Genomic DNA, 576,716 nt, shown 5'->3' on the forward strand with positions numbered 1-576,716 from the left:
AATACTGTCAATTACTTCGCGTGGTGGTCTGACATAAGGGAACACCACCATTGGGAAGAGAGTTTTACCACTGGCTGTAAAAACTAGAAGGACAGTAATAGTCTCTTTTTCATTTGCCAATTTCACTTCATAGACATCTTTCCAACCTTTAGGGGCAATCACTTTTCCAGTCTTAGGACATAAACTAAAGCTGGTCTCATCACCATTCAGAATTCTATTTGGATCCTGTAAGATGTCTTTGGCATTGATCTCTTCTAGGTATTGCTCCAAGTCTTTAAACCACTTTCGTATGGATTCCTCTGTAATAATTGCACGTCCTTTGGTTAAACTTTCAGGCGTTCTCTGTACTAACTCTGGATGTCTCTTCATGAAAGAAGCATACCATTTCTTCCCAGGGCGGTCATCATTAAATGGAGTTTCCCTTTTTGTTGATTTTATAATTTGTTGTACAGAATTTAACAGTTCTTCTTTTTTCCTTGGAAAACCACTTTTTGCAAGATTTACTAACCACTGCACTAATTTTCTTTCTTCTTCTTCACTCAACACAGTTGAAGGACCCATTTTTCTTGGGCCTTCTTTTACCCTTCCATGAAGACGATCTTGTAATGAACCTCTTGGTACTCCAAATTCACGACTTGCTTGTCGAATTCCCATGCTCTGTTCCCTGATTGCACGCAAAGCATCTGCCAGGGCATCCTCGCTGTAATTGTGAATGACTCTTTTTCCTAATGCCATCTTGTCCTTTGTTGTTTTGCAACAGTAGGGTAGTCGCAAAACCACTGCAAAATAGAATTTTAAAGTATAAAATAATCACGTTATTTTGTATATATTTTAATAAAATGATAGGACTACCTACAGTAAATAGGCTATTAGCTAAGAGCAGGACATCAGGCATACGGTGATAGGCTATTCTGCCTCTTGTCATGTAGGCTACTATTCCTATTCAGTTAGTCCAACAGGTAGCCAATATTTACCATATTAAATTGTAACGAAGCACATTATTATTTAAGTGGGCTATGATAATATAACAAATAAATTTAGTACAAAACTTCTTATTCTTACATAGACAAAAACACTTTAACTGCACATTTATTAAAAATCATTCTGGTGGCTGAACTAAGGAGACATAAACACCATTACTCAGCCATTAACAAGTTGACAAACTATTAGGTGGCTGACTACTGGTGATTTGGAACCAAACTATATATCACGGTGCACCAAATAATAAGAAACTTTTCTGCATCCATAGACCATAAAAATACCAAAAATATTGTGTATGGTATAATTCACCAATAGTCGGCCGCTGTGGCTGACTACTGGAGATATCTTCGCAAAACGAGCCCTATACACAGCCACGTTATAATTAAAAGATTCACGAAATATTTGTTAAAATTTACTCTTCTAATAATTTAGTAAAAACATTACTATGCAAATAAACTACTTCCAAAACACATTAACATAATATTATCATCTGAGTTACCTTTAAAAGCTGGAGGAGTACACTAACAAAAAACTTCAATGGATTCCATCTTGCAAAGACAATGACAACTGTGTTTTAAAAAAAAAATCATACCTAGATAACATATCTTTTCAGGTGGTGTTATGGTGCTTCTCCCATAGACAAAATAAACTGGTCCGAGCATTCGGCCAGTGCATGGAGTATATACTACCACAGATATACTTATTTTAAGCAAATTAATTAGGAAATGGCTGACTAATGGGGGGTGGCTGGGATAAGGAGACTTTACCCTATATCCTTTTTGGTCAGCCACTGACCACAGTTTGTAGCCACGTTTGATAGGCTTCATCGGATTATATTTTTTCAAAGTGAAACGTCCTTTGAACATTATCATACTTTCATCAATTCTAAGTTCCCTTGTTCCATTATACACTTGTTGAAACTTATGATTCAACTTTTCAACTACAGGTCTTTTTTTTTTAGATCTTGTCTTTGTTTACCTGAGGCACCGACTTGTCATTAGCATGCAGGTACCGAAGAATCAATTCAAAACGATCCCTTGTCATAGCCTCAGCAATGGGAGGCACTCGAAAGTCTTCAGAAGTGGACCAGTAATCCTTCCACGATGGAAGTTTATGATAACCCATCATGAAATTTATCTCAAGAAAACAAAGTAACTCACCTTCCTTCAAGTTCAAGTTCTTTTCATGTTGTGGAGCATACAGGTTTGATTGAAAAGTCAGTTCTTCAATCAAATCACCAATCATCACCAAGAAAATATATGTAGGTGTTTGGCAGTGGCTGAAAATATGTTCGACAGGGCGTGAAACAGAATGCAAGTAATTTTTTTGACCTGTATTTTTTATATAAAGTATGCCATATTTATAAAACTTATAAAATAAAAGAATTATAGAATGAAACACTCCAGAGAAAAATGTTATGTAGGTTACAGAAATATTAATTTTACTAATTGTTATAATTATGTGTATACTGCGATACTTAGAAAAATATTCGACATTTCAATACACAAAATACAATGATATTTAGGGTCTGTATCCATACCTGTATCTCGGTTGTAATCTTGCCTTGAAGTAGAACTGCCGTGTTTTTTCCACTTTCTTTCAGCTTCCTGTTTTGTCTGATTGTGTAAAATGTTTGTCGTACTGGAATTTTGTGGTACTGAAGAACATGCTTCATCATAATACAATCTTTTTCTGTATCTACTACAATACCTGATGTTGCTTGGTCATCAATATTTTCATCACCACAACCTTTTAGACTTTCACGCTGTAGTCCTACATTGAATAATCTGTCGAAATTATTTTCTTTTAGATCAAGACCACCAGATTTTTCGCTGAATTCATCATCGGTGCCTTCTGATTCTGAAGCAGCAGGAAAATTTTCATCGAATATAAGTGCTAATGCTTCTTCGTTAGTATAAAATATCTTCGACATGTCAGAACACGCAATATTCACCCATAGGTAGCGAAAGATCAAACACAAAACGAACTCTAAGAAAGAAAGTCACATTCAACAATAAAGCCAACTCAGTTCCTGTTGGTACTTATAAGTACCACTCATATTTTTTTAAAAAAAATATTTAGAAAGGTCAATTGACTATAATATATATAAGAGATCAATTTTCACACTATATTTGTAAGCTATTCACATGTAAAAACACACATACTAGTGAGAAATGAAAAAAATCGAAAAAAAAAATTATCAGAAATAAAGTTATAACCAGCGCACGACCTGACGGATAGTTGATGCTATCTTGTGGGTGTTTAAACAACTACGTGCACAAATGAAGCTTCCATGCACTGTTTACTGGTACAAATAAGTACCAGCAGGAAGCAGGACACTTCAGGATAGCTCGTAAGATTTTAATGGCAAGTTTAATAAGTTCCAATAGGCAAGAAAGGGTTAATACACGCAGACACGTGTTCCAAAGTTTGATATGTGGTGATGACTTAGTCATTGCAATTCTAAATGGCTTCCCATTTTTGTCACGAAAGCAAACTCCGTTCAAACTATTGAAAAGTTCATCAGAAAACAACAGCAAATCAGCAGTGTCAGTCGCTTCTTTATCAACCACGGGCTTCCCCGGAACAGCTGTGGACAAATATACAAAAAAATTCATATAATTGACATTAAGAACTTCATTGGCCAGACAAAAATTTGATTCACTTTCCAATCCAAAATGTTTTTGTTTCCATCTACAACAGGGTACTGTTTTTTATATGTACATAAATGTCAAGCCAATTTTTCTGCAGCCACGTTAAACAATGTATATTTACCTCGTTTATTTATTTTTATGTACTTTTCAGCATTATGAGTGGCCAAACAGAGTAAATACAGTAAAAATACTATATGACTTACTTTAAGAAAAAATTAAATTAAAGTAAAATTAAATTTCAACATTCCAATAATTTGACAATATGGTAGGTAACAGAAATGATGCTCGGCACTGCTGCAGTTCTTGGTACACGGGAATAAAAAAATCGCTCGCGACTTATTTATTTGGTATATCCATTATATCTCTAGCCTATCCATGGTAACATGAGACTTTTTTGAAGCGCTTCTTAAGTTCTACTCTCATATTTCTACAATGCATTCTTCCATCACGTGTTGGCTACACAAAAACATTGTCATGTGACTTCCACAAGTCAAATGACATATTAAAATTTATATTTTTTTATTGTTTCAATAATGTTTTATTTTTTGACGTGACAACGTCTAATAAATCGATGAACGCCGGCTGCACGCACGAAAAAGTGTCTCGTAACGCACATTGTCCCACTACGATGTGTCCCGTTATGCTCATTGTACGCTTTGTCACATCTTTCTTCCACTCGATTGCAACAAACATCGATTTGACTTTTCAATCATGATTTCGTCGTTTGAATTATTACAATTATGAAATTTAACGATCGTCCACCGATTTTCAGCACAATCGGTACGGTTATTTAAAAGTAATGATGAATTTTCAAATACGTTTTTGTACGAACAATGGTGTTTTACAGTTACACATTACACCCGGGATCTTTTGCACAATGTTTTAAAAAATATTGTAACACATTATAAATAAGTTTGATGTATTTTAGACGCGTATTTGTTATAAAATCTTGTTATAAAAACTAAATAATATTATTCCCCTACGGTGCTGCCATCTACAGTAATGGACGCGAACCGAACGAATCGCGCTATCTATCAGCTTTCCGCGGCAACCAGGCACTCGTTAATACATATTTTCCTTTGTTTATCTCGAGGGGCGTTATTATTAATGAATTATAAATAAAATTTCGTGCCCGGGGCCACAATTGCATATAATTTTGAGCACTGGAAGACATAAAAACTTAAAATATTCTCGAAGAATTTTAATCTCGGCCCCAGCGCACCACGAGCGTCTGGGTTGAAGATTAAAGCCGAAATTTTATTAAAATAAAGTAGCATCTGTCGGCGAGTGCTGTAATAATAGGTTATGTTACAATTGACTAAAATATTATGGTGATTCATATAAGTGATGATAGATATTTGATTACAGTTTATGTATATGAAAACTTGTTCATAATTATATTTAAACTTTATAGCTAAACGCCAGTTTTTAAAATTAATTACAAGTCATCTACACGTGAACTGTTTCGTCGACTGTTTATAAAGTGAAGTGAAAAGTTAATGTGGTTTTCATTGCTTATTACAACAACAATTTCGGCAATAAAGGTTAATTATTTTTGCATTTTAAATATCTGATTACTAGTATAATTTCAAGTATTTATTCTTTTATTATTAAAATAAAAATGATTCAATTTTATTCATAAAAGTATGCAATCATTTCATCAATGTTTTTTATGATGTTGTCACGTTAAACTATCGTCCGTAAACTGACTTTACAGACAACCATTTTTTTTTTTTTTTTTTAGAATTATTAAGATCATTCAACCACTACTGTGATTTAAATTAAAAATTTACATAATGTTATTTAACTAAAATGCTACTGTAACACTACATCACATCTAATCCTATTTAAACATACCAGTAAAATTTTGTAGTACTTACGACTTTCAGCAATGCACCCCATGGCAGTAGCAACATGATGACTAAAAACTTGGGCACAATAGCTGATCTTGTATTTTTTTACGTGATGTTCAGTTAACTTTGGGCATGATCGAAGCTGACTATGACTACACAAATCAGCCTCATACAACCGCTCTACATGCTTCCACTTCGCAATATTCTTTTTTTCATGTTCTATAAAATGATCATACTTTAAAAGGTTATTGCGTATACCTTTCAAAAGATGTGGAGGATCGAACAAAGGTATGATCTCCATTTCATCAATGATAAATCCCTGGCTACGACACTCCAGTCCTCTCCGGAGAAATGATTCCCTTGTGTCTCTCTTCAAGCTGTTTATTGCTGAAACATTAGCTTGGCCCTGGTCACATACAGTCGCTACAATTTCTAGACCAGTTTCCTTTACTTTCCTAATAACATCCTTCAAAATCCTAGCTAATTCAGCTGCATTAACAGGAACTTCTGAAAATGTATAACAGACTGGCTGTTTCCACCGCTTGGTGATACCACGACCAAGGCATGATCACAAAATTTTGGTTTCCTGTTATGTCCATGATCTTCGAAACCTATGACGATATCAAGAGCCTCATCCCAATGAATCTGAGGAGACACTGCCATCTCATCAAATGTAAGGATACAAATCTTTTCTGATGGTTTAAGCTTACTAACACTGCTTTTCAGACTGTTGAAAACCACTTCATTAATTCCTGGCCGGAATGGCACCTTATTTAGCATATCAAGCAGTACTTTCTTTGAAGCTGAACTGAAAAACTTACACAGCAACCTATACCCTTTACCAGTGTTCTTATAAAGTGCCAAAGCTAAAACCTTGTCTTCCTTAGTGAACCTCCTACCTTTTGGTTTGATGCCACTCGATCTTATCTGTGAAATTATAAATCTTTTTTCAACTGGATTCAACTTCACATTATTGAAAATTTCAGTGGATGAAAATTTCTGCAAATTTTTCACTCTCTTCTGAAATGCCATTTTTTTTTGGAATAATACTTTACCATTCGCTTAATTTTCTTGACTTCACCATACTATATTTTGGCTTTTGTTGTAAGGTCATCAATTCTTTTTACATTTACAGACTGCAAAAGTGGTTTTACACATGCCCGTTTTCTTGCATTTGTTTCCATCATTTCCAATGGTTTTCTCTTTGCAATTCCAGTCCTATTAGCATGCTCAGAAATATGATCAACAGTCTGACCTGGAACAAAAATGAACACAAAAACTGTTAAGAAAACAATGAATACCATAATTACCATGAGGGTTCATGTAAAAATAAGATTAATTTTATATCGATAAACAGAAGACAAAGTTTCGACATTAAACACGTTTCACATTTTTCCACCATTATCCGACCATTTGGATCGGAACACTCCAAATCGAAAAAGCGTTGAGTTTTAAAATTATCCAAAATTTTGTGTCTTTAACACCCCCCCCCCCCAAAAAAAAAACCCACCCCTTACGATTTACACTCCAACGGCATAGTTCTATGGTCCCTCCTATCCCATTATCCCTTAAGACTACGGACTTAGGTTATCTAAATATTGTATTGCCAATGGCTCTTGCCACGTGTGAAAATTTTCCAGTCAATTATATGCCTTTAAGTTAACTTAGTTCCTTACAGTAGTAAAGCGTAATGGCTTCACGGCTATTGCTCCTGTATTTTTTTTTACTAATATTTAGTAATGTGGGGAAACTTCTGTCACACTTTATATACCGTTGTGTGAATGGCCCCACTTCTATGCAGAGTAAAATATAACACGTTGGGCTGTATTAGACTGTGTAAAAATCGATATTATTTATTTGGCTCTCCGATGGTATGTGATGATATTCTGTAGGCCACAGTTAGCTATTAATTTAATAAAGGCACAAATATACATAGACATACACTAGGACAAAAGATATTAGAAATAACATAGCACTCACAATTAAAAATATATAATTATTTATTGAAACGAAAAATGGGTTTAAAATTTACTCTTATTAATAATATTATTTAATTAATTATTATATTCAAATTCCTAACTGGTTCTTGACATCACAGGTCACACATGAATTCCAATCATCAGGAGTTATGATGCGCACATTTAATTCATAAACAAAAGTCTTTATTTGGGGTTCGTCGAAATTAAACAGTTTTATTATGCGTTGTTTTAGGAATCTTAATTAATTTCCTCGGCTAGTAAGGTTCGTAATATAGTCGGTAGAGCTCAGAGTCTCTCTATATGTAGGACCTCTGAGTTGATGTAATCGTGTGTAAAACTAATTAAATTTGTATTAAAATATCATTTATATCGTAGATAATGTCAAATTACTTCAAAATATCAATGTTTACAATAGTTTTAGACGACGATGTGACGAAAAACGGTAGTTACGTGACGATGTGCATATTTAGAGGATACAAATTTTTGGCACTTTAAATTACTCACGTTTTTACACTCCTAGGCCCTTTATCTTTTTAGATAAAGCCTAACTTATGTTCTAGACTCCCTAGATTACATAATTACTCATCCTCGGTTCGGGATGCCTACCGCTAATTAGCTAAATGGTAGGATTTATTATCGTAGACGTCACAAGCTTCAGCTTCCTCAGCTGGCCATTATAGAACTCTCTTCTAGCTTCTTAAATTAAGCCAGTTAACTTAACTTTCAAATGGCGGCCCGTGATTGGCCGAAAACCAAAATCAGTTACTTTAAATACTTAATAAAACGTGAAATCCGCACGCAACAATAGCGCGGATTACAAAAATTCACGTAAAATTTAAATAAAAAAATATTGAAACAATAATTTCTATTACAAAATAACGGCGTTAACTTTACCGTTTACCGTCTTAAAGTTCAATTACTCCCTAGAGGGGTCTCAACAATACACAATTCAAATTGTCCGAAAAAGTCCATAGTCACTTTCTCATAGATATACATAAAATAAATTACCGTTTCTGAAAATAAATCTCATATTAGACATAGAGCAAACAATAAATAAATCATAATAAATAATAATAATTAATCTGGCAAAACAAATAACATGTTGCAGTACAGATTTTGCCGCCCTTGTCAATTACATTGAACAGTACTCTTTGACATGTTCAAAACGGTGCAATGTGATTGGCACTTCCCTTTCTTCGTCGCACAATACACAACAACACTTTGCGTTGCCTAGCAACGCACTTACAAAACGAAAAAAAAACAACTCGAGAGCGATTTACGTCTCCTCCTCTACTCGTTTTTTTTATCGGTGTTCAACCGAAATTCGCGCACTTTCAAATCATTTGGCATCGTGTCGTCTCTGCTAACAGACCTGCACGATTAAGTTCACGGATTTTGCCGCGCAAAATCTCCGAAGGCGGGAACTGTCGGTGCTCTCCGACTGCTTCTGCCTTGAGCCGCTCATGTTAAGAGGGACTCGGGAGGACTTACTTACGGTAAGTATGATTCACTAAAGGGATTCCTAGGGGTGCAATGTACACGTGAATCAACAATAGGACGTTCTCCAGGTCACGTCACGGCAGTGGATCAGCGTCCACCTGCGGTGATGACGACATCCTTGGCTGCGACTCCTCCTTCCTGCAGCGGACAGCGGCATCGAGACGGCGCCTGTCCTCAAAACGGCCAATAAACCTGGCCTGGTCCACCACGCGTCGACGGGGTCTGGAGTGGGGCGATGATGCTGTACCAGACAGCACGGCGTTTGGCACTGCAGTTGACGTCATCAACTGCTGCTGCGGCGGCATCCAGTCACCCTGCCTCACGACAACGTGCGAGACGGCGTCGTGGCGTCTGCGGTGCTGATTGTGTGGGGCGAGGTCACCACTTCCCACAAGGAAGCACTCGTCTATTCCCATCACTGTTAGGTACACAATCGTTGCGAACCGCACTATGTCTAGCTCATTCTGGTGTAACCTTTGCACCTGGCTTAAGTATAGGTGACCGGGTTTTAATCAAAAACTTAATCACTATGTGCGTACTTGTACTCTTGCAAATACAAGTGTCTGCAGGCAATACAACTTGTGTACTTGATGTTAGAAATGTGATGCCAAGAAAAAAAAATTAAATATAACATTCTTAACTTCATAACTTACTAAACATATACAATCCAAGTTATTAACATCATTGTTAAAAAAATACAATTAATTATTAGATCTCTATTCTTGCATAACAATGCACGGTTATCAATAACAAATAAATTCAATATTATTACTTTGCTATGCTACTAACATATCACATTGTTAGTTTATACTTGGTTATTATGCATCACAGTGCATTTGATTGTTTATGTTCTCATTTCATGAGATTTCATACATTTCACAATACATTTCATTATTGAATATCATTATTGGATATTTACATCACCTGTATGCTTTTCATTATTAACATATTTGCAATTCATTATTACATATTTGCAGTTCACATGTTAGTAGTATAGGAAAGTATGTCCGGGGACTGGGTTCTGGGTGTGGTGCCGGTGCCGGTGTCCGCCATATTGGATTGTGACGTCATGGCGGCCATCTTGGATGGTTGTGACCTTGACCTTTGACCTTGACCTTGAATTTGATCCTCAAAATCCGCCAAAATTGGGCAAAATTTGCCCAAAATTCCTCAAAATTCGCCAAAATTTCCATTTATGTGAAAAAAAATTCCGCCAAAAAATCTCAAAAAATTCCACAATTCAAAAATTCCCGTTTTCGAGAGAAAAATTCCCGTTTCGAGGGAAAATTTTCCCGTTTTTAGTCCTTAAAAATCCCAGCGGCTAGAAATGTCCATATGTAGGCTTAAGCATCCATTTCTACAGCCTACGATAAGCCTCTGACGTCATCATGGATTATGACGTCACCGTTGCAATTTTCCGTTACGGTCGCCATCTTTAACTTTTTTATTTATTATCCGATTTTAATGAAATTTTTTTTAAAAAAATATAAAAAAATTAATTTAATAAAATTTTAATAAAATATTTATAAAAATTATACTTTTACGACACGGAGTTTGGAGTCCTCGGTTCGAACCCGGTGAGGGCAAAAAAAAATTAAAAATGGCGACAGGCTCCTTCCTCAATGGTGGGTGCTAGCAGACTGACTCCCACCACTTTTTTTAAAGCATATATATCGTCACCTAGTATGACGTCATGTCCGCCATCTTGTCTTCGATGCTGGAGACCACCATCTTGTTTTCGGCCGCTAGAGTACGCTGACGCCATGTTAGTTTAACTCTTATCCGCTAGAGTACAGTAATCATTTATTACTAAGGTGCCCGCCATCTTGAAATTTGGCCGCCATCTTGAAAATCCGTAATTATTTAGCTAGAAATTCGGGAAAAGTTCCAAAATTCATTAAATAAATCACTCATTAACTTACATATTGATTCGATGGATTCCTGTCCTCGGTTCGATACCCGATCGATGCAATAATGTTTAATTTTATGTAAAAAATAATAATTTCAATAAACCATGTTCAAAATTCATTAAATAAATTTGTAATCTATATACTGATTGATTAGATCGACTAAGGTCCTTGGTTTGATCCCAGGATGATACCAAACAACTTTAATACTTTAAAAAAGTACCACTAAAGTGACAGGTTTGAGAAAATAAAAACGCAGCAAGTTCCTTTAAAAAATACTTTTATTACATACATACTACACTACTACAAGTACAAAAAAAAATACACAGACAAATTACTAAAGCCTTGTGGATTTCTCGACTGAAACAGTCTTCTTACTATACGGACTAAGTCCTTTACATGACTTTAAATGTCTATTCAGTTTATCAGGTCGACATATTGGTACACCACAATTTTCACACAAAGCAGTATTATCGACTTCATTAAAAGGACAGTGATATATTTCGTGTCGTTGTGCACTCTGAATATTTACCAATGTTTTGTTACATAATATACAGCTTGATTCCGATGAACGTACAGCCAGTCTATCACAATTCCTGAGGTGTCGTTTTAATCTTCCATATTGTACAAACTTGCTTAAACATCTGTTGCACTGATATTTAATGCGTTCAGAGTTATTACTACAATTGTGTATTACATAATCACGTAATTTCAAGTTTTTGATCTTCTCGCAGTACGTGCAGCCGGATGATGGAACACCGTTGGATGCACCTTTCTTCATCAATGCCACTGGAACTGTTGACAACCATTGTAACACTGCTGACATGTTAACTTCTGAAGCCGTTGAGGTCTGCTCTGCAGAAGATGTTGCACGCGTCGAAATCTCCCGCTGTGCTGAGAGAGCAGGTGTAGCTGTAGACATCGTTGTCATCGGGCTCTGCACTGATGATGGTAGACCTTCGATCCAGGTTGGTGTTGATACTGGTAATGATGCCATCGAGTTCTCAAGAATAGATAGATACTGGTCCATTATGTTATACAAGTCTAACTATCCGAGCCGTTCATCACCGCAGCCAGAGACGGACTGAAGTCCATATCACCTGGGGTCTCACTTATATAGTCTCATTAGCCGGTACAACACATGAGTCAAATCAATAACCATGTTCATTATACGTCTCGGAACATTTTTTATAATGACGATGTAAGCTATCGAGACGTGAAATTAGTTTATTGCACTTTTTGCACTGAAACAGTATTCTTTGAGCATTATTCTGACAGCTGCTTCTTTCATGTCTGCGCACATTTGAAGTTCTAGTAAATGATGCGTCACAGTATTTACACTGACGCAATGTACGCTCTTCATGAATTGAAGTCTGTAATGCAGATGGTGAAACTTCAGCTGATGATGGAACAGCACGTATCGTTGTCTCCTCTGCAGCAGGTATCGGGATCTCCACCGCCGCCGTGGTCTCCTCTGCAGTCGGTATCGGGATCTCCGACTCCATCATCGATGCTGTCATCGAGGTCCCAGCTGCTGTCGGTAAACATTCTATTCCGGTCGACATAACTAAATCTCACGAAACTTAATGGAGAGAGCACGTCCGTACTGCACCGCGACCAGAGGTGAACTGCGGGTCCAGTCGTCCGAACCTCGCTTATATACCCGTGGTCTACTGGTATACCTCATGAGTCAAAATAATGTCTGTATTTAAAATTTTTTTATTAGGTATCTAAAAATTGTAGAAATAAAAAGCATACAAGTTCAAGTTTTACACATTTATTTATAAAAATTACACAAATACATATTAGGTTAAGGAATCAAGCATTTTCACAAGCAAAGTCTTTAATGCCGCACGAACTGACACGTCGACTCCGGTCCCAACTGGTTCGTTGACTCCGGTTCCAACTGGTTCGTTGACTCCGGTTCCAACTGGTTCGCAGGCCACAGGATCAGGAACACAGGTTTCCAGCTGGTCATCTTCTGTGACGTTGACAACTCCGACAAGACATGGTCGATGACGTCTGTGACCACGTCTACGCCTGGGCTTTGGCTCAGTGCTAGTTGGGACAGATTCACTGCATGAACTGCGACGACGAGACACACACCGTTTGGACGTCTGCGTAGAAGCATCACAGGTCGCAACAGGTTGCAACACGCTCATGTTTGGTGTTGCACATGCAGACGAGGCGACTACCTCAGTGATGCTAGCAGGAAGGATTGTGTGTGGTCTCATGTGATAGACGGCACAGTTTCCAGGTTCGCAACAAGCTACCAGCTGCTGAGTCGGTTCGTAGGACACAGGAAAGTGCGCAAACCGCCAATGCTGAGCACCTCCATCACAGGTTTCTGTATATGTACGTAGATATCCGGAATCCCAGTAGCTGTACTCGACACTGCTGAAGCTAGGTCTTGCGCTCACGTACACGTTAGCAGGATGAAACGTAAACATCTTCTTGCAGGTCGAACGTCAACTGAAGGCACGTACGTATTTACGCCATTTATATATGCAGGCTCCTACTAACATTGTGTGTGCCATTTCTGCATTAGCTGCGAGTTTGTACAGGCAGAGACACGTTCAAACTTGTCACATGGCTGCATGTCGTATATTGCACTAAGCTTGCGCAGGGAAGGACAGCCGTAGTCGGTCTGTATATCTACGATTTCAGCTGCTCCGTCGTCACACAGCCCTCGTAGCCATTTCTTCTGTTCAGGTCCGGCAACGTAGATTATTTCGTTTTGAACTAGTAAATCTTGAAGTGTGTTTTTCACTTGGTGGTACGGAATTTTTCCTTCGTCCCACTCTAGTCCGTGATAATATTTACATAGCCATTCGTTCGACCGTTTGCTTTTTTCGTCTAGTAGTTTCCACGGATACGGAGGTCGAAAGCTGCGGGTTCGAGTCTTGTCTCCAGAGGTGACGCTAATTTCCTTGAGCACCAATCCATTTTGACTCTGGAAACCTTGCAGGTTGCAGTACATCTTGTCGCTAGCAATGCTTGGTCGTAACTAAATTATTATAGAAAACGAAACAGTATTTATGTCAGAATTTTCACAAGTTTGTCTCGACAATTGTACGAAGCAAGCCGATCGTGAAGTATCAGACAAAAAGCATAGGTGTTTGGTGGAATATTTCCGCTAGTCGTTATCTCGATCCTACAGTCGATGATGTTTGAATTTATTCGATCATCCTGTTTGGAAACGTCAAACACCATTAACGGTGCCTTGTTCTTGAAACTGTCGGGACTCAGTATCGGTGACTGTCTCCGCCCATAGTAAGCTTGCTGAAACTTGGCATACATTTGATATGCTAGAAGGAATCTTCCACTTTCAAAGTCCATGTTCATGTCAACGTACGGATAACTTTCGCTGTTTAAAAATATTTTTACATTGCGTATTTGACAGTTATCGAATACGGAGCGACTTACTCCTGCATTGAGCTGTCTTCCGGTCTGAAGCCCGACGATGATGTATCTTGGTTTTTCCGTAGCGAAGCTGGACTTTACTATCCAATTGATACGCTGACTATGAGGCAAGCCAGGATAAGTTTCCAGGCTCCAGGATCGGAATGGCACATCGAAATTCTTGCCATTTTCTATGTTCTTCAACATCTTGACTCGTTCAACGGTGCTCACTTGGATGTGGGGCAGCATCCACTCGATAGACTGTAGTGTTAGCGAGACATCTTGAGGGTTTTCTGCAGCGGCGACAATTGCATTAATGTGCGTGTTGGCTAGAAGCAGTACGAGCTCTTGTTTCGAATTAATGATTATATGCTTGTAGTCCTCAGCGAATCCAAGAAGCATGGATAGAGGAACACAAACTTCGAACTTCCCTTCGGCATAAACCGGAAGCTTATATTCATCCTCGAGAGCCCAACCGGCCATCTTTGCAGCAGACAGTTCATTTGGCGTGAGCGAAAGGTAATTTTTCATAGCAGATGTTATGCCTACATCTCTCGTCTGGTCTACCTCGACACCATTGAGTACATAAGTAATGCGCTCGATTAGGTGAAGAATACCATTGCAGGATATTGACGTCGTTGTCGGATGCGTACCATCCGCTTTTGTAAGCGTGCCTCTTATACGTAGAAATGACTGCGAAGGTAAAGTACAAATATCTTGGTGCTGTACTGCAATGCGTACTTCCGATGGTAGTGCGTACGGTCCGAGCAGGAAAGGCTGGTACTCGTGCAATTCCATTTTCGTAATGCTATCATCAAAAATGACCGGATCTTCCACGTTGAGGATTTCGTCTTCCATATTTATTCGGCACTTGTCCAATACTGAGAAGATACTTTATGTTGTCAGGTGTTAATGCACCGATGTCTGGTAGAGAACTGTTCTTGTTCACGCCAATACGATTTCTTTTATAACTGTTCGGTGTTACGAACTTTATGCCCATCGCTTCAAGTGCAGACGTAATGTAATTTCTTCGTCTTGAAAATTCACCAATCGTCCTCGCTGGTCAACGATTCGGACAACGACTTCGTGTGCGCACTTCACGACGACTGGAACGTAAATGATACTTTGCGGTACTTCGACCAGTTTATATCCTGGCGGGACCATCGGCGAAAACTCGTGCAGCATGTTGCTTAGTCTTCCGTTGAGATACGTTCCACTTGCCAAATTACAGTTTATTCTTATGACATTCACAGGTAAAATGTTTACTGCGCGCGTAGATTCGTACGTTCTTCCCGTATCATAAACCTTTGATTCGAATCCGAGCATCGTACCTATGGTGCCAGGTTTCGTAAAGTCGACATTTTCACTGCATGTTAGAATGCTTTTTTGAGTGTTTGGATTTCCACGCAGTTGAAAGTCTACATCCTGTGGTAACATGTCCCTGATGTAATTTGCAATGTCGTCAATTTCGTAAGAGCCAACAGGTAACCGTATTTCATGAGCGGTCCCATCGCTTTTCAGGAAGCAGATCTTGCAGTTTTCCTCGTCAATGTTCGGTATGGCATTATACGTTTGAAAATCTACGAGTCCGATACACCATTCTCCGTCTAAATCCAGAGGCGGGAAATGAACCGCCCGCAGCTCAGATGCGTGACCTGTCAGGGTAAGTGTTATCGACATGACTAATAAATTATCGTCACTGCACAACCTTTAAGTAGCAATTTTTTTTATTTGTCAGCTAATTTTTGTTTGTTAAAAAGCGAAGACACAAGTGTCCGCAGTTTGTTTGATTAGGCTTCTGTTCCGTTTCGTAATTGTAAAACAACGTAGTGGACCGGCCCAGGTACCGCCTAAGTTCGGGCGGAGGGCGTAGATTACCGAAACTGTCGTAGTAAGTAGCTTTTTTTCCAGACTTTATGTACGCCACCCAGTGCGTGCCGCGACCCGCCGACGTGTCTAAATTAATTATGGCGCACTCACGTGTCTTTGGCTTGCTGGGCAAAGTGTCTCGCATAAACACGCCGCGGAAATTTGGTATTTTAAGTTTTCGAGCGTACTTTATTAAATCTACGTTGGTGAGCGGTCGTTTCGGTAGGGAACTTAGGATTTTCTCTTTACACGTTTCTTTCTCATGCCTCGTCCTGTCTTGTGAGGATGCAAGTACAGTCCTGCGCCGTTTTTTTTACCGATGGCAATGGCTTCCATGCTGGCATTGTGTCGCTGTGCTTCTTTTAACTGCTTGCGCTCATTCTTCGAAGTGTTGACTGCCCGCACTATACCGCTCGTTGCACCGATAAGGCCTCCGAGAGCACCCAATGCAGGCAAAAGCAAAGGAAGAAATCCTCCTATAATCTTCTTGTCGAGAGTCTGTAGTTTTTGCTTGGCTTTTTGCACGCCTGCACCGATCTTGCGCTTCTTGGTCTTGCGTGAGTTAGTCTTTGACTTGATGTAGCTGGTTCGACGAGCACCCATTCCTAATTTCGTCTTTGCCTTCATGATTTTAGATACGCCCCACGCTGCGATTTTCTCTCCTAGTCCCGCGTCCCGCGATTTGCTTATTACCTCGGCTTCCTGTGCCAATATCTGATCTGCTCTGTGCCTAGATTCCAGATCCTTGCTTAATGAATATGCGATATCGTGCTGCTTGCACTTTTCGTCGAGAGAATTAATGCCCACGTCACCTCGAGCTAACCTTTTCGCTAGTTTCGTGCCGGGGCCGCAGAATCTGTAGCCGGGAATGTGTAGCTCGAATGGCAGATTGTTTATCAGCGAGTTCACGAGTCCTGCACCGCTGTGTTTTTTGTTCTTACCTCTTCGAGTCATTACGCACAACTGACCAGAAAGTATAAATGTGTTTGATTTTATACAATTACTTTAGTACAATGCAGGTCGTCAAGCAAGACGTGTGTTTGCCCGTGCGCATTACGCAAGACGATGTATTTAGTGCGCGTGAATCACGACATGGCTTACTGTTGCCTTCTGCCGTACGTTGCATCATAGCGGGTCCGTCCAACTGTGGTAAAACGTGTGTTTTACTGAGTTTACTGGAGGAACCAAATGGTCTTCGGTTCGAGAACGTTTACTTGTATTCCAAGTCGTTGCAACAGCCAAAGTACCAGCGCCTAGCAACTGTTCTACGATCTGTGGATAGTCTGGAGTATTTTCCGTTTAGCGATAATACCGATGTTGTACCTCCAAGCGAAGCAAAAGCCAATTCCGTGTTTGTTTTCGACGATGTAATGTGCGAGAAACAAGGCATAATACAAGAGTACTTTTCCATGGGCAGACACGCCAAGGTAGACTGCGTTTACCTGTGTCAGACGTACAGTCGTATTCCAAAACATCTCCTACGAGACAACGCAAATGTCATAGTTTTGTTTCGCATGGACGAACTTAATTTACGCCACGCTTATGATGATCACGTAAACACCGACATGACATTCCAGGAATTCAAAGACATGTGCTCCTTGTGTTGGAAAGAAGAACACGGATTCCTAGTTATAGTCAAAGACTGGCCTCTATATAAGGGCAGGTACAGACGAGGTTTCGATCAGTTTATCACCAAACATGAGTCATAGCATTTCGAAATTCGGTCGTAGCAGTCGAGACTTACGTACTGCTCTCAAGTCTCATGACGACGTTATCCGCAAATACATTTCGCTACTGGCTCAAAAAATAGACGGGGTGAAAAAGGAATTACTTGAGTACCTCGTAGCCATAGACCAGCGCGTGGAAGCTTCGGATTCTCGCATTCGCGACATGATCGAAGTTTCGAATGCACAAAGACGGGACGATCTGAGGACTTTTCAAAGTAGTCTGAAAGCATCACTATCTCAATCGTCAACAAATTCAGATTTGGCCAAACACAAGAAAGAAGTTTCTGCGAACGAATAAAAAAGTATAAAAGGAGGTCTTGCAATAAGTTTTCAGCCAGTACAATGTCGGACCTGGCCAGTGACCTTCATCGAGCTATTCAGTCTGTTCGTGAAAAATATTTACTTGCTAGACGAACCAGACTTGCACGTGAGATGGAAAATGAGGAGATATTTAAACCAATCACTAGTCGCCTCGACGAACTTAAAAACAAGGAAGAACCAGCCTTCATTGTGAAGACAGAAGTTGAAGATGAAATGCCGACTGTAAAGAAGAGAAAGTATGAACCAGATCGAGAAGAAGATGACTTAACAAGTACAGAGTCCATGCACAAGAAAAAAATACCGAAAAAGGGACATCAAGTTAATGCAATGGTCCGACCATACCTGATATCGTTTACGAGCCGGAATAATGACACGACCTACGGAGTGTACAGAAAACATAATAAATGGTTCCTCGGTGCTAAAGAAATAGACTTTCTACCAGGAAATATCGTGCGCGTAGCAGAGTTCAAAACGCGCGGGACTCCGGGTCTGTACGAATTGCTGTTTCGCAGGGAGCCTAAAGGATATTCTCACAACGACTTACAAGAGTACAAAAAACTGATAGAGCTAACCAATGCACATTTTCGCGATAACGATCCAGATAGTGGTGTATATAAAGACGTAGATCATGAAAAAATCGACATTCTCGCTAATATCTTCAGTGAACTAACAATACATGGCGAAGGTTTAAAAAAGCTAGAAAGTGGTCAGACATTTGACTATGTATATTGGGACGACCCTAATGAATTAGTTGATCGCCTTAGAATTCTACATGCATCGCTTAGTGTAGGAAACTATTCGCACATCAACGAGATAGTCTCCATACTTGAAGAACTGAAGGAAGCCGGCTACATACAATGAGTCGAACCGGAATCGCTCGCGAACTTCATGCTCCTGCTAGACGGAAATACCTTCGTCGCAAAGTCATAGTTCGTGGAATTGATGATTTATTCCAGGCGGACCTTGTTGAGATGATACCGTATTCCCGATTGAATAAAGGTTTCAAGTACATGTTGACAGTCATCGATGTTTATAGCAAGTTCGCTTGGGCTAGACCTGTCAAATCAAAGACTGCAACTGACGTAGCCAAGGCCATGAACAATATTTTGCGTGATGGACGTGTACCGTCGCACCTGCAAACGGACCTCGGGAAAGAATTCTACAATGCGACCTTCAAGGCTTTGATGAAGAAGTATGGCATCAAACACTACTCTACATTTAGTAACGTCAAAGCCTCTGTTGTCGAAAGGTTTAACAGAACTTTGCGTTCCAAGATGTGGCGTCAGTTCACGGCTAACGGAAATTACAAGTGGCTTGACATCTTGCCGAAACTAATAAGCGAGTATAATTCCACTGTGCATTCTACCACGAAAATGAAGCCAAAGGACGTAAAGGATAATCGCCTGCTTCAAACAGTTTTTCCCAACACGAAGAAGAAAGATCCACGAAAGCGTAAAGCTAACGTCGGCGACATTGTGCGAATCTCCAAGCAGAAAGGTATCTTCGAGAAAGGTTTCACTGCGAACTGGAGTCCCGAACTTTTCCGTGTGACACATGTTCGTGAATCAGAGCCTAGGACCTACTACCTCGAAGATTTGGACCACAAACCTATCCATGGCGGCTTCTATGCCAAAGAGATTCAGCCTACGTTGTATCCCGATACGTACTTGGTGGAGAAGATTATAAAACGAAGAAATGGACTGTCCTACGTCAAGTGGTGGGGCTTTCCACCTCGCTTCAATTCGTGGGTGGCAGATGCAGACGTCGAGAAATCCACAAGGCTTTAGTAATTTGTCTGTGTATTTTTTTTTGTACTTGTAGTAGTGTAGTATGTACGTAATAAAAGTATTTTTTAAAGGAACTTGCTGCGTTTTTATTTTCTCAAACCTGTCACTTTAGTGGTACTTTTTTAAAGTATTAAAGTTGTTTGGTATCATCCTGGGATCAAACCAAGGACCTTAGTCGATCTAATCAATCAGTATATAGATTACAAATTTATTTAATGAATTTTGAACATGGTTTATTGAAATTATTATTTTTTACATAAAATTAAACATTATTGCATCGATCGGGTATCGAACCGAGGACAGGAATCCATCGAATCAATATGTAAGTTAATGAGTGATTTATTTAATGAATTTTGGAACTTTTCCCGAATTTCTAGCTAAATAATTACGGATTTTCAAGATGGCGGCCAAATTTCAAGATGGCGGGCACCTTAGTAATAAATGATTACTGCACTCTAGCGGGTAAGAGTTAAACTAACATGGCGTCAGCGTACTCTAGCGGCCGAAAACAAGATGGTGGTCTCCAGCATCGAAGACAAGATGGCGGACATGACGTCATACTAGGTGACGATATATATGCTTTAAAAAAAGTGGTGGGAGTCAGTCTGCTAGCACCCACCATTGAGGAAGGAGCCTGTCGCCATTTTTAATTTTTTTTTTGCCCTCACCGGGTTCGAACCGAGGACTCCAAACTCCGTGTCGTAAAAGTATAATTTTTATAAATATTTTATTAAAATTTTATTAAATTAATTTTTTTATATTTTTTAAAAAAAAATTTCATTAAAATCGGATAATAAATAAAAAAGTTAAAGATGGCGGCCGTAACGGAAATTGCAACGGTGACGTCATCATCCAATATGGTGGAAAACACATCGCCGGAATTTTCGAGAACACACAATGACGTCATCCAAAATGGCGAATCCAAGATGGCGGATCCAAAATGGCCGCCGGGGTCAAGGTCAAGGTCAAAGGTCAAGGTCACATCCATCCAAGATGGCCGCCGTGACGTCACAATCCAAGATGGCGGACACCGGCACCAGCACCACACCCAGAACCCAGTCCTCGGAAATACTTTCCTATACTACTCATGTTTACAATTGATTATTAGATATATGCATTTAACTATAGCATATTTAGCTCGCAATTTACATTTGCATTATATATCACATGTTAACATTTCATTAAAGAATACATATCATATCATGTACATATTACCAATTAACAGTTCATTATTATGTTTACATAGCACATATTAGCAATTGATCATAAAACATATTATTTACATATTATCATTATGTACATATTATAACATTTACATTTCATCATTTACATTTCATTACTATGTTTACTTGTTGCATACAACCAAAAGTTCACAGGGTCTTTACATATTGCTTTCATTATCATCTCATATACAGAGAACCCGTTGGTTTACACAATTACTAACTTAGTTACTTTTCATTTTCGCCTTGCTGCGATTAGCTTAACAGCTGTAGAGGTATTATCTTCCTCTTCTCATCTTTCATTGCTTGTATTTTCATCCCGTAGCGGTCTCGCTGGGTTGAATAAATGTTCATATTTCATCTCATCTTGGTTACTCTTGTCAGTAACATGAGCCTTGTACTGTAGGGCCGCGACGTCTTGGCGTGTCGTTTTGCGGGGAAGCGGGGAAGAGTAAATGAGAGGGGAAGCAGCTGCGCGCGCACATCAGCCGCTATGCTATTCATAGCAAAAACATCAGGCGCCACGCTCTCAGTCTGAAGTGAGCAATGGAGCCCGACGCAGGACGTTCAAGATACAATAAAGTAATACATAGTGGGGAGAGAGAAATTATAAGTAGTGTAATCCACTGTTCTGATGAAGAAGCTGCCAATAAATGTCTGCTAGTACCTCTTGCAAAAGCAATCGAAAGAGCTGCGCGATACACAGGTATAAGCCAAAGATCAGTTTCGCGTATCCGAAAACACAACAGAGAGACGCCAAATAAAAAACAAACAACATTATAAGTTTTTCAACGCATTCCCCGTATTTTCACCGGCGGTTTGTTTGTTTTGCATTTGGCAATTTTCCAAACTTTCTGCACCGCTTGTTAGAATATTCTTAGCTACAAGTGTAGCCGATATTGCTACACATTATATTGCATTATATTACATTACATACATTATACATACATATACATTATATATTTAAATATATATGATTTTATGATATATATTAATGTATATTATATTAATATATTATTTATTTACAATTTATATGTTTATATTTACATATATATAACACTCCTTTATTTGACCGTGAAACAGCCTCTCATGTTTAATTATTCATTTCAAGCCAAAAAACAACTGGGAAACGTTTGTTGCCAGTTGATGACTTTGATAGAAGAGTGATCAGAGACACTAGCCACGAATTTTATGCAGTAAAAGAAGTGGTTCCCACAACAAGGAAACTACTGCCCGTTTTGAAAGAAAAAAATCGGATGGAGTTGGGGAAAGACATCTCTGCGTAAAATACTCAAAGAAATGGGTTTTGTGTGAAGAAGAAGCCAAAATAAGCGAATGCTTCTTCTAGAAAGAACTGACGTTGTTGCTTGGCGATCGCGGTACCTGACTCAGATGAAACAGTGCAGGGAGGCGGGGAAGAAGATATTTGACATGGATGAAACCTGGGTTGACACTAATTTAACCTTTCAGAAATGCAGGGCACAGACTGATAGTTGTAAGCGTTGGTTCTAGGCTGGGCTTCCTTCCCGGAGCCTCTCTTGTTTATAAAGCAAACACAACAGGAGACTATAAAATACGCGAGGATGGTTTGTTATAAATATGGTTTTCGGCCCCCTCGAAATGACTAAACTGGTTCTTTCAGAGTGCTGTTATGGAAAAAATACCAACCCGTGTGCATAAAAGTGGCAAGGTTCTTGAAGTGCGTGAAAGTGTCATGCCGATCGTCTTCACATTTCAGCCAAACGAAATGGAAAAGAAAGCATCAGCGAGGGAGTTACATGCAAGTCTTAATTAATTGTGTTTCCTACAGCAACCCACAATTACCAATTTAGTTCTTAACTTTAAAGAATTGTATAGCTTTGTATAACTATGTTTAACTAAGCTGCCCAGTCGAGCAAATGGTGCACTACCTTTAAATAATAAATTACCGTAAAGCATTATCGCATCTTTGTATCATTAAGATCTGCGCTGTGTTGCACCGTACGTGAGATTGTTCTCGGCCAATGTTTTCGGAACGGCATGAAGACTTGTCTGCGGAGCAGACAAGGCGGGGCGTGTCGATTACAAGGTCGCTGAGCTCAGGGAGTCGACCCGCCAAGACGTCGCGGCCCTACAGTACTTGCTGAGGCTCCTGGCTTCAGTGTAGGTAAAGTTTCTTTACCAATCAGCTGTTTCACAAACATGCTGTATCAGGGTAGGTTTCAACATATGGTATCACATGTTCAATATTTTTCTCATTTCATTTCAAGTAAAATTTTCTTGATTTTACAATTTTATAACTTCTGTTAGGCGAAGTTGCTTGTGGACACTTGATTGCCGGAGTATCTTCACTTCTCGCGACAAAGGGTTCAGATCCTGAGTTTTACAGATCCACATTCTTCGCTACTCTTCGCATTATTCGAAGAATACTATTCAAGCGATTACAACAGTTCTGCGAGTGAATAGTGCTGTGACGATGTAATTTTCTTGTAGAGTGGCACACAGTGGCAAAGAGTGCATACTTTTCTAATCTGCATTCTGGGGAGAATGCAATCCTAACGATTCATTCTTTTAAGTATATCTAGAGTCATCCCAGAAATGGTAATAAGATAGTGAATTTTAAAAAATCTTAGTGATTTCTCCTTAAGTGAAAGTGCGCCGACCTTAGATTAACCAGCAACATCAATAAATCAAGGTAACCTGCATAAATTTTTTTGCTTGTAGTTGCAAAGTGTTATGTGCTTTTAGAGATTCTTTGCATGCCAGTGCTTACACATGTTTACACAGCAGGATGGGGTATCATACCACATAGTTTCATCGACACTAAATAAGCTTAACTTCTTCTCGTTTGTCAGTACACAGTAAATACAGCTTCACATATATCGACCATCAAAACATGAAGTGGCGTATCTGTAAAATGCCAACTTTTCAGGAGAGCAAAAATAAGAAAAGCACCTATGTTTGAAGTGCTATACCGCACAATCCCAAACTAGAAAACCCTTCATTTAATTTTTTATATATATTTAAGATGTCTGACTTGGGTTACCTATAATTATTTTATTTATTACAAATTTATATTTTAAGATTTATAATAAAATATAAAAAATGTTGTAGTTACGCCACTTCGTGTTTTGTTGTTTTCATTCATTGCAGAGTTACGCCGCGAAATAAAACATTTAAATAATGAAAAATGTTCAAGTTTTATTACTTATAACAATACAAATCGTTTGTTAGTACAAACACTAAAGGTTATTAGGAAAGTATATCATATTAGCAGTAAATAACTCAATCACTCAGCATTAATTATTGGGCCTTCTTCACACAGTGTATTATTAAAAAAAATTTTTAATCGAGTAGCTTCACATAATATGTTATGGTTTTAAAAAAGTAGAGGTTTGAAAACTGCTTACATAAAATTTTTTACTATAGTGAAACTAACATGTATACATTGAAAAATCTACACTCTTAAACAAAAATTTCTAAACAACAAAAACTAGGCAAAATAATTATTATCAGAACTACAATATCCACTTAGTGATACTCAACTTTGTTGGTTTCATAAAATAAAAAATTTGTTTAAAAAAAAAGTAAAATAAAATAACCTGATGTCAATTTCAATAAAAACAGTACTGTTTAGCTTTAAAAACCATACAAAATGATAAAAAAACTTATCTTAACTAAATAATATTGATTGATAAAATATCAATAACAAAGAAGAAACACTAATAACGATATTCAAGTTTCATCTCTTCTAGACAACAATCTTTGAAAAGTTAATTAGGTAAGGACCTGTAATAGTTCTGAAACTCTGCAGCCCTTACAACGGGAGTAGGTCCTTCGCAAAGTGATATCAGATCCTTGAACTTTTCTTTTGTTATAGCCTGCGGTAGAACGTTGAGACGATCTAGGGGCATCTTCAGGTTCTTGTCAGCATCACGTTTTAAAGTAAATGACCTGTACGTTTCATCAAGATGGCTGTTCTTGAAAAAAACTGTTGTAGGATGGTCTTTCTTAAAAGCATACTCTACCATGTTAGGCCAATTTATGGGTTGTCCTTTTTCGTTATCCTCTCGAATGGTGAGAATGCGCAGTTCTTTGGAGAGTCTTTTAAAGTCCAAAAAGTCCCTTGTTTCCATTTGATGGACTATGTAAGGATGCGCCCTTCTGGCGAGTTTAATTATTGGTACCAGCTGGGAAGGAACAAACAGATCGCCTGCTTGATTTATGGCATGGCCAATCGCACTGTGAGCAGCATCACCTTCATTTTGACCATGGTAAGGTTCAAAAAATCTCAAACTAATTTCAGAAATGTTAGAGCTATTGAACAAAAAGTGAAGGAACATTGCAGGCAGAATACTATTTTTGTTCTGGCCAGAACAGCCATCAGCAAACAAAGTCACTTTTTTGCCTACGTTGTTTTTATCATGCTCCTTAAGCATGAGGAATATGCAAGAAGCAATTTCAGATGAACCTCTTTTACTTATTGACTCATTCCAAGTAAAACAATGACAGTCCTTGGTTCCCAAGTCGTATATTGTAAAGTTGTACACTGATAAGCGTCTTTTATAAAATACGGCGCTCTCGTTGGTTTTCGGCAAGAAGATTACTTGCTGAAGGTCAAATACTAAACAAACATTAGTTTTGTTTTCAATTGCTGCTGCTTTACACCTTTCCTTTATTGCTCTAACTTTTGTTTTTTCCGCAATGTGTTGGTCATACCTCTGTTTAATTCTGTCCTTTGTGTCTCCATCGCCTGTCTTGTAAGTCATACAGAGAGTACACATATCTTTTTTACGATGATGAAAACTTAAATTTAAACTTCTAAAAATAAGTCTGTATAACCCGATGCTGCCCTTGTTGGCGTTGGGATCTTCACTTTGGTAAAGGTTAAACATTTTTTTAATATTCAAATCATCATGTAGAAATTCTCTGGTTGTATTAGCCCTGCAGTAATGCGCTTCTACTCTTGGAAATCTGTTGATGTGATCGGTCATTCGCTTACGAATATCTGCATCTCTAGCTGCTAGGGTTTCCTGTCTTCCTCCACGCTTTTCTGGTTCTAAAACACCTGTCTCTGCTACTTTTCCAACAGCTGTTCTTGCTGTTCGTTCACTAATACTAAGAGTATTAAGAAAAAACTTTTTGCACACTGCTTCTTTTTCATTTTTTAATGTTAAAAAATACTGTTTTGACTGTGCTCTACGACTGTCGCCAACTGTAGTTTTGCGTTTTGTTGCCCCTGACACTATGTGTCTTGCAATGAACTCTCGTTGTAATTGAAGACTACCCATAGCATAGTAGTAGTATAGGAAAGTATTTTCTGGCACAGGATTCAGGTTGTGGTGTGTGGTGGGGTCAATGACCGACCGACCTCTGACGTCACGGCGGCCATTTTTGACTCAAAATTCCTCAAAATTGATTCAAAATTCCTCAAAATTGACTCAAAATGACTCAAAATTTCCCGTTTTAAGAAAAAAATTCCCGTTTTCGAGGGAAAAATTCCCGATCCGAGGGAAAATTTCTCGTTTTATTCCTCAAAAATCCCAACGGCTAGAAATGTCCTGATAGAGGCTTAAGCATCCTTAACTCAAGCCTCAGTTAAGCCTCTATCAGGATGTGACCTTGACCTTTGACCTTGACCTTGACCTCGGCGGCCATTTTGGATCCGACATTTTGGATGACGTCATTGTGTTCTAGAAAATTCCGGTGATGTGTTATCCACCATTTTGAATTATGATGTCACCGTTCCAATTTTCGTTATGGTCGCCATCTTGAACTTTAGACGCCATCTTGAAAATCTGCAATTTTTATGTTAGAAAATCGTGAAAAATTTTAAAAATCATTAAAAAATTAAAATAATCGAATTAAATAAAAATCTTAAAAACCACTGTTGCAGTTATCGTTACGGTCGCCATCTTGGATTATATAAATGTTGCATATTTCGTTACACCCACCATCTTGGTTGAGTACCATGTCATTCTTACACTTTACGTTACGACCACCATATTGGATCCTATTAATGTTGCAATTATCGTTATGGTCGACATCTTGAAATTTAGTCACCATCTTGAAATTTAGACGCCATCTTGGAAATCCGTAATTTTTATGTTAAAAAATCGAGAAAAATTCCAAAATTCATCAAGAAATTAACTTAATAGAATTCCGATTGATTATATCGATTACCGTCCTCGGTTCGAACCCGGTGAGGGCAAAAAATAAAAAATCAGATCCTTCCACCACAGAAGCCACCTACAGATTGACCTACCTCCACCAATAACAAGGTATTTACCATCAGCTGGTATGACATCATGTCCGCCATCTTGTCTTCGTCCGCTGGAGTCCACCATCTTGTTTTCGTCTGCTAGAGTGTGCTGACATCATGTTAATATATTGTTCTGTTCTCCATACCTTTAACCTTGTATATTAACATTAAACTTTGACCTTGACCTTGAACTTTGACCTTGACCTTGAACTTTGACCTTGACCTTGAAATTTGACCTTGACCTTGAAATTTTACCTTGACCTTGAAATTTGACTTTGTCCTTGAAATTTGACTTTGTCCTTGTCGGCCATCATGGATCCGACATTTTATGTTCATTACATGATACCAGGAGCCACCACCTGCCGGAGTACGCCATCTCGTGTGTGTACTTGTATTATAGAGGACATTCCCATCTGGATAGTTTTATTCTAACCCGCTACAGTGCAGTAATCATTTATTATGGAGGTGCTCCCCGCCATCTTGAAATTCGACCACCATCTTGAAATCATGTAATAATGTAGCTAGAAAAGCGGGAAAAAAATCCAAAATTAATTAAATAAATTTTTAATCCATATAATGATTGATTGGATCGACTAAGGTCCTTGGTTCGATCCCTGGCCGATACAAAACATCTTTAATTTAAAAAAAAATACTAAAAAAGTGTTGGTTTAAGAAAATAAAAACACCACAAGTTCTTTTAAAAAAAATGTTATTACATAAATTCAATAGGAAACGAAACGTATACACACATTACACACAGGAAACGGAACGTACACACAGTACACACAGGAAACGAAACGTACACACAGTACACACAGGAAACGAAACGTATACACACATTACACACAGGAAACGGAACGTACACACAGTACACACAGGAAACGGAACGTACACACAGTACACACAGGAAACGGAACGTACACACAGTACACACAGGAAACGGAACGTACACACAGTACACACAGGAAACGGAACGTACACACAGTACACACAGGACACGGAACGTACACACAGTACACACAGGAAACGGAACGTACACACAGGAAACGAAACGTATACACACAGTACACACAGGAAACGGAACGTACACACAGTACACACAGGAAACGGAACGTACACACAGTACACACAGGAAACGAAACGTACACACAGTACACACAGGAAACGAAATGTATACACACATTACACACAGGAAACGGAACGTACACACAGTACACACAGGAAACGAAACGTATACACACATTACACACAGGAAACGGAACGTACACACAGTACACACAGGAAACGAAACGTTTACACGCAGTACACACAGGAAACGGAATGATCACACATACAGTAGCGGAAACACACACGCTTAGTTGGAAATCAGAATACAAGAAATAAAACATACTTTAAAACATATAATAATTTATTTATTTTTCAATAGTACACACATGAAAGTTAAACAATTTATTAGTCCATCATTTTTACAAAGTATTGTGGATCTACTGAATATCGGCTTGGTTGTATTCTCACTTTTCACGGTGTTGTTACTTCCATTAGTTTCAGTCTTCACGAAGCCATCAGCATCCTTCAATTTATGTTCTTCAACATGATCGATCGATCTAATACCATCTCGCTCAGGTCAAGGAAAAATTATTGTTGTATTCTTTAGTCTAGTGGATCCATCGATGTGATCTATGACGTAAGTAGGCTTGGCTTTACATGTTCTACCATGTCTTTTTAATCCCTCAATTCGTGTTAACAACCTGATACACCGATTACAGCTTAACATTTTGCGTAGTGGGTTTTTAACACAATCATTCTTCTCATACCGTTCAGCATTCTTTATCAAGGTAAACACCTTGCTACAGTATCTGCTGTGATGTTGTTTTGATACAGCTACATACATCGAAGGCTCCAAAAGGCTCCAATTGCTCCAACAGCTTTTTGTTTCATCAGCGCCAATGATATTTGGCTAGAATGCTACGAGTCTAAGAGACTATGAGGTCTCAAGGTTACGAGTCTAAAATGATCTAGCTGGTTATGACTTATACATGGCTGCGGCGAGTCTGCATGGCTAAAATACCGCGTGGCTACGTAAAAACATGACTATGAAGCTACAAGGATACAAGTCTACTCGGCTCCAAATAAATGCAAGACGACATGGCTACAAGAAAACTTGGATACAAAGCTTCAATTCTACGAGTCTACAAGACTCCACCAACCACCTTCGAGTGTTTAAAGCTCCAACTGCTCCATCAGCATTATGTTATAAGATTACAAGGCTACTTGCTTACGTAGCTACAATTCTATGAGGTCCCAAGACATCATGACTACACGACTACGAGCCATGAGGTTACGAGACTACACGCCTACGAATCTTAAAGTTTACGAGACTGCAAGGCTACAGAGCTACGAAGCTTCTAGAACACAAGTTTATGTGACTGCGAGGATACAGGACTTCAAGTCTGCATGAGTTCTTGACTACGAAGCTACTCGTCTACAAGGCTCCAATTACCGTATCTTTCTTCGACGGAATTTTCTCTTTTGCTCCAACTGCACCATCAGCTTTATGTTATAAGATTACAAGGCTACTTGCTTACGTAGCTTCAAGTCTACGAGGCTCCAATGCATCTTGACTGCGAGACTACGAGACTATACGATTGCAAATCCTCAAGGTTACGTGATCTCGAGGCTATAGGTCTATGAAGCTTACAGAACGCATGGTTACGAGACTGCCTGACTAATTGGCCGCATGGCTACGAAACTTCATGTCTCTAACTGACTAAAATAGCACCATTCAGTGGTGAGAGTTAATTTATCTCATGCAAAGGTACTTGTTGCAAGTAGTTCCGCTTTTCAACAACAGATATCGCCACATGTTGCTTACAGATAAATAAAATTTATTTCTTTTATGTAGGATGCAGGATGCTCACTAACGCCCGCAAAAGAAGTACGGCTTCGGAAGTCACCAAGGAGAAGGAAATTCGTCTTGTACGTTAGTGCTTCACAGATGTCTCATGGTATATTACTAGACTGAGTAATAATTTTTTTTTATTTCCACCTCATTAAAAAATATTGCAAGTGACGATTTAGTAGCCGAAAATCACTAATTAAATGTAACTTTGAATAAAATGACATGTCTCATTAAGAGTAAAACTCCTTCATGGAGAGATCGGTTTCTCAGAAATAACCAGAAGCACTTGGAGAAACCACAGGAATGATCGCAAGCACACGGAAAAAACCTTCATAATATTGACAAGAATAATCAGGAGCACACGGAAAAAACCTTCATAATATTGACAAGAATAATCAGGAGCACACGGAGAAAACCGACATAATATTGACAAGAATTATCGGGCGCACACGGAGAAAACCACCACACATTTTCTTTGATATCATAAAATTAAAAAAAATTCAAAATAAAAATAAATTAATAAAAAATTTAAAACAAAAAAAATCTACAAAAAAATACATAAATAGATTCTGCTAGCTTGTAAACTTATCATTGTTGAGCAAAGATAGAGTTTTAGTACAAGCCAGAATTTTATGTATTTTTTTGTAGATTTTTTTTGTTTTAAATTTTTTATTAATTTATTTTTATTTTGAATTTTTTTTAATTTTATGATATCAAAGAAAATGTGTGGTGGTTTTCTCCGTGTGCGCCCGATAATTCTTGTCAATATTATGTCGGTTTTCTCCGTGTGCTCCTGATTATTCTTGTCAATATTATGAAGGTTTTTTCCGTGTGCTCCTGATTATTCTTGTCAATATTATGAAGGTTTTTTCCGTGTGCTTGCGATCATTCCTGTGGTTTCTCCAAGTGCTTCTGGTTATTTCTGAGAAACCGATCTCTCCATGAAGGAGTTTTACTCTTAATGAGACATGTCATTTTATTCAAAGTTACATTTAATTAGTGATTTTCGGCTACTAAATCGTCACTTGCAATATTTTTTAATGAGGTGGAAATAAAAAAAAATTATTACTCAGTCTAGTAATATACCATGAGACATCTGTGAAGCACTAACGTACAAGACGAATTTCCTTCTCCTTGGTGACTTCCGAAGCCGTACTTCTTTTGCGGGCGTTAGTGAGCATCCTGCATCCTACATAAAAGAAATAAATTTTATTTATCTGTAAGCAACATGTGGCGATATCTGTTGTTGAAAAGCGGAACTACTTGCAACAAGTACCTTTGCATGAGATAAATTAACTCTCACCACTGAATGGTGCTATTTTAGTCAGTTAGAGACATGAAGTTTCGTAGCCATGCGGCCAATTAGTCAGGCAGTCTCGTAACCATGCGTTCTGTAAGCTTCATAGACCTATAGCCTCGAGATCACGTAACCTTGAGGATTTGCAATCGTATAGTCTCGTAGTCTCGCAGTCAAGATGCATTGGAGCCTCGTAGACTTGAAGCTACGTAAGCAAGTAGCCTTGTAATCTTATAACATAAAGCTGATGGTGCAGTTGGAGCAAAAGAGAAAATTCCGTCGAAGAAAGATACGGTAATTGGAGCCTTGTAGACGAGTAGCTTCGTAGTCAAGAACTCATGCAGACTTGAAGTCCTGTATCCTCGCAGTCACATAAACTTGTGTTCTAGAAGCTTCGTAGCTCTGTAGCCTTGCAGTCTCGTAAACTTTAAGATTCGTAGGCGTGTAGTCTCGTAACCTCATGGCTCGTAGTCGTGTAGTCATGATGTCTTGGGACCTCATAGAATTGTAGCTACGTAAGCAAGTAGCCTTGTAATCTTATAACATAATGCTGATGGAGCAGTTGGAGCTTTAAACACTCGAAGGTGGTTGGTGGAGTCTTGTAGACTCGTAGAATTGAAGCTTTGTATCCAAGTTTTCTTGTAGCCATGTCGTCTTGCATTTATTTGGAGCCGAGTAGACTTGTATCCTTGTAGCTTCATAGTCATGTTTTTACGTAGCCACGCGGTATTTTAGCCATGCAGACTCGCCGCAGCCATGTATAAGTCATAACCAGCTAGATCATTTTAGACTCGTAACCTTGAGACCTCATAGTCTCTTAGACTCGTAGCATTCTAGCCAAATATCATTGGCGCTGATGAAACAAAAAGCTGTTGGAGCAATTGGAGCCTTTTGGAGCCTTCGATGTATGTAGCTGTATCAAAACAACATCACAGCAGATACTGTAGCAAGGTGTTTACCTTGATAAAGAATGCTGAACGGTATGAGAAGAATGATTGTGTTAAAAACCCACTACGCAAAATGTTAAGCTGTAATCGGTGTATCAGGTTGTTAACACGAATTGAGGGATTAAAAAGACATGGTAGAACATGTAAAGCCAAGCCTACTTACGTCATAGATCACATCGATGGATCCACTAGACTAAAGAATACAACAATAATTTTTCCTTGACCTGAGCGAGATGGTATTAGATCGATCGATCATGTTGAAGAACATAAATTGAAGGATGCTGATGGCTTCGTGAAGACTGAAACTAATGGAAGTAACAACACCGTGAAAAGTGAGAATACAACCAAGCCGATATTCAGTAGATCCACAATACTTTGTAAAAATGATGGACTAATAAATTGTTTAACTTTCATGTGTGTACTATTGAAAAATAAATAAATTATTATATGTTTTAAAGTATGTTTTATTTCTTGTATTCTGATTTCCAACTAAGCGTGTGTGTTTCCGCTACTGTATGTGTGATCATTCCGTTTCCTGTGTGTACTGCGTGTAAACGTTTCGTTTCCTGTGTGTACTGTGTGTACGTTCCGTTTCCTGTGTGTAATGTGTGTATACGTTTCGTTTCCTGTGTGTACTGTGTGTACGTTCCGTTTCCTGTGTGTAATGTGTGTATACATTTCGTTTCCTGTGTGTACTGTGTGTACGTTTCGTTTCCTGTGTGTACTGTGTGTACGTTCCGTTTCCTGTGTGTACTGTGTGTACGTTCCGTTTCCTGTGTGTACTGTGTGTATACGTTTCGTTTCCTGTGTGTACTGTGTGTACGTTCCGTGTCCTGTGTGTACTGTGTGTACGTTCCGTTTCCTGTGTGTACTGTGTGTACGTTCCGTTTCCTGTGTGTACTGTGTGTACGTTCCGTTTCCTGTGTGTACTGTGTGTACGTTCCGTTTCCTGTGTGTACTGTGTGTACGTTCCGTTTCCTGTGTGTACTGTGTGTACTTTCCGTTTCCTGTGTGTAATGTGTGTATACGTTTCGTTTCCTGTGTGTACTGTGTGTACGTTTCGTTTCCTGTGTGTACTGTGTGTACGTTCCGTTTCCTGTGTGTAATGTGTGTATACGTTTCGTTTCCTATTGAATTTATGTAATAACATTTTTTTAAAAAGAACTTGTGGTGTTTTTATTTTCTTAAACCAACACTTTTTTAGTATTTTTTTTTTAAATTAAAGATGTTTTGTATCGGCCAGGGATCGAACCAAGGACCTTAGTCGATCCAATCAATCATTATATGGATTAAAAATTTATTTAATTAATTTTGGATTTTTTTCCCGCTTTTCTAGCTACATTATTACATGATTTCAAGATGGTGGTCGAATTTCAAGATGGCGCGGAGCACCTCCATAATAAATGATTACTGCACTGTAGCGGGTTAGAATAAAACTATCCAGATGGGAATGTCCTCTATAATACAAGTACACACACGAGATGGCGTACTCCGGCAGGTGGTGGCTCCTGGTATCATGTAATGAACATAAAATGTCGGATCCATGATGGCCGACAAGGACAAAGTCAAATTTCAAGGACAAAGTCAAATTTCAAGGTCAAGGTAAAATTTCAAGGTCAAGGTCAAATTTCAAGGTCAAGGTCAAATTTCAAGGTCAAGGTCAAAGGTCAAGGTCAAAGTTCAAGGTCAAGGTCAAAGTTCAAGGTCAAGGTCAAAGTTCAAGTTCAAGGTCAAAGTTTAATGTTAATATACAAGGTTAAAGGTATGGAGAACAGAACAATATATTAACATGATGTCAGCACACTCTAGCAGACGAAAACAAGATGGTGGACTCCAGCGGACGAAGACAAGATGGCGGACATGATGTCATACCAGCTGATGGTAAATACCTTGTTATTGGTGGAGGTAGGTCAATCTGTAGGTGGCTTCTGTGGTGGAAGGATCTGATTTTTTATTTTTTGCCCTCACCGGGTTCGAACCGAGGACGGTAATCGATATAATCAATCGGAATTCTATTAAGTTAATTTCTTGATGAATTTTGGAATTTTTCTCGATTTTTTAACATAAAAATTACGGATTTCCAAGATGGCGTCTAAATTTCAAGATGGTGACTAAATTTCAAGATGTCGACCATAACGATAATTGCAACATTAATAGGATCCAATATGGTGGTCGTAACGTAAAGTGTAAGAATGACATGGTACTCAACCAAGATGGCGGGTGTAACGAAATATGCAACATTTATATAATCCAAGATGGCGACCGTAACGATAACTGCAACAGTGGTTTTTAAGATTTTTATTTAATTCGATTATTTTAATTTTTTAATGATTTTTAAAATTTTTCACGATTTTCTAACATAAAAATTGCAGATTTTCAAGATGGCGTCTAAAGTTCAAGATGGCGACCATAACGAAAATTGGAACGGTGACATCATAATTCAAAATGGTGGATAACACATCACCGGAATTTTCTAGAACACAATGACGTCATCCAAAATGTCGGATCCAAAATGGCCGCCGAGGTCAAGGTCAAGGTCAAAGGTCAAGGTCACATCCTGATAGAGGCTTAACTGAGGCTTGAGTTAAGGATGCTTAAGCCTCTATCAGGACATTTCTAGCCGTTGGGATTTTTGAGGAATAAAACGAGAAATTTTCCCTCGGATCGGGAATTTTTCCCTCGAAAACGGGAATTTTTTTCTTAAAACGGGAAATTTTGAGTCATTTTGAGTCAATTTTGAGGAATTTTGAATCAATTTTGAGGAATTTTGAGTCAAAAATGGCCGCCGTGACGTCAGAGGTCGGTCGGTCATTGACCCCACCACACACCACAACCTGAATCCTGTGCCAGAAAATACTTTCCTATACTACTCATAGTACGACTTGAAAATATTTTGTCTGTCTTCATCTGTAAATTTACTACAAGACTTCTTGGTTTTCTCACAGAATCTACCAATGCAACGGTCTTTAATTTCTCTTGGAGCAACTAAATTGTAAGACTTTTCTTGTGTATAGCCGTGACCAGTGTTTCTCCTTTGTTTTCTTTCTTTCTGTCTATTTATTTTGTACCGTTTTTCTAAGGGAAATTCTCGTGCAGACCCTTCTGTAACAAAATCTTCTGGCTCTCTTGGCTCTTCGATGAGCGTTTCCAATTTTTCTAAATTATCTGTATGGTTTTTGCACTCATCACTTTCCTCAAAATGTCTAAAGCATAGTAACTCAAGACATCTCACACAAGCTGCAAAAATCTCTAAGTTACAACCGTTGGAAGTACATGTAGAATGCATGGGATCTGTATTATCAATATTATTCTTTTCTGCAAACTTAGGTTGGGGTTTCTTCTTTTTCTTCTTTGGAGATTTAGCAATGAATCTTTCATCGCTGCTATCAGTTAAAACAATATGGTCACATTCATTTTTTGACCAGTGGGATTTGCAAACAAGCAATCCACAACAACATGTTTGAACACCTACTAGTTTACATTTTTTTAATTCGCACAGTTCTGTAAAATCTGGATCCGCGTCGCTGTCATCGGGTTCACTACCAAAACAATTTAAGTCTACATTAGAGGCTATATCTGTATTTCCAAATGAAGTGTTGGGGTTGTGATCAGCTTCGGTATCCCTGTTATTGCTCTTAAGGCGGGAAAGAGGCACAAATTCGGCCAATGCCTGTTCGTCTTCATCAGACATGCTATCTGAATCACTGTTTTCTAACAATATTATTGTTCCAAAATAAAATGTTTTATTGTAAAGCATTTTAACTTTGGAGCCTTTTTTAAAAGCATTGCCCTTATCAACTGGAATTAAATCAGTTAATCTCACCACGTTCCGGGTGCCGTCAGTCCACTTCACTAAAGCGTCCATCTTCTTTTAGTCCACTTCTTACTTGCATGCAAACTCCAGCGTCGATCTGTAAGATACAATAAGTAATGTATTATAAATATACAAAATTAAACTTGCAATGTATGTTGTAACGTCCACTTCAAAATAGCCTAGAGTTAATTTTACCTGCAGTAATAATTCACTAATAAACAGTTTATCAAACAATGCATTTAAAGGTGAACATAAGTGTTCTTGATGTACAAATTATATGCAGACTAATTTATTAACCCTTAACCACAGACATGAGGTCCCCGGGACCACACAGCGTTCTGACGCCCTCTGCCATCAGTAACCAGTAACCTCGTGGACACATGATCTTCAGTACCTTCCTACCATTCAGTCTTCTCTCTGCCGCCGGAGCGATAAGTGGTTATCTGACACCTGACTTCACGTCTGTGTTAGTGTCAGCATTATTTGCAGCGTGGGACCTCACGCCTGTATATACGCACAAAAGTTTCACGTCTGTGGTTAAGGGTTAGTTATGGTTGTAGGCCTAATAAGTAATATTTTAACAAAATGCTTACCTGGGCTCTACATCTAAAGCATGTGTTGTGATGGACAGACGAGCAGATAGTGGTGCAGATCAGTATATAGATAGTGCGGTATTGCGGTATCAGTCTTCCTTCCGGTGTTTTCCCTCTATTCCCATCTTTGTGCAACAAAACAATTAGGTTGCATTTTCCGACCGCCCCACATGTAGTTACGCCACTTCGTGTAAAACGAGAAATAGTCAACAATTTTTTTTTTCGGAAAACACGAACAGGCGTAAGTTAACTTAAGTCAGTACGTGTTTTGCTGAATAGTCTCCAAAACACTTACGACGAAATGAAAAAGCATTATATCTTCAAAACCATTGGGAATTAAGTTACGCCACTTCGTGACATGATAGACCACGTAAAGATATGTCTGTAGCCAGTATATCTCAACATCGGCATTTTTGCAGTTACGCCACTTCGTGTTTTGATGGTCGATATATAGGCAAGTCTAGTTTCATGTACAGGAATTTGTGATATTTGAGTTCATACTCATACAAAGAATCGTGCAAGCCAACTGATATATAAATACAATACACATTGTACACTAGTAGCTTCACAGGCTACAATACATCTGTATGGGTGGCATTTCACTTCACCTCAAATACAGCAATATAGCGGGAATTACACTTCCGTATAACCACAGGGTAAATATCTGCATAGGTGGCATTTCACTTCACCTTTACACAGAAACAAGCGGGAATCACACTTCCGCTTAAACAACATTTTAATACAGTGGCTGCATTACGCCTCACATGGCGTACTAGATCACATAATCACAGTGACATACACTTACTCATCTGTACAATCAGATCCTTGGTCTGAAAATTACACTTAGACTGCGCTCAGCTGTCCATGGTACTATTGATTCTACCATCACGAGGTATTCTTAGCTTAGGTCGGTACTGCTTACATAGTAGTAGGGCTCTTGTATTCCCTTAGCTGCATTATATTATAACAGCCTACTGGTCGGCCTTTTGCTGGCTCTGCTAGAGTGTAGCAATTCTCTTGCACTATGTCTGTGATGACATATGGTCCTTCAAATAACAAAAACAACTTTTTTGTCACATGTTCCCAGGCCTTGCTTTGGGGCCAACCCCCCTTATACCGGGGTAGTTGAACACGCCCGCACCCGCCACGCCAGTCCCGTATACGCGTCTCTATTGACATATTGAAAATGAAAGTGTCGTAAAATTAACTTAAATAGACGCGCATGGACTGGCTTAAAATTTGACCAGTGCGCAAAAGCAATCATTAACGTACTAAATTGACCGATAGCCCTGCTAAACTTATTGTGATAGTAAACATATATATAATGAATTACCAGAAATAGAATGACCAGCATTAAGTACGGTAAAAAAGGAAAACAACCTATAAATCCAATTCGTGATACCATTTCAATTGCTATAATTAAATTTCATGTACATCGGTCACATTCACATACAAACACTCTTACACTATACTTAAAATAATCCAAAGTCCCATAAAGTCTACTACCGAGGAGGGGAGGGTGAAAAAACGAAATAGTGACGTCTAGATAGTTCTACCAGTAATTTCCATCGCCACACTCTGTTTTAAACACGTTGCCCGCAAGTCAAACCAGCGGAGTCAAAAGTTACAAATCCAGTTCTTGTACTTACTTGTTCTAGAGGCATACCTCTGTAGTCGGTGTGCGCCGGGGTCGGATGTAAACCCCGCTCACCTTGTAGCGCCTGTAGCATCGCGCTACATTGATGACCAGTGCACTAGGCCCACGATATCGCATTTTCATACACCACGCCTGGTGTTACTTCGCCGAGGGTGTATGGCATTACCGTCATCACGTAATCACGTAACGTCGCACTCGTAGCTCATCGCTGAAAAAACCAATTCTCGTCTCTGCCGGATAGTTCCGCGGCCCGCGCTCAACACATACAGTCTGTCCGAACGTCAAAAACAGCTGGCCGGCGCCTCCCCTCTCTCGTCAGGTGACGTCACCCCCCCCCCTCCTGTCCTGCCACCCCTGACTCCGCTCGATCGTTCTAGTTAAATCTAGCGGTTGCCACTACCGAATAAGGATAATAAACGTACAACAAAACAACAAATACATAATTTACATACACCATTAACTAATATAATACTATAAATAATATTATAAAACAATTTACTGATCTTAAAACAACCTTTACGCACCATAAAAGTTATAATAAAAATCAAGACGACTGAGGCCGCCACAAATGGCCTCAACCACCCCGACAAAAAAAATAAAAAAATTATAATACCCCTTTGAGTTATCTAACTATTAGGTCCGCGTAAAGTAAGTAACACTAAAAGCAACACGTAGAAGACGAAGTAAGAAAAACTCAAAAGAGCTGCGAAAGAGAAAAACACAAAACTAAGACACAGAAAGCAAACTCGAAATAGCACCAAACACTAACTATAAAGCGCGACCCATAGCTAAACTTCCGAAAGGTTTTACAAAAAAAAAAAAACTAAACTAAAATAATTTAATACTGGATGTAAATTTAACCATTTAAAAAAGTACAGCGACCATTGAACTTTCTTTTCAAACAAATTTTCCACAAATGACTATAGGTAACTCACATAAACGTCTAATACATACTAAATTTATTAGAGTCCAAAAATCCAGCTACCTGCCAAAATCCACGGCAAACATTACAATATGTAAATATAAAAGACTCGCTAAAACACTTTCAAAAATCACGAAGTATATTCTTACAATCATAAATTAAATATAAATATAGATATGAAAGTATATAAATTTTCTGACTTAATTTACATCACAACTCCTTTATATCAATTGGAAACCATTTTCGGGTGAAAAAAGCTCATATTTTTCTCCGCCAACAACTTCTTGGCAACACAGTCCTCAAGACTTTTAATTATAACCACGTAAAACCTAAACTATAAGCATAGCACATTATACCTCCGCCGATCCTTCTCTATCCTGATTGGCTTTGGCCTTAAAACAAAACTTTTCCAGGTGCCCATATTTTCCACAAAACTCACACTTGTATGTATTTTTATTCAATTTTGTACAATTGACTTTGTAATGGCCCTCCTGCCCACATTTAAAACAAATCCTTTTATTCCCCCCAGGGCCTTTCGATTTCCCCTGCACCCTTTCTACTTTATCATTCTTACAGTCCCTTGAATCACGCCGGGCTTGCCACACATTTTCCACTTCTATAGCCCAGGTAAACAAATCCCTTATTGTTGTAGGCCTCTGTACAAATGAGCATTCCCTTCTTTTGCTGGTGTACATATTTTCAAGAATTATGTCTATTAATTCTTTATCAGTAAGGCCGGTCCCAAATACTCTATTCATGGATAATATGCTTTCAACAAATACCCCTGTGTTTTCTTCTTCCCCTTGAAAACGGTTCACTTTCTCTTTAATCAGTTTTTCCCTTAATCTACGAGGGAAAAGATTCTCCCACAAACTGGACTTAGTATGCTCCCAATCCATACAATTTTCCAAACAACGAACCATTATCTGTCTAGCTACGCCTCCACACTTTCCTACTAAACACCTTAACATGTCCTTATCTTGATAAAAAATACCCAATTCCCTCACTTTATCAGTTTCCACACAAAACTCAATCAACTCCCCAGCGTCTCCTCTTATAATTTTCGGGATACTGTTTACACATTCTACCAGTTGATTTTTCTCAATTTGATTCACCCAACCCATTCTTTCACTAATCGATCCACTAATGCCCGGTACCTCCTCCTCTCGGCCTTCGGGAATTTCCACACGTAATTTGCTTTTCAAATGGGTTGAAAAAATTTTCCTGAGCCCGTCAATGTCCAGGTCTTCGCCCGCTACTAAACCTGCCGCTCGAATATTAGCCAACAATTCAGCTTTGCCTAAATTATACAACCAGCTTACGGCCATAGCTAGGCTAATCGTTTCAAGGATACTCAGAAGCACTATCACAGTAAGGACCAACAACAAGACTGCCGTAGCAGAGTGGCGCACTTGGGGCCAACCCCCCTTATACCGGGGTAGTTGAACACGCCCGCACCCACCACGCCAGTCCCGTATACGCGTCTCTATTGACATATTGAAAATGAAAGTGTCGTAAAATTAACTTAAATAGACGCGCATGGACTGGCTTAAAATTTGACCAGTGCGCAAAAGCAATCATTAACGTACTAAATTGACCGACAGCCCTGCTAAACTTATTGTGATAGTTAACATATATATAATGAATTACCAGAAATAGAATGACCAGCATTAAGTACGGTAAAAAAGGAAAGCAACCTATAAATCCAATTCGTGATACCATTTCAATTGCTATAATTAAATTTCATGTACATCGGTCACATTCACATACAAACACTCTTACACTATACTTAAAATAAACCAAAGTCCCATAAAATCTACTACCGAGGAGGGGAGGGTGAAAAAACGAAATAGTGACGTCTAGATAGTTCTACCAGTAATTTCCATCGCCGCACTCTGTTTTAAACACGTTGCCCGCAAGTCAAACCAGCGGAGTCAAAAGTTACAAATCCAGTTCTTGCACTTACTTGTTCTAGAGGCATACCTCTGTAGTCGGTGTGCGCCGGGGTCGGATGTAAACCCCGCTCACCTTGTAGCGCCTGTAGCATCGCGCTACATTGATGACCAGTGCACTAGGCCCACGATATCGCATTTTCATACACCACGCCTGGTGTTACTTCGCCGAGGGTGTATGGCATTACCGTCATCACGTAATCACGTAACGTCGCACTCGTAGCTCATCGCTGAAAAAACCAATTCTCGTCTCTGCCGGATAGTTCCGCGGCCCGCGCTCAACACATACAGTCTGTCCGAACGTCAAAAACAGCTGGCCGGCGCCTCCCCTCTCTCGTCAGGTGACGTCACCCCCCCCCCTCCTGTCCTGCCACCCCTGACTCCGCTCGATCGTTCTAGTTAAATCTAGCGGTTGCCACTACCGAATAAGGATAATAAACGTACAACAAAACAACAAATAAATAATTTACATACACCATTAACTAATATAATACTATAAATAATATTATAAAACAATTTACTGATCTTAAAACAACCTTTACGCACCATAAAAGTTATAATAAAAATGAAGACGACTGAGGCCGCCACAAATGGCCTCAGCTTACTGGAGTTGTCTTCTTCAGTACCTGGTCTCCAACTTTAAATTTTGATAATTTGGACGCTGGCTTCCTCCTGCGTCTGATGTCAGCTTCTGCTGTCAGCTTTCACTTCACTAATGCTTCTACCTCTTCTCCTGTAGGTAGTCTTGCTTCTTCGTCAGTAGGGACTTGGTCACATCGGGGTAGATATTTCGGGTTGATCGCCACCGATCTATTCAGGCTCATGGCTTCTCCAGGGGTAACTCCAATTGAACCATGTACAGTATGGTTAATCACACATTCTACATAAGGCAATTTGTCTCGCCATGATTGCTGCGTGTTGTGGCATAGCGTGTGTAATAGAATCCCTATTGACCTCATGAGTCTCTCCACAGGATTACTTTGTGGATGTCGCACACTGATAGTAGTAGGTATTGCACCTAATTTTCTGACTCCTGTTTGCCATAAGTCACTGGTAAACTGGGTACCTCTGTCTGATAATACCACTTTAGGCATATCAATTTCTTCAGTGAAAATTCTTAATTTCTGCAATACTGCTTTTGCAGTAGGGTTCACAATCGCATACAATTTGGTAAATTTTGTGAAAACATCTTGCATCACAAAAACATACTTTACACCTCCCTTTGACTGTGGTAGGGGGCCAAATAAAGCGACTGACAACAATTCCAATGGTGCTGTTGGAATGATGGGCTGCAACTCTCCATGCAGGTGTTGTCCAGGTGGTTTCACCTTCTGGCATAGGTCACAGGCACTTGTGACCTTGCTCACATAACGAGACATGTTAGGCCAATACACTTGCCTCTTTAATGCCTCAATGAGCTTCTTGCTCCCTACATGTCCCAATGCTACATGTAGTTCCCAGGTGACTGGTTGTCTCAGATCAGCTGGTATCACTGGTTTCCAGTGATCTTCAAATATGCCTCTTCTCCTTTACTGGGCAAACAAAACATTATCTTCAGATAGGCAAAAATGCTGATGAATTTTGTTGTCAGCTGACTGCTTCTGCAGCTGGGTGATGGTGCTCCTGCAGTACTCATCTGTTTGCTGTTTACATTTAAGATCCTTAAGGATATCTCGGAGCTTAGAATTAGTTTTAAATATTTCTGTGGATACTGGTGCCACTAGGAATTCTTTCTGACGTTTTGCAGTGGATGGTGAACTCTCTTGCAGTTCATGCAGGCGACTTAGGTAATCTGCAGTGTTGTTGGCAGATCCCTTGATATGATGCATGTGTATATCATATTCCTGCAATAACAAAAACTATCTAGTAAGGCGGCTCCCAAATAACTTGCCTGCCTTAAGGCATGTTAACGCTTGGTGATCGGTTAACAGTTTCACCGTTTCTCCAAGTAGCAGATCCCTGTACTTCTGGAGTGCCCAAATAATGGCAAGAGCTTCCCGCTCTGTAACAGTATAGTTCCTCTCTGCCTGGTTGAGGGTGCGACTTACCATAGCAACAGTCTTCTCAACTCCATCTTCCTCCTGTGCTAACTTGCATCCTAGGGCTGTGTCTGAGGCATCTGTGTATAACAGAAATTCCTTCCCTTGGGTTGGATGGTAGATGACGTGTTCAGCCAGGAACAAGTTCTTCAGACTGATGAAGGCTTGTTCGTGCTCTTCACTCCACCTCCATGCTTGATCTTTCTTCAGCAGTGTGAACAGAGGAACCGCACACTGTGCAACTTGGTTGGAATAAATCCTATAAAAACCAATTATTCCTAGAAATGCTCTCAGCTCTTTCACGTTCCTTGGTGTAGGAAATTCCTGGATATTCTGCAGCTTGTCTGGGGCTTTCTTGATGCCTTCAGGCATGAGGATGTGTCTTAGAAAGGGTAATTCCTCTGCAGAAAACAGATTTTATAATTTTGACAGTCATTTCTGCCTCTTGCAGTCTGTGCAGTACTGTGGCAACATGCTGCATGTGTTCTTCAAAACTTGAGGATGTTATTAATATGTCATCGACATACGCCCTTGCAAATCACTGACACTCGGGTCCTAAGGTTGCGTCTAAACATCTCGTAAAGTCAGCCACTGCGTTACACAGTCCAAATGGCATAACTGTAAACATGTACTGTTGATTTCTAAATAGAAATGAGGTATATTGGCAGGAGCTAGGCTCTAATGGTATCTGCCAATAGCCTGACGACAGATCCATGGTAGTGAGATACTTCACACCTTGATACAATCTCAAAATTTCTGCCATTTGTACAGGACTCTCCCTGTCCTTAACTGTAATTTTTTGAGCTCCCTAGCATCGAGACACAGTCTCACTGTTCCGTCTCGTTTACTCACACACACTATGGGGTTAGCATAGGGGCTTGCTTCTCTCCTGATCACATTCCAATCAATCATAAGCTGCAGGTAGGCTGTGGCTTATTGAACGTACTTCACCGGAATGGGATAGCATTTACTGTGTTACGGTGCCTCCTCATTAATTTTGATTCTAGCTTGGTAGAATTTGTTTCGGCCTGGCTTGTCAGAAAATACTGACTGAAAGTTTGCCAGTACACTAAACAGTTGTTGCAGCTGGCTGGGTGATACACTTTTCACCTCTTGTAGTGACTGCCTAATATCTTCAAGTGATGCTTGAAGTTGCCCACTTGCTTGTACGTTGAATATGTGCCTGTGCATGGGTTCACTGTACAAGATTCCCACAAAATTTTCTCTCACATGCCACTTTCCAGTGAGTGAGACTGGAGTTTCACAGTCACTCGAATGAATTGCACACAATTTAAAATCTATCACTACACCAAACTGTGATAGAAAATCAGTACCTATTATGAGTAGTTTTGCTAGGCCTTTCACAACTAATGCAGTCATGTCCTTCGGTTTGCCTAGACCGTGTACTTTAATCAGTACCTGTCTGTTTACAATAGGGCTTGCCCTTGATGTCACTCCTATAATATTGAGTGCTGGTACTGGAATCTTGGGTAATCTTATTCCCTGGTGCTCGAGGTAGTTAACCAACTCCTCGCTGATACATGTGACTTCAGCATCACTGTCAATTAATGGATCCACATTGAATTGTCCAATTTTGAGTGTCACATGTGGAAAAACTGTACATACTTGATGAATTCCGTTTTCATCGTTCTCATTACACAAGAAATCTCTTTCACTTTCCCTTAACATTGCAGTGCATATGAATTTGTCGTAGCTGATGCAACTGTAAACTGGAGTCTTTTCGTCTAGTACCCCTGAGCCTGAATAGTGGGTTTCTGTTCGGGGCGATCTCACGGAAACCCGTTCTAGTTTAACGTGCTCTGGTTTGCACGTCCACCTTGAACACATTGTTGTCTCTCATTGTTATTCCATTGACTTGGTCCTGCTACGCTGGACACGGCAGCCTTGACCTCAGCTGCTACTGGGTTCACTTCCCCTCGCTGGTAGTATGCAGCCTGATGTCCTGCATGCTGCGCCTGGAATGGTGGTGGAAACGTTGCATTCTGGAATCTTCGGTGTCCGGAGAACTGGCTACTGTAGGCATTTCCGCCATGGTTATCGGTTGTCTCGGGGGAATAGTGGTGTGGTGGCATTCGGGTCTCTTCGTGCCGGCCCTGGTAACGAGGTTCCTCCATCTTGCGGTACTTCCTCGCATACTCTCGTTCGTCTTCGGACGATGACCTTGGGCGCCGATCACGGGATTCCCTGGGAGGCCATACTTCGGGCGAGTAGGAATGGCGGCAGTTGTCCTTGCGGTCGTCCTGCCTCTTGCGCTGGTATGCTTCTTCATTGCTGTGGTAATTCCGCGAACTTGACCACCAGGTCTTCTTCTTGCTGTACGGGCCCTTGCGCTGGCTCGTAGCGTATCTCCCATAAGAGCTCTGCTCTCTGCACTTTGGTTGCCAGCTCATCATGTAGACAGCTGCTTGCCGGTTGTCCCTAGGCTTGTTGTCCCTATTCTGCCAGTAACTGTTCATTGGTGGCTGGCGGTTGTGCTGGGGCACTCTCTCGTGCTCCTCCTTAGGTGCTGGTGTTCGGTCCATCTTCTCCAGCTTGTAGTAGTTCAGGAGCCTCTCCCTGAACTCGGTGATGTCCCGGTATGTCAGGCCGGACTACTGCTTCTGATACCGGAGCGGCAGCTGTGTCAAGATCGCCGCTACAAACTCCTCGTCCATCATGGGCAGGTCGAGATACCGTGTCTTCTCGAACATGGTGGACAGGTGGACAGGTGGGCTTCCAGTGTAGTGCCCTTCCTGGGATCATACCTCTCGGTATGGAGCTGGGCACGCAGATTGCTCTGTATGCGCAGACTCCAGTACTGCTGTCGGAACATGGCCCAGAAATGGTGGTAGCTGCTGGTGGTTGCACTTAGCATCTCCCACCAGTAGAACGCCTGCCCCTTCAGCGCGCTGTTGAGGCACTTCAACACCTCTGCCTCGCTGAGATTAAAGGTGGCAGCGTACTCTTCAAACCGTTTCAGGAATCTTATGGGGTTCTCGGTTACCCTCCCTGTAAATGTGGGCATGGCCTCTGCCCAATGCTTGGCCGGATGGTGCATTAAAGTAGCAGGGTCTAAGCTTGACATGTTTACAAACGTCCTGGTGACTGGCCGGTGAGTGATGGGGGTAGTATGTGGCTTTTCCTGGGGCTGGTGCTCAGTGTAGCACTCGGTGCCGCCCTGTTGCTTGCCTGCGGTGGGCACATGGGAAACAGTAGGCTCCTGGCACTCGCTTGCCTGGGCCTGGCCTCGACTACCAGCTGACTCAGCTATAGGGTTCGGTTGGACAAACATGTTCTCAAACCTGTCTCGCAGTGTGGCTGTGGCCACCTCAATGTCACCTAGCCTGCTCTCCAGGTGCTGGATGTGTTCACGCACCTCTTCCCTCGCGTTTGCCTGCCCTCGGTGTTCATTGGCCATCATGTTTCTGAGCGATGTGACATGGGATTCCAACCCATATACACGGCTGTTATATAAGGAGACCTGCTCTGCAATTTGTTGCATCTCCTCGTGCTGCTGTGCGAGCCTAATATCAATACTGTGTTCGAGATTTTTGATGCTGGCACTTGTCTGCTCCATGGCGGTATTGGTCTGATCTAATTTTGCATTGAGACTTGTGTTGTTTGGTTCCAACTCAGCTTTCAATTCAGACATGTTAGCTGCTAGGTGGATACTGGTTTGGTCCATTTTTGCACTAGTTTGGTCCATTTTCACATTACTCTGCAGAAAAATCTGCATCAATGTCTCTAGGGTCACTGGTGGTGTTGTAGGAGTGCTGTCATGATGTGACTGTGTGAAGGACAGTGTCGTTCATGTCTGCTTGCTGTGTGGCTATCAGAGACATGGGCCGCCCTAACCTCTTCTCACATGTTGCTACAGGAGAATTCCCTGCAGATGATATATGCTGCGATTCAATTCCTGAACCTTGTGCTGTCACATACTCCTCACCTACACTGAGTGATCTATTCCGGAGAAAGTATGAGTTTTGTTCGCTGGCCATGGTGGTGTGTTATGAAGTAATTGATACAAATGACTGATTATACAAATAGTGCACTTGCACACAATACTGGTACTGTACAGTATTTACACACAAAATGTTGAGGTGTCCCTAACCTCAATATTCGGCCCCACCGTATGGGCTCCAATAAGATATGTAGGACAACTTGCCTACTATTTTTACATGAATGGCCCCACTTGGGTTGCCAAAATCTCTGTGGGGAAACTTCTGTCCAACTTTATATACCGTTGTGTGAATGGCCCCACTTCTATAGAGACTAAAATATAACACGTTGGGCTGTATTAGACTGTGTAAAAATCGATATTATTTATTTGGCTCTCCGATGGTATGTGATGATATTCTGTAGACCACAGTTAGGTATTAATTTAATAAAGACACAAATATACAAAGACATACACTAGGACAAAAGATATTAGAAATAACATAACACTCACAATTAAAATATATAATTATTTATTGAAACGAAAAATGGGTTTAAAATTTACTCTTATTAATAATATTATTTAATTAATTATTATATTCAAATTCCTAACTGGTTCTTGACATCACAGGTCACACATGAATTCCAATCATCAGGAGTTATGATGCGCACATTTAATTCATAAACAAAAGTCTTTATTTGGGGTTCGTCGAAATTACACAGTTTTATTATGCGTTGTTTTAGGAATCTTAATTAATTTCCTCGGCTAGTAAGGTTCGTAATATAGTCAGTAGAGCGCAGAGTCTCTCTATCTGTAGGACCTCTGAGTTGATGTAATAGTGTGTAAAAATAATTAAATTTGTATTAAAATATCATTTATATCGTAGATAATGTCAAATTACTTCAAAATATCAATGTTTACAATAGTTTTAGACGACGATGTGACGAAAAACGGTAGTTACGTGACGATGTGCATATGATGTGGAGGAAACAAATTTTTGGCACTTTAAATTACTCACGTTTTTACACTCCTAGGCCCTTTATCTTTTTAGATAAAGCCTAACTTATGTTCTAGACTCCCTAGATTACATAATTACTCATCCTCGGTTCGGGATGCCTACCGCTAATTAGCTAAATGGTAGGATTTATTATTGTCGACGTCACAAGCTTCAGCTTCCTCAGCTGGCCATTATAGAACTCTCTTTTAGCTTCTTAAATTAAGCCAGTTAACTTAACTTTCAAATGGCGGCCCGTGATTGGCCGAAAACCAAAATCAGTTACTTTAAATACTTAATAAAACGTGAAATCCGCACGCAACAATAGCGCGGACAATAAAATTCACATAAAATTTAAATATAAAAATATTGAAACAATAATTTCTATTACAAAATAACGGCGTTAACTTTACCGTTTACCGTCTTAAAGTTCAATTACTCCCTAGAGGGGTCTCAACAATACACAATTCAAATTGTCCGAAGAAGACCATGGAGTCACTTTCTCATAGATATACATAAAATAAATTACCGTTTCTGAAAATAAATCACATATTAGACATAGAGCAAACAATAAATAAATCATAATAAATAATAATAATTAATCTGTCAAAACAAATAACATGTTGCAGTACAACCATAATTACCATGAGGGTTCATGTAAAAATGAGATTAATTTTATATCGATAAACAGAAGATATAGTTTCGACATTAAACACGTTTCACATTTTCCCACCATTATCCGACCATTTGGATCGGAACACTCCGAATAGAAAAAGCGTTGTGTTTTAAAATTATCCAAAATTTTGTGTCTTCAACACCCCCCCCCCCCCCCCAAAAAAAAACCCACCCCTTACGATTTACACTCCAACCAAGGGCGAAGCCAGGGGGGGGGGTTAGGGGTTCAATCCCCCCCCCCCTTAGCACCAAATATTTAATTAATTTCTTATTCATCACTCAAACAAATTTCACATTAAAATTAATAAAATTTTTACCATTACAATATTTAAATTTAAGTACCGAAAACTGCTAAAATAGCACTATTTTACACCTTAAAATCCAAATTTTCCCGGGAGAGGACCCCCGGATCACCCCTTGAATACGGAGGGGGGGGGGGGGGGGGGGCATGCTTCTTAACACCCCCATACACTAATCCTGGCTACGCCACTGGCTCCAACGGCATAGTTCTATGGTCCCTCCTACCCCACAATTCCTTAAGACTACGGACTTAATTTATCTAAATATTGTATTGCCAATGGCTCTTGCCACGTGTGAAAATTTTCCAGTCAATCATATGCCTTTAAGTTAACTTAGTTCCTTACAATAGCAAACCGTAATGGCTTCACGGCTATTGCTGCTGTATTTTTTTTTTTACTAATATTTAGTAATGTAGCGAAACTTCTGTCACACTTTATATACCCTTCTGTGAATGGCCCCACTTCTATAGAGATTAAAATATAACACGTTGGGCTGTATTAGACTGTGTAAAAATCGATATTATTTATTTGGCTCTCCGATGGTATGTGATGATATTCTGTAGGCCACAGTTAGCTATTAATTTAATAAAGGCACAAATATATATAGACATACACTAGGACAAAAGATATTAGAAATAACATAACACTCACAATTAAAAATATATAATTATTTATTGAAACGAAAAATGGGTTTTTAATTTACTCTTATTAATTTATTATTTAATTAATTATTATATTCAAATTCCTAACTGGTTCTTGACATCACAGGTCACACATGAATTCCAATCATCAGGAGTTATGATGCGCACATTTAATTCATAAACAAAAGTCTTTATTTGGGGTTCGTCGAAATTACACAGTTTTATTATGCGTTGTTTTAGGGATCTCAATTAATTTCCTCGGCTAGTAAGGTTCGTAATATAGTCGGTAGAGCTCAGAGTCTCTCTATATGTAGGACCTCTGAGTTGATGTAATCGTGTGTAAAAATAATTAAATTTGTATTAAAATATCATTTATATCGTAGATAATGTCAAATTACTTCAAAATATCAATGTTTACAATAGTTTTAGACGACGATGTGACGAAAAACGGTAGTTACGTGACGATGTGCATATGTGGAGGAAACAAATTTTTGGCACTTTTAATTACTCACGTTTTTACACTCCTAGGCCCTTTATATTTTTAGATAAAGCTTAACTTATGTTCTAGACTCCCTAGATTACATAATTACTCATCCTCGGTTCGGGATGCCTGCCGCTAATTAGCTAAATGGTAGGATTTATTATCGTAGACGTCACAAGCTTCAGCTTCCTCAGCTGGCCATTATAGAACTCTCTTCTAGCTTCTTAAATTAAGCCAGTTAACTTAACTTTCAAATGGCGGCCCGTGATTGGCCGAAAACCAAAATCAGTTACTTTAAATACTTAATAAAACGTGAAATCCGCACGCAACAATAGCGCGGATTACAAAAATTCACGTAAAATTTAAATAAAAAATTATTGAAACAATAATTTCTATTACAAAATAACGGCGTTAACTTTACCGTTTACCGTCTTAAAGTTCAATTACTCCCTAGAGGGGTCTCAACAATACACAATTCAAATTGTCCGAAAATGTCCATAGAGTCACTTTCTCATAGATATACATAAAATAAATTACCGTTTCTGAAAATAAATCACATATTAGACATAGAGCAAACAATAAATAAATCATAATAAATAATAATAATTAATCTGGCAAAACAAATAACATGTTGCAGTACAACCATAATTACCATGAGGGTTCATGTAAAATAAGATTAATTTTATATCGATAAACAGAAGACATAGTTTCGACATTAAACACGTTTCACATTTTCCCACCATTATCCGACCATTTGGATCGGAACACTCCAAATCGAAAAAGCGTTGAGTTTTAAAATTATCCAAAATTTTGTGTCTTTAACACTTCCCCCCCCCCCCCCAAAAAAAAAACCCACCTCTTACGATTTTCACTCCAACGGCATAGTTCTCTGGTACCTCCTCTATACCTTAAGACTACGAACTTAAGTTATCTAAATATTGTATTGCCAATGGCTCTTGCCACGTGTGAAAATTTTCCAGTCAATCATATGCCTTTAAGTTAACTTAGTTCCTTACAATAGCAAAGCGTAATGACTTCACGGCTATTGCTGCTGTAATTTTTTTACTAATATTTAGTATTTATTATTAATAATTTATTTCTGGATATATGATAGGTACCCCATGTCCTTATCTGTTTCATTGACAATGTGTATGCAAATATTTTTAATGGCCTTTTGAGCAGTTAAGGCGTGAAACGATCTCAAACAAACAAACAAACAAACTCACTTTCCCATTTATTATATTAGTATGGATACACATAATCATTAACATAAAGAAACTATTGACCAAAATCATGTCAACTGTTGAAAGTTATAAAAATTGTATGAATGGACAGATTGGTTTTCAACTTGTGTCGAGTGTTACAGGCTAAACAAATATCAAAGTAGGTAGTTACTGTAGAAGAGTAATTTTGTTTTCTCAAGAAAAAAATAGTTTTCCAATCGAACAAATCCTTTTCACGTTGCAATAAAACATAAGATATGAGTGTGAGTATTTACGTGTGAGTTCTCGCACATCTATCTTAATGTTTTTAATAAGCACACGAAGAACTTTTAGTTGAACTATTTGCAGGATTCTCATCTGCAGTAGGCACAGGATCTGTTTGAAAATGAAAACATTTCAGATATTGCCATTCTTAAATTGATTTGAAAATTACAAAAAAATAGGAGTACATAATGTTATGATTTAGTGACTACTGCTAAATTTGTAGCCATTAGATACCCAGTGGCACTAAGTAATGTAAAACATCCATTTCACATAACTACTGCAAAAATAGGGCCTAATGCATTATTAAAAGTGATTAGTTACCTGTAAAAAATTTATTATAACTTTTTAGTAAAAAAAATCTCTCATGACAATATATACATGCTATTAGTGGACATGTTAATAATGTACACTGATTTTTTTTCAAAGTAAAAAGAACTGACTTATTTTAAAATAATTTTTTTAATATAATAAAGATATGATTTAAATATTTAAGTTACCATAGTTAGTTATAGGTTTCCAACCTATTGGTATATTCACATTGTTGATTAAATAGGTACTTAAATTGTCACTAGGGCCTAAATTGTGAAATGACTACGCCTTATTGTACTCATTACACTACACTGGTAAATCCTGACTTCAATGAATTTGCATGAAGAAATAGATAGCTGCTATTTGTATTACATTTGTGAGGTGATGAAAAGATGGCTCTTTCTCTGTAGGTTAGTAGTGCAATCTTTCAAGTGATTATCACTAAGCGAAAGGTTTGGTGGTCGTAGGTCAGCTGGTACAAATATTTAGCTTATTATATATAAGTAAATTATAGGTGGAGGATATTGTTAAGGAGACTAAAATTCTACACAGTATAGTTTGTTATGCGATAGTGGTATTTCAGTTGTGTGAATTAAGAATTTTAGTGCGTCAAAATTTGTGTTATTATGGAATAGAAAAAAGGCTCATCCAGTCTAGTATATTGGCGCAGACGGGAGTTAAATAATTACCGTAATGAAAATTCTAGATAGCATTTTAATCAGTATCGTGAAATAGAAAACAGTCCCACCCAGTCTATTATTTTTTGTGATACCGATATTTATTAATTTTCTGAAAGCGAGACGTTTTGAATTTTTTTATCGTTATCCCGGTCAATTAAATTATGCGATAAAAGAATTAATTTATTTAAAAGTAGATAATTCAATAAATATATTCGCAGTATCGTCAACTGGAACACTGACCCACCCAGTCAATTCTATTTTGCGGTAACGGTGGTATCGTAAAATGGAATAGAGTGGCCGGGATTGTAATCTAGTATTCGATACCGGAAAAATATAATATTGGAAAAGAAAATGTGTGAAAAATAGTGTGTTTACAGTTCCCCGCCCAAAACCCCCATATTCCTGTGCATGTCCCAAAAGAAAGTAGACGTGGTAATGACGCAAGCGATGCCATCTTGGTGACGTCATTAATATTATTATTGTATCGCAAAGTGATAGTCCCAATTACAGTCGACTTAAGGGCTTCAAGTAGATAGCAGCATGCTATGCAACTTAAGTTATCTAAAGTGTTGTTACGATCGCGCTTGGCTGCAGTGCTTGGCGTCACCGCGCTCGTTCGGCCTGTCTGCGCCCCCTTCCACCCGCATCCTCTCCCTGGTATCTCGTGTCATACTATCTCGTGACATCCTGACCTTCGCAGCGCGCGACTGCCTCAGATCGAGTTACTTAAAAGAGGCCGCACTGCGGCATAAAAGGACTCAGACATGTTTATCGGCGCATTTTGTGGGAACCCGATGCTGTTGCGTTTATCGGCGTTCGTTGAGCAGCCGCCGTGTCCTTCGACAGGACTCACGACGCGATTCTGGACATTTCGACGGCGAAGGTCGCGCGATATCTCGGAGACATACCCGATTGTTCTGGACGGGAACCCAAGGGCTATATAAGGAGGTAGGCCCGAGGACGTCGGTCAGAGTGAGAGTGAGTGAGTGAGTGGAGTCGGGAGTTCTCCCGCGGCGGAGTTTCCGGGCGATAGTGCCGCTGGTGCGGCAGAGTGGCGAAGTCCTTGGACGAAGGTTCCAGGGCAGAGAGTCCCAGTGAGTCAGTGGAGTCGGAAGTTTCCGGGCGATAGAGTCGCGGGCGCGGCGGAGTCCCGAGTGAAGTTGCGAGCGAGTCGTCGTGTGGGATCTCGGCGAAGGGTGTGACGGCGGCGGCGGAATGTGGCGACGGAGTCCCGCGGCGGAGACCCACGAGGAGTGCTGCGGCGAAAGTTGTGCCGGAAGTGCGGCCCAGCGAGGTGTGTGAAACGAGTGACTGGGGAATTGACATTTCTTTACATGTAATTAATTATCTGCCAATTTAGAAGATTATTTGTAAGTGACAAGTAGTGGTAATAAATAAAACTGTGTGTGTGAAATAAAATCTATTAATTGGGCTATCCTTTACGAACCCGCGGTAGAATCGTAACAGTATGGTTAAGGTATGCCATGTTTGTTATCATGCTGGATGGGCTAACATAGTCGTAACTTTCCATTACATTAATGTTGAAATGGACTAGTGGCCCTATAACATGAATTTTTATGTAGGTAATGCACAAAAAAATAAGTTATTGGTTAATTTATTCATTCACAGTATTCGAGTACTGCATACACGAATATTCATAATACTATAATTCCTGGTATCAAAGTGAATGAGCTTATTGGACTGTTTTATGTTAGGGTATATCTCGAGGGCGTATGTATGTATGTATATATAGGATGTACACAAAATCCTTACCCTGCAATCCCAAAGTTGGTACAGAATTTGCATTTAACTTTTTGTGCCGGGACTAAAACAATCTTCTGCAAAATGACTGTTACAAATTTTGTATAAAGAATATATCTTTTCATTTGCTATCCCAACGAACTTTGGTGAAGCTATCTTGCTTTTCCATAATTCAAAACGGGCTGAACTAAAATCAGTAGGAAACCTATGTCTAATAGATGCCCGGTCCTCACATCCTAGTACGCAGCAATTTCTAATGTAGTACACCATTTCGCCTAGCAGCAAATATATCGCAATAAATGTTGACTTAACCTCGCTTCACTACAAGATAATAAACGTCGCCATTTGCAAAAAATTATGCTCGCAGGCATACGCACAGCCACACACGCATGGCAGGTACGACACCAGCGCTCCTGGATATTGGGTCACAAACTATTTTGCCGGTCCATTGTGCCCCATAAGAGTTATCAGGGCATGAACACAATTAAAATAACGGCTTTTAGATCGCTAGTATCGCGTTCCCCACCAATAGCGATGCGTTTTTGTTTATCGAAAAAAAATACAGGCAAAAAGAAACACTATTTCTATACTCGTATAGTTGATAGTTGGAAGAAGGGAATAAATAAAGGATTTATTTCCTTCTTCCAAATAACTATTTTTATGGCCGCATAATCTATACGAAGCTAATAGTTTTTTTTTTCCTTTCTTCGAACTCACAACTAAGCGCTACGTCTAAATAATTTAAAAATGTAGAAAACTGAACTTGTCAAAAAAGTGGTGTTTATTCCCTTCTTCCAATTGGTGGTTCAATTGCTGTGGACAGAAGTCTTGAGTGCGTTAATTAAATTTATAGTGCAGACATTAATAATAAATATAACTATCGTAATTAATAGCTTATTCCTTACGAATCCAGTAGTTCTCCCCACTTAAATCATAATATAACCAATGTCTTCTAATCAGCAGGATACCTCAATGGCAGATCTTATATAAGGTCTCTTGGGCAGTTTGTACCTTTCTTTATATATGTTGAGGTTTGTGCTAGAGCGCTTAAATTACTTTGATACGAGAACTACTGTATGGGCGCCACCGTATGAAAGGGCACACCGACCTGGTGGAGACTCGGGGCGTGACGTCGCCCATGTGGGAGCGCGATTCGTACCCTCTAAACTACGCACACCAATTGCCAAGACCTGGCTCGCTCTCAGTGTCAGGCACGCTTTAAGGATTAACGCAGTGGGCACTCAGGGCGTCCCACACGCTGCCATGCAGTAGATGTACACACGCGGCACAAGAAGAAATCACACGTGTATATTTATTAAGCAATTACACGCTCCGGTATACATTATTCTTTATACAGTTAAAAAGCCCGAGGCACGAATCAGTTATGTCGCGGTGTGGTCCACGCACACTGCCACACAAGAATTACGCAAGGGTGATTAAAAACTCGTGGAGGATAATAAGAATAATTATTTAAACAGCCCGCCGGCCGAGAGTAGTCTCGAGGAGAAATGTAAAAATATTAATGAACATGAACGAAAAATATTCATCAGTAATAGTAGTATGGTTTGGGGGTTCCGAGATCAGGCGCCAGGCGGTGGTGTGTGCGTGCGTTGTCGGTGCTTCCAAATGTGCTGCCTTTACGTTGTCGGTGCTTCCAAATGTGCTGCCTTTTCGTTGTCGGTGCTTCCAAATGTGCTGCCTTTTCGATGACGGTGCTTCCAAATGTGCTGCCTTTTCGTTGTCGGTGCTTCCAAATGTGCTGCCTTTTCGTTGTCGGTGCTTCCAAATGTGCTGCCTTTTCGTTGTCGGTGCTTCCAAATGTGCTGCCTTTTCGTTGTCGGTGCTTCCAAATGTGCTGCCTTTTCGTTGTCGGTGCTTTCAAATGTGCTGCCTTTACGTTGTCGGTGCTTCCAAATGTGCTGCCTTTTCGTTGTCGGTGCTTCCAAATGTGCTGCCTTTTCGTAGTCGGTGCTTCCAAATGTGCTGCCTTTTCGTTGTCGGTGCTTCCAAATGTGCTGCCTTTTCGTTGTCGGTGCTTCCAAATGTGCTGCCTTTTCGATGTCGGTGCTTCCAAATGTGCTGCCTTTTCGTTGTCGGTGCTTCCAAATGTGCTGCCTTTTCGTTGTCGGTGCTTCCAAATGTGCTGCCTTTTCGATGTCGGTGCTTCCAAATGTGCTGCCTTTTCGTTGTCGGTGCTTCCAAATGTGCTGCCTTTTCGTTGTCGGTGCTTCCAAATGTGCTGCCTTTTCGTTGTCGGTGCTTCCAAATGTGCTGCCTTTTCGTTGTCGGTGCTTCCAAATGTGCTGCCTTTTCGTTGTCGGTGCTTCCAAATGTGCTGCCTTTTCGTTGTCGGTGCTTCCAAATGTGCTGCCTTTTCGTTGTCGGTGCTTCCAAATGTGCTGCCTTTTCGTTGTCGGTGCTTCCAAATGTGCTGCCTTTTCGTTGCCGGTGCTTCCAAATGTGCTGCCTTTTCGTAGTCGGTGCTTCCAAATGTGCTGCCTTTTCGTAGTCGGTGCTTCCAAATGTGCTGCCTTTTCGTTGTCGGTGCTTCCAAATGTGCTGCCTTTTCGTTGTCGGTGCTTCCAAATGTGCTGCCTTTTCGTTGTCGGTGCTTCCAAATGTGCAGTCTTTTCGTTGTCGGTGCTTCCAAATGTGCTGCCTTTTCGTTGTCGGTGCTTCCAAATGTGCTGCCTTTTCGTTGTCGGTGCTTCCAAATGTGCTGCCTTTTCGATGACGGTGCTTCCAAATGTGCTGCCTTTTCGTTGTCGGTGCTTCCAAATGTGCTGCCTTTTCGTAGTCGGTGCTTCCAAATGTGCTGTCTTTTCGTTGGTGGTGCTGTCTTTTCGTTGTTGGTGCTTCCTTTTTTGTTGACTGTGCGTAGTACAAAATGTAGTGATTGAATATTTACTAGTTTATCACCTCTTGGTGTTACTAAAATATTTTACAAGGTTACTTGGTCCTTTAGAATGTATAAAAATGCCACGATGGATTACGAAGGTCATGTGGTCCTGAAATGACTAGCCTATACGTCTGATAATGACATGACTCGGTCTCATGGACTGAAGGCAATTGATCTATATGTGTGGCTTTGTACATGAACGGCTTATATGTTATTAAGATTATTGAAAAATTAGACTTTCATAATAGGCTAATCGGCACTGATTTAATTCGTTGGTCCGGTATATTGACTTGAGTTGATTTTCGTAGAGTGAATGATTAATAAACTCCGCGAAAGGTAATGGAAAACAGAACCTAACATTTATTTAATAATTAGTTACAACTGTCTCTGGTCAAGAATCTAACCGTGGACAGGGATCCATCGATTCGATTTGTAAATTAATAAATGATTTTTTCGGAGACTATTGGAATTTTTCCCGCATTTCTAGCTAAATAATTACATGATTTCAAGATGGCGGTCAAATTTTAAGATGGTGGGTACCTCAGTAATAAATGATTACTGCACTGTAGCATGTTAGAATAAAACTAGCATGATGGTAATACGAGTACACGCACAAGATGGTGTACTCCAGCAGGTGGTCGCTCCTGGTAGCATGTACTGAACATAAAATGACGGATCCGTGATGGACATCAAGGACAAAGTCAAATTTCAAGGTCAAAGTAAAATTTCAAGGTCAAGGTCAAATTTCTAGGTCAAGGTCAAATTTCTAGGTCAAGGTCAAATTTCAAGGTCAAGATCAATTTTCAAGGTCAAGGTCAAAGTTCAAGGTCAAGGTCAAAATTCAAGGTCAAGGTCAAAGTTAAAGGTCAAAGTTCAAGTTCAAGGTCAAAGTTCAAGGTCAAGGTCAAAGTTCAAGGTCAAATTTCAAGGTCAAAGTTCAAGGTCAAGGTCAAAGTTCAAGTTCAAGGTCAAATTTCAAGGTCAAGGTCAAAGTTCAAGTTAAAGGTTAAATTTCAAGGTCAAGGTCAAAGTTCAAGGTCAAGGTCAAAGGTGTGGTGACCAGATAATTATACTACATGATATCGGCACACTCTAGCAGACGAAAACAAGATGGTGGTCTCCAGTGGATGAAGACAAGATGGCGGACATGATGTCATACCAGTTGACGATATATACCTTGGTATTGGTGGTGATAGATCAGTCTAGGTAGCTTTCATGGAGGAAGGATCGACTGTTTACTCTCGTCGGGAATCTAACCAAGGACGTACATCGATATAATCAAACAGAATTTAAATACGTTAATTTTTTGATGAATTTTGGAATTTTTTTCATTAAAATCGGATAATAAATAAAGATTTTCAAGATGGCGTCCAAATTTCAAGATGGTGGACATGAAGTCATACTACCTGATAGTATATGTGCATTGACATAAGTGGTGGGGGTCAGTCTGCCAGCACCCCCGCCACAGGGGAAGGATCGGTCACCATTTTAATTTTTTTTTGCCCTCACCGGGTTCGAACCGAGGACTCCGAGCTCCGTGTCGTAAATATATGTTTTTTCGATATTTTTGATTAAAATTTTATTAGGTGAATTTTTTTATAATTTTTAAAAAAATTTTCATTAAAATCGGATAATAAATTTAAAGATGGCGGCCGTAACGGAAATTGCAACGGTGACGTCATAATTCAAAATGGGCGATAACACAATGCCGGAATGTTCGAGAAAACGAAATGACGTCATCCAATATGGTGGAATCAAGATGGCCGTCGGGGTCAAGGTCAAAGGTCAAGGTCACATCCTGATAGAGGCTTAACTGAGGCTTGAGTTAAAGATGCTTAAGCCTCTATCAGGACATTTCTAGCCGTTGGGATTTTTAAGGACTAAATCGGGAAATTTTCCCTCGAAACGGGAATTTTTCCCTCGAAAACGGGAAATTTTTTCTTAAAACGGGAAATTTTGAGTCATTTTGAGTCATTTTTGAGGAATTTTGAGGAATTTTTGCCGCCGTGACGTCACAAATCCAAGATGGCGGAGCCGGCACCGGCACCACCGCCTGGCGCCTGATCTCGGAACCCCCAAACCATACTACTAGTAATATAAGCAGCGAGTTCCCCGGGGTGCTGTTGCGTCTGCTCTCGGCCGGTGATGAAGAAGGACTCAGGCGAGCGAATGCTCTGCACGGGCCACATGGCATCTCTCGCGCCGAACCAGACTACTTGTTATGTTTTTATGATTGCGTGCCAGGGGTTTTTAAAAGATAGACACAAAAAAAAGACACTCGTACAATTATTGCGCGCTCTTTTACGGCTAGAATGATTAAAACATATAGTTTTTTAAAAATTAATATTCAAACAAAATCTAGCTTCGGCCGGACTCGGGTCCGCCTCGGGAATGTCAGGGGCCGTCCTGATTTTATGCAAAATTAAATATAAAATGTATTAAACAAAACCCTCCCGGCCAATCTGCCGTGCCACAAAATGCTTAGGAAAAAAAATTGCAATTTAATATAATAATTGTGTACGGGGACGGAGCACTGAAGCTACGCGCTCTCCCGCGGGAGTCTGTGGCGCGCCGTTCAAGCACACTTCGCGCAGCACACGCACGCGTATGTGTCGGCGGTACAAATGCCAGGAAGGAGTGGTGAGGGATGTCACGAGACCGCAAAGGAAGCGCAGTCTGACCAGGCTCAAAGGGGCGAAGCCCCGGTCGTCATCAATGTAGGCACACGGAAGGAAATAAAATGTAAATTTATTTAGTAAACCATTTTTACCCATCCCTCACTTAATTGGATGAGGTATTATGTCATTATTTTTTTTTACCCAAGAAGGTATACTGTAGAAATCGTAGAACATCATCACTAAAGTTGAGTTACAAACATATGATATACTTGTGTATTTTTCTTGGCAGCTATATAGTAAATACCATCATCTACACTTTTACTTTTACTGTTAACTTTAGCTGATTTGTTTTCTTGTCTGTTTAAATCCTTCTGATACTTTTACAGGTGTAGGCCTATATTGAATACCGTAAAGCTGGGTGAATAGTATCAATAGGAAAACTTGTTGAAGTTGTGTGCCTTTATTTTAATCTTGGAGGACATTATGAAAGGTTAATTGTATGTGTATAGGCCTCTATTTTAAGGAACATGTGTTAAAAGTCAGGAAATGACAAATTAAATAATTATATGATAACAAAAACATGCTTCATCATATTCACCCCATAAATTTAGTTTTGCCTAGTAATCTGTTTGCTGGCAAGCATGGGGTGGATAGGATCACTTAGAATGTTTTTAAAACCATTATAAGTGCAGTACTGCATTGATAGTTTTACAAAAAATTAAAAGAAATCATTGCTAATTAGAAACACATTACCTACCAGAAAAATCATAGAATTAAACAAAATATTATCTACGCATATATATATATATATATATATATATATATATATATATATATATATATATAGGGGAGAAGGTGGTAATATGGACCACTTTTTTTTCAGGATAAATCATGTTTAGAAGTAAACGGTTGGCCAAAGTTGCAAATTGTCATGTATTGATCTAAGATAACATAGGGAGAAGATTGAATTTTATATTTACAATCATAGTGAATCTATACATTATTTAACGATTGTTTGCAAATACTGAGTCTGCAGAAGTGGGGTGGTAATATGGACCATAACTGAAAATGTGAAAAACTCATAACAAAATTGTAGTTTTATCCTACAGATTGACCCCATACACATCCTGAAGCAATGCCAATTCACTCAAAAAATTTCACATTATTTATATTCATAGGGGAACTCGGGCAAATATGAGCATATTAAGGAACACTCCGAAAAAAAACTTTATTTTAAAGTCGTTAAAGAATAAAATTAATACACCAAATAATACTTAATATTGTTAACTTTCTTTCACCAATGGTAGGGGAAGGGAGGGAAAGATGACGAATGTAAGGTTCATACTTACTTTATAGCCTTTGGCATGTACAAAGATTTTATTTTTCTATAGAATATGCAAGCATAATTATCTCTCTTGTAAATTTTAATGGTTCAAACAGCATAGTGTAAGAATTTTAAAAAGCAAAAATGATTTTATAAAATTATGCATATTCCTCATCTTACCCGCACATGTGGGTAAGATGACGAACCAGTGAGGGCAAGATGACGAATGTGATTTTAATGCAGAAATATTTTCACAAAATACATTTATATATTAACTAAAAACAGTTCAAATACTCACAAAAATATATATTAAAGTAGCCATGACTTGTAAACTGAAAATAAAATGGTTGGACATAACTTTTAGTGTTACATATTCTTCGTGAATTTTTTCTAATCAAAATACATATCAAATTTAAATATTTGATAACTATAATAATTATCATAATGAATAAGAAAACAAAAATGTATAGGCACTTACAAAAATTATTTACAAAAATCACATTCCCATGCTCGAACTTTAGCAATCGTGCTTTCCCAACCAGTACACTGTGCATGAGCCCAGTCTTTACATATAGAACATTGGTACTACAGTTCTTTCTTACCACTCTCCCCACACAGAATACAGTCTCTCTCCTCATAAAGTTCTTTTTCATCTTCTGTTTCCATGTAGACAACACTTTCATCGTCTGAGGTCTCCGAGTCATTCTTTTGGCTGGCTAGTTTCTTTGCTTTTGCTGATAATTGGTTCCTTGGCACTCTCTTCTTTTGTTTTTTCTTTTCAAGACGATCTTTTTTCTTCCTTGCAGTTTCTTCTTTACTGACTTTTTTCTTCTAATACTCGCTTTACTGGTGAACTGGATATTACCAATGAAGGGAGATTCCTGCGTTTACGCTTAGTCTTAAGGTCAGCAACAGGGAGAATAGGCAATGAATAGCTGCAGCTTGGTTGGGAGATGGCTTCTGATATGTCTGGAGTATGCAATGTGTCTTCTGTAGCATGTGTTGTTGGCACTGGTTGGTTAGATGTGGATGCTGATTTTGCTTCATTAGATTGGGAGGAAAGTTTTGGTTGCTTAGCCATTGGTGAATCCTCTGCTACTACAGCAGCCACCCCTGATGAATCCTCTGGTGCTACACCAGCCACCACTGGTGTGTCCTGTATTTCTACTGTAGTGCTGATCGATGTGGCTGGTTGATCAGCCATGAATAGAGACTTGTCTGAAGTTTTTGAAGCTTCAAAATATTCATCTGTAAAGATGTTATCGTTAAAAGGCTCGATCCCTGTTGCTCTGAACCCACTCACAGCCACCCCTACAGAGGCAACTTTGTTGTATGCTGAACAAAACAACGATGCCACGTCTTTAATGTTTATAATAGTTCCAGGCCGAGAAACCATAAAATTTTCGCATGCCTTCGAATAAGCTGTTTTGAGGGGACCAAAAAATGATACATCTAGAGGCTGCAATCTGTGCTTAGTATGAGCTGGAAACCCCATGACTATGACATGGTGATCTCTACAAAAGTTGATTGCCTCTAGGGAAATGTGCGATGTCCATTAATAATAGTAATGGGCTGGTACTGCTAGGATTTGTGTGCTTCACAAAGTGTTCTAGATATTTTACAAAAATATCAGAGGTCATCCAGCCACTCTCATGAGCAATTCCAACTGATCCAGGAGGTGCTCCATCCAAGAAAAAAGGTTGCATTCTCACTCGAGGGAAAATAAATAGCGGGGGAACAAAATTTCCAGCGGTATTCATACAACAAACAGCGATAACATTTTGCCCTCTCTCACCTGACGAGAGTTTCACGACTCGGCGACTACCCACTGGTGACAGAACTTTCGGTGTTTTCGTGGGTACTGTGGGAAATCCCAACTCGTCTACATTGTAAATTTGGGAAACCTGGAAACCTTTTTCCAGTCGCAACTCCTTCAAAACAGAAAAAAAAAGTCCACATTTACATTATTGAATGCAGCCATTCTGGTGGTTGATGTGGTTTCTGGCTTCCTCAAGGTTATATTGCACTGTGCCATAAACCTACAGATAAAGTCTTTCCCAGCTGCTTTTTTTTTGTTTGTTGAACCAGTGGTCAATTTCAATTTCTTCAGCAAAATTAAAGGCAATTCGAGAAAACTCATCTTTTGTCAGTCCGAATGCTCTTTTGTTTATATCAACAACATATTTTTTCAATTGTGCTAGCTGTTCAGGCGAAAACGTATTTTTGAATCTTCCTGCATTCTCAGGAAACCCCTGCAAAAATTAGTGTAATGAAAACCATTAGTTTTAAAAATAAACATAAACCTTTATGTAAGTACTACTATTGACAGTGTAATCACTCACCGTTTCTTTGTACTCTTTAATATATCTTCTCAATATTGGCTCTGGTATACCGAACTGTTTTGCTGCTGATTTCACACTTTTTCCATTTTTTACCAATTCAATGGCTATTTTCATGCTATCTTTCGACCAGCATTGTCTATCTGTCTTTCGTTTGTAGTCACGTACCATTTCACAGCAGTGTATTCCTGTAATAAAATAGAAAAAACACAATAATTTATGAACAAAAAAATTTATGTAGAGTGGTGCAAGTATACGAATTCGTCACCTTGCCCCTTTCCCCAATTCTTCATCTTGCCCCACATAGCCATGTTTGATTTTTATAAAAAAAAAGTACCAAAAATATATTTCAACAATAAACACAGGTGGTATGCATAGATGTTTTCTAAATACAAAAAAAAATATTGGTGTTAATAATTACTAACCTTTACGCGAACCCCACTACCTCTAGGTAAATTTAAATGACTGAAGTATTGTTCAGAATCTCAGGGTAAGTTTGGCCTTGTGGCTAGAGGCAGTGGTTCGACACAGTAGGGCCCCCCGAGCTGTTTTCGCCACTCGGGACGCCTGAAAAGAACAAGAAAGTACCGGCTGATTTCTTATTAATTTATTCCGGCACAGCACTACACATAGTGCTGCCCGTCCTGGCTGTAACGGTTGTCCCGAATCGAATCGTCACACGCGCGACCACTCACTCAGTGGCGGCTCACGATTTTACTACCAGGTAAGGTAATTAACTTTGGACATGATGCGATGATTACAAAAACAAACCCCTTACATAACACACTAGAATCCTGAGCAAGATTACACTTCACAATTATAATTACATAGTACACTGGGCTAAGAACGCGTAGGCCCGTATCTCCGGCGACGCTACATGAATCTTAACACTGTCCCAGAAATTGACGCGTTAGTAAGATTTTTTGTTACGTGTTGCCTACTGGCTGCCCCGTGTGGGCTGAAACTAATTAGCCGATTGGCTAGGATATCGCGTGAAGCGCCGATGTACCATCTCGCAGTTCGCACATAGTACTTACGTATCACATCGAACGCTCGTCTTGGAGCACTGAATAATTAGGTTACATACCACTCAGTAAGTCGAGGCCGACCACGGAACTGAAAGAAAAGGTTTACGGAATTATATAACTATTGAAAACTACATATCGGTGAAAAATAAGAAATGCTGGTCCCGTGTCGCGCGGAGGCTGCCGGCCTCTGTGAGCTCTGGAAGGATACTGCCACTATCACCGCGCGCGACCTCCCTCCCCCGCCAGCCCTCCCGTGGAAACGTGTGAATTTCGGGGGAAACTGAACCGACCAGGTTCGGGACAAGGCGCACGGTGAAACATAATTTTGGAAAAAATAAAGTGTTAAATAATGAAAATAATGTCTAATAATATCCTGTGGAAAAAATACATAAAAATTTGTTGTAATTCGGCGGAGGGATATGCCACACCCGGCCTGATCCTTCCGCCGACGTAGCACTTGTTACCTGGCGTTCGCCCCGTTGCACTTTCTACACTCTGGTGCACGTACGAGCGCGTTCGGAGCACACTCCTTCGAGAGACGTTGATGAGGCATAGCGGTCTATGCGACATAGAGGAGCATTGGCGGTCGGCGTCAAATGCCCCCCCTTCTCTGAGACCGCTTTGTGCATCAACGCCTCGCTTCATACGCTGAGCACTACACTGTCGTCCGTCGCACTGCGAGCCCTACAATGAGCGGTGGAGTTGTGGTGTGTTGTGAGGTAATGATTCTGACTGGAATGCTTTTCCCACTCGATGAATGGCAAGGGGGGACGCCCTGACCCGTGTCCATTATCCTCCTGGAAAGGGGTGGCCACTACTTGCATTCCCCCTAGCACAACCTGGTGACATGTAGGTGGAGGGGTCAGTGGGGTTGGTGTGTGGCATGGTGGTGGAATGGACGACGCAGATGGGATAATATGGGTCTGGCCACGTGTGTTGGAGCCACTGGAACGCCCCCTACAGTCAGCACCCAGGTGGAGTAGCTCGACGGGGACCTGGACCACTCGTACTACGCCAGGTAGGCCGGAGGTCGGCGGGTCCTATGTGGTCGTGTGGCGGGAACTGTGTTGGTGTGTGAATCTAATGGGCAAAGTGGGGTATGCTCACTCGTGTCCGTTTGGGTGGTCGGGAAACTCATCTCTTCTGCGGGGATTGCAGTGAACTCTACCAGCTCGCTGTCATCCGCGCAGCATGCCCTGACCGGGGCCCGACGTCTGCGTGTGGGGCGCTTACCCCTCCTGTCTGGTTCCTCCTCCTCGTCCTCGGGCTCATACACTGACTCCAGGAACGTGGCATCCGCCAAGCTCAGGTCCAGCGGCCACAGTGGCTCGTCATCCTCCTCAGAGACCTCTTCCCCCTCCTCATCAGGGAACCAAATTATCGGACCCTACCTCTGCGGGGACATACGGAACTGTGACCAGTTGCACGAGGGACCTGATCGGGGTTCCCCGGGTTCGGTGCGTTCGGGTGTCTGATCGTGGTTACCCCCGTCTGGGCCGCCTGTGTGCATGTCCCCCCAGGTGGTGGGTTCAGGTCCTGCTCCTTCCCGCGGTGTCCCTGTGGTATCATGGGGCGTGGGAGGCAGGGAAGAAGGGGCTGTTGGGTTAACTCTGACTCCGTACGCGACTACGCACAGGTCGTACCGATGTACTTTAGCGGGTCGCCCCCTTGGTGTCCGGACCGCATAAGATGAGGGACCAGTCCTCCACAGGACCTCCCGTGACTCCGACCTACGGGCGGCTAGCCCCGCACAAAAATTTTGTGCCCCAGATGACAAATGGTGCTGCCTGACGTACACCAGCTGACCTGGATGGATCTGTGATGGGAGGTGGCTACTCAGGGGTGTGTGGGCCGCCAGGAAGTGGGCCTGTTGTTGTCTGGCATGCTCTCTCCCCTCCTCACGATTGGGGCGCACCACCGTGCCCATGGCAACATCGGCCACCCTGCTCTCCCCGGCAACGCCAAGTTTTTTCCGTACAGGAGCTCGGCGGGGGTATGACCGGTGACGGCGTTAGTGTGGCGTCGGAGACAATAAAGCAGCTTTGGCAGGTGGACGTCCCACTTGGAGTGGTCGTCGCCCAACCTTAGCCGCAGCTGCACCTTGACCTCCTGGTTTCTCCTTTCAGTGGGGTTGGACTGTGGATGGTAAATGGGAGTGGTGTGGTGGTCGAGGCCCCATCGGTGACAGTCAGCTCGCCAGCGCCTCCCGCTGAACTGACAGCCGTTGTCCGTCAACAACACGCGCGCGAAACCATACTGCGGGAAGATTTCATGGTCCAGCCGGGCGGGTATGTTCCCAGCACGCACGTTGGACATGGGGAAGGCCTCGACCAACTGGGTGAAAATGTCAGTGATCACGACCAGGAATCTATTTCCCCGAGTGGTCCGCGGGTAGGGCCCCATTATGTCCAGGGCCAGGGTGTGAAACAGGTCGCAGGGCCGGCGGGGACGCTGCTGTTCCACTCCGTCAGACCACTTCGTCTTCCGCTGCTGGCACTGCTGGTAGCGCCACACCAGGTCCCGTACATCCCGCATCACCCCTGGCCAATGGAAGGTCTTACGAATGTCCGGTTGTGTCTGGTGTGCGCCCGGGTGGCCCGCCAGTTCGTTCATGTGGTGGAAGCCCATGACCTGTTCACGGGCACCGAGGGGCACATGGAGGCACCAGGCATCCATATCCCCGGGTACCCGGGTCTCCAACACCCTGTCTATGCACCTGTAGTAGGGATGAGACTGCTCCCCACATGACCGCACTTCAACCTACGTGGGGTCGTCGGTCCGCTGGGCCTGTTTCACGAACTCTACTGAGTCGCTCAGTGTCCCCACAGGCAAGGCAGCAGGATTTTCGGGGGCCTAGGTTGCGGGAGCCTGCCCCGAAGTGACTGACGTCGCGACTTTTTCTGGCGGCAACAGCCCTTCCCAATCCTGGTCATCCTGAAAGGTGACATGTGGGTCGGGATGGCATGACAGTTCGTCGGCGAACTGGTTGTCCTGCCCGTTGACGTGTTCGACCACGAAGTCAAAGTTCTAGAGCATCAGTGCCCACCTCGTGAACTTTGACTTGCGGCCCTGGGTGGAGTCCAACTAGCGGAGACACTGGCTGTCCGTCCGCAGCGTGAACCGGTGGCCCTCCAGGTGGTGGCGGTAGCGGCGTATATCCCAAACGATGGCCATGCACTCCTGCTCATTCACATGGTACCGTCGTTGGGCTGGCTGATCTTGGCACTGGCGTACTCGACCACCCGGCAGAAGCCCCAGTCCCCCACCTGGTACACGACGCCCCCACCCACCCTGACTTTCATCCATCTGAAGGTACAGGGGAAGGTCAGGCTGCAGACGGGCGAGCAGATGGCACTAGCGGAACTGCCGCTTTACTGCGGGCAGTGCGGCATCCGCCCCGCTGGTCCACTGGAACCGGAGCTTGGGTGACAGCAAGTCTGTCATCGGGGCTGTGATACTGGCGAAATGAGGTATGAATGAGCGCAGCCAGTTGAGTAGGCCCATCAACTTCTGCAGCTGCTTGCGGGTTCGTGGGGCGGGTTTCGACTCTTATCAGGTCCAGGTGCTTTGGCAGGGGCCGGCAACCCTCGGCATCCACTATGTGCCCCAAGTACTCCAGCTCGGCTGCGCCCACGTGGCACTTCTGTGGGGCACATGTGAGGCCGTGTTGGCCAGCCGCTCAAGGACCAGTCCGAGGTGCCAGGCGTGGTCCTCCCATGACCGTGATCAAATGATGATGTCAAGGTACGTGGCAGCGAATTCGCCAGCATACCCGTCTAACACATGTACCATCATGGCCTGGAAGGTCGCGGGGGCGTCAATCAGCCCAAACAGCATGGCACAGAACTGAAAACGTCGGCCATCAGGTGCAGCAAATGCGGTGTTCGGACGGTTTTCCGGACGTACGGGCACCTGCCAGTACCAGGACTTGAGGTCCAGGATCATGAAAATATGGGAGTCGCCCAGCTCTGCCGAAGTGTCCGTAATATTGATAAGCGGTGGTGGGGCAGGTATGGTTACGGAATTAATGGGTTTGAAGTTAACGCAGAAGCGCATGGAGCCATCTTTTTGTTCGCCACGACAATCTGACAGTTGTAAGGTGATTCATTGGGTTCGATGACTCCATCGCGTAGCATTTCTGCGATTTGGGTCTGGTTGACATGCCTCTCAATTGGTCCGAACCCGTACGGCTTCACGCGGTGGTTGTGGTACGGCAGAGCATGTCCGTAGCTGCAAAAACCTGAGTCTGTTGTGACAGGACACTATTTATGAGCGCTAAGTGGGCAGCTGGCACACCATTACTCAGGTCCGCGAGTGTGATAGGTGGTCCCTGTTTGGCGGGTGGCCGATAGCCCAGGCTGTATACCGTATGCCTCGTGATGGCCAATGTGCAGTCTCCCCTCCCTGACCTCCACAATGGCGTCCTCCTGCGCTAGCCAAGGCAGTCCCAGGATTAGTGTCTCCCGTAGCCCCTCTACGACTAATGCTGCTGTGTGGCTGACATGATCCCTGGTGGACAGGGTGATATTCGCGCGACCGACAATACGAGCTGTTTCACCTTCCATAGCTAAATGTACCTCCTCCGCACATGGGCCGATGTCCCGTATGCTCGTGCACTAAGCTAACACATACGTATGGCTGGCGGCCGTGTCAACAAGGTCATGTACTGGTTCTCCATTCATCCTGATGGGAATCCTCAGTAACTGGCCAGCCCCTGGTCCCAAATTACATAATTGGTACGACTCACCGCACCGCTCCAGGGGCGCTGCCGCTGATATCCAGTGGTCCGCCGGGGATGCCTGGTGTCCAGTGCGGCTCGCCGACGACCCAGTGTGGGCCGCTGACTGGCCGGGTGAGTGGCGCCCGTCTGTCCTGAGGGGACGCGCAGGTGCGTCAGTGAGCACCGCAGGTGCTGCCGTTGTCGCCGGGGCCGCCTGGTGCCCGGTGCCCGGTGCGGTTCGCCGACGAACTGGTGCGGGCCGCTGACAGGTCAGGTGAGAGTGGCTGTCCTTTCCTGACGGGGCGCGCGGGTGCATCAGTGAGCACCGCAGGTGCTGCCGGTGTCGCCGGGGCCACCTGGTGTATGGTGCGGCTCGCAGACGACCCGGTGCGGGCCGCTGACGTGCCGGGTGAGCGGCGCCCGTCTGACCTGACGGGGCATACTGGTGCGTCAGTGAGCACCGCAGGTGCTGCCGGTGTCGCCGGGGCCACCTGGTGTCCAGTGCGGCTCGCCGATGACCAGGTGCGGGCCGCTGACGGGTCGGGTGAGCTGCGCCCATCCGTCCTGATGGGGCGCCCGGGTGCGTCAGTGAGCACAGCAGGTGCTGCCGTGATCGCCAGGGCCACCTGGTGTTAGGTGCGGCTCGCCGATGACCCTGTGCGGGTCGCTGACGGGTCGGGTGAGCAGCGCCCGTACGTCCTGACGGGGCGCGTGGTTGCGTCAGTGAGCACTGCAGATGCTGCCGGTGTCGCTGGGGCCACCTGGTGTTCGGTGCGTATCGCCGACGACCCGGTGTGGGCCGCTGACGGGCCGGGTGAGTGGTGTCCGTCTGTCCTGACGGGGCGTGCTGGTGCATCAGTGGAGGCCGGGCTAGAGTTCCAGGGACAGTGGCCAGCCAGGGCAACACCCCTAGCAAGCGTTTCCCGATGTGGGCCCGCCCATCCCGCGGACTTGCCAGACCGCTGCCCGCGTGCCAGTGGTACTTTGCTCTTGCGGCAGTACCTGCAGCGCGGGGCTCTCTGGTTAGGTGCATCGGTACTTCCCCTGGGTGCGGCGTTCCAGTACGGCTGCTCCCCCTGTTGCCACGATGCTGGAGACACATACGGTACCAGGGCCTTGGAGTCCTCGGGTGCCATTAACGCAGTTGGTGACACCCCTTGCCGTCGGGTAGGTGGCCGCGGCACATGATCTGCACGTCGTGCTCCAACTCGTTTGCTAACCGCACGAACGTCTCCAGACCCCTGTCTGTGGCGGCTCTGAGGAATGGCTGCAGTTCGGGCAGCATGAGCTGGACGACCACCCCTAACATGCTGCTGTCATCCTCGCCTTCCGCCAGCCATCGGTGGAGCCGTGCCTTGGCTCTGATGAAGGCTTCCGCATTCTCCTCCGCCTCCTATGGCGGGCAGAACAGAGATTGCTGACACCGAGCCCGGGCCCGGGCCTCGTTGAATCGATCCTCTAGTCTATCAGCCAAGTCGCCCCACTCCATCCCGTATTCGCAGGCCGTGGCCCACCAGTCCAGGGCACACCCTTTCAGCTGGTCGCACACCTTCTGCATCCAATCGTCTGGGGGAACCATGTATCGAGCCAGTCTGTCCTGGCATGTCCGTAAGAATTTTACGGGGTCTTCATGCTCCTACCCCGTAAACTCTGGTAGCTTGAGAATGCCGCTGGGGCGCAGTGTGATAGGGGGCTCCGGTACTACTGGCTGCCTGTCTAGGGCTAGCTCGCACGCGCGGCATTAAATCGTCTATCTCTAAAGTTGAGATACTCGCGTGCCTCTGTGCACAAGCGGTGCCTCGTGGTACCTCATTGATGTCTGAACGCCACCTCATCGGGCCGCCTATGTTAACCTACCGTGCCGCATTTAAGTGCTGACTTCGGCCCGGTTTTCCCATCGTCAACAAGTGTTTTGGGCTTCCTCTCCGTGTCGCAGGTACAGATGGCGAATGTCCCTGCTGCGGCATGGTTTACCGGCAAGCCTGGTTGTAGGCATGCATGGCATACCCCATCCATGTCGATGCTCACGGCTCCGTCATGGCTCATGTCGACGCGCGTGGCAGCGACGCAGCTGCGTCACCCGATCTCTGTGTAAGGGGCGCGAACTTCCGCTCCCACAGCCGTTATCGCGCCTGGCGTGTAACTTGATGCGAGCCTTTATCGTGCTTTGCGCGTAACTTGACGCACGCCTATCACCAGCGCCCGCTACCTTATCCGTCCGCGCTTCGCAACTGTTCCCGCGCAATTCCTTTGTCCCTACATGAGCCCTTGCTGTTTCACTAATTTTGATACACAATTAAGTAAAAAAATTATTGAAAGTAAGTTATTAAAAGCCACACTAGTTGAGCGCCATTTTGAAGCGAACCCCGCTACCTCTAGGTAAATTTAAATGACTGAAGTATTGTTCGGAATCTCAGGGTAAGTTTGGCCTTGTGGCTAGAGGCAGTGGTTCGACACAGTAGGGCCCCCCGAGCTGTTTTCGTCACTCGGGACGCCTGATTAGAACCAGAAAGTACCGGCTGATTTCTTATTAATTTATTCTGTCACAGCACTATACATAGTGCTGCCCGTCCTGGCTGTAATGGTTGTCCCGAAACGAATCGTCACACGCGCGACCAATCACTCAGTGGCGGCTCACGATTTTACTACCTGGTTAGGTCATTCACTTTGGACACGATGCGATGATTACAAAAACAAACCCTAACATAACACACTAGAATCCTGAGCAAGATTACACTTCACAATTATAATTACATAGTACACTGGGCTAAGAATGGGTAGGCCCGTATCTCCGGCGATGCTACATGAATCTTAACACTGTCCCAGAAATTGACGCATTAGTAAGATTGTTTGTTACGTGTTGCCTACTGGCTGCCCCGTGTGGGCTGAAACTAATTAGCCGATTGGCTAGGATATCGCGTGAAGCGCCGACGTACCATCTCGCAGTTCGCACATAGTACTTACGTATCACATCGAACGCTCGTCTTGGAGCACTGAATAATAAGGTTACATACCACTCAGTTAGTCGAGGCCGACCACGGAACTGAAAGAAAAGGTTTACGGAATTATATAACTATTGAAAACTACATATCGGTGAAAAATAAGAAATGCTGGTCCCGTGTCGCGCGGAGGCTGCCGGCCTCTGTGAGCTCTGGAAGGATACTGCCACTATCACCGCGCGCGACCCCCCTCCCCCGGCGGCCCTCCTGCAGAAATGTGTGATTTTCGCGGGAAACTGAACCGGCCAGGTTCGGGATAAGGTGCACGGTGAAACATAATTTCATAATTTTGGAAAAAATAAAGTGTTAAATAATGAAAATATTGCCTAATAATATCATGTGGAAAAAATACATAAACATTTGTTGTAATTCGGCGGAGGGATATGCCACACTCGGCCGGATCCTTCCGCCTACGTAGCACTTGTTACCTGGCGTTCGCCCCATTGCACTTTCTACACTCCGGTGCGTGTACGACCGCTTTCGGTGCACACTCCTTCGAGAGACGTTGATAAGGCATAGCGGTCTATGCGACATAGAGGAGCATTGGCGGTCGGCGTCAACCTTGCTAATCTCAATCCTTATTTTCTTGCGACGAAATGTTACATTGGTAGCTCACAAAACAAACTTTTCGTTCCTTAGCTCCAAAGGTTTTAGTCAATTGAGTGCTACTACACATTTCACAAAGCGACCTGTATGGCTCTCTTTCGCACCTACCACTGAGCTGCTATCTGTTGTCTGGAAGGAGAAACTCGAGTTTCGTCATCTTACCCGATTCGTCATCTTACCCTCCCTTCCCCTATTTTGGAAATACACATTCCATGTGGAAGAAGCAACATAAATTTTACAAATATAACAATCTGCTCATATTACCCAGTTGTAGGGGTGGTATGAGCAGTTATATTTAACTTGAAAGAGATTTATATGACACAAGGCATTATTATTTTAATACTTTCAGTAATATCATAACCATTTGGCGTGGAACATCGTAAACAGCAGCACGATTCTCAGATATATTTCCGATTCTAACAGCATTAACAGCTTTTTCCATAGATTCTGCCGACTACTTTTGGCGGGCAGCACTATTTCTTTTGAGGTCATAAGCCATCTGAAAATAAAAATAAATTAGGATTAGTTAATTTAAGGCACATTTATTTTTAACAATGTTGTGATTTATAGGCTACTATGTGAATTTGCAGTAACACTTTGATGGTGTCGTGTTCTAAACGATTCCAGGTGTACATTCATATTTAAGGATAATTTTATACAATGCAGCAATGTAGTAAAACATAAGTTTTAGTTTTTAAGTTCATCTACATAGGTGTTTCCCTGAAAAACACAATTTTTCAAGAAAAAAAATGTTTATTCTTAAATTTTTACTAGACTGGCCCCGACATGGTGTCGAATGGATGAAGCTGGCTAACGGTTTCTTTCTTGTCTCTCTACTAATAATGGACCATCCCTGCGCAATCTCTACATTTTAATGTTTACTAATTATTGCCACAGAACAAGACAATTTTTTAACATAGTTTATAAGCCGTCATTGTTTCTTTTTATGACTAGAAATTACAACATAAAGTATTAAAAGATAGTTTTACTGTTAAAAAGTTATGATTGACACATCAATACGTTTGGTATTCAGTATTTACCATGATTTCATTAGCTTGGCCATATTACCCATAGTGAAAAACAGCTGACCATATTACCCTGATTAGGCCTGCTCATATTACACTTTTGACTGCTTATTATTTTATTAGTCCTCAGCAGACAACCGACAAAATAAACTACAAATAACATACATGAAAAGAGAGAGAAAATACCATGGTTTCACGGATGTACCCTAGAATTTAGTTGTGTTTAAGAGTAAGAAATATTTTTAACATTACTTTACACTTCATTTAACTACATAAGCCAAAAATAATCAAGTAACAAAACATACATACCTTTGAATGACAATAAAACTCATTTGAAGAATAGCTGGAGCCTTCCATGTTACTTACAAAGCTAAAGCATTCTACAAAGCAGTGTTACCACCAGTCATTGATAGCAATAAAAAATATCTTGCGATGTCGTGGCCAAAGAGGTTAAAGTTGCTCATATTACCCGACTGCTCATATTTGCCCGAGTTCTCCTATAGAAGCCACAGGCATTTAAATTTCTGGAAGTAGGCCTTTTAATAAATCTGCACTTAAAATTAAGAAAATGGGGCCTAGATGTTAAATAATTAGCTCTAAGCTTAATTCTAATGAAACCTAAAATTTACTGGATCATCAAGCGTTTTGGGTATTTGAACAAATCACTATCACTATCACATCCACTGCATAAGTTGTGGGTCCATTCGTGACATGTTACACACTGAACCCAGAGTTCTCCTGGTTTAGACATTGTAAAGGTCTCAGAACAAAATAAACACTCGGCATCTTTTTCAGGAGAATCTTCACCAATAACTTGTTCTATCGTTGAGCTTCTTGAAGATAAACTGAGAACATCTTCGCAAGAACTTTCTGAATATTCGCTTCTCCTTCTCTTCTGTTTGCGATTCACAAGTAAAGCTACTTTACCTGTTTCATGCGTAGTTGAACTTGACTGAAGACTAGCTCTCTGTGTGTTCTTGTTCTGTTTTATTTGTTTTAACAAGTTCTTTTGCAGCAGTCGCCTTATTAGTCCTTATCCTATCCATTGAAAGCTGAAACCTGTATTTATATGGAGAAGCTGTCAGAACAGTTGCTGAAAGTGATTAACGGCCTCTATTTGACGTCTTCTTGCTCGAAACTGGAACAGGAGATATATTTTCTGGGGTGAGGAAGGCTTGAAGTGTGGATGGACCAGGTGTTGATGGATCCATAGCTTTCGAAGGACCTGGCTTTGGTGAGACACACTCGCGACCTACTTCATCAGTTTCAATTCCATGTGCTTCTGCTTCTTCGATCTGAGGAGGATTGACTTCATCTATGTTTCTGTCATCAGTGTCTTGAGCTGGTCTACATTGTTCATTGCTTTCGTCCGCAGGATTTTCTGCTACTATTGCAGAGGCAACGAAGACAGCATCGTAAAAAACTTGTCTGTCAAAGGGATATATTCCCGTATATTTAAAACCTCTCACAGCAATAACACCTGTCTGAACTTTCAGACAGGCTTTTCCAAACATTTAAGCAATGTCATATACATCCAAACCACCTGAACGGAGAGCTCGTCTTATTTAGTAACTGTAATAAGTTTTCAATAGACCCATGAAAGTTCGGTCCAAAGGCTGGAGCCTGTGGGTTGTGTGAGGAGGTAAGCACAAAAGTGTGATGTGATGCTCTCTTGCTTTCAGGATTACGTCCAAATTCCGGGTATGAGAATTATAACCGTCCAGTATGAGTAGAACAGGATCCTCGGCCGACGGTTTCACATGTTTGATAAAATGATCTAACCATTCATTGAAAAGATCACTTTGAACCCAGCCTGATGGGTGGCACTTTCCTATTGCTCCTGGAGGAGCATCTTTCATTAGTCTCTGGGTCCAGTTTTAACGGGGAAATATCATCATCGGAGGGACGAAATCCACTCCAGCACTCATGCAGGCAACAATGGTGACAAGTCTCCCCCTCTCCGCAGCTGTAAGAGAACCTATCTGCTTCTTGCCTTACCAACAATGTGAGCTTGTTTAGACTGAACAACACTAAGACCACTTTCATCGACATTGTAAATGCGACTAGCAGAATACTGATGTCTGGAATATTCCTGTTCCAAAAAATAAAGAAACTTCATTACACTTTCTTTATTGAAATCTACTGCACGAGCGAATGATGTTCCTTCAGGTTTTCTAACAGAGAGCTTGTCCCTGTGACGGTGCATGAAATGGTCAAACCATGCTCGACCGGTCATATCTTGTCTAAATTTGTGTAAAATGTTGTTTTCGGCTGCAAGCTGATAGGCGAGTTTCATAATATCGTTTCGAGTAAGGCCATGGAAAGTATTTTCCATTAGCAGACAATACTGAACCAGTTTTTGCTCAATTTCTGGAGGGAAAATAGTATATCTACCCATCCTCTGATTTGCTGCAGCCTCTGCATCAAAATGGGATTTTACTTTCCTCAATAATGTATATTTAGGGACATTAAAATATCTAGCAGCTTCATTAAGACTTTTCTTTTTTGAACGAACAGCTGTTATGGCATTCACTATATCTTCCTGGCGCCATTTCTGCCTAAGTCCTCTATTTTCTCTTCCCAGCTTCTTCCCTGGCATAGTAGCCTAAATGGCTCACCTGGAAAAAGATAGGTTCCAAAATTAAAAAAAAAAGAATATGTAGGTCTAGTACGTACAAGTGCCTATTAATATGTTGATAAAATGGCTTTTGCTACAATTAAATAAGGAAATATTTAATTTGGCTTACATCAGGCCTATCTAGGTAATGGATACTATTAAATATTTTTTATTTAAAAAAATACTTTAAAAAATGATTTTATACTAAAAATATTCCAAGTAAATGAGTGATATGTTAAATGACCACAATTATTACAGCAATGTTACATAATTGTTCATTAGATTGGTGGAATTCACTGACTAGCAACATTATTTTTAAGCAACATTTAATATTTGGCTCGGCCTACATGTGTGTTGTAAAAGGGGTTGTAATATGGACTAGCTTGGACCAAAAAGGTCCATATTACCATCATACCATGTTGTACAGAATAACCTCAAAATGTCGGTCTATGAATGGTATAGCGAAAATACTATTAGGTGCAGTTTGAAGCTTAACATTACTACTAAATATGTATGTATAATATTTTACAATTGTCTTAAAACGTAAGAAAAATATAAGTTAGTCTCACCTTTCAAAAAGTTTTAGATGGACAAGAACAAACACGTCAACTTGCTAGCTAAACTAAACGTGAAATCCACACTAGCGCCACCTGTTGACTTCTCAGGACACTCTCCGATGTGTTTATTCCAAAATCCGGCAGATCGCAGCACATACAACAGAATAACATTACTGGTCCACTTTAAAACCCCGGTACATATTCCCACCTTCTCCCCTATACATATACAATCTGCTTTCTTTACATACAATACATGAAAAAAATGAAATCAACAGTTAACCTATGTGAAAGGCTTGCTGATGAAACTGAATTTCAGTTGTCCACGTTGAAACTGTTCTGGAGGATCACACTTCCCAATAACTTGTTCGAAACTTGCTTACATCTGCAACATCATGATATATCTATCGTGGGCGGTATAAAGGGCATATGTCACAAATATTAAGTTTTCAGGAGAGCAAAATGAATTTTTAGAATGAAGTCCAAAATCTGAATGACAAGATAAAACTTTGAATCTCTGTTTTCTGAGTGCAGTATCTCTTCCTTAACCATGTATAATTGTAATGTTTTAAGATTATCATTTGACCACATGATATTTATTATTCTTTATGGGATGGAACTGACTTATGCCCTTTTTGTATAGATTTTATGACGTATGACCTTTTGATCTATTGACCACTGGATTGGATTCATGTTGAAATTCTTAATTTTTCTGCCTTAAGTCCATATGTGCTTGTTATAATGCAATTTAGTACGTAAAATAGGATTGCTATAATAATTTTCAGGAGAAGCAATGGGATTAAAATAACACACTGTTTATCACGGTATCAGTGATTAAAACATACTGGATATTCTATATTGCCAGCTTGTAACTACAGTGATTTGTACAAACATACAGATAATAAATTTACATCATTAGGGGCGACAGTTTACAGTTTAAAGTTTTTTATTAATACATATTTTGCACTGTACAGTTTTGGTATACACAACAGGACACTCCAGCACTCAGTGCTCTTTTGCCTTAATATAATTTTAAATTTATTTACAGTTTCTATTTGAATAGTTGGGAAAAACATGATTTAAATAAAAGGAAAATTTTAAAAAACCTTTTCCTTTGCCTTTTGGAGTATTTTTTTGACTCAATGTCTTCGGTATGATGCTGTACCTAAATAACAATTTACACAATTATATTTACACATTCGTAGAAAGAGAAAAACACAAAGGGTTGATTTAGTACAAACATTATTTACATTTGGTAGTCGGTGGGTAGGTTGTTGTTCGGCCCGGGCGTCATAGACACTGCCCAGTCGGATTGGTTTTTAATTTTTTTTGCACAGGTGCCTGCTATTTTGTAAAGTAAAGAAGAGAAAAAAGAGAATTTACGGAAAGGCATTGCATATGGAATTTAGTGTTGAAAAAATTACAGCGCATTTGTCGTCATAAGTCTGTGAGGCTTTGAATTGTTTGATTGCATCCAAAAGGAAGGGGATCCATTTAATAATGTTCGTCTCTATGATTAGTTTGATTAATTCTGTCAGGTCATTGATGGGGTTAGCATCTGCGTTAGTTTGGGTTGGTGGGTTGGCTTGCCAGGCATGGCGGTGTTGGGATGTTACAGGAGTGTGGTTGTCTCGTTGGGACAGGTTGGGCGGTTGTTGTTTCTGTCGGTCTGTTGTGGAGTTTGGCACTGTTGTTTTGTAGGCTCTGAGTTGGCTGGAAAAAGTGGTTGGTGGGGTGCGCAAGGGGGGGGGGAAGTTTGTTGTGTTTGTGGATGGCAATTGGGGCATGGGGGGTGAGTTATTTGCTTGGTTGGTTTTGGTGAGCGCGGCCAGTCTGACTGGGCAGGTCGTGGACGCGGCGATGTGCGCTGTGTCTGTGAGTTTGTGTTGAATACAGTTGATGCAGGTGGGAGGTGTTCCTCCCTGGTCCGAGGGCAAGCAGTGGATGTGTGGTCGCCTGGGCAGCGCACACACCTGGGATGCATGTCGCAGTAGAGGCTCGAGTGACCCCACTGCTGGCAATTGACACAATGTTGTATTGCTTGGCGTCCACGCTAGGCTTCGAGGCGAACCTCCATGTGGTCCAGGTGGTGCGCGCCCAGGACCTTCGACAGTTGTGTGGTGCCCTTCAGGGACACCAAGAAGAGAGGCACTGGGATGGTTTCCCCTGTGCTGGTACGACGGTCCATTCTTTTGATTGATGCGACGTCCACACCAAGAGTTCGGATCTGGTCTGCAAGTTCGGTTGTGTTGTACTCTGTATCTAGGCCCCGAACTACGAACCTAGAATTCTTCTGATCTGGTCGTGGGTGCGAGAAGAATTCAAATCATTTTGTCCTCAGGAAGTTCTTTAAGCTGTCGTGGTCTTGAGGGTTTGCAGTTTTTACTTTTACGTTGTATCTGGTGGCATTAATGGAAAAGTATCCTTTGAGGATTTGGGTAAGCACTGGTTTGTATTGAAGGAACCCCGTGTTTAGTCATGTTTTAATGACAATCGGGGGCATGTTGAGCCTTGATGATGTATTTTGCATTTTTGTGGCGTTGTTTTTGTGATTGGTGGTACTATAGCTGGTTGGTTATTGGTTTCGGGGTTGCTGGGGAGTGTGTCCATGTTTGTGGTGTCCTCTGTTGTTTCCAGAATGCTGAATTTGTTTTATTTTGAATTTGGCGAGTAGTTCGGGCTGTGCAACAGCTCGTGGTTTGATCTTTTTACTGTCTTTTTTCTGCCTGCCAAATTCCATCCTTCATCCTCGCTCAATGGTGTCAGTGGTGGTGAGCTATGTCTTTCTTGACTATCGCTGTGTGGTGAATCGGGGGTCACTGGTTGTTTCGTTGGTCCTCTTGTATATTTAACGATGTAATCGTTATATGATTTTAACATTTTTGTTTCTGGTATTGCATCTACAGCATCCCTAAGTGCCTTAAATTTGTATTCTGCTATGTTAGTAATAATAAGTGGATGATTGTCATTTGGTTCATAATTTATTGGTCTTATATGCACTCGTAGTTTTATGAGAGTGTCATTCTCATCATAACACACATAATAATAATCTCCCATCAATTTATACACTGATTCGTCATCAATTACTTCGTCCTTGCCAGGGCAAAATATTTCGTGTAATATTTGCTGCTTGGGCGTCTCTGGCGGCCATGTTGTTTGAGTAGGTATCATGGCCGCGCTGTTGTGCGCGGAGGCCATGATGGTATGAACTGATTTGTTTACTAAAGTAGTACTGTGTTGCGATATCGGAACGCACCCGCTCGCTAAAGTGGGTCTAAGGTGTTCATCCTCTATGGCTGACCTACTTTTCACAATGTTATGGTTTTGGTACATAAACGATCTTTTTAAAACACTGTTTATAAAGGAAATCGGCGATGCCAGGCTCACGAATACTCACAGTCATGTTGAGACACTTTCTGCACACGATTTTCACATTTATAGTTCACTCGCGGCACTAAAAACGGGATAATAGGCGAAATCGCGGCACCGATTTTCGCGCGCGACCTTGGCGCTAGAATGGGCGACAACAAGTTATTTTAAACCAACAAATTTAACGAAACAAATGTTTTATCAGGATTAGCCTTTAAACTTCAAAGCATCGTTGTAACATAAATAACTGTTACATAATTTTAAGTTTTATCAAAGTGACAAGCGATATTGTAACAATTAAATAAAAAAAACCTCTCATGCAGTTTTTAATCTGCATCAGCCTACAAAGCATTCTAACATAAAAAATATATATTTAAAGTACACAGTAAAAGTGACATTAAAACAATAAAAGAATCACGATTCTTCTTCATCTGGATCAGCCTCTTGTAGGTCAGGGTCAACATCTTGTACATTTGCTGTCTTCAGCTCCTTGTAGAATTCATGAAATATAGATGGAATAAGGCGGAGTAAATCCATCAAATATTTCTTTTTCTCAGCTGAAATAGGAACTATTTCAGTGTATCGCTTGGTTACAGATTTTTTTTTGCGAAGACTTGCTTTTCCCTTGCGTAGGAAGCTCAGCTCCTTGAAATGCCCTTCTTCAAGCGAGGATCTTTAGAGAACAACTCCTTCTCGTCTAGTGTAGCATAATCACTGCACATCTTTCCACATAAAACGATCACCACCTGTGTTACATTTTCTGTTAACTAAAGGCTTCTTGAACAGAGCAGCAAAATCAAAGAAATCATCCTGTGTCATTTCTTTGATTATAAACGGTTGTTTCTTACCTGTGCCTCTCACCAACTGGTACCAGTTATGAGGATGGTAGATGGGAACAGCATGTTTCTTTTTTTGCTTCTCAATTAGGGTGTGAGCTACATCACATTACATATGGGTGTGACCTGGCACTATAAATTTGTGATGAATGACACGAAGGTGAGGAAAGTCCACCATTGATTTCATAAGCATTGCTGCCACATGGGTGTTCTTATTCTGCCCACCACATGTCAGAATAAAATGTCACTTCTGTGACAGATTCAGAAAGTGTGCCGAGGCGGTGATACAAACAAGATGCTACTTCGTTTGCATCTCTGCCTACTAAGCCTTCATGCCACATGTAGTTTACCGATGTTCCACTGGTAGTATCGTACACTGTACGGTTGAAAGTCCACAACTGTCTTTTATAAAAAGCCACAGACGAAGCAAGAAATGGTGTTGGTAGTCATTGTTGGATATCAAACGTGAACCACCTTTTACTTGGATCTTCTGTGACTTGATCTTTGTCACTGCTTTTGCACAGATATGCACGTCAGTATTTTCTTGGTTCTCTTTTAATGCATTTTCTGCTACACATTTTTCTTCTGAGGCTCCTGTTTCGGCAGCTACGGCTACTTGCATTCGTAAAGTATCACATTTATGACAGGTGTCAACCTTGGGTATTTAAATAACAATTTCATTTTGTGAAATTCATTTCCGTAAAGTTTCCTTGAAACTGGGTTATCACATGTATCACGATATAAATCGTACATAATCTGAAGGCTTAAGTGTGATGTGAGAAATTTATTTTCATTTTTACGTCTTGTGTAATGGCTTTCATGGGCTGGGAAAGATTTGATATGATTTCTTACCTTCTCTAATTCCTTTTCGGTTATCTTGTTGAAACTTGGTCTTTTTCCTCTTTGATTAGGAAATGTCACACCCGAGGTACTGATGATCTTGTTTTTGTGAACCAATCTTATAAATTTTTCTTTTTCGCCTAGTGTTCTGCAAAAACAACCCTTACATACAGCATGTCTACTACCATTGTATTCTAAAAAATACTCATGTGTTACATTCCTTGTCTTCGAACTTTCTGCTTTTCTTTTACGACTTGATGACTTTTCTTTGGATGTAACATGTGCAGCTACAAAGGCTATTCTTTTGTCCCGAGAACCAAGAGCCCAGTACTCACGGAAAATATAATTCCGCAAATCCTCATTCAGGAAAGGCTACACTTTTTCCTGCATTGCTTAAATTGTTTAAGTTGTCTAGCCTCAACTACTGCTCCTTTGAAATTGGTATAAGCTTTTCCTGTATTCGTCTTGTTAGTTCTTTCTTTGCGACTTTTCCTTGACCAAGGTTTTTGTGTTGGTGTTCTATTCAATGATACAGTTGGATGTTCCTCTGCACTTTCAGCATCCCTGCATTGTGCATTACCAGTATGCCCACCTAGCTTACTTTTCGTATCGCTCTTACTCTTTTTAATATGTAAGGCTCCATCACTACTTTAACTTTCTTCAGTCGGATGGTATGTTTTATCAACATCACTATCATCTTCCAATTCATGGAGCACTGGAAGATTATCTTCATTATCATTAACACGAAGTGGCGAGGATTCTTCACCCCTGATATTGGCACTACAGCATTCTTCTATATCTGTACAGAGTTCATTACACACTCCAGGATGTGGCGATAACAGCGTAGACAGGTTCCCAAATCCATGCGAAATTGGAACGATCATTCCAAAAATTATAACTAACCTCAAAATACCATATTAGTAGAGACCTGAAAAAATAGGTATTTCCATTAAAAATAGATGTTGCTTTTCCCTACTGAAATAATGTGTGTTTCAGCATGAAAATTGTGGGGTAACCATACATTATGCAATTAGAGGTTCGCAGTGTAAAAAAAACAATGTAAATTTAAAATAATGTTTCTGTTTCCTCTGTGCAAAAAAGTGCTGTAATAATAAAACCACTATGAGAAATTTTTTCTTCCGATTGAAAATATAGACCAAGTTAACTACAAACCTCTCTGTTGTTAGGCAACCATTAGGCATGTCTAAAAAAGGGACGTGTCTTTAAGTTCCGCCGCCATTTTATTGGTTGCGTAAACCATCCGCAACCTAACTTTTGATTGCACAGTATGGAAATAAACAATACTGAAATTCAAGTGCATGCAGATTAATACGTTCAAAATGCAGCAGATGTTTTTACTTACAAGTAACACTTAACAAGAGTGAAATGTTTAAGTATCTAATCAAAAATTTATTAAATAAGAAACTCGCAATAACAAAACAAAGTTGTTAATTTAGTGAATTGATGTATTTTTTAATCCAAAAAACTTCTTAATATAATGTATCCCCGGAATTTGTATTATTTTTATTTGTTTGCATTATAGAACATTCCATTTATTCAGGTTTCTACATAGTGGCAATACAATGATTTGAAACACATACATAAACTGCATACCTTTATTCCGTTCAGTTTTATTCCTCTCAAGGACCATATCCAACATTCTACTACACCAATCAGCCATTTATTAATTTTGTATAAATTATTCACCATAAAAAACACAACTGTTTAACAGTACATCTTTCAAGACTGTCCCAACAGAGAGTAAACATATGAAATGCTGCAGTGCATTGGTAGATCAACAAAGAAAAAATGTCATGGGTGCCATCCTAAATCCAGGATTTAAATACATTGATAGGCCATAGAGAAAACACACAATTTGTAATGTAACATATTGTTACGATTTACCGCGCGTTCGTAACGCATAGCCCAATTAAAGATTTTTATCACACTACACAGTTCTATTTATTGCCACTACTTATGTCACTTACAAAAATTTTCTAAAATGGCAAATAATTAATTACACTTAAAAGAAAGGTCTATTCCCCAGTCACTCGTTCCACACACCTCGCTGGGCGCAACTCTCGCCGTAGCACCCCTCGTGGGTCTTCGCCGCGGCACTCCGCCGCCACACTCCGCCGCCGCCGACGCACTTCCCCTTCGCCGAGATCCCACTCGACGCCTCGCTCGCAAATTCGCTCGGGACTCCGCCGCTCCCGCGACTCTATCGCCCGGAAACTCCGCCGCGGGAAAACTCCCGACTCCACTGAACTCACTCCCTGCCCTGGAACCTCCGTCCAAGGACTTCGCCATTCTGTCGCACCCGCGGCGCTATCGCCCGGAAACTCCGCCGCGGGAGAACTTCCGACTGAACACTCCGAACTGACTCTCTGCCCTGACGTCCTCGGGCATATATATATATAGGCCCCGGCGAAATTCCAGAACTCACGAGAGCGGCCGGGGCCAGTCGCGTCATCCCGAGCCGTCCCGACGGCAGAAATCTCTCGAAAACACGTGTCGGCGGCTCGCGTAACTCCGCAGCTGGCAGGTTTCGGATGTCAAACTAACAGTGCCGCGCGGGGGGAGCGGAAGGCTGAAGGGAGATAAAGCGGCGACCCAGGTGCGCACGGCACATCTCATGTTACGGTGTGCATCTGCGCATGACGCGGCCTTGCTAACGTTTGTAACTATATATATATATATATATATATATATATATATATATCCACGGTTGTCTCTGGTTGCCTTAGAACGCAAACACTTCCCTTCAAAATAATTGTCTGTGAACACCTCTTCGCTTATCCAATAAAAAGTTAAAAAAGTTGATACTTTTGTCTTTAACTTGTGTTCGGATAACTAAAAACCAGTCATCAACCTTGACAGAGCCCTTGGAAATATAGTGAATATTATAAATTGTTTTTCCAAACTTTGTGACACAATTTATTGGAACTGATGTTTGAATCTTAATTTCCTTTCTGAAGATGACTCATCACTTGCCAGTATTAAATGATCTTCATTGTCAGATGAATTGCTTATCTGAATAAGATTATGATCTTAATCCTCCTCCTCTTCATCCTCCTGCGAATCTGAAAGAGCTTCAACGATCTTACAAGCCTTAACATGTAGTTTTGAACGAGAAGGACGTGGTTTCGGCACATCAGAAAATCTCATTTCTTTCAAAAAATCTACAAAACAATCATTCATGGTTTTCTGAGTACCGGTAATGTTGGAGCCACTTTCTCCTTCAGCTTATGAAAGTTTTTTCAGGACCTTATTTCTGTCTACTGGATGGATTACAGCCTTAGAAAAACCTGCTTTTACGTTGGTGCTACGAGCCAATGTTACAAAATAATACAGTTTAGCCAAGAGCCTTGGGAAGACATCTTTTGGTATGGATGCTTCCCTTTTTTTCCAGGACCAGTTGTCCATTTAAACAAAATTTCTCTACATGCCCCTTTGAGAAGCCTAGGAAAATGCCACATCCAGTGGCTGGGTTAGGTGGTTAGGTGGTTAGGTGAGTAAGAGTTTTTTTTGGCAGGAACACAAAAGAAAACAAATATTTTGTTTGCACAGTTTAATGGCACCTGCAGAGAGGTGTGACGACAGATTATCTCCCAGTAAAATATTTTCCCCTTTAAGTTTACATAGGTAAGGAACAGAAATTTTCTCAATCCAATCATCGAAACAATTTGATTCAAACCATCCGCTTTTGCTTCTGTTGAATCATGGCATTTTTGGACCAACTCTATGTCATGATTCATATACATGCGCAGACTTTTAAACAACATAATATGGTGGTTGGATAGCCACATCTGCTGCAGCTACATTATGGATGTGCTAGATTCATAACTGTTAAGTATGCGCTCCGGATACTTACAGCCTCTTTTAATGATGACATTATTTATTCCTGGGTCATCTCGTAAATTAGTTTAATCGAAATTTACAATGTTACATCACCAAGAAGTGTTATTTGAATATTATCAAAGAAATGCATTATTAAATTCATGTGAGACAGCAGCACTTCTCCTGATATTTTGACACAGACGCAAAGGAATATCTTCCATATGGCGTTTCATGAATGATTCGGCAAAGCCATTTCCTGGGAAGTTGTTTTTGAACTTGGTTTCCCTTGCCTGTCCAAATAGGTTTTAACCAGGCATCGCAGGTCAAATGAGTTAAGTGAATAACCCCACTAGCAGCAAACTTGATCATTTCTACCAACATTTATTCCTCTTCGAAAGAAAGGGCTAGCTAGCTGTCCTCCCTGATGCTTAAGTTTTGGTCTTTTTACATGTCTTTGTAGCAATATGTATGGAATTTGTAAATTTTAGCAGCTTTTCTTATTGAGAACTTTCCACACATGACTTCATTATTTGCTATGGTAACTTTATACAAGTCTGTCTTCTTGTATGGTTTACCTTCAGGTTTAGGACTGTAAACAGTTGGCTTTTTCTTAGGCGACCCTATTTATTCCACTTTCAAGGACTAATCTCATTACAATAACGAACTGCCATTTTTAACCAGTTATTACAATTTTTAATAAAACAATCACTAATTTTATATCAGACATTTATGTGACAAGCATAAAAACATCGATTTATGAAAACATAGATTCATTTGCTTGGTACAGAAAAGTTTATCAACAAACACATTAACCTCACTTTACACAGCAGGAAGACAACAATTACTGCTTCGATAGTAACCAACCTATAACATTATTTTTCACCAACTTCTGAAAAATAATGTTTTAAAATTAAATGATAGCTCTTAGAACTATGTATAATTCTTTACTGTCATATTATTGCTCAGAATGTAATTTTACCCACTTCTGATCCTATTCACCTCGTTTAACGGTACACAATTTTTTTTTAGGATTATGAACTATTTTTAGAGATCGCTTCTCTCTAAGCACATTCTTCCTGACATTTAACTTTAAGGTCTAAATCGGTTTTATGAAGAAAAAAACCCATTAGCGTGAATATAGTCTTCTATAAAACAAATGTTTTAAAAAATATTAATTATTTCCTTGCAGTAACACAGGGTTTTCCCCTTAGCATTATGGACTTTACTCATAGGTATACACTTAATAGCTCTGTGAAATTAGAATTTTTTTTGCGGCATTAAATCATGTAGTTCCAAAAGTTTCAGGAATGTGTAGGGTGAGGTCCCATGCAGTGATGCCAACTCCTACAGAGTGTTCCCCCTAGGACCAACTTCAATGTAGGTCAATTGTAATCCACTCTCATCGACATTGTAAATAAGGTGGGGCTGATTGTGAAGATTCATGTTGTCTAGAGTTTTTCCTAACAATTCGAAGTGTGCACTAACAATTTCCTTTTTGAACGTCATGAGTCTGCCATAGCTAAGATTCTCGGCCTTTCTTAACATAATATCATTATTTCTTCTCATGAAGCCATAAAACCAGTCTTTGCCCGCTTTCTTATTAGAGAAAGGATGGGGAATTCCTTTCTCATCGTATATCTGGAAAGCAAATGAGCAAATCTGATTCCTAGTCAATTCGAAACCTACTTGCTGCAATCTAATCACCCTTATTTTTTAATCTTGATCTATATTAGCACTTAAGACCGCATTACGCCCAAGTTTACGTTCTGCTGTTCTCTCCCCTCTTTTCAGCCAATCTCTTAGTGTTCTTCTAGGAATTTTATATTGTCTTGAAGTTGATGCTACAGACGATCCTGATTTTACTTTTTGTATTGCATTCTGTAGATCTTCTGTTTTCCATTTCTTCCCCATCGCAGCAATATTTGCATCTGTAATATGAAAGAAAAATATTGTTACCCTCTTCATAAACTTATTAACGTCACAATGACAAATTAAAATTAAAACTGCTACCACTAAAAGGTTTGCTAAAATTCACACCATTAAATATTTTATTCAAATAAATTAAGTAGGCCTAATTAAAATTACATTTTCACAACACCAAAAATAAGATTACAGTGGTTAATGAAAAATAACCTTTACCAGAAGCTGTATATATTATTGGCTTTCAGTATAGTTACAATGAAACAAATTTGGCGCTATTTTCCTAGTCTCTCTACAACAAATAAATTATTGCGTTATTGCCCGCCGTGTATGTGGCGATATTTCCCGACACAACTTTTTGTTTTCTAACATCTACTGAATATCCTTACATGCCACAACAACATTGGTTCATGACTTTAAAATTTACGCTTTTAAAAAAACTGAATATGATGACATATCACACTAACAATGAAAAAGTTTATTTGTAAAAATGAAAAGGCTTACCTGAAACGGCGCTGAAAATGTTTTACTTTTTATTTACTGCCACGCGCACTCACTAACACAACAAATTCCTTGCAACCAAACCGCTTACTGGAAGTGAACGAGAACAATGCGTAAGGTTGAGGAGGCTGATACACAGGATTGATACATCCCACACCATCTACCGGTTTTGCTGGAAACTACGTGTACAATTCTTTCGTGCGCAGTATAAAGGGCTTAAGTCAAAAAACATAACTTTTCGGGAGAGATAAAACTAACTTTAGAAAATAATGCAAAATCGCTTATTTGGCCTGTGTGTGCCATTATAAAATCGATGGCTGAGTATCAGAGTGACGTAACGGCCATTTCCTCACTTTTGAGGAGAGAGAAAAGAAAGTTACAAAATACAATTATTTCTAAATATTCAAAAGTGTTTTAATGTTAGCTTTATATGGCTCACACTATAACATGAAATGTTCATTTTTTAGTTACTACCCACAATTATTTAAATTTAAATTTCAAAATACTTTTTATTATTTATTATTTAAATAATTGCTGTGGAGATACGTTTGTATGACTCTTACATAAAAAATAGTTTTAAATAATAGTCAATGGAGATGCATTTCTAGGACTATTAACAAAATCCTTAAAACAATTATATTACAACAATATACTCAGGGTTACATTACAACGATAAAACAACGACTTTACACAAACAGTTATGCAGATAAACCGAATTTAAAAAAGAAGACATTTTTGAAACATACTTTTTTTTTGTTCTACCATCACACTGCTACTCCTTATCAACACTGTCGATTTTCTCCCTACTACAATAATGTTAACATTTTTATAGCACTATCTCATCACTTAATCATCACACTGCTCTTCATCATCACTGTCCATGTTGTATGTTCCTCGTGCAAGAGACTGATAAAAATGGTGGTACTGCTCCTTGATTGTCTTGGAGGTGCATAACTGCAATAAATCATTAAGTTTCTCCTTCTGGATTGTAAGGGGGCCATGATACAAGGGTTGCAGTTTAGGTAACGTCAGAGATGTTCGAGATCTCCTCTGTGTTGCAAAGCTCTTGAAATCATCATCATTGTTGTATTTGAAGTACAGATGCAAAAAGTCACTTTTCCTAAACTGAAAATGAACTATCTTGAGCCACTGTACAGTATTTCCGTTACTATCAACTTTCTTATTCTTTAACACCTCCTTCTGCACTGTCTTAAAGTTCATGAACTCTTCTTGATCCATCTCGACAATTTTGTACAGCCTTCTCTTTGATGCCATTTGATCAACTGTATACCAACCCGATGGGTCGTAAATGTTGACATTTTTTGATGTTTTCTCAATGTTAGCGTGAACAGAATCGCATTCCATTTGGGAATGCCCAGGTTCGAAAAAGCAATGGTCGATGGTTGGAATGTTTAGAGTCTTCACTGCATGAAGAAGCATGGTGCACATGTTTGCATTCCTATTTTGTCCACCACAAGTATCTGAGAATAAAAAAATTGGTTTCCCATCAGCAATGTTGTGGAGTTCTTTGAGTAAACATAATGCTATTTCTGATGATCCCCTTCTAGCAGTTCCCTCATGCCACATGTAATTTGTCGCTTCTTTTGACGATGTGTTATATACTCTAAGGTTGTAGACAGAAAGCCTGCGCTTGTAAAAATGGCTTTTGCATTTACAGACGGACAGTAACGAACTGCTTCTAGATCAAACTCTAACAAGTGGCAGTGTCCATTCTTGGCATTCTCTTTAATTTGGTTTTTTAAATTTCGTGCAGACTGCTTGCACTTCAAATGTTCATTATGGACCTCTTGCTGTTCCTCTTGTTTGTCAGGTGTCAGATTTTTGAAATAGAAGCAATTATTACACTCATATTTTCTTGGATAATGGAAAGATAAATCGAACTCTATGTTAAAAATTTGTCTGTACAGCCATATCTTTTCAGGTTTCACTTTTGGTAGTTCAGCTTCACATTCAGCTACATACAAACTGTACATCTTCTCAACACTGAGATCTGATGCTAGATAACGTTTAGACGTGTCTCTGCGGCAATAGTGTGGCGGCACAACCGGAAAGGATGAAATATGATTCCTGATTCTTTCTTTGGCTTCTTCGGGTCTCTTGACTCCTGGAGGATGATGCCCTCGTCCATCACTATTAACCATATTGCTGCTGTCTTTTTTTTTTTTACAACAGTACGCAAAAATGTTTCAGATATTCCGAACGATTGGAGAAAAAATCCTAGACAAACTTGATGTGCACAGTTTCCCTTAGGTATGAAATATTGCTTCGTCACTTGTCTCCGAGAGATTTCATTGGTACCACGAATTCTGCCTTTGGGAACAATTTTCACAAGAGGAGACAAGTACTGTCTCTGTTTATCAATGTCACCCATACTCCAAAATCTTTCAAACATCTGTTTACTCTCGACCTCGTTAATTTTTTCATTGCACTTTCTAGCACATTTGTGACAGTCTTTATACTGAAATGTCTGGCAAGGGACCTCCTTCCCAGAAGTTGATAAGTATGTCTTGCCAGACTGCCTATTCTGTTTTCTAATATTTTTTTACAGGTAGACTCATTTCTTACCCTTTTCCTGGTTTTCTTCTTTTCAGTGATAATGTTTTCTTCTGTATCAAGAACACTACCTTCAATATTTTCTGGTAACTGTATAAACGATTCCTTACCTTGATTATCTGCATCAAGCTGACCTAATTCTTTACTCATGCAGGCACTAGCTGTGATATTTCTAGTGGTCACCTTACCAGTTCCACATTGTAGTTCAGCCGGGTTTGACATGGGAACTTTGAGCTTTTTGGTGTATTTTGTCTTTCGTTTGCATTTACGTTTTTTTATTTTCATTTTATTTAAATTATCTTGGCTGTCTGAAGAAGATTCCTGTGAGCCTTCAATAGGGGAATAGTCATCAGAAGATTCTCCTAGAAGTTCTTCAATGTTATCCATGTCATCAAAAGATTCTATTTTTTCTTCAATATCCTCTATATCAGGATGGTGGATTTTTTCCGTTTCAAAACACTTTTTTCCAAGGATATCGGCCACACTATTCGAAATCTGAATTTGTTCTTCAGTTAGCTCTGACGATACATCTGTTGTAATACTTTCTTCGGCTGTCTGAGCAACACCACCTAGAAAAGGTAACCTTATGCTTAGTACAACGTTTTGATAATATATAATATGATAGACAACTGGAATGTAGCAGTAAAAAACACAAAAAGGCAGTCCTGCTCTGGTAGTTTGTACTCTTTTAAGATTATACAGATCGAAAAAAAATAATTTTTTAAATAAAATCTTTACACAGGAGTGTTAAGGACTCTGAGACAAAAAGTTGTAATAAGGTACTTATTTGTATTTTTCTAATATTATAAAATTTTTTTATGAACCACACAAAATCTTAATTAAATGAAACTTAATCTGAAACCAGCCTAACTGAATGGTATGCCATTAAGCACTCATCGAATTAGGTGATAATGTTCCTTGGTATATCAGTGACATATAGGTGAGTGTAATAGGACGGTGGTATACTGTCTGGAAAATAACTTTTTTTTGTATTAATGTAGATTAAGATAGTTTTATTTAAACTTTCTTAGAATATTGTGTAATAATGTTGTCAACTTTCTTGTAAGGAAGTATCTAACACTCTTTACAGAAATCACAACAGCTACGTTATTCTAGTTAACTAAAAAAGTACGAAGTGGGCAACAATATAAAAAAAATCACACCTTGAAAAGCATGCAATAACCTCGCTGGCTTTGCAGGTTACTGTTACACGTGACTAAAAAATAAACGTAATTTTCGTAATTTATAATCAACCCTTTTGATTGTATCTTCTAGACTGCAAGTCCATTTTCAGACAACTTAGAGTGTAATAGTAGTAAGTACAGTAGTGCAACCCACCTTTTTCATCTGAAATAATATTTTCAAAAGTCTTCTCTCTGAATAGCAAATTACTGCTCCCGTCAGCCATTGATAATCCATCTGCAAAATAAACCCTATTTTTTAACTAACTTAAAAAAATTATTTTCATATCTCATTGCATAGTAAACGAAGCACCAAATTAGACATAATCTAATTTTACTGTAATATCAATTACCAAAGGTCGTGACACGAACATGCAATGACAGTAATAACTCACCTTCATTCACAGTATTTTTCAAGACAAGATTTATTAATTGTTGCCCTCTAGATGTCATTTTTCTTGCAGACATTACTCTCTGTCCAAAAAAAAATTATCTTCAAACTGTAACAACTGTAAACAAAATCGCTTATAACAGTGTGCCAACATGGTAGTATCTATTACCTTTGCAGTGTCACCAACTGACATGGCAGACCACATTTTCTACCTTCTGATATTTTTATCCTGTAAACCAAAATAAAGAAATCGTTATTAGGTCCTGGGAGTACAAAAGTAATAGGTTGTAATGTTTGGTGATAAAAAATTGTATTAAAAAACATGCACAAACAGGCAACGTCATAAAAGAAAACGTAACTCCATTTCAGATTTTTTAACACATAGTAACAGAATAACGTAAGTGCCAATACGTTCCTATGGTTCTGCATATGTGTTTTTAATTGAGGAACAAAATAACCTAAGAACCATTCCGTTACTCTGGTTGCAACAAGAGCCAATACCTAAGCAGAACGTATCTCCAATAATTTGGAACATAAGGCTGCGGGAGTTACGCCACTCTGGTACTGCGTAGAGTTGATTTTAATATGTACATACGTTATATAACCCGAAAATCACCATTTTGGAGTTACGTCACTCTGATACTCAGCCATCGAAATTATATATTGTTTTATATATCTGTTATCAATTAGACTGAAAATATCGGTAATTTATAAAAATTTAGTGCTTCTTTTGAAAATTTTAATTTTTTGTGACAGACTTATGCCCTTTGTATCTCACAAAATGTGACATAAATCTTTTAAACCCTTACAAGTTAAGTGAAAACTCAAGTAACAACTACTTATCTATTTCGTAAAAATATTTAAGTTATACTACTTTATTTATTTAAATCATATTATGAAATCATGCATAAATTTAAATAAGACATTTTACAAATCCAATGTATAAAACTCAAAATACAATACAAAATTAATACTTAATTAAAAAAAAACTATTTCACAAAAAACGATTTAAGCTCTACTACTAACTCATATTACAAGCAGATAAAATAGTAAATTTAAAAATGACATTTTAGAAATCCAATATATGAAACTGAAAATACAATACAAAATACAAAAAATATAAAATAAATCAACAAATTTTACCCTTTCAGTAAGTCAGATTGTTCAATGTTGAAACCCAACACAAAATCTGCAACAACATTAAGAATTATCAGAATACTAAAATGACAATATAATTGGACATGATGGCAATAAATCATAGAAAACAAAAATTGCTCTAAATCATAGTTCGTCGGGATTAATTTCTATCAGATCAGGATCAATGCAAGAAGCATCAACTGATGTCTTTAATTTTAGGTAAAAGTCATGGAAAACAGAAGGTACAAGTGGAAGCAGGTCCAACAAGTATTTTTTCTTTGCTGCAGAAATTGCAACATCGTCAGTGTACCTCTTCACAAGATGTGTGGTTTGGAGATTATTCTTACCCCTTCGAAGTTAGCTTAAATCTTTTAAAGTACCTTATTGAAGAGAATCTTCATAATGCAGCACTCCATAGTCTTTTAGATATCGCAACCACTTTACACTGTGCCACTTGAATTGCTCGCCTTCCTTGTTTACTTTCCTGACCACTAAGGGCCCTTTTAGCAAACCTGCAAAATCGAAGAACTCTTCTTGCGTCATTTCTTTGACAGAAAGTTGCTGCTTCTGTCCTGTAGATCTTACAAGTTGATACCAATCGTGAGGGTGATTGATGGGAAATGGAAGAATTTTCTTCTTCTTTTCGATCAGAGCATGATCCACATCGCACTCCATGTGAGTGTGTCCTGGAATGAGAAACTTATGATTGATGGCACAGATGTGAGGGAAGTCAACCATGGATTTGAAAACATTGCCGACACATGTGTGTTCTTATTTTGACCTCCACATGTATCGGAGTAAAATGTAACCTCCTTAACGTCTTTGGGTAAACAACTTAAATTGTGGTACAAGCTTGATGCAATTTCATTAGCACCTCTCCCTGAAATAGCTTCGTGCCACATGTAATTCGTAGATTTGCCAGTTGCCGTATCATGCACGGTTAAATTATATGTCCATAACTGGCGTTTGTAAAATGCAACAGAAGACGAAACAAATGGCTTAGGCAAACACTGTTGCAGATCAAATGTAAAACACTTTTTGGTTGGATATATTTTTGAGATGTCCTTGTCTGCTCTTTTTGACTCATATGCCAGATCTGCTTCTTCTTGATGTTTTTTTAGCACGTCTTCTGCCTCAGATTTGGCAGCTTCATTTGAAGTGTCCATGGCTACTTTTATTTGCATTTGAAGGCTATCAAATTTGTGACAAGTGTCTACGTTTGGCTTTTTAAATGATAGCTTCATGTTATGGAATTCATTCTCATAGAGTTTTCTAGAAACAGGCTTCTGAACCTTCTCACAGTACATGCCATACACGATTTTAAGGTTTAAATGTGAAGGCAGATATTGTTTGTCATTTCTCCTTCTTGTGTAGTGAATATCATAAGCGGGGAAAGATTTTATGTGCGCTCTTACTTCTTCAAGCTCTTCTTCAGTTTTTTTATTCGTTGTTGGCTTCTTACCGCATTGGTCAGGTGATGTAATGCCACTGGTACTTGGTGATTTATTTTTTAGAGCACATCTTATAACCTTTTTCGTCAAGAGTATTACAGAAACATATTTTGCACACAGTTTGCCTGATTGCATGTATCTGAAAAGAATACACATTTGTCACTTCTCTCTTTTTGTTACTATCAATTTTTCTTTTGCGAGTTACAACTTTTTCCTTTGTACTGATGTTAGAAGCTATGAAGGCCACTCGTTTTTCTCTGGAGCCCATACTTCAGTACTCTGTAAAAATCTCAGTCTGCGTTTTTGAATCTCGGAATAAGTGGCATTTGTTTCTGCACTATTTCGGTGGCTTGATTTCCCTTCCTGAAACTTCTTTAACCTTATAATTCAAGTAAGGCTTTCCAGAGTTCTTTCCGTTCTTTATGAACCTTTCTGGACCACTTACTTTCCTTTGTTGTAGAAACACTTTCTTGATATGAAGATTGATTTTCACAGTTTGGAACATTTTCTTTAGGAAGATTTTCATTGGAATTTTCTCCACTTTTATCCTCACTGCAGGTTTCTTTCTCCGTACTAAGTGTAGTCTGTATAGAATAAGATTGCATAGAAGAACAACAAACATTTGAAGAATTACCCAGACATACCTCATTCTCATTTTAATAAGCTCGTACAGAACTGTACTGAACATCTGAAATATTGCCGAGGTGCAATTGATTGTGAGTCACACTACTTATCACAGAATTGCACTGAACATCTGAACAATAACCAATATCTTGCTGATTATGACAGAAAGAAGAAGAGCGCTGTATATTGGATGAATTACCAACATCAGAGTTATTTTCATCCAAAATTATTGGCACAGAATTGCACTAAATATCTGAAGAATTACCAACATATTGTTGATTGTGGTATAAAGAAGAACACTGAATATTTGAAGAATGACCAAAATCGGATTGATATTCTTGCAAACTTGCTGGCACAGGACTGCACAGAACATCTGAAAAATCACCAACATCTTGTTTATTGTGGTAAAAAGAAGAGGAGCACTGAATATTTGAAGGATTGAAAATATCTGATTGCCTCAAATTTAAACGAACTGGTACAAAGATACAGTCAATATTTGTGGACTTACAAAAGTCACTTTTGTTATCACAGTAAGTAACTGTCTTATCCCACTTATCAGGATATAAAATATCCTTCTTGACCTTATTAAAGTCTTTCTCTGCATCTTGTGTAGTAAGTATTTTTTTTTGCACCCTCTTCTTCGCTGCTTTCACTCTCAACAATGGAAACATACATTCCGTCATTATCACCTTCTATTTTTTCGTCAACCATGGCCGGTAAAACAATATTTTGTACTGATGGCACAATGCGAAATTCTTCAAAAATGGTTTCACATTCGTTCACATATTTATGCAACTCAGGATCCATTACTGGAAGTGGTGATGAACTAGCATACTCACTTTCCGGATCATTTAAACCTGCAACAATGGACAGAATAACCTAGACATTTTTATTACTAACAAATTTATCTGTTAACATTTTGTGCGGCATTTTATAGAATTTACCTCGAGTGTGTAATTTTGTAAAAAATTCGAAAATTCATTTGAAGAAGCTTAATATGTCGGAGACGGTAATTCAGTACAAGTACTTTAAGCTTTATCCAACAGATAGCAGCACACATATTAAAATGAATGTGAATAAAATCATCTTCAGAACTGACTGCATTTTTGTAAACTAACTTTTGTGGAATCACAGCAACTCAGTTGGTTAAAGTTAATCACAGCACCCAAATAGTTAAGTTAGTAGAAAAAACACATAACAGTGTAATTTCTTGGCTACTTTGGACATAATAAATAGTACTTAATGGAAATAACAAAACATTAATTTTATCAAAATAAAAAAAAAATTGACAGTTGTCAGGCTCGAACCTCAACCCTTGTGTCATCACACTTCGCATGCACACTAACTGACGTTTTTATTGACAATTAGTTTCATGCAGGTGTCATGGTACACATACAAGGGAAAATTATAGGGCAGAGGCTCAAGTGCGCATGCCCACCCTTTCACATTTTACATTCACACAGTCATTACCATTTCATTACTTGGTTCGGTACACAGAGCAAAAGAAAAAAAAGGTAAGGACCAAACCGAGGTTGCAGAGTTTTGTAATTGATCATACTCCATCGGGCACTTCGAAGTTTGTCGACAAAGTCACATACAGAATACGGCGTTGGGGTGTGTAAGGAAAAGTCAAGCAGGTTCATTATGAGCCACACTATTGCTCTACGTTTGACGGTCGGAAACACTGTGAAACCAAAGAAGCAAATTTTCTGTACGATAATGTCATGGATCGGGACATTGAGTTGTCTTGCTAAATGTCTCCTGCACCAGAGTCACAGAGGTTTAGAGTAGACACAACTAGTGACTCGGTGAAGCGCTGTATCACATTGGCCACAGAGGTCACAAATTTCGTCATTTTCGAGGGAGATTTGTCGTCTTCTAATCTTCGTAGGGGTGAGATCATTGACAAAGGCAAAAGCTGACGCCCGGAGAGATGTTGATAATTCGTTGTCCGCTATGTTCTTCCATATACGCGTCCAGTTGAAGTACGGACATTTTGACTTTATTCTAGGAATAATTTTGACCGTTCGGCAATATTTGTCGTATAATAGCGGGGTAGTTACACACTCTCCGTCGGGCAATTCATTTATCTGCGATCACAAGTTATGAAGTGCAACTATATAGGTGAGCGGAAGAAGCCTCTCATTCGTCCACACGGCGTGATGTAATGCTGCGATGACTACATCGTCGGTCAATAATCGTTGGACAATAGTTTTCCCAAACAGGGCTTTGGCCTTCAGACGGTGGTCAATTAGCCCCAATCCACCGATATGAGGTTTCTGTGTAATCTGCTCACGACTAGTTCGGAATAGAAATCCATGCCATACGAACCAACCGACATATTGTCGTATTTGTGCCTCTGTACCACGAGCCATGGAGATCAGCTGTGCGACGTACCATAATTTGGACAACATGTACATGTTAACGAGGTGCAGTCTCTGAATAAGGTTTATATTTCGTAGACATGCAGCTACCAGTGTTCCTCGTACGTTGTTCACCACAGAGTCCCAATTAACCTTGTCAATTTGTCTTGTATTTTGCATGAAGGTGATTCCTAGTGTGCGTAATGTTTCGGTTCTGGTGTATGGTCTCACCTTCTGCAGCATATGGGGCGCCATCTTGAGGTCTACTATTTTTGTTTTTACTGTATTTACTTGGGCGGTAGAGTCTTGGCTGAAACTGGTTAAGGCGGTTGCTGTTCTTAGTATATCATCTTCACTCCGAATTATGCAGGTAACATCGTCAGCATAGGCACTGCATGTGATCCAGTGGCTGGCAATGCTAATTCCTGTTCATATCTCATGGAGTGTCCGGATCAATGGTTCTATATACAGTACACACAGTGCCATGGACAAGGGGCACCCTTGACGCACGGATTAGTGGATATTTATTTCTTCGCCCAGTTTCCTATTAATAGAAATCTGTGTCGTAGAGCATTTACGCAGAGTGTGAAGTATGCGGACCGTAATTTGTGGAAATCCGACATGAGTTAGGAGTCTGTCGAGAAAACCCCAGTGCATCCTGTTGAAGGCTTTATCAAAGTCAACGTTGAATAATGTCACAGGACCGGGCAAGTAGCTGTACATCACGTAGTACCGCAATCCCCTTATAATAGATTTATTCGGAACTGCGCAACATTGTTCGGGTCCAACGAGTTCGGGCAGTACACGTTTTAATTTTTGTGTAATTGTATGGGCCGTGATTTTATAGTCCGTGCACAGTAGAGTTATAGGCCTGTAATCCACCAGGTTTAGCGGTTTATTTTTATTGGGAATTAAAACAAGGATACCATTCGTTTGAGACTTGCAAAGGGCACCGCGTTGAAGCACTGTATGGGCCATTTCACAAAAATCGTTTTTTATTATTGTCCAGTATGTTTGATAAAATTCATACGGTATTCCATCCTTTCCCGGAGATTTTCTTTTCGCAACATCATGAACAACTGTCGCAATTTCTTCGTCTGTAATCTCACTTTCCAGTATATCCCACATATTGTCGCTCTGGCGGGCTATTTCTAGTTGTATGAAGGAAGTTCCGGCGTCAAAGTCTACCTGGTGTTCCGAGTATAAGTCTTTATAATATATACGGAAGGCGGTCGCAATGGCCGTTGTGTCTCGGAGAGTACTGCCATCAGCTGTCGTCAACGCGTCAGTCTGTCGTTTAGTGTTACATTTTTGTTCGTTTGCCAAGGAATATAATCTGAGCCTCTCATTTTGTAATGCGCTAATTGTGTGAAGGAAGTGCAGCCGTTCTTCCACATATTTCCTATGAATGGTCATAATTTTTTCCTTGAGCCGACGCTGTTTTTCTTTGACGTTCGTCACTGTCACTGCTGCAGCGCCGAGATCTCGCAGAGCCCGCTCATTTAGGTACAAGAGTGAGGCTTGCTCCCGTCGGACACGTGCTCCGTGGTACTGAAAGAGGCGTCGAATGCCCGGTTTAACACAATGTTCCCACCATTCCGCGACATCAGCGTATCGTTGTTTCTGCATAGTCCACAAAATCCATCGTTGCTAGAACTCCATATCCACCTCCTCTTGTCCCAATAATCGTGTCTGCAGGCGCCAGTAGTTTCGCCCGCGAACAGGGTTGAGTGTGGGGTAAGAGAGAGAGTGCAAGGTACAAGGGAGTGACCTGTGAAGGCCGCCGGTATGACGTCATAACTAACAACTGAATTGCGGTTGCTTTTGGAAAAGTAAAACCGGTCCAACCGCGTACTAGGCGCATGGCCATGGAATGTAAAGTGGGGTCGAGGAACTAGCAGAATATCAACTGCATCCTCAACTTGCATGGCTGAGACTAAATCTTGTAATGCTGTGTTTGTCGTATATGCTCCTCCATGGTGGTCAATAAGGTTCAACACACAGTTAAAATCACCACCAAATATTATTTTGTTGTGGTCACCTTCCAAGAATGGTAATATTTTTGTGTGTAAAAGTTCGTCCTGGCTTGCCTGTTTTTTGAGCCCGAAGGGGCGTAAACGTTCACACATAGAGTTAGTTCCAACAAGTCATTTCCAGGTGGTAGAGAAGGCATGACAAGAGTTCCCACAATGATTCGTCCCGAGGAGTGTGTTCGGATATTTATAAGCTGATATCCATTCCATGTAATGATACCCGTCCCTCTTCCGTGGGTGCCAACATTTGTATACACATTGCAGTTATCGAAGTGCGGGATCTGATTTATTGGTAATTCTTGTAAAAAAAATTACGTCGATGGCGTGAGCGTAGGCTAGTGTATATAACACACGGTATTTGCATGCCATCTCCATGGCTCAGACATTTACAGTTGCAACTGTCAAAATGCTGGCCATTACCCCGCCTTGTTGACTAACGTTTATGGCGTTATTACCGAAGGCAAGCTGTTGGAGTCCTCAAACTTTCCTATGGCTTGTTTGGCTACGACAAGAGAGAGAGCTCGTTGTGATTGAAAACTGTCAGAGACAATTTTATTCCGTCTGGGACTACGACTGTTTTGACGAAATTTCTTCCCCGCACACATCCTCAGTACTCCTTTTTTTCGTGGATTTTGTTCATCGTCACATTTCCCTTTCATTTCGTCATCTTCCTGTTCTCCGTCCCCAATTTGTGCGTCTGTGGTTCCTGCACTAACATCCCCGCCCTCAGTAGTGAGTAACTCCCCCATGTAATTTTCCAGCAATGGTGAAGTGTGTGCCAATATTCCCTTTATTGAAACCATGTCCCGAGCACTCCCAGTTGTGTGTTCCCCCATGTGGAGCCGCGCCGCGCACTCCGCCCACGAGCGCCTGCACCCACGAGCACCCGGCCGCGGCCACGGCAGGGGCCGGCGTGTCGCGGCGCGGCGCAATGGGGCAGGCGGCCCGCGCGTGTCCCGGCGCTTGGCATATACTGCATGTCTGAGGCTTGCCGTCGTACAGGGCCACGCATGTGTGACCCTCGACTGTCAGTACTGATGGTATGTCTATATCTAACTCAATCGTGACCACACGTACACCTGTTTTAACTTTGTATTTGCAGTGTCCCCCCCAAAGTTCGTCAATTAAGGACAAAACTTTACCATACAGAGTCAGCGCCTTAACTATATTATCATTAGTAACTTCAACAGGCAGGTTTATCACACTTACAGTTTTTAGGTTGTCTAGGGTAATTTCAATGTCTGCCAAAATGGACTCACCCGATACTGTTAGAATCTGCGATGAACCGCCAGTCAGTCTCATGATCCTGGATCATGGATGTTAACTTGATAAATATGCAGCGTTGACGCCCGTCCATCTGGACAGCCACCAGCTCGTCTTCTTTTATTCGGATTGTCTCGTCCATCCAGTTGTGAAGATCCATGGCGTATGGCTTCGTTTGACACTTCACACTAAGCGTGTTGACGCGTTTGGTAGGTGTATGCACATCCATATTAATAGGATAATATGGCTGTGGTAGTAATGTAGATTTATGTAAGCAGGCCGAGCCTAGCTGAACACGTCTGAAATCGCGCGGCACGAACTGTACTCACGTAAGTCGAACGCACTCACATGTAAACACGTCCGCGCGCCTCGGAATCCCAAGGCAGACTACTGACTGAGCTACCATACCTAATCTTACAGTGATGGTAGATTCATGGCTATTTTAATACTTTTGTAGCACAGTGTTAAACACATCTAACAGTAGGGTTTTATTTTTAATCTTTTGAAGTTAAAGATGCAAAATCTTACAAAGTTTATTACGTAATTATGCCTACTCACTAAATCCAAAACTAAATGGGCTGTAGTGTACTGTATAGTAATACTACTAAACCCACAATATTAAAATTACGACTTTAACGGGTTTCGAATCAAAGTTTACTACTGACCTGTTGTTTCATTTCTAGAGTTTATATCTTGCAAAGCCATGCCTACAATTCTCCTGCTGCGTTCTCCCATATTTAGGGGAAAGTGGCCCATAATGATCCCCTAAGGTAAAATCACTAAAAAAATTACAAACAGACATTCTAGACTTAAAGTAACTATTTGATCATAGTCTTCTGTTACTGTAGTACAGCATATAATATTAGCAGATTTTTAAAATAAATAGAAATATATGAGCCAAGGTATAATACACAAACCTGCAAAATGATCATTTTGTCCCACCCATGGTACAAAACGATCCCCTGTGTAAATTATATGGGTAAATAGTTTTTTTAATGTGGCATGTAAACTAACCATCCCAGTCACACGAATGTAATTATTCATTAAAGGCAAGACACTAAAAACATTTAACTTACAACAATATAGCAGTGATAGAATGAAAAAAAAATTTACACACTGCTAGTAAGGGTTGCATTTCATGTAAAAAAAACTGAGTCAAAATACCGAAATGTTATAAATTTAAAAGCAAGCAAGTTCTCGCAACACTTGTGTGTATTAGAGCTTCCTGCGGACATTCCTCATTGCAGTTTTTCTTTTTTCGTTGCACAAATCACACGTGTAAGTTCCACAGTCATCTTCGACTCCAGCACATTCATCATGTACCCACATTCTACAAGCCTTACATTGGAGCTATCCCTCCCCTGGCAATGCATTAGAAAATAGTTCACCACAATAAATACATATACTTTGTTCACTATCTGAATCACTGTCACTTTCGGACAGCTTAGATTGCCTATTCCTCTTACAACCAACATAAGGCATAGATTTAACAGCAGCAAATATTTTTTGATTGGCTTCTTTTTGTGATGTAACTGAATTCTGCTTCTTTTGTTGCCTAGCAGCTTTTATCTCTGCCTGCTCTAGCTTTTGGCGCCGGTCTTCAACTAGCATGTTCCGGTTGTGCACAGTTGTGCCTTGGCTTTTCCTCATTTTGACAGAACGGTGTTTTACTGACATTTTTGGAACAGGTATGATTGTTTGAGATGTTACAACAAATCTTGATCTGGAAGGGGATACATCTTTCGAAATACGCTCGTGAGGAGGCCTGACATCAGTAGCTGCACGTAGATGAGAGGTGGATGAACCAGCTGCTGGAGATGTGTGACAAGATGAAGTAGGATTTATTAAAGAAGTTGGCTGTTTGCCGGCACTAGCTAGGCTAAGGTCATTGTTTGCTTGTTGCTGCTCTGGCTCTGTGTTTTGATTGTTTTCAAAATCTTTGGGTTTATCAGGCACATCGGGTTCATCAGACACATTGTGTTCTTCAAGCACATCTGGTTCATCAGGCACGTCGGGTTCATCAGGTGCATCAAGTTTATCACCCATAACGAGTTCATCAGGTGCAGCTTGTTCAGTTGCCTCTGCAGCTGTGAAGTCGATGTCTGTAAAAATTTCGGGGTTGTATGGGACGATGCCAGTTTTCCTGAATCCATTAATGACATTAAGAGGAGTGCAGGCTTTCAGATACGACTCACCAAAGATTTTACCAATCTGAAACAATGTCACCACTCTCCCAGGATGGTTGATCATCCACTTTTCAAGTGCCATATCATGGTAGTGGCTCAGTGGGAACATCACACCTACATCCAAAGGTTGCAGCTTGTGCATACAATGAGGAGGTAGGCACAAAATGGTAACAAAGTTCTTCCTCGTCTCATCAATCACCTCCAAGTTTTTGGTGTGTGAGAGATGCCCGTCAAGGATTAGGAGAGCAAGATCATCTTCTGTGGGCTTGACATGAGCAAGAAAATATTCAAACCACTGTGAAAATACTTCCAACTTCATCCACCCAGAATCATTGCAAGCAAACACACTACCGGGGGGGGGGGGGGGGTGCACCATCTTGAAGTTCTTGCTTCATCCTTTTCCTGTTAAAAATTAACATAGGATAAATGAAGTTACCGCCCGCTGACATACAACCAACAGCTGTACTGGAACTGCCCCTTTCTCCTGATACCACTCGCCCGACCTGCTTTGTCCCTTTCTTTGCAAAAATGTTGCAGTTCCTACCATAGACAGTGCTCAGTGACGTTTCATCCACATTAAAAGTTCTGTGTGGTGGGAATTTATTCTTGTCATGTACCTCACAGAGGAGTGAAAAGAATTTGTGACAACTGGCCGATTAAATGCTCGAGCACGAGCCGCTGATGTTGACTCTGGACATCTCAGAGACAGTTCTGGGTGTCTACAACGAAAGCCACGTAGCCAGTCCTTGCCAGCAAGTTTTGTTTCATTGCAAAATGGATGCGGAATAAAGTTCTTCACAGCTAATTGGTAGGCTAACGATCTAACGTCCAAATTGGTTAAACCATACATTCTGCTCTCCATGTCTAGAATATGTGCTACTAACTCCTTCTCTTGCTCATCCGAAAATACACATTTCTTACTTCTTTACTTACTTTCTTGCTTCAAAGCAAACATGTTCTCACCTTTGTGACGTCTCTTCAAAGTCATTACCGGAACATCGAACTGTCTAGGTGCACTTTTAAATGGAATGCCTTTTTCCACAGCAATCAAGGCTCTTCGCATGTTCTCTGCATTCCACTCTTGCCTCTGTGTTTTTCTTTTATATTTCTGGACCATTGCGGCCTGAAAAATAGGAATAACAAATATGTTTATATTTAGTTGCATAATTTCATTAAAACAAGTAAAGGTAGGTTTTTAAAAAAGTTAGAAACAACCTAGCCCCTTTCCTATTTATTAACAATGGTTAAATTATAAAAACATTTCTACTAATTACGGGCAATTTGAAGGTGTTTGACTGAAATGAAACATACTATGTAGTGTAATAGAATGTTACAACATGGCCTTGAATATCCTACATTTTATTGAGTTAAACTTTTTTGTCTTCGGGTGTGCAAATAATAAATAAAACCCAGCTATTAGACAAATATCTCAGTAAAGGAAGAGAACATAAAGTTACTAAAATTTATTTTCCATGTTCAAACAACTTACAATAGATTAATAAACAAATTCGCAACACTAAATTAAAAACGGGGTAAATATGTAGAGCAACTGTATTTGCGAAAAAAAAAATGATAAAAATCCGTAAATACTTTTATTATATGCTCTTTCACTTCCTCTTTTCAAAACAACCGGCGGAGATAAGAAATTCCAAATACTTTAGGAGATATAGAATTTTTTAATTTTGCAATACAAGACCTGTGCAACCATTCGACCGTGGCAATTTTTGTTATTTTGCCGTGTGTTCGTGAATGCATAATTAATAAAATGGCCGATTGGGTCAGGTCAGTTACATTATTAATACTTTCAAACTAAGCCGACATTAAAAATAATGTGAATTAATTTTAATGGCTGTTTAGTTTTAAAATATTTATAATGTAACTGACATGACCAAACAAACCGGAGACAAAGGATGAACAGTAGGAACTAAAATGGTCGATTAGGTCAGGTCAGTTACATTAAAAATACTTTCAAACTAAGCGGACATTAAAAATAATGTGAATTCATTTCAATGGTTGTTTATTTTAAAGTATTTATAATGTAACTGACCTGACCAAACAAACCGGGACAAAGGATGAACAGTAGGAACTCACGTAATTTTTTTTTACTTATTACTTGCGCAACAAATCCAAATAACAAAAATAAAACATTAAAATTTTAAACGTTATAAACTCACCTAAGTTAGAGGCGGGTACAATTACTTTGCCATTAGTAGAAAATGATGTAGTCGTTCACCTACGTCGCGAAAAAAAAAATCATACTCGTAAACAAGAAACAATGATGGCCTCAAGAATGCACAGGTATTGTGATGAAAATTTAAAAATTTGATATCTCCTAAAGTATTTTGAATTTCTTATCTCCGCTGGGTTTAATGAAAAGAGGAAGTTAAAGAGCATAGAATAAAAGTATTTTCGGAATTTTTAATTTTTTTTAACAAATATTGCCGAACTATGAAAATAAAAAATTCGATATCTCCTAAAGTATTTGGAATTTCTTATCTCCGCCGGTTGTTTTGAAAAGAGGAAGTGAAAGAGCATACAATAAAAGTATTTTCGGATTTTTAGCATTTTTTTTCGCATATACCGCTACTCTACATATTAATCAAAACCGGGCAAAATGGTCCCTCTGCGGGCAAAACGATCCACCAGAGGGATAATTTCGCCCAAAAGTTGGTATCCACAATCACATCACGTCCTAAGAAAACAGACATGTTGGAAGATTACATGAACACCACAAAATGTTGTATGACATTTGTGTATACTCGTGCTCTATTGAAATTTCCCCTCTCTTATACACACATACACTAGTGATTATGTTTTCAAAACACTTACCTTAGATCACGCACTTCAAAAATCGTTTTTCTCGTTTAAATAAAAAAATGTACGCTTGTTCCGGCACTAAACATCAACAAAATGACTCGTTACGCGTCTCTACACTCAGTTCTGGTGGCGGCCACTAGATAGTATCACCAGTATAATAAAAACGGCGAGGGATCATTTTAACCGCAAGGATCGTTTTGGGCCACTTTCCCTAATACACCGTATAAGATAAAAAAAAAAACAGTTAAATATTTATATGTACAGGACTAGCATCTTGAAATTTTACATTTCACAACACACCAACAATGTAAATAGTACTGCCACTTATAATAAACATGAAACAAATGAAAATAATGGCACTAGTAACGAGGAGCAGGATTACCAACATTGGTTGCCGAAATGAGTGTGACCGCCGGATTTATCTTGTTCAGTTATTTAAAAATATGCAGACATTAAAACTACCAAGAAAATGATTCGTACATGCGAAAATAAGACTTAGGGCCTTTATATCTCTCTACTCAAAATGACATAACATGACTTATGCCAAATAAATCACGCTGACAAAAATATGTTATACTGGTCTAAAGAGCACATGTTGACATAACCCTTAGTACAGATTGATAAAAGGTAGTCAAAATGGCATAACATGACTAATGCCATTTAGATCACGCACACAAAAGTATTTTATAATGGTCTAAAGGTCACATGTTGACATAAGTCCTTTGTACATATCGATAAAAGCACTCAAAATGGCATAACATGACTTATGCCATTTAGAACACATGAAACAAAAGTATTTTATATTGACCTAAAGGTCATATGTTGACATAATCCCTTTATACAGATCGCACATTTGAATTTTTGACTTAAGTAAATTAAACTAACGCTTATAACGGCCGTTATTATTAATTTTAGACTCATGCCCTACCATTGGAAAGCTTGCATTTTTCTGATCATGACAGTATAAATATCTAAAAATTCAAATTTTTTGACTTAAGCCCTTTATACCGCGCACGAAAGAATTTGAAATGGCGTTATTGGCCGCCTGGCGTTATTCCACGAAGTTACCCTACTTACATATTGAAGATTTAAATGTATTAAAATAATGAACAGAGAACATAAATTGAAATTTTACTAATCTAATATTTCTTATCAGTTATCAGTCTTTATGCAATCTAATCGCAGTTGGCTTCGGTTATTTTCATCTTCTTAAAGTTTTTATTTTTTCTCATCGACTTCTTTAACAAAATAACAACCTCGACTGAGTAAATTTGGTGGTTCAATTATTCGAAGAACGTCAGGCCAAGCATAAAGTTCTTCATCTTTAACCGTCGGCCATTTACATCATTTTGATCCTTTCTTCATACATCGTACTAAAGCCCCATCATCAGACAATGAAAGAATTTTACCAGGATAGACCTTGTTATTCCATGTTATAAGGACTTGGTCACCAACTTAATATGATAGGTACCTTTTTCAGAAGGAGTAATCGTTGAAATCTTCACATCACTTTCTACTTTAACATCTTTTCTTTTACGCCGCGTTGATACTGCAGGTGTGTCCTTATCCGATATTTCAGAAGTTTTATAGTAACCAAAATGAAAATGTTGGCATTTTCCAACGCAGTCAAAACAAGATAGAGTTCTAAATTCAAGCACATCATTTGAGAACACAAATTGTATTATTTTTTGAGTGCCGGGAAAAGTTGAAATAGACTTAGATTTTTTGATCAATTTATCCTTATTATTGATTTCCGCTGTACTTACCTCAATACTCATTATTGAGGGACACTTTGAACTCAGAACATTTTTCAACACATTTAAAGCTGTCACATCTTTCCCTTCAGCCACGACTTGGTCGGCAGACCTCTTTAAGGTGCCACCAACACCATCTGGTGCTTCTTTGCCATGACCAGGTTCAGAATAGTTCCAAGTAAAATTGTTTATACCTGGCAATAAATATTTCAAATGATGAGAAACAATGTGAAAAAAAAAATAGTTTTTGTACTGGTTAACTGGGCTGTCACTTAGAATGTGAACAGTATGGATGTTCGGTCTTTGGTTTTTAAGCCAATCGAATATTGGTTTAAGATGAGCCCACACTGCTATTGAGTCATTTCGACTATTATTAGAGAGAGTACAGAAAGATTGCGCTTTTACAGTATCATCAAGATTTTTCAAATTATTAGAAAATACATCATTCCCTCACCGAGATCATTCGCTCATTAAAAAAAAAAAAAAAATGAGGGAATTACGATGAGGGAATGATGAAACGAAACAAAATTGCCACAAACTCAGGAACATAACCTTACTTTCTTATGAACTGTAAACAGTACTTTATTCCTAAAAATATGCTATGATTATGAAATAAAAAAATTATTACCTTTTGATAATATTACATGAGGGAATGTCATTAAAAATGTAATATTCAAAAAACTTATTGTCAAATTGATTTTATGAAAACATCTTTTCTTCAACCGTCCACTCTAGTGTAGGTAAGTCCTCAAGGGCAATGTTGCCAACTACAAAAAAAATTAAAGTGGGGCTTGTAGGCCTTTTAATATTGCTCCAATCACACTGTTACAAAACGGTGAGGGAAGATACGTTTTTTAAGGACAAATTTTGAATTATATTTAAGAATATTTCCATTCGTATTTATTAAACTATGAACTCATATAGGTATATTCAATACTATCCTATATAAGTAAAACATATGATAATAAACAATTTGTAGGGAATTTTACGTTTTAAATTAATGACTATCTTCAAATTTAGCGCTTGGGACATAGTGAGGGAATGATTTTCAGGGTACCTTCTTGGACGTATCTTTTTTGTTTATCATATAAAAATAAATTTGTTTCATACATTCGTACATCTAGTACAGTAGTTTTATTAAAAAAAAACTTTTCATAATTGACGATCCTGGTTTATAGAAATCATTAAGGACATCAATTTAGATTTTTTGTTGAGAATCTGCCATTATATATTAGCATTTTGGAAAAGATTTAAACACGAATAATGCATTATTATTAGTTTTTTATTCCTTGGCACCACAGGAAACCATAAATGACTTAATTTGCAATCCAATAAAACTCGCGAGTAGACAACAAACTAACGGACACAACTTCAACGTGACAACTGACAACGTGAAAACGTTGAATGGTAAAAATAAAAACGGAATTATCTTGACCAGCAAGTTGTGGTTGGTTGTAGTGCGAAGTGCGAAATTCAGCCACCAATGTCACTTGTGTTGCTGTTCTTTTATCACTTTTTTTTTTTCAAGATATACACTTTAATTTCATTCCCTCAAAAAAATTTCTTAAATAATGTACCCGCTAAAAATTCCTCCTAAAGAATCGCCCTAAATAAATGTACCCCCTGAAAAACCCCTTTACATCTTGGTTGCCCCTTAATTTGGGGAGAAAACCCCCAAGTTCGCATCCCTGTTTCCGTGAACAACGTCTAATAAAGTCCTATTGATTTCAGGAGTTTTGTTCGGTGAGGGGGAGAGCAAGGACAAAGGTCCTTTTTTCAGTGTTTTGGTGCATATCTCGAAACAATGCGTCGCACAGAAACTTTTTTACTTTCCCAAATTAGAGCTTAATAAATTCACTACAAAATAGTGCATTCAAAATTATATTTATGTGTTATACAGTCTTCGATAAATGAGAAACGAGACAGCGAAAATGGAAAATTTGCTGAAAAATCGGTAGTGCCTCAAGTTTTTCATAAAACTCGCTCTTCCAAATCTGTTGCCTTCCATTCAACAGGAAACCCGCGAGGAAGAAAGTTGTAGAGCATAACATTTCCTCCAAGAATATGAACATTTTTGCTAATTCATCTTCAAGCATTCAAAAGTTATGGCGTTTTGAAATTTCATTGTCGATTACAAGATTCCGCTAATAAACTGATCATCATTTTATTTCAGTTTTCAAGGGTTTTAACCTTTGTATAACATAAATTATTGTTAGTGTAAAAATACATATTTTTATTACCAATATACCCAATAAAATGCATATATTGGAATATATACATATACTTTCTCTTCGAGAGGTGCAAACACTTAACACGTTTTGCACGTACTGGCAGGTTAAATGGTTTCAAGGAAAAAAATAAAAAGAACAAAAATTCTTAAACCAGACACTGAAATTCATGTGGTGTTGCTTAGATCACATTAAAAACAAACAAATTTTGTATTTACTGAATGGTAAGCAATCTTAGGAGCTTAGTTGTTCGCCTACAAAAATAACATAATTTAACAAATTTTGTGCTCCAAAACTCTTTTAGAAATTCTTGTAACAATGTTGTAGCAAACACACGTTCAAAATTTTCCATGACTCCAATGTACATGGAAATGGTTATATAAGATAAATTAGAGTAGAAGCACTCTAACCATATTACACTAAATTGATTTCGAAATACACATCAAAATCATTAGGCCTACTATTAATGTTACTTTTTCTTTTGTAATTTTGTAGCACTCATTGTGGTTTTTGCTTTGATTTTACTTTGATTTTGCTTTGGACTTAATTGTAGATAAATATAAATCAATGTAATAAAAGTTCTTATAAAATAAGCGACCATTTACTTCTCAACAACAGAATACCTCAATGACAAGTGTTCTATAAGGTCTCTTGTGCAGTTTTTTCTTTCTTAATATGTGTGGAAAGAAAATGTTTTTGAATTTCACTTCACTTTCTTTCTATTTATATAGGTTTATATATAGGGTTCTAATATAGAGGTTTTAAATTATACAAAATTTTTAAATAAAAATGTTTGCATGCAATTTCAATAACAATTAAAACAAAATACGTAGTGATTTGAAATACTATAATAAACTGGTTTATTATTGATCAAGCAAGATTGGAAAAATAAACATATATGTGATCATTATAGATATTATACAAATCACAGTTAAGATGTAGACAATTCATATAAGCAACAACATAAAATTACAGTATTTGATTTGACCTTGCATATGTTAGAATTTTATTAAGTTGTAAGATCAACACATGAAAAAACATCGTTAGGTAGGGACAAAAAAACTTACAAAAGTTCAGGTTCGTATATTAAACATAATATTAAGATTAAAGGATGTGCTGGAGTTATCAGTTATGAACATTACAAAGCTCAGTCACTGAAATAATCATTTAAAAATAATTAATACCATGGTTAGATGTGTTATAGAGCTTAGTTTTGGTACTCAGACCACTGGTTAAAACTTGGAAGTTACGTGACCAAAAAATTACACAATGCCATATTTAAACCTAGAAAAATAGTTAATATTTAATTTAAACGTCAGTTCCATTTATTGTACCATACTGATTCTGGTTTGTTTAGGTGACATCACTTAAAAAAAATCACACTCCAGTGGCCTTGGTGTGTTCTATATCATATAACACTGAATTAACGATTATACAATAAACAGTATTTAAGTACACCCAGACAAAATTCATGCAAAATATGCCGAACTAACCCATTACTGTTGTTCCTGTCACTCTTACTTACATAGCTTGTGTGTATACTTTTTGCCGATAAAATATCACGCACCACAATTAAATTATCTCGAATCAGAAACTTATCAGGCAATTTTTTTTCTTCGGATTTTTAAATTACAATAATCAGATATTAAATAACTAAAACACTTAAATCTTTTGAATACTGAAACTAAGAGGCCTGGTGGCTATGACAACATGTAAATGAGAGCACGCGTACAAAACCAAATATTTTTAAACAAAGAGATAATCATATGGGATATTTAAAATAAAATTATTTACAGACTTGCTGTGCATCAATGATTATACTTCAGTATTTGTGATATTGAGGTATATGAGCAAATCTTGTTTACCCCTAGTTGGTATAACAAATTCTGTGGTTCAGTGATATATACACTATTTCTTACTGTCGCTGTAAAGATACTGGGAATTCGAAACAAAGGTAGTAATAATAATTATTTTATTATTATTTTGGGTGCTATTTCAGTTACTACCTTTTCACTACAGTTGTAAGTGTAGTGATATTCAGGTGTGACAATAAATTTTGGGTCAATAAACTATAGTGGCTCACAAGCATACATTGTGCGGATGTAAAATGTTTAGAAAACAAAACAAAATAGCAATTATTGTGAGGGATGCTCGGTGAACAAGGTTAACAAATGCCCATTTTAAAATACTAAACTTTATGACTGTGTCTGATAATGTGGACAGTAAACTTGGTAATGGGTGTAGTACACATTATGTCACCCTTATACACATAAAATGTACAGACACGTATACCCATAAACTTCAGATCATACAGTGAATACATATGGGATTTCACAAAAGAAAGCGTAGCATGACTGCACCGGATTTAGCTTGTTAACTGGCTGGACATTTTAGTTGTGTACATTTAAATACACCAAAAGTCCTGTGTAAAGTTACCACAATTTTCACTGACTTAACAATTAAATTGATTTCAAGAATTTGTCTGTTCTGAAAGTTATCACTGTCTCTGCCAATATTAAGTTTTGATACAAGTTTATGAAATTTACTTGCAATGACCAGACAAGTAGTTGCAGGGTGACACAAGCCTCAGTTTCACTGGACAACTGCGGAGTAGAAATATAATTAACTTTATAATCATGCCGTATAGGCCGTATAATATGTTCTCACGGAAATTAATAGAATAGGCACTTATGTTGTAGTAAATTACGTAAGAACTAGCCGAACCCGCCCGCTTCGCTGGACGTGAAATAAGGTAACTGCATTGAAGGCAAATAATTAAGTAATGACTGTTATATGCAAGACCCCATTAAAATTCGTATAGTAGTTGTGTAGAACACCGCGTACAAACAGACAGACAGACAAAAGAAAAACTACTGTTTTATTATAGTAAGATAGATAGATTATTGTTACATGTTCGCATCCATGCAGTATATGAAAAATCAGCATGTATAGCCCTATACCTATAACTATATGTAGCTGCTGCCCACGACTTTTTCCGCATGGAATTTTGTATTATCTTGCACCATTTAGAAATTTAATCATTATAACATAACAGTTGATACAGTTGTAGTAATTTTCTTATGTTCACAAATGATAATTTTTCTCACCTCTATTTCAGTCTTTGCAATAAAAATATGTTACTATCTAAATTTTGGCTAAATATGTTTCTACTTTCAAATGTAATGTCGGGAATACACTTCATAAAATTTCTTTGTAAACCACATTTACTGTTTTCCCGTCTTGAGCTAGAATGTAAATATTGTCTGCATTACTGACCCGCGAGCAAGCCACATACATCTGGCCGTGGGAAAAACAATCAGACCTTAAGTCGACACCAGCTGCCTTAAGGCTCTTACCCTGAGAGTTATTTATTGTCATCGCGAAACAAACTGCTATTGGAAACTGTGTGCGCTTGAACCCGAACGGGAAGTTATTCGGGATGATCGGTATGCGTGGTATGAAAACAGTTTCACCTGAGCCACATCCAGTAAGAATCTCAGCTTCGATTATATTTCGTTGTAGAGCAGTTACTTTAAGTCGGGTTCCATTGCACAATTTTGGGGGAGTAAGGTTCCTCAGAAGCATTATTGGAACACCGACTTTGAGAACAATTTTGTGAACAGGAAGACCACTTGCAGTGAGAGAACTCAAAAACTCAACTGGATAATTAGTGGCGTCGTCCTGATTAAGGACGCTGCTAAACGATTTGTAAACCACTTCAGCCCCATTCAATTCGTTTAAAAAATTTTCATTGATTGCAGCAGCTTGGTCATTTCTTGGAATTAGTATGGCACGTTCACATAACCACGTATGTTCCTGATGTTGTATGATTGACAGATCCCCGAATACCGAACGTATGAGTTCGTCTTCCGAAGATACGACTCTGCCAAGTATTTCTGGAAGCATCACCTGACCGTGTTGCTCAGGGAGGGCACATTCTCCAACTTTTAATAGAACACCGGAAAATTTTTCCGCATGAGAATTACCACCCAGCTGTGCTCTCATGTTAATTGTTAATTGCAGTTTTTTTTATTTGAGGACAGAGGTAAGAATTCTTCAGTGAAGCTTTGATTTCATCGGCTCTAGTCCCTCGACTTACAACTGGTAGAGTTTGCCGAAAATCTCCAGAAAAGAGTAGTGTGACATTCCCCATTGGCCTTTCATCGCGCCTAATGTCCCGTAGTGTCCTGTCCACAGCTTCAACTGCTTTTTTATTCGCCATCGTGCATTCATTCCAAACGATTAGAGAGCAATCTTGTAACACTTTTGCCATATCACAATTTCTTGTTATCGAACATGTTGGGGTTTCATTAGTGTCTAAATCGATTGGAATTTTTAACATAGCATGAGCTGTTTTTCCACCAGGGAGTAAAGTAGCTGCAATTCCTGATGAAGCCACTGCCAGGGCAATCTTACCTTGTCGCCTGATCTCAGCGAGAATTTCTGTTGTCACGAAGGTTTTTCCAGTACCACCGGGGGCGTCCAAGAAAAATAGCTTCCCTTCATTATGAAGTATGTAGATTGAAATGACCACACTGGTCATTTACTGTGTTGGTCAATGCTGCAGTATTGTAGCTAGTCTCAGCAACATATTCGCGATTGAGGCGTGGTTGATCGGGTAGAATTTAGGGAACAGGAAGGCCATATTCACTTAAGGAGTTGCCCCCAATCGAAAACACAATATCTTGAATGGATTAAAAGCAACTATTGATTGCTCTTTCGTCATTCATATCAATTTCCTTGTCTGAATTGTGTTGTAGGAGGCATATGAAGTCTTCAGAAAGATATGTCTTGTATTTTTGCCATAATGCCAAAGGATCTGAAACACCACAGAACCCCAACATCACAGCGAACAAATGATGCAAGTGTTTGGGACTATCGCTGACACAGGCCTCTTCAAGAGTTTCGTTCCAATGTTGGTCTCCTTCAAGCAAATGGAGTGCCTTGCAAGCTGCTTGAAAGGTTGCATGCTCTTCGCCATTGACTGTTTTCAAAAAGGTAAATGAAGGTGGCCCTCGAACAGTATGCAACAACATGCGCAAGTAATAGCATTCACCATTGTTGGGGTGAATGGTGTAAACTCGCCCTAAAGCAACATCTCTACACACTCCTGGAAATCCCTCCACCAGCTGACCGCGTCGTCGACGATTGAAAACACGTCTTCGCTTGTCAAAAGTGTAATAAGATGGTACTTTTTCGTAAGTTAGCGTTTTTGCAAAGTCATCTTCTTGACACAGCTTGAAAAAAGCCAAAAGTGAGGTTTGCCTAGGATTTTCCACATGGTCTCTTACATTTCCAGGGTCAAAGTAAATCCGCTGACCATTTTGCAGACGAACCTCCAGATGAATGACGATGTCACCTTTTTGTTCGATGTACCAATGATCATACCAAATCTTATGGCCGGTGTTAATCCTAGTATTCGCCATATGGCTTCAGATGTACTTATGTAGCGTTCGGTTTGGTACCTGGTAACTTCGTCTCGGTCGGTTCCTTGCAGAGCAAATGCCGCTTGGTCGCTCCCTTTGTTTACATATTTACAAATGTACTTTATTGCCGAAACACTGTTGCAAATTTCCACATTGATGTGTGCACAAAACGTTTTAGAGAGTAAGGGCGAGTAAGGAACAATCCAGCAATTATTGATTGTAATTTGCTGTCCGCATACTCTACTTTCTCCAGTGAACCCGCCCTGTTCAGGGGAACGACGTCGATACATGGGATATCCATTTTCACCTGTTAGTGTGTGCTCTGTAAGTGCGCGGGGATACATTTTCGTACAGCGGCCACCTTTCATGCAGGGAGAGCTCCTATTTATGTTACTACAGGGGCCATGCACCATGTGTGTTTTATCGATGTGGTAAAGCACTGGGTCCTCTTTGGGATCAGGAAATTCGGCACTTATCAAACTGTCGATATCAATGGGGCGTATTTTTTTATGCAACCAGAGTAGGATATGTGCGTGTGGAAGGCCGCGTTTCTGTAATTCGACACTGTACATAAAACACAATGCTGACCCAAAAACATTTTCTTTATTGAGTAAATTCACCAATAATTTCAATTTTAAATGGAATACTCTCGCGACCGCATCATGACGATCATAAGATGCTTGACCTGTCAAAAGTGCTTGTGTGATTTCAGGCCATTTTGGGTTTGTAGTAAACGTGATGAATAGATCTGGCCGGCCATATTTTCGGACATAGCAGAATGCATCTTGCGTACGCTCGTGCATATAACGTGGCCCGCCTGTGAAGCTGGATGGAAGGATCACTAAACGGCCGAGATTCTCTAAGTCAGCATCTTGTTGCATAGCATCTCGTAAATGCACATATTCTTCAGCGCGCAATTGTTTTTGGTTGGTCAGTATGTACACTAAGCGCTCCGTCTCGATTTTGACATACATATCGACAATAAACCCCCGAAATCTTTGTAAGTAGTCAAAGCTATCGTGTCTTACTTGCAGAAGAAAAGCATAAAACTGTTGTGCTGATACTTTTTTATTCAAATTGGGCTCTCTTGTGCTGGGGTTAAATTGTGGTATCCCAAAGTTGTAACCATTTTCGCCATGGCAATATATTAATGGGTACTGCAAAGTGTCATAAGCCCGGTGTGTTTCGCAGATGCGTTGAAGGCGATCGTCTCGAGTGCACTACACGATATCACGACGTTCACATTCTTGATCTACTAAAATAGCTGCAACCTGATTTGTGACTGGAGCATTGTATCTGCCACGATGTTCAGTAGTGGGTCGGTTGTCTGCGTTAATGACAAATTTGTAATCATTGTTTTTTCTTGGTGGAATAGATTCCAATGCGGATTTAAGACTTTGCACATATGGATTAACTTGATGCAGCATATTTTGAAGAATATTGATAAGGGTACCATTTAACTGTGGAAAGTTTTGGTTCCTAATATATGCCTGTTCTTTATAGTCTGACACAAAATATATCTGAAGAAACTTTGGCTCATTTTCAGGCAGCAGCGAATCTATAAGATGGCAAACCTGACCCTGAATCTTGAAGGTAGGCATGAAATTTCCCTCTGATATTTGTTTTACTCCAAAGGATGTCATTTGAAAGGCACTATTGAATGCTCGAATATTTTCTAAAAAGTGTCGTGATTGTGGATGGTCACCATTTAGTAGTGCTTTCAAGATCTCAGGGGGGCTGTTAAAAATTTCGATATTCACTTTTCCATTTGAGCAACACATCCTACTTGTTTCTTTTTGCCACTTCATAGCTTTACAAAACGGACAGATAACAATCATTCCCCCGATTGAAGCAAAGGTAGCATAGTTAATCATTTCTGTATAAGTAAATGCACTCTTTTCTTTATCAACCCAAGGAATAACTTCATGCTCCGTAACTGCTTCTTGGGTTCATCAGAGTCTTCAGATGAAAAGGAAATTCTGTTTAGCGAGTACCGTAATTGATCAACATTCAAGTGGCGCTCACGGTCAGTGCTCAACCTGCATTCTCTTTCTGTGAAAGTCTCGGAGGCGCGAGACAACGTGTGGCGCTCACGGTCAACTGTCAGTCGGGATTCGCTTTCTGTAAATGTTTCCGAAGTGCGAGACAATGTGTGGTGCTCACGGTCAGTGCTCAACCTGCATTCTCTTTCAGTAAAAGTCTCGGAGGCGCGAGACAACCTATGATGCTCACGGTCAACTGTCAGACGGGATTCGCTTTCTGTAAATGTTTCCGAAGTGCGAGACAACCTGTGGCGTTCACGGTCAGTGTTCAACCTGCATTCTTTTTCAGTGAAAGTCTCGGAGGCGCGAGACGATGACTGACTTTCCCGCTGAGAGCTTAGTCGTTCGTTTCTTTCTTCATTAGTTTCTTAAGATCTAATAGTTTTCAATCTTTTTGCTGCTCTAGTATTAAAAGACAGATTAGACCTTTTTCGAGTCATTTTTTTTTACTAACCTGCAAAACAAACAAAAAAATCTAAACCTATGTTATCTTTAAAAATATATTACATTAAATCCAGAAAAAATTAACAAAACTACAAAGATAAATTCGTAACCATCCTTATTTATAGCAATATTCAGAAGGTATATAGTTTATTGGTGAGATATTATTAAAGTTATTCTCAACATGTACTCGACAGCTATGCAGATTTCAAGTTTTAAAACAAAAGATTAAACACCTAAACATAATGTTTTGGTTGTATTGAATTCGAAAATAGATAATGTGTAACATTATTGGTGAATATTAAACAATGAAACCTACTTTACGTACTCATTCCTTTCAGCTATGATTTCTTATCTTTGCTGGCAGCTTAAAGAGATGGAAACCAACCCGAAAACTCGCACAATAATAAAACACAAACTTGCAACTAAACACAACCTTACATATTGTAACAATTCCCAGAAAAACAGGCAACCACAGCAAACAAAGATCCTGATATGAATAAAGAAAATAAATTTGTAACGATTCATAGATTGATTTTCAGAGAGAGAGAGAGAGAGAGAGAGAGAGAGAGAGAGAGAGAGAGAGAGAGAGAGAGAGAGAGAGAGAGAGAGAGAGAGAGCGAGAGCGAGAGAGACACCTATTGAATGCCTATAAAATAAACTTTTTTTATGAGAGAAGATTTTCATGAAATAAATCATGAAATCATTCAACGATAAAAGCTGTTTATTTAATTAAGCGGATGGGTTCGCCCCAAGGAGAAAATTGACGCGGCGTGACCTCGTGGACATAGAGAAATGACACACACTCACTATTTATGTGTCTATGAAACATGATTTTTTTCTGCAATTTAAATTGTAATATACAAAAAGGGTATTGAAAATTGAAACAAATATGGCGACACTACAAACTGTCAGGATCTTTATTTTTTCTTACTCTCTACTTAGTTCCTTACAATAGCAAAACTTAATGGCTTCTTATAATGATTATATTGTATGTCATAAAATTAAGATTTCTATTCTTTCCTTGAGCCGATTTTGATGAAATAAAGCTTATATTTCTTTCTCTGCTACGCTCAAGTTAACTTGAAAACCCCATTAAAATTCGTATAGTAGTTTTGTAGAACACCGCGTACAAACAGACAGACAGAAAAAAAAAACTACTGTTTTATTATAGTATAGATGTGTGTTACATTCACAAATTTACTTTAGGATAATTGAGGCGGTCTACGTAAAAAGTGCACTTTGGCTATGTGTGTGTTCTGAGAAAAAAGGATTTTAATATTTCACTGTGTATTTAAATATTGTAATGTTTGTTACCAATTGTACAGTATCTCAAGCAATGGATAACACAGGTTTCTTATACTAAATAATCTTATTATAGGTTGATAAATATTATATTTAATAATATATCAAATAGTTTTATATTGCATGTTATGAGCCCTTTTTACGTAGAACATATTACATTAGATATATAAATGCTATTAAGTAGATTTACTGTTGTACTAGATCTAAATGATAATTTCCTTACGTTTAAAACAAAAGTGTTTGTGTTATAATCATATTGTCTGTTACATTATCAACTTAAGATTACAATAAAAATGCAAAAATAAATGCAATTTGTGTGCTTAGTAACAATAAATACTTTACTGTTGTGATTGTTGTTGCTGACTGTGACAGTTACGACATATTAAAAATACAATAAAGTACTTAAAATACAATAAAAAATTACTTAAAATAAAACAACCTTGTCGAACATAAGTAATAATGATAACATTTAACTCAAAAAACAACCCCATCTTGCCACTTCATTATACGTTTTTTTTTGTTGACATCTGACAAAGGAGACAACTCGAAAAACATTTTTGAAAAATACAATATAGTTGTAAAGTCTGTACCACACAAATTTTCCAGATTTTGAAAGTTCTCTTCTGAGAAAGATGCTTATCAGCCCCATTGTGTTGACCTTTAATCCCTAGTAGTTTCTTGAAAAACCCAGACTTTGCAATCCTATTTACAGTCCGTTTTCTCAGAAGAGAACTGTCAAAATCTGGAAACATTAAGTGGTACAAACTATAGGCTTATTTACAAAGGGATCTAACATAAATCTTTAAAGCAAGACTTTTTTAATGTTGGAAGCATTACTGATTATTACAGTCTTTGGAACTTTTAGCTGTGATTTATCATGCCAACAATAAAGTATTCGTCATCCTCACTCAAAAAACTAAACAGGATTTTCACATCATCTTCTTTTTGTTTGTTGACCTCGGTGCCATGGAGAAAGCTCTGCACAAGCATTGTTTAAGTCTCCAGTAGCAGGTTTCCAGATACGGAAGACATCAAAGAGTTCAGTGTAGGACTGAGAACATAAAATTGCACTATTCCTCTGGTATTAATTTGATAATCACATACTTCATGATGGTGAAAGAAAATTTGTGTGTGGAAATAAGCTTGGTGTAGAAAAACTGTGACAGATATTTGTCCCATTCTTTCAGCAAACCCCTATCCATAATAACCTCAAATGGCGAAGGACATATTCGGCATGTGACCATAGCTTCAAGATAAGGCTTTGCACTACCAATCACTTCCTTTCTCTTGATTTTCTTCCTGATCATTTCGAAATTGCGGTCACACTGAGAAAAGCTGTGCCCCCGTACAGGAAACATATGTACAATATTCACATTATGCACCTTGGCAAACCAGGCTGAAAATTTTGCCACAGTCATGTTTCTGTTCTGTCCTCCAGCTGCATCTGAGAGGAAAACTATTGTAGATACAAGAGAAAACCTACGTAACTGTTTCTTCAGGCAATCGTACAAAAAAGACACAACAGAATTAGGGTTTTTCTTTCCATCACACTCAATAAAACAGTAGCAATAACTGGAATAATCATTGAAAACATGTACGTTGAAGTAGTACAGCCAAAACATTCTTTTATAAAACTGAGTATTTACATTAAATTTTGGAATGGGATAGTTCTGAGCTTAATCAAACTCTACTATAAGAAGTGAATGATCTTCTTTGCATTTATTTATGTAGTTGTCACGCAACTGTTTACGTTTTTGAACTTTCATTTTGTGCAATTCAAAGAGTGGACGACATGGATAACTGGAGTCATTATTCAGCTTGATTTTGCATTCTTCACAATAATCACATACATCCATCTTTGGTTTACGCACACTGTATGGAAAACATGTTTTGAAGTACTCATAGTAAGTCTTATACGTCATCCCCAAAGGTTTACTACATTTTTCTTTGTAGTACTCCTTAAACATGTAATAAAAATCTTTTATAGTGAGGAGTGTATTGTCAAAATACAACATGTTACTTTTTTCTTTACAATAGTGACTTTCATCATGAGGTAACATACTAAGATGTACACCCATCATTTCAATCACATCATCAGATATATTTCTAGGTCGATTATTGTGAGTGCCTCTCTTCTCTTCGAAAGATTCATTCAATAAGAGTTTTTTTGACCTGACAACGTCTAATAAATCGATGAACGCTGGCTGCACGCACGAAAAATTGTCCCACTACGGATGTCCCTCTACGGATGTGTTTATGCATGTGTGGCATCTCTCTGGTATGTTGCGGACGGTACAGAGAACTCGGCCGGCACGTGGCGGCGTACTGCTCAGGTTTCACCCCGCCATGCTGCAGGGATAGGCGGGTCGCGCCGGTTGGATCACGCCTGCGCATGTCGCCACACACGGCTTGGGGCAGACGACAACATACCGGGGTTCGAGGTTATTGTTGTGCACCGTGCCACGGGAGTATATTCGCAAGGAAATGGCGTTCTTACAAGTACGTATTATTTTAATTACTAGTTTAAATCAGTATATTTAAACAGTGTTGTATGAGTATTGTTTTAGCTGTGTAACTAAATATTTATTGCTGGTATGATACTTTTCATGCTTTAGTTTGACATTGGTAATTATTTGTCATGAGTTATTATTTGATCAACTAATTCACACACCGTATTATAGTTATGAGACCATGAGTGTGTAAATATTTCGAGTCCAACAGAGAATATGCTAGTTAAAAGAAATTCAAACAAATATCGTGCGTGAATTTATAAAATCAAAACAATTATTTTCAATATGGCCTCGTGGCCGTGCGGTTAGCAACGCTGACTTCCAATCCAAAGGTTGTCGGTTTGAATCCCGGCAGCTGCGAATTTTTTTTTGTACTTGTAAAAATAAATACGGCGCACGCAACATTTCAAAAGTAATAAATATATTTTAATTAATGAATGCAAATAAAAGTAAATTTATTCATTAAATTGTACATTTAATTTCACTCCTTCTTTGTATCCATACAAAATAGTGATAATTCAATAAAAATGATTCAATTTTATTTATAAAAGTATGCAGAGGTAGATTTTATCATACAAAAGATAGAAAAATTAAAAAAAAAATTCCTTCCTCAAAGAATATAATATTTTTAATGCCTAAATGACTTGGTTGCAAAAACCTATTACGGTTCAGTCTCAGGCCGAATATCTATGATATTTCCTTTTCTTCTGGATCAATCATTTCATCAATGTTTTGTTATGACGTCACGTTAAACTATCGTCCGTAAACCGACTTTACAGACAACCAATTATTTTTCTGAATAACTCTTAGATGTTTCACAGATGCTTGAAACAAACTTAAAATAAATTTACGGCGGCATACCTGTATCCTGCAACCGCTTGCAACAATAACATATATCCATTTGTGGTCCCGCGGCTTTTTTTGGTGTACAGTCTTCCTCTTAGGTTCTGCTGCAACCTCCATGCATTTTCCCAATAAAGAATCTTGAAGACATTTTGATTGACCATTATAAAACGAATCATACATATTTACCTGTGCTTCAAAACCCATCCTCTCATAACACTTCTTTTGACAACAGTCAGAAACAAATGTGAAGTTTTTGGCACACAATGTTTTCCCTGACGAGCAAACATAACCTTCTCCTCGAGCACGTTTCGTTTTCACTTCCTCATGATGTTTGTTCTTTTGTTTATTAACAATCTTCCTTTTTCTTACAAATGTGCAATCAACCTCTACAGTATTCTCATTACACCCATTCATCTTAAAAACTACGTGAAATAAATCTAACTTGCAAGACACATTGTTTCACAACAAAAAATATGAACACAGACTTTAAATAAAACCATATAACAGTGTACTCTCATGTTGTCGCACATCTTACTACAAACATGTGTACCTACCAACTTCAGTTTTTATCATATTCAGTTAATTTACTATTATGCTAAACAACATGGAGAGAAAATTAGTTATGCTTAAAAAGGGCACATAGACCAGTGTGTTTGCACGTCTTAAGGTCTACCAACTTCAATTTTCCTGATACCCAGTTGAAAATTTTACTACATATGCTTAACATAGCGGAAAAGAAAATGAATTCTGCTTAAAAAGGGCACTTACACCAATGTGTTCCTTTTACGTCGACCGCCTCAATTGATAAATCCTTCTAACACAGTAATTTGCGAACTATGTCGCCAGAAGTTTTGATAAGACTTACTGCGACTCACGTAGGTCGACCACTCCTACTTTGTAACTCTTTCTGTAGCTACCCTTACTTTATACACTGTACTAGGTATATAAAAACTCAAAAATAGAAATTATAAATACTTTTTGCTAACCAGAAACTAGATTACACACGAAAATGATCTTACAGCACAATTTAGTGTATGTGACGCCTGTTTCTAGAAAAAGTTCTAATTCAGAACAATTCAAAGTGTTTCAGAAATTCAATAAAATATCCTGATTTACCGACTATAGTCCAAGTCGAAAGACGCCAAATACAGAAAAACTCAAATATAGACGGGAATTTACAAAGATAAAATGGTTACATAAAAAAATATATATATATTTGGAAACAGTGAACGATAAAAATAAAGGTTTATTTTAAAATAGCTTAAAATAAAATTCTGCCTAGAGAATGCGGGCTATTGTTGTAACGTGGCATCTATAGCATTATAGAGTATGTAGTACATAGGGCAGTACTGTTTCAAAGTTAGTAAATATAAATACATGAAATGTCTCTGCAGACAAAATGTAGTATAAATGTAAATTAACAGTTTTGAATTGACTGCTGTGACTCGTTATATCAAAATACATAAATACTGTATATATTTAAATCATTCAATGATGTATGTTGTGTTTTGATATGCCAAATAAGAACGCTAATCTATATATATATAAATGTTATGTTGGTTTGTGTACGCTTCAAAAACTCAAAAAGTTCTGCACCGATCGAGCTGAAATTTTATCATTATATACAACCCGCATCAAGGATTGTTTTTATCTACTTTTCACGTCAGCAAGATACCCGTGACCGCGAAAAAGTAACTGCGCCATTTTATTAATGTGTTTTCTCACCAATAAAAACAAAAAAAAAACGCATTTTCTGTTATGGAAACGTTTCTCCATGCCAAAGTACTTCTCTTAGCAATGGAAAAAAACTATGTCAAATGAAGCGAGCGGGAAATGGCTATATACAATGAGAATGCTTTTATTGTGAGGTGCAATAATTAAAAAATGACTAAGCGGACCGGTATGGGACTAATTATACAATATGAATGAGGTACTTTAGTGTGATCGTGTCTCGATTGAGCTGCGCCGTTATCTAAATCGTAAGTAGAGGTTATGTTTTGTATGGGTCTATCACCACTTGATGTGGAATTGCATGTAGATGGTTCTAGGCTATTCATTTTTTGAACTCCTTAGACCCTATACTTTTTTTTAGTTTTTAATTAAATTAATATGTTCTATCGCCAATAACAACAATTGCATCAATCGTAAGTAGAGGTTAGGGTCTATGTTTTTTATGGTTCTATCACCACTTGATGTGGGATTGCGTGTAGATGGTTCTAGGCGATTCATTTTTAGAACTCCGTAGACCCTATACCATTTTTTTTTAATTTTTAATATAAATTAAAATGTTATATCGCCAATAACAACAATTGCATCACATTCATAGCACAAGTGCGAAAAAAACATTTTTTTTTTTACCTATTAGCTGTGTTCCAATGACCACGCCATCTGCCTTAAGCGAGGAAAACACTCGCTGACAACCGCAATAGTAATGGCGCAGTCACATGATAAACAATATTCGTTTCCAATTACATGATGGACAGTAAATATATTATTAATTTTCAATGCTGTCTATCCTGTGTCTCATTGTTGTCGAGCTGCAGCTATGAGAATCACGAGAGATAGGAGAATATAAGAGCTGTGAGAGCCATAAGAAGTTATAATCTCATTCCTTTATTCTGTTTCAGTGAAAACTGAAATAATGCCTCGCAGAAAGTCAAATTTGGGCCGTCGCACTCGCCACACAGAAGATCAAGAAGACGGCTTTCAAATATGACTGAGGAAGAGCGAGCATCCGTACGAGAGAGGAACAGACTAAGCACCATCCAGACACGTAACATGGAACCAGCAGAAAGACGAGCAGCCAGGCTTGAGGATGCACGATTGCGAGAACGTCAGTCGCGTTCAGCAGCAACAAATTTGGTTCGTTTTAAACGGAATGAACGCGAAAGGGTGAGGATAGCTGAAACACGAACAGAAAGAACAGCTGATCTGCATCTGGAATACAATCGTCTTGCGTTCAGGTACAATCCAGCTGTTGATTATAGTTCAAGTCAGCATGTTGTCATTGGTCAGATGAGTCATGTATGTAGCTACTGAAACGAAAGGGATGTGTTGCGCTGGCGGAAAAATCAAATTGCCTCAACTTGATGCACCACCAGATCCATTGAAAACTTTACTTACTGGATCTACCGCTGAATCGAAGCATTTCCTATCGAACATCAGGAAATATAACTCTTGCTTCCAAATGACGTCATTTGGTGCGGAAATCGTGACTGCTCAATTCATGCCAACTTTTAAAATCAAAGGGCAAATATATCACAAAGCTGGCTCCCTGGTCCCGTTCACAGATAGTGACCATAAATTCCTACAAATGTACTTCATTGGTGATGATAGAAATGAAGTAGATGCACGTTGTGGAATACATACCTCGCTAAGAAGATCCATTATTTCGCAACTGCAGGAGCTTCTTTACGAAAGGAACAATTTGGTGCGTTTGTTCAAAACAGCAATTGATATATACCCACAAAATTATTATTCACGCAGACAAAACTCCCACTGGAGAACATGTCTGGAGATATAATGCTCCAACTATAGACGAAGTAGCAATTGTCATAGTCGGAGATCAGTTCCAACCTAGAGATATTGTTCTCCATCGAAGAAATAATCAATTGATAAACGTAGCAGAAACTCACCGTTGTTACGATTCTTTACAATATCCAGTGATCTTTTGGGATGGTGCCGATGGATATCATTTCAATGTGAAAATGATGAATCCAGTAAATGGTGCAGAAATCAATAAAAATTGCAGCTCAATGAACTTTTATGCATACCGCTTAATGATTCGGAAGAACGAGGACAATTATATTTTAAAATGCCATCAGTTGTTTCACCAGTATATTGTGGATATGTATGCAAAAATTGAAATGGAACGTTTGCTATTTCTCCGTTTGAATCAGACTAAACTACGCTCTGAAGAATATGTTCATTTGCGAGATGCAGTTGTGAATAACTGTAATACAACCAACGTTGGAAAGCTAACTATTTTGCCATCTTCATACATTGGCAGTCCACGTCACGCTCAAGATGCAATGTCATATGTTCGTCATTACGGGCGTCCAGATTTATTTATCACTTTCACATGCAATAAAGCTTGGGACGAGATACGGCAGCTGTTACTTCCTGGCCAATCACACGTCGATAGGCATGACATTATAGCACGTGTTTTCCGACAAAAGCTTAAATCGCTGATGGATTTCATCGTGAAACATGAAGTATTTGGATCTGTGCGCTGCTGGATGTTTCAGTGGAATGGCAAAAGAGAGGATTGCCACATGCACATATACTAATCTGGCTCTACAATAAAATAACTTCAGACGAAATCGACGATGTGATATGCGCTGAGATTCCACGGGCTGACGTCGATAAGGATTTGCATGCAGTTATTATCAAAAACATGATACATGGACCATGTGGTACACTAAATCCAAATTCACCATGCATGGTAGATGGGAAATGCTCTAAGCAATATCCTCGAGCATTCACAGTCAACCCAGTAACAGGCCACGATGGATATCCTCGGTATAGAAGACGATCAACTGAAGATGGTGGGAATTCGGCAACTATACACATGCAAAATGGTGATATTGATGTAGACAACTGTTGGGTGGTTCCATATTCTCCTTTGCTGTCAAAAACATATAAAGCCCACATAAATGTAGAATATTGCAATTCAGTCAAATCCATTAAATACACCTGTAAATATGTTAATAAAGGCAGTTATATGGCAAATTTTAGTGTGCAATCAGATAATAGTGACAAAAATGCAGTTCGAGATATCGATGAAATTTCTCAATACCAGGCTGGGATATACATAAGCAGCAATGATGCTGCATGGCGAATTTTTTCATTTCCCATTCATGAACGCTATCCAGCTGTGGTTCACTTGGCAGTAGATTTAGAAAATGTACAGCGTGTTTATTTCACAGATGCAAATGTGCAAGAAAAATCCCTTAATCCACCTGGTACAACTCTGACTGTTTTTTTCACCTTATGCCAGGACGACGCTTTCGCCAGAATACTGATGCATTCAGAAGTTCCCTCTTATTACACGTGGAATGTAACTAAAAAAGTATTCGTACGACGCAGACGAGGGGAGCCAGTTGACGGTCAACCTGGCATTTTCAAAGAAAATACAGGTGGTAGACTTTATACAGTGCATCCCAATCAAGATGAATGTTTTTTCCTTCGCATGCTATTGGTAAATGTGCCTGGTCCTAGATCTTTTCAGCAATTAAAAATAGTTGACGGCGTCACACATGCCACTTTCCGCGCTGCGTGTCAAGCTCTGAATTTATTAAAAAATGACCAACAGTGGAATACATGCATTAATGAGGCGTGCAACACTGCACATCCAAACCAAATTCGCGCATTATTCGCAATTATGAAACCCGTCTTCCTCCTTAATTGGAAGAGGGGTTGCGTCCCCGACTCACTCTGGGCGCGAAGGGAAAAAATAAATATTAAAACCAGGCATAAAAAGCTAAACAATATAAATTTCCCACACCACTGCCCAGGGGTCAGGCCAAAAACTTCAAAGGATATAATAGCAGAGTAACCATTAAACAAACAAGAGGCAAGACTTTGGACGTATGTTATTAAAAAATAGAAATTTGCAAAAATAATTTTTACTATACATAACCATACAAGCTTAGTTACAAAAGCTGACGTTAATAATGGCAGCATCTTATCCCCATTTGCGATACTAACAATAACCTTTAAAAAATCGTAAAAATATAAATACTGATAACAACAAGTATAAAAATATATAAGGGCGTGAGGCGTGGCCACTATAAAATATCAAAATATACTGACTGCCCTAATACCAAAAATCAAACAAGACAATCAATATAATATATAAATATATAAAAAAATATTACAATAATAAAACTGAAGTACAAAAAATTTATTTAAATAAAGTTCTTAAACTCTCAATCAACGGTTTAGTCTTTCTTCAGATGTTCGTTGCTAAAGACTTGCCAAAAAAACAAAGTTAATATCCTAGGCGTGCGCTGGCTTCCTGACCTTCCTCACCAACTCCAGAGTCTAATGCCACGCCGGGCCATAGGTACGAATTCACAAAGGCGTGAACGATGACCAAAAAAAATTATCTTATTTATAAGGGAAATGTAGCAAAAACTCTTCTCGTAACATAACTATGTTACCGCAGAAGTATTTATCATATACTTCAAACAAAGTCTTACTTCTTTATTAACTTGCCAATGATTTCATAAAAACGTAGAATGGCCGCACCAACCAACCATCAGGCTGCGCATGTAGTCCAATACCGATCGCATACATTTAATAATACTGCACAAGCTGATATATTAGCTAAATGCAACTTTAAGTATGTAAATTCCGAAGAGAAAGTCTCAAAAACAAATTGCAAAATGTTCGTTTCTTCCAAACTTATACTTTTATTACAACTACAGGCAAACGGGCGACCTTATTAAAAAATCCCACACTGGAACAACGTGTGAAACAAATGGGCCTCTTCACCAAACAGGCTAATAAAAGTTCCGTCCAAATAAAATTTAGTATGGGAAAATACACAGTTCACTAGGTTTGCCAAAAACCAGTGCAGCACCACGAGGGTAAAAATCAAAATCGCGGCCTCTCTTTACCTTGATTTCTTCTGTACCACAGGGCAATCCATTTGCCCTGTCACCCATCGTGGAGCCTCCAACCCAATACTCTTCGTCGCCCGTTGCCGTCCGGCATACCAGTCCGCGCCGTCACATGGCTCTGTCCTCGACGGTCGCTCGGCACCAACTCTCTCGCCGGCCCAGCTGATTTTTTCTTGCCGGCAAGCCGAATGTCTGACGTCATCAGCCAACCGCCGGGCGCTCACCAAGTGGTATTTACGTGAAACACAATCGATATTCTTAAACTCATAATCGATAGCTACCAAACTGCGTATAACTAATTAACAGAAACAAATATAATTAAAAAAATTTACAGATAAATTAACATTAATTAAAAAAGGCATAAAAATACGTGAAATAAAAACCATATAAAACTAGAGACCAGCAACAAAAATAAATTACAAGTAAAAATGTGGCCCTGCCGGCCACAACCTCCGCCTTGAACAAAAAAAAAATTAAACAGCAACCTTAAAAAACTAAAACGTCAAAAAAAAACCTTGGACTTGGAGACAAAGTATTCTCAAAAACTTCTAATCCAACAAACCAGCCCAAACTCAAACAAACAAACCTGCAACAAGGAAAATTTGCCTCCAAAGCCTCAGTCAAAATTTCAACGCTCAAAAAAAAAAAAACAAGAGAAGGATTTTCCAACAAGTAACGGAAAAGACAAACTAAACTCACAAACCGAACAAACGGGATCTAAGTATCTCAAAACAAAACAAACAAGCTCCAAAGTCAAGACCGAAACGTATTAGACAAAACCTTCTCTCTCAAAATTATCAATAACTAAAGGTTGCAAACTAAAGCAAAGAACTATAAAAACTATAACCTCACAGGAAAAAAATCAAAACCATCACTGGAAATCTAAAAGACCACTAAAATTCCTGGTGCTGATCCTGCTCCCGCAGCTTGCAAATTAGCGTAAACCTGTTCTTTGGGAAGTTTATAAATCCAAGAAACTGCCATTATTAAAAAAATCAAAAAAGTCAGCAAAATCGCAAAAGTCCAAAGTCTCTGCCAAGCAGAGTGGCGCAGGTTGAAACCCTTCTTCCTCCTTAATTGGAAGAGGGGTTGCGTCCCCGACTCACTCTGGGCGCGAAGGGAAAAAATAAATATTAAAACCAGGCATAAAAAGCTAAACAATATAAATTTCCCACACCACTGCCCAGGGGTCAGGCCAAAAACTTCAAAGGATATAATAGCAGAGTAACCATTAAACAAACAAGAGGCAAGACTTTGGACGTATGTTATTAAAAAATAGAAATTTGCAAAAATAATTTTTACTATACATAACCATACAAGCTTAGTTACAAAAGCTGACGTTAATAATGGCAGCATCTTATCCCCATTTGCGATACTAACAATAACCTTTAAAAAATCGTAAAAATATAAATACTGATAACAACAAGTATAAAAATATATAAGGGCGTGAGGCGTGGCCACTATAAAATATCAAAATATACTGACTGCCCTAATACCAAAAATCAAACAAGACAATCAATATAATATATAAATATATAAAAAAATATTACAATAATAAAACTGAAGTACAAAAAATTTATTTAAATAAAGTTCTTAAACTCTCAATCAACGGTTTAGTCTTTCTTCAGATGTTCGTTGCTAAAGACTTGCCAAAAAAACAAAGTTAATATCCTAGGCGTGCGCTGGCTTCCTGACCTTCCTCACCAACTCCAGAGTCTAATGCCACGCCGGGCCATAGGTACGAATTCACAAAGGCGTGAACGATGACCAAAAAAAATTATCTTATTTATAAGGGAAATGTAGCAAAAACTCTTCTCGTAACATAACTATGTTACCGCAGAAGTATTTATCATATACTTCAAACAAAGTCTTACTTCTTTATTAACTTGCCAATGATTTCATAAAAACGTAGAATGGCCGCACCAACCAACCATCAGGCTGCGCATGTAGTCCAATACCGATCGCATACATTTAATAATACTGCACAAGCTGATATATTAGCTAAATGCAACTTTAAGTATGTAAATTCCGAAGAGAAAGTCTCAAAAACAAATTGCAAAATGTTCGTTTCTTCCAAACTTATACTTTTATTACAACTACAGGCAAACGGGCGACCTTATTAAAAAATCCCACACTGGAACAACGTGTGAAACAAATGGGCCTCTTCACCAAACAGGCTAATAAAAGTTCCGTCCAAATAAAATTTAGTATGGGAAAATACACAGTTCACTAGGTTTGCCAAAAACCAGTGCAGCACCACGAGGGTAAAAATCAAAATCGCGGCCTCTCTTTACCTTGATTTCTTCTGTACCACAGGGCAATCCATTTGCCCTGTCACCCATCGTGGAGCCTCCAACCCAATACTCTTCGTCGCCCGTTGCCGTCCGGCATACCAGTCCGCGCCGTCACATGGCTCTGTCCTCGACGGTCGCTCGGCACCAACTCTCTCGCCGGCCCAGCTGATTTTTTCTTGCCGGCAAGCCGAATGTCTGACGTCATCAGCCAACCGCCGGGCGCTCACCAAGTGGTATTTACGTGAAACACAATCGATATTCTTAAACTCATAATCGATAGCTACCAAACTGCGTATAACTAATTAACAGAAACAAATATAATTAAAAAAATTTACAGATAAATTAACATTAATTAAAAAAGGCATAAAAATACGTGAAATAAAAACCATATAAAACTAGAGACCAGCAACAAAAATAAATTACAAGTAAAAATGTGGCCCTGCCGGCCACAATTATATTGACCGCTTGCTTTCCTTCATCTCCCACAGACTTATGGGAAAAATATCGATCTCATATGGCTGAGGATATTTTGCATAGAGTACGCCTTGAGAATGCCAATATGACCTTAGAATTAACAGAAGGCATTTACAACGAAGCAAGTGCTTAGCTATTGAAAATAAATTTCTTAGTCAATTAGGAATGCCAGCACCACACGGAACTGCGACTGCTGTATTTGATGTAGATTTATGCTGTGAACAGAGTTGTAACATTGATGATCTTCAGACATATGTCCAATCGAACATTCCCAAATTAACGCGTGAACAGAAAGGCATTTATTATCGCATAATGCAAATGATGAATGACGGATTTGGGGGGATCTTCTTGGATGTGCCAGGAGGAACTGGGAAAACATTCCTAATTATATTGATTTTAGCAACGGTTCGATCAAAAAATGACATAGCCTTAGCTCTTACTTTGTCTGGAATAGCTGCGACATTGTTACCAGGTGGAATAACTGCGCATTCAGCTCTAAAGTTGCCATTAAACATGCAAATCATCGAGACTCCTACGTGCAATATTTCCAAAGCATCCGGTATGGGAAAAGTATTACAAAAATGTAAACTAATTGTTTGGGATGAATGCACGATGGCGCATAAAAAATCGCTTGAAGCTCTTGATCGATCGTTACGAGAATTGCGTGGAAACGTTCAACCATTCGGGAATGCATTGATATTGCTCGCAAGAGATTTTAGGCAAACATTGCCTGTAATTTCTCGATCGACACCAGCAGACGAAATAAATGCTTGCCTGAAATATTCAACACTATGGCGGCACGTACGTACATTGCAGTTGACTACGAATATGCGTGTCCAGTTGCAGAATGATCCATCAGCTGAGGTATTCTCACGACAGTTACTGGAAATTGGAAACGGACAGCTGCCAGTCGATGAAACGTCTAGACGAATATCATTTCCCGATAATTTTTGTAATTTAGTAACATTGAAAGAAGAACTGATCGAAAAAGTATTTCCTGACATTCAAAAAAATCATAGAAATCACGATTGGCTCAGTGAAAGAGCTATCCTTGCCGCAAAGAATAAAGATGTCTATCAACTTAATAATGTTATTCAATCCAGTATTCAAAGTGATGAAATTACATATAAGTCGATAGACACCGTTGTGGAAGCAGATGAAGTAGTTAATTATCCAACGGAATTTTTAAACTCACTTGATCTGCCAGGGATACCACCACACATACTTAAATTGAAAATAGGTGTCCCAATTATCCTCTTGCAGAATATTAATCAGCCAAAACTCTGCAACAGCACGCGACTTTCCGTTAAGAAATTAATGAATAACGTAGTGGAAGCAACGATTTTAACGGGGCCTTTCAAAGGTGATGTCCTCATTCCTCTAATACCCATGACCCCGACCGATACACCATTTCAATTTAAAAGATTGCAATTCCCATTTCGATTGGCATTTGCAATCACAATAAATAAAGCTCAAGGTCAATCTTTAGAATTGTGTGGTTTAGATTTAGATGCGGATTGCTTTTCACATGGACAACTGTATGTTGCGTGTTGCCGAGTCGGAAAACCAGATAGTCTTTATATCTACGCATACAGTGGAAAAACAAAAAATATTGTATACCCACAAGTATTGTAAAATTAAACTTATATGAAATGTATTCTTTGTTTTGTTTCTCATTTCTCAACTATTCAATCACAATGTGCCACAGCGGAGCGTGGCAGGGTACAGCTAGTTTATATATGAAATTTGAGTAGGAAATAGAAATAAGTATTGAATGATGTAAATATAATAGTAAAGAAATAGTTTTTATGACTTCTGTATGAGAAACACATACAATTATCACCTTTTCTGTAACCGATTTTGCCCAGTTATCACTTGGTTGGTTGAGACCACCATTGAAAATTGATGGACCTAGAAAGGTGTATTGTAGACATTTTTGTACATATCTATATTTGAGTTACTGAAGATCGAAACTTCGTGTTTTCTTAGTAATCTATTCAGCTATACAGCACATTCTATTATTTTAATTTCACTTTTATTGTTTACACTAGATGATTTTTTTGTACTGCCTGTGTTAAAACCTTCTAATATATTTACAGATTTAGGCCTTATTGACGAATCCACTAAAACTGATGTAGTATTATCAGACAATTATTTAAAGGTGTTCTTCTGACATGGACTTAAAACCTATTTGAATTTTCCCCACTAAGGTTAGTTCATCTTGATATTTAAATTGTAAAACACTGTCAACAAGATAGTGGTCTTCTATGACACAAACATTTACAGCACTTTTTTTTTTGCTTGCAGTACCCCTGTATTTTTTCCCAGCATTATGGAATTTATTCCCTGCACTGTACTTGAAGGTGGTGGGTGATCATGCAAAGCATCTTTACATCTAATATGAGAAAATAAATTCTAAAGATAGTGTCAATTAAATCTGTACATTAGTGCATTGTTCACATCCTTAAGTTTAGACAAATCATTCATAATATTTACAGACATGACAAATTATTTCTGAAATCCTTTAACACTGCGCTTACTTCTAACATCTCATTGTGCTTATGGATCTGTTGCTTCATCGAAGATTGTGTTTGGGGTCATTTAAATTTCGCATGAGTACATTTTTCTTAACTTGATTAAGCGGATTGAAGGTGTTCCTAATATCAAACCAGCTATTCAACTGTCGTGACGTCACCATGTGGCTGGTAGAGAGCAGAAATGGGCAGAGATCCCCCACGGATGTTAATTACTTAATGAAATTACACGGTGGTATTCTGGTATAATTGTCCTCATTCCATGATGTCAGTTAGTATTTGAACATCATTGCAGTGGGATAACTGAAAAGAAAACTCAAATGTAAGATTGATCGATCTGGCAAGCTATGGAAGGTTATATTTCCAAGGAAAACACATCAAGAACAAAAATTTATTATACCAGACACTGAAACTCACGTGGTGTTGCTTACATCACACTTGACAGCTTCTTTGCAAACTCACTAGGCCTACTATTTATGTTACTATTTGTTTTTTTCATGTTGTAGCACTCCTTGTTGCTTTTGCTCAGAATATGCTTTTGACTTAGTTGTAGATAAAGATAATTCAATGTTATAAAAGTCCTTACAAAATAAGCAACAGTTTTCTTCTCAAAGCAGAATACCTCGACTGTATATGGTCTCTTGTGCAGTTTTTTCTATTTTTATATGTGTTGGCCCAAGGATAGAAATAATTTAGAATTTTAAAACACTTTATTTCTATTATATATGGTTATAATAAAGAGATATTAAATTATACATAATTATTAAATAACAATGTATGAAATTAAATTTCAGTACCAATTCAAACAAAATACGTCTGGTGATTTGAAATGCTAGAATAATCTGGTTTATTATTGATCAAGCAAGATTTAAAAAATAAACATAGATTTTATCACTCTATATATTACACTACTCACAGTTAAGATGTAAACAATTTATATAAGCAACAACATAAAATTTACTACAGAATTTCATTTACTTAGTATATGTTAGAATGTTATTACGTTGTAAGATCAACAAATGAAAAACCTCGTTAGGTTGGACATAAAACCTACAAAAACTCAGTTTCGTTTATAAAACAGAATATAAAGATTAAATGATGTGCTTGAATTATCAGTTATGAAAATTACGAAGCTCAGTTACTGAAATAATCGTTTACAAATAATTAATATCTTGATTAGATGTGTTATATAGATGAGTTTCGGTCACTCAGACCACTGGTTAAGACTTGGAATTAACGTGATCAAAAAATTACACGATGCCATAATTAAATCTCAACTTAATGGTTTAAAATATTTTGTAAACCTTCGAAAAAATAGTTAATATTTAATTTAAACGCCAGTTTCATTTAATATATCATACTGATTCTGGTTTGTTTAGATGACATCACTAAAAAAAATAATCAGCATTCTCCAATGGCGTTGTTGATGTGTTCTATATCATGTACAATGAATTAACGATTATACAGTTAACAATATTTAATTACACCCAGACAAAATTTATGCAAAATGTCCCGAACTAACACATTACTGTTTTTCTTATCACTGTTACGTGAGTGGAAGCATAGCTTATGTCTGCTTTTCGCCGTTAAAATAGCACACACCACAATTACATTATCGTGTATCGGAAACCTAGTAGGCAATTTTTTTATATTTTAAAATTACAATTTATATATAATTTATTTTCATTAGACGATGAGGCATGGTTGCCATGACAACAAGTAAACGACAGCACACATACAGAACAAAAAAATATATATATATATATATATGTATAAATAGAATATCAGATGAGATATTTAAAATAAATTTGACAGACTTGCTGCGCAACGTTGGCGAATGTGAAATATACAACACACATAATTTATGCTACTGGAGTACCTCTTCAGTTGAGCACATGACTCCTGGGCGAACCATAACATGATAAGCAATGTTGTCAACACACCTTTAATAGCTTCTAAAAGCATTTCAAACTGCGGAGATGTCAGATTTAAAAAAAATGTCTCTTCAGATGACGGTACTATTGCTTGTCATTGTATGCATCCTCCTACTGTCTTGCATGCTTAACATATGTGCGTTGACCTTCTATACCATACGTTCTCGGTACTCTCTGATTGGCCATATTATACTGTCAAATATCTTGCTCGGTATTCATGTCTGTTAACATGTAACAGCATGTAACAGTTCTTATTCATGATGTCCATGATCTTACAGGGTCCATCGTGCAATAGAAATAATTTCCTTAAGTGCTAAAACGCGTTAGTTCTTTGTATAATAGGGCTTAGTGCTTCCACTTCTTGTTGGCGTGGGCTGTTCTCACTTCTGCTTCACGTACGAGTCTCTTCTTTGACTAGGTTTTATCTGCTTCTCCAGTACCTAAACTTGGGTCATTTTCAGGGTTGTGGCATTTCAGTAGGTAGTTGGGTGGTATTGCAACCGATGGTTGGTTCCAGACATAAGACTTCATGCAGAGTTAGGGGCAATATCACCTTGACTTTTGTTAGTATTCTGGCCCTTGGTATGCCGAACTTGGTTTTCCGACGCGGCTGCTCCGTTGATCAGCCATCGAGCGCTGGGTCCTTGACCTTGCAACAGGGTTGAGTGGCTGCTGCCTCTCAAAGTTGCTCTCTCTTACCAGCGGTGGATTAGTGATGTGGAAAAAGGGGATGGATGAATTTTTGTAGCTGTTTATGGCACCTTGACTCGGTGGTCCTTGCTGGGATACTTCGTAGACAGCTGGGGACGTAAGTGGCAGGTGATCTCCGGTTGCGTCAGACAGCTAGATGGCCTTGGACCTGTTTCTCGCGGTCTTCAAGTATATATACCAAAACTTTGATATATTATTAAAAATAAATAACAATATTTTCTCCAAAATACGGAACCTTGCTGAAGTGAAAATGTTTTCCTGCCCCACTAATGTGAGAAAAAAAGCACCACCTTTAGAGTATGATTTGAACTGAGCGTGAAAGGTACAAAATAGTCTCAAGGTTGCATCTCTCACGGTGGAAAAAGGTAAAAGAAAATATGTATCTACTGTTATTTCAAAATACTTACACCTAATAAAAAATTCTATGTTGTGTGTTTCTAATATGATAGTTCTAAGCTGTGTATTTATAAGTTATAGTGTTTCTAAGCTATGTAGTTCGGCGTTGTGTGTTTCTAAGTAACACGTTTCTAAGTTTTGACAGTTTAGGTAGAGTGTTACTAAGTTATGATAGTTCTATGTTATGATTTTGTAAGTTACAAAATTTTGAGTTGTGTGTTTGGAAATTATGACGTGCTAATTTATGTATATTTTTCAATAATTATTAGTTGTAACAGTTCTAAGTTGTATATTTCTAAGTTACGTGTGGATCCCGGCTGGTAACACCCATAACACAACTTTTTGTGTCCATATGTCGTGAAAGATATTTTTCTGTCTCTATTGTAAAGATAAAATTAAAAAAAGAAACTTAACTTGAAACATTTTCGTCCCTATGGAGACTGTAAAACCACAAACTATAACTCTTCAAACATAGTTAAATTTAAGTCTCAAATTGCAACTATTCATTACTTTGACGTTAGAATTTAGTTCACGGAGTTTTGTCGAGTTTCATAAAGCCATAAGTGAAACATGTTGTATAAACACAAATATGGCGATAAACTATTGGAAAGAACATTAACATATTTTCATGGAACAAATAATGAAATTTTCGAACACAGTACGCAAGAGTGCACACAGGCAGCTGCTTCAATGAAAAGGATTAGGATTAGCTTTCTCCATAAATATAAATATAATATATATATATATATATATAGAATAATATTAATCCGTCCATTTGGTTTCCAGCTGACTGCGAAATAATAATAAAAAAGAAATAAACACCTATGTTACTCAATCTCAATGTTTAATTTATGCGATCACTACTGACACACCGGAATAAATGAAATCAATGAATGTTAATACATTGCTAATGACGTGTATAGATAAAATGTAGGCTGAAAATGGAATATTAAACAAACAATACAGGCACGGACATTTGACGTCGGAGTTGACATGTAAAACAGCGCGATTCGGAGTTATCAAACTATATATATATATATATATATATATATAATGCTTCGTTATCACTGTCTGGATGACTTTCACTCTTTATTCACTCTAAGCCAGAAAACTTGGGTATTTTTCTCTCACTAACAGGTGGCACATGACAGCTGCCTACCGGTATTTGATGTTAGATTTTTTTAAAACTAATCCAGTGATTGTAGTTAGGGCGTAGAACAATCAGTGTTTAATATATACAATATTTGTCACAATTTATTGTTGGAAATAACATTTTTCAGTATAAAAGTCATGTCAACTTGCATATTTTGTGCATCCATACGAATTTTGACGCAAAAACAGAATAATATTATTCTTATAATTTAAAATAAATGTAAATAACAGTATAGTTTTGTATTTTTTATTTGCGTATGCGTACAAATGCACTTTTTACTGTTATACTATAATTATTAAATTCTAATTTGTGTATCCAGTTCCATAATTTTTTTTTCTGGCTTAACAATAATCCATACTCCTGAGGCATAAGAGTGGTTTCACTAACTGCTATTTTAGAGGAGTTTGAGAAATGGATACGCTGTGGTTAGTTACATTTATCGTCTGTTATATTGTAGTCTTTAACGGCGGGTCTGGTTTGCTTCGGGCCAACAGTGAACTTACTCGTCTTTGAAATTAGACCTTCCGCCAAGATCAATGTGCGAAGTTTGCCCGGAGTTTGCTTGCAGCAGCTTTGTCTGCTGGCTGGGTGGCTCGCTCGGAAGCCATGAATAACTCGCGGTCCGTTGCCCCGGTGTGACGGCGCCAGAGCATAGCTCGCTGTGTTCCAGGGAGTGCGCGCGCACATCGCACCTCCTCCAGCTTCCCTGCTCTTCCTGTCTCCGGGACGAGTGTCGCCCCTCTGCACCGCAATGTCGCGGCCTCTCCCGCCAGCTGGGATCACTGTTGCGTGTCTGCGTCGACGGATATTCCTCTATAATACCATTGCTTGGGACTTGCAAAATCCATGTTTGGTTTCGGCTGCAGGGCAGATTCCACATTCTTGCACAAAATCCGGACTGGCAGCTGCAATATTGTTAGCGTCTGTCCTGGTCGTACATGGCACTCGATTGTTGCAAGTTTGTTATTGACTCGTGGTTCTTAAAGCCCCGTCGAATAACGCGTGAACCACTCAGGCTCCTCTCACACTGTGCGGACGGCTCCGAGGTACTTTGTGGGGCGTGAGCGCGTTCACACCACGAACACCCGGCAGTTTCGCCGTCCGGCTCTCTGATGACTCGCCGGCCTGCCGCTACAACCGGCCGGTCGCCGGACGGCGAAATGGTCGGATAATTGCGTAGTGGTACACTGCGCAGTATTGGTGCGTTCTCACCTTCCGGCAGTTTACCGGGCAGTTCGTCCGGCAGCATTCTACACGAATGAAGTGTCGTTCCAGAGTTGTATACGATATGAGTGAACTCGACATTGATGTTTTGACGTTGCAAATGTATTTTGAGAAGACCTTGAACGAATATGGTGTAGCGTGAAAGTGACGAAAAATTTTTCTTTGTCCGGCAATATTGCCGTCCGGGAACCGGACGGCAAAAAAACCGGATGGTGTAAAAGAAGCCTGATAGAGGTTTTTGAAATGTATAATTGCTTGCGGTATAGTTTGTTGCAAAAAAAAAGATAAAAACTATACAGGTTCTTAAATATCGCATATTACTTTTTTAAAAATATTTTAGCAAGGCATATTTTACACAGTATCCCTTTTAACGTACTCCGGTTTATAACGCTCCGGTTAAATATGTTTTATATATGTATATGTGTATGTATGTATATATATATATATATATATATATATATAAAACGCAACCGCGCTGGACATTCGTGACTAGTTATCAGTGTGTGCGGAAGTCTTCTGTAAATATGTTCGTCGCTGAAATTTAATTAAATCTAGAACCTTGAGTTGGTGATATCTGACGCAGGTACATTAGATTATTTGTTATTTTATTCTATTTGGGCGTAACGTCTCGCCGAAGGGGTCGTTAGAGACGGCCACACGACACAGGCCTGAAATATTGGGTCAGGACTGGCCGAGGTCCCCACACCACGGAACATGCCCAAGGAAATACCTACAGGGATGGCCTCTGGAACTCGCCTTGCGAGTCCGGTGTATCATCACTTCGATATCTCTGTCCATACACACAAAATAAATAATTGTTCTTTTACAGAATATTCCTTTGTGGAAACCAGTTGCTGTGAAATAGTTTTTTAATAATTCAAGAAAGATATTTTAAGTTTGTAGAACACATGGTTATGGTTATTTTTGCATATATGATTTACGTTTTTCATACATTAATCGATGTTGTATTCAAGCATAAATTTTTTGGACTCTGGAAAAGATAATTTACTATTCAGTAATTGGGTTTTATTTTGTTTATTATGCTCATTAATGTGCGCAGTTATACTGGAAAGCTATTCAGGGAACGGTTCACAAATAACCTTAACTTTTGGACGTACTAGGACAACACAAAGCATAAATGCCCGGGTTAAGAGTCCGAACCCACTATTAATGCGAGCAATATTTTGTAGTGATAGAGTTGTTTTGATGTAAACGTACAACGTTAAAACATCTGTGATTTTACATAAATATTTCTGGTATATTTACAAAAAAAATTACGCTGTAACTGCTGTCTGCAAATAAGCAAATATCTATAATTAAAGACTTTGTCTCACTTAATGTGTGGGGTTTACACATCAATCAAATAAAGTACAATTTAAAAAAAAAATATTTGCTATAAAAATTAAATATAGCAAAATAAAATTGAAAATACAACACCACTTCTTAATGACGAGACTTCAACCCGAAATTACAATGATATATCGCATTTGTTTGTCCTTCAATGTGATGCAGCCAATATAATATTGCCATTTGTTTGTCAAAGAGTTGGCAAACTTATACTTTCGATGGACTGATGGATGGAATATTAACTATGTTTTGGTGCGCTTGTGGAGTTTGTTTTTACACTTTCAACGGTTTTTCATAAAAACCTTGCTGTCTTTTAAATTTAGCTCAAACCATTAATCATGACTGAATTTCCCGAGAATTTGTTAATACGATAGGAACAGAGAGAAAACATGGGTTGTTGAATGCACTTGTTTAATAAATGTTTTGACGGAAGGTTGAAGTCGAGTTGTCAGTTGCTTTTCTAGTTTCATGGAACTTGTAGACGAAAGTGCGATGGATTCGACGGGCTATTAAAATTCCGGCAAAAGTCATGGCTTCGCCCTTCACTTTTGGTTATTGCATTTACATTGCATTATTTTTTATCTACGAAAATTTCTTCGCATGCTTCATTATATAAGCATTTAAATTCTTGCGTTTTATAGCAAATTTTGTCGCCAGATGTACGATACTCGTAAACAGTCACTCAAATTTTCTTAATTGACATTTATTGCATCTTGGTCGTTAGTTAGAAGTTTACCTTGTGTGTGTTCACAAGTAGTTAACTGGTATAAAATTTCTTCCATAATACTTTTGTTTCGGAATATTTCTTCATAAAATCTGCACTTATTATCAAAAAAAAAAACCTTGGGCGTGAAACCTAGGCTTAAGGCTCGGTTGCACACACGAAGTTGTTTACTTCATTTTCTTGCCATGGCTATTATTGAGTTATTTTCCTGTAAATTTATCTCGGTAGCTCTCTTTCATTTTGTGCTTTTTATAAAAAAATTCTTACAGATATTTACTAAACATTATCCAGTAGAGGTAAGAAAAATATTGCAAGTGTTCATAATTATGTTCATTTGCGTGACTTTTTAACAGTTCTAACAAAACCTTTTTAATAAATATCAGGTGATGGAATTAGCAAGCCAACAGGAAGTACGAGAGAGCCATGGGAATAAATCCAAAGGGATTTTGGTTAATAGCAAAGGCCATAAAACGAAATAACCTAACTCGCTATGCGAGACCCAGCCTTAACTATTCAGATGTCGTGTTATAACCCTCCGGAGGACCAACTTGAGCGTGAAAGGAAACAAGAGATTTACGAGGTGCTGGTGGCTATCGGATATAGGTTCGCCTTGAGTTATCTCCGAACCACGTTTTGTTTTTTCTGTGAGGGGTGAGGGGGTGGGAGGAGCGAATTCCTAGCTCGCGGAACAATTTCCGTCTCGGTGGCCAAAGACACTGCGAGGAAGTTAAGCCGAAGACTGCTTCGGCGGAGGACGCTCGGGTAGGCAGCGAGTTGCGGGGGAGATGGAAGTGTTGCTGGAGAAGTGGAGGGAAGGATGTCGTTGCGGAACGAGGACCTTCTCGTAGTGTCTGTCTCTCTCTTCGCAAGCAGCGATAATCGCGCCCGCGACGCTCGTAAGAGGAACTACATCGGGTGCCGGCGTCGCGGGGACGCGATTCCTCTTCACAGTCCCGCGGAGTTACGGCTCCGCCTCACACGCCAAGTTGGCTACCACGTTTTCTTGTCATTAATATCCTTTAAGAGATGTTCCTTTAAATTTCCTCGTGAACAGCTCTCTTGCATTTGTTTTCGGGTCACAAATATTCTACCCAGATATTTACTGAACTTTATTTTCGAGCCGCTAAAAGGTCCCGAATGATGCCTTTGTTATGAACACTAGGGTAACTATACTGTAAATATATACATACCAGCTGCAATACCCGGCGTTGCCCGGGCTGAACACAGGGTGTCGTTAGTAATTGTCTTCTTAATTTGAATATCAAGTTTGAAAATTAATTTATATCACTTTCAGATCCCGACAGACGTTGTTTATAGTTATTTACTTGGTCTGTATGTAATTTAGACTTTATAAAGCAATATAGAAAAAGCTGAAAAATAAGAGATTACTAATACTGAAAATATTCCATTATCTAGCTAATGCTCGGCCTGCATTGCAATGCCTCATTCAGTTTTGTTTTGTAATATGTTTGAAGTAGTTCCACATGTACAAATCATCCATCCATCTCTCTCTATATTTATCTCTATGGCTATTACATACTGAGCCATTAAAAAAAATATTGATCGGCCATAATTCTTTCTATAGTTACAGAATTCTCATTCCAATAATACTACCGCTGTATTTACTTCAATGTCATTGATTTGTGTGACAACATTACCAGACTCTGGTATAAATACCAATGATTATTCCCAAACTGAAGCCAGGTCTAAATAGCTTAGGCCTTCTTAATGATTACCACAAACGTCTCTCTTTTTTTTATCAATACAATTTTCCAATATATCCAAATTTTAAATATATACTCCAAACTTAGGAACAATGCCCATAGTTTAAATCCACAACTCTACAAAATGGTTTTATGATACCCACATATTATTAAAATCAGGGTTTGACTTTGCACAAATGCTAGACAGTAGTATTTAAATGCATGGAAAATTAATTGAAATTTAATCAGAATATTTAGAGTACAAAACAATACCTGAAATAAGACATCACTGATTATACAAAATTATTTGTCAATCAGAAAAATTAAAGTCAAAATAATACCAACTACTAATGTAGCTTTGCAAATTAGTCCAAAGAGGAAATACTGGAAATACTGATAAAATAATATCACTAACTGGATAGACTGATAAATTAAAAATATCAAAACTTTAGAGGCAAGCTCTATATGCGTAATGCGTACAGCACTTCTCCCTGGGGCATTGGTCACTAAAAATATGCCGTCTAAGTTGTAGTCTTTAAGTGATTTACCACATGTTCCATCGCTTTAGGATCATCCGGCCCACCATCGCAAGAAATAATAAGAATATACTTTAATATGCCTTCATTGTCCTTAAAAAATGCTTTAAAAGTTTCAGACGACAATAGCCAAATCATCAGAGTGAGATGTAAACGAAGAGTGTTTGGCTTTGCGAATAGTGATGTACGTCGGTCCACTGTAAGTAACAGCTTCAGGGCGCCCCATCTCTTTTGGTTTATCACATATAGCGTACAAACTTGGAATTCATTTATGTTGAGAAGCAATCACAAAGTCGTGATCTGGCAGATTAACTTTATACTTTACTAGCAGTTGTTTGAAATAAATGACCACCTAAGGACTAAACAAAAGACAAGTTTATTTGTATCACTTACCAAGTGAGAGTTGCAGTGATCGTAACAAAGAGAGGGATGAAATAGGGTCTGGTGATGTTGTGTTGGCCAATGTTCTGTATGAGTGTGGACGGGTGTTGTGCAGCTTTAAGGAAGAATATGTCCGTGTATTGTGCGACTAGAGGTCATGGTGATTGTGTGTTTGCAAGGGCATGTATCTGTATGTTGGTTATGTGTCTGTATTTCCCGAGTGTTGCTCTGAGTAGTTTATTGAAACATGTTTTTAGTTAGTGGAAATGGATGTCGGTTACATGGGCAAATATTACTGATGCATACAACAAGATAGGTACTATGTACTCCTTGAAGAGGCGTGCACGGTCCTGGTCTGGGAGGGGGCAGTGGGGGAGAGCGAGTTGAATATGCGATAGGCCCGGGCAGTGGCCGATAAGAAGTGCTGTGAGAAGCGCAGTGTGCGATCCAGTGTCACACCGAGGTATTTCACTGAATCACTCCAGTTGATCACTGTGCCTCCCACAAACAGTGCTGGTGGCAGACAGGGGTGGCGTCTGGTAAAAAGAATTGATTCGGTCTTAGCGGGGTTGGGAAGGATGCCCCAGGACATGAAATAAGTATTGACAGAGTTGATGGCCGTGGTCAGCCTGGCTTTAATTTGAATGGGGTCATGGTGGGTTACCACCAGCGTGGTATCATCCGCGTACATGACTATTGTGCATTCGGTTTTTTTTGTGATGTCATGGCAATAGAGGGAGAAGAGAAGGGGGGAAAGCATGGACCCTTGAGGGACTCCTGCGGTGATTTGCCTGGTAGATGACCCTTACACCCGCACACTGAAAGTGCGGGCTTCAAGGAAAGAGTGGAGGATGAATCTGAGTGCAGGGTGGAATCCCAAAAAGGCCAGCTTAAGGATAAGGGCCTGGTGGTTTACTGAATCGAATGCACGACTTAGGTCTAGCAACAGCATGCCGGTATGAGTTGGTTGGGTGAAGTTGTAGGTGATGATGTCGGTGATGAGCCAATGCATGTTGGGTTGATAAATTACGCCTGAAGCCAAACTGGAATTCCGGCAGCGGTTGTAGGCGTGCTACTTCCGCTTCCAGCCAGGACAACACTAAGCGCTCCGCCCCTGGGAAATTATGGACAGTAGGGATATGGGATGGTACGACACTGGCCGATTGGTTGCACCTTTTCCTTTGTAGATGGGCGCTACTGTAGCCTCACGCCGTGGTAGTGGGTAATGACTCGTGATGAGGATGCTGTTAATGATGTGGATGAGGTAAACTTGAGCTTTACGTGATATGGATTTGAGGAGGTTAGGTAATATGCCATCTGGGCCTGGGGCTGCTCTGGACTTCACACGGTTTATCTCCTTAATCACCTCTCTGGGTGTGGCTAATTTGAGGTCTTCAGGGGCAGGTGGTGGGGGTGGGGTGTATTGGGTGGGCAGTTTTGAGAGGTGAGGTGGCACTGGTGCAGGGGTGAATGATTCCGCGAAGTGGTCGGCCATGCAGTCAGCCCTGTCGGTCGCCGCCTCCGCCATGCCACTGCCCACCTCGAGAGGTGGGACCACTGACCTGGCCGAGCGGACAGATTTCTCCAATAAATAATAAAAGCATATTTCTATTGCTTCGTTCCTATATGTAATCCCTGTTAGGGTATAATAGGAGATTTATCAATCTAGTAATAGTTTTATCTTCAAATCATATAATCTCTATATTAACTTATTTTCAAAAGGTTCTTCGGGGTTAGTGAGAGATTATATTGACTTGTCCCCATAGTTAATGTTATATGCATATTATATATCTTCATGTAAGATTAATTTCCTCTATCCAAATAAATGTTAAAGTAAACAAAATAAATAATATTAAACAAAAGTTTTCTTCTTTCTTCAGAATCTTCTGAATTCTGAAGAAATAAGAAACTTTTGTTTAATATTATTTATTTTGTTTACTTTAACATTTATTTGGATAGAGCGAAGACAGCGAGAAAAACGCCACGCCGAGCCACTCGCGAGTGACAATGCACGAAGTTTTTTGACTTCGCTTGCCGCTGTACATTCAGCGACAGCCACTCTGCACTGTCTGAACAGTGCATTGTAGCCGTCCCTGTCAGGCTGCTGGCGTGTGCGCTGCCATCGACTCTGTGCCTTGTTGCAGGATGTAATGAGGTGTTTGATATGGTCTGGGAATGGTGTACCAAGGGGGTAGGGTTTGGCTTTAGGGATGTGCATTGAAGCTGATGTGATGATGGTGTCAGCAAAGTGAAGAACATGCTGGTCAAGTTCTTCCTTTGTGCGGGCCTTATGTTGCAGGTCTAGCTGCTGATGCATAGCTGTCCAGTAAGATTCACAGTTGGATAGCTTGTAGTTATAGATGTAGTTTGTGGTGGCTGGGATGACTGTTGTGTCTAGTGACCCCATGAAGGGGTAGTGGTCAGAAGTCAGGTTGGTGCAGACTGTTAGGGGATTGACTCTGAGTAGGTTTGTGCCTATCACCAAGTCAAGGATGCTGGGGCTGCCAGTATGGGAGTGGGGGTGGTAAGTGAATTTGTCAGGGAAATGGAGTGTCAGGGTGGTTTCCATCAGGTACTTGCAGAGGGCAACACCTCTGTGGTTGTTCCTAAGGCAGCCCTAGGATGTGTGTCTGGCATTATAATTGCCAGCTAATATTATGTGTGAGTCCAGCCGTCGGAGGGTGTGGAGGTCCTCCTTCGGGAATGGCGTGGTTGGTGGGATGTAGAGAGCTACAGCAGTGAAAGGCGTGGGGTTCGTGTGCAGCTAGACTGTCACTGCTTCCACATGCTCCATTTGAGGGATTTGTCGCCTGTGGTGCGACAAAGTCTGGCGCACAAGAAGAGCCACGCCTCCCTGTGCACCATCCAATCGGTCAGCTCGGTGCATCACATATCCTGGTACAGTCAACGGAACGCAAGCACTGAGCCAGGTTTCTGCCAGGAACACCAGGTCTGGTTTGTGAAGTGAAATGAAATGATTGAACTCGGCATTTTTATTGAAAATGCTGTTGCTATTCCAGACAAAGAATCTAAGGGAAGGCATCTGCGAGGGCTTGGAAGACTGTGAAGATCACTGCGCACTTCTCATCGGAGTTCTGCGCTGTTTTAAATTTCCTTGTAGTGTCCAGGATAAAGAGAACCAATTATAATATATTAAGTTCTTTGATCATTTTCAATAGTTCTGATAATTCGCTAAAAGGGCTGGATTCCTTGTTAGGTGCTTGAGTTTTATTTGGTGGTATGGATGGGTTGCTTTGGCGAGGCGTGGTAATTACAGGTGCGCGGGTGACTCGAGAGGTCTGCTGGGGTGTGGGTGTAGGAGCTTGCTGTGATACTTATGTGGGAGTGTGGGCTGTGAATGATTTTAACTTTCTTGCAAATGATATCTTAGGTGGCTGTAGTGAGGGGAAGCTGGTTGGGCGTGAGCTGTGGTGTGTAGGTTGTGTGCGGGCGGTCTGTTCACCTGCTTGGTTTCGAGCATTGCCATCCTGACTGGGCAGTCCCTGGAAGTGGCGTGGTGGTTCTTGTGGGGGGGGGGGTTATGGACAACACAGTTGACGCAGGTGGGCTCATCTTCCTTGGTCCATGGGCAGGCGGTGGAGGGGTGTTGTTCCAGGCAGCGCACGCACCTGGACCTCATGCTGCAGCAGTGGATGGAGTGGCCTCAGCGCTGGTAGTTTATGCAGCACTGGAGCTCCTGCTGGCCTCTGTATGCTTCGAAATGCACTTGCATCTGGTCCAGGCAGTGTGTGCCCAGGACAGCTGAGAGCTGCGTAGTTCCATTCAACGTAATGAGGAACAGCAGGACCGGAACCGCTTCCCCCTCTGGTGTCCTCTGGTCCATGCGCTTGATTGTGGCCGCAGGGACTGCAGTTGTTCGCCGAGTTCTTGGGTGTCCGTGTCCACGTCAAGGCCACGAACAACGAAGCGGCTGTTCCACTGTTCCAGCCTTGCGTGTGTGTATAACTCAAAGACACGCTCCTTGAAGTATTTTTGTACAGCTTCGTGGTCATAGGCAGAGTCCGTTCTGATTTTTACATTGTGTCTCGTACATTGGATAGTGAATTCGTTCTTCACAAAGGTGGTCAAAGCAGCGTTGTGATTGTTGAATCCTTGATTTAGGCTTGTTTTTACTATTATTGGTGGCATTTTTAGCTTGGGTGTCAACTTGTTCACCATTGAGATTTTGGTTGTCGGCTTGTTTGCTGTTGTGGTTGTAGTTTTGGTTGCGCTTGGTGTTTCGGCTGCTTGCTCTTGCATGGCAACAGGTTCCTCAGTTTCAAGTACCGAATACCTGTTGATCTGCGTTCGTAGGGTCTTCGCCTATGGGGAAGAACTGGGGCTGAGTGGCGAGACTGTTCTTTTTGTGCCAGTGTGTGGCACCGTCTGCCACGCATGTGCACTTTCCGTCGATGTGGTGGGTGGTGTGGTGCATCTTGTGGTGTTAACATCTCTGTGGTGTGGCTCAGTTGGTTTGTGCTGCTGGTAGCACCTTTCATATTGTAAATACAATGATTCAACAATACTCGGAATTATGTCATCTACACTGAAGTATTTGGGCCTAAATTCTTTAATGTCACTAAATAGGTTTGGGTGATTGCTTGAAGGTGCTGCCTTGCGAAGATGCACATGCATTAGAATTGCATCTTCATTTTCATCTTCTCCTATATGATATAAGTTATTTGATGTTTCGTAGATGATGTATAGGGGTACACATTCGTTGGTGGCTGGGCAATATAGTTCAAAATAATTAATAGCATTGTCAATTGAGTCCATTTCATCCATTTCGTGGCTCGAAGTAGGCCTAGAAATATTATTATTACGATTTTTCGCGGCTGTAGGCAAACAAAATTCTTTTGTAGGCGCCATTTTATGAACACTCGATGTGCTCGGTTGATTTATAGCATCCACCATGTTGGTTTCAGCCGAATTCACTTCTATGTGAGAACTACTCAATGTGTTGTTGACAGTCTGCGCGAGTGTTTCGCAGGCATTTGTTTCTGACCTACATACACTGTTTATGTTCATATACACTTTTATTTATACAGATTTAGCATTTATTCGGCTATGCCGACGCTTACCTTTATTTGTGCGCATGCACTGATGTATGTTGCACACGAAATTCACTCGTAAAAGAATTGAAGCACACTGAATTCACTGAATCGCGGTAAATTTGTGGCACACGATTTCACGCGAACTACTCAGTGATTGGTAGTCAGCGATGCTAACCGCACGGCCAAGAGGCCATCTTGGAAATAATAATTTCAGATGTTGTATATATGCTTATAAAAATTTTGTTTTGTGTTGTGGAAGTTTTAAAAATGTATGTAGTCCACCATGTTTATTTCTTATAGTGGTAGGCGGGAAATTAAAAATATATTTTTGGCTGCTAGTCGGCCATCATGTTTATACTAACTTCAAGATCGTCGAGAATGTTTTACGCTTTTTCGCAACTACACAGTTAACGAAGAAGTTTGTTCGTCGTGAAATTAAACGTAGAATTTAATAAAATTGCCCTTGCAGTTAATAAAAAAAGTATTAGTAAGTTTAAGAAAGAATTTTGGCTTTAATCTCCAACCCAGACGCTCGTGGTGCGCTGGGGCCGAGATTATAATTCGTCGAGAATATTTTACGTTTTTATGTCTTCCAGTGCTCAAAATGGTATGCAATTGTGGCCTCGGGCATGATATTTTATTTATAATTCATTAATATTAACGCTCCTCGCAATAAACAAAGGAAAATATGTATTAACGAGTGCTTGGTTGCCGCGTAAAGCGGATAGATATCGCGATTCGTTCGGTTCGCGTCCGTCACCGTAGATGGCAGCACCATAGGGGAATAATTTTATTTCGTTCTTATAATACGATTTTAAAACAAATGCGCCTCCCAAATATACCAAACTTATTTATAATGTGTTACAATATTTTTTAAAACATTGTGCAAATGATCCTGGGTGTAATTTGAATTATTATGTGTAACTGTAAAACACTATTGTTCGTACAAAAACGTATTTGAAAATTCAACATTACTTTTAAATAACCGTACCGATTGTGCTGAAAATCGGTGGACGATCGTTAAATTACATAATATTAATAATTCAAAAGACGAAAAAACATGATTGAAAAGTCAAATCGATGGTTGTTCCAATCGAGTGGAAGAGAGATGCGGCGCAAGCGTACAATGAGCATAAAGGGTCACATTGTAATGGGACTATGTGCGTTACGGGACATTTTTTCGTGCGTGCAGCCGGCGTTTATCGATTTATTAGACGTTGTCACGTCAAAAAATTATCTTTAAATTGAAGTATATTGTTCAATAGCGACAGCATTAACTACAACTCCTTTTAACGAAAATTTTTAATAAGCTAAAAATAATAAGTATTAAACAAAACCATTAATTTTGTTGAAAAACAAGCATGGGTGCTCTCTTCTTTTATTTTCATAATGTCCCTGTACTAATGAATATACATCAGTGGTAAAAAATTTAAGACGACTGATACGAAGCACCCCACCGAGTTCTCATTAAAATCTAAATTAATTGGTATTTTGAAGCACGAATGCACAGTTATTCCACCTGGTTATAGTTCCGCTGCGATTACAGATGATGCCACAGCCAGAGCAATTTTGCTTTCACTTCGCATCTTATTTAACATAAGATTTTTGGGAAAAGTTTTACCTGTGCCAGCGGGTGCATACAGCAAAAATGTTTTTCGTGATTATGGATTACGCTGAGCATAACTTTCACATAAATCTTATACTGCTCGTTTGTGAGTTTCGGTTCATAATGGGCTCCTACATGCATAGTTCATCAGTGTTATAACTGATGCCTGTTTCTACGTGGCGACCCGTGACGTAGTTTCTCTGCCGCGGCCACGTCCTTGACGATCATCGAATAGGTACCTAGCCGTGGTCACCTCGACCCGACTCTCCAGTGTAACGATTATTTGAGTCACCTCATCCATTCCAGCAAACAGCTGACTGGCGTTTTCTTGCACCTAGTCCTTTAGTTACTATCATTATTGAACATACTGTAGTTTAGTTTTGCGGCACTTATTTTGTTCCTACCTGCTGCGGTAATGAGGAGGTGCTTTACTTATTTTCTTCAAGGCGTGAGTTTACATTTTGCACGCTTACTGTCAGCGTCTTTAGCCAACTTGTTATTTTTGCCTCCAGGCTGCTCATATTGGTGCTCATGTTCATGTTAGCCTCCAGATAGTTCTTGTTGGTGTTCATGTTCGCCTCCAGATAGATATGGTGGTATTCATGGTGTTGGTATGTTCGCCTTCAGATAGATCATGTAGGTATTCATATTCGCTTTCAGAATGCTCATGTTGGTGTTCAGGTTTATTTAGATTTTGCACAGTGCCTGTAACAGTACTGTGAATTTCTTGTCCACGCTGGCAGTAGTTGTGGCCTTTTAGGGTGCGACCTTAAGCGCAGGCTGTGTACTGAGCGTGGCTGCCGGGAGTGATGCTTTTACCTGCCGCTCCTAATGGCGGGGGTGACAGTGATGCGGCAGGGGCATCCATTTCCTCAAACTGGTACAGGTCGTGTAGACTACCTGTCAGTGGGTTCCTGTCAGTTTGTTCCATAACCCTTTCATTAGCATTGTCGGTGCTCATGTTGGTTTTGCTCCTAAGGCTATATGCCCGTGTTACGTTGATGCGACATGATGCAGTACAATAGTGGTCAAAGTTTGTAGCTAGAGAAGTAACCACTCATTCGTCGGTCCCTACGTTAATCTATTTTTTTCTGTACGAGCTTATCTTTGTACATATATTGTCTGTCATGAGGTCTCTCCTTGTGGTAGTCTCTAGGTACAAACCTGAACATACGCCAACAAACATTAGGTGCAGTGTTTCCCACAAACGAGTTTACTACTCTGACAGTCAACTTCATTATTTATTTCAGTTTTATAGCGGAATATTATTAGGGTTGGCTAGCGTAGCTAATTTAAATGAAATAAAAACTGCCTATTTTTTCTTCATCGAAATATTTAATGGGGAATGACAGCTGAATTCCTCAAGCGAATCCAAAAGAAAAAAAACAAACAAAAAAAGTGCATTCGTTCAAGTGACAAAATTTGACGAGTCCTGGCCAGAACCGTAGATATGGCTTAATGCTTGGTCGCACTTGCTGAGTTTTTTTTTTTTTTAATTTTATTCTCATTTATATTAGTTTTAGGCTTTTCCCGTAAATTTATGACAATACTTTTTTTTGAAAGTTAAGTTTTGTCTCGAAATTTCTCACCATATATATACTGAATATTATTTATAAGGTTTAAAAGTTCATGCACGTGATTATACATAGTTATATATACATGCTGAAATTTTATCGCTATTATATAATTAACAGTAACAATTACCTGGAAATATTTGTAGACAAAACATAATTTGCAAAAAATCAATCGTTCTAGATTTATAGTAAAAGTTTTCAAATAATGCAATGACAATTAAATAAAATACACTACATGGTGTGTGAGATGCAGACTTAAGTCGGTCCCTCAACCCTCCACTCCGTTGCAAAGACGGCAGACTTAAGTTTATTACGCGCACGTGTGAATCTCGTTGGCACACGCTCTGCTGATGTTTCTCTGCTCCTTCTCCCCCCATTTTATTTAGCTAGGAAGTCTATGATGATCTGCTGGGGGAGGTGATTGACCCAGCTCGCACGAGTGCTTTATATCTGCTTTCCTTCGCCCACTATCGCCCCTCCACCCTCGCCAAAGATTCCTCAGCATCTACACGCTTGGCTGTCGCCGGAGAGAACAATCTCGTTAGAGGCGCCCCTCCGAGAACAAGACGTCCATTCGGGCCACGTCGAGGGAAGCAGAACAGAAGATACGCACCTACAGACGGGTTCTCGCTTAGCATTGACCTGAATCCTGCCCTTGATGTACTTTTTGCCTGAATATTGTTATCACGGGGTTGGCCATTTCTTCGTCCGCCAGGGAAAATTTGCGAAGGCAAGAGTAGGTTAGAGCTGTTATTACTTTAAATGTATGCTGTTGATATTCGCTCTGTGTAAACTTCATTCTTTAGAATGTGGCCGGTATGACTTGACCCGTCTATTTTTTAGAGTGTGGCAGGTATGACCTGACCCGCCTAGTCTTTAGAGTGTGGCAGGTATGACCTGACCCGCCTAGTCTTTAGAGTGTAGCAGGTATGACCTGACCCGCCTAGTCTTTAGAGTGTAGCAGGTATGACCTGACCCGCCTAGTCTTTAGAGTGTAGCAGGTATGATCTGACCCGCCTAGTATTTCTGATTCGCCTCGGTTTGTTCCGGGTGGTAGAAGTGCTTCTGGGAGTGGCGGGCCTTTCTAATATGGTGTAAAGTCCTTGTGTGTTTTTATAAATATTTCTAATTTGCTGCTTTTTTGTACTTTTTAATGCATTTGAATGCAATGCATGACTTATGGAGCCAAAAGACTGTTGGAGTCAATGACTGATGGAGCCAATGACTATTGAAGCCAATGACTTTTGGAACTAAAAACTGTTGGATTCATAGACTGTTGGAGACATTATATCCTAACTTATCATTGACGATCGCATCCCTGTGTGTGTGTGTTCATTCCATTTCCTGTGTGTACTGTGTGTACGTTCCGTTTCCTGTGTGTACTATGTGTACGTTCCGTTTCCTGTGTGTACTGTGTGTACGTTCCGTTTCCTGTGTGTATAGTGTGTTCATTCCGTTTCCTGTGTGTACTGTGTGTACATTCCGTTTTCCTGTGTGTGTACTGTGTGTACTGTGCGTTCATTCGGTTTCCTGTGTGTACTGTGTGTACATTCCGTTTTCCTGTATGTACTGTACTCGTAGCCACGTACAGTGTCTTGCCTCATAACAATAGTTAATTTCTGTAATTATGAGTGTTTCAGATTTTTATTCTTGTGTCACATCCATGGACAATTATTTATTACTCTTTGGACTCTGAAGTTTATTTTTGTTCATGTTGGCCATATGTTAATTTAATTTTCTAAATGTGCACAATATTTAAAAATAGTTTTGTTTTGAATGTTAATGTGGAGGGCAGGTATTTATAGAATTTTTATATTTAAATTTAGTCAGTTTGCAATATTTTGGTTACCTATGTGTTAAAGTATTTTTCATCGTGATACTGAGTATCCTTTAATACTATTTAATTACAGCCATATTGTAATAAGTTTGTTAATTTAGGCTAACAATGAATGTTTAAATTTTGTAACAATTAGATAAATCAATTTTGTAGGGAGTGCAGGAAATCTATAGGAGAAAAGAAATAAGTCTTTTGAAGCCAGTGTTTAAGTATGGCCTGATCGAGGATTGAGGTCTACTAAAAAGGGTTTTAACGTCATAAAATGGCCTTAATTAATCATGATTTGTAATTGAGGATAATCCTGTGACGTTTGGCTACGAGTGGAAAGATAATTTGTATTAATCAGGTTTGATATTGGCTTGGTTTGGCCATTTACAGGATTTGTAAGGCCTCAGGCTTGATTCTGTAAAAGAAGATTTAAGGTAAGCCTGAAATACCTGAATATTTCCGAGCATCGTAACGTATTATTATTTGACACAGATTTAACTGATATGATGAAATATACAAAAAAAAAGTTATACTTTGTTGACAAAACCCAGAGGTAGGGGTGAGAATCTCAGTGTGACCGAGTGAAGTTAGTTTTGGTAAATATAAACTGTTATATGATTTTTCGTTCAAACTGTCGAGTACCATGAAAGTTTGCAGTCATGATTAGATTCCAGCATGAAAACATAAAACTCATCCAATTTTAAAGCTGACTATATTATTGCTACGTTAATAGTTTATTTTTTATGACCAGTACTGTTTGAGTAAGGTTTGTTTCAACATATTTAAGTAATATTTTATGTATGAGAATATTTGATGGAAATATGTAATTTGATGGGTTTGTTTATGTGTGTTATGTTGTTGGAAGTATTTTGTCGCCTGGTAATTAAATTTAAAAACCCTAGTAAAATCTTTTTTTATGTTGAATACTATTGTATGATTCTATATAATAATTGTTGAAACACTGCAATCATGACATTTCTTAGGTACTTGGTATATATATGTATATTTGTTCCATTTAAAGTTTTTTATATGAAGAATAATAGGAACATGGCGCCCATTTTTATTAATTGTGACTACCAATCTTAGTTATCACACTCAGATAACATAAATGCAACCTCACACTTTGTAAGTAATTTATGTAATTGATTTATCGAGGTGGTAGCAGTGTAGGAGCAACACACAACAGGAAGTAAAGAGGAGGAAGAAGAAGAGGCCATAATAATAAAATATTGACAGAAGTGGCTACCATAACGTGGGGCCGTATACGCCAAAGAATAAGAGGCAATAAATAAGACATTGTGTGTACTGTGTGTACGTTCCGTTTCCTGTATGTACTGTGTGTACGTTCCGTTTCCTGTGTGTACTATGTGTACGTTCCGTTTCCTGTGTGTACCGTGTGTTCATTCCGTTTCCTGTGTGTACTGTGTGTACATTCCGTTTTACTGTGTGTACATTCCGTTTTACTGTGTGTGTACTGTGCGTTCATTACCTTTCCTGTGTGTACTGTGTGTACATTCCGTTTTCCTGTGTGTACATTCCGTTTTCCTGTGTGTACTGTGTTCATGGTCTATATGTCTGACATTGTTCATGACCCGGTCTCGCGGTTCGAAGACGCTTGGTGTATATGTATGGATGATTTTGTGCATTATATTTTTATGTATCAAAAACTAGACTTTCATGTAAGGTATAGTGGCACTGATTTATTTAGTTGGTCAGGTATATTTACTTGAGTTTTTTTTCGTAGAGTGAATGATTAATAAATTCCTCGAAAGGTACTTAATGGAAAACAAAATATTAAATATATTTAATATTTAGTTACACCTGTCACTGGTCAAGAATCGAACCGAGGGCAGGAATCCATCGATTCAATATGTAAATTAATAAGTGATTTTTTCGGTGACTTTTGGGATTCTTCCCGAATCTCTAGCTAAATAATTACATGTTTTCAATATGGTGCCTAAATTTCAAGATGCTGGGCACCTCAGTAATAATAAATGATTACTGCACTCTAGCAGGTTAGAATAAAACTAGCATGATTGTAATGTCCTTTAACAGGTGGTAGCTCCTGGTAGCATGTACTCAACATAAAATGTCGGATCCATCATGGTCGCCAAGGTCAAAGTCAAATTTCAAGGTCAAGGTCAAAGTTTAAGTTCAAGGTCAATTTTCAAAGTCAAGGTCAAATTTCAAAGTCAAGGTCAAAGTTCAAGGCCAAGGTCAAAGTTCAAGGTCAAGGTAAAATTTCACAGTTAAGGTTAAATGTCAAGGTTCAAAGTCAAAGTTCAAGGTCATAGTTCAAGGTCAAGGTCAAAGGTAGGTGGCTTCTGTGGAGGAAGGATCTATCGTTTTAATTTTTTGCATTTACCGGTTTCGAACCAAGAATGGGAATCGATCTAATCAATCAGTATTCTAATAAGTTAATTTTTTGGTGAATTTTAAAATATTTTTCATTAAAATTAGATAATAAATAAAGATTTTCAAGATGGCACCTTTCATGATAAATGATATAGTGGTGTCATAATTCAAAACGACGGTTGTGGCATAAGACATTTTTATTACTTTTTATTTAGAATTTTTTAAATATATTAATAAATTATTGGTTTACCCTCGGCGGGAATCGAACCGAGGACCGAAATCGTTTAAATAACTAAACATTTGAAGTAGGCGATTTTTAAAATATTTTTTGGAAATTTTTCGGAATTTATAGCATTAAAATTACGGATTTACAAGATGGTGGCCATAACGAATCATGCAAAATTTATATAATCCAAGATGGCGACCGTAAAGATAAGTGAAACAGTGGTTTTTAAGTAATATTTTATCAAATTTTTATTATTTAATTAGATTAATTAATTTTTTAATGTTTTTTAAAATTTTTCCTGTTTTTCTAACATAAAAATTACGGATTTTCAAGATGGCGGACATGACGTCTTACTAGGTGACGATATATATATACTTTGACATAAGTGGTGGGGGGAGTCATTCTGCCAGCGGCCACTGTGAGGGAAGGATCGGTCGCCATTTTTTTCCTTCACTGGGTTTGAACCGAGGACTCCATGTCGTAAATGAATGTTTTTTTTTAAAAAAAAATATTTAAATTTTATTAATTTAATTTTTTTATAAATTTTTAATTTTTTATATTAAATTTGGATAATAAATAAAGATTTTCATGATGGCGGCCGTAACGGAAATTGCAAAGGCGACGTCGTAATACTAGATGACGTCAGAGGCTTATCGGAGGCTGTAGACATGGATGATTAAGCCTCTTTTAGGATTTTGTGTTCTTTCTTAGGCAAAAGACTTTTGAGGTTTTTCGATTTCCTAATTTTTGAATTACCTTTCACTGAATTTGGAAGAACTTGGGGTAAATTTTGGCAAACTTTGACGGTCAAATTCAAGGTCAAGGTCAAAGGTCAAGGTCACGGTCATCCAAGATGGCAGACGTGAGGTCATAATCCAAGATGGTGGACCGACAATCACACTCCACAGCCTGAAGCCTGGGTTCGGATGCCATATTACATACTACTAGGCAAGTATTTACATTAAAAATTCTTTAAGATACTTCAAAACTAGTAAAAACATAAAATATTATTTACTTTTTAATTATAAACAAAAAATTAATAAGTGCGTTTTAAAATGCATGTCCCACAAATGGCAGCTAGTATTTCTTTTTTTCTCCTAATGAAAAAATTAATAATGACTTTAGCTAAATTATATTTAGACGATAATGTGCTTTCATTGCTTTCAGGAGATTATTATATTTCTAAAATATCCTCATTAATATTTAATGCGTCATGTAAGATATAACTGGTAAATGAACTCAACTGCTCACACGTGACGGTGGAATAACCCATAGAGTTAAAAGTGTCTGATCTCGGGTCTGAGATGGGTCGTACCGTTTCACTTCATCGCGCAGACGCAGGTTTTGGCGTCGTGTTTGCGAGAAAAAATAAGTATAATGGTTGCTCGTGCTTATTTTCCCGAACTGAAACTTTTTTTTTTTGCGTAGCGCCGACCGGACCTCAACTTCGTCTGGAATGTTCGCGCACGCGACATCATCAATCCTGGTATCCCAGAGGTCTCGGGGCTCCCATCCGTCATTCCTCCAGGAGAAGGGCAAAGCCGAGGCTCAAAAAAAGTGGAGAGGGACATAGCAGTTGCTAGACGGGGGGAGAGAGCGAGAAATCTGCCCGTAAACAAGTGATCCTGGAAGAGATTGTTTCGGCGAGATAATCTCGGGCTGACAGACAACAATGCGCGGCGAGGCTTCGAGAGGTGACAAGGACCGTGTCAGTGACAAACGACAAGGCGATGACATCGCAATTAGTCATCGCAGGCGGGCGGCGGGTGACAAACGACGAGTCCCGCCGGAAAGTAGCGGGCGAAGCTGTGCCATGAAGAAGCCAGTCAGTCGCGCTGGGCGGTTTCCAGTCGGGAGAACATGTCCTGGGGCGCAGTGCCGTTGCCAGGATTTTTTGGGTGGGCGGGGACCCGGAGTTCTACAACTATTGTACCCCCACCAACGCCAAGATTAAAATTTAATAAGTGACTTTTTTCATTAAAAATTTAAAAACGCAAATACTTTCGTGGTCTTAAAAAAATGTATGAAAAACAGTTAGATATGTTGTAAACTATTGTTTTGTATGTATTAGTTAACCATTTTGTGTTTTCACATATCTGTGGGTTTAAATGAGTACCACAGTCACCCCTTCTCCCCTGACGTCCGTCCGGAGGGGTTTTCACGGAGAAAAGTCGGTAACAACAAAGAAGAGCAGCGACGAGATTGGACTTGCTAATTTGCCGAATCGCAATCACAGATCAGCAAAGTATACAGATGGAGCATTAGCCGTCAGACGTGAAGCCTTTTTTTCCCCCATTTTTTTTCTGAATTTTTTTCATACCAATATGGCGGACGTTTGTATTTGTATCAGATGTTCTAGCCTCATTTCATTAACGACTGTAGTTAAGCTGTTTGGAATAAAATTATATCAAACTATGACTGGATGGAATGTTTATATATATATGTATTAAAAGTCCAAAGGTAATGACGCAGTACAGCGCACTGTGGCACCGAGTGTTCCAGCCCGGGAGTGCGGCGGTCCGGGCCAGCTCCCGAGGGACCGCGGCCCTCCGCGCGCCGTGTTGACGCAGCCAGCCACTTGTTTGCTCCGCCCGCCGATGCGCCCGTGTTTGAGCGCGCATGCTGATGCCTCGCTCGGCACGGCTCCCTCCCCTCCCGCGCGCACCTAACCCTTCGGCCCAAGTGGAATGTCAACTGATTTTAAAACGGCTATCTCCGTTACATACCGCCCCCGCACATTGTTTGCTTTCAAGCTTTCATCCCTTCGCCCGCTTTCCGCCCCTATCTCTCTCTCTCTCACTGTCTACATCTGCCCGCCTACTTTACGTCTTGTTTTATTTTTGCTACAGCTGCGCCTAGCTTCCAGCCAGGACGGTAAAAAAGTAAATTAAAACATGCAGATGGATAAAGCAAACTTGCAACATGGTTTCTCGCTATTTACATGCCTACACAGGGCGAGTCAGTATTCCACAGAAGAAACTTAGGCTACAGGTTAATCACGAAAAAAAAATAGAAAAGAATAGTTGATAATATACACTCCAGTATGGTCTAAAGAACGTCCCAAAACTGAAATGTTTTTGAAGTTGGAGCAGAATGTCTGATTTATTGAAAATAATAAATAAATTATTTGAGATTAAATACTGTCTGGATAAGATGCAGTTAAACAAACTGCTACGACCACCGCAGGGATTGTCACTTCCATAGAATTAATTATGGAAGTAATTCGGGTAACACCTTGATTTTCAAAACATTTTATGTAGATATCAAAGAAATATTACCTATGGTAGCCGTTACCATGGCGCGAATTCCGGAATTTTTTTATAGAGATTTTTAATTAATGGTTCATAGACCACAAAACCATCGTCAACTCAAACGTGTGTGTGTGTATATATATCGCATTTTTATGGACACGATAACTGTCTTAATTTTTCACAAATCACTTCCAAACAGATTTTTAAAGATAGAAGTGGAAAATCTCTGTCGAGTTCGTTAATGGGCAATATCGCACCAAAAGGGTAGAAACGGGGAAGGTGTTTCGAAAAACAGAAAATTGGCCATAACTCTTTTAATATGATGAATATCACATCCGTTTTATCGTATTATAGCTCGTAGGATATATACCAAGATATGTGTCTAAATAAATTTTTTAAAAGAAAAACTATAAGTGCAAGGGGTGGAATAAAACAAGTGTTTGAGGGCAATAACAATCATAACTCACTTCGTAGGCAAACCATCTAACCCTTTAAATTTTTTGATTAATCTTATAAGTTTTATCTAAAACCTTTGTATGAAACATTTTTTGATAAGACGAGCCATTTTTGAAGTGGGTTGAAAGACAGGGGTAGAATTAAAAAAAGCATCATAAATCCCTAAATAGGTACACTGTCAAATTAATTTAAATTGTTTGTAAACATTATAAATTATATCTGATACTGTTGTCTGAAACAATTTTTGATACAACGAACCATTGCTACAAAGGGTGGATAAAAAGGAGTGAAAATACAAAAATAAATTCATAACTACCTTAGTAATCACACCATATAATCCGTTAAAAAATGTTTGTAAATCTTATTATTTTATCTAAAACTTTGTCTGAAGAAAATTTTTATAAGATGAGCCATTTTTGAAGGGGGTTGAAAACACGGGGTTGGAATTTAAAAAAAAATTGTAATTTCCTTATCATGTAAACAATAAAATTCGTTCTGATTTATTGTAAAACTTTAAATTATTGTGTACAAATTTCGTCTGAGATAATTTTTTATATGACCAACCATTACTGCATGGGGTGGAATAAACAAGGGTTAAATGTAAAAAAAAAAATTTAACTTCCTTAGTAGGCACACCACCAAATCCGTCAAATTGTTTGTAAATCTTATAATTTTTATCCAAAAATTTCGTCTGAAACAATTTTTGATAATACAAACCAAAACTGGATGGGATTTAAAAAACCTAGAGTTGAAATAATAAAACAAGTAAAACTTCCCTACCATGCACACTTTCAAATTCATTATTATTTTTATCTTTTTAAATATTGTCTAAATCTTTTGACTAAAGTACATTTTATGTAACAAACCATTACTGCAAGGGGGAGAAAAATTGAAGAGTTGAAAGACAAAAAAATTCTGAACTTTATTTAAAACCTTGGCTGAAACATTTTTGATGAAACGAACTATTTTCGTAAGTACTGGGGTTAAAATTAAAAAAAAAAGTCTTTACGATCAAATTCGTTTCGAATTTATTTAGAACCATCTTAATATTATTTTAATTTGACCAAAATGATTTTAATACGACCATCCATTAGTGTAAGGGATGAAAAAAAAGTGTTTGAAGGTAAAAAAAAATTGTATATCTATTTTTATAGGCATAATATGAAATTGTTCTGGGCTATTCAATGCTGAATGCATTGAGTTAAAAACATTCGAAACATTTTCGCTGCATGGAATAAAATAACATGTTTAATCGATCCTTTTGGTATGTTGGAGAACAATAGGATGTTATAATTTTTTTATAATGTTCCAGCAGTTTATAGAATTTTCCAAAACATGTAAAGAAGAAATGGGTACTTCGAAATCTACCCAGGCCTGTCGGCTGTGCCAAAAGGGATTAATTTAATTTTTTCAATTTTTGATTTTGTTTCCGCTAATTATTCAATGAAATATTTTTATTTTATCGATGGTTGTAAAGATTTGTTCAAGTAATCATTTTACCGACGCTCAATGTTCCATTAAAAATATTTCAAATATTATTTTCAGTGAAACAGCTGCTCGTCTCCAACTTTAATGCCGCATACCAGCTTTGTTAAGCACTATTCCTTAAATAGTATAACGTTTTCGACCAATTTTTTTTTGTGATGAAGTTGTAGTTGATGTTTATCGGTGGAATTCTGGCTCACTCTCTACATGGATGCGAATAAAACACAGTTGTTTAAGTTGTCGGTGAAGGGGGGGGGGGGGGGGGGAGGAGGAAGGGAAAATTTATGGACGCCAATTCCACCACTCTGCGTGTGTTTGTATTGCCTGGCGCGAGGGCCCTGCTAATGTTTCCCGATGGCCGGGTCTCCCGGCCGCACCTGCGGTCGGTAACTTATTAAAAACTGCTGCGGTCAGCTCCCGCCATTGAAGAAGCGCCGCTTCGCTTGTTTTCATTCTGGTAACGGGATTTCCGTGCGCCGAAGCGTTGTCATGAACACACAGCTGTTTGTCATGTTTGAACACTCGAGACTCGGACATTTTCAAGGCTGCGGTAAAGGGTTGGCTGAAAATATGGATTCTGTTTCTGTATTAACAACCCCGATTATTTTATCGAATAGAGGTATTTTTGCGACTGAGGAAAAAGGACGGGTGGAGTGTCAGCCCTGTGTCACTTATTACTGGTAAACGTTTGGATTTTGTTGGTATCTTGGCATAAAAAAAAACTTTTGCAATGAAAATTAATAGATAAGATTGAGCAAAAATACAACCAATAAATTTTAGATGATGTGTCAGCCCTTGAAATATTTATAGTTATATTGAATGCTCGATGAAAATATTATTTTGATGTAATAAAAATGTATTTATTACCTAAAGTATAAAAATCTTTTATGCATCATACAATAAAGTTTAGTAAAATAAGCTAAGAATTAATCTAATGGGTTTATACCTGATCAATGGATTTAATTTATTTTCTTATTAATAAATCAAGCAATGTGGTGAATGATTATGGGCATAAGCTATTGCACGGTATTAATTAATTTATATTATAGACTGTTAACAACAGACACAGGCTTTTTCAAACATATATAGTTATACAGGCTCTCCCTAACAGACGCATGCTCTTCCTTGGCGTATGTTTATTGTTTAACATTAGAGAACTGATTACAAGGTGAACAGTGATGAAACTGCTATCAACACGAAAAGCATGCCAATACTACACAAATATTTAAATGCATGGCCAAACACGAAATGTAACCATATTAACCTGAATTCCCTAATTTTTTAACATGTGATTTTCATATTCGTAAACTTTTAGTCTTGTTATTCATTTAGAATAAAGTAATAAGTAAACTGGAAAAGCATAAAGTAAAAGTGTTTAAGTTATTATACTCATTTGACTGTTAATAAAATATAAGCAGTCAATATCTGATGCATCATAAAAATGCGTAATGTATTAGGCTTTAACATTGCATATTTATATATTATTCATAGTAATGATTTTTTTTAAAATAATATAATGACGAAAGTTAAAATCTGAAAGGACATCAGCACCAAACTTATTGAATCCATTTAATCAATGTAGTTTTTTTTAATTGAAGGCTGTTTTAAAGTTATGTAAGATTAATAGTTTCAAATACACGTGGTATTGTTGTGATAGATAAGATGTAGTATACCTCAAATTAAAATGCTTTTTAATTTTTATGCTCCATTTTATGGACACGTAAAACATATATAAAAACTTGAAAAAGAAATATTGAATATTTTATAACGAAATTGGGAAGCACATAAAACCTCAAAAAATTGTCCCTACTTATTACCAAAAATCTATTCCGTCCTGTTAGGTAAAACAAAGTAAGAAACATAGCTTAGTACAAGAAGAAAAGGACTAATACATGAAAGTTGTTCTAATAATTTTTGTTTCTATTTTACTGTCGTATATAGTATGATAAATAAATGTCAAACTGATCAGAAAATATAGCGTGTAAATTATTCCAAAGAAGCTTACAGTGGGTTGGTAGACAGAAACGGGAGAAGTGGAATTCACGTGGCAATAAGGCGGGTCGTTTGTATTCGCGCGTGTCAGCTGTTGTCGACCGCAGGGACACCGGTGTACTTAGGGCTGGGCGACGGCCATTTATAACTGAAGAAATAATAAAAAAAACTTTATAACCTATTTTTCAATTAAGTTAACGAAGCGCATGATTCACGATCGTTAGTCGAAACAGGCAAGAGCACCTGGCGTGGTTGTAAACAAATGACCGCCATATTGATTCCTGATACAACATTAAAAAAAAAAAAGTGACGAAAAAAAAATCGCAGCTTCGCTCGAGGAGGCTAATACTTGTGAACAGCTAATTTCGAGAGAAAATCTGACGGTTTGTTAGCATTCAAGGCAGTGCGTATATGTTTTTCATAATTTTTGTAATGAGTTATGGTCACACTTGCTGGGCTCATAGAAACGCGGTTACTTTTGTACTGAACGTTCATTAGTCGCTTATTCAGACAGCTACTCCATGTTTAAAGTTACTCTAACAACAGTATTAGTGTGGGGGAAAGAAAGAGCGTTGAGAAATATCTTGACACGAATGGAACGACGTGGCCTCGCATGCCAGAGGACTGTGGTTTGTATCCCAATCCAGCCATCCTGGTTTATTTGCTTCGTGGTTTCTCAAAGTCTCGCTATACTGCTGGAAATCACAGTAAATTCACGGAATTTTCAACGATAAATTCATCTTAAGTAAAGGAAGAGTTTTTTAATTATCTCGTATAACTGAGTGTTCCTAGAAACTACACCATATTCCAACTTCCGAATTCTACTGACATTTAACGTTGCAGAAAAGGTAAACATGTGCGTGGAAGAAAAAAAAAAGTATGCTTGGAGTCCACTTCTTGCTTATTATATTATTAGGTGTATAGGAAGGTTTATCTTTGGCTGAGGTCGCAGATTAAAAAATATATATACGCAATCATGCGAGCGCTAAATTATGCTATCGCGCAAGTATGCAAGTGTCCAAGTATGCAAGTGTGCATGTATGCGAGTGTGCAAGCATGCAAGTATGCTGCGTCATTTATACCTCTCCTCTGCCGAATCGCCTTCTACCGGTTCCCCCACCACTTACCTAACTATACCACTCATGCGATCGGAATTTACGTAACGCTGGAAAATTGTAGCCCCCTCAGCACATAAGTTTCACTTCAAAAATAAAAGTTTTGTAAATTTAATATTATTTTTTTAGAATGAATTCACGTTCCAAGTGAGTGAACTCAACACCTGTATGCTTACGAAGATAGCCGTTCATTTTTTAATATTACTTGATAATTTGTAACTAGTGTTCTTCGCAAAATTAAGGTGAAGGTTTACAACAATTCAGGAAAATGTTGAGGATGGTTTTTTGCTATGGCCACTATCCCTGTTCCGTGTCGTTAAAATAGTCTCCAATGACCTGCTGTCGCCGGGATGATAAGCCTAAATGTAGTAAACGAATCTTTGTATAGAAACATACACTGTTAAAAATTTTTACTTTCAATTTACGAAGAACGTTGGTTAAAAATTATCCAGGGATCTTCGTAAATTTACGGCTATCTTCGTAAATTTACGGACACTTGAGTTCACTTATTTAGAAAATAAATTCAAATTTATATTTGTGGCATATTAGCAAACCATTTAAAACCTGTTTAACTCTACAGCAAGAACATTGTTATTTTGTCCAAGTGTGTCTTTACCTTTGTTTATAACGAAACATACTCGTACAACCTGGAAACCTAAATACGGCGTAGTTTCTTTGAAGATACAGTTATTTATAACTACGAAGAGCTCTTAGTTTATTTCATTTCGATGCTTCGTTAAAGAATCCGTGAATTTACTGCAGTATTAACAGTGTAGGCGTTTTAACGCAAGGGGTGGCCACGCTTGCATTACTGCTTGGCTACCGCGTAGAGACACTTTTTGTCAAGCCCTGGTCATTGCCATGTTAGCGGGACACCCAACACATTGAGTGAAGTGCTGTGTTTGCATTGTGGAAACAGTGTGTTTTACAGAAATTGCTTTGTTTAGCGACGGAAATACTATTTCATACATATTGAGTGACTATAAATACGTCATGGCTATCACTTCTTTGGTTTTACAGTGATGCTCCATTATATACTTTTATGATCTCGGCTGCCCGCTGTTCGCGTTCTGGCTCTGCCTGTACACGACAAAGGAATTCCTTTCCCCCCCCCCCTCTGCCACCACTACTTCGTATTCCGCTTCTTGCAGGAGCTCCTGGAGGAGCATGCGGCAGTAATCAGCGGCTGGTATCAAACACGCGCCCGTAAATACTATCGAATAAAGGAGAGCTGGATAAACACGGATCCCCGCGGGCTGGAACTGTCGAGTGCGCTCCGACGAGAGCAAGCCCTCCTGTCTCCCTTCCTTTATCAGAACCCTTTGATGACGCGTGTACTCCGTCTTTGTCTCTCAAGCCTCCCGCTTCGTGCATCTCTCTCTCTTCGCCCCCTCCCCGAATCCACGCCTCCCTTCCTCGGGGAAATGGCCACCTCAAAGTCCTGCTCGTAGTGGCTCTCAGATACAGTTTAAAAAACCCGCGGACTCTTTTCTTTTTGTTTTGTTTCCCAGATGATGCTTTGGAGACGTAATGAAACGCGCGCAAGCGTGAGTGGGTACGACGGTAGCTCATGCCGGAAGGCCGCATTTTTGTTCGTTGGGGATGATCAGCCATCCTCTTGCTTTTTAAAAATCCTTCTGAGAGAGCCTTTGACGACGCTGACGAAATAAAGAAAAGACTCGCCTCTGCTCTGATGAGTCCTGATATTTATTGTTGAGGGGATTCGCTCAAGATAACGTCGTGGCATGGAAGCCGCAATGCACTTGAGACTGTTGTGGCACGTTAGCAGCGGCCTTCTGCAACACGGAGGTGAATGAACGGTACAACACTCAGGAGCGTACCTAGGGTTTCTTTTTTTTTTTTGGGGGGGGGAGAGGGTGATGTTACCACTTCACGCTTATCTTTTACAAATTCTTCCCTTTTTTTTGGGTTTAAATAATAAAGGTTTTGATTATTTCGGGAGTGATATAGCCCCCATCTCCCTCCCCCCCCCCCACCCCCCGTTCTTGTGTACGCCCTTGAAAATACCCATAAAGTAATTTTCTATGTGCTTTCTCCGAGATTTGGACATATTTTCTCTCAAGGACTCTTAAGCCAACGAGAAACTCCAAAGATATAGAGTATCGGATCACAGACACCTCAAGAAACCATTTCAGGAAACCAGTTATGGCTGTTATTTTTGTGTTTGTCTTGAGTGTGGGTGCAGAGAGATTCAAAAGAGTTTCCTAATTCTTCCGGCATCAGTTAGGATTCTTACACCGTTGTATTTTCCGGAGAACATATACTCATTAAAGAATAATTCAAGGTCATAACTTGCATACCATTCTTCCGGGGTTTCTTGAAGGTGTGCACTTTAAATTCTTCATCGGCCGCTATATCTCATTAGCATCTTATCCACGCAAGCATGTGCTTTAATAAAGTAGCTTGCTTGTGAGTTCTCTACAAACTCTTCGAAATCCCTGGAGATCGAAACAGTGAGAGCCATGTTCTTTCTCTCTCTATCTAAAACATTGTCAAAGCAGAGCAACAAGATGTAATTGACAAGCTTGTAGGCAGTGGCGTAGCGTGGGTGGGGCGGAGGGGGCGGCCCGCCCCGGGCGGCAGCCCGCGGGGGCGGGTCGCCGGTGAAGCGGGTTGAGATCTGATCTATGATTCATTCATTACATGTGTCACACACACTATAATGTTCCATTTTTATCTAAAATTTTGCGCACCAACAATTTTTTAATATTTATTTAAAAGAAAAACTGCGAAATCACTGACAGAGCTCTTTATAACGTTTGTTTGTTTACATACGAACGGCAACATCGCATCACGCCGCGCCGCCCGGCGCGCGCGAGCCGAGTTGAGCCGCACTCCTTATTATGTTAATTACTCATACAAAATCTTTTGTTTCACGCGTCGGCCCGTGTCGATGCCTCTCTTTCGCACTCATTGAATTTAGTACTACGCATTGTACTGTAAAGTTTGACCTTAACCCAAGGCAAACCAAACAACTTCCGCAAACCGGGACACAGTAAAACTCATATATTGCCCCGTACCGCGAGCGCAGGTAAACCCAAAAAAATATTAAAACCCAAACTAATAGCAGGCTTAAAAAATACTAATAAGGCTGCGAACAGTGAGAGGAGGCAGCAAGTTAAAAAGACGCAAAATTTATATGACAGCATTTAATAAATAAATAAATATATATATCATAAAATCGTTTCATCACAAATCGGTGCATCCATCATAAAATACATACCCTATTACTACTTATAAAAAATAGCTATATAATAATACTAAAAAAATACTTTAACAATTCCCCCGAAAAATTATAATTTGATCATATACTTCGGAGCTCCGAAAATTAAATATAATTACCAAAAAGGCATTAAAAATATATAAGAACATAACTCCGCTATACTATCAAACTTGACTATATTGTCGATTGAACAAGAATTGGCTGCTAATATTGATTTTGACAAAGTTATTTCTGACTTCGCTGCTCATAAGGCCCGTAGAATCCGCTTGTAAAACCGCTCATCCTATTTTAACTTCAATAAAAGGTACCTCATTGCATGTGAAATTTAATTTTAATTAAGCATCTATAGAATGGGGGCGGCAAAATGGGTTTCCCGCCCCAGGCGCCGAGATGGCACGCTACGCCACTGCTTGTAGGACATGGTACTGTCTTGTTCCATCGGTGGCAAATAGTGCTCAGAGATCTTCCCTATTGGACTTGAATATTTAATAGAACATCCAGATTTCCAGTAAATATTTAAATTTAACAGTGCGAATACTCCTGTTGTCATACCGATTCCCATCCAGTAGTTTCTGACTTGTTACAGTGGTTAATTTGTTTGGAGATTCACTCCTTTCAATGGTTCACAAAGGGATTTCCAACATAAAATACAACGTTTTAAGTTGTAAACAGAGACAGCTTATGTCAGAAATACTAATGATTCCAAGCGTTGTATGATTCTCTCAGTACCGATATATATTCGCAAATAGATAATTCTTTAATTGTTAATTACAACATATTTTTCTTATTCTGAAACTTGTATTCTAAATAAATATAATTACATGCTCTGGCTTCACTCGATGCTTGAAGAGCAGTACCTCTGAGTATAAATTACTTGAATTCATGTGTACGTATATATTAAGTAGTGTGTTATTCAACATGTATAAATAACTAATCTCATCAGGTTAAATAGTTATTTGAATCAGTCGGCAACTATTAGTGTAAAATTGATTTTATTCAAACAAGAAGTTAACACATTAAAAATTCGTTAGAATTAAAAGACTAACTCAATTTAGCTTGGACATAAGGACAGCGGTGCAATATTACCTTTAAGAAACGGACAGTACCTTAAGCGTTGTGATATCGATTAGAATTATTCAATATGCCTGAAAAATAATCGATGTATCGTTCAGCTTCCAGCGGCAGTTAGCACTCTTCACGAACCACGATCCTATTCTTCTTCCTGGGGTTCGGCTGGCGACTCGACGAACGGGGTCCGAGGTTGGATTCGGCTGTAGATGGATCTCAGGATGGTCACACGAAGTCCCTTCCTTCCTTCCTTCCTTCCTTCGGTCGACGTAGTGGACTCTTCTTACTGATGTGCTGCATGTCTTGAAGTTATAGATAGTCGTCTTGTCCGCACCACTAATCTTAACTTTCTAGGAATATTTCATTTAGTTAACTTCTAGGATAGTAGTTTATATCGTCTCTTGTCGTGAACTATAATACCAAAGCAATATTCTGTTTTTTTTTTTTTTTTTTTTTTTTTTTTTACAAATTCATGCGATGATTCAAATGTTCTATTAATGTATTACAATCCATATAATTTTATATTAAAATTATTCACGAACTATTATAAAATTCTTCAGTAGAGTCTAATAGAAAATGTATTAAATAGTTCATTCGTCCTTCAATAACTTTTATCACAATTAATTAAAATCGTCGAAATATACTTCTGACATACAGGATGGTTTATTGTGGACTGATTTAGCTCTGGAACCTTTACTATTGATTTCATATCAATCATAAGCTATCAAGTAATTAGTTCCTTGCACAAAACTTTACATTCAAAGATAAATATGTATAATTTTTGCACCACTTCCTATTCAATCATAGATTTAGAAAATCATTTATTTAACTGTACAAAAACAATACTAAACACTTTAAAGTAATCAAACATAGCACTATTTTTCATATATCATAGAGAACACATAAATAGTTAAAATATTCATCAGAATCAGAATATTTATATTTTGTAATACATTACACAATTGGAATATTCTTAATTCATAGTTTACATAAGATAAAACAATTCTTTGCTAACATTCACCTATTCAGAAAAAAAAGTACTCGATATTCAGCAGTGATCAAATCACATTGACGACATGATATATATTGATACGTTTTTCACGATTTAGAAGGTTGTTTTTGACTTGTCCTTAAACACTCAAATCAATAAATAAATGCCATCGATGACTAAAAATTTTAAAGTTTTAACCTAATCTACTCAAGGCATGAATTCTATCATATCTAAGACAAAACTTAAATACTTCAATTTGTAACCCGCCTTCCGTCCAACATGGAAGGGGGGTTGCGTCCCCGACAGTCTGGGTAAATACTATTAAAAATATGGAATACCCAAAAAATTTTAAGAGATCAAAAAAATCAACCCCTCTATTTACCCAAGGTGTCGAGCCAAAAATGGGAATTTTATCAAACAAATTATAAGTTAGTCTTTGGCTAATAGTAATAAAAATGCAGAGTACAAATATGCAGAGTTTTACTGAATTATACTTCATCACGATACTTCAGATGGTAATAATGACAGTTACTGGATTTTAGTATGAACGTAACCATAAATTACAAAGATTTACCCTTTTAAACGCCCGTATATATAAAAGTCTCTATATAGCTCTATACATCATTAGGTATATCTCTTTATCTAACCCATTTCATTCTCTATTCCTCGCTCTATTTCAACTTATCTCTCCATCTCTATCTCACTCTATACATATATATCACTCTATCTCTGTCTCTCTTTTATATTTAAATAAATTGTGTCATGGGTGCGCACTTATACAACAAAAACAGACGAAGTGCCGCTATATAAAATGAAATAAACACTTTTTTTTGACACGATTCGTGCTCCAACTATTGAAAAATAGTTATACCGTCTCAGTAACCTTCATGGGCATGCGCATAACAAATCACCAACATTTCATCGCAATCGGATGAATGGTATAGGAACGCATACGGCACAAACAAACGAAAATTAAAGACATGACAAACGCATCAAACGATGGTGCGTTTCAAATTCAAGGCAACTCTCTATTGACTAAGTTAAGAACAAAACTGTTATTAGCGCCTTTATTTTGCTAGCCGCTGCGAGCTCCACTAAGCGGACTGGTCTCACCAAGGAGAAAAATATTAATTTGCCAGACCTTACTATGTGTATGATCGTGTGACAGACATAGAGAAATGACACTCACTCACTATTTGTATGTCTATGACCTATGATTTTTTCTGTTATAAAATGAAATTTTCACTTTTTCACTACCTTAGGGATGGAATTTCATTTTAATATGGTGTCTATGTGTTAATCCAGGTTATAAGCTAGCTGTAGGCCAAATTTCATTCAAATCCATTCTGTAGTTTTTACGTGAAAGAGTAACAAACATCCATCCATACTTACAAACTTTCGCGTTTATAATATTAGTAGGATTGATTCAATCACCTTAGTTCGTTTCTCGACCATTGATAAAAGTAACTAAAGCTTAAAATAATATTAAGTTCTGTTTTCCGTTATGTTTTGTGGAGTTTATTAATCATTCTCTCTATGACAAACGACTATAAACAAGATACCTGTCCGATGAAATAAATATGTTGTCATTCTGCCTACCACGGAAGTCTAATATTTTCTATGCATGGAATATCTTACAACCAGTTAATGTACAAAGTTATGTGTATAGGCCAAGTGTATCCGAACCACGAGGCCAATCATGACCTGACTACAGTCTTGACTACGCACATTTAACGAAATATCATGCATTCAACAAAAGAAAAGAACACTCAATACACACACTAGATATGAAATGCACATACAGTACACACTGGACATGCAATACACACACGTCACACACATTATATGCAATGAACACACAATACACTGAGGCCGGGCCCCATCAGAGTCCCAACTCCCACTGCAAGCACAAAATCCCTGTTACTTCCCACAAGGTAAAAACTTGCCCAGATGGGGCCTAACCTGCATATTAAAATTCAAATCAAAGTGAGCATCAAAACCTATGCTGAAAAATGTAAGGTGGCAAAAACATTGACCGAACACATCAAATATATTTTCAAGGTTTATTGTTAATCTTAATATCTCACAAATAGTACAAAAATAGTTAGATCTCATAAATATATCACAAATATTTTATAATTGACTAGAGATATCTCATAAATAATACAAGAATAGTTAGATCTCATAAATAACAAATATTTTATAATTTATACACAATAAATATTCCTGACTTTAATACTTTCTTTGGTTTCAAAACTCTAGGCTAGAAGAGTACATTTAAACTCTTAATGACTTTAAGCCAAAAATAAACAAACCATTAATCAACTCGCAAGGAAAAGGTCTTTGGAGAGCTAAAAATCAATTAATTATTGAAAGCAATATGGCCGCCAACAACAGCAAAATGCACAGGAGGTGCAACAAAATTTACCAAGTGCCAATCCACATTATGAACACCTAAAGCAACACTAAGCTTAAACAGGTGCATCATATTCGCACAAAACACAAGTCCAATGGTTACTACTCACAGTTGTTTTCATCATTATCAAAACTTTAAACTCTACTGGCCATATCATAACAAATAATTACAACACCTATACTTAGCTCTCCAAAACACCTTGCCTTCTGTCAATCTCTCTCTCTCTCTAATGCCTCATGATGATGTTGGTGATGGTCCTGCTGCTCCATGCCTAACTGATCAAATTCCCGGGCATATATACCCATTTCTCACCCCCCCCTTCCCTCCTATTGCCCCTCTTATCTCTCGGGATTAATAGAGATAATTTTCGAATGTTCTAGAAAGATCTTCATACCAGTTCACATAATCGATAAACAACCAATTTCCGGGATTTATTCTTCTTCTTGCTAAACTCGGAGTTGGTAACACTGAATTCGATGTTGTGTAGGAATGAAGTCTCCACTTTGTCTATGGTATTTTGTTGAAAGTGCACTGTCTTCTGCCGCACACAGCCGTAGCTTATCTATGAGTCGTGATGTCACAAGAGGTCAATTTATTCCCACATGTCAACATAGAAGGTAAGCTTCTTCATGTCCTTGAATGTTTTGGTGGTGGAAATTTATTTTTAACGTCTTGTGACCAGACACGGTCACATCCTCCTCCCCTGAATCTTCACTGCGGGAGGGCATCTTCTTCCAGGTGATGAAAATTCTTGGGATGGCCAGTCACAAGTCAGATCTTCACCTGTCAGTTTCCACAGATCTAGAAGCCGAAGTATTCAAGGAAGCGGACGAAGTACCTGCTGGTGGGCGAGCTGCCATCAGAGCTGATGTAACTGAGACGAACTGGTGGGTGATGTTGTAGCGGGGATGCTGAACTGTAGATGGTCTTGAAGAAAATGAAGTTCTCGAAGTTCTCATGCAGCAGTCGGTGTACTCGGTGTCGAAGTAATCCCAGAAACAGAGGGAGCAAGAGGAGAGGGACCTACGTAATTCAACCCCTTCCCAAAAAAAAACAGAGAGAGAGAGAGAGACCTCCAAGACACTAATTCTCGTGTTAAAAACAAACTCATCTTACAACCTACAAACTATATCACAGATCAAAACTTGACTAGACAACATATTTCAAATATTTCATACCAAAACACATCATTAAAAGCGTATAAATTCGAAAAAGGAGCATGGTGATTTTGAACACATCATATTCAAGAATCATAACATTAACAAAGATCAACAACAATATTTTGCTTAACTAGGTTACATTCTCACATATAACAACAGGATACTCTGAGATAAAAGACTTGATCTCGAGAGAGAGAGAGAGAGAGAGAGAGAGAGAGAGATCACATTACATTCCTAAGAATTAAAGTGTTTCAATTGCCCCACATGAGCTTTGAACCTTTTCTTTGGCTGATCTAGTTCCTCCAATACAACTGACACATCTGTTGTGAATTTAATGATCTTATATGGACCCAACCACAGAGGGGCCAGCTTAGCTGAAAAATAGTCAATCTTAGAACTAAGAAAATGAGATTCTAACAATACCAAATCTCCCACTTTAAATGAAACATACAATTTAGTCTTATTGTACTTCTCTGCCAACTTTTGGTGGTAACGTGATACATTTTTAACCACATCAGCCCACACATCATCCATCTTTTTATTTTCTGATTCCCAAACAAAGGGATTCAATGACCACATATTAATCAGAGGATGAAACAACGCTCTTCCTAAGAATAGTTGTGAGGGGGTATGCTTAGTAGCATCATTAATTACATTATTGAAGCACAAGGCTAGGTAATACATGGATTCATCCCACTTGCGCTGTGAATCATCTGTAAGAGCTCGAAGAGCTACTTTTAAGGTCCTGTTGTACCTTTCCAAAATATTTCCTTGGGGATGATAGGGTGAAGTGTGTACCAACTTAGTTCCCCAATCGAACAACAAATTTTTCATTTCTACTGATGAGAAATAGGTGGCATTATCACAAACTATGGAAACTGGGGACCCAAAATTTGGGAAAAGATATTGTCCCAGATGCCGACATATCTCACTAGCCTTAATATTCCGCAGAGGGAAAAAGAAACAATACTTGGTAAAACTATCAACACCCACCAAGATAGCTGTATAACCTGACGTGGTTCGTGGCAAAGGACCTACTACATCTAGATACAAACGCTCCCAAGGATAACTGGCAACATTAGCGGCATACTTACCCTCACCTTTTTTATTACGCGATTTTGCCTTTTGGCAGCTTACACAAGCCTTAACTTTCTGTTCTATCTCCTTATGAAAACCCGGCCAAGTAAACAACTCAGTGATCCGAGCTATTGTTTTATCACGCCCTACATGGCCACCAAAAAATGAATTATGATAATAGTCGTATATCATACTACGAACCTCTTCTGGTGCAAAAATGCGAAATTTGCCTTTTTTGGTAGTTAACCCTACTAGTACCTTATTTAAACAATAATCTGATGTTCCTTTAGCAATACTACCTAGTATCTCCTGACATTCTTTATCCTTCTCCTGATATTCCTTAATATTAACAAACAATTTCGGAAATTGCTGTATTACAGAGATAGAATTTTCTTCAACAGTATTAACCGCTAATTCAGGTCGAATGTTTGCAGGGACTGTGGACTGTGTAAATTCATCCTCACAATACATTCTTGAAAGTGCATCAGCGACAGCATTCTCAGTCCCACGCACATGATGAACTTCGTACCTAAATGCGGACAACCTAACTAACCACCGAGCTAGCCTACCAACAGGTTTTTTTGATGCAAGAAGCCAACTAAAAGCTTGATTGTCGGTGTACAATTTAAAGGTGCCAAATTCCAGGTAGTCTGAAAAATGCTCCATCCCGAACAGGCACGCCAAACACTCCTTCTCATAGGCAGTGTACTTCCTTTCAGCCTGAGTCAAAAGACGACTCGCAAAAGCAACTAGTGCAAGATGACCTTTAATTCTCTGACTTAACACGGCACCTAAAGCAATGGAACTAGCATCTACATGCAATTCAAAACTCTTTTCAAAATCAGGAAGTTGTAGTACAAGAGGTTGACTAAGAGCTTCCTTTAATTTAACAAAAGCCTGTTGTTGTGGGGCTCCCCAAACAAAATCTATGTTTTTCCTCTTCAAATAGTTCAGGGGTTCTGCTAGTTGAGCGAAATTAGGAATAAATTTGGCATAAAAAGCAGCCATCCCTAGGAAACGCCTAACTCCTTTCAAATTTTTAGGAGGAGGAAAAGCTAAAACTGTCTTTACCTTGTCAGGATCAGTCCTCAATTCTCTGTTGGAAATAATAAATCCCAAATAGCGCACATGGTTCTCTGCCCAAGCAACCTTATTGGGATTTACAGTCAGTCCTGCTTCCCGTAATGCTTCTAGTACCAGACGAATATGATTCATATGATCTTCAAAAGTTAAACTATAGATGCATACATCATCAATATAAGTGAAAACAAAATCATGCACATACTTTCCCAACACTTTATACAAAATTCTGGACATAGCTTGAGGCCCACAATTCACTCCCATAGGCAGCCTAGTCCACTGATACAGACCCCATGGAGTACAAAAAGCTAAAGGTTCACGAGAATCTGGATGAAGTTCACACTGATGAAAAGCCGAATTTAAATCAAATATAGTAAAGTACTTAGCCTGACCAACATACTGAAACACTGAATCTATCAATGGAATGGGATATGGGTCCAAAACAATCTTATCATTAATTTTCTGGAAATCGCAAACTAAATGGTATTCTCCTGGAGACTTTTTAGGTACTAAGAATGCAGGACTAGCATAAACACTGTTTGAATCCTCTATGACACCCTCGGTTTTGAAATCTGAAATTATTTTCTTAAATATTTTTACCTTAGGGGGAGTTACCCTGTAGGGGACTGATGCTACTGGATTATCATCCTTCAATTTCAAAACTATCGGATATTTGTTACAGTACCCCAAACTTGAAGTAAGTACATCTGAAAATTCTTTTTTGAGATTTTCAATCTCCTGATCCTGAAACTCATCTAAGCTAGAAATTTTAACATTTCTATTATGAAAAGATTTTGTCACTAATGATACCGGCATCCCGGGGCAAAAACCAAATTCCAGACTGGAGTTGCGAACATCAACCCTCGCTTGAGTCTTAGCCAAAAAATCAATTCCTAATATTATATCTTGGGATAAAGCTTCCAAGAGCCGAAAACAAATAATCCACGAGAACCCTGCAATTTTAACTTTAACTTTAACTGTGGCACCAGATTTTACTAGCCCTCCATCAGCAAGGGAAAATGACATTACCTCATTTTTAAATACCTTAACTGACCCGGTTGGGGAATTGCTTAGCAAATGGTTACAACAAGAGATACTCATCAATGAATTAGACGCCCCTGAATCAATTAATCCAAGAACTTCATTACCAAAAATATCAATGGTTACATATAATAAACCATATTTCATTGATTCATTATATTGGTTAACATAATTCAAACCTTGCGGCTTTTTCTCAATCGGACAATAATACTGAATGTGCCCTTCTTTACCACACAAAAAACATTTAATTTGCTTCTTTTCCTCAATCCTATTCGAACCATTCCCATTTTCGGGTCTCACATTATCCACTGCCTGAACCTCTGCCTGGGAGCTCGACTCTTTAGAAATGTTAGTCTGCTTAATATTAAAAACTTTCCCTTTTTCGGTTTTAACCTGCTTAGAATTTTGAAGCCGAAAACAGTTCTCAGTGATATGGTTAGTTCTATGGCAAAATTCATACTTCTGAAGTGTCGAGACCTTATGTTTAGGAGCAATACTCAAACTACTGTCAGCAACGGTTAATTCTACTTGGGTGACCAATATAAGCAACTCAGACAATGTGGCTGGTTTCTTAGAGAAAACGAAGAAACGACTGTAAGCTGGGGCCAGATTATGAAATACCAATTCAACAAAATAACTTTCTTCACAGGGAAAACTTAACACTTCCACCAGACACATTGTTTCATAAACAAATGAACGCATAGATTCATGGGGACTTTGACTCCTATCCAGAATCTGCATTCGGATTTTCTGAATAGCCGCACTAGATCCCACATTCCTCAAAACTTCCTGACTTAATCCTGCAAAATCCCAGTTCTTGTGAATAGCTTCACTGAAAATAGGCTGAAGTAACTCAGGAAGTTTTAGCAATGCCGCAGCAAACACTACTTTATCACTACATATTCCAAGTTTGCTTACTTTCAGAATCTCTACCAGAAATGTTACTACCAAAGACAACCCAAGACTTTTAAGCAGAGGAACCCTTTCTACCACATTACTGGGGAGAGATTTTAACTTTTTCAGAATCGACTCACCCGGTTCACTAACTGCCTCATCGTCCTTTCTGACTAACGAGCGGGTCGCGCTTCGGAGACTGTCTATGGAGTCGCTCTCTTGGCAGGATATCCCTGCATCTGTGAGTAACGCGATCAGAGAAGCCTTGCTAAGGGACTGGATCCATGCAGTACGAGGTCCTGTAGACATTGTGGCAAACACCCAGCAACTTTTCCAAACACAAGAGTAAACAATATCACCAACTTCTCCAATGTTATGCCACACTTACAAAAGAGAATGAGCAAAGGTAAGCAGAGTTGCGCAGGAAATGAGGCCGGGCCCCATCAGAGTCCCAACTCCCACTGCAAGCACAAAACCCCTGTTACTTCCCACAAGGTAAAAACTTGCCCAGATGGGGCCTAACCTGCATATTAAAATTCAAATCAAAGTGAGCATCAAAACCTATGCTGAAAAATGTAAGGTGGCAAAAACATTGACCGAACACATCAAATATATTTTCAAGGTTTATTGTTAATCTTAATATCTCACAAATAGTACAAAAATAGTTAGATCTCATAAATATATCACAAATATTTTATAATTGACTAGAGATATCTCATAAATAATACAAGAATAGTTGGATCTCATAAATAACAAATATTTTATAATTTATACACAATAAATATTCCTGACTTTAATACTTTCTTTGGTTTCAAAACTCTAGGCTAGAAGAGTACTTTTAAATTCTTAATGACTTTAAACCAAAAATAAACAAACCATTAATCAACTCGCAAGGAAAAGGTCTTTGGAGAGCTAAAAATCAATTAATTATTGAAAGCAATATGGCCGCCAACAACAGCAAAATGCACAGGAGGTGCAACAAAATTTACCAAGTGCCAATCCACATTATGAACACCTAAAGCAACACTAAGCTTAAACAGGTGCATCAAATTCGCACAAAACACAAGTCCAATGGTTACTACTCACAGTTGTTTTCATCATTATCAAAACTTTAAACTCTACTGGCCATATCATAACAAATAATTACAACACCTATACTTAGCTCTCCAAAACACCTTGCCTTCTTTCAATCTCTCTCTCTCTAATGCCTCATGATGATGTTGGTGATGGTCCTGCTGCTCCATGCCTAACTGATCAAATTCCCGGGCATATATACCCATTTCTCACCCCCCCTTCCCTCCTATTGCCCCTCTTATCTCTCGGGATTAATAGAGATAATTTTCGAATGTTCTAGAAAGATCTTCATACCAGTTCACATAATCGATAAACAACCAATTTCCGGGATTTATTCTTCTTCTTGCTAAACTCGGAGTTGGTAACATTGAATTCGATGTTGTGTAGGAATGAAGTCTCCACTTTGTCTATGGTATTTTGTTGAAAGTGCACTGTCTTCTGCCGCACACAGCCGTAGCTTATCTATGAGTCGTGACGTCACAAGAGGTCAATTTACTCCCACATGTCAACATAGAAGGTAAGCTTCTTCATGTCCTTGAATGTTTTGGTGGTGGAAATTTATTTTTAACGTCTTGTGACCAGACACGGTCACAACACTCACTGGATACGCAATGTACACACAGTACCTAAATGCACACATTGAGAAAACTCAGTATAAGAAAGAAGTGACAGGTTTGAGAAATAAAAAACTCATAATTTTTACAAAAAAGAATTATTACATAATTTCTACAAGTAAAAAAATCAAACAAATTACTAGCGTTTCTAGATTTCTGTACCTGCTATCCACGGATTAAAGCGAGGTGGAAAGCCTCACCACTTGAAGTAAAATCGTCCATTTCTTCGTTTGAGAATCTTCTCCACCAAGTATGTATCATTATAGATCGTAGGCTGCATCTCTTCGGCATAGAAGCCACCACGAATAGGCTTGTGATCCAAATCTTTGAGGTAGTAGGTCCTAGGTATCGATTCTCGAACGTGAGTCACACGGAAAATTTCGGGACTCCAATTCGCAGTGAAACCATTATCGAAGATGCCTTTCTGCTTGGAGATTAGCACAATTTCACCAACATTTTTTTAATTCTTTGGTGGATCTTTCTTTTTCGTGTTGGAAAATACTGTTCGAAGGACCTTCCATTTTCACCTTTAGGCTTCAGATTCCTTCTTAGAATGCACTACGAAATTGTATTCGCTTATTAGTTTCGTAAGATATCCAGCCACGTATAATTTCCGTTAGTCATGAACTGTCGCTGCATCTTGGTACGTAAAGTTCTGTTAAACCTTTAGACAACACAGGCATTGACATTACCGAATGTAGAGTAGTTTTTGATTCCAAACTTCTTCATCAAAGCGTTGAAGGTCACTTGTTTTAATTCTTTGCCGAGATCCATTTGCAGATGTGTCGGTACACGTCCATCACGCAAAATGTCTGTCATGTCCTTGGTTACGTCTGTCGCATTCTTTGATTTCACAGGTCTGGCCCAAGCGAACTTGCTATACACATCGATGACCATCAACATGTACTTGAAAGGTATATACATTCGGGAATATTGTATCATTTCAATTAGGTCCGCTTGGAATAAATCATCAAGACCACGCACTAAAACTTTGCGCTGTAGGTATTTCGGTCTTGCCGGAGCGTGAAGTTCGCTAGCGATTTCGGTTCGACTCCTGGTATGTAGCCGGCTTCACTCAATTATTCGAGTATGGAGACTATTTCGTTGATGTGCGAATAGCTTCCTGCACTAAGCAAAGCAAGTAATAGTCTTAACCTGTCGATAAATTCGTTTGGGTCGTCTCAATACACATAGTCAAAGTTCTGACCACTCTCTAGCTTTTTTTCATACCTTCTCCATGTAATGCTATTCACTGAAGGGATTGGTGAGAATGTCGATTTTTTTTTCCACGATCTTAGTATTTATGTATACCACATTCTGGTTTGTTATCGTGAAAATTGCGCATGAGTTAGTTCTATAAGTTTATTGTACTCTTGCAAATCTTCGTGGAATAAACTTTAGGTTTCCTGCTAAATTGTAATTCTTACTCCCTTTTGTTTTGTATCTTCTACACATATGATATGTTCTAGTTAAATGTATATTTCTTTATCACCGAAGAACCACCTATTATGTTTCCTGTACACTCCATAGGTTCGTGTCATTATTCCGAATTGTGAAAGATCTCAAATATGACCGACCATTGCATTAATTTGGTGTCCACATTTCGGTAATTTTTCTTGTGCATTAACTCTGTATTCGTAAACTTCTCTTCTTCTGGAGCTGATTCATATGTCCTCTTCTTTGCATAGGCATCTTATCATCGACTTCTATCTTCACAGTGATGGTTTATTCTTCCTTATTTTTAAGTTCGTCGAAATGACTAGTGATTGTTTGAAATATCTCTTCCACTTGCCTAGATGTTACCAAAATTAATTTTTCAATTTCAAAACTCCCTTACTTCCTACACCACACCCCTCCGCAAAAAAATCCTTTGACACTAAAATGTTTATGGACTCTCTACACTTTATTATTATGACAAATGTAAAGTTTATTCCAAGTTTTATGGACAGAAGAATTTGTTTAGTTGGGAAATATTATCTTAATTTGGTCACGAAATGCAAAACACCATAGTAAAAACTACAAAATAATAATATTATCAGAAGAAAGTTCAATTAGTTTACTGCAGTTTACACCCATAAAACAATTTTTTTTACAAATATTTTCCAAGTAACGAGGTCATATATCAACTGTATATATCAAGTGACCCTATTCGCCCAAGGTTAGTGGCAAATAGGGTCACTAAATAGGGTGAATCAGGTCAGCAACAAACACTAGAAAATAAATATATTTTATTGAAAAAAATTAAATATCATTTTTTGAAACTTTATTCTAAAGAATAAATCTACACAAACAAAAATGGAGTTTTGACATAATGTTAACAACATGAAAATATTACAAAAATCATATGCTCCAATTAGAAAATAAAAAATTAAGCCATTTCAACGTACAATAGTTAACCGAGACACAAAGAAACTGCGAATACAAGGAACGAATTTTAATTTTAAAAAATGTAAATATAGCTACATAACGGGAAAAACAATTTTTTTTTATTGTTTTAAGATTTCTACGGTGCAAATATTTGCAGATAATTACAACCTAATTTACAAAATGTAAGACTAGTCATGATAATAGTAACATGTTTATAACAAAGTTAGTAAATTAAATTTTTTTTGTTTATATAAAACATCTGACACATATATATGACTATTTCCCTTCTACTCCGACACAAAATTCTTTGCCTTCATGCCACTGTATCCAGTCTCCAGTTATGGATCTGAATACTTCCGGTTACAGAAACCGCATGCTGTGTTGTCTTCTTCATCTGCGGATTCAGAACTGAGCCTTTCTATGTTTCTCTTGGTGTAAGTTTTCTTCTATTGTTGTTCATTTTAACATGCTTCACTGTGTTCCACAGTCGCCTTTCTGTCCTTACTTAACTTTTTATTTTTTCTTCAGCAAGGAATTCTGGAGAAGTAAGTAATTTAGCTTTTTTTTCCTTGCAGTTCGTTTTCTTTTTTGTACTTGTTTCACTGGAGTACGCAAGATATAATGGAAACTTGTAGGCCTGCTAGGTCTAGGAAAGCCAATAGGACTAGGTTTGTTCAAGGTTTCTAAGCCTTCGCTAGAAGTTCCTTGAACTAGACACTCATATATAGCTACAGGTGCAGGAACACTTCCTGTTTGGGTTCTGTTAGTTCAACTGCTATTTATTCCGTCAGCATTTTCTTCAGGCAGCAAAACTGGCTCGCAGGCTAAAGATGGTAAATATTCATTGTCCTAAATTGCATTTCTAATTTAAAGGATAAATATCTGTAGACGCGTAACCACTCTCAGCAATCCTAGACGTGGCTGCCTGTGAGCATGCAATTTTGACAATTCCCCTAAAGTTAAATTTTGTTATTTTCCTTTCCTCGCCATGTTGCTGAACAAATCTGTTACGCGCTTGATTGTAAAATGTTTTCAAAGGATTATAAAAAGACCGGTCCAAAGACTGGAGTCTGTGAGTCGGGTGACTGGGCAGGCAAATGATGCTGATCGAATTTCGCTCTCATAATTCCAAAGCTTGAAGAGATTTGTGAGAAGAATGCCCATCTAGAACTAGCAAACATCGGCCAGCAACCATACATTTCTGAAAATGATGCAAAAATTTCACAAAAGCGTCCTCATTAATCCAACCACTTTCAGTCACGATGACTTCCGTGCCATTTGGGAAACCATCTTTATATACCTTATGATATCGCTTCCCTTTGAAAATTACAAACGGAGGGATATAATTCCCCACTGCATTGGTACAAGCCACAACGCTTACGTTCTCGCCTCTTTCAATACATGTTTGGCTGACAACAGTTGGCGAAGCCTTCTGTGCAAGAATTTTGCTGGCTGTTTTCTTCTTGAGAGGAAAACCAGACTCCTCGCAATTATAAATTAATGCGGGACTTGTCATTAATTGTACTTTGTTAAGCTCTTTTTTCCAGCAAGTCAAAATATTCGTTTACTTCGACTTTAAGGCATTCACAGCGAGAGAAAGTCAGAGCTTCTGGTTTACGCAGGCTAATGTGAGGGTGCCTTCCTATTAACCGAGTTATAAAGTATGGTCTGGCAATTTTTAATTTTTTAAATTTGTTATTTTGTACGTTATTTGCTTGAGAAAACGAAAACGCGACTTTTCTTACATCTTGACTTGTCACACCGAAACCACATTTAGAGAGTCGAATAATTCTGTTTTTTTTTTTTTTTTTAAATAAATAATTCCTCTTGATCTGTAAAAGTTGTTTGACATCCTTTTTTTCAACGGCACTATTACGCCATGAGCATAACGCCGCTGTAGACACGAAAATGGCACGCCATATATCTTATATGCTGCGCGTTTACTATGGTATGTTTTATTTACGGTAACCATTGCTTCTCTCATACTCTCCTCACTCCATGTTTCCGTCGTTTTCCACTTGTATTTGCCCATCAGTCAAAGAAAAAAGTCCCAGTAAGAAAATCGCTCAATAAACATTTAAACGTATGACCTTATTCGCCCTATGAACTCTGACCCGATTCACCCGATTGACGCGAAAAGTTCAAAAAATTAAGTTGGCTGATCAGAGTGAAGCCAAAAACTAAACGAAAACCGATAATAAATCGTTACTTTGTGTATTAGTTGCATGCATGACCCGCTGTGCTTGAATACTGATATTAGTATTATTGATCAGTGAAATAAAACCAACGTAAATAAGAAAACTGTTAAAAACATACACTCGTGAATTCTTAACTTCACAAAACTACGGAAAATGGAACGGCAAACGCGCCGGTAATGTTGCACACACATTCACAGCAGTGTCTTAGTAATGCTCTTCAACACTAGATAGCAGCAGTGGCTTATCTCCCTTTAGTAACCAGTACTCAAACGGAACAAGAATGAACCGATTGGGCCCCAGATCCGATTGAGACCATTTTACGATACGGTTTTCGGTACTATTTTACCTGTACTATAACAAGCACTTACCTGTTTCTTTGTGTCAAAAGTATTGGTGTTACCTCAATGCTAATATGCGACTATTTTCTTACTGATATTCAGATCATGCAGGTACATGTATACCTTTAAGAGCTATTGGCCTTGCAACATGGAATATTTTCAGTGCTAAATTCCAATGGGTGAAATATGCCACTTACCATTCCTCTTGTCTACTTTTCATTGCCAATGCCTCTATTTATGTGAAATTACTACCTGGGGTTTTTTAGTAATGAAAATAATTAGTAAAAATGCCCTTTCGTCACAGCCTACAGGGGTACGTAGATTTTGAAGAACCTATTTCTTCTGGAAATGTTTTGGAAAATTTATAAACTCCTGGAATATTTTAAGAACTTAAAGTACATAAAATCCTATATGTTCGCCAATATTAAAAAAAAATATCGATTAAACATTTACCCATATTCCATGCAGCAAAAATATTTTGAATGCTTTTAACTCAATGCATCCAGCATTGAATGTGTTAACGAATTTCATATTATGCCTACTTAGGAAGTTATGAAATTATTTTTGACCTTCAAACACTATTTTTCATACATTTCTACTTAACCGTATAGATTTTTTTTTGGACCAATAAATTGCAACGAATTTGATACTAAGTATGATAACTACTAGATTTTATGTGTTAGTTTGTAAGTTATTTTTGAGAAAAAGCCATAGTTATCGTGTCTATATATATAATATATAATGTATAAACTTTTGATTTGACGATGGTTTAGGGGTCTTTGGACAATGAAAAGAAAAAAACTATATAAATTTTTTTGGAAGTCGCACCATGGTAACGGCTACAATAGGTAGTATTTATTTGAAATATACTTTAAGCTTTAGCTGATTTGGCTTGTGGGTTTTATCCACGTTGAGAGCAATTGTTTCCCCGACGTTTTTGTTGATAAAAGAGTCGGCATCTTCAGGTTTCGTTTCTCATTGGATTCACCATTTTCATAGTCGACTAACCTTTAGCCTTTTACGCAGCCAGAAGCCAGAAGCCAAACAACCTCAGGCAATATCCACGAAAGCCTGTAACCCTTTAAAGGGTATTTTTTATTACGTTAAGAAAAGATTATGTCAAATTCGAGAACTTAGTGTTTGTAATATTTAGTGTTGTGCTATGACTATCAACGAATTAAAACTCTATGTCACAGCCGGGTTTGTACATCATTCGCCTGATAGTCCGCGGTTTCTGCCAACAGTTAGGGACCGGAAAAGTTCGTGGGTTCAATGACCTCTGGTAAAGATTCCCATGCTCGAGGCTTTTGCCGCACTGTCACTCCCGAGCGCCGTGACGATGCATCACGCTCGACACAGCTGGTGTGCGGGTGGCCTAAGACTTGGCGAGCCGGGCCGCTTCGCCGCTTGTTCTTGGCAGTGGCGTGTGCGGCGCGCGGCACTTGGCCCGGTTGTTGTTCACACTAGAATAATATAGCCTTATTTTATTTCTCGTAGTCATTTGGTTTACCGCGAATCGCTCCAGGAAAATGCTTGGATGTTTCCTTGCTTTTGGCTTTGGCTGAGTCCTAACGTGAATGGTTATGTTAATTTATAACTATGTCACTTTCAACGAGACATAACACACACATCCACTATGATATGAAGGTTACAGATTATAAAAGCGTTTTAGTCCAGAAATATGATTACAAAAAAATTTCAGTAAATATATATATAAGAAAAATTGGTTGTCTGTAAAGTCGGTTTACGGACGATAGTTTAACGTGACAACGTCATAACAAAACATTGATGAAATGATTGATCCAAAAGAAAAGGAAATATATTCGGCCTGAGACTGAGCCATAATAGGTTTTTGCAACCAAACCATTTAGGCGTTAAAAATATTATATTCTTTGAGGAAGAAATTTTGTTTTTAAATTTTTCTATCTTTCGTATGATAAAATTTACCTCTGCATACTTTTTTGAATAAAATTGAATCATTTTTATTTAATTATCACTATTTTGTAGGGATACAAAGGAGTGAAATTAAATTTACAATTTAATTACTAAACTTACTTTTATTTGCATTCATTAATTCAAAAATATTTATTACTTTTGAAATTGCGTGCACAGTATTTATTTTTACAATTTAAAAAAATTCCGCAACTGGCGGGATTCGAAACGACAACCTTTGAAATGGAAGTTAGCTATGCTGACCGCACAGCCACAAGGTAACTTATTTATAATGTGTTACAATATTTTTTAAAACATTGTGAAAATGATCCCGGGTGTAATTTGAATTATTACGTGTAACTGTAAAACACCATTGTTGGTTCAAAACGTATTTGAATATTCAATATTACTTTTAAATAACCGTACTGATTGTGCTGAAAATCGGTGGACGATCGTTAAATTATATAATATTAATAATTCAAACGACGAAAATATGATTGACACGTCAAATCGATGGTTGTTCCAATCGAGTGGAAGAGAGATGCCACGCATGCGTACAATGAGCAAACAGGACACATCCGTAGTGGGACATCCGTAGTGGGACACTTATTCGTGCGTGCAGCCGGCGTTCATCGATTTATTAGACGTCACGTCAAAAAATAGGTGTGTGTATTTACGTATGCGATTTCGAAGTTATACTTCTTGGGTATTCTTAAAAATCTGTGAGTTAACTTGTATGTTGAAAGATTATTTAAGTTGGATGATGAAAATAGAGATGTAAGATATTGAATACTATTATTATTTTCTGTCAAATAAATATTTTTTTAAATATATTCCAAACACTTTAATTTTATTTAAAATCCAGTCAATTTGTTCATTATGAATTACATATATGTACTGTAACAGCTTCTTCTGCCGATGACTAAATTGGTGCATAAGTAACAATTGGTATGTGATAACTAAAAAAGGATTTAATATTTTCAAACTAACGGTATCAAGATCGCCTGGATACAGCAACATTGGTGGCAATAACATATCTCGTTGAAAAAAATTGTTTAGTATTTATTGTTAAACTATGATGTCCTTAGAAGAAGTCGAAAATTTCCTGCAATCTTGTAACATAATATTGACATGTTGTTCTCCACTGAGAATGATTAGTAATTGGTCATATACTCTGGCAATAAACGCTACTCCGAATTTTGTACGTGGAAGTAATGAACAATGGGTCGTTACCACAACGCCGAAATACCACAACTCCGAACGTACAAAAACGCCGAATACCATAACGCCGAATTACAAATTGACCACAACGTCGACGACCCGAAAACTGCTGTGTACCACAACGCCGAATGACCACAACGCCGAATGACCATAACGCCGAAAAATGTTGCTGCGGGAGTGCCAAATGAGCAAACTGAAAACAACTAAATGAATTTATGTGTGTTTCTCAAAAATACCTTAACGCCGAAATACCACAACGCCGAATGCCATAACGCCGAATCGGTAATTGACAATAACGCAGAATTCAATGTTGACGATAACGCCGAAATCCAAATTGACCATAACGCCGAATCCATACTTGACCACAACGCCGAATCCGTATTTGACCACAGCGCCGAATCCCTCGCGTGTTGCCTACCAGCCAGGAACCTAAACGCAGTATTTGGAAACTTATTTTCTTTATAACGAAAGCAGCAAAGTTTAGAATCTTATCTGTAGTTGTAAAGTGGCACAATTAATTAAAGTAAGTTATAATTGTCAGTTATTATATGAATTGTTAGCGATGATTAGTAGCCCCGGATACTTGGTGAACGGAATAGTTATTTATAAAATCATTCCTCTCGAGCTGTCTCCTCAGTTAATGCTTCGGTATTATTTCATGATAGCATTTAAACTCACTTCCATGTATCATTATTAACCCGCATGCCTAAGTTTCATTTTGCACTGTGGAGGTTCATATAACTGAAGTAGCTATTCAAATGCTTGGAAAACATTTAAGTCTTGCAAGATGACTACATAACATAATTATGCATTGTATTAAGGTGGTTTGGACGCAATAATAGTTGTAGTTTTATATTTGTACCAAACAATGTCCAACTTTTAAACATTGATTCCGGTTTTCAATGGTTTCCCGAAAGGATAATGCTGAAATGGCGCGGTTGAGATATTCGGGCGTTTTTAGGGTCTTGAAAATTACATTTCATAAATTCCTTACATATCGCAGGGGTTTGTGAATTTTTTCATGTTAAGAATAAATCTTGTTCTAGCCGCAAATGCGTTCTTAAATGCGATATAAATGTGTTTAACAAAAAAAATAAGCATAGTACACCTAATAATTTTTTCTTGAACCATTCGTATTTATGTTACAGATTTTATGAAAGTATAATTAGCGAACATATTTTGCTGTTTTTTTTTCATTCCCAGGGGCTTTATCTTGAGCCTAGCATAGATAGAAATTAGTATGATGCAATAAATAATAAATTAAATATTATTTACTTGGATACTGTAAATTGTATGCACCTAATTATAAATTTATATTATTAAAGCGTAGCGAGGAATTAGTAAAATAGCATGTATGTAAACTGATAGAGCTAGAGTTAGGTCCCGTTCGTAAGTCTACTGCGTTCAAGAAAGGTAATTGGTTCGTGCAGGAGCCCAAGAACAAACTATTCTCTATACCGCGAGGGTAAACGTTGCTTCCGAAGAGCCCGCTAGAATGCGTGGAGTGCTCTGCTAGGAGGTGCTTGGCGCCGCCAGTGTGCTAAGGAAGGCGCGCTGTTGTCACTTACTCGTCTGTTCTTTTCCAAGTCAAAGAAGAGCGCCGGAAAGTCCAGAACACAAAACGTGACAACTTCGTAGTCGACAGTGTGAATATTTATGTAAACTAAATATATGTATGTTCAGTTCGAAAGCGTAGGTCAGATATTCTATTGGGTTTGCCATAAATTTACGTTGCCGTGATGCAGTAGGTACTGTGCGTATAGTGAAAAATCGTTACGTTTTTCTAGTAAGGCCTGTTCTAAAATGCAACGGTAACGGAACAGACGGGACCGAAAACGAAAACGGATCGTTGTTCCGTTCCGTCCGTATTTTTCTCTTTCTACAACTACGCAGACCCGTAAGAAAAACAGCCGGTAAATAGCAAGCGTGACGTCACATAAAACTAAGAGTATCAAATTAATTACTTTTTAAATCTTTGTATATGTACGGTAGTATATCTGGAAATATATTAAATAGACATTTGGAAAGGAATTCCGAAATAATGGAAGGCATAAATCTCCTCGTCTTACGTTTAAACATTTAATTTTAAAGTTTTTCTCCAACTTGTCATATATATAGTAAATATTTTACCACGAAAATCAGCAGTTCGTTAAAATTCATCACAACGAAAAACACGCGAACAATTAAATAACAACACTTGTTTCCATTTTGTTTCTGTAAAATAAAAATAAAAAAATAAACATTTTAACAAAAATTAAACAAAACAAATTGCCGGAGGTTATGCTGTCCACCCTGGATAGTCAAGGTCACTGTGCGGAATGAGCGTTTTGTAGTAGGAGTGTGGGGGTGGTGGTGGAGGGTTAAGGGGATTGGTGCAGGACAAAAAACAGTCATTCGTCAGAATTTGTTGGAAATGAGCTTAAGTGTTTCATAAATGCTTGTTTATTACTACTGTATGGCCAGCCAGCACGTATATAAGCTAGCGGGTGAGATTTGGCAAGTTAGTGGCGAGAGAGCTTCTGTGAGGGGAGGTTGTCGAATGTTGCAGCTCTGAGGCCTGCCATCTAGCGGGAATCTTTCGAAGGTCTTCCACAATATCGCCTTTCTCTCTTTCTCTCTCTCTCTCTCTCTCCAACACGGACACCCAACCAGCTCTTATCTTCGCTTCCCATCTCGCCCTATCCTTCATTCTCGGATCAGGTAGCCGCCCTTCCCCGCGTAGACTTTCTTGTTACTCCAGGAAACCAAGACAACCTGTGAAAAATTTGTCCAAAGCTGAATTTTTGTACTGTGGTAGAGTTGACTATGCTTAATAACATACCGAAAGTTTACCGCTGTAGACCTTGTGCGTTATCACCGAAAATTTGCATTTAAGTCCTAGGTGACAGCAACTTGCATCAGTCCATTAAAATGCTACCCATTTATACAGTTTTTAATTTAGACTGTCCATAAACTTACCAAAATAATCTAGAAACTTTAATACACCCATTAATGTTAGAAAAAATAAAATTTTTAATATATATGATATAAAGCGATTAATTCACGACATATTTTTTTTTTATCTTTGCCACCCAGATAAAAATACGATTTACACCGATTTGAAGAGCCCAATGCGAAAAAATGTCTAAATAAATGTTTTTAATTATACTTTTAGCTTTAATATAGTATATTTATAAAGAGTCTAGCATAATGAGTTGCCTTATTAAAGCTGTCCGAGCGTTGCAGTGTACTGCGGCCGTACTGATCTTTCACGGCCGGCGGGCTTTGAAACACGCTGCGTACTGCGACACTCAATAAACTTGGTCTTATTTATGGATTACTTAAAATATATTTAATGCATATGATAGGGTGTATTCATGTTACATCTATTGAGATATACATATTATTTTTTTATATATGAATGATTTTTGATACAATAAAATTAACAATAAACAATTTCTGCTTGGAACTTGTAAATCAAAATTCTAGAGGACCTCTGGTTTTATATATGTGTGTTCGTATTTTGTTACAAAAATTTTATTATTAAAAATTATTTTAATACCAAAAAATATAATTATTTTTTATTTCTAATTCATTATATTATTTTAGATCAGAACTGTGCAAAATTTTAATGTAGCCTATATTATAAAATATATATATATATTTAATTGTATGAAATTATTTTACTATATAACAATTGAAGAAAACGATACACCGTTAATGTGCTTATTGAGTTTTGTCACTTTTATAACATAATTCGGATGATAATATTATTTTTTTTCCAGAAAATAAATAATACATAAGTTGTGTTGTAAAATGTATTGATAGAATTACATATTTAGTAATTTTTTTTCTAAGTTAATTCATTGGAGTGCTGCGCCTAGCTTACTTCGTTGAGTTGCTAGTGGCAAAGAGCGGTGGTGGATGTTTTTGCAAGAGTTTGAACTATTTTATGACCCCAGCTGTGAGAGGGTGTTCGTCCCAGAAATTCTAACGGTCAAGGAAAATAGCCTTTCTCTGTAGTCACGTACGGGTCTGCTACTCGCGCAATATCGTCAGTTTATCACAACTTTCCGGGAAGTTCTATTGTTGTTATTTATTTATAATTTAGAAATTAAAGAGTCGATCATACTAACATTTTTACCTAAGCAAATTGCATCCTGGAAGATTTTTATCTACGTTTGAAGCAAAAATCACTTGCAGTTAGGAAACTTTTATTCTTTCAGAGTAAAATTCAGTCTGGAATTACCATACATTAAAAACCTTAGTTTTCTGGAGCAAAAAACGTCCCAGCACGAGCGACTTTAACACTGCTGCACACACACTACGCAGCTTGAAATACATCAGTGGTCAGACTATTGTACCAGACACTCAAAATATACACATTTAAACCTTACAAAAAAAAACACAGACAATATTTATGAAGTGATTTTGACGTTACGCTCAACATATTTATGTAACATGTAGTCAAATTTCTATAAAAAAAAATATATTTTTTTTCTTACCTTTTATGATTAAAATTACCAATTTAATAATAGGACGTTTTAACTTTGAGGTGTTTATCACAGTTACCATGTAGGAAATTATTTTATATTACTTTGGTGCCATAATGATAACCGACTTAAAAAAGTATTAAAGTTATTAAATTTACGAAACATTTTTGTGGATCATTGTAGAAATTATCATTAAGGACTCAACTGCTCATTTATTGGTGTGATCACAAGGTTTCATCGGTAAACTTTTGACGTGTTACTAAGAAATGTTCATTCTACTACTGTACAAAATTTTTCCTTTGGGATAATTTTCCATATATTAAAAATTTTTGTTTCTTAACAGCGAAATTCGTCTCGACCCGAACCTACTTCGACAACCTCGCAGTAGTATACACTACGCGGCTCGGATCGCTTTAGTGGTCAGACTAATTGTATGAGACACTTAAAAAATATACCAATTTAAAGATGAATAAATTTGCAACAACGATTACTTTAAGCGATTTCCACGTTGGGCTCTTTAAGTTTATGTAAGATGTATTTATATTTCCTTAAAATTGAATGAAAGTGAATTGTTAACTTTAATGATTTAAAAGGTCTATTTTATAGAAACATGTTAAACTTTGTGCTTTTTATCACTATCCTCAGATAGGGCAATGTTTCTAGATTATTTTGGGTTCCATACTGAGGTCTACTCCATAAACTGCATTTGCAATATCCATTATTGTGGATCGTTGCAAAAAAATTTAATTTTGGACTTAACTACTCGTTTTCGGTGTGACACACAAGGTTTGCGGCAGTACTTACACTTTTGACGTGTTACTAAGAAATGTTCATTCTACTACTGTACAAATTTCGGCTTTGGGATAATTTTCTATGTATTAAAAACCTTTGTTTCTTCACAGCGAAATTCGTCCCGACCCGAGCCTACTTCTGCAACCTCGCAGTAGTATGCACTACGCGGCTCGGATCGCTTTAGTGGTCAGATACATTGTACCAGGCTCTCAACAAATAAACTAATTTAAAATTTAAGAACTAAATCGTGATCGTAAATTGGCCGCCATGGTGATTTGCGAATTTATGGAGAAATAAAAGCAGTTAAAATCTTATGTAGTTTCCAAGAGACATTATTACATCACCAATCATCTTAAGTAACAGGTTTACAAAATTTCAACATATTCATTAACTAGTCAGTTTTTTTTCAAATGTGTTAGTATTAACAATCTGGACCATATCTAGTCGGTGAGGTCTGTATTGTTACAGACTATCTGTATTCCGGTATTTGGATTTTGAAGCTACTTAATGATTCGCTTTCAATGTCTATTAAAATATACCTAATGCTAATTGCAGGAATATTTCTACTCGATTTCAAAATTATAATTCCTGAACATTTGTAGCGGACACATTTCAATGTAACACTCACTGATTTTCGAGTTGTGTTGAGGTTTCGCATGCCACTTCGTGTACACGAGATGGCCCCTGCTCTGGTAACAATGAGTAGGGACACCTGTATTTCGCGAATACATTTCGTGTCAAGGTATTTCACAAAATACTGTAGCTTTTTATAAGAGCAAAGGCAAATTGTGAGGGTGCTGTAGTACGGTGACCACATTCTCATTGGCCCCGTCAAGAGCGGGACGACACCTCTCCCCGACCTCAGGCAATAACCACAGGAGAAAAGCTACAGTATTTTGTGAAATACCTTGACACGAAATGTATTCGCGAAATACAGGTGTCCCTAACAATGAGTCATCACAACCGGTGCCGTCTGTACGAGCGTCTTCACAAGTTATCCTGAAATATGTTCTTAAATATTAATTCAAGTGAATTCTTAAAATCCTACACACCTTATCTTAAGTGTCGTAAATGAATCGTTATATTTTGTAAATCCATATAATATAGGAGCCACCATGGCGCGAAGCGATGGACGCGATACGAATAATATTTTTTTTACCAACCACTACATCAGTAAATATTTGTGGTTTCCATTCGCTATGAATTCAAGCATGTAACATTTGTACTGCTTCTTCAATTCGGCCACAGTTAAATGGGAGGCTCTGAATCCCTGAAAACTCCTCAACAAAATCAACGATGAATCACAGGCATTATAACAAACAGTTGTCACAAGTCAAGTAGCCAATGAGCAGGTGACATTTTTCGAGTCCGTAGAGGATTGACTATCGTACAGGTCATTGGCAACACGCCCCCCCCAAACACTATGACTCACCCCCCCCCCTAAACTAATTATGCCCCCCCCCCGAATTTTTTTATGTAATTTTCTAAATGATTTACTCAATTATTTTATAATATTATACTTTTTAGTATTATATTTTATCACATTTTGCATTAATTAAAACTGATTTTCTAATAATAATTTTGGTAATATCAGGTAATATTTCCATCCTGAACCGACAGATGCCAAACTGCTTTTGTTGAGGAAAGTGCGGGGTTGCCAATTTGATTTACAAGATCCCTTTCATTTATCAAAGCACCAGAATCGTATTTTCACATTAGAAGCTATAAGTATGTAAATAATATATACATTTTTATCGTCTTTTAACCACCCCCCCCCCCTCCCTGAAATTTTAATGACGCAGTCTGCGTCGTTACCCCCCCCCCCCCCCCCTTGTGGGCACCCCTGAGTAGAGTGTAAAGGCGTAAGCATGATACACATCTGGTCCTCATCTAACCGCGCACACTTAGATTTAACTCAGGATAGGGTGAAAAATGTTTACTAATTTTGCAGTCCTAACAGTCACCAACGAAACGCCAGCAAAATAAATAAATAAGGCCACGAATATTGTTCGTGAATGAAGGCGAAGCTGATACTTTGGAAACGTTACCAGCATATATTAAATAATGTTTAACTATTATTTACGTAGCTTACTTCTTAAAACTGCATTCATGTAAACTGATTTTGTGTGAGACTATGTTGAGTGTTTTCTGCTACACTTATTTTTCTGAAAAAAAGTATATTGTGGCTTAATAAACTTGTTAACATTATTGCCTGTCATAAAAAAAATTCAAACGTAATCATACGGATACATGTTGAGTATAGTTTATGAATGGTTCACGCATTGCTGGAAAAAAAAAGCATGTTTACAATTTTACACATCTTTATGTTGTCGCATCGCGTCCATCGCGTTGTACATACGCAACTCAAAAATAAATGTATGGTAAAAAAGCTATAATAAAATAATCTCTTATCTTTCTTTATTCTTTTTTCTAAGCGCTCTAATGGCTTTCGATAGTTTTGTTCTTTTGTGTACTATGCTTGGTGGAGGTTTCTTCGGCATTTTATTCCTGAATAAATCTCACGCTTACAACAAAAAACATCTAGCTAAATCACTGTGTTAAATAATAACAGAGAATAACCATTCAATTATACGCCGAGCTAGACCAAACACGTTCTCTTATCTACTGAAAATGAGTACGTTGACCTTCATATCAGTTTCGCGCGAAATCCCGTCTCCCCTTCGTAAACAGCAGACAGCTGAGGCAGGGTGGGAACGAGAGAAAACACTGGCTGCAAACAGTTCGGGAAACTGTCGCAAGGTGTCACTACTGTCCAGCGCGCTCCATAATTTCTCGTATCCGAGCTTGCACGCTGCTCAAACTTCTACAGCTACGTTTTTACTTTAGGTCCGACTGCAATAAACTTAAGACTAAAATAAAGTCAATCATTCAGCCGACAGATATATTGGCGTTTGAATTACAAATGAAAACGCTAATGTTATTAAATTCGCAAATGAATATCACGCAATTTCGTAGCAGCTCATTTATTAAAATTCAAATTGTAAATACGTTAAATAAATAATGATTACAGATAAAATAATGGTCACAGTCATATCTCCCGTGTCTGAAAATTTATCTGCGAAAGTTTTACCACTGAATTCTTTATAGTTTATTAATAAAGCTTGAATTTAAAAAATTCCCGAAAATCAGCAATAACTTAATTAAAATAAAAAAATAAAAAAAATAATTTTACACCAGAATGGTTCAAATCTTCTCTAGTAGCTGAATCATTAACAAATATATTGTTTTTTTTAATACGATGCTGGTGCACCAATCCCCTTAAACCAAATATTTTAGAATGACAATATAGGAAACTCGAGCCTTTTAACATGGTGAAAGCTGGCGACACCCGACAGCAGCGACCCTGGTGGCTTTGCCTAAAGGAACGCCCGTGAAATTAAAATTTCCATGTATTACAATGGGAGATACCAGCACAGATTTACTCTCGTCTCTTGAAATATTGTTGTTATCGTGAAATATATTTACGGTCAATATATTTTTACTGAAACAGAGTATTCATATTTCAAAACAGTTACCCAATTTACAGAGCTATATTGATTTTTAAGACCATTAAATATAGTGTTACTGTAAACATAACAGACAACCAAATGACGCAAATCAGACAGTTTTTAATAATGAAACATACTTAACTCTAAACCTTAAATTTTGTAAATCACATATTTTATAAATATTCCGTGAAAGTTGAAAAAAAATTTCCTCGAGGAACTGCTTAAAGTGAAAAAAAAAAAAACTTAAAAATTGAATATGAATTGTCCCGAACCAAAATTAAGTATTTTTAATGTTGCTAATTGAAGTCAACCAAACACTTATAAAATTGAGATTAATTTAATTTATTTAACATAACCAAACACTTAAAACTAATTTACATTATTTTTATGTTGAAAACCAAACATAAAACCTTTGAAATCAATAATTTAGGTAAACTGCTTGAAATACTACAGTGACAACTAAGTCATTCAGCATGAGTGGAGCGCAAAAATACAAATTTGAGGATATTTAAATTATTTTTTAGGTAATGCTCTGGTTTAAAAATATACAATAAAAATTTAAAAACAAAATTATATTAAAAATAGATTAAAAAATATTTTAAAACTTCGAATGTTGAAATATGTATCATTGTTTCCAATAAGGCACTATCATTTTTAAACAGTGGAAAAGGAATATTTGATTTAAACTTTACACAAGTAAACATGGCTATAGCAAATATTGTAGTTCCTATTAAGATATTTGGCTATAGTTTCAGCCTTCGGAAAACTAAAAAAACGACTTCTAACAGCTAGATACATCGTAATTATTGCAACCAAACATTGCACAAACCTTTCCAGTCATTATAAATAACTTAAACAGGAGAAAACAAAGAAAAAACGTCCATTCAAAATTATCAAAATAACATTGTCTCAAATGCGCTTACAACGTATGTCCAGGCTAGGCCGCCAGAATGCGCTGCTGAATGTGTCGCCCGTTTTGTTGACGACTTTCCTATATTGTCCTAAAATATTTGGTTGAACCATCCTCACACTACCATAAACCTGTTTAGGGACTTAAGTGGGGGGGGGGGGGTGGTACATATCCCACATTGTAAACAAACAACGTCTACCATCAACTACTAAGTACTATAACTACTATTATAAACGTTCATTTTGTAGTGTGTCAACGATGTGAGGGATATGATGATAATACACACAGATTTACGCAATTATTGAATGCTGGTTGTGATCTGCCATACCACTGGCGCTAAAATACTAAATTCTTCCACGCTTGATAAGTTAAAAAAAAATTATTTTCATATTTGAATTATTTTCACCTTGTAAACACCGCTCTTAAAGTGACAATAGATGGTTAACACCACTATGCAAGACTAATTTATATTCAAAGTCATCCACCAATGCCTTGTCATAAGCTTGGAACAGTTTACCGACATCAGATTAGTCATCCCATGGCTGAGGGGATGACACTGACATCACGCAAAATGTTTATTCAGATCTGTATAATTGTGGGTGTGAGTGTACATGAACGTAATAGAATTGTAATTTTTTATATTAGTACTTAGTCTGCCACTTAGGAGTGTTTTTGTGTATTTGTAACATTTATGTAATTGTATCGTTTGAGCATTGATTTTTAAATAACATATCAATAAAAATAAAGTGTATTTTAAATGTGTTCAGTGTAAGGAACGTTAGCATGCCCTCTGCGCTTTTAAAGACGTTCATAAATGAGAATGAATCACTGGAATATCAGGTGTAGGAATAGCGATATAGGCTATATACACAAAAGCATAAAAGTGACTGCCTTAGACTTTCTCATGCCAGGTAGGCATGAATACTTATCAGCAGAAGTACGTCATAAGCACAGGGATATTGCCGTTAGGGTCCTGTACAAGCAAAAAAATAATAATATATAGGTATATTCCATATAATAATTAAACTGAAGACTATTCATGGTAAATTTAACAGTTCTGAGCACCTGGTTACTTTTTTCTCTCGATCAATTTGTATCCTTTCACTACTTATTTATGCTAAATATTTATATTTTTCTATTCAGGATAGTCTGTTTTTTCAACCCAACAAAAATTATATGTCCGAAACCTCCACGAAATATAATATTGGTTGTTGTTGTTATTCAAATAGTAGTGATTTTCAAAGTGTCCACTTTACCGTGAACGGCCTACCTTGAAAATGAATTATGTAACATGTTAGAAAAATATGAAGATATAATCTTATTAAATGATTTTAACATAAATATGTTAAAACTTTCCGCTGTGAAACAGTTGTACGCAGGAATCCTAAATATTGCGCAACGATTTAAGGTGGCCGCCTGATAGCGGGTATGTTTTTAATGTTCGAGGCGTGGGAAGGGCGGGAGAGCTAAGAGCGATACAGACACGCGCATCAAGGTCCTAACGCCTATATCCGCCAGGCGGTCTTCTGACATGCAGAAACATTGTCGAAGACTCCCCTCTAAGGCAATTTTAGTGGGGATCCTATCATTTTATGACGAAATATTAAATATGAAGGTTTTTTTGCACGTTCCTAAACCATTTTCAAGTCAGTGAAACTTTATTTTCAAACCTAAAATTGACGGTGAAAACAACCATTTTAGCCATTTTCAGCTTTCAAAAGAGGTTATTATATAGAGGATTGTATAAGCTGGCATCAATGGTCTAGGAACACGTGTAACATATGTTAAGTGGTATTGGTAGCAAGTGCCGAGCACACACGCGGTACACTTGTGTGATACGTGAACTGCTGAAGCTCTGCACAGTATTTATAGTGGCTGGTCTAAACAACCTCCTTAAATAATTTCACGTAACTGGATATAATAACCCAAAGATATCACATGAATACCAGAAGAACCTCGTATTTTACAAAAAAATTCGAAAACTCAGCAATTATAAAAAAAAGAAGAAATTATTTCGTAATGGGTATATTTCAGCATATTGCCTATCGCATGTAATTTCATTCTGAATAATTTAATATTGGTTTTTACTTATTGTATGCTCGTGTAACATGCATATTTTGTCTTTAACAAGCTGTTTTGAGAAAAATATGCAAACTATGCTTACAACTAATGTATACAGAATTAACGATATTTATAATAAACATCAAACTGTGAATTTTTCACACTTGAACGCCTTTAAGGGGCCCGCCTATTGCAACGCCCTTAAGTTCATTTGTATCCAACTAGTACATTTTCTGAAATAGCACCCTAAACAACCCAGTTTTGGCTATTTAGACGCGACCTAAAAGGTGTTTATATTGCGCATGTTTTCTTGAAAGAAGTGTGTGTTTTTTTCGTAGATAAACAGCATAAAGACACTTTACTAAATCTGTAAAAAAATTATTCTGACATGCTACAATGCAGTTTAGGCACATGTAGGCGAGCTCCTTAGGAAAATGCCAGTTAGTTTTACAGTGGTTATAATTTTTTAAATATAAATATAGTAGGCTTATTGGTATTAAAGAATCTCTTCATTATTTCGACAGTATTATACAATTATGTATAGCCTATTTACATTATTTTATAGCAATGAATCAAATAGTTTTTAAATTTATGCACCTAAAGTATTGTAAATATTGTTATGAAAATAGCCTAAAATGGTATAATACTTTTTTTTTGCAGACAAGTGGTGCACTATTTGCAAAAAGCGTACATTTTAAAAAATACTTTATGTGTAAATTACGAACAACAAACTACTACACTTATTGAGACAAATGTTTTAAGACGCTCGTCCACTCACAGGTTACTTGTGTGAATGAGACACTAAATCGATATACCGCCCTTATCCTCGGTGCCTCCAACTCTGAGTCGCCCTTCACGCACAAGCAATTGAACGTTGCAATGCAGCGTTTTCATTGTGCAGCGTGTACCTACGGGACTTTAAGCGGTAACCCTATCATTTTTGTAATAACTACGTAAGTCTGAATCGAATAATATATTAGTAACTGCAAGAGTGGAGGTTAGTTACTGCATTAGCCTCCCACCTAGGCGATCCCGGTCCAATTTTCAACGAAAGTTGGCAAATTTTTCGGGATCTCGTGTTTCTCCTGCCCATCATTCCCGGCGCTACTTCATATCTAATTTATTTCCTCAAATCAACTCTAAGCAGCTGACATTTCAAAAGGCCGCCTCCTCTTCTCGAAACCCTTGTAAAAACGTCGCATTTTCGAAATAAAAAACCTTCAACTTGACCTTGAATTGAAAAAAAAAAAAATTATTCTTTCAAAATTATATTTCATTTCGATCAATGTTCCATTTGCCCTATAAAAAATAATAAATTGTTATGTTTTAACTAGGGGAAAAATCAGTACTGATATTGAATGTGCAAAAAGATATACATGTTGGCTGTATGTTTAGCTTCACAGTTGCAAGAGAGTGCGCTTATCTTACGAATACAGCATTTCAATGCCTGGCAGGTAGGCAACAAGTTACGGTTTCGGCGTTATGGTCATATTAGAATTTCGACGTTATGGTCATATAATGGTTTCGGCCTTATGGTAATATAATGGTTTCGGCGTTATGGTCATATTGTAGATTCGTTTTTGTGGCATTCGGCGTTATGGTATTTCGGCGTTGTTGTACATTTGAATTCTCTTTCAGTATATTTAGTGACTTTCTTCTGAGTTTGTTTTTGTGGCAGTACTGCAATGACATTTTTCGGCGTTAATGTATTTCGGCGTTGTGGTCATTCGGCGTTGTGGTACACGGCAGTTTTCGGGTCGTCGGCGTTGTGGTCAATTTGGAATTCGGCGTTATGGTATTCGGCGTTATTGTACGTTCGGCGTTGTGGTATTTCGGCGTTGTGGTGCGTCCCCATGAACAGTGTAGAAAATTGAGAATGTCGTATTTTTTTATTTGGGGAAATTAAAATTGCTATGAAAACAATATTGTTGTTCTATCTTGTGATGTATACTCAGCCATACACAATTCAGCTACTTCTGTCATAATTAATTAAGACTGTTTTACAGTCATTTTTTGACAAGGAGTAAATATATTATTTGTAACATACATACATTTATATTTCACGACACCTCCAGATTGACAATTATTCCTTTAGTAAATACTTATAATATAGTTGAAATATAGTTTTCTAATTACGATTCGTGAATCAAAGTTTTATATAAAATTGGAATGTAATTTTAGGACATATATTTAAGATGAAAAACGTTTTAGTAAAATATTAATGATTATTATTACTTTATTAAATATTTCTGCTATAATATTAACAGTAAATATTTTTTAGTGCCAACAAATGCTCAGATAATAATATGTAGTGCAAAAAAATCTTCATTGTATTATCCAATTTCAAAGCTGGGCCGCCAAGTAGTAATTTTGGCACAATTTTAAATTTGAATTTTTTTAACTTAAATATTGTCTCCATTCATTCCTTTGCTGCATGAACTTAAACTTTTTCATCCTCCTGTACACTCACATCCAACCATTGCCAGACTTGTCTCCCCAAGTTTTCCCAGCTCTAGATCTGATTGTACCTACTATTCAATGACCCATCAGGGTGATCCTATTATTCCCGCCTTGGTGCACAAACATCTCCTGTAATTCGTCCCCGATTCGGGACTAGAACTGCTAGGGCCTGCAAGCTTTTAGGACCGGCCAGTTATTAGACTTCGCCTGACGCGAGCACTCCTTGGCATGATCGCGAATCATCTTCGCCAAAGTATAGTCACGTCTCCGGGTCCTGTAGACCACCTTTCCCACTGGCACCGCAGTTTTAACCCCTCCCTCCTAGAAGTTTTCCTGGGAACACCGCCTCGGGTCTTTGACCGGCCACTAACCCCGGGCAGGCTCGATCTCGTCCCAAGGCCACAACTGTAGTACATCAAGTACATACTTATGCCATCCAGCAGTAGTTTTGCGAATCATTTCCCAAGGGAGTTTGAACGCCCGCGAAACACCTGCCCACTGGCGTCTCCCGCAGTAACCAGTACTGTAGTTCTTCCCTAGGCCACCAGAGCACTGGCTCAGTCCTCTCCATAAGCTACACGCTGCTACCATCTGACCCGCGCGAGTCGATCTCTACTTAGTTCAGCCACAACTCAGTAGGTCGCGCTGACATAGGGCAGTATGGCAGTACCATGAACTTCAAGATATCAAGGTCTGCCTTCCTCGACAAGCACTTCGGTAATGTTTGGAACCTTTTGGTTCGAGAGCCGTTAACATCGCTTTTAATTAACATACACGACTGACTGCATAGAACCAGACATCATCGGACGCCTCGTCGTGTTGTTCTTTTACGATGTGATCAGATTAGACAAGGGATGTTTCCCAAAATAGTAGTGTTTTGGCGTTAATCAGTCCATGTAAATCTAGCTAAAGTAGTCATGTATAAGTCATCGTAGATTTTTTTTTTTTTTGTTGAGAATCATGGATCATTCGCATCGCGCTCGCCTGGTCAACAATCGGGCAGACCCTGGAAGACATCACCCTGTTTGGTGAGTTTTTAGCACCACCCCTCCCCCACCTGTCATCGTATCTAGAAGGTATTTTCTGCCTATTTAACCTACTGCCTGTGATTCAGTCCTAAACATATTTGTTTAGATCTGTTCACAGACAGGAACAAAGTAACAGAGTACAAGTGCTGGGCCAGGCACCGAGTACCGAACCCGGGTACTTTTCCAAGAACCAGATCAGTCTCCATCGGGGCAGATGACCCAGGCCCTCTGACATATCGTCAGCTGTCCCACTACATCCAACAATCTCCAAAACACCAGCCTTTCAATTTTTTTAAAACCTTTTTCAAACTAGCATCTAACCACGACATTTCTTAGATCTGAAGTCAAGAACCTCACTTCGATAATTTAATGTGCTTACTTAATACGACTTTTAATTAAAAATTGTTAAATCTACTTATGTTTATTCTCTAATAAGGGCCGGCCCATTCTTGTATTAATGTAATCTCAATTCCATGTTGTATAAGCTTTCTTTTAATTAGCTCACATGATGTAGCTCTGTATTATGACAGATAATCTAAAGTAAAATAAAAACAGAGAAACCAACGCCTGGACGAAATCATTGTTTTACCTTCTGGAACGAAAGGATCCACTCGTTCCCCTCAGTCATCAGGTGAGAGTGGTGAGGCGTAGACAAAGTCCAATAAAATCTTTCAATGAAAAATTTTAGTAAACAAATACTAGTATTTCTGTTCCCATGTCCTCTTTACTACACTATTCAACTAAATTACAGCAAGGACATTTCTTGCTAGACAATTAATAGTTATCATAGATGTAGTAAGTCATATGATGTGAAATAAAAAATACAAAGTTGTCGCTGGTGCCTCACATTATAGTGCTGTACAATTGAGCCTGTAGGATCTATGTAGTCATTTCGAAGAATTTTGCAATTTAGTATGATGAAATGTATCAAATCACTCCTAGTATTGTAAACGATAATCAACAGTATAGTAAACTTATGTTGTAGTCGAACTATTGTTGTATATGCTTGTCGGTCATATTGAAAGGTCCTGACATTTCCTTCGTATTATTGAACAAATTTTGGAGAGTAGTCATCCGCGTCAAAGCTACGAAAACTAATGACAGTATTTATTCTATAATATCATAAGCCAACGAAAAAAAATATTTGTAAAAACATTTTGAACCAATTTACCTAAATTAAATGTATTTTTAGGTGCTGAAACCATATTTTGTGACCGTTCTTTTATCATAAACGGTTCACTCCCAATAATACATCAATTATATATTTTAAAAATAGGAAAAAATTAAAATAAAAAATTGAGAAATAAATGTAACTTAATAAAAAATTGAAAAATCCATTTTTTATTAAGTTACAATTACCACTTACAATAATATTAAAAAATTTGAATGCGAATATTAGGTGCATATATTATTTGTATTTTCTCTCCCTCTTATCGGTAAAATTTCTTGCATAAATCTTTCTTCGATGTGATGCATTTTTAACCGACTATGAAAAAGGTGGAGGTTCTCTATTTAACTGTATTTTTTTATGTTTGTTACCTCAGACCTTTCCACTGGGTGAACCGATTTTGATGATTCTTATTTTTATTTGAAAGTTGGTGCTTCCCGTGTGGTCCCATTTCAATTTGGTCCAGTTCTGACAATGGCATCCATGAGAAAACCATATAAGTCTTAAATTTGCATTAAGTATGTGTTCGACAAATGGACGAATAACTCAATATAACGCCAACCGATTTCGATGATTCTTTTTTTATTGGATAGGATGTACTTCAAGGGTAATTTGATGAGAGTTAGGTTAGGTTCTGATCATGGGATTCATGAGAAAGTAACGGAACTCTTCAATTCTTAGGAGCAAATTATTTTAATATTATTGTAACAGCGAGTGCAGGTAGTTATTGTAGGTACCTAAAGTATCAGTTCTTCAGGTAATAGCGTACTATACAAACCTGCTCGTAAATTGGAACGCTGTTGTGGATAAAGAGTTCTTTTGAAAATGGCTCATGGTACATCAGCGAAAATATTAATAGCTGCTTCTAAAGATTATTCATTTGCGCTATCCCTACAAACATGACTGACTTGTCGCATTCTACTAGGCCCTTAGTCCACCGGCGCAACGCAACTGCAACGCAACTGCAACGCAACTCTTGTGCAATCGTCGGACGTGGGTTGCGTTGGATGTTGTTCGTCCACAGACACAACTCATAAGCAAATTAATTATAGATTTTACTTCAGTTACCATTATCATGTCGACTGTTGGGGAGCGCAATGTTGTACTCGCGTACTGGTACTTGAAGCGAAGGCGGAAATATCGGAGACATTGGGTTCATCCATATATTAGACGCAATGTCAATCGACGTGCATTTGTAGCTGCTAAAGAACTGGAAAAAGTTGACGAGAAGTTTAAATGCTTTTACAGAATGTCGAAAGAACTATTTCAATGGTTAACTGAGGAACTTAGACTGGTCTTACAAAGGAAAGATACAAACTACAGGCCAAGCATTTCTGTTGAAGAGAGGCTACTGATTACTCTGAGGTAAGTTCTGTATGCCATATATAACACTTTACATTATACATTAGGACATAATATACGATACAGAATTGTTAAACAGTTAAATGACAAATGTAAGTTCTTACAATGTACGAGTTATTCATGCCACAAATTCGTGGGGGGAGGCTGAAGATGTGAGGTTAGCGGCTCTAGGTCTATGTAGGTCCTCTCATCAGCGACTTCAGTAGTGGTGACAATGAAAGGTTGTGGTGTTGAAGACGACGATGGCGACTCTGATTGAAGCAGTCCATACGTTGACGCGGTGGAAGGAGCCAAGATTCCATCCACAAGAGACAATACCTTTCTTCTGAACTGCCGGAACTGTAGATCAGTCATATTATTGACATCTGGCAGTAAACCGAGCAGGAAATACTTTCTTGGCGAATCTACAGCTGGAACTTTTTGTTGTTCACAAAATGCAATGAAAGCACGATCAGCTTCCGACATACCCACTTTCGCTTTCTTCTTGTGAATAGGTGTTGTATTCATCTTTGGTGATTTATCTGGTTGCACGCTAGATGATTCATTATTTGAGTCAGGTGAAGCTTGAGCAGTCTGTGTTATTCTGTCATCATCACCGCCGTTATTATCACAAGCATCCTCATCACATTGTTGGGAGGTATTACTATTGTTCTCCCTGGGAACTGGAGGCAAGTTGCCACTTACCTGAACTGCAGGTTTTACAAATGACACCAAGAACTGGAGCATATTATGTAAATAATACGGCTTAGTTTTCTTGCTACCACTTGGAGCTGGCTTCAAATGCCTGCCAAATACAGTGCGGATGTTCCTCCACTTGTCTTTGCATCTTGACACTGGAAAAGAAAAATATTTTACATATAATAAACCAAACAAAATAATACATCATATGTGAAGTAATTGCTCATGAAGTAGTTGGATATGTAAATACTTATGTTTAATGTATAACATAAACTTTGGGAGTATTTAGTAAAGTAATAATAAATTATGTGGGACAAATCAACTATAGCCTCAATAAGAACAATTGCTTCCAATCAATTTTTGATGGCAAGAAATGTATTCTTCCGCAATATGTAAACAGAACTATTGCCATGTGGCAATGATATTTTTCACATTTGGCAGTATTTTATCTGTTTTGACTCACGAATAGTGCGAAAGCAACGTAAAACTTTTACCGCACGGTGACTATAGTTCAGGCAGCTAATTTTCGTTCGTATCAATATCTACTGTTCTTATTTTTTTTTTATTTTAATTTTTGGTTTGAATTTAGAATTTGTTTGGAAATATTTGAATTCAAAGAACCGAAGCTGCAATATTTAATTTCAATAAAGTTCTTTACAATCTCAAGTTTATGACTATATATTACATTATACATGTTCGTATTAATAATATTTTACATTCCATGTTTCAGATACTTGGGTTCCGGCAGTAGTTTCACATCACTTTCATATTATTTTGCCCGTGGGAACTGTACTATCGGAAAAATCGTCCATGATTGCTGCACTGTGATTTGGACTGAATTACACGAGAGGTATATGCCTGTACCAGATAGTGCTCGTTGTAAAGCAATATCGCAACGCTTTGGAACGCTTTGGAACCTCCCAAATTGTGTAGGCTCGCTTGATGGCAATAATGTACGTATCAGGAAGATGCCGGATAGTGGCTCAAGAAATTACAATTACAAGTCTTTTCATTCCGTAGTATTGTTGGCAATTGCCGATGCTGATGGCAATTTTATTATGATTGAGACGGGTTACTCTGGGCGAAACAGTAATGGGGACATCTTCAGAGCATCAAGAATGAATCACTGGCTAAATCAAGGTATGCTTGATTTACCTGAGCCCCAAAGATTACCCCATGATGAAAACATGTGCAATTTCCATTTTTTTTACTGCTGACGAAGCGTTTCCTCTTACAAAACATTTAATGCGGCCTTATCCAAAAAGAAGACTAAACGACCGAACAAGAATTTTTAATTACAGACTAAGCAGGGGTCGCAAAAGTGTAGAATGTTCATTTGGCATGATGTCTCACAAGTTTCAAGTTTTGTTGAACTCTATTACTTGTAAACACGAACAGTCAGTCAATGCCATCGTTAAAGCTGTATGCGTACTACACAACCTAATCAGAAAATAGAAGGTAAATCGTATACGAGCACCTATGCCGAGACTGCGAATGATTATGATTGTCAACAAGCTAGGGACGAACGGGAGATCGCAACAATAGACCATGCGTCAAACGCTCAAAAGGTGCGTGATTATTTGTCGTATTACTTCCTCAAACCAGACGTTGCTCTACCATGGCAGGGGAATCATTGTGTTGACAAGTGAAATGTCTTTGTGAGGTGTTATTTACTATGTAGCAATGAACACTTAAAACTTGTGTTGGGCATGTAGTGAAATTCTATATAACCTTTTTAAGTAACCTATTTGTAATATGTTTGTTTATGTGATAATTTGATACATTTTCTGCTATATATTTCGTTGAATATTGTTTCGCAAATATTTTTATTACTAATTATTGCATTGCAACATTTACATTATTTGTGTGATTACAATTGTTTAAGTTCACTTCATAAGTATCTGAACATAATTAACTTACCGTTAGCATCAACTTCTTTAGCCACAGCTTCCCATGCCTTGTCAACAGCGCACTTGTTCGAATATTCAGCCAGTCCATAGTTGTACAGATATGGGTGTTTCTCAACTTCCTCAACTAACTTGAGGGTGAACACTTGCTCCGCATCACTCATTTCGTCATCCGCGTCGTACGACAGTTGGATTGAAACTGACACGTCCAGTTTCACTGCGACGGTGTCATCTAGATCGCGTTGCAGTCGCATGCGGTGGACGAGTTGCGCATCTAATACAAGAGTCAGATTCATTTGCAACTACTAGGCAACTATTTCACCAGTTGCGTTGCAGTTGCGTTGCGCCAGTGGACGAAGGGCCTAAGTCGAAGTGAACGAGTTTCAGGTGTTATGTTTGATAAGCGATCGTGAATCAATCCAAGTCGGTGGGTACATTGCTCCGCCGTCTCATTAGATAGACGATCGTTGATTAATCCAAGTCGGTGAGCACGTTGCTCCTCCGTCTCATTAGATACACGATTGTTGATTAATCCGAGTCGGTGGGCACGTTGCTCCTCCATCTCATTAGATAGACGATCGTGGATTAAGCCGAGACGGTGGGCATGTTGCTCCTCCGTCTCATTAGATAGACGATCGTGGATAAAGCCGAGACGGTGGGCACGTTGCTCCATCGTCTCATTAGATCGATTAGATTTAGATTTATATTGATTTTTATTCAACACATAAATACACATTACAAACTAACATTACAGCAAATAAAAGAGCACACTCCAGCTAACTCAGCTCTTCCATGCTTAAAGAAATACATATTACAATAAAAACACAACACTATCGTACAAAATATCACCACTAAAAGTTCTAGGAAAAAGTACAAAAACCCAGAGTACAGCAAACAAAAAGGGAACAGAATATAACATAAGACGACCCAAAATAACTTAAAGAATCAGGGAGGGTCGGAAAGAAAAGTTTAAAAAACCAGGCTGCCATCTTGCTTTCAGATGGAAAAAGTAAGTTAACAGTGAGGGAGAGGCACCAAATTTGGGGCCGCTAGTGGGAGGAACAAGAAACAAGGCATTTAATGCAAAACATATACAACAAAGCACTTAATAAGCACAAGGCAAGAACAAAAACACACCGTAGCAGTACATAAACAAAAACCATGCACGGGCATGAGACACAGCACAAACCATGCATAGGCATGAAATACGAAACAAACCATGCACGGGCATAGAACACTGCACAGACCATGCATGGACATGGAACACAGCAAAAGCCAAGCACGGGCAAGTAACACTACACAAACCATGCACGGGCATGGGACACAGCACATGAAGGTCCACTACACTAGGAGGGATCTCGAAGCGCAAAGTCCTTGATACGACGATGCACGTGCGGGCCGAACACGTCGTAGGCGCCAATTCCAGCGATGACGGGGTTGGTGTGGCGAGCAATATAGAAGGCAAAACACCATCCCACCCAGCAAGCAAGAGAAACAAATAAACACCAAAATACAACTCAATTAACAGATCGCAAAAGCAGGCGACACAAACAAACCAATAAAAACACTCGCAGAAACAAGAAACAGCAATATTGACAACGCCCAGAACAAAAACAACAGAAAAAGCAGAATAATGCACGAGGAAAATTAGCATTAGTAAAGGGAGCAGAACATACCTTGACCAAGCCATCAGCAAAAAGGCCATGACAGGTGAATCAGCCATCTACCCGATCTTGAATGGACGGTTGAACATAGAAAACCAACACATTGTTTACCTTTGTACGAACTTCGCAAAATGCAGAGTGGATGCAATTCCGCGCAGGAAAACACTCACAAACACTTCCCCAAGCGCAAAAGAATACCAGGAATCCGAATTTAACCACCAAAACACCGAAAAACGTCCCGAAACAATCAAAACACCACAATAAAACTGTCGGTGATGACACCGATTCCAAAAATAACAATAATTGTAACCACATTATACTATCGTAATAATTTGATTGACTTTTAAGTAGTCTAATATTTTTCATTTCATTTTACTTAGGAAAACTCTAAAAATATTTTGATCATTGTTTGTTATTCACAGGTATGTGTTGAGTTAGATTTGAAGTGGGTAGGTACCTACCTACCTTCTTGCGTGGTAAACACATAGATTGTACCTACATATTGATGAGTAGAAAAAGTAAGTTGATTATTAAGTTGTAGAAGTATACACAATTATTTTTTTTTACTTTTTAGTACGTATTAATTAGTTTTCGAATATTTTTTTTGTTAAAATTTTTGTTAATATTGTTCTCTGTGAAGGGACCAATAGTAATCCCATCATCTTAGTATTCCAGCGTCCCTGGTATCGTTCTCCATTTTTTTTATGTCCTGACGAAACAGTTCCCCTTGCTCTTCACTCACATCACCTAAGTCTTCAGGAAAAAAAAATCAAAATTATTTTGCAAGAAATGGACTTTAAGGCTTATCAGACAACCAAGAGTTTTGAACTTGTTTATCATATTAACTACAGTAATTTTATAGTTATGGTTGCCCAAAAATTATTCACGACTTCTTTAAATGATATCCAAACCTCCATTTCCTTTTTATTCATCGTTGCTTCAAAGTTGGAATCGAACATCAGTTTACGAATATCAGGCCCAACAATAATCCCTTATTTCAGTTTAGTTTCTGATAAATGATGAAATTTACCATACAAATATTTGAAACAGTCGCCATATTTAGGCAAAGCTTTGACAAATTGTTTAATTAAGCCCAGTTTTATGTGGAGTAGTGGCAAAATAATCTTTTTTGGGTCTGCTGAAGTTTTATATAAAATATTTTTCATGCCAGATGTCAAAATGTTTCTTACGGGCCATTGTTTTTTGGACCAATGTTGATCCCTTGCTATGCTGTCCCACTCACATATAAAACATGGAATCTTTGTATATCTTTTTTGTTAACCAAGAAGCATAGATACAACTTTTATATCTCCACGCATCATCCAATCATGAACGGTATATTTAATTTTCTGTAAAATGATATCAAGATTTTCGTAAGTTTCCTTCATGTGGACTGAATGAGCAATAGGCAATAAAGCATGAATATTTCCATTATGTAATAATACACCTTTTAAACTTTGATGAGTCTATGAAGTCTTTAATCTTCCTTCTTATACTTGATACCAAATTCATTCATTATACGGTCAATATCATGGCAGTAAACCAAATCCTCTTCCTGCCTAAAAATGTAGAAAATTGTTAATCTCTGGTTATATAATGGTAAATAGATGTTCCAGAATCCAATAAATGTTTATTTTTTCTTTTAATCTAGAACCAACTTTTTTTCTTAGTCAAACCCAAATCCTTCACTAAATCATTTACCTAGGCTTGTGTAAACAATTGGAGTTTTAAATTTTCTTGAGAACATTTGAAATCATCTTTACTCGGTTGTATTTCATTTGATTCAGGACTGGACTGAAAAACCTCATCACTAGAATCAGGTGGCACAGGAACGGGAAGTCCCAGTCCATGTTCTATCATGCAAAGTATACTTTTTTTTTTTTCAAAGTCTGTAAAGTTCCTTTGATGTTTTTTAATTACAAAATCACCACATAAAGAACAAAAAGCGTTAGGAGAGTTTTTACAACCACGATTAGACATATTAAAAAGTGAATAAAAATAACATAGGTTAATCACTGCAATTCGAGGTTGTATTAATTAGAAGGAAACGAACTGCTGTGTAGTTTCTCATAACTATCAACCTTATAACATTTGATTGTATCGGTAGCCTTATGACACTGACATACATTGCCAACTTGATATTTCTATGATTACAAATATTTTTATATCTATTTTTAAAAATAATTTATATTTAATTAAAATATTAAATTGTGAGGAATTGTTGGGTGATACGACTTTTTTATTATTATTTTCAGTACTAGCACACCAAATAACACAGGAATTAGCTCAAATTATCAAAACGTTTTTTCATCGTTGGCCTGTGTATTCAAAATAAACAAAGAGCACGTTATTCCTCGAGATTCATAAAAAATAGTCGCATAAGCACAAACAAACGGTAAATATGAACATTTATCATTTATAGTCATCCCTACTTAATATTATAAATGCGAACGTGTGTTTGTTTTGTCCTCCTTTCACGCAGCAACGGATCAACGGTTCGATTAGATTTTTGCATATAGTTTATGGACTGGAGAGTAACATAAAATACATAACAGAAAATCATAGGAGGTAGGTCATAGACACACAAACAGTAAGTTTGTGTCATTTCTCTTTGTCCGCAACATGATCTTCATATTATTCTTCTTGGCGAAAACCATCCACTTAGTGAAGCTCGCGGCTGCTAGTATTGTTATAAAGCAAAATAGTTGATTGTCTTCTTCCAGTAGGTACAGGTTTTTTTACCTCTTAGTTTAGCAGCAATATGTCTAGACAATTTTTTTGTAATTTTCTAGCAAATCTTTGGTGAGTTCGATAAATCGAGTCACCCGACACTCCTTAATCATTCCTTAATCATTTCTGATATTAATTAATCTTCCAACATTACTATTCGCTAAACCATCTGATACACTGATTTTCGTCGTTATCATGTAGAAAACATTTTGTGAAGTTTTTGGCGAACAAAAGTTGTCTATTATGCTAAAGTACAACCTATGTATAAGTATCTTTTAATCGGAATCATGTTTTATTGCGCTGCACTCAGAATTCGATTTTTGTATTTTTTACGACCTCGTTTGTGTTAAATAGACTAATACCATGCGGGCATATTCTTTCTGCTTCTTAAATAAAAAAAAATATTGTTCTACTTTCTCTTTTTCGTAATTTTATCAGCCCATGAAAATTGAGTCCTCGCCACAAAATAGGCCCAAAATCCTTTGCTTGTACTTTTTTACTTCTAACTGGTGGCAACTGGAGTAAATGACATTCACACAACTTAATTTGGGGTTGTGTTGAAATTACCCTAAATCGGTTTTTAACCATATGCAATCTGAGACAACAATTTAGCATTTATCATACTTATTTCATCTGTAATTATTACTATAAAATATTTAATTAAAACTCGATATTTATGTGATTCTTCCGTAATTGATTGGTCAATCTTGCCAAAGATATTTTTAAGCAAGTATAGCAAAAGCAACCTTGACTGTTGAGACATAAGTAGTGTATGAATTGCAACATTCATAATTATATGTCAATTTTATAGATCTAAATAATAAGTTTTTTTTTACAAAGTTTTACCCCAACCAACTTGACCTGTGCAATCTATTTGGAATGTATTGTGGTTTGGAGTTAACAAGTTCGAGATGACATGGAACAAAATTAATTTTTGTTTATCGTTTGACATTATCATCAACTCATAAAATTTATTATCAGATTTTCAGTTTAGTCGCTTTTTAGTGATTGGATCAAGTTTGAGAAGGACAGCTAGATTTAGATCAATTTCTAAGTCGGGATTAGGAATATTTAAATCATAGATAACATTTTATATTTAAATGAATTTCATTTTAGCAAGTAATTGTACATCTTAATTTCGAAGTGAAATTCGTAAAGTTTATTTTCACGTATACATTTATTTTGATGGTTCCACGTCATAAATTATGAAACGAATAAAGAATGGTAATTTTCGCATTGTGTTAGTACAGTCAGTTTTAATATCGTAAGTTACAACGAATTGAGCGAGTGTAGGTCCTAGTGTATGGTTCGTCTTTATAAACCAATTTTCTTTCCATATATTTGTTAAATCATCTCAAATTCCTATCGATTATAATTATCAATATGTTTACCTTAACCGTTGCTGATCAAGTGGCCACATGGTGGGGATGGTAGTAACAAAACAGTAAAACCTTTTTGAGATTGGTTCCCGCAGAACACAACGTTTTTATAATGCTTATTTAAAATTATGTTTAATGCACATATGCATATTTTACTTGACACACTGGAGGAAAGCTAGTACTATTTTTTTTACTATATGGGCAAGCTTCCATTTAAGAGAGAATCTTAACTACACAGCATTTGTATAACGCTTATTTTAAATTTATGTTTAATTTACATATGCTTTTTTTGCTTGACATAGTGGAAGGAAAATTAATAGTCTTTGAATGTGAACTTTTACTATTGTTTTATATTACTTAGCATATTAAAGACATGGTTATGCAATTTTTTGTATTAGTATTACCTATATGAAATATTATGTGGGGAATTATAATTGCGCACTGTGTGCGTGGAGTCTCAGAAGACGAAACCTAGATGGTGCTCTCCTCTGTGGTGCTCTGGTGGTAATTGTTGGCATTAATGATGGTGGCGAGAGTATGCGGCGCTCCCTGGCAATTGTATTTAGACATATCAGTATGGCAGCATTTGTTTTAAGCATACTCGGAGTGGGGTGTTTTGAGATTTAGATATAGCAGTATGGTGGAGTTTGTTTTAAGCATACTCTTGAGTGTTTTTTTGTTGAGAATTTAAGTTTATATTCATTATTTAATTCTCTACCCCTCAATTGGTCTCATGGTCTGGTTGGTAAGGTATCTGCTTTCCAACCTCGATTTTCTCACGTCCCCCGGATCAAATCCCAGCCGCCCGGCTTTTTGTACACTACTCCTGCCTTCGAAGCGACGGTGGCTTGCTCTGGGAACGAAAGGTAAAACTAAGATGGCGGACGTCAACAAGATGGCGGCCTCCAGCAGACGATGTCAAGATGGCGGTCACCTTATGGCATCTCGTTTGAATACCCACATGCTATATCCCCCACCTCTCCCCCCTCGCCCCTTCAGGGGGCCTCTGTTTACCATTCTCTTCACTAGCCCGCACCCTCTCGCCTTGTCATCAGACCAGCGTGCCCCTTCTAATAACCCTCATATCTTGAAAACGTTTTATATGGCTTTTAAAAATAGGCATATGTTATTGCATATGTGACAATACAGTTATAGATCGGTATGGTATAAAAGGTGCTACGAATCTACACTGACTAGGTTTATTTGGTACCATTTTATAGCATGAAATGTTTGTTTCTAAATTAGTAATTTAATGTTGCTTGATACTTCGTGAGATGAAACAGATAGTAAACTATCAATGGTGTAGCTTAAAATGTGATTTTATTACATGGGTCTAATGCAGTATTAGCCAAACCGCAGTAGACTGCGAAGTTGAATTCAATACATTAAACATAATGAACGGCGTAATATCGCCAAAATGAACTGAATGTTAATGATTTAATTTATTTAATAAGATATTTATTAATATGTTAAAGTATATACCACAGGTAAATGCGTCTTCAAAAACAGCTTCTACTGCTGATTTAATGGATGTCATGGAGGTATTTTTCGTTGATGCTACTGCAGCCAACGAATATGTCAGTCTTGATGATGGAAACACGATGGAGTAAATCTATGCTCTTCCACAAACAAAGGTGAATTGAAACAAGACATTTATAGTCTCGTGACATTGAGGAGCCATCTTTTTTCAGTTTGTAGCTTTACATATTTTGTCACGCATTTTGAGCAAGAGACAAATGTTACTCATTTTATCAATACGACAAATGTTACCCCGCATTTTTTTTTACACAGAGGAGAGTTTTCTGATACTTTAAATGGACAGTTGTATATTTCATGGTGCTTTGTACTGAACATTAAGTAAACACCTTATCACAAAAGTTACAAATAGGTCCTAACTGCCATTACTACAATAGGCACACAGTTTGGTAATGGAATACCAAAACTTTGAGCTGCTGATACTCTCGAGCAGGCAACATACAGCTGGCCATGAGAAAAGTATGGCGTACCCAAATACATACCTTTCACACTCTCTGTTTGACCTTGTGACTTATTGATCATAATTCAAAATGATATGTTTAGTAAAAACTGCAGTATTTTTTTATTGAAAGGGAAATTTTTTGGTTATAATTAGGATGCGGGGAAGAATACGTACACTTTTGGCATCACTGGTAAGAATTTTGGCTTTTAAAAAAATTTCTTCCCGGCTGTATAATGTGTAACCTGCTACCATTCATTGCACGATCTTGGGATGTGAAGTTATACATCAGCATAACTGTAACACCAACCTTCAAGTCTAAGGAGTTGGAAAACTCCATTGGGTAGGCGGTAGCACTGACAGTTGATATGACGGTGTCAATTTAGGTTTTTTTTTATAAATGGGGTCATTTTAGCGCCAGTATGGTCCTCTCGCATAACCAGCTGCCATTAATAACATTTAGTTGTATGCTTGAGATAACATTAGCAATGAGCACGTCTCCTGAGCATAAAACATTGCAAAATTCATTATTAAAACAAATCTTCGGTCATTTAAGCATACATATAACATTTCCTTAGTATTACAATATGTTTTTAAAAATATTTCAGGTTATTATTTTAGTAACGCCATAGAAGTATAACTTCTAGATTGTGCGAAAATCTTTATAATATTAACTTTTTAACAAATTTGATCAAAAACGACAGTATTTTAATAAAATTCATTTTAGAAAATCAGGTCCAAAGCGGGAGTTTAGATTTTTTGAAGTTTTTTCGCTTTTATCGGAGCCATTTCTAATATTTTAAAATTTCCAGCTATTTTGTGCTTCTCTCTGTGAATGATGATGGCAAGCAACGTTTACGATTAAGGCAGCGAATTCTAACGGCGGGTGCAGAAAATGTGTGATTCGCGTCTAGAAATTTTGGTGTGTACTAGAAAAGCAAATATTTTATTGATCAGTATGTTTGTATATATATATATATATTTATATATATATATATATATATATTCGTTCGGGTAGCAGAGCATATACGCCTACATTTTTTTGTCGTAGTGTCGTATCAGCCTGTTGCGTCGAGCATATGGGTAATATTAACATTGAAAACTTCTGCCGTATTATGTGTAAAAACGAACATATTATGTTTTGATGTTACACATGACAGGGAAACATACAATTGGCCGTGTGAAAAACCCTGAGTGGTTGGTCAATTCCAGCAACGTTAAAAGTTTGACCTTATGCTTTACTAATAGTCATTCCAAGTGCTAATTTGATTTGAAATTGGATCCGTTTGAACTGAAAAGATAATAAAAATAAAAGAAGCATACAATAATTTAAACAACAGCGAACATTAAAATGTAAGTGTAATACTCAAAGATAGACAACGCGCGATGAGTCCACTTTCTTAGAAGTGCAGTTTTCTGTAGGGAAATGCGCTCTTTACGGCTCGGTTGAAAATTAAACTAATGGTCCCAGTTGACATATTATACAATCATCGTCATAGCTGATGATAATCCTTCTAGCGGGGTTTGTTTCCTCTTTTTGTAGTTACGATAACCGCCGTTGAAAGGTTAGTGATAAAAAAAAAAAGAAATGGCTTGGTGGCCGTATATAAATTACACTCCAGATTGTATGTATACCAAAAGACTTTTTATGACTTCAATTACAGTTATTGAGATTTTTTAAATCGTATCTTAAACTAAATATTATTAAGTTAGAAATAAACAAAGAAAAATAAACGGTAACAAATCAATGTTTCTAAGGAATTATCTGAACCACAGGTCCCTTTTTCTTTACTCTAGACCTAGTTGTTGGTGGCCATAGAAAATGACACTCAGAGTTTGTGTGTCTGGTGGCCATAGAGAAATGACACTCACAGGCTGTATGTTTACCAAACGGCAATCTTGCAGTATAAACATTTCCACATTCACAGCCAATTTACACACAAACTTAATGAATTATACACCTAAACCTTCCTCATGAATCACACCGTCCATTGATGAAAACTGTACGAAAATCCGTTCGATAGTTTTTGAGTTTATCGCGTTCAGACAGACAGACGCGGTGGGAGGACTTTCTTTTATAATATTTATTGATAAAATGCTTAGCATTACTTTAAATTCCGTTTCCTTTTTTTTAATTTACAACATGAACAACGTGATAACACATTAATTTTCTCGTTACCGAGGTTAGATGTTTACACATCACTGGTTATAAATATAAAAAAATTGGTTGTCTGTAAAGTCAGTTTACGGACGATAGTTTAACTTGACAACGTCATAACAAAACATTGATGAAATGATTGATCCAGAAGAAAAGGAAATATATTCGGCCTGAGACTGAGCCGTAATAGGTTTTTGCAACCAAACCATTTAGGCATTAAAAATATTATATTCTTTGAGGAAGAAATTTTATTTTAATGTTTATATATTTTGTATGAAAAAATCTACCTCTTTATACTCTTATGAATAAAATTGAATCATTTTAATTGAATTATCACTATTTTGTATGAATACAAAGGAGAGAAATGAAATCTACAATTTAATTAATAAATTTACTTTTATTTGCATTCATTAATTCAAATATATTTATTACTTTTGTAGTGTCGCGCGCGCCGTATTTATTTTTACAAGAACAAAAATGAAAGTATTGCGGTGATGCTAACCGCACGGCCACGAGGCCATATTGGAAACAATTGTTTCAGATGCTATATATATATTTATAAAAATTTTGTTTTGTATTGTGGAAGTTTTAAAAACGTATGTAGTCCGCCATGTTTATTTCTTATAGTGGTAGGTGGGAAATTAATAACCGTACCGATTGTGCTGAAAATCGGTGGACGATCGTTAAATTACATAATATTAATAATTCAAACGACGAAAATATGATTGAAAAGTCAAATCGATGGTTGTTCCAATCGAGTGGAAGAGAGATGCCACGCATGCGTACAAGGAGCATAACAGGACACATCCGTAGAGGTACATCCGTTGTGGGACAATGTGCGTTACGGGACACTTTTTCGTGCGTGCAGCCGGCGTTCATCGATTTATTAGACATTGTCACGTCAAAAACTTGTTAACATTTATTTTTATTTATGTCATCCACACACAGAATTTTCATTATTCGTATTAGTAACACTACATCATAATTTGTTACGTTTACTATCATATCACCCTAACGTTGGTGCAGAACACAAAAAATAAAAAAGTTATCTTTAATCGCCAATTCAAAATTTGTTTTTGCAATTATGTTGTAAGACGTGATACTCTGATAACTTTGTAAATTACCAGTGGTTGAATTAAATACACTAGAAGCCAATACAGTAGACAATAGTGTTATTTATGCGACAAATCTGCCATTGTTACACTGGTCCAATAGATGGTCAGTTGAAGACATGTGCAGTATAAACATTGAATATGTTAAAAACATACAAAAGGTACATTTTAATGTAAAACTTTATTTTATTTTAGAAAAACATTTTGACGTGACAACGTCTAATAAATAGATGAACGCTGGCTGCACGCACGAAACATTGTCCCACTATGGATGTCCCACTACGGATGTGTCCTGTTTTTTTTTTTGTTTTCCTAACCTAACTAATTACTAAGTGTATTTGGGAGGGGTCTGGGTAGGGAAGACTAAGGCCGGGTTTATAGAAAACGCAAGAACGCAGAAACGCAAGAAACGCAACTACGGTAAAAGTCCAACCTTAACTCTTCTACCAGCACGTTTATAAAAAACGCAAGACACGCAATAACGCAAGAACGCAACGCAGAAGTTGTTCAACTTTCTACTTCTTGCGTTTTCTCCTTGCGTTTTGGCCTTCTATACTGGTTGCTTAGTATGTGGAAACTGAAACTGTCATGTAATGCATATTGTAATTAATCGTTACGCTTGTGTTTATTTATGTTTTGGGCTGGCATTCTTCTAGTGAATACAGCGCAATGGAGGAAGCTGATGAATTTCTTGTTCAGCTTATCCAAAATTTTCCCTGCCTGTACGATAAGTACAACAAAGATTTTAAAAATAATCATGACTTATTCCTGAAATTTTATTTTTTGACGTTGGCGATGGCCGGCGTCCTTGCGTTTTTTTATAAACGACTGTGAATTTCTTGCGGTTGTCGCGTTCTGCGTTCTTGCGTTTCTGCGTTCTTGCGTTTTCTATAAACCCAGCCTAAGTGGGCATCTCTTTTGGTATGTTGCGGACGGTACAGAGAACTCGGCCGGCACGTGGCGGCAAACTGCTCAGGTTTCACCTCGAGGTTATTGTTGTGCACCGCGCCACGGGAGTATATTCGCAAGGAAATGGCGTTCTTACAAGTACGTATTATTTTAATTACCAGTGTAAATCAATATATTTAAACAGTGTTGTATGAGTATTGTTTTAGCTGTGTAACTAAATATTTATTGCTGGTATGATACTTTTTACGCTTTAGTTTGACATTGGTAAGTACTTATTTGTCATGAATTATTATTGATCAACTAAATCACACACCTTATTATAGTTATGAGCCCACGAGCGTGTAAATATTTCGAGTCCAACAGAGAATATGCTAGTTAAAAGAAATTCAAACAAATACCGTGCGTGGAATATTATTAATTTATAACATTTGAAACAATTGTTACCTTTGGCCTCGTGGCTGTGCGGTTAGCAACGCTGACTATCAATCGGTAGGTTGACGGATAGATTCCCAGCGGCTGAATTTTTTTTTTGTACTTGTAAAAATAAATACGGCATGCACGACACTTCAAAAATAATAAATATATTTGAATTAATGAATGCAAATAAACGTAAATTTATTAATTAAATTGTAGATTTAATTTCACTCCTTCTTTGTATCCATACAAAATAGCGATAATTCAATAAAAATGATTCAATTCTATTCATAAAAGTATGCAGAGGTAGTATTTATCATACAAAAGATGGAAAAATTAAAAAAAAATTTCCTCAAAGAATAGAATATATGTAATGCCTAAATGGTTTGGTTGCAAACCCTATTACGGCTCAGTCTCAGGCCGAATATGATATTTCATTTTCTTCTGGATCAATCATTTCATCAATGTTTTGCTATGACGTTGTCACTTTAAACTATCGTCCGTAAACCGACTTTACAGACAACCAATTTTTTTATTGTTTTAGATGATTTTTTTTTAACTATCCGACAGTCCTACGATTTTCTTAACTGAACTGAAAAAAAGTTTGAATCGATTATAGCATATTACATTACTATATTCAATTTACTGAGAGTCGTCACACTCAATGCTACTGGTTATTTGTCGCACGTTTGACTGTGTTGATAACATAAAGCTGTACAGTATTGGCTTCCAGTGTATTTGTTAATAATATGTAATTTATATGGCATTGACTGAATGTGATCTAAATATTAAAATAAATACAATATTGACATAGAATTTAAGCAACTTTTCCACATAAAATGGGAAGCTCACAGAAGTCAGTCTTTAAAAGAACAAACAATAAAAAAACTCATTTATTATTTTAGCACAAACCTTAACCGTCGTATTTTAAATCTCAGTTTAAAATATACAGCTCTGGAAAATTAACAAATATTGACATGGCAACGTTAATTCTGTATCTTAGAGCCAATCCAACACGTGATATTTTTCGAAGGTTGCTTTTGAAAAGTGTCCAGGCGGTAACAGGCGGTGTTGCACGGCGAGAGCGGCTCTCCATTGTTGCTTGGTTGCCGTGGCAACGCCGCCGCGCCGGAAGTTGCGAGACTCAAGGGCGAGCCCTACTTCCTGTTTCTCCGTGAGTCATCCTCGCCAACTCCACCCCCTCCCTCCAGTTTGGCCCTCCCCTCTTCTCCTCTTTCACTTCGCCCGCGCCCAAACAGTCCGGTCGTCGCAGATCAATTGTCGGTTGTTTCGTTGTGAAAGGGGGTCGGTCGGGAAAAGTAGCCTTGGGATAAGGAGGGGGGGGGGGGGGGTTGCAGGAGAATTGAAGGGGTTGGTAAAGAACTAGGGAGGGGGGATGAGCAAAAGCCGAAAGGACGGCAGCGAGCTTTTTTTTTTTTTAAGTGAATACGAGCGAGACGAAACGAGAGAACTCTCTCGGCGAATACATTTCTTCCTCTTCCTTCTCTGTCATTTTTTTTACTACCGCGATGTTTTTGCTAACGTCGTACCACTCCATAACCCGTTCTCTACGAGCTCGCTGCAAATGGCAAGGAGTCCTACGTGGCTATTTACACACACATATACATATATGTGTCCCCGTAATGCTAGAGTATATAACACAGTTGCAGGCATAAACAGAGATGGTGGAAATCTGCTCTCTTCCGAGAAGGTATTCCTAACCTTCATCCACTTCCCCTCCTTCTCTTCCCCTAACTGCCACCCACCCTCTTCCATTTTCCTGGGCCGGCATCAATGACTTGGAAATAACAGCCCCTATCATGACCAAAAATGAAAATTTTATCGGGGCTGCGTCCACGTTGCTTTTTTTGTTCTTTCGTTCTTATTTTATTCGAGCGAACGCCATCATCTTAAAAAAAACCATACGGTCATTTTTTTAAGGATGCGTTTTGGTGTGTCGAGCTATTTCTCATGCACGCAATTCCGTAGAAAATTCACGACGAAGAGGATGGAGCACGAAGGAGAAGCGAAATTACGACTGGGAGCGGGCAGTGAATGACTCCGTATGGGCATTATTGGGAGTATTCTGTGGTGTGTGAACATTCGATCCAAAAGCGCCTCAGTAAATGATTCTGTCTTTAAAAACTGAGATTTTTCCAAAGTTCTTAAGTGTTGTATATTCGGTCGTCAGAACTAAGGTGGTTTTATCTTGAACAAAGATAACTTATATCCTTAATAACGTGTTCGCCTCTGGCCATTAGTGCAAGCTGTTGATAATAAAAAAAATAAAAAAGTGTGTAAACTTTGTCATCAAAATCTGTTGTACGTTAAGTCAACTGAAGAGTTCACATAGTCAGAAGTACTAAAATACTTCCAAAATGTTTTGGGAATAAATTTTGCTATTGTGCTGTTTACAGTGACATTACTGTAGGTATATTTTACATTTGATAAAAAATTAATTAGAACAATAGCTCCTAGTGTGATAAATGGTCGAGGAAGTCTTTAAACAATAGCTAGTACTTTGTCTGGCCTGTAGCAACTGGTCATTTACAGTGTCACAAATACTTTATCTAGAGTATGTTTTAGTAGGAAAATTGAAAATTAGGCATAGGTTTAAGCCTACGGTTGCTGTGCAACCGACATAGGTTGTCCGATTATTTTCGTCGGACGTCTGCCAGAAGTGTGTTCCGAAAGTTATTCATTTCAATTCACTGAGTGTAAACAAAATTTAATTTCTAATGTTTTTGGGTTTGAAAACAAGTTTTGCGCTACAATATTTACTATTAAAAATTAGAAACGTCACACCAATAGTGTTTTTGTTAAGAGGGGAAAATACAGAGAATTCTTTTAGCATTTTCACCAACTCCTCAAAGAGGATGACAAATTTCTGGGTTTATGAGAATGACTAAATCAAATTTTTATTATATATCTTTGGAGAATATAAGAGATATGATCCAAAAACACTCGAACTTTCTTAGATGTACGATATACCAACTGAAAAGATGCTCATGGTAACCTTACATAAAATATTTGCGACAGTATTTTGAATTTATTATCTGAAATAATATGAATAATTCATTAATATAAAATCTGAATAAGAATTTTTTTTATTAAAAATTTAATTTGCTAGAGGTAAAATCGTCGTCACAATCCTTTTGAAACCATGAAATTAAAAACAACGCTGTTCCACTAATAAAAGTCATCTTCAGGGGATGAATGGGTGAAAGAAAAATAAATAAAGAAAAGGAAAATGAAAATGGATAAGGAATTTAATGGAAAAGGATATGAGATTAATAAATATTTTAAATTACAAAAAAATAAGACATCAATTACAATATTTACTTCTTTATTAAAACATCAAATGAATTTAATGGCAGTAAATAAAGCTTAAATGTTGAAAACATGGAAATTAAAATGCAAAACGAATATAGAATTTAAAAAAAATTAAGACGTGAAGCGCGAAAAATCACCGAGTACTCTTGGTCTGATTTTAATCGAATCAGTTCGATAACAGGAAGTATTGAAACTTCTGCAGTCGGAAACCCGAGGGTGTTACAGTCTGTTGCTAACCTGGAGATTGCAAGTTTCTCCAGTTGGAGAACTGGGAAGGACTAGAAGACGTAAGAGGATGGTATGAGGCACCACTTTTATTTGAAGGTTTACAGTCAAGCAACACCTGCTGCAACATAATTCGAGTATGGAGCTTGTTTTTCTGTGGTGTTGCATGTAGACGTGGAAGTAAACATTAGAGAAAAAAATAATCTTCGTCTCCTTCAGTGTTTGATTTTTATTTTATATTTTGTAATTATTGCAGGTGGTTGACTTTCACTTTCTCAAATTCTACCAAATCAGAAATAGCATTGTTTTCCTGCCGTGGTATTTTTATATCTTACTTTGTCGCTTGACTGACGCTTCAAGTCACAAAAGGGCTGCGTGCATTGATATATTGTAGTTTTGTGGTCACCCGTTTGTTGGTTACCAGATACTTGTTTTTATAATGTTTTGTTTGTCAATTACTTTCACACAATTAAAATTTTTTGAAGATTGTGAATTACATAATCCTTATGCAAACAATGCATTAATGAAACAATAGTTAAAACAAAACAAAAAAAGAATGCAAAGGAAACACACTAGAAAAAAAATAATATCTAAATAAAAATTACTCACATGAAATACTTTCCCTATTGAACAACTTTTCCTAACAAATATAAATAATTATAACAACTTTGAACTTAAACAACAACTGTTGCCAACTGTTGTCTCTGACAAAATAAACATGTTCCAAAGAGGGAATACATTTCTTCATTAATAAAATTTTAAGAACAAATTTACTCACAAATAAAATAAAGAATTTTTATTTGAAGGCAAGTCCGTACGCAAATTTGCACACGGAAGCCACTCCACAACCAATCACTAATAATGTTCCAAAGTATTCGTGATGGTATGTTTTTAAAACGGGTACTACGCAGCTTGTCGGAACTTGGCGCCGCACGATCGCACGAGATGGGCTACCAGACGTTGGGCCCGGAATGAGCGTAGGCGACGATGATCAAAGTGGTTTGTTTTGCTGTTTCTGCTTCGCCGTTTATCTCTCAAAACATATTAATTATCCGATTTTAATAAAAAAGTTTAAAATAAACCAAAAATTAACTTATTAGAATACTGAATTATTAGATCGATTCCCGTCCTTGGTTCAAAACCGGTAAGAGCAAAAAATAAAAAAAATGACCTACCCTTCCTCCACAGAAGCCACCTACAGACTGACCTACCACCAAATATTGTAATAGGATAATATGGGAAACTCCGGCCAATTAGCATTGGCGAAGCGCGAGACACCAGACTGCAGCGCATTCTAGCGGCGTGGACTGAAGAAAGCCCCGCGTAATTCAATTTTACGTGCATATTAAAGGCAACATGTTTACACAATTAAGTGCTGTTTTTACCAAAACTAGAAATTCAAACAAATTTAATGCTATTATTCATACAGAACTCTTCTCAGGCTTTATTTAAAGGTATGTGTCAAAGATAGATATGTAATTATGTGCAAAATATAATCTATCAAAATAACTGAACAAGTAGTATGTAGTATCTAATTGGTTTTCCAGCTGTTTTATTTTTAAGGAAACAAGAACAACTAGTTTTAGTAACGGAAGTAAATTGTATGCATTAAATTAATTTCTCACCTGAAAATGTGACTGCATTTTAAATAAAATTCCTTAATTAAACCGAAAGAAACTGCTGTAAACAAATCATGTTACAAGAATGGTAAGGAATTATAATAAATAATTACTTTATAATAAGAGACAAAAATATAAAACAAAGGGGTTAAAATTGTGAATACGCGAAACGCGAAACACTTACTGCGTTGCGTCCGCTGGAAATCTGATAAAAGACTTTGAGCAGTTAGTAATGTTGTAATTTTTGCAGCCAAACACCGCACAAATATTTCCGGCCATTCTGAATTACTGTTCACATAATAATGTGTTTATTTATTCGCAAATAGAACCATCATCTTATAGCACCAAACACACTTCAATGCCTTTTACCGCCGTTTCCAAAGCGTAGGTTCAGTCCACGCCGCCAGGTTCGCTCAACAACATGTCTCGCATTTTTTTTGTCTGTTTCCCATATTATCCTATTACAATATTTGCTACCACCACAAAATAACAAGGTATATATCGTCAGCTGGTATGGCGTCATATCCGACACCGTGTCTTCGTCTGCTGGGGGTCACCATCTTGTTTTCGTCTGCTAGAGTGTGCTGAAGACATGTTAGTATAATTTTCTGTTCACCATAACTTTGACTTCGACTGTTGGCATTTAACTTTGATCTTGAACTTGAAGTTTGACCTTGGCCTGGAATTTTGACCTTGACCTGGAATTTTGACCTTGAACTTGAAATTTGACATTGACCTTGAAATTTGACTTTAACCTTGAAATTTGACCTTAACCTTGAAATTTGACTTTGACCTTGACGACCATCATGGATCCGACATTTTATGTTCAGGACATGCTACCAGGAGAAACCACCTGCTACAGGACATTGCCACCATCTTGTTTTCGTCTGCTGAAGGACACCATCTTGTGTGTGTACCCGTCTTATAGAGTAAATTACCATCATGCTAGTTTTATTCTAACCCGCTAGAGTGGAGTAATCATTTATTATTACTGAGGTGCATGCCATCTTGAAATTTGGACGCCATCTTGGAATCGTGTAATTATTTGGCTAGAAATACGGGAAAAATTCCAGAATCCACCAAAAAAATTTACAATCAATTGACAAATTTATTCGATCAGATCCTGTCCTTGGTTCGATACTTGAACACTGACAACTGTAACTAAATATTAAATATATTTTATTTTTTGGTTTCCATTACCTTTCGCAGAGTTTATTTATCATTATCTCTACAAAAACAACTCAAGACAATATACCTGACCAACGAATTAAATATGTTATCGATAAGCCTAACATGAAAGTCTAGTTTTTGATACTTAGAATAACCTTTAAAATGTTCATGTACAAAGCCATCCATACATATATACAAAGCGTCTTCGGACCGCAGACCGGGTCATGAACAATGTCAGACATATAGACCATGAACACACAGTACACACAATAAACGGAATAAACTCACAGTACACACACAGGAAAACGGAATGAACACACAGTTAACAAAGGAAAACGGAATGAAAACACAGTACACACACATGAAAACGGAATGAACACACAGTACACAAAGGAAAACGAAATGTACACACAGTACACACAGGAAAACGGAATGAACACACAGTACACACAGGAAAACGAAATGTACACACAGTACACACAGCTAAACAGAATGAACACACGGTACACACAGGAAACCGAATGAACACACACAGTAGCGGAAACACACAGGCTTAGTTAGAAATCATAATACAAGAAAGGAAAATTAAATTTTTTCTTTCAATATTAATTTTTTTCTCAACATTATACAAATACAAGTAAAACAAGCCATTATTGTGTGTAGCCAGCTTCCCTCAGTTCTTAGAGTATGAAGGATATTTCTTTGATGCACGAATAGTTTCCGGCACAAAGGAGCCATGCAGAAGTCTTAGCCGGTCAGCCAATATGTTTGGATCTTTCCATGATGTGTAATCAATCTCCTCTACCACCATCTTACTTGTATGTTCATTATAAATACTTTTAACATCACAATCGTCCCAGTAATCATAATAAGCTTTATCAGATTTATTTATTATGACACGTCGTTTCCATCGTTTCGGTCTCAGGACACCGCCACATACTTAGATCTTTTCAGCTTTAAGTGCTTCATCACAGTGCATGCCTTTGTCAACAGCCTCAGAGTCACTGTAGCAATCACCGCAGAATGCATCGTCTTCACCCAGATTACCGTAAGAATTCTGTATCGATGATGTCAAAGTGTCTTTATCGTCTTCATGCTTCCTTTTTAGGAGTACATCATTTTTACAAAGTAGGAAAGATCTACTTGAATTCGGCTTGGAATGTATTCTCACTTTTCACGTTAATAATTCTTCCATTGTCTTCATTTTTCCATAAATCATCAACGTCCTTCAATTTAAGTTCTTTGTCGAGATGGAACAGCCACGAATATAATCTCACCCAAGACAAGGGAAATTACTGTCGTAATGCACATCACTCTGCTCTCAAGCTGCCAATTCGTGTTAGCAACCTGCTACACCGATTACAGCTTAACATTTTACGTAGTGGGTTTTTAACACAATCATTCTTCTCATGACGTCAAGCATTCCTTCTCATGACAAAATCCTTGCTACAGTATCTACAGCGGCTCTTTCCGATTCAGCTGCAGATAACGAACCATGATCCATGGTAGCTTCTGTGACTAATTTTAGATGCAAACTGACAGTTTTCCAATTTGAACCATTACATAAATATAATTTTTTAAATATTTCATCAGCGAGAGTTAAGTCTTCTTATGCAAAGCAACTTGTAAGTAGTTCTGCTTGTCAACAATAGATGACGACACATTTTGCTTGCAGGTAAATATTATTTATTTTATGTGGGATGCGGGATGCTCACTAACGATCGCAAAAGAAGGAAGGCTTCGCTAGGCAACAAGGAGAAGGAAGTTCGTCCTTCATGATAGTGTTTCTCATCCGTCTTATCACATATTTTTGGACTGAGTAATGTTTTTTTAAATCCACCTTATAAAAGTATTGTCAGTTCTGATTTAGTAGAAGAAATTCACAATTTAATTGCATCACATGATAAAATGACATAACTCATTAAGTAAAAAATTCTTCATGCAGAGATCAATTTGTCTCAAATAATCAGGAGCTTTCGGAGAAAACCATCAGATGTCTATTCAGGAATAATTAGAAGCACTAAGAGAAAACCATCTAAATATTGAATGGAATTATCGGAAGCACTTGGAGAAAACCATCAAAATACTGACAAGAATAATCAGGAGCACACGGAGAAAATCACCCTACTTTTCTTTGATATCATAAAATAACAAAAAATATTTAATTAATAAAAAACATTAAAAAACTTAAAATAAAAAATACAAAATATACATAAACAGATTCTGCTAGCTTGTGAACTTCTCATTGTTGAATCAAGATAGAGTTCTAGTACAAGCCAGCAAAATCTGTTTATGCATTTTTTTGTATTTATTTCAATTTCTATTTTTTTATTAAATATTTTTTCTGTTATTTTATGATATCAAAGAAAAGTGTGGTGGTTTTCTCCGTGTGCTCCTTATTATTCTTGTCAATATTTGATGGTTTTCTCCAAGTGCTTCCGATTATTCTTGTCAATATTTTGATGGTTTTCTCGTAGTGCTTCTTATTATTCCTGACTAGTCATCTTATGGTTTTCTCCGAGTGCTCATTATTTGTGAGAAATTGATCTCTGCATGAAGGATTTTTTACTTAACCCAAGTACCAATTATATAAAAAATCAAGTTAAAAATTTTTCACTAGTGTTTTTTTTTAAATAGTGATATTAGTTACATAAAATATGATTTCAAAGTTTATTCTTACTTTATTATATAAAATTCAATTATGTGTCAGTTTTGATACACTGGTCAACAAGTGGTAAATGTCGCACCAAATATTTAGTGGCTGATAAATTCCTAAAATTGTCCAGATAATTATTGTAATAAATACACAAAATAATTTTTTTTCATAAATCCGAATTGCACTGAAAAGAATAACTTATTTTGTGTGACTTTTAGGATTTACTATGCTTGTAACAATGCTAACAGTACAATAAATAATACAGTACAATAGGAACACACTGTTGTAGCATTTCTTAGTAATCCATCCAATGTTGCTAAAAACGAAATTATTTGTGTATAGTAGGAACGTAAAGTTGTAGCATTTCTTAGTATTACATCAATGATTTTCTAATGCCATAACAATGCTGATAGTAGGAAAAACAATGCTGAATAGAAAGAACATGATAACATATCTTTGATCATTATAATGCTAACAGTATAAAATATTATACAATACAGTAGGTACATGCCATTGTGGCATTTATTAGTAAGACATCCCAGATTTCTAAAGTCATTACAATTCTAAGAGTAAAAACAAAATGTTGCACAGTAGGAACATGTCATTGTGGCATCCCTTAGACATAAGTTGAAACACAGCAATAATATAGTCCACCATGAAATGAAAAATGATATATTGGCTCATTGTAACAAAACAAATCCAAACGTTTTGTATGAAATCCCACTTAGGAATGAAATTCCACAAAACTTTTTTTATGTTTTGTGATGCATAAGTGCACCTTACACTTGGTACAATTAAAACTTGTCAAGCCTTTACGTAAGATATATTTACATATTTGACTGCACTCTTGGACCTTGGGCCAGTGATCGATAACACCCCTCTTCAACACAAATGATGGCAGGACAGCGGCTGATTTTTTCTTATTCTTCATCATGTACGTCTGTACAAAAGCCATCCGTTCACAAGCACAAGGTCAATAAAGTGAAAGAAGAAACTCAAGTAGAATTTCTTTGAGCGGATTTGAATTCGGTAATATGCTATTAGAGCATCCATTAGGTCCACACCTCCCATGAATTTATTGTATGTGGTAACTGCTCTAGGACATGAAACTTCAGTTGAAGCCTTCTGTTTGCTGTCATATATTTTCACAATGCTAACAGAATATGCAGATTCGAAAATTGAGCAAACTACTACACAACAATTATCGCACCATTTTACTGCTCTGATATCAATACAATCAATGTTTGTTTCTTTTTATTCAATGCAACATCTTCCTTTCTTTTTCATTTCCTTGTCACTGGGAAAAGATAGACCAGAGTATCTGTTTAGCCTCACAGTACTGAGAGATCCAATTCCAAGTTTTCCGAGTGTTACAAGTAAGCCCGGTGATGAAAACCAATTGTCAAAATACAACAAATAGTTTTGGTTCTGTGGCACAATCTGAGCTAATCTTAGAACTACATTTGGGTACACATTTTAAAAAAAAAATTTGGAATTTTTTCGGAATTTCTAGCATAAAAATTACAGATTTTCAAGATGGCGGCCGTAACGCGAATTGAAAAAGTTGTGACTTAATACAAGATGGTGGTTCGTGTTCGAACAGGTGATGATATTATTATTTAAAATTTAAAAAAAAATTACAAGTCCGAATATGCATGTTATTTTTATATATATACCTTATTTAATTCTCACTCTGGTAAATATCTCGATGGCCGTGCGGTTAAAGGCATATGTTTTCCACCCTAGAGATTAGAGCTGCGATGGTTCGAATCACAGCGCTTCCAATGTATTTTGCATAAAAAATTTAATTTAATATGTTGATAAGGACCATAATAGCTATGGTAGGTAATGGAACATCGACCTTATGTGATGAGACAGCGTGACGCTGGCGCTCTCTAGGAACAAACAGCAGTAACAAAGTCGACGGTATCCAAGATGGCGGCCTCCAGTGGAACAGAAAAAAAAATCAAGAGCGATGCTAACACTCTAGGAACAAACAACAGAAACTAAGTCTACATTATCCAAATTGGTGGCCTCCAGCGGAACAGAAAAAATCGATATGGTGGCCGTGACGAAAATTTCATCATGAGTGAGTGGGGCGCTCGATTTAAAGATGGGGGATCCAATATGGCTGATCCAATATGGCCGCCGGGGTCAAGGTCAAAGGTCTAGTTCAATGTCAAGGTCACGGTCTTCCAATATGGCCGCTGTGACGTCACAAATCCAAGATGGCCGCCGTGACGTCAAAGGTGACCGTGACGTCAGAGGTCGGTCGGCACCACTCACCACACCCTGAACCCTGCGCCTGGACATACTATTTACATACTACTATACAAATTTAAAATTCTTTTTAAATTTCATTAGCATATCTACACAAATTAAATTTAACATTTTGTATTACACAATTTTACATTTAAATGTAACAATGCGATATCAGGAAAAAAAATTAATATTAGTAAGTTGGCAATAAAATTCAACTTGAAGTGTGCTCTAGCATATTTCATTATAACTTGTGCATAATGAGTATTTTTTTTAATTTGCCTTTGAGCATCGTTTGCACTTCAAATACCTTTTAATATTTAAATTATATTCACACCTTATAAACTTTAAGCAATATTTACACATACATATTTACCTTTACACTAAAATCACTACATAAAATAACATATTACTACCAGTAATTCGCTTTGTCATAATTAACACATAACAGTAACATAATAATCAGAACCGTACAAACTAAATTCCTGGGTTTACGTATAACATGTCTTTTAAAATTATAATGTTCACATGAATAGACACTACATTTCTCATTGTTTGTACTATTAACATACATAATCACTTTGCTCTCATATATTTAATTTAAAAAATATAAAAACATAGTTTGCTTTAAAATAAAACAATAACACTTGACATAATAAAAACATACATACGTGGTTTACATTATGTCCCTTATATTACATGCTCATTTTAATTGTTTGAACAATTAAATACTTTATTCTCTCAAATTATTTTTTCAATTTATGACTGAATACTCATCTTCATTGCCCATTCTTGGGATATTGTTTGGCAAAAAAATATAATTTATTTTTTTTTTGCCATGAAGTTTAAATAAAAAGTCGGGAACCTGATAATGCACTAACAAATAGTATGTTAAACTGTGGTAGTGCCAAACAAATCACAGAGTTAGTAGCATCTCCCCTGTAAAGTGTTAAATTTTCCCCAAGCTTGATACATATTTTACACATACAAAAAGTGTCTTGTTAATAAGCTGGTTTCAGGAGATGGTTACTGATCTGCACTGCATATGCTGCAGTTATCCTGGATTACTCAAACAGTGCGTATGTCAGTGAAACAAAATCGTGCCTGTGTGCAAATTCCTACTTCTTCTGTCTTTCTACAATTTTATTTTGCTAGCATTAGCTAGTTATATACAGTGTAGGTAGGAAGTAGTATGTTGTGCTACACAATGGCACAATCACATCAGGACTACGAAAATATGGATAGCAGAAAACAGTTTATGTTTATAACAATTGGATTAAATAATAAAACTTTACGTATGTTGTGATACAACTTTATTTTCTTATTTTCTTTATTGCGGTCATGTCTAATTGAGATACTTGTGTAGACTCTTCAAATGTTCAGGCCTTCTTCACACCACTTGGATACATATATATTCACGACAGTATTATCCTAGCAAATATACAGTAAACCAAGATAATTGACATTCCCACATGTGACACTTCCAAATGCATATCACGACACGTGTACGACTCATTGGTTTCACAATAGTACAACCGACTAATTCTTCATCTACAGTACAACTAAACATAAATTCTTCTCAGACACCCCCCCTTGTAATAAGAGCGTAACAGCTGATGATCATGATAGCTCAGTGCACACAAGAAAATATATTGCATTCAATACTTGCGAATGTGTTCAACAATTTGCATCATGTGAAAAACAACTAAACAAATCATCTAAGCTGACAACCAATTATCATACGAACTTGACATGACCAACATCAACTGTACACATAAGTCATAGGCCTTTCAAACTTCTCAGGTAAAAAAAATTTTGACTGTTCTCTCATTCTGCTAGTTAGCTTCTGCTGTATGGTGGATCTGTATGTCCTGTGTTTCTGCACACCACTGGTGCTCGGTAGGCATGCAACTGGTTGATTTTAAAGTTGTCTGTCACCTGTCCAGTGTCACAATCTGCTTACATGTAGCAGTTCTTGGGCGTGCATGCTTGGGCGACTTGACCGGTGGCTGTCGCGACAGCGAGGCAGTACTGGATTTCTGACCGCGACGCGAGCAACACACAGAGCTTTGTGTGGGTGTGTGGATATGTGGTCGCCCACGATGGCTTGGAGCACGTCTGTTCAGCCACCCCGGGGACGTTTTCGGCACAGGTTTACGATGAGCGAATAAAGGCTTACGCATTTCAAACCTTTGAGTGTACGAGTGCTGCAGAGATTGAGTTAAGTACATTCTACTACTGAGAGTATTCCTACCTTCTGCACCTGGAAGTGTAATAACTCCAGCAGGAGAAGGTGATTGTCGTCTGAGGTGTTGGTGTTGTTGCCTGCACTAGTATCCGAGACATGATCCAATAGGATGCGAATACATAGCCTCTCCGCGCTTAGGCCAACTCACTACCTCCACGTGGTACCAGTGGTGATGTACTAAAGTAAGCTCTGCACGGAATCCTCGTCCTCGTCCTGACACCCATAGTGGTATCTGGTGAGGTGGAAACCCCTAACTGCGGCAACAGCAGAGGGACGGAAACTTCATCGGGGGGTCAGAACTGCCGGGCCCTCAGGCCGTGGGTCCCAAAGGCCGCAGATCAACGTGAGATGGCGAAATGGTCGAGGCCGAACTGGGCGGTGGCTTCTGGCTTATCGAGTTACACAACCAGGCCGTAAAAGCTGTAAACTCCAGGGAGCCGGAGTCGGTGGGAAGTCCGAGGAGCTGGTCCTGAGGGTCTCCATTTCCCGAGGCAATTCCCTTTGTTTGCGGACCAGGACAGTTACCCTGTTGACTTACTGGTCAACATGCCGGAGAAGCCCCCAGTGCCATGAAAAATCTAGGTGGTAGTGCAAGACGGCCAATCGATAACCCTAATTAATTATTCAAGCCGTGTGGTGTTGGATTCGCAATGTAATTCTGTCCCAGGGCAACTCTAGTGATGTTAAGTGGTCGCTCGGGGCTACGAGCAAGCCCCAGGAGTACCCCAATCCGAAAATGAGCAGCGTTACACTACTCTGGCACTAGCCTGGAGAGCTAGTACAGGTTGTTAGTACCTCAGTCGGATCACAGGCTTTCTGTGAGCACCGTCCGGTATACTGGAGGGGGTTTGCATAATGTGACAGGCTCGGATAGGCGCCTTCGGTGTCTCTCTGGGGGCTTGCCAGTGAGGAACCACTTGTTTTCTGAACGACGTAGCTGTGGCAGTGCCGATGATGGGATGGGTTCCTCAGCCTCTCGGCATAGCTCTTCACCGACGCCTCTGGGCTGCAATGAGACTGCATATCCGTGTCCCTCGCCAGATGGGGCCGTGTCGGACTCAGCCCCTGCTAAGGAGTACATGCTAGCCTACGAGGGTATAGGAATTCGCGCGTTAGAAAGCTTGGATAACATGTCCAATTTTTACTTTGGTGTTGGTTTCGTCTCCTCAGCAAGCCTCGTGGGATTTGAGAATTTGAAATGGGAAATACTTTGCGAAACTTGTACGAGGTTAACAGTAAAAATGTGCCTTAATGAATTTTTACTATCAGCGTAAATTTGATTAACATTGATTTCGCCCTAAGCTAGTTGACTTTTGGAGTAAAATTCCAAGAAAATTGCGTCCACAAAATATTTTTACAGACCATGTACTTTAACGATACCCGATTGCGAAGAAGTTTGTAAATAGTCGTGCGACTCCAGTTACTAGAGACTTCAGTTAGATTTTAAAGTTATAATTATTTCTACAATTATTTTATATAATTTACTTATTTGCGTATTATGGCGAAACAGTCTAGTTCAAAATGAGGAGGCGGTGTGATGGTAAAATGGTTAATATTTTGGGGTACAATTTTCTCTGGCACCAGGTAGTTTGCTTTTAAAGAAAATCAGGTATATTTAGCTCCATATATGTATGATGTAGAAAATTTTATTGTACTCTTTTCGCATTTAAATTTAAAGTAATATTTTTAGTAGCTCTTTTAAGGAAAATATTAGATTTTAGTAATCTTGAGAATTTCTAGTCGGGTTCACTGCTATTAACGTTTCTGTATGCATTTGAGTTGGATTTTTGGTAAAATAAATTACCAGTTGAAGTTAACAAGAATTTACGTTTAATTAGTAATTGGCCCAATTCGATACATTGTTCTTTTTTTTTTTTTGACTCTGACGTTTGAAATTTGTGAGTCCATTCTTAGTTTAGGTACCGATTTAGGAGAAGTTGAGTTCGCGGATAAAATGTCATGAATTTAATAGTTTTTTTTTTTAATACAGCTTGGTTTTAATTTTGTAGGATCTCACTCTAGAAGAGAGGAGATCGCATCTCCATGCTACTTCTCAGTGACCATTGCATTACCAAAAAATTCCTCGCATTTCAATTATATTTATTCTTTGCCTTCAGCTGAGTTTGATTTGTGTCGCAAGAAATTATTTCTCTTGTCACTAGACTTGGCGATTTTATTTCGTGATGTTCATATTAACGAAAGTCATGAGAGGAAGTGTTTTCGAGTTTCTTGCCAATGCTAATCGGGCTCTGTGTAATGGTCGCCAAACTTCTGTAGATGGCTGAGTATAAATTGCCTTCCCACTGTAACCAGTCAGATGGTGTACAGTTTTTGTTTTACTATTTATTATTGCTCTTAACCAATTTGCATGTTAGGAGGACAACAAATTTTTAACCGTTATATAAGAAAACACTACATCAATACCTATTTAATTTCAGGGTCTTATGAATTATTATTCCTTGGAATTTTATTTATTTTGCTATAGCTTTGTACACACACATTGATTTTATTCTTTATTGATTTCATTTTCAACTATCTCACCACTGAGGAAGGACTGAAAAATCTTTGCAGATCTTTGGTTGCTGTTAGCAACCAAATTCAACAGCGTTGTTAGTTAGAAGGAAGAAAGAGGAGAGACGCCGTCGCCATTGCAGAAGGAAGACTTTGCTCGAGCTGGGGCTGGCCAATTCCTTGGTTGCCCGCTCGAGAAACAGAAGATGCGCGTCGTCCGCGATCTAATTGTCTAAATTCATCTTCTGAAATTTTGTGAATAGTATTTTCTGACACTACAGTTTTGAAGTATTGACGTCTTAGTGAGACGCTTCATTGTCTTTCGTTTTCGAACATTTGTGCTTCACGACGGACAACAACGAACTCCTACAACGAACTTTTACAACGTTTGGTGAAACCAAATTTAACTCAAACTTTACAGTATCAGAGGGATGTCTATCTTCACTTCCTGATAGCATCGTCATCGCTGTAGTTTGCAGTATCAGTAAAGCCTTTCCGTTTTCAGTGTTGCTGCATACCACCTAGAATTCCAGAGGAGAAAAGATTTGCTCCCGACTACAGAAGCTAGTTCCAGCAATATCGTATTGTTTGTTCTCCCACATTACTCAGATTAACAAATTTATGAACTGCGGTTGTCCTCTAGCATATCAAGGTATAGAAAAAATATATGCATGGTAATGATCGTTGCATTAGCTGCATTAAAACCTTCAGACAATACTAATATTTAAATAAAATTAATATGTCATCATTTGTTTATTCTTGAAGGACAGATTGAACCATGCTGAATTGAAACGTAACTTTTATGCAGAGATACCATAAACACAATATACACAATCAGTAGCGGCCCATGATATTAAATTATGGGTGTTCACACACTCATACATACACACATTCGAACACATATGCACTCATAAAGAAAAAAAGACCTCCTACCTTACTGCGTTCTTAAAGCCTGTTTTGGTGTCAGATTATCTGTGTTGGTGCGGCACCGTGGCAGTTACTGCTTATCTTGGAGTCGTGAAAGATATATTTCGTTTATTACACAAACTCATATCTGTATTTGTAGCCCGAATTAACACAACGAAGCTTATTGAGCAGACAAGTTGTTTTTTAAGAGATTTTAAATTGTAATTCAAAATGGTAGATCGCTGATCAAGCCTCACATAAATAATAAAAAAATATGTTTGATGTTCTTGATTTTTCAAATTTGTGGCACCTGATAGCAATGTAAAGCTAAAAAATATGATTTTACAAACACAAAGGTATTGCACCATTATTTATTTGTAAAAAAATACATTCTTCTGGTTTTCAGCTGAGCAAACTTGTTGATGACTCTATGATTAAAATCATGCATGCTATTTATTAGAGTCTTTTATATTGACAACATTGCTAAAGCAGTAAGTCTTTCTTCTAACATAGTGTTCCGAAGCAAAGTCTTAACCCTCTTGAGAGTAGAGAAACACCGTTCAGCTTCACTTGTTGTCATGGAAGTTGTTACAATAATCTTCAGAAGACTACTAAGTGGAGGAAATGTGTCCTGGTCCAGATTATTGCTCAAAAGAAACTGCAGTATAACCAAAGTACCATCAGCTTGATTAAAGTCATTCCTACTATACAAAACTTGCAGCTCTGTTTGCAGTTGCTCCTTTGATAGAAACGGGTATGTTTCAAGAGCTACTCTAAATTATTCTTCTGGAAATGCATTTAAAACACTGGAAAACTATTGACGTGAAGAAGTTTAGAAACTATCAAATTACCATTAAACGAAAATCTATCTTCAATGACAACAATAACTGCATCGCAGACCTCTTTAGCATTTGCAGTAGTTATGGATGTAAATGATAATTTTCTCTTTTTGTTTTGATCAGTTTGCTCTACTGAAGTAAACATGTCCTCAACTTTATCTCTAGCAACCTGTACATAACTTGCAAACTGCTCAATACATGTTTTGATTTTTCCAGAGTCAATGTCAGTGGTTTTCAGTTTGAACAAAATGTCAGCGTGCAACATGATACGATAAAAAAACTCGAGCCAAAATAAAAATACTGGGTCGTGTAAATTAGAAACAAGTCCACTGCTTTCTCGTCGTGTTTTGTCTTCTACTCGCTCTGAATTACAGATATATTCTAAGCACTCAGCTCGTTCTTTTGCTCAAATACTGTGTTAACTGCCCGAATGTTGAAAACCCATCTTGCGGCTGCCAATCTTGGAAGTCTCTTTTTCACAACACTGTCAAGTAGTTTTGTCCTCTGCGAAGACCGAGTAAAGAATGCTGGGAAACCTGACAAATTGGAGAAAAATATTTTCACAGAACTGTTTATGGCTGCGGCTTTCTGCAAAACTAAATTAAACTGATGAGCGTAGCAGTGTATGTAATACGCAAAAGGATACTTTTCTCTCATTTTTATATGCACTCCATTAACACGGCCACTTTTGACAGCAGCACCATCATAGCACTGCGCAATTAATTTTGTCTTGTTCTCTCCCAGTTACGAGTCTACTTCTGAATAAACAGCTTTGTATATAGAGTCAGCATCTAAACCTTCTGGATTAAAAAAAAACCCAAAATCTCTCAACGATGATGCCATTTCTCTCGTATCGATTTACTAATACCACTTGTTGTGAAATGAACACATCAGTGGTTTCATCTACCATTACAGCCAAATAACTTGCTTGTTTTATTTCCTCTGAAATTCTTTCCCTGCAAACACACAACATGCATTCTATCAATTCATTCTGGATCGTCTTTGAAGTACCCTTTAAACACAGTGGCATTTTCTAAGTGTTCTTTCATTGCAATTTCGATCGAGCTTACAAAATTAACGAGGCCCCTGAAGACACCAGGATTTTCAGAAGTTTCACTTTCATAATGCCCTCGTAACGCCAGTTCAAACGCTCCACAAAATTTTACACAAACTATCAATCTACCGACAATATATCTGTTCCTGTCCACTTGTTTATTATGTTTTTTAACAGACTCTCTGTAAGCACTGTCTAGCTGTGTACTGATGTTTATTCTACCTAACAATGTAAGTTCAATATGGGCATTTTTGTGAGCAAGAGAGTTTTCATGTTTATTAATTTTCTTGCCCAAATGTACGAGGTCCTTATAACCTGACTTTGTCCACGCGCTAACTTCTGCACGGAAAACAAAACAGAGCATTTGTTTTTACACAGCCGCATAGCCACTTGTGTTTTGTGTAAATGTTTTTGTTAAATTTACGTCTGAAAATACGTTTTTGTGGCTTTGTTTCTGTAGTTATTTCTAGATGAGGCTGATCAGGACCTAAATATTTAATTGTTAACTTTTCTTCGTACGTAAGTTTTCTGTTCGCTAAAATTGTTTGTACGGAATTCATTATGGCGATTTTTAAAAATCGTACATGTTTGCTGTACGCGCCAAATAACGCGGCCACATTATCACAGTTAAAGTCTTACAACAAAGGGAAACTTTATAACATACCTCAGAAAAATGCTGTCCTGCGTAAGGCACAGAAAAATATTTTACAAACGCACACGCACACTAATTATTTAAATATATTTACGCTCGCATTGAACCACACGCAACTACATTTTTCCACTGGACGTAAAAAACTGAAAACGAAAAGTTTGTTTGATAGTATTGGAATGGACAAAACTGGCATCTACCGGGATGATTCATAAGTTATGACTTACTTCTTTGATCAGTGCTGCTGTGCGTGCTGAAATTTGGAACTCCATCAATGAGCAACGAAACGCCAGGACAATCACGAGCACACCAGAGTCGTGCACTCGTCCAGTGTTACATGTCCCGTAGGAGGTGACATAATTCCTTCGTGCGCATGTGCAGAAGGACTGAGGCAGGCATGCAGGCAGCGCGTTTCGTGCACAGATCCATTGTGAACACTACAGTGTTGCCGTATCGCCGCAATCGAAAAAATAAAAACAGACGTCCGTGACAGATGCAAACAAAGCGACGAGTGTAACTCTGGTAGCCGCCACTGGTAAAAGTACACAAAAATGAACTTTTAACTCTACAAAATAAATAAATGTTCTGTAGAAAACTGGGTATGCACGTGCACCTTTGCTCTTTAATACCGGCCGCTACTGTACACAATATTATATTCAATAGTAACAATCTCACTTCTCACTCACACATTCAGTGGCTTGATAGTTGGGATAACCGGTTGGTGGTAAGTGCACCAGCAGCATCCAGTCCTGACGCCAACGAGGGAAAAGAGTGAAATAGTTATAATCCACAGTTTGACGCGCAACCTAAAGGTTTTACATTAATAGCGATTTTCAACTCATTTCTACAAAGTTTGACACACACCACTAGGGACTTGTCCTAGCAATTGTCACAGCTGGCACACACACACACACACACATATATATATATATATATACAATTGGCACCACAGTGTAGGGGCCCTCATCAAAAGCATAAAAACTCCCACAGTTTGGCGCCCTACGTTGGGCCCAATAACTGAATAACTAGCTGAAATACTGATGCGAGGATGCTAATCAGCTATAACGCCGACTAAAGCAATATTATTGATTTTCTCGTAGGATACCGTGTTCGGGGGCTCCTGACATACAAAAGTAGTCTTCTCTATTCACCCTATATGGTGGAAAACTCGGTTTGGGTTGCGTTCCACCCCAAGGAAAAAAAATGCAAATATAACTAACTGTTAACCTTTATAGCTGTGCGAGCGTAAATTATGGGCATTTTACGATGGAAACGTGTATATTAGGTATGTACAGAAATGCCTCGAAATGAAATATTCGACAGAAAACAATCAAATTATAACAATTCCAAATTAATTCAATATGAAAACATATGAAAAGTACACTAGAGATGCTGGGTTATTTACAAAGTATGTATAAATCCATGAAATAAAATATTGAATTTACATTTGTAACAATAAAATAAATAGTTGCGATAAAAATATCACAAAAGGAAACACTGTAAGTATTCCCAATAGTTAAACTACCTACCTTGTTCAGCTGCAAATGTGTTATAACTAGTCTGTTTAGAGCATGGCTTTATTTGTCATCCCTACGCTACCAATTTATGCACGCTAAATCTCACTACCACTGCACAACAGTACACTAATATTATGCCGTTCAGGTTAAGGTGTTGTTTCATTTGTCTAACTGTTGAGATGGCACGCACTTTAGTCGCACTTCCATAGTAATTATATGTCTTTGTTGTAATATTTGTTTACTGATGTGATTAATACATGGCATGTAAGAATTTTATTATTTATTATTCGGGATGTAGAAAATCTGGCTTGTCCTGAGCTGAATCCTTATCAACATTTAGTCATGTTATGAGAGCTCTGCACCTGCATTTCATTGGTAGATGTCTCCAGCAATTTATCATATGCATGAGCATTATCAAACTTTCCAACTGCGGGAAAAATGCTTATAGTGACTGGACGTAATTCGAACACAAAATAGTTCCGAGCAATGGACAGGATTCCTGGTCAGTGGGGTATTATTTCCAGCTTTGGAAAAACTGCTTTCAACGAATTGTCATGTTGTGGGCAGTTAAAATCTTCTAGATGCAGCTGGGAAGTTTCCATTATCTTTTTATCCACTGCATTCAGTACACTGTCTTGCGTCTTTAAGTGTTTTTAAGGGGGGGGGGGGGTGGGGAAGAAGGGTTTCCAGTAGTAGGTCAGTTTATTGGAATTATACATCGTCTTGTGAGAAAGACAGCTTCCGCCAACTTTCCCTGCACTGTAACCTCATAAATACTTTCCAGCTGAGTAGAAGCTACTTCTTTTGATATTCCGTGTTCTAAATTCTTTAAATATTTCATTGGGATGCAGAAATCCTCACTGAAATTGTCCAGTGATGGATCAGTTTTAAAATATCATTCTTACAATAACAGGTAATGTTCTGAGAAATTTTTAACGTGCAACTTGATGCAGGGATACTCCAGAAACTTGTGTGCTTGACCCTTTTCAATATCTCTCAGTTTAGTGAGGGGTTAAGGGAGGAGTAAATATGCCTGAATTTACTGGGTGCGATATCTGTTCACAAATACACTTTCAATAAGGGACGGGATTACACTAGCAACTGGTCATTGGCTGAATGTTTAACAACTTCTAGCTAGGGAAAGCTACATCCAATGCTTGATTTTGTTCTTGACACTTTACAAACCAACCTCCAGTTGGTGATTGGAAGCCTCCATCCTACTTAACAGGACCTTTAAGCTGAGGTAAAAATGCTTTCATTGGTAGGTTGTGTTCTGAGAGTTAGTATGCCACCAGTAATTGAGCGTTGGCTGGAATTTCAAATACGTTCTCCTTTATAAAAGGAGAAGGGGTGAAGCTTCTGTCATGATGCTTGGTTGAGTTCTAATATTCCATTGGGAGATAGCATATCTCGCGCAAATTATCCTGTGATAAATACTTATCAGCAGCTTCTGGGTGAGTGGAATATTCTTTAAGTGTCGCGTGATGGCCCCTTCCTCCCAAACTCAGGCGCAACAAGGCACAAAGCGTTCCCCAGATGGCGGTGCTCAGCTATGTTAAGGTCTTCACCCCTATCAACCACACCACTAAAAAAGGCAATGACTATATGGGTTCCTGACAGTGTCTCGTCTTAGTGTCTCAATGGCAGGGCTGAGTGGTGTACGACACTGTTTTGCTTTGTTATGTGGAGATCATTCAAATACAACGGGAAAAAAAATCAGCATTTACAGTAACAACTATTTTTTTTAGTTTACTTATTCATTACTCATTTTATTCATGTACAGATCTTTCTGTTGTCTTAATCTACTAAAACACTCAACCTGGGAGAATACTTCCTGAAGATTGTCGTGAGCTCGAGATTTGGCATCTTGCAATTGGGTGGTAACCTGCTGCCTAGCACACCTAATCCTCTTTTATGAGCTAGACAATGCTGAAGGGAAATCAATGTTGTAGAACACGCTTTTACTGGCCAATGTGACGTATCACGGCTAGGCTGTGTGTGGGTTACAGAGGAGAGGCTCTAGCCACCCCAAACGCTACTACTGACTTAGTCTGGTTGTTGTAGATTCCTGGTTTGGTGGCCAACAACAGAGATGAATTCTTGCTGCGGGTAGCCATGATTCCGAGTGCTCGCGAGTGACGCTGCTGAATGTTTGGCCCAAGTCACAGATGTTGCAAGCCTCATTAGCAGCCTTGGCCAGTAGTATGTCCGCAACACATATCGCTACATTTAGAAAATTCCGAAAACTTCTTATTTAAATTAAAAATTGTGCTAATGATTTTTATGCATATCTTTTTTCATGTTTTATAGCATATATTGTTACATAAATTTTATCTCTATTAAAAAAATTCTTGTGATAGTATTTTAATACATGTGACTGATTATTTTTTATTTTACATGCGCCTGAAAGTTCGCCCCTAATATTCACAAACCATAAAAAAAATAGAAATGTGATGGATAAGCACATCAACTGTAAACTGTTCAGAAAGAGCAAATACAAAAGAAATACACTTTCACATCAGTATTATTAGCAATTAATTGGTGGGCTAGAAATAACAAGAATTAAATTAATCACACTTTCAGTTAGTAGTGTTTGGATATTATCGTTATGTTCTTTGATCTTTGTAGTCATTTTGGTTTCAAAATAGTTTTTACGCATGTTTTGAACAAAATAATATTTAAAAATTACTTTTTTGTGTATTTTGTCAATGAACTGTTTGAAATTTGTGATATATATATATATATATATATATATATATATATATATATATATATATATTGTTTGGCATACTCTTTGAAAAACAAAAAAATTCACATGCGAGTAAGTGACCATCAAACAAATAGTGAAAACAAAATTAATTCATATTTACCTGACTTGTTATAAATAGCCGATAACTTGGAGCATACAAGAGGGTATAGAATTTACAAAAATAAGAAATTGTATGTAATAGTTATGTAATGGAAAATCAGTAGGAATTGCCTTTAAAAAAAACTAATGACGTAAGAATGCAATATTGTAACTCCGCTGGGGAAGGAGAGGGGGTAAGATGAGTGTGAAAGAAGTGAAGGTGTGTTCGGTGGCCGCGGGTCGAGGGCGCGCGCACAAGTTGCCCTCGAGTGGAGGCGTCAAGGGGACGTTTTAAAAAAAAGTCACCAACTTTTTATTTGCGTCACTTATCGTTACAATTTCTTTTATTTCCCCTCCTCCCGGCGCGCGGTGGTGTCGCCTCGCTCGACGGAAGTTACGGGCGACAAATGTTTCCCCGCGCCCGGATGAGCTTCCACCCGGCGCCACAGATGCGCTAGTGTCGCCGCCACCCACCATGGTGGGAGGGTGAGGGGGGTTGTCGCACATGACTTACTGTGATCCTGCGGCCCCCCACGGACTCCCTATCTGTGCCCCCCCTTTCCCTCGTCCTCCTGCAGAACTCGGAAACCGCAGCGCCCTCAGAAGATGAAATTCTGGTACCAGACCACACAATTCTGGCATTTTTCCTTGGAACCCTAGTACACTACTGAAAATAATAGTTTTACAAGTGTTTCATTACTGTACATTATTTTGAGTATAAATACACATGGCGCTTGTTGTTAGTAAAAGTTGGTTAATTAAGAAATAAAAAGAAAAGTGAATTTTGGTATTGTTATAACATTAAGTTCCAACAAAAATGTTCTCATCACAACATGCATTTTAACTTACCACTCTAGTGAGTGAAATAAATATTTTTACACGGTGTTGTAAAATTAAAACTTTAGATTCGTAGTTATGTCTAATGAAGTTTACTTAAGGCAATTATTTCACTGAATACTTTCACTGCGATATATATATATATATATATATATAAACACACACTAACAAAATGAGTCAGAACTTGACTGATAAACGTCGGCTGCAGGTTCATCATAAAAAAAATATTAGTTCAAAACACATTTAAGAATTATAGTCTAAAGAGATTTCCAGGGATGGTTTATGCATTTATAGTTAGAGCTAAACAATTATTTTATTGCACATAATAGATAAACTATCAGTGTTGGAACAACAAGTATCTTGATAACGTTTAATTTACGAAACACATTTATACAACCACTTTAAAACTTGTCGCTGTCATTAAATTATTTCATTGGAATAAATGGGGTTTTCACCATTATTATGTTAATTTTTCTGACGCGTTTTATCCCCAATTATTAAAAATATATATTTTACGATTTTACGACAGCGACAAGCTATGTAGTAGTTCCAGACGCTTATTGTTTCAATGTTAAATATTTTCTACATAATTTGCAGTTGAAATTCGTTCAGCTTTAACTTGTAAAACACATTCGAGTTTTGGTAAGCTGTGCAGACCGTAAGTGATGCAACTGCAGGCGAAGTTTGTCGGTGAAATTGTTTTGTTTGCCGGAGTGAAACATTCCTGTACCGAGGTTCTGACTCTAGTACATGCGCCGGAAATGTTGTACATCTGGCAACAATACAGTAAATAAATCAAGAGGAGGGGTAAAGGGGGTGAGAGAGGCGATAATGTTATAACACGCCGGGAGCCGGTGCAACCATTCTGCTTGGGAGGGGGTAGAGAAATTGGACCTGGCAGACGGGGCTTAAATAGTTAAAAAGTTGCTGGTTCTAAAAAGGGTGTTAGGGGCCAGAAAAAAGGGTGATAAGGGGTGGGTGGAAAGAGGTGTTCTGTCAGTTTGCGTTACGCGATTGTGTTCCACCCCCTATCAAAGCGGAACGTGTGCTAGTTAGGGGGGGGGGGGGGGCTAGAAGCTTGCAAAACACAAAGGGAAGAATCCGACGAGAGGGAAATCGTAAATTTCCGACAAACCTAAAGACAGGACGGTTTGTTTCGAAAAAAAAATTCTTGTTTATATATATTTTTCGATATCGCACTTTTTTTTGTTAATGGGGCGTAAGTCTCTCAACGTAAAGAATTAAGAATATCATGAATGAAGGTATACTGCTCACGTTCTTTTAAATAACCTTGTGTCATAAACGCGCTGCCTTTCGTTATATTCAACAATAAAGAGCGAGAGTTAATTACTAAATTCGATTAAGTGTTTTGGGCACTTAGAAATATTGCACAAAAGAAATCGTTTACTATTTACGAAGGAAATGAAAAGTCTTGCTGGCTGTTTGTGGTATTTATAGTACTGCGCATTATGCAAATTTTAAAAAGAAAAAAATATTTCATTAAGAACGAAGTTGAATTAATCGTAAATCATACATTTAATTAAATGTATTAATAATGTAAAGCTCCATATGTTGTATTTCCGTTGAAAACTGATCATCTTTCAGAACTATAACCACTCGAATGACTTGTCTGTTCGACAAAAATTATTCAAAATGTGACTGTGACTCTATGTACGCATTAAATAGCTCCATTTTGTAATTTTTACTATGAAAAAAAAACCTCGTGCACCGTAGAAAAATGCAGTTTTTATATTATTAAAATAGTGTTTATTTTTTATAAATAAAACGTACAGTTGGCTGTTGGCAGCCGAAAAAGTAATACATATATTTAATACACAATCAAAAATCGCTTTTTAGATGTATTTCATTGTCAACTACCAACTGTACATTGTGAATAGGCTGACCAGACATCTTGTAACTGAGTCACAGGTATGTGTGTGGTCAACAATATCTTTACTCACCCAGCTTTACAAGCGTAATAATAATGTTTAATGAAAAATCTTCAGATATCTTGTCACCAGAAAAACGTAAAAAGCTAGCTTGGTCAGTTTTCTTTTGGCGAGGATAGCAGAGGTCCTTCACAGACACTTCATCGTTATTATTCTGTTACGAGAAAAATAAAATCAATCTATCACCTTCTTTTGAAAGCCTCTTGCTCCCAACATCTCTGACAATCTAAGTCCAGAACTTGTGTCAAAACATTGTAACCACTAAATTCTCACCGTGTTACGGCCATATTACCTGCCAGAAAGTCTAGTATATATGCCCGGATACAATGTTATAGGCGCGACTGTACTGTCCCTAATGCCTTACCTATGCCGCCCTTTCACCCCTTCTTACACCAACACACACCCTTCCCGAGCCTACCTGAATTGATTTCCGGAACTGAGCTGAAAGCTGCAAAGCAAAGACGGAGAAAATAGGACCCGTTATCTCATATTTGATAAAGAGTCGTTATCCTTGTATTGACGATTCCACTGCAAAATTCATCTCAATGACAATATCGCGCAGGGCAGCCACATTATAATATCGGCCATTGTACGAAATTCAAATGATCAACATTAAAAATATGGGTTATTTCCTAATTCTGAATGAAAATTTTTAAAAAGGTAAAACAAGACTTATTTATTCCGAAGGGAATTGTGGTCACAAGAAAGAGAAATACAGCAAAAATGAGATGTACTTAGTCCAACAAGTATTCACTCAAAAACTCGCGGTTAAATTTCACAATTACTTGTTAAGATATGAAATAAATATTGTGCGGGGTAACTCAATCATGGACCTAAAGAGAAAAAAAAGCCAAAAAATTAACATAATCAAATGTCACTGTGGATACCGTGTTGCAGCAAAGATGAACAAGCATAAAGTATTTGCCATTTAAAAAATAATAAATATTTTTGTTTGCGGTAAACTGCCTATTATTCTGAAAATGTTTGTAAAAGCTGTTTTTCGAGAAGCATTAGGGGAAAAAATCCCCCTGTAATAAAAGATTGACCGCGAGAAAGAGAGATGCGAAGGAAAGAGGTCTAATTTTTAACGTACATAGTCCACATATAACTTTAACATACCGCAGTTTTATTGCCAGCCCAGAAAACTGATTAAATGCGACATTGATTTAGAAAAAAATATATGAACATAAGCTTGCTTGTAAAAGTGTATATTCAAGCCTTTAATCATGACAATTGCCAGATAGATATAATTACAAAAAAAAAGGCTCCCTTGATTTTTTTAGATGGTTAAACATATATTCTTATTACTGCGAGCCAAAAATCACATAAAAACACATTGTTAAATTGTTTTCATACGAATAAATATTTTATGGCAAACAGTATAAAATACACGTGTCAGTACATATAAGATTCTTAAGTTTTTGAATATTTCAGGATGCGCAAGATTTTCAATTTGCGAGAACACACAAACTCAAAGTAATGAGTACACAGTACATTATATATTTATTAGGAACTATAAACCAAAACAATTTTTTTTGTAGACAAGCATACTTTTGTACATTTCAAACTTATTTTTGAGATTTCCAATTCGTGAAACCGCATAACAGTTCTTTTCTAGTAGCATATTTTTTTTTTATCTATGCATTCATTCTATTGAAGTGTGTTAAAATGTAAAATGTTTAGCGTGTAGTAATACAAAAAAAACATTTCCTTAGGAATAAGATTCCAAACACGTTTTTGAAAAACACACAATCTTTTTCAGTGTATGCGCATTAAAATGTATACATTTTGGAATACTTTTCAGCTTAAATTGTATGTCATCGTAAGCAAACAGTAAAGATTCCTTACCAATTTTGCAAGTCATTTTTAAGAAATTTTATTGATAGGTGCCTAAACAACTAAGATTCCAACACTTACAAAAACCTTTTTCTGCAAATTCAGCAAAACAAATTAGTTAATTTAAATGTTTACTACCTGCAGAGCCAAAATCATAAAACGAGACAAGTATCGTCGTAGTCATACTAATAGGTGGATCAAGCACACTTTATAAAACCTCTGTAATAATCATCTCCTACATACAACAAGAAGAAAATTTATAATATCAATTAAAGAGTTAACATTAATGTCCACACATTTTTGCTAATGAAAAACACCTCTGTTTATAATGTAATTCATTAATAAAATTCATTCAAATTAAAAAAAGACACAAATGGTATTAATTAAAAGTATTTACCAAAATATTTGTTTTTAATTTTCATAGCCGCATATGAAAAAATACACTCAATTATTGCAATAATTCAAAACACTTATAAAAATGCTCTGATTATTGATAAAAAAACCTTTATAGATTTAAGATAAAGCAGTTACTTGTAATGATTTTATTTAACTTTTGTAAGATGCTAGGCATAATGTAGCATATACTTTTGGTAGCAAAGCTTAATGTGAACTTATTTATATAATAACCGAATGCTTTCTTTAATTCGTTTTACTTGCCATTATTTTCTTTTCTTATGCTTCTAACATATATTTTGGGTCCCTATATTTAATTTTCCTTTTTATGCGGCTATCTATTATTTCAGGCATCATGCATTCTAAGTAGAATCGCGTCAGCTGTGGTAGCATCATGTCCAGCCAAAATTGTTCATCTTTAAAAATCCTTTGAAAAAAAAGTCATTGCTGCTGTAGGCCATGAAATCGCAATACTGCTTGTTTGAAATATTAAGTTGTCCCTGAATTTGGTAATATAACCCGTGATTTTTTTTTGAGATGCTGAATACCATATTTTTCTTTTAAACCCTACAAGCGCTTTTCTTTAAGTACATATAAAATTTTTTTTTCACCAACAGAAGGAAAACACTTTACCTCTACAATGCCATCACCTCCTACTATAGCGTCCGGAGAAGTATCGAGATAGGGCACTGTCTTAGAAACAAATTTTTGATACTTTTTTGTTGTCACACCACTGATATCTTCAAATTTGCGCAGTGCTGTTTTTTCATGTAGCCTTCCAAATTGAACAGACTCAGTATGAAGTTCTTTCTTGAAGATAATATTCTTCACCAGATTGTGACATAAAGTTTGATGTAATCATCGAATTACTGCTCCAAAACTTGACACTGTAAGGCGATTCAGACCTGTTGTTCTCCACAATGCAATGTCGTGCTGGTCTTGCGTATTCGTTTCTAAAGAAAATTGCTTATCATTAGTACAGACATCGTCACGTAATTTATTTAGTAATTCTTCTGCCTTCTTTTTTACTTTTCATCTTCAGGTACGTCTGGCTCTAAGCTTTCTGCTCCGTAATAATTATCTGAAGCAATTGTAGCTTTTTTCTTCTTTTTAAGCCATTTTGACTTAGTGAATTTGTTGTTAAAACATTTTCTGATTTCTTCACGCTTAGAACACAACCTTTTCAAAGTTTTGCCTCGACTTCTTCCGCGCATTCTTTTCCAAGCAGTAGTGTGCGACGATGGACCCGGTGAATGAGAGTCCTGCTCCAATCACTCTCCTCCGGTATGACCCTCTTTTTGTATGTATGTATGTAACACCACAGAACTTTGAAACAAGTCAAATAAATCTGAAAATAAAAATGGTGATATTTTGTGAGAAAACAAGATTATAACTTTGATTGTTGTATACAAAAATAAGAAAGTACCACACACATAAATTCCCTTTGAATTGTAGGCATACACAACAAAATACCAATGTACCTTTCAGTCTGATTTTTTGTTTCGATTGCAGTCAGACTGTCTGCATTCCTGATAATGCGGTACATTAGTTTCCTAATTTTATTCGCTAAGTTTTTTGACTCTAACACTGGCATAATTTAATGTTCATCAATGGTCTTGCGTTTGCAGAAACTGCCGCACTTATCATGTTTTCCCCACTCATGATCATGAGCATTCATTACATCAGTCCTAATATCTACACATACTTCACCTTCATCTTCTAGGGTTGAAGCATATTTTATTGCAGTTCTCACTCCTTTTACAAGACGTTCTATTCTCGTCACTCCACCTACGGCTTCTGTTAAGAAAGTCTTTCCTGTAGTGTAGTTTATGTAAGGCATCACTGAATGCCTTCTTTATATGATTGTTGCTTTCAGGTTTGTTCCACATAGGGACCGCAGGAGACCTGTTATTGAATTTGAGAAAATACACTGGATTCACCATCCTCTATGTAGTTAAGATAGAGAAGTTTATGTTGCTCGAGACTTGTATTGACCCCTTCCACTATTATGTTCTGCTCCATACCAGTCGCAGGTCCAGTAGAATTCTTGTAACAAGTGTGTGGGGAAATACTTTATCTTCGGACTTGCTGCGAGCGCATAAGAAACAAAAACTCAGGCAAATCTTGTGTGGCCTTGACATGATTTTGAAAGTGCTTAGCCCAAAGAACAAATAGATCTGTGTTTATAAATCCACTATCAGAAACATAAATAACTAATCCTGGTGGAGCTCCATGCATCAGCTCTGGTTTTTGCCTTTTCCTTTTAAAGATAACAGCAGGGGGAACCTAATGACCTGCAGCGCTCATTGAACAGACGGCAGTAACTAATTTTCCCAACAGATCTTTTTCCTGTACTAGAAATAACTTTGGGAACATTATTTGAAACTGTCGACATTCCCGTCTCATCCATGTTATAAATCCTACTTGGTGTGAATTTGTGTTTTTCCATAACATCAGAAAAATTATTAAAAATACATCCACCTGCACTCTGTTAAATCACATCATTCCTGCGAGGCTTGTTTGCTGTGTTTTTCGCAACGACAAAGAGGGTTTTCTCATGAAACATTGTTGCGTGTGCTCCGCATACGCACATCAAATTGTGTCGCGCGGCGCCTAACTGCGCGTCGATGCAACCAGCACAAGCAAAGTGTTCGCGCTGCGCGCATGATGCTCGGAGCCGCTCGGGAGTCCTCGGGGAGGCTCGTTTTGGCGGGCTGCCCACCGGACATCGCCGATGGCGCCGGTTCCGGTTGCCCCGACCGAGAACAATCTGCCATGTTCCATACGAGCAGTTCGCAGAGTATAAAAGGGGGCCCATTTTGCGCTGAAGAGGGAGACTCGTCGCGACCACCAGCGACACCAGCCGGAGGCCCTGCTGGCCTTGCCTGCCGAAGGAAGCTACACCGTCAACCCGTCTCGCCGGTCTGCCGTCACGCTGCCCGTTGGAAGAAGCTACCACTTGGTAAAGTACTGTTTCGTCGTAGACACTTATAGACCGAGTGGGTAGAAAACTTAGAGTGAGAAGAGGGGCAGCGGTGACGGAGGCAAGGCTTGGAGACGGCGGTGTGAGCTGTGAGTCCCGAGGAAAGTCTTGACAACTGACTGGACATACAACACTTAGGTGCGAAACCCGGCAGTGACACCTGAAGAATAATGCCAGTGCCCACACCGACGAGCATTTCTCCTGCTATGATAGTTTGGGGAGATAGTCAATGGTAACCCCTGCATCGACGAATAAGAACTTGCACGCAGAAATACGTGTCGACAAGAGTAATCGAAGTCGACGACCTGTTATATTAATTATTAGAGGTCTGCGTACCCTCGTAAAAACATGCTTTATGTATTAGTCATCTTGTGTATAAATAGTAGTATTTTAGTTAATGATGTTTGCTAACTTGTTCATTGACAGAGGTCAATAATATTCCATAAGTCGAGGGGTTTTGTTAGTTATTTTCATTTGCGCTCTGGGAATTTATGTACGTTAATTGTTTGTAACTTAGCTTTTCTTTTGATGGTGTACCCAGCGCCAAGCGGCGTGCCAAATATGAGAGCACGGGCAATTGTGAAGTGGAAGCTGCATTCACGTGTCTCATGTTGCAATAATTCTTAAACGTTTCTGTTCGCAGACTTTGAATCAGAGCCACGCCGCAAATATCAACTGTTTACGTTTTTGTCATTAATGAAGTTGTAATGAATAATTCCATGTATAATCAATAATAAATGTGTTGTTACCATTCAGTTGTAATAGCTTTAGATGACTTTTCGCCACACTCTGTTCCATTCCTACTCCTTGTTCCCCTCGAGTGTTTAACACAAGAGGCTACAACATAAAACCCAAACTTCCTCTGCTAGTTTTGTCTCTTTGTTAAACCTGTGCGCAATACAATTAGCCTCTGCGTACTCAAAAGCCAATCTCAGATCATCTAGCTCTCTGCAATGGGTGGCTAGTTCGACCTCTTGTTCTGGTGTGAATGTTGACGTAAACCTTCCCAATTTGACCACGCCAAATCCCTGAAACACCACAATAGTAACAACAAAATAATTATTATGATAGGATAATATAGACTTTCAGCCTATAAATTGTAAGTGTATAAAAAATATAGGCTAAGATCAGAAAGAGAGAACATAATATAAAACAATAATAATTAATTGTGAGACATTCGGGCATTCAGCAGGAAGCCATTCTGATTCAGGATTTTTTAAATGTTTTTTTTTCCGAGATCACTACAGGCAAATGCTGTAATACATTTGTTGTTGATAACTCTTCAAGCACCTGGCTCTTGTATAAGTAAGGAGGTTCTAATTATCTCGCTGTTGACGAGATTTAGGCCTATGTACAGCCTTTCGTCCCCCCCTTTTTTAGCATCTTTCTTTGCCAGAACCATTAAAATTTGTGAGTGTTTTTTTTTAACTTTTAATTTCGTTGAACTCTATTTTATTGGTGCACAAATTATTTTAGTAAACTTACTAAACATAATAATAACCTTACTAAGGGATTCTTACTTGTTTGAGTCTCTTACGTAGAGTGGGCTCTGAAATGCCATAATCTGCAGCTATTGTACGTTTAAAATCTCCTGCAAGTCTCTGTTGAGCTATCGTCGACATCTCTGGAGTACACAGCTTTCGCTTCGTTTTCCTCTGATAATTCCTGCAAAAAAAAAAGATCACATTACTTACTGTATCTGAATTTTAAAATAATAAATATAAGTACGTAAATAATGTTTTAACATAACTATAGATTTAAATTGTATTACAATCATTACCCACAATATTTTCGAGGACTGTAAACTACAGTTATGTATGCAGGGTAAAAGTTCGCATTGCGAACTTTTACCCCTCTTATACTTGCGTACTTTTGCCCCCGAAAAACTTCTCTTCCATTTCCAGGAAGTGCTGCTATCTGTGGTATGCAATGCGAACTATCTGATACTTTACGACACTCGGGGAAAACCACTTTATCAAACAGCCTAGCGCATTTTTTTCGTACACTAACTCCTTTCTTGATAAACTAGTTCCCAGAAATCTAAATACTACATCAGTAAGGTAGACCGGGGGAAATCGGGTCACGGGGTAAACCGGGTCAACATAACAAGATCTGCTATCTTGCGGCGAAAGAATGAACTGGAGTCTACGGAACCTACCGAAGAGTGCTGCAATCTTTCTATAAAACCGTCCACTACAAGGCGAATATCGCCTGTGACAACATTCTGGTAGTCTGTGCGACATGAACCCGAACCTGTGCAGTCCTGAAGTGGAAAATTCTTAACAATGTAAGTTTTATTTTGTGTTACGTAAGCCTTTACGTTCGCATTTCGAAATAGTATTGTAGTTTAAGTAATGGAGTACGAAAATATGTACCCAATTAACATTCTTCTGCATTACTGAAGCTCTATATGTTTGACAGAATTTATAATATTTTTCTTTTTTTTAAAGTGTGAAATCGGGTAACTCGGGTCGCTGCCGTTGGGGTAAAACGAGTCACTGCATACAGTGGGGAAATCGGGTTGCTTCATATATTTGCTATATATTGTGAAGCACTTTATTCTTCTTTCTCAATTTTTAAGTTAAGGCCTATTCTAAATAAGTGGAAAAAATGAATTTAAGGCACATGACTTCAACTTTAGTTAAAATTAGTAAGTACTTATAATAATATTGAAGTTTAGGACATGTTAAAATAATAAAAATATTATCCATGTAAATATAGAATCACGAGTTCACTGCCAAATGTGTAAGTGGAAGGAGCACCACAGAAGAAGTGAGAGGCCTGTTACCAACACCGGAAAAATTAACACCAAAGAGAATATAGGTGAACGAAAAACTGTTGCTTCTCTAAGGCTACTGTCAAAAGAGAATCGCACTTTGTTGGAATTCAGGAAATTGAAAAGAAAGAAGCAGGTGTTAAATTAAGTTCAAAGCAAAGCAAAATTGAACCTCTCAAGACGAAGAAGCGAACAAAAACTAAAAACACATCCGAGTTGGAAATTTCGGAAGGAGGCCAGGATGATGAGGAAGATGTTCTCTGCAACATGTGCAAAATTGCATACAAAGACATCAGAAGCTGCACTGCTGGAGATTGGATTCAGTGCCAGTCTTGCAAAATGTGGTACCATGAGCGCTGTGTCAATGCTTTTCAGTGTAAACAGTTTGTATGCGGAATGTGTCTGTCAAAACAGTAAAGAAAATCTGTTGACCCGATTTGCCCCACTTGTGATCCGATTTACCCCACTTCTGTCCAAATCGGGTCAAAACATTTCATTTTCCTTTTATCAAGTTTAATGTCAATTTATAAGGAAGATTAGCTAATGTTTGTATGTAAATATGTACATAAATGTATGACTGACATTACTGTAGATTATTTTATGGTAAATTAATATTGGTTTTATACTTATTCAGGAATTTCAAAAAATTGACCCGATTTCTCCCGGTATACCCTATCATGAAATACAATATTTACCTCATGGTTTTAATGCCGTTCGTACAAGCCAGCCGTTCTTACGTGTGACGATGCTCCACCATGACACCTTTAACACCAACTCAGGTTTGCCAATATAATATTAGTTGGACCAAATATACCAGCACTGCGTACTTTTAGCCGCCACGCACTTTTACCCCACTCTACTCTACTACCATTTATAAACATGTTGTTAGCAGAAATTAAATCAAGTTGTTTCAGCTGATGTTTACTTTATCTAGCTTCGTTACTAGGGTTTATAAGCGGCATTTCTTATGAGAAGGGCTTACTTATTAACTTAAACATATGTCCACAAGAAAACTAAATCTGGCTGGTATTCGAACCCGCTACCTCTTGAATTTTAAGCTGGCGTTCTACCCATTACACAATGATAGCCAGCTTCAAAACGGTCATAAAATTGCATTTATTAAATATAAAACTCAACATGCATAGCTACAATAAACAACAAAGTAAAACCAATTGCAAGATCGTTAAATCCGTATGGGGAAATAAGCTCTCAGCTCTAAGTTTTAAGCAACACAGTGCAATATTCAAATTGCAAAAATATGCGTTTAATTTTACATTGTTAAATCCAATTCGCACTGGGAAAGACATTAACTTTAACATAGTATTTCAAATCCTTACTTCCACTAAACTCAACGACATATATTAAATAATTAAATATTAAACTCAATTGTTACACGTAAAATTAAATAGGTATTGTTCTATATCGATTAAACTCAGGTTATTAATATAGTTTTGCTTATCCCTCTCCCTCATTGTCAATATTGCTTACTTTTCTTCTTTTCCTCCATATCTCGTTCGCAGATTTCGCGTGTTTCTTCCGTTTCCGTGGACGAGAAGCCCGAGGTTTGTCCGGAATTTGTTTACCCATTAATACTTTGATATTAAAAAAAACGTCGGAAGAGCTGATTTAATACATAAAATAAAAATTGCACTTATTTTCACAAAGTTCACTTCACTTTACTTCTTCCTACCAAGGCTCACTCTGTCCCTTGAACCTTGACAAGTGTTTATTTTATGTGACTAATCTTCAAGGACAGACAGTAACATACTGCTGCCCGAGGGGGGAGGAGGGGCCAATTCAATGTGGCCCAACGGCAGGGGGTGCCAGTGGGGTGTGTACAACACAGGTAAAACTACTGTACAGTCCAAGAGAAGAGTGTTATAGGCAACTGACATAGCAAAAACAGTGTTGCAAAACTGGATATTTTTTGGGTGTTGCAAATTACTTAAAAAATCAAAACAGATTTTATTGTACAGATTAAAATTCAAACTAGCGATTAACAAAATCTGAAATTTTTCCATTTTGAGAATAATGGTGGTTTTTATGAAAATAATATCTAATTCAAGCGACACTAATGATCACAGCAAACATTCGGCAATTGATTTATCGCTTACATAATAAGTTATTTGGTTGGGCATTTTGTAAAGATCACATCAAATACAATTCTTTAAGAAAAAAATGGATAGTTAATCAAAATATTTGTACACAAACGCCCTGAATCATCAAATTTGAAGTTAAATATTTTGAAAATTATGCTTCTTAAACAAACAACTACAATTTAAAAGTGTCCATGCTTAACTCTCATTCATCGAAGAATAAAAAAAACTGTGAAATATGGCCTTAAAATATCTCTCTCTTTCCCTGTCTCTATCTCTGTCTCTCGGGTGCTTGTTCCCTCCATCCATTTAGCAATGTTCTCTTAAGTTTGTTTCCCGCAACCATCGCTAGCGCCTCTACCGACGACTGCGTGAAATGCTAGTCTCCGCCTCATTTCAAATCTTCCATTGATTTTTCACGGTGCTTGACGTAAGTTTGCGAAAAACGTATCAGTGAAAGAACAATAAATGTGACTAAAGCACACAGGATAATATTAAACCTTTATGTTACAATATGTAAACCTAAATGAACACATGCGACAAAAAAAATCAAGGCCGAAGTTCACAATGAATGACCAAAATCCACAGTATTAAACATACATTCGTAGTGTCTTGTCATAAAGTGTAAATCAGGAACTAATTTTATCTTTCAATGATCGGTTCACGCTGTGACCCTGGTGACCGTGCGCGCTGGCCTGTGATTGTATCATTTTAAACAACATATTTCTTATTTATTCTTTTAATGTGATATTTTTTGAAAAAATACTAGGAATTCATTATGTAAGGATTAGTTATAATTATTGTCTTACTTTAATTTTAATTTTTGAATTTAAATCAGGTTATTTTAGTTTTCTATGGTAGTTAAACTGAACTGAGCTGTAATTGGTAATGTTTTATATACAAATACTTTTTTTTTTCTAGCGAGAAACAAATTTTTGTAAACATAAATTTTAATTTAATTGCTACGTAAAATTTAGTTAGGGCAAGATACTTTTTACTTCTGCTTTACTTTTTGTATTTACGTAGGAGTGTTTTGATCGAGTGCCGCGGGAGGCGCGACTGGCGCGTGAGTGACGTCACGAGCGCTCAGCTGATCGCGCGGAGCGAACAGAGCGAGAGTAGGTCTGGTCGGGCGAGCGGACAGTGGCGTGCGCGCAGAACACTTCGCGCGCTGTGCGATGATGGACCTGGTTCTAAGTGCAGGAGGGCACACGAGATTGTTTGCGTGTGTGGGGACAATATGTGGTTTTCAAGAAAGAGTAGGTACATAAACTGTATAATATGTATTATTGAACGAATGATGCCTACAGGTCACGGAAGTATATTTAACGAAAATGAAGGCTTGGTAAATGAAATAACGAAAATAATACTAACTGGAAATGGTAAAAAGACAGTACATAACTCATAATGTAGAATATTTATACACAAATTCTTACCTCCAACTTGAATAATTTGGTACTTATTTATTTACTAGCTTTTGCCCGCGGCTTCGCTCGCGTTAAGAAGTATTATTATTAATTAGGCATAGTTTTTGCGACTTTACTTTTGTTTAGCGTATGTAAAAAATTAGGGCCTACAATACTTCTTTGTACACAATATTCTTAGCTAATCTGTCATTAGGCGCTAAAACTATCAAGCTATTGGGTGAACTTACTCGTGAGCAAGCAACATAAAACTGTCCATGAGAGAAGCAATGTTCTCTCATGTCAATACCCGCAAATTTGAGAGTTTGCCCCTGAGACGTGTTTATTGTCATGGCAAAGCAGACTTTTAGGGGAAACTGTAATAGTTTAAATTCGAACAGGATATCATTAGGTATTAATGGGATTCGTGGTATAAATACAGTTTCCCCTTTCGCACACCCAGTTAATATAGTGGCTTCCACTATATTGCGATGTAACGCTTTCACTTGCAGTCTCGTACCGTTACAAAGTTTTGGTGGTTTTAAATTTCGCAACAACATAATTGGAACGCCCACACGCAGAATAAGCTTATGATAAGGCAGACCTGGCGGTTTCAATGAATTAAAAAATTCTACAGGGAAATTAGTAGCGCCATCTGTATTAACCACAGTATCAATCGAAGTATAGACCTTTTCTTCGCCCTCAAACGACATGAGCAGGATATCGTTGATAGCTGTTGCTTAATCGTTTTCTGGAGTAAGTATGGCACGCTCACATAACCATTAAATAGGCTTGTCATGTATATGTGTAATGTCTGGATAAACTTTAGAAAGCAATTCTTGAACCGTAGTAACAACTGTGCACAATTCTTCCGGGATGGTTATCATTCCATCAAACGATGGAAAATCACCATTACCGATTTTAAGAAGGAGATCTGAAAATCTACCAGCAGACTCATCCCCGTCCAAATGTGCTCTCACATTTTTAGAGAGCTTAAGATTATTAACCTGGGGCCACAAATTAGATTTCTTAATGCACGACTTTACTTCGTCAGCTCTGGTTCCTTTTGGCACCACTGGTAGAGTCTGCCGAAAGTCTCCGTCCAGCAAAACTGTTACGCCACCCATTAATTTTGTATTACCCCTTATATCCCTTAGTGATCTGTTTAAGGCTTCAATACCACCTTTATGAGCCATCGTTATTTCGTCGCACACGATTATTTTTGTACTCTTTAAAACTTCAGCAAAATTACTTTGTTTGGAGATGTTGCAAATGGGAGTCTCGGCAGTGATTAAATTGAGTGGTAGCTTAAAAGTAGCATGAGCAGTTCGACCACCTTCGAGTAATGTAGCAGCTATGCCGGACGACGCCACAGCCAGGGCAATGCCGTGAGTACTTCTTACTTTCGCCAAAAGTAAATTAATAAGGAAGGTTTTACCAGTTCCACCTGGAGCGTCTAAGAAGAATATTCGACCGTCATTTGCATCTACACTTGTGATAATTTTACTGTATACTTCCTGTTGCTCGTCATTCAAGGATGCTTCATTTTTTCTAACTGCGTCTTCTAAGGCCACTGTATCGTAACTGGTATCTTTCACGTACTCTCTATTTTCAAAATGTATTGATGTTATTGGCTGAGGTAATCCATACTCTTTAAGAGGACGGCCGCCTAATGATAATACGGCATCCTCTAATACCGACAGGCATTTGTTAAATATCAGGTCCGATGAGTGCTCTACATCCACGTCACCTTGCCTTTCCAGTTGTTTTTTAAAGTCTTCAGAACTGTATTCTTTGTATTTTTCCCAAAGACATAAGGGGTCGGAAACCTGGCAGAACAATAAAATGATAGCAAAAAGCTCTCGAATCATATGCGGTGTTTGACAAAGTGCTGCCTCTTCAAGAGCTGAATCCAAATGCCGATCATCTTCGAGTAGACCTAGAGCCTTGCACGCAGATTGGAAAGTGGGATGTAAGTGACCATCTACAGTTTTCAACGCTTCAAATGAAATTGGGCCTCTGATCTCATGTAGAAGCATTCGAAGGTGATAGCATTCTGTATTGTTTGGATGAACCGTATTAACCCTACCTAGAACGTGTTCTTTTTTGACCCCTGACCATCCTTCAACATTCACTCCTCTGTTCCTTCTCTGAAACGATCGCTTGTTCCAAATGTAATACGCAGGGACTTCCGAGTATAGCAATGTTTTTGCAAAGTCATCCACGTTACACAGATATAAAAAGGAGAGTAGTGTAGTTGTAGGAGGACTACTAAATTTGTCGTACAAGTTCTGCTCATTAAAATAAATTCTCTGTCCATTTTCTAAATGGACAGCAAGGTGCACTACAGGAGGAAAACGTTATTTTTAAAAGATTTGTGCAATGGGAGTGCATGACTTGATGTAAGTTCAGCCCGATCCGTCCAGTGGTATGGGCTGTGCGTTGATAGATCACTATGTCAGTCAGTCAGTCACCTTTGAGTTATATATATTTAGATTATTTTTATACTTTTACTAAAAACTAACTTACACACTTTTTATCCCCTTAGCAGTAGAATATTAAAAAAAACAGTAAAAAACGCAAAGTTAATCTTCATGCAAGTTATCCATTCTCAGTTTATTACCTTTAGCTGACGTTTCTTTACCAGATTTTTTTACAATAAAACTTTACTTACATGCTTTTCACCCCCTTTTTTGCAATAAAATTTCGATACGATATAAAATAATGCAAGATTAATCATTAAATAAGTTATTAATGCTCACTTAATTAACTTGGGCTTAGTTTTCTTTGGACATCCCACGTCCCCACCCTTAACGGTCAAAGTTGGAAAATTGGAAAAAAAAAAAAAAAAAGCAATACGCACGCAAATATATCAACATAATGTTAATTTTAAGTTTCTTAAGCCTAGTCTGGTATAATTTGAAGTATGCATTTTTCTCCTTAAAATAAATCACCCGCCAAATGATTAAAAAAAAATGTTTCGTTTTACTAGTTTTATTATCTTACTCAATATTTTACGTTCTGATTAATTACTTTCAGTGATACCTACGTATAAAAATAATACCCCTTTACCGGATGGATTTATAAAAATAGAAAACAGTTTAATACTATATGCATATTGTTTATTCTTAGTTTCTTACCTCTACTTATAGTATATTCGAAAAAATTGCATTTTTTTTCTGAAAACCAGACTTTCTCTCTTTTACACCCGTTAGGGGTGGAATTTTTCATATTGGTAAAAATAGTCTTGGTAGTTTTAGTATGTTTATTGTTGACACGCTTATATTCCTATGCTTTATGAGCTTCGTAGATATGATTAAATATTTTTAAACCATATTTGACCTTTTTCACCCTCTTAGGGTGGAATAATTTAACTATAAAAATCCTAATGTTTAGGTTAATATTGATCTTGCCATTATAAAAAGTATTTTCAATATCCGTCAAGTAGTTTTTAATGTATGCTGGAACAAACAGACAAACAAAAATACAAAAGGAGCACAAAAATAACATAAAGAAGGGCGTAAGGATTTTTTTTGTCTGCTTGAGCCCCCGAGCCAGCACTCTATTGAGTGCCGCCCAGGGACTCTTTGCAATTTGTTATGGAGTACCTGATCCACATGGACCTTTACCTCCTGCCTCGGGATTGTATCAGCTAATGATTAACTTAATTTAAATGATTTGCTTTTTCCTGCTTTGTTTTAACAAATTCTAATTGGTCACTCCACCTTCCAACCACCTTAGGGCAGGTGGCCAGTTGGCAGAGCTTCCAGTATACATGTTGACACTTATTTTTATAGTTTTATTATTATATTCTGTTTTGTATTTGGGTTTTTACTTTTAATTATTTTTTATTTAATTTTTTAAATTTATATATTTTATTGTTTTTTAATGATTTTTTTATGTTTTAATTATTTAGTTATGCTGGGTGTTTGCTTTATACCAGTTTGGTATGTATTACCCTGTGCTTAGCTTACCGATATTATACATTACACTACAGCTTGTCCTATCCCCACCCAGATAGCAATTCGTCTGGATGGGGCTTCCCTACTTGCTTCTAAGGCAGCATTTTACATAAATTTCAAAAACTAATTCAATTTTTTTTTTTAAGTTGGGGGCTGCTGAATTATAGGTGGTTCTTGGTTGAAGCTGTGTTGCTTGTTTACTATGGCTCCTACTATCCTGACATTTAATCTAATATTTTTCTCATATTGCTTCCCTTGTGCCTAGTAGTTTTCCCCCTTGTTCGCGGTTCCTGGCAGGCCCCTCCGGCTAGCGTGGCGCTCAAGGGTGTTAAACACCACCGGCACTGGCCCTGCCAGGCAATCCCCTACGTGGGCTATTCCCACCAGGTCGTCCTTGTTAGTGTAGTGTGGTCATGTGTGTGTAGCGACTCCGAGACCATGGGCCACTATCCCCCCTTCCTCTACCGGAAGCGGGGGCCAGGCCTGAGGAGGGGACGAGTCCCCTCGACCCATGGTTGGCTCGCGTATTGCTGCAGGCGAGGTAGAACCACAGCTAGCATTTCTGCCAGCTCCAGCATCGCCCCGCCTGGAGTGTGTTGTTGCCTGCTGCTTGTGGTCGGCTGCCTGGGGTGTGATGCTTCCCCTGTGAGGTGGGCTTCCTTGATGTCAAGCCCGGCCTCCAAGAGCCGAGTGGCCTCTTCATTGGTCTTGAAAGCCATCCTGTATAGGCTGGTAGGGCGCCCTGTGGCCCTGCTGATTATTTGCCAGCACTGTGCTGGGGTGTGGCCTGCGTCTTGCAGGGCAGCGACCACATCTTCCTTCGATGCCCCGACTGCCCTGCCGCCCCGAAGGACGACAAAGTGCCAAGGCACCCTCTTCTGTGGCCGCTGCTGCCTCGTTGCTTCCGCAGGTCTCGTTGGCTGTGGCAGGATCTTCTTTGCGTCGGGCAGAGAACTTATACCTTTCCGAGCAGTTAAAACTGCTTTTATGGTGTCCGCCCCTCTGCTTGCCGGCGTTTTAGTGGCCTGCGATGTCTTCTGTTCTTGTGGTGGGTCAGTCTGCATGTTGACCCCTGGTGGCTCGGTAGTAGATTTCGCTGCGGGTGCAGTGGCCGCCTCGCAGGCCAGGATCGTCTTGTAGAGTCCCCACGAGACGAACCTGACCGGGTCGCAGGAAACTTTGACAGATCGGTGTGAGATCTGGATGTTCCCCGCTGACTCGCTGGCCTGAAGATCCTCCAGTCCCCGCATGCATCTTGCGTTTCGCATGAATACCTGCAGGGCCTTTGGATCCTCAGGCTGTGGCTTCATATGTGGTTCCTCCAGTGCGCTGCAGCTTTCCAGCAGGTGCTGCAGCCTCACTGAAGACTTGTTCCATGCCACCACAGCACAGAATACTGGAGTGTATCTGCCAAGTAGTGACATGCTGGGCTGGAACTGTAGCTCCCAGTTCCTTTCTTCTTGCGCGACTAGTTCACTGCTATGTCGTTTCGCAGGCTTTATGCCTGCAAGCTTGTACCCCCCCTTAGACCAAAAATTTGCGGAAGGCAGGATACAAACAATTGACAGCGAAATAGTGAATTAGTTATGTATTATTTGGTTGTTTATATGACCATAAAACAAATATAAGCAGAACATGCCAAACAATATATAAGTATATTAAATTTAACAATTAACAACAGGGTATATCAGGCTTCGCCCCCTCTTGACTAGAAGTACATAACGCAATAAAATAACAAGTATACCTGTACCACCCCGGTGCACCACGGGTGTCGCACATGAACTAGATGCTGTTCCTTTACTGACTTGGTTAACATCAAAAACCACCACAATAAATATAAAATACAATATTACTTAAAAAACAATATCACTTAAAACTGCAACCTAAAATATATATATAGAAATATAAAATATTACCACCTTTCACAAAATAAATTAGGTGCTCGGTTCAGTTAATCTACTCATTCAATGTTTTTGGCAAATTAATTACTTGTTGCCTCAAACTCTTCCAGTCCAATTCGAAAGTTCATGATCAGGCAGTAAAGAATATATATATATATATATATATATATATATATATATATATATATATATATACAATAAATGATTATAATAGTTCACAGCCAATTTTCTGCCTCACAAAATACCCTATCGAGCACCTGACTTCACACCTTTCGAAATTAACTTGATAAATAGCTACATAAAAATTTATAATGTTATAAAAATTGCAAAAAAAATTACAATAAAATCTCATTAAAAAAATACCCAGTGCGCATAACTCGCATGAAGTGTACAAAATATTAACAATTTCCCTCCCAAATAGGTAACGACTCAATTCCAGACTTGACGACGTAGTTACTTGCTGCTGTGTCTAATCAAAAAAAAATTGCTTCAAAAAATTACAGTTATATCCAAACGTTATCTCGAAGGTGAAAAATACCGGCGTAGCGTAGCCCACAAGGTCTACTCAGCGAAGGTCCACAGAAGGTCCGTCTGACGTAATCTAGACGAAGACTAAATTTCAAAACTTACAGTTTGTCTGTTGCCATCTGCTTCCAGAGATATCCAATCAAGAAGCCTCAAAATCAATCATTTACACTTCCTCGCAGACAAGCCTTAACCGGGCTGAAGGAGGATCAGCAGCATGCACGGCACCATTTGACATCCACGATATTAGCGACTAGGCTCACTCTACAAAAATTTAAAATTCTCAATATACTGAAAATAAATTTTTTCTCCTCATTGGTAATAACTGCGTAGAAAACTGCTGCACTCGAACATGGTGTAACCGACGGAGCAAAACCTCCCGTAACTTAAGTTCTTATATTCCACCAAGATTTACCAAACTTCCACACAAAGTTACAGCCATGAATTTAATTACCGCAGCCACTCCATCGGCAGTAAAAAGGTAACCCACTCAGGCCATGGCTCGTAGCAGACAGACCCTCCCCAGAGAAAACTCGTCAACAACCCAGCGCGCCACAGGTACCAACCTCAACCCACCAAAAGGAAAACACATGACAAACGCAAACACCGAGAACCGAAAATTTCCGATCAGAGCCTCACACGAGCACGAGCGGCTCTAGATCCTGACAATCTGAAACGTGCCCGCGCTCCTAGATCCACACCGGCCAAAACACCAAATCTGAGGGTACGGCTCGCGCCGCCACACGGCTAACGGTAAATAACACAGCGCCAGTACACAAAAATAACCGCCACCATTAAAACAGTCAAAGTTTTAAAAACATAAAATTCTAGTTTTAAACATTGTTATCATTTTCTAAAAGTTTTTTTTTTTGCTATTTCATCCAACTTCATCGAGTTTTATTGTTAATATAGACAAGATTCACAGTCTTACGTCTATTTTTAATTGGCAGTCCTGTGTGGCGTTAACATTAAAGTTTATTTTTAAGTTTTGAACATAACATTCTTATTACTTCGAACACTATTTTGTAGTGATAATGTTGGTATCATGTAAGTGTACAAATTTACAAATATCTGTAATTTTGTACGAATATTTTTGTTCCATTTACGAAAACAAAAGTTACGGTGTACGGAAATGCTGTTCTAGCAGTGTGGGGGAGCGGACAACTAGCGGCACGCCTCAGAGAACACGCATTCCACGGTGCTGCTAACAGCGCCCCTCCCCTCGCCCCAAGAACTCCCACAGTGCACCGTGCGTGTCCCGCGACAGGATCGCCACCCTTTGCATTATTTATGGGAATTTTTTGTTCCAAACAAAATTCTTTTCTCTCTTTTTTTTTTTTTTGCTGAGAAATACAAAAGGAATTGACGTTGGAGCGGGAAAATAGATCGGATATAAAACACGAAACGAGGCGGTGCGAAATAAGAAACACGCTCGCCCCTCCCATTCCACACGACGGCGCAAGGGACGGAAATATTTTTCAGTTGAAAGATTGTTTTTAATATACAGCACGGGGATACTTTCGCCACTTTCAGCTGCTGGCCGAGACTTATTTTGTTCCCCTGTTCGCGTCTTTTTTTTTTTTTAACGTGTCACTTCTTTTTCCACGAAGTTTTTAAGTTATTTATTTCTTTGTCAGATAAAGAAATATTCAAAATATTTTTTTTTTGTTTTCTTTTATAAGCTTTCTTCTATAGTTCGAAAACAACAAAAGCGAAACATTAATCAATTTTAGGTTACTTCCAATACTTAATCACTGAGTATATTACTTGGTAACTGAAAAAAAAAGAGTCAACTTTTTTATGATGCAAAACTGCCAATGGGATCAAAATGTTTCTGTCTCACATGTATATGTGTTTGAGTAGATTGTTTCAGTTTGTTTTCATCACTATTATTCAATGAATTGTGTCCTGTAGATTTACCCGTTACTCTCTTGAATTTGTTGTTGGCTCACAAATCACTTCACCAGATATTTACTAAACATTATTTACGTGCTGTGAAATATTACGCAAGTAACAAAAATTATGGAAACTTGCTTGAGATTTTGCCGCTTTTCGATAATTCATATGGATATCGAAGTACTTTCTATTGAATATGTTGTTCCAAATTTTCACATATGTATCCCCGTGAGAAAAGAGTAAAGGGTTGAAAATAACTTTTATTTCATTAATGCTACGCGTACATATTAGTCTTCTTACGCGTATGATAAAAATTTCTTCACTAGAAAACATACATTATAAATAAAGATGCGGTTATTTCAACAAATATAAAATATTTATGTACCTGAAATGACGTGACACAGTCGCTCTTGTCCCTTCATGAAGGACGCCACGGGTATATAAGTGACGACACCAGCCTCCGCGGGAGTTCCGAGGGTTCGGAGAGTTCTGAGAGTAGAGGAGAGAGTCTACCCCTCGGGGAGTGATACTGGCGATACCCGTGCGATCAGCGAGAGGTGAAGAGGACAAGTAGTCCTTGATGAGCGAACCGGACCTATCGGGAGGCGATGCCTGCGAGAAGTCCTGGCGAGCCAGTCGGGTGCGGCGAGCGATAGTTGAGGACTGTACTGCGGCGTGGTGTGGGTGAGAGTGCGAAGGAAGCGGACACAGGCGGACAGAAGAGCGAGCCACTGTCGAGCCAAGCTCCAGTGGAAAGTGTTATTGTTTCAATGATAAGTGTAAGACTAAATATTGAGGACAGAAATCTTGAGGGCAGTAATTAAATTATAGCATACACAATAATAATAAATAAAACTGTACTATTTAATTGGGCTATTCCTTATGAACCCAGTAGTTCTCCCCACAGTAGTATATAATAGTAGGTCCAAGAGCAAAGTACAGTTTCCGATGACGGTCCCACGGTCCGACATCTTGGATTGTGACGTCACAGTGGCAATCTTGGATGACCTTTATCTTGCAGTATGACATTTGAGTTGACATTTAAACTTGACACCAACCGCCATTTTTGATAACGTCATGTCCGCCATTTTAAATTATGATTTACATCCACCGTCTTGAAATCTAGAACTTTCCGCCATTTGAAATTTCCCAATTTTGTTTTCTATAACCATCCACTGACTTGGATTACACCATTTTTAAATATGACGTCAGGCCGCTATCTTGGATGATGACATTATTGCAGCCATTTTGGATGACCTTAATCTTGACTTTAACCCTTCACAGTGACCTTAAACTTTATCCATGACTTTGACCTGAATCTTTAAACCTGACATGGTTTTTGACTGATGTTGGCCTTGAACTTTAACGTTAGCTATGAACTTACCCTTGACCTTTAATCTTGACCTTGACATTTGACATTTAACTTTGACTTTGACCCTGGCCACCATTTTGGATGATGTCACGTCCAGAAATTTTAAATAAAGAAATATCATCCAATATCTTGTATTTTAACTTCTTTTGCCATGTTTGATTCAACCATTTGGTTTTCTACGATATTATGCTATCTTGGATTCAGCATTTTGAAATATGACCTCACGTCCAACATCTTTATGGCAAAAATATCCTTCTCCTGTGGCAGACTGACGCCGCCCCCATCACTTAATTCTAAGAAAATATTACATCAGCCATTATGATTTCATGGTAACCATGTTAGATCAGTTATTTTAATTTCGCCAGCTTGAGTTTGCTGTCCTAATATTAGTTTATTTTTTAGCCTCTAGAAAGCATTTGTAGTATAAATTACCAGACAGTCGTTGCATGGCCATCTTGGTGGCCATCTTGGCCGCAATTGTTAAAATCAGTCATCATTTTGCTAGAAATGCGAAAACAAATTCCAAAAATCATTTAAAAAAATCCCTTATTGAAATTATGATTTATATTAATTAGTATTCACGGTTTAGAACCAGGCAGTGCAAATATATTTAAATTTTCTAAATATATTAAAGCCTAAGGGCTTGATACAATAAATAAAAAAATATAAGTATCACATGAAATAGCACGACAGAAGAGAAAGGAAAAGTTGTTTGCGCAGTACAGTCAATTAACGCATGTGAAACATGTTCAGATTAAAAGCTTGGCCTATTTCTGCAGTTTATAACAGGAAATTAGATGTAGATAATTTATAGCTGTAAAATGCTTTGCTGGATAAGAGTCTACCAAGTGTTCATAATTAGATCAAGTCTAATGACATGTAGGAGGGACTTATCTACAAAGATATACCAGCACATAAGATTGGTAATTATTAAGCTGGTGAGCCATTATAAATGTCTGGGTGAGTGTTGAAATTTGTATTTCTCAATACAAATATCATTTAGAATGTGTTTTATCAATTAATAATTTTGTAAATTACCTTGACTTTCACTAACAAGTGACATATTTCGATTTCTTTAACTGTGGTGAAATAAGTTGAAGACAGTTTCCCATCTCGTAAGCTAGATAATACAAAACTTATAAATGGATGTTCGTTTCCAAATACCCAGAGGTGTAGATAGAATATATTGTCACTATTGATTGTAGCAAAGCAGTGGAAAGATAAATTTAGTAATTTAGATTTTAAACATTCAGTTCCCCTTAAAAATTCTATATTACAAACTGTTGTATATTATCTGTGTCCAAACTCATTTAGTTAGCTAAGTTGTAGTTTAGGAAACTCATGTTACTAGCAGTTTCGTTCACTGTAGGGGAAATCAACAGCTGTTGCTGTTGACCTTGGGTGGTTGGTGGTCGGTTGGTGTTGGTTCTATGTATTATCGAGGGGGTGAATTTTCTCCCTCGCTGTGTTTCTTTTCCTGGGAAGCTGTGTTTCTTGGTCGGAGTTGCGTCGCTGTTTATTGTGGCGAGCTTGTCCTGTCGGCGTTGTTCTTCTTCACCGTCGCTATCTGCTTGCCGGCACTTACACCGCAAGATGTTCTGATTGTAGTTTCTGTTGTAATACGATTGCATTCCATGTTTATACGATTTACTTGTCTGCCACTTCCCCATAATTGACGTGAGCCTTCTGTTTTTCGCCTCCTCGTTGCCATGGCTGGTAGAGGGGTGCTGGTTTCTGTAGCGGCGGCTTTTCAATTTCGCTGGGGATGTTTCTGGACAGACGCTTCAACCAATTGAATGCTACAGTTGGTCTCTGAATTCGGTAATATTAGCAAACTGCCTGCCTATTATAATAGTCCACATATATGTGGACCTGATAATTTACTGGGAGTTGTGGGATTAACATAGCTACGAACTCTTTTTCGATTTCTTAATCTAAGTATCTAGTTTGCTTGAACATCGCCGACAGATGAACTTTTAATGAAATTTATTTTATGGAATCATATCTCTCTGTGTGTAATCTGGCTCGCAGGTTGCCCTGGATGCGTATGTTCCAGAACTGCTGCCGGAATTGTTGGGTGGGAGTAGAGAGCTGTACTACCTCCCATCAGTAATAATCATGTCACGGGGGGCAGTGTTATGCATTTTTATTTTTCTTCGTCAGAGAGATGGAACATCGACGCATACTCCTCAAATTTTCTCAGAAGTTTCATAGAATTTTCGTTTTAAGCAGCTGCAAAACGAGACATAGCCTTTGTCTGACTTGGTGGTGCTTAACCGCCACGTGGTCCAAGACTGATGAAAAACTTTCTGGTGTTGTAGTGTTCTTTGTCCCTGCTACCGGCGAATCTGGTTGCTTGGGTTTTCTTATTGGTGTTACCTCAGTCACTGCTGTGTCATTGTTTGTGAGGTTGTTCAGCCTGAACTGCATCATGCGATGTTCTACCTCATCGATTCGCTGTTCTACCTGGTTATTCAGTTCATCTTGTCTTCGTGTCAGATGTATTTTATTTTCTTGTTAACTTCTCGGGCTAGTACGGTAGAATGTGGATCATACCTTCTGATACTAGTTGTATAGGAAAGTATGTCCGGCGCCAGGCTTCTGGCTGTTGATTAATAATTGTTTACATTGTTCCTTCGAGCGCATATTCTTGTGAAGGGTCAGTCAATGATTATTTCAATCAAACTTTAAGAAATGTAATTACATCGTCTAATATTCAAGAAAATAGCTGGTGATAAAGTCATAGTGTCACCTGGCAACAGTTAGCTTGGCTAAGAAACTTTAACACGAATGGCTGAACTGAAATAAATTAATTTAAGCCAAACACATTTCTCTAAATAATCGTCTTAAATTTCGTGTAATGTTGAACTCTTCATATACAATGATTCAATACCCTTACTGCATAAGCTTCTCTTGAAATAATGCCTTCACAACTTATATTTGCAATAAAACAAATAAATTATTGTCTATACCGACACAAGCTACACAGTTCGTTCAAGGAACTATCTTAAAGGCTTTTTAGTTACCCGTAAACAACGAGGAAGGCTAAAACATACTACTAAGTGCAAGACAACGTATATGCATTTACATAGCTATCTATATTGTTCTTAGTAATCACATCCTTACTAATATTATAATTGCGAATGTGAGTTTGTTTGTTTGTTTCGTTTTCACGCGGAAACTACTCTACCGAACATCATGAAATTTTGTGCGCATATTTTCAAGGGTATAGTAATGGACATAGAACACTTTTTATAAAAAAAAAATATTTTTTTCCAATGGGCAATAAAATTGATATTGGAATGTATGATCGTGCGACTGAGAGTTTGAGTAATTTGAATGGAATTTAAAGCAATCTGGCGTTTCAATAAGTAAATTAAATAATTCGCCAATCTAATGCTGTAATGCCGGTGGTCAATTCACTATTTCACAATTATTTTTATTTTTTACTGTCACTGCCAAGCAATACTTAAACTTTTTTAATTTTTTAGGTGAGGTGTCTGTTTATTTTCTTCGGTGATAGTTGTTTGGACGTTGATGCTGAAGGTTTTATTTTACTTTCAAGAGAATTTTGTACTTTAGTAGAAAATTATGTGTATCTTATTACTCAAGTTTTCCCTTACTTGCAACAAAACGTACGGGCTGCCAGGAAAGAGTGAAGGATGCAGCGAAATGCAGGGTTTAATCCCAGAAAGGCCAGCTTAAGGATTAGGGCTTAGTGATGGACTGTATCGAATGAACGACTGAGGTCTAGCAACACCATGCTGGTATGGATCCGTTGGGTGAAGTTGAAGGTGATTTGGTCGGTGACATGAGCCAGTGAATGCTGCGTTGATAGTTGCTGCCTAAAGCCAAACTGGAATTCCGACAACGGTTGTAGGCGGGCCACTTCCGCTTCCAACCTGACCAGGACAATGCGCTCCGCTATTTGGATACCACAGAAAGCAGCGATATGGGGCGATACGACGCCGGCCGACTGGCCGTGCCCTTCCCCTTGAAAATAGGTACCACTGTGGCCTCGCGTAATGACTGTGGGTAGTGACCTGAGATGAGGATGCTGTTGATTATGTTAGTGAGGTAAATGAGTGCTTTTTGTGAAATGGATTTGAGGAGGCGTGGGGTGACTTCATCGGGGCCAGGTGCAGCATTGTTGCGCACATGGTTGATCTCTTTCTTCACCTGCCTGGGAGTGGTCAGATTGAGAGCACCAGGTGCAGGTGGCAGAGGGGGTGGTAGTGTGTAGGGAGTTTTGAAATGTGTGGTGGTACTGATGCAGGGTCATATGAGTTCGCGAAATGGTCAGCCAGACACTCAGCCCTGTCAGTCGCTGACTCTGCCATGCCACTGTCCACCTCAAGGGGAGGAATCGCTGACCTGGCCGAGCGAAGACTGCGTGCAAAGTGCCACACCGAGCCATTCGCTAGTGACAGCGCTTGGAGCTTTTTGACCTCGTTTGCTGTTGTCCATTCAGCAACAACCACTCTGCACTTCGGAACAGTGCATTGTAGTCTTCCCTGTCCGGCTGCAGGCGGGTACGCTGCCATCGGCTCTTAGCCATGGGCGTCGGAAGGATATATTTTGGGGGGGGGGGGGGGGGGACTTCAATTTTTTTAGTAGTTGAGGAATATCCATCCCCTGGAAGGAAAAAAAGCAGGGGGTCCGGGGGTCCTCCCCCGGGAAAATTCGGGGTTTGAAGGTGCAAAAAGGTGGTTTTTAGGCATTTTTTTTTCATAAATATTCTAATTATAGTTGGTTGCAATATATAATTAAATTTTTCTAAAAAATATTTTCAGAGAACAAATTTGTAAAAAACAGTTAACATATCTGTATTCGGTATCTGACCTGATTTTGATTTTACACGAAGATCGAATTAAAAAGTGCTCACATTACCACGATTGGACTAAATGCACCATGCGCAACAGATGGGTTATATCACAGAAATCAAATTTTTAATATAACTACGAAACTAAATATATTATTGGAGGGGAAGAAATTGAAGACTTTTCTTATTGGGGGGGACGTGTCCCCCCCCCCTGTCCCCCCGGTTGCGACGCCCATGCCTAGCCTTATTGCGAATTGAGATGAGTGCCTTGATGTGCTCCGGTAATGGAATGCAATGATGGTGTGGTTTAACCTGGGGGATATGTAGTGAGGCTGATGTAATGATGGTGTAAGCGAAGTGAAGAACACGTTGGTCAAGTTCCTCCTTCGTGCGGGCTTTATGTTGCAGGTCTAGCTGCTGGTCCAAAGCTGTTCGATACTTTTTACAGTCAGCTAATTTGTAGTTAAATATGAGTCTGGTGGCAGTGGAAGTGACTGTTGTGTCGATTGTCCCCATGACAGGGTAGTGGTCAGATGTCAAATCGGTGCAGAATGTAAGGGGGTTGACTCTGGGTAGGTTGGTGCCTATCACCAGGTGCAGTACACTGGGGTTGCTAGTATGGGAGTGGGGGTGGTATGTAAACTTGTCAGGGGCATGGAGTGTTAGGGGAGTTTCATTAAGGTACTTGCGGAGGGCAATACCCCTATAGTTATTGCGTAGGTAGCCCCAGGAGGTGTGCCTGGCGTTGAAGTCACCCACCAGGATGATAAGTGAGTCGAACCGGCAAACGCTGGTGAGGTCCTCTGCCAGGAATGGGGTGGTTGGTGGAATGTAGAGGGCCACGGCTGTGAAGGGCGTGGGGTTCGTGTGCAGCCGCACTACCACTGATTCCACATGCTGCATTTGTGGTAATTGCCGCCTGTGGTGCGACATCGCTTGATGCACAAGAAGAGCCACGCCCCCTGTGCACCATTCAGCTGGTCGGCGCGGTGCACCGCATATCCTGGTACCGCAAACAGGGTGCCAGCCCTGAGCCAGGTCTCTGCCAGGAATACCAAGTCTGGCTTGTGAGTTGAAATGAAATGAGAGAACTCGGCAGTTTTGTTAGAAACACAGTTGCTGTTCCAGACAGTGAATTTAACGGGGGGCATTAGATAATGATGTGAGGATGGAGAAAACGACTATGCAATTATCATTGTTCTGCGCTGATTTGAATTTCCTTACTGCATCCAAGAAAAATTGAACCCATTTCAATAAGTTTACTTCTTTTAAAAGTTTAATTAGTTCTGTAAATTCACAAAACTGGTTGGGTTCCGCATTAGGTGGTTGATGTTTAGCTGGGGGCTGACTTGGGGCGGGCTGACGTGGCAAGAAGTTATGGGGAGCGCGAGTGTCGCGAGAGGGGCGTTGTGGTGCAGGAGTGGGTGTGTCTTGAATGAGTGGTGCTGGGGGTGGCTGTGTTGTGAATGCCTTAAGGGCGCTCGCAAAGGAGTTTCTGGGGGGCTTCAATACAGGGAAGTTGCTGGTGGTGGTGGCGGGTGGTGATTGTCCAGGCTGTGTTGCTGGTGTTACATTGGAATTCAGTAGTGCCAGCTGGCCTGGGCACTCTCTGGAAGCGGCATGGTGTGCTGTGTCGGGCATCTTGTGGTCAATGCTGTTGACGCATGTGGGGGGGGGGATGTCGTCTTGCTTGTTGCACTCGTTTGATGGGTGCGCCCCAGGGCATCTCACACACCGGGGCTTCATGTCGCAGCCGAAGATGCCGTGGTTCCATCGCTGGCACCTCACGCAGCACTGCAGCTCACGCCGGCCCCAGTATGCATCTAACTTGGCCTCCATGTGGTCGAGGTGGTGGACTCCGGGCACGGGAATGTTCTCCCCGGCAGGTGTGCGCCGGTCCATCCGCTTAATTGTTTCCACTGGCAGCCCCAGTGCGCAAACCTATTCCTTCAGTTCCATGGGGTCATAATACACCCCAAGGCCCCTGATGACAAATCTCGTGTTTTTCTGATCTACCCTGGGGTGGGTGTAGCTCTCGAACCCCTTCTCATGGAGGAATCGGAGAATCCGCACGTGGTCCTGAGGTGTCTCAGTTTTAATTTTTACGTTATTGTTTGTCGCACTAATAGAAAAGTAGTTTGTCGGTAGCTGGGAGAGCGCTGGCTTATGTTGCATGAAGGCCTGATTTAGGCCAGTTTTTACAAAGATGGGGGGCATTGTCAGTTTCACGGGGGGTCCCTGCACATGACTGGGCGTGGGCCGGGGTAGCGGTGCAGTAGGGCTGCGTAGTAGTGGCGGTGTGCAGTGCCGGGGTGGTGGTGTCGCTGGGGCCACTGTTCCACTGGTGGTCGCAACTGGCTGGGCTGGGGGTGCAATGGTGTCTGCGCCCTCTTCAGCAAGGACAGCATATTTGTTAGTCTTGGTGAATGGCATGTAGTTGGGGCTCCCCCTGGGACAGTCTGCCAGCCGAGGTCCTCATCCATTTGCATGGGTGGCGTGGTGGTTTTGCGGCGGTAGTCTGCGTTACTGAAGGGTATGTCTCTCTGTGGCTGCTCAGACTGTTGAGAGGCCTCGTAGTGTTGCAAGTACCTGTGGTATTCTGACTCACAGATAATTTCTGGCAGCTCTTTGTCGTTGCTGAAAATATCGCGTGAAAGTCCTGATGGTCACAATTGTGAACGGGTGGTCAGGTTCAAGTTCTGCTGTGATTCTGGGCAGATGCACCCTTACCATTATCGGGTTGCCATTGTCGCTATCGACATGATAGTATGCGCCATTCAGTGCGAATACAGAAGTGTCGTCTATTATTCGTTGTTTTGCTGGGCAGTACAGCTTGTATAATGCTCGTTCTGTGTTGGCTTCGCTTGTTTATACACTGGTGTGTGCTACGTTGTTTGGCGAAATAAGTTCGCTGGGATATGTAGTTTTGCCTGGGCTCGCAGTCGAGCTTTTGTGCCTGGCGGCCATGTTTGTTTCAGAAGTGTAGGCTGCCACTTCATTGTCCTCCCGAATTCTTCGCCTTGAGTTTAGTCTTTGTGTTAAATAGTTAATATTGCTTGCTGGTGGTTTTACTTTATTTTCAGAATTTTCCGCCATACTGGTAGCATAGGCTGGTAATTTTGTGTTTTTGGTATGAACATAAGACGAAATATTGTGCGGAGGTATGTTGTCCATGGAGGTATGGGGTGCTTCAATTAGCAGATCGGTACTGAATTGAGATGTGGGAACACACCCGCCCGAATGTTCACTTCTAAGGTGCCCATACTCTATGCTAGCGAGACCAGAACACTGTAGTCAGCGATGCTAACCGCATGGCCACGAGGCCATATTTGAAATAATAGTTTCAGATGTTATATATAGGACCTATATATTTATAAAAATTTTGTTCACGGTAGGAGAATAATATTATTTCGTTTTTATAACACGATTTTATAACAAATACGCATCCCAAATACACCAAACTTATTTATAGTGTGTTACAATATTTTTTAAAACATTGTGCAAAAGATCCCGGGTGTAATTTGAATTATTATGTGTAACTGTAAAACACCATTGTTCGTTAAAAACGTATTTGAATATTCAACAATACTTTTAAATAACCGTACCGATTGTGCTGAAAATCGGTGGACGATCGTTAAATTACATAATATTAATAATTGAAACGACGAAAATATGATTGAAAAGTCAAATGATGGCTGTTCCAATCGAGTGGAAGAGAAATGCCACGCATCCGCACAATGAGCATAACATGACACCTCCGTAGTGGGACATCCATAGTGGGACAATGTGCGTTACGGGACACTTTTTCGTGCGTGCAGCCGGCGTTCATCGATTTATTAGACGTTGTCACGTCAAAAAAAACTAAAGTGAACGGAGGCGTGCAAAACGCCTCAAGAGTTAGGGAAGCTAGTTGATCTGATACCACTAGTGCCATAGAATATGGAAGATGTGACGTCACTTACTACTCCTCAACCGAGTCATTGAAATACCCCACATTACAAACCCCCATATGACTATGTACAGCATAGATGGAATTAAGGAGCAGGAGTAATTTCAAAATGGCGTTCGGGAGCGGGGCGCCTAATGGTCATTACTGTAATGAAATGTACAACGTTCAGAAGTACGGCAGCACCCTAAACGAAATTATTAATACACCCAACATACAACATACCTTTGATTCCTTACACGCTGTAATATGATAAAGTTTTATGGTATACTTAATGCCAAGTTCCGTAAGTGTTGTGCAAATGAAAATTTAAACATCATATCACTTAATCAAATAAAAGGCCAAGCATAAATGTAGGCATGCCATGAAACTCCAGTCGCTGGCTTGCATTACCTACGTTATAAATACAAAATGGCTGTTCACCATAGAATAACGAAGTTTCATACGTATCCAACTAGATATTTGTAAACTCGTGTATTGAGATTCAGTTACGCCGACAAAATTCAGTCTCCAACTATATTATACAGTAAAATTATATATTTAACTTTATTTTAAGTGCAAGGTTGTCAATAATGTCTTAAAGTCATCCAAAAATAATAATAATTTAGGATAGTCAATTTATACATCTCAGTAAATCGAGTTCTTCCTTTTTTCAAATTTGGCTGGTATAATCAAGATAAAATAAAACTTTAGCGCTTGGTGCGTTAAATAATGGACATAACACAATATCAGCTAGAAGCCTTTGTAAAATTTTTTTCTACGTTTATGATTATTAAAGTATTACGTAAATATTGCTATATTATTACATTATATTAATCATACCAAATGATTAATAATTTAACAAGAAATTGGAAAGTTTATTATTCCAGATACTTAATTAGTGCAACAGTAATAAAAATATAAAAGCGGGGAAAAAGCGTGTTTTATCTTTTCATGAAGCCATGCCCTGGACGTTCACTGGTTTTTCGTTCTTGACTAATGATTAGCGAATTGCGATCTGCCGTATTGCTGGCCAGCTTTGCTGTCTTGTAGTAGGGGAGCCCAATGGGGGATTTGGGATTTAGGCCTACTCGAGCGCAGCAGATGAACATAAGGGAGGATACCTTGCATCCTGTTGAGTACCTCCACTATATATAAGCCCTTTATATAAGATCGTGCGTCAAGGGCAGTCCATCAGAATAGTAAAAAAAAAAAAAAATCGATCGTCAGAAATACTCAAGCGCGTCAGATTAAGGTAAGGTGGTTTAATTACTAGTTGAAAAGTATGCATTTCTATAATCTGACGATTTGAGCGTAACGTAAGGGAGTAAAAGGGTCACAAACTTGCAAAAAATAAAGTTGTTTTGACATTCTCGAGCGTGGTTGATTTTTTTTTTTCATTGTAAAGGAAAGGCAAAAATAACGGGGAAAATATAATCTTGAATAACTCTATCTATTAAAAAAACCTCATCAAAATCCGTGGCATATTTTAAAGATCTAAGCATGCATAGGGACCGACAGACTGCGTGAAGCGACTTTGTTTTTTACTATGTAGTGATTTAAATTTTTATTGGATTAAATTATATTTTTTTAATATCTACTTAATTTTTAGTGCTTTTATTTGTCACATTTCATAGTTATTGAAAAGAAAAAAATTTCTAGCCGTCAGATTAAGAATTCCCCTCCAAATAATCGTCAGATTTTATGCTAGAACGACTGGGACATCAAGCTGAACCGTCTGTATAAAAATCTGACACGTTCAGGTATTTCAATATGGCGATTTTTTTTTTTTTGCATTTTTGCGTCATTTCCGAATCGCCATTATTTTTAATGAGATAATTTTTTAGGGTTCACTTAACATCCCCTCTGAATATCTGACGCGCTCAAATAATTGTTTTTCCCAATTTTCTACCTTTCTTGGTGGCCACCCCCACCACGCAAGCCGGCAGATTAGTATATTTTTTGATATCAGAGATACGTTAGGGCACCTAAACTAGGACTATCTGACACGCTCTAGTATTTCTATGTGATGGTTTATTTTTGTATTTTTGAAAACCTGTAGACGCTTCCCCCACCGCTGAAAGAGAAAACATTATATAACCTTTTATTCTTCCTATCATCTAATCTTCAAAATCCAAGAGATCCCCACGACGCTCGAGCAAATCCCCATTTAGCCTCATGGGCTCCCTTACTATTGGTGTGTGCAGCTGGATTGGCGATGAACAGGACAGTTTCGCTTCTGGATGCTTAGGCATTCTGGGCTTGAGTTCCACTGGGTCCGACCCAACTAGGATACCCTCGCGTAATTAAACTCATTTTTTCCCCGCAATTGTAAAAGGTGAGTAGATTGTCATCGGCGGGTGTGTATTCTTGGTATATTTGGTATTCCTGATTTCTCCGCCAATGAATTCCGTCGCCGCTTCAACGGACTGTTTGGCTTCATGTCGTCTAGGCGTTACAAATACAACATAATTTATTCATTCCGCAAATCAGATCCAGTCTCCATCTCAGGTCTCGGACCTTCCACCCGAATCAACTCGTGGCTTTACCACCCTACGCTAAATTATAGGCTTTTTCGAGTGTGCATGACCATGCAGAACTTAGATTATAAAGCACGTGCCGATCCACATATCCCCGTATGGCATCTGTTTTGACTACGTTCACTGTCAAGCAGCATTTATTTGTTCATTAAATTTTTACCGTTTTCAAAACTTACGTAGCCCTGATGTGGGACATCACTTCCTATCCTTCATACATAATTTTAGCAAACTATAGAGCAAATAGCCTTTAAATATTAATTATTTTCCTAAGCGTAAAAAAGCACATTTATTTAATTTTATTTTTCTACTAGCACGTTGAAAGAAAGAGCGCAATGTTGAGGTAATTCTCCTGCTCGCCGCACAATGGCGCCACCAGCTTGACGAGGCGTTTACTATGCCATCTCGTGTCGGGCAGTCCTACTAGCGTTCAAAAGTGCAATAAAATATTTTAATGGCTTGGTGACTTCTACAAGTATAATTATTTTCAGTGCTACTTCTGACAGCGATTATCATTCCAATAGAGAAATGTTGGTGTTCGTGTTGTGCCCGACATGCTGGCCGCTCTATCTCTATCTATATTATTATTTTTTATTTTTATATTTTTATAGCATCGATTGAAATATCTCACGAATCTTAAATGTTTAAATAATTTATTATTTTTATATTTATGAAAGTTTTTCATTTTCAAACCAATTTTCAAATGTTTATATTTATTTTTTTATATTCGTTACATGCCCACTAACAGTCAATGTTTCAGTATTTTAATAATTTTTCTTACAATGTGTTATGTTTGAACTTTTTTTATTTTATGAAAAGCCATTCTCATTAATAGTTAATTTACTTTTTTTACATCGATGTTTTTTTATTTTATTATCCTTTTTTAATACAGTGAAGAAAAACTTTTAATTTAATTATTTTGACACGAGATTCTTATTTTTTTAATTTCTATGCATACTTTTCCAACGAATCGAATGCACTATAATAATAATTATAAAATTGATTCACCAAGAAAGCTTGTGAATACATACAACTAAAATACTCTGTGTGCAATATTAGCTGTACAGAAAGTGTCGCCATCACGTGGGGCCTGAAGTACATGTTACAGAAAGTTGCACCACAACGTTGGGCCGTGTGTGTAGTACTTTTTGGACACAGGCGTCTGAGAGATACCAACATCTTCACTTGAAACTTGGACCATCACAGTAATTAAATGTCTATTTTTACCCCACTTAGTAGCGCTTTTATGATATTTGTAAGTACACATAAATTCACAGCAATTATAACACTTATTTTAGCAAACTTGAATATGAGAGCTGCTAATGTATTTTATGTATACATGTACTTTATTGGTGCTCTCTTTTTAAGTTTCGGGTATAAATTTTAAATCTATTGTTACTAAGAGTTCCTCCTAAAACTATCTCTTTGCTTGTGAAGATATGTAGCTATTATAAATCAAAGATTGAAATGTTTTAGGCTAACAATTATGATATTTCAGTAATAAATATTTATTTTTATAGAATGTAATGTTAAATTATTAATTTATGTCCGCAGGCTATTCGATTTGGTCTCCACTAGAACCGTCATGTAGTGGGCGAAGAAACTTAAAGACCAAAAGGTGCAAATCTGTTTCAGTGTTATTTAACTATTGTATCTCTCGTTTAAGTGCATTACCATTGCTAAACAGATTTTAGATAGGGTTTGTGCCTTTTATTTCATAATTAAGGATAATAGTGAGCATAAAAGTGGTCGGAGACTTCTCAGGCTTTTTGTTCTCTCATTTATTAAATTATTATATCAGTTACGTTCTCCGGATATTTATTTCACAAAATGACAATAATTATTTTCAAAATCTAAAATATTAAAAAAAACAACACAAAGACACGTATTAAGCTCTCTGGCTATCAAGGATACATTTTGGGGTTGTATGTAAAGTATTTGGAAATTTCTGAGCCTTTTTATGCAAATACGTCCAAGTCTACCACATATGAAACCCAAAAAATGGTTAGAAAGTGAGTTGTATTTTATGAGTGTACTGTGTGTGCGTTCCGTTTCCTGTGTGTACTGTGTGTACGTTCCGTTTTCTGTGTGTACTGTGTGTACGTTCCGCTTCCTGTGTGTACTGTGTGTACGTTCCGTTTCCTGTGTGTACTGTGTGTACGTTCCGTTTCCTGTGTGTACTGTGTGTACGTTCCGTTTCCTGTGTGTGTACTGTGTGTACGTTCCGTTTCCTGTGTGTGTACTGTGTGTACGTTCCGTTTCCTGTGTGTGTACTGTGTGTACGTTCCGTTTCCTGTGTGTGTACTGTGTGTACGTTCCGTTTCCTGTGTGTGTACTGTGTGTACGTTCCGTTTCCTGTGTGTGTACTGTGTGTACGTTCCGTTTCCTGTGTGTGTACTGTGTGTACGTTCCGTTTCCTGTGTGTGTACTGTGTGTACGTTCCGTTTCCTGTGTGTGTACTGTGTGTACGTTCCGTTTCCTGTGTGTGTACGTTCCGTTTCCTGTGTGTACTGTGTGTACGTTCAGTTTCCTGTGTGTGTACTGTGTGTAAATTCCGTTTTCTTCCTGTGTGTACTGTGTAATCATTACATTCATTGCGTGTAAATTGCGTACATTGCGTGTTGGAGCCGAGTAGACTTGTATCCTTGTAGCTTCATAGACATGTAGTTTCGTAGCCATGCGGTCTTTTAGTCATGCAGTCTCGCAGCCATGTATAACTCGGAACCAGCTAGATCCTTTTAGACTCGTAGCCTTGTAGCCTCGTAGTCTCTTAGACTCGTAGCATTGTAGCCCAATATCATTGGAGCTGTTGAAAAAAAAGACAGTTGGAGCATTTGGAGCTGTTGGAGCTAAGAAGTAGTCGTTGCACGTCTATGCAGGGCTAAATGTTTATAAGATTGCTGGCTTTCGCAAGTGATTCTGCAGTAGGATAGAAATTGTGTAATAAATATTATGTTTGTAAAAGACTTTGTGGTGTTTTATTTCTCGAACCTTACACTTTTCTGGTACTTTTTTAAAATTAAAGTTGTTTTGTATCGGCCAGGGATCGAACCAAGGACCTTAGTCATTCTAATCAATCAGTATATAGATTACAAATTTATTTAATGAATTTTGAACTTTTTCCCGAATCTCTAGCATTACAATTACGAATTTCCAATATGGTGGTTTTGATGTCTGATAGGATGATGGTAGTAGAGGATTTAAAGTCTCTTTAAGAATGTTGAACATGGTTTTTTGAAATTATTATTTTTTCATAAAATTAAACATTATTGCATCGATCGAGGATCGAACCAAGGACTGCAGCGGATCGAATCGATATGTAAGTTAATGAGTGATTTATTTAATGAATTTTGGATTTTTTCCCGCTTTTCTGGCTACATTATTACATGATTTCAAAATGGGGCCCAAATTTCAAGATGTGGGGGGCACCTTGGTAATAAATGATTACTGCACTGTAGCGGGTTAGAATAAAATTATCCAGATGGAAATGTACTCTATAAGACGAGTACACACACAAGATGGTGTACTCCAGCAGGTGGTAGCTCCTGGTAGCATGTACTGAACATAAAAAGTCGGATCCATGATGGTCGACAAGGTCAAGGTAAAATTTCAAGGTCAAGGTTGGATTTCAAGGTCAAGGTTGGATTTCAAGGTCAAGGTTAAAGTTCAAGGTCAAGGTTGAATTTCAAGGCCAAGGTCAAAGGTCAAGGTCAAAGGTGTTGTGACCAGATAATTAAACTAACATGGTATCAGCACACTCTAGCGGACGAAAACAAGATGGTGACCTCCAGCGGGTGATTTCAAGATGGCAGTCGTCACGAAAAGTGCAACGGTGGTTTTAAGGATTGTTTTATTATTTAATTAGGTTGATTAATTTTTTTAATGATTTTTAAATTTTTTCTTGAATCTCTAGCATTAAAATTACAGATTTTCAAGATGGCGGACATGATGTCATACTAGATGTTGTTATATATGCTTTGAAAAAAAGTGGTGGGAGTCAGTTTGCCAGCAGTCACCATGGGGGAAGGATCGGTCGCCATTTTTAATTTTTTTGCCCTCACCGGGTTCGAACCGAGTACTCAGAGCTCCGTGTCGTAAAAGTACAATTTTTAAATATTTTTTATTAAAATTTTATTATTTGAATTTTTTTATAAATTTAAAAAAAATTTCATTAATATCGGATAATAAATAAAGATTTTAAAGATGGCGGCCGTAACGAAAATTGCAACGGTGACGTCATCATCCAATATGGCTGAAAACACATCGCCGGAATTTTCTAGAACAAAATGACGTCATCCAAAATGGCGGATCCAAAATGGCGGATTCAAGATGGCCGCCGTGATCTACTTGTCCCGTTACGTTATGTCCCGTTGCGCTCGTCCAAGATGGCCGCCGTGACGTCAGTGATGGACGTGACGTCAGAGATGGACGTGACGTCAGAGATGTGGCTCGGCACCGGCACCACACCCTGAACCCTGTCCCCGGTCCGGCTATTATATACTACTCATAAAGTTCCGAAATACACAAAAATAACGGTGCTTATAATAACGAATCTTTGATTTTAAGCAGCATTATTAATTTATTTTAAATGTTATATATTAAGACCTTCTAATACATAGAAAGGTTATAAGAATATTTTATTTAAAGATCTTGAAAAAGTCCTGAAATATTTGTACCGTGACAACTGGCAGTCATTTAACCTTCTTCGTCTGTAAAAAAAAAGGAAGTTCGTTTCCAATTATATAGTTTATCATTCATATCTTACAACTTCACTAATATTGAGCAGTTGAATTTTTTTTTTTTTTTGTTTTCCATGAGGAAACAAATCTCTTTACCTACCCCCTACCCATAGCTACTCAACCGGATATCAGGAATTGAATCTGCCATGTTACGTGGAAAAGAAACTGTTTCGAATGCGGTACCATTTCCCAACTGTCACTTGCAAAGCATCAATTGGTGTTTGTTTACGAGCACTACCAACAACTTCAACTTGTTTAGAGACACCATTGGCAAGACAACAGGGGCAGAAGGATACGTAGACCGTTGGGACTTCTCCTGAGAACTGTCACACTCGACATCGTTACATGTCACAGACTATTGAATTCAAATTTTTCAAAACCCAATAAAACAATTAGTTCCCGTTCTTAGGCGCGCGTAGTAAAGCGTAAAGATTTAACGGATAACATTTGAAGAGCGTGGAGTGAATGGGACATTTCACACATCATCTCTGTCGCATTCGACGCGCCAGCATAAAAAAGAAAATTCAGCCATGCGTCAAATGTGGCCACCAACAGTCATTTCTGACTGCCGTGAGAAATCGAATGAGGGGATGCGAATATTGCTCGTGATTTAATTTCCTCCGCTTCTCCACGCTTTTAAAACTCCATTGTCGCGTTCGGCGGCCGACTTGGTGCGACAGAACTCGGCGAATATTTGCGGTGCTAAAAGCATTCCAATTTGGAAGGGTTCATCCCGTAAGTAACCCATGCTCACCCCAAGTCACCCTTTTTTTTCATCCGCCTCAACGAGCCGTTCACTGTCGCCAACTGTGCCTAATTGAAACCCGGGCCGCGCTCGTGACGTGTCGTCTTCAGAGAGATGCGCGGGTGTTTTAACAATGTTCATCCGAATGTTCGCCGATCCACCCCTAACACAATCGTCCCTCCTCCCCCCGCCGGGGTCTGGCACTTTAAAAAAGAACACCCCCATTTTACAATGTCACACTTACCCTCTTTCAACCCTCACCGATAAATTTTTTTTCTCAAACAAAGGAATTCATTTTGGCTTGGCGGGCCTTCCTCTTCCCCCGGATCCACTCGACTCATAACACGCGCCGCCGAGCAGAGGAAACTCCGGCTGACAGCTTCGACAGGTCGCGCGAATCTAAAATCCGCCCCGCTTCAAAACTGGCCCTGTTAGTTAAATTAAAAGTCTCGCGTTATGTTTCCCTCCCCTTCTGACTGAAGCACTCTTCTCTACTCATTCTTTCTTTCTTCCTTGAGCTTCGACACCAGCATCATGTTGCGACCCTCTGCGGCCAGATGGTGAACGGTTGCCTGTGGAAGAGATTTGGGCCAATTACAGAGCTCACTAGGGGATGGAAAAAAAAAGAAAGGGGTTGAGTGGTGTTCACGTATCATGCAGTTAGACCTTGTTCCAATACCGCAACAGTGCTCTGCGTGCGGCGGGATAGCTTTCACGACTCATCGGCCACCACGACCTGACATCGGCCCACCCCTGGGAGAGAACTGGGCGAGAAGGCACTTGACACCAGGCAGCTTCCAGTCCACCTCAGTTTCGGATGCCTGCTTTTGGTTCCATGAGTTCCGTCTGTGTTGCCAGGCGTGTTATTTTTGGTGAGAAATCTCGCAAACGATTTCCCTTCCACTTAGGCCGATATATATGTGAAATGAAATCCGATAATTTACTGTTGCAACTTGTCAAACAGTTCCAATAATTTACTAGTTAAAATGAAAATCTTTAAAGAAGAGTAGTTTTGTATGTATACTATGGTCAATACACTTAATTTACATAAAAGTTAACACATTTCAAAGCTTCCATACATATTATACATAAATATAACCGATCAAAAAATTTATGTGAAAAATAAGACGTTTCAAAAGTAATAAATTTAAAAGGATTCCAAATACTTATATGCCAATGATAAGCTATTTTTTTGAGAGACTCAGTTTATTATTAATTATTTGCCAACCAAGCAACGCGACGTTCAGAGCTTAGTTCCCAGGCATTCAAGTTTCATAGAGAAGTCAGTTTATATTCCACTAGTTATTTGTAACGTGCCCATTGAACAGTTAGCAATATAACAAACACTTTAATTTAATATACGCGAAATATTTATTGAAAAATCATTTTATTTTAATTTAGTGCATATTAAAATTGTTTCTGATACATACGAAATTATATTTAACTATCTTTTACCCGCAGCTTCGCTCGCGTTGATATCCATAAATATCAAAGATCATAGCAAAGAAAATAAAATAATATGGTAATTGTTTTTTTTATTGCGTGACTCAGATCATCAGTATTTAAAAATTCTAACATACAATTTAGCTTAAAAAACTGAAAACATTCTTTATTGAAATATGTTTCACTATTACAAAAAATAAACACTTTTAAATAATACCATTTTGAAAATTCCAAAGTATTAACGTATAAAAAATTAATTTTTCTTTAAAAGAACTTAAATCAGAGTATCATTCTAGGATGCTCCTGTATACTATGTTATAAGTTTTTCTGTCCGGTGCAAACGTGTTTAAAATTGCAGGCATTGAACACACGCGAACTGGCTACATGTGAAAAGCACGGTTTTTCCAAATGCACCCCTGCTACCTGCAATGTTTGCCCTTGCGCTTTGTTCATGGTAACAGCAAAACTAAGCCTGACGGGAAACTGAACTCTTTTGCATTGGAACTGTAGATCAGTGGGGATAGTTGGAATTCGAGTTATGATAACACTTTCCTCTTTACCTACACCTGTTAAAATGGTGGCATCAAGTATATTTTGCCCCAAGGTATGATCCGAAGCCTCGTTCCATTACATAGTCGAGGAGCATCTAGATTTCGTATAAGCATGACTTGTACATTTAGTTTCATTTGAAGTTTATGTGAGGGTACATCCGAAAGTTCAAGTGATGTTATTATTATTATTTTTTTTACATTTTTGAAAACCTGTAGACGCTTCCCGGATCGCTGAAAGTGAAAACATTATATAACCTTTTATTCTTCCTAACATCTAATCTTCGAAATCCAAGAGGTCCCCACGACGCTCGAGCAAATATCAAGTTTGCCTCATGGGCTCCCCTACTACAAGACTACCGTTAGCGGAACAAATCGTAAAAAAGCTGCGTCGTCTTTCTTTTTATCCCTTTCTCTCTCTGTAAAAACGCTATGGAAATGTTTGCACACGCTGACACTGTAGCACAAGCGCCAACTGAAGGCCGTGCCGAAAAATTGAATGGTGAGCGTTTTTATCTACTTACTGTTACACATTTCCGACGCATTCAGGAAATTACTCCCACCAAATACCGTTTACCGAGAACTAAGACGGTACACACAACAAAATTCACTTACACTACATTAAGGACGCTGTAACACACTAAAAGTGCAAAGTCGAGCTCCTTAGGCCGGCTACACACGCTCCGGTTTTCCTCAGAGGTCTGCCTCAAGGTACAGAACCATAAGGTAGACCGGAGCGTGTGTATGTTATTGTACCTTGAGGTTTCCTGGAAAGAGGCGACCAGAGTGAAAATCGAAAATACCTTCGTTCGCCTCAAGGTACGCCCCTCTCTCACACGTTTTCGGTGCGTGTGGACCAGAGATGAGGCAGACCTTGAGGCGACCTGTCAGTGCCTCCTCCTACACCCGCGAGTGAGGTTAGTCCCAATACTTTCTGTGGTAACCGTGTCTTCTCGAACACGCGAAGTAATGGAGGAATTTATTAATCTGTACAAGGATTCTTCTTGCTTATGGCAAGTAAAGCGAAAGAATATCATGATCGCGGAAAGATGGGGGCTGCTGACGATTAGTGGAAAAAAAATTAAAGGAATAGAGCCTACTGCCAACAAATGCAGTAATTAAAAAATTAATAATTTTAGAAGTAATATCAGCATAGAAGCGAATTTGTGAAGAATTCGAATAAAAATGGAAGTGGTGCGGACGAAGTTTATGAGCCGACATTGTGGTATTTCCATCTGTTTGATTTCCTGTTGGATGTCCTACAGGTATTTCCCAATTATTGGTGCCTCAAGCTACAGGAATTTCAAGTATGTATCTTCGTCCATCCTTAAGAAATAATGTCATTCAACAAATTTATGTGTGAATATTTTGTCATTTTTTTAAACAGTCTTTGCACCACACTTTTAGTTTCACTTTCTGTGTCTTCATTTTCCCCATTGCTATAAGCAATCCAATGACAGCGAGAGCATCGTCTGTTTGCGCCATAATTGCAGGTATACTACTGACACATATGCCTCAAGGTAACTCTAGGAGACCCGAACGTGTGGGCGCACCCCCCCATTTCAGGTCTGCCTTGAGGCAGACCTCTGAGGAAAACCGGAGCGTGTGTGGCCGGCCTTACTTGCGAAAAGGCTATAAATAGTATTTATTATGGGGTGACAGTAAATTTATTAGTTATATATCAAACCATCAATATAATTGTACCTATACATTATTTGAATAATTCTCAGACACCACTAAAGTGTTATCTTCTTAAGTATTATGTTTAGAAAAAAATTAGAATATTGTTTCCTTTTTTAAAATTTAACTATATTTCTGGATAACAGAATGGTACCATTGGTTTTTAAATATAAATACTTATAACACTTTCGCACTGGATTGTTTTATTGGTTTGTAGATATTCTTTAATGTACTTATACTCTTTTTACTCCTGGGTACACTTTAGAGAAGGGGTTACTTCAAAATGGCTCTAACGTTTTAAGTATTAATTCTAGGGAGGAAAAAATGTATGAATTTTCTCCTTATTAATACTTAACTATAATTCTGTTTAACAAGATGGTAAAAATTAATTTAAAAATAAAATTGGAAGGCAAGCACTTCTGTTACACATTTCCGTTCCTTTAATTCCGTCGCATTCACGAAATTACTCCCACCAAATACCGTATATTGAGAGCTAAGACGTTGTACATCAATAAAATTGCTTAGTGGTACAACATGACCTCCCCTGGAGAATGTGTGTATCAAATTTCATGGCTCTTGGATTTTACGTCTCCACATTTCTCAAAATACAGACAAACTGTTTTTATTATAAATAAATATATATATATATATGCCTATATATTAGGTACCTATAAATATTGTCATAATTGTTTTAAACATAGTTCTATACAACTCTCGCAAAGGTAGCGCTAGTGCCCCTGGTTTACATGATTACTCATGAGCATCCGGTATTGATTTCTATAGTATTTAGTACAAGAAATATTAAAATGAATACAATTTTTTGTTTAAAAAAATATTAAATTGAAAGTAGTAAATTTATGCATAACATAAAGCATTAGTTTAAAATCTAAGCAACTACAGGATGAAACTCGTTCATATAAAGAGCTACGAGGTTTTATAATCTTAAAAACGCACTAGTTGCTTCCGCCTTAAAAAAAATCATTTTCTAACGGTCATGATGGTAAATAAGCAGTTCAATGTTTAACTCACGGAGTTATGAATTGTCAGCAGCCGTAATGCTGTGCCATAGTTGAAGTCACATTTTTACATCATCCGCCATATTATCAGTCCTTAAACATTGCGGAAATTTTATTTGTCAACGCCTGATGATGGTAGTAGTATGGCTTTGTACCTCCATCGTTAAACACAGACACTTCTACTGTATATAATACAATCATTTGAAACAGTTTCCACAATGCCAAAACTAGACTTCAACTAATGCTTTAGGCGTCTAACCAACATGGCTAATACCGTGAGCAGATAAAAATACAGCTATACTTGTTAACCATGTAACCATACAACCATCAACATTCCCAGGTGGAACTCGCTTTGAATTTACTACAATAATATATGGTCTCTTTTCCTCCTCTCACCATTGTTGTCAGGTTTTTACCTTCTAGGTATTTAAAAAATTCTCGTAACCTAAAAATATCCCTACATAAAATTATGTATTGCAAAATTATATTTTTAAAAAAATGGGTGGGCGTTACTTGTGTACGCGCGTTGGAAGTGTAGAAAAAACTGACTCTAATTTTGCATTCTATTTTAAATAGAAACAATAGAGTGATATTATAAAGACGGTTGGTAAAGTGCAAAAACAATCAAAATAAAATAATATTTAATTACTCAGTTTTCAGTATTAATATAAAAATTACTTAATTTATTAAAATAACCTAGATAACATTAAATTATTTGTTAAATAACAATGCAATAATTATTCATGAAATAAAATTATGCATACAGGGATATATCCGCACTTATATAATTAAACTTGAATATATACTTGAAAATGTTTCTAAACACAATTTATTTATTATGAATTTACAATTATTTATTATGAATCACTAATATTCACAATCAAAAATGTTTTTAATTATAAGGTCCAGTATTCAAAACTAATCATTAAAGTTTCTGATTTAAAAGCAAATGTAAAATTTATATTTGTATGTAGCGTTTTTTGATCCTCTCAATTTTCATTTCATGCTGCGCGCGCATCGTGAAAATTCATCATTTTTTCATAACGCGCCTAAATAAGTATAACCTGCCCTCAGGTATATACATACACTTGAAAAAGTTCATAAACACGATTTTTGTCACTAATATTTACAATAAATAAATGTATTGTGTAATATTCAGTAAGCTTATTCAATATCAGTTACTAAAGTTTAAGATTTAAAAGCACATACATATCTTAGATTTTTATGTATCCTTTTGTTGTATTAATCCTTTTTACATTCTGTGAAAATTTCGTTGCATGGTGCGCGCGTATCGTGAAAAATTCACTCTCATCATTTTTTCATAACGCTTCTTAAAAAAGTATAACTTCAAAACCAAAATAACTTGGGACTCTAAGAATGAAATAATGGGCAAAAGTTAACTAAAATGTTATACATATTCGTTTTCCGAGTATATACAAATATCTACAAAATACTGTGTCGATAGTAGTCCGGGATCTTGTGGTCAATATTATTATATCATAACACCCTAACATAAATTTTCACTATTATTATTACTGAATATTTGATGTGAAAACTCTTTGTATTTTCCAGCTTAAGCTTGCCTGAGAGTTAGTAGGGGGGCACTTAATATTCCCCATCTCCTTCACCGCCATCGATTGCCCCGCTCTTTGTTGTTGCAATTTTAGTTACTCTCTGATTAGTCATCGGCTCGTCTTACCCTGCCTGCTGTAAAAAAAAAATCACTCCAAAGCGTTATCAAAATGGTGCAAAAATAAGTTTTTTTTTAACCATTAATCATGAAAAGTTGCTTGCAACATAATTAAAATGTGTGTTGCAATGGCGTACGTTACGATGAATCATGTTTTTGTTTTTAAATATTTTTGTCTTTTCCCTCTCAATGTCTCTCTAATTTTGCGTCTATTGCTCTGTTTCCATATTTGCTTTAAACCTTTGTAAAATCAAATTTTTAAAATAAGCCCTAAATAATTAGTGCATTAAGGAAAAAAAAGTGCATGAAAAGCTATAGATGTTTTTGTTTTTATGTATCTTTTGGACTGAAATTATTAGTTTGAAACATGCATAAAAGATAGTGCCGCGTTCGTATTGCTATAGAAAACCAAATGTAAAATTACTTTTACGCTATGATTATTTTAAAACATTTTTCTTTGCTTATAAATTAAACGCATTTTTAAAATTGAGAATTTGTTTGATGACTATTAAAAATCGCAAAGTTTATTAAATAGCTTCACTGTCGTAAAGCTTCATATACGCTAAGTACATACAAAAGTAAACATACACGGGTGCACGTTGCGACACGTGGGTCCGCCGTCTTGACGACTCCGGCTCATGGCTGTAGCAGCGTCTCTTAGCCGAGCGATGAGTCATTCAGCCCGGCAGCACAGTCTCTCTCACTCGCGTCTTCCAAGGGCGCCGCACCGTCTTGCCCTTTCCCCGCTACGATAATTACCGCACCATTAAGCTCCTCCGCCTGCTCTTTGGCGACGTCGCGTCGCAGTCTGGAACGACTCTGCGCGCGGGAAGACGCTTGCGGGTCCTCGCGGCTCCTCTGCGGGAGTGGGGGCAGGGGGGAGGAGGCTGGAGCAGTTTGCCCCGAGCGTATGTCCGCGTAACTCGCTTCTCGGCTCCAAATAGGCCAGGCAACGACCGACCCGCCCTCCCTGTGGCCCCACCCCTCCTTCCTCGTCCTGCTGATACAACACACGTTCGCCACCGCCAACAACGTTTGATCATTCCGAGGCCACGTCATCTTCGTGTGCGTGAATGCGCAAACACACGTTTTATTCACGTGTCTTCATTATTTCACCCAATTATAATTTATTTTCCATAAATACAGCACAGAAACTTTTACATTTACTAAAGCTAGTTTGTGTGTGTTACTATGTAGTCTACTTCAAGTCTAAGTAAAATAAATATCATGAAACTTAAAAATATGCCACCAAACATTTTTTGACATGTAAAAATCTCAACTCTCGGTATGCCTCATTTGGTAAGAGTAATTTCGTGAATGGAAGACAGTAGTATATATTGGTAGGAGGATCCCAGGTAGCCCAGCAGCCAGGATGTGAATTGTGGATGAGTCCGCCATATTGGATTCTTATTTAATTCTCAGTCTGGTAAATGTCTCGATGGCTGTACGGTTAAAGGCGGATGTTTTCCAACACAGAGGTTAGAGCTGCGATGGTTCGAATCACAGCATTTCCAATACATCTTGTATGAAAAATTAAATTTAATATGTCGAAAAGGACCATAACAACATTGGCATATAATGGAACATCAACCTTATGTGCAGGAGACATTCCGATGCTGCTGCTCTCTATGAACAAAACACCAAAAACAAAGATGATGGAATAAAACTCTTAGATAACATAGAAATGCAGTGATTCTCCATATCGTAGAGAAACATGGAATTGTTTCGTTACATATTGTTACGATTTATAATGTGGGGATAACTGGGTTCGTAAGGGATAACCCAATTAGGTTTGTTACACAGTTTTATTAATTACTAATATTGAAGGGTACTTGTTGCAGATCAGCAAATAACCTCCAACCCACGCAGGGATAAACTATAAAAAGTACCTAATAAAATATGTACCTGATAATGACAAAGTCCTAAGCTGGATTAGGAATGGCTACTAGAGGTGTGTTATTGTAGGTACAAGCAAAGTTAAATTTTATCTTTACGTCTTCTTTAATTACTATCCTTTCAACTGTAAATAGGTACATTATAAATAGATACAAATAGTTTCTTTCACAAAATACATAGTTGAATAATTCGCATATAATATACTGATAATACTGTATAATACTGATCCCTGTAACTGTAACATGCAATACTTGTACAAAATTATAAGCATAACATGAAACTATTATATTTTGAATTATCAAGTCCCGCAATCGGACTCTCGCAAAGCAAAGCTAGCCAGCTGTGAATGTCAAACAGAGAAAGAGTCAAATAGATACAGCACATCATGCCACAAACGGCTTAACTTGTTAACGTAGACCAGAAAACAATACAGAACTGGCACAGCAAGATACAGTTACAACCAAAAAGAGAGAAAAGAATTAAAAAATTATTTAACCACAAACCGTACGTACCACGAGACTACTTGACATGGTTACCCTACTGCAGAATTCCAAACGTAATTTCCAAGTGGCAAGCCTGATCAAATAATTTAGAAGAAATTTCAAAAAGCTACATAACGATCACATGACGTTAAGAATAGAGCCACAACCTGTTGGTGCCCAAGCACACAAACCCAAGTTCCGCGAAGAAGCTTACCATGTTGAGAGCTTGCCAGCACCGTACCCCTAACTGACTTAAAGAGTTACAAAAGGAACTACATGCTGCTCAAATGCAAAGTGACCCGACACTGTCGGTGGCTACAGCTGAAAAGGCCTCGAGACCCAGCGCCGAAAATCCTCGAAAGCGGCGCCCCAGAAGGGGAACCGCGCAAGCGCAGTAAACCTGAAGGGTGGGGGATCAATTACCAGTTGGAAGGAGAAGGAATCGTGACGTATCTAAAGGGGAAAGGAGGGGGAATGGGTAGGAGGGATGACAACTACGCCGCGCCCAACTCAATGTACATGACGTTGTCATTACAATATATTTAATTTAAAAATAAAAAGGTCAAATCACGAGTCTTAAAAATGTTTATTCTCGAGTCACTCAATGTCTGTCAAGTTCCGCAGTTCGCACTACTCACTGGAGCTAGGCTCGACAGTAGTTCACCCCTTACCTCGCGCCTGGCCACACACACAGTCTCGCGCCACTCAGTCACCGCACTCTTCCGATTCAGTCGAACTCCGCGTCGCGCCACTCTCGGGGGAAGGGGGGTCTCTAACCCTCTTCGCCGATGTCGCACTTCCCTTCGCTCGGAATCCGCTTAGAACTCCCGCGGAGGCCGACGTCTCAGCTTAAGTAGTCGTGGGTTATCTTTTCAGAACCGACGAGTGCAGTTGTGCCTAGTCGCAACAGCCTGGGCCGACCCGACGCCCGAACAGTCCAGAAAAGCAGCGTCAATTCGCTGTGGCAGCCCGCAGAAATCCCCAGGCCTCTCAGCGCCGAGATAGGACGCCGCGCGGGGTGCGAAGCGGGGAGGGTGTAGCGACGACCCTTGTAATCCGGCCAGGCATGCGTGGCATGCCTTACGTCAGTGGAGGCCACGTGATACGCGCATGACGCTAGTAGCTTGTTTGGGCCGCCATCCAGCTCCGAACCTGGCCCGTGTCGCAGTCCTGTTTGCATTCGTAACAATATATTCGACGCCATGCTGAATAAAATAATTTAGTTCGGAAATTTGTACTGTTAAATCTAGAATGTTGCTTCACATCAATAAGAATATGTTTTGTTTGTAGAAAGTATTTACTGTCTGATTTCTGTCCTTTAAGCAAAAAATATATACATTAATATATGTATGTTGTATTACAACTAGTTATAAATGTTTCAGGTTAATTTTGTTTCAATGTTTCTATTGGACTGCAACTTTAAGTTTGAAAAATACTAAAATATAGCGTCATGTTCGTAATGCTTCAGAGAAATAACAAAAATTTTAATATCTTTAACGCCATGTTTGTTTCAACACAATTTTCCTGGATAATAAATTAAATGTTATTTTTATAGTTCAATTATCTCTTGTCATGACTATTTAAGTTGACAAAATGTATACTACGATATTTGTACAATGTTTTACTTTGACATACCAATACGCTTAGTACATCCTTCTATATTCGTGAATCATGCACGGTGCATGTTGCCACATGTAGGTTCGCTATCTCAACGACTTTGGCTCGTGGCCGTAGAGTTTCTGCATGCAAGCGCATATATCTTTCAATCTGTTAAATTTGCATTGTGTAATGTGCGTTTATTTCATTACATTTCTGGTGTTTACTAAAATTGAACCCTTAACGCGCCTAAATAAGTGAGTATGATTGTGGTCTATGGGAAATGTTCAGTTTTGGGGTATTTACATGAGAAGTGTTCGGTACTCCTGTTGTTCGACTAGACCTAAGAAATCAAAAGTACCGGTTTTGTAAAACAGAATTATAGTAAAGTTTTTAAAAGGGGAAACGTTTTTCTCTTTTTTTTTTCCTACAATGAATAATTTACTTATGTTTATCACACTCAGCATTATTTAAAAGAATTCTGCGTTAAATTTCGTGTCTGAGTTTCGTATTATAAGTTTATTTGTAAGATCAGTACAAATGAAATTGTTCGTTACGGAGGATGGATGTTAACACATCAATGGCGAGTACTGAAATAATATACAATTTTTTTATATTTAGCTCCTTTATGTATAACAAGTTTTCTAAATGAAGAATCATTAAAAAAAAATTATTATATTATTGTTTAAGAATGATGTTAAAACAAATAATCTAGTAATAAGCTTTTATATATTCAAGAAAAATATAATACATGTATTGTTCTGCTATTCAGGTGGGAAGGAAGGGTAGAGTTAGTTCTCCTCTTTACTTCAATTATTAGCATGGCAAAGTCAGCATACATGGATTCCTCAACTCTCTGACTTCTAACCGTCAGACATCTTTGATGTGTTAATAGGCACTGTATAAGCGACAAGTACCGCGTTTCGTCACACAGCTTCAACAATGGTTACTCAGGTATCGTAGCTTGTATTTGAATATCTCCAAGAGATCGCGGTTCACAGGACTTGGAAGAGATGACTAGTGAGGAGAATTTAAAACAATTAATTTATGAAGAAATAAAATTTAATGTTTGGGCTTACCTATAAATGACGTAGACTGCATTTTAAATGCTAATGTACAAAATATATTGTTTTTTTGAATGGTAGTAACAAAGTAAAAATAAAAAAATGAAAAAACTAACGAGTATCTAAAAATATTAAAAATTTTCTTACAAAAAACAGAATCCCTATACTTATATACATCATAATACCCGTACATATTTAGAAAAATTCTACAATACATATGCTTTATGTTATCAGAAAAAGAATGTTGTTTAAGATAATAGGTTTCAAAATGAATTATTGTAATTAAATATAATTATGTTAAAAAAAGACTCGTTTAAAATGGCCTGGGAAAATTCTTATATTATAAATGAGTTACTCTTTACTTTGAAGGAAAAAAATAATAACGTGAGAAATTCTTGCAGTACTCGCCAGAGATGTGTAACACGTAACCACGGTAACTAGAAAATTAATATATTCTCATGTTGCAACGATAATCGTTCACTAAATTTAACGTAGAATTCCTTAAAATAATGCCGATCGTGATAAATTAAAATACTTAAAATGTGTTTTCAACTAAATTTCTTGACGCGAATCACCCAAGGTTTCGTCACCCGTCGCTAAAATTCGCTGCTGGATCAGCGACGTCAACTATTGAAACATTTTATCATCCGACATCAATTTTAAACTATTTAATAAAATATCTCCGATAAAAGCGAAAAAGACATGAAAAATACTAAAATCCGATTTTGTTCTTGATTTTTGACAATGAATTTTACTAAGATTTGTCCATCTTGCTAAAATTCATTAAACAGTTAATACTATGTTTCCCTTTGGCTTTTTGTGGGCTTTGGTTCGCAGATGACAGCATTGTGGTTACACATTTTCGTTTCATGGGACTTCCGTTCCATTCACGAAATTACTTCTACCAAATACTGTATACCGAGAAGAAAGATGTTACACATCAAAACAGTGTCATTGAAAAACAAAACCAAACAAATACTTTCTGTGTTACCGTACGTGACTGTGACATGTGCCTGACTTGTTACCGACGAGTGTGAATGGAACCACTGACATTTGTTTGATCTAGTCGAGACAGGATCGTCCGTGCGACTCCAGCCACTGAAGCGGTCAGATCTGTGCGGCGCACGCCTGCTTCTGACTCACTGCACACGCGTACACTGTGCTTGCGAAGTCCATGTTCTGGAGATGAGAGATAATAAACTTCCGATAATCCGGCTGTTAAGGACTTGGCTCAAACACACTACAGACTGACAATACAGGGGGATAGTGTGAAAAATAACCTTATGGCAAGAGGTGTGTCTACAAAATATTTTATAGAAAAAATTTATATTAAATATTACACTATCTGGTTTCAAACATGATAAAATTCTTTTTAAGAAATTTGAAGCACTGGAGGTTAATTTATTCTCTATAAATCTGTAAAATTATTTAAAAAAATATTTTTCTAACATGAAAGTTATTTTCATTGTCATAATATTTGTACCATGTGTATTATACAAATACATTTTTAATACAATGGAGGTAACAAGTCTTATACTTTTATGGCATACCATCTGCTATTCTATCGAATTCACGTGACCAAGGAGTTTAGAAGTAAACAGAGATTAAATTCCCAGGTTAAATATATATAAAAATTTTTTTCTGAAAGAGGTCACTAACGATTTTGACACTACCAAATACAAAGCATAAAAACAAAGAAATTTAGTTTCGTCCCGAACGATATCAGGATCTAGTGTGTTTACAGTATTCTTCAGGTTCAGCATCTAGGTATAATATTTAATACATTTATACTTTTCAATAAAATATAGTCTAATTTTTATTTCCTGTCTTGATATTCATAACACAAAAGTTAAGAATTTTCATAAGATTTTATTAGAGGCTGGAGGTGGTGTTCATTGATGGTCTAAAATAATGTCAGGTTAACCTAGTGGTTTTACAATGCATAACCATCTTTCAGCCGTAAAATCACAATATTTACTTAAATGCCCATCTAATCCAACACACACACACAAATTGGCTTTATTGAAGGTGGTAGCTTTAAATGCCGCAAATACGAATATATAAGTACCATTAACTTGTTGCGTCAAAAATCAACTGGTTAATTCAAACACACATGGTCACACAAAAACTAACAAAAATTTTGGTATTTAAACATAAACGTTTACCGAGGTCTCCCGATGTGTTACACATTATTTAATATTTATGCATCCTATTTATTGATTAAACTAATGTTTTATACAGGCTAATTAAAAATACAATGATATTTTGACGAGTGTGATCTAAAAAAACAAGGAATCCAATATGACGGTGCAACATTTATTGATTCGCACATTTATTTTACGGTTTCCACAATAATAAAAAGTTGTACGAGTCAAAATAATTATATAAAGAAAGTAAAATTACCATTTGTTTATAAATCCCATTAATAAAATTTATTTATAATTTAACTCTGGATGTGAATGACATTGTGATGTTGATAAAGACGAATCGTTAGTGTACAATAAGCACATCGTAGGACCTATCTAGTGACAGCCCCCTGGACGTGACAATAACGCCAAGTTTTCACACTTTCAGCTGTACGGTATTAGTATCTAATGTACATGCTTTGCTGGTGTCAGATTACCAAAAATGCTAGATCAACGGACGGTATATCCCTTTTTCGAAAAGAACTATGTAAGTTGTAAAGCAAATACGTCTGCAAGATGGTGCTTGGCTGTGAATATTATTCAGCAGGAATATAAGTATGAACATTTCGAAGCAAAATAAATTTGTCTGTCAACCTAGCTAATTCCAGGTCGCGCAGAGCGCTTCCGACTGCTAGTTGTGTGCTTACTGTAAAAGGTATTTTCAACCTTAGCTAATAGTCCAGGCAAAATAGCATTTAACCTAGAACTAATTGTAATAGAATTTCTGTCAACGGGTTATCACTGAAAAATACATTATAAAAACGATGGAGAAGAGTCTACCACTCTACGGGCGCGCAATAATCCAATATGGCCGCCATTCCAATATCGCTGTCATCTGTAATACACTCGTTGACAGTTTTGCTTCTACACAATTAGTTATTTTGTATATCCCAATGTAAGTTATATTTAATCTTTCCTAAATTTAATTACCTTTCCAACGCCATATAAAACTTCACTGTACGATGATTCAGTTACAACCTGTACACAAATACATTTGAAAGTTAAAAAAAAAAAATTCTCTCTCTAGCACTGTTTTCACTTTCAATGCCAGTATTATTATTGCTGAGAGAAGTTACATTTGTTAAAAATAATTTTGTTACTTAATATCGTTGATATTAAATTACAAAACCAATTTAATGCTAAATTTCAAAGTAAAAAACAATTTTTATTTATAGTTAAATAATACCCATCGGTCCTTCGTCATTGTGTATCTTAATTTTTTATTTTTGCAGGAAGAATAACTGACTGACTTACTTCAAACTTTTTTTATATTGTGAATTTTGCTCTTTTGGTTTACTATGTGCACTAATTAGTGATTCATACTTGTGTTTCAGGGATTATGAAGAGTTGCTGATTGGCTGAAATGAGATGGATGAAGTCAAATGCTTTATTTGTGACACAGTTATTCATGAATGTGACGATGTCTCTACACTGACAGAAAAAGGTGTGACTGGAGTGCAAAGAACATGTAAAGAACGTAAAATATCAGAATTTCAAGTCAGTGTCGGGTAGCGTGTGCATAAGAAATGTAGGGAAAATTTTTTAACCTGAAATCGTCATTCCATAAAACTGACTGACCATGTGGTGATAGTCGAGTATTAAGATCGTCTGAGTCACCGTTTGAATATCGGAAGGACTGTTTTTTCTGTGGTGTTGAAATTACTCCGCACTAAAGTAGATGCCTGCTATTAAGTCCGCACAGCAAACCTTCAGTCATCAATTTTATCCAAATGCGATGAGCGGGGTGATGAATGGGCAGAAAGGGTGAAACGACGCATTATGGGTATTTCTGATCTGCATGCTGTAGATGCATGTTACCACAAACAGTGCATGGTAAACTTACGGAATGGCAAAGAAACTCCTAGCGAATTCAGTAGCATAACTCCTGGTACATCAGGTCGCCCAGAGGAAAAAGTACGCCAGGCTGCATTTCTGCAAGTGGCAAAATACATCGAAGAGAATGATGAATAATAAACAACTATAGTTGACCTAGTTAATAAAATGAGGGAATATATGCCACAAGACAGCGGTTGTGAACCTTACAGTGCTAAGTTCATGAAGAAAAAGATAACATCACATTTTGCAGAAGCCGTTATCGTTGGTACAATAGGTGGCAGAGCTGATGTTGTAACATTCAAAACTACAGCTGCTAGCATACTGAAAGATTATCACAGTAATAGTTATGAAAATGTTGATTAAGACAAGAGAAGTTTTATTTTAGCAGCTGCTCAAATAATACGTAATGAAATCAAGGATGTTACAACTGAACCAGATATGTACACTACTATTGAAGATATAGGTAATGTAGAGAGAAATGTAAACTACCTACCAGAAAGTTTGAAACTTCTAATGACTTCCCTTGTCACTGGGAAAAATAATGAGAGAAAAGTGGCAGCAATAGGGCAGGCAATTATGCAAGCTGTGCGAACTCGAGTCTTGGTGGCACCACTGCAGTTAGGACTAGGAGTCCAATTGCACAATAACACAAATTCCCGTTTTCTTGTTGATTCAGTGAATCATATGGGATTCTCTTGTTCGTATCCAGAAGTACAACGTTTTCAACGTTCAGCCGCTGCATCAACCGGTACTAGCATACCAGAATATTTCCCTGGAAGGTTTGTGCAGTATGTAGCTGATAACATAGACCACAATATCACCACCATTGATAGTCATGGAACATTTCACGGCATGGGTATAATTGCCACAGTCACCCCTGCAGTAAAGACAGATAGTGTCATAATAAAAAAGAAAGTCTCATTTGAAGAACTAAAGGAACTTGGAAAAATCCCCCTGAAAGTGTACCCTTCACAAGCTAGTGGGTTGCGGCTCCTGAAATATTCATCCATCAAAGAAATCCAATATAATGACCCCTGTGCCAGCCTGGATATCTTATGGAAAATTTCGCATCTTCTGAGGCCATCAATTCCCGGCTGGCAAGGCTTGTGTCAGCAAATTCACAAAGGCGAGCACCCTGGAATCGCTACTGTACTCTTCCTTCCAATGATCAATATGGATCCCACAAACGAAACATGCATTTTATCAAAGTTGTTTTTTGTTACTGATCATGCAAAGAGGTACTGCCACACACCAGTATTTACATTCGACCAGCCCCTTTTTTCAAAAGCACTTGGAATTATTGCCAATGAACCAGCAAACAGTCCTCTTAAGGAAATTGTGCTTAGACTTGGAGGCTTGCACACCATCATGAGCTTTCTAGGTTGCATTGGCTTCCTTATGACTGGAAGTGGACTGCATGATATTCTAGAAATAATATATGCAGGGAATGCTGTAAAGCACATGCTTTCAGGTAAAGCTATTACAAGAGCGATTCGTGGTCATCTAATTCTCTATTCTGCACTCAGCACAATTCTATCAAAAGATGCACTATGTGCAGGAGAAGAGGCTGATAGTTATGATATAACAGCAGCTAGTTCTTTGTTAGATAAACTGTTGAATGAAGAAACAACTCTGGACGGGCTTCCTTCTGCTGTCATGAAGCCAATTGCTTCCAAGCTGGCGAGTTCAAAAAAAATCCTACATTCGTATAGAACTCCACGCTTATGGTTACAGTACATGCACATGGTTGACATCTTGAGAAACTTCATTAAGGCCGGACGAACTGGAAACTGGCAGCTTCATCTCGCATGTGTGAAAGATATGCTCCCATGTTTTGCTGCCAGTGGTCGTAATCTGTATGTCTCATCAGCGCGCTTGTACCTGCAAGCGATGACAGAACTTGAAAGTACAGCTCCTGAAATATACAGCGCATTCAGCAATTGATTACATGTGGTTAGAAGAAGTGACAGATATTGGGGAGGCATGTCAACAGATCTTATTATAGAGCAGGTTCTAATGAAGAATATCAAAGGACCTGGTGGTCTGACACGTGGCCGTGGCATGACTGAAAACCAGCAGCTTCTGTGGACCATGTCACGTCCTTTATGTGCTCAAATGAATAACTCGATGCAAGAATTTTCTGGAGTGAATCATATAGGAAGTGAGCAACATATTACCATGACAACTGCAATAATTACAAGGGATAATGCAGATACAAACAAAGTTTTAGAATTTATGGAGCAACTAAATTTTTTCCAAAAAGACAACAGTCTTCGAGTGTGGTGTTACACATGGAAACGAAATTAATCCTGACATAACTGAAGAAATTGGGCAAAATATCCTGGATGAAATGACATAAAATGGTTACTGCATTTACATTCAAAAGAAGCAAACAAGTGAAACCCATGAAAACTGTTCATGTTGTTCAAGGAAAAAAGAATACATTTGTTATGGAACCAGAAATATTGTTTCAGCGCCTGTTGCTTTGTGCTCAGACAAATGCTCTCAACCTTCATGAACTGTTCTCATATGAACTGTGCACATATCCAGCTTCATTGTTTGATAAACAAGGACTAATGAGAGAATCAAGTAAGTCTCAGCTGGCTTCATACATTCGAGACATTGCTATTATTGAAGAGGGTGTGCTGATGCCTGGTACAGTACATTACATATTTGATGGTGGATTATTACTGCATCGATTACCATGGAGTCAGAAAGAAACATTTGAAGATATTTTTACAGCCTATGTAAAATATGTTCAGAATAAATATGGTAAGGCAACTATTGTGTTCGATGGTTATGGTGAAGAATTATGAAGCTCACAAAAGGCGGACGAAAGGTGTGAAAGGACCAAAAGTGAATTTTTTGCCTTTAACCACTGATTCTATGAAAAAGGATCTTTTTTCTGGCTAACACTAAGAACAAACAAATTTTCATAAATGAACTCTCTGAAAAGCTGCAGGCAGCAGGCTGTATCACAAAACATTCAATAGGCGATGCAGATTTACTTATTGTCCAAGAAGGCATAATTTCAGCTGAAAATTGTGCTACAGCCATTGTTGGGGAAGACACAGATCTCCTTATACTCTTGCTTCATCACTTGAACATGGAATGTTGTGACATTTTCTTGTGTCCTGAACCAAAAAAAGAGCTCTAAACGTGTAACTGTCTACAACATAAAATCTTTGAGACAAAAGTTAGGGGTTGATGTTTGTTCAAATATACTTTTTGCCCATGCATTACTTGGCTGTGATACTACCTCTAAAATATTTTCAATAGGAAAAAGTGAAGCCATCAAAATGCTGAAGAAAAGTGAGTCCTTCCGTGCCCAAGCTGCCATCTTAAAAGCTCCAGGGAGACTTCGCTCTGCTATTGAAGATGCTGGGCAAGATAGTGTAGAACAACTGTATGGAGGAAGTACAGGTAAATCACTTAATCAAATTCGGCTTAGAAAATTCACTGAAAAAGCTTCAAAGTCAATGCTTCAAGTAAAACCAGAAGTGTTACCACCCACAGAAGATGCCTGCCAGTTTCACAGCCTACGGGTGTATCATTAAGTACAGCAGTGGATGGGAAACAACATTAACCCACTTAATTGGGGGTGGGAATTACTTAATGGAGGGCTGCAACCAGTAAAAATGTCTCAAGCTCCTGCACCCGAACATTTGCTGAAATACGTTAAATGTAGTTGCAGTAAAAGTCAATGTGCAACATTGCAATGCTCATGTAAAAAACAGGGGATGTTGTGCACAAATGCATGCACAGACTGCCGTGGTGTTAGTTGTTGTAATTCTGTTGACATTGACATGGAAGATGACTGAAAACATTTTGGTGCTCTAATACGTTTCTTCACGTTTATTTTGTGTGCTATAAAAGTAAATGAAATTAAAGACTCTTCTCTCAACAATAACAATACTGGCATTGAAAATGAAAACAGTGTTAAAGAGAGTATTTTTTTAAAACTTTCAAATGTATTTGTGTGCAGGTTGTTACTGAACCATCGTACAGTGAAGTTTTGTATTACGTTAGAAAGGTAATTCAATTTAGAAAAGATTGATTATAACTTATATAAGGATATACAAAATAACAAATTGTGTAGAAGCAAAACTGTCAACGAGTGTATTACTGATGGCAGCGATATTGAAATGGCGGCCATATTGGATTATTGCGCGCCCGTAGAGCGGTAGACTCTTCTCCATCGTTTTTATCATGCCTTTTTCAGTAAGAAACCATTAACAGAAATTCTATTACAATTAGTTCTAGGTTGACCTTATTTTTTGTTTAGATTGACTGGACTATAAGATTTATAGGTTTTTAATTTAAATATTTCCATCACACTTTGTCAATTTTCAGTATATTCCAATTTTAACGTTTTTTGATAGTAAATAAACAATTTGTTTTCTTAATATATAATTATAATATTAATGTACAATTATTTAAAATAATAATTAATAAAAGTAAAAAGAAATATTTCAAAGCCATGAAGTATGATGTCCTCTGCAATGTAGGTACACATTTACCCGCACATTCATGTTTCAATAAACTCCATGTAAGTATCATTGAGATATAAATGGTCCAATTCAGTGGACGAATAGAGTGAAATTGTTAAGTTCGGTTGGTTGCCTTGAGTCCGTACATTCCCAGGTGGTGCCGGACCGTATTATTGCGGACTCTCAGAGGCAGGCTGCAGAGCGATATCGCCGGCTAGTCCGAGGAGGGCCTGGGGCGTGGAGCAGCGGTGGGCAGACGGCAGCACTGGAGACCACTCACTAGCCACAGCCAGTGGCCGAGCACGTCTCTCATGCGACGACACGCTCTCGGACCGCTATACCTGGCTTTTATAACTTGGTATTGTTTTATAAATGCATGTATTTGAGAAATGCACGAAATATCACATGAAAAATAAAAAGGATTATGTAAAAAAATAATTTGAAAAAAAAATCCACTTATTCAACAAGACATTAAAATTACTGTCATTATTGATATAAATCTCAATGTACATACATAAACTACGAACGAACCGCTGTCTACTGTCGATTTGCACCAGTTTGATAGTTAAAACAATTCTTATCACTGGGACTAGAAAATGTTTAGATCTAGAAAAATATACAAGTTGACATATAGAAAATACAATTCAAAAATCACTGGTTTTTTCTAAAATATCTTAAAAATCATTCTATACGACGTGTTTAAAATAATTCTTAAACGTTTTAATAAATATAAGGCTGTCACTCGAGATAACTGAGTATTTACATGATGGTGGTAAATATACTGTATAGCATTCCATCGTTAATTTATATGCTCCGTTTAAAAATTATAGGTCCGTGACAGACAAACAAGTAATTTAAACTCTTCAGATCACCTGGCATACAATAAACTAGTCGACCCGTGCGGAATTCCGCAGTGCGCACCAAATCTTTAAAAATTTGGGAGAAATGACATTTTGAAGAAGAATAGAAAAAAGTAACCGGGTGTTGGTACAAAGAAGACATGTAATTGAACACATCAGTACAAATAGCTGTTAGACATTTTTTTACAGAACTATCATATAAAACATACAAATAATATATGCGTTTACAAAACCTCTTTAAATACAATGTTGGAAGTGATGATGTGATCATCGTTCCTTTTTTGGTTGTACATATCTTCAATACTAATGCTATAAGAAGTAAATGTAAGAGGTTATGTTTGTAGGTTATGTTTGTGATACAAAATAAAACAGTAATTTCGAAAGTACTTACTTTATAAGAAAAGTCTGACGTGCCATAAGTTTTGGTTAAGTGGTTTTTTGGTGGAATTTTTTGGTTTAGTTGAAGGATCCTATAAGATATCTTTATCATAAGTTCTGTTTATTATGACGGAAGTACCATTTAAAAAATAAAAATGTAAACGCTGATGTTTCAAGTGGATATCCGATTTGATATTTATCGAATCCGTTTCGATATCTATCAAAAAACCGACGCATCCATTAAAGGACACCTTCTTAGATGACTTTAAATCTCAAATTTAAGAGAAGCGATACATTTTTAGACCGTGGGTCTATTCTTCGTCACTAGCCGGCACGATAAGCTTCAAAATGAGGGAGAAATCATGGAATTTGATAAAGGAACAAGTAAGATCTCACGGACCTACAGAAAAACAGGCTAGAGAAATAATATATAAAATACGCAACTGTGTATAAGTAAAATTTTATGAACATGAAATCGGGATTGTTTACGTCGTGTGCAATGATGAGTGAATTAACTTGGGCAGTGAAAGGTGCTGCCCTCGGAACATCAAGGCTGCCACAGGTCAACGAAGGAGAAAAACGCGGTGGTTTTTTTTGATGTGTAACATCTTTGCGCTCGGTATGCGGCCTTGGTTTGAGTAATTTCGTGAATGGAACGAAAGTCGCATGGAACGGAAATGAGTAACCACGGTGCTGCCATCTTTGGCGGATGGCGTGAACCAAAGTTCATAGAGACAAAGGATAACTTTTTAGTATTAACCGTTTGATTAATTTTTTACAAGATGGACAGTATTTTAATGAAATTACTTGACCAAAATCACGTCCAAAACCGGTGTTTAGAATGTTTTTAAATTCTTTTTCACTTTTATCGGAGTCGTTTCATTATCTATTTAATCTTTCGTTTGGCAAATCTAATGATTCGGTAGTCGACGTAGCTGCTTCGGCAGTGAATTCTGGCGGTAAGTGTCGAAACACGTGTGATTTACGTCAAGAAATGTATTTGAAATACAATTTCCATATATTTATCACGCTCAGAATTATTTTAAAGAAATTTACGTTAAATTTCGTGTCCCAATTTCGTAGTGTAGGTTTATTTGCAACCCACGTGTTTTGATGTTATCGGCGGTTGTACTTTAAGGTAATTAATATTACGTTTGAAGTCTTACATATTTCTTGTTCTGCAAAAAGTAAATTTAATACATCTAAATAGTACGTATAAAATTTATCTAAATAGAGAAATTTTACAGATATTCCAATTCATATACATTTTATTTTGTTGACAATTTAACTGGGACAGATACATAACACATTCTATACTGTTTTTAAAGTGTCCGAAAATAAATTGCAATCAAAACTTGTTGTGCATCATGACATTTCATAAAAAAACTGCGTTTCTAAGACTAGGTAAAGTAATGAAAATCACTTCTATGTCATAGTTTTATCTTATAAATGGTTTATCATAAACTGAGAAGAAATTAATCTCTATAAAAGTAATTTTGCAGTTAAAATTTTACTTCGCAATATTAAGCACACTTATAGCATTGAATACAGGTATATAAAGTATATATTAAATGTTTATATAAAAGTGAAAAATCTTGGAATTTGACTTGGTGCATATTATACCCACAAAACGTTCATTTGGTGGAGTCAGCTTTATTTAAACCTAATAATACCTCAGTGTCCTCACCCCTCCTTTAAACTTTATAATTTGGTATTTCCGAAAATAAATGTATGCTAAACAAAATTGAAAAAAAAATTACAATTTACTTGTCGAGAAAAAATAATTTGTTGTAAACTACAAAGACAATGACTCCCGTTAGACGACCGAGGTTTGAATAGCTGTATGGCCATTTTTATGTCGGTTTCCTTATGTTTCCCCTAAACCACTCCACGCAATGGCTTAATTGAATAAAGTTTTTGAGTGTGTCCATCTCTTACGGCCTCACTATCGACCAGATGCAAAGTATGCCTAGATTAAAAAATTCGTTGTCTGTAAAGTTGGTTTACGGACGATAGTTTAACGTGACAACATCATAACAAAACATTGATGAAATGATTGCATACTTTTATGAATAAAATTGAATCATTTTAATTGAATGATCACTATTTTAAATGGATACAAAGAAGGAGTGAAATAAAATCTACAATTTAATTGATAAATTTACTTTTATTTGCACTCATTAATTCAAATATGTTTATTACTTTAACGAAGAGATTATTTTAACTATAACTTTTATACATGTTTGTTATTTAACTTCTTCCAATCTGTGTTATTCTGTTAAGGATAGGACGATGATAGGAAAAGTAGAAAACGAATGGGAGTGTTTCAAGTTTAATGTGCCTCGAAAAAGTCAAATCGATGGTTGTTCCAATCGAGTGGAAGAGAGATAGATGCGGCGCAAGCGTACAATGAGCGTAACGGGACACAGCGTAAGGGGACAATGTCCGTAACGGGACACTTTTTCGTGCGTGCAGCTGGCGTTCATCGTTTTTTTAGACGTTGTCACGTCAAAAAGCTAAGTATAGAGTATACCAGTATCATTTCAAACTCCTCTTCATTTCCTGGCTTTCATAGCTTCCATTTCTACGAAGCAGATTGGCAGTAACTGGAAAATGCACTCATATTAAAAAAAGGGTGGCGCCGAGGTGAGACATTGGACTCCTGAGCCAGAGGACTCGGGGTTGAATCCCGCCCCGGCCATCCTGATCTCACTCTCGAAAATGCCGGGATGCATGGTCCCTTACTATAGGCAGAGTCACGATTACTGCGCGGATCTGTTGGGCAGCAAGGTAGACTTGGAACATACGCACATATGGTTCACGTTGATGATTGGACTGCAGTGCTCTAGACGAAAAATAAATGATTGCCTATCGCGGGTAATCCGCCAAACTATGTGAGCGTTTTATCGACCAATGAGGATTCTAAAGAGGCTTGACTGTATATAGGAAAATTGAGTCTGACCTGGAGCTAAATAATGGAGGCTCTGGCTACAGACCATGGTCAATCACTTCTCCAGTTTCCTAAAAGGCTATTGTCGAGTGTATCCGTATATAAGGACCCTGCTGTCGAAGAAACATTAAGCTCAAATTTAAAAAAAAATTGGTTGTCTGTAAAGTTGGTTTACGGACGATAGTTTAACGTGACGTCATAACAAAACATTGATGAAATGATTGCATACTTTTATAAATAAAATTGAATAATTTTTATTTTAATAATAAAAGTTTAAATACTTGAAATTATACTAGTAATCAGATTTTTAAAATGCAAGAATAATTAACCTTTATTGCCGAAATTGTTGATGTAATAAGCAATTAAAACCACATTAACTTTTCACTTCACTTTATAAACAGTCGACGAAACAGTTCACGTGTAGATGACTTGTAATTAATTTTAAAAACTGGCATTTAACTATAAAGTTAAAATATAATTATGAACAAGTTTTCATATAAATAAACTGCAATTAAATATCTATAATCAGTTATATGAATCACCATAATTTTTTAGTCAGTTGTAACATAACCTATTATTACTGCACTCGCCAACAGCGTAACGGAACACAGCATAACGGAACAATGAGCTTAACGGGACACAGCTCAAAGGAACAATGTGCGTAACGGGACAATTTTTCGTGCGTGCAGCTGGCGTTCATCGATTTATTAGACGTTGTCACGTCAATAAATCAAAATATCACAATTACTACAATTATTATTAAATCCACCTTTATTGAAAATATTATTTAACAAATCCGTGTATTAAAATAATATTGTAATTAATCTCCACTTAATTATAACAAGCCAGAAAAATAAAATGTTAACGACTTTCTAAAGTAATTTTAATAACAAATTACGAAACTTAAAGTGATAAAAGGAAATTAAAAATAAATTATAAATAAAATAATTCCAATGTATGCAAAGCAAATAGTAAGTAGTGGCTTCTTATGTAAACTCGCGATCAAAACTTGACGCACGGAACAGTTGCACTTTGGGAGAAGATGGTTCCTGGCTTGAAAGCCGTAGTTGTTATATTTTATGGACATATTTCAGTCGGTACTCACTCGTACTTCTTCGGGATTGGCAAGTGTCACTTCATAAAGAGCGAGCAAGGGTGTGTTAAGGCATACTTCCTCCTTGAGTTTGACGTATTCTGAAATAACTACGAGGGTTATTTTTTTTTCAACCTCCGATCGGCTGTAATAAAAAACGGGAATGAATTGGGGAATTATTTTAATGTGAAAAGAAACGTACATCTTTACTCTATTTTTCCATATAATCACCGTGCAAATTGAGGCATTTGTCGTACCGATGCACCAGCTTTCCAATACCCTCTGCATAAAATGATGCCTCCTGCCTATTCAGCCACGTTTTAATAATGCCCTGCAGTGTGATTACAGTTTCATTTCTCCATGGCATGCCCATTAATCGATACCCTAATCGCTCGTACACGAATCGACACGTCTCGTAGTGTTTACCCCCTTCCACCAACCATGTGGAGCGGCCAACTCACACCTCAGGTGAAGCTTGGTTATGGGAATGTCAACATGGCTGCAACGATAAACTGTACGGCGAAATGCGAGCTGCGTGGAGTCATCCGTTTCTTATAGGCAGAAGGGCACACCAATGATGAACTGCAGAGCACTGTTAAAACGTGGCTGAATAGGCAGGAGGCATCATTTTATGCAGAGGGTATTGGAAAGCTGGTGCATCGGTACGAAAAATGCCTCAATCTGCACGGTGATTATGTGGAAAAATAGAGTAAAGATGTACGTTTCTTTTTACATTAAAATAATTTCCCAATTCATTCCCGTTTTTTTATTACAGCCGATCGGAGGTTGAAAAAAAAATAACCTTCGTACATACACTGGAGAGACTACATATCAGGAGAACCGACACACATAATTAGGAGATCAGGAAAAAAAAAAGAATGAGGGGATCAGACCAGATGTGTTTTCAGCAGCGAAATGACCTACAAGCAGCGTCTAATACCCAGAAAATGTAAGTTTCGTTTCTGTAGACATGGCGTAAACTTTTCACTAGTGATATCACAGGCTAGCGAAGAAGAGAGAAAGAGAGAGTGTGTGTGTTTGGTTGTGTGTTTGTATGTTTGTGTGTTTGTGTGTTTGTATGTTTGTGTGTTTGTATGTTTGTTTGTGTGTTGTCTTTTCCAGCCGTTTGTTGGTAGCGATGGAGTTCAGTTGGGAAAGTCAGTATTGAAACAACGTGGTTTACCGAAACAGAAATTTCGAGAGTTTGGAGAGACCATACGCCACACTAGAGGACTTTTGGCTGTAGTGTTCGTGTCTATTGTGTGTTTTCCTGACGCCAAATGCCGTCTGATGTCATGAATGAACATATCTTCTGTATCCGTCAGCATACCATTCTATAAATTGACTCTGTACATGATATTATATTGAGGGGTATTAGACCCCGCCATCATGGATTTTCGTTTTTATTTAATTCTAATTTTAAACTATACATCTCAATTTTTGGCATGGAAAAGCATATATCATGTCTCCCGGACCTTATATACCTTTCTGCAACCACAGATTTACTAGCAGGTTCTAGTCTGAAAGCACCGCGAGGAAATAACATATTTTTTCACGGTAGACTACAACTATCATGACAATCACACCAGTTCACAATAATTGTTGACTACAAGTAGCCAAAGCTAAGTCTTATGCCAAGACAAAACCAAAACAATTTTCACGGAAGCTTTATTGCAAAAATATTTGAAATTACAATATTGCGAGTCCTAATTCTCCTTAATCCTCTTATTAGTTTAGTCTGATACCGTAAGTATTTTGACCAGTTTACTTGAAGTGCACACCTGTATTTAAATGGAGCTGGATTTGGCTTGAAGTCTTGTAAGGAAATGAGATGGAGCTTTGACAGAAAGAGAGGGCGGGAGACGCGAGGAGTGACTCGAGGCGCACAGCGACGTCCGCCATGTTTCTCACTTGTTAACAGCCGGACCTCGAAGCCGGGTCGTCTTGGCGCGAGGAGAGTTGTCCGACCACTCGGCCATGGCGTCACCTGGAGTCATCTCATACCCAAATTAATTTTTAAAAAAATTTTAACATTAATTTTATTACAGCGTCAATTTTTACAAGGAATTTTTTGATAGTTCAATATTTTAACCTGTTTCCCAATTCAAAAATTTATTTAGAGATCATCTATCTGCATCCTTGTAGGTATGTATGTGTTAAATTTTATCCCGCTCAACCCATTTCGTTGACATTATATGTTTAGGGCTTTTACAGTACCTATCCGAATTTTCCTTTAGTAAATTTATTCAACAATATTTTGCAATTGTTTTTCTTAGGCTTTACATAAAAATTTCCACAAAATTTTCATAGCATAAGAAAATTGTTGATATAAAATGTTTATAAATGTTATTTACTATGCTGAACATTAAATTTTTTGACAAAGTCAGATTCCCATTTTTCAATATACTGATATGATATTCCCAGCTTGATAGTTAAACGATTTTAGAGTAATTAAATTTATATCGTCACTTTAAAATCTAAAGTTTGTAACAATAAATTTGGTTGGACGTATTTCAGCAAACACATGAAAATTTTAAGCTTAATAACATAGCCTGCAGTATCTCAAAGTATATAAATCGTATAAAAATATAGTGCCTAAACGTTTGAATTTTAGTTTGGCTATAAATAATCTAAGTATATATCACAGATTTAAAATAGTTACACTTTTTTTTTCTTAAATTTTACTCATATTTCTTTATTTTTACAAGTTTTTAAATTAAAAAAAAAAATATTTGTGAACTTTGGTTAGCTAACAGAAAATTGCTTAGCCAAATAACAGCCTTCGGAAATCTTCTGACGTAAGCATAGCATTTAAACTGTTCAGCTACAAAAAAACAATTTTATTACTTTATACACTTTCAATAGATGCATTTTATTATTTATTTCTTCTGAGTGGATTCAAATGAGTCATGGTATTAGGTAAATAATTTTTCTCAAAAAATAACTGAAGGTTGCCAACACTTTGGTTGAGAGATATTACGCTTTGCTTAGGTAATAAAAAACAGCTTATAAGGGAAAAATATTAATTTTAAGTTCATATATGGCAGTTTACAGAAACTACTGTGTATCTCCTCCGAACATATATTTGTTCAATATACATAATTATTTCCCCGTCCGATAATTTACTTGGGTGGTTGCCAATCCATCAAAAAAATTTTAACACGCTTTTATTAGCTTCACTTGTAACAGTTTACTAACTATGTACCTAATCAAATATTGTAAGTAGATTTTAAACTATTTCTAATCATCGTCGTATCGATTTGAAACTTTGAAAGTATATGTAATCCGGATGGCAGTACAATAATTTCATGAAAATAACCTGAAGAGATGATGGGGAGGGTCATAGGGGAAAAAAACCACTACTTTCGTGATATGGGCAAAGACCATGCTTTTTGTGTATCCATAGGGCCGGAGCATGGTAGGAAAATATGGCCGGGGGTAGGCTCCCCCTTCCGTACCCCCAATGAGATCAACCCCTTAAATTTCTATAATTTTAAAAATATATTCCTTTTAGATTTGGACTGTGTCAGATTCAAGAGGCCGTAGCATGGTGTAAAATGTGCCCCGGGATTTGAGCCGCCCCCTCCTCTTTTAGAGGCGATCACTTATCAACGGTTTTTTGAAATTCAGGAAAATTGAAGTCCGTTGATTTTGACGTGGTCCCGAGGTTTTCAGGCACCATCGTACCCCATCTGAAAATCTATTTTGTAGTGCATTTCAAGGAGTATAACGAAGCAAGCCAGTGGGTCACCGCCCCCCCCCCCTCGTCTCTTTCCCCTCAAGGGAGATGGGTCCTGGTCCTTTTCAACGAAATGTTCGTTTTCTCAAAAATATTATCTAACTGGTTCACTCTTTTGGAGAAACATAACAAACAATTGATATAATATTTACTTTCAGTATTATTATACAATAATATTGCTTTCCGTAAAAGAATTAGTTTATGAGTATCAGCATGATTTTTGTAACTTATAATTAAACCATGCTTCTGATAATACAAATTGATCCCGTGGTGCATTCGAGGAACTTATAAAAAATTAATTAGATAAAAACTAAACAAGTAAAAAAAATAAAATGATATTAAAAAAAACATTATTTCTATGTTGTATGAACTATAAAGAAAAAATCTTTAAATATAAGTAATTTGTTCAAAAGCGAAAGAATGAACTCCAACACTGAATAACGTAATTTTTTTAAAAAACTTAAAATAAGAATCAAGTAATAAAAAAACATTAATTTTAATGAAGAAAAGCTAGTGCTTGATATCAGTTGTCTAAAATTTTCTACCACAAATGTCTATTCTTTAGGACAGAGTCAGTATGAAACAGCTATATTATATCGTTATTATTTTTAAATTGATATTATTTTAAGCTTATTAAAAAAATTCTTATTCAGAGTTGTAGTTAATTCTTTCGCTTTTAAAAAAAATTACTTAAATTTAAAGTTTTTTTTTTACTTTTTAGTTTATAAAACATAGAAAGATTGTTTTTAGTATTTTAGAAATATAATTTTATTAAATATTAAATATGAACCATTTTTGATTAATAAATTAATGATTAAAACATTTAATGTCTGGAATTTTAAATTTTTATTTCTTTGAATGAAACATACGATGGATAGATAAAATATAAAATGCAAAAGATAAAAAAAATTATAAATGTGCTATAAATTAATGAAACATGCAATCTTTTTTTTTTGAGATTTATCGGTTCAGAAATTGAAGTTTTGGCCCATTTGGCAAAACATTTTTAATGCAATTTTTAAAACAATACTAATGTCTAGACATCGAATATAAATAAACCCCTATGTTTCTATGATCACACCGCGGTGTAAACACTTAAATTTCAAACCTGCCAGATCACTAGTCGCCTGCACTTTAAGAAGATACGGTAAATTTACAGACTTTTGTATGAAGAATGCGGCTGCAGTAAATAAATGTTTTTTTTTGTCGCTCTATCTTTGTAGTATCTACTCCGAAAACTGGGTTCTGTTTCTGTTGCAAACGGGGTAAATAAGTAGATACCTGGAAACGTGGAAGATAGTAATGACTTTTTTTGTTGAAATATAATATATATATACATACATGCAAATATATTATGGTTCTAAGTGTATGTTTAAAGTAAATAAATTCAATTGTGTACCTGCACGTAAATTTACTAACAATTACGTTGATTTAGAATTAATCTGTGTGTATGGGAAGAATTATGGATAGGTTTTACCAGTGTAGTTTTCAAATTAAAGTTTATATTTATTGATGTGTAACAGCTTAACTTTTGGTATACGGAATTCGGTAGAAGTAATTTCCTGAATGGAAGGAATTCGAAATGGTACAGAACTGTGCAACCATAGGGCCGCCATTTGTGGAAGTCTCAGAAATATTGACAGCATGGTGGTCCCCCGTGATTCATCCGTATATATTGCTTTCGTAAACATTGTACTGGTCTTAAAAAATGCGTTAGAATCCTGATATGACCATTTTGACGACTCTTAGTTATTATTTAAGCATAGATATAGCTTATAGTTATCGTCATACTGTAGAGACACATAAAATTGTTAGCCTATATATATTCGACTCAAAATAAAAGAATTTCATGATGAAAATTTTACTGTTAAATCTTAAATATTGAATCAGCTCAATACGTTTAAGGTTTGTTTGTAGGAAGTATTTACGGACTTATATCACTTGTTTAATCAAAATCAAATATAAAAACATACACGAGTACCTATACATATACATCGTACTTAGTGGTATAATGTGTTTTAAATGTTTCATGTTAATATTTTAGTAATGCTACAAATATATAACTTCTGAGGCGTGTGCGGAAACTACTTGTGATTCGCGTCCAGAAGTTATATGTTACTGAAAGACTCGCTCTCAATTTGTTTTAACTGCGTGACTGCTGTAGTTTTGCGACGCAAGAGAATCACCTTGACTTCCTTCTTATCTATTTATTGTCGCCCAGTCCCTTGTTCGAGCTTCTTCTTCGCCGCAAGAAGAGTGACGCCCCAGCTACGAGGGAGTCCCGGAAGACGTTCTTCCTCCAAGACCTGGCGGCGGAGAGCGGCGTCGCGCTGGACGGCTCGGCGGTCATCCGGTTAGCCGTAATTTGCGGGCGAGGGTAGAAGCATCCTCCCCCTACAACCCCCTACCATCCCCTACAACCCCCTACAACCCCCCTTCCAGCGCGCAGCTCACCGCGGCGGAAACGGTCAAGGATGGAGTAGGGGCAGGGTGGGAGGGGGGAAAACCAATCAGGGCCGCCGTAACAACGGACCCGGAAACTTCCGGCATTGTGCGTGACGGGCAGGAGGAAGAAGGAAGTCCGTGAAGACGAGAGATCCTGGTGACCCCCTCCCTCCTCCCTAGCGAGTTCCTTCCACCTACAGATTACAACGACGGCGACAAGGGTAAAGTTCATCAAAATACCTCAGAGATGTGCGTCTCCAAACCACATCTACCCCCTCCCCTCCATTTCCCCTTCCCCACTTGTGTCCCTCATAATCAACGAGAGCCTCTCTTCTTTTGTCGCAGCTGGTTTGAGTCTCGCGTTCGCTGTAATATACTGTGGCCTTCCTCCGGGACACAGACAAAGAAATCCTTCCCCATAAAGAAATCCCTCCATCCTTTCTGGCTACTGGCAGGAAGGAAGGACGTTTCGCCATTTTTTCTATTGTTATCAGTGTTTAATCATGGCACCTCATAAGGTATACCTTTCCGCAGTCTTACAGAACCATACTTGTTTGATTGGAACGGCTGAAACTAAGTGGGATTGAAAAAAGATATCAGCTGGCACAGTGAATTCTATGAATAAGGACTTGTAGTAAACAGTTTTTATGTTTTCAACTAAACATGTTTAAAAATCTTGCGGAAAAAGCTAACATTTGCAGATTGAATTTTTTTGAGCTAATGTCTTTGATGTTGAACTTATTCACTAAAATCTTTGTTATAAATCAGTTATAAAGTGCAATTATCTTGGAAGACATCTGATACAGATTGGAGCTACGTTAAGAAAGCGTTGTTAGATTAATTTACGTTGCTATTTTGTACGAAGGGATGAAAACATTTCTAAATATAAAAAATATTTCCTTAACATTTCGGCATGGTTTATTGCAGCCATCTTCAAGGCCTGAAAGCGCGGGTTTCTGGCTCAGTATTTACATAGGGTCATTCACAGCCGATATGTGATTGGTTCCTGTTTGTGGCCGTGATAGTAGAAGCGCCTGACCATTTAGGATGAGTCTGCTTTGTAGGAGCAGCAGCCTTGATTGTTGCTGATTCTTGTATGGTGACCGATCATGATTATGACAAGTATTACTTGGAGCAGCTGGCGTTCAGTTGAAGACGGCTCAACAAGGCATGCCGGGACTTGGGGCGCCATCATGTCCACGGACCTAGCCTCGTCCCAGAATACAAGACTGTGGCCTTGAAACCTTACGGTATCAATTTTACTTTTCTTACTATGCACTGTGAATAGTTCAAGATATTTTGACGTCTGAGTTCAGATTGAGCTTAATTAAAACAACCACTTATTTTTCGAGTACATTAGCCTACATTTTCAGTTTAGTAGAAGCGATCACTCACTTGTTAGAGCTAAATCGCTCTGTCCCGTCTTCGAACCTTGAACAAAACATCGATGTCACCAGGTCATAAAAGTACGTTACTTATAAATGCGATGATTATGTGGATTAGTTATGTATTTAGCCTTCCATGCGTAAGATGCAACGATGAAATACATCCTTAACCAAACGCCCTGAGTACGAACACCGGTGTAAAGACAATTTCAAAGTTCAGCATCGTGCATCTGTGTGTACGCCGCCAACCTTATATTTGTGATTGACCCATATTAACAACCATTCATCTAAGGTGTAAATTATCCTGTGCTACTAACCTGAGTACTTTATATTTATCAACCCGTTAAACATTTTTTTTTTGGTGTATATAAACTTATAATATCTGCGCCAGCTGAAACCACCCATATTTCTTTCTTAAATCCTATAATATAGTATTTGTGGGCCTACACCTATATGGCATCAAATTTAAGAAAAAAAAGCATGTATTGAACACAATTTTTAGCACTTGTATTACAATCTTCCGTTCAGTATAGTGCTTGATTTACCCTCTAAATGGGGTTTTTTCCCCTCAAAATATGGACATTTTTATTTTTTCGAGTTTTTAATATATACTATACTTTTTGGTGTGATTTTTTCCTAAGAAATGGACAGTTTGGTGAATTCCGAATTTAAAAAAAATGTGGCAATTTTTTTTGCATTCAGTGATAAATTTTGATTGTCAAGGTCAAAGGTTGTCAGGGTCATTCAAGATGGTCGTCTTTACGTCACAAACACAAGATGGCACTTCATTCTGAACCCTTTCCTAGGAGTAACTATTTTATACTACTAACCACAGTTATTAACTCCGAACAATCTTTAATATATATTTTCGGTACCTACTAACAGTAAATTTGTTTTTCTAAATCAGTGAAGATGATCTGTGCAACCTGGTTGTATATTCGACATATATCTGTTTTCATGGTCGCAATATGGTGGACTTTGTGTTTGTCGACTACAAAAGGAAACAGCAGTCTGGTGTACAGCACAGTGGATGGTTGCTTGTGGTAGGTTCACACGTTTGGCTTTCGGCGATCAGCGCTACCATGAATGTGAGTACGGTGATGCGATCACGGATTTGAAAGAAAAAACAAAAACAAAAATCAATAGCACGGCATAAGTTACATACGAAAACATGGTGTACAGCCGGGCGAAAAAAATTGCAGCAGGAGCAGCGCACATTTACCAGAGGCGGTTTTTTCAGCGGAAATGTCCCGAACAGGGAGATCTTCGCACGGCTCAACCAGCCGCTGGTGAAACTGGGAGTTCCGTACCGCGAGGCGAGATGCACACCAAACTGCAAGTGGTTGACTCTGACAGACGCCTGCACTCGGCTCGAGTCCTGATATCCGAGGAGTGACTGAACGCCACTTCGCTGCGATCACGCTTGCTCTCAGTCATTGCAACAGTCCGCTGGATCACCCTCAAGACTCACGATTTTGCCTTACTCCTTGTGCCTGTAACTTTGCACGGTTTTCGTTTCCGGACAAATGTTCATTGACAGTAGTTCGTTATTTTTGACATATCATGCCAACCATTAAATTTATGCCCCGAAATTTATGAACCTTAACTATGTACAGGTTAGTGACGCCACGCGCGCTTGGCTGTCTGGCGACTTTGGCTCGTATGCGTTAGAAATCAACCCGTTATAACTGGTGGGTGCGCCCCGTTCATTGCATTTCCTTGCATGTAACCGTATTATTCTCAATACGCATAAAGAAATATAACTTCAGAAAAAAATTACTTTTCGGAATTAAATTTAACCATAATTTTTCATGAAAATAATGAAGAGAAGTAAAATGATAAAAAGACTGGAGTTAAATTTTAATTACGTTTGGTAAGGTATAAATAAAACTAAGTTAAAAAATCAATATTAATATAAAATAAATATTAATATAAAACATATTTCAAATAAATTATTTAATTTATTAAAATACTTAAGCTATATTTTATTTAGTAATTAAAATAATATATAGGTTGCATTCTTACTAAAAATTTAATTTTAATTATTTTTTGAATTATATTATAATAATAATTTATATTCCAAATAAATTATACATACGTATATACCTTCATTTAAACAAAAAAACACTTGAAAATAAAAGATATAAACACAATTTATATCACTGATGTTCACAATAAGTAAATATGTTTAAGTATATGGACCAGTATTTAATATCATTCACTTAAATGTACGATTTAAAAGCACACATATAATATTTATTTGTATGTAACTTTGTTTCATACTGGCAATTTTTGTGTCATGCTGCTCGCGCATCGTAAAAATTTACTCATCATTTTTTCTTCTTCATAAAGCATCTAAAGAAATATAACCTAACCTCACTTACATAAATACACTAGAAAATACACCTGAAAAATTTTACTAACACAATTTATATCACTAATATTCACAATAAATAAATGCTTTGAACTATATGGTCCAGTATTCAATATCAAAAACTAAAGTACAAGATCGAAAAGACAAATATATAATTTTTTATTTTTATGTAGCTTTCTGTGTTTTAGCCTTTTTTTATCATTCTGTGAAATTATTGTTGCATGCTGCGTGCGCATCGTAAAAATTCACTCTCCTCTTTTTTGCATAACGCACGTATAGAAGTATAAAATAAAACTAAAAAAAAAAACAGATTTAATCACATAAATAAGAAGCTTCTCGCGGACGAAAACTGCCACTCCTGCCCTGGGTACCTTCTGGATAGGCGGTCATTCTAACTAAGCATATAACCAGCTGTTTACGTACAACACTTGCATCAACACAGTACATCGGTTACAAAAGAGGGAGGTACTACTGTAACCCGATATCGACTAGCCTTGCCGTCCAAACAATTAATAATGTGATTGAAAATTACTTCTTGGCTTCTGGATTGAGGTCACGTCCTAGTAAATGATGATGTGCCTGAATTTCGGTGGGGCTTGTCTTGACTATTATCAAAGGCGATTAATAACTGAGTTCTTAGTTATTAAACGCCATTGATAATATCCGTAACAAGACGCGCCGTAACGTCGGGCTTATGATAATATGGACGTGGCCTCAACCCAGAAGTCAAGAAATATTTTGTGACTCTGGCCACGAAAGACTACAATCAAGAACATGATCACAATTCTTAGACTACAGGCAACTTTGTCATAGTGCTCGTTGCCATACAAGCCAATCGACTTTGACCATCAGGCCTTTCACATTGAGAGATTTGAATTATCACTTGTTACATAGGGAAGCTTATCAGGATTTAAGGTTTAAAATAAAACTCGCTGAGACTCCAAGTTAATATCAGTTTAATGCTTTTGAGCTATCAAGTTATTTGAGTTGGTAATTTAGAAAGTATAGTTAAGTGTACTTTCTAAATTGCCATCACGAATAACTCGATAGCTTAAAAACATTAAACTGCTATAAACTTGGAGTCTCAGGCAGCTTTATTAAAAATGTTCGTTACTGATAAGCTTCCCTCTTTAAAAGTAAGAATTCAAATCCCTCTATGCAAATGTTTTAGTTCGTTTACTGCTCGCCCGCGACGGAGCGGGCGTGGACGAGTTCAGTTCTCCCCTTTAATATTTTCTCTCCCGACCTCTTACTTGCTGGCAGCTCCGAGCACAAACTGCTCCGTAGCTGAAGGTCGGTTCGATCCCTGAACGAGTAGTGCTGCCCCTGTGGTTGCGCTACTACAACTCCCGTTGACCGGCTCGCGAGTCCCGCCTGTGAACTGGGCGATGCCTTGCCGATGCCCCGGTGGCCTCTTCAGCGGCCAGACCTGCGGACCGAGTGGCTCTCACCACTCGCTCACTCACTCGCTGAGCGAGTGCAAGGAGAAACCTCGATACCAACATCCGGAGTAGTGCCACCTCGTTTCTTGCAGTCTTGTCGGTCGAACGTCTCTCGATTCACTGGTCTCTCTTGGCTTGTGAAGGCCCTGATACGTACACACACAGGCCTCCGTTGCATCAGATGTTTGGGGAGTTACTCGTTCACCCCAGCCAACTGCGGCAAATTGGGGTGATTTACATTGCACAAGACAGTCTGCAGAAACGTCACTCGATATTTTGCACTAGTCGACGCGCTGAGAGAGGCTTTGATTGTAACGGCCATACTCACCGTTACACAGCTTCAAAAAGCGTTTGCAACCTCAATTTTTTTTAAGTTATAATTAACTTAGACAAATATTCATCTTTATTACCGTCGACATAAAGGAAGTAAACCTCCTACCACTTAGGCCATTTGACGTTGTCACCAGGAATTTAAAGCGACTGGTTGGTTAGTGAAAAGTAAATAAAAATCTTATATTTTTACATGGCTAAATATATAGATAGTTATCCGTCTTCAGCAAGGAAGTTGAGTTATTTATTTATATGTAATTTAAGCAGGCAATAGCACTCTATATTTCATGAACACGAGTTTAGCTCATTGTTAAGTCGTTCATACAGCCGCGAAAAAAATTAGTATCTATTTTTATTATTTTTATCATAAATATCTCTATTTTATCTCTCTGGCTTATTAGATAGATTTTAAATAGGAACATATTACTATACAATAAAAAAGTTATTACATCTAGCAAGGCTGTTGATAGTTTGATCTTACAAGATTTTCTTTATGATATGATGTTATTCTATTATTTTAATTTCAGTAGGTATACGCTATTCCAGTTTTGGAATATTTCAGTTCAGGAATCTTAATAAAGTATACCTGAAGGTCTACAGTTTTGAGTCTTCGCAAGGCAAGAAAGTACTTGAAAACTTTAAAAAATAAGAAATTATGAACTTCGAAATTAGTAATTTTGAGTTGATAAATATATAATTGATATATTTTAATATTTAAATTAAATTGAATTTTTGCACAGAAAAAAACCTTTACCAAAGTTAAGGAACATGTTAACTTTGCAAATGAACATCGAGCTTTGAACATGTACAAAGTTTTTACGTATGATTTTATTTAATTTATGAGTTAATTTTACTACCACATCATCTATTTACATTAAATTGGATTTTAAATACTAATTAAAGCACTTCCATTAAAAATATTATGTGACCTAAACATTGGCTTTTTTATTTACTTAAAAATTGGTTAAGGCATTCACTGATAAATTAGCAAATTTTCAAATTAAATGCTAGTTACTTATTACGAATTGTTTGAATGCTCTTAACTGATTATTAGCGACCCTATTTGAAACCCTGGTCGCTGCACGGGCATGTGTCGTTTTGCTTCAGGGCGTTTTGCCTAATTTTAGGCAAATCGCCGTTCAGGCATAACGCCGTTAGGCAAAACGCCGTTAGAAAAATCGCCGTTAGGCAACACGCCGTTGGCCAAATAGGAGTTAGGCAAAACGCCGTTAGGCAATTCGCCTTTAGGCAATTCGCCTTTAGGCAATTCGCCTTTAGGCAATTCGCCGTTAGGCAAAACGCCGTTAGACAAAATGCCGTTAGGCAAAATGCCGTTAGGCAAAATGCCGTTAGGCAAAATGCCGTTAGGCAAAACGCCGTTAGGCTAAACGCCGTTTGGCAAATCGGAGTTAGGCAAAACGCCGTTATGCAAATCGCCGTCAGGCAAAACGCCGTTATGCAAATCGCCGTCAGGCATAACTTCGTTAGGGAAAACGCCGTTAGGCAAATCGCCTTTAGGTAAATCGCCTTTAGGCAAATCGTCTTTAGGCAAATAGCCGTTAGGCAATTCGACGTTAGGCAAAACGCTTTTAGGCGAAATAACTTTAGGCAAATCGCCGTAACGAATTTATGTTTAGGCAAACCACCTTTAGGCAAATCGCCTGTTAATCCGCTGCACTAGCGTTCGGGGTTCTCTACTCCTTGAACAGGAAGTCTAAGATTCACTTAACTCCGATCAGTCCCAAATATACTAAATGACTTATCTAAGATTCATCAATCGAGTCTGTAACACTCTAGACCCCCAGGTAGCTCACAATTCGCCTATATTGTTCATTAAAAAACACTTGCAGAAATGAGTTGAACGCTCAAATAATAAAGTTCAAAAATAACAGTTACTATCGTTGATTTATTACTGAAATATTTTCTCTCGAACTCAAACGGGTTTTTAACTGTTTTTTTTTAGTAATACTTAGAAAATTACCATGTACAGTTAATTAAAAAAAAGTAACGAAGATCATTGTCTACATTATTATTACTTTATTAGGTGCGCACTATATGTTTGTAACAGTACTTTATTTTCTTTGAAGTACCGATAATTTGATAAAAAAAAACAAGCAAAAAATATTTTAAAATATACACGCAAAGATTTAAAACAAATTGAGACTTATTGATGAAATTTACAATTTCTAGAGAATAATCTCTGAATTTAATTCACTTGAGCTTTGCCCACCTATCCATAAAAACTTATGGCCTCACAATCTTCAACTTCTACAATTTACCATTTGCCGCAATATTTTTTCTTCATTTATGTAAAGTTAGCCTTGTGAAAGCGGATGTGTCATTTTGAAATACTCAGCAATTTCATATTGATGTCACCAACAAAAAGCAGAAAATGCCTAGTGGTCTATTATTTTAAACAGATAATGTACTCATGATTACCATAAATACCTTCACTGATCAACATGTTAAAGCCATTTAAGTGTATAAAGTCACTCAAATATTCATACACCTAAGAGTATAAATGGTGTACAACAAGGTTTCTTACTAAATAAAAAATTATAAATTTTTGTTTAAAACTCAATTCAAAAACGTTTCAAGTAAAAAAAAACATGACTCATAAAATTATAAAAGGTCTGCCAAAGCCTAATATCAAATTTCATAGCACACTAACTTATAAATTATTACTATATAAAGAGAAATTATTTGGTCGAAAATTTTTACTAAGTATTATTTTATTTACTTAGATAATATAGTAAAGATAATACTTCAGTGCGATATGTAAATGTACATAATTACCGTCAAGAAAATCTTCAATTAACACTTCTGCAGATGTTGAAGATTGTGAGGCTATAACATTTTTTTGTATTGACTGACAAAACTCCAAACATTATTATATCTTTATTAGTAGCGCATGTAAATATAATTCAGAATTTACCTCTCTCAAGAGAGTGTGCACTTGTAAAATGCAAATTATTGATTTTTTTGCAAGTCTGCTTCCCAGTTTTGACTTCTAAAACATTAATCACACCAAAAATCTGTTAAGTTCAGAATAGGAATCTGGTTACCCAAATATGTAAAATAGTTTTAAAAAAAATCCTGAGGTTATTCTTACATAGAGTATTACATAGGACTATTTAGCTAATGTTACTGTGACTATTTAAAATAATTTATTTTACGTTTTTAGAGGATATAGTTTCATATGTTGTGTTTTGACTGATAAAGATTCATTAAGGTGATTTTAGTATATAAAATTATTTAGTTGTTTTTAAAATAAAAATTGTCATTTAGTTTAAGTTTTTACCTTCTATTTGTTTGATTTACGGCACCATTATTTAGTTTACATATACCATCGTATATCCATATTACTACAACGAAGTCTATAATAAATGTTAAAAATTTCAGCCCTATCACCGTTCCTGAAAAATTGTTCTATTTGACCATAAAACGTGCTGAACGGATTTTCCGAGGATTTTCCAAATTGTATCGCATAGAAACCTTGTCTTAACAGTTATGAACACAAAAAAGAATAACAACCATATAGATTGAGCATTTCTCAAGTTAAGATCTTTCATACATGCAGCAATTTAAGATATATATATATATATATATATATATATATATATATATAAAGTCTCAGTAAGATCACTGATTTACACATTTCTGGTGTCAAGAAATATTTCTTACTGTCACCATTCACTCAATAAATGATCAATTTATATAAAAAATAAAAATATTTTTTAATTTAAAAACCTATGTTGTTTATGAACTGCAAATACTATGTTTACACCATTTTAGATAATAACTATAACAACCAATTTACCCTAGTGAAGGCAAAAAGGAAACAATGTCACGACAACCAATACAGCCAATATATTGTTACGAACGTTAGCAAGGCCACGACACGCGCAGGTGCACGCCGTAACATGAGATGTGCCGTGCGCACCTGGGTCGCCGCTTTATCTCCCTCCAGCCCTCCGCACTCCCCGCGCGGCGCCATGCCTTTGACGCGTAACTGACACCGGACAGCTGGGAGTTTCGCGAGCCGCCGACACGTGTTTTCGAGAGATTTCTGCCGTCGGGACGGCTCGCGATGACGCGACTGGCCCCGGCCGCTCTCGTGAGTTCTGGAATTTCGCTGGGGCCTATATATAGGTCCGAGGACGTCAGGAGTCTGAGTCTGAGTTAGTTCGGAGTGTTCAGTCGGGAGTTCTCCCGCGGCGGAGTTTCCGGGCGATAGTGCCGCGGGTGCGGCAGAGTGGCGAAGTCCTTGGACGAAGGTTCCAGGGCAGGGAGTGAGTGAGTTCAGTGGAGTCGGGAGTTTTCCCGCGGCGGAGTTTCCGGGCGATAGAGTCGCCGCCGCGGTGGAGTCCCGAGTGAAGTTCCGAGCGAGGCGTCGAGTGGGATCTCAGCGAAGGGTGTGACGGCGGCGGCGGAGTGCGACGACGGAGTCCCGCGGCGGAGACCCACGAGGGGTGCTGCGGCGATAGTTGCGCCAGAGGTGCGGCTAAGCGAGGTGTGTGGAACGAGTACCTGGGGAATTGACATTTCTTTAAGTGTAATTAATTATTTGCCAATATAGAAGATTATTTGTAAGTGACAAGTAGTGGTAATAAATAAAATTGTGTAGTGTCATAAAATCTTTAATTGGGCTATCCTTTACGAACCCACAGGAAAATCGTAACAATATAAATCGAAATATTTTCTTTTTTCAAGATAAACCACAGCCTTTTAGAGCAAATTATTTCCAGGTTACTGGAATAAATCACCAAAACTGCTTGCGTAGTAACATAATACAAGCACTCATAATAAAACTAAACTTTATAAAACTCACACTAAAATAAGCAAAAAAACCTAAATTCACTACACTACACACGAAAAAAAATATTTTTTTTTCCTTCAAAATCACATTCCGTACCTCAAAAATATTTAACAAATGCCTTCAGCTCTGTAGGTTAAAAAATCTACGAAAGTATTGAAAACTTAGAAGTCAATTTAATAATTATGAGGAATTATAAGTTTCGAATATTTTCTTTTATGTTTTTTAAAGTGTCTTGAAGTAATATAGGAAAGGGGCTCTGATCTCTGACTTCAGCTTGAGGAGCAGGAGCCGATGTCCGTCATCTTGGATTGTGACGTCACAGCGGCCATCTTGGACTCAAAATTCCTGAGTTCCTCAAAATTACTCAAAAAGGACTCAAAATTTCTCAAAATTCCGTAACATTTACCTATTTCAGAGAAAAAATTCCCGTTTTGAAGGAAAATTTCCCTTAAAACCTAAAAACACTTTTGCCTTAGAAAGAACCAAAATTCCCCCAGATGGCTTAAATTTCCCGACGATAACCGCCCCAAATTTATAGGGGCATCTATATTTATAAACATGCAATTACCTAAATAAATATCTAGGTACATCTACCTATGATTATAAAATTGAATACTTTACCAATGTTATACAATCCTTAGCAAATAAACTAACTATACACTTCTCAGAGACCAATGCGTCAACTCGTTAGTTGTATTTTGATGTTATTTATATATTTGTTAAATAATTAAATCACAGGTATTTAATTAATTAGTAGCCAAAAATTATAAATTCAATTAACTTGATCGACTAGCCAAAACGGAAAAGGAGTATAAGAAATATCTTAATCCAGGAACTTCTGGTATAGTTCAAATGAATTAAGTGTACCAACTGCAAGCGCAAATTAACAAAATTAACAACTAAAATATTTATCACTTAGGCCTATAACGACTAATAATTAATTTTATTAACGATAAAATTAAGCACTGATTGAAATTTAAACAAATCGACAGTTAATTTTACACCTACTTTTAACATTTACACTTCATAAATATAAACTTACCGGATTATAAAGTATGCATAATCTTTATCAGTTATAAGGCGAAATAACAGGTGGTTCAAGTTGTCTTCCTTTGGAGGCAACTACAGTCCTCTGCTCGGGTCGGGGAACCGCGGAATTCATTTCTCTAAAAGCCACGGGGCTGTGATGAGCTCCCACTGCAACGGCTCCAAGTGTTCGATGAAAACCAGCCCGGTTCCACTTATTTCACTGCTGATCATCGCAAGGATTACTGTTGTTATCTTGAGATTCTTTTCTCGTGTACAAACTGACTTTCAGTTAGTGGCATTGTCGAATACATTCGTCAATTACACAAGTTTTCATTAATTTCTACACACTTTTAGTACAAATATATTTCATTCGAATCAAATATACTATTTTGTCCTTTACTCACTATTCAAAGTTCACAAAATAATATTCAGAACAAATTGTTTATTCCTAACAGTTGGTCGTCGGTATACGCTATCAGCTACAATATATTTCAACCAACCAGAATGATTCTTTAAAAACTTCTTCAAAGTCCTTTAGATACAACACCATTAATAACACTTAAATAATTTTTAAATTAAAATTTATAACACAAAAAATACACTCCTATGAGTATTATTAAATTTAGGTTAACCATTAAATAAAAACACACTACAAAATATAATTTTAGACATTTTAAAACGAGAATTTTCTTAACATCAAAAAAATTAAAGAATTAACATTGTAGTTTTTAAAAATCGAAAGAAAAATACCAGGCTTGCATATCGATAGAATTTTGAATCATACTAAAAATTGATTACGAATTGAAAATTTAAAACAAATACAATCTCGAGACTGTGGGGATAATACTCCTCAGAATGTGCTCACAAATCTAGCAAACATAGGTGCATTATGATACTGACTACCAGAAACCAAACAATTTACATCACATAAGCACAATAATTGAGGAGCCGAGAACTTCAGCCTACAACACATTAATTAGTGAATTCGTAAGTTAGACATCTGATGCCTAGAGAATGTATTTCTCTAGCAGAAAAATGTAAATTTCAACAATAAAGTCGTACATCACAAAGACACAATTAATATAAATTGTATTAATTACTGTTTACTTAAGCGAAACAAGCGTTAGAATTTCGCTGCCGCTAACCATGGACATCACTAAGAAAAATTCGCTAGGTGCTTAAAATAAAATTTGGTTGTCAACTTCTTAGAAAAATCAGTAAGTTTGGTAGCTCTGGTAGTAAGAGATGATTTGCGTATGAAATTTCGTTGGGTTCCATGTACACATGTGCGTAATAATTTAAGCCGCGCCTCTTATCAACTCGCGGACTTTGAAAAAAAATTGGGTAATGATAACATCGATATTCGACACTCATAACCGAGCATTATCTCTTTCTTATTGCAATGAGTGTGGTGCGGTGTGTGGGGGGCGGGGATAGCGAGGTCTGGCCTTGCAGATAACACACAGCACATCGGGCGAGTGACAGTCTCAGTCGGCCGCCGGCAGACGAAAAGCACGGCTGCCCGCGATGTCTCTCCGTACTTCGACGCTGTTGGTCGCGGCCCTGGCCTTCCTTCAGCTGGGCAGCTGTGCGCGCATCCTCGGCGTGTTCCCTGTCACGTCGGTGAGTCACCAGGTGGTGTACCTCGCCCTCATGAGGGAGCTGGCGCGCCGGGGTCACCAGGTCACCGTCATCACCACCGACCCCTTGAACGACCCGTCGCTCGGGAACTACTCCGAGATAGACGTGTCCTTCATGTACGAGGACTACCGCCGGAGGTTCAACTTCGCGGGCCGGAGGATGGACGACAGGTCCCCCTACGACCTGGCGGAGTCTCTGCTGGTCTACGGGGCCCGCTGGTGCGAGATGCTGCTGGAGCACGAGCCCGTCCAGAGGCTGATCTCCCCGGAGAACACGAGGGCCCGCTTCGACCTGGTCTTCCTCGAGTGGCTCAACACCCCGGCCACGTACGGCTTCGCGCACAGGTTCTCCGCGCCCATGATCGGCGTCGCTTCCCTCCCGCCGTTCGCGTTCTGCCACGACTCGGTCGGCAACCCCACGAACCCGTCCTACATCCCCGAGGCGTTCCTGCCCTACTCGGACAGGATGACCTTCTTCCAGCGCCTGGACACGCTCGTGTACTCCTTGAGGACCCGCTGGTTCTTCTACGGCGCGGTGGTCCCCCGGCACCAGGCGATAGCGGAGCGCCACTTCGGGCCGTCCATGCCGAGCGTGCTCGACCTGCACTACAATGTCAGCATGCTGTTCGTGAACTTCGAGCCCAGCTTCCACCCGCCCAGGCCCGAGGTCCCGGCCGTCGTGCATCTCTCGGGGCTGCACATCAACCCCCCGAAGCCCCTGCCGCAGGTACGGATACAACAACTGAGTGCATTTAGCAATTAAAAAAAAAAAATCATTTCGGCACAGCCTATAGACGCAGGTAGATTTAAAAGAACCTACTTATTCTATAAATGTTCAGGAAAATTGTATAAAATTCTAAAATATTAATGTACCTACTTGACATCCCATATGTGCTCCAATATTCCAAAGCTACCGAATAAAATTACCTCATAGTCCACGTAGCGAAAATGTTTAGAATGTTTTTAACTCAATGCACCCAGAACTGAATAGCTTACTAAGGCAGTTAAGAATTTTGTGACCTTTTAACATTTTTTTATCGCTTTTACTAATACGGGATCGTATGAAAATTTGCTTCGGTATAAGGCTTAAGATAATATTAAGATAGTTAATAAATAATAGTTAAAAAAACTAAAAAACACGCTTTTATATAAAATCCAACTAAAAAATAGAAAATAAATTTTAATAAATTTGAATTTAAAATAGTTTAAAATAAAAAAAGTATGTTATTTGAAAAATGTGGGGTGCATGGTGTCAATAGTTATAATTATTTTATTGACAGATAGGAGAAGGATTATCATTTTGATGATATCTTAAAAAGCACCCCACGCTTTTTGTTAAATAACATACATTTTTTATTTTACACTATTTTTAATTCAAATTTATTAAAATTTATTTTCTATTCTTTAGTTAGATTTTTTATAAAAGCGTGTTTTTTTAGTTTTTTTAAACTATTATTTATTTTCTACTTTTTAGTTTGGTTTATTAATAAAAGCGTGTTTTTTTTAATTTTTAAACTGTTATTTGTTCTAATCTTCTATTAATTCCGTGATAACTATAAGTAACTATAATTATTTTCCAAATTATTAATGTGTACAGCTGTATTGATAGTCAGTGAAGTGTTCCACATTTACGTAACAGGAATTTTTTGGGAAGAATAAGGATTGAGAAAGGATGAGGAAAGGACCTTCTCATTGAGAGTGTACAGAATATGTGAGAAAAAAACGGATAGCCCGGACTGGGATTCGAACCCAGAGCCTTCCAATGACATGTCGGCTGCTCTACCATCGGGCGCTCTATGTACGATAAATATGGAACAAAGCGCCCCACGCTTTTTTCACAATAATATTAGTATTTTTCATTCATTATTGTTTGAAGCTTATTTTAAAAATTATTTTTCACTTTTTAGTTCAATGTGCTTTAAAAGCGTGTTTATGTCCCAGACGAATTACAGTTGGATTTACGGCACCAATCCCAAAATTCGTTGAAAAGAAAACAAAAAAAAATATTTTTTCCAGCCGTGGACAGGATTAGAACCCACGACCGGTGAATCCGTAGGTTGACGTCATCGAATTCAATTCAATTCAACAGTTTTTATTATCACATAATTTTACATTGTACAGTTTTGGTATTTACAATGTGACATCCCAGCACTCAGTGCTCTTTTGCATAAACTAATTTGTATATGTACATAAAAAATTATTTAACTAAACATGTTATGCATGAAAGGAAATTTAAAAAACCTTTCGACCCGCGCCTTAATCCGCTCGGCCAACGAACCAATTGCCGAGGAAATATTGTAATAAAACTAATACCACGAGTGCTCGAGCTGGAAAGTAGGTAGGCGGTACGCATGCGCCGACTGCACGGTTGTCTCACTTGCTCTCACACAGAGGCTGGGTGAGGAAATTATTTAATCATGTCGATACTCATCAAGATAATGAGATAAACTTATTATAATGTATTGTCACAGGTCCTCGATAAGTGTACGAAGTTTAGATTAAATCTGTACTTTTAAAGTGGCTCAAAATCGAGTGAAAAGGAGTCGGTTACAAACATACAAACAAACATACAGCATAAAGCGTGTAAAAAAGCGTGTTAAAACTCCCGCGCCTTCGTCGACGAGGCAAAGTTTGGCACGCTGTTGTTTCAATCACCGCCAAATTGGAAAAAAATATAAAATCAGTATATGTAGACATTTTACACACGTTAAAGTGTGTTATTTTTTTAAAGTGTTTTGTGCAATTCTGATAGATTCAAGAGCTTAGTTAAAATAATCATAACCCACTCTCACTTTTCATTTAATTAAATGTCACAATATTTAGTAGGCTTTGTTTATATCGCGCCAAAGACTGAAAGAAAAGAGTTCGCACATGAGCGAAATGGTTTTCTTTACAATGTGCGAACTCTTTTCTTTCAGTTTGTCTTTGGCGCGATATAAACAAAGCCTACTAAATATTGTGAAATTATATAAGTTGACAAAAATCTTATTTTGCAAATTGAATAATGGAATAATCTTATCAAATTAGTGTATTGTCATCGGTCCTCGATAAATCTACAAAGTTTGAATGAAATCTGACCGTTTAAAGTGGGTCAAAATCGCACCCAAAGGAGTCGGTTACAAACATACAAACAAACAAACAAACATACATACATACAGGTGAAGCTAATATAAAGTGTGTAAAAATAAATTTGCACGAATTTGATAGGATAAAGTTTTGAATTTTATGATGTGTTAACATCTTAGCTCTCGGTATTCGGGATTTGGTAGAAGTAATTAAGTGAATGGAATGGAAGTCGACTGGAACGAAAATTTGTAAACACGGCTCTGCCATCTGTGGAAGTCTTAGAAATCTCGAAAAGGTGACGGATCCGCGGGACTCAGCAGTATATATTAACTTTCGTGACCGTCTAAGCATATTGGTGTGAAAAAGTATAATTTACAAGAGTAACACTCTCCTTTAGTACTTTATATTATATTTTGTAGTCAAAAAGTAAATGATTACATAGAAAATACATTAATAGCTGGCATTGAAATTTTGACAACCTTAGTTAACATTGATATTTAGAACTAACATTGAATTTAGTAGCATTCATTATAACGTAGAGACACAACAAATTTGATTCCTACATATAGTCGACGCCATGTTGAATAAACGAATTCCGTGAATACATTTTTACTGTTAAATAAATCTTAAATGTTGAATCAGCTCAATAAGGTTAATATTTGTTTGGACAGTCTGACATCTATCGTTTGAACAAAAACAAATATACATACATATATTTTTTTATTATATGTGTTTTAAAATACTTCAGGTTAATTTTGTTTTGAAGTATATATTGAACTGAAACTTTTAGTTCGTAATGCTTTGGAGAACCAACAAAGTAATAAATATCTTTGACACCATGCTTGTTACATCACAATATTCCTGACTAATAAATTAAAGGTATTTTGTAAGTTACGATTACCTTTTGTAATGACTATCCAAGTTTACAAAATATATTTCAGCATAGTTTCACTACCATAAGGTTTAGTTTGACACACCAATACGCTTAGTACATGCCCCGATGTTCTCAAAACATGCACGGGTGCATGTTGCCACACGTGGGTTCGAGATATTAACTTCGGCTCGTGGCTATATATGTTTCTGCATGCATGTGCGTTGGAATTTCAACCTGGTTATTTTCCGTTGTGCTGTACGCGTTTATTTAATTGCATTTTGGTGTTTACTAAAATTTCACCCTCAATGCCCCCTAAAGAAGTATAATTTTTGAAACACAGGCGATGATAATTCCGGTTTAAGAGGAAATGTCTCAGGTTCAGCGTTTAGGCTGCGACGCGTTCGGTACTCCTGTTCGGATACCATCTTGTTAAACAGAATTGGAGTTAAACATGAGGAAAATATTTCCCGTGTTTCTCTAAAATGAGTACTTTTCGTATACTTCACACTCGGCATTATTTAAAATAACTCTATGTTAAATTTTGTGTCAGAATTTCATATACCTATGTAAATTTTATTTGTAACTTGATAACATATAAAGTTGCTTGTTACCGAGGTTAGATGTGTATACATCACTGGCGAGTGCGGGAAAACCAGCTCACAATTGTTTTTGTTTTTATTTCAAACTTGATTTACGATAATAGTTCGTCTCATTTAAAACTGTTTCAGCCAAAAGTTTAAGATATTGTTTCGAATTTTAACGGATTTGATAGTCGTAGCCATCTATAAAAAAGTTTTTTCTTCTTCTTTCAAATAATGTCATTTCCACCTCTTGCAGTAATAGTTAATTACATAAAAATTTACTTTATACAACATTTTTAAAATAAGTAAAAACGGATTCATTGTGTACATAGTACGGAAGATTTTTTTTCTGGCCTCTGTTTTTTTTCAACCTTTGCAATAACAGTTCATATTATCAAAAAATTGTTTCATATCAAAGTTTTAGATGACATATAATTTACAATTACTTGCTACAGATTTTATAATTTACTTAATAAGGGGTTTATGATGTCAACCCTAAATCGCTGTTTATTCCACCCTTTGTAGCAATGGTTGGTTGTATCAAAAAATGTTTCAGACAATTGTTTTAGATAACATTTATAATGTTTACAAACAATTGAATGGATTTAGAAGTGCACCTACTAAGAGGGTTATGCATTTTCTTTGTCTTTCAACCCTTATTTTCCATCCTTTCCAGTATTGGTAGTTTGTACGAAAAATCATTTTTGACGGAAGTAATTGATAAAATTTTAAGGTTTTTCAATAAATATAAATAAAAAAATTTTAACTGTACATGTTTTTTTTAAACCTCTTGTAGAAATGGTTCGTCTTATAAAAAATGGTTTCTGACAAAATTTTAAGAAAAAAATTATAAGACTTAAAAACAATTTAAACGGAATCGAATGGCTACTTAACGGAATCGAATGGCTACTTAGGGTGTTATTAGCTGTTTTCTCCTACTACCCTGTTTTTTCCAACACTTCTTTGGTCAAATCAAAAATTTATTTAGACCTAAGTCCTAGAATTCTCATGCGTTATTTGTCATATTATGGTTACTGAGATTTTTCTGTATTTTTTTTTTAAACGTCTCCATTCCTGCCCCAATGGTGGGCTTACGTTTTGATTATAAATATAAATATCATACTTGACAGGTGGCATTTTATAACAATTGAAAATGCAGATAACAACAAAATTTATTGCATTATTAGGCTGATGAATGGAAATATACAAATTGTATCACCAAATTATTATAAGACACTAAGTTAAAAAATCACTTTGTTTGTGATACTAGTGATATAACTGGGCATATAGCGGTTGGTGTACTGAGTGACCGGCTGTGTGGCCCTGTCAGGAGCTGCAGCAGTTCCTCGACTCGGCGCCCGAAGGAGCCATCTACTTCAGCCTGGGCAGCAACGTGCGGAGCGACCGACTGGACGCCGGGAAGCGCCAGATGTTCCTGGACGCCTTCAGAGCGCTCGCGGGCTGCCGCGTGCTGTGGAAGTGGGAGGCGGACAGCCTGCCGGGTCGGCCGGCCAACGTGATGGTGCGCAAGTGGCTGCCGCAGCAGGACGTGCTGCGTGAGTTCCCGCAACACCCTCAGCACGGCCTAGCTTTGAAGTAGTTGTGGGCGCAGCCGCTAGATAGCAGCTTTCATGATGTATTACAAGCGTAGCTACATTGATTGTGAGAAGTAATGCATCAGCTGTCAGGCAGACAAACTAGTGAAAATTAAATAACTTTATTTTAGTAGCCACATATTTGGTGGTGTGACAACCCAAAAAATACTGCGTCTCATACTCATTTATATACAACAATATATTTTATTAAAAAAACAATATTAAGTGTTTTTTGCCGAGATGAAATCTTTTCTAATGAGTAATTAGTCGTCAAGTATTCAAATTATCAGCTATACAGCTAACACATTGGATTCAAACCTCCCACACGAATTTTTTTTTATGATAGTAGTAATTGGCCCACCCAACTTATAGCGTTGCATGTCGCAAAAACATGGTTTCAGTTTCCACTGTAAGAGCCGCACACGAAGCCTGAATGGCATTTTTCTCCTCGTCGTCAGAATGAAGTGATGTCCGTTAAGGTGCTCTTTCATCTTTAGGAAGAGGTGAAAGTTGCAAGGTGCAGGTTTGGGGTTTTGCAGTGGATGCAGCAACTTCAACCTCATCTTCATGCGGGTCGCTATTTTCTGCAGGTTTCAACACACACAACGAACTGTTAAAGAAAAAAAACATAATTAGAACACTGCATAGAGGACACAGGTGATTTTAAAGTACAATGTCGCTTACCCTGTTTCCGGTCACCAAGGAAATAGTGGACTAAAGGCAAGGTTGAAAAGTGATAGAAAAATACTAGGATTATGACAAGTTAGATTTAATTAACTCTCTTTACAGCTCGACAAAAGGTAACTAGAAACAATAAAGTCACGTGGCTTTAAATAATACAACCCAATAAAAATTCTTTGAAATCACAAAATTACTTTGATATAGTAATAAGAGTATTAAAGAATTCGGGCAGTCAAAACTACAGGCCAAGCGTCAATTACATCAATATGCTTATACCCAACTAACAGACTGACACCACGTCACTCTTAGAACCTAACTTCACATAAGTAAACCTTATCATATCATAGAGTATTTCCAACACTCTAACCCATAATACGGTAGAAGGATCCTCGAGGCCAGCGCTGTATCAAACCATAAATAGATATACGCTCTATTTACATAACATTAGATTTTAATTCCCAAATCAACCATGTTTTAATATAAGTTAATCAGTGAAGCTACGATAGGGTGACCAAATCATAAACTTGAAAAAACGGGACACATCCAAGGAGGGTTTGGGGGCGATACCCTCCAGCTAAAGGGGGGTCCAAGGGGCCGCCATCGAGACGTAATCATTGAAACATGCTCTGTTTTGCTAATGTGAGACCTATAAATCTTTTTCAATTTACCTATGAATATGTAATTTAATTTAAATTGTGAGGAGTATAAAAATAAAAACAACAATTTTGCAGTGAATACTTATTTATTATAAGTGTTATGACATACTTCAAAACATAATTAAACAAGAACAAGATAACTAAAATTGTTAGTCAAAGTTATGTAAAAAATCTTTTGGATTTCAATTGGGGATATTTTTCTTCCGTTCCAGCCAATTTTAAAACATCTTTATTTTCCAATATATAGTTGTAAAAACTAGAACAATCCATTTTTAAATTGTAGAGTACCTGCAAGATTGCAGAAAGGGTATCCACTCCCATCTTGTTCCTTTCATCCGTCCATTGAATGTCCATAAGCGAAAAGATTCTTTCATTATTACCATATGGGCAGGGATCGCAAAGACATACTGGCATATCTTCAAAAATTCAACTGTCGAGGAGAGGGGAAGACGGCCCGAGGAGAGGCGCGACAAAAGTGTATCATCAACCTAACGTAAATACGGGACATTTAGGCGTCCCGGGAGACTTTTTCGGGACCCCGTGTACGATCGTTAAAAAACGGGACAATCCCGTTTTTACGGGACGTTTGGTCACCCTAACCTACGAGGATAACCATATTATAAAAATAAAATATAAACACTCTTAAGTATGTATTGGGGTGGTCCTTATTTTTCGAAGTCTTAGTTTCAAATCGCCCACCCCCAATTTTTTTTCCTTGTGTTAAAAGATACAAAACGAGCCCTCGCTTATTAGGATGAGAGGTCGGGAACCCGTGCCGCATCGAGCCTGCAGTCGGGAGGACGAAGCGCTTCCCGGCGCGAGCCGCGACACGCGCGGGCGGGTCCGTGCAAGTCTCGACATGTCCGAGCCTAGCTCCTCCCGCACTTCTCAGGTCTATTCCTCAGTCTGTCTCGAGCTGTTGTGCATGTTACAAGTCCCCGCTATGAAGCAAGTGTGTGTTCCAATTTGAGAAGTGCCGATAAAAACGTTTATTTAGTGGGTTCAGTGTCTCACCGAATTCGTGGTTCCAAGCTACCCTCGAACAAGCAAGTACTTTCAGATCTATTTTATAATTTACGGAAAGTGAAGTTGTCTCTTGCCGAAAGTGCTAATTTAGTGATAAGGGAGTGTTTAATTTTTTGGGAGAAGGCAGGAATCCCTACGAGATCACTGCCACATTGCCAGGAAAAACTCATTAAATTACATTCTCATTGGCGTAACCTACAAAGGAGTTCTCAGCGGTTATCGGAAACGCAGTGTGAGCGTGAGAATGAGTTCATATTAGATTTAAATAATTTATTTGATATCGCGCATGCAAATACTTTGGAGTTAGTTAAAATAGAAGCAGATAAAATATTTTTGCAGCTTCAAAGAGAACCTGGACGGAAAAGGTGTATTGCCGGGATTGACAAGAAGACGACAAAACGGGAGGAACGGTCAATCAATAGAGCCATTAAATTTGATGAAAGGAGGGCCAAAGAACAGGCACACCGCGAAGGTAATATTAAATTTCACTTTGACGCAGAAAGCAGTTCTGAAGAGTCTGATTCATCCGACATACCTACATCTAGTTTGTCCCTATCTTGTCCCACCCAAATAATAGGACCCGCCTAAGAAAATTCCGATGAACCAGATAAAGTAATGCGCGGGTCGGAAATGCATTTTCACGCCGACGTTAATGGCAGCCTTGGATCGTTGCCAAATAAGTCAACGGAATGCAGTATTCATTTTAGAAGCAGCAGTTGAAGCACTAGGCCTTAACATAACAGATATAGTTCTCAATAGGACTTCTCTACAAAGATAGAGAGAAAGGTTTAGGAAAAATAACTATCTGAAAATTAAACAACTATTTCAAGAGGATGTGCCTAAGTTTGTAACTGTGCATTGGGACGGTAAGCTACTTCCAGAATTGAATGTGCGAAATCCAAAGCAAGAAATGCTGTCAGTTATAGTTTCCTATGATGGTAACAAAGACAAAATTGTTGTGGGTACCAAAATTAGAAAATAGTTCAGGAAGAGAGCAGGCCTCAGCTGTTTTAACTGTTCTGGGAGACTGGAGATTGCAAGAAAAAGTTCAAATTTTGGGCTCCGACACTACTGCGTCTAATGCAGGACGTTTCAGTGGCGCTGTAACGTATTTAGAGCAATATGCTGAAAGAGAGCTAATATACTTCCCCTGTAGACATCACATGTACGAGTTAGTTTTGCGGAGTGTCTTCGAACAGGAGTTTTCAAAGGCTTCGTGCAGTCGAAATATAGTATATTTCAAAAAAATTAGACAACAATGGAATACATTGGATCACGAAAATTATATCATGGGGCTAACTTACCTAAAATAAATATTGGATGAACAAGAACATGCGAACATCACAATTTATTTGTATGATGCGCTGCAAAACCAAAATTTAAAACATGATTACTGTGAACTGACTGATTTGTGCATAGTTTTTATTGGAAAGGATCCGGAACAGAACTACAAATTTAATCCTCTAGGAGCTCTCCATCATCTCCGATGGATGGCGAAAGCTTTGTATTCATTTAAAATGTTTATTTTTTTTCACTCGTTAGTTAGCCTTGAATTTGTCTGAAGTTTACAGTTTAAGAAATATATGTGTGTTCTTAGTGAAACTTTTATTGAAAAGCCTGGCTGGAGTGTTCGTTATAGTTGTACAGGCGCCATTGAATGACTTAGGCATACTATTTATAAAAAGATTGAAAAAATATGAAACCATAAATAAAAGTATTTAGTTTGCTGCACTGAAGAAATTTTGCAGTCACTTATGGTATTTACAAGAAGATTTGCCTATCTTAGCACTTTTTGATAAAAATGTTGCTGTATCATAAAAAATAAAAATGGTTGAAAACTTAAAACGGGAAAATCTCAACACGGAAAGAAAGTATTCCGTTTCTCCAAGCGATACTTTTCACCTTACAGGTAAGATCATTTCTGTATTTATTTTTGCTTATGAAATTTATGAAAATATTGTAACCATAACGGAAACCTATCATTATTAAGCAGGCTTGGCTCAAAAGCCATTTTTATATGACATATACATAAAATATTATTGTTTTAAAGTATAATAAAAATGGTTAGGGATTTTTTTCTTTTTGTTTCACATAAATATATTAAAGACTTCATTTCTCAAAAAAGTTTAAATTTCTGAAAAAATTAGAAATCAACACTAACTTTTTGAATCATAGCCCAGACTTTTGGGACGCAGACGATGACTATTTAGAGAGTCAAAAAACAATTAGTAATGTAAGAGTAGTAAGTGACACGGCAGAGAGGGGCGTGAAATTAATTTAAGATTTTAACGGACTGTTCACAGCTAATGAAGAACAAAGACAATTCCTTTTTCACAGTGTTGAAGACCACAGGAAGCAATTCCCTGATATTGCAAAAAAACTTAATTAAAACGAAAATTTGTTTAAGTTGGAATTATTATTTTACTAAGCACCTAAATGTTTATTTGAAAAAATGTATTTTGAAAATAAAATGATATCTATTAGGATCTTTAATTTATTTGCATGTTTTAATTTGTTACCCTTTTTTTCCCATATTCAAGGCCGATGTTGCACGGGTACTAAAGGAATTTTGTATATTGTCATTTAACGGAAAAGGGGAAAAAATAAGGGGTGGGGAACCTAAAATTACGAAGTTATTTATTCCCCCCCCCCCCCCCCCCAAGGGCTGTGTCGAATATTATAGGAAGAAATTCCTGGAATGCAAGAAAAAAATCATTAAGACGTAAATTTGTTTAAGTTTGAACTAAGAAGTTTTTTTATAAACATTCAAAATCTGTATTTATTTTACTAAAAAAATATTCATTGAAAAATAATAAAAAATATAACAGCATTTTTAATTTATTAGCGAGTTTTAATTTCTAACCGTACATTGCCATATTCAATGGCGATGCAGCACGGATTAACATTAAAATTTTCAAAATATCTTTTGTATATCGTCACTTTAAAGGGAAAGGAAAGAAATGAGGGGTGGGCAACCCGGAATTACAAAGATTTTTTTCACCCCTATAAATAAGGACCACCCTAGTATGCATACAGGTTACATAACAGAAATTATCCAATACATAAATACACAACTTCTCAAAAAAATGTTACATGTGTATTATGTAAGTCAAGGGATAAACAGATATTCTCTTTTATTTTCTTTATCCGCTACCAGCTGCTAGTAGTATAGGAATGGGCATACTGGGACTGGCTTCTGGCTGAGGAGCCTGAGGAGCCGGTGTCCGCCATCTTGGATTGTGACGTCACGGCGGCCATCTTGGATGGTTGTGACCTTGACCTTGACCTTGACCCCGGCGGCCATTTTGGATCCGCCATCTTGGATCCGCCATCTTGGATGACGTCATTGTGTTCTCGAAAATTCCGGCATTGTGTTTTCCGCCATATTGGACGATGACGTCACCGTTGCATTTTCCGTTACGGCCGCCATCTTTAACTTTTTTTAGTTATTATCCGATTTTAATGAAAAAATTTTTAAAAATTATAAAAAAAATTCAAATAATAAAATTTTAATAAAATACTTATAAAAAATATACTTTTACGACACGGAGTTCGGAGTCCTCGGTTCGAACCCGGTGAGGGCAAAAAAAATGGCCACCGATCCTACCCCTAGGTGGGTGCTAGCAGACTGACCCCCACCACTTATGCCAAAGTATACATATCTTCACCTAGTATGACGTCATGTCCGCCATCTTGAAATATGGACGCCATCTTGAAAATCTTTATTTATTATCCGATTTTAATGAAAAAAATTCCAAAATTCATCAAAAAATTAATGTATTTGAATTCTGTTTGATTATATCGATGTACGTCCTTGGTTCGATTCCCGACGAGAGTAAACGGTCGATCCTTCCTCCATGAAAGCTACCTAGACTGATCTACCACCACCAGTACCCAGGTATATATCATCAACTGGTATGACATCATGTCCGCCATCTTGTATTCATCCGCTGGAGACCACCATCTTGTTTTCGTCTGCTAGAGTGTGCCGATACCATGTAGTACAATTATCTGGTCACCATACTTTTGTCCTCAACTGTTGACCTTGAAATTTGACCTTGGCCTTTGACCTTAACCTTGAACTTTGACCTTGTCCTTGAACTTTGACCTTGACCTTGAAATTTGACCTTGACCTTGAAATTTAACCTTGACCTTGAAATTTAACCTTGACCTTGAAATTTGACCTTGACCTTGAAATTTGACCTTGACCTTGAAATTTGACCTTGACTTTGTCCTTGTCGACCATAATGGATACGACATTTTATGTTCAGTACATGCTACCAGGAGCGACCACATGCTGGAGTACACCATCTTGTGCGTGTACTTGTATTATAGAGTACATTTCCATCTGGTTAGTTTTATTCTAACCCGCTACAGTGCAGTAATCATTTATTTTGGAGGTGCCCCCCGCCATCTTGAAATTCGGCCGCCATCTTGAAATCATGTAATAATGTAGCTAGAAAAGCGGGAAAAAATCCAAAATTCATCAAACAAATCACTCATTAACTTACATATTGACTCGATCCGCTCCAGTCCTTGGTTCGATACTCGAACGATGCAATAATGTTTAATTTTATGGAAAAAAATAATAACTTCAATAAACCATGTTCAACATTCTTAAAGAGACTTTAAATCCTCTACTACCATCATCCTATCAGTCATCAAGACCACCATATTGGAAATTCATAAAATTAATGCTAGAGATTCGGAAAAAGTTAAAAATTCATTAAATAAATTTGCAAACAATATACTGATTAATTAGGTCGTCTAAGGTCCTTGGCACGATCCTGGAAGAAGCTAAAATAAATTTAATTTAAATACCAGAAAAGCGTAAGGTTCGAGAAATAAAACACCACAAAGTCTTTTACAAACATAATATTTATTACACAATTTCTATCCTACTACAGGATCACTTGCGAAAGCCAGCAATCGTATAAACATTTAGCCCTGCATAGACGTGCAACGACTACTTCCTAGCTCCAAATGGCTCCAAATGCTCCAAATGGCTCCAACAGCTCCAAATGCTCCAACTACCTTTTCTTTCAACAGCTCCAATGATATTGGGCCACAATGCTACGAGTCTAAGAGACTACGAGGCTACAATGCTACAAGTCTAAAAGGATCTAGCTGGTTCCGAGTTATACATGGCTGAGAGACTGCATGACTAAAAGACCGCATGGCTACGAAACTACATGTCTATGAAGCTACATGGATACAAGTCTACTCGGCTCCAACACGCAATGTAGGTACACACAGTACACACAGGAAAACGAAAAGTACACACAGTAAAACGAAACGTACACAAAGGAAAGCGGAATGTACACACAGTACACACAGGAAACGGAACGTACACACAGGAAAACGAAATGTACAAACAGGAAAACGAAATGTACAAACAGGAAAACGAAAGTACACACAGAAAAACGAAAAGTACACACAGTAAAACGAAATGTACACACGGGAAATCGGAATGTACACACAGTACACACAGGAAACGGAACGTACACACAGGAAAACGAAATGTACAAACAGGAAAACGAAATGTACAAACAGGAAAACGAAAAGTACACACAGGAAAACGAAATGTACACACGGGAAATCGGAACGTACACACAGTACACACAAGAAACGGAATGTACACACAGGAAAACGGAACGTACACACAGTACACACAGGAAACGGGACGTACACACAGGAAAACGAAATGTACACACAGGAAAACGAAATGTACAAACAGGAAAACGAAATGTACAAACAGGAAAACGAAATGTACACACAGGAAAACGAAATGTACACACAGGAAAACTAAATGTACACACAGGAAAACGAAATGTACAAACAGGAAAACGAAATGTACAAACAGGAAAACGAAATGTACAAACAGGAAAACGAAATGTACAAACAGGAAAACGAAATGTACAAACAGGAAAAGGAAATGTACAAACAGGAAAAGGAAATTTACAAACAGGAAAACGAAATGTACACACAGGAAAACGAAATGTACACACAGGAAAACGAAATGTACAAACAGGAAAACGAAAGTACACACAGGAAATCGGAATGTACACACAGTACACACAGGAAACGGAATGATTACACATACAGTAGCGGAAACACAGACTTATTTGGAAATCAGGATACAAGAAATAAAACATACTTTTTTAAAATATAAATAATTCATTTTATTTTTCATTAGTACACGCATGACAGTTAATCAAATGATTAATGTATGGAGCCAGCGTTCCGAAGTTCTTTAAGTATGGTCGATACTTCCACGATATGCGAGTAGTTTCCTCTACGAACAGATGCCACCATCAGTCTTAGCCGGTCAACCAATATGTTTGGATCTTTCCATGATGTGGAATCAATCTCTTCTGCCACCATCATCCTTGCACGTTTATTATAAATATTCTGATCTCTGCTGTCCTCCGTTTTAACACCAACCTCAGGGTTACTTTCATCATCGAGCCAGTGATCATCACAAGCTTGATCAGATTTATTTATTATATCACGACGTTTCTATCGCTTCGGTCTCAGGACACCACCACATTCTTCGGTCTTGACAGCTTTAGGTTCTGCATCACAGTCTTCGATCACGTCGCCAGCTTCAGAGTCACTGTAGCAATCACCGTAGAAGGCATCGTCTTCACCCAGATTACCGTATAAGAACTCGTTATCGTCGATGTCGAAGTGTCTGCATCGCCTTCATGCTTCCTTTTTAGGAGTCCATTATTTTTACAAAGTATGGAGTATCTGCTAAATATAGACTTGAGTGTATTTTCACATTTCAAGGTGTTGATACTTCCAATAGTTTCAGTCTTCCCGAAACCATCAGCATCCTTCAATATTTGTTTCTCGTCACGATCGGCGTGCTACGGCTTACATCATTTCTATATTAATAATATTATATGTCTTAAAATCTCCGCGTCCGTGTCACTATCACAGACGTAAAGACACCATCTTCGTAGCTGTCATCAATATTACCATGAGCTGCATCAATATCACTCATTTTATGATATCGTTTCCACATTTCAGTTGTCAGTGATTTACCCGCAATCTATGATCTTGTGAGCTCCATTCTCATTTTCTGTAAAAGCTAGTGTGTACAGTTATATTATTTAATCCTTTAACCCATCATCCCAAACCCAATTAAATCATCTTAGTATATAGAAAAAAATCATCAAAGTTCCTTTCATTTAATCATAGGAACCGCTTCATCCCTTTCACCTTCAGTAGGTATAGTTTCTTGAGCCCAAGAGTCTTTCATTATATACCATGCAGTGTTCTTCAAGAGATGTGGTATACCACCATTTCTACATACATATCCATACTATCATTAATTTGTTTACACAAAAAAAAACCTTCACGTCATTTTTACATGTCTTATTAAATTATTACTTCGACTAAAATAATTACCACACATAGTAATTTCTACAAAGGACACTTTGTCCAAGGCATTTTAACCAGCATCTGTCTGAAAACAACCATGTCCCATCTATATCACAAAGTAAACGAGGGTTAGTGGAGATAGGTCAAACAAGTGCTAGTCACTCATAGGGTAAGAACCATGTGTTCGATACCTATCTCAGTCATTGAAGCATCTATGTATTTTTCTTACCTCATGTAGAAAATATGTTCCAATGCATACGAATTTAAACTTATTCACGTGCGACTAGTCAAAAGTACATAAATTCAAGCACGTCAACCGCAAAAAAAAATTCTCAAGGATAGAGGCAGAGACTTCTCGATCGAGACACGCCTACCATCACCTGCAAATGAACATTGACCCCTCGCGCGGGAATTGCAAGCTTGCAGAATGCTGCGACACTCATATGTTTTGCTCAAGACATGCATACATCTCATCACTAGCCTTCCAACTCAGTACACGTAAAACTCCAGTGAAATCATAATCCAGCATACGTAAAGTACTTGCTGGAACCACTTCAAAGTATACATCACCGAACCAAAGCAGAAAATCAGCCTACGAATGTATATCTTGCTACCTACAAAAATAAATGTGTAGCACATATACAAGAGGAGCCGAACTTTACATACCATACTCAATACTCTGATAATTATAAGCGGCAAAATATTTTAAATCATGACCCCGGCTAGTATACATTTTTTTCGTGAACCCTAAATTCATGTTAGTAATCAGTACGAATGTGCGAGTAATTCGGACGAATAATCGCTTACCAAGTATCCAGAATCTTACTGTTACAGCCCAGCCAGTGCACCAGATTACTTCGAAGTGTACGCAATTGATTAACATTATTCAATTTTTTAATATCACCTCCGTAGTGTACACCAATATATGACAGGTTACGATTTAAGACCATAGATTTCCCACAAGTATGTTATGTTTATTTCGGGAGAGTAATAAATTATTATTTTAGAAATAATAAATCAAGTTCCTATCAGATTTGCTCTAATGTTACGGCATTACCTGTACCTGCACTTTACCAAAACATCTCCCATAAAAATCTTAAGAATGCAGATGGCATACTCAGACTGAAATAATTTTAGCAAAAAAAAAAATGTCTTCAGCATTATTGGTAAACAAAATAATACTCACAAACAAGACAAAACGGACATTACAAATCCGAACCTAAATTACGTGCCACATGTAGTTTATTACATTAAGATAAACGATGTAGGTTAAGAAAAATTAATAAAAAAATTCTTTAATTCAATAATTTATTTTAAATTGTACATGCATACACAATAAAATCTGACACTGTATGTATATATATCGCATACATTTTCTCAGTCCTTGCAACATTCATTTCTATTAAAATAAATTATTATATTTCGTTTTAAGAGTGACAAAATGCAACTAATTCATACAGATCACGATACATCAGATCAGGAGTGTAACACCTTAGAGGACCAGAGATGATGCTAGAAACCCATCTTTACAAAATTTATAATGTTTTTTCAAGTAAAATTTTCGTGTAACCTGTACACCGCACTTCTCACACAGAAATTTTACACGGTCAAGATTTCTTCTGCATCCATGCTTTTAATGGATGCGTGTACTTCGTAGTCGCTCAAATCGTTTACCACAGTAGCGGCACTGATACAGATATTCAACGCAATTATCATCGCTTCCTCGATGTTCAACTTGCAAATGAACTTTGCTTTTACAATGCCTAATCAAATTACTTTTGTTTGTGAAATGTACACCACATGGGTCACACGGAAATGTCACACGATTAGCGTTTCTTCTACAGACATGATTTTCATGTCTTCTTGCATGTTGACGGTATTTAAAACTTTTGTCACAGTAACAGCACCGATGTTCGTTAGTCGTTCTTGAATCACCAGTCATTGAAGTTTCCACCGAGGACGAAACGAAGTTCGTAGAGTTTTCCTGTGTAGCCAGCACCACCGGCATTAAAGTCTCTCCTGCTGACGGTATCACGACTGTTGAAGTCTCCTCTTGTGATGACGTCGTCGTCGTTGCCGACGGGATCTGCACCTTCTCCGCCATAGCTGACGTCAGGGTTCCCGTAGTCGATGGTACAACATCCATCAAGTTCGTCGTTTTAGATGGTAAAGATGCCATCGAGTTCACAAGAACAGGTAATTACGCGTCTTATGCATCAGAAGAATCAAACTAGGTGATCCTTACACCGTCGTCGTCGCCAGTAACAAACTGAGCGACCTGCTGTCTAGGACTCGCTTATATACATTCACCGGTTGGAATAATACGCTAGTCAAATCAAGAACCATTTACTATAATACTCGAGTCAATACATCATCCAATGTTATTACTAAAAAAAATTAGGAATTTCAGAAATAAAAGTTTAAATTATATATTGAAACAACTAATCTCTCATCCTACATACACGGTTCATTTAGACTTACTAGAAGGATTAAGAGTCTCTGAACAATGTAACTTTCAGAAACCAAACATAGTTTCAACTACTCAAATTTAAATTTTATTATGTACAGCTACACATAACCTCCAACTGACTCCAAATGTCTACAACACATTTCTAAAATAATTTATACGATACCGGGCTAGGTCCAAAGTCAATTATTTTTGTACCTCTCATCTACAGTTCAGAGGACCTTCAGTGTTGATATAGCTACAGCCAAGACATGTCCAGTACCATACATCTTCAAAGCCTTAAAGTCGATCCTTGTTAAGCCTTACGACAAAAGTCTCCGAAACAAGAGACCTACTCTACAAGTTTACTAGACATTTTAAGCTTGTCATAGCACACATCGATAAAAATCTTCGTAAATAACCCAAAATATTATCAGACCACTAACATTCGATTTATGCACATACAGTAGGTCACCAACATATTCGTCAACACATGACCATTCTACATTAAGCTCCTCACTTACTTATATCAGCCTAATCGACTACACTCAGCACACATAAACTAAAAGAAGTCAAATAACATGCTATTATTTATTTACATTCGAATATTTAACAGCATGCCGACTGCTAATTAAATAAGCCTGACAGTGAACATGTTAGCAAAGTTTACTTTTATATAGGACCAGGAATCCATTGAACCTTCAGAACCTAGCTACACATACACAGTGCTGGATGCAAGGAATTCTACACTCAGTTGTCATCACTGACACTCATATTACATCATAGGCACTTGAGTCAACACTCATTTTCCATCATTAACATTCACACAAATGCAAATTAACCACCATCGACACTCAATTCAACACTCACTTTCCATAATATAAACTCAATTCGCCACTCATTTTCCATAGTCGACACTCAATTCAACACTCATTTTCCATCATCGACACTCAATTCGACACTCATTATCCATAATCCAAACTCAATCCCTCACTCATTTTCCATCATCGGCACTCAATTTCCATCATCGACACCCAATTCGACACCCAGTTTCCATAATCGACACCCAATTCGACACTCATTTTCCATCATCGACACTCAATTTCCATAATCGACATTCAATTCGACACCCAATTTCCATCATCGACACTCAATTTCCATAATCGACATTCAATTCGACACCCAATTTCCATCATTGACACTCAATTCGACACTCATTTTCCATAATCGACACTCAATTCGACACTCAATTTCCATCATCGACACTCATTTTCCATCGATGACACTCAATTCAACACTCATTTTCCGTCATCGATACTTAATTCTACATACTCCTTCCTTCTTCGACACTCATTTTCCATCATCTACATACAGTAAAAACGAAAATCTCCGCACACACACACACACACACACACACACTTACACACACAGAGATATATAATAATATATTCATACTCAACTCAATTCTTTAAAGTAGCAAACACATGAACTTTATTAGGGCATGAATAACGACACATTTTGATAACAATTTTTAAAATTATATTTATATCAAAAAATACAAAAGTATAAAAATTCGTCAGTCAATAAACATTACTAACTTATTATATATACCCTGAAATTCTAAGTTCATCAATAATAGCCCACGTTTCTTTGATAACTGATAAAATTTCGTCATCTTGCGAAACAAGTAAAAGTCGCAACCTGTTCACCAACACGTTCGGGTCTTTCCACGATATATAATCAATTTCACTTGATGACACCATCTTCTTCGATTGTTTGCTGAACATATTCTGAAAATCGTTGTAATAATGATTATGATAATTTGTATCATCATCATCGCTGCTGTCCACATCTTTATCAAACACACTGACATGTTCATCTTGCATATCCCAGTATTTCTAATTTTTTTACATTGGAGTACCGTCATTGGCATCAAGCTTACTTGCTAATTTTCCAAAAAAAAAATATTCCAAAGTCCGTAGAAGTCTACGATAAGACGTCTTGTCACTTTTTCTGGAGATGTTACTTTCATTATCTTCTACCTTACTTATATCTCCAACACCATTTAAGCTATATCCTTTCTCAAGACCTGGAGAGATTTTAACACAATCGCTTTTAAGACTAGGTCGATCAATTTCATTGTAAGACATACTGTCCCCCGAGCATATCGTAACCATCTATGTACTTTATCTCCTGGACGAGCTTGGCTTTACAAGTTTTATAGTGTCTTTTTAAATTCTCTCCTCGTGTCATCCGCCTACCACACTTGCCACAACTTAGTATTTGACGGAATGGACTTTTAACACAATCGTTCTTTTCATGTCTACAAGCATTATAGCTTTTATCAAAGTATTTGCTACAGTATGTACAATGTCCTTCAGATCGAGATCGATATTTGAGTATCGTACCTTCACTAGACTGTACGTACTCCATTATGGTTGAATAGCCACTAAAAGTATTATTTAGGTACTTCGTATTTTTATGTATGAATATTCATCAATTATTTACGAAAAAAGATTTTTTTTCTCATTTTGACTAAAAAACTCATGTTCCACGTAGTTTTACTACCCACCTTCGTATTTCCTCATATGTTATGTTGTAAAAGCAGCCAAAGTTGGTTGTAGGTTACGGAATGCTCACTCACGATCTGTTGAAAAAGGTGTGCTTCCCTAGATCTCAAGAGGAAGAACATTGACCTTATTTAAAAATTAGTGAATAATATCATGGCCTAGCAAGAATCACAAGATAATCTATTCACATATTAGCAATCATCATGTATCAGTTGTCTGTATATGCAGTCTTTGTTGTCTGTATAAGTAGACAATGTTTTGTGTGGGATGCGGTATGCTCCCTAACGATCGCAACAGAAGGAGGGCTTCGCTATGAACTCAGGGGGGAAGGGAAATCTTCGTGTGTGATAGCTTTTCCCATTTGTTTCAAGACATAGTAATCGTCTGATTAATGAACTTTGGTTTTTATGTGATTTCCACCTGTTAAAATTATTTTTTAAGTGTTGATTTGATAATATGACTTCGGAAATTTATACGAAACTCTGAATAAAATTACCTGTCTTAGACACCAAGGACAATACAGTTTGTCTTTCATGTTAATGCTTCTCAGCTGTCTCAAAGCATATTATTTGTTTGAGTAAAGTTATTATTTTTTAAATCCACCTTCATAAAAATATTGTAAGTGCTGATTTATTGACAGAATTTCACTGATTAAATGTAACTCTGAATAGAAATGACATGACTCAGTAAGTAAAAAATTCTTCATGCAGAGATAGATCTCTCACAAATAATCTGAAGCACTCGGTGAAAACCATCAGATGTCTAGTTAGGTATAATCAGAAACACTTGGAGAAAGCCATCAATATAATAACAAGAATAATCTGAAGCACTCGGTGAAAACCATCAGATGTCTAGTTAGGTATAATCAGAAACACTTGGAGAAAGCCATCAATATAATAACAAGAATAATCTGAAGCACTCGGAGAAATCCATCAGATGTCTAGTTAGGTATAATCAGAAGCACCCGGAGAAAACCATCATAATATTGACAAGAATAATCAGGAGCACACGGAGAAAACCACCATAATATCGACAAGAATAATCAGGAGCACACAGAAAACCACCATAATATTAACAATAATAATCGGAAGCACACGGAGAAAACCACCATAATATCGACAAGAATAATCGGAAGCACACAGAGAAAACCACCAAGAGTTTTCTTTGATATCATAAAAATACAGAAAAAAAATATTTAAAAATAAAAATAAATTAATAAAAAATTTTAAATGACAAAAATAAATAAATAAATAAATAAATAAACAAATTCTGGCTTGTACTAGAACTATATCTTTGCTCAATAATGAGAAGTTCACAAGCTAGCAGAATCTGTTTATTTATTTATTTATTTATTTTTGTAATTTAAAATTTTTTATCAATTTATTTTTATTTTTAAATATTTTTTTTTCTGTAATTTTATGATATCAAAGAAATTTGTGGTGGTTTTCTCTGTGTGCTTCCGATTATTCTTGTCGATATTATGGTGGTTTTCTCCGTGTGCTTCCGATTATTATTGTTAATATTATGGTGGTTTTCTGTGTGCTCCTGATTATTCTTGTCGATATTATGGTGGTTTTCTCCGTGTGCTCCTGATTATTCTTGTCAATATTATGATGGTTTTCTCCGGGTGCTTCTGATTATACCTAACTAGACATCTGATGGATTTCTCCGAGTGCTTCAGATTATTCTTGTTATTATATTGATGGCTTTCTCCAAGTGTTTCTGATTATACCTAACTAGACATCTGATGGTTTTCACCGAGTGCTTCAGATTATTCTTGTTATTATATTGATGGCTTTCTCCAAGTGTTTCTGATTATACCTAACTAGACATCTGATGGTTTTCACCGAGTGCTTCAGATTATTTGTGAGAGATCTATCTCTGCATGAAGAATTTTTTACTTACTGAGTCATGTCATTTCTATTCAGAGTTACATTTAATCAGTGAAATTCTGTCAATAAATCAGCACTTACAATATTTTTATGAAGGTGGATTTAAAAAATAATAACTTTACTCAAACAAATAATATGCTTTGAGACAGCTGAGAAGCATTAACATGAAAGACAAACTGTATTGTCCTTGGTGTCTAAGACAGGTAATTTTATTCAGAGTTTCGTATAAATTTCCGAAGTCATATTATCAAATCAACACTTAAAAAATAATTTTAACAGGTGGAAATCACATAAAAACCAAAGTTCATTAATCAGACGATTACTATGTCTTGAAACAAATGGGAAAAGCTATCACACACGAAGATTTCCCTTCCCCCCTGAGTTCTAGCGAAGCCCTCCTTCTGTTGCGATCGTTAGGGAGCATCCCGCATCCCACACAAAACATTGTCTACTTATACAGACAACAGAGACTGCATATACAGACAACTGATACATGATGATTGCTAATATGTGAATAGATTATCTTGTGATTCTTGCTAGGCCATGATATTATTCACTAATTTTTAAATAAGGTCAATGTTCTTCCTCTTGAGATCTAGGGAAGCACACCTTTTTCAACAGATCGTGAGTGAGCATTCCGTAACCTACAACCAACTTTGGATGCTTTTACGACATAACATATGAGGAAATATGAAGGTGGGTAGTAAAACTACGTGGAACATGAGTTTTTTAGTCAAAATGAGAAAAAAAATCTTTTTTCGTAAATAATTGATGAATGTTCATACATAAAAATACGAAGTACCTAAATAATACTTTTAGTGGCTATTCAACCATAATGGAGTACGTACAGTCTAGTGAAGGTACGATACTCAAATATCGATCTCGATCTGAAGGACATTGTACATACTGTAGCAAATACTTTGATAAAAGCTATAATGCTTGTAGACATGAAAAGAACGATTGTGTTAAAAGTCCATTCCGTCAAATACTAAGTTGTGGCAAGTGTGGTAGGCGGATGACACGAGGAGAGAATTTAAAAAGACACTATAAAACTTGTAAAGCCAAGCTCGTCCAGGAGATAAAGTACATAGATGGTTACGATATGCTCGGGGGACAGTATGTCTTACAATGAAATTGATCGACCTAGTCTTAAAAGCGATTGTGTTAAAATCTCTCCAGGTCTTGAGAAAGGATATAGCTTAAATGGTGTTGGAGATATAAGTAAGGTAGAAGATAATGAAAGTAACATCTCCAGAAAAAGTGACAAGACGTCTTATCGTAGACTTCTACGGACTTTGGAATATTTTTTTTTTGGAAAATTAGCAAGTAAGCTTGATGCCAATGACGGTACTCCAATGTAAAAAAATTAGAAATACTGGGATATGCAAGATGAACATGTCAGTGTGTTTGATAAAGATGTGGACAGCAGCGATGATGATGATACAAATTATCATAATCATTATTACAACGATTTTCAGAATATGTTCAGCAAACAATCGAAGAAGATGGTGTCATCAAGTGAAATTGATTATATATCGTGGAAAGACCCGAACGTGTTTGTGAACAGGTTGCGACTTTTACTTGTTTCGCAAGATGACGAAATTTTATCAGTTATCAAAGAAACGTGGGCTATTATTGATGAACTTAGAATTTCAGGGTATATATAATAAGTTAGTAATGTTTATTGACTGACGAATTTTTATACTTTTGTATTTTTTGATATAAATATAATTTTAAAAATTGTTATCAAAATGTGTCGTTATTCATGCCCTAATAAAGTTCATGTGTTTGCTACTTTAAAGAATTGAGTTGAGTATGAATATATTATTATATATCTCTGTGTGTGTAAGTGTGTGTGTGTGTGTGTGTGTGCGGAGATTTTCGTTTTTACTGTATGTAGATGATGGAAAATGAGTGTCGAAGAAGGAAGGAGTATGTAGAATTAAGTATCGATGACGGAAAATGAGTGTTGAATTGAGTGTCATCGATGGAAAATGAGTGTCGATGATGGAAATTGAGTGTCGAATTGAGTGTCGATTATGGAAAATGAGTGTCGAATTGAGTGTCAATGATGGAAATTGGGTGTCGAATTGAATGTCGATTATGGAAATTGAGTGTCGATGATGGAAATTGGGTGTCGAATTGAATGTCGATTATGGAAATTGAGTGTCGATGATGGAAAATGAGTGTCGAATTGGGTGTCGATTATGGAAACTGGGTGTCGAATTGGGTGTCGGTGATGGAAATTGAGTGCCGATGATGGAAAATGAGTGAGGGATTGAGTTTGGATTATGGATAATGAGTGTCGAATTGAGTGTCGATGATGGAAAATGAGTGTTGAATTGAGTGTCGACTATGGAAAATGAGTGGCGAATTGAGTTTATATTATGGAAAGTGAGTGTTGAATTGAGTGTCGATGGTGGTTAATTTGCATTTGTGTGAATGTTAATGATGGAAAATGAGTGTTGACTCAAGTGCCTATGATGTAATATGAGTGTCAGTGATGACAACTGAGTGTAGAATTCCTTGCATCCAGCACTGTGTATGTGTAGCTAGGTTCTGAAGGTTCAATGGATTCCTGGTCCTATATAAAAGTAAACTTTGCTAACATGTTCACTGTCAGGCTTATTTAATTAGCAGTCGGCATGCTGTTAAATATTCGAATGTAAATAAATAATAGCATGTTATTTGACTTCTTTTAGTTTATGTGTGCTGAGTGTAGTCGATTAGGCTGATATAAGTAAGTGAGGAGCTTAATGTAGAATGGTTATGTGTTGACGAATATGTTGGTGACCTACTGTATGTGCATAAATCGAATGTTAGTGGTCTGATAATATTTTGGGTTATTTACGAAGATTTTTATCGATGTGTGCTATGACAAGCTTAAAATGTCTAGTAAACTTGTAGAGTAGGTCTCTTGTTTCGGAGACTTTTGTCGTAAGGCTTAACAAGGATCGACTTTAAGGCTTTGAAGATGTATGGTACTGGACATGTCTTGGCTGTAGCTATATCAACACTGAAGGTCCTCTGAACTGTAGATGAGAGGTACAAAAATAATTGACTTTGGACCTAGCCCGGTATCGTATAAATTATTTTAGAAATGTGTTGTAGACATTTGGAGTCAGTTGGAGGTTATGTGTAGCTGTACATAATAAAATTTAAATTTGAGTAGTTGAAACTATGTTTGGTTTCTGAAAGTTACATTGTTCAGAGACTCTTAATCCTTCTAGTAAGTCTAAATGAACCGTGTATGTAGGATGAGAGATTAGTTGTTTCAATATATAATTTAAACTTTTATTTCTGAAATTCCTAATTTTTTTTAGTAATAACATTGGATGATGTATTGACTCGAGTATTATAGTAAATGGTTCTTGATTTGACTAGCGTATTATTCCAACCGGTGAATGTATATAAGCGAGTCCTAGACAGCAGGTCGCTCAGTTTGTTACTGGCGACGACGACGGTGTAAGGATCACCTAGTTTGATTCTTCTGATGCATAAGACGCGTAATTACCTGTTCTTGTGAACTCGATGGCATCTTTACCATCTAAAACGACGAACTTGATGGATGTTGTACCATCGACTACGGGAACCCTGACGTCAGCTATGGCGGAGAAGGTGCAGATCCCGTCGGCAACGACGACGACGTCATCACAAGAGGAGACTTCAACAGTCGTGATACCGTCAGCAGGAGAGACTTTAATGCCGGTGGTGCTGGCTACACAGGAAAACTCTACGAACTTCGTTTCGTCCTCGGTGGAAACTTCAATGACTGGTGATTCAAGAACGACTAACGAACATCGGTGCTGTTACTGTGACAAAAGTTTTAAATACCGTCAACATGCAAGAAGACATGAAAATCATGTCTGTAGAAGAAACGCTAATCGTGTGACATTTCCGTGTGACCCATGTGGTGTACATTTCACAAACAAAAGTAATTTGATTAGGCATTGTAAAAGCAAAGTTCATTTGCAAGTTGAACATCGAGGAAGCGATGATAATTGCGATGAATATCTGTATCAGTGCCGCTACTGTGGTAAACGATTTGAGCGACTACGAAGTACACGCATCCATTAAAAGCATGGATGCAGAAGAAATCTTGACCGTGTAAAATTTCTGTGTGAGAAGTGCGGTGTACAGGTTACACGAAAATTTTACTTGAAAAAACATTATAAATTTTGTAAAGATGGGTTTCTAGCATCATCTCTGGTCCTCTAAGGTGTTACACTCCTGATCTGATGTATCGTGATCTGTATGAATTAGTTGCATTTTGTCACTCTTAAAACGAAATATAATAATTTATTTTAATAGAAATGAATGTTGCAAGGACTGAGAAAATTTATGCGATATATATACATACAGTGTCAGATTTTATTGTGTATGCATGTACAATTTAAAATAAATTATTGAATTAAAGAATTTTTTTATTAATTTTTCTTAACCTACATCGTTTATCTTAATGTAATAAACTACATGTGGCACGTAATTTAGGTTCGGATTTGTAATGTCCGTTTTGTCTTGTTTGTGAGTATTATTTTGTTTACCAATAATGCTGAAGACATTTTTTTTTTGCTAAAATTATTTCAGTCTGAGTATGCCATCTGCATTCTTAAGATTTTTATGGGAGATGTTTTGGTAAAGTGCAGGTACAGGTAATGCCGTAACATTAGAGCAAATCTGATAGGAACTTGATTTATTATTTCTAAAATAATAATTTATTACTCTCCCGAAATAAACATAACATACTTGTGGGAAATCTATGGTCTTAAATCGTAACCTGTCATATATTGGTGTACACTACGGAGGTGATATTAAAAAATTGAATAATGTTAATCAATTGCGTACACTTCGAAGTAATCTGGTGCACTGGCTGGGCTGTAACAGTAAGATTCTGGATACTTGGTAAGCGATTATTCGTCCGAATTACTCGCACATTCGTACTGATTACTAACATGAATTTAGGGTTCACGAAAAAAATGTATACTAGCCGGGGTCATGATTTAAAATATTTTGCCGCTTATAATTATCAGAGTATTGAGTATGGTATGTAAAGTTCGGCTCCTCTTGTATATGTGCTACACATTTATTTTTGTAGGTAGCAAGATATACATTCGTAGGCTGATTTTCTGCTTTGGTTCGGTGATGTATACTTTGAAGTGGTTCCAGCAAGTACTTTACGTATGCTGGATTATGATTTCACTGGAGTTTTACGTGTACTGAGTTGGAAGGCTAGTGATGAGATGTATGCATGTCTTGAACAAAACATATGAGTGTCGCAGCATTCTGCAAGCTTGCAATTCCCGCGCGAGGGGTCAATGTTCATTTGCAGGTGATGGTAGGCGTGTCTCGATCGAGAAGTCTCTGCCTCTATCCTTGAGAATTTTTTTTTTTTTGCGGTTGACGTGCTTGAATTTATGTACTTTTGACTAGTCGCACGTGAATAAGTTTAAATTCGTATGCATTGGAACATATTTTCTACATGAGGTAAGAAAAATACATAGATGCTTCAATGACTGAGATAGGTATCGAACACATGGTTCTTACCCTATGAGTGACTAGCACTTGTTTGACCTATCTCCACTAACCCTCGTTTACTTTGTGATATAGATGGGACATGGTTGTTTTCAGACAGATGCTGGTTAAAATGCCTTGGACAAAGTGTCCTTTGTAGAAATTACTATGTGTGGTAATTATTTTAGTCGAAGTAATAATTTAATAAGACATGTAAAAATGACGTGAAGGTTTTTTTTTGTGTAAACAAATTAATGATAGTATGGATATGTATGTAGAAATGGTGGTATACCACATCTCTTGAAGAACACTGCATGGTATATAATGAAAGACTCTTGGGCTCAAGAAACTATACCTACTGAAGGTGAAAGGGATGAAGCGGTTCCTATGATTAAATGAAAGGAACTTTGATGATTTTTTTCTATATACTAAGATGATTTAATTGGGTTAGGGATGATGGGTTAAAGGATTAAATAATATAACTGTACACACTAGCTTTTACAGAAAATGAGAATGGAGCTCACAAGATCATAGATTGCGGGTAAATCACTGACAACTGAAATGTGGAAACGATATCATAAAATGAGTGATATTGATGCAGCTCATGGTAATATTGATGACAGCTACGAAGATGGTGTCTTTACGTCTGTGATAGTGACACGGACGCGGAGATTTTAAGACATATAATATTATTAATATAGAAATGATGTAAGCCGTAGCACGCCGATCGTGACGAGAAACAAATATTGAAGGATGCTGATGGTTTCGGGAAGACTGAAACTATTGGAAGTATCAACACCTTGAAATGTGAAAATACACTCAAGTCTATATTTAGCAGATACTCCATACTTTGTAAAAATAATGGACTCCTAGAAAGGAAGCATGAAGGCGATGCAGACACTTCGACATCGACGATAACGAGTTCTTATACGGTAATCTGGGTGAAGACGATGCCTTCTACGGTGATTGCTACAGTGACTCTGAAGCTGGCGACGTGATCGAAGACTGTGATGCAGAACCTAAAGCTGTCAAGACCGAAGAATGTGGTGGTGTCCTGAGACCGAAGCGATAGAAACGTCGTGATATAATAAATAAATCTGATCAAGCTTGTGATGATCACTGGCTCGATGATGAAAGTAACCCTGAGGTTGGTGTTAAAACGGAGGACAGCAGAGATCAGAATATTTATAATAAACGTGCAAGGATGATGGTGGCAGAAGAGATTGATTCCACATCATGGAAAGATCCAAACATATTGGTTGACCGGCTAAGACTGATGGTGGCATCTGTTCGTAGAGGAAACTACTCGCATATCGTGGAAGTATCGACCATACTTAAAGAACTTCGGAACGCTGGCTCCATACATTAATTATTTGATTAACTGTCATGTGTGTACTAATGAAAAATAAAATGAATTATTTATATTTTAAAAAAGTATGTTTTATTTCTTGTATCCTGATTTCCAAATAAGTCTGTGTTTCCGCTACTGTATGTGTAATCATTCCGTTTCCTGTGTGTACTGTGTGTACATTCCGATTTCCTGTGTGTACTTTCGTTTTCCTGTTTGTACATTTCGTTTTCCTGTGTGTACATTTCGTTTTCCTGTGTGTACATTTCGTTTTCCTGTTTGTACATTTCCTTTTCCTGTTTGTACATTTCCTTTTCCTGTTTGTACATTTCGTTTTCCTGTTTGTACATTTCGTTTTCCTGTTTGTACATTTCGTTTTCCTGTTTGTACATTTCGTTTTCCTGTTTGTACATTTCGTTTTCCTGTGTGTACATTTAGTTTTCCTGTGTGTACATTTCGTTTTACTGTGTGTACATTTCGTTTTCCTGTTTGTACATTTCGTTTTCCTGTTTGTACATTTCGTTTTCCTGTGTGTACATTTCGTTTTCCTGTGTGTACGTCCCGTTTCCTGTGTGTACTGTGTGTACGTTCCGTTTTCCTGTGTGTACATTCCGTTTCTTGTGTGTACTGTGTGTACGTTCCGATTTCCCGTGTGTACATTTCGTTTTCCTGTGTGTACTTTTCGTTTTCCTGTTTGTACATTTCGTTTTCCTGTTTGTACATTTCGTTTTCCTGTGTGTACGTTCCGTTTCCTGTGTGTACTGTGTGTACATTCCGATTTCCCGTGTGTACATTTCGTTTTACTGTGTGTACTTTTCGTTTTTCTGTGTGTACTTTCGTTTTCCTGTTTGTACATTTCGTTTTCCTGTTTGTACATTTCGTTTTCCTGTGTGTACGTTCCGTTTCCTGTGTGTACTGTGTGTACATTCCGCTTTCCTTTGTGTACGTTTCGTTTTACTGTGTGTACTTTTCGTTTTCCTGTGTGTACTGTGTGTACCTACATTGCGTGTTGGAGCCGAGTAGACTTGTATCCATGTAGCTTCATAGACATGTAGTTTCGTAGCCATGCGGTCTTTTAGTCATGCAGTCTCTCAGCCATGTATAACTCGGAACCAGCTAGATCCTTTTAGACTTGTAGCCTTGTAGCCTCGTAGTCTCTTAGACTCGTAGCATTGTGGCCCAATATCATTGGAGCTGTTGAAAGAAAAGGTAGTTGGAGCATTTGGAGCTGTTGGAGCCATTTGGAGCATTTGGAGCCATTTGGAGCTAGGAAGTAGTCGTTGCACGTCTATGCAGGGCTAAATGTTTATACGATTGCTGGCTTTCGCAAGTGATCCTGTAGTAGGATAGAAATTGTGTAATAAATATTATGTTTGTAAAAGACTTTGTGGTGTTTTATTTCTCGAACCTTACGCTTTTCTGGTATTTAAATTAAATTTATTTTAGCTTCTTCCAGGATCGTGCCAAGGACCTTAGACGACCTAATTAATCAGTATATTGTTTGCAAATTTATTTAATGAATTTTTAACTTTTTCCGAATCTCTAGCATTAATTTTATGAATTTCCAATATGGTGGTCTTGATGGCTGATAGGATGATGGTAGTAGAGGATTTAAAGTCTCTTTAAGAATGTTGAACATGGTTTATTGAAGTTATTATATTTTTCCATAAAATTAAACATTATTGCATCGTTCGAGTATCGAACCAAGGACTGGAGCGGATCGAGTCAATATGTAAGTTAATGAGTGATTTTTTTGATGAATTTTGGATTTTTTCCCGCTTTTCTAGCTACATTATTACATGATTTCAAGATGGCGGCCGAATTTCAAGATGGCGGGGGGCACCTCCAAAATAAATGATTACTGCACTGTAGCGGGTTAGAATAAAACTAACCAGATGGAAATGTACTCTATAATACAAGTACACGCACAAGATGGTGTACTCCAGCATGTGGTCGCTCCTGGTAGCATGTACTGAACATAAAATGTCGTATCCATGATGGTCGACAAGGACAAAGTCAAGGTCAAATTTCAAGGTCAAGGTCAAATTTCAAGGTCAAGGTCAAATTTCAAGGTCAAGGTCAAATTTCAAGGTCAAGGTCAAATTTCAAGGTCAAGGTCAAATTTCAAGGTCAAGGTTAAATTTCAAGGTCAAGGTTAAATTTCAAGGTCAAGGTCAAATTTCAAGGTCAAGGTCAAAGTTCAAGGACAAGGTCAAAGTTCAAGGTTAAGGTCAAAGGCCAAGGTCAAATTTCAAGGTCAACAGTTGAGGACAAAAGTATGGTGACCAGATAATTGTACTACATGGTATCGGCACACTCTAGCAGACGAAAACAAGATGGTGGTCTCCAGCGGATGAATACAAGATGGCGGACATGATGTCATACCAGTTGATGATATATACCTTGGTACTGGTGGTGGTAGATCAGTCTAGGTAGCTTTCATGGAGGAAGGATCGACCGTTTACTCTCGTCGGGAATCGAACCAAGGACGTACATCGATATAATCAAACAGAATTCAAATACATTAATTTTTTGATGAATTTTGGAATTTTTTACATTAAAATCGGATAATAAATAAAGATTTTCAAGATGGCGTCCATATTTCAAGATGGCGGACATGACGTCATACTAGGTGAAGATATGTATACTTTGACATAAGTGGTGGGGGTCAGTCTGCTAGCACCCACCTAGGGGGAAGGATCGGTGGCCATTTTTTTTTGCCCTCACCGGGTTCGAACCGAGGACTCCGAACTCCGTGTCGTAAAAGTATATTTTTTATAAGTATTTTATTAAAATTTTATTATTTGAATTTTTTTTATAATTTTTAAAAATTTTTTCATTAAAATCGGATAATAACTAAAAAAGTTAAAGATGGCGGCCGTAACGGAAAATGCAACGGTGACGTCATCGTCCAATATGGCGGAAAACACAATGCCGGAATTTTCGAGAACACAATGACGTCATCCAAGATGGCGGATCCAAGATGGCGGATCCAAAATGGCCGCCGGGGTCAAGGTCAAGGTCAAGGTCAAGGTCACAACCATCCAAGATGGCCGCCGTGACGTCACAATCCAAGATGGCGGACACCGGCTCCTCAGGCTCCTCAGCCAGAAGCCAGTCCCAGTATGCCCATTCCTATACTACTGCTGCTCTTAAAAGTAGACAACCTAAATGTTGTGTTGCTTAAAGGGTATTGACCATCTGATAGAAAACATCAGCAGGGCATACACAAGAGTAACACGTATTATCAAGTGCCTAGTTTGTAAGATGATTGTTTTTATTTTTTTCCTTAGTTTTTATGTGCTGCTGAAAGCTGGGTGGTTGGTAAGTTTAGCCACCCACCACCAGGGTTGCTTGCATCCCTGGTTTACAAGAACCAGAAGTGAATTAAAATACGCAAGTATATCTCGCGTCTAAGTGCTCCATGGTAGACTTTTCTACTCTCGCAAACTCTTCATCCATAACATCCTCTGACTTCTGTATTCTCCTACACTATTAATGCGTGCTAATTGCACCTCTCATGTCTGTGCCCAGGGTTTTCTTTGAGTCTATGCAGGTTTTCGTGTATAATATAGTTTCAATCTATAGTTAAGTTAGGGGAGCTAGTCATGGCATTAATCGCTGCCATGGCTCGCTTATTACTGAACAACTACAAGATGCATGTGATTTTCCCCCTGCATGGCTAATTCCAACATGACTGTGTATAGTTTTCACCTGAGACGCACCTAGGTCCCTCCCTAATCCGGACCCTTTCTGTAGAATACACTAAGTTTTAATTAGGTTAAAAAAGTTTCCCCATGTTTGCAGGCCATCCCAACGTGAAGCTGTTCATCATGCAAGGAGGACTTCAGAGCTTGGAGGAGGCCGTACACTCAGGAGTTCCCCTCATAGCTATCCCCTTCTTCTCGGACCAGGACTACAACACCAAGAGGATAGTGGAGAAGGGGATAGGCTTGAAACTGGACATCACCGAAGTCAGCAAAGAGAAGATACTGCACGTTTTGACGACTGTCTTGGGGAACAGCAGGTAAGGGCTAGGCTTTAATGTTTCGGTATTTTATGTTAGTTTCAGGCAAGTAGTAAGAAAATTAATCTTTTACAGTAGACTACAAATACAAGTAAATCAAGTCGACTCTTGTGTTTTTTGAAATACTTCGTGTTTAATATTCTTTCTGATAGCGTATCAGATGACTAATATTTCGTGTTTGGCAGGTTTTTACTGTGTTTAGGGAACTGCCGTATGGTCCCATCATCAGGAAGTGATCGTGTTAATGATGGAAATTATAATACATATTTATTAATCATCAGGCGTGATCAGGCATCATTCTCGCAGTGTTTTTGGTGTTATAATATGGCGATGGTGAGGTGTTCCAAAACTCCTTCGAGTGCTTCAAAATAGTCTATAACATGAACTTCATTGATGTAAGAAGGACACAAGTCCACTTAATTGGTGTGTATTCAGGACATAAAAATAATTAATTTAATGTTTTGAGGATAATGGTTTTTGTAAACAAATTTTTGGCGGCATTCGGTGGGAGATCTCTTATGAGTAAAAACATAGCATTTGGGTTCAGGAGGCTGTGAGTTCGAATACCCTTCAATCCATCCTGAGTTATATGGTTTCCCTTTATCCCTCCAGGTTAAAAGTTTGAATTTAATATTAATCATTTTTTAAATTCCTTTCCAACACTTTTGTAACTGGTCGTCGTCAGTAGCGGATCCAGAGGGGGGGCTAAGGGGCTCAAGGGCCCCCCCCCCCCCAAAAAGCATCTGGGTCCACTATTGTTTTAGTGTTTGCCATTATAAAGCCTAGCCTCAGCTGGGTCAAGCCCCTCCCAAACCAAAATCCTGGATCCCCCACTGCTCGTCGTCATAAGTTCAATACAGAGGATATGTCACTAAATACAACTTCAATATTCTGGGGTCATAGGATGAACATGCGGAGGGGTACATGTGTCCAATATGGCTGTGACTTTGGCCTCGTCACAACACGCCGTATCCCGACCACTCGCAGCCACACGCAGCCACACGCAGCCACACGCAGCCACACGCAGCCACACGCAGCCACTCGCAGCCACACGCAGCCACACGCTGGCGGTGCTCGTGCGCAGTTTCCGCGAGAACGCGAGGCGCCTGTCCGCGGTGATGGCGGACCAGCAGATGGCGCCCCTGGAGCGCGCGGTCTGGTGGACGGAGTACGTGCTGCGGCACAGAGGCGCGGCCCACCTGCGCAGCGCTGCGGTCGGCATGCCGTGGTACCAGTACCTGCTCCTTGACGTGGCGGGCTTCCTGCTCGCGTGCGCCCTGCTGGCCGCCCTGCTGCTGTGGAGGACATGCGGCCGGGTGCTGCGCCGACCGTAGCCCTTCCACCTCCGACACCATCCAATACGCTCTGCAGGGTTAGCGCGACAAGTTGGTCGACTTGAGTCACCATCAAATAGTTTGCATGTAGGATGGGCTGTAAAGTGTGTTGGATGTTGGGTGCGACCGGCTAATCACAATCGTGCCTAGTGAAAACGGAAATTACATCCGTTTCCGTCACAACGAATTTTTTTTAAAATGACTAATGAATAGGCGATTAAAGAGTTTATAAAATAACTAAAATATTGTTAATATGAATTTCTTTGGAGAAATAATTTTATTTGTGAAAAAGAAATAATCTTTATATAACTTTGAAAGATCACTGCACATTTATTGTGTTATGTTATGAATATTATTTATTTAACATTTTTAATGCAAAAAAAATCATAATACTTACGTATAGATATTCGGTCCAGCACTGTCACACATAAGTTAATTTTAAAATGAGATTAAAATTGAAAGTTTGAGATATCTCAGGTCACAAATAAACTTTGATAGTATGACATGATTTGAAACGTATGTGATGTTATTTTTCCAAATTTATTTGATGGAGAAAAATGGAACCCATTTTTCGTACAATACTCTACCGTCAAATATAGTTGGAGACAAATATTGACAAGGTCACAGAGTCTTAAGGAAGAGTTCTGTGATGCAAGCGAAACAATTCTTCATCGCAGGTTTTTCGTGCCCAAGAACACAAAATAATGTATGTCCATTAAATAATTTCCCAGTTATAAATTTCCCATTGTATCAAATTTAAGGGTTGTAGAGTGATTCTTCAAGGTCACAATTAAAGAGTAACTCACTTTTAGATGAGTGCATGCGCGAGTACTGCATTGTTGTTTTCTCGCTAGCAGCATCACCTACGGAAACTGGCGACCCCTGAGCGTAAATTGTTTTTTTTTCTTCTGTAATTTACTAAGAGTGAATCTGTGATTTCAACCCTCCCCAATGGAATCTATTTTTACGAGAGTGGTTGAACGTTAAAATCCCTTACAGTTGGATTGCTCGTAATGGACGACACGATAGAGCTTTTTTTCCGCTAGCTTCCACGATTACCTGACATAACTTTTTTCGATATTTTTCCTTTGGGATTTTATAAAAGATAGTTTGTACGTTATGCTGCTACATAATGATATTCCAGAGTTGTGACACATAATTGAAGAGTCTATTGCTTCTATTTCTCCGGACATTTTAACCAAAGTGGGGGGAAAATGGGAATTTAGGTAGGATGCGTGCCGTACAACTAAAGGTGCACATATTAAACATTTATAAGAAAATTTAAGTTAGAATACCTTTAATTTGTTGTATAATTTGTTGTAAATTCTGTAAATTAAACTGTTATAACATACCATATAAACAGGGACATTCTTTTATTGTGTTAATCCCCAAGTGTTCTCTTAAATGCATTATTCAATAGTTCATGAAAATCCCAGGAAGCTGCTTGGGGTGGGCCAGGGGGAGTACAAGTAAACCCGAGGCGAACATGAGAGCAAACATTAAGCAAATTTAAATTACTCTCAAAAAGAGAGAGAATAAAGTGGATCGGATTGTTATTCAGTTACATTTGTAAAATATGGCTTATTTCAAAGCTTACCATGTTTATTTTGCATTCTAGTTTTTATTATTTCCATTTGATACTGGTTTAGTACACGTTAATTTTCTTTCGCTTAACAGTGTTAGTTACATAATATCGCAGATGGAAAATTTATCTTTTAACAGTATTAGAGAACCGGTAACTGATAAAATAATAAATTGGACTTAAAAATTTTCAAGTATTACAAAATCACACAGAACAAAGTTAATAGGGCCCCGGCCATAAAAACTATCGATAACAAATATATTATTGATTGTACTTGGAATGAAAATTTAACATTGTTTGACCAACTCAGATATCTCATAATCAAACTTTAAAAAAATATTAAAATTTCACTTGTATAATTAGTTCACGGTTAAAATACTGTCCTAAAACATATGTTAGTCCAATCAGTGTAGTACTATGTATAATTTAGATAACAATTTCTTATTTAACATTATCGGATATCGTTAACTGTTCGCTGGCGCTGACAAGAGCGAGGAGAAGATGTGCCGGCTCAAATATTAGCCGGTTTGGAGAGACGCATGGCATTCATATCAATTCAAGAAAGAATGGCTGAATTTAGCGATGGACTTCAGCCGGATAAAGACACGAACTTTTGGACCATCTCCTGAACCCCACAGGAACCAAATGAATAGGAAGCACAGTGGTCAAGAAAAGTAATAAAGGATATAAAAAACAGGGATTTTGATATCATAGCAAAACATTAAGTAAAAATACAAATTATAGCCGAAAACAGTAGATATTCCCACTTTCCATTCTGGGGGTAGAATGATGAAAATCACTATCTCTGAAGATGCAGGAGCCCTGAGCGAGTCGAACTAAATTATTACGTAGTAAAAAAATAACATGATAATCAACTAATAAATAAAAAAGATAGGGATCACTCCTGGACTAAATGGGATCACATCCCTTAAGTGAGTCCTCTAGTAGCCGCGAGACTTATTCGTGAAATGGTTCGTGGGCGAGAAGCACCGGAAGGAACCGACCACGGTGACGGCAGAAGAACGAATGCATTGTCCCATGGGTTGCATGTAGTTAAAATTGGCACTAGGAGCCCGAATGCCTAGGAAGTAGGGGAACTGGCCTCTGATTGGCTGGAGATTGCGGTCGAGAGATCGGACCGCCGACCAAAATACAAAAATAACAAAGATGGCTGGTTCCCTAATTTAAGGGGTTTCGGAGATTACTTGTGCTCCGAAAGCAGCGTGCTCTGTCATGACAGAGACCAAACATACTAGGGGCTAGTTATCAAAAGTCCCACGTGTGGGGGTGGGGAGTTGACTCCCGTAAGCCTGGCGCTTATTAGCCCAACTGGGCTGCGCTCTGTCGCGCTAAAAGGGAGAGAGAGAGAGTTGTGGCGTCAGCTTCTAGAGGCCTCGATACTCACCGAACTGAAGTATAGTAGTTGGGGTTTTCGCCACAAGATGGTGAACGGGGACCTTTTGGCCAACAGCGAGATGTCCTTGATTTTGGCCCACTGGGAGCCGAGGTTAAGGCCCGGTCAGTGCTTTCGGCGAAGTTCATGGAAAGGGGGAGAAATATGCTGTCCTGATGGGAAGTGGAAATGACCTGAGCCCAAATCGTGCCTCGCAGGTCTAAAACCCAAACAGGACCGTGACAAGCGTTGTTCACCTCAGGACAGCTCTCTAAACGGAGCTGCCCTGGGGACACATCGTGGAATGCACCAAGGAGCACGCCGAGGAATGCACCAAGGAGCACGCCGAGGAATGCACCAAGGAGCACGCCGAGGAAGGCACCAAGGAGCACACCGAGGAAGGCACCAAGGAGCACACCGAGGAAGGCATAAAGGAGCACGCCGAGGAAGGCACCAAGGAGCACACCGAGGAATGCACCAAGGAGCACGCTGAGGAAGGCACCAAGGAGCACACCGAGGAATGCACCAAGGAGCACGCCGAGGAATGCACCAAGGAGCACACCGAGGAATGCACCAAGGAGCACGCTGAGGAAGGCACCAAGGAGCACGCTGAGGAAGGCACCAAGGAGCACGCCGAGGTATGCACCAAGGAGCACGCCGAGGAAGGCACCAAGGATCACACCGAGGAAGGCACCAAGGAGCACGCTGAGGAAGGCACCAAGGAGCACGCCGAGGAAGGCACCAAGGATCACACCGAGGAAGGCACCAAGGAGCACGCCGAGCAAGGCACCAAGGAGCACGCCGAGCAAGGCACCAAGGAGCACACCGAGGAAGGCACCAAGGAGCACACCGAGGAAGGCACCAAGGAGCACGCCGAGGAAGGCACCATGGAGCACGCTGAGGAAGGCACAAAGGAGCACACCGAGGAATGCACCAAGGAGCACGCCGAGGAATGCACCAAGGAGCACGCCGAGGTATGCACCAAGGAGCACGCCGAGGTATGCACCAAGGAGCACGCCGAGGAAGGCACCAAGGCGCATGCTGAGGAAGGCACAAAGGAGCACACTGGGAAGGCAATAAGGAGCACTAAGTTAGACAAAGTTACAATAAGTGGACGTGCCCTAAAACGGGTATTAATTTAGTCTAGTTGATTGCGCTTCGAAGGGTTTGCAAAATCTCTATTCAGGCGTTGGGAACCTTTCGAGGAACCCGGTGGAAAAAGATTTAATGGGAGAGAACAATAAGATAACTAATTTGCGTTTATGTATCAATTCTATGTCAAAATTAAAATGAGAAATTAAATTTTTATGTCAATAATTAATTGTTCCCAATAATCCTTAATTATGCTGCACAATTGATACTATGTACTTTTTGGCTTCTTGCGTGAGGCCATGTCCATGGAAATGTTGGTTTTCCCTACTTAAGACATGCCTCGTTGCAGCCATCTGCAAGGGTGATTAGTAACTGACTAACCTACAACTAACACTGGCAACCAATGTAATTGCTGGTGTTATACCCGGTAGCCTTTAGGCCTTTTTGTACATCCTTTGATTCTAAAGCTACGAAAAGGGGGTGTAGGTGTATAAATTACTATTACTAGAGACCTGCAAAATTCGCGTATCATTCAGTGATAGGCTAGAATACAAACACATATACCTCATAGATAATTTTGCTATTGGCTTACTGTTCATCTGGACGAATCTCAAACAGTTATAAACCCTCAACCAAAGAAGGATCGAATCACAGACAAACCAGCTGAGACGACATACAAGTCGGCAGCCAATGAACTTGCGTTATTTGCCCGAGTGTACAGGGGTATGTGCAGTCTATCCTGAAGGCCATCGAAACCGCGAATTTAGCAGTTCTCTACTTATTACTTATTAAAATTTTTTTTTTAATTTGCTGTTCTGAACGTTTGCATTAAGCACAATTTGCCAGAAACGTTGCTCTAATCCATATTTTTCTCCTTGCCCTGATTTGTTTTAAGCATTCTTCTGCCTCCAATTGTGAAACCTAAAGTTTACAGTTTGATCTGTCCAGAGCTGGCGACAGTGTTTTCTGTACTACTATTGTTATACTGCTCCCCTTTTAACTAAATATTTTTCGAGCTTGTAAGTTAAAGGGCATTTTGGTAAACTAGAATGAAATACACAAAAGTAAATCAATGATGTCCCCATTTACCCGTTTATATATTACGCAAGATGCAAGAACCCATCACAATAATCGACCAACTTTAAACTTCTTGCATTTGGGCTAGTTTTTCCATCTTTTGTACTTCAAGTGAAGTGTTACAAAATTTTTTAAATATGCATACATTTTTGTTAAGATTGCTAAGATTTTTTTTATCATACGTGTTGCATTTTAACTTTTTGGTAAACTATCATATAGTGAAAGCAAATTACGATCTTAAATAAAATTTATAACAATTTCACATGTTTATGTGGAACAAATTTTATGGAAAGAAGCACGACTAACAAAGTTTATTCTTCAGTTTTAAATTTCAATATTTATGTTTTGAAATGTCTTGCGAATCTCGTGTCTTGTACACAATCTGTAGTTTTCTTGTGGTTTTTTGTGTGTTATGTCCTTAAGCGCTCTTGCATTTTTTGCAAAGTTTAGATACCCACAATGTAAGCAGGTCACCCTGAGCGTTCAACCCCAGTCTCTGCGGAATTTGTTCTTGTTGGATAAAATAGTTCTTATTGCGAAGAACTCTTTTTAAGTTTGGTCATTTATATTTGGAAAAGCATCATGAAGAATTTCTAGTTATTTACCATGCGTAAGTTTTTTTGAGTTTTAAGTATAATTCATTAGTGTATTTTGATGCTACAAGGGTGTGGCGTTTCCTCGGGCGTACGTTGCGAGGTGCAGATTCAAGTGTGCTAGGAAAATCGTACTTCATCAAGAACACTAAATACCTCACTGTAAGAAGGTAAAATGATTTGAGGAAGAAAGCTTTCTTAAAGTTTTAGTAAGTGACTGAAATTTGATTGAACTCTGTATGATACTTCAAATATCGACTCCTTTATTTGTTTTAATAAAATATGTGTAAGGCATTCTGGTACCATTTTTGAAAGTAAAATAGTTTGATTTATTTTGACGAATATCGAATTTACTTAAATGGCTGAGTTTAAGGCTTGTTGTTGGCCCAGTGGTTAAGGTATGCACCACCGACACCCCCTGTAACCCAATACCTTGCTAGGAAATCCGTGGTATCTCTTCTAAATGTGTGTAGGAAATGTTAAGTGTATATGAAATGAACCTTATTTGATGGCAAAATTATATGCATATGTTAAAAACTTCCATCATAGTGTTACCAGGGTGCTAGGAGGAAAGACCGCGTCGTGTGCCAGGTACCTGAGCGGGCCTTCCAACGAGTCTGGCTGCGACCTCGCACGGGCGCTGACGTCATGCATGTCACGCATGCCTTGCCGGATTACAAGGGTCTGGCTAACATTCCCCTCCGCTCCCCGCTCATCTTCCCGCCTCAGAATATAGTCACTGACATTTTATGCGGCCTGGAATTTTGTGGTTTTCCAGAGGGGTCTGCGCGGAGTGGCGCAAATAAACGCTGCCTTTCTGGAATTTTTGGTCGTCGGGACGGTTCGTAATAACGCGACACGTCACAGCCGCTCTCGCACCTTCAAGGAAGGACGCAGTGAGGATATAAGTGACGACGCCGGTCTAAGCGGGAGTTCCGAGAGTTTTGAGAGTTCAGCGAGTGAAGGGATGTGCGACATCGGCGAAGAGGGTGAGAGACCCCCTCGAGAGTGCCGCAACGCGAGGCGACAGGACCGTGTGTGTGTGACCGAATGGCACGAGACTGTGTGTGTGGACAGGAGCCTGGTAAGGGGCGAACCACTGTTGAGCCTAGCTCCAGTGAGGAGTACGAACTGCGGAACAAGACAGATTTAAGTGACTTGCGAATAAATATTTTTTAAGTGTGAGTGATTGGCGATAAGACATTTTTAAGTACAATCGTTTATTGGTAATGTAAATATTAGTAATTAATAAAACGGTAATAAAATTGAATTGGGCTATCTTTACGAAACCAGTTCTTCCCACGTTAGTTGGTAACAATATGTTCAGGAACACTTTTTTTTTTTTGCGGTGACGGAAATCAGACTGGAGTTTAGAATCATCTTGTTTATAAGACTAACATCGTTGTTGAATTTACCAAGCTTTATTGTTATCGAAAACAAACATTTTCCGTTTGATATGAAAATGTTTGTAATGTTAATGTCTCATCAATATTTTCCCTCGGATATAAAAATTAATGTTTTTAAAAACCTTCCCTAATAAAATTGCTTAAGCAGTTCTTACTTTAAATTAGGTTTAATGATTACAATAAATATAAAACCAATTATATAATTCACTTGTAATCACCACATAATTATGGGAAAGTTTCTTCTTATAATGTTGGTATTGGAACGCTTTATATATAGTGAGTCGTCTTTAAACGTATTCTTACAAAAAAAATAGAAAGAATGTATTCTGTCAATATATAATATTTTATATTTAATAGTTTTAGAGATATTGTAGATATCTTAATTCAGAATATTTATTTTACAGAAAACATAATCGTTTACCAGCCACAACAAATTAATGTTATCGCTTAAATAATAATAATAAATTGTTTGAAAAACAAATTTGTTGGTCACTGCAAATTATCTCACCGTAAAGAATTATATATTTATTTGTTTTTGTTAACCTGTACCAAAACGCGTAATTTATAGCTATAAAAGTACATAGTTTTTGCTTTCATGTGTATTTTATAGCTTTAATATTCATCCTAATTCATGGAATGGCTTGAGCATATCTCTATCTCAGAACCAATTTAACCTGTTAAAATAGGGCAACTTTACAGGAAAGCAAAAAAAAATACCCTCCATATCCATGTGACTAGCCAGAAGGGCTTATTCCAACAGCCCCAAGTAAATAACATAGTAACAGGTCTTAAGTTTCTGTCTCACACGCTATATTCACCTACTGTGACATCGTGCGTGTAAAATCTTTCCCAAGTGATAAGTGCTTTTTAATAGCTATTTGTAATATTTAGTAAAAATTTGGTGACACAATTTGTGATCACTAGAGTGATAAATTAACAGGAAAATCCCTTAAACAAAAGAAATTAAATAAACAACATGGTGTAAGACCGAACCTTAATCCTCGATATCATTCATTTACTCAGTGATTGAGGAAAGAATGTTTTATTTTATTTATTTTTTTAGTTTTCGTTGTCCACTTTGCAAGGTATCATTTGTTTGTTCCAGGTCTTGTTTTGAAATTGCTATCTGCAGAGTTGTGTTCGGGGAAACACAGCTTCATTAACTCGCTCGGAGGGCAGACGGCGCTGACGGATGTCTTTGATCCCAGCCTCGCATCTGCGCCGCGCGAGTTGTTAGCAGAGGGATGTTGGAGGAGATCAAGGTGGTGGAGGAGGGGGGGGCACAGGGATAAACAAGCCCCTGGCGAGGAATTGATAAGAGCCTCCGGGAGAGAGGCGGTAAATAATAAATGGACACGGCCCGCTACGGGAGTGTCTCCAGGGACCGGTAAACAAAGATAACCGGGCCAGCAACTTAACAAAGTGAAGCTCGCAGTCGCTCCCGCTCCGACATCGATCACGTGACTCGGCGTGTGGGGCGGGCTGAGAGAGGGGGGGGGGGAAGTGTGGGAGAACCACTCTTCTGCAAACACACAACTTCGCGGTCCCGTCCGGTCGGGAAGTCCCATGACGGGCGGCAGGTCCGAACAGGAGTCCCTGGCGGTCGAAACTAGACTACTTCTGCTCCACACAGAAAAACATTTCCTTCCTCTTTTACAAGTGGTTTCTTTGGAAAACAGTTGCCTATAAAGGTATTGGAACTTTTTACGACATATGGGTATGGTTATTTTTTGCATATATGAAATTGATAGAAAATTTTTAATAAATGTTTAATTCGAGCATAATGTTTTTGAACCACGGAAGATAAAATCGAATCATCAATAATTAGACTTTATTTAAATAACTTTAACTATTGGAGGTACTGGGACAACACAAAACATAAATGCCCGGGTAATAATCCGATCCCAGTATTACTGCGAACACTTTTTTGTAGGGATACATTTTGTGTTCATGTAAATGTACAAATGTACAAATATCTGTAATGTTTCATTTATTGATATTTCTTTACCATTTACAAAAAAAAATTCAGAGCACGAGGTGATAATGGAGGAGGGACTGAAAGAACAAATGAAGGGAAAAGGGAACATCAGCTCGTGAGTGTTTCCTCCTCGGCTTCGTACTGGGGAAAAGTCCGGGCGTGACCCACGTGGTCAGTAGAAACGGGTGAGCAGTATCTGCCGGAGTGATGAACCTTATTGCATCAATATTCCTCATTCATCAAATCTAAAATTCACATTAACTTTCGTAATCATAGAAATCGGGTCACATAGTAACAAAGTTTTTCGTGTGGTAAAGAATGAGACATAATTTTTCTTATCTGAAAAATTCGTGGATAGCAGGCAGGCACTAGACCGAAAGTAATTTTACCGAAATTTCGGAGAAACGACTTTTGGTTTAGTGCCTTTCGTCTAGCGCCTTTCGGTTTAGTGCCTTTCGGTGAAATGATTTTCGGCCTAGTGCCTCAGTCGTACTCTGCCTCGATTCAGTCTCTGCCTTATTAAAATATTTATTTTGGTTAGCTTCTATCTTGGTCGTTTACTCTATGCGTTAACGTAATGTGTGGCTTAGATTTAAATTTGAGTTATTTCTAACCTTCTATATTTGGCAGTCTACTTTTAGGGTATTTACACTTATATTATTTAGCGGTGGTCCAGTTTATGTGTGTAAAATTGTCAACTTGTAAGTATTTGTATTTCTTAGTTTCCTATTTTACGTTCACGCACGTACCAGGGGAGTACCATAATTATTTTTGATGGCTGGGGAGCATACCATTAATTTGATAACAGGTGTGCTGCAACTACAGAACTAATGCAACAGTTGGTGTGTGTGTTATCGGCGCGCTCAGGCTGAGCGACACCTCGGGGCAGCCGCCGCCAGCAGCTAGAGGCTAGAGGCTAGAGACTGCAGCTGTGGCGGAGCGAGCTGCCTGGCGCCTGCACGTGGACTGCGAGGCCCGCGACCTCCTGGTGGCCAGCTCGAGTCGCGTGCGGTGCGCCCCGCCAGAGCCACTCACTACCGAGTCAGGCTGCCGCCAGCAGCTAGAGGCTAGAGGCTAGAGACTGCAGCTGTGGTGGAGCAAGCTGCCTGGCGCCTGCACGTGGACTGCGAGGCCCGCGACCTCCTGGTGGCCAGCTCGAGTCGCGTGCGGTGCGCCCCGCCAGAGCCACTCACTACCGAGTCAGGCTGCCGCCAGCAGCTAGAGGCTAGAGGCTAGAGACTGCAGCTGTGGCGGAGCGAGCTGCCTGGCGCCTGCACGTGGACTGCGAGGCCCGCGACCTCCTGGTGGCCAGCTCGAGTCGCGTGCGGTGCGCCCCACCAGAGCCACTCACTACCGAGTCAGGCTGCCGCCAGCAGCTAGAGACTAGAGGCTAGAGACTGCAGCTGTGGCGGAGCGAGCTGCCTGGCGCCTGCGCGTGGACTGCGAGGCCCGCGACCTCCTGGTGGCCAGCTCGAGTCGCGTGCGGTGCGCCCCACCAGAGCCACTCACTACCGAGTCAGGCTGCCGCCAGCAGCTAGAGGCTAGAGGCTAGAGACTGCAGCTGTGGCGGAGCGAGCTGCCTGGCGCCTGCACGTGGACTGCGAGGCCCGCGACCTCCTGGTGGCCAGCTCGAGTCGCGTGCGGTGCGCCCCACCAGAGCCACTCACTACCGAGTCAGGCTGCCGCCAGCAGCTAGAGACTAGAGGCTAGAGACTGCAGCTGTGGCGGAGCGAGCTGCCTGGCGCCTGCGCGTGGACTGCGAGGCCCGCGACCTCCTGGTGGCCAGCTCGAGTCGCGTGCGGTGCGCCCCACCAGAGCCACTCACTACCGAGTCAGGCTGCCGCCAGCAGCTAGAGGCTAGAGGCTAGAGACTGCAGCTGTGGCGGAGCGAGCTGCCTGGCGCCTGCACGTGGACTGCGAGGCCCGCGACCTCCTGGTGGCCAGCTCGAGTCGCGTGCGGTGCGCCCCACCAGAGCCACTCACTACCGAGTCAGGCTGCCGCCAGCAGCTAGAGACTAGAGGCTAGAGACTGCAGCTGTGGCGGAGCGAGCTGCCTGGCGCCTGCGCGTGGACTGCGAGGCCCGCGACCTCCTGGTGGCCAGCTCGAGTCGCGTGCGGTGCGCCCCACCAGAGCCACTCACTACCGAGTCAGGCTGCCGCCAGCAGCTAGAGACTAGAGGCTAGAGACTGCAGCTGTGGTGGAGCGAGCTGCCTGGCGCCTGCACGTGGACTGCGAGGCCCGCGACCTCCTGGTGGCCAGCTCGAGTCGCGTGCGGTGCGCCCCACCAGAGCCACTCACTACCGAGTCAGGCTGCCGCCAGCAGCTAGAGACTAGAGGCTAGAGACTGCAGCTGTGGTGGAGCGAGCTGCCTGGCGCCTGCACGTGGACTGCGAGGCCCGCGACCTCCTGGTGGCCAGCTCGAGTCGCGTGCGGTGCGCCCTGCCAGAGCCACTCACTACCGAGTCAGGCTGCCGCCAGCAGCTAGAGGCTAGAGGCTAGAGACTGCAGCTGTGGTGGAGCGAGCTGCCTGGCGCCTGCACGTGGACTGCGAGGCCCGCGACCTCCTGGTGGCCAGCTCGAGTCGCGTGCGGTGCGCCCTGCCAGAGCCACTCACTACCGAGTCAGTCCGGCGCCAGCAGCTAGAGGCTAGAGGCTAGAGACTGCAGCTGTGGTGGAGCGAGCTGCCTGGCGCCTGCACGTGGACTGCGAGGCCCGCGACCTCCTGGTGGCCAGCTCGAGTCGCGTGCGGTGCGCCCCGCCAGAGCCACTCACTACCGAGTCAGGCTGCCTCCAGCAGCTAGAGGCTAGAGGCTAGAGACTGCAGCTGTGGTGGAGCGAGCTGCCTGGCGCCTGCACGTGGACTGCGAGGCCCGCGACCTCCTGGTGGCCAGCTCGAGTCGCGTGCGGTGCGCCCTGCCAGAGCCACTCACTACCGAGTCAGGCTGCCGCCAGCAGCTAGAGGCTAGAGGCTAGAGACTGCAGCTGTGGTGGAGCGAGCTGCCTGGCGCCTGCACGTGGACTGCGAGGCCCGCGACCTCCTGGTGGCCAGCTCGAGTCGCGTGCGGTGCGCCCCGCCAGAGCCACTCACTACCGAGTCAGGCTGCCTCCAGCAGCTAGAGGCTAGAGGCTAGAGACTGCAGCTGTGGTGGAGCGAGCTGCCTGGCGCCTGCACGTGGACTGCGAGGCCCGCGACCTCCTGGTGGCCAGCTCGAGTCGCGTGCGGTGCGCCCTGCCAGAGCCACTCAATACCGATTCAGACCGCCGCCAGCAGCTAGAGGCTAGAGGCTAGAGACTGCAGCTGTGGTGGAGCGAGCTGCCTGGCGCCTGCACGTGGACTGCGAGGCCCGCGACCTCCTGGTGGCCAGCTCGAGTCGCGTGCGGTGCGCCCCGCCAGAGCCACTCACTACCGAGTCAGGCTGCCTCCAGCAGCTAGAGGCTAGAGGCTAGAGACTGCAGCTGTGGTGGAGCGAGCTGCCTGGCGCCTGCACGTGGACTGCGAGGCCCGCGACCTCCTGGTGGCCAGCTCGAGTCGCGTGCGGTGCGCCCTGCCAGAGCCACTCACTACCGAGTCAGGCTGCCGCCAGCAGCTAGAGGCTAGAGGCTAGAGACTGCAGCTGTGGTGGAGCGAGCTGCCTGGCGCCTGCACGTGGACTGCGAGGCCCGCGACCTCCTGGTGGCCAGCTCGAGTCGCGTGCGGTGCGCCCTGCCAGAGCCACTCACTACCGATTCAGACCGCCGCCAGCAGCTAGAGGCTAGAGGCTAGAGACTGCAGCTGTGGTGGAGCGAGCTGCCTGGCGCCTGCACGTGGACTGCGAGGCCCGCGACCTCCTGGTGGCCAGCTCGAGTCGCGTGCGGTGCGCCCCGCCAGAGCCACTCACTACCGAGTCAGACCGCCGCCAGCAGCTAGAGGCTAGAGGCTAGAGACTGCAGCTGTGGTGGAGCGAGCTGCCTGGCGCCTGCACGTGGACTGCGAGGCCCGCGACCTCCTGGTGGCCAGCTCGAGTCGCGTGCGGTGCGCCCTGCCAGAGCCACTCACTACCGAGTCAGGCTGCCGCCAGCAGCTAGAGGCTAGAGGCTAGAGACTGCAGCTGTGGTGGAGCGAGCTGCCTGGCGCCTGCACGTGGACTGCGAGGCCCGCGACCTCCTGGTGGCCAGCTCGAGTCGCGTGCGGTGCGCCCTGCCAGAGCCACTCACTACCGAGTCAGGCTGCCGCCAGCAGCTAGAGGCTAGAGGCTAGAGACTGCAGCTGTGGTGGAGCGAGCTGCCTGGCGCCTGCACGTGGACTGCGAGGCCCGCGACCTCCTGGTGGCCAGCTCGAGTCGCGTGCGGTGCGCCCCACCAGAACCACTCACTACCGAGTCAGGCCGGCGCCAACGTAACTCTTATATCTTTTGCAAGTCTATGAACATTCAGAGTTTGCCTGCAGGGGAACCTTTGTTAGCCACGGACAAGCTACGTATGGGTAATATTGATTTAACTTTTGGTTCACTGAACAGACACTCACTTTCTTTATTAATTGCTTGATTGATAGCAGTGTATAAACTTATTTATATTTCGAGTGAGAATCCCCACTATCCGCTGGCGAGACTGACACTTCGTTTACGTAAACAATTACGTCCCGTCCGCGGCAAGAACGAGTAAACTCGCGCAAGGTAAGCGCGCATCTTCCTACCTCCGCTGGCGTGAGCATTCGACACTAGTTAAGGGCGCCTAGTGTAAGTTGGACTTGGCTTACACCACGGAGCTGTGGACGTGACTCCACGGTGTGTGAAGTCATAAAATAACCGTTCATATTTGCAGTAATCATTTCCATAGAAGTTTGGTCATGTCCGAGCGCGAGAGTTTTTCGCTTGAATTTGTTTAGTTGGCGAAACATATTTTCGTCAAAGAATTGCTAAAACGTCATTTATTTAGATTCGTCGACTGCGAGGGAACATTAAAAATGTTGTTAGTGTCGAGAGAAACTCCGACAGTTGATATAAGGCCCGGACACGTTTTGTAATGCAGCATTTTCTCCGCAACATCCAAGTTCAGTTATTTTTGCTACGAGTTCACGAGACGCAATAATATTTTCATTAGAACTCCGTACAGAAAATTAAGAGAACATTACATGGACACTATATAAATATTTTAGTTTACGTAACTTTTGTATTTATGCTGTGCGCATTTAATTTGCGCTTTGTAAAATAAGGTTTGTTGGATAAATCTTTGATGTGAAAACAGAACGAAGCCGTGGTACTAATTAATGAAAGCCCTAAGTAATGTCGTTCCCTGTTACCTTTCAACCGTAACCCGAGTATTGTTTGCAGAGCATCTGAAAATATGTCAGATTTTTGCTAGTCTGAATTTTTAAGCTTTTCTACTCACAGTAGGAGTTACATGCCTTTCGGTCTAGTGCCTTTCGGTCAAGTGATTTTCGGCCTATTGCCGCGTCCCAGAAACGCAGGTAGGAAGTATTTGCAGGGCGCACACTTCTGTGAAGACATTCGTCATCTTGTTAGCAGGACAATGTACTGACGCACAAGCGGATAGGGTTGGTTATCATTAACTTGACCCCATCTTGGTCTGGAGGATAGAAGTGTGTGAATACATGACGTCATACCAGGCAAGGAGTCCCACCCAGATACACGCATACGCCTTCACACCCCCCAACACACGACATCCAATAGTTTCTAACTCGTTACAAATAATTACTGTGACAAATTTAATGTATGGTGTCTGGAGAAAACAGTATTTCATGTTGTAAACAAAGAATTTAGTGCATTATAATGAGGCCGGGCCCCATTAGAGTTCCAACTCCCAGTGCAAGCATCAACTCTTGTTACCTTCCACAAGGTAAACGCCCAGATGGGGCCTAACCTGCATATTAAATTCAAACAAAGGGATAAAACCTATGCTGAAAGTGTAAGGTGACATAACATTGACCAAACACATAAAATTAGTTACAACGTTTATTTTTAATCTTTAACATATCTCATAAATAACTTCCAGTACAAAAATATTTATCTGTGATGACTAGTTAGTCCAAACAAATATTATAATTTACATACAATAAATACTCTATCTAACTTTATAGTTTTCTTTGGTATAAGCATTTATAAGCTACATTTGAATGCATAATATCTTTAATAATATTTAAAAAAAAATTATTAACCAACTCATAAGGCAAGGTCTTTGGAGTGCTAAACCAAGTTATTGAAAACAATATGGCCGCCAAACAAGAAAATGCACAGAAGGTGCAGAAAACGGAACTAGTGCCAAATCCACATTATGAGCACCTAAAAAATACTTCTAACACTTTAAACAGGTTCATCATATTCACAAAAAACACAAGTTCAACAGATACTACACACACTGACACACTATCAAGTTTATTATCATTATCATTAATTCAAACTCTACAGGCCATTTCATAATTACAACCCTACGAATACTAAGCTCTCGAAAACACAGTTCCTGCTGTCGATCTCTCTCTCTCATGCCTCATGTTGTTGGTGGTGATGGTCCTGATGCTCCATGCCTAACTGGTCAAAACCCCGAGCTTATATACCCATTTTCTCTCCCCCTTCCCTCCTATTGCCCCTCCAATTCTCTGGTTTAATTTAATAATAGAGATGATTCTAGAATGTTCTAGAAGGATCTTCATACCAGTTCACATCATCGATATATATAACCGATTTCCGGGATTTATTCTTCTTCTTCTTCTTGAATCCGGAGTTGGTAACACTGAATTCGATGTTGTGTTGGAATGAAGTCTCCACTTTGTCTATGGTTTTTGGGTAAAAGTGCACTGTCTTTGCCGCACACAGCCGTAGCCTATCTATGAGTCGTGATGTCACAAGATGTCAGTTTATTCCTACCCGCTAACATGAAAGGTAAGCTTCTTCATGTCCTTAAATGTTTGTGTGTAGAATCTTATATTAACGTCTCGTGACCATACACGGTCTCAATAAGTATATAAATGTATGATATTTTTGTTTTTAAATGAGAAATTACTGGTCAGGGATGATATTTTTTTTTATATTTATAACTTTGCACCAAATTAAATTTCACACTGTGGGAAAAAAGTTAAATAATATAAAATTAAAATTTACTGTAAAGTTTTCAGTAGTTTATTTAATAAATTCTAAATAATATAACATAAAGATTTATTCGTCTCACACACACAAAAACAAATACTTGAGAAAAACAAAATGCCTTCAAGGTACGATGATTACATGTTAATGACTACTTTTAACATCATTCAGCACACAAAACCCATCACGGAACTCATATTAACGCTAACCTTTTTTTTGTAGTCAATTAATTACAGAGAAATTTACAGTTAAATGATTACTCTTAATAATACAAATCAGGTCCAGAATAATTTTTCCGTATCATGTAGCTTCTTGGAAAGATTTCGGTTTTATAAAATATTTAATAATTATAACACTTTTCCAAGTGAAGGTTTTCATGCCCAATACATTTTGTCAAGACATATCGTAAAATAGTTTTTCTGTACGGCATTATGCAGTAGCTTTAGAGTCTCGTATTATTTAATACAAATGAACCAACTGACATTTTACAAGCAACTTTTTACCAATAAAAACCTCTTTAAACGTAGCAGTCATTATTTTCTTTTCCTTGCGCAGGATCGCGTTAGAACATGTAGTGGATGTTTCACTAACTAATCTACGGCTAGAATTCGGCCTATATAGTCGTAGGGCCTTGCTGTGGGCACTTATAAGATTGTGATGGATTTTACAAAAAGCTTTATCTTAAACAGAAAATATAAAGGAATTTCAGTAGTAAGTACTCTAGCAAATAAATTTGATACTTCTTTTCTCGATTGCAGATGGAAAATTGTCATTTCTTTCTACTCTGTTTTTTTATATAAAAGCTTCGTCTTAAACATTGTGCATAACAATTTACACATTCTAACGGCATGTTTCCTTTAATTTAAGTTTAAAAACATAATTAAGGAAATAACGATTATGTGAATATTTTCAGGAGCCCTGTTTGAAATTTGTTTTCAATATCCTTCCTATCCACACCTTTAAAACATTGCCACGAGTCCAGTGACTTATAGGAATGCATAAAAAAGACAAAAATGTTATGATGTTGGAAATAGAAATAGGTTCTTATTATGATTAATATTTTTATAATGTAAATGGCAAAAACATTGAAGCCACAAATATAATACGAATAATTTTGTTTAATAATATTTTTTGCCCAAGCAATCTTATGTATGCACAAGAGTTAAATATATTATTCAATTAACGGCTTCGTGGCAGATACTTTTATGAACGACAGGTTTCAAACGTATTCAGATAAGCTTAAATGAAAAGTATATGATTTATGGATTCAAGTGGGTGCTAAAGACCCTGACACACTGTCAAACATTCGCTTCAGATAACTTCCAATACAATTGTTCAATAAATTTAATAGAAGTTATCACGACACTGATAATGTAACTAGAGCAGCCATGTTTTGACAAGTTGGATAACTCAATTTTCCAGTAAATATTGGTATTTAGACTCTTTTGTACATTTCATGTTTGAGGAATTAGACAATAAAATCATGCCCAGCAAGTACGGGAATGTGTTTTCAACTCAAAGAATTTTCAAAATAGTGAATTTCACATGGGTGATGAAGTAAAGAGGTCATAAAGGTAACATTACTAAAATTATGTAAATATTATAGTGATATGCAAATTAATTAATCTGTAAAACAAATTATGAGTATGTAACTTTTAAGGTCGCAAAACTTTAATTTTTCAATGCAACAAGCATTAGTGGGTTAAAAGTAATTTTACCTCAAATATATATTCAGTCAGTTGGTTAGGCTCCAAATTGTGTAAAAACACTCTGAAATTACAATATAATAGTGTTATCAAAGCGTGCTGGAACAGGGCCGCGATGTGAGCCAGGCGCCTGCTGGTCAGTCAACCGAGCCAGTGGCTCTGGGTGGCCACTGACGTCACGCGCGCATACCTTTGGGGATTAGAGCAGCCCGGCCTCGCCACCCCCTGCCCCCCCCCCCCCCCCGCTACCTCCTTCCTCGGCGCTGTCATCTAACCCTTAGCGGCCTGAGAATTCCTCGGGCTTTCAGAGGCACTGGCGTGGAGTGGCGTGAATAACGTTCTGCTGTTCTGGAAGCTTCGAGCGTTGGGTCAGACTAGGATGACGCGACACGTCACAACCACTCCAGTGAGTTCCAGAAAGACGGTCAATGGGTATAAAAGTGACTTATCCGGCCTCTACTGGAATTCCAACAGGCGAGTTGAGTGAAGTGTGAGTTCAGTGAGGAGGATGAGACCCCCTTTGCGGGCGGCGCAGACGTAAGCGACGGGACCGAGCGGGTGTGATCGAATAGCGCGAGACTGTGTGTGGACAGGCGCGAGGTAAGGGGCGAACCACTGTTGAGCCTAGCTCCAGTGAGTAGTGCGAACTGTGGACTAGACAGATACTTAGTGATTGGTTATTGGTCAGTAGGACATTAATTGTAGTGATTTAATTATTAATGTAAATATTAGTAGCAATTAAAACTGTATTAAATTACTTGGAATATCCTTACGAACGTGTTTCCCCTACTTGTAACATTATATTATTTAAAATCTCAAATATCCAATAGAAATAAAACAAAATTCAAATTATAATTGCTCTGAGAAGTAGTTATTAAACTTGTTACAAGTTAATGAATAAAATCTGTTAAGTAAGAAATGTTCACGAGTTTGATTCAAAATCTTTAAAATTCACTATGCTTGTCAAAATAATAAAATAATTAAATCTTGCTTTTTCCTTTTTTTTTCAATTTAAAACAAAATGTAATATTATTTACTTTAGCTAAAACAACACGTGAAATGAAAATCAATTCTAATAATTATTTATGCAAATACTCGTGGTGTAGATATATAACAAATCCAACCATAAAATCATGGACAAAACACAAATGAGATGCGATAGACTGACATTTAATAGAATAATTATACTTAAAACATGCTTATCAATAAACGTAAAAATGATATAAATATTTCTTATATATTCCACTTTATCCTGTATGAAATTTTGTACTGTCCGAAATAATACATATACTTTTGCCTATATGGTGGAAAAACAATATATTTACAAAAGTTCTCAGTTGGAAATTCAGTTGATAAATAATGAAAAAAATGTTATAAGTTTATTTAAATGTATCAGTCAGGGTTTTGATGGTAAATTTTACATTTTTTACCTCTTTAAACGGTCGATAGGCAATTTCTCAGACCATTAGACTCAAGATACTCTCAAATTTAGTTTCATTAAATAGCTTATTTAAAATAGAATAATTATTGCATTGGAATAAAACATCTTAAAAAAAAACATTAAACAGCTGCATATTCCATAAGATATTTCAGCCATGTCCTTGTCGGTCGAGCGCCTGAGGACTAGACGGCGCAGCGTCATTAAAATGCGTGCCATGACACTCCAAGCAGAACACTAAGACGGCCTAAGTCAGCGTTGATAAACCCGCTGATTGGAACGAAACCACTTTGCAACAAAAAACGTGTGTCCATCGACACAATTTCACTTAGACACGTCAGGGCATAATTTATATACTTGAGACTGTGAAGATGATGCAATAAATAATTGGCTACAGTCCTACTAATAAGACTTAAAGTGTTGACGCAGATTAACCATATTAGATCGTATCGAGCTGGTTTTTCATATCTTATGATTCAAAAGGCTTGAACTTTAAATAACTCAGAAAATAAGCGGAAGTAAGATAATTTGAAACATTGCATTTTGAAATGTAATTCGCAACAGCTAATCATAACACATAAACCAAGCATAAGTGGTATATTTCAAACATCACATTTAAACCAATGAAATTACTTCATTAAGACATGTATCACTTTTAGGATTTAAATAAACACTGTTTTCCGCAGTATGAAGACTTTTTAAAAGAAAATTTAAACGTTGCAGTGCAAGTGGAAAAACAAACAAATAGATTGAAATTATTGTAAACATCACATTTAATTACTAAGTAGTGGGTTTGAAAAGTAAACAAATAAAAATTTTCTGCTACAATGTAAGCTTGTAAGCGTGCTGAATGATAAAAAAATAAAATAATTATAAAATTAAAAATTTTCAGCCAGGTTAAAACAAAATTTACTTTCATAGTGTGACACGATTTAAAAACATGTTTGTTGTCCGACTTTATTTTGAAGAGTTTTGATGGGTAAAATGAATTTATCCTTCAAAATTTGTTGTCAAATATTGTGGGAAATGAAAACTTTTACACAATTACAAGTCCAAATAAAATTTGTGCTCTGCGTTTTCGTTACACCTTGCAATATTTTGCAATATTTTTCTAGCAATATTACAAACTATTTCTATGCATCTGGTTTCTAACGGAACCATTTGTATAAGTATAGAATTTTTTTCTTTGGACTCACACAAATCCTAAAAGTGAGAAACATGGTGCATGTTTCCGTCAATGCCTCCTCGTCATCTCGTAGGGTACTAGTTGTGTGAGCTCACCAGTTCTTCTTCCACCAATAATGGGATTGGACCCGAGATTTGCATCTTGACCTCCTTGACACTGCATCTTCTGGGAAAGAAATCACCTAGGTAAGGGCACGCTTTATTTATTTGGAAACGTGTATGAATTATTTTCGTTTTAAATTTGATCTTTAAGTCTCGTTGATAACATGGTCGTTAGAGACTGTAACACACAACTGCGCAAAGCTGAGATATTGGGGAAGGAGTCATCAATGACCTATATAAAAAACACCACCCAAGCACTTGCCTGAAGAGATTTATGAAAGCCTTGGAAAACCAAATTCGGGATACCCGGACTGAAATATGAACTTTGTCATCCGGAATGCAGGTCCAGTGTCTTATGACTGCGTTGCCCCACTCCATAAGGGCATGCAGGTGGCAATATAGTATTTAACAGTAGTATAACGTTGAAACTCACAGAAGGCTAAATGAATCATGAACATGATAAATGAGGATATGAAGAGAGTAAGTAACATGTGTGAATGAGAGAGCAATGAAAAAAAAAAAGCGAGATGTGGATGAATTAAGACTAACAGAAGAAACGAGAATAAATTGCAGCATTTTGGAGTATACATTAAAAATAGTAATGAACCAGAACCTACGTACACACTTTTTTACTGACCATTTAATTGAATTTCATATGTATTGAACGAAATTTAGCAGTGATTATTTCTAGAATAAATGTGTTATGTGGCATATACCATTAAATATTAACACAAACGCCTCTTTTAAACAGTTAAAAAAAATTTGTTTTAATTTTTATGTTCTTTTATTTTAATGAGTTTAATTATCTTTATAGCAAAGATATTTTTTCTTTAGTTCCCATGATTATTTATTACAGTAAAATGTTTTAAGTACACCGACTATTTCAAGTTTAGCGCGAGAATAACATCGTAACACAATCCCGTGGAAAACTGCGTGTTTGGTACTCCAAAGTGAAAATTTGTGTATTTTATCTACGCAAAAGAGTTATTAAAATTGAATATTCCTAAAATATATCATGGGCATATAGGTAGATATATGGAATTTAAACCTTTGCATGACAAACATACATGCCAAAACTTCAGTTTTACTTATTACTAACCAACTCAAATTGTTGAAATATTTTTATTAAAAACGGAAATATAATACAAGGTAGGTGAGCCAAAGGTGGCCCGTGTCCCCAAGGTGGCCCACTTGAAGAAAAAAAATATAAGTTGTGAAAAATATGAACAGATGGCATCATGTGTTAGTTCAGAGTTGCACTCGAAGCTCATGTACCGAAAATCGCGTGTGTCTGACAGAAGGACGCCATTTTGAAGTAACCTTTGTTGTATGAATGTGTGAGGAGTTTTGGCGTTCTTATTTTCATGTAAGTATGAGATCTTTATGCATTAATATTAAGTAAATGTAACATTTAATTGTTATATATAATTTAAAAGCTTACGGAATTGTCTGTGAAATGGTATATCAAGATGCTAACTGTCTTACTCTATTTGAAAATAGCGATTTTTCTTTAGTGTCAAAGTGTGGTCTTTTAATGAGTCCTATGGTGGCCCACCTGCTGGGCCACCTTAGGTACAAGTGGGCCACCTTAGGCACAACCCATATTTTGGTGTTCATATGGTCAGAATCTGCAGAATTACCACAAAAATACACGTAAAAATTATTAGGTACCGTAGTTAACCATTCAGTAAAAACAGATTATTTATTATTAATGCTTATTTTTTCCTTTATATCCACACCATTAATATAATTGGTAAAACAATAATTTTAATAATTTCAATAAAATGTGTTTTAGATATTTTTCTATCATCACCATTCTCATTTTTCTTCACTGTTATTATTACTTATGTTTCAAATGAAGTGAAAGGAAAACAGTCCTAAACATGTCCAACAAGGGAAAAAGCTAGGAACATCGTGGAATCAAGATCAGCTCATAGCAGCGATATATGCTGTTCAGAAGGATGGTGTGTCAGTTCGGGCTGCTGTAGAAAAGTATGGAGTACCAAGGACAACATTACTACACCATCTCGCTTCAGGAAGCCGAGCCAAGGTAAGTGGTAGTAGACCAATCTTAAATGAAATGCAAGAATTAAAAGTTTGTACAAGAATACGCAGACTTGCGGACTTGTCGATGCCTGTCACACCGAAAGTTATCAAACGAAAAATATTTATCTTCTGTGAGGTCAATCAACTGCAACACCCATTCAACAAAACATCTGGCCTTGCCGGAAGGAAGTGGCTAACGTTATTCCTGAAAAGACATCCCGATATTGCAAAAATAAAATCTCAGAATCTTAACCCAGCCCGTGCCGAGAAGTTGAATAGGTTCATTTTGACAAGTTGTTAGCTGTAATGACCGAATTGGATGTGGTTCAGAAACCACAGTCGATTTACAATATGGACGAAAAGGGGACTCGTCTTTGTCTTCACAAGCAGCCAGTCATTTTGGCTAAAAGAGGAGCCAAGCGTGTTCATAATATTGCCCCAGAACATGGCGAAAATATAACGATCGTTGCCTGTGGGAATGCGTTAGGAAATGTCATACCACCTGTCATCCTTTTTAAGGGAGATAGAATGAAACTAGAATTGAGAGAGAACTTGCCTCCTAGAAGTGATGTTTTCATGACACCTAAAGCATCAATGACTTCACAGATGTTTGTAAAATGGCTTGAGCATTTTGTCAAATTCAAATCCCCGGGACCAGTGCTTCTTATATTTGATGGAGCTCATTCTCACCTGGATGCGAATATTGTCACTGCGGCTGAAGCCCAGTGTGTGACGTTGTATTGTCTACCCAGCAATACTACGCACGAGCTTCAGCCATTAGATAAGTGTATCTTCAAACCATTTGAATCCTACTGGGAAGTCATGCTATTTTGGACAATAAAGTCATCTTGCAAAGAAGTTCATATGAACAGAATGGAATGTACGATTAGAAGAAGTCACTCTGGAAACATATTTACTCCAGCATGAAACAGGGCAGTGACACCAAGTAATGTAAGCTCTGGATTTGAAGCAACATGTATTTACCCATTTAATCCGAACAGGATTCCTGAGGAAGCATATGCACCAAGTGATCTGACTCATCAACCAAGAATCGAAGTACAGTCTGATCAATCACCTGCATCTATGGCTAAAGTTAAACCCCAAACCAAGAGTAAGACTACAGTTTTGCACATTGTAGATTCTTCCACTGATTCTGATAGTGAATTTTCTTTAGAAGATAATGATGATTCCTCAAACGATATTCATGGCGATACCCAAACTGAACTTAAGGCATCAATCGTTGAACTACTGAGGACACCTGAAGCACCAACGAAGAAAAATGTGACTCCGAGAAGAAAAGCCATCAATTACAGGGCCCAAAAAGTCGTAGCTTCTCTCTTCCAGGACAACAAGAAGTCAATGTCTAAACCCAAGAATACAAGTGTGAAAGTTAACCTGTCAAGAAGCAAACCAAAATCAAAAACCAAAGTGAGTCAAGTCTATGCTGAGACTTCCACCAGTGGACTCAAAAATTTTCAAAAGAAACCCGAAAGCTGGTATTGCCATTTGTGTAAGACGGACAGAACACTTGATATGAGGTTTTGCAATCAATGCCGTCGCTATGTCCACGAGGAATGTGAGGGACTCACGAAACAGGACAAAATCCCACTATTTGTGTGCTCATACTGTATAGAGTCAGACTAAAATTGTCATTTGTTTATACTTATTGATTTTGTATGTTTTTTATGTTTTAAAGAATATGTATGTTTTCATTCATGTTTTACATAATATAGAGAGTACAGGCTATTATAATTCAATATGAAATGTTATTTGTCAAAAGGGCCACCTTTGGTACACATGCTCCTAAGGTGGCCAAAATTCAAATATTTTTATGACTTAAAATAATAACAGTAGAAGTATAATTTTTGATGATATTGCAATTGGAATACATTGTACTTTTATCATTGTATGTGGGACTGTATTCATCTTATTTTTAATTTTCAATAAAATGTTTTTTATTTGTTATTAAAGCTTAAGTGGGCCACCTTTGGCTCACCTACCTCACTACACGACAGTTATGATTTAATTTCCTCATTCTATAAGAGCTTATATTCAAAAGACGGAAGCGCAAGCAACGCTATCGCCACAATATGACTACAAAATCATATTGTTTTCCCATGGGGAACTTCATCATCCAACATCATAAATTTCCGACGAGAGATTGAGAATTTTCGGCGGCGGAAAACGAATACCGCGCGCGTGGGTCGTCGGGAGATTGCTGCCAGCCTCGCAAACCCTGCGGCGGGAATTCCGTCGCAAATTTCCCCCTGCGGCGTGTGTCCTCCTCGTGCGTACGTTGGCAAACATGGCGTGGGGCTGGTCCTCCCCTGCGGGCGGTAGCGGGAAGCCGCACGCTCGTCATTACTTATGCCTGTTGCTCGGCAGGCAATCTTCCCGCGGGCCGCGCGAGGCGGCAGGCCTGCCAACCTGATAAAACCTGCTTCGCCAGGGATGCTCCTTCAAGCTTCCAGCCTGTTCCTTACCGTGAGCCAATAACAACCCGTGTACGAGGAGCATGAGGGACGCATCACCCCTCCCACCCCTCCTCGAGCTTCTTTATCATGCAAACAACCTCCCGCTTGCATATTTTCAAACGGGAATACTTCATTTCCGAGGCGAGGGCTGTCCCTGTGTTTCACGGCAGTTTGCGCTTCCTGGCGCAGGGGGAAAAACAAAAAACCTAATAGACTTTCGTTTTGCATTTCAAACGGAAAAAGGTTTAATCACTCGTTGAAAATTTCGTAGAAACGATTAAGTCCTTGGTTCGCTGAGCAAAGCAAACATGGAAATTTTTTGTCTTCCGGTGAATTTTTTTTTGTAATGAATTGAGAAGTGAAAACAGCTCTCATCCAACCGCACATAGTACAGTAATATAAAAATTAAAAATAAATATATTTTACTATTAGTGTTGCAATTTCAAACTGATGCATTCTAAATACTTGTCGAGCTCAACTTTAAGCCTATTATCCTTGGTTCTGACGTAAAAGAATCAAGCATACCACAGTGATTTTTATAACAATAAGTAAAGTTAAGCTTTTCTTGTAAATCTTATAGTTGATTCGTCTACGCATGGTTTTAAATTATTTTATTGACTTATGATTTGTTATGTGTTTGTCAGTTTTGTACGTTTGATTTTTAAAAATATATTTACATCTTATTTTAGGTATGCTATATTCTGCATATTCTTTAATACACAAATGTTATAAATCCACTTACTTGGAGGTTTCCTTGTGGGAGCGATTCATATTCTTAAGGTGGATTTCGCTGGTTCAACTTATTCCTTATCTTATTGCTTTAATGCGCTAGACTCTGAATATACATGCAATATTTAAGCTGAAACCTATTATTTTATTTAAAAAAAAATTTAGAAATTGCAGTGGGTAGGTTTTCTGTGCCGTTGGAATTCACATGAGTTTCCCTTGTGCGGAAACTGGACGTTGTTCTTAAAGCCTGGATTCAAAATACGCTGCAACTCATTGCTGGTAAAATGAGCTTATAATGTTTACAAATTATAGTCATATATACGATGGGTTTTTTTTCAACCACCGATGGACTCTAAAAAATAATTACTTGACATAAAAATTTTACTGCTAAAGCTTAAGTAGGGTATTACTTATGTTTCTACCTAATCACCAAAACGATCAAGGCATTTGTCAGATCGTAACAAAGCTTCTCGATGCCTTCTTAGAAGAAGTCAGCCGCCAGTGAAGAGAAGTAACAGGGTCAGCGCCTGTACCTCCCTCTCCCTACAACACCGCTGTGAGGCGTCTTCGAAGAAAGCATCGAGAAGCTAGTATTACAATCTGATAAATACCTTCATCATTTTGGCGATTATGTAACAAAATAAGTAAGACCCTGCTGAACTTTTGGTAATAACATTATCATGTTATGTAAATTTATCTTTCTTTATATCCCATATATGGTGGGGGAAAAAAACCTCGTACTTTTCTTTAACTCGACACTATGTTATCATATATTGGCATCTTCTTTTGACGTAACTGTTGGTTAATTTTTAATGGTTATTATTATTTTATCTTTTCCTTGCCAGTACACAAAAAATTATAAGCAATTAACTCAATACATTTTTATTGATGGTTCACAATCGTTTGAATATTCTATATATTAAATTTTACAATTTAATGGACATAATTAGATAATAATTATGAAATCATATTAATTTTGTTTTATTTCTTGTTTTAGCATGGATTTAGATGTAATGCAGTGTATTTAATTCTGTTTCGGTGTGTTGCGGTTTTATCACTTGAATATACTAATCATATGAGCCCCCCTCCAAAAAAGAAAGAAAACTTGTGAAGATTCTAGGGGTGTTCTTGGAGCGAAGTGACGGAGAAGTGAGTGACGGCACACGTGCGAAAATTAGTCAACCTCGCTGACTCCAGAGACAAGGCAGTTCTGTAGCAGTGGAGATATTTCACTGCTAGACCTCACAGAGCCGGTGAAGGAGTTGGCCCAGCGCCCTTCTTTGTCGGCTGATACGTATAAATTGCCGCAGTTCTTGGAAGAGAGAATGGCGGGGAAAAGGGGTGCGTTATTTTTATTTAGGAAAAGCTGGAATACTCGCACGTGTTCTTCGTCTTGTCACACAGCCCCCCTCCCCAACCCCCTCAACACTCCAAAGACAGCCGCTGTTCCCCCCAATCTGCACCCAGACGTGCAGTCAAATGCCCCGTGGGCTTTCCGTCAAATGCCTCCTGTCCCATCTGAACGTCTACCTTCTTTCATCCCCTCGTGAGGAGCAGACATCTAGAGTTGATACTTTCCATACGAAGACGAGCCGCATAAAAACTGGTCGTAGAAACCAAAATAATGTACTCACAACTGGAGTTTTACGGAAAAGTATTTTTTTTTTTTGGGAAGGGGGGGGGGGGGGGGGGGGGAAATTCGGGTAGTTAATCGGACGTTTTTATGAAAGAAAAAAAAAACAGAATTTTTCAACGTGTCGTGCTCTCACAGAAACACACAAATAAATCTTATCAAACATTTTTTTTATTCCAACAGAGCCAAATAAAGTATACATTTGGTCTTTCTTTACCATGTAATGGATCACTTAAAATTTGAGAGTTGGGCAGGACCCATGCGACCATCTACCAAATGATGGCATAAAACAATTAGTTTTTTAAACTTCACCTACCAATCAGCATAAAATCAATTATTGTTTAAATTATATCAAACTATCTTTAACTATCTAAATATATGCTGGTAACGGTAAGAAAGGAAAATATTGCGGAAAAATAAGTGGCTATAATTTTACAGCAAATGTTTCGAAAGGAAAATTTTTCCACTCTCTATCTACTTACCAAAACTGTTAAGAGGGGAGATAGGAACAAACAGGTATTGGTATATGGAGTGGGTGACCGTTTATAAATTGAAGTCACAAATTGGACAGAAAAGCAAAGTGTAGCTGCATAAAGGACTAGCTTATTACCCACGACTTCTCTCGTTAAATTATGTTTTTAATTCGAAAACGTTTTGCTAAAGAATTAATCTAAAGAAATATGTCAGGTGTTTAAAATATTTGAATCATAACAAAAAAGTTTAAGAAGGAAATTTTCTAAGGTGGTTATGTGTACGTTGTTTTATTTTTGGTACATATAATGTAACTAATTTTATTACCCATTTTAGTATATTTGAGGATATGTATTACCTTGAAGAAATCACACATCGTTTTCATTTCATAAGATAGGGAATTAAAAAAAGAAACAAGCCCCATATTTAATTTTAATTAAGATTATGCCTTTGTTTACATTTAAAATTTCATTTATTTCAGTAAGTTTACTATTCTTTGGTGCTAATATACCATGGTTTTGTGCCTTAAACCTATATATTACCCTCACATACCAACATTTAGCGCTAACGTGCCACTGGTTGGCACAAATCCACCCGCATGGAATCGAGTGCAAGGACCATATTTAAAACTGACCCCCCTTTTATTATGATTGTACTTGAAATGGGAGCTCGCCTAGTATTGGTTGCACCTGTTTGTGAAAAATTGTGATTTTATTGTCATATGTCTCCATTTCCCGTCATCGTATTGATATAAAATACACACCAGTTTCTTACTCTAATCGTAAGCTTTTAAACACAAATATTTTTGTCAAACTCGGTCCAGTAGTTTTTGTGTGATGCTCAAACAAAGAATCAAACAAACAGAAATACACACTTCTGTTAAAGTTTTATTATAACAAGAGAAGTGATAATACTGTAAGTTTGTTTACCAGCTTGAGATTGGATATAGGTACCAGGAAGAATTAAAAAAAAATAGCTTGGTTGAAGTTAGTTTAATTAAACAAATACGTTAACTGCACATCAACAAGGAATTAGCGTTAGAACTTATTATAACCAAAAATATTTCTTTCTATTATCAAAATATCTTAGGTTGCACACACCACCTACCTTTACCTCTGAATGTAGAACCAAAAAATGCCATATTGGATCCAACATTTTTTTTGTCACAACAAATTTTATCGTTTGATTTTGAAAATTTTCTCTTGACCAAGCATAGAATAACTTATATATTTACAAAAACCCATAACTATAACATTATGTCTAGTGAAAGTTGTATTGCGTATGTAATTCCAAAATAATAAACGGCAGTGAATTTCCAGGGGAAACCTTCTGTAGCAGCCAGTATTTAATGACTTCAGTCATTCCATTAAATTACCTACCTGCTATGCTTAAACTAAGGTAATTTTTTGACAAATCGAACGCTAGAACATTGTTTTGCCCTATAAACTTTTCAAACCAAGAAGTCGTATTTTTATTTATATTTGTCTCCTTTACATAGAGACCCCAATAAGCTGAGCTGGAGGTACTACGTAAGATTTCCAGTAATTCATGGAACTGTAATAAACTATTATTCTGAATACAGATCGTTCTCTAAATTGTGGTGCGAAGTTTGGTTTTTCAGTCATTTATCTACTTATCTGAAAAATAAGTAACTGTTCCGCTGTTCTTTCTCTGCTTATTACACCTAGTGTATCCCGGGTAAACCATTTTTCCCGGAAACATGCAGTGTATTTTTTTCCAGACAAGAATAAATTTTACGATTAAGATTTTGGTCAACAAATTGGTTAAAAGTAGTGTAAGGTACGTTAAATTATAAAGAAAATGTTCCAACATTTTTTTTTACATTTTAGAGTCAGTAATTTTAATCAAACATGCCAATTTTTTCTTGTATATTTGGCAATGTTTTGGCATAAATTAAATTAAAATCAATAATGTTTGGGTTTGAAATAATTGTAAAAATGTTACTCTTAATTTATTCAACTTCCGATTTATCCCATATTACCTGAAACAAATTGTTTTAAATTTTATTTTTAAATAATGGTAGTACAGTAGCACAACATTGTTTTCTGTATAAATAAAGCATAAGTTCATAGCCTTTTAGTATATAAAACAGTTGAAACCAAGTTCACCAAGTCTACTTCAACCAAATCCATTTTTGTATTATTCTTCCCATTAGGGAATATTAATTTAAAATAAAATGTTGAGGATACTCTTTTGCGGGTTTATACTAGAAAAAACACCAGCAATGGTCTCAAATAATAAAGTAAAGAAAATAAAATAACAAGAATGGTGTGTGAGATCAGGCCTAGATCCACCTGGGAAATGTCCCCTCCCCCCCCTTCGGTGTGGTAACCTTGCTGGTCTGGAACACATCGTATATTTATTTATTTACGTGACACATACAAAATTCAGCACTGCGCCGGTTTACAGTTTGCCATGTTCAAACCATATTCAAACCAGTGTAATAATTTAAATCTAAATTAGTAGGAACCTAATTCCCCTATCTCATCTGGAAACCATTTTTTTTTGTTAAAATTATGTTTCCACGCTAATTACTTACTGATGTGTTGTCAACAGCTTTCTTTAGCGATAAAATTATATATTTTACTCTTTAAAAAAATAACAAAGAAATCTATACTTTTGTTTTAAAAAGTATTTATTTACAACGGGTAGATCCGTTCGCTTACATGTGCCAGTATTCGTAGGGAAGCATACAATTTACAGGGATGAGAGACATTCCCGAACAGTTCCAAAGATCTTAGAAGTTTGCCTATAGCTCGTGAAAAAAAAAAAACAACAATATTTCAAGTATTTATATATTTTACGACCATAGAGTATTTTAAATAATGCTTACATACTTGCCCACCTTACCTACCATACCATCACGAAAAAAAATGATATTATTATTTATTACACTGACCGAAACTAACCTAACCTAAGCTTTCTCTTCGGTAAAATTCGGAACTGTTTGGGTTGTGTTTGTGGCTTTCATCCTCGTGGATATCCGCCTCCGTAGTGCAGTCGGATGCACTCCAGCTTCTGGGTTCGAGTCCCGGATATGGCGTGTGTGTAAACTTGTATTCGTCTGAAGTCGTTACAAATTTGTTTCCAAGAATACACGTACTATTATTAATGGCCAACTTCCTTTCCGAGGTTCAGCTATCGATTTGGAAACTACTCCGATGAGCACATGAAGAAATAATAAAAATCTTATTGCAGTATTTTTTATTTTTTTATTTTTCTATAGGCTAACCGATAATTACAATCTTTAGCATGAAATTAAGCACTAAAAATAATCACCTTAAAAATAGTATTCACAAAAAAATAAAACGTTTGGTTATAAAAATAATTACAATAAAACAATACACAGATTACAAAATTTTTATATTTTTCAATATTTCTGTGAGAATATCATGGTTTGATAACAGTGTCTGGGACAACTAATTCTACGAATGAAAGTTAAGGTGGCTAATACAAGACAGTTTACCTGAAAGTATATCTTTTCTGTGGAATTATTCAGGCGGGATAGATTAGGCCATCACTGCTTCAGACTATGGAAACGTCCGCCACGTTTTACCAGTAGCGGACGTTTCGGGCGTGACCCGGCCGGTGATCAAACCCAGATCCCCTTGGCGGGAGACGAGTGATGCGGCCACTCAACCACTGTCATCCCACGATTAAACAACATTAAATTAGCAAGAAACATAAAGCCGTTTGGACTTGGCCTACAGTCGCAGGTGGACTTACTTCGTATTACCTACATATAGGCATATACCTGTGTCCGTTAGAACAATGTCCATTTTAACCAAATTCCACCCCTAGCAGTAAAGGTTCATCGTATCAAAAATAGTTCAAGACATGTTTGTAATAATATTTAGAATGTAAAAAATAGCTTTGAAAGTACATATTTTATAATGTAGTTGCTAAAAGATTTATAAATTTTATTGTTTTTCAATCCATATTTTTTCCACCACTTGAGATATTGGTTGGTGTTATCAGTAATCTTTCAAAAATAATTTTTCACTAATAGCTGATCAAATATGCGATATTTTTCATACTATAGTGATTTTTCAGCTTTTGAATAAAAAAAAAACATTACGCCTTTATGTCCCCCTTAGTCCAAATTCAATTATGTTTTTCCACTACTATTTTATGTAGTCTGAAAGTGAATTACGCTAAATTACGATAGTTACCGTGTCCATGAAAATTTATTTCATACACAATTATATGAAACTAGCTGCAGTACCCGGCGTTGCCCGGGCTAAACACAGGGTGAAGGGGACCTTTTTCACAATAAGATGCAGTTAGTAATTGTCTTCTTAATTTGAATGTAAAGTGTGCAAAATAATTTATATCACTTTCAGATCCCGACAGACTTTGTTCTGCCAGTGTATAGTTATTTACCTGTATATATATTAAAATTGGTGATTTGTATGTAATATAGACTCTATAAAGCTTTATAGAAAAAAAGCTGAAAAATAAGATATTACTAATATTGAAAAGATTCCATTATCTAGCTAATGCTTGGCATGCATTGCAATGCCTCATTCAGTTTTGTTTTGTAATATGTTTGAAGTAGTTACACATATACAAATCATCTATCCATCTATCTAAATACCTATATATTTATCTCTATCTACATCTATATATATCTATGTATCTCTCCATCTCTATTTATCTCTTTATATCTACATATACATATATACCTTCCACTATCTCTATCTCTTCTATATATAAATCTCTATATAGCTCTATACATCTATATATCTATTTAACCAATTTAATTCTCTATACCTGATTCTATCTCAAATTATCTCTCTGTCTCTATCTCACTATAAATATATCACTTTATCTCTGTCTCTCTTTTATATTTAAATAAATTGTGTCATGTGTGCGCACTTATTCAACATAAACAGATGAAGTGCCGCTATATAATATGAAATACACATTTTTTGAAACGATTCGTGCTCCAATTATTGCAAAATAGTTATAACGTCTCAGAAACCTTAATGGGCATGCGTATAACTACTCACCAAAATTTCATCGCAATCGGATGAATGGTATAGAAACGCATACGGCACAAACAAACGAAAATTAAAGACATGACAAACGCATCAAACGATGGTGCGTTTAAAATTCAAGGCAACTCTACCTATTGTCGAAGTTAAGAACAAAACTGTTATTAGCGCCTTTATTTTTCTATCCGTTGCGAGCGGGCTGGTCTCACCAAGGAGAAAAATATGAATTTGCCAGACATGTGTATGATCGTGTGACAGATATAGAGAAATGGCACTCACTATTTGTATGTCTATGACCTATGATTTTTTCTGTTATAAAATGAAATTATTACTTTTTCACTCCCTTAGGGATGGAATTTTATACTATTAATTGTGGTTTTTGTGTTATCCAGGTAACGAGCTCGCTGTAGGCCAAATTTCATCCAGATCCGTTCAGCAGTTCTGGCGTGATTGAGTTACAAACATCCATCCATGCATCATCCAAACTTTCACATTTATAATATTAGTGGGATTTTGAGTTAAGTATGTATTTAGGGTCACTGTTTTGCGGAAAAAAAAGTTGTAAATGTTCCTGAATTTGCGCCAAGGTAACGATTGCAATAGGTTTTTTTTTAAAGATCTAACTATAAAAAACATGCTTGTTGATGCTGGGCCTTACTTGGGAGGATGGTTGCAAATGACGATGGAGGGTTGTACGCGAGCAAACAAATGACTAGTTCGATGCGCGGAAGCGACTTCTGCACGCGCCAGTAGCGATGTATCGATACCACCGCGACCTGCGAGTGTGCGACTAGGCGCCGGCGAGTTGTTTTTTTTAGTCGGAAAATTAAACTGCTACATTTGACAGAAGGATGTCGTGGGCTGGGGAGGGGTGGGCCAGGGTTAAGGCTGTGTTGGTCCGGCGGCAAGACGAAAACCAAATGATTCTGTTGACAGGGGCGCTTAAGCAGACGAATCGGTGCCATTCCACTGAAACAAATAACAAATGAAATTGGGGTGGGAAGTGCAGGGGGTGAAATGACGCAAGAGAGGGGGTTGCCAGGCGGCACGGAAAGGCTCACGCTAATGTCCAACCCCCTAACCACCCCTTCCTTCTTCCATCACTACAGCGACATTTTAATTCGATTCTTTGTTTTGCACCCCGCCCGAAAGGGCGGTGGAACAGGAAAGGGGGTGGGGGTGTAATTGGGTGTAAATGCGCTGTGCAAACGCACTCAACGGTGGTTGTCAACCCTCGCGGCGGGTTTATTTGTTCTCTCGCTGCTTCCGCAGGCTTCCCGCCATGCAGCAGGGGGGAGGAAAAAGTACACCGTCTTGCCCCCGAGTGTTAGGCAAACAGCCTGTCACCGCCGCCGAGCGGGAGGATGGAAATGAAGAACGCCAGGGGCGAATGCGTGTGTACACGCGAACGTCGCGCGCGGCAATTTTTTACATCACTTCGCGACGACTCGGACGTGAAAATGACTGAGTCGTGTTGCCAGGGTCGTTATCTCATCAGTCGCGAGCACGCAGGGAGGAAGTCATTCGGTCCTCAGAGGCTGTCAACGTGGCTCTAGCTTGTTTGCTTCGAAATAATCGGCGATTTTATTAGACAAAATTATTCAAAAAGCGTGTTACGAGTTATGACACACCAGGAACTAATATTTATGTTAATTCCACCAAAGTTTTGTTTTATCAGCCTGAACATGTTTTTGTAAATTTCGCCTCCTTTATTTCAAAACTATTTCCAATTTTAATTTGTAAATTTCAATCTCGTCAGAAACAACATAAGTTCATATAACATTATGCGTAGAGCATTGGCAAAATTTAACATTACATAAAAACTTATGTTGATTATTATTATAATTTTCACTATTCTGCATAAAAAGAATATCGTCTTCACACGGAAATGGAAATTATTTAGTACATAAACATGATCATAAGAATAAAAATTGTTTTGACGAACTAAGTGGTATCACTTCAACAGGGTGGTTTAGTCAGAACGGCTTTCTAACTAACTTATTCTAAAAATACCTACACTCGTGGTCGTATTCATACCCATGATCTTAAGGAAAGGAGTCAAGTACGCTTATGTCTATGTCAGTGAAATTGACCTGATGAATTTAATTGAAGATTGGTTTGAGATTAGGAAACAGAAATCAGCAGACGCTTCTATAGTATTGACAGTGACATTACACTAGAAGTGTGGACCTACCAGCGATTATTACCGTGTTACATAGGATGCTATACGCTGTACATAAAACAGTGTTTCGGGGTAATTTCGTCAATGAAACGGAATTTGCATGGAACGGAAATATGTAACCACGGGACTGCCATCTGTTTAGTATGGAGTGATCCTAAGTTCATAAAGCCAAAGAGAAACCTTAAAGTATTAACCGTTTTGTAAATTTTTAACAAGATGGGCATTATTTTAATAATATTCCTTGTCGAAAATCAGGTTAAAAGCCAGTATTTAAACTGCATGATTACTTTTTTTAATTTTTTTATTTTTAGTTTTCGTTATAATCGGAGCCATTGCATTAAATAGTTAAATATCTCGCTTTGTTAATCGAATGATTCATTAGTCGACGTAGCTGCTCCGGCAGAAAATTCTATTATCGGTGCGGAAGCTACGTGTGATTCGCATCGCAAGAAATGAAGTTGAAAACACAATTCTCTTATATTTATCACGCTCGGCATTATTTTATAGTATTCTACGTTTAAATTCGTGTCCGAGTGATGTTTAACATCTAATATCGTTAACGAGGGCGTGTAATGAAATAAAAACTAAAATTATTTTAATGAAATATGTTTTTAATATTATAATATTTTTAAGAGGATACCAGAGGTGATGCCACGAGGCAGGCCAGTCGGCCAGGCAGCACACCGGCCAGCGGAGGGTAGCGCCCGTTCCTCTGCGATAATCCGATAAAGATCGGCGCCTTTCTCCCTGTCTCTCGATGATTTCTTCTTATATTATTGAATTTTTGCCTATGTAGTGTCCTTGTATTGTGTGTGTTAAAAAAAAAACCCTGATACCATTCCTTCACCATCCCATCCACTTCTGAGGGGCTTGGATCGCCGGGTGGTAGCCTCCCCGTGGTCCCGTGGAAACCAAACAACAGAGTTTCTATGATAGAACATTTTTGTTTGGGCCAAATACCGCTCTCCGCTAGGGGTGGAATATCCTCCAGATTCCTCCCTGTGCGGACCTCAGGGGGATTTCCAAGCCGACCATGATAATATAAGCCTAACTTTGAATCTACACTTAAAAATCCTGGCAGGAAATTTTATGGTCTCGTTAATAGTATTAGTTCACTCACGGATAAAATATTAATGTAATTTTTATTACTAGTAAACTAATACCTCGGCAGGGCCACCACAGGCTAAGAGAGGTAAACGCGTCGTTTGTTTGTTGTCTCTCGATGGTTCGGCATGTTCCCAGAACCCCGCTTGGGGGAAGTAGCGTAACTAGGACGCCATTGTTATCGAAGCTTCGAGTGTTATGTCGACTTTGGTGACGCGACACTTCGAAGGGCTACGAGACCTTCCCAGGTCGGGCCTGGGCAGGTATTTAAGACGGAGCTGGCCTGCAGGTTGGACCTAGGCTGGTGGCGATGCCGGCGGGTCCTCGGAGCGTCCTGCGAGGGCGAAGGACCTCTTGGTGAGCGGAGGTGGACGACCAGAGTCGCGCTGTGTTCGCGAACATTGGTACAGCTAGGACCGAATCATCCGGAACTGTGTTGTGAGTGCGCCGGAGGAGTGTGTAGTGCGAGGCAGTGTGTTGGGACAGGATTGCATGGTCAGTAGAGAGAGTTACTGTTGAGCCGACCTCCAGCGGGGAGAGTAAGTCGTGGACTTAACGAAAGAGTGTTTTACTTGAGAACGTACATTTGAAGTGTTGCAATTAAATTAATACTGCCAAAGTTGCGTTACAAACAAAACTGTACTTTATTAATCGGGCTATTCTCTGCGGAACGTTTTTCCCACATGTGACATTATTATCATTTTTTTTCGTTTATGTATTTTTTTCTATTAGGAGTTTGAAGCAGGCTGTAATCTTATCAGTGTTTAGTTATGATTTTATAATTTTCTATACTCTGTTAAAGGCATTAATGCCTTTGATTGTTTTCTAAAGTTGAAATCCCCCGTGTTAAACAATTGGTTATAAAAGAAAACAGTGACCGCATTAGGTCTAATGCCAAAAGTTTTTTTGATGGCCAAAAATGAATTCGCTGGGAAGACTGGTAAAAATGCAATCATGCAGTCAGGATTGTGAAAGAAGGACGTTTTTATCATATCAGCAGGGAATTAGCATCAGAACGTCATTAAAGGTGTTTTTTTAAAAATCCCGATGGGAAAGGGTTTGTTTGTTTCACTTCAATTATTTGCATGGAATAGACGGCACACACCCGCCCTAACATCTCACCCCCAAGGCTGAGGCATAGTCTCACACGCCTGATTGAGCTTTTCGGATTTTCATCACTACTTTTATTGAAGGGCTATTTCCAAAATTTTAACTCGATAACTCCCTTACAATTGTTGTTCTGCCACGAATATTTCCCGCATATATTCTTTCAGTAATATCGTTGGTGTTACAAGGCGCGCAAGTCTTGGTATTGATCACCAACTTGCGCTCCTTTTTACAACCATGATATTACAAGAAGTATATATCTGTTGTAAATGTGTATGGACGAACAACAAATGCAAGAAAGGTATCGAGTTAAAATTTTGGAAATAGCTCTGAAATAAAAGTAATGACGATAATTCTAAACACAATAACATTCTTGTCTGGACCAGCGCGGGCAGCGCGGGCCTGCACCCAGACCACCCAGGGCGTGGAGGCGGTGACGACTTCACGCGGCCGAGGGCCGGGGAGACCAGGTCTGCGACTCCTCGCGCTGAGAGGGCGGTAATTGGCGCGATCAGCCGCCCAGGTAGACGACCGCCCTTAGTCACGGCTGCCAGGCAGGCCGCCCCTCCGCGCAGTCGGCGAGACGAATGTCCCCGGGGCATGTGGCGGCCCCGGCGCGGCGCGGCGATTTACGGCCGGCCGCCTCGCTCACCGGGAGACGGCGCAGCCATCCGTCAGCGCTCGCCGGCCCCGCCTCCCGCGAGCTGCCGGCAGTGTCGCCCAGCTGTTGGACGACGTGAGAACCAGAGTCGTGCGGCCGAACACCTTTTGTAGTCGTTACCATGGTGCGAGTTTCGGAAAATATTTACACTTTCATGGTCCGTGGACCCCAAAACCACCTATAATTCAAAAGCTGTCATGATGAATCATAATTTATGGACAAAATAACTGCCGTGATTTTCACAAATCCAGTCAAAATTAATATTTAAAATTAAGTAATGGAAAATCTCAATATATTTCGTCAAAGGGCAAAATCCTACCAAGGGTGTAGAATTTTTTTTTAAACCACTAATATCACTATAACTTCCTTGTTATGACAAATATTGCCTTTAATAAATCTCTTAAAGTAATACCAACAACTTTTGTCTATATAAATGTTTGGGGACCAACCGTAACTGCAAGGGGTGGAAAAACTGAGATAAGAGGAACAGAAAAAAATCCCCTAGTAAGCACACCATCAAATCCGTTCAAATTGTTTGTAAATCTTATAAATTTTATCTAAAAATTTTGTCTGAAACAATTTTTGATAAGACGAATTATGCTGTAAAGGTTTGAAAAACCAGGGGTTGAAATCCAAAACAATTTTCATGATTTCCGTATCATGTACAGTATTACATCCATTATTACTTATTGTAAAATACCAAATATCATCTCGAAAACATGGTCTAGAACAATTTTTGATAAGATGTACCATTACTGCAAGGGATTAAAAAACCGGATTTAAATTTAAGAAATTTTGTAACTTCCATACCATGTACAGTATTGAATCCGTTCTTAGTTATTTAAACCGTCTAAATATTATGTAAAACTTATATACAGTAATGATTATATGAACAACCATTATTGCAAGGTGTGGAAAAAATAAGGGTCGATTGACAAAAAAAAAAATCATAATTTCTTTAGTAGGTATAATATCAAATCCGTTATAATTTTTGTAAAGTCTTAAATATTATCTATAAATTCTGGCTTAAACAATTTTTGACAAGACCAACTATTACTGAAAGGAGTTGTAAACAGGAGCTTAAGTAAACGAAATAAAATGTTCTTAGTACTTAAACTATTAGGTACGTTATTAACTTATTTGAACCTTTTTAATTATATCTTAAGCCTCAGTCCAAAACAAATTTTTATACGACCACGTTTTAGTGTAAGGGATGGAATATGGTCAAAAAATTCATAACTTTCTTAGTACGCATAGTAAAAAATAATTTCGAAGTTGTTCAATGATGAATGCACTGTATTAAAAACATTTAAAACATTTTCGCTGCGTGAAATGTGACTAAAATTTTAACGAATCATTTTGGAATATTGGCGAAAACATTTTTACAGAAGTTTCTAGACATTTTCCAATCGTTTTGAAGAAATAGCTTTTTCTAAATCTACCTACGCTTGTAGGCTGTGCCAAAATTATTTTTTGTTTTCTTATAAAAATTTATTATAGGTTGAGTAAGTCTTTTTACAATAATTAAATTCTCACAAAGAAAATATTAACTTTTATTCTCGCGAGCAGGTGTTTTTTGAAATAAATAAAATTTTTGTTCCGATTATTGAGTTACATTTCAATGCTTTAAAATCATGAAAATATATTAAATCTAGGATTTGGTGACTTTTATTCCGACCGCAAAATTTGCAAGAGCGAGATGCGATCTTCGGATATGTTCGTCGGACTGATCATGATTAAATTCCTATAAATTACTTTTTTTTTTAAATTATGTTTAACCAAATGCTGCTAGCGATATTCACATTAATAACCTCAAGTAAAGTTTTCTTTATTTTGCGTAGAATTTAAATGTTGAAACCATAGAGGGAGGGGGGTGGATAAGGGAACGGCCCCCTGGAAATAAGAAGCCCCTCACTCAGGGGGCCCGCTTTCGCTTGCAAAATAATAACTGTGAAACAGGGTGGATAAAAGTAAAAGTAAAAATTATATATGTTTTAAAGAAAACTTTCTGTTTATTTTCAAGTTTACTGCGTATTGTATGCAAACAGGCCAAAATATGGGCAGTATGCCACATACAAGCACCCTATCAAGAGATGAATTGAATCGATTAAAAACCACTATACCCCCTCGTAAACTGCAGATTTTGGCCCCGGTTTAACTATTTCTTAAAAACAACGTAATGTGTAGTAGCAATACAGACAAAGTGATAAACTAAATGCCTTAAAACACTTTTTTAAAACGACACTTATAACAAATTAATCACACAACAAAGATCTGACAATCACATAACCCTGGCGATTCGTCATCCAACTCTAGCATCTTTCACCACTAAATCACTAATAAAATCAACAGTTATTGATGGAGCGACTTACCGCAATGGTAGATACACTTCCTGATCCGAGTATCCTGGTTTCTGGTTTCCCATGGATTCCCTGTAACTACTCCAAATAAATTCTGGATTGATTCCGAACTATATGGCTGATTTATTCTACAATCACCCTGGTGTTTGTAATTGTGTGATCGCGTCTCTAATGACCTTTTCGTCGAGATGTTTAGGTGAAGAAATACATAATCATTATTCATGTGCAGCATTCTTACTTATTGCATCCGAAGCCATCGTGTTCAAAGCGAGTAGTCTAGAACGCTGTTTTGAGTGCTTTTGCCAGTGCAGCCAACCACGGCGTAACATACAGCGCACGCAAGCCGCAAGTCCTTCCCCAAATCCCTTCAGTAGTATACATTTGTAGGTCCTGCGCCACGGCTCAGTGAGTGTATGGTAGATTGTCGCCTTCATCTTAGATTCTGATGACACGGCGGCCATATTTATGACCATGACCTTGATGTTTGACATAAACCTTCAGAAATTTGACCATTTTGTAAAATGTGACAAAAATTGTCAAATATTGGCTGAAATGGACCAAAAAAGGCACAAAATGTCCAGATTTTACGAAAATATTTCCACCAAAAACCTACAAAAAAGTCAGAAAACTTCAAAATTCACTTTTAAAGAGAAAAATAGGGCTAATTGTATGGTTTTATTTCCCAAAAATTTCAGAGTCTTGAAATGTCCTAATAGTGGCTTTCATTTCTCATCGACAAGCCGCCTTAATTCGCTGAGGCCATAACCGTGACCATATTACGATAATGTGTTGGCCACCAATTTGAATGATGATGTACGTCCGCCATCTTAAAAATCTATTATTATTGGGAAAAAAAATAGAAAAAAAAATTTAAAAAATTAAAAATTAAATTTATAATACAATTTTAATAATAAAATCACTTACGTCATAGAAGTCGGTGTCCTTGGTTCAAACCCTGTGAGGGTAAAAATAATCCTCCCCTGTGGTGGCAACTGGCAGCTGAACCCCACCACTTTATCAAATGCATATATTATGTCAACTGTTATGACGTCATGGCAGCAATGTTAGATCAGCCATCTTGTTTTCGTCTGCTAGAGATCAGTGCCAATATATTAGCTTTTCTTTTACCCACTGGAGTGCAACCAATTACCGGATTGTTTGTTGTCCTAGAATCCGTCCTATTGTCGGCCAACTAGGACGCCATGTTACAAATCTGTTATTATTAACCTAGAAATTCATAAAAATTCCAAACATCAACAATAACATCACCTATTAATTTACCGATTGATTAGATCGAATCGTCTCCTTAGTTCGGTCCTTTGTCAATGTAGATTTTTTTTGCTTAAATTTTACTTAAAATAATCTTGATTTAAAGTTTTACATTTAAATTCTATGTAACAGGCATAATAATTAAAACAAAACATGGTTAGAAATAAAAATTTATTACATAAATTTAAAAATACTACTGGAACTTTTGCAAAAGTTAGCAATATAATACACTCTTAATTCTGCATAGGCTTTAACTGATTTTCAGTTTCAGTGGGTTTATTGAAAACAGAGAACAGCCATATCCTTTCCCTACGTAGTATTTTTTTTCTCGGCAGAGTTTCTTGTTGCTGTTTTTAACAGACTACTTCACATCGTTGGAATTGTACATGGGAGTATTTATTGTCTTAAATGCGTTTTCTTCACTTTGTCGTCGGAAGGATATGGTTTACCATGTACGCAGTCTAACCACAAGTTATATTTTAAATATCCGTTCGTTGCTACTTCATCTGTAAGTTGATTCATTATATTCAGCTTGATATCATCAAGTAAAGGACAAATTTATTTTGTCTCTCTAGATGTGTTTGGTAATAGCATTCTTTCAAAAGTCCACAAAATGCAGTTTTCGCCAAGTGAAATCCATTATCTTTTACCTGTAATGCACCTAGTCAGCTGCCACCGCAGGGGAAAGATTATTTTTTTCCCTTCAACGGGTTTAAACCGTTCGGTAAATTTCGTTTATATTAAAATTTTATTAAAGTATTATTAAAAAAATGTTTATAAATTATATATTGTTTTCCAATTTTTTCTGATAATTTTTATGGATGTTCAAGATAGCGGACGTGATAACATAATCAAAATAGCGTCAAGACATAGGGCTGCTTGTCGATGGGGAATTTAAGCTGCTTTGGGAAAATTTCTAGCCTCTGACATTTTTGAGGAATAAAATGGAAAATTTTCCCTAAACAAATAAAAAAAGAATGAATTTTTCTCTCAGAAAATGATTTTTATTTTTAAAAGATTTTTGTTGTTGTAAATATTTTATTTAAAACTGGAAATTGGGAATATATTTGGTAATTTTGGCCAAATTAAACCAATTTTGGATAATTTTTAAAAAATATTTTAAAATTTTTGCAAATTTCTGGAAAATTTTAGGTCATGTATTCCAAGATTGCCGTCCGTAAAGACATAATTCAATATGGCGGCAACAATCCACCATCCACTCACTGGACCTTAGCGCTGGACATACCAATGTTTACTTCTTCCTTATTCGCCAATAGATAGATCAATATCACGTGTCATGGTGAATGGCTTTGGTGCGTAACTGAGTTTATAAATAGTTTCAAGTCTGTGTTTCAATAGAGCAAGAGTTTTATCATTAATTAAACGTGCATTTAAATATGTCCTGGGTCAATTTACTATATTATATCACAATTTGAAACAAAAAGTGTGTCTGTGTTTACGTCAGCTGAATTTGACAGTCTGATACCAAATAGTAAGCCAATGACGGCCTATTGCGTGTAAGACTAAAATCGGTATGTATAATTTTATGTTTATGGCTTCAGACACTGCACAATTAAAATGAAGTTTTTTTTTTTCGAATAGTAATGCACAAAGGCCCAAAGTAAGCGCCTCGTACTCTAGGCAAGTGTACTAGCGAAGGCGAACAGCGGCTGCTAAAGGGTTCACACTAGATTCTGTATTTTTATCACCGGCAACTGCTGTTAGCAATCTCACGCGCACTTAGTTATCAGTTTACAGGTTTTCCAATACAAAAAATAAATGCTATAATGAAGTACGAGTGTACCAATTATTTGAGTGTCCCCTACAATAATAATACACTGACAATCAAACATAATTGTTCTAGATTCTTCAGTTGAATATCTCGTCTTTAGTGACGTCATTACATATAGTTAACACCAGGGATAGAGAGAAATGAATCAGCTATGACATACAGTAGGAAACTATTCCAGCACTTGCCTGAGTTATTTCGGGGAAACCATGTAGAAACAGAAACCAGAATACTTAGAATATAACCTGTAGTCCATGGAACGCGTTCATAGACTCTTAACACAGCGCCACCTCGCTCCGTAAATAGAGAACGAAAAAAACGGCAAGTTTTCGTTTCGTAATAGTTTAAAATGTAGTCATTTTACACTTGCGCTGCTTCTGCGATTGGTTACAGTTACCGTAGATAAATTTAAATCACTTAAGGGTTATCATATCACGGGAGACCCAGTTATGACATCGCTTAAGTGAGGAGCCAATGAATGATTGGCTTTTGCTTAGTATATAGACGTCTGTGCAGTTCATTATTATATTATAACTTTTATCCATACATTATCACATATCTGAACAGATATTTATATTATTTATACTTTAAATAAAAATGACTTATTGAAAACATTAATTTAATGAATAAGAATATTATACATAAAATTCTTATGGTATAAATTATTTTAAATTTTAAAATAATAATTTATTTTTATTGAGAGCCACGATAATTGACAGAGTTATTTAAAAGCACAGTAGAATCGAAGCATATATGCATATGCTTCACTTTGATAATTGAATTACAATTCTCTTGATAAGGCTTTTTTTGTAAAATGAGCCAGTTATCATCAAGGAGAAGCAATGGTTACCCAATCACGTGCAACCAGCTGAATGATGTGATATAGTTATCGACTATTAGTTCCCTACAAATTCTTGATTAGTGAAGCGTTTAGGCAAGTTGAGTTTTTTCATGGAAAGCAATGCATTATTGAAAAAATCGTTGCTCTATTCAAAGCATTAGTTGTTATAAATAATTATAAAAATTATGTCATAATCCATACTAATATCGTAAGTACAAAAGAGTGTCTGTCCTTCTTTAATGCAGCAACGGGTCAACATGATTTTTTTTTACATATAGATAGCTTATGGGCCGGGTTGTGACATATACTACATATTATTATGAAATTACATTCCTAAGGGAGTCGAAAAGGGGTAAATTCAGTTTTATAATAGAAAATCATAGGAAGTAGGTCATAGACACACAAAGAATGAGTGTGTAATTTCTCTATGTCCTCCACGCGGTCATATATTCTATCCTTCTCCTTGGTAAAACTCATCGCTTAGTGAAGCTCGTGGCTGCTAGCAAACTAAAGGCGCTTTTAACAGTTTCGTTTAGAACTTCGTCAATAGATGGCGCTGCCTTGAATTTGTAATACGCTATCGTTTGGTTGCGTCCGTCACGTCTTGCCTAGGGGTTACCTGCCTTCCCACAAAATGAAGCGGAATATTGGCGTCCCAGTTTTGCTGGTGCGTAGCCTTGATGCACCGATATTGTGCAATCAATGGGACTTAAAAATCAAAATTTACCATTTTACAAGTGTGTGTCCTACAGACTTGAAACTCGGTACTGATGTTCCTTACATTATGATGTGTTTAGTCTGGGCAACGCCGGCTGGTATTTCATAAATAAACAAATAATAAAATATAAAAAAAGTAATTGAAACTGCCAATATTTGCTAGCCCTATCCATAACATCCCTGGTCTGAGATGTTGGAGCGAAAGCAGAAGGGATAAGAAAGGTATAGTTTGACGTGGTTTCCCTCTTTTATCCGACGGCGCGCCTGCACGTGGGGTCAATAAACCAGAAAGGGCGGCGGTATGAGTCGCCCTGTCCGCCTCCCCCGCCATCACCCCTCCCTCCCACAGTGCGATGCAGCAGATCACAACTCGATAGACCGTGTGTGCGAGGATGGGACATCTTTCTTGTAGCGCTCCAACTAACTTCCCCCTCTCACCATCTGTCACCCAGCACGCACAGGCTCGCGTTCCGCTGTAGCCCGTGCCACGAAGCTTGTCTCGCAATAACACTGCACCAAAAATAATATTCTATACTTTTACAAAAGATTCCTTTAGAAACTTGTTGCCAGGAATTATTTTGTAATACTACAAGAAAGATAATTTAACTTTGCACAACACAGGGCTATAGATATTTTTGCATACATGTAATACGTTTTTCGAGACAATACTGAGTATTTCATACGAAAATGGGCGCATTATTTTATATTTCAATTGATTTTTATTAAAGCATAATTTCTTAAACCGTCGAAAAATCTCTTTGGTGCATGGCCACCATGCGCGTTGGAAGTGAAACTTTACAGATAAAAGGGATAATAAATTTTTAGTGTTATCTAATAACACGCTTAATAATATGTTGAAAATAGTCTTTTATTTCATAGTCTCTGGCCATCTCTTCAGTGGAATCTAAGAATTAATTAATGGGTTTATGATGTAGATTAGACTTAAGAGTTGCGAATTACGAGTTACGAAATTAAGCAAATGTATGTAGACGTTCACAAAACTATCGTAAAGTACACGTTATCCTGCGTTGTTGCTGCATCTATAACCGGCTGTAAAGATTTTTCATTTCAAATCTGTATGTTTAAAACCTTTACCATCAAGCAAAATTCGTTACATTCCTTACATACGTTACACTCGTTAGCTCAGCTACGTTCTCATTTCCGCTACCCTGTGATTCTGATATTACTCTACAGCTTTAAAAATGTTTCACTTAAAAAATCATAGGACTGTAATAGTGGGGGGAGGGGGCCCCTTACTAAGTGTTGAGGGAGGCCAGAACCTGGCATGGACTGGGGTATACGTGAATGGAATAGATCAGGTATGCAAGGTAAATGGTTTCAGGTACACAGACATTTTATTCAAATTCAGAATTAATTCAAAAAACATTACGTTAACATTTCTGATAATGTTAAGTTAAAACAATGCAAGGCTGAATACATAAATTGAGAACAATTTCTGACAAAGCGAGTTAGTTGACAATTATAATTTTAATGGGTAAGCCGGCTACACTGTAAGCGATCCAAACAACGATCGTCAAAAAGAGACAATGCGCAGTTAACTCGAAACACAAGCATTGCCACGAATAGAATTACAAAACTACTGCAAAGTGCAGGTACAAGAAAGAATTTACATTATTCTATAATAAACTTTAACAAACAAATACGTGCGACGACGTCTCAGGGGGAGACAGTTACAAACAAAAAAAAAAAACGGAAGCGAAGATGAAGTTAATTTAATGCAATAATCCAAACAATTTTTGATGGTGGCGGCCGAAAAGGAATTTAGACAGAACAAATTCAAGAATAAATGACTCTACATTAGGGTTAGGGCCACCGCCTCACTGACGACTCAAACCAACTTACATTTCTCCCCTGAGGTCGCACACGCGCGAAGTTCAACTAGAACCTCTCGGACTACATGCTAGTAGAATTACAACAGATCAGCTACTGCTGACAACCGAGCCTGACTAAGTAAACCAGTAGAAGAAGGCCCTCAACATGGTTGCAGCTGAATTTATAAGCTCGCGCCGCAGCGCACGCATGCGCCGATCAAGTGGAGGGGGAAACCAGTAAAAATTGAACATCACTAGGAAGGGGAAAGGGAGGGAGGAGGAGGGGAACGGAGTGCCGGAGGCCTGCGACGGCGCGCGCAGTTTTGAATCTAGCGGACCCAACCGCTACAGGACAAAACTTAAACAACAACCGAATGGCACAGTCTTATATTTATTTTCAGCAACACTTGACACAAGTATAGGTGTTTCAATGCAAAAACACGTTATCATTTATATATAGATTTTTTTTAGATATGAAAAACATTTGTTTTACATGTGTGAGTACCCACATGAAATTTTTTTTTATGTTTTTAAAAAACTTGTGGAGAATAGTACAAAACTGAGCCAGTAGTATAGTTCGGTTCCTTCAGGCAGTGCTAGTCCGCCATCTTGGATTGTGACGTCACGTCGGCCATCTTAGATTACCTTGACCTTTAACTATGACCTTGACCTTGGCGGCCATATTGGATCCGCCATCTTTAAATCGAGCGTCCCACTCACTATTGATGCCATTTTCATCACGGCTGCCATATTGATTATTTTTCTGTTCCGCTGGAGGCCGCCATCTTAGATACCGTCGAATTTGTTTCTGCTGTTTGTTCCTAGAGAGCGCCAGCGTCACTCTGTCTCATCACATAAGGTCGATGTTCCATTACCTACCAGAGCTATTATGGTCCTTATCGACATATTTAATTTAATTTTTTATGCAAAATACATTGGAAGTGCTGTGATTCGAACTATTGCTGCTCTGATCTATAGGTTGAAAAACATACCCCTTTAACCGCACGACCATCTGTCTACTTGTGAACTTCTCATTTGTAGAGCAAGTATAGAGTTCTAGCACAAACCAGAATTTTTTGTATTTTTTTTCCTTTTTTTTATTTTTATTATACATTTTTTCTGTGATTTTCTGTTATTATGAAAACGAGTGATGGTTTTCTCCGTGTGCTCCCGATTATTCTTGTGAATATTATGATGGATTCTCTGTGTGCTCCCGATTATTCTTGTCAATATTACGATGGTTTTCTCCGTGTGCTCCCGATTATTCCCTTGGTTTCGCCAAGTGCTTCTGCTTTTTTCTGAGAAACCGATCTCCACATGAAGGATTGTTTACCTAATGAGACATGCCATTTTATCCAAAATTGCAATTAAATTGTGAATTTCTGCTACTAAATCAGCACTTGTAACATATTTATCAGGTGGAATTAAAAAAAATCATTACTCAGTCCTAAAATATGTGATAAGACCGATGAGAAACACTATCACGAAGGACGAACTTCCTTGTCCTTGATGTCTAGCGAAGCCATCCTTATTTTGCGATCGTTAGTGAGCATCCCGCATCCCACGTAAAATAAATAAATAAATTATGACTTAACACAACGCATGACGACATCTCATGCTAATAATCGTGACTACTTTAACAAGTTCTTTTGTATGACATAACTTAACTATCGTCGCTGACTGGAGCTATAGTAGCCAGTTGGAGCCATGTATCATCGAAGCCATGTAGCCTTGTGTTGTGTCTCACAACATTTTTACACGCTTTATTATTATTATTCATTATCTTCACCTGTATGTTTGTAACCGACTCCTTTGGGTGCGATTTTGACCCACTTTAAAAGGTCAGGTTTCATTCAAACTTTGTATATTTATCGAGGACCGATGACAATACACTAATTTGATAAGATTATTCCATTATTCAAATTGCAAAATAAGATTTTTGTGAATTTATATAATTTTCATCTATAGTCAATAAGGCAGGAATTGATTTTATAATTAATTTCCGACCATTATCTTTAGCCGATTTCTCTAATATTAACAACTTTCCGAATACCAAAGAGATTTTTCAATTCAACAAAATAAGCAGGAATTGAAATTTATAATTTTTGAGGAAAGAGCCTTGTTGAGGAAAGAGCCTTGTTAGCTGTTGTAATGAATGGTGATTGAGTTACCTATTAATTTTGTTCTAATAAAAATAATAGTTAAAAAAAACTAAAAAAAATCGCTTTTATAAATAAACCAAATAAAAAGTAGATAATAAATAATAGTTTAAAAACCTAAAAAAACACGCTGCGTGGCGTGGGGAGCTTTTAAAGATATTATCGAAATTATAATCCTTCTACTCATATCTGTCAATAAAATTTATAACCTATTGACACCATGCACCCTACGATTTTTTAAAATAAAATAATTTTTTTTCTTATTTACACTATTATTAATTTATATTTATTAAAAATTATTACACTATTCTTAATTCTAATTTATTAAAATTTATTTTCTATTTTTTAGTTTGGTTTTCTATATAAAGCGTGTTTTTATAGGTTTTTTAAACTATTATTTATATATCATTTGAAATAAAAAATGAACAAAGATTCCTCAGTCAAATTATATGCCATGAAACAACTAAGAAGCACTAACATGCAATACGAACTATCTTCTCCTTGTTTTCTAGCGAAGCCTTCCTTCTTTTGCGATCGTTAGTGAGCATCCCACATTCCAAATAAAAGAACTAAATTATATTTACCTGCAAGCAACTCGTGGTGTCATCTGTTGACAAGAATCGGGACTACTTGCAACAAGTTCTTTTGTATGAGATAACTTAACTCTCGCTGATAAAATATATTTAAAAAATCTATTTAAGTAATGGATCTAATTTAAAACTCTCAGTTTGCATCTGGCATTAGTCTCAGTAACTAATATGATTCCTGATTCGGTGTCTGTCGCTGTACCGATAGGACACAGGGGTAAGTTTTGCAGCAAAGAATTCATCTTGAGAAAGAATGGAAGACAACACGAGAAGTATGACTGTGTTAAAAGTCCACTACTCAATATGATAAATTGAGTTCGATGTAGCAAGTCATATACGCGAAGAGAGACCTTAAAAATACATGACAGAACTTGTAACGCCAAGCCTGCGTACAAACTAGAGGTCAACGATGGATCTACTAGTCCAAAGAAGAGTGATATGCATTACGACAATAATTTTCCTTGTCTTGGGAGAGATTATGTTCATGGCTCTTCCAATCTAGACAAAGAACATAAATTGAAGGACGTTAATGATTTATGGAAGAATAAAGACAATGGAAGAATCCTTAACGTGAAACGTGAGAATACATTCAAGCCGAATTCAAGTAGATCTTTCCTACTTTGTAAAAATGATGGACTCCTAAAAAGGAAGCGTGAAGACGATGAAGAAACCTTGACTTCATCGATATAGAATTCTTACGGTAATCTGGGTGAATACGATGCCTTCTACGGTGATGGCTTCAGTGACTCTGAGGCTGTTGACAAAGGCATAGACTGTGATGAAGCACCTATAGCTGACAATATCGAAGTCTGCTACGGTGTCCTGAGACCGAAACGATGAAAACGTCGCGTTATAATAAATAAATCTGATAAAGCTTATTATGATCACTGGGACGATAGTGATACTAAAAGTTTTTATAACAAACATGCAAGGATGATGGGAGCAGAAGAGATTGATTACACATAATGGAAAGATCCAAACATATTGGTTGACCGGCTAAGAGGTTCTACATGGCTCGCTTTGTGCAGGAAACTATTGGTGCATCAAAGAAAGATCCTTCATACTCAAAGATCTGAGGGAAGCTGGCTACATACAATAAAGACAAGTTTTATTTGCATTTGTATAATGTTGAGAAATAAATTTAATATTGCAGTAAAAATTATTGTTTCATTTCTTGTATTCTGATTTCTTACTAAGACTTAGTTCTCGTAACACAGCTTCATTTTTTATTGCGCTTCCAAATGCGAGTCCTTTTCGTTAAATGTGCTTCCTTTGGTTGATTGTGCTTCCTTTTGGTTGACTGTGCTTCCTCTATATCGAATCTGCTTCCGATTGTGCTTCCTTTTTGTTGATTGTGCTTCCAAATGTGCTTCATTTTTGTTGATGGTGCTTCTAAAATGTGCTTCCTTTTTGTTGATGGTGCCTCCATAATGTGCTTTCTTTTTGTTGATTTGCTTCATTTTAGTTGATTGTGCTTCCTCTATGTTGAATGTTCTTCCGATTGTGCTTCCTTTTTGTTGATTGTGCTTCCAAATGTGCTGCCTTTTTGATTGTGCTTCCAAATGTGCTGCCTTTTTGATTGTGTTTCCAAATGTGTTTCCTTTTTGTTGATGGTGCTTCCAAAATGTGCTTCCTTTTTGTTGATTGTGCTTCCTTTTGGTTGATGAAGCTTCCAAAACGTGCTTCATTTTTGATGGGATTCTTGGTCCTCTTGTAAGCGTCAAAACTTGTTACGTTGGTTTAATTGAATATAATTAGCTGTCGATGAAGAAGGTCGTGAGGTTCGGAAATTACTAGTCTATACATCTGACATTGTTTATGACCCGGTCTCGTGATCTTAAACGCTTGGTCTATATGTATGTGTGGCTTTGTACATGAAAGTTTTAGAGGTTGTTCTAAGTATCGAAAAACTAGAATTTCAAGTTAGGCTTATCGGCAAACTTATTTAATACGTCGAACAGGTATATTGTCTTGAGTTGTTTTTCGTAGAGTTAATGATTAATAAATTCCGCAAAATGTAATGTAAAACAGAATATAAAATTTATTTAATATTTAGTTACACTTGACACTGGTCAAGAATCAAACCGAGGACAGGAATCCATAGATTAAATATGTAAATTAATGAGAGAATTTTTCGGTGGATTTTGGAATGTTTTTCCGAATTTCTGGGTCAATAAGTACAAATTTTTAAGATAGCGATCATAATGGCTAACTGGGGGCTGGTAATCGAGGATTTTAAGCCTCTTTTGGGATTTTGAAAATGATTTATTGAAATTATTAATTTTACATAAAAATAAACATTATTGTTTCGATCAAGTATTGAAACAAGGACAGGAATCGAATCGAATCAATGAGTAAATTAATTACAATTATAATAATGAATTTTGGAATTTTTCCCGAATTTCTAGCTGAATAATTCCACAATTCTAAGATGGCGCCCAAATTTCAATATGGTGCCCAAATTTCAAGATGGCAGGCGCCTCGGTAATAATAAATTACTGCACTCTAGCCGGTAAGGATTAAACAAATATGATGGTAATGCACTCTATCAGACGAGCACACACACAAGATGGCGACCTCCAGCAGATGAAAACAAGATGGTGGTAATATCCTTAGCAGGTGATATATGTAAACTATCGTTCCTGGTAGCGAGTACTAAACACAAAATGGTGGATCCAGATGGTCGTCAAGGTCAAGATAAAATTTCAAGGTCAAGGTCAAATTTCATGGTCAAGGTCAAAGTTTAAGGTCTGTGTCAAAGATCAATGTCAACAAACGATGTCAAAGGTATGGTGAACAAAAATTATACTAACATGGTGTCAGCACACTCTAGCAGACGAAAAAAAAATGGTGGTCTCCAGCGGACGAATACAAGATGGCGGACATAACGTCATACCAGCTGATGATATATACCTTGGTACTGGTAAAGGGAGGTCAGTCTGTAGGTGGCTTCCGTGGAGGAAGGATCTGATGATTTTTATTTTTTGCTCTTACTGGTTTCGAACCAAGGACGGGAATTTATCAAATCAATCAGTATTCTATTAAGTTATTTTAAAATGAATTTTAAACTTGTTTTCATTAAAATCGGATAATAAAGATTTTTAAGATGGCATCCGTAACGATAATTGATACAGTGGTGACAATTCAAAATGTCTGATGTGGTGTAATACAGTTTTATTACTATTTATTGGATTTTTTAAAATATATTAATAAATTACTGGTTTACTCTCGCCGGAAATCGAACCGAGGACCGAAATAGTTTAAATAACTAAACATTTGTAGAAGGAAATGTTTTAAATATTATTTTGAATTACGGATTTTCATAATGGCTGCCGTAAAAAAAAAATGCAAAATTAATAGAATCCAATATGACGGTCGTAACGAAAAATGTAACGATGACATTGTACTGAACCAAGATGGCGGGCGTAACGAAACATGCAGCATTTATAAAATACAATATGGCGACCGTGACGATATGTGCAACAGTGGGTTTTAAGTAATATTTTATTAAATTTTTATTATTCAATTCGATTGATTAATTTTTTTAATTATTTTTAAATTTTTTCCTGATTTTCTAACATAAAATTTACGGATTTTCAAGATGGTTTTGCATGACGTCATACTAGATGACGATATTTATCTTGACATAAGTGGTGGGAGGTCAGTCTTCCGGTGGCTTCCGTGGAGGAAAAATTAGTCAACATTTTTTATTTTTTTGCCCTCACCGGGTTCGAACCGAGGACTCCGAGCTCCATGTCGTAAATGTATGGTTTTTAAATTTTTTGATTAAAATTATTAATTAAAATTCTTTATGAATTTTAAAATTTTAAAATTTAAATCGGTAAGAAAATAAAGATTTTAAAAATGGTGGCCGTAACATTAATTGCAACGGTGACGTCATCATCCTAGATGATGTCAGAGGCTTATCGGAGGCTGTAGACATGGATGCTTAAGCCTCTTTTAGGAATTTGTGTTCTTTCTTAGGCAAAAGACTTTTGAAGTTTTTCGAAATCCTAATTTTTGAATTTTTGAGGAAGTAAACGATAAATTTTTCCTCAAAACGGGAATTTTTGAGTCATGTTGTGGCATTTTGAGGAATCTTGAGGAACTTTTGAGTATTAAATGTCCGCCGTGATGTCAGAGGTGGATCGGTCATTGACTGCACCAGTAGTATATATTGGCCGGTCCTGCGCCAGGCTTCAGGCTGTGGTGCCGGTGCCGGTGTCCGTCATATTGGATAGTGACGTCATGGCGGCCATCTTGGATGGATGTGACCTTGACCTTTGACCTTGACATTTGACCTTAAAAAGTGTCAAAATCCGCCAAAATTGGGCAAAATTTGCCCAAAATTCCTCAAAAATCATCAAAATTTCCATTTTTGTGGAAAAATAATTCCGCCAAAAAAAAAAAAAATTCCTCAATTCAAAAATTTCTCTTTTCAAAGGAAAAATTCCCGTTTCGAGGGAAAATTTCCCGTTTTTAGTCCTTAAAAATCCCAGCGGCTAGAAATGACCATATGTAGGCTTAAGCATCCATGTCGACAGCCTCCGATAAGCCTCTGACGTCATCATGGATTATGACGTCACCGTTGCAATTTTCGTTACGGTCGCCATCTTTAACTTTTTTATTTATTATCCGATTTTAATGAAAAAAAATTAAAATTTATAAAAAATTCAATTAATAAAATTTTAATAAATTTCCTCTAAAAAACAAACATTTACGACACGGAGTTCGGAGTCCTCGGTTCGAACCCGGCGAGTGAAAAAAAAAATTAAGAATGGCGACAGGCTCCTTCCTCAATGGTGGATGCAGGCAGACTGACTGACTCCCACCACTTTTTCAAAGCAAATATATCGTCACCTAGTATGACGTCATGTCCGCCATCTTGTCTTCGATGCTGGAAGCCATCATCATTGTATCGTCGGCTAGAGAGCGCTGACGTCATGTTAGTTTAATTCTTACCCGCTAGAGTGCAGTAATCATTTATTACTAAGGTGCCCGCCATCTTGAAATTTGGCCGCCATCTTGAAAATCCGTAATTATTTAGCTAGAAATTCGGGAAAAAGTTCAAAATTCATTAAATAAATCACTCATCAATTTACATATTGATTCGATCCGCTCCAGTCCTTGGTTTGATCCCTAAGCGATACAAATAATATTAATTTTTATGTAAAAATACCTAAAAAATGACAAGTTTGAAAATAAAAACACTACAAGTTTTTTACAAACATAATATTTATTACATAATTTCTATTTTACTACAGGATCACCTGCGAAGGTTAGCAATCTTTCAAACATTTAGGTCCGCATAGGCGTGAAATGACTTATTCTTAGCTCCAATCGGTTTATACTAGAAAGATTCCAACCAGATCCTTTACAGACATAGTCCTCCTCTTCTTGACAGAGTTTCTGGATACCTTGTTTAACAGTTTGCTTGACATCGTTAGAACTGTAAATTACTGCAGCCGATGTCTTGAATGCACACTTCTTCACTTTGTCATCGAACGGATAAGGCTTTCCATATAAACAGTCCAACCACAAGTTATATTTCAAAGGTCCGTTTGTTGCTACGTCATCAGTAAGCTGATTGATTATGTCCTGTCTGATATCATCAAGAAAATTACAAATGCCCTTCGACTCACTTAACGTACTTGGATAATAGTAGTCTTTCAATGTTCCACGAAATGCAGACTGCGCCAAGTAGAAGCCATTATCGTTCACTTGTAATGCTCCGATCACAGTCTTAGGTTTATTTTCATGTTCAGATTCCACAGCAATCGGTTGCTGCACATCGGTTTTTTTACTTGTACGCTCACGAGCCACCAATCTAAACGCAGGAGTCGTAATTGCTGCAGGTAGTTCAGCAGTAGGCGCACGGACTTCACCTTTACAGTTTATCACATGTCGACGCAAATAATCAATTCGAGTAAACCATTTATGACACTCGTCACAGCGAAACTTCATGCGTGAAGGATTCTTCGTACATTTACTCCTCTCATGTCTCCGTACATCATGTGCAAATGCAAACGTCATGTCGCAGTAGCCACAAGGATGCCTAGTTGAAGACAAACCCGAACCAGATGTCGCTGTTACTGCCACTGTACCATTTCCAGGCATACTCTTATGCAGATCAATGCATCGTTGTTGTATAGAAACCTTTACTTTCTGCCGCACTGCAGGACCTTTACATGACTTCAAGTGATGCTTCAAATTATCATTTCTTGTAAATTGCTTGCGACACTTAATACAACCAAACATTTTACTATAAGGGTTCTTGGCACATTCTCTCTTCTCGTGTCGAAGAGCATTGCTGATGTTTGAGAAAATCTTGTCACAGTTACGACATCGATGTTCGTTAGTTGTTGACGATTCGCCATCCATTGAAGTCTCCATCGAGGGCGAAACAGCGTTCGTCGAGGGTTCCTGTACAGCCAGCACTACGGAAAGTCTCTTCTTTTGGTGGTATCACGTCTGTTGAAATCTCCTCCAATGTTGACATCGTCGTTGCACACGGGACCTGCTCCTTCTCCGTCGTAGCTATCGTCAAGGTTCTCGTAGTCGATGGTACAACCTCCATCGAGTTCGACGTTAAAGTCGGTAAAGATGCCATCGAGTTCGCAAGTACAGATAATTACGCAACTTATGAACCAGAACAAACAAACTAGTTGATCCATACACCGTCGACGTCAATAACAAACTGAGCGTCCTGCTGTCTAGGACTCGCTTATATACATGCACCGGATGGAATAATACACTAGTCAAATCAAGAACCATTTACTATAATACTAGAGTCAAAACAACATTTAAAAAAATAGAAGGACCATCAACGAAAAGGCAGCACATTTGGAAGCACCAACAACGAAAAGGCAGCACATTTGGAGGCACCGACAACGAAAAGGCAGCACATTTGGAAGCACCGACAACGAAAAGGCAGCACATTTGGAAGCAACGACAACGAAAAGGCAGCACATTTGGAAGCACCGACAACGAAAAGGCAGCACATTTGGAAGCACCGACAACGAAAAGGCAGCACATTTGGAAGCACCGACAACGAAAAGGCAGCACATTTGGAAGCACCGACAACGAAAAGGCAGCACATTTGGAAGCACCATCATTGAAAAGGCAGCACATTTGGAAGCTCCATCAACAAAAAAAAAAAGGCAAAAAGGAAGCACAAGTTACGAGATCGAAGTCTTAGTTAGAAATCAGAATACAAGAAATAAAAACATTAAATTCTTATTATTTAAATTATTTATTTTGTTGCTTTACATTATACAAATGCAAGTAAAACAAGCCTTTATTGTATGTAGCCAGCATTCCTCAGTTCCTTGAGTATGAAGGATATTTCTTTGATGCACGAATAGTTTCCTGCACAAAGCGAACCATGTAGAAGTCTTAGCCGGTCAACCAATATGTTTGGATCTTCCCATGATGTATAATCATTCTCTTCTACCACCATCTTCCTTGCACCTTTATAATAAATATTATGATCTCTGGTGTCTTCCGTTTTACCACCAACCTCAGGGTAACTTTCATGTTTGAGACCGTGATCATCACAAGCTTGATCAGATTTATTTAATATATCACGTCGTTTCCACCGTTTCGGCCTCAGGACCACGCCACATTCTTCGATCTTGCCAGCTTTAGGTGCTTCATCATAGTCTATGTCTTTGTCAACAGCCTCAGAGTCACTGTAACAATCACCGTAGAAGGAATCGTCTTCACCCAATTTACCGTAATAATTTTATGTTGATGATGTTGAAGTGTCTTCATCGTCTTCATGCTTCCTTTTTTAGGAGTCCATCATTTTTACAAAGTAGAAAAGATCTACTTGAATTCGGCTGGAATATATTCTCACTTTTCACGTTAAGGATTCTTCCATTGTCTTCATTCTTCCGTAAATCATCAACCTCCTTCAATTTAAGTTCTTTGTCGAGATCGGAAGAGCCAAGAACATTATTGACGTAATACAGATCACTATTCCTTAGGCTAGTAGATTCATCGTTGTCCTCTAGCTTGTACGCAGGCTTGGCGCTACAAGTTCTGCCATGTCTTTTTAGGCTCTCTCTCCGCGTAAACGACTTGCTACATCGAACACAACTTATCATATTGCGCAGTGGATTTTTAACACAGTCATTCTTCTCGTGTTGTCTTTTATTCTTTCTCAAGATAAACTCTTTACTGCAAAACTTACACCTATGTTCTTTCGATACAGCATAAGATCCCAAATCGGAATTCATATTAGTTACTGAGACTAATGCCAGATACCAATTGAGTGTTTTAAATTAGATCCAATAATTAAATAGAAATTTTTTCATATTTCATCAGCGAGAATTAATATATCTCATGCAAAAGTACTTTATGCATGTAGTTCTGCTTTTCAACAAAAGATGTCGCCACATGTTGCTTGCAGGTAAATAATATTTAGTTCTTTTATGCGGGATGCGGGATGCTCACTAACGATCGCAAAAGAAGGATGGCTTCGCTAGACTCCAAGGAAAAGGAAGTTCGTCTTGCATGTTGGTGCTCCACAGATGTCTCATGGCGTAATATTAATTTGACTGAGTAATGAAATTTTTTAATTCCACCTGATAAAAATATTGCAAGTTTTGATTTAGTAGCAGAAATTATCGAATTAAATGTAACTCCATATAAAATGGCATGTCTCATTAGACAAAAAAAAATCCATGCAGAGAGTGGTTTCTCAGAATAGTCAGAAACACTTGAAGAAACCACAGGAATGATTGCAAGAACACGGGAAAAACCATCAAAATATTGACAAGAACAATCAGGAGCACACGGAGAAAACCATCATAATATTGGCAAGAATAATCAGGAGCACACGGAGAAAACCACCATAATATTGACCAGATTAATCAGAAGTACTCGGAGAAAACCAGCACATGTTTTCTTTGATATCATAAAATTACAGGAAAAAATATTTAAAAATAAAAATAAATTAATAAAAAAATTTAAAAAAATAAAAAAAATACATAAATTTCTGGCTTGTACAAGAACTCTATCTTTGCTCAACAATGATAAGTTTACAAGCTAGAAATTTATGCATTATTTTATTTTTTTTATTTTTTTTTATTTTTTTATTAATCAAATCTTGCAATATTTTTATCAGGTGGAATTAAAAAATTTCGTTACTCAGTCAAATTAATATTACGCCATGAGACATCTGTGGAGCACCAACATGCAAGACGAACTTCCTTTTCCTTGGAGTCTAGCGAAGCCATCCTTCTTTTGCGATCGTTAGTGAGCATCCCGCATCCCGCATAAAAGAACTAAATATTATGTACCTGCAAGCAACATGTGGCGACATCTTTTGTTGAAAAGCAGAACTACGTGCATTAAGTACTTTTTCATGAGATATATTAATTCTCGCTGATGAAATATGAAAAAATTTCTATTTAAGTATTGGATCTAATTTAAAACACTCAATTGGTATCTGGCATTAGTCACAGTAACTAATATGAATTCCGATTTGGGATCTGACGCTGTATCGAAAGAACATAGGTGTAAGTTTTGCAGTAAAGAGTTTATCTTGAGAAAGAATAAAAGACAACACGAGAAGAATGACTGTGTTAAAAATCCACTGCTCAATATGATAAGTTGTGTTCGATGTAGCAAGTCGTTTACGCGGAGAGAGAGCCTAAAAGTACATGGCAGAACTTGTAGCGCCAAGCCTGCGTACAAGCTAGAGGACAACGATGAATTTACTAGCCTAAGGAATAGTGATCTGTATTACGTCAATAATGTTCTTGGCTCTTCCGATCTCGACAAAGAACTTAAATTGAAGGAGGTTGATGATTTACGGAAGAATGAAGACAATGGAAGAATCCTTAACGTGAAAAGTGAGAATATATTCCAGCCGAATTCAAGTAGATCTTTCCTACTTTGTAAAAATGATGGACTCCTAAAAAAGGAAGCATGAAGACGATGAAGACACTTCAACATCATCAACATAAAATTATTACGGTAAATTGGGTGAAGACGATTCCTTCTACGGTGATTGTTACAGTGACTCTGAGGCTGTTGACAAAGACATAGACTATGATGAAGCACCTAAAGCTGGCAAGATCGAAGAATGTGGCGTGGTCCTGAGGCCGAAACGGTGGAAACGACGTGATATATTAAATAAATCTGATCAAGCTTGTGATGATCACGGTCTCAAACATGAAAGTTACCCTGAGGTTGGTGGTAAAACGGAAGACACCAGAGATCATAATATTTATTATAAAGGTGCAAGGAAGATGGTGGTAGAAGAGAATGATTATACATCATGGAAAGATCCAAACATATTGGTTGACCGGCTAAGACTTCTACATGGTTCGCTTTGTGTAGGAAACTATTCGTGCATCAAAGAAATATCCTTCATACTCAAGGAACTGAGGAATGCTGGCTACATACAATAAAGGCTTGTTTTACTTGCATTTGTATAATGTAAAGCAACAAAATAAATAATTTAAATAATAAGAATTTAATGTTTTTATTTCTTGTATTCTGATTTCTAACTAAGACTTCGATCTCGTAACTTGTGCTTCCTTTTTGCCTTTTTTTTTTTTTTTTGTTGATGGAGCTTCCAAATGTGCTGCCTTTTCAATGATGGTGCTTCCAAATGTGCTGCCTTTTCTTTGTCGGTGCTTCCAAATGTGCTGCCTTTTCGTTGTCGGTGCTTCCAAATGTGCTGCCTTTTCGTTGTCGGTGCTTCCAAATGTGCTGCCTTTTCGTTGTCGGTGCTTCTAAATGTGCTGCCTTTTCGTTGTCGTTGCTTCCAAATGTGCTGCCTTTTCGTTGTCGGTGCTTCCAAATGTGCTGCCTTTTCGTTGTCGGTGCCTCCAAATGTGCTGCCTTTTCGTTGTTGGTGCTTCCAAATGTGCTGCCTTTTCGTTGATGGTCCTTCTATTTTTTTAAATGTTGTTTTGACTATAGTATTATAGTAAATGGTTCTTGATTTGACTAGTGTATTATTCCATCCGGTGCATGTATATAAGCGAGTCCTAGACAGCAGGACGCTCAGTTTGTTATTGACGTCGACGGTGTATGGATCAACTAGTTTGTTTGTTCTGGTTCATAAGTTGCGTAATTATTTGTACTTGCGAACTCGATGGCATCTTTACCGACTTTAACGTCGAACTCGATGGAGGTTGTACCATCGACTACGAGAACCTTGACGATAGCTACGACGGAGAAGGAGCAGGTCCCGTGTGCAACGACGATGTCAACATTGGAGGAGATTTCAACAGACGTGATACCACCAAAAGAAGAGACTTTAATGCCGGTAGTGCTGGCTGTACAGGAACCCTCGACGAACGCTGTTTCGCCCTCGATGGAGACTTCAATTGATGGCGAATCGTCAACAACTAACGAACATCGATGTCGTTACTGTGACAAGATTTTCTCAAACATCAGCAATGCTCGTCGACACGAGAAGAGAGAAGGTGCCAAGAACCCTTATCGTAAAATGTTTGGTTGTATTAGGTGTCGCAGGCAATTTACAAGAAATGCTAATTTTAAACATCACTTGGAGTCATGTAAAGGTCCTGCAGTGCGGCAGAAAGTAAAGGTTTCTATACAACAACGATGCATTGATCTGCATAAGAGTATGCCTGGAAATGGTACAGTTGCAGTAACAGCGACATCTGGTTCGGGTTTGTCTTTAACTAGGCATCCTTGTGGCTACTGCGACATGACGTTTGCATTTGCACATGATTTACGGAGACATGAGAGGAGTAAATGTACGAAGAATCCTTCACGCATGAAGTTTCGCTGTGACGAGTGTCATAAATGGTTTACTCGAATTGATAATTTGCGTCGACATGTGATAAACTGTAAAGGTGAAGTCCGTGCGCCTACTGCTGAACTACCTGCAGCAATTACGACTCCTGCGTTTAGATTGGTAGCTCGTGAGCGTACAAGTAAAAAAACCGATGTGCAGCAACCGATTGCTGTGGAATCTGAACATGAAAATAAACCTAAGACTGTGATCGGAGCATTACAAGTGAACGATAATGGCTTCTACTTGGCGCAGTCTGCATTTCGTGGAACATTGAAAGACTACTATTATCCAAGTACGTTAAGTGAGTCGAAGGGCATTTGTAATTTTCTTGATGATATCAGACAGGACATAATCAATCAGCTTACTGATGATGTAGCAACAAACGGACCTTTGAAATATAACTTGTGGTTGGACTGTATATATGGAAAGCCTTATCCGTTCGATGACAAAGTGAAGAAGTGTGCATTCAAGACATCGGCTGCAGTAATTTACAGTTCTAACGATGTCAAGCAAACTGTTAAACAAGGTATCCAGAAACTCTGTCAAGAAGAGGAGGACTATGTCTGTTAAGGATCTGGTTGGACTCTTTCTAGTATAAACCGATCGGAGCTAAGAATTAGTCATTTCACGCCTATGCGGACCTAAATGTTTGTAAGATTGCTAACCTTCGCATGTGATCCTGTAGTAAAAGAGAAATTATGTAATAAATATTATGTTTGTAAAAGAACTTGTAGTGTTTTTATTTTCGAACCTGTCATTTTTTAGGTATTTTTACATAAAAATTAATATTATTTGTATCGCCTAGGGATCAAACCAAGGACTGGAACGGATCGAATCAATATGTAAATTGATGAGTGATTTATTTAATGAATTTTGATTTTTTTCCCGAATTTCTAGCTTAATAATTACGGTTTTTCAAGATGGCGGCCAAATTTCAAGACGGCGGGCACCTTAGTAATAAATGATTACTGCACTCTAGCGGGTAAGAATTAAACTAACATGACGTCAGCGCACTCTAGCCGACGATACAATGATGATGGCTTCCAGCATCGAAGACAAGATGGCGGACATGACGTCATACTAGGTGACGATATATTTGCTTTGAAAAAGTGGTGGGAGTCAGTCAGTCTGCCTGCATCCACCATTGAGGAAGGAGCCTGTCGCCATTTTTAATTATTTTTTTTTTCACTCGCCGGGTTCGAACCGAGGACTCCGAACTCCGTGTCGTAAACGTTTGTTTTTTATAGGAAATTTATTAAAATTTTATTAATTGAATTTTTTTATAAATTTTAAATTTTTTTTTCATTAAAATCGGATAATAAATAAAAAAGTTAAAGATGGCGACCGTAACGAAAATTGCAACGGTGACGTCATAATCAATGATGACGTCAGAGGCTTATCGGAGGCTGTCGACATGGATGCTTAAGCCTACATATGGACATTTCTAGCCTCTGGGATTTTTAAGGACTTAAAACGGGAAATTTTTCCTCGAAACGGGAATTTTTCCCTCGAAAAGAGAAATTTTTGAATTGAGGAATTTTTTGATATTTTTTGGCGGAATTTTTTTTCCACAAAAATGGAAATTTTGACGATTTTTGAGGAATTTTGGGCAAATTTTGCCCAATTTTTGCGGATTTTGACACATTTTGAAGGTCAAATGTCAAGGTCAAGGTCAAAGGTCAAGGTCACATCCATCCAAGATGGCCACCGTGACGTCACTATCCAATATGGCGTACACCGGCACCGGCACCACAGCCTGAAGCCTGGCGCAGGACCGGCAAATATATACTACTTGCACCACCACCACGCGCCTGACGCCTGTGCCAGTATGCCATTTTCTATACTACTACCAAGCTTGCCCAGTCAGCGACGAGACACGTCCAGTTGTAGGATAGACACGACCAGTTGGTGGTTAGACACTTCCAGTTTGTGTTCAGGCGCATCCAGTACGTGGTCAAACAGATCCAGTCAGCAGCCAAGAGGTATTTTTTGTCGATACTCGGCGAACATTTTAAACAGTTCATGTACGAAATCATGCGCATACGCCAAGCGTCTCCGAACAAAAATGTAGGGTAAAGGCAGGTAAGAGTGCGCAGTCCCTAAGAGCGCGCAGTATAAATATATAGAAGTTGGTAGCACTGGCGAGAGAAGTCGATAGGTGGCTCCTTGAAGCTTGCGTGTGTGTGCTTTACTGCGCTAAGAAAACTTGTAGAATCGGTTTATTTCGTATGTAAGAGGTAAGAATAACATTTGCTTTCTCCTGATGTAAATATGAATAAGAGTATAATAGCCTTTGTAAGTAATACATCAACGAGGTACCGCGAATCATATTATGGTAATCCGAAGCTTAGAGTCTATTGTTTACGATAACGTGGTAACGGGCGGCCAAAGTGAAGGCTGCTGCTATCTGTTGTACAAACGTTGCACTTGTGTGGGTGCCTCTAAGAGTGCGCAGCAAAGCGTTCTCTTAGAGGCCGAATTGTCTACTGCGTACTCTTGGAGGCCGTTTCTGCATGGCAAAATATTACTTTTACAATTCAACTGTTTCTTGTTGCAGAATTTATTTCACTAACGAAAATGACCTCCAAAAAGTATACTAGAAAATTGGGTTCGTGCCTTCTGCAAAAGGCAAGGTTTGGCACTACGTACTCCGGAGAAATGTAGTTTAGGGAGAGCCATTAGATTTAACAGGGTTCAGCACAGGAGATTTTTTTGATAACTTGGCCAGTGTTTGTGCTAAAAATAATTTTCCGGCTCATCGAAAATTCAATATGGACGAGTCTGGTATCCACGGTACCCAATCACATTCCAAAAGTAATTTCTCCTAAAGGGAAAAAGGTTGTTTGTAAAGTTTCTTCAGCTGAAAGAGGTCAAACAGTTACTGTCGTGTGCTGCATGAGCTCCACTGGTACGTTTTTTCCTCCAGCCATGATCTTTGCCCGGAAGACGATGAAACCTTAACTGTACACAAATGCACCAGAAGGAACATTGCATATGATTTTTGATACTGGGTAGGTACATGAACACGGAACTTCTTGTAGAGTGGCTGAAACATTTCTATGATTTCGTGAAGCCAACAGACAAAGATCCAGTGCTACTGATATTTGATAACCACGTATCACACTGCAGTATTGAAGCTGTAAATTTCTGCAGAGAACACTTCATAACACTGCTGTCACTACCACCACATGCTAGCCACAGACTGCAGCCACTAGACGTCGGTTTCTTTGAGCCTTTAAAGAAAGCCTTTGCTCAAGAAGCAGAAAAGTGGTTGGTGGTTCATCCAGGGAGGGCAATCTCCCAGCATGACATTGCAAAAATCTTCACGTGTGCTTACACGAGGGTAGCAACGATGGAAAAGGCAATAAATGCTTTTAGATCAACAGGTATACATCCTTTCAATCCCGATAACTTGACTGATGAAGACTTTGCACCTGCTGAAGTGACAGACCATCCTCAAGAACAACTGGACGTCACTGAAGAAGACCCAAACGCACCAGAAAATTCAACAATTCTTGAAACTGATGAACCCCACACTCAAATTGATGATCTGGCAGAACACGATTCCGTTGCGGATCTACAGCGAGTTCCCCCTCAATGATAACACCACTACCAAAGTGTGTCATTTCAAGGAAACGTAAAGTGGCAGGTAAGAAGTCTGAAATAATGTCTTCATCGCCATTTAAAAACTCTCTTCTGGTAAGCAAGATGGCTAAGAAAATTCAAACAAGAAAACAAGTAAAGAAGGCAGTACAGTTCGACAATCCCGCTGTACCATCAACTTCAGCGGTAGGCCTACATGCAGTTGAAGAAGAAATTGATGAAATTGTTTTTTATCCAGGTTGCGATGAACGCTATCAAGAACCGATTTTAGAGGATTGGGTACAGTGCGGCAAATGTAAACAGTGGTGGCACGAAGATTGCTCAAGCTATGAAGGGTCTGGACACTTTAAATGTGATGGGTGCTGATGCGTACTCTTGGAGGACACTGTGCGCACTCTTAAGACACCAGTCCTCCAAGAGTTCGCAATTTCAATTTATGCAAAACTTATGTTTTTCAGTTGCAAAGGATTTCATAGCTGCTTGTCTAATATGTGTTTCGTAAACTTTAAGTTATAGTGTTTTATTTATTATAATCACTTTTTGTGTAATACTTAATATCTTAAATTTACAATTAAAAACAACTTAAGTGCGTACTATTAAGTGTCTTTACCCTATTATTCGCTGATATTCTACCAACAAATTAAACAGGTCATGTTCAATGTTAGGCATCGATACCAATCATCTCCGAACCAAGAGTTAAATCATTTCTTGAGTACAGACCTACCGATGCTCATCTGTTGTAAAAAAGTAATCAGGTTCTAAAAAGAAAGCACTTTCATTAAAAGGAAGAAAATTAAAAAAAAATAACAAATTAAGCACATTAACAAAAAAACACATTTGAACGAAAATTCAACTTGTAGGATACGATTTTATTAATACTATATGATCGGTCGCAAGACGTGGTAGGATACAATGCCTCCAAGAGTCTTTGGCTCCAAAAGTCATTTACTCAAAAGACATCGGTTCCAAAAGTCATCAGCTCCAAAAGTCATTATATGCAAAATCATTGGCTTCAAAATTCATTGGGTCCAAAAGTCATTGGCTCCAAATATCATTGGCACCGAAAGTCATTAGCTACAACAGTCTTTGGTTCCAACATTGTTTGGCTCCAAATATCATTGACTTCAAAAGTCTTTGGCTCCAATTGATCCAATGCTGCAACAGCTCCAAGTGCTACAACAGTTTCAAGTGCTCCAAAGTTCCAACTGCTCCAGCTCCAACCGCTTCAAGTGCGACAAAGCTCCAAATGCTCCAATGCTCCAACTGAATTCAATTTCATTTTAATCTAGTTTGCCCCGAATGCTGAAATGACTTTATTACTTATTACTCTCCATTTTTTTTAGTCATTATTGATTATTTTCACTTGTTTAAATTAGAATTAATATTTTGAGAACTTATTCTTAGATATAAATTACATTTCGTGAAGTAAAACAATCACTTATGAAAACCAAAATAAAATTAATTGAAAATTTTTTTCACAGACAATTAAAACAAGTAATTATTGTATGTAGCCATCTTCCCTCAGTTCTTTGAGTATGGTGACTACTTCATTGAGGTACGAATAGTTTCCTGCCCTAAGCGAAGCCATCAGTAGTCTCAGACAATCGATCAAAATGTTAGGATCTTCCCATGATGTCTAATCGATCTCTTCTGCTGCTGTCATCTTCTTTCCATGTTTATTATAAATATTTCTAATATTACTATCGTCCCAGTGATCATCGCAAGCTTTTATCAGAATGATGTGTTTTATCACGATGTTTCCATCGTTTGGTCTTAGGGCTTCATCACAGTCGTTGATCTTTCCAACTGTAGGTGATTCATCACAGTCTTCGATCGTGTCAACCTCAGAAGTGTCACCACTGACTTCGATCATGTCAGTTTAAGATGTCTCATCGCAATCTTCGATCTTGTCGGCTTCAGCTCGTTCTCTATTATTCAAAATTTAATGGAGTTTACTTGAATTTGGCATAAATATATTTTGATTTCCCATGAAGATGCTACTTTCCTCGTTAGTTTACAATATAATAGTATTTTTAGCATGAACATTTTTACATTCTTCGTTATCATTAGAGTCGTCTAATATTTTGCCGTCATTCCACTTCCTCGGTTTTGTAGCCATGTCCTCGTTATCTTTAGTCATCTTAGTTGTACAGGTCTTGAGATGTTTATTCAAGAAATACCTTCGACCAAAGGATTTCTGACACTGACTGCAACTAAGTGGTTTTTGGCAAGGACCCAATATAAAATCGTTTCTCTCAGGGCGTTTAGCATTTTTTTATCAGATTAAACTCCTTGCTTCAATATCTTCAGCGGTGTCCATTTGATAAGGCTGCAGGCAAAAAACGAAGATCCATCTTAGCCTCTGTGACTAATACCAGATGCAAACTGAGAGTTTTAAAGTTAAACATTTACTTAAATAGAATTTTTAATATTTCATCAGCGAGAGTTAATTTGAGATTTCGAAAGTAGATCGGCTTTTCAAAAACAGATGACGCCAAGTTTTGCTTAGCGGAAAATATATATATTATTTTAATGTGGGATTAGGGATGCTCTCTCACGATTGCAAGAGAAGGAGCGCTTCGCTATAGAAATCAAGGAGAAGGAAGTTCATCTTGCATGATAATATTTCTCAGCCGTCTTAAAACATATCAATCGACTCAGTAATGAATATTCTTTGTTTGAATTTCACAAAATAAAAATATATATTGTAAGTGCTGTTTGGTTACAGGAATCCACTAACTAAGCGAAACTCTGAATTAAATTGCTTGCCTCATTACGAAAAAAAAACTACAAGCTGGGATTGTTTTCTTAGGAATAACCATAAGCACTCGAAGGATCAGCGGAAGTCTCGCCAGGAATAATCAGGAGCATTCGTAGAAAACCATCAAAATATTGGCAAGGACAATCAGTTGCCACAAAGAAGAAAAACCTTTTCCTAAATCAATATAAGTGAATAAAAGAAAATAAAAAAAATAAACATAAATAGTTAAAACAAATATATTGCTTGTGTTAGAACTCTATCCTTGCAGAACAAGCTGTATCCTCAAAATCAATCATGGCTGCCTCAAATGTTCAAAATTTTAGTTTATATTTTTGTCTATCTCGCACAGACTAACTACAGCACTGCGGTGTCAGTTTTCACACTGAACACCGAATAGGCAATTATACAGAAGGGCGCTAGGCATAATTGAAAACCTTTATAGTTTTCTATGCTTAATGTCATACGGAATTGTTATTAATTACCCTAAATCATATTTTTATCCCATTAGGAGTGGAATGCTCTTATTATATATAGCCTAGTTTTTAAGGCCTTACTAGTAGAAACAAGTTTCATCAAAATCCGTCAAATAGTTTTCAATTGAAACTGGTACAAACAGAAATAAACAGATTAAAAAAATTTAAGAACCAAATTTTGGAGTTCTAAATAATGTAAACAGCCATTACCAATAACGGTTTCTTCATTAAACCAATTTAGAGAATTTTTACTTCTAACAGTTTTATTATTAGTATAGATACAATCAAACTTACCCATGTCACTTCTTTTGCAGTAAAGGTTCCAAATAATGGTAAACACACCCTACATAACTCATACTACAAATTTATTCATGCTCAATTCCTTACCTCTCGCTTGGTTTTTTGTTTGGATATATTTTTTGACTAAAATAACTCCCGTCGGCGCCACCGGGTGTCGGACAGTTGCCCGGCGACAGGACCGTGTCTCGGGATGATGGAGACGCCGCCCCTCAGCCGCTGATACTCCGGTCGGGGCCCCGAGGCACGCCGGGGGAATCCATTACTTCCCTCTTGTTTCTGATCTCGGCCCTCCTCTCGGGTAAATAACCCCCCGCCTTCAACAACCACCTGCCTCCCCGTGATCCGCTCTGCTTTCGTGCCGAGGTCGACAGGTTTGTTGGCTGAGTCCTGGTGGAGAAGAAGACCATGTCTGAGCTGATGGATGATCTTAGCGCCTCGCGAGACTGTGGGCCATGCGTTTCACGAAAGGCTCAACAATAAATAAGTGTAAGAAAATATTACTAGGGATGAGTAGCGTTTCCGTGCAATCTCAACAGGTCTTAAAGAAAATTAATAAATTAATCAAATGTCTTCTCTTCTGCTGTAAATTATTGTTGAAGGTTCGTAAGTTAAAGCGGTAGGGATACAAACTGGCAGTAGTCATATTGGTTTCAACAGCTTTATTTCATAAACGTATTTAACGCTTATTATTGAAAATGTTCCTTATCTATAGCAGTCACATAACTTAGTGTCCATTGACAGTAGTTAAGTAGTATATAAAATGGGCTCCTACTACTGGTTCAGGGCACGGGTGCTGGGAGACAATGACCGCCATTTTGGATTGTGACATCATGGTGGCCATCTTGGATTACCTTTGTCTTTTACATAGACTTCGATTTAAACCTTGACCTCGTTGTCCATCTTGGATTGCGCCGTTTAGAATACCGCCGTCTTGAAATCGAGTGCTCCACTCACGATCGTCGCACTTTCCGTTATGGTAGAACCTTCCGCCAACGTTGAATCTGACGTCACAGCCACCATATTGTATTTGTCTGATGGAGGTTGCCAACTTGGATCTTACATCAGTCACTTTTTTTTAGTTCTGATGTCATGTCCGCAATATTGTTTTAGTCTGCTGGAGGCCACTATCTAGGATTACGTCTTGTTTATTTTCTGTTCTGCTGGAGGTCATCAACTTAGGTACCGCCATCTTTGTTTCTGCTGTCTGTTCCTAGAGAGTGGCATCAAGGCTCTGTCTCATGCACGTACGGTTAATGTTACATTACCCATCAGTTTAGGTGTGGTCCTTATCGAGATATTAAATTTAATTTTTATACGAAATACATTGAAAGCCAGGTGATTCGAACCATGAGAGCTCAGACTTCTGGGTTAGAAAACACACACTTTGACCGCTCGGCCATCGAGACATTTACCAGACCGCGATTAAAATAAGGCATATAAAAACACACATATTCGGACTTCTAATTATTTAATTTGAATGTATAATACATCATCTGCGAGAGAACGTTGCCACTATCTTGTTAGCAAATCATGCTACTAGGAGCACTAGAACCCACGTCATCTAGAGGGCGCTGGTGCCATCTTGTTTTCAGTACTTGCTAGTAGAAGTGCAAGATTGCGCTGCAGTCATATTAGTTTAATTTTTACCTATTAGAGTGCAGTAGTATTTAATGCCATGGCGTCCACCATCTTATCGGCCACCTGGGCCGCCATCATGAAAATCTGTAATTTGAAGTTTGGTAATGTGAAAATATCAAAAAATAATAAAAAATTGCAATTAATTCACTGATTGATTAGATCGAAGCCTGTCCTTGGTTCGACCCTTACTCGATGCAAAAATGTTTATTTTAAGTAAAAAACACTTATTTAACAAAACATGACGAAAAATCTTAAAAGCGGCTAAAATTTCTCATCCACCAACCGCCAGTCAGCTTCCGATGCCATATTGGCCGCCGTCTTGAAAATATGTAATTAATAAGCTATAAAATCGGCAAAAATTCCAAAAAAACATTTAAAAATTTCGTTTTTTAATTTAATGACTGATTCAATCGATTTAATTTCTGAATTCAATCCTTGGTTTCTTGATTTTTGCAGTCTTCTTAAAAGGCGAAGCAAGACCTTTGCATGCCTCTGCATGTGTTTTCAGGGCAGTTCTACATTACAGCCGATTAACCAGATACGTTTGATCAGTGGCCACGCACAGCCAATTTTGGGCCACGTATGTCCAGTTGGTGACCAGGCATGTATATTCAGTGACCAGGCACGTGATCAGCGGCCAGGCACGTCCAGCCGGTTGGTCAGGCTAACACGACCAGTTGGTGGCACGGTACGCCCAGTCGGTGAATAGACAAGTTAGTCAGTGGCTGGACACATCCAGCCTGTAGCCAGACAAGTCCTCTTGTATATTTTACTCTCCTAGAGTGCAGTAATATTAATGAACAAAAATCATTTTACAAATATATATATATATATATATATATATATATATATATATATATATATATATACACACTAGCTAATGCCCGGCATGCATTGCAATGCCTCATTCAATTTTTTTTGTAATATGTTTGAAATAGGTAAGCATATACAATTAAATTTCCAAAATGAATATTTTGCGGATATCTACCAGTTATCCGGGACATACTGAAACATCCAAAACAATCACAGGGTATCCATTACATATCCCATGCTGCATGTGTATTAATATTTCCTAAATAAATAATATAGTATATATTTGACCACCACTTACTTATCCTTTGAAATAATGAAACAAAACTAAAACAAACTAACTTTTTGGTTCCAAACAACAGTATTTAATGAATTTTAATGTAGTGGGATGGTTTAACTGTTTTTTAGGCTTCAATATACTTTATGACTGCCACATTTCTAGCCTTAATGGTTTTTACCATCGAAAAATTCTAGTATTACTGTAGAATGGGGCAATGATAACGTAGCTATTGTATTATTGAATGCCTGTGATTAGTCAGAAAATAACTTAGTCATGTCAAAAATTTATCTTCCAACTTAAATTGTGCCAAGAAGTCTTGTATTTTGTAGACTTGCCTTACGTAAAATTTTTCCGAAGTGAATCATCATCTCCAGGAAAAATCATTATTTGTGGGCGGAAAACCCTTGGTCAGCACACAAACACAGACAAACAAGAACGCTCCATAGAAGAGAGAGGCAAAATATAAAGGCACGTAATCCGATACGATTTTTTTTATGAAATACGATTCGCTTTGATTCCTGCTAGGCGAACCCTTAAAGTCTTCAAAAAGAGCTCCTCCATTTCAATCACCCCGAGGTCAACACAAGAGCATCGCATTCTACAAGAAAATTCGTACTGGGTTCTGATCTGACATGGGCTACGAAAAAAATAACACAAATAGCTTTATACGTCCTCCCCTGCCGACCCCTTCTAGCTGTCCTCTAGGCTCTCAGCTGCCTCAGGGGAAATCTGTGTCTCGCACATGTCGCATGTTTGCCGGTGAAATACTCAAACAAACTGTTTTCTTTTATGAAGTTGAAGAGATTTTAAGCCATATTTTGGTCACATATATTTTGTCCTTTAAACGTAAAAGAAGATATTCAATCCTTGTTATTCGATTCCGCTCAGAGTGGGAAGTCAAACCAACGCTGGGTTGATTTGAGTTTCTCACGGCTAAAGTCCAAGTTGGGAAAATTTTAATTTAATCTAAAACTATGTCTCAAAAGTTTGTTTTATATTAAGTCAACGCACCGTTACTCAAATATTTTTCTAAATTATCCGAGTGTTATAAGAGTCTAAGTCTGAAGCTTTACTTAATTCAGAATGGAAAAAAAACTAATCATAAGTTCCTTCTTGCAACCGAAGCATTTGGAAAGTGATGGAAATAAAAGTATCTTTGTAACAGTAGATTTTACTCTCATGTAAAGTTGTCCAGTTGTGACCTTAGACTCGTTTTGTTCTGAGGTACATGTTTAAATTGTAACAGCGTAACGTGTTCGACATACGCTATTTGCTGTTTATGCTGATTGTCATAAAAAAATCTACAGGAATAACTGCAAAGATAAACACAAATAAAATAAGCTAATAATGTAAATGCTTACATAACAGAAAAATCTGTGGTATGAATTTATTCAGAAAATAATTAAAGCGTAGACGAACACGGTAGGCTGACGATAAGACAGTTGGAACAAGAACAGTAAAAACAGAAATACAACAACATCTGCCAACACAACGCCGCACAGACGAACCCAAGATAAAATTAACATAAAAGCTGAAAAAAAAAAAAAACAGTTGCGACGTTTCGGGAACTGTATCTGCTCCAGTCATCAGGTACTGACTGTCGTCTGTGCATCGTTGTGTTCTCCAGGATTGTTGATTTCTGTATTTAGTGTTCTTTAGGAAATCGCCTCGTCGTTGTCACCCCACTGTGTTCGTCTAGGCTGTGTGAGACACAAAAATGAGTCATTATATTTTGTCAGCTGGCTGTTATACAAAATTAAAATACCAATTAATTAAAAAATCATACATTTAGATAAATAAATAACAAGGGACGTGCATTTTACTTATGTAAAGTTTTACTTTTAATTATTCCTGAAGCCTTAATCAACACTCACGGAACACACTACTGTCATGAGCAAGAAATGGAATAAAAACAGTTATTTATTTCGTAAATTTTTATAAAAAACGTTATTGTGCAATTATTATTTAAAAAAAATATATTAGTAAGTACTAGTTAAAAAATATTACATATATATATACAAAGCTCACTTATATAAGTTAACTTGAAATGAGTCATGATTCATAAAATACATTGGTAATTTGTTTTTTTTTTTAACAATCTACATTGTACCATTTTTAAAAAATATTTATGTAAGTTACTAAACGATAAAATGTGTGGGACATTTACCGCACAAGTATGGTAGCTACATTTCGTCTCAAACAAGCTTATAAGAGGTTCCATGCATTCATGGGAAATCTCATCACCAATTTTTTTTCTCACTTAATTTTAAGTCAAACTTAGGGAAGGATCTAAGTGCGTCTCTGGCTTAAGCTTATATCCCTAATCATACTGTGTATTAACCGATGGAAAGGCAGCATGCATCGTGAGCTTTAATTGGAAAATGACCAGCCATGACATTCATTGGTGCCATGGCTGACTCCACTGTTAACTTGCACACTATGGCATGCGTTAAATCAAGAAGCATAAACACAGAACAAGATAATGGTCTGGCAGAAGAGATGGAGAGGAAAAAAAAATGTACCGTGGAAAGTATGGGGAGCTAGAGTAACCGAGTAGCATTTACAGCCCTGGTGGTGAGCCTGTTGCTGTCGTCTTTCGCCTGGATTCCAGTCAAGTCAACTACTGAAACTATAGAAGTCAAAATGCAAATATTTACCATTCGTGATTTAATATTGGTACGGTAAATTTTCTAAGAACTGCTTGCGCAGCACCGTACAAGTCAAGGTAGAGGAACGAAATTTCTGTCGGTATTTTCTGCATACCTAAATTATACCCCGCTGTTTTCATTAACTCCAGAATGCGCGTGTAGTATAATATACCTTGCTGACGAGCGACGTTTTCGGACGAAAACGTGACAAAAGGGGAGGGGGGAGGGATAAATGTAGTGTGTGTGAAGCTCTGGGCCCTTTCATCACCAGAACAAAAGACGGACATTGCAGCCGCGATGAAATCGACGCGCCTATGCGGTGCACGGTCCACGCCACTTCTGTCCCTAATGCCTGAGTTCTCACCCCTTCCCGCAGATGCCACAACCCCCCAGCCACCATGGCTGACCCAAACCAACCCCTGCGTGCACGTTTGACATTTGGGGTTTCGTCCGAGGGCTGCAAATAAACAAAATTGCGCCGCAAATAGGAAGAGAGGAAAAGGATAGAGAGAAAAAAAAGAAAACCTTTGGCTCCAAGCTATCTGCTTTGGCCACGGCGATAAGCGCTCTGCCGAGGCTAGTACCAAGTGATAACGTGTACACTAGGAGCAGGAAACATTGCCAACGAATATAGTTACAAGCGCGCTGAATCCGCTTCAATTTGCCAAAACTTAAAACTTCGTTTCGTACACCGAATAGTTATATCAAATTCATATCCTCGTCATTCGTTTTAATTATCGAACTTTTCTGTAAATTTATTCCTACAGCTCTTTGAATTTCTTTTCAGCCACAAAAGTTCACAGTAGATTTTTTCTAAGTTTTATTTTTAAGCTGTTAAAGGTCACACCAGTAATCTTAATTATTAATACCTACTACGTGAAAATTGACTGCTATCAGATATTTTACAGTAAATATGTGTGGAGAAATTAATTTTTAAACGACACACAAACTAAAGATACTTATCGTTTAAAATTTACAGGAACAACCTTCTAACAATAGTAAAGAAAAACGTTGATATAACCAACAAGGTGTACATATTTGCGGAATGTTCACGCCATAGAGAGTGAAAATGGGCAACGTAAGTTTTTTTTTTCGAAACATTTCTGTCACAAAATATACTAAACGAGATTGTAATAAACAGCATAAATTACGTGCATAAAGAAAAATGTAGTGTGTTATTTACGTTTTTTTTTCGAAATTCAAACCTATGCAATTAAAAAGAAGTAATTTTGGGTTTATAATAATTATAATTCTTGTATCAGGTGAATATAAGTGATAAACACACTAAAACTTCCCATTCCATTTACTATTTTTTAATTCAAATCTAACATATTTAATGGGAGTAAACATAATTTTTAAATATTGATCGTATGTTTTCATGGCATAAGTAACAATTATTTATTGGCTTTAGAATTGAATAACCAAAATCCGTAAAAAATGATATGGTTCTCAAAGTTTCGGCATGCCTTGTTGCAGTCATCTTCAAGGATAAATAACAAACTGAAGGCCCAGTGCTTTGACAAATTACTTATATAATAGAAGTTGTTTTGAATGACCCTTAATAATTGCCCATATGTCCAGAAGTAACAAAGTATTGTTTTTTAATTAAAATTGATCGTATCTACAAAGCGAATCTTTAAAAGTAAGATAATGTATGACATAATAATTTCACAAAAACTAGGAACGCTCTTTCACCCAATTATTTCCATATTTAATAAAAACAATGCATTTTCCTTTGAAATTTATATAAATAAGTCACACGAACAAACACTAACATTAACGGGGATACCTTTGCGCACTCCATGTTTTCCCATAGCCGACTGTTTGCTACCTGCTCATAATAAGTTTTTTTAATTATAGTGTATATAGTTTTACTGTAGTGAAGACGTCTTCTCCGGGCAAAAACAAGGGAAGATATTCATAGGCTGTAATCGTGTTTATCGCATGACGTGGGACTAGGCTTGTATTTATTCACCAACATTAGCACAGCATTCGGATGAAGTCCCTAGACTTAGTACTGCCTTTATCGAAACACTTTTTTTTTTATTAAAACAGAACATCAATGTCAGTGTACGTGTGAAACGTTTGACTTACAAAAATATTACTTTACTGCTGCGGCATTGTAATGTAGCCATTATAGAATCCGCATATTAACAAGTATGTGTATTTGATTAGATTTTGCAGTTTCCTAAAATACTGGCTGGAGTTTGTTTCTTTTCATTATCATATCAATGCTTACGTGAAGGGAACACTGCCACATCTTCTTATCTAGTTCACTGAAAAAAACAGTTTCTTTTTCCAATAACGCTTTTTGAGCTGGTTATTTTTAATGTTTTGTCAATCTGCGTTTGATATTTCCCTGAAAATAACCGCACATAATTTGACAAAATATTAACCTTGTTTAATTCTACTCAACTGTTGACTTCAACTAAATTAATCGGTATTACTATATAATAAACAATTAATGTTTAAATACGCGGGTAAAGAAAAAGTTTCATCCACACTTAATATAATTAGTGGTCAAATATTGACCTCTACTTACTAAATGCACTAGTAACTTTGTTCACGTGGACAGAATAATTCTCACCGTTCAATTGGATAGAAAAATGTAAAATTTTGTTAAATAATATCGTTGATGATTTTTAATGGATGTTATTTATCTTTTTTGTTATGAATTGTTTATGTATTGATTATTATAGAAAATTATTTAATAATGTATGAATTAGTATATACACAAAGTGTAGGTATATAATAATTGATATAAAGTAGAATTATGACTTTGGGCTTTATATAAATTTTGCGTACAAAACAAAAGTAATTTATGTGTTACGACTAAAAATACCAGATAGAGGTACTTGATTTACTATACAAGGAGATATTATAATAACCTGTAGTAAAACTATAAAATCTACACATAACAATAAATGACTCAAATTTTAAATGCACTCGAAATTCAAGAAGTAATAAAACAACATCAAAGGTTTTATATAGCCAACACGTTAAATTGATATTTTAAAAACAAGCACCGAACGTATGTGAAACATATATTATGCCTATATCTAAGAATTTACATGTAAAACTCTAAATTGATTTGATTTTAAGTATATTATACAACATGATATGTTGTATCTTTATTCATTTTCACGTGTATGTACGTGAATTTCGAATACATGCGAATACACACTTCATTATATTTCTAACGAAGGAACCAAAACAATCAAAATCCATGACTGCGCAAAATATGTCAATATGATGAATGTAAATAATTTTTAAAAATAAAATTTACTCTTCCCACACTTACCGTAATTTACTTCAAGTATTGTAGGAATGATTGTGCACGTGATGTACTTCAGATGAGAAAGAGGTTCGCGCAACGCAAAGAGAGAGGCCGCCGCTCGAGGCACAGTGGTATAGTAGCCCAGTTAACATTCACACTCCCTCGCCCGGTCGGGCTACAGCGTTGCGCGGCGGACTGTACGCCCGCACACGCACCAAGTCAAATAAACACACGCGCCCTCCCCCGGCGGCGCGCCGAAGCCCCTCCGGCGATATAAAAGTTATGGTCGCGGCGTATTCCCCACCGCGCCTCGCGGGTTTATGATTCCGGCCGAGGTCGGTTCGCGTGTGTCTGTCCGACAGAGGGTGAGAGGGGGGGGGGGGGATAGGGATGAGCGTCACGTTAATGCCTTTCACTCCTGGGATGGCCGAAATAAAAAAAAAATACACATATACGGCGGGAGGTAATCTAATAGAGCAATTGTAGTTCTTTTGTGTAAGTCGGGTTGGCATCAAGTTTACTGTCCTCGAAAACTGCTCGGTTGTGGACGGAGACGAAGAGAGGGATAAGGGGGAAGCGAGTCTTTGTTTTTATTTGTCGACAGGGCATTAGAACTGTGGGGAGGAAAAAAAAAAGAAGGGCGTGAGGGATTGTTTCTGGGGGTTAAATTCCCATCCAATATGCCGAGGGAATTGAATTTGAATGTTAGGGGATGGGATTTAGGAAGCCGTGCTTCCGCGTGTGGCCATTAATATTCACCGCCAATTGACTGAATTGCGTCGGCTTCTGTTATTTGTATTTTTTTATTCTCGTCTTTTACGGTCGCCCACGACCCACTTCATGACTTCCCTCGAGACTCGCAGCGCGCGCTGCATAGGAAATTTAAATTATTGTTTTTTTTTGTTTCCGTAAAATGTAGAGAGAAAAAAAAAATTTGCTTGAACATCCTATCAAATATAATACATACAAAACACTTTCAAAAATGGAAATGTTTCTTTAGCTGTAAGTACATGAGAGAACACAGATTCGCTCACTGCAAGTTCTAACAGCCCTTGTATCAGTTCAGGACACAAACAGACTACGTACCTGTATAAGTATACAATTCAGGCGGATACGGACTCGGCCTGAGCACTTGAAGCAGTGGCGTGGTAATATACGGTGCCGGAATCACATCAAGGAAGGCCCGGGTTCGAATCCAGGGCTCCGTTTATCCGTAGCTTTCCGAGATGACTCGAGCCAAATGTTGAAAACCTGTCCCATTATAGCCGATTCTGTCTCCAAACTTCCCTGGACATTTTATTTTTTTTATGTACGAGTATGTCTACTAACTGAAGTACTCGTGCTTCGCTACAGCAGTCTACAGGAAGAACACACTCGCACTGATCACTAAACATGCCCCTCCTCGTTAGTACGCCACTTCCGCGCCTCAAATGTAAAAAATAAACAAACTATGAAATGCCCGTTGTCATAGAGACGCAGAAATCATCAGCAATGCAAAATAATAATTTAAAAAAATGTATATATATTGCAGAGTTATATTTTGTTACTATCTAAGATGAACTATATATTTTTTCCGGGGTGACAAGTATCATATGTCCTATTCCAGGTCCTAAAGTAACTACATAACATATTAATGAAAATCCGTTTAGCCGTTAAAGAGCTGTGTGGTAAGAAACATGCACCCACACAAACTTCGCAATTATATTATTAGTAGGACTAGTAGGAATTTACTTTACTTTTCTCTACCTGCAAATATTATGTAACAAAAATTCTGGCCTGAGGAGCCTCCCTAGATAAATTAAAAGTTTTCCCCTTGTCATACAAGGAATTAAGAGAGCACGGATAAATGCATTTTTATACTTAAATAAGGAATAAAAGTGATAACATTAGTGCATTCCAGCTAAAATGAATAATTTTAATGGACATCGGACAGTCATACCTGTCAATAATAGCAAGTATATTTTAATCATAAATAGTGTTTTGGATTTTAGGATTCTATTTTGCTTTTTATTCATATTTTAATGTCCAATGTTTTCCATTCAGAAATTGAACCATCATTTATGGGTCTACATCAGAAGCTTACAAGTTTATAATCAATGAAGAAATACATTTAATATGAAACTTTGTCTTAAATTAGTTTTTGTAATTGTTGTCTTATTAAATTTGTTTATCTAATGTTGTTTTATACATTTTCGTTTATTAACGTTTTAAACAATGTGATCAAAGACATAACTTAGCCAAATGTGAAAATAAGAGTAAATAAATAATAAACGTAAGCAAATAGCCTGTCCTACACACGTCTAAACTGAAACCATATCCGGAAAAGTTCTTAAGTATTTAAACGCCTTCTGGTCTTCAAGAAAAACATTTAGAATGTCGAGATTTTATATTACACTGTAAAAGAAATTAATTATTGCTAAAATTATATCCATTACATTTTAATTTAAATAAATTGTAATTAATTATATTACATTTGTTACCACTGTAATACATATTCTGATATATTTATTTTATTTTAAAATCAATTTCTCAGGACGTTACATTACTTAAACATGTATCATGAATTTCTATTATTATTATTATTATTACCAACTTCGTCATTGAGAGTGATTCTTTACTATTTTTGTATGACGATGCAAGATTGATTTTGCTGTTCATTTTTATAACAGACAACAATATTTTTAGCGGCAAAAAGTTTTCAGGGCTCGTGTCTAAGCAAAACCTTGATCGTGGCAAGTAAATCAATATTATTGTGTGTTTGGAATGCGTTAGGAATATTTTAATTATAAAATGTCATTTAAATTCAAACTTTTCTCTATACAATAAAACCTATGGTCTAATTTAACCTGTGTGGCCAACTGTACAAGCCCCACGATAATGGGTGCCACTCTAAGTTTATATATGTATTATATATGTTATGTGGTCAAATGTAAATAATTATTGTTCTTGCGGGGTTTTGGCGCCTATTCTCTCCGCAGTAGATCTCAGGAACGCTGCTGCTGTATCGATTACCCAGACTGCTAATCCAGCTAGCACGTCACTGCATTGTATTACTGGCAGGAGAGTAATTATTAAAAATAAATTAGGTAGTGTTGTGTGACAAGTGGAAATTTGCATTACCTATGACCAGGTACGTAACTGACGTTTACTGTTAATGAAATAGTAATAGCTGGAAAACATACGATTTTAATGGGTTCTTAAATATTGACGTGAAGTTACTGTTAACATGTAATTCAGCGAGAGGAACAACCAAAATAATTTACTGTGTATGTTATCATTTTGTTCAGACCTAGGTGTCAGTAAGTAGATATAAATGACGTCACAGAAACACATCGACTATCATGCCGGGTCTAGCTATAATCTGTCGGAGGCTTGAGGCTCTCTTCCTAGGACCTCCAGGTGGTCTGCTGCGACGCTGGAACACTGAACGCTGGAAGCTGTAATTGGCGAACTACAGAAGATCTGATGTAGCCGGGGGTCTGGCTGAAGAATCGACTTCCCTCTCGTCCTAAAAAGTCTGTTTTAATTGGGATCGGTCTCACCAAACGTCGTGGCCGATCGTAGCTGGCGCTGACATCAGTCGTCCGGAACTACTACGGGGACGAACGGGACCGACGCGGAAGTGGGCACTAGATGTCGCCGATACTCCCTATTTGAGACTTATTCAGTCCAGAACTATTCTCACAAATAATAGTGTGGAGAATTCTAGATAGCACACGACCGCGGATGACGCGAATCTTCAATTCCTCGGGCGGCAACCAAGGCTTTGGTTCGCCCCAGCCCGAGAAACGTCTTCCCGCTGCAAGATGGCGATGGCGTCTCCCCTTTCTTCTTCCTTCTAACTATTTATTTTCCGTCCCTAGCAGCCAAGGAGCTATAAAACCATCAGCAAACCAAATTAACTGCATAGTGAAATAAAACTTGGATTTTATCGTGTAAGAGTGCTGAACTTAGGCAAATTAATAAAGTTTCCAAAGAATAATGCTTAGATGACCCTGAAGTTAAAAAGTGTGTTGTCTCTGGCAATTAGATGTGTGATATAGGTTAACTTTGGTTGTCCTCTTTACAATAAAATTATTAAATACATAAGATCGGCTCATGAAATATACAATTAATGTTACAATAATAATCAAAATAATAATAATATGACTGTAAACAGTTGGACTGGTTACAATGGTAGTTTTAAAAACATAAATGATGTTAACCTGTATTTAATTTGTCACTATTTCTATTTATATATCGAAAATGAATTACACAATCAGTATAGGTTGGTTCCCCCGAGTCTAGGGTTTAAGGAGACATATCGGTGGTGTCAGCCGTCATCTTGAATAATGACGTCACGGCGGCCATATTGGATGACGTTAACTTGACCTAAGACCTTGATATTAACATTGACCTTAAAAATTCGCCAAACATTACCCAAAAAAGTCTCAAAATTCCTCGAAATTTCCCAATATTTCCCCAAATCCAGTAAAATTTACAGTTATTGGAAAAAATTCCAAAAAATAAAAACAAAATCAGAAAAATTAAACTAAACTATTTTTTTAATAAAAAATACCCATATTATTCTTAAAAATTTCAACGGCCCGAAAAATTCTCAAAGTGGCATCAATTTCCCATGAGCAAGCCGCACAAAGCCGCCGAGGTCATATCTTGACCATTAGGAAAACAAAACCAAAATGTTTGAATTATGACGTCACCGTTGCACTTTACGTTAAAGCCGCCATCTTGAAAATCAGTCATGAATATGCTAGAGTATCAGAAAAAATTAAAAAATTAATGAATAAAACATTAAAATAATTGGTAAAACATTTTTCAGGGTTTCTTGGTCCCTTAGTAAGCCTAATCCATGTTCTGTTGGTATTATTGCATGTAATTGATTTTATTAATACTTTAAGTTTGAAAGTATGGAGACTTTGTCTTGACTGCTTGAAATGTGTTATATTTGTTATCAACGACGGACTTGTTATTCGAAAACATTTAATTTATACGACTGACATTGTACATGAGCTGGTCTCGTGGTCCAAATACACTTGGTCTATAAGTATAGCATTGTATATTAATTGTATGGAAGGTATTCCATGCACCTAAAAAGACTCCCATACAGCACGACAACATATTCAATTTGTTGGACAGGTATCTGGTATATAGTCGTTTTATGTGGAGAGGATGTTTAATAAATTTCACGTAATATAATAGGAAACATTAAAAATTTATTTAAAACTTTAATTATTCTTATCACTGAACTAGAATTAAACAAATATTGGAAATTTATCGAGGCAATCCTTATTTAATGATTAATTTTTTTTCATAATTTCTGCATTAATTATTACGTATTTCCCAGATGGGGTCTGATATGTCACCATCATCTTACTGGAGGCTGGTAGACTAGAAACCTAAGCTGCTTTTAGGATCTTTTTGTCATCATTTATTAAATAAATGTGTTTTTGCCTAAAATTACTATTCTTCATAGTCCAGGGATTGAAGCGAGGACGGATATCGATTGAATCAATCATTATTTTACTAAGTGATTTTTTTGATAAATTTTGAAATCTTTCACGATTTTCTAACTTAATAAAATCAGATTTACAAGATAGCGGCCAAATGTCAATATGGCGGGCGCTCTGGCAAAAAAAAAAAAACTACTGCACTCTAGTGGGTGAAAATTAAACCGATATGCCGGTAGTGGCCACTAGTAGAGTTCCCTTCCCTTGGTATTTTTATATAGGCATATAAACCAAAAATAAAAATAACTATAAGCAATATTACTGTCCTATTCAACTCTATAAGCAATTTTTTCATGTTAAAACAATATGTAGAATCCAATATGGTGGTCTCCAGCAGAAAATAAAGGCAAACGTGACGTTATACTATCTGGCGATATGTATTCCTTGGCATTAGTAGTGGGAAGTCAGTCTCCTTGTGGCTTTCGTGGAGGAAGTATCCATCGCCATTTTTATTTTTGCTCTCACCAGGTTCGTACCTAAGTCACCATGACATGAGTGCGTTTATTTAATTAAAATTTCATTAAATATATTTTTAAATTAAATTATATATTTTCCTATTGTTTGGGATAAAATTTACGAATTATCAATATGGTCGACGTGACGTCATAATCCAAGCAAGATGACTGAATAGTTTTATTAAAATTTGACGAATTCATAATTTATTTAGTTTAATATTTTTTTCAGATTTTCTAGCATAAAAATACGGAATTTTAACGTGCAAAAGTACGTCATAATTAAAAATGGTGGCCATAACATTCAAATGGTCCAGGTCATGACCTCGGCGGCTTAGTGCGGCTTGCTCATGGGGAATTTATGCCACCTTAGGGTATTTTAAAGCCATTGATATTTATGAAAATTTTCCCTCAAAACAGGAATTTTTCAACGAAGTAGAGAATTTTTTCTCGAAAAAGAGTAATTTTTGTTTCTCTGATTTTTTGAGATTTTTTGGAGGAATTTTTTTTTTTTATTAAAAACTGGACATTTTGACGGATTGTGGCGAATATTTGGTAAATTTAGAGGATTTTAGAGTCATTTTTGACAATTTTAGGACTATTTTGAAAGTCAACATCAAATACCAGTGTTATCCAGATGGCTGCCGTGACGTTAGAATCCAAGATGGCGGTTTACATCGACACCACAACTTAAACCCCTATCTCGGGGGAACCAAACTATACCACTTACACAGTTAACTATATTTCTCCTGGTATTAAGCGTTAATATATAAGCATGTTAACTTCACTTTTATTTCGCACAAAAAAAAATCAAATCATTGAGGAAAACCTGACTGAGTATAAAAGAGATAAATTCATGTTTTACTCCTGCGCGTGTAAAAAATTTAAATATAACTTTAGATATTGCCCAAATATTTATCTTAAGTAGGAAAAAATTCACCATTTTTATAAACCATAAACAATAATTATACATAAAGTGGTTTAGAAAAAGTAACCGATTCTAAGTATTATTTCTGTGTCAACGTTGTTAGGAAACGCTTATGATAAAATAACATAATTTGTTCATAATTTAAATATTGTCCATACGTTTCTGTCAGAGCACTCACCTCAAAATTGCTCTACAACACATCCATTTATCTCGACAACAATGAAATTGAATGTTTCGCCTATTTTTTATATAATTAATCGCAATGTTTCACAATCTTCCAAAGTAGTTTAGGATAGCCGGTCCGGCGCCAGGCTTCTAGGCTCAGGGGCGAGGCGCCGGATCAATGACCAACATCTCTGACGTTACGGTGGCCATATTGTATGACCTTGACCTTTAAAAATCCTCAATAATGACTCAAAATGACTAAATTCCTAAAAAATTCTCATTTTCGCGGGAAAAAAAAATCTTATTTTGAGGGAACATTTCCCGTTCTTGTCCTTAAAAATGCCAGCGGCTTGAAATGACTATGTTGAGGCTTAAGCATCCATATCTACAGCCTCCGATAAGCTTCTGACGCCATCTTAGGTTATGTCGTCACGTAGAAATTTCCGTTATGGCCGCAATCTTGAAAATCGGTAATTATTATCAGATTTTAATGGAAAAAAATTTAAATTTTATAAAAATCTAATTAATAAAATTTTAATAATAAAATATTTAAAAAACGCACTTATGTCATAGAGCTCGGAGTCCTCGGTTTAAACCAAAGGAGCAAAAAAAGTCGACATATCCTTCCTCAATGGAAGCCGCCGGCAGCCTGACCTCCCACCACTAATGTCAAGGTACATATTACGTCAGCCTCTATTAAGTAATTTCTGCCATCTTGTTTTCGTCTGCTAAAATGTGCTACTATCATATTAGTGTAAGTTTTGTCCACTAGAGTGCAGTATATTATTTATTATTACTTAGGCACCCATTATATTGAAATATGGATGCCATTTGGAAATTTGTATTTATTGACTTATAAATTCGGGACATATTCCAAAATTCATTAAATAAATTCACAATTTATAGACTGTTTGATATGATTAGTTCCTGTCCTCGTTTCGATCATTGTTCAATGCAAATATTAAATTCTATGTAAAGAAATACTTATTTAATAAATCACGTTCAAAATCCTAAAAGTAGCCTAAGTTCCACATAAACCAGCCTTCATTAAGTCTTAATGTCTGCCATCTTGAAAATCTGTAATTATGTAGCTATAAATAAGGAAAAAAATTTAAAAAATGATCAAAATATACTATTATTAAAATAATTATTGGTGCGACATATTTTCCTCCTTGGTTTGATCCTCGGACAGTAATAAGGATAACTAAAGCTTAGATTAAATTTTATATAATGTTTCTTATTAACTTCCGTGGAGTTTATTAATCATTCACTCTACGAAAATCATCACTAGACATGTAACCTGTCCAATAAATTAAATACATTATCGCTATGCCTAACATGTAAGTCAAATTGTATTTGATACTTAGAATACATTCCGTCAAGTTCATTTAAAATGTTATACGTATATGCAAAGTGTCTACGGACCACGAGAGCAGGTCATAAAAAATGTCAGCCGTATAGAAAAGAAAAATTACAGACCTCAGTTCCATCTTCGTCGATAGCTGATAAAACATGTTTCAGCCAATCAAGACAAAATCTTTGAACTGTCAGACCTAAAATATCGATAAAATCAATTACAAGCATTCAAACCATCGTTATAAGAGGACTAAAAATATTTAAAAAAATGTTTTATCAAGACAAAGAGGTTTTGGACTAGTATATATTCAGAGCTACTACAAAGCTACGAATAGACACACATTCAGCAAAAGAAAAAAAATCACACAGTACACACAGGAAATGGAATGAACACACAGTACACACAGGAAACGGAATGAATACACAGTACACACAGTAAACGAAATGAACACACCGTACACACAGGAAACGTAATGAACACACAGTACACACAGGAAACGGATGAACGCACAGTATACACAGGAAACGGAATGAACACACAGTACAGACAGGAAACGAAATGAACACACAGTACATACAGGAAACAGAATGAACACCATTGGTTCTAAAAATCATTTCTCCAATTGCTCTAATGTGCTCCAATTGCTGCAAGTACTCAATGCTACAAGTGCTCCAACAGCTCCAACTGATCCAATTGCACCAAGTGATTCAAGTGCTCCAAAGCTCCATTCCAAACAAGATGGCGGAAATTACTTCATACAGGCTCACGTAATTTATACTGTTACGCATATTCGCGCTGCGTTAACTATACGACTACCAGACAGCGCCCCTGGCTATCTGATAGATACCACCCGCAGCACAGGGGCGCTCAATGTTCGATTTCTGCGCGCCGGACGACAATACATCGGGGCCGCTCGGGCCGCTTCGACTCGCCCGGCTTCGCGGGCTTCGTCCGGAACAACCAACGATGACGTACTTCCGCCAGCGGGTATCCAGACTGTTCCTCGGTCGGGCCCCGGCGGACTATATAAACCGGCCCAGCCAACGCTTCTGCAGGCAGTCTCCGACTGGCCCAGCAGCGTGAACCTGCAGTGACTACCATCTACACCACCGGCCTCCTCCGTCACGCTGCCCGACGACGTGGCGACCGCTTCAGGAAGAAAACGGTAAGAGCTGTCGTCAGAATCTAAGTCCGTAAGGGACTCTGAAGATTTTTCAACCCAGTAGAAATATTACAGGTCCACGAGGGACTTAGAATAAATTCAAGTCGCATTAGTTTGGACTTAAGAGTTTTCGCAGAGTGAGGAAATAGGAAATTTTCCTCGTCTGTAGAATGAAGGGAACTGTCTCGTAAAGGTTACGGGATAAGTAAAGTAAATGTTTGACTGGTGTTGAAAATAGAACGGCAGTGGGGCAGCGTGGCAAGAGACGGAGGAGAGGTCGAATATCGCATAACGTAAAGTGTACCAACTTGCAATACGTTGAGTCTTACTGTAACGTAACCAACGTAACGATTCGACTGAACTGTTTTAAGTTCCCGGACTACACGATCACACCTGATAGAACTTCAAAACGCAGCAACTTCGTTGAACGGCTGACGAGCCGAGTAATGATAAAGACTGTTCGCCGCAATATTGGTGGGGCGTCATGGGATACCGCTGTCAGTAACCAGGAGACTGTTGAATACGACTCGCTGAGTGTAAGAACTTTGTGTAAGAACGTGACCAATTTAAGTGTCATAAAATAGGTATTGATTCTTAGACCAGAAACACAGTTGAACTTTAAAGAATCAGACCACGATGAATGAGAATGTAAACTAGTTACGTATATATAAACTGTACTATAAGAGAGTTTATGTCAGTTTTCCTTAATTATTTTCTTTCATATTTTCTAATTCTCTAATCGTATTTGATTTGTTTGGCAACGTTAAATTCATGTTAGTTAGTTAACGTAATATTGAATGTGCCCAAAAACCAATTGATTTGATGTTCATATTTTTCTGGTAATATAATTTGCTGCCTGCCTTATAATAAGGCGTTAACTTAATGTGTGTGACATATATTTGTGATCCGATATTGTTAATTATATATTTCTGTTCACAGACATCGTGGGCACTTGTTGTATTCTTCAAAATAAGAAATTAGAAGGTTGTCATATATGAAAATGCGTGTATTGAGGGATGTGATGTTGTTATTACAAGTTTTGTTAATAAAAGCACTTTTGTTTCTCGAACTTTAGAACCTCTTTCTGAGATTTCACCCCTTGTCCTCCCGCCCTTCCGGACTGGAGGTAACAATACCTTGACATTAGTGGTGGGAGGTCAGTCTGCCGGCGGCTTCCGTGCAGGAAGGATCTGTCGACATTTGTTTTTATTTTTGCTCTCACCCGGTTCGAACTGAGGACTCCGAGCTCTATGACATAAGTGGTTTTTAATTTTTTTTTAAATTTAATTTTTTTTTAATATTTAAAACATTTTCAGTTAAAATCAGATTATAATTACCGATTTTCAAGATGGCGGGCATAACGAAATGTGCAACATTTCTATAGTCCAAGATGGTGACCGTAACGAAATGTGCAACGTTTTTTAATTATAATTTTTATTAAAATTTTATTAAATATATTTATTATATTTTTTAAATTTTTTCATTATTAACGGATAATAATTACAAATTTTCAAGATGGTGGCCATAACTGGAATTGTAACATTGACGTCATAATCCAAGATGGGGTCAGAGGCTTATCGGAGGCTGTAGATTTGGATGTTTAAGCCTCAATATAGACATTTCAAGCCGCTGGCATTTTTAAGGACGAAAACGGGAAATGTTTCCTCAAAACTGGAATTTTTCACGCAAAAATGAGAATCTTTTAGGTATTTAGTCATTTTGAGTCATTTTTGAGGAATTTTGAAGTCAACGTCATTCAAGATGGCCGCCGTGACGTCAGAGATGTTGGTCATTGACCCGGCACCTCGCTCCTGAGCCTAGAAGCCTGGCGCCAGACCGGCTATCCTACACTACTTTGGAAGATTGTGAACCATTGCGGAATGTCGCCTGGCACAGCCATGCTCGCGAGGCGCGCTATGGTTACACCGGCACACAAAAAAATTTAAGTAGAATGTGCATTTGACCGGACCTACCTACGGGTACGTATTTTGGTCCGCTGAATCCGAATTCGAGGTCAGTTTGACCCCTACACCCTCGAAATTTCGAGAAAACTTCAAAAAACCGTAAAAATGATGAAAATTGGCAGTTTTAATAATAAAAAAAATGTTTTGGAACTAAACTAAGCGTGATTTTCATGTATTTCGATCCGCTGAATATGAATCGAAACTTTATTGAGACCACGAGCCATTTTAAATTTGAAAAATTCACACAAAACTCTCGAAAATTCCGAAAAAATATTGTTTTCATGATAAAAAAAACTTATTCTGGTCCAATTCAGATAAAATTTTATATCTTTTGATGTCTTCAATTCGCATCTTAATTTTTTTTAGTCTATTCACCCTCTAAAGCTGGAAAACTTCAAAAAATTGTAAAAATTACCATTCATAACAGAAAAAAAAATTGATTGAACATGATTTAATGCCTAAAATAAATACTCTATAACGTAGATATATCAAATAACTTGAAATCTGTGAAAAACACAAGACATAAAAAGATAGAAAGAAATGATTTTTACGAATCCTAAAATTTCCTTCGTTTGTATCCCACTTTTTTATCCTCAAATGATCTTCGTAGTGGATTCCTCTTTCGTTTACGATTTTCTTCGGGTACTTCTCTTTTTAACATCCAACAAAAATCTGCCATCATGTTAACACTCTAATTTCCTTGGTATCTACTCTCCATTTCACTGATGTCTTGGTGAAAACGTTCTCCCTGTTCTTCACTATAGTCTCCACAATTGTCAGGGAAGTGGTCATGATGAGAATCTAAAAAGTGTAATTTGAGATTCATTAAACAACCCAAATTTTTGTAGTTTTCCAGCAATGCGTCAACTAAAGTGCTGTAATCCTCACTTCTGTTATTTCCCAAAAAGTTTTGTGAAACATTTTTGAAGTTTACCCAAGCTGCTTTTTCTGTGTCGTTCATTGTTCCTTCAAAATTTGCATCCTGAAATAAAGATCGTATTTGGGGTCCATCAAAAATTCTCTCTTTCAATTTCGCATCACTTATTGCAGGGAACTTTCCTCTCAAGTACGCAAAACAATCACCATCTTTATTCAGAGCTTTCACGTACTGTTTTATGAGTCCCAACTTGATATGTAGTGGTGGCAGCAAATATTTGGAAGGCTGAATTAAGGGTGGTCGTATAACGTTATGGGAACCTGGATTCAATGCAGATCTTGATGGCCATTCTTTTTTGACATAGTGATTTTTCCGGTCTCTGCTATCAAACAAACATAAATAGCAAGGATATTTGGTGAATCCCGATTGCTGACCTAAAAGAAGTGTTGCAATTTTGAGATCTCCACAAATTTTCCAGTTATGCTCTGAATAGTTTATTTTTCCCAATACAATCTGTAAATTTTCTTTCTGTAAAGTTTCTTTCAGTTTTGTCGAATGAGCTATTGGAATCGGCGCAAATTCATTCCCAATATGAAGCAAAACAGCTTTAAGACTTCGTTTCGATGAATCGATAAAAAGTCTCCACTCATCGTCCTTATACGTGTTCGGTTTCAATTCATCAACTAAAGCTTTAACATCGGAACAGTATACCACAGAATTTTGATCGTCGTTCATAAAAAATTTCCGGAATTTTTTTTCCCTATTTTGATAGAATGTCACTGATACACCTTTAGCTAACAAATGTTTTTCTTTCAACCTTGACGCAAGTAATTCAGCTCCATCTTTCGGTAAAGCCAAGTCTCGAACCAGATCATTAAGTTCTTCTCGGCTAAACGTTTCAGGGTCTTTTGTTTACAGGTAAGTTCTCTTCATCTTCTGAATATTCTTCTTCCGAACTTTCTTCAACTAGCGTATCGTCTTCTTCTACATCCATTTCTTCAACCGTATTAATTTCCTTGACAACTTCTATTTTTTGTGGCTTAATAGCTGATGAAACATTGGCGTAAACTTATACAATTTTGTTTTTTGTATTCCAGGTGAACCCGGTAGTATCTGTCATACAGAAATAACAATTCTGTAAACCAGTTGGTGAAACCATATCATTGGTATTGTGAATTTCAAGTTGTCCTGTTTCTTGTTTTTTTTCCCACCGGGTTAACATCAAGTTACATCGACTACAAATCGTATGTGGAACCCATGCTGAATCCAAATTAGTAATTTGGAGACCAAAACATTCTTCATAAATTTGTTTGATCTTATCAGATAACATTCTTCGATTCGTTTTCAAATTGAATTCTCCACAAATGTAATAAAATGAATCAGGACTTTTATTACACAGATGAGAATTACTTCCTGTAACAGTAAACTCTCCAGTAGCCAAGTTGCCCACTACTAAAGAGCTGCAGTCGCTTGATGACGACGCCTGCGAGCCTGCTTTCTCACCCTGACCAGACGCCGATACTGGGACTCCACATCCCTGCATCGTAAAGTACTTATCACTTGTACCTGCCATGACGGCACATACGCCGTTAACCCAGGGACTCTGCCAGATGGTTCTGTTGCCCACCGTCACCACGTGGAGGTGCCCTGGTTACAAACACAAGCAATTAAGTCTTCAAAAGTCAAAAGCGAGAGTAAAAACAAAAATTTCTTTTTTTCGGAATTTTGGAGGGTTTGTGTAATTTTTTAACATTTAAAACGGCTCGTGGTCTCAATAAAGTTTCGATTCATATTCAGCGGATCGAAATGCATGAAAATCACGCTTATTTTAGTTCCAAGAAATGTTTTTATCATTAAAACTGCCGATTTTCATCATTTTTACGGTTATTCGAAGTTTTCTCGAAATTTCGAGGGTGTAGGGGTCAAACTGACCTCGAATACGGATTCAGCGGACCAAAATACGTACCCGTAGGTAGGTCCGGTCAAATGCACATTCTACTTAATTTTTTTGTGTGCCGGTGTTATCTATGGATAATAGGTTTGTTTACGTTTGACGTGGCACGAGGCTCTTTCCTCTTTATAATCTACACTACTAGCGGCCCGTGCCGGCTTCGCACGGGTGGACATGATTTTTTTAAAATTTTTACCTTTTATTTATTTTTTTTGTTGTTTCATGTCTATATTTTTTTTTAACACAGTATCACATTTTCTATGTATACTTAGAATCCGAATTTGTTCATATTTTTTTTACTAAAGTAACTTATTTAATCTTAAGGGAGACATATTACTTAGTATTATTTTATTTACATTTTTAGAACATTTTACATTTTTTATCTGATCCTACCTAATTAAATTTCCTAAGTTTTTATTAATTTATTTTTTATTTTGTTGTTGTTTTAGGTGTGTGTATTTATTTTACAGAGTTTTTCTAAGTCATTGTAATTTTTACTTTTCTGTATTTACATTTTTATTTTAAAGCTTTATTTAATTATATTGGTTCTTACTTTTATTTTACAAAACTTTTACCTTAAAGCTTCACTATAAACTATCTTGGCAGTGGTATTTGTAGGTGATAACAAAACATATTGATTTTCAGGAGATCCTAATCGAGAAAGAGCAACATATAATTGCCCATGAGAGAAGCACTCTTTTCTTAGGTCGATGCCAACGATCGAAAAGGTTTGTCCCTGTGATTTATTTATCGTAAGGGCAAACGAAATCTTCATAGGAAACTGTAACCTTTTAAAGTATAAAGGCAAATCTGTCGGAATCATCGGGATTCGCGGAATGTGAGCGAGCTGTCCGGCTGCGGGCCCAGTGATGATTGTTGTTACAATCACATTGTCTCGTGATTCCTTTATCAAAAGTCTTGTGCCATTACACATACTGGGAGGGCTTAAATTTCTTAATAGCATAATAAGAGTACCTCCTTTTAATTTTAGTTCGTGGGGTGGCAAGCCGGCAGGATTAAGGGTATTTAAAAATTCTTGTTGCACACGGTGTCAATAGATTTGTAATATTTAAAATCACCAGGTACTTTATGCATAATGATTCTATTTATCTCATTTAATGAGTCGTTTCTCGGTGACACTATTGCCCTCGAACAGAGCCAATTGAATTTTATTTCTGTGAGATTTTCGATGTCGGGATAGATTGTGTCTATAAGAATTTCTAGACTGTTAACAGTTTGAGCTAATTCAATAACCAACAATACTTGGTGGCTATGTAAAATGTTGAAAAATGTAAATAAAAAAATACTAAGTAATATGTCTCCCTTAAGATAAAATAAGTTACTTTAATAAAAAAACGATGAACAAATTCGGATTGTAAGTATAGATATATAATGTGATAGCTACTGTGTAAAAAAATATATAGAAATGAAACAACAAAAATTATAAATAAAATGTAAAAATATAAATAAATCATGTCCACCCGTGCGAAGCCGGGACGGGGAGCTAGTAATTATATAAAGAGGAAATATTTGTATTTTTTGTGTGTATGGTTGTAATGAATAAACTCAAAAACTACTGTGCTGATTTTAAAAAAATTTTCACTATTAGAAAACTACGTTCACCCTGAGTAACATAGGCTATATTTATTGCCAGAAAATATAAGGAATCCTTACTAAAACTTTAGTAACGTAACCCAACGTGTAAAAAAATGCCATACAACATATTACGTCACATGCGCTGCGGAAACTATTGATGAGAGAACAAAAGTATGTTCTACAATATTAAAGAACATATCAATATCTACAAAAAACTTCGCGATACTATATGTCCAACTATGATCGTTATGTCACAATAACCACTTTTTACATTTTAAAAGTTGATAGAAATACCGACCAAAATTAGACCATGTTATTCATACTTCTGTTTAAATCATTATACAAATAAATCATATTGTTTTCAAGACTGTTTCAATTCATGTAAATTACTTTTGTAATTGTTCAAATTGGCTATTCCAATCAATAGATATTACGAATTTAATAAGACACTAGCGGCCCGTCCCGGCATCGCACGGGTGGACATGATTTTTTTTTTTTAAATTTTACCTTTTATTTATATTTTTGTTGTTTAATTTGTATATTTTTTTAAACACAGTATCACATTATCAATATATACATACAATCCAAATTTGTTCATCTTTTTTTATTAAAGTAACTTATTTAATCTTATCTAAGGGAGACATATTACTTAGTATTTTTTATTTACATTTTTTCAACATTTTACATAGCCCCAAGTATTGTTGGACAATGAGTTAGCTGAAACTGTTAACATTATATAAATTCTTATACATAGACACAATCTATCCCGACATCGAAAATCTCACAGAAAAATTTCAATTGGCTCTGTTCGAGGGCGTTAGTGTCACCTAGAAACGACTCAGTAAATGAGATAAATAGAATGATTATGGAAAAAGTACCGGGTGATTTTAAATGTTACAAATCTATTGACACCGTGTGCAACATCGAAGATACAGTGCATTACCCACAAGAATTTTTAAATTCCCTTAATCCTGCCGGCTTGCCACCCCACGAACTAATATTAAAAGGAGGTACTCTTATTATGCTATTGAGAAATTTAAGCCCTCCAAGTATGTGTAAAGGCACAAGAGTTTTGATAAAGGAATTACGAGACAATGTGATTGTAACAATAATCATGACTGGGCCCGCGGCCGGACAGCTCGCTCACATTCCGCGAATCCCGATGATTCCGACAGATTTGCCTTTATACTTTAAAAGGTTACAGTTTCCTGTGTATCGTTTGCGCTTACGATAAATAAATCACATGGACAAACCTTTTCGATTGTTGGCATCGACCTAAGAAAAGAGTGTTTCTCTCATGGGCAATTATATGTTGCCCTTTCTCGAGTAGGATCTCCTGAAAATCAATATGTTTTGTTATCACCTACAAATACCACTGCCAAGATAGTGTATAGTGAAGCTTTAAGGTAAAAGTTTTGTAAAATAAAAGTAAGAACCAATAGAATTAAATAAAGCTTTAAAATAAAAATGTAAATACAGAAACGTAAAAATTATAATGACTTAGAAAAACCCTTTAAAATAAATACACACACCTAAAAAAAAACAAAAAATATAAAAAAACAATAAGTATTAATAAAAAATGTAAATATATAAAAAAACTTAAGAAAATTAATTAGGTAGGATCAGATAAAAATGTAAAATGTTGTAAAATGTAAATAAAAAAATACTAAGTAATATGTCTCCCTTAAGATTTAATATGTTACTTTAATAAAAAAACGATGAACAAATTCAGATTGTAAGTATATATAAAAATATGATACTGTGTTTAAAAAAAATATAGCAATGAAACAACAAAAAATTATAAATAAAAGGTAAAAATATAAAAAAACCATGTCCACCCGTGCGAAGCCGGGACGGGCCGCTAGTAACAAATAAAAAATGTATGCGAGGAGTCCACGCGTGGCAGATGTGAAACTTCTTGCTTATTATTTATGGATACAGATAAATTACTAATAATTTTTAACAGATCAAGAGATAATATTTTAGAATAGTAATGACGCAGTAATAATCTCAAATGAAAAAACTCGTTTCCACACGAATAAATAAATTTAAGATTCTTTGAATAAAATATACTATAATTTTTCTCGTAAATTTAAAACCAATTTGATTTTAAATAATTCTTTAACTTGAAGGATGCCAATAATTAAATAGTTTATGCAGCTTGAATAGTTGTCCAAATGTATTTGTGTAGTCTGAGGTAGGTATCTGGCATGTGAAAGTTATAATATAGCATACGAATAGGACCTAGCTCAATGCTACTTTGTTGAGCCACATTCACCCACAGCTATACTCCGATTGAGAAATATTCACGCCTCTTAGTTGAACTTAACATGTTTACACACTCGTGTCTCGTAACTATAATGCAGTGTGTGATTGATTTAATCAAATAATAATTCGTGAAGAATAATACCCATGTCAAACTAAAGCGTGAAAAGCATTATACTAGCAGAAATATTTAGTTATACAGCTAAAGATATGCTGACATAACACTTTTAACAATACTGATTCACACAAGTAATTAAATTAATAATTTATACATGAAAGAACAATATTTTCTTGAGAATATGGCCCGTGGCGCGGTGCACAACAATAAGCTCAAACCCTGCTGTGTTGCCCTCTACCCAAATACTCCGTAAAGTCAGGGTATCGTCAGGCGCAGGCGGGTCCCTTACTCCGTGACCCGCCTATCCCTGCAGTATGGCAGGGTTCCACCTGAGCCGCACGCCACCACGTGGAGCCCGCTCAAGGCTGCTCCAGCGATCACAGGCCGCGCCAACGGCCCCGGAGTGGGGATAGCGTGACCTCCACCCCCAAGAAACAACCGCGCACATCAAAGTGCGCAGGTGCGCGAAAGCGCAAGAGTGCCAGAGCGCAAGAGTGCAAGTATGCTGCGTCTTTTCTACATTTCCATGCTGTCTCCTCTATCGGTTCATACACCACGTACCTAACTATTCCCCTTCTCTCCCTGTTCCCCCATCACATACTTTGCTATTTTCCCTCATGCGAATGGAATTTTCTTAACGCCTGAAAATTGTTACCCCCTCAGCAAAGAAGTTTCACTTCAAAATAAATTTCGATAGTGTACCCAAATTTCAGATCTTGATCTCATATTTATGTAATTGGGAATATGTTCCATCATTAAAATACAGCATTGGTAAAAAAAAAATAACATTAAATTAACTAAGCAATCAGTTTCCAAAATAACTTTTTACCTTAATTTTTCTCTATTAAAAATATGTAGCGACCTGTGTGGAACCGGGTACCATAGCTACTTTAAAATTAAGTGGAGCCAGCCCGAAACTTTCCATGAAGTGGTAGGCTAATCCGTCATTAACTTAATGTTATTAAATACTAGCTGCAATACCCGGCGTTGCCCGGGCTGAACACAGGGTGTAGTTAGTAATTGTCTTCTTAATTTGAATGTCAAGTGTGAAAATTAATTTATATCACTTTCAGATCCCGACAGACGTTGTTCTGCCAGTTTATAGTTATTTACCTGGTCTGTATGTAATTTAGACTTTATAAAGCAATATAGAAAAAAGCTGAAAATTAAGAGATTACTAATATTGAAAAGATTCCATTATCTAGCTAATACACGGCCGGCATTGCAATGCCTCATTCAGTTTTGTTTTGTAATATGTTTGAAGTAGTTCCACATATACAAATCACCTATCCATCTCTCTAAATATATTTATCTCTATCTACATATATATACATCTATGTATCTCTCTATCTCTATTTATCTCTTTATATCTACATAATACTTCCCACTATCTCTATATCTTCTATATTTAAGTCTCTATATAACTCTATACATCTATAGGTATATCTCTTTATCTAACCCATTTATTCTCTATACCTCGCTCTATCTCAACTTATCTTTCCGTCTCTATCTCACTCTATATATATGTATCACTCTATCTCTGTATCTCTTTTATATTTAAATAAATTGTGTCATTTGTGCGCACTTATACAACAAAAACAGACTAAGTGCCGCTATATAAAATGAAATAAACAGATTTTTTGACACGATTCGTGCTCCAACTATTGAAAAATAGTTATACCGTCTCAGAAGGATAACAATTTTATGAAAGAATACATTTAGCTTATTTTAAAGATAGTTTTTTGTTCATATATTCTTACTACTTTCATTTCAAAGACTAAATTACTGATTTGTACGTATTTGTTTTTGTCTTTAAACATGTAAAGCCACAGGCTTATTTTAGAGTTATTAAATGCATTATTAATTAAGTCAATCACGAGCCAGGTTTGTTTTAAGATGGTCGAGCAAAATTTAAAAATTTCTTAAAATTTTTCTTAAATTTATGTCAGGATATCTCTGCAGCCATAGAAATTTATAACAGTCAATATACATCGCTTTGAATTCTTTAATTTATTTTTACTGCCGGTATCAGTAATATTTCATAGTAACATTAATACTTAAAACAATTTTCAGCTTATGCCAGTGAAATAAGTATTAAAATATCTTTAGAAACTTCTAAGCCAATTTAAATTTTATATTTTACCATTAATTGAGATCATAAAATTATGAGGTGTTCAATTAAATTTTATTTTCTTACGAAGCCTTTGCTTTCAAACTTATAATTTTTAGTTAGTCTCGACTTAATAAATCATAGTTTTTCATTAAACACTTAAATCTCTGGTTTCTAAAATTCTAAGGAAATAATAATATGGGTTTGTGAATGATATAATACAAATTAAAGTGTTTACGATAAAAGCCAAATACGAATAGTTAAATCATAACTGTAATACTCTCAATTTGATGCTCTTGATTCATGCTACAATTGCCATTTTAAAATGGATTAAATTTTCTAAATACTATTAAATAAACACATATTAAATTACTAAATTATTTTTTTAACAATATTGATACAATACTTAAGCTGTATTAAAATAATGAGAAAATCCAATATTTATAATATTCAGCCAAGACTTTCCTTGGTGATTGGAAGAACGGTTTGAAGCAATTGAATGTTATTTGCGTATTCGTGTTTTATTTACGTGTTAAGGAAAACATCAGAGAATAACTTGTGATATAGCTCAGTCTAAAGACCTTCCAAATTAAAATTTTCCTCCTAATTTTTGCAAAGACATGGCATCTATTTTAATATATTGTTGCTATACAAACGAACTACGAATAACATTTCTTAGGTTACAAAAAACATTTGAATAATAAATAAGTAAAAACTTAATTACAGTAAAATAGTACTGCAGAAATAAGTATTGGGCCTAAATAAAAGTAAATGCTTTCATACGATATCAATTGTTTTATGGAAACTGTAAATACGCGGTTTCGCCGAATACATTTATTATTTTAGAAAGTAAACTATAAAAAATTATAATTGTGCTGCGTGTAATACCTACGGAAGGTATTTTTATTTCGAAATAAATGTTCATTTGGCAGCGAACCTTAAAAACTTATTACCCGAACCTATAAATTTTGTGTTGTAAATATTTTTATGTTTATGGAAATTTTTTTAAAACCGCGCTGAGTCATCGGCGATGAATGAGTTTTGACGCACTTAGCGCGGGCAATCACTCTTGAAAAAAAAAATAACGCTGACGAAGTATTTGTAATTTCTCCTGTGTCCTGTTTCAACCCGCTTTTTTTTCCCCTGGCCTGTGCGCCGGTCGGTCGCGTCCAGCGGGGCGCGAGCAGTTTTACGAGTGGCGTTCCGAAAGGACATTTTATGTGGCGCGCAGTCGGTGTGAACGACGCGCGGTGACGACCGACGCCGAAAGGGTGGGAAGAAAAAAAAATATTAAATTATACTCGGAGGGGGGAGGAAAAAAATAGCGGAAGTTTTATGTGCGGCTCGCGCGAACTCCATTAACGCACGTTCGTTTCGCGTGAAATTCACCCGGCGCCGAAAATTCCCCCCCGTTTCTTTGCGGCCTCGTGGTGCTAATGTCATAGAGCAAACAACCTCTCAGAAGCGGAGTAACGTGGAGAATCCTTTGATGAAGGCGTAAGCGATCGTTGCTCGGCTGCTTTGCTACTCTTTGGTATGGTCTGTGTCGTGTTAACTTGTCTCAGATTTGGCAGTTCAAAATGCTGTACGAATGGTCTACATATTATTATTCCACTGTTTCTCTGTTAACAGTGATTACAAACAATTGCAAGTGGTAGTCAGCGTTTCTTAACAAATGTTGAGTGTGTTTTCGGAGGAAGAAGGCATCAGTGGTACTACTTTTAAGAACTTTTGAGAAATTTTGATATTTGACTTAAGTTACTTGACACGGAAGTTTTGACAACCTGTTATCACTGGGAATAGTTGACTACTATATAACCCTTAGAACGTTGCTACTCGTTGCGTAATTGTACTGTAGATAGTGACTTGTCGTGGAAATATTTCTATTCAAAATAGTCTACAAAAAAATTTAAATTATTTGCAATATTTTGATTGGAAGAAATATTTTTAGGATGAAGTAATTTTCAGACGAATGCAACAACTGCATTCTCATTGGTCCGTTCAGGAGTCTTAGTTTCTTTTTTCGTCAGAGAGAGCCCGTAAGGAAGTAATTTTGCAGACATAAATGAGCTTAACAGACATTAAAATTTTAACAGCGATTTCTAGATCAGTTAAGGATGAAAACACTTTTCAATCGTGTGTTTTGAGATTGGTGTAGTTTTACGAGGCACTCACTCACTGTCCGCAAACGTATCACAGCAATTTCGTGATGAAGTAAAAAAAGCTCAATAAGATCACTGATTTGAGCGTAAAATTCACGAAATAATGCGTAGTCTCGTAAGAAACTAATATATATCTGCAAACCAAAAATTTAAATAATTGGACCATTACGGTTTTTTAAACGGCGTTGTTTAAAGTAAAATATGGCCCAGTTTTCAGTGGTTTTCTTTTCCACTAGTTATTTTGCTTAAAGCTGACATCATGAACAACAACCGACGTGTTCGAGATTAAAAATGTATTTTCACTGTATCATGTATTAATTGCATTTTTAAAAAAGTCGTCACAATAAATACACGAAAGTTAAATTGATTGTACGAAAAACACCACAGTGTTTTATCTAGACTCTGAATAATACTACATATCGCAGTTGTAACTATAGTGCGAATTCCAGAAAATTTTACATTGTTTCGTTTTCTGGTCCTAGACACCAAAACCATCGACAATTTAGAAGCTTATAGATAGTTAAGTACAGTGTGAGTCCTAATTTGAACGACCAAATTTAGCTACAGTCTAATTATAAAAAAATAAATGTTTAAAACACATATGTTGTAAGTGCTTCCCAATTCTGGATATGCCTTTAAATTTGGAACCGAAAAACCTTTTAATTACAAAAGATAGAGAAGGCTTTTAAGACTAAATACTCAACGTCTGTGTAATGTTTAATTAAACAAAGTTCTAAAACAGCTTCAAAACTTGTCGCTGTAGTAAAATGATTTCATTGCTATTACTAAGGGCCACGCTTTTATTTTCTACTAGCTGCAATATCCGGCGTTGCCCGGGCTGAACACAGGGGAAGGGGATATTTTTTTTTGGGAATCAGATGTAGACAGTAATTGTCTTATTAATATGAATGTCAAGTGTGCAAAATAATTTATATCACTGGCATAACACGGCATACGTTGTTCTGCAGTGTATACTTATTTACCTCTATATGTAAAAATGGATGGTCTGTATGTAATCTAGACTCTACAAGCAATATAAAAAAAGTGGGAAAATGGAAGATTACTAATATTGAAAAGATTCTATTATCTAGATAATGTTCGGCATAGATTGCAATGCCTCATTCAGTTTGGTTTTGTAATTTGAAGTACACATATACAAAGCATATCTCTATCTCTCTTTATATATATATTTTATCTCTATCTACATCTATATATATAATTATAACTCTATCTCTACATATATACATGTATAGCTCCCACTATCTCTCTCTCCTTTATATACCAATCTCTATACCTCTCGATATATGCCTCTATATAGCTCTATATATCTATATATCACTTAATCTAATTTCTTTTCATTCTCTTTACCTCGCTTTATCTCCCTATACCTCACTCTATATCTATTACTCTATCTCTCTGTCTCCTTTTTCATTTAATTCAATTCAATTGTGACATGTGTGCGCACTCATGCAACGAAAAAAGACGAACTGGGTCTATAAAATATGAAATAAAACACAATTTTTAAACGAATATTGGGTTACCTATTTTTTATACCACACACGAACTGAAATGTCGCCGTTTGTATTTTATTCAATTCAATCTGTTATTTAATTTTGCAATTTATTTAATTCTGTAATGTGTGTGTAACCATACACCGAAAACTCACGAACTGCTGCAAAACTATATGAAATACACACATGTGTTGAAAGAAACAGTTCGTGAGCCACCTGTTGTAAAATAGTTTTACTAACTCAGAAACCTTCGCGGGCATGCACATAACATATAACCGAAATTTCATCGCAATCGGATGAATTGTATAGGAACGTATAGGGACAAATGAACGAAAATTCATGACTTGAAGGACGCCACAAACGGTAGGCGTTTAAAATTAAAGGCAACATTAAATATTGAAGTTCAAAACTGAACCGTTATTAGCGCCGTTAGTTAGCTAGCCGCTGCGAGCTCCACTAAGCGGACGGGTCTCACCAGGGAGAAGGATAGGAAGTTGTCAGACCTTACTATATGACCGTGTGACGGACATAGATAAAAAGCACACACTGACTGTTTGTATGTCTATGACCTATGCTATGCTTTTCTGTTATACAAATAATTTTACCGTTTTCAATCCATTTGGGATGGAATTTCATAGTACTATGTGGTCTATGCGTTGATTTGGTTATGAGCTAGCTATATGCCAAATCTCATCGAAATCCGATCAGCAGTTCGGGCATCAAGGAGTAACAAACATACACACAAACTTTCGCTTTTATAATATTAGTAGAATATATTTTTGTGATGAGTTTTTTTCTCCAAAATATTATAATAAAAATATATATATTAAGATGCCTACAAATTTTCCGGTTTATACAAATAAAAATTAAAACGAACATTAATTTTCTCTTTTCAGTATCTTAATGTTACGTCATATATAATTTTCTGTTATTTGCAGTAAAAGAGTTGTTAATTTTAAACTTCAAATTTAAAATTATTTCATAGACATTCACTTTTGCTGATTTACACTGCCTGTCGAATGTTACGTGCCCAAACAGTACAGAGAATTCCGTGGAAGGATTTTAGCCAGAAAAAATTACCGTACAGACGTTCACGGTGGCTTCGTAACGACGTGTGAAATGCAAAAATAACAGTAAATACAGAAAGGCCTGGATACCCTGGAGTACAAAACTATGCACAGACGATAGAATATGTGCCTGATGACGGGAGCCGATGTCTTTTCCCAAAAAATTTATATCTCTTTTGTTCATATTACCTTGTTTGGTTTCATTGTTGAGTTTATATGTGGGTCATAATGTTATCCGGAATTTTTGTCGTTCTGCGTTTATTGTCCTTGTTGCAATTGTTTTGTCATTATTAGCATTTGTCTGTGCTATAAAGTTTTGTGAATTAATTCCTTTCATGGAATTATCTGCGCTGATTTGGCATGCGCAGTTATACATCAGCTAAGAGTGAGTTTTTTTCGTGTGTTTGTACTCTATTTTTAAAAATATTAATAGCCTATTAATGTAAATAAAAAATGGTGTATGTTAATGAAATAATTTGGAAATAACTTTCCATATTGCAAGAATCATTCAAAGAATATTCCAACTTGAAATACGAATACAGGCCTTGGGAATAACTTTAGATGATAAGTCATATATGCTATCGACTTATTTTTTCGTGTTGAACCTGCAGCTGAAGTAAGTCAGTCGATTTCTGACTCATGCTGTGTACGCTAAGTATTATAATGCAATCCAGATGTGCTTAGTTGGATTAGACGCTGTTTGTAGCTCATGCTTATGCTGAAAACACATATTTTCTGATATTCTTATTCAACTTCATCTGATCCATAATTATGTGTGATGGATTTGGATACTTTGTCAATTTCTAATATTCTTTCAAAGAAAATTAATTTTGGTAGGTAAATGTTGTTTACTACTAGCTCTTCACTTTGGACGTAAATTACGTAGGCATTATTATAAAACAAGACAGGTTTATTCCCTTGAAAAACACCACTTATTTATTAATGATTTAAATATTTTAATCACTCTTAATAAATATATGTTTGAAGCTAACAAATTACACTGATTTTAATTAAGCAAGACTACGAATTTTCCACATATTTCTTTGGATATTTGTTGAGTTGACAATTACTAGTTATTTTCAGAAGCCATTAAATTATTATGAGAAATATTTTAAAAACATTTCATTTCAAGAAAAACTCCACCTTACAAAAATCTTTCGTAATTCATATCTCTCAAAGGAGTAAGTTACTAGTCATGTAAGCAATTTTTTGCTTATTTATTTAAAAAGTGAGATTCCAACAATTTAACCTACCTGGTTTGTTAATAAATGAATTCTGAGAAAAAAACAACATGTTTTGCTAATGTTGCTTACTCACGGCCTAAACTAAACAAGATTTCAAAATTAATGTAGAGAACTTATTTTTGTAAAAATTTTCGATTTTATGAAATGATAATTCACAAAAGCAATGTGTTAGAACCATTTGCTAACTTTAAGTTGTTAGTTTTTTTACAATCTTGCTAAAATAATTTATTTTTCGTATTCGCTTGATTTGTTTTCAGTGTACCGGTGTTAGTCTTGTTTGACGAATAATTGCACAAATTTTTATGCTCACATGACAAGTTTTTGCATATAATTCTTTCCTTCTATTTTTTCAATGTCATATACAATATAAAAAAAATTTAAATGCGTGCCTAAAATTTTAAACCAAAAAATATTTATACATTTACATCATTTTCATCCCTCTAATTTGTTATTTATGAAGAAAATACAGTTTAATTCTTAAGATTTTTCGATGGACGTCAAAATAGTAATTTATCTATCAGTAGTTTTAACTAACTGTTTGAAAATAACCATTCGCGATTTTAGAATGCTAAACTCTAGCCTAATGGAATGAAACTATTTGAAAATATAAAAAACACATTGGTTTTACGTGAAAGAGTCTTATTAGATATACACAATTAATTTATTTGTAAAGCACACATCTACTTCACATATTTTTAGCTGTGAAACATCATTCATATAAGTCCTCATTTAGAGCAATAATTAATAAGAGGTTAAAGACATTTAGAAAACTAGTTTTTGGGAAGAGAGAGGTTTTGGGAGCCAACTCACTGTTGAAACAGTAATAAAATTACTATGAGAAATAGCTGTTTGTTGGTAAGCTTAAGTCTATTTCTTCGTTAACAGTCGATGCGTCAATACAGAGCAATAATATAAAATCTATTTTCAAGAATCGATTCCAACCATCACTGCAAACAATAAGGGTACTGTCAAAAATTAGAAACACACAACTAAGATACCCATTACTTACAAACTCTCAACTTAGACACATGTCTTGGCGACAAACAATATAAAATATTCTGATTTTTGTAGTTCTAACCTGTGGTAGCTCAAAGTTGTATTCTTTCTTATTTGTAATATTTATAAGTTGTTTGTTTTTATCTGGGACAATTATAATTTATAACATTAACATTTGCGTTGTTCAGAAGTGTGTGTGTCTAAGTTAAAAGTTCATAACATATCGCACAGCAAAACAACACAGCCACAACTCAAATATTATCATACTTGAGTTACACCCAATTTTAAGTTCACGTGTGATCTGTTTGCCATGTGAAAAACGTTTTCAGCATGATTTAATACAAAGTTCGTGTTTATGAACTGTGTCTATTTGATTTTTTTGTTTTTGTTTTTGAAGGTGTTACAGAACAACAATGCCAGATTTCGTATTTTGGATTTTGAAACCTTTCTGCCAGAAATATAACGATTGCCTACTATCCAAAGACTGCCACATATAATAGTGTAGCACTTTTGCATGTTTAAAATTTTTTCACAACATGCCATATCTACAGATGCAATACTTTTGAAATGTGTTTTTTTTATGTTCAATCATATGCCTCATTTTTATTTGTGTCCATATTACATCGTAAAGATGATTATATTGCATGCCACATTTAATGCTCTGGCAGATTTGAATTTGGGTTGTTTTACATTCAGCTACCACAACAATGAAATCACAGCTTTCGAAACAAGAAATAAACGATAATACATATTTTCACTAAGGTTTATTTTTAAATTTTCCATTTAAAAGTGTACTTAAAAATACGAGTTAAAATATTTACCAGGTTTTTTTTAAGGAAATTTTGTTTTAGGGGTGGGTTATGGCAGTTCTGACGTATGTAGTTTTAACTTATGAATGCTCTTACTCACGACAGTTGTAAGTTTTGTGGATTATTGCGAGAATTCTAAATTACGACTGCTCCAAGTCGTGACTGTCTAAGTTACGTGCGGATCACCACGCAGCAAACAGAGGACTTATAAGGGCCCGCACTTGAGTCTCGAAGCGGTGGCCGCGAATGGCCGCCGTGAACGGGGACATTAACGGCTGCGAACAGTAAACCGTTATCTGCGGCCGTCTCGGGCGCTGCCTCGCGCTCTAAAGCCCGCCCTAACTGCGAGCGGCGGGCAATCCCGCGGGCCGCGAGGACCCGTGTCTTCGCCCGCGCAGGCTTCCTTTCATCGCCCGTCAGCATCTTCACGACGAGCGATCCTACACAGTTGCTGCAAGTCGGTCGTCAGCCCCCAAGAACAATACGGACCAGTGCAAGAACGGACCAAGATCGCCTGCGACCAGACTGGGTTCAGTTAAATGTTGTAAGCTTGGTTTCTCATTTGGCTCAATGTCACTATTAGTTTGCTTTGTAATTTTTAAGTGAAACTTTTTTTTCCGAGGTGGCTACAATTTTCGAGCGTTACGAAAATTCCGATCGCATGAGGGCAATGATTATGTACGAAGTTTGGGCAACCAGAAGAGTAGGAGAAGCAGGGGAGAAGGAGAAATGACGCAGCATAATTGCAAACTTGCATGCTTGCACATTTGTATACTTGCGCACTTACATTCTTACACACCTACATATTCGCACACTTGCACACTTGCATACTAGCACACTTGCATATATATATATATATATATATATATATATATATTTATCTTTCACCTCAGCCAAAGAGAATTATGTTTCCCTATACCTAGAGGCAAGATTATAAGACGAATAGCGATAACATCGAAATAACAGCGAAATTAATTCAGTAAAATGCCAAAACCGAAATGGCGGTCAATACACCGTCAAACACTGACATGGAAGTCAAAAACATCGCAAAACACCATAATGCAGCCAAATTTACGTTAATTACCTCATTATATCTTTTAAAATATACAATTCATTTCATAAATATTTAGTTTAGGTTACCATATAAAAACAAAAAAAATGGTATGATGTTATAAACATTATTTAGTTACTAGTTTTTTAAAAGTAAAGTAAATTAAAGCAATCTATAGCTGATACCATACAGTCATATGTAAAGGCCTATAAAGAAATATCAGAAGTAAATTTACATGTATAAAGATTTTGGGCTTTTAAATTCGCATATTGATTTTTTGATTATTGAATGTTTTAGTTACAGATTTTTGTTTAACTGACTCTCATAAAAAAAAATCGTAGTATTCTTTACTGTAGATGTTTAAAGTGTCTTACCACGAATTTTTGAAGCAGTTGGCATGTACCTATTATAAGATGTGTTTTAATTTTTAATGACGATAAATACTGATACTTATACTAAATACTAATACTATTTTTAATAACGAAATTTGCCTTTTTTTATAACACCATAAAATCTTGGCTCTACGTACACTTCTGTCGCGCTTGGACTCCACACGAACACTTTTTTAATACTCCTCCTTAAGTATAGTTTTGTAATGTAAAAAATATTGGGGTATATGACAAAGTGAAACATTGATATGCTGTTCACACTATTACAAGGAACATTTGCTGTAGAAGATTACTGCGTAACGCGAGCAATATGTAATATGATGAGAGGTCCAAAGTTACTAGTGTTCTGAAATGCACCTTCAATTCGACTGTAGAAACCTTTGTCAATTTATTCTGCATATACAACAGTTTTTCTGGTGCCACTATCTTCAGTAGGAATTATATGCATTGTCAATTAAAAGAGTACACGTCACTGAGCCTAATTTTTTTTTTAAAACAGCAACTAGCAGTTAGATGCCAATTTTCTAATATGTTTTGCATTAGTGCAGTGCTTGTGATTTCGATGAACATCAAAGAAACAACCTACCACGATGAAGAAAGTTGAAAAATATAATATAATAACTGTAATAATAGGCGAGTTTTGATTCAAATGACATTCTTCGACTACAGGTTCAAGACTCAAAAATTTGTTTGGATCTGAAGTAATTCCCTATGCAGGTGTGTGTATATATATACATATATATGTATATACATATATATATGTATATATATACATTTGCATAGGGTATATATATACACCTGCATAGGGTATATATATATACACAAACATTTGACGTTGGAGCTGAACAGTTGGTTTATTGCAAATTATAGAGAAAGTATTAATAATGACAACTATCAATTATTAGTAAATATAATAATTAAAATAATATGCTATAAATTATTAATATAAATCATTATTTTTTTTAAATTATATTAATAAAAAGTGTAGGTAAAAAACAAATATTTTAAACAAACCTAGGCTAAATTATTGTTTTGTAATAACAATCCCTAAGACACACTAAAATGTAGAGGAAAGTATTGAAGTAAATCCCTTTATTCTTTTCCCCAAGACTCAGCTGTCGCTTTTTCGTACAAAAAAAATCAAGTTCCTACGCGAGATATTAATTTGGCTGCTTTGTCTTAAACCTGAGGCTAAATTATTCCGCCATAGTGTTGCATAGTACTTACAAACAATAAAAAATATTATAAAAATGTCAATAGTTTTGCTGTTCTCCTGCTTTATTCATAGAGCCATGTCATTTACAAGTTGCACAGTATCCAATATTAGGTATCATGATTTATCTCGGTATTTGCATGGTTAAAATTATGTAAATCCTCAACACATCTTATTTATGTCTACGAAATTAACTACATTTACTGGCTCTGCCCAGCGAAAAAGGCTCGTATGAAATACGTATTTTCGTCCGGATATTACTTCGTCATTTCACAAATATTTCTTCCGATCAAAATATGTACAGTGTGAACTGATAGTATCGCGCCTGTTGAAGTCCCCTCTTGTATTGTGGGTGACATTGATACACATTCCATCGGGGTCTACGAGAACTCCGCAGTCGAAGCTGCAGCTTCCATCAAGGTCATCGTGATTGTCGTCGACGATTCCAACAGGATCTGCGCCGTCGTCGCTGCCGCCAGGGTTCCTGTATAGATGGTAGAACGTTCATTGAGTTCGACGTTAAATATGGCAAAACTGCCATTAGAATCTTAAAAAATAGGTAATTACAAGACTTATGCACCAGATGAAAAAGACTTGGTGATCCTTACACCACCGTAGCTAGTAACAAACTGGGAGTTCCTTTATCTGATTTTCGCTTATATACCTGCGGTCACCGGAATAATATGCAAGTCAAAACACAAACCATTTACATTAATACACGAGTTAAAACAACATTAAAAAAGTTAGCACATTTAAGGAAACAACACACATTCAACAAAAGGAAAGGACAGGCAATTGACACGCAGTACACACAATGCACACACATTACACAGAAGTAAACAGTACACAAGCAATTGACATGCAATGGACACTAAGTACACACACAGGGCATGCAATAAACACATAGTACACACGTAGTGAACACACGAAACAAACACACACAGAACTTGGTAGCTAGACCAAGTACAATTAACGAAAAGGACGTACATTTTAACGAACATTAAATTCAGTAAGATGCGATCGCCAATTTACGATAGTATATCATGCCTCCAACTGTCATTGGATTCAAAAAGTATTTGACTCTAATAGTCTTTAGTTCGAAAAGTTAATGACTCCAAAAGTATTTGGTTCCAAACGTCTTTTGGTTCCAACAGTCATTGGCTCCAACAATTTTTGGCTCGAAAAGTTATTGGCTGAAAAGACTTTTGCCTCCAACAGCCATTGGCTCCAACAGTCTATGGCTTCAACAGTCTTTGGCTCCAACAGTCTTTTGCTCTAACAGTGTTTTGGCTTCAATAGTCATTCGCTACGATACTACATGGCTGTAACTTCAGTGACTTCATTCTCCTGCGAGAGTTATTTATCTCATGCAAAAGAACTTGTTGCAAGTAACCGAATTCTTGCCAACAGATGTCGCCACGTATTGTGTTGAGGTAATTATTATTTATTATTTTATGTGGAATGCGGGATGCTTAATCATGATCGCAAGAGTAGGAGAGCTTTGCTAGGCTTCAATAAGAAGGAAGTTGTTCTTGCATTTCAGTGTTTTTCAGCTGTGTCATGGGCCATGGCATAGTAATAGATTGAGTAATAAAATTATTTTGTATAATATATACCTGTTAAAAATTATTGTTAGTGATAATTGGTCAGCGAAATTCAATAATTAAATGTAACTCTGAATAAAACTATGTGTCTCATTCAGTAAAAGAATTTTCGTGCCGAGATTGATATCTCAGGAGTAACCAGAAGCACTCCGAGAACATCAGCAGAATTCTCGCCAAGAACATCAGCAGAATTCTCGCCAGGAATAATCAGGAGTACCTACATGAGGAAATCTCACAAATAATGAAATAAATAATCTGGAGCACTAGGAGAAAACCATACAAATATTAGAGGGAATAATCAGGAGCACACGAAGGAAATTCTTGCACATTTATTTATTCAATATCAGCGAATTACAGAAAATTTTAAAAACTAAATAAAATACATATAAATAAATATAAATATATAAATAATTAAAAATAAGAAACAAATTAAAAATTAAAATCTAGCTTTTGCTATTACTCTATCATTACTGAACACAGGATAGGTTCACATGCTGGCAGAATCTGTTTTTGTAATTTTTTATTTTTTTTTTAAATTTTGTTTATTTTACTTTTTTTGTTATTTGTAATTTTTTATATTTTTATACTTCATTTTTATTTGTTTATTTGATTTAATTTTTTTATTTTATATTAATTTATTTTATATTTTTCTGTAATGCACTGATATTTATTAAGGAAAATATGCGTTGATTTTCTCAGTGTCCTGATTATTCCTGCCAATATTTTGATGGTTGTCTCTGAGTGCTTCTGAATATTCATTTATTTATTTTTTGTGAATTTTCTTCATGTGATTATGATTATTTCTGGAGAGACTTCTGCTGATGTTTTCCGAATGCTTCTGGTTATTTATGAGAAATCGATCTCAGAACGATATATTTTTTTCCTAATGAGACACGCAGTTTATTTCAGTTACATTTAATTAGTACATTTATGTTACCAAATTATTACTAACAACATTTTTTTATCAGGTGTATCTTGGAAAAATATATTTATTACTAAGTCTATTACTGTGCCATGACAGCTGAAAAACACTGAAATGCAAGACCAACTTTCTTCGCTTTGAAGTTTAGCAAATCACTCACACTCTTGCGATCGTGATTGAGCATCCCGCATTCCACATAATAAAATAACAATTACCTCAACACAATACGTGGCGACATCTGTTGGCAAGAATTCAGACTACTTGAAACCAGTTATTTCACATAATATAAATAAACTCTCACAGGTGAATGAAGTCAATGAAGTTAGAGCCATGTAGTATCGTAGCCTCGTATAAATGTAGCCTCGTAGACTTGTAGCCATGTAGTCTCGTAGCCTCGTTGAATTGTAGCCTCGTAGAATTGTAGACATGTATAATCGTAGCCTTGTGGTCTTGTAGCCTCGTGGACTTGTAGCCTAGTAGCTTTGTACCTTCGTAGCCAGTTGAAGCCTTGTAGTCCAGTAGTCTCGTAGTTTCGTTGCTTCGTTACCTTGTAGTTTCGTAGCCAAATTCCAGTCTGGCCAAAACTTTTGGAACCAAAGACTTTTGTAGCCAATGACTGATGGATCCAAAAGACTGTTGGAGCCAAAGACTGTTGGATACAATAACTGTTAGAGCAAAAATACTTATGGAGCAACAGACTGTTGGAGCCAAAAGACTTTTGGTGCCAAATAGTTTTGTAGCCATTGACTTTTGGAGCGACAGACTGTTGGAAGTAAAGACTTTATGCTAAACACAGTTGGAAGTATTGTATCCTATTGTAAATTTGCGAACGCATCCTACTGATTTTAATGTTCGTTAAAATGTACGTCCTTTTTCGTTAAAAGTACACAGTTAAGCTTGTATTATCGTATCCTACTGATGAGATCGTATCCCTGTAAAGAGTTCGTATAATTGCGACGAGATCGTATACATGTGACGAGATCGTGTCATACCGTGTTGAATCACTACATAGTATAAAACAAAGTCGCTTCCCGCTGTCTGTCTCTATGTATGCTAAAAATACGCAATGGATTTTGATGAAATTTTTTTTAATAGATGAGTGATTCAAGAGGAAGGTTTATATGTATAATACATGCATAATATAGTAGAGAAACACTGATAATTTGAGAGGTTTCTAATGTGATTTCGTAAATAAACACAATTTTTCTTTTTGCTTACATTGCAAACGCTGGCTGAACCCTACGAGATAGATCAAAATAATGTACTACAGTATTGTACACCTTAAAAAGGTCTACAAAAAAGTCCGCGATGATATATGTCTATCTCTTAGGGATAACCCACTTTAACCATTTTTTATCCTTTACTTTTTACGAGAAATAATGGCTTATTTACGAAGCGATTTTATTCAATACAGCATTTATCCTTATCCAATTAAAAACCTTAAATACATTGTGCATTTAATTTATCTATATTATATTTGTATTGTCTAATGCCAAAAAAGCTGGGAACGTTGTATATAAAGACATTCTGTAGTATATTTAGTATCAGCATTGCATCCGTGCGAAGTCAGGGCGGGTTGCTAGTGTTGAACATTTGTCCAAATGTCCTTCCTTTTAGTCAAATTCGAGTTCTGTGTGTTTTTGTATTGTGTGTTCATTGCGTGTGTACTGTGTGTTTATTGCGTGTCGATTGCAAGTGAACTGTGTGTACATTGCGTGTCATGTGTTTGATGTGTTTGTAATGTGTGTATTGCGTGTCAATTGCCTGTCATTTTCTTTTGTTGAATGTGTGTCGTTTCGTTTAACGTGTTTCATTTTTTTTATTGGTTTTTGACGTGACATCATAATTTTACAATGTTGAAACTTTTTCATTACAATTTTATCAATTATTTTTTTTTTTACATTTCTCTCGATTTATAGCATACAAAATTCCGTTTTTTAAAATAGCGGCCGTAACAAAACTGGCAACGGTGAAGTCATAATTAAAAATGGTGGACTTGACATCTTAATTGTTACATTACCTTGGTGGCTTAGTGAGGCTTTCTCATGGGGAATTGAAGTCACTTTTTTAGAATTTTCGAGCCGTCGCCATTTTTCAGAAATAAAATGGAAAATTTTACCTCAAAACGGGAACTTTTCCCTCGAAATAGAAATTTTTTTATTTTTTCCGACCTTTCTGAGATTTTATGGTGGATTTTTTCTCCTAAAAACTGGAAATTTTGGCGGATTTTGACAAATATTGGGAACATTTTGTAGAATTTTGAGTATTGTTGGAATTTTTTTATCAATTTTTAAAGTTTAAGGTCAAAGGTAAAGGTCATACAAGATGGCCGTCTTTACGTTACAACCTGTTACGTATGCCCGGCATACAAACATTGATGACGCCAGCGCGGCGCCTAACCGCGCGCTGGATGCAACATGTTCAACACCAGTTGTCGCGCGCTGCGCGGAAAGCATCGGAGCCGTTCGGAAATGCTCGGCGAACTTCGTTTGGCGGGCTTTGTACCGGACATCGGGTGTGTGGCGTGTTCCGGTCATGTAGGCCCAGAACAATCTCCGATGTTTTTTACCTGGAGTTCCAGAGTATATAAGGCCCTGGGAGAGAGACAGCTCCGAGACGACAACCGAGGCGGGGAGCTGCTGCCCGCGACTGCTACACCGTCAGAAATCTCGCCTGTCTGCCGTCACGCTACCCGAGCAACTTCGAACCACTTGGTAAGACACTTCTACGTAAAACTATTTGCCCAGATAAGAGCAACAGCGTTGAGACAGCAATACCAGTTGGATCAATACTTATAAAATTCAGAAGAAGGGGTAGCTTTGACGGCGGCATGGTTTGGAGATGACGGTGTTTGAGCTTAAAACTACCCAGAAGAGACATTTTCTTTGATTCGACAAATAACAGTAACTGCCGGATTCAACAGTCAGAACTACGTGTTTTTCAGTTATAAATAAACTAACACGTAAATGGAAATACAAGAATTTGGAACATTGAGGACTTCAACTTAGCAGTCACTCTTTCGCTTGGTTTAGTGAATTTTATGTTCCTAAGAATTAATATAATACTTATTCGCGTTAACGTAAATGATAAGAGTTTTAGATTTGTGTGTTTGAAAATCATAAAACTTGTTTACTATTCGTTCTTTAAGGAACTGCAGATATCCTTATTGTTGCACTATATTTCGTTAACGTGCATCAATGTTCTGCCTTCAGCATTAACGTATGGTTTATTGTCGCTTCATGTATTTTGTTGTAAATTCACGTAATTTGAATTGACAGTGTAACCCGACGCATTTCCGTGGGTGTTTTGTACTAGTTGAGTAGCCCCAAGCGCAGTGTTTTGTTAAGGCGCTTTCACTTAAGTAAGCGCTGTCCTAATCATTTCTGTATTTTCTGTTCACAGAGACTTTCCAGCTGTTTAACAATTGAAAGCTCTGGAAACTAATGTGATTTGTTTATATCTTGAAGTTAATATTTGTTTGTGATGAAGGGTATGTGTATTTGAACAATAAAAAAGTTCATATCTAACACTTAGCACACCTCTGTCTACCATATCACCCCTTGTTCCTCTTGCGTACGACACGAGAGGTTACAAATCCAATATGGCGGACATTGGCTCCAGCTCCACACCCAGAACCCAGGCGTCGGACATACATGTACATACTATTAGTCAGCTTTTGTAGCATCCAATTTACTGTCGAACTTCATGACCACCATAAAAAAATTCCTAAACCATTTGGAAAAAAATACTAAAGTTATTAATAAAATTTGCCTACTAACAAATTGATTTATTCGTTAAATTATTGACCATGGTTCGTTATTTGTTCGATGCAAAATAAAATTTACTGGGCAATAATTATTTTAAAATTAATTATCCTCATTATAAACAAGAACTTTATATAATACAACTTCTCGGCTCAATAAGTATGTTATTCAATGTCACTATGTCTACCACGAAGGATGCATTATGTGTACTAGAGTGCCAACTTCAAGTGCATAGTTCAGGTATCTCCAAGCTGTGAGGTCTTCTTCATCGATATTAAGTATGCTTTCCAACCAAGTATGACCCATTTCAGCATATAAAAAAGCGTCTACAAACCACGAGTTCTTTTTTGTCAATACAGATTATGCAAATTGTCCAAGAAAAACCAATGCCATTCATATAGTTAAAAATACTTCGATCCATTAGGCCTTGCGGAAGTATTTACTCAACATTATTTACAATTACGAAAAGGTTGATTTCAAACATTTGAGACAAGGGTCCTGAACTTCCAGACCTACAGTATGGGTTGTAATACTTTGCTAGCCTCAAATGAGGAAAGATAATTAGACCAAAGTAATCACTAGAAATAGAAATAGGTAGGTACTCAGATAAAAATAGATTTAGTTGTAAGTTCATTTATAGCTAGCTGTAAGCAAAAGGTAAAAAATAATATGTGAGAGGTTTCCAACAAAGCAAGATAAGCATTAAAAATTTAATCCATACTTTATTACTCTTAAGCATGTAAAAATTTTAAGGCGGGCCTTATAAATCAATTTTACCCACATTCCTGTAGTACAGGTTTTGCATCTCATTTCTGATTATACATCGTTATTAATTTATCACAACAGCACCACATGAATAGATAAGATCGCAAAAAAGTTACATTAACCTAAAACTTATAAGACAATTGTTACCTCAGTAGAGTCAATTAAATATGCACCCATTAAATATTACAGCAGCTCATCCATGTTCTGAAAATACACTTATGACGATGCCAGGCATATCTTCCATCAGTATATACATCTTATATATATACGTGACAATACTTGTATTTATAGTTCTTACTTTTACTATCCAAATAGTTTTAACCCGCATACACATAAACATGTCCTAAATTGTATATATGCATGACTTTTAATTATCTCACACTGTAAAAGGAAAAAAAAAACTTTCCTAAATATATATATATATATATATATATATATATATATATATATATATAAATATCTAGATAATATTTTCAACAACATTTGCCATCACTACATACAGACATTATCCTCAATACAGGATGATTTATCTCATACAATAGAGTAAAGTCATTCCTGGACAGCTTCACCTGGTCATTCCAAATATTCAGAAAAAAAATCAAGTGGTAATTTAAATCAAACCACTTTCAGTAATCACATTACATCGGAGACCTTACTAAGATAGGATAAATACTGAAACCTTTTTTGACGTAATAACGTCTTATAAATCGATGAATTCCGGCTGCACGCACGAAAAAGCATGACTCATTGTCACGTTCCGCCTGAGCCGAGCGTGCAAGCGAGAGCGCGAAACAAGCGATAGAGAGGCACGATCGGCTTGTGACGCATCTATCTCTCTTCCACTACATCGGCCGATGCGTCCGAGTATAAGAGAGACAGCGGCAGCACACAACCTACACGTGAACTGTTTTGTCAACTGTTTATAAAGTGAAGTGAAAAGTTAATGTGGTTTCCATTGTTTATTACAACAACAATTGCGGCAAAAAAGGTAATTAATTCTTGCATTTTAAGAATTTGATTAGCGATATAGTATCATATATTTGTTCTTTGATTATTAAAAAAATTAGCATCGGTCGGCGAGTGCAGTAATAATAGGTTATGTTACAATTTTGACTAAAAAATTATTATCTCATATAAACGATCGTATAAAAAGTCAACTGTTTTTATTTAGTATTCAATGAAAAAAAAGTAATTAACAACTAACTCCTTCTTTGTATTATACAAAATAATGATAATACAGTGATAATAATTTAATTCAATTAATAAAAGTATGCAATTTTTCATCAATGTTTTCTTATGACGTTATCACGTAAAATTATCGTCCGTAAACCGACTTTACAGACAACCCCCTTTTTTCATCCATCTACCTTAATAAAATTATTAAATAAAAGCACCTGCCTTTTAATTTAACTATTTTACATATTTGTTTGTACTGGCCATTATGTTAACCATAAATACATTTTTTCTTGTACTAATAGGTAAAATAGTGCTATAAATCAAGGAATATCTTAACTGACTCTCATTTTAGTATGTGAACAACTACACAGAATAATACTTTGGCTATTTAAGGAAAATACATAATTATACACATTTCGTTTATTAAGAATCATTTTTGTGCCAAGGTGCTTTAAAATTAACTAAGATAACATTTGTATTCAACTGAAGAAAAGCTTTGTGAAGAAACGAACAATAAATTAGAGTTTATTTCCTTTCGCCAAAAAAAAAGTTTATGTTGTAGAACACAGCCATTATTCTACTTAAAAATGCTGCGAAGCACTAGAAAGCTTGTTTGACGCTAACAGGGACATTTCCCTGGCAGCATGTAAAATATATTACCTTGGAGAGGAAACTCTTCGTCTCCATTTGCCACTCGTAAAATAGGTACGAGTGGCGAAAAAAGTACAGTAGAGCAGCAGATAGTGTGACAGTGGCCCATTTCACAGTCAATATATTGCAGGATAATTTGAGAACACTCGTTTTTTCGCTCGCATTTACGAAAACATTCACCTTGTACACGTTATACAGCTATACATTTTGCCCGTACTACGCTTAATACGAATATATATTATTTTTTCGCAGTATGCAGTAGTGATTTACTCTTTACAGGTAGCTCTTAAAAAGAGAAACTGTACACTCGAGCCTTCACTAAGTCCTTGTGTTTGTGACCTCATTATGATAACGAACTGCTCAGTTGCTTCTCTTCAGCCAACTCACAACGATCCACATACCTACAAGAAAGAGCACTTCAAGACAGTCTTCGTGAATCGCCAGAAAACATCAACCAAAAAATACTAACCGATACTTGGCTCGAACCATCATCTATAAGCTACCTCCTTGACCAGTGACGCTTCAATCTGTCACACCTTTAAAACGTCCTACCGAATTCCCTGTCACTACTTAGTGGTAAGTGAAAAAATCAAGTACAGGTAACAGATATGCCCATCAAAGAAAAGGAATGCCGTTAGAAAACACATCAGCATGTGACCCATAAAGTGACGAGTCAGCAACCATGACTAAAACTCCATCCCAGTGCGTCCAAAAACAGAAGATAAACAAAGCTAACTAACAAACCTCTTTAAATTTGCATACTCATTAAAACAAACCAAACATTGACAACAACGAAGACCAAAGAAAACAAAATCCAAAAATTGATCCACCCAATGAAACATTTAAACCCCAGAAAGAAACATTCACACAACGACAAACCCACTATATAATCAATTAAAAATGACATTAAAACACATGCAATTCAGTAAGAAACCAAACAAACCTGATATATACTCCTTTCTTAAGATGGAAGAAATATTTTGGCAGCTGAAAGATGAGCTTTCCTAACTACAAGTCCCTTTTCAGGATCCACCTGGTTCACACTAACGGCCATCAGAAAAATTTGCACTCTAAAAAGTGCATCAGGCTAGACTTAGTTTGCTATAAATGTAACCGACCTTTCTACTTTGGGTTACCTTAGGCACACCACTAAATCCACAACATAAATTTGGTCTTCCACCCTTGAATCAATCAACTGCAAGAAAGTTTATTGAATTACCATAGACCATTGCGCTTGCAATATATTAAAATAAATTGAAATTTGTATTAATAATTCGTGTTAAAGTGTAATATTTATAATTTTTCAACGGGTGCTTGAGGCGCCTTACAGTTAACTAAAATTACGTATGGAATTAAATATTAAATTCAAATTTAATGAAACTTTTTTGAAGTTACATATTTTGGGCGCGGTCTGGAATAAAGATGAAAGTGAATTTTTATGATGCGCGCTCAGCATGCAAAAAAATTGACAGAATGGAAACAGGCTAAATACAAACTATACATAATTTGTGTTATGTTATACTTCTTTAGGCACGTTATGAAAAAGCAATGACAGTGAATTTATACGATGCGCGCGCAGATAGCAACGAATAATTGATAAGATGAAAAAAGGCTACATACAAATAAAAAAGTATGTGCTTTTAAATCATATACATATTTCAGTGAATGATATTTAATACTGGTCCATATAATTAAACAACTTATATTTATTGTGAATAGTAGCGATAAAAATTGGGTTTATAAATTTTTTCAAGTGTTTTTTCGAGTGTATTTATATATAAGTGAGGTAATGTTCCTGTGAGTATTATTTATTTTCATTACAAATTATAAATTATTACATTATTTTTTAATTCAGTGTGTTAATTGATTTTTATTATTAATTAAAATTATCCCAATTATTTAACTAAATTTAATAATTAATTTTATACACGCTCATCACTGCCTCACTGACTCTGTAACGCCAAAGAGATATGTATACCTTGGAGACAAACGTATCATAAAGCACAAATATTAGCTTAATCCATACAGATATGTATAAAATAGAAAATGTAAGAGTAACAATAAAGTAAAATTTGAAATACAGCTACATAAGTGAATCACGCCTTAGTTATTAAATTAAAGTGACGTCTTACGAATAACTATACTTATAATTATTAAAAAGTATTATATTTCTGAAAGTTAAGCTCTAAACGAAAAACTGTGAAAATATTTTCCTTCTTGGAAATCTAAGTTTGCGACTCTGGGAATCTTTTGATGATATATTGAATTTTTTAGTTATGCCCTTTTGAATATATTTGTTCTTATTTTTAAATATGCATATACATTTAAAGTTTATAATTTTATTAAAAATTCGTCGGTGAGTATGTTATATTTTTGTAAATTTTTCAATTTTATGTAATATATGTAATAGGTTTGTTTGCTCAATATTAAAAGAGTTGGAATATTTATTAAACTTATCGTGTGTATTAAATTACAGTGTTGATTATTTTTATCATATTTCAATGGGCGCCTTGGGCTCCTTACAACTTCCTAGTGTACATATATTTACTTCATCACAACATGTGGTGACATCTGGTTTTAAGAAACGGAACTACTTGGAATATGTTTCTTGCATTAGATAATGAAATGTTTAACTGACGAAATGTTTAACTGCGCACAAATAAAAGCTATAATATTTATGACACTTATTTAAAAGGTCTCGTGTTAGGTAATGTCCTAATTGTTTTATGATTACTTATTGAAAACATTCAACGTGGTTCTACACGTTTCAGTAGTGTCATCGTCACCATATATGTGTCGGTACTGAAACTTTTCGTTCGCTAAAAGCAACAATGCTCGATGTCATATCATAGGCAAATCGTGCCAAGAGCCCGCTGGAAAAAAAAGTTAATTTGAGACAATTGCGGTTATTCATTTGGACGAAGTAATATTTTAAAAAAAATCAAGACCTATGGATGTACTTGTTTTTTCGTCTGCTGAGAAAAAGTCAGTTTTTGGACAAAATATACATAGAATTGATAAAAATAATCACACTGGGACATCTACATCTACATCACCCACATTGACTGTTAAAGAGATCCCAGCTTCGAACAAATGGAAACCAGTTATCATAATACAAGAAGAAAATGTCAACGAGTTTCCTAACATGGGACATGAAGGGGTTGACCTTCCTGCAGAATCTACTGATGTATATTTGTTACGCAAGTAGTTAAAGGAGTAAATTATAATAATACTGGAATTCATGATATAAATAGCTTTACAGAAAATGAGAATATGGAAGAATGTGAAAAGGGATAGACAAAAGACTGTGATTAAGCTATGTGACCAAAAATGTGGAAATGACGCGATGAAATAAATGTAAATGTTAGTGCTCATTATAATAATGATGATAACGATCACTTATCTGATGACGTTGACTACGACTATGAGACCGATGATAGTGATAAAGACTACAGTGATTGTGAAAATATTAATAATAAACACGTACAGAAGATTCCAGCAACATAAGAGATTGATTACACTACATGAAAAGATCCAAATATATTGTGGACAAGTTAAAAATTCTACTTAAGAGGCCACTCCAGTGTTTCAGGGGCAATACGCAACCCGCGTTAACCTCATAATATTCAATGCTATTTTCATTTTGCTTATAAATTATTAACTAATATAGATTTCGAAATGATGCTTGCTTGATATGTAAGACAACGATGCGCTTATCAAAGCCCCTTTCTTCAAAAATGTGCATAAATTATGGTTCAAACCTAGAAAATACACTTATGCATAAGTATTAGTAAATATTAGTATAAAACCATAATTTATGCACGTTTTTGAAGAAAGGAGCTTTGGTAAGAGCATCGTTGTCTAACATATCAAGCAAGCATCATTTCGAAATCTATATTAGTTAATAAGTTATAAGCAAAATGAAAATAGCATTGAATCTTATGAGGTTAACGCGGGTTGCGTAGTGCCCCTGAAACACTGGAGTGGCCTCTTAATTCGCAACAAAAAAAAAACTGAAAGCCTTATAAATAAATATGGATTTTAATTAAAGAACAAAAAAAATACTTTATTTAAAGAAGAAAACTAAATTTTTATTTTATAATATTTTAAAATAATTATAAAACCATTTTAGATTAAAAAATTTTTACTTTTATGTAATATAATTCTTACACAGATACCTAAATTAAAGTTTTTGTTGCCTAAAGCATTCATGGAGTATATGAAATAATATCATACCTGATTATGCGAGTTAAAATTTATATATTTTACAGTTTAATCCCGATGTTGGAAAAGTAAATGGTGAAAAAAAAAGTGCTATGAATGTCATCAAATATTATACCCGCCCGCTTGTAAAAGTTGGGATTTTAAGATCTTTAGGATATTATGAACTATAGAATATGATTTTATAGGTATTTTTTGGCTACTCTGCTAAATTAGTAGTGAATTACAATGATAGAAGGGTTATCGGGATATAATAGGTAGAATACGATATGATACAAACTGCATGATACGTTTATATACGTTTGGAACGTAATGATTGGATACGATTGGTAGGATAAGATTCATAGAATACGATTTAATACGATTGGTACGATATGATAGGACACGATCGTCAGAATATGGTGGGGGAAACTTAGCCGAATATGATATGATACGATTTGTAAGATAAGTTAGTATACTATGGGTTACGATAAATATGATCCGATTAGCAGGGTACGATTAACACGACACTATTGGCAGAATACGACAGGATACTATCGGTAGGATACGATACGATAAGATTGGGAAAAAAAGGGTAGCATACTATTGGCAAGATACGATTGGCAGGATAGGATTGGATACCATTATATACGATGATGATTTATGATAAGTACCTAATGTGCCTTTAATTATTAGTGGTTCGGAGAATTCTGGTTAAGTTTTTAATAGGTGCTATATTAAGGTTAAGGAGTATTCGCCATTGATGTGTAAAAATCTAACCCCAGTAACAAGCAAATTCTTTTTATAAAACGATACTCGGACACGAAATTTGACGTATAAATTCTTAAAATAATGCCGAGCGTGCTTAGTGAAAATACGCAAATAGTGTTTTCAACTAAATTTCTGGAAGCGAATCACATGTAGTTTCGCACCCGCCGCAAGAATTCGCTGCCAGAGAAGCTACATCGACTAACAAATTATTCAATTTGCAGAGCGAAAGGTTAAAAAAATATAATGAAACGGCTCCAATAAAAGAGGAAAAAAACTTGGAAAAGTAGTAACCCCTGGCTTAGGACCTTATTTTCGACAAGGAATCTTATTAAGATTTTGATCATCTTTCTAAAATTAATTCGTTAATACCATAAAGTTTCCGTACACGTTATTTGAATATAAATTATAATATAAAGTGCTGAAGGGTAGATGTACTATTATAAAGATTTATTTTTAATACCTATGCGAATTTATTAGGATTAATTTCTTAATAAACGTAATATTTTTAATTTAATTTCTAAGTAAATAGAGGATATAGGTCTACCTAGTATGAAATAATCAAGCCAATTGACTAAGCTCAGTATTTAATAATATTAGAGCAAGAAGATAAAGAAATAAAATGTATTCATATATATTTTCTCAAAGCATAATTCGGTATAGTTCAGTAATTTGTTATAAAAAAGTGGTTGTCTGTAAAGTTGGTTTATGGACGATAATTTTACGTGATGACGTCATAAGAAAACATTGATGAAAAATTGCATACTTTTAAATTTAATATATTATTTACAGTTTTTTGCAATTTTAATTCAAATAAATTGTTTAAATATATAATCACGAACAATTAGTTAAAAAGTCCGCCTTAACCTGTTTGATATTATAGAAGATTTTCTCGCACGGTGGTTGGCCGGTTCTTGCACGCTTGGCTCAGGCGGAACGTGACAATGAGTCATGCTTTTTCGTGCGTGAATCCGGCATTCATCGATTTATAAGATGCTATCCCGTCAAAATGTTTCTAGTGACGAGATTTAAACCACATCTCACGAATGTACAAACTGTGCACTATTCAACTGCGCTACCAAGCCTGGCGAGAGTTCACAAGGAGAATATGTGTTATAATTATTGTAATGCTAGATTTCTGACGTATTTAGAAACTTGGAATTACTTTTTAATATGAATATTTTATTTTGTCAAATATATTCCCGGGAAGTTTCACTCTCATGAAGTTTCATTTGGCACAGCAACATGTATGGTATCTCCCATAATCTTTACCAAAGTGACTTTTTAAAGGTTTATGTTGCTGCAGGTGGGTCTGCCATATTTGTGACATATTTACGTTCATCTACTTCCATTACATTTTCACGAAATTATTCCTACCAAATGCCGCATTATGAGAGCTAAGATGTTTACTCATCAAAAATACTGGACATGGACATAAAGTAGACTAGTAATACTTACACATAATGTATACTTTTCAAATGTTACATATCGTGTAATTTTTTTGCGTAACTAACGTAAAAATGGGAAATAATAATAATTCCTAGTAACTTAGTTGGCGTATTCACAAGCATATAAAATTAGATAAATTGATTTTTCCCAAAATGACCACACGAACATCTAAGCCTATCTATTAATAACCTCCCGCCACAACTTGGACCTCTCTTGCACTGTTCCGTCTCCAGCTTCCATTTGTCCGACGCGCGGGCATTTAATTCAGAGGAAATGACGTTTTCACGGCTCTATCTTCCAGGTTTCTTTCTCTCTCTCTCCGATCCCCCCTCCATCTAACCTGCCAGCTTTACTTATTTCCCGTAATTTTCTGCCCTGCCGCCGAGTGCCGGAGTAACTGGTTTATGGGTCTTCCTCCACTCTCCCTCCCCAATCTAGTGGCCGACGAGAGACAGTCATAAGACCCTCCCCACCCGCAGGGGAAGCTACACCGCCGATGCCAGCGCTCGCGGCTGGTCGCGGTGCTCGTTATCGCCGCGAGATGGCAGCACTAGTACGGGAGGGCGCGCGAAGCGTGCCAGCAATAACTCCGTGAGCTCCCTCGCCCGTTTTGCCGTCAAATTTACGGGCCTCCGCCGCCTTCGTTTCAATCAAGCGATTGTGTCTTTCCTTTCGGGCGCCGTTCGCGAGTGTTTACAGGGACTCAAATGCTGCTCGAAATGACCCTCGACGAAATTTCCGCATGTAGGAAGCATGCAGTAAAACAGAAAATGCAACTGAACGAGACCATGAAAGCCCAAACTTTCAATTTTATTATTATTATTATTATTATGGTATATTTAAGGATTGCAAATTATTGTAAGATTGTTCCAACAATTAAAAAAAATCTATTTAATTCTTGATCTCATGTGCTATTTTTGAATATTCTGTTTTCTTATCTACCTATATAATAAACCAGCTGACCCGGCAGACTTCATACTGCCTAATTAAATTGCAATAAAGTCCCGTCAAAATGATTTGTAATGTGACATTTTTTTTGTTCCTACATATATTATAGTCGGGGCAAAAAATTCTCCTGAACAGAACCGACACCCTGGTGATAGGGCGTTGTGAATAAGAAATACAATTAAATAAAACATATATAAGCATTTAAAAATAAGTAATATATTTATTGTTAATCATGTGAAACATAATAAGTTTTATTTTCATTGTAGTGCTTTGTGATATACAATGTTGTTTGTTTGATTATCTGGCGCATAGACAAACAAATCGGATGGTTTTCCAACACGGGAACAGGCAACATACAATTGACCATGTGAGAAACATGGGTTTTCCACATTAATACCACAAACACTTAATGATTGCCCCTGGGACTTGTTTATGGTCATAGCAAAAGCAAGCCGAACTGGAAACTGTAGTCGTTTAAAGTCAAACGGCACATCATTCGGAATCATTGGATGCGAGGTATGAGAACGTCCTCTCCTTTATATTTTCCTTTCAGTATAGTTGCTTCTATCACGTTGTTTAGTAATTTTTTTATTGCTAACCGTGTGCCGTTTCAAAGACGCGGTTGGCTGATATTTCGCAACATTATAACAACCGATCCAACCTTTTATTGAAGATTGTGAGGTGGCAATCCTGGCAAATCCAGCGAGTTTAAAAATTCTGGTGGATATTTCACTACATCATCTTGGTTAGTAGCGGAATCAACTGATTTATATATCCTCGATTCGCCTGTAATTTGTTCTTGTATTTTTAAATTTAATTCATTTACATCTATGTTTTTGCAGCCAATATAGCTCGTTCTCTCAACCAATCATGGTTTCTGTAATTTTGAGAAACATCTGGAAACACCTTCTGAATAAGTTCATCTTTTGATCGAGTTAACTGACAAAAACTTGGAGGAATGTTAATGCAGTCAGTCAACATGTCTATAGGAAATTTGCCATTACCAATGTCAATGAGTTGTTAAGAGAATATGTTTCCAGATTGGTCATTTTGCAACTCGACACACATATTCTTGCTTAAATGAAGTACTTTGACATGTTTCCACAAATTGGAGGACTTTAGACATGCAGTGAGTTCATCAGCTGGTGTTGATCATGGAATCACGGGCAATGTTTGACGAAAATCTCCTGCTAATAAAATCATAGCACCACCAAATTGGTTATGATTGCTCCGTATATCTTTTAATGTTCTGTCTAAAGCCTCCAAAAATTTTTTATGTGCCATCGTGCATTCATCCCAAAAAAATTATTTTACATTGCTGCAAGACCTTTGCCATTGCAGAGTTCTTAGAAATGTTGCAGGTAGGAGTTTCATTGCTTTGCATATTTAATGGCAATTTTAATGCTGAATGGGCTGTTCGACCACCTTCAAGCAAAGTTGCTGCGATTCCCGACGAAGCGAATGCAAGTGCAATTTTATTTTGTGAGCGAATCGTTGCTAATATTAATGAAATCAAAAAGTTTTTTCCTGTACTAGCAGGTGCATCTAAGAAGTAAATCCCTCTAGTTTCATCATTTATTACTTTCATAAGATTATCAAATACATACTTCTGTTGTTCATTCAACAGTGGAAGGTTCGTTTGAATTAATTCTTTTAAAGTGTTGAGATCATACATTTTTTCTCGATTCAACTCTTGGTTAAAAGCATCATGCATTGGACGATTGGGCGCGGCCAGGCCTAATTGAATTAATAGTTTGTTTGACATCATCAAGCACATGTCCTCAATTGAAATCAATGCTTCATTGGAAATTTCTTCACTGATTTGTATATTTGTATTTCCCATTCTATTTCGTATTTTATACAAAATATCATCACACATATTATCTTTGTACTTGATCCACAAATCAATTGGGTTTGATGGGAAGCATGTAGATAAGATTATAGAAAACAATGTTCGTATTTGATGAGCGTGTGATGATATTATAGCATCATTGAGAGTTTGATCCCAATGAGCGTCATTTTCTAGCAAATGCAAATGTTGACAGGCTTCCCTGTAAGATCCACACAATTCACCATCAACAGTTCGTAAATGTTGGAATGATGTTGGGCCACGTACATTGACTAATAGTAGTCGTAAATAAAAACATTCATCATTGCTTGGATGTACTGAATAAATTCGACCAATGGCATCGGTGGAATACACATCTGGGTATCCTTGAACTTGTTTCCCTTGTTTCCGTCTTATAAATCTCCTTGAGGAATAATTCCAAGTATAATATTTTGGCATTTCAGAATATAGCAATGTTTGTGCAAAATAATGGTTTTGGCATGTCTCAAAAAAACTGGTTAATGTAGTAGATGGTGGCTGAGCAGCTCTTTGTACTGCGTTCTGTGCTGTAAAATACACTCTTTGTCCATTTTCTAAATGCACAGCTAAGTGAACAACAGAAGGGTGTCTCTCATGAATAGGAAAAGAAAATATTCGCCATACTGCTTCATTACTACTAACATAGCGGCCCATTTGGTATTGTGTAACTTCATCATTGGAATTCTCTCCACCAATTCCAATCACAGCCATATAAATTCCTTTCGTTACATATTTTCAAATGTATTTAATAGATTTCACTGAATGGCAAGATTCAACGTTGATGTGTGCTTTGAAGGTTTTTGATAAAATGGGTGAATATGGGACAATCCAACGATTATCTATTTCAATATCTTGTTGATTTAATTTGACAATTGTTGATCTTCCATTGTCTGCTGTCGATCGTCGACGATGCAGTGGATAACCGTCATTACCAGTAATTGTTTCTGATATTAATGTCCGTGGATATCGTTTTGAACATTTATCATCCATCATACATGGTGAATTTTGATTAAGAGTTCCACAGGGACCATGTATCATATTTTTGATAACTACCTCATGCAATCCAGGATATACTTGTACATTAGGGATTTCTGCTGATATCACTGCATCAACTTCATTTGGCCTTATCTTTTCAACCAACCAAATCAAAATGTGTGCATGTGGCAATCCTCGTTTCTGCCACTCCACAGAATACACCCAGCAGCGTGTCTCACCAAACACGTAATGTTTTACGATGAAATCCATTAAAGATTTCAATTTTTGTCTAAAGACTCTTGCTGTAATATCATGACGATCAATGGGTGATTGCCCAGGGAATAACTCCTGCTTGATTTCTATCCATTGTGGATTGCATGTAAATGTGATGAACAAATCTGCTGTACCATAATGACAAACATACGACATGGCATCTTGAGCATATTCATGCATATGTCGAGGGCTTCCGATGTATGCTGCTGGAAGAATAGTCATCCGAACAACATTCTGTGCATTTCCATCAGTATTAATCGCATCTCGAAGGTGAATATACTCTTCAGATCGGAGTTTGGTCTGATTCAAGCTAATGAATGTTAATCTCTCCGTTTCAATTTTAACATACATGTCAACAATATATTTGTGATATAATCGCCGACATTTCAATATGTGATTGTCTTCGTTTTCCCGAATCATTAGGCGGTATGAATAATAGTTCATTGAACTGACTTTTTTGTTCGTTTCGGAACCTGTAAATAGATTTTGTTTAATTAACACTGTTGAAATATAAAATTAAAATCTATAATATAGTTACTAAGATATTATCGACATAGATAAACTAATATTTTAATTACCTGTAATGGGATTTATCATTTTTATTGAGAAATCATAGCCATCTTCACCTTGCCAAAATATAATGGGATATTGCAGTGCATCATATGAGCGGTGTGTTTCTTTTATACGTTGTAATTGATCATTCCGACGATGTAAAACAATATCACGGGATTCCAAGTTTTCTCCAACTACAACGATAGCAACTTCATCAATAGTTGGTGCATTAAAACGTCTTGCATGTTGACCCACAGGTGTTTTTTCAGCTCTGATTACAATTTTGTGATTATCTGATGGCATCAGATCCAGGGCAGTTTTAAACAATATAATCAATTCATTGTGTTCATGAAATAAATTTTGTAATTGTTCTACAATAGACCTCTTTACTAAATTGTTATGTGCACAACGCATATTAATTTCTTGTGCTGAATTGCCCATGAAATAAATTTGCAGGAATTTTTAGTTGCTATATGACACTGGTAACAGTGAACCGGCTCTGTGATATATTTGGCCTTGTATCTGTAAATTAAAAAAAAAATATTATTTTTGCACCAAACACTATAAAATAAAATAAATAATCAATTTGGGGTATAAATTTATGGATTATCAGTGAACAAACTTAATTTTTTTTTCTTAAAAATTAGTTGTAACTAATATCTATCATCAAATAATTCTATTGTGTTTCAAAATAATAAATGTGTTGCTAAAAATGAATCAACAAATAATATGATGACTAAGTGATGATTATGATTAGTGACACATCTTAACATAGGTGACAGAACATATTGTTCGCTCAAATAATTATGATTAATTGATATAATACATACCTTGAAAGTTGGCATAAAATTTTCCCGAACTACATTTGTTGAACCAAATGAAGTCATTTGAAAGCAATTGTTATATTGTTGAATATTTGTCAAAAAGTGTATGGAATCTGTTCCTATTCCTGAAACCAATCAGTACAATGGCTCTGGTGGTGGTTCAAATGGTATCAATTTCACTTTACCATTTGCGCAACACAATCCATTAGCTTCGTTTTTATACTTCAATGCCTTATAATGTGAGCAAACCGAGTTCATGGAACCAATAACAACACATTGGTAGTTACTGTAGTCAATTGACACATCGTACCTGAAAGCAGCTCGATTCAAACTTGCGCGATTATTAGTTCAATGTCGCGCTTGCGCTTCACGCGTTTGTGATATCCGAATTCTTTCACGTTCATTTCGGCCGTTATGTTCTTGTGCAGCATGATTAGATCGGTAATTAGCTTGGTTTGTAGCATTTCGGGTTCTTCTACCTAAATTGCTTCATCTAATAGGAGGAATATCTATATTATAGATTATTTTGACACATGCAATAATTAGCGATCATAGGTAAATAAACACTGCACGAAATACTATATAGGTTAAGAATTTGTTTCGTGTATCAATTGACAAAAGCAAACTCATTAGGGTAGGTAACCTAAAATCCAAGAAAAAAAAACACTGACATTGACAGTTTGTTGTTGTTTCAATTTTTTTTTAATTTGATATGACTTGGAGTAAAATCCTTCAAGCCGTATTTAAAATAGGGAAATGAAATAATAAAAACTTAAACTTTTGAGACACTTTTGGTAACGCTGGTTTTGTTGGACTGATGTAATGACTTAAAAACTGATGCATTTTAAAGTAAAACAAATGAAATAATATCGCGAAGCCGACCAAATTGAACTATTCTATTTCGGTTTTTTTTTTTTTTATCTGTGCTCCAACGCACACTGTTTTGATATATATGATTAAACTTTGTACAGAGGTAATAAAGTGCAAATTGACTCTTTGACGTTAGGAACATACCTTCATTGTTTAAACAACAATGAGTGCTCGTTTTAGTTAGAAAACGTTTGTATGGGAAAAAGAAAAGGGCTGGTTTTAGGGTTTTTCCGGCAATTATTCGAATTTTTCTCGCAGTAAAAACCATCTTTGAACTTCAACGAACATTAAAAGAAAAAAAAAATTGGCCAAATTAGTCCAGACGTTGTTGAGTTATGCGCTTACCAACACATTTTGCGATTTATTTTTATATTATAGATGAGAGGGTTTTTCCGCAAGTCTTTCACATAGCGCAGAGACGGAGAGGCCTAGAGCTGTGAAATTCTGTACATAGATTCTTTTGCACCTCGAAACAGTTTTTTTAGTAACTATAACATTTAGTTCTGTTTTTCTTTTTAAATTAAATTTTTAGCCATAAAGTAATAGTATGGTATAAAAGTTTGCCACCAAGGAACAAACGCAAAATAGCCATAGTAATATATGTACAGATAGCAGTAGTATAGGAATGGAACTCCGAGCCCAAGCTTTAGGCTGTGGGCAGTGGACCCGACTACCATCTTGGATTCTGAAGTCACGGTGGCCATATTGGATGACCTTGACCTTTAATATTGACCTTGACCTTTGACCTTGATCCCGGTGGCAAACATTGATCCGCCATTTTGAATCCATCATCTTTAAATTGAGCGCCCTGCTCGCTAATGCTGCACTTTTCGTTATGCACCCCATCTTGGAAGTGCATGACGTCATCGTCGCACGTTTCGTTACAGCCGCCACCTTGGATTATAGATCGTTAAAATTTTCGTTATGGTCGCCATATTGAATTTTAATAACATGTCCGCCATATTGGATCTGATTTCACAGCCATTTGTTCGATTCTGACATCATGTCCGCGGTGTTCTACTGGAGGCCGACATTTTGGATTCCGTCATCATTTTTTCTGCTGTTTGTTCCTAGAGAGAGCACCAGCATCGCTCTGTCTTATCGCATAAAGTTGATGTTCCATCAACTACCAAAGCCATTGTAGTCCTTTCGCCATATTAAATTAAATTTTTTTATTAAAATACATTGGACGTGCTGTGATTCGAAACAACGCAGCTCAGACCTGTAGGGTGGAAAACATACACCTTTAACTGCTTTTTTTAGTGTATTTATTATATTTAGTTACACATAATGCATACAAAACCAATGTAAAAATAAAGTTAATTACATGTTTGACAATATACAACATGCTTTTCCTTTTCATGTATTAAAAAAAATAACGATTGTTTAAACAAATCAAAAACAAATACAACAAAACTTAAATACTTCAAGTCAAAATAAATTATTAAAAATATAAAAAATTTAATGGAAATTCACCAGATGTCCGCAGTAAAAATTTTAAATATAAAAAGTGAAATAGATCTACAGAAACATACAAATACACTTTTAGTTTTCAGTTCATTTCGGGACCAAGACAGATTGAACTATGTCCTTTCAAAACGAAAATAAGAATGTTCCAAACCATGTTCGGAGCGTGCCGCGGCGGGCCATGTTCCACCGCTCCTGTCGCAGGACTTGCACGAAGTCTCGCAGAGTCACCGGCTCCGTGACGTCCCTCAGGAAATGTACAGCTTGCAGGATGAACCACGCCGCCGCTCTTCTCTTCACTGACGGGAACACGAAGAAGTCGCAGTGTATGAGACGCTCGTCGCTGACGTCACCTTGACCATCGTTGATAGGTCGTCGCACTCTTGTGCGACACCAGTGCCATATCGGCACCGCATACGTGCAGTTACTTATCCTGTGCAAGGCTGTATCAACACTACCACATAGCGCGCACGGAGGGTCGTCTGTTAGATGTATCCTGTATTTCCGCATTGCAGTGGCTGTTAGATTATTGTAGAAACTGTATGCTGCCGATCGTAAATCTGAAGAAATATTTATGTCCGCAATAATTCTCCGAGTTCGCATCCAATGGATACTTTGCGTGCGACTTACTATGACTGGTACTGTCTCCCGGGATTGTATGGTTCTGTGATACAAAATTTTGACTGAGGCAGTTGAGTCTTCAGGCATGGCTCGTACGACAGTAGCAAGCGCTTCTTGTGCTCTTCGATATATGAGCGGCAGTCGCCCTGCTTCCGCCCAGACTGTTTTCTGGAGATACGCGTACATGTCCGTCTGTCGTAATACAGTAGCGATAGCTGTTTCGTGATAAATTGCTCCGCATTTTGCGCCATGATCGACCAGTCCCAGCCCCCCTTGGTTTGTAGGTAGGTCAAGTTGTGGCCGGGATAATTTAAAGATATACGATTTCCACAGAAGATGACCGACGTACGATAGAACACGAGCATTATATTATCTTGGTAGAGGAAAAATGTGTGACACATACCACATCTTTGACAGTAAAAAGGTATTTACAAGCGATACCAGTTGCAATATGTCCGTACGTCGATAGGTCATGCTTATTTTACTAGTGCGCAAATTGTTTGTGACTACTTCCCAGTTATGTTGTACAGTACGAGCTATATCTGCCTGAAAATACACACTTAGTATTTCAATCTTATCCACGGCTCGAAAAGGGCATACATCTTCAAAAATTTCGTCTGTGCCACCCAGCTGCAACACCGCCGTTTTTTTTAGCATTTACTCTGAAATTTGATACACGACGGCAAAGTTATAGACAATGTGCAACTGTTTTAATTTCATCTTCTGATCGAATGATGCATGTGATATCGTCTGCATATGCATTAAGTTTAAACAAGTGGTTTACACGAAAGCCTTGCAATTTGGTTTCTAGCATTCGGCACAAGGGTTAGATGGTAACTGTAAATAAATCCATTGACAATGGACAACCTTGTCTGACAGAGCTCTCAATCGGTATAGGTTGCGTAAGAAAACCATTTACCATCAGCCGAGAGGATATTCCGGTGCATACCATTTTTACCCAAGTTATTGTAGTGTCTGGGAATCCAAAGTGTGTCATCATTTGAAATAAATAATAATTGTGATCAACCCCTGTCGAAAGCCTTCTTCATGTCGATGCTTAACAAGGCAGTTTTAATCTGTTCTAAGGAAGAAAGTAGTTGCACATCACACAATGCAAGTACTACCTGTATAATGGATCTTCCTGGAACAGTACACGTCTCTCCAGGACCAATTACGTCACTCAGTTCTAACTTTAAACGTTGTGCCCATATCTGAGCTATTATTTTATAGTCCGTACAAAGAAGCGTTACTGGCCTATAGTCTGTTGGTTTCACTTCATGTTACTTTTTCGGAATTAGAACAATGATGCCTTCTTTATGAGACTTTCAGTAATAATGTCATGTACAACCTCACAGAAGTCGGGGCCAATAATCTCCCACAGGACCTTGTAGAACTCATAGGGTATTCCATCAATGCCTGGCGACCTTTCTGTTGGCAATTGCTGTATTTTTTTATTAATTTCTGCGTCCAAAAATGTCGCCTCCATTACTTTCTTAACACCATCACTGACATTATTTTCACACTCCCGCATCACTTTCGGAATCAAATCTGGTTCTGTCTCTTATTTATTGTACAGCTGTGAAAAGTATTATCTTTGTACAATCACTATCTCGAGCTGGTCGTGCAGTGTTATACCATCGTCGTTCAGGATCCTGTTAATGGCTTTACGACGTACTTTCTGTTGCTCTTTTATAATGAAAAATAAGCTGATTTTTTCATCGTCAAAAAGGCTCTTATTATGTAATAGTATGTGACGTTTTTGCATTTTTTGAGTGTATAAATCTAACAGTTTTTGTTTGGTGGCGCGTATATTGTGCATTACATTTTCCCCTCCGTTTGCGTGATGCTGTAATTCGTGTAGCATGGTTTAGTAAAAGTTGTAAGTCCCCCGTCGTTCCTCTGCCAGTCGATATGCATGCCGTTTGAAAAGCCTCATGACTTTCGGTTTTACACACTTCTCCCACCAAATGGTGGCCGAAGGAAACTGCTGTTTACGTCCTCGCCATCGTTGCCATTGTTCTGTGAAGTCAGCTGTCACTTCTGTATCTTGTAGCAGTTCCGTGTTGAGACGCCACGTGCCCAACCCATACCGTGTAACCTCGGCAAATATTTCATACGTGAAAATCACCGCACAATGGTCACTGATTGCTACCGGTAGTACCTCGTATCGATGCACTTTATTTAAATGTCGAGATTTGATGTAAAATTGGTAAATCCGTGATCGGGTATGAGTCGTAAAAAATTGTAAAATGTCTGTTTCTCCTGCCGGCAGTTACATCGCACATTTCCAGGTGAGTTATCAACGTAGAGAGGGCTGCGTTTGTTGGATACACGCCACCCTGGTGGTCATCTGCTTGAGTGATGCAACTGAAATCGCCACCAAAAACTACCTGGTTGCAAGCAGTGTTAAAGAAAGGTACCAAATCTACTTCGAAAAAGGTTGTTCGTTCCCGTCTCGCCTGAGTTCCGGAGGGCGCATAAATGTTCAGAAGCAGTACGTCGTGGATACGTCCTGCCATCACGCGGCCTGATGGATGGCAAAGGAGGTCTTGAATTTCCAGTCCAGCGCGGGTTATTATCGCTGTTCCCCGTCCCCGATCGCCAACATTGGTATACACATGAAAGTTTGAAAGCCATAAAAATCTTGTGTCACAACTTCTTGTAAAAACTCAATATCGACTGCCTGGGTTCGAAGAAATGTTTCTAGAGCCGATATTCGTTAATCCGATAAACTTATTCAGACAAAATATTTTGGTATTAATCCTAAGAGTAATAATAATTTAGAATGGATGTTATATTTTTCATATTATGGGAGCTACAGTGATTTTTCTGTTGTTCGAAACACCTTCCCCATATCTACTCCTTTGGTCGGATATTGCCCATTAATGAGCTTGAATTAGAACGAGATTTTTACGCTACTAAATTTTATGTATGAGTTTGGGTGTGATATGTGAAAGATTATGGCAGTTATCGTTTTCACAAAATTGTGATATATATTTATACTTTTGAGTTGACGATCGTTTTGGGGTCTATGGACCATGAAACAAAAAACTACATATATATAAATTTTGCGGAAATCGCACCATGGTAACGGGAACAATAGGTAGTATTTATTTGAAATCGCCCTAAAAGTGATAAGACCACACTTCTTATTGCAGTCTCGCTGCATCTGAACTGACCTCGTCCCCTGTAAGACCCTAGGTAAGAGGAGCTATTTATCTAATAAAACTCTCTGGGGTTTCTTTATGTGAGACTTAATCCCTGCGGATATTCAAAGCAGATAAGATATCCCTTATAGTACTCTCTCACCGTATCTGGCGCTGATTTCGTCTTTAGCAGCACACTAAGTAAGAAACCTGCTGTACTCCAAAGTAGATAAGACCACTTATTTTATAGTGCAGCCTCGCTGCATCGGACCAAGAGTCTTGATGAAAACCAAAGTAGATATTCCTTAACTTTTATATTGCCTTTTGTCGCATGTGTCACTAACCTCGTCTATTTCCCAATTACAAGATAATAAAAGCCAACTCAACTAATAAAATATCTTTACTTACGCTGTCAATGGCCTAGAACAATATTACACTATTACACTCAAAATTAGATAAGAAGGCTTTACTTAGAGTTTAGTTTTAGATTAGCTGATGCTAATCTCATCCCTAGCAGCAGACTATGTAAGTCATCGCATCTCATCATCTAAAATATTTTTTTTTACTCTATTACTGACATAGTATCCTACTGGACTTATAAGTAAAGAAGTCACCTCTTCTTATAGTGATATCTCGCTGCATGTGTAAGTTACCTCGTCCCAAGCAGCATACTATGTAAAGAGATCCATCTCCTATACTGAAATGGATTGCTCACTCTCTCACTGTCCTATAACCCTATTACACTCAAAAGTAGAAAATACTGTGATTTATATGATGCTGTCTTGGTGTATCTCAAGCTAAACTCGTTCTTAGCAACACACTAGGTAAGGGGAGCCATCTCATCTTCTTAAACAGTTTTGCTTATGCTGTCGTTGTTTTCGACCCTGATAGACTCATAGTAAGATGTGATCTCGTCTCCAGCATCACACTATGTACGAGGAGTCATTTCACTCACTAAAACAGTATTGATTAAAATATTACTGATCCGGAACCTTGCTAGACACATAGAGAATTAAGATGACTCTTCTTATAGTGCTTTTTGTTGCATCTGTCGGAAATCTCGTCGCAAGCAGCACACTTCGTAAATTGAGCCGTCTTATCTAATAAATCAGTTTTTCTACCCTATTACTGACAATTAATCCAATTTGACTGAAAAGTAGATAATCTGGCTCTTCTTATAGTGAAGACTCACCGCATCTGTCTCTAAAATTGTCGCCTTGAATAACACTAGGTAAGAAGATCCATCTGATCTAATAAAACAGTATTGCTTAATTCCCACTAACCTCGAAACCTACTAGACTTATAAATAAATATGACAGCTCTTCTCGCCGCATCTGTAGCTGTCTTCGTCCTCAGCAGCATACTAGGTAAGATGAGCAGTCGTATCTACTAAAAATGTCTGGCCAAATCTGTCACTCACCTTGAAACCTACACGACTCAAAGGTTGATAACCCGGCTCTTAAAAGTTTTTTTTTTAATTTTATAGAGCAGAGTTATTATTCTGTCATACAGGCTAGATCTGAAATCGACAGACAAATTTCCACTGCATATTCGTCAGGAGAGAAAACATGTAGAACGACTCGTGGTCTAAAGTGCTTCCCTACGCTGTTGTTAAAATTATAGCTGAACAAATATTTAGTTTTAAATAATAGAGAAAATTTTGAAAATGGATTGATTCACCGTATGGATTATGTGTAAAACAACAAAGTTCTTTAACTACTGCAATATCTGTCATTGTTGTAAAATGATACTATAAAATAATTGAGGGTAGCAACCGATTTTCCATACATTTCTGCGGAAGTTTTGCGGTGGTGTAGAACTTATCTCAATCAAACGTTATGCAGACGCCAGTGTTCTAACTCAAATACCTTGCCTAGAATTGTTTGGTTCCAATTTAAAAGCCGTATACCAGCCTTAAGAGCACTTGAGACCATATGAATGATATCAATTTATTTTCGTGACAATTCTACAGCCGAAGTTGACGGTATAATTCTGATTCTACCTGTACAGCAAGAGAGCTCTAAGTGTAAGTCGAAAACATTTTCCCGATTTGTGAAAGTATTTTTTTTCTCCGGTGTTGTAAGAAACATTTACGACACGCATTTAGGGGGAGCCATGGTAGCGCGAATTAAAGTCTGCCGTCTTGATGACAAGCGCTTGTGGAGGATACGAGCCAATCAAACCACAGGAAAAAGCCTAACTGCCTCCCTGCGCGAACGTATACGACCTGGTATACGCGCGGACGTAAACGTGCTATGTCGTTTTGAACGTAACGACCTCTGCTTGCCACAATCCAGCGAGCAAGCTTTAGGAGTTTCTTTGCAACAGAACAATTTCGAAAAACCGTAATTGTATTGTACTTCTGCTGGCTCCCGCTCTTTCTGGTGAAAGTACCCACATTTACTAAGAATATTCTTCTAAAACAACTGTATTGTAAATAATGAAGCTGTTCAAATTTCTTTAGATGTTCCATCGTGGACATGAGTTGCCATTATATGAATTCATGTTTATCTATCAGGATTCCATCCCAATAGAATGTATTTTTGTTTTGTTTTTTACTGAAGACTAATTTTGAAAAAGGGCATTGTAAAAAGTTGTTTTGTAGCCAGCAAATAATATTTTGTCCCTACACCCTCTAAAAATAGATTTATGGTGATAAAATAATTCTGCAATGTCCATGGAATGACTTTCTACTGGCAGCCGAATTTCCATTTCAACAATGAAAATGTTTTTAATGACACAAAAATTTATTTCGCTGTCATATCACCACAAAATTCTTGTTAGGGTGTATGTTATCAAAGAATAATTTTGATGGCAACACAGCCTTTCTTTTCTTTTCAGTCAGAGCTAGATACACCTTTAACCCCCTGTGACAACTTAGGGGAAACAAATAAGTGTTTATTTCTTAGCACAGAACAAAAATGGTCAAATACGCTCAATTTTTAGACCTGGGTACGTTTAAACTGATCTGCATCTTTTTTCATCAATTAACGTGGTACCTATATAATACGTATTACACATTTTACTTACAAAACGTATATTAACCCAAAATTGAAGCTGCCTTAATCTAGCAATAAGGTTTTCAATTAATCTTGTATGCATTAAAAATATATTTTTGCTTAGGTTATGAGTAGTATGTAATTGCCGGTCCGGAAACTTGTGCCGGTGCGTGGTGTCGGTGTCGGTGTCTGCCATCTTGGATTGTGACGTCACGGCGATCATCTTGGATTACCTTAACCTTGACCTTTGAACTTGAACTTAAACTTCAAATTTGGCCAATAATTGCCAAAAATGACCTAAAAACATAAAAAATTTGCCCAGCATTCGCCAAAATCCGCCAAAATTTCCAGTTTAAAAAATGCACAAAAATAACAAAAAAAAAATCCCTATTTCGAGGGGGGGAATCCCATTTTGAGGGAAAATTCCCGTTTTAGTCCTCAAAAATGTTAATGGCTTGAAAATGCTCCGAAGCGGCTTAAATTCCCTATGAGCAAGCCACATTAAGCCGCTGAAGTAATGACCTCGACCATTAGGATGTCATGGCCGCCATTTTGAATTACGACGTCACTGTTGCAATTTTCGTTATGGACGCCATCTTGAAAATCCGCGATTATTAAAAAAAATAATATATTTATTAATAAATAAAATTTTAATAAACATTTTCGGCATTTTGAAATTTTAATGTCATGTCCGCCATCTTGAAAATACAATATTATTTAGCAATAAATTCAAGAAAAATGTTAATCTAATAAAGTATTATTTAAATACAAATTAAATAAAATTTTAATTAAAAAACGCACTTATGTCATGGAGTCCTCGGTTCTAACTCGGCGAGAGCATAAACATGACGACAGATCCTTTCTACACAGAACCAACGACAGACTGATCTTCCACCACCAATGCCAAGGTAAATATATCCCCATCTAGTATGATGTCACGCCCGCCATCTTGTTTTCGTCTGCTGGAGGCTGCAATCCTTAGATCTGACAAATTGTTTCAAATGCTAGAGGGCTCTACCGTCATGTAGTTTTTATCTGCTAGTGTGCAGTAATTATTTAATGCCAGGACGTCCGCCATATAGTTGGGTATCTTGTTCGCCATCTTGAAAATATGTATTTATTAAGATATAAATTCGGGAACAAATCCAAAATTCATCAAAAAATCTGCAAGTAATTAATTAATTGTTTTGATCGATTACAGTGCTTGGTTCGATCTATGCTCGATTAAAAAAAGGTAATTTTCGGTAAAAAAAAAAAAACTCTTATTAAATAAAATATGGAAGCATGTCCTAAAATCCGCTTAGTTTCCTAATTTACCATATTGCAGTAAGCCGATGATGACATATTGGGCTCCAAAATTACAAATACGAGCTTTTGCTTGCTTGTTAACGTCTTCCTTGTTCAGCAATGATAGAGTTCTAGCGCAAGCCAGAAATGTTTTGTAATTTTTTATTTTCATTTTTTGTATTTTTTTTAAAAATTTTATTTATTTCAATTTATTTTGACCTATTTTTTCCTCCTGTAAATTGTTGGTATTGATTAAGGAAAAGGTGAGGTAGTTGTCATCGTGTGCTCCTGATTATTCCTGCCAATATTTTGATGTTTCTCTCTGAGTGTTCCTGATTATTCCTTTCAATTTCTTGTAGGTTTTCTTCATGTGCTACTGATTTTTCCTGGCGAGACTTCTGCTGTTGTTCTCCGAGTGATTCTGGTTATTTATGAGAAATCGATCTCTGCGGAAAATTATTTTTACTTAATGATACACAAAATTATATTCAGAGTTGTATTTAATAACTAAATTCTTGCTACCAATTATCACTAACAATTTTATTAATCAGTTGGAACTTAGACAAATAATATCTAATACTCAGTCTATTACTACGTCAAGACACAGCTGATACACACTGCCATTCAAGACGAACTTCCCTTTCCTTGATGCTTAGGGAAGCCCTCCATCTCTTGCGATCTTCAGAGAGAATCCCGCATCCCGCATCCCACATAAATAGTAAATAATAATTACCGAAACACAACACGTGGTGACATATGTTGGCAAGAATCGGAACTACTTGCAACAAGTTCTTTTGCATGAGATTAATTAACACTCGCAGCTGAATGAAGTCAAAGACAGTTAGAGCCATGTAGTCTCGTAACCTCGTATTCTTGTAGCCTCGTAGTTTCTTAGACTCGTAGCCTCGTAGACATCGACACCCTGCATCGGTACCAGTTTCCGCTCCGGCATTTACATGCTACTTTTATTGAATGCTTGATGTAAAATAAAATCTAGTAATGTCAGCAGAACACATTCAAGTATTTTAAAAAAAATATTGCCGTTATATTTACACATATTTCTTTTTTTTAAGTTAAAGCAGTTTGTCAATTCGAAATTTGGCAGTGTAAGCATTTGGAAAAGTAACATGTTTTTTCCCCCCCCTAAATATACTTTTTAGAATCAGATACGAATTTATCTCCACCATACTGTATTTATTTTAAATTATACATAAATATGCATGTAAAATTGCAGACATGAATATTTACATGGAAACAACACTTATCACCACAAAACTGTGTTCGCAGTAATATTGGGTCCGGAGTCTTAACCAGGAATTTATGGTTTGTGTTTTCTCAGTACCTCCAATCGTTCAAGTTATTTGTAAACCATTCCCTGAATAGCTTTCCAGTATCAATCACGCACATTAATAAGCATAATAAAACAAAATATAGTAAAATTATTAAATATTTGTAAATCTTTTTAGTTTTGAATGAAATATCAATTAAAATATTAAATTATGCGCCAATTTTCGTAATAAATACTTATTTTATGTATGCAAAAAAAACATAGTCATGTGTTTTACAAAGTTACAATGTATTTTAGTATTACAAACAATTGCTTGGTAACTGGTTTTCAAAGGAATCTTTTGTAAAAGTAGAGAACACAGAAAGTAGTGCCAGTTCACAAGTGTGGATGTTCCAGACGCAGGTGAGTGATGTCGAGCAACGGGCGACGGTATTACGCGCACCCTCGAGTTGAGACTAGTCTTCAATGGGGTGTGATGGGAAGGGAGGATGGGCAAGTGTTTGAAAGAAAGCGCGGAGCTAAATCGATACGCCCCTGCAAGGCCCACACGCCACTGATTTGCTTCTAAATGCGAGTCAGGCGACGTTCGTGACCCATCCGGTTCTTTGAATTGAATATTGTTACTATATTTTCATCCAGACAGGAGATACAGTTGTTAAACATTGGTGTCAATAATACCAGTAAAGTCATAAGGATAGCATAATAAATGACTCTGAAAAATTGTAAAAGTGAAAGTAAGATGCCAATAACTATTTATTAAATTTTATAAGTAAATTTGTTCTATTAGAGAACGCGCATCATATATATATAACACTATATTCTAACGCCTGGCATGTAAACTTATCGGTATGAAAAATTGAGATATCGTTAATGGGTGTTTCCACAAAAAATGGGTAACTCAATGTCATCAGTCAATAAAACGATGTATAATTATATTTTGTTTATATGTTATGATTAATTTTAAAACAATTAAAATCCTATTATTTGGTAACCCAATTTCAGCTATTTATTTTAATACAAATTTGTAAAACTTCACAATATATTCTCGAAAAGTCAGTACTTTGGCGTGTCACAACCTGAAAAGCGCGCAGTCAAATAGCTGTGTATTAAATATTACCTTTAATACAATAAAACTTAATATTTCACTATAATCTGTAATATATATTATATTATTTAATCACAATTTTCATAATTTTTATTCTCATCGTTGTTGTAAAAATAATAAAAAACTTTGTGTTCAGTTTTATTCGTTAGTCCGTTGTGTGTTGTTCGATTTTGAATTTCCCGCTAAATACCGGCGACTCAAATTCAAAACCGTGTTAAATGTCAAGGTTGGTACTAAAGTTAGCTGCAGAATGCGCCATTGTTCGGCCGCCATTACTGTGCCAGAGCTAGAGTTGTGTTTGTCTCGTGAAGACGTGTCGATCCAGACAAAATATCAGTCCTATGGTGAGTCGCTATTTCCTTGTAAATCTGTGTTATATTTTAATTTATACATAGTTAACTTTGATTTGTTAAAAAGTAGCTTCTTGATATTCGAAAACATCAAAATAATTTTAAGTCCTAAAGATAACCTCAAATTCATGTTTGTTTCGTCAGTCCGTTGGCGTCAGTCCGTTCTCTCATATTGCGCCAAAGGACTGACGTGTTTCCAGGGTACTGACGTTTTGAGCGTGTCTAAGCATTTTTTGTTACTTATTTCAGTTTAAAACATCAGGGCTCCGGAAGAAAAACAAAACATGTCTAAGGATAGAGAAGATATATTGAAAAAGAAAAGAGAAGCCGAAAAGGCTCGCTTAGCTAGAATAAAAAACGACCCCATTAAATTAGCTGAATACAAAGAGAAACAAAGGTTGCAATACTTAAAAAAGGAAAGAAAAGGAACTGAGAAAAAATATTAAAGACATACGCCACGAGAGCAACGATGCACTAGAAAAGAATGGAAAAAAATATTCATTAAAGTACAGACAACAAAAACAACTTTTGAAAAATAATACTGATAATTTTGTACGCCAAAATACTCCTTCCACTACTGACGATGAAGCACAATCAATAGTTGGTGAACTAACACGGTCCATTGTGAACGAAGATCGAAGAGCAAATGAAGCAAAAAGAAGAAGTGAAAGACAGAGAATGTTTAGAAATAAGCAATTAAAAGAGATGAAAGCAATGGTATCAAAACTAAAAACTAAACTGAACAATCAGCGTCAAAAATATAGAAGAGTCAAAAAGCAGTTGAAGAAAGTTGTACAATCTGTGGAAAAAAACTCCGAAAACCAGACTGACCTATAAGGCATAGATTTATATTTGTAAGCAATATAAAGATATTAGACATATCAGAAGGCTGTTTTGAAAACGGAGATAGTATTACTTGGTAACTGTTATTACGTTAACTGGTATCTTTAAGGCAGAGAGAGTTATATTTTTGTTTCAATTGTTTGTTGATTGCTTAGAAAATGTATATTGTTAAGTTAAACTACCTCAAAGTAGTTAAGTTAAGTAAAATAAAATTAATAAGAAGCTGCTTTAAAGGTGGAGGAAGTTTTTCCTCACAGTATTACGTAAATAATTTTTGTTTCAATTGTCACTTAAGTGAATTAAGATTAAAAGTGAGACTCAAAATATGTGCCATTATTAGTTTCTAAGAAATTTCTTTTAAATCCTAATAAATTTCTTACATATTTTATGAAGTTGTGCGTTTTATCAGTACTTTGTCACCCTCGTCAGTCCCCTGGAAGTCAAATTTAGAAAAATCTAAATATCTCCGCATTTACTTTAAAAAGTGACTGGCCCTATCATGAGCAATATATTAATTAGATTAGCTATCTTATAACGCAAATTTTAAGGAATTAGATTTAAAAAACTATTATAAACAAAATATCCCGAAAAGTTACCCAACTTTTGTATATTCGCCCTAATCAGAAACCAAAGACTCACACCGTATAATCTATGGAGATAAAAAAAGAACAAACTATAAAGTAGGTATATGCGAACTTTGCTATGTTGATAATTGAGTGGAAATGTAAAAACACCCTTCCTCTCATCCCAATGACCGAACTGAAAACAATTTTTATTTTGTTTTAATGAATTTCAACGCTAATCTTTGCTGATTTGTTGTTAGTAGCTTTGTTTAATGTAACTCGCTTCATAATTACGTTTTTTACGATCCTTTCTAGACAGTTCTTTTAAATAGGAGTAGTTAGGTTATGCCGATCCGAGCACAGAGGCTGCAGGCATAGGAGCAAGGAGCAGTGACCTTTGACCCCTGACGTCACTGTTATGACCTTTGACCCCTGACGTCATCATCGATTTCCCGGAAATTTCCCGATTTTCCCCCAAATTTCCTCAAAATTTCCCGTTTTCCCCCTCAAATTTTCCTCAAAATTTCCCATTTTCCTACAAAATTTCCCTACAAAATTTCCCCATTCCCGAAATTTTCTAACAATCCCCCCATCTCCCCATAGAGGCTTGGCAATTTTCTAACAATCCCCCCATCTCCGGATAGCGGGTTGGTATCCCCCTTACCTACCCACTCATATCCGGATCTTGGATTACGTCATTTCCGGCCACCATTTTGAATTCTAGAACTTTCAACCATTTTGTTTTCCAGTATTTAATATTATGAAGTCATAGCCGCCATTTTAATCACACCTGTTGCAATTTTCGTTACGATCGCCATCTTTGTTTATGACATCACAACAGTCATTTGTTTTCGTCTGCTGGAGGCCGCCATCTTGGATGTTGTTACTATTGCCATCTTGAATTTTTTTTCTTCTGTGCTGGGGCCCGCCATCTTGATTTTACATTATGTTCCGCCATCTTGGATTTCCCCATCTTTGTTTCTTCTGTTTGTTCCTAGAGAGCGCCACCATCGCTCTATTCATACACACAAGGTCGATGTTCCATTACATACCAATGTTATTATGGTCTTTATCAATATATTAAAATATTGTTTTTATACAAAATACATTCGGAACTGCTGAGATTCGAACCATCGTTCACACAGCTCTGACCTTTAGGTTGGAAAACATACGCCTTTAACCGCTCGGCTATCAAGACAATTACCGATCGAAGAATTAAATAAGGTATATATATATAAAACATTAACACACATATTCGGACTTGTAATATTTTTATTGAAAGTAATAATAGCATCATCTTTTCGAGAATTATACGACATATATATTTTTATTATTATTGTTTCAATACTCGCTACCAGGAGCACTAGTGTCTAGCAGAGTGCGGCCGCCATCTTGTTTTCCGTATTCGCTACCAGGAGCGCTAGTGTATAATGGAGTACAGCAACAATCTTGTTTTCAATATTCGCTACCAGGAGCGCTAATGTCTAGCCAAGTGCAGCCGCCATCTTGTGTTCAGTATTCACTACTAGGAGCGCTAGTATCACTTAGTACACACATTAACTGCCAGAGGGTGTTATATATTAGTTTAATTCTGCCCCTGCTGAAATGTAGTACTGTCTTGACCTATAACATCTCAAATATGTCCCTCACCTTGAACTTTCCACTATATTGGATTATAGCATTATTTATGTTCGCCATCTTGTCGCCAACACTATCTTGGCATCATCACATTACTGTCGACACCCTGAACTTCCCGCCATCATGGACTATATCATCACATTTGACTTATAACACATTCACACCACCACCATCTTAGATTTTGTTATCACCCACTTTAATCTTGGCCACCAACATATTGTATTATCACCTCATGTATGCACCCACCATACTTGATTATATAATCATACTATCTTTCATCCCCTGCTAGAGTATGTAGATTAATTATTCGTAATGAGCATCACGTGATCATCCCAAATACTAAGATAAAATATATATATTCCTAGTATTACCATTAAACTTATCACGAACCTTACACCAAAGTCATACTGCAGACTTGTGCACTGTAGCACTCTACTCAAACTGACTTACACAGCTTACATTTTCTTAACATGATTTCAATTGCGACTACAATTTCTTTGAGGGCTTTCATTGGCGCCTACAATTTCTTTGAGGTCTTTCATTTGCGCTTACATTTTCCTTGAGGGCTTTCATTTGCGCTTACAATTTCTTTGAGGGCTTTCATTTACGCTTACAATTTCTTTGAGGGCTTTCATTTGCGCTTACATTTTCTTTGAGGGCTTTCATTTGCGCTTACAATTTCTTTGAGGGCTTTCATTTGCGACTACAATTTCTTTGAGGGCTTTCATTTGCGCTTACATTTTCTTAACATGCTTTCATTTGCGACTACAATTTCTTTGAGGACTTTCCTTTACACTTATGTTTTCTTTGAGTGTTTTAAGTTTCGCTTATTTTTTCTTTACATGCATTCCTTTGCGATTACATTTTCTTTATATTGTAACTTAGTATCTCATGTAAACAATATTTAAGTATCCATATATATATATCATTATTCTTAATAGCAAATGTTATGGTCATGCATGTATCCTTATTTTTATAGTTGTCACCATAAATTAAGAAGGATAAATCAAGGGAAATAAAAAAAAAAACATAGTATGAATGAAAAATTTATTTTATTTACAACGTTTATTTTATACACAGTTCTACACAAAGATATATATATATACATCTATTTATCTAGTGGGTCGAAATGACTAATTCTCAGCTCCAGACGGTTCACCGAATTCAGCGTCCAACCAGATCCTTTACCCATATATTCTTCTTCTTCCTTGCAGAGTATTTCAATACTCTGTTTAACTGACTGCTTCACGTCGTTTGAAGTATAAATTGCAGCAGCTGATGTCTTGAAAGCACGCTTGCTCACTCGATTCTCGTGCGGTGGCGGTTTACCATATAGACAATCCAACCATAAGTTATATTTTAAAGGCCCATGCGATGCTGTATCGTCCATAAGCTGTTGTATTATATTCTGCTCAATATCACTCAGAAAAGTGCAAATATCTTTTGCCTCACTAAAAGTATTTAGATAATAATAGTCTTTCAGAACTCCTCCAAATGCAGATTGCGCCAAGTAAAATCCATTAGCATTTGTCTGTAACTGACCAAGCATAGTGTTATATTTATGTCCAGATGACGATGCGGGTGGTTGTTGCTGTTGATCTCCTTTAATGCTGGAGTCTGTGCACATGGGTACCTCTAGTTTAAATTGAGGAATCGTAACGTTCACATGCTGTTCCACAGGCAAGCGAACTACACCTTTACAAATCTTCAAGTGTCTTTTCAATTTATCGTTGCAAGTAAACTTCTTCCAACATTCATTACAGAAAACAATAGTGCGAGACGGATTCTTCAGACAATTACTCTTCTCATGACGTCTCATGTTGGAGCTCGTTGAAAACATAATATTGCAATGCTGGCACTGATGCTTCAATGGAGATTCTTGCTTCATACTGGATTTCGAAGAACTAGGGGTAGGATCCATACTCTCCCCAGATTTCTTTGTTGTTAAACAAGGAAGAGAACTCCCAAGCGATGTTCACTTTTCGGAGTCAGGATGACAACTAAGCTACCAATTCCGCCCACATCCCTACATATAAAGCCAACCCCTACCCCCACTATGGCACTCTTCACATCATCAACATGTTTACTTAGGACTCAGCTTACACAGGGTCTCTCTCTCTTTCTCTCTTCTACTCCAAATCATTCAACTATCCTAGAAGTCTTGAAACTATCTAGATGATGCAGATTCATAACCTGACCAATTCAATCATGAGATGATTCTTGGTATGGTAAACACAACTAAAATACATCTTCTCCAACTGACATGATATATTTTTTTAAAAAAAGCCTAGCATCCTCTTAAATATTAACATCCTTATAGGACTTTGCACACCTCATTTAATTTCAAAAACTCCCAGCCACTATATCTACGCGGAACCATAAATCATTAATACTATTCCAACTTACACTCTTAAGCCAGCATATTTGTGTTATATTATCCACTGTATTTTTCGTAAAGTTCCCATTACAACATAACCTACTAACATAATACTTTGTTATATAATGTTATGTAGCATTCCGCCTCATTATATCAGTTAAAGTTGTTACCACGCATAACTATACTCTAGCCATTGTTCCAAAGCAGCCAGAATTTAATACTATCAGCCCATCATCATCATCAAACTACTTAATATAATTCCATAAACATTTACTATATGCAAAGATTAACTACACCATAGTAAATATACAACATAGGTCCACCCAACAATCCAAAATGAATATCAGTCAAAAGGCAGTTTTAAATCTACGAGCCATAACATACATTCCTATTCCTCAGCCTGCAGTACCCAACATTCTTCAGCTTACAAACTCTTTAAATTAAACATTTAATTATGTATTTCCTTTCATTCTTTTAATGTTTCTTGCAGTAAAGATTTTTTTTGAGTGAAATACTATTTACAGACAATACAATTCACCATCCTGCCATATAAAAAAAGAGATCATTTATCTCGACTTAACCATAGGATAAATCCATGCAGCATCTTAAAAATCAACTAAATAGATAATACTTAAGATATGAACAAAGTCCGATCTGACATTCTGGTCGAGTCATTGCATATGAATACAAATAGGAGGAGGGACCATAACATATGGATACAAATATGAGGAGGAGGAGGAGGGATCGTAGCTTATGGATACAAATATGAGGAGGAGGGATCGTAGCATACATAAATTACACCCAACTTTAGTCAAATACCAACTATATCAACCAGAAAGTAAATTATAAGAGGCATGTTTCCAATTTAAATTACTTTCCGATCGATCATTCAGAAACCCAGGCATAAAACACATAAATATCGTCGAAGATCAAAAGAACTGCAAAGTCAACATATAATATCACAGTCTAAGCCATAAGATCTATGTCCATCGCATTTATATCAACCATTTCCCTTATACACCTTAAGTGTACGAAATGCAAGGCCAGCAAAAAGAAATACCTGATACATATTGTCCATTTTAATTGTCCTTTTCACGATGTAAATACTTGTAATTATTATGCTGTAGAGATTCCGAATAACATTTCTTACTTAAATAACAACTACTATGCCACCAATTCATATTATAAGTACTGATAATAACTCTCCTTACCCACATAATATGAACGTAAAGACAAAAATTACTCAACATGTTAGTAGATCTACACAACAACAATATATAAAGTCATATGTATAAGCATTTACAAAACTTGCTCGAATCAAGAAGTTAAACCATACAGGCTAAACATTACTTTAAACCTTAAATATGTAGATCATAAATATATTATTTTCCGAAGGATTGAAACTGTATTTGGCATAAGCATTGCCGCTAAGCTACATACATACAAGTTAATGGCATTAGAACTCATACGATTATTGAGTAACAATTTTGAAGCAACATCTATAATGTAATGTTAGAAAAAAGGAGAAGTAAATGAAATGAGAAGGATCTAGAATTAACAACAAATGCTGGAATTTGACTCACAGCTTTATTTTACTATATATATCACTGATACAGCTAGGTAAATTATACCAGGAACAAGTTTTACACTTTCAATTACGTCCAACAATATTCGGTGATTCTGGATTCAACTGCGAAAACATATCATGAAAGAAAATGTTCTTTATCAGGTTCTTGTAGTCGGACATTACTTAATGTGCCAAGTTAAATCTCTTTAGGTGAATATCTATTACACACTGTTAGTGAACAATCATTTCCAACTGCTTCACTTGAAAATCACATCATCATCATCTGGAAGCCGGCGAGATCTTGTAAACTGGAGGCCAGTCTCATAGTAGTTTGTGCTGGGCTGGATGCTTTCATAAGAATGAAATTATATGTTGCAGCGACTCATGTGCACATTCAAAATATCGCTTCGTGAAAACAACTTTCCACATCTATCACACTGATGCGACTTGGAGGTAGGATTCACAAGACAATGATGTTCTTCATGTCGCCGAGCACTACTGCTGCTTGCAAACTTCTGCTTACAATATCTACACAAAATTTCGGATTTACACTTCACAATATGGAGGTTAAAATTTTCTCGGCGCATCAACAACTTTCCACATCTGTCACACATAAGTATTATATCGGGGGGAAGTCTTCATACATTCATATTTTCCAGCACATGATGATTCTGGTGACACTATAGGTGATGTAGGCGTTGGTGATGACGGGTGCGATGACCTCGGCTTCATTTCCTGTGTAGTAGAATGATTCACTGCTAGTGATCTACCACTAAATGTTTGGCCCATTGCAGGAGAAAAAATAACCCGGGAAGGCTATCCCAATGAGTCTCCGCTATTTAAAGCCCAGAAACAAACTGATGGATTGCTATTTACATTGCGCCTTATATACTCTCGAAACCATGATCACATCATATTTACCAATCAAAAGAAGCCGAGTTCTCTTACATACATAAATATGTATTCACATGGACATGCATGGACATGCACTGCACTCACTGAATACACACAGTGGCCACACATGTGACTAAAACTAGCTCCAAATGGATCCAAATACCTTCAGTAGCTATAATAGCTCCAACTGCTACCATAGCTCCAACTATCTCCAATAGCCCAAATAAGTTCATTAGCTTCAACTATCTCCAATAGCCCAAATAAGTTCATTAGCTCCAACTAGCTCAAATAGTCCAACTAACTTATTAACTCCAACTAGCCCCAATAGTCCAACTATCTCCAACTAGCTCCAATATCAACAACTGCTACATTATCCCCAACTAACTTCATTAGCTCCAACAGCTCCAACTAGCTCCAATAGTTCCAACTGCTATAATAATCAAACTGATAAAATGACTCAAAATTAATCCAACTGCTAAAATAGCTCCAAACGGCTCCAACTTCCAAATAAATCCAATAGCTCCAACTAGCTCTAATAGCTACAATAGCGTTAACTAGCTTCAGTACTTACAACTAGCTCCAACCTCATCTGACTCTGGCGCCTCAATTGCCCCACAGACTCCAAAGCACCAACTGATTTCAGATATAAGATTACACGAAATAAAATAAAAAAACTTTATATTCATATTAAAATTTATTTCACAATTTTATACACGTTTCGGTAAAACATATTATTGAAGGTAGCCTGCTCTCCTTAGTTAACGAAGTATAGTCAATGTTTCTTTGGTGATGGATACTTTTTCGGCATTTTGAAAAGCAACTAGAAGCCTTAACCTATCTACTAATATATTAGGATCAGCCCATGATGTGTAATCTATCTCGCTTATTGTTATTAATATTTTTAAGCTATCTGAAGTCTTCTGTTTTAACAACCGGCTCATTGTCTTCCACGCAGTGATCATCATAAGAATGACCAGGTTTATTTATTTTAACACGACGTTTCCATCGTTTAGGTCTCACCGCTTCAACATATTCTTTAATCTTTTTTATCTTCGGGTGCTTCATCAAAGTCTTTGATGTTTTCAGTAACACAACACTTCCCTTGTTTAGATCTCACAACTTCATCACATTCTTCAATCTTGTCACTTTCGGACACTTCATCAAAATCTTCGATACCTACGGTTCCATCGTTTAGGTCTCAAAACTTCATCACAGTTCATAATCTTGTGAGCTTTAGGAGCCGCATTACAGTCTTCGATATTGCCAGCTTCGAGTGCTTCATCGAAATCTTTGAAGTTGTCAGCTTCAGCCTGTTCTATGTTGTTCATAATTTAGTGAAGGTAACTTGAATTTGGTGTAAATAATTTTTTTTTATTTCGAATGAAGACACTACTTTCTTCATTAGATTTCAATTCTATTTCATTAGTGATATCTAGTTAAAGTTGGTAGAACCACCATTTTCAACTTCGAGTTCATAATAATTTTTTAATAATTTATCTTCTTTCCTCTTCTTTGCTGTTGTAGACCTGACCTCGTTATCATTAGATAGCCTGGTTGCACATATCTTGTGATGTTTATTCAACAAATAACTTCGGCCAAAGTATTTCTGACACAGATTGCAACTAAATGGCTTTTGGTAAGGACTTAATGTACACTCTGCTCTGTCATGTCGCTTCGCATTTTTTTCCCCTCAAGGTGAACTCCTTGTCGCAATATACACACCTGCGTCCTTTCGATAACATTGCTGGCAACGGCTCAGAATACATATCAGCTTCTACGACTAATACCAGATGCATATTGGGAGTTTTAATTTGTAACAAATACTTAAATATTATTTTTTAAACATGCCATCAGCGGTAACTAATTTTCCTTTTTTTAAAATATGTAGGTTGCAAGTAGTTTCGCTTCATGCTAACATATATCACCACATGCTGTGTCAAAGTTAAGTTTGTGTATAATTAGGCAGGATGCTCTCTCACAGTCACAAGAGATGGAGAGATTCGCTAGACCTCTAGGGGGGAAGAATTCTTTCTCAAGGAAAATATCAGGTAACATACCGAACTGATGTCGGTAGCGATAAATAATCCATGTTAGCTTCTACAGCCAATACAACTTATATGTTATTTTAATTGTAGACTTATAAAATTCCAACACCAAGAATAAATGTTTCTACTTAGATAAATAAAATCATAAATTGGAGAAGGAGATGTATCAATGTATTTTAATATTAGAATATGTCATTGCGGATGAATGTGTGTTGACAGCTTTTAACATTTTAATTTTTTTTATAACAACTGCCTGCAGTCAGCTAAAGAAAAATAAAGCTATAATAAAATTAATTATCTCCCACGACGGCCAATTTCTTTTCTGATGTAGGTGGGCATCATATCTTTTATGCTTGCATATTTGTATTAGATATATTTAAAAACATATGCTGAAGCATATATATGTAAACATATCTAAAATTAAAATTTATTTATGCTTAAGCATATTATATGCTTAAGCATATTATATGCTTTAGCATAAGTTATATACTATATATATATATATATGGTGCCCACCTACATCAGAAAAGAAATTGGCCGTCGTGGGAGATAATTAATTTTATTATAGCTTTATTTTTCTTTAGCTGACTGCAGGCAGTTGTTATAAAAAAAATTAAAATGTTAAAAGCTGTCAACACACATTCATCCGCAACGACATATTCTAATATTAAAATACATTGATACATCTCCTTCTCCAATTTATGATTTTATTTATCTAAGTAGAAACATTTATTCTTGGTGTTGGAATTTTATAAGTCTACAATTAAAATAACATATAAGTTGTATTGGCTGTAGAAGCTAACATGGATTATTTATCGCTACCGGCATCAGTTCGGTATGTTACCTGATATTTTCCTTGAGAAAGAATTCTTCCCCCCTAGAGGTCTAGCGAATCTCTCCATCTCTTGTGACTGTGAGAGAGCATCCTGCCTAATTATACACAAACTTAACTTTGACACAGCATGTGGTGATATATGTTAGCATGAAGCGAAACTACTTGCAACCTACATATTTTAAAAAAAGGAAAATTAGTTACCGCTGATGGCATGTTTAAAAAATAATATTTAAGTATTTGTTACAAATTAAAACTCCCAATATGCATCTGGTATTAGTCGTAGAAGCTGATATGTATTCTGAGCCGTTGCCAGCAATGTTATCGAAAGGACGCAGGTGTGTATATTGCGACAAGGAGTTCACCTTGAGGGGAAAAAAATGCGAAGCGACATGACAGAGCAGAGTGTACATTAAGTCCTTACCAAAAGCCATTTAGTTGCAATCTGTGTCAGAAATACTTTGGCCGAAGTTATTTGTTGAATAAACATCACAAGATATGTGCAACCAGGCTATCTAATGATAACGAGGTCAGGTCTACAACAGCAAAGAAGAGGAAAGAAGATAAATTATTAAAAAATTATTATGAACTCGAAGTTGAAAATGGTGGTTCTACCAACTTTAACTAGATATCACTAATGAAATAGAATTGAAATCTAATGAAGAAAGTAGTGTCTTCATTCGAAATAAAAAAAAAATTATTTACACCAAATTCAAGTTACCTTCACTAAATTATGAACAACATAGAACAGGCTGAAGCTGACAACTTCAAAGATTTCGATGAAGCACTCGAAGCTGGCAATATCGAAGACTGTAATGCGGCTCCTAAAGCTCACAAGATTATGAACTGTGATGAAGTTTTGAGACCTAAACGATGGAACCGTAGGTATCGAAGATTTTGATGAAGTGTCCGAAAGTGACAAGATTGAAGAATGTGATGAAGTTGTGAGATCTAAACAAGGGAAGTGTTGTGTTACTGAAAACATCAAAGACTTTGATGAAGCACCCGAAAATAAAAAAGATTAAAGAATATGTTGAAGCGGTGAGACCTAAACGATGGAAACGTCGTGTTAAAATAAATAAACCTGGTCATTCTTATGATGATCACTGCGTGGAAGACAATGAGCCGGTTGTTAAAACAGAAGACTTCAGATAGCTTAAAAATATTAATAACAATAAGCGAGATAGATTACACATCATGGGCTGATCCTAATATATTAGTAGATAGGTTAAGGCTTCTAGTTGCTTTTCAAAATGCCGAAAAAGTATCCATCACCAAAGAAACATTGACTATACTTCGTTAACTAAGGAGAGCAGGCTACCTTCAATAATATGTTTTACCGAAACGTGTATAAAATTGTGAAATAAATTTTAATATGAATATAAAGTTTTTTTATTTTATTTCGTGTAATCTTATATCTGAAATCAGTTGGTGCTTTGGAGTCTGTGGGGCAATTGAGGCGCCAGAGTCAGATGAGGTTGGAGCTAGTTGTAAGTACTGAAGCTAGTTAACGCTATTGTAGCTATTAGAGCTAGTTGGAGCTATTGGATTTATTTGGATAGTTGGAGCCGTTTGGAGCTATTTTAGCAGTTGGATTAATTTTGAGTCATTTTATCAGTTTGATTATTATAGCAGTTGGAACTATTGGAGCTAGTTGGAGCTGTTGGAGCTAATGAAGTTAGTTGGGGATAATGTAGCAGTTGTTGATATTGGAGCTAGTTGGAGATAGTTGGACTATTGGGGCTAGTTGGAGTTAATAAGTTAGTTGGACTATTTGAGCTAGTTGGAGCTAATGAACTTATTTGGGCTATTGGAGATAGTTGAAGCTAATGAACTTATTTGGGCTATTGGAGATAGTTGGAGCTATGGTAGCAGTTGGAGCTATTATAGCTACTGAAGGTATTTGGATCCATTTGGAGCTAGTTTTAGTCACATGTGTGGCCACTGTGTGTATTCAGTGAGTGCAGTGCATGTCCATGCATGTCCATGTGAATACATATTTATGTATGTAAGAGAACTCGGCTTCTTTTGATTGGTAAATATGATGTGATCATGGTTTCGAGAGTATATAAGGCGCAATGTAAATAGCAATCCATCAGTTTGTTTCTGGGCTTTAAATAGCGGAGACTCATTGGGATAGCCTTCCCGGGTTATTTTTTCTCCTGCAATGGGCCAAACATTTAGTGGTAGATCACTAGCAGTGAATCATTCTACTACACAGGAAATGAAGCCGAGGTCATCGCACCCGTCATCACCAACGCCTACATCACCTATAGTGTCACCAGAATCATCATGTGCTGGAAAATATGAATGTATGAAGACTTCCCCCCGATATAATACTTATGTGTGACAGATGTGGAAAGTTGTTGATGCGCCGAGAAAATTTTAACCTCCATATTGTGAAGTGTAAATCCGAAATTTTGTGTAGATATTGTAAGCAGAAGTTTGCAAGCAGCAGTAGTGCTCGGCGACATGAAGAACATCATTGTCTTGTGAATCCTACCTCCAAGTCGCATCAGTGTGATAGATGTGGAAAGTTGTTTTCACGAAGCGATATTTTGAATGTGCACATGAGTCGCTGCAACATATAATTTCATTCTTATGAAAGCATCCAGCCCAGCACAAACTACTATGAGACTGGCCTCCAGTTTACAAGATCTCGCCGGCTTCCAGATGATGATGATGTGATTTTCAAGTGAAGCAGTTGGAAATGATTGTTCACTAACAGTGTGTAATAGATATTCACCTAAAGAGATTTAACTTGGCACATTAAGTAATGTCCGACTACAAGAACCTGATAAAGAACATTTTCTTTCATGATATGTTTTCGCAGTTGAATCCAGAATCACCGAATATTGTTGGACGTAATTGAAAGTGTAAAACTTGTTCCTGGTATAATTTACCTAGCTGTATCAGTGATATATATAGTAAAATAAAGCTGTGAGTCAAATTCCAGCATTTGTTGTTAATTCTAGATCCTTCTCATTTCATTTACTTCTCCTTTTTTCTAACATTACATTATAGATGTTGCTTCAAAATTGTTACTCAATAATCGTATGAGTTCTAATGCCATTAACTTGTATGTATGTAGCTTAGCGGCAATGCTTATGCCAAATACAGTTTCAATCCTTCGGAAAATAATATATTTATGATCTACATATTTAAGGTTTAAAGTAATGTTTAGCCTGTATGGTTTAACTTCTTGATTCGAGCAAGTTTTGTAAATGCTTATACATATGACTTTATATATTGTTGTTGTGTAGATCTACTAACATGTTGAGTAATTTTTGTCTTTACGTTCATATTATGTGGGTAAGGAGAGTTATTATCAGTACTTATAATATGAATTGGTGGCATAGTAGTTGTTATTTAAGTAAGAAATGTTATTCGGAATCTCTACAGCATAATAATTACAAGTATTTACATCGTGAAAAGGACAATTAAAATGGACAATATGTATCAGGTATTTCTTTTTGCTGGCCTTGCATTTCGTACACTTAAGGTGTATAAGGGAAATGGTTGATATAAATGCGATGGACATAGATCTTATGGCTTAGACTGTGATATTATATGTTGACTTTGCAGTTCTTTTGATCTTCGACGATATTTATGTGTTTTATGCCTGGGTTTCTGAATGATCGATCGGAAAGTAATTTAAATTGGAAACATGCCTCTTATAATTTACTTTCTGGTTGATATAGTTGGTATTTGAGTAAAGTTGGGTGTAATTTATGTATGCTACGATCCCTCCTCCTCATATTTGTATCCATAAGCTACGATCCCTCCTCCTCCTCCTCATATTTGTATCCATATGTTATGGTCCCCCCTCCTATTTGTATTCATATGCAATGACTCGACCAGAATGTCAGATCGGACTTTGTTCATATCTTAAGTATTATCTATTTAGTTGATTTTTAAGATGCTGCATGGATTTATCCTATGGTTAAGTCGAGATAAATGATCTCTTTTTTTATATGGCAGGATGGTGAATTGTATTGTCTGTAAATAGTATTTCACTCAAAAAAAATCTTTACTGCAAGAAACATTAAAAGAATGAAAGGAAATACATAATTAAATGTTTAATTTAAAGAGTTTGTAAGCTGAAGAATGTTGGGTACTGCAGGCTGAGGAATAGGAATGTATGTTATGGCTCGTAGATTTAAAACTGCCTTTTGACTGATATTCATTTTGGATTGTTGGGTGGACCTATGTTGTATATTTACTATGGTGTAGTTAATCTTTGCATATAGTAAATGTTTATGGAATTATATTAAGTAGTTTAATGATGATGATGGGCTGATAGTATTAAATTCTGGCTGCTTTGGAACAATGGCTAGAGTATAGTTATGCGTGGTAACAACTTTAACTGATATAATGAGGCGGAATGCTACATAACATTATATAACAAAGTATTATGTTAGTAGGTTATGTTGTAATGGGAACTTTACGAAAAATACAGTGGATAATATTACACAAATATGCTGGCTTAAGAGTGTAAGTTGGAATAGTATTAATGATTTATGGTTCCGCGTAAATATAGTGGCTGGGAGTTTTTGAAATTAAATGAGGTGTGCAAAGTCCTATAAGGATGTTAATATTTAAGAGGATGCTAGGCTTTTTTTAAAAAATATATCATGTCAGTTGGAGAAGATGTATTTTAGTTGTGTTTACCATACCAAGAATCATCTCATGATTGAATTGGTCAGGTTATGAATCTGCATCATCTAGATAGTTTCAAGACTTCTAGGATAGTTGAATGATTTGGAGTAGAAGAGAGAAAGAGAGAGAGACCCTGTGTAAGCTGAGTCCTAAGTAAACATGTTGATGATGTGAAGAGTGCCATAGTGGGGGTAGGGGTTGGCTTTATATGTAGGGATGTGGGCGGAATTGGTAGCTTAGTTGTCATCCTGACTCCGAAAAGTGAACATCGCTTGGGAGTTCTCTTCCTTGTTTAACAACAAAGAAATCTGGGGAGAGTATGGATCCTACCCCTAGTTCTTCGAAATCCAGTATGAAGCAAGAATCTCCATTGAAGCATCAGTGCCAGCATTGCAATATTATGTTTTCAACGAGCTCCAACATGAGACGTCATGAGAAGAGTAATTGTCTGAAGAATCCGTCTCGCACTATTGTTTTCTGTAATGAATGTTGGAAGAAGTTTACTTGCAACGATAAATTGAAAAGACACTTGAAGATTTGTAAAGGTGTAGTTCGCTTGCCTGTGGAACAGCATGTGAACGTTACGATTCCTCAATTTAAACTAGAGGTACCCATGTGCACAGACTCCAGCATTAAAGGAGATCAACAGCAACAACCACCCGCATCGTCATCTGGACATAAATATAACACTATGCTTGGTCAGTTACAGACAAATGCTAATGGATTTTACTTGGCGCAATCTGCATTTGGAGGAGTTCTGAAAGACTATTATTATCTAAATACTTTTAGTGAGGCAAAAGATATTTGCACTTTTCTGAGTGATATTGAGCAGAATATAATACAACAGCTTATGGACGATACAGCATCGCATGGGCCTTTAAAATATAACTTATGGTTGGATTGTCTATATGGTAAACCGCCACCGCACGAGAATCGAGTGAGCAAGCGTGCTTTCAAGACATCAGCTGCTGCAATTTATACTTCAAACGACGTGAAGCAGTCAGTTAAACAGAGTATTGAAATACTCTGCAAGGAAGAAGAAGAATATATGGGTAAAGGATCTGGTTGGACGCTGAATTCGGTGAACCGTCTGGAGCTGAGAATTAGTCATTTCGACCCACTAGATAAATAGATGTATATATATATATCTTTGTGTAGAACTGTGTATAAAATAAACGTTGTAAATAAAATAAATTTTTCATTCATACTATGTTTTTTTTTATTTCCCTTGATTTATCCTGCTTAATTTATGGTGACAACTATAAAAATAAGGATACATGCATGACCATAACATTTGCTATTAAGATTAATGATATATATATATATGGATACTTAAATATTGTTTACATGAGATACTAAGTTACAATATAAAGAAAATGTAATCGCAAAGGAATGCATGTAAAGAAAAAATAAGCGAAACTTAAAACACTCAAAGAAAACATAAGTGTAAAGGAAAGTCCTCAAAGAAATTGTAGTCGCAAATGAAAGCATGTTAAGAAAATGTAAGCGCAAATGAAAGCCCTCAAAGAAATTGTAGTCGCAAATGAAAGCCCTCAAAGAAATTGTAAGCGCAAATGAAAGCCCTCAAAGAAAATGTAAGCGCAAATGAAAGCCCTCAAAGAAATTGTAAGCGTAAATGAAAGCCCTCAAAGAAATTGTAAGCGCAAATGAAAGCCCTCAAGGAAAATGTAAGCGCAAATGAATCCCTCAAAGAAATTGTAGGCGTCAATGAAAGCCCTCAAAGAAATTGTAGGCGCCAATGAAAGCCCTCAAAGAAATTGTAGTCGCAATTGAAATCATGTTAAGAAAATGTAAGCGGTGTAAGTCAGTTTGAGTAGAGTGCTACAGTGCACAAGTCTGCAGTATGACTTTGGTGTAAGGTTCGTGATAAGTTTAATGGTAATACTAGGAATATATATATTTTATCTTAGTATTTGGGATGATCACGTGATGCTCATTACGAATAATTAATCTACATACTCTAGCAGGGGATGAAAGTTAGTATGATTATATAATCAAGTATGGTGGGTGCATACATGAGGTGATAATACAATATGTTGGTGGCCAAGATTAAAGTGGGTGATAACAAAATCTAAGATGGTGGTGGTGTGAATGTGTTATAAGTCAAATGTGATGATATAGTCCAAGATGGCGGGAAGTTCAGGGTGTCGACAGTAATGTGATGATGCCAAGATAGTGTTGGCGACAAGATGGCGAACATAAATAATGCTATAATCCAATATAGTGGAAAGTTCAAGGTGAGGGACATATTTGAGATGTTATAGGTCAAGACAGTACTACATTTCAGCAGGGGCAGAATTAAACTAATATATAACACCCTCTGGCAGTTAATGTGTGTACTAAGTGATACTAGCGCTCCTAGTAGTGAATACTGAACACAAGATGGCGGCTGCACTTGGCTAGACATTAGCGCTCCTGGTAGCGAATATTGAAAACAAGATTGTTGCTGTACTCCATTATACACTAGCGCTCCTGGTAGCGAATACGGAAAACAAGATGGCGGCCGCACTCTGCTAGACACTAGTGCTCCTGGTAGCGAGTATTGAAACAATAATAATAAAAATATATATGTCGTATAATTCTCGAAAAGATGATGCTATTATTACTTTCAATAAAAATATTACAAGTCCGAATATGTGTGTTAATGTTTTATATATATACCTTATTTAATTCTTCGATCGGTAATTGTCTTGATAGCCGAGCGGTTAAAGGCGTATGTTTTCCAACCTAAAGGTCAGAGCTGTGTGAACGATGGTTCGAATCTCAGCAGTTCCGAATGTATTTTGTATAAAAACAATATTTTAATATATTGATAAGGACCATAATAACATTGGTATGTAATGGAACATAGACCTTGTGTGTATGAATAGAGCGATGGTGGCGCTCTCTAGGAACAAACAGAAGAAACAAAGATGGGGAAATCCAAGATGGCGGAACATAATGTAAAATCAAGATGGCGGGCCCCAGCACAGAAGAAAAAAAAATTCAAGATGGCGATAATAACAACATCCAAGATGGCGGCCTCCAGCAGACGAAAACAAATGACTGTTGTGATGTCATAAACAAAGATGGCGATCGTAACGAAAATTGCAACAGGTGTGATTAAAATGGCGGCTATGACTTCATAATATTAAATACTGGAAAACAAAATAGTTGAAAGTTCTAGAATTCAAAATGGTGGCCGGAAATGACGTAATCCAAGATCCGGATATGGGTGGGTAGGTAAGGGGGATACCAACCCGCTATCCGGAGATGGGGGGATTGTTAGAAAATTGCCAAGCCTCTATGGGGAGATGGGGGGATTGTTAGAAAATTTCGGGAATGGGGAAATTTTGTAGGGAAATTTTGTAGGAAAATGGGAAATTTTGAGGAAAATTTGAGGGGGAAAACGGGAAATTTTGAGGAAATTTGGGGGAAAATCGGGAAATTTCCGGGAAATCTATGATGACGTCAGGGGTCAAAGGTCATAACAGTGACGTCAGGGGTCAAAGGTCACTGCTCCTTGCTCCTATGCCTGCAGCCTCTGTGCTCGGATCGGCATAACCTAACTACTAATAGGTTAAGCAAAATTGTAAGGTTATCCTTTATAAATATAAGTTTTGATTTGCTTACCAATTGCAAACCAGGGTGGATTTCACTTTAGAACTGACACATACTTCATTGACTAACACTTCCTTGATATGAATCAATAAACAATCCCATTGGATTAATAACATTATATTTTTGGTTTTCTTTATAGCAAAGTGAACAAGTAAAATTATAATTTTTTGTGCGCAGATCATTTTTATATAAATAAAAATCATATAAAGTTTACCTGTTACCTATATATTTATTTATGAGATTTAAGACAATATACAATGTTAAATTGTTCTTGGGAGTATAAGCAAATTGTTTGAATTCATGGCTAGGAAAATATTTATATTGCTTTTTGTACAACATTTAATTTAAATATTCCGGGTACGTGGCTCTTTGAATTGCTTACTTAAATTTCAATGGATATTTATTTATATAATAGGCTATGAAGAGTGTTGAAAAGAAAATAAAAATTTTACCTTTGAACAAAATTTATAAAAAAAACATTATGTAATCATATTTAGCGATAGGTTTATAAAATTGTAGAAATAAAATACCTGTAAAATTAAATAATTTGTTTGGAAATAAAAAGGTGAATATGTAATTACTCTGTCTAAACATTTTTAGCACTATTGGATCTTGCAGCCTTCATTCATAATAGGATGGTCGCTATCATTACAGAATCAAGACTGAAAATATATTTCATCAACTTTAAAATCTTTTATTTATTTTTCAATGAAATAATGTTGTTAAAATGAAATATCGTTTGATCCAACAGTATTATCTTTGGAAATTAAATTTGAAAGACAGTATTGTTTTAATCTCTGACTAATAACTTTCACTAATATTGCTGCTTCTCCAGACTTAAATAGTTTTCGGCAATTTTTCTGGCCTCATGTATGTTATAACTAGTTGCATGTGGAAATTACTTACTACAGTTTAATTTAGTATAGAAAGTTAATAATGCATATGTTAATTTTCATACTTATATTCTATTTTAAGGTTTTACAAAAAGTTAATTTGAATAAAAATCTTTAGAAAAAATGGGTGCGTTTACTTATGTACGCACATCAGAAGTTATACTTACTTGACGTGATAAAAAAAAACAGCTTTAATTTTGCATGCAAATAATTAATGGAAAAATAAAAATATTTCAGTGATATTATAAATACGGATGATACATCATAAATTCAATCAAATTAAGATTAAAAAATACTCATTATTCATTACTCAATACTAATATAAACATTTGTTTAAAATTAATTATTTAATTTAGTAATTTAATAGAGGTAAAATTTAAATAGTTGTGGAAATAAATACACTGAATGCTTATTTATTAATAATTATTTATTAAATAATGTTTTAATTTATAATGCACATAAATCATACATACGGTAAAAAAACTTACAAACTCCCCTGAAATCGTCCAGGAGACTACTAAACCTTCCACAGACATTCCCTGCCAGCGACAATGGATGAATACCTGACATCGATATACATACGGGTACATAGCCTCACTTATATAAATACACGTGAAAAAGTTTATAAACAGAATTTCTATCACTAGTATTGACAATAAATAAATGTGTTTTTATTATATGGACCAGTATTCAATATGAATCACTTAAGTATAGGACTTAAAAGCCAAAAATAATTGTTATTTGTATGAAGCTTCATTTGTTTGTAGTTTTTTTTTTTTTTTCATCCTGTGAAAATTTCGTTGCTTGGTCCGCGCGCATCGGAAAATTCACTCCAATCATTTTTTCATAACGCACCTAAATAAGTATAAGTACAAATATTGGTACGCTTTTATATGCCACGCACATTTATTTGCATGCTTATCGTTTTATAGAATTAATAAAGTTTGTAGGGAATTTTGCCTTACGGTTACAAAATTTGCCAAAATTATTTATCGGTAGTGGTCATTATTAAACGCAAGTATAAAAGATTCATTAAAAAGATGTAAGAACATTATAATACCTGTTTGGTATTGTCAAATATTTATAGCAATTTTTTCCTAAAGTGTATCGTCAATCATATTCAATTATGATTGTACGCATAAAGAGTTTAAGTTGTTTATGATTTGTGCTGTCCGTTTCGTAGTTTGGAATTCTGGAACAGAAGGGGGAAAAGTCAAACAGAAAAATTTTTTTTTTTACCTCTTCACGACTGTCCGAACATTTATCTAGTAAAAGACTATGCAAATATCGCGATAGTCAGTCTGTAGCGACGCAAACCAAAGGGTGTAAAGGGGCAAGGGTTGAAGAAGCCCCTAGGCGTATTTTTCTATGCGACCGCACACCACAAACATATCTGCACATCAATGGGGTGCAGGGGAACTGTTTGAGAGGGAGGGGATATTGAAGCGACCAATCAGTGTCAAGTTCCAAACGCGGCTCATCAAGGGCAAATCTCGTCACCACCTCCCACCCCCTCAAACCCCTAGCGCACAAGCAGGTGATTTAACCCAGGAGCGATGACGTCACTCCCCTCCATTACCATACATTTGCATAGCTTTCGATAGGAGGGGGGTGGGTGTTCGTTGTAACACCGCCAGCCTTCCTGCGACTTAACCAGCGGTGGATTTCATAACGAGCTGAATTAACACAAGACACTCACTGAGTCTCAACCACACCGCGGGGTCTCTCACTGGAAAAAGGAAGAAAAACTGGTAACTATATGAGACGTTTACTTTTATGTGTGGGACAGTTTATCACATTTGGCATTTATGTTTTATCTCATGCATTAAATACCAATGAGAATATTTTAAGAAAAGCAATAATCCCACTTTAACAATTTTCTAAAACGTAATGTAACTGATCTAAACCAAGTATTAATTTCTTCACAAGAATAAGAAAAAATAATAAATACCAGCTGTTACGTAAGGATGTGTATTTACTACAATTGATTAACATTTAAAACTTTAGATATTTAAGTCTCCAAAACGGAAACATATTTTTTTTTCTTTTGTTTACAATTGCAATTATCTGTATAACATAAATAAAATGTTAATATCTGGGCAGTTACAGATATTTTTAAATATATTTTCACGTGTTGGTACACGTTATTACGTATGGGATCCTGTACAGCAATGCAATTTTTGGTATGATCAGGGTTCTCAAACATGAAGGGGAAGAAATGTTTACATTGCCACTGCCAGCAACGAGGTAGAATGTTTATAAACACAGATAAATAACAAAAATTGAATAATTTAACTTTAACAAAATAATTATTTTCTATTTAATCAACTAACGGTCGAGTTACAAAAGCGTGACAGACGTAAAGATAAGAATACGATGCGACAGCAAAATATTGCATTATTGTGAACACCAGGTTTCTAACCGCGCTACAACTAAATAAATAACTAGAGACTAAATATTTCTTACCATTAAAAATGCATTGTATTTACGAATGTCATCAGTGTTTAAGAAATATGTTTTAATTACCTGTTTTATAAAAATGTGATTAAATCCATATTTAATATTTCTTCTGCAAAAAATCAATGTATGTTAACTTATTTAAAAGATTTTACAATTTTATTTTGTCAAAAAAGCCTCAAAATATACATACACTATAATGTATCAACAATACACCAGTTTAAACTAATTCAATAACAAAATATACACATAGTATACTTGTATATACAATGCAGCAGTTTAAACATATTCAATAACAAAATAATACATTAAATATTTAAATAGACAATGCACCAGTTTAAACATATTCAATATAAAAAAATTATGGAAACTAGTTACTAAAATAATTATTTTTAAAGCTACAAGTAAATATTGTACATTTCTAGACTCATTTCTGCGAACTTAAAAATTCATACATTATGTAGGTAGGCCTACTGGGTGTGTTTCGCAGGGGTGGACAAAAGATTTTAACAGAACGTATTGATTTTCATAAATCTTTGCAAAAAAATGTGTTCTCACTATTAATGTCACGTTTGTGATAATTTTTTTATATATGACCTTCAAATTCATATTTGTTTAACAATCACTGTGCCAATATGATGACAAACGAAAAAGATAATAACAGAAAAACTGGTCAAAGATCCTAAAGTATTTTTTTATGTACGAAAATTAAAACATTAAGTGTTAATATATTTTTTGCATTTTTGTCGTGTTATTCGGGAAAATAAATATAGTTTGTGCACTTATAAATATTTATTGCGCAAAAATTACTACTACATCATGTAATTTTACACCAAAATATAGTTTGATAGTGTGAAAACTCAACATTGGTGAGAAAATAGGTTACTCAGTTGCGGTGTAGAAAAACGATTCCTCCGGTAGTTTTTAACCCACAATGTCCTTGCAAAATGTATTTAACATGTTTATGTTGTCATAATAAGGCACCAAAGGAGTGTGTGTCTCTTTACACAAACGCTAAGCACTTTAAAACACTATTATCAAGTGTAAATTTACTCACTTTTATTCCTGAGTGCCTATCAAGCAACATTCCTTGTGCAAAATTAACAGAGCAATGTGTAATTTTACACCAAATGTAGGTTGATATTCTGGAAACTCAAAAATGGTGTAAAAATACACAGTTGCCGAGTAAATTTACAATTACGTTGAATGTTCCATACGCGTGCATACTGCATGCAGGCTTGCGTGGTAGGGCCGGTGTGACGGGGTGGTTTCGTTTTATCGGTCACAAGTTAATAAGCATGAGCCAAGAGAAAAGTCAATTATATTGATTTCCTCAAGTTTTAGTTTTCTATATTTCATTAAAAAATTTTTAAGTTGTACTTCTTTAGGCGTGTTATGAAGAAATCATGAGAACGAATTTTTACGATGCTGGCACACCACGCAACGAAGTTTTCACAGAATAAAAAAAAAAAAAAACACATACAACAGAAAAGGTTACATACAGAAAAAATTAAAAATGTGATTTTAAATCTTATACTTTAGTGATTGATATTGAATACTGGCACATATCATTAAAAACATTTAGGTATTTAACATCTATATTAGTAATATTAATTGTGTTTATAAACTTTTTCGAGTGTACTTCAAGTCTGTTTATATGTCTAATGTTATTTTCCGTTATTTATATTTATTGTGTTATAAATTATTACATTAATATCTAATAAATAATGTGCCGAAACATAGGCCCATATTGTTTGTTTATATTTACGTTTGCAAACATTAAATTTAATATTGTGAATCATTACAAAACAGTATCGAGTGTCAATGTTATAGGATTATAAACAGAAAACATTTATTTTTGTGAATGCTCTCTATGACTCTGTGGACCAAATCGTTTACAACAATACATTTAAAAACTTATTTTTTTTATTACAACATTTAGTAACACGTATTTTTCCTTGGTTAAGTTTTATTTTGAAAAACATTTAATATTTCGGTTATTGTTGTAATTGTGTGTAATTGTTTTGGACTTAAAGTTTAAATCTTACGATTCGTACGGGCCAATAGGAATGCGCCATATGGACGTTTTTGAACGGGCTGGCAACGATCGAAAAAATGTTGGGGACTTTTTGAAGACCGAAGGACGCTCGAAGTTAAAGCCAATAAAGTTTGTTAAATAAATACAAAAATTAAAAGTAAATAGGATTGTGTGTATTTATGACACAAGTAGATGGGCAAAGCTACGTGTGTAGAAAATGTTTTAGGGAAACATGTAAAATTTTATTTAATTTTGGATAGAAATTGCGATTGTCGCCGATACCGTAAGTCACGCCCTTGTGGCGCTTGTTAATTTCCCTAATTGTCACCGCTACCCCAAACACACATCTGATTTTTATGACCCTATAGACGAATGAACTTTCATTGCCTAAAGAACTTAATATAAATTCGTGACATAATTTTTATAAACATTTATATTTTTTTAATATATTACAAACTTCATTATCTCGTCTAAAACCAGGTGTCTTGTTTTTAAAGTTATCTGCTCACCCTGAACTAGCTAGCCGGCGCATTATAAATAGACTAACCAGTTAAAATAAAACTTTCAAGTGGTGAAAATATTTGGTGACATAAAATCTATCAGCACTAACGAACTTTGAATTATGTGTGTGCCCTACATACCTACGAAAATTTACGAATTTAAGGATGATCTGTTAAGCTAATCTACCACTGATACAGTTTTTATTCTGAAACCCAAACTGCCTGATTGTTGTACTAAAGTTGAAATTATTTATGTGGGATATTTGTCTAACAGTGAGGGATAAAGTTATTAAAAAATATTTGCAGTTTTCCAAATAACATAACTACATAGTGTGTTTTTATTTGTCTACTGCCATTATTTTCCCATGTTTTTATGTGGTTTTAAATTGATTGTCATCAATACCTCATTTGAAAGCAATAATAAAATTATATAGTCCAATAATAATGTAAAACTAGAGAGTGGCGACCATACTGTGGGGCCATCGATTGTAAGACGAGATTGTTTGTTGTTTGTTTTAAAGTGTTTTGTGTTTTTGATACCTATATTTATACAACATGTCACGACCAACTACGTCTACCTACAGTCTGCGAAATAGGGCAGAAGCCAATGTTGAGGATGCTAATGAAAGAGAATAGAGGAGTAGATAGTGACACATTGACTGCGTCATTAGGAGGCAGGTGTTCACCTTAGGGAGTAATGGATTACCTAAGCACATCTCCGACAAGGGCAGGTGAAGGGCTGGAGCGGCCCATGGCTCCTACACAAGCACCCTCGTCTAGCAACTTGTCACAATCAGCTGTTCTCCCCATCCTTGATTCAAGTAGCCTACCTAAACCAGTGTCTGTAAGCATACCCTTGGACAGGATAGCAACAGATGCTGCAGTATCAGTTCCTCAGTGTGCTGCTGTATGCAACACCACCATAAGCCAGTACACACAACCAGACCTTTTCAGTTGATTGGATCAAATGAGGCTGAACCTAACATTGAACATGAACACCATACAAGCCAACATTGAGGCCAAATTTGACACTACAGACCAGCATGGATGCTAAATTTGACACTGTACAGACCAGCATGGATGCCAAATTGGACACACTACACACAAGCCTGAGATATGACTTTAGTACTCTGGAAGACAGAATAGAGACCCAGTTCCAGGAACAACAAGTCACACTGGAAAGGTTATCAGATCATGTCACCCAAGTGCAGACTAATGTCAGCGGGTTGGAGTCTCACACTACTGCCTTGTTGGAAACTGCAGCCCAGGAACGGCAGGAACTCCAGGAACGGTGTGCGAATGGTCGTGCAGTATTAAAGGCTGAAGCCTTGAGATTGTCTGCCAGACTTGAACATGTGGAAGAGACGACTGCTACTCTACACAGCAGGTTCGATGCCATCGGCAGTGAGGTCGAGCAAGCTGCAGCAAGGGCAGCAGAGGCTAATGCATCTGTTCTCTACCAAGGGGTAGAATGCAACCAACAGAGAATGGAAACCCAGGTGCAGATGCTGGAACGGCAACTGCAAGAGTTTGGATCTGCCCACAACACCAATCCTGCGACCAACAACAACAGTCCCACCGAGGAGCCTAGAAGACAGGAAGTAGCACCAAGCACACCTGTAGCTACCCGGCAGACTCTGGATGCAACAGTTAGTATGGCAAGCTTGGATCCTGCGGCCTTGATGCACCATCCAGCACGCCATTCGTCGGAGGCAATGCCATCATTCTCTGGCAAAGCGACAGAAAATCCTGTGAGATTTCTGAACAAATTCGAGGAATATGCCAGAACATTCAGCCTGACCGACCAAGAAAAGTTGAGGTGTCTCAGCACAGCACTTAAGAGCCATGCCTTTTACTGGTGGGAGATGAAGAGCAACTCCACCAGCTCCTACAGCCAGTTTCGTGAGCAATTCCTGCAGCAATATTGGAATCTTTGGATTCAGGGGAATCTCCGCGCCCAACTGCATACGGAATGCTATGACCCAAAGCGTAGTGTGACACTGGAAGCCCATGTGTCAAACATGTTTGAGAGAACACACTATCTGGACCTAGCCATGACAGATGAGGAGTTCGTCGCTACAGTGACCATGCAGTTACCCCTAGCCTACCAATTCCAACTGAGCGGCCGCACCTATAGGGATGTCACCGACTTCCGCGAGCAGCTCCTGCCCTTGGATAAGCTACAGAAGCTCAACCGCTCGCAATCCAGACAGGAGGAACCTGGTAAAAGCTCGTCTTACCAGAAGCACCAGCCGGTGCACAACTACTGGCAGTAACGAGAGAGCAAGCAGAATGACAACCGACCAGCTGCTGTAAACATGATGCAGTGGACAAGAGAGGAAGAGCCTCCACGCCAGAAGCGACCGTACAAGAGAAGTTTCCAGTAAAACAGCAACTGGCAACCTAAGAATGCGACACCGTACAGGCAGAAAACCTGGTGGTCCAATAAGAAATATCACAGTGATAATGAGAGCCGCACGCACCGAGACGAAGATAGGCACAGCGACCGACGCCGATCGCTATCACCGGAAAAATGGCCTACCAGGGAGTCTACTTTCAACCGGCGCAGGAATCACTCTGACGACGAGTATGATTCCAAGAGGTACAGAAGATCGTCTGAGATGCAGTGCAGCAACAGACAAGTAGACAACCGACCGCCACATCACCAACAAGTCCCTACAGCTCCAGTGAATGCCTGCAGCACAAGCTCATCTAGCAGCACTCCAGGGGGCAAGCAAAATACAGCCTCATTCCAGTCATCACTTCCACCTCCATTTACTGCACAACAGCTGAGCTACTTTGCCCGCAATGAAGCTCTGAACCCTGCGGCAGAGTCATTCCAGACAACACCCGCCAACACAGCTAATGGTGGAGAGTGGGTAAACAACCACACTGTTGCACCCATAAGACAGGGGCGACAGACAACTCGGAACCTGTTAAACTAGAGAGGGTTACGGTTGATAGTCCCCGCACCATGACCCGATTCGACGGCAGAGGGGAAAACCAAGGAGTGAAAGAGTGGTACACTCCAGTGTATACTTGTATTGGGAACAGAAAATACAGCAGCCGACTGCCTCAGTCGACTGGAAGAAATTGATGTAACCATTGCAACTGCCAGGAACAAAACAAGAGAATTTCTTGTGGATCCTGCTGCTGCAGCTGTTATCCAGCAGAATCCTAAGCTGAAACACCTACTGAAAGACCTGCATGTAAGACAGAGTGAAGACGAATACTGCCAAGGCATTTTAAACAGCTGACTGAGAAGCCTAAAGAACATAGGATTGACCAGCATTTTTGTGTGTCTGTTAATGGTACTTTGCTTGCACACTCTCGCAAACGCAGTATATACGATGACAACTGGAAACCAGTGTTGCCAACCGAACTGAGAATTCAGTTCAGGACGAAAGCTGTATGAAGCTATCAGCCGACAACTGTATTGGCCCAACATGCCTCGGAATGTTACGCAAGTTTCGTCATCCTGTGATCTGTGCCAAAAGGCAAAACATGCACAAGAAAACCTACATGGACAGCTGCAACCAATCATACCAGAGTGGCCACTACAGCTGGGCCAATACCTGTGTCGAAGGGAGGAGTCAGACATTTTTTTGTCATCCTCGATGTGTTTTCCAAGTACACACGATTATATCCAATCGTAAATGCAACTGCTAAGACCGTGCTGAATAAACTGAAACAGTACACAGAAGAGATTGGAAAACCTAAAGTAGATTTGTCCGACCGAGCCACTCAGTTCATGAGTGATGTGTGGCAGCAAGGTGTCCGCAAACTAGGCGCCACTCCCACAACTATCTCTACCCGACACCCTCAGAGCAATCCAGTAGAGAGGCAAATGAAATCTCTAAGGAATTTGCTCCGAATGTACTGTCACCAGGCACAGCAGTCCTGGCGCGACAGACTGCCTTATGTGGAATGTGTTCTAAATAACACTGTACATAGCTCAACAGGTTTTACCCCCAAATAAATCCTCTGCCGGGATCGAACGGTGACCATCAATCCTAACTATTTACCCAGATACGACGAGTTACCAGAAGAGGACAACCTACCTACATGCGAAGAAGTGAGACAGCTGATACACGCAAAACTAGTGTCCGAATCAGCTATTAGACAGAGAAAGAAGCCCGCATCAAAACGCCAATGTTTCAAGGTCAACGATCTAGTGCTGAAGAAGACCGCACCAATAAGTAGAAAGTGGGAATTCATAACGAAGAAGCTGTGTTTACTATACACAGGGTCCTACATCGTTACCGAAGTAGTGAATGAAAACTGCTATACTCTGGCTGACAGAACAACTAATCAAGTTATCGGCAGGTATAACATTACGCAGCTACGCGAGTACAAGCAACCAGTCGCTGGTCAGTTTTAATATCACCAGGAAGTTTAAGAGTATCCCTACGAAGGCTATAGAAGAGTGTAGTCAGCTTGAAGAAATTTAATTTAATTAATATGTTTGGAGACGTAGCATATGCTACTTGTGTGTATGAATGTTTATCCTGGAGTACGATGCACCGAGGAGTCGCGCAGGAGTGTGCCTGACACTATGTGTGTGTCGACTGAAGGTAAATACCAGTCGATTTTTTTCTGCGGATGAGTGAAGCTGAATTCCACTACCGTCGGAATATGGGAATAATGCAGTGTCATTGAACATGTAGCCAGAGCTATTACTGCATATGTTTTGTCAAACCGAGTGTTTGATATGTAGTGTCAGAGACCGAAGAGAAACTAGTCAGAAGTACCCAGCAATGAACCTACACGCTCTATGTATCCTTACTATTTGTCTATATGTGTACACTAAATGTGCTAACAGCTTTTTCGTCCTCGAGCCTACAAGGAATACCCCCACGCATATCCTATTGGTGAAACTGTTTGTCCTGCGATATCCTGCGAGAATGCCTAATGTGTTATGTGCTGAAGCCTGTAAGTGTAAACAAAATCAAGCACTGCTAGAGACATGCAATGGTTAGTAATGGAAGAAGAAGACATACCTGTGTTTTGTAAAATCCAGCACAGTGCAATTTTTAACACCACCAGCACACCCACTGATGTGTGTGAATATTTATCTACGTGTAGCACACGTACACAGATGTTTGTGATAGCTATCTACATGTAGAAGCGATCGTTGGAGGATGTGGATTTCTCTGGAATGCTGAAACATATGTGTGACAAGACAAGCACTTGTGTCGCGATGGTATTATGCTGTAACGCCAATTGCAAGTAGCCATCTACTCCTTATATCAAGAAATTCTACAACACCATAATAGCAGATTGCTATGAGAAGTGGCCTTCAAACCACCGAGGGCGTAACTGCAAATTGAAATTTACTTGAAGACAACGCACGATTCCGAAGCGGAACGGCGGAGTTATGAATCGTCGTTTTAATCAGCTGTAAGGTGAAAGGAAGATGAAGCATACAGTATGAAATGTATACTCCAGAAATGTAAATAGAAACGACAAGTTTTTTTTTCTCCTGTCGCCTGCGCGCAACAGCTGTCCGCGTGGCCGTGAAAAAGAGACTATAAGAAAAGAATTAAAAAATCGTCTCGTCTGGAGCGAGGAAGAGGCTCAGCAAATAAGAAAAGGTACATGTAAATAACTTTGTAAATATTATATTTCTGATATGTAATAGTATTTTCAATACTCAACAAGTTAGCATGTTAAAACCATAATTAAATAAGTATATGAATAATAGGTACATTGTAATATATACATATGTGAGTATATATGATTGTAAGTTATCCTTATGAATATTTAACTCATTGTTTATATTGTTATAATGAGTAATATATGCTATTTTTACTCTTGAGCTATTAAAAATACAACTACTGATTTTAAGTTGTAATACAAATTGTTTAAATGCAAACATGTATAAAGTTAAAAAACAAACTAATATTATTTTAATAATTGTAAAACTTAAGAATATTTGTTAACGTAAAAGGCGGTTGGTTAGCTTAAAAGGTCATCCCACGTCAAGCAAAGAAGAGAGTAGCAGGCTAGATTGCAATTTAGCAATAGCAAATGGCACACAGCGAACTTATTTAGAGTATAAGCTGGGACTCCCATATTTTCCGGGTGCGAAAGCTAAGAATTAAAAGTGATTAGATTGACGAGAGTGTAGGTGATTGTGTGAGACTGCCGACGAATACCACATCCTCATCCCGTATGGTGAGTCGCAGCCGCCAACCACCAAGTTTGACTGCAACCTGCTGTCCGTGGGCCGGAAAACTTCAGTGGAGTGGTGTTGCCCTCCGCCTAGCAGCCCAGCACACCTCTTAGGCGCGGTCCGGGAACAGCGCGATGCCGAGCAGAGTGGTTCGTGCGACGGCACGATGCCGCCATCCACCGCTGGCGTCCCCTCTGCTAGCAGTAGGTGGTGGTCAGCTGAAAACCGCCACATGGTGATCCACGGGAATGCAGCCCTCTAGTCTAGCCGCCGTCCGGTCGGTGATGCGCCGAGTCCTGCACAGCACCACTATTGTTGTAGAGAGCAGCCCATTCCAGTCAGTGTTGCATTGTTTCCCTTTCGTCGTTCAACTCACCTGAGTGCCAGTGTTTTGCACTTATGTCCCACTTATGTCTTGTTGCTGAAACGACCAGAACTTCTAGAACGTCTAGACCTTCCAACTATAATGGAAGAAAAATACGCGGGAAAACGCGGAAGACACGAACGCAGGTCTACTGCTACGAACAATCTCACCGCGAGTGATAAAAAACACATACAGTCTGGCGAAGGCTGGCGCGCTTTCTAACCGCCAAGGAAAAAAAAAAAAAAAAACAGGAGAGGCAACGATTCTAATTGTAGCAACGCGCGAAGAACTTTTATTTGTCAGTGGCTTGTGAAAACGCGGACACGTGTTGCACAGTGGCGCGGTTTTCAAAACCAACTGGGAACGGCTATTCTGTACCGAAACACAGGCCCAGATTGTTTGTTTATATTTACGTTTGCAAACATTAAATTTAATATTGTGAATCATTACAAAACAGTATCGAGTGTCAATGTTATTTGATTATAAACAGAAAACATTTATCTTTGTGAATGCTCTCTATGACTCTGTGGACCGAGTCGTTTGCAACAATACATTTAAAAACTTATTTTTTTATTACAACATTTAGTAACACGTATTTTTCCTTGGTTAAGTTTTATTTTGAAAAACATTTAATATTTCGGTTATTGTTGTAATTGTGTGTAATTGTTTTGGACTTAAAGTTTAAATCTTACGATTCGTACGGGCCAATAGGAATGCGCCATATGGACGTTTTTGAACGGGCTGGCAAAGATCGAAAGAATTTTGGGGACTTTTTGAAGACTGAAGGACGCTCTAAGTTAAAGCCAATAAAGTTTGTTAAATAAATATAAACATTGAAAGTAAATAGGATTGTGTGTATTTATGAGACTAGTAGATGTGCAAGGCTACGTGTGTAGAAAATGTTTTAGGAAAAAAAAAACATGTAAAATGTTATTTAATTTTGGATAGAAATTGCGATTGTCGCCGATACCGTAAGTTACGCCATTGTGGCGCTTGTTAATTTCCTAAATTGTCACCGCTACCCCAAACACACATCTGATTTTTATGACCCTATAGACGAATGAACTTTCATTGCCTTAAGAACTTAATAGAAATTCGTGACATAATTTTTATAAACATTTATATTTTTTTAATATATTACAAACTTCATTATCTCGTCTAACCCCAGGGGTCTTGTTTTTAAAGTTATCTGCTCACCTGAACTAGCTAGCCGGCACATTATAAATAGACTAACCAGTTAAAATAAAACTTTCAAGTAGTGAAAATATTTGGTGACATAAAATCTATCAGGACTAACGAACTTTTGGTTTATGTGTGTGCCCTACATACCTCCAGAAATTTACGAATTTAAGGATGATCTGTTAAGGTAATCTACCACAGTTACAGTTTTTATTCTGAAACCTAAACTGCCTGATGGTTGTACTAAAGTTGAAATTATTTATGTGGTATATTTGTCTAACAGTGAGGGATAAAGTTATTAAAAAATATTTGCAGTTTTCCAAACAACATAACTACATAGTGTGTTTTTATTTGTCTACTGCCATTATTGTCCCATGTTTTTATGTGGTTTAAAATTGATTGTCACCAATACCTCATTTGAAAGCAATAATAAAATTATATAGTCCAATAATAATGTAAAACTAGAATAATTAAAATTAAAAAATGAGAGTAATTTTTTAGCATATTTATTGATTTTTCAATATGAACTAAAATTTATTTCAATTATTTTTCTAAATTAAATAATTAATCATAATCACGTGTTTATATTAAAATTGAATACTAAATTTATATTTTAAAAAACATTGGTTGTCTGAAAGTCGATTTACGGACGATAGGTAAATGTGACGTCATAACAAAACATTGAAATGATTGATCCAGAAGAAAAGGAAATATCATATTCGGCCTGAGACTGAGCCGTAATAGGTATTCGCAACCAAAACAGTTAGGCATTAAAAATATTATATTCTTCGAGGAAGAAATTTTTTTTTAATTTTTCTATCTTTTGTATTATAAAATCTACCTCTGCATACTTTTATGAATCAAGTTGAATCATTTTTATTGAATTATCACTATTTTGTATGGATACAAAGAGTGAAATTAAATGTACAATTTAATTAATAAATTTACTTTTTTTGCATTCATTAAATCAAATATATTTATTACTTTTGAAATGTTGCGTGCGCCGTATTTATTTTTACAAGTACAAAAAAAGAAAATTTCGTAGTTGCCGGGATTTGACACGAAAACCTTGACATAGGCTCATTTTTATGTACCTTCCAGTTGAATTTTGTAAATACCTATAAAATTACGTAATGTTCTATTGTTACATTTTGTTTGGTTGATCGCAAGGTATATTTATTTAGATATGTTTTTTTAATTTAATTTCTTCTATCTATATTTTCTCCCTACCTAGGGCACCCATTATTCTTTTAAATTTCACGTGTATGTTTTCAATGTCATTCGGGAAGTACAATTTTTTTTTGTAAAATAGGTCATTATTTATACTTTCTATTTCATTTTGGAAACATACCTTTTTTTTTTATGTATTAAGACAAATAAAAGAAATTATTTTCACTAACATTCTTAGGTTTTTATTGTGTAGATAGATTCAAGTTTAATATTATGTAGGTACATAAATTCTTAAACTTATAAATTTCTTCGAAATTTATTCATAGGTTGGTAGGGCCTACTAATTATTTTATATTTGTCAATATTGTTATTGTTTTACAGTACCTACTTATTTGCAAGAAGTTTGGTTTAGTGTTTATAATTTATCGGCTGAACCTCAAGCGTCTCTTAGGGCTGCCGAGACCGAAGACCAGAAATATTTGTCAATTATGTAATATATTGTTGAAAAATTTGAATTTTACTATTTCAAGTTGGTTGATTTTTTTATTAATTAGAGTAGTTACGTGTAATTGCCTTCTTCCTTTATTTCATATTAAACATTATGTTTGTTTGAGTGTGATATAATTTTATTTATGTATGTTTTAAATTAATTTAATTTCTTATATATTTCTATATTCTTACCAACCTAATTCTATTAAATTTCAGTTGGATGTTAACATTGTCATTCAAGTAGTATAATTTTTTTTTTGTCAAATTGGTCGTTATTTATACTTTTGTTTCATTTTGGACTATTTCTTTTTTACTTAATTTAAATATTTGTGGTGTGTACAAGGAGTGCAATCTCTATTAATTTCTAGACTCCTTTGGATAAGAGGAATATGGCCACCACAGTTTTACATTTAAACCAATTATGACTTAAATAAATAAAGCGTGTAAAAATAGTTTCACAAACATCCTTAATTATTTTGTCTGTATAGTTTGAAGTTTAATATTATGTATGTACGTTAATTCTTAAACATAGAGTTATTTATTATTTTTTTTAGAAAATTAATCATAGGTAGGTAATAAGTTTTTCTATTCGTCAATATTGTTATTATGGTAGATAGGAGTAGGTACAGTAAATGCCTACATTCTTATATTCCTTTAAATCTCTTTTAATATGGAGTGTTTTCGAGCAATTCGGGATCCTCAACATCACCCCCCCCCCTCCCTTATAAGTCAAAGCCCCAAAATTTCGAAATTTAAAAATTTTTAAAAAATCTTTCTCTTTTGATTTTAAGTGTTTTCAAACCATTCAGGGTCACCGAACCCCCCCCCCCCCCCCCCAAAATTTCGAAAATATTAGGAATTTAAAATATCTATTTTTTCGAGATGGAGTGTTCCGAAACATTCGAGGTCCTGAACCTCCACCCCCCCCCCCCCTCCCTCTACCCCAAAAGTGAAAGCCCCAAAATTTCGAGAAATCGGAGGAAATTGTATTAAAATTAAGTCATTACAAACTAAAGTGTCCGGGGCATGGTGGAACTCTTACCTAAAGTTGACTTCCCCATAAAATTTGCGGGAGGGGGGGGGGGGGGGAAATTGCAAAACCCCAAACTTTCGAAAAATTTAAAAAGTTTATTAAATTTAAGTATACTTTTTTACTATTTGGAGTGTTTCCGAGCCATTCGAGGTCCTCAAACTACCCTACCCCCCACAAGAGGTCAAAGATCCAATAATTCAAAAATTTCCCAAAATTTCGAAAATCTATTCTCTTTCGATTTGGAGTGTTTACGAGCCATTCGGGGTCCTCGAATGTCCCGCCCCCCTTCAGGGGTCAAAGCCCCAAAATTGAGAAAATTTCAAAAATCATTCTCTTTCGATTTTTAGTGTTTCCCAGCCATTCACGGTCCTCAAAATCACCCTTCCCCTCTAGGGACAAACCCCCAAAATTTCGAAAATGTCAGGAATTTCATATAGCTATTCTTTCGAGATGGAGTGTTCCGAACCATTCGAGGTCCTGAACCTCCCCTCCCCCCCCCCCTTTTCCTCAAAAGTGAAAGCCCCAAAATTTCGAAAAATTGGAGGAAATTGTATTAAAATTAAGTCATTATGAACTAAAGTGTCCGAGGCATGGAGGAAATTTACCCAAAGTCGTTTTCTCTATCAAAATTTGGTGGAAAAGGGGGGGGGGGTGGGGAGAGAAAAATGCAAAAACCTAAAATTTCAAAAAATTTCAATTTTTTTTTTAAATATATACTTTTTTTTTAGATTTGGAGTGTTTCCTAGCCATTCGGGGTCCTCAAACTAACCTCCCCCCACAAGGAGTCAGGACCCAAAATTTCAAAGTTTCAAAAATTTCAAAAATTTATTCTCTTTAGTTTTTGAGTGTTTCCGAGCCATTTAGGGTCCTCAACATACCCCCTCCTCTAGAGACAAAGCACAAAAATTTCGAAAATTTCAGAAATTTCGAATATCTGTTCTCTTTCGAGAGATAAATAGAGATAGAGAGATACATAAATATATAGATAGAGATAGAGATACACACACACACATATATATATATATATATATATATAGAGAGAGAGAGAGAGAGAGAGAGAGAGATGGATAGATGATTTGTATATGTGTAACTACTTCAAACATATTACAAAACAAAACTGAATGAGGCATTGCAATGCATGCCGAGCATTAGCTAGATAATGGAATCTTTTCAATATTAGTAATCTCTTATTTTTCAGCTTTTTTCTATAGTGCTTTATATAGTCTAGAATACATACATACCACCAATTTTTAGATATATACTGGTAAATAACTATACACTGGCAGAACAACGTCTATCGGGATCTGAAAGTGATATAAATTATTTTGCACACTTGACATTCAAATTAAGAAGACAATTACTAACTACATCTGATTTCGAAAAAGGTCCCATTCACCCTGTGTTCAGCCCGGGCAACGCCGGATACTGCAGCTAGTTAAAAATAAAGCTGTGCTGTTGCCTATACATTCAGCCACAATAAAAAGGTATTCATAAAAATATTTATTTTGAACATTATACAATTAAGTAATTTTTTTTAGTTCCTAATATTAATTTAACTTTTTTTCAAAATAAAACAATTTTTTTGGTTATTTTTCAGTAAAAGAGAGTTTTATAAAAAGTTAAGTTGTAGTTTGAGCACCTGTTTTTCTAAGCTTTTCAATATGAATGATAACAGGATTTTACGTCAGAATTCCATTTGGGATTAATTGGAAGAAAATGTTTATATTGTTGTAAAAATTTTTAAATCGTAGAACCGAGATAGTTTACTACATTAGTGGACACTCCTAGCGTAAAAAAAATAGAAACAATTTTTACATTATCAGCATTAAGTGGAAACTAATTATTCTAACGAATTACACTATTACCCCAAATGAAAATCTAAGAGAAATGACTGAAAATAAAGGCACTTATCCTGTGAGGTAGCAGATGGCTGTCTTCAGACAACCATCAGCGGACCATCTGCAGCTCTCAGCCGCCGCACGAAGTCGAAGCATTCATTTCATAACGGGAGAGCGGATTACGATATTCCGGATGAGCGGAACTTTTCAATATCGCAACAAAGTGAGTCGGAGTCGAAACGCGAACAGTTGTGCCGGCGAGTGAAGGCCTCAGACGTCACACACCCAGTCTACGAGAAGGGCGATTGCTTTAATACTTTGCATTGAATCCTGGAGCTTAGCAGTACGTTTATGAAACCAAGGCTGCTTAAAGAGGAGGGATACGAACAAAAGAATACCTATTGATTTCAATAGTTGTTCATTCATAACAATGTTTTATGTATAAAATCTTACCTCTCGGTGTACGGCGATTTGTAGGAGTACTTTCGTGAATGTGACGGAAATCGCATGGAACCAAAATGAGTAACCACAGTGCTGCCACCTTTGGCGGATGGCGTAAACAAAAGTTCACAAAGACAAAGGAAGACTTTATAGTATTAACTATTTAATCAATTTAACAAGATATGCAGTACTTAAAAAAAAACGGAATATTAAACCAAAGGAATATGTAGGTGAGACTACAACAAAAATTAAAATATAACCAAATTAATGAATCCAGCTGCATCGAGATGTGGTTCTACCAGGTTGCTCTATTTCACTTAGATATATCATCAGGTAAAAACTTAGATTAACTAAAAATGATAGCTACGATAGTAAAATATGGGAACAATAACTGTAAACATGCTCACTGTTTACAGTATCACCTAACAGATTATAACAGTTGTAGTCTTTTCTAATAATGAATTAAATATTCAATACTAAACGCCGATTACTCTACATGGGAAACTATTCGTATAATCCAGTCACTTTTTACTTTTTCATTCCACTAAGTTATACATAACAAAGCTTAATTAAGAAAATTAAAAACATGAAAATTAACACTGCCTAAAAAATTCTGAAATACAGCATATTTCGTTCTCTATCCCTCCATCTTAAGTCCCTTAATCTAGCATAAATATCTGTAAAAATAATTACACACTCAAGAGCCGGCAGGCCTCTCTCTTTTAAATCTCCTGGAATTTTAGTTTTTGCGATAATAATGATGCATTTTAAAGAAGCGTAAGAGCTCTAGACTACATAAATTTAATGTCTGTACTTAACAATCCTATTTTGAAAGAATTGTTTAGTTGTAAATTCTTTTAACTTTTATTTTATGAATTTACATAACGCTAATTTTTATTCTGTACTTACAATTATATTTATCTGGTTTTTAGACATATACTTATTTAATAACAACAACCTCCAGACATATTATTGAAAGATATATAATTATTTAGTAAAAAAAATACACTAAAACAATTTTAGTGAAAAATCATACACGAATGGCTTAATATGGTTAAAAAATAACTTAACATGGTCATGTAACTTTTCTTAAAATTGACAGTTCTAAAGAGAATGTACAGTGGTATCCGTTTTCAAAATGTCACTTGGAGAACAGAGCACGATATTGCGTTTGGCGCAAAGTTGAATAAATATCAGAGTCCTGTATAATTAGCGAAAAGTATTTATTAACAAATTAGCCAACTGAGAGGGGATTTATTGTATATATTTCGCAACAAACAATTGTACAAATTAATTTATGTTTGCAAATCCAAAACAAATATTGTTACATGCGTGCTAATGACAAGGCCACGACGCATGGCAGGTACCTGAGCGGGCCTTCCAGCAAGTCTGGCCACCGGCCCCACACGGGCGCTGACGTCACGCATGCCACGTGTGCCCGTTCTGATTACAAGTGTCTGGCTACCCAACCCCCTCCGCTCCCCACTCACCCTCACGCCCCGACTATTGTCACTGACATGTTCAGCGGCCTGGGAATTCTACGGGTTTACCGAGGTCGCCGCGCGGAGTGGCAAGAATAAACGCCACCTTTCTGGACTTTTCGACGTTGATTCGGCACGGGATGACGCGACATGTCACAGGTGCTCTCGTCCCTTCGAGAAGGACGCAATGGGGATATAAGTGACGAAGCCGGCCTCCGCAAGAGTTCCGAGAGTTCGGAGAGTTCCGCGAGTGAAGGGAAGTGCGACATCGGCGAAGAGGGCGAGAGACCCCCCCCCCCCCCCCTCCCACGAGAGCGGCGCGACGAGGAGCGACGGTACCACGAGACTGCGACCGAGTAGCGCGAGGCTGTGTGTGTGTGAGTGCAGGCGTGAAGTAAGGGGCGAATCACTGTCCAGCCTAGCTCCAGTGAGTAGTGCGAACTGTGGAACTTGACAGACATTTCTGCTCGAGTGTGCGTTTCGGACCATCGATCAATAACAGCACTAGTATCGAGTGGATACTCAATGCTATTGAATAAACACATTTATTTTATGAAGTAAATTTTTTTGGTTTGAAACCAATAGAATTTTGTGTAAGTGATTTAGGTGTGCTCCGAGCATTGCCGCCTGGAGGCAGGCCAGCCGCGCTGCGCACCTCCTGGTGGCGGGCCACCCGTCGACTCGGCTACTGCCGCGCGGGCCCGTCGCCTCTTTACGAGGTTGGCTGCTTGCGCCGCTTCATGATGTCATCGCCACGTGTTCAAGTAGCGACTACAGTAGCGACTACAGTAGAGACTATTCTGGAGGGAAAAGATCGTTATGAATCCAGCGGGTATAACAGCGGGTATGACGCTGGCAGTACAACAGCACTCAGCGACTCGACGAGCAGACCACCGCACACAGCACCAGACTGCCACGAGCTGCCTTCACACCGTACCGCCCGCCGCCCGATCGAGGACCTGCAACGTCGGAGAGGCGTCGAAGATTATATCGGACTTATCCGTCATCATTCGGTAAGGCACTGATTGTTATCTAGCTACAAGGACTGAGCCCATCTCCGCCGAGGGCGGGTGCAGCAGCAGGAGCGAGTACGCGGAGTGTAGAGGTGACGAGTAACGAGTCATGCGAGTGACGTGTGCGATACAATAGTGCAGTACGACCAGACTGTGAGAAACTTGGCAACTAAGAAACAAATAAATCTGAAACGGAGTTAGTAAGCAAACGAAGCTTCTTAACAAATGGACTGCAACAGGACTTTGTTGGGAACGAGTGAATTCTTGTTTATGTGAACTTCATCTTCAAACTTTAAGGCAAGTGTGTTCGTAACATCGGCAGGTATGAGGTGTGGGCGGCTGATGTAATTAACTGTTCATCGCACGAGTAAGAAATGAACTGAATGTCCTTCCAAGGAGTTGTGTTCGCTGGTATATGGGACACGAGCAACGTGAGCGAGGTAATTCACACGAATTTATTTGTGACTGCGCAGCTGCGAGTTCTACTCGCCGTCCCCAAGGTCGTGGCGCGAGTGGCAGCGAGTCGCAGCACGAGCGCCCGGGCGTGCCGCAGCGTAGACCAGGCAAGCGAGGAAGTCCCGGAGCGAGTGAGGAATTATCCACACGGCTCCAGTGCAGTGGCGCCGAGACAGAAGGCGAGTGACTTTTGTTTGAAGCGCCTTATTGCGAGCGGGTATTAAGCCAAGACAGTATTATCAAAGAGAAAACCTGAAATAAACAGTTAACAATTTTCTTAGTAGTTTTGTTGTATTATTTTTAAACTGCAATCTTGGAGACGCCTGAACTGAACATAATTATGGATAGCTGTAAAAATCAATGTTTACTTTAATGGCATAAACACTGTGATAAATAATTTGATAAGACTTTTATAATATCTACTGAACTGTCACTAACATGTTGTTCAGAAATTTAGGACGGCTTTAGCATCCAGAAAATTTCTGTCTTAATGAAGGTTCAGATGATCAGCATTTTAATTTAACTGTGATGCAAAGCAATTTTGAAAGCAAAGACCTTATTAACATTTTCAAAATATATTTACTGTAGATATTTGTAATATTTAAAGCCAAGGTCATTTAAAATAATTTTTACATAATCTTATATCTGCAGGTATATAAATAAGGGAAATTTTTTGTTCGCAGGAAGTGATTTCATTGATGAGTACGACTGTTCTTCAAGAACTAGTGTTCAAACCAGAGAACCTGTTAAAAGTTTATGTTTGTTTCAAAAAAGTTTGAAAATAAAACTATTTATACGCTCTCTCGCTCGTTATTAAAAACTACTCTCTAGTGTTCAATCTCCTTGGGTACAGATCTGGGCGAGAGTTTTACAAAATGGTAAAATTGAAAGAAAAAAGAAAAAAACAGCAATTTTATTGTGCTTTAAATCATGACAAACATTTGTCAATAAATTTAAAATGACAGTAATAAGTAATTTGTCTGAATTCCATACTTAAATGTAGGAATAAAAGAAATATTTTAAATGTGTATCATATTTGTGCGGGAAACCTAGAGATTTTTCGAGATCATACGAAGTAGTTGCCTATAATCTAAATTTAGGTTTTAAAATATTATAGTTACAAAAATGTAATTAGTTATAGGGCATTACAGATAAGCTCACTTTCTAATTTGGAATTTGTCATTGTAGTATTGCACACAGCACATATAAAATTTACGCGTAATAGGCATATTCCATAAAAATTCTGACCATTGAATGAGATTCTTCACAGCTAACACACCAGTCACAATCACCACGCTATTTTGTCTCCTTTGATTTGCCAGTAAGCATTTGTAACTTGTGATATAAAACTGAAATAAAATTATATTAATTGTATTATATAGTTTTGTAAAACAGGTGGAAAACAGGTCAATTAAAAAGATATATACATATATATGCAAATTATTAGCTTGTATGGTTATTTTTAATTTATTGTGGTTAAATTCAGCGTGAAGCAACTGAAAAATCTGACTAATTGGGCCGTATAGTTAGAGCCACGATGATTTCGGAGATTCTTTTCACTCCAGGATGGACTCAACTTACCTATATACAACCGAGCCTTTTTAAATTGTTCATTAGTTCATTAAATGGTCACATGATTTGGCGAGTTACACATGATTGCGTAACCACTTCTTCTCCTTGTTTAAAATTGGCTCAGGGTCGTCAAGGACTTGTCAAGAGCTCTGTATTCCAATCACCAACGTGAAACATATGCATACGTGTTTCAAGTCTACTTTGCTACGGGATGAATCCGCGCAATGATCGTGGTTCTAGCTAAGGGTTGTTCACCCGGTAGCCCAGACAAGCCCGGTAACCCGATAAGCCGGTAATAGCCAGGGAGGGATGGAGTGAGGGAGGGAAGGGGGTGAAGATGGCCACATCTGCCGCAGGTCGTGGCCGCCAGGTGCGCCTCCGGCGCCCGCCATTGAGTTTCACGGTCGGAGGAGCTCCGATGCGATCATTCCGCCCCCGCTGGCGCCATAATGCGTGCCCCATCGCCCCTGTGCAGGTTGACCTGCGGAGTGAATTGTGTGTCGCGCGGGGTGCTGACGTAACTTACAAACACACATAACTTGTCTTCGAAACACATGACTTCAAAACACATCACTTGGAAACACATAACTCGGAAACACGCATATCTTAGAAACATTTCACATAAAAACCACTTAGAAACACACGACTTAGAAACATACCACTTAGAAACACGTCACTTAGAATCACATAACTTGTAATTACACAACTTGGGAAAACGCACAACGTAGAAACACTCCAGATAAAAATTTTCTAAGGTAGGCCTGTTATAAGTTACTTGTTTCTAAGATATGAGGATTCTAAGTTATATAGTTCAGCGTTGTGTGTTTCTAAGTTACGTGCTTTTACGTTGTAACATTTCTAAGTTTTAATAGTTCTAATTTATAATGTTTAGTCATTAAGTGACTAAGTTGTGTGTTTCTAAGGTTTGATAGATCTAAGTTATGATTTTAGTTACTACGTTTCTAAGTTGTCTTCCGATGTTTTGTTTTTATAAGTTACTTTTTTCTAAGTTGTGATTATTCTAAATTTTTACAATTCTAAGTAAAAACTTTTCTTAGTGGTGCGTTTCTAAGTTATGTGTGGATCCCCGCCGCAGCTAGCGCGCTCCGCTCGGGCTCCCAGAGCAGCCGGGTTCGCGTCCAGGCGAATGTTGGGATGGTCCTTACTATAAAAAAATGCCTTGGATACAAATGATGATGATGAATCGTTTTTACCATTTACTGGGTGTCGTGAGCACAGGCAACGCCACGGTGATGACAGTCGTGACGTCCCTATGCTTGTCGCGGCCGGATGATACTGCAAGGGTTTCACATTGCCTTCCGCGGGATGGAGGTGAAAATGGCATCACAAACGCATTGTCCTGAACCCAGGGAGAAGGATGACGATTAAGGGAATGTTTATTTCGCGAAATATAATGACCTTCCATATGTAGCGAATATTTTCTTGTAATTGACGGTCGTCTGACACAAAGGTCATTGCCCTATTTGGCCGGGAAATTAAGTACGCATTTTTTGTCCGCACTGGATGGCTTTAATTGGTGTGCTGATAGTAGACATGTACTTAAAAAAATTCCAGCCAACCACAATGCTACATAGATTTAACACAAAACTGGTCTGGAAATCTTTTCACGAAAAGTACGTGGCACTAATGATATATCGCAAAAAAAAAGTCTTTATTTTAGGCTTCTATGCACTTTGAAGCATTTGCAATCAACCTTTTCGCATTGGCGGTTAGCGGCAATAGAATATCGTCCCACACTGAACTCAGCCAACGAATAAGGGAATATTTTTTCCAGAAAATTTTTGAGACTAGCTGAGAGCTAAAACACTATAGCATCGTCTGTGTTTCGTGATTGGTCGAGTTTCTTTATGTGTATGTCTACTGACGTCACTTTAACCCATTAATTCAGCGTGGTAAGCAAACGCTTTCCTGAATGGCCCGGTGAAATACGGCAATCGCTTCTCTTGCAGACGGCAGCCGATTACAAGGGAAGAAACAGCTGTCGCAGACATACCAAATTGAAGTCTAATTGGCGTTTAGAGGTTTTTGAAGAGAAAATTTCTTTACCTGCGCTAAGCGATTTTTGGTAGGGGCAAAACTTATGGGTTCGCGTCACCGACATGCTAGTGATATACCAAAATCATATTCTTGCGTACAATTGATACATAAATTATGTCATATTACACATTTAAAAACAAAGTTTTAAGTTTTCACTTCTGTCGACAGTTCCCATGACTGCCTTTTTTTTTTTTTTTTTTTTGCGAAATATTCCTGCCACTATCAATGAAAAATTACATACTGCCATATAGAACGTCTGTAGAAATCCAAAAAATAATTATGTCATATAATTTTTTCCAATGAAAAAATACGAATAGTTTAGATTGGATTGTAGGCTATCGGGTAGCAAAATATTTTTGCGACAAACCATCATCTGTATTTATGGCCGACTCCTGAACTCGTACCCTCGATATGTGTCGCTGTTTATTTTCGTTTCTAATGACTTCGAAATAAACTCCCACGTATAAAATAAAATTACTAAGGGACTGCTAAGTATACTCCACATCTTTGTAAAATGTTTCGACAGTTAAACTTATTTTGGCGTATCGCTCGTGTCATCAGTCATCTGCTTACAGACGAAGACTGACAACTCAATGAAGTTGTTTAAAACCAATTTTCACTTAACAACAGCGACAGAAGGATGTGTAGACAGTTGGTACTAGATTTGAGTGCTGTCATACTTGTGACATGTAACACAACGCAGGCTACAGTAAACACTATAAGTAGAGCCACGGAAATTTCGCGGATTCATTTAGTCGCAAGCTAGAATGCAAACCTCAACATTGTCGCACTGTGTTCATGATTGGACCTCAGTTATCTGGACACGCCCCTCTACGACCGTGAGCCAACGATGTCCAGCTAGGAGAGAAGTAAGCGAATCGGGTAATGCCAAATAACAAGGATAAAAATGTTCTCGCTAAGAAATCAACCAATGGGAAAGTAAAAATGGGTCGAGCACACCTATAACTTTGAATTCTATCCTGAGGCTAGAAGAATACGCGAAATTTCCGGGACTCTAACTATAAGGAATTATAGTAACTTTGAGTACTTTTTAACAAATGAAATACCTGAAATCAACGAACAGTTCTTCATAAGTTCAGATAGCTGAATCTTCGTAAATACTACGCCGTATACCAACTTCCTAGTTCCGTGATCCTCTGTAAACAGGGTAAACAGACTGGTGCAAGGAAGAAGGGTGGCCTTGCTGTTGACTTAAGAATAGGGGAAGGATTTTTTTCGCGAAAAGTTCTGAACGCCTATTAGACTGCAATAAGGTAAACCCGCACCTGTGGTGTCTTCCTTGTGATTGGCGTCCGTCTGCGAGAGAAGTCGTTGCCTTATTTAACGGAGCCATTCAGAACGCGTTTGCTTCCGCACTGAATTATTGTGATTGGTGTAATACAATCGACGTGTACCTGAAAGAAAATCTACCAATAACGGAATACAGACGATGCTACAGTGTTTTAACTTTCAGCTAGTCTCGAAATCTTTTCGCGAAATCTGCATGCCCCTACATTAACAAGTTTGTGAATGTTTTTGTGGTACACAGAGATTATTCTTTGTGAAATCCTTACCCGTCGTCAATTTACGAAGATAATCTATAATTAACGAAGATCACACGATGATATTTAACCAGCGTTCATCGTAAAATTAATGTGAACATTTTTAAAAGGTAGGTTTGATGGTAAGAGGTCTCTTGGGCTGTGGGAAAGAAAATTCCGCATTATTTTCTGCATCGTGCACTATACAAAGTGTTTGTATTTTAACAAGGAAAATTCTTGGAAACCCAGTTGCCAACGGTATAAGTTATAAAACTGCAAGGCAGATTTATGTAAAATTACAAATGGTACAAATCTATGACTTGCAATTTCACAAGTGACATTGTTAGCTACTGAGTTTCTAATAACTATCATTGTGAAAGTACATAAAAATCTTTTTTGCAGTGTGGGGATGTTGTACTACTGGTCATGAAGCGCTTATACGCGCTCTGCAGAAGTGACGCGCAGACACGCTTCACGTGACTAGGTCACTAACTTAGTTTTTTAAGAAGGATTAGGCCTCACCATCTTTCGATTTAAAACATGTTCATACCACTTGCAATACAGCTTCTGTTCTAAAAATTTTGTGGTAGACATGGCATAGCACTTAACTTTGGCTATTTGATTAAGTCAACACCTTTTAACTAGTGTGATTATCATGAATGTTGTAGTTGCCCGCGTGAAATAATAAGTTATTTCCTTGCGGCGCCTACAGACTAGTGCCTATTAGTAGAGACCTGTAAAATTCTCGATTTAAAATCCCTAATGAAAAGACTCCATGATCCTCTATGCACTCGTGCAAATTACATCTGCTGATTGGTTACCGACTTGTAACACCTGTTGTCTGGAATGATCGTGATTCGCTAATTCTTCTGTTAAAGATTTTTCATTGGCCCAGAGTCCTTCAAAGAAACTGTGGCCCAATCACTGAAGCAAAATAATGTCAAAAGTATTTGGACTCTATCCTATAGCGAAATGAATCCGCGAATTTTGCTTGTCTCTACCTATTAGTAAATATGAGATTGCAAACAGTTATAGAATATCTGAGAGATTTGATTAGGGGCATGCAGATTTCGCGAAAAGATTTCGAGAATAGCTGAAAGTTAAAACACTGTAGCATTGTCTGTGTTCCGTTATTGGGTGATTTTCTTTCAGTTACATGTCGATTGTTACAACACCAATCACAATAATTCAGTACGTAAGCAAAAGCGTCCTGAATGGCTCAGTCAAATAAGGCAACGACTTCTCTCGCAGACGGACGCCAATTGCAAGGAAGAAACCACAGTTGCGGGTATACTTTTTTGCAGTCTAATAGGCGTTCAGATCTTTTCACGAAAAATACCTGCCCCTAGATATGGTTTATGCCTTGATATTAAAAAATATATATAATAATAATACTAATAATAATATATATTCATAAAGAGTTGAAAATTATAATTAAATAAATATTATTATGATTTCAAGATGGTGGGGCCTAATTGCCCTTAATCGCCTTTAGACTGTTATAAACGGTAGCAAATTTTCGGACTATCCAAGAAATAATGTACATCAAACAAACGAAGTGATCTCTATGGTTTCAGAGATTCGGGTGTTTGTAGAAGATGTGCTGGATTCAGACGTGCAAGCTATGTGCTCCATTGTTAACACGGTAAACAGGTCCGTAGAATGAATAATAGTTTTTTTTTCACTGCTGACGTAACAGTAATTTTATGGTTTGGTTAATACTCCAAGATGGTTGTTGTGAGTTTATGTTTAATGTAAGTACCAGTCGAAGGGCCCGCGGCACAACACGTGCGGAAAAGTCTTGGGGGAAAGGAGAGGGGGCAGTAAACATCCCCCCTTCCCAATCACCCACCTAGGCTCGAGACAAACAAATGCCAGGACGATGAAAAACTACCACGAACCTGAGGCATGGTAATGGAGAAATAATGAAAATATTTGGAAAGAGTATCGGGAGAAGGAAATAACTTTGTTCAGATATGATATTGTGTCAGCTAAGAAATATATTACATTTTAAAATATGTATCACAATTTCATATGAATACCATACTACCTTTTGAGGGTCTGAACGTGCTCCGATACGAAGTCCGTCTCGGACTCCGTCCAATGGAAGGGGGTGAAATTCGTCTCGCTAGTTGCAGAAGAAGGCGACCAGAGAAATCACTAGGGAAATGGCTTGATCTCATTAAATTATCAAGATAAACGAGAAAACCTGAACTGTTTATTTTGTGAGAACGTGGTTTTAAAATTTGGATTCTTTGTCACGCAGGCAATTTTTCCGTGACTCTAAATGTTTAAGAAATAGCTCATGAAAAATGTAGTTGCGTTCTTTCAGAAAAATTTAAGCAAACCAAAATATATGCCTTTAAAAGGAGTGACTCCAGGACTCGTCTCAGTGCTGCAGCTCAAATAGCACCGAAACAGCTTGTGATGTTTCCCGACGTCAAAACAAGCTTCGTTAACACTATTCCCTCCTTGGGAAAGGAGGGAAAAGTAATACATGAAAGGAAAGAGGGGAGGGGGTTTGTTGTGAGAGTAAGAATGGTAGATTTGTTTAAAGCTTGAACGTGAACATCGTTCACGCTATTACGTTATCACAGTCTTTGAAATTTGCCTTTATACGAGGTGTGATCGAAAAATATCGCGAATAAAAATATTACGAACAAATAACTAATCTTAAATAAATCTGAATTCATCTTTTAAAATACTCTCCTTGGCTAACGATACGCCGCTGAGTAATGGCCCTCTCAATGTGGGGAATGATGTCAATTTTTTTTTTCCTTTCAGCACGTCCCATTATTCCAGAAACGCGTTGTTCTAAATTCATAATTAAAGATACAGAAGTTTCACGAATTCATGTAGTCGCAAGTTAGAATGCAAACCTCAACACTCTCGCCCTGTGTTCATGATTGGACTGCAGTTATTTGGACACGCCCCTCTACGACCGTGAGCGAACGATGGTCAGCTAGGACAGATGTAAGCGAATCAGGTAGTTCCAATTAACAAGGGAAAAAAATATTCTCGCTGAGAAACCAACCAATGGGGAAGCAAACATGGGTTGGCTGCACTTATCTATGACTTTGAATTATACCCTGTGGCCAGAAGAATCCACGAAATTTCCGGGTCTATATTCATGACAAGTGACAGACACGGTAAACACGACTGACAAGTCACAACATGTTCATAATTGACACTAGCTCAATGGATCAGAATATTAAGATAATTTTTTTAGTACAATATCCCGTCTTTAAGTTGACCTTCACTTATTTGTTTACCAAATGAAAACTATTTTTTAAGTGATCATCATATATGAACGAATATATCGCAAACAAGTTACCTAACTAAATTAAGTCAAGGCTACCCTTAAATAAAATTAATGTTATAAATGTTTTGTAACTAATTCATCTATTTGTTAATCAAACTAAATCAAAACTTATTGAGAGTACGAAGCATAAGGAACAAGAAAAAGTTTGGGTTGTCTATTTTTGTCTGGTTCCTACTATAGGGTTGTCAGGTATAAACATGTGAGTTGATAGTGTATATTTACACTCATCTGTTTTCTTATTGAAATATATATCAAAATATAGATAATTTATTACGAAAACGATGGTATTAGTTAATATGTATGTAGTGAGAGACTCCACTTACAATTAGATTTATTTCTAATATACAAAAATGATTAAATACATAAATATATATGAACATAATATGTGAGTAAAAATTTTAAGGTAACACAAATAATATAAACTGGACTTCATTTTTTATTTATTTTATAAAGGACTCAAAAATAAATTAAAAATGGATAAATATTTTATAAAACTATAAAAATCAATAGCATACCACACTTACCATTAAATTTATAATGTGAATTTATTTGCTAGTTAAAATATAACAATTTATCTACCAATACGTTTTTAATATATGACTAATCTTAAAATAATTTATGCTTATTTTCGTTTAAAATTTTTTTATAAAAAGAAAATATATAAATTCAAATATTATATTTATTTTAAAAAAAATACAGAAAAACATTAACACATTATTTTAGTATGAACATAATATATTACAAAAAGTGGTGTATTTAGTATTAAAATAGTAAGCCTGGCAGCAGGTTTCAGAGTGTGGATTTTTACCGCCATAATGGATTATGACGTCAGTGCGGCCATATGTATAACATTGACCTTGACCTTTAAAATTTGCAAAAATTACGCAATTTTCCTCAAATCTGCCAAACATTCGCCAAAATTCACCCAAATTCGCAGAAATTTCAGTTTTTTGAAAAAAAAATCCGAAAAAAATGTCAAAAATCAGAAAAAATTCAATTGTTTCTATTTCAAGTGGAAATTTTCCGTTTTGAATAAAATAAAAATGGCAACAGATCCTTCATACATGGAGATCACCGACTAACTGACCTCGCAAGCTTCTTCTAATTTATATTATTGCAGCTAGTATGATGCAACGTTCGCCATCTTGTTTTCGTCTGTTGGAAGCGGCCACCTTGGATTATGACATAATAGCCGCCATATTCTCTTCATCTGCTGGAGGCAGCCATCTTGGTTTCTGACATAATAGCCACCATCTTGTAATTTCGTAATTATTTAGCAATAAATTCGTGAAAAATTCCAAGATTCATTACAAAAATCTGCAATTAATATCTTGATTGATTCGATCGATTCCAGTCCTTGTTTCAATACGTGATCTTTGCAAAAAAAATTAATTCTATGTAAAAATATTAATTTCAATAAATATAGTGGAAATAAGCTTAGGTTCATAGCCTACCAGCCTCCAGTAAGCCATTAATGAAATATTGGCATCCATATTGAAATTTCGTAATGATTAACCTAGTAATTCGGAAAAAAATGTTGAAAATTCATCAATAAATCCTCTATTAATATAACAAAGACGCAGATTTTCATTCTTGGTTTGATTCTCGATCAGTGATAAGAGTAACCAAAGTTTAAATTAAATTTTTAGTTCTGTTTCCCATTACCTTTCGTGGAGTTAAGTAATAATCATTCACTCTACGAAAAATGACTCTATACAAGATAGGTACCTGTCCGGCGAAACAAACACATTGTCGCTGTGCCTACCATGGAAGTCTAATAATTCGATAATTGGAATACGTTCCAATTATTTTTTCTGAGTACATTAACACAGATATTGGCAGTCTTCCGAAGATCTCCGGATAGTCTTGCAGCCGGGGTTGTTGGTGAAACTGACGCGGGAGCAGGGGCAAGGGGGTGGAACCGGAGCTGTCCGCTCGGGGGTCAGCCCGCGTGACCGCGGCACAGAGGATCCAGGCGAGCTCCATAAAGAAAGCCCCGAAGGGCTCTGAGCGACGCGCGCGTTAAGTGGTCCAGGCGCCGCGGGCCGACCGCAAGAGCGCCTCTCCCGGGGGTCGAAGCCGCGCACCTTCCCGAGGCCGTAAATCGCACCGCGCTGTGACAGCCAAGCGCTCTTTAATTCACTTTTCCTCTGCCCCCCTTCCCCCTTTTCCGCCCCAGCCAGTTGGAGGCCTGGCCTCGAGCTGGGTGCAATAGCGGGTCAATTAACGAGAAGGAGCGAGGATGAAAATGAAATGCCCACGGCCTTCCTGATTTATTTCCTTCCGTGGGGTTTCACGAAGTCGCTCTACACGAGCCACGTCTGGTTCCCTCCACCAGAGCCCTTGTTCCTGTTTGGCTGCGTGTTACCGTCTTTAACGACCTAGTTGTCTGGAATCACACCATTTCAGTTTTGCACTGTTTGTCATAGGATATAATCACGAACGCAAAATAAGAAATGAAAATTGAAAACATCTGACCAGCTGATGTTAAACAGATGAACTCAACAATGAACCTAAACAGATATTACGGACAACCCGACGACGACATCTCAGTAAAGCACATTCAAACTTAAAATATAAAACAGCACAAGAATTCCGTGGATGGAATTTCGTCATGAAAAAATAACAGCGCACATGAACACAGTGGGCTAACAACGACGAGACAGTTTCAACAAGAACATTGAATGCAGACAGACAACCGACTTGGACAACGCAGCAAACATGCGGACACAGCGACGGAAATAAACACGTGTCATGGGCAACACAACAACGATAGCACCGACGAATATGGTAGGTTTACTATGACAAAACAATTGCGACGTTCTTATTTTGCATTTTTCAATTTTTTCTATGACAACCATGCAAAACTGCAATGGCGTATGTCCAAAAAAAAATTGTATTAGAACATAATTCCCCATTGCAAGAACCATTTAAATAACCGCCTGGCGATGTTAAGCCCAAGTTTATAAAAAGCACATCCTTAATGTGATATAGCGACATTTGAACAGCTTGGTCATAGCCACATACACGGATATTTCACGAATTAAAATAGTGTCAGGCTAAAATTCATTGTCTGGCGATACTCTACACACGCGTGATTTTTTTTTATTGTCTAATTTGTAGATCCCGGAAAAATTCACGGATTTATTTCTTGATTGGCTAAAATTCTAATATGTATATCATTCTGTTAGTACTGCTATTGTCTCTCGAGTATAACTGGAACTCTCTGAGACAATGAGAGACTATCAACCAAAGAAGCATCGAACCACAAGCTACCCAGTGGAGACGTCTCACGAGGTAGAACCCAATGAACGTTTGATTTTTCTTTAAAAAAAAAAAAACAGAGGATTATGGAGGCTTACCTGGAGGTCATTGATTCCGCGGTCTCTACTAATTTTTCACTGCTAAAATCTTATTCTTCTTCTGAGTGCGTCGACGTGATTCGGTCACTCTATTGTTAGCTGGTAGTTGACTGGCCACGTTAGTAGAGGGGATTGTCAGAAGAATTTCTAGCCTATCGTGAAAGACCTGCAAAGGTTTGCAGACCAATACAATCTGCGACAACCTTTGAACCGGGACTTGCACCGTTGTTCCGCCGGGGCGAGGCCTGTCGCTCGTGCTGCCCCTGGCGGCGACCGGAGGAATGTCCGTCCCATGTGATATATCGCTCGCCGGGAACGGCTCGTGAAGTGCAAGCCAGGTAGACACCGCGTCTGCCCCCGAGGCGGGCCACGAGGTGACATTTCTCCTTTTCGCTTTTCATTTAAGCGTGGAAAAAAACTGCCGGGTTATAATTTTATATATTCTCCCCCCCCCCCCCCTTCCCCCACCACACACTCACACATCTCGTCCCCCACCATCATTACTTTTACGACGTGTCATTCGCGGGCGATTGTCTGGCGAGCGCGAGAACATTCCTTCACGGCCGTCCGACAAATTGCAAATCTCCCCGTGGTCAAGCGGACCGGCTTACTTTTATTTTTATTATTTATTTTATTTGGAGGAGGTCGTGTCGCGGGGTCACGGGTGCGTCGTATATAAAAGGCTCCGGCGAATACCAGGCGGGCTTACGTGACGTCACCACCGCGTTCCTGGAGGCGGTGATCCCTAGCACGCTCCCATATTCTTCATCTCGTGCGCTGAAGGGTTTATATTTTTGTAAATGTAGAGGCAACATTCATGTAAAATTTAATGTATTTAAAAATTTGTACATTTACACGGAAACAACTGTATCACTACAAAAAAAGTGTTCGCAGTCATACTAGGTTCAGACTCTTACCCGGGACTTAATGTACCAGTACCTACAATTGTTAAAGTAAAAAAAAAAAAAAAAACAGTTCCCCGAATATCTTTCCATTGTTAACTACCAACATAATAAGCATAATAAAACAAAATAAAGTCCAAATATTGAGTATTATATTATATTTTCCATAGTTTGAAAAAATTGTGCTTAAATGAGTTATTCATTATAATTTTTAATTATTTGCCAATTTTCGTAAAAAAAATACTCAGTATTATCAGTATTATCTCGGATAACTTTTTCATGTAAGTAAAAATAACAAATAGTAGCCATGTGTTGTACAAAGTTAAAATAAATTTCTTGCATTATTACAAAATTTTCTTGGCGACTGGTTTCCTAATAATGTTTTTAAAGTACAGTACAAAAAATGTTTTCTGTAAAAAATTGTCACCTTTAATTTGCGAATAACGCTGTATACAATTTATTCAGGAATTTTCGTAAATATACCGTTATCTGGAATGTTTACGGATACTTAGTTCGAGTGCCTCGAAAATGAATCCATTAGAATAATATTGGTATATAAGCAAAACCATCAAAACCCATTATATCTTCCAGGTTTGTGCTTGCCCTGTTTAAAACGAGGAACAGATCTCGGAAGTGTTTTATTAATATATGTCTGTAGATTTACAGCTGAAGATAGATATAAATAATTGTAAACACGTGAGAATAAAATCAAAAATAATACAAAAAAGTGAGGTTACGTAGTACATTGATCAACGAAAATGTGCACAACATGGAGAAAAATAAAATTTGAATTGAAACGTAGCACCATCTATGAGATATTTATGTCAGACAGTACAACTCTGTAAAAAACTGATTTAAGGCGCCATCTGTTTGAGACTTATGAAACTTACGATTAATAACACCAAACAACATTGATAATCAGTTTATTATTAATTATAAATTATTAAGACCATTAATCGAAATAAAAACTATCCTATCTCTCAAGTTGGAAAAAATTACACATAAATGCCCATTTTCATCGAAATCGGTTGACTTGGTGAACAGTTCACTGGAAACAAACATCAGGACACTGGATTTATATATATTATTTATACTTATGTATATTGGTGCCCTATGCACGTTTTACTTTAAATATAGCCTACATCCATCTAGAATAACGTTCCTTAATAAAAACGAAGTAAGTTTTTGAGATCGGTTCAGTATTTTTCATGATTCCTCTTCGTAGTAGTGGTAAAAATTTACTTTCCTGGCATACAGATTATGATTTTTATCGACATTCCTATCACGTGGACATAAAAATAATCAGGTGGCGTCGATGGTATTCAATGCAGAAAGCAGTGCCTACTACAAGCAAATAAAAATTTTAACTTTTTGCTTGATTAAAAAAAATCTTAAAAATTATTATTTTATTTTGGACGAGAACGGATTTCGTAACTCCTTCGCTGTCTGGACGGAAACTAGATCCGCTGGAGTTATCGTGTTAATTGTCATAATTGTCTTTAAGTGCCACAAAGTTGACAAGAAGTTCAACCAAACGTCTTACCTTTCACCGCGATGTGGTTAAGTGGTTGACTTTGATTTGTTCAGAATATTTTCCCTCTCTAATTACTTTCTTCCGTCTATTAATTCAAACCATTTTTGATGAAATTTATCAAATCCTAGCTGTGTATTGAAACTTAAAACCCATATAATAGGCTAATCCCTATTGTCACCATTATTGTGGCTTGTACTGTAGGGTGACCAAACGTCCCGTAAAAACGGGATTGTCCCGTTTTTTAACGATCGTACACGGGGTCCCGAAAAAGTCTCCCGGGACGCCTAAATGTCCCGTATTTACGCTGGGTTGATGATACACTTTTGTCACGCCTCTCCTCGGGCCGTCTTTCCCTACTGAAAGAAACTTTCGCTTATGAACATTCAATGGACGGATGAAAGGAACAAGATGGGAGTGGATACCCTTTCTGCAATCTTGCAGTTACTCTACAATTTAAAAATGGACTGTTCTAGTTTTTACAACTTTATATTGGAAAAGAAAGAGGTTTTAAAATTGGCTGGAACGAAAGAAAAATATCCCCAATTGAAATCCTAAAGATTTTTAACATAACTTTGACTAATAATTTTAGTTATCTTGTTTAATTATGTTTTGAAGTATTTCATAATACTTATAATAAATAAGTATTCACTGCAAAATTGTTTTTATTTATTATACGCCTCACAATTTAAATTAAATTACATATTCATAGGTAAATTGAAAAAGATTTATAGGTCTCACATTAGCAAAACAGAGCATGTTTCAATTATTACGTCTCGATGGCGGCCCCTTGGACCCCCCTTTAGCTGGAGGGTATCGCCCCCAAACCCTCCTTGGATGTGTCCCGTTTTTTCAAGTTTATGATTTGGTCACCCTATTGTACTGCCATGCGATGTTACAACATGAATGCAACAATTGTAACGTTATACCTAACATAATCCAAGAGAGCCTATTTGATTAGTTCTAGAGTTTTTATTAAAAATATTTGTTTTGTAATACGGAAAAATAAACAATCAAATTCATAGAAGTAAAAGAAATTTAGAAAAAGGTCCAGTAATTCCGAGGTTTAATTCTTACAAATAAGCGAAAAACTCTGAATATTTTAAATATTATTTAGAATTATTATATTACTTCCAAGGAAATACATTAAATACGCTGATAGTAAGATATCATTTAATTAATTCCACAGTATATTTTTGAACTAAACCTAGAAAGTTAGGTAAGTGAATCCTTGCGCTTAGTAATTATAGGGGAACAGTGCACTATAATAAATGAAATTTTTTTTAGTATACCATTACAAAAATATTAGAATATAGGGCCTACTTATGGTGAAGCAACATCACAGGAAATCTTTTCTATAATAACAGATATAGTACACATGTTAAAACGTGGTTGGCATAAAGAATAACCTTTGTTTATTTTAATGCATTTGCTACTATTGTTCGCTTGCAATTTTATACACTAATCTGTAATATATTCTTTATCGTATACTTTTAACAAAAATAGGCCTACTACATCGAAATAACAAAAAAGGTCGGGTTGTTGGAAAAGTCTGAAGTAAATAGTCCTAACATGAGTGTCGAACATGAAATATTATTGGCCTGTCAGTTAAAAAAAAAAAAAAAAAAAATCCTTAATATTTTCAATATTTTCGTTAGAAAATACTAAGAAATTTTCCCTGGTCAGGAGGGGCAGACACACTTGCATAAATTCGTTAACTGTTTTTAAATGCTTCATGTAACATAGTATCCCGTAGATTTTCTATGAACGGGTTTTTCGGGACATTGATCCTATTTTTTTGAAAGTAATTTAATAAATATGTTTCACTGCTCACCTATAAGCTTATACAGGCTTAATGGGTTTTTTTACTAATTTTTTTCCATCTTTATTTTATTGAACAATTGATTTTAATTTCATAAATAATATAACAATATTTGTTAGTATATAAATGGTTTTATCATTTAAAAAAGTTATATTTATTAATATTGAAAACATTATAGAAAAATCCATATTTCACAATCCCAGAATGAGTTGAGAGTATGAAATTATGCGCTAAAATTTTTAATTACATGTTTTTTTATAGCCTTTGCAGCAAATCTCTTTATTTTTTGGGATGTGTTTCACAGAGAAATAAATATCCAGCATTCCAAAAAACTTGAAACTCTCAGGTTCCTTGTATTGCTCGAAAAACCAAATTTAGTGATGTGCAAATCATGCCCCCAAAATAAATCATATTATGACAAAGGTGACATGCAAACGTTCTATCATAACTATTGTATAATTCAATAATGCGTGTTATTTTATCGTTCTAGAAAGAATATATATGCCTTTATGTTTCTCATATCTATTTAATCAACACTAATACTATAAATTTGTTTATAAAACACTACCCAATATTATGCAATAAATTCCTTTAAAACTATCAGAAAAAATGAATTTATTGAAACTTTACTATTAATTTTTCCACCACTTAACGTGATACAGGTTCTATTATTATGTTTATTATTATTATTAGTTTTCGGACCAACTTGTCTACCAGTTTGGTGATTCTTCGACAATTACAAACAATTACAAAGGCCGATGGCTGAGACAGAACCTTCAAGCTGACACATGCCACTTTTTGTCATATTCTGGTTAAGTTACCAGATCTTTTAAATCTAGTTGATAGCCATCATCTTGTAACAAAGTCATCATCGTCTAATTTTTTTTCTTCGTGCCGCGCGATGCAATTTGACTCGAGCCTCGTTCCATATAAATTAAGCTCGTGAAAGACAATTTGCTGTCTGAGAAATTCCGACGCCAGTCGCCCGTCGACGGAAAGTATTTTAATTAAAGAAAATGACTCCCGTGTCCGACTTCCCCCACTTCCAGCCCGCTGGTTGTCTTTCAAAACATCCTCCATCCGAGAGGAAACGGATAAAAGAAACCAGCTTCTTTTTCGCCCCTCCGTGCTTTTCTTCAATTCCCGTTCTCATTCCGGATAATTCGTTTATCCCACGGCTACAATTTATCCCGAAGGAAAGCGTGGGGACACCCCGTAGGAGAAGATTAATGCCGCTCGGGACTCGTGGGGAAAGAAGGGACATTTCACTTCTCCGGAGACGTCGTTCCGCTGCGGGCTGTTGGTCGCTTGTCGTCCCGAGGTGCCTGGCGTTCCGCCGCAGGAGCCCTCTGCAAGTCCCGGAGCAAGAAGCGCTCACGTGCCGCGGGGACATCTGTCTCTGTTGCCTGTGCTTGGCGCCGGTTGTCCGTCTCTGTCGCTTCGGGGAACCCCTTCCGGACTTCTTCCTCAGTCGGTCAGGCCGACCCTGCTGTTCGATTGGGGGCGCTCGCGGCTGAAGGAGAGCGGAAGGAATGCTGAGGGACGGTTCGTCGGCTTCCCGGGGGACAATTCTGCCGGAGTTGTCACCGGCTGATTGGTTGAGCGGGTTCGGGGTGGGGGACGGGACACAGTATACACGCAGTGGCTTCCTGCTGGGAGCGGTGTCTGTAACGATACCTCTGAGGGAGGAAAGAAACGAATCATCCAAATGAAAGTAATGGGGAGAGGGGTTAAACCCCTTAATAAATATAACAGCACCGCCTTATCTACATATTCCTATCACTTAGCGGTAATGTGATCGGTTTGTGTAGACGAAAGATGCGGTTTATGGTAATTATTCCTTTGTTAGGATATGCATTTTAAGGATTTCGATTCTCATTTTTATTTTATAGAAGATTATTGCCACGGACTAGTATTTTAATTTCCCGAAGTATCCTTTTCCTGAAAATGGAATATAACCATTAAAGATAATTCTTGAATTCAAATAATTTGACGCTTAGAATGTATTGTTTTTTTATCAAACTAAACAAGTATAAATATAGCAGTATTTGAAACAAAATATCTTACATCCTAAGTTTAAGATAATATTTAATTATGAAAATTTTCCATAATATAAAATAATAGTTAATTTTTTATGTACCGCTCAGCATGATGTAAATCTGATTTTTGCACTAAGTGTGCAGCTTGAACTATTCAAAAACCATACATTTATATCTTTTTAAAAATATGCCTTAAAGATCAAATATATTGCAGAGATTAACAAATAAAATCAAATAATTCCACAATTTAAAATGTGTTTCGTTATCACAAAACCTGTGCCCTTGATATAAACTGTCTTATTCATACCCGTCACATAACCAGCCCACGCATATTTACATTATTTTGAAAATTGGACCCGCATTCGGAGAAAAACGGATTTTAATCCTGGATCTTTGGAGAAGATATTCCGTAATCGGTTTCCCATGGTTTTACGAAATTTTGAACCAGCTTCTTACATAAGGCCACTGTCGATTACTTTATCAGTATCCCTTATTCTTGTGGTTCCGAGTATCCATCGGTGAGGACCACTTTGTTCACAAACAGCAATCGGAAAAAATTAAACAATCATGTTCAGCTTTCAACACAACTGGGAATATTTACGACACAACATTATAGATGTGAGCAGCACAACGCTGTTCCAGGATGCCACGTCACTTGCATTTTTGACATTTTACGTGAAAATTGTATACCTAGATTAACACGTTGTGGAAAAACGTAAAATTTAGTTAATAATTTATGTTGAAATGAAAACGACCTCCTATCCCCATTTTCCATCTCAGTAGTAATTTTTTAATAGTTTTAATAACAATTATTCCTAGCGAATTCTCTTCAAGCTATTCAACACACTTTATACAACTAGAGTTTGTTTTTGTAATGAATTCCTAACCATAGTACATTCGCCTTGAAACAGATACCCTCTTAGTGAATATACAGTCCATAATATTAAAACACAATTTTTAAAAATGTAGCCAGTGAAGTATAAACATAACGAGGAAATTTATATGTTCTCATGTAAATAAATTTATAATACGAGTAGTATATAATAGCCGGAGCTGGCATTGGTGCTGATGCGAGGTGCTTGGTGCCCGCCCGCCATCTTGGATGACCTTGATCTTAATCATTTACCTCGACCTTCATAATTTGCCAAAAATTGCCAAAAATTCGCCCAAATTCTCTAAAATGTCTATATTTTAGGAAATAATTTCCGCCAAAAAATATTTTTTTTAAATTAAAAATTAAGAAATTCAATTTTCAAGAGAAAAAACCAGTAAAAAGTTCAAATAATTAAAATCCTAAAAATCTCAACATATATTTGCCTTTCTCTGTTAATACAACTGGAAAGCTACTCAGGGAACGGTTTTAAATAACTTTTAACTATTGGAGCTACTAGGACAACCCAAAGCATAAATGATTGGGCAAGAATCCAAACGCAATTTTACTGCGAACTCTATTTTGTAGTGTTGCCAATGTTTTCGTGTAAACGTTACAATTTCTAAATATTTGTAATTTTAGATGATAATTTCTGTTCTATTTACCAAAAAAAGAAAGGGTACAGTGTAGCAAATCACTTCATACTAGATTCATGTATTTTCCTCCGAAAGTATATCTAAACATTGGTTGAGATTATTTCAGGTACACGCCCACTGCCCGCGCACGAATCACAGCAATTTTGTGCCGAAGAAACGCGTCCTGATTGGTCCGGCCAAATAAGAAAATAACAACTCTTGCAGACGGCTGCAAATTGCAAGGAAGAAACCGCTGGCGCGGCCATACCGTTTTGCAGTCTAGAAACTAGTCAGATTACTGTTTAGCAAAAACCATACCTGCCCCTAGTTATTTGCCATCGACTCATCTGTTATAAAAATGGTGTCAAAATCATTTCGGCCACCGGTAATTTTAAGTGTTACAGAAACTTCTGCAGGTAAACAAGAATCCCATCGTTCGTAATGTTCCTAAGCCAAAATACAGGTATAGTTATTATTCAAACATTTTAATGTTTTTTAATTGTGTATACTTTTATCTTATAATGCACAATAGTTATAAAAGGGAAGTTTTGTCTGAATAAAGGTTTTCATTATTAGCTAATAAGCTGCGGCTTCGCTCGCGTATTTTCAGAGAATAACATATTTAACCATTGTAAGAAAAGTTTGTGATTCATTCCAAACATTTTTACAAATTAAATAGACACAATATTTTGTCAGGTGTATAAAAAAATGCATGACCATAAGTTTAAGAATATTTTCTAAAGTGTTAATGCGTTAACTTTTTTTTAAATATTTTGTGTAGATTAGTTAAGTACACTATTTTATAAATCTCGTATTAGTGTTTTCAAAGATGTATTTTATATTAATATAATCGTATTTACCAACTATGCGTTTTATCATCACAAATTGAAATCAAAACTATTTATAATAAACTGACATTTTTAAAAATTTTAATTTACCTTGCCAATACTGATTTTGTGGATTATATAATTTACTTTATTATATTAAATTTATTCCGCGTGTATCCCAACTTAAGAGGTTATGTTTCGGAAAAGTTATATACGAGAAATTACATTAAGCTATGTTAATTTAAAATTGCCAATATTCTGAAATAATTTTAATTAGATAATAAGATGTTTTTAATGTACAACATATTTACAATATTTTATACCTTTAAAAGTAGAATTTTAGTATTACTAAGAACATAGTTAATATATTTTTCATGTTTATAAATCATAGTATCGCATAACTATCATCCTGCTTAATTAACTTCTGTCATATGAAATTTATAAAAAAAAAATCAAATCTGTCAGCCTTTTCACTACTTGTGCGTTTGAATATATAAAAATGGCCAAAGTAAAATCATAGGCCTACAGTGAAACGATATAATTTGGTTATTCTTGGTCAGTTTCATAACTGCAGCTTAATTTTTTGAAAACATGATTTATTATCTTAAAACTTACTTAAGTATATCATGCTCAGTTTCTTACATCCAGCTTTATTTACTAATGGATATGTAAATTTTTATAATAAAACAAAACGTACGTACTTTTCACCCCCTAAAGGTCAAATTCCAAAAAACTGACAAAACACGTTTCGTAACTGTATAACTCTTTAAGCTCATTCTGTGTTTCTTATCCTTATATCTACTATATTCCGAAGTATGAATTTTTCATAAAAATAAACGCACTTCTTGTTCATCCCTGGAATATCGTAAATTGGTACAATTATAATGTGTGGTTTACTTTTTCATTATTTTATATGTCATATTTCATAAGTTTGGGAAATATGGATTTTTAGAAGTAAATCGAAACCCAGCCTTTTTTTCGCCCACTGAAGGGACGAAATTCGATAAAAGAAAGAATAAAATAGAAATATAATACATAACTACTCAACATGAACGTTTTTCTTCCTTTGTTTCTTACGTTATGTTTTAATAGATTCGGAAGTGTTAACATTTTTTTTTAAAACCATTATTACCCCCTTTTCGCCCCATAGAGACTGAGTTAAGCGAAATGGTAAAACCGTGGTTTGGTTTTTCATTCTTAAAATCTTGAATTTTGCAATTATAAAATGGTGGTTGGTTCTTTTAGTATGCTTATTATTGGTGCCTGATATCTTCCATGTGCTTGATTAAATAGGGAGATATATTTATTTAGCTTGAAACCACATTCAACTTTTTTTGACCTTTTGGGTTGAATTTAGCAAAATGTTAAAATTTTGATCGGTAGTTTTCGTATGCCTATTGTTGGTGCTCAATATCTTTTTTTGGTGTTTGATTAGATTTTGTGATGTATTTATTTATTTATTTATTTATTTAACTTAAAAGTATATATACTCTTTTTACACCTCTTGGGGATTGAATTTCTCAAAATGGTAATATTGTGGTTAATAGTTTTGGTATCTATTATTTATACGAAATATCTTTCGTTATGCTTGATAAATTTCCGAAATTTAATTAATTATGTTTTAAAAATATTTACCTATTTATTTTTCACCCCCATACGGTTAGAAATCTGTAATTTATACAGAATAGTTTTAGTTAACCAAAGTCCTTACTTATAAAAAAAGGTTTTATTGAAATATGTCAAGTAGTTTTGGATTGATTCTGAATTAAAGAGACAAAAAAAACAGAAATTAAAAGAAAACTATATTTATTTTAAAGTTCTTTATAATGTAAACTGTCATCTAATATAGTTTATCATCACTTAATATAATAGACATAAGTTTTACCTCAAACCGTTTTATAATTAGTATAGATGATAATTAATAATTATAACAATAAAAAATAAAACTTAACAAATAAATGAAAAAAAAATGTTTTTTAATAATTGATACAAAATATTATTTGTTTTACTATCAAGTATTCCCTGGTTTTGAAAAAAAAATTCAATTTAATGTGTTTTCGTATGTGTGTGAAGGATGTGTTTTATAAAAACAACATTTCGTATGAGTGTGAAGGATGTGTTTTATAAAGGATACATTTCGTATGAATGTGGATGTGTTTTTTAAGGCTAAATTTCGTATGAATGTAAAGGATGTTTGTTATAAAGGCTACATTTCGTATGAGTGTGAAGAATGTGTTTTATAAAGGCTACATTTCAATGGGAGTAGGGCAGGCCATGGTCGTCAAACTGGTAATCTTTTTCAACATAATTTAAAAAAAAAAATCTTTCTAGAAGTTGGCAATATCAAGTGGAAAAATATTAAGATGGACGTGCGGATCATTGCGAGTCCAGCTTTACGCTAACACAAGTACTATTAGGAAATTAAACATGTCCAAACGGTCACAGGTCCCGCCCTCGTCATAACATCGTGCCTATTTGCTGACCTCGGACAATATCCCTTCCTCCAACCATTATGTGGAACCTATCATCGAGAGCTCAGTCCTCCGTGTCTGCTGGCTCTCTGCTGATTTACCCTCCCCCTTGCTAGAGCTCAGTCCTCCGTGTCTGCTGGCTCTCTGCTGATTTACCCTCCCCCTTGCTAGAGCTCAGTCCTCCGTGTCTGCTGGCTCTCTGCTGATTTACCCTCCCCCTTGCTAGAGCTCAGTCCTCCGTGTCTGCTGGTTCTCTGCTGATTTACCCTCCCCCTTGCTAGAGCTCAGTCCTCCGTGTCTGCTGGCTCTCTGCTGATTTACCCTCCCCCTTGCTAGAGCTCAGTCCTCCGTGTCTGCTGGCTCTCTGCTGATTTACCCTCCCCCTTGCTAGAGCTCAGTCCTCCGTGTCTGCTGGCTCTCTGCTGATTTACCCTCCCCCTTGCTAGAGCTCAGTCCTCCGTGTCTGCTGGCTCTCTGCTGATTTACCCTCCCCCTTGCTAGAGCTCAGTCCTCCGTGTCTGCTGGCTCTCTGCTGATTTACCCTCCCCCTTGCTAGAGCTCAGTCCTCCGTGTCTGCTGGCTCTCTGCTGATTTACCCTCCCCCTTGCTAGAGCTCAGTCCTCCGTGTCTGCTGGCTCTCTGCTGATTTACCCTCCCCCTTGCTAGAGCTCAGTCCTCCGTGTCTGCTGGTTCTCTGCTGATTTACCCTCCCCCTTGCTAGAGCTCAGTCCTCCGTGTCTGCTGGCTCTCTGCTGATTTACCCTCCCCCTTGCTAGAGCTCAGTCCTCCGTGTCTGCTGGCTCTCTGCTGATTTACCCTCCCCCTTGCTAGAGCCCAGCACGCCTTTGGTCGAGATCGCTAACCTTTTACGGACGATTCACTCGAAAACATTTCGACTGGCAAAGAGCGAGCACTACAGCACGACTTACCACCTTGATGGTTGAACTACTGTTTCTTCGCTGGGAAACCGCGGGGCCAACTTGGTAACTTGTTTCTGCTAGCCAACACCGCGGGAAGTTAGAAAAACAAGTGTCTCCAATACTAAAAATGAAAACCAGAACATACCATTTTCATGCCAAAAGAGCGAGTTTATTTTAGTTTCGCCATAATGTTACAAAAATTTTTCATAACACATTAATACTAAAATCAACCAAAAAAAAATGTATAACGAGATATTTAAGAGAGTTTTGTAGGATGTGTTGGAGCCTGAGCACGCAGAAAGCCGCGCCGCTCTGCCACACCTCGTGTGAGGACGGGGAAAGCCAAGGTGGGGTGGTTACTTAGCCGTCCCGTAACAGGGCTGTTATCTGGCGCGCTCTCTCTCCTCGGCAGTTAAAGCACGTATCTAAGCCGGAGCGAGTGCCTCCGCCTTTTGTGCGAGCCAATTGCGTTTCGTTCGGTTTACGCCTCGGAGGGTGTGCGGAGACGGGATCACCGCGGCGTAACTGCGGGGAAGGAGTTTATCCGCGGCACCCCCACCGCCCCGAACTACCCTTCGCCCCTGCGTAACCACCCTCTTAGAGCCACCCGTTCTGCGTACCCCCGTCAGCGGTGATGACGCCAATGAGTGAGGCCACTAGGCGTCTACAGCCTTTACTTACCGTCACTCGGAGCCGCTGCCCCGAGACATGAGGTACAGCGCGTCTGGTGAGTCGTGATAGCAATTCACTTGTTTTAACAGAGCACGTGTTCTTTTAAATATCACTGCACATGGCACATCTAAATTAATAGCAAGTGTCCAACATTACATGGTTCGCACACTTAAAAATATATCATTGTTGTTCTGATGTTCTCTTTGATTGCTGTCATTGGACAGTCAGTATAGAGGAAAGGTTTTTCACGCTCGAGGATGGGGAAACCCAGTATGTTGCCATAGAGATTTATTACTCTTTTAAAAATTATTATCTACAGTACATCCAGTTTGGTCAATTTTGAAGGGGAAAGTTAGTGTATCCAACTACAACATGCCAAATTATTTGGAATAAAATGTAGTTTTATATATGTGTAATTATTTTTGAAATTTTTCCTGTAGCTTTCTAAATTACATCTTACAAACTCACACTTAATTTAAATAGATATTTCACTACAAAATAATTGCTAAGTATGTTTGTGGCAAATTTGGTTGCAAAATATATACCTACTAGCCATTTACACTATTTGGTTTTTGTTAAAAGTGAGACACCCTTTCATAATTAACATTTTATATTTGACTAACTGCGTCGGGGTTACTTTCTAGAATTCAATTTTCTGTGATTCCGCAGCTGCATAATGCTAAAAATTAAACTGTTAAAGTAACTTTATAAAATATTTCTTTATGAATATATGATGATAAAAATAAATTAAAACATGAATGGTGAAAGCTGATACGTATTTTTTTTACTTTCATTTAAATTACGAAACATATAAGCTGCAGTAAAACAGTTGCACTACCCGGTTGTATCTGCACCAAACGACTCTAAATAAAACAGATTTTAACATTTGATTCCATTAAATTCTACATATATTTTTTGTTGCTTAGGAATTTCATACTACTTTATTTTACGCATGAAATCATTTCATGGTGGTCAACTGTCATTTTTTCGAACTATGACAGAATATTTAGAAACGATCTAAATTATAACTATTTATAATTTTTTGTAATACTTAATTATGTATACTAGAGGTTAACGCCTTCGAAACATCTCAATTTGTGTACGACGAGGAAATTGAAGAGAAGATTTTGATTACTGAATAAAACTTAACAAACAATGTTGTAATAAAATAATGTTACCATTTTTGCTCTTAACAAGAATAATATTTTGTACGGTATGGTATAACACATGACAGCGACCACAAATATGAATTGACTGCAACGCAATAACAGTGGAAAGCACTGTATTTCATATAATGACAATAAAATGAGCAATGATATAAGCTTTCAGTTTAAAGCCTGACTGAGAGAGAAAACTCCAAGTAAAGTTCACAATAGTTGCCAAGCTTGTCTACCAACACATGCACAATCTTCGCCTGCAGTTACTTTACGTACCTAGAATAAACTTCCTGAGGCAATTAGAATTAAAAAGTCACTTGCGATTTAACAGAAAACATTGCTTAGGTATTTATAAAACTCCCTTGCTCAGGTTTATCTGTGGTATCATGATGTGTGATTGCATATGCATAAATACATTTCTACTATCAGAATTGTGACAGCGACACTAAAGTTTCACCGTTACGCCGCTACTACGATTATGTTGATTTTTTTTAATGTTAAGCTCATCAATATTAGTTTATCAAAAAGCAAGCTATGACAAAAATACGTAATTGTTTTACACATTGAATTAATTTTTGTCAGGATTTGGACAGAGGTGGACATCTAAATTTACACTGATGTCTTACGCAGGACTCAAACCCGTAAATTCATGCGACGGAAGCAAGCGCGAACCCAACCAATATCCGGCGTGCGCCCGAATGCGCTACGGAGGTCGACTAAAAGTAAATATGATTTCTCTGCTTTGAAGTGATTTTTCAACGCAGTTCCACCAGCCGATCAGCGGGCCTGCTCGACCAGGAGCCGAGAGAGGGCGAACGTGCTCTAACATTCCTCCAGGCTGGCGACCGGCCCTTGTCATGGTGAACCGCCAGTAGCCAGGCGATGCGCGCGGCTGCGGGCCTCGCGAGCCGTGCGTCGCGGCGCCGTTAGCGGCGGCGTCTCGGCGCTCGGCGGAGCGTGTTACGGCGTGACCGACGGGACCCGCTCCCCGCCCGTCCTACCCCGCCCCTTCGTCTGGCGACGCAGAAGAGCGTCCCAAGAGCACAGGCAACACCACGGTGATGACATTTGTGACGTCTCTAAAGGCGCGTTTTCCTAGCTGCGGGGTATATCCCGCAGCGGAGAACGGAATCCGCAGTTAAGAAACCGCACCGCACAGCCGTTGCGGAGAGTGTTTTCCTAGACACTGCGGAAAGCACAGGTTGAGCGAAGTTTGTGACGTGGTTGATCGCTTTGCTATGGGTTTGTCGAAAATTAAAAGGGTGTGTGTTGCATTAATGATTGCGGATTTAAATGAAATAGAAGAAGAAACGGATATTGTTTTGAAAGGTTATCGAAAGTAAGGAGGTCAGCCAGGGAAATGTACTACAATAGAAGAAACGAAGGAGTCTACACAATCCTCATTCAAAAACATCTCTTGGATGACGAAGTAAAATTTAAAGCATATTTCAGGTTCAATCGTGAGCAGTTTTATGACTTGTTGAATAAAATTGAAGATGACATAAAAGTTGAGTCGTGCAACAGAGTCACAAAACCAATTACTCCTGCTGAAAAACTTGCTCTTACTTTGAGGTAAGCATATGTGTACTTATAGTTTCATTTGTAAACAAGGGATGTGTATTTAGTAGTCCATAGCGAAACAGATTGTGAAGTAAAACAATAATAACAAAAAACAAATATGTACTCTGCAAAAAACGTATATTTTTAGGGTATAATAATATAAAGAAGTGGACTGTAACTATGCAAATTGTAGAAACTTTGATACACAATTCATTGTAAATATTCTCATTGATATGTACAAATTGAAGATACATATAGCAAAATGAGCTATCTAACGATATGGCCCATTTATAACATATGTAGTAATTAGGAACATGCATAGGGAGTACACCTAATTGTAATAATGAAGGTCCGTGTTGCAGGTACTGCCTATAACTTGAAAGTAATTTCCCGATTCTTGATCGTTGGTAGTATTGGAGTCTTGAATATGTCCTGCATCATTGTTAGAACCACTGTCATATGATGGTACAGGACTAAACGATGGCGGAGTGCTTCGTGTCAACGTGTCTTTACTGACACTTGTTGAAGAGGTTCCCGTGGCATGGCTACGTCTAATGTGTTGCAATTCATATTTTGTAACAAGACTGAAAATGTGGCTTTTGATTTCATTTTTCGCCTCCGGATCAAACTTCTTTACTGTAGCTGCAATTTATCTAAAGAATAGGTCTATTTCATCTTCTGTGTCATGTTGTAAAGCCTTTTCCACGGACCTATGAAAACTTGCCCCCACTTCGGATCTTTTCTGCAGTATTCCCACCAATTCTGTATGTTGCCTACCCCCTTTATTTACGCTGTAATTTGAATATTTATATGAAGACCTGTCATTACTTTCAAAATCATGTTTTTTTTTTTGTTGCTGATATTGTCACTAGTACTTTCAGCGCATGGGCTGCTTTCGAGGGGAGTGTCTCCGTTTTCACTGAATGTCTCTTCGTGCACACCTTCTTGTGTTTCTTCGGCATTAGATATACTTTGCCTCTCATCTTCAACTTTTTCGAGGAACTTTAGTCGGTCCCAGTAGGCTGCCCTTTTCTTCGTAGCGGCAGAACCTGTTGTTTTCATGCCTTGCTTTTTCACTTTTCGATAGTGGTCTCTGATATTTCTCCACCTTGTTTTACACTGTTGTTCTGAAAAAAAAAACACCAAAGTTTAATGTTAAGGTAGTCTGTTTGTTGATTGTTTATGTTAGTG

The 576,716-nt window shown here is 37.6% G+C and overlaps 1 protein-coding gene across 1 annotated transcript; it reads left to right on the forward strand.

Moving 5' to 3' along the window:
• Window positions 1–23,075: 23,075 nt before the first annotated feature.
• Window positions 23,076–367,109, forward strand: LOC134527607 (UDP-glycosyltransferase UGT5-like). The gene is made up of 5 exons (XM_063360446.1): window positions 23,076–23,874; window positions 330,569–331,480; window positions 336,605–336,830; window positions 364,196–364,415; window positions 365,500–367,109. Exons 2-5 carry the CDS (start codon window positions 330,641–330,643, stop codon window positions 365,747–365,749), a joined length of 1,536 nt encoding a protein of 511 aa, XP_063216516.1. The 5' UTR covers window positions 23,076–23,874; window positions 330,569–330,640; the 3' UTR covers window positions 365,750–367,109.
• The last annotated feature ends 209,607 nt before the right edge of the window (window positions 367,110–576,716 follow it).

This window comes from Bacillus rossius, chromosome 1 (genome assembly GCF_032445375.1).
Source record: "Bacillus rossius redtenbacheri isolate Brsri chromosome 1, Brsri_v3, whole genome shotgun sequence".
In the NCBI taxonomy this organism is placed as follows: Eukaryota; Metazoa; Arthropoda; class Insecta; order Phasmatodea; family Bacillidae; genus Bacillus; species Bacillus rossius.

Coding starts and splice junctions, on each gene's coding strand:
- LOC134527607 (XM_063360446.1), top strand. CDS start 330,641: ATGTCTCTCCGTACTTCGACGCTGTTGGTCGCGGCCCTGGCCTTCCTT. Junction 331,481..336,604: donor CCCCGAAGCCCCTGCCGCAG/GTACGGATACAA, acceptor TGGCCCTGTCAG/GAGCTGCAGCAGTTCCTCGA. Junction 364,416..365,499: donor ACTGTCTTGGGGAACAGCAG/GTAAGGGCTAGG, acceptor GCTCGTGCGCAG/TTTCCGCGAGAACGCGAGGC.